This window comes from Rana temporaria, chromosome 3, assembly GCF_905171775.1.
Source record: "Rana temporaria chromosome 3, aRanTem1.1, whole genome shotgun sequence".
Taxonomy (NCBI): Eukaryota; Metazoa; Chordata; class Amphibia; order Anura; family Ranidae; genus Rana; species Rana temporaria.
In genome coordinates this window covers 414,085,304-414,598,226 of record NC_053491.1, presented here as the reverse complement: position 1 = coordinate 414,598,226, position 512,923 = coordinate 414,085,304, and the positions used below count along the sequence as shown (strand labels likewise).

At 44.6% G+C, this 512,923-nt stretch overlaps 3 protein-coding genes across 3 annotated transcripts; all 3 read right to left on the bottom strand.

Annotated features, from left to right (window-relative positions):
- Positions 1 to 41,029: 41,029 nt before the first annotated feature.
- On the bottom strand, positions 41,030 to 226,379 carry LOC120933089 (zinc metalloproteinase-disintegrin-like bothrojarin-1). The gene is given in 11 exon segments (XM_040346088.1): positions 41,030 to 41,458; positions 44,532 to 44,632; positions 77,196 to 77,276; positions 97,374 to 97,518; positions 126,414 to 126,516; positions 171,894 to 172,086; positions 195,853 to 195,900; positions 195,903 to 195,944; positions 200,877 to 201,054; positions 223,437 to 223,567; positions 226,075 to 226,379. Coding segments are annotated over 9 exon segments (948 nt in total). The 5' UTR covers positions 223,520 to 223,567; positions 226,075 to 226,379; the 3' UTR covers positions 41,030 to 41,458; positions 44,532 to 44,557.
- A 17,556-nt stretch (positions 226,380 to 243,935) lies between these two features.
- Positions 243,936 to 299,199, bottom strand: LOC120930522 (snake venom metalloproteinase BITM02A-like). The gene is made up of 11 exons (XM_040341700.1): positions 298,954 to 299,199; positions 285,421 to 285,612; positions 280,035 to 280,111; positions 279,858 to 279,942; positions 271,041 to 271,117; positions 268,641 to 268,812; positions 255,960 to 256,028; positions 255,802 to 255,873; positions 251,395 to 251,564; positions 245,146 to 245,227; positions 243,936 to 243,941 (listed from the first exon to the last, which is right to left on the bottom strand). Exons 1-11 carry the CDS (start codon positions 299,197 to 299,199, stop codon positions 243,936 to 243,938), a joined length of 1,248 nt encoding a protein of 415 aa, XP_040197634.1.
- A 59,986-nt stretch (positions 299,200 to 359,185) lies between these two features.
- Positions 359,186 to 510,176, bottom strand: LOC120933091 (disintegrin and metalloproteinase domain-containing protein 28-like). The gene is made up of 7 exons (XM_040346090.1): positions 509,927 to 510,176; positions 465,918 to 466,110; positions 432,711 to 432,813; positions 407,455 to 407,599; positions 382,974 to 383,054; positions 360,643 to 360,743; positions 359,186 to 359,612 (listed from the first exon to the last, which is right to left on the bottom strand). Exons 2-6 carry the CDS (start codon positions 466,090 to 466,092, stop codon positions 360,669 to 360,671), a joined length of 579 nt encoding a protein of 192 aa, XP_040202024.1. The 5' UTR covers positions 466,093 to 466,110; positions 509,927 to 510,176; the 3' UTR covers positions 359,186 to 359,612; positions 360,643 to 360,668.
- Between the last annotated feature and the right edge of the window lie 2,747 nt (positions 510,177 to 512,923).

Sequence of the window (512,923 nt, the reverse complement as noted above, 5' to 3'; positions counted from 1 at the left end):
TAAGGTTGTTATATTTAGGAAGTTCAATAAAACTGTGGCCTTGCCCTACTTCCAACTTAATGTAGTCTCTGTGTCCTTTTTGGGGGGTAAGGTTTTTTTGGTCTCAATAATGTCTAATAATTGACTGTTGGAAGTTTGGCATCTTTGTGGGTGTCTACCTAAACAGGGAAGTTAGGTGGCTTCTTTGGGATTGGCCACTGAAGCATGAAGTGACTATTTGGGGCCTGAACTCTAGAAAAGGCTACTCAGGGGCATTTCCCACTACTCTCAGGAGATTCTGACGTCACAAGAATTGCTCACCCGATCATTGTGAGTTTGTCACAGCTTTATTGGCGATTTACCTTGCCAGTGATTGATATTACTTTATGAGGTATGCCCATGGGCATCTGCTCCATAGGGCAAGGGGGGGCAATTTCCCCCCCCTTGAATCAAAAAGGTGTTGAAGAGTGAAAACACCCCTCCGCAACTGAAGCAGTGACAGCGCAGCGGTGACAGGCAAGTTAGAACAGGGAGAGAGAGGCAAGCTGCTGGCCGTGGCATTGCAGGGGGGGGGGGGCAGGGGTGGTCTGGTGCGGAGTGACCAACCATCCCCTTCTCTCGTGGCCGCGGGCTTTCTGAAGCAGTTCCGGGTAGGATGTCACTCAGGCACAGAGAGCAGAGTGAAGCTGCCTCCCCCTCCAGTGTTTGTGTACACAGCGGGAGGGAACCTGCTGTGCCTGTGCTGTGCTGATCTGAGGTACTGAATGGGATGGGGGAGGGGGGTCCATCTGTGCTGAAGGGTGGGTTTGTGCTGAATGGGGGTCCACCTGTGCTGAAGGGGGGTCTGTGCTTAAAGGGGGTTCATCTGTGCTGAAGGGGGGTCTGTGCTGAATGGAGGGGTCTGTGCGGAATGGGAGGGTCTGTGCTGAAGGGAGGGTCCATTTGTGTTGAATAGGGGGGGAAGTGGGGAATGGGGAGGTCTGTGCTGAAGGGGGGGTCCATCTGTTCTGAAGGAGGGTCCACATGTGCTGAAGGGAGGGTCTGTACATTCTCTAGGCTATATTTATATGGGCATGGAGTGAAGCTGAATTATCTCAAGAGCTATTTCACACTGCCAGCTGGCCGCATTATCGGTAAAGTGCCGCTAAAAAGGGTCGCTTTACCATAGTTTTAGGTGCGCTATTTGTCCGCTAGCGGTGGCTAACCCCCGCTAGTGTTTGAAGAAAGGGTTAAATGCGACTGCGTATCGCTGCTGCCAAAGCGCCCCCCCCCCCCCTGAAAAAATTTGAGCGGACGCCCATGGGTATGCCGTCAAGTTTAATTCTAGGGTCAGTTTAATGCACCTATGGTGGAGACAGGCCTCTTATATACACAGTCGTTTTTCGGCATGAAAAAACAACAGTTTTTAAAACGTCATTTAAAATGATCGTGTGTGGGCTTCACATCGTTTTTCGGCTTCTGAAAAACGACCAAAAAAAATTTGTTTTTCAAAATGTCGTTGTAAAAAATGATCGTGTGTGGGCTAAAATGTTGTAAAAAACCTGTGCATGCTCAGAAGCAAGTTCTGAGACGGGAGCGCTCGTTCTGGTAAAACTACCATTCAGAGTGGAGTAAGCACATTCGTTAGGTTTGAAATTATTGCATTGTGAAATTCTTTTCTTCTTTTTAATGCTACACTAATCCTCCTTTTTTGCTGCTGATATTGTTACATAGTTATGACAAGCTTTTTACTTTATTATTTATTGTTATCTAATGTTTATTTATTTACTTTCCTTTTTTTTAGCCAGATCTCCATCTAAAAAAATATTTTTAATATTTTAATGTAGCTCTTCTTTTTTGGTAATTAATTTGATAATATTTTAGACTGCTTTACATTTTTTTTTTGGAGTGTTACCACAACAACATAATTATTTATTATAGTTTACCCACAAGGAGGTTAGTGTCCCCTTGTTAATTTGAAAATGTTCTTTTTAGTAATGTCTCTGCCTACTCACTACCGATCTCTCTATTTTAAAGAAAAACACATGGTCAAATTTTGTCAGCAAACCAAAAAAACATTTATTCTGGTATAATCAAAACAAAAGAAATTAAAGACTGATGGCAAACTAAAAACAAACTTAATAAAAACAAAGAAGCCAAGGAAGGCAGCACTGGAGAGCGTGCTTGCATTTTTACCGACAAGGGTCCCCAAAGAAAACAAGCAAGGCTGTGAGCCAAAAAATTAAACCATTAGGGGCACCATCTCAACGCTTGGACTTGGTGGTCTTCTTCCCTGCAGTCTTCCCTGCAGACCGAGTCCTTGGAGGCTGGGTTCCTGGAGGCGAGCTTGTGCCAGGAATAGGACCCAGAGCAGGCTCAGGAAGAGGAGGAGCAGGAGCAGGACTAGGAGCAGGAGGAGCAGCAAGGACAGGAGGAGCGATCCGCACAATGTCGGTGTCTTCATCGAGCTGCCCCAGTGAGGCCATGCTTATGGCCTTAAAGATGATGGCTTCACAGCGCACACGCTGGCCCCGCTCCAGATTATGGAGCTTGGCAGCAATGAGCGCTGCAAACCCTCTTCTTCTCTGGGTTGCTCTCGAAGGGCCGCAGTTGCCTCGCGAATCAGGGTCTGGGTCTCCTCCTCCATTTAGAGAAGCCTCCTGGCCTATTTCGCGGGAGTGCGGAGAGAAGAAATCTGTGAGATGGTATCACGACGGCGTGCCTCCTGTCTCCCACTAGGGCCTGCCTCCTCCTGGCTCCCAGTGGGCTCTGCAACCTCCTGTCTTGCAGTGGGGCCTGCCTCCCCCTGGCTCCCTGTGGGGCCTGCCTCCCCCTGGCTCCCTGTGGGGCCTGCCTCCCCCTGGCTCCCTGTGGGGCCTGCCTCATCCTGGCTTTGCTCTGTCTGTGTATAAAAAAAGTACATAGTTTATTTGTTGTCTTCATAAATCACACACATTTTTAAAATCATGACAGATGCAAATTGAATGCTAATATATATTACACACAGGGCCACCATCCTGAATTATGGGGCCCCTTACACAGCTTCAGACATGGGTCCCCTGGAGCAGGGGGGGTGCTGCCGCCTGAAATTGAGAAGCGTGGGGCCTTTACCCGAAATAGAAAAATAGGAAAAAATATATATATATTTAAAAATGTATTCTTACAAAAAAGGGGGTTGTCATCCGGGGCCCCTTACAGGTGTAATGCCTGTACCCCCCTCATGACGTACCAGAAAATTACACACAGTCATTCTGACCCCTGTATTTTTCATTCTTGTCCTCATCATGTTTTGCCACTACGGTCTATTGATATGTTCAACACTTTTTGTTCAATCCTTTAAAATTTTGAACACTAGTAACATTAATTTTACATCATTATTATACTTTGAATCCCCAAAATTGTTTACAAAATGCAATACCTGGCTCCATGGGTCACAATCTGGGTCCTCCAGGAACTCTGGCTCTTCCTCAGAGGTTGCCTGCTCTTGCCTGCAGGGAAGACTGGAGGATTGACTGCAGGGAAGACCGGAGCGACCTCTTGGGGGAAGGGTAGACAGGGATGGCCTGGACTCAATGTGGTCGTCCAGGAACTTCAGCTGACCATAGTACCACAGGTTTGGCCTATAGATACTGTCAGCTGCAGCTCCGGATCTCATTGAGGCCATAACTTGTGTACTTTGGGTCCTGTAGGTGCCTCTAATGGTATTAATTTTTTTGATCACAGTCGTGATTGTGGCATTGGGGACCCTTGTCTTTACAAATGCAAGCAGGGTCTCCCGTGCTTTCCTCCTGACCTCTTTGTTTTTATTTTGTTTGTTTTTAGTTTGCCACAGTATAGGCAGATCCTTCCATCTTTGGATAAATTCAGTGAAGAAATCAGGGTCTTTGAAGGCCTCCATTATTTCTGCAAGTCAAAATTAAATAAAAAAAACCTAATGTCAGTCAAGTCACTACTACTAATAAGCTTTATCACCATATCTAGCCCACAAACTCATCCACTGATCACTAATAACGTCCAAAATAAAGTTTCGTACTGTCGTATGACACGATTGTTACTTCCGCCTTCTTCCACAGCACATGAACGAAAAAACTCTGGATAGCCGCACTCCAAGATAACTTAAAATAAAGTTGGTCTTTTTATTTTCAAATGCACATGCAGACACCGCATACAACAGGTACAGAAATGGCCATTTCTGTACCTGTTGTTTGCGGTGTCTGCATGTGCATTTGAAAATAAAAAGACCAACTTTATTTTAAGTTATCTTGGAGTGCGGCTATCCAGAGTTTTTTCGTTCATGTGCTACAATCAGCATTGCCAGCACCCTGGTGGTTCAACAACCCTTGATGATCTACGAGGCTCACCTGGAGCGGTGAAAGAATTGTCTGTTTGCCTTCTTCCACAGACTGTGAAGGCCGTTTTCACTCATGTGGTATCCCTTTATACACTGCGCACGCGTGACGCTCCGCACATTACCCCACCCCTGACGTTCGGTCTTGTCCTTTCCCTGCCCCTTATCTCTCGTTTAATGCGGAACAACATAGAGGACATGCAGACTATGGAAAACTCTAGCCAGGCCAGGCGGAAGCACGCACAAGAACCAGGAGAAGGAGGTACAAGGCCTCAAATATGGCCTTTGAGGAGATGGTGGAGATGGTGGCCATATTAAGGAGGGAGGACTACGATGGGAAACATGGTCCTTACAGGTATCCCAACAAAGTCAAGGCCGCAATCATGGAGAAAGTGGTGAGGAGTCTCCACCAGAAATTTGGAGTGCGCAGGTCCAAAGAGCAGCTCAGGAAAAGGTGGTCTGACCTGAAATTAAGGGAGCCGGACCAAATGGAGAAGATAAAAAGACTCATTAGAAGAAGTAAGTAATTTTCCAGTCTAATCATTTTGTTGGCTTGTTTTTTGCATCATGTGCTTTTTCTTTCAGGTTATACTGTATGTATTTCATGTGTGTGGGCCCAATAATTGGTCGTAGGAGTCGTCATTCATTCGATTACTTAAATAATAAAAGACAATCTTTTTGTGAAATGTCATCATGCCTAGTTCGCATGGCCAAATGGGAGTTTATACACTGTATCAGACAAAAAGATCGTCTTTTATTATTACTGATCAAATGAACGACGACTCCTACAACCAATTATTGTGCCCACAAACATGAAAGTTGCGACATCTTGCTTTATTTATGTGAGATCAATTGTGGAATTAATGTAGATGTGTTCTTAACTAGATTTTACTAATCAAAATTAAGACAATATACAGTAAAAGGAGAGTATGCTCAGCAGTTGGTTACACATATGGAGTAGCACAGTTGTTGACCACAAGAACAACCTATTTAGGGTGTCACACAGAGGTGAGGTGATCCAGTGGATACTTGGTTTGCTTCCATGTTGAAAACTTGACAAAAGATAGAGAATTTAATGAGCTTTGGGAATGGCTACAATCCTGTGTTCAGCTTAGAAGGGTTGTTAAAACTAACAATAGTCCCACAATTTCTAAAAATAGTGATTCATATTCCTCTTTCAGGCCTCTAATCTTTTTAAATCATGTTTCCCTTTTCTTCAATCTTGTAGGGCGCAATCAAGCATCAAGCCAGGAGCAGCAAAACACCATACAAGCCCCACCACCGTGGGATGTGGAAGAGGTGGAAACTGCCACCACATCAGGTAAGTCCACATCAGGTAAACATCTATTACTACAGCTTCAGGTAATAGATGTAGGCCAGTATAATTTTAATACATGGTTTGGTCCCAAATTTCAGGAGCTATTCGTGCTGGTGATGGATTGGACACCTACAGTGCCCAGCTGTTGATTGGAGAGGTGTTGTCCTGCAGGGCTGAGATCGAAGATATCCGTATCTCTTCAAGGCAGATTAGAGAGAAAACAAAAAAGGTGGAACGAAAGCTTAAAAATTTGATGGATGTTCTGGGGAGGGTTTAAAATTTGTTTTTAAATTTTATGTATGAAAAAAAATATATGATTTTATGTGTAAATTTACAAAATAATAAAAAAAAAAACTGATTTTATGTGTTAATTTACAAAAAAATAATAAAAAAAAACTGATTTTATGTGTAAATTTTCCAAAAAAATAAAAATGGATTTTATGTGTAAATTAAAAAATAATAAAAAATAAATAAAAAAACAGATTTTATGTGTAAATTAAAAAATAATAAAAAAAATAAAAAACCTGATTTTATGTGTAAATAAAAAAAATAAAAAAAAGTAAACCTGATTTTATATATCTTAAAAAATAAAGATATTTGGATACTCAACAATGTGTGGCTTGTTATTATATCAATGCTGCCTAAAATAACTAATCTTGATTTGTGGTGTTTACATTGACAATGATGGGTATTTAGTGCAGAAAAAAAAACATGGCACTATGATAACCTAGGAGAAAGCTACAATAAACACAAATTATAAATTACTAAAAGAAATAAAAATAACAGACTGTTTCTTGCAGAAAATAAGATTTTATTCAGCCAAGATCTGGCATTGGAATGGCCCTCCTCCCCATAAAATATTCAACATATGTTTGTCGCACAGCACGAGCGCTTTGGGGGGCCAAGCCTGTATGGCTAGCCTCACAGGCCGCCACAGGAGCAACATCAATGGCCTCATCAGGCACTAGTGTTAAGTAGGTGGAAGAATGTCTCTTAAGATAATTATGTAATATACAGCAACATAGGATGATATGGTTCCATTTATATTCAGCCATGTTTATTGCTGTCTGAAATAAACGCAATCGGCTGGCCATGATGCCAAAGGTGTTCTCAACCACCCTTCTGGCTCTGGCCAGCCGATAATTAAACACCCTCCTCGCAGGGGTGAGGGTACGTTGTGGAAAAGGCCTCATGAGGTGGGGACCTAAGGCAAATGCCTCATCTGCGACAAATACGAAGGGCAGCCCATCTTCGTTCTACTCCGCGGGTGGCAATCCTAGGTCCTTCGACTGAAGCCGTTGGGCGAACTCGGTCTGAGCAAAGACCCCACCATCCGACATCCGCCCATTTTTCCCAACATCCAGGTATAGGAACATGTAGTTGGCAGACACCACCGCCATCAGCACGACGCTGTGGAACCCCTTGTAGTTGAAGAAATGGGATGCTGAATGGGGTGGTGGCACGATGCGGACGTGCTTGCCATCAATGGCTCCTCCGCAGTTGGGAACGTCCCAACGCTGCGAGAAGTCCGCTGCCACAGTCTGCCATTCCTGTGGCGCGGTGGGGAACTGTAGAGAAAAACAAAATAAAAAATATTCAAACAAACATTGCTAACAGAATATCACAAAACATTCTTGGATCAAAAAAAATTAAAATATTATTTTAGGAGCCAGAAATAATAAGGGATCACTAAGCAGATTCATAACCACCTCCGATGGCCCAAAAAATTATTTCTTATGGGGGGGGTCGAGATGAGTTGGGGACCTCAAAACCCCCCCCCAAAAAAATGCACTCGATCTGAATTAAACAACACTTTAAAAAAGCACACATTTGGGGGGGGGGGTGGGCAAGGAATACAATGGAGGCCAAAAAAAAAGGGGGATATAGGGACACACCAAATGGAGCACTACAATGGAGGCAAAAAAAAGTGGATATAGGGACACAACAAATGGAGCACTACAATGGAGGCAAACAAAAAGGGGGATATAGGGACACACCAAATGGAGCACTACAATGGAGGCAAAAGAAAAGGGGGATATAGGGACACACCAAATGGAGCACTACAATGGAGGCAAAAGAAAAGGGGGATATAGGGACACACCAAATGGAGCACTACAATGGAGGAAAAAGAAAAGGGGGATATAGGGACACACCAAATGGAGCACTACAATGGTGGCAAAAAAAAGGGGGATATAGGGACACACCAAATGGAGCACTACAATGGAGGCAAAAAAAAAGGGGGATATAGGGACACACCAAATGGAGCACTACAATGGAGGCAAAAGAAAAGGGGCATATAGGGACACACCAAATGGAGCACTACAATGGAGGCAAAAGAAAAGGGGGATATAGGGACACACCAAATGGAGCACTACAATGGAGGCAAAAGAAAATGGGGATATAGGGACACACCAAATGGAGCACTACAATGGAGGCAAAAAAAAGGGGGAAGTGACTAAAGGAGGTGTGTTTGGGCCCAAAATAGAATGCTGGAGAGGGTGGTTATTGGAAAAATGCATGGATTATGGCAGAACAGGTATCCGGGATTATGATGCCCAGAGCCTGGGGGGAGATGCCCGTCGAGAACTTCAAGTCCTGCAGACTTCTCCCTGTTGCAAGGTAGCGCAACGTAGCAACTAGCTGCTGCTCAGCAGTGATGGCTTCCCGCATAACAGTGTCCTGCCTGGTGATATATGGCAACACCGAAGCCAAAAGCTGCTGGAATATGGGGTCAGACATCCTCAGAAAATTCCTGAATTCATGGGTTATTTTCTTGGATCTCCCGCAGCAGAGGCATATGAGAGAACTGGTCCCTGCGGAGAAACCAGTTCTTGGCCCACAAACTCCTCCTCACCCTGTTCATGGACCGGAGCCGGGATAAAGCACAAATCCCTGCACAAAGCACAGCACGATCTCTGCGACGAGAACGTACCCGCAACATGGTTCGAAAACGGTCGTCTAATCAGATTGGACTAAAAAGAACACCCTGAAGATCAGAAAGGCCTCTGAAGAACGACCTGAAAACCAGTAACGGGCAGACAAGAACGCACTGCAAAAACAAATAAAAAACTCACTACAAGCACTGAAAGACAGATACGAACCCAAAAGCACCAACAGAAAACGAACTTTAAAGCACGAAGACTGAAAAGCGCAAATCGTCTCTCACCAAACTTTTACTAACACGTAGCAACACAATATCAGCAAAAGAGGGCGTCTTCAGCATGGAAATGGCCCTTTATAGTGCCGTCGTACGTGCTGTACGTAACCGTGCTTTGCTAGAACATTTTGAAAAAAACAATGATGTGTGGGCAACGTCGTTTTTTAATAGTTGGAAAAACGTCGTTTTTTTTTCATGATGAAAAACTTTGGGTTTTTTTCATGCCGAAAAGTGATCGTGTGTACGCGGCATTAGACTATCCGTGTTTATGTTATGGATTAGTGTTGCCACCTCATCCCTTTAAAACATATGAATTACACAGGTTCTGTGGCTGATTAAGGTGTTAAATAAATTCACTTGGTGGCTAATGTCTGCATTAAATTAGCCTCAGAACCTGTGTAATTCATATGTGTTCAGGTTTAAAGGGATGAGATGGCAACCCTATTATGAATGCTCTTAGTATAACTGTGACTGGCATAGTTATGTGGTATTTTTTAAGGTTGTTATGTTTAATAAGTTCAATAAAGCTGTGGCCTACTTCCAACTTAAAGTAGTCTATATCTTTTTGGGGGGCAAAGTTTTTTGGTCTCAATAATGTTTTAAGGTATGCCTAAGCTTCTTAGAAGTCATGATTTAAAGCCAGTAAGATGAACTAAGTGTAAAAGCAAACAACCACCAGTTGTTCATTCCTAAAGTCTAGCTTTCTGACTTGTTTTTTGTAGTTGGAGGACAAATCTGCCAAAACCCAGTCCACATGGTGTACCCGCAGACGTCAGAGATGCACACAGGTTATTTGTCTAACAAGGATAACAATTAGACTTTATGTAGAACTCTCCAGAGCAGCTTGTAAAAACATACCCTAAAGTTGGAAATATCACCAATGGAAAGTTCCCAGCTACAGAACGTTCTGTTGTGAAACATTTATGATCTTCTCTAAAGAATAACAATAACCTTGGAGGTCACAAAGGCAAAGACAATAAGATGTAATAAAAAATAAAAAAAAGGAGTACTTTCTTGTTTGAGAGTCTAGAGGTAAAAAAAAAAAAAAAAAGAACACACATTGATCACAATAGTTTCAGGGGTTTACAGTACCTTATGGATAGGAGTGTTTCATGTAGAGATCCACTGCACCATATGGCCAGAAGTTTTTCATATAGAGATCTACAGCACCATATGGTCATTGGTCAGTAGTGTTTCATATCAACATCCTCTGTACCATATGGATAGGAGTGCTCCATATAGAGATCAACTGTACCATAAGGGCAGAAGTGTTTCATATAAAGGTCTATAGCACCATTTGGCCAGGAGTGTTTCATATAGACTTCTACTGTACCATTTGGGTAGGAGTGTTTCATATAAAGGTCTATAGATAACTTCCATCTTCTCTCTCTACTTGTATTCCCAGATAGTAGCTAATTTTCCCAAGTTCTTTGATTTTAAAATTTTCTTTCAGCTTGTGAACTGTCTGATTATAATCCCCTTCTTGTTCAAAACAGGTTATAATGTCATCAACATAGATAAGAATGTATATTTATCTGTCTCCCTGATTCTTGGAGTAGAGACAAGGGTCTGCTTTACTTCTTGAGAATCCCTCTTTGGTAAATACTTTGTTCACTTTCTCATTCCACATCCTTGCAGATTGCTTACGACTGTAGATGCTCTTCTAAAGTTTACAAACAAGGTTGTCTCCTTGCTCAAACCCTGGTGGTTGCTCCATGTAGAGATCTTCCTTAATGTCTCCATATAGTAAAGCAGTTTTAACGTCTAGGTGTTTCACTTGCATGCCCTTCCCAGCTGCAACACTAAGAAGCGCTCTGATGGTGGAGTTTTTTTTTTTACGACGGGAGCGAATGTTTCATCGTAATCTTTACCAAATTTCAGAGAGTAACCCTTGGCAACTAGTCTGGCTTTGTATTTGTGGATATTCCCATCTGAGGTTGACTTTACTTTGAAAGTCCTCTTACTTCCTATAGTTTTACGGTTAGAAGGGAGCTCTGATGAAGTAGTGAGTGAGTGAGTGAGTGAGTGAAAACTTATATAGCGCAACACATGCAAACTGAATAGCCTCTGGGCGCTGTATCCAATTCCGTGAGTGAAAATCCTTTGACCTCAGAAGAGATTTAATCTTTCTCCTAAAGGCCAAGTGGTCCAACTCCAATCGAGTGGTGGTTGGTAGAGCGTTCCACAGTCGAGGTCCCTGGACTGCAAACCTTCGATCTCCTTTGGACTTGTATCTGGCTTTAGGTATCTGGACAAGGTTTTGATTGGTGGATCGCAAAATATGATTGGGGTTGTGAGCTTTTATTTTTTGGCATAGATATTGGGGGGGCGTTTCCATGAATGCACTTATGCATTAGACAGAGAGCATTGAAAGTGATTCTGTCTTTTACTGGCAGCCAATGAAGGGATCTCAGTGAAGGTGAGATTGATTCCCATGTTTTTTTGCCAGTCATTAATCGAGCGACCGTATTTTGAACGACTTGCAGACGAGCGATTTGGTATTTGAGGAGTCCGAGATAGAGGGCATTTGCATAGTCAAGTGTGGAATTGATAATTGTTCCTACCACGACTGCAACGTCTTCTTTCGGAATAAAGGGGATGAGTCTGCGTAGTAGGCGCAGCAGATGGTGCGATCTGCTGACTACTGACCCTATTTGTGCATCCATTGTCATGTTGGTGTCAAAGGTGACTCTGAGGCCCCGTACTCACGACCAAACATGTCTGCTGAAACTGGTCCACGGACCAGTTTCAGCAGACATGTTTGGCCGTGTGTAGGCCCGAGCGGACCATTTTCGGGCGGATCGGACAGGTTTCCAGCGGACAACTGTTTCCTGGACTTGCTTTAAAACAGTCCGCTGGAAACCTGTCCGCCCGGACATGTACGGTCGTCTGTACAGACCTACCGTACATGTCCGGCCGCCCGCCATCCCTCGCATGCGTCGAATGACTTCGACGCATGCGTGGAAGCATTTTAAAGGCAGGCCGCCCACGTCGCCGCGTCATTATTTTTTATTTATTTATTAAAATTCTTAAAAGTACAAAAAAAAGTACAAAACGCAGTCAGTTACCCGTAGGCCTCGATGCGCCGAGAACAACAATACAGCAACAACCAAAAAAACACACACAGGCAGCGGAACACCATTGTCGCGGCGACACCTCGGACACGCCCCGCGTATTGTTTACGCGCGGACCTCTGTTCGATGGTGTGTACAGCCATCGAACAGAAGTCCCCGGGCAGTCCCCGGGCAGACATGTCCAATGAAAACGGTCCGCGGACCGGTTTCATCGGACATGCCTGCTCGTGAGTACAAGGCCTGAGTCTTTTGAATTTGGTGCTAGGGGTGATAGTTTTTCCTAGAATGGGCGGGGGCGTCCATGTTGTTGCGGGATGATTTTTCCGGTTGGCGTGAAACAGGAGAAGTTCTGTTTTCGAACCGTTGAGTTTAAGATAACTCCTTGTCATCCAGTTTTCTATTAAAGATAGGCATTTCTCTAGTCCAAGAGAATGATCCTTTTTGTTACATATGCGAAAATACAATTGTGTATCATCTGCATAAGAGTGATAAAGTAACTTCTGGTTACTGATGATTTCAAAAAGAGGGCGAAGATAAATATTGAACAGAACCGGCGACAAAGGGGATCCCTGAGGGACTCCACATGATACCGTCCGTTTTTCAGAAGTTAAAGGCCCCAGTTTCACTATTTGTGATCGGTTTTCCAAGAAGGAGGAGAACCAAGCTAAATCACATTCCGCGACTCTGGCCACTACAGCTAGCCGAGTCAGTAGTAATCCATGGTCTACAGTGTAGAAAGCAGCGCTTAGGTCCAACAGTACCAGGAGACAAGATTCTCCTTCGTCTGCTGCCTCGAGGGCATCATCCCATATTTTGAGCAGCGCTGCTTTTGTTCCGTGACCAGAACAGAAACCCGATTGAAACGGATCGAGTAATTTATGAGTGTCTAAATGATGTTGTAACTGTTGTACAACTTCTTTCTCCATTACTTTGGAGAAGACATTTAGGCCTGTTATGGGTCGACAGTTGTTTGGATCTTTGGGGTCGAGGGTGTTTTTTTTTAGAATTGGTTTTATTATACCTTGTTTCAGCAAGGTGGGCGCTGTGCCCTCCTTGAATGATTGGTTTAAGAGCTGCGAGATAGCTGGTACCAATATATCGGCACATTCTTTCAGCAGTTTGGTGGGGATGATATCATTGGGTGCTGTGCTATTTCGCAGAGTACCAATGATATTTTTGGTGGCCTCAATGGTTTTAGAGAGAAATTAGTTGATTGTGGTGGCTTTATGTGGGTGTTTGGTTTGACCTTTGGGGAGGGGTTGATGAGGGGTCTATTTTGCTGAATGCTTACACAGATTTTTTCAATTTTATTAATGAAATAATCCGATAATTCGTTGTAAAATTGGGGGCCTCTAAACAAGCTGGGTTCATGGTCTGAGTGACCAGCTTGAAGAGTTCGCGGGGGCGGTTTTGGGCATTTGTGATGATGTTGGAGATATGATTTTTTTTTTGGCCATAAAGATTTCTTTGTGGTATTTCTTGGTAATTGTCTTATAAGCGGTGTGGTTTACCTCCAAAGAGCTTCTTTTCCAAGCAGCTTCGGCTCTTCTACGCTCTTGTTTTAGCAAGGACAGCTGGTCATTAAACCAGCTGGAGTTGCTTTTCCGGATGCAAGTTTTGCGTTTTGGTGCTACTAAGTCGGCTGACTGTAGTAGAGCCTTGTTGATGGCGTAGAGAGTTTCTGTGGCTGTTTGCTGTTGTTGGATTGTTTTTATTTTGTTCCCTAGTGTTGTTTTGAAGAGTTTCGAGTGGAGCTTCTTCTGAGATCTAGTCCAGTGAGTTGTCACCGGTTTTATCGTATTTTTTGAGGGGGCGTTTTTGGTAATTGTGAATTTAATCGCATGGTGATCTGTCCATTGTTGCGACTCATTTTCCAAGACGTCTATTTCCACATCTTGTTTGAAAATGAGATCGAGCGTATGACCTGAGGTATGAGTGGGCCCATGTACTAGTTGCTGCAGACTTAATCCTTCCAGATGGTTGATGCAGGCGTCGGCGACAGGGTCCAATGAGGAGTTTGCCCACAGGTTGAAGTCCCCGAGCATAAAGAAGTGTTTGATGTTTAGGGTATAGGTGGAGATGAACTCCGTCAATGAAGTGAGAAAGTGCGTTTTTGGACCTGGTGGTCTATAGCAGAGTAGAATATGGACAGTGTCTTGGAGATTTGTTTGCAGTTGCAGAGTGAGGGTTTCCATGAATGGAAGCGAGTTTTGAAGCACTGGTTTGGTGATCGAGAGGTGAATCTTGTGGATCACCGCCAGGCCTTCCCCTTTTTGCCCCACTCTGTTTTGCGTTTGAATACGGTAATTTGCTGGCACCAATTCTCCTAGAATGGTGTTACAGTTGGCTGTAAGCCAGCTTTCTGTGATAAAGAGGCAGTCTAAGTCGTATTGTAGGATGAAATCATGGATTTCTTGTCGGTGTTTTACTGCCGATCTTGTGTTGACCAAAACGCATTATATGTGCTTAGGCTGGGTGAATGGGTATAATGTTTGACTGTCGATCGTCGATCGATTCTTAACAGTTGCATACTCCTTAGAGCTTTAATGGTGATGTCTGATAATATTGAGGCAAATGGTTTTAGATCCCGGATGGTTTCTGCGGTGTATTTCAAATTAGCCATAGTTGCAGAAACGTGGGGAAAGTAATATTGATCGGGGGGGGGGGTATTTGATGATTAATGGGAGGAAGATTTCCAAGTGGGCCTCCACTCGCTAAACCTTCCCTCCCCGTTGATCCAGAGGAAGGCGAAAAACCCTGGCCGTGCTGTGCCAATCTGCATTGGTAGGGGAAAAAATTCCTTCCTGATCCCTCAAGGGAGATCGAGCAAAGCCTGGATCAAGTAGTGAGTGGTGGGCGTCCCTAGATTTGTAGCTGAAAGAGCTAATGGAGGGGGGGCTTGGGGTTTACGCACCCCAGCAATAGGACTGAGGAGGGTGAGTGGGGGTGATTGGAATAGGTAACACTATTGTTTGGGTGTAGCAAGATGGCCGCCGCCCGGGAACTAGGCCCGAGCCGGTGGCTGAGGTTCTAGGTGGAAGATCCTCCTGGGGCACCGGGGAAGTGGTGGAGGTCTTTGTGGGGGATTAGTGGGTTTACTGTTGTTTAGGGGCGGGTTTGAATGGTATATGCGCGGCACGTCGCTAGGCCACGGCTGAAGCCGGGACTTTCCTAGCTACGGCCGCCGCAAAACTATTGCCGGAATTGTCCAGACCGGGGGGTTGCGGTTGGCGGGAGCAGTGGCAGGGAGAGGTGTGGAGCTGCTACAGGCGTGGCTGGGGGTGTGGGGGAGTACCGGTCAGGCAGGTAACCTCCGTACTTGTTGGGCCGCAGCCGCGGCTTATCCTGAAAAGGACGGCTGCGGATTTTCCCAAAGCCGGAGGATGGAGGTGGGGAGAAGCAGCCTTACCTGTGAGGCTGCCGGGCAGGGAGGCCTGCTGGAGGAGGTGGCGGCGGAGAAAGAGGGGAAGCCAACGGTACTCGTCCAAAGGTGTTGTACCGGGTACTGCAGCAGAGGGCTGGGAGGACCCTGCCTGGCTGATCTGTCCCTGGGGAGAGCCGACTTGTTTGAGAGCGTCCAGATCTCACTAACCCTGGGGTGAGCAGACTAAGGTGAGAGCGTCCTGCTGCACTGCTGAACTGGTAGTGAATCAACTGGTACTTTAAAGAAGTACCAATTGAAAATTACAAACGGATTCTACTTAACAACAAACCTACAGTCCCTGTCTTGTTTGCACCACCTGTATGCTGCTGTTCAAAGTATATAGGGCCAAAGGGGCTTGTAATGACCTGGGGGGAGGGGGGCGGGGAATTTCAGTGATTTTCATCCATATTGCAGGGACCAAACATTACATTAAAGCTGCAAGCAGTCTTAAATGACTGTTTTTCTTATAGTAATCTTAGTTTGTGCAGGGACAGTTCTAAACACGCACCACTACTATAGACACCCAGCAGGTACGATATTTAAAGGAATTTTTGATTATTTTTTTTTTTCACTTTAAGCATCATTAAAATCGCTGCTCCAGAAAAAACAACAGTTTTTAAAACTTTTTTTTCCATTGATACATATTCCCTGGGGCAAGACCCGGGTCCCCAAACACGTTTTCCTAGTCCAGAGAGCATTAAGTGGTAGACACGAAGATTCACATTTTATTTAGAAATTTGCTCTTATGATACACTCTGTGCTTTTAGTCATATACAAAAAATACACATAAAAACATATTTAACCATATTTCCATAGCCACCACACAGATGTCTGTCAACATCTGAAACATCTGAAACTTAGGCCTCGTACACACGAGGGGACATGTCCGATGAAAACGGTCCGTGGACCGTTTTCATCGGACATGTCCGCTCTGAGATTTTGGTCTGATGGTTGTACACACCATCAAACCAAAATCCGCGCGGACAGAATACGTGGTGACGTGACGACGACGTGAAGGCGACGTGACGGCGACGATGACGCGGCGACATGCGCGAACCCGGAAGTTAAATGCTTCCACGCATGCGTCGAATCACTTTGACCTTATGCGCGGGTTCTCGGGCCAGCGGACATGTCCGATCGGTCATACTGACCATCGGACATGTCCGGCGGACATCGTTCCAGCGGACAAGTTTCTTAGCATGCTAAGAAATTTCTGTCCACCGGAAAACGGTCGGCTGGACAAATGTCCGCTGGAAAACGGTCCGGTCGGCCTTACAGACGACCGAACATGTCCGCGGAAACTGTTCCGCAGACCAGTTTCAGCGGACATGTTCAGTCGTGTGTACGAGGCCTAAGGGAGAACAATCCCTGTGGAGGGGGACAGGTACTGTAAGCTACGCCTGACCTTCTCCCTATTTTATGCCAAACGAGAAATTCTGCTGAAATGGAAATTTGAGGACTCCCCCACCTGTGCTTCCTGGCAGCGCTCCGTGAATTCAGTCCTCCCCTTGTACAGGTTGACTTATGAGAATAGACAATGCCCGGGGAAGTTCGACAAAATCTGGTCTGCCTGAATGGAGACCCGCGCTGCCCTTGACCCCCCTCCGGACTGAGTGAGCAGTCATTTGACCCTCCCCTGACGGTTGTTGTTTTGCTCCCCCCCATGACACTGTTGTTGACTGTAATAAGATATATTTGTTATGTTTGTTTGACATTCACCTCATTGCTGCTGTTTTCTTGGGTTTTGCCCCTGGATGTGATGTACACTCCTGACGCTCTGATTTTTACATTGCTATAATTTCTGTGATGTATCTGTACTGTAATGCTGATTTGTGTAATAAAACTTTTTTCTGTAAAAAAAAAAAAAAGGGAGAACAATCCCTATTGTAAACTGGAGAAGTTTGAATTCCATTGTGAAAAGGTCAAATTCCTGGGTTATGTAATTTCCATGGCTGGGTTTTTAATGGACCCAGAGAAACTTTCTGCTGTCCTACAGTGGCCTCGTGAACTTGGTATGCATACACACGGCAGGACTTTTTCAGTCAACTTTCACCAAATCACATGGTTTTTCAGCTCTTTACTGCCACCCTGTGGGCAACTTTTGCTATTGTTGTCTGATCTTTAGCATTGGTTCTGAGCATGCATGTTTGTACTTTAGACCGATGTACACATGATCGGATTAGCCGACGTAGAACGTTTGTTGCCGGAAAGTTTGTCTGTTCTCACAGCGAACATTTGTCTGATGAAAATTGTTGTCAAAAAGTCAGATTGTGTGTATGGGCCTTATTGATATACTCCAGGCTTGTCTGGTACTATCATGGAAATCAGAAAGATTGCTTTAATCCCAACTTTTCAGTTGTGAATTCCAAAGTAAAATTCAGCTGATTCATGACTGGTTGTTGCATGGAACTGCCTAGTCAGTGATGCAGAATGTGCAGTGAAATAAGCAGTGCTGTCAACGCACACAAGCATACCTTTACAGCAAATGCATACACAGTATTTAAAAAAAAAAATTCTGGTTTCCGTTTTCATCCAAGGAAGCATTACTTGAAATCACTCTGCTGTTCTTCACGTTGGGTAATGAATGATTTTATAACATTAAAGTATCCAAAACTACACTAAAACATGATCCATGATGTATAAGAATCATAGTGTTACTTTTTACTAAAGCTCCCATCCCCAGAGCTATACCCAACCTACTAATATTCCCTTTGTTAAATTGACACTTTTATTGTAATAGGAGATAGATGTAAGTAAGAGAAGTCAAGCTACTTGGTGTAGAATTATCCCCACTCCAAATACAAAAGACCATAAAGCTTACACACGCCTTTTCATAAGCTGTAAAGTGCAGAAGTCATGCTACCAATTTTTATCCAGGTGGTAAAAAACCCCTTTTTGCCTAGCGCAAGTATTCTCTGTTATGGACTCAAGGTGTTGAAAGGGATGTGGCCAAAAGGGTACTTTTCTACATATATGGTGGCCCCAAGATTAAAGGCTTCTGGGAGTCTATTTCCACTTTTATTCAGAAGACTTCTAATATATTAAACCCATACCAGTCCACTATCTTTTCCATGCTGCGCGTTCCTCTTTTAGGAGATACAACATGACCCCACATCTTTTTACCACAGCTAAGAGTCTGATTCCACGATCTTGGAAACAGCCAATCTGCCCTATTCCTACTGACTGAAAGAGGGTGGTGGACCAAATTATGGAAGCTAAAAGATGGGTCCACACTACCAATGTGGACAGATTTAGAGATATCAGGGCAGAGTGGATATGTTATTCATGTGACCCAATTGATTTGTGAGTTTCTGGTATTGTGGAGGCACGACTATCCTATTCATTCCTGTAGGCCAGGGGTGGCAAACACAAGGCCCGCGGGCCGAATCCGGCCCGCCAAGCCTTGTCATGTGGCCCACCAGCCACCACCGCTTGTTCCAGGCCCGCGGGCCAGTGCCGCCCGCTCTGTGGCCTGTTGATGATCAGGAGGTAAGCGGCGCCCGCGGCCTGGACAGCGTTAACACAGGTCGTGGCCGCCGCTCACCTACCGCCATGCGGCCGTGCCTGTGTCATCTCCGGGCTCTGGCGCAGCTACGTTAGCAGCTGATTGGCTGAGCTATGTGTCTCTCACACACAGCTCAGCCTCGGACGCTGCTCCTCCTCTTCCCGCCTCTTTGCGCTGTCTGGCCCGCCCACACCCCCTGTGTCTGCCCTGCCCACACATCCCCGGGAAAATGTGAAGAGTAAACACACGTTTAAAAGCTGCAGGCAGCCCGCCCCTGACCCTCCATCCTGGGGTGAGTAAGCTCGCCCTCTCCCACCTTCCAGTGTAAATATAAAACTAATTGAAGGGGTGCTCTGTGGACTCTGATGCAAGAGGGGGGCTTTGGTGGGCAGAGCGCCCCCTTACATCAGAGTTCCCCTTTACATCCGAGTCCACAGCATTACAAGGGGGTCTGTGCGGACTCTGATGTAATGGTGGTCTGTGTGGACTCTGATGTAATGGTGGTCTGTGCGGACTCTGATGTAATGGGGGTCTGTGCGGACTCTGATGTAATGGGGGTTTGTGCGGACTCTGATGTAATGGTGCTCTGTGCGGACTCTGATGTAATAGTGGTCTGTGTGGACTCTGATGTAATGGTGGTCTGTGCGGACTCTGATGTAATGGAGCTCTGTGCGGACTCTGATGTAATGGTGCTCTGTGCGGACTCTGATGTAATGGTGCTCTGTGCGAAATCTGATGTAATGGTGCTCTGTGCGGACTCTGATGTAATGGTGCTCTGTGCGGACTCTGCACTGTGTACGTAGCGCACCCCTGAATCCTTGCACTGTGTAAATAACGCACCCCTGAATCCCTGCACTGTGTACATAGCGCAATCCTGACGTAAACCTGAACTCTGCATTCTGTATGTAGTGTGACCCATATACAACTGGCCCTTTGAGGGCAACCACACTGCTGATGCGGCCCTCGACTAAATTGAGTTTGACACCCCTGTTGTAGGCCATTATATTAGAAACGAACACTAACTCGTTTTTGGACGCACCTGAATAATATACCTCTAAACTTATTTGCAAGACCTTACCACCCTGTCAGCTGTAGCACATATGACCATTTGTTTATGGTTTGTTTTTCCCCCCCTTTAATGTGTCTTTTCTCCTGTTCTTATTTATTGTCTCCCTTTAATAATGCAGACATTTATCCTGATATTAATGTACCCGCCTAGCTCTAATGTACCCTACAGACCTAGCCGGGACAGAGGCTTTTGGAGAGGACTAAATGCTAGCCTCTTGCCTTCCGATTATGGGCCAGGGCCTCAAAACGGGAATGTGGATGGGTTATCCCAGCAGATGGACCTGAAACCTTAAGACTACTTTTCCAACATCCTCGAGTTGACCCGTTCGGGGTCCCACTGTGGCTGTTGGACTGTTAGTATTTCTCCCTTGAGTGTATTCCACAGTGGTGCGTCTTCTGCCCTGTCTTTAGGCTAACCCCCCCTCCAGACGGCTCCATGATTTGGAAGAAAAGCATTGTTCTGTGTTTGACTGTTTGTTTATGTACTTTAATTACCCCCTGGGGCTTCTGTGTCATTACACATATCAGTCCTCCTATTCAAGCTATCGTACCAATCCCTGCTGACCCCGTTTCAAGTCCTCATTTGCATGGACAAGAGGACCTAATTGAGAACTACAATGTACTTTACAATTGACCAATAGGAAAGTGGTTGTTGGGGGCAGGGTGTTCAAACTGCTATGTATAAAAGTGTGTGTGCATCCAATAAAAGAGATTCCTGTTTGAACTTACATACTGTGGTGGAAAGTTTGAATGTCATATTTTATTACAAAGATGTATGTATGTTTTACTGGACTAATTCAAGTTTGTGTTCTCAGCTGTCCTTTAGAAAATGACTTATCCCTGATAATTACAGTAGGAAGTGTCCTTTTGAAGCTGGAACAGGCTCACAGCAGGGACCCTTTGCATACTGGTGTGACTACGCTTCAAAGGATAGCTGCATACCATTTGATAGTTACAATATATTTCCTGATAGGAATTGGCCACCTGTATATTAGAAAAGGTTCCTTTCATCTCTTGTCTGATCTGTGTTAATTGAACATGTACAATTATGTCCTTGTGAGATACTAAGTGTGGGAAATATGTGAGTGGGTGATCACAAGGGAAGTTGGTAGGTGTCAAGAGGAGGTTACCGGTTGGGGGTCATTACTGAAAAGACTCATAGAGGCAACCAATCGAATCCTCGGGAACTTGAGTTTTTTGGAGGGAAAAGGTGTAGTCTGAGGGGTATAAAAGCAGTGTATGATGTCTTGACCAGGCAGACTGAAGCATGATGGATGAGCTGACCCAGGCGTGGTGATGTAACCTCTCTGTTGCCCTCTGTCTCTCTCTCTCTCTATCTCTCTCTCTGTCTGTCTCTCTGTCTCTCTCTCTGTCTGTGTCTCTCTCTCTCTCCCTCTGTCTCTCTGTCTCTCTCTACAACTTAGCATTACTTATTGTTGAATCCTCTATAGCCATATTATCATGTATGTTGTATCAGTATTCAGCAATATCCTCTCTGTTTTAACAAGTGATATCCTTTATGTTATGGTTGGAAATATTGGAGTAATACAAGTTTATTCTCTGTATCAATAAATGTAATATTTTTCTCTTTTTCGCAGCGCTATTCTTTGTTTTAATTTTTATATAGACAAAAAGGTTTTTATAGCTTATTTTAATTAATTACGTGCGATATTAATATTTCTCTGATTATTAATTATGTACGTGCGTTATTAATAATTCTATAACAATACAACCCTCCTGGTGTTTGTTCTGAGCTATCACAAATGGATTCGAACAGCACATAGCTGTAGTTCGAATCCCGGAGCATCGGATGGCCGAACCATCAGGCGTTGCGATCTGCAATATGATCCAATAGTAGCAGAGGAGTGTCGGGAGAGTGGAACTTGTAAGGGGCTTGTTACACCGCCTATACAGCCACAGATCCAACAGTAATGGTGGGAGCTTAAGGGTAACTTGGAGTGGCCATTGTATACTGTTTGGCTTTGTCTAATTCACTGCTTGACAGTTTGCATGGAATTATCTCCATGTGATTATTGTAATGTCAGATGATGGCAGACAACTATTTTTATTTTTAAAAAAATTTAACCACTTAAGCCCCGGACCAATATGCAGCTAAAGGACCAAAGGTGTTTTTACAATTTGGCACTGCACTGCTTTAACTGGTAATTGCGCTGTCATGCAATGTTGTACTGAAACTAAATTTGCGTCCTTTTCTTCCCACCAATAGAGCTTTCTTTTGATGGTATTTGATTGCCTCTGCTATTTTCATTTTTTGCGATATAAACGGAAAAAGACCGTAAATTATGAAAAAAATAGATTTTCTTATAACAAAAAGTAAAAAATATTGAATAAACTAAATTTTAGTCAAAAATTTAGGCCAAAAGGTATTTAGCCACATGTCTTTAGTAAAAAAAATCGCAATAAGCGTATATTTATTGGTTTTCGCAAAAGTTATAGCGTCTACAAACTAGGGTACATAGAGGCATGTTGAGTCCATGGAATATTTTATATTTTGACACAAGTTGCTGGAATATGGCAAACTGATTTTTTTTTGCACAAAGTTGTCACTAAATGATATTTTGCTCACACATGCCATGGTTATATGTGGAATTGCACCCCAAAATACATTCTGCTGCTTCTCCTGAGTACAGGGATACCACATGTGTGGGACTTTTTTGGGAGCCTAGCCGTGTACAGGACCCCGAAAACCAAGCACCGCCTTCAAGATTTCTTTTCAAATGTTTTTTATTGTATTTTTCAAAGATACACAATAAAGCACAAATAAGAGTCATAACAATACAACAGTTTCTTAGTCATACTATGTGTTCAACAGTGTGCCTGGGTAGGCTTCAAATTATCATTTTACTAAACAGTAACCATATAGGGCCTTAGTCCAGTTGGATAGTGGTCAGATGCTTAAACAAGTAACTAGCAATCCCTGTTTACCCCAACGGGATCATGCTGTAAACAAGGGATTATGGCTCATTATCTTATATTATTTAATAAAATCAAAATTAACATAAAGGGGTATCAAGGGAAGGAGGGGAGGGGAAGGTGAGTAGGAAGTTATCTTTTACATCCGGTCTAGTTTAGGAGGGTAGTCATTCAGGAACACACTTAATAATTATTAAAATTCTTCAGAAAATTTGAGGCCCTAGGATGAGTAATCCATTCATTCCAATTTTTAATGAATTTACTTATGGTTCCTTTCCTATGTGCTAACATTAGCTCATAGTGAGCCTGAGTATTGAGTCTCTGGACAACATCAGATAAGTTAGGTGCTAAGGTAGATTTCCATAGTTTTGTTATGGTGAGTCTCGCTGCTGTAAGGAAGTTGGCAACTATAGTTCTAAATTGAGGAGGATAGACATCTAGATTTAAACCTAGTAGGGCTAATTCAGGTGTGAGTATTTTTAGATTACCAGTGAAGGATGCGATAAAGGAGGATACATTATTCCAGAAGCTAGATAAGGTTTTACAATCCCAGAGGGTATGTAACAAATTGCCAGTGTGGGATTCACATCTCCAGCATATGGGGGAGGAGCTAGGGAATATTTTGGATAGTCTGTAAGGGGTCAAATACCAGCGGTTTAGTATTTTCTGGGCGTTCTCCCAATGTTCTACACATGCAGAAGAAGAACTGTTAATATGGATGGCTTTTTGCCATTCTTCCCACGTAAAAGTTTGTGATAGATCCTTCTCCCATTTAATCATATTTAAAGTTTTGGTTTGAATTGGAAAAGATGAAAGTAGTTTATATATATGGGATATGCCTCTCTTCCCACTTATTTTATAGGAAGTGAAGAATTCCCACAGCGCCCTAGGGAGTTCCACACTTTTCTTTGGGTCAAAGTTTTTATTGAACGGTTTGGCTATGAGTTTATTCGTTATTTTATGTATGTCATCGGGTGATAGCTGATCAAAAAAATTGATTCCCTGTTTGGACCAGGGTGTGGTAGTAATTCTTACTTTACAGTAATCGATTACTCCTAGTGGTATTGGCATTAGGACTGGGTTACATGTCGGCTGTAATTTTGTTAGAGCAAACTTCCAGGCTGCCAGAGTAGCTCTAATTGTTAGGAAGTTGGGTGTATTAATTTTTGGTAGAGCATAGCAGGCCATGGAAAGGGAAAATAGATCCTTCCCTTTAGACACTTCTCGTTCAATGTTCAACCATAATTTATCATTTGAATATCTGAACCAGTATCTCATTTGATCAAGGAGTGAGGCGAAGTAATATAGGCGTAAATCTGGGAGGTTTAGGCCTCCTTTAGCTTTAACCAATGACATAGTAGATAAAGCAATTCTAGGTTTCTTTCCCAACCAGACCAAGTTGCTCAATTTCGAGTTAATTTGTGTGAAAAATTTAGTCGGTAATGGGATGGGGAGGGAGCGGAAGTAATATAGAATTTTTGGTAACGTCTTCATTTTAAAGGCTGCTATTCTTCCAATCCAAGATAGTTGTGTCTTTTTAATAGACTGTGTATCTTGAGTGATTTGAGTTAATAAGGAGGGATAATTTGCTTCATACAGTTTATTAGGTGGGTAAGTAAGTTGAATCCCAAGATAGGTAATGGAGGGGTTGTCCCAATTGTAGCTAGATTGTTGTTTTAGTTTAACAACTAGGTCTGGCGGGATGTTCATAGGTAGTACAAAACATTTACTATGATTAATCTTATAATAAGAGACTGATCCAAATTTATCTAGGATAGTGGTTACCTCTTCTAGTAGTGTGTCGGTAGCAGATAAAGTTAAAAGAACGTCGTCCGCGAATAATCCCAATTTATGTTCTGTTTGACCGACCTTGATTCCTACGATATTGGGGTTAGATCTGAGAGAGATCGCCAGTGGTTCAATTGCTAATGAGAATATAATGGGTGATAAGGGGCATCCCTGTCTAGTACCGTTTGAGAGACTAAACTGTTTAGATATACTTCCCGATGTAAATACCCTAGCAGATGGTGTAGTATAGAGAGACATTATGGCCTCAAAAATAAATCCTGTGAGACCAAATTTCTTAAGGGTTTCCGCTACATATCCCCAGTGCACTCTGTCGAATGCCTTCTCCGCATCCAGTCCGAGAAGCAGAGAAGGCATCCGACCGCGCTCTACATGGCTAAGTAGATTAATCATCCGTCTGGTGCTATCCGGGCCTTGACGTCCCTTCACGAATCCAACTTGATCTGGTTCAATCAGATAAGGAGTAATTTCTAATAGTCGATTAGCTAGAACCTTAGCAAAATTTTTTAAATCAGAATTAAGTAGCGAGATAGGTCTATAATTAGTTGGAGAAGTCGGGTCTTTCCCTTGCTTTGGTATTGTGATGACAATTGCTTCAAGCATTTCCTTAGGGAATGAGCGGGTATTGACAGCTTGATTAAACAATCTGGTCAAGTATGGAGAAAGCATATTTTCAAATGCCTTAAAGTATTCACTAGATAGGCCATCTGCACCGGGCGCTTTATTTAGTGGTAACATTGAGATTACTTTTTTGATTTCATTTACTGTTATAGGATCATTTAATTTTTCTAATGTAGCGGAATCTACTGTAGGGATGTTAAGTTTATCAAGAAATTGGGTTATATCTTTTAGGGTTGGTTGGGTGACAGTATGATCTTTTTTTAGATTATATAGGCCCTCATAGTATTCTGCAAACGCATCAGCTATACTCTGTGGGTAATACAATACTTTTCCTGACTTGTGGTGAACAATTTCATGGATTTTCTGTTTGTTCTGTCTAATACGTAGTTGCATGGCAAGTAACTTACCCGCTTTATTTCCTTGGGAGTAGTGGTTTAGTTTTAGTTTTTTTAGGTATTTTTCATGATCAGAGATCAAAGTCGCTCTAAGCTCGTGTCTGGCTTCATTAAGTTGTTGGAGGAGGAGGATGTGTTTGGGGGCTAGCTTGTGTTCCTTCTCTAATTTGTCTATTTTCACTAATAGATTATTTACCTCCTGTGACCGCCTTTTTTTTTCCCTAGACGTCAATTGTATCAGCATTCCTCTGGAGAAAGCTTTGTGGGCACACCATATACTAGAGATAGAGACTTTGTCGTTGTCATTAAATTTAAAATATTCTTCTAGTCTTTCCTTCATCTCTGCCAGAGCTCCTCTATGTGACAAAATATATGTATTGTTCCTCCAAAGAACATGCTTCGAATTTTGTTGGGCTAGATCAATAATTAAAGAGATTTCTAAGGGCATACATTTTTGATTTCACTCCTCACTACCTATCACAGTTTTGAAGGCCATAAAATGCCAAGATGGCACACAACCCCCCCAAATGACCCCATTTTGGAAAGAAGACACCCAAGCTATTTGCTGAGAGGCATGTTGAGTCCATGGAATATAATTTTTTTTGCCCCAAGTGATTAAATAATGACCAAAAAAAAAATATTACAAAACGTTGTCACTAAATGATATATTTCTCACACATGCCATGGGCATATGTGCAACTACACCCCAAAATATATATATATCTCCGTACTCAGGTGAAGTAGCAGAATGTATTTTGGGGTGTAATTTCACATATGCCCATGGCATTTGTGAGAAATATATCATTTAGTGACAACGTTTTGTAAATTGTTTATTTTTTTTGGTCATTATTCAATCACTTGGGGCAAAAAAATTCAATATTCCATATTGAATTTATTATTGATGAAATAAAATTATTGATGAAATAAAAAAGATGATCTTAGGCCGAGTACATGGATACCAAACACGACATACTTTAAAATTGCGCACAAACACGCAGTGGCGACAAACTACATACATTTTTAAAAGCCTTTAAGAGCCTTTACAGGTTACCACATTAGATTTACAGAGGAGGTCTACTGCTAAAATGACTGCCCTCGATACCTCACATGCATGGTGCAATTGCTGTTTACATATGACTCCAGACCGATGGCATCTTGGGAGACCCTGTGTAAGTGTGCCTAGCTTGTGAAATGTTTTACCCTACGCTAATACTTCACTTGTGTGTGGAAGCGTTCAAAACATTCACCAATACAAAGACCAGGATTGGCAGGATGTTGGGGACAAAAATAACGGGTGTCATGCCTAAATCCACGCTTGCACACATGAGGGCATAAATGATATATTGCTCAAACATGCCATGGGCATATGTGGAATTGCACCCCAAAATACATTCTGCTGCTTCTCCTGAGTACGGGGATACCACATATGTGAGACTTTTTGGGAGCCTAGCCGCGTCTTTTCTCTTGTTTCTCAACAGGGATGGAGGCTTGTTAGATAGGTTTGGCAGTGTTCCCCTGCCACCCAGGTGTTAGGTTGCCAAGCCCTGGACAGGCCATGTACCATGTCCGGGTCTTGCACACTCAGGACACAACTACTCTGTGTCTGTGAGACTAATCAGCAAATAGGCAATAGTGTCATGGCTCTGTGTTTTAACTGTTGGTTTTAGGTATGCCCAGGGCTGTCTTTGCGTCTGTCACTTGGGGAGCTGCGATGTGCCCTGCGTGCCCCCCTCCCACTGTGTCTCCACCTGGCCCCCCTTTGGGGTTAGCGGCGGTGTGGTTGGTGAGCTCACCACATCGGCGTCACGTATCCCGTCCAGCGGGATGACGTCATGTTCTGGCGTCAGAGCGTTGGGCATGTGTTTGTCCATTCCTGCCGGTCAGCGAGGAGATGAACTCTGTCCGTGAGCGGGTCTCCGCCCACTTTTGGAGTCCCTCCCTGTCTGTACCGTACTTATGTGACGTTGGTGTCAGCCAGCGTGCATCCGTGCGGACGGCTATATCTGGCTCCCCACAACACAGTTCAGCTGCTACTCCTCGGAGACGCCATAGCACATGACTCCACTCTACCACCTTCCTCTCCTGGCTGAGACTTTAGGATGCCTAATAAGGTCATTATACCCACCTTCTCCATACTTTGGCCTTTTCCCTGATTTGGCGATTTTAGAATTTGACATACTATATATATGTACAATTTTTTCCTTAGACTCCTCCTGGCAACCACCAGTGTCTCACCGCCGGTTCGAATACCAAGTAATACTACGTTATTATTATATATCTTATAGATATCCCTAAGCATCAGCCCCTGATGAGTGTCCCATGCACACGAAACGCGGGATGCAGATATCATAATCCTTCTACCCATCAACTTTATTTTATTTATTTTTTGGTCTCAATGGTTTATTTACTATACTATTTTTTGTTTTTATGCTTGTTGCTGTTTAGATGATATTTGTACATATTCCGCTAACAATGCGTTTTTGGGTACCCTAAACTGCTGGGTAGGCTAGTATAGATCTGATCAGATCAGGTATCGATCCGTTCAGATACTATACCACTAAGGGGGGTGTATGCTTTGCGCGTGGGTGTAAGCAATACTGGCACTAACCTAACGCTGCCTGGGGCGATGCAGACCCTGACTGACGCTAAAATTTAATTGAAATCACCCGCAGAGCGATCAGGGGGGTCAAACCTTTATTGTGTTATATACGGCGGGTGCCCTGATGCTATAAACAGCAAACTAACTAACCAGCGTCAAATGTAACACTTATACGGTAATCACTGGTGAAAGGGTTAACTAGGGGGCAATCAGGGGGTTAAAACCTTTATTAGGTAATATATGGGGGTACCTGGCGCTTTCTAAAAATCTGGCGGCGAACCTAAAATAACTAAATAACTAACTGGCTAACCTGTGTCACCAGTGACACTTATACAGTGATCACTGGTGAAAGGGTTAACTCTAGGGGCAATCAGGGGTTAAAACCTTTATTTATGGGGGTACCTAACGCTAAAGAAACCTGGCGGCGAACCTCAAAAAAAACTAGCTACCTAGCGGCAACAGTGACACTAATACAGTTATCAGAAAACTGATTGCTTAGTGACACTGGCAATAGGGGGTGAAAGGGTTAACTAGGGCGGTGATCAAGGGGTTAAACCATTATTAGGGGGGGTAGGGGGGGTACCCTGGACCTAAAGGGGCCTAAAGCTAACTGCCCTAACACTTTTTTCTGTCATTAAATGCAGTGATCAGAAAATAAATGATCACTGCAATCAGTGACACTGTGACAGGGGGCTGGGGGGGGGGGTGATCGGGGGGTGATCTGGGGGGGGGGGTTATGTGCCTATGTGTAACTGTATTAGTGTGCTGTTGGTGCAACTCACTGTTCTGATGTCTTCTCTCCTCTGGGTCCGGACGAAAAGAGCGCCAGAGGAGAGATGACATCACTTCCTCCTTGCCTGTGTTTACAGTTCAGGCAGAGGAGGAAGCTGATTCGCTGGGAGCGATCGCGAGGGGGTGGCTAGAAACTAATATCCACCCCCTCCCACACGATTAACGACCGCCGTATGTACCGGGGGGGTCCCGATCTGACCCCCGACCCACGTCTAGGCAGGGACGTACGGGCACGTCCATCTGCCTGTACGTGCCATTCTGCCAACGTATATTTACATGCGGCGGTCGTTAAGTGGTTAATAAAACATGATTATGAAAGACCTGAAGACCTGTACAAACGATCGGTTCGTCTGATGAAAACGAACCAATGGACCGTTTTCATCGGACAAACAGATCGTGTGTGGGCCCCCGGTTTTTTATCCATCGGTGAAAAAAACTGTTTTAAATTTTTTTCTTATGGTTAAAAAAACGATAGAAAAAAACGATCGTCTGTAGGGAAATCCATCTGTCAAAAATCCACGCATGCTCAGAATCAAGTCGACGCATGCTCGGAAGCATTGAACTTCATTTTTCTCAGCACGTCGTAGTGTTTTCCGTCACCGCGTTGGACACGGTCGGATTTTTAACCGATGGTGTGTAAGCAAGTCGGCTTCATCGGATATCCAATGAAAAAATACATCGGATTTGATTCCATCAGATATCCAATCGTGTGTACAGGGAATAAGAAGTCAAGCTCTAAGTTAGACCTTCTCAACCAGGGTTCCATCAAACCATAGGGTTCCTCAAGTGGTTGCTAAGGGTTCCATGAGCTTTGGATGGTTGACCTCCCATTTGATCATGCTCAGTTTTGTGTCTAACGCCACTTGGCAAAGTCAGTGGCATGATCTTTTTTAGCTATTTGCAAGGGTGGCATTCTGGCATTCTGTAAATCTGGCCATATGCTTGTAGAATGTAGTTTGTTGGGTTTCCTAAGCATTAGTGGTGTCCAATCAACATTAATTTTCAACTGCAGTAACAACAAAATTAGAAGGAGTAGGATGGAAAAAAATATTTGAATCAAAGAATTTCTAACAGTATATATTTGACGTGATTGTAGGCGTATTAGTGCAATTGTGATAGAGAAAATTGAGTACTGTCAGTGATACATTTTTTATTTGCACTAACATACAATTTTTCAGGACAAGCTTTTGGGGTGTTACCCCTTCTTCAAGGTCCAAGCAGTACTGATTCACAATTTTTTTGGCAGAATGTTAAAACAAAACAAGAAAAAAAATCTCAGAGGGAAAGAAAAAAAAAAGAAAAAAAAAAACACATACAAATCAATGGTAATAAAGATAGAAGCAGAGTTAGTGAGATAAGACAGAGGGAGAGCTAAAGACTTGAGGGGGGATGTTAGTCACAGAGGGGGGTCATAAAACTGTAGCATAATGGGTAAGGAAACCAATATCTAAATTTAAAACGAATGGCCTAAATTTAGATATTGGTTTCCTTACACATTATACTACAGTTTTATGACCCCCCTCTGTGACTAACATCCCCCCCAAAAGTCTGTACAGTAGCTCTCCCTCTGTCTTATCTCACTAACTCTGCTGCTATCTTTATTACCATTGATTTGTATGTGTTTGTTTTTTTTTTCCTTTCCCTCTGAGATTTTTTTTTTTTTTTTCTTGTTTTGTTTTAACATTCTGCCAAAAAAAATGTGAATCAGTACTGCTTGGACCTTGAAGAAGGGATAACACCTCGAAAGCTTGTCCTGAAAAATTGTATGTTAGTGCAAATAAATAAAAAAAGTATCACGGGCAGTACTCAATTTTCTCTAACAGGATATATGGTTTTCTTTGGGGAGGATCATTCACTCCAAAATCAAATGTTAACAGCTATATTTTGTATTTTGCAAATAAAGTACATTTGAATGATGTTTTGTCAAGTCATTAAATGTACTGAGAATTTTTGTAAGAATGTTAGTACACATTGCTGTGCAAATGTTCATTTGACAATCCACTAGTGGATGGCCAATTTTCCCAGTGACCCCCTTATGAATTGGTTTTAGCAGAGGTTCCCTAAGACGTGAGAATTATTACAATTATTCAAGAGTTCCTTCAAGGGAGATACAAGAAGTTGAGAAAGGCTGTTCTAAGTAGTAAAATAAATCAAGGTTTAAAGGGATGCACAGAAGAAGTTTTTAATGCTTACAAAACATCATCCATTCATCAAACATCTTATGGTGCTTGTTTGCTTTTTAAAAGTAAAAGTTTTTTTTTTTTTTTTTAAATAACAAACATGTTAAACATACCTGCTCAGTGCAGCAGTTTTTCACAGAGCAGCCCCAATCCTCCTCCTTTTCTCTGGCCCCACACCCTGCGCTCCTGGCCCCTCTCTTCTGCTGGGTGCCCTCACAGCAAGTAGCTTGGGGCACCCAAGGAGTTGCACTCCCGATTTCCTGCTCTTGGTGTCCGTTAATACACAAAGCCATAGTTTAGACCCTGCCCCCTCCATCTCCTGGTTGGCTCAATGGCTGTGAAATGCCGGAAGCCAATAAGGAGTGCGAGTCCCCAGACAGCCAAGGCTCTCGTGGACATTGCTAGATCGAGATGGGGCTCAGAAAAGTATTAGAGGGGCTAAGGGGGGCTGCTGCACACAGAAGTTTTTTTACCTTTGTGCAAAGAATGCATAGAAACCTTGTGCCTTTACAGTTACTTTAAAGCAGGGTGAGCAAAGGCACAAAGCAGTTCTGAGTGAGTTCTTTAATTACAGATGAATCTCAGGTATAGACTATATTACCAAAAGTATTAGGACGCCTGCCTTTACACGCACAAGAACTTCAATGGCATCCCAGTCTCAGTCCGTAGTGTTCAATATTGAGTTAGCCACCCTTTGCAGCTATAACAGCTTCAGCTCTTTTGGGAAGGCTGTCCACAATGTTTAGGAGTGTGTCTATAGGAATGTTTGACCATTCTTGCACCTTACACTGGTCCAAATCATTTGGTGGTGGTGGTGGGTGGGGGGGGGGGGGGGTATGGTGTTGGGTTATTTTTCAGGGGTTGGGCTTGACCCCTTAGTTCCAGAGAAGGTAACTCTTAAGGCATCAGCATACCAAGACATTTTGGACAATTTGCTGCTCCCGACTTTGTGGGAACGGTTTGGGGGTGTTCCTGTTCCTACATGACAGTGCACAAAGCAAGGTCCATAAAGACATGGATGAGTGAGTTTGTGATGGAGGAACTTGACTGCCTGCACAGAGTCCTGACCTCGACCCGATAGAACACCTTCGGGATGAATTAGAGTGGAGACTGCGAGCCAGGCCATCTCGCCCAACATCAGTGCCTTACCCGACAAATGCGCTTCTGGAAGAATGGGCAAACATTTCCATAGACACACTCTTAAACCTTGTGGGCAGCCTTTCCTAGAGGAGTTGAAGCTACCATAGCTGCAAAGGGTGGGCCAACTCAATATTAAACCCTATGGACTAAGACTGGGATGCCATTACAGTTCATGTGTATGTAACAGCAGATGTCCCAATACTTTTGGTATCATAGTGTATTTTGCTCAATCATATCTGTGCTGAGTAACAATTTAAGTATGGTGGCAAATGTAGAAGATGTGAAAGTGCCACAGTACAGAAATGTTAAATTCTTTTGCAGTCAGGGCAGATCTATAGACAGTTATTCTCGAGGATCAGAAAATTACTGATTTAGGGATCACTTCTATTCATAACATTATATATTGTGCTAAACAGTAACCTGCCTCAAACTATTTACACTGCAATTCTCAATGGCATTTTTTTTCTTATACTGCATAATATGACCAATTCTTTTTTTTTTTTTTTTTTCAGGCAATAAAGCCAAATTACAGATGATAAGAATGATGTGCAGCAGAGGATGAAATTTGTGATAAAAGCACCATAAAAACTGTAAAGACACATCTCTATTCTGCATCAATACACATCTTACCTCTGTATTTTTAAACTTCTGGAAATCACCAAGTATGTAGTGGAATAGTGTGCTTTTTTTCTCTTCTCCACAATTACAGTTATTTTATATTTATATAATTGTTATTCTTAAAACGTTAACATTTTTATTATACGTGAATTATATATTTCTACAGAACAATGTATCAGTCTCTTTTATTACATGTTAATCCAAAACTGTAACCAAATTTAACACCTCAGATAATGGCAGGGTAAACAATAAGTATGAACTGGGGTTGATTTACTAGGCGACTAGAGACTATTCAGTGTGCACACTTCAGTTAATCAATGAAATGCAAGCGGCATTTTTTTATTTTATTTCCCTTGCCCATTTTTGGTATTTAAAGTTCACTTTATTTACCATCTAGTTTGCCTGAATTTGTAGGGAACTGTTCTAAAACACAAATGGAAATCAGAGGCTCTGACTTGACAGCTACAGAATACTTGTATCAAATCAGTGACTTGGAAATTACCAAAGGAACAGAATACAAAAGGTTGTAAACTGTGATCAAGACTCCTCCATGTAAGAATGACATAATATTCGGAGTAATAAACCTCGCTCTGGTTAAGAAGTACATCGGCTTGTGTGTGTAACTTGCTGAGCAGATTCTGGCAGCATTGCCAGCAACACTGGGGACACAGAGTGGCAAGGGGACATAACATAAACTAAGCCTGGACTGGCATTTTGGCAGCTTCTGCATTTTCCAGAAGGGTTGGTATATTTTATTTGGCTCTAGAAGCGTTCTCCTAAATGCAGATGGTAGTCAGTTATGAACATTTGCACTCTTGTGTACAATAAAAATGTCAATGGACTGCTTCTACTGTCAGGCAACATTAACAGTCACAGAATTAGGCTGATTTGCTAAAGGATTTGAGAATGTTCACATTACATATTATACACGTTTATAGATTAATTAGTTAAAGAGGAATTTGCTTTTTACATGATTGGATTTTGGAAATGAACTGTCACAAAATGTGTACTGTATCAAGTAGTGTTGCACTGATACCGATATTGGTGCCAATACTAAGCATTACTTGTACTCAGGCAAATGCTCTGATACTAAAACCGATACCTTCAAGTCCGCAGACTGTAACCATCAACTTTAGAGAGAGAGACACAGGAGAACAGTGCGTGAGAACGCAGCAGTGTGAGACGTGACATCCGTGGCATTAAAAAATAAATACATTCAAGGGCAATGATTGCGTTTGTTTGCTGGCCTACCACTACACCACCAGAACAGAGACACAGCAAAAAAGTGTAGTAAAGTAAATACGTTTAATACTTAAAAAAAAATGTAATATTTAATTTGTAAATAAAGATATAAATGCATACACTAATTTAATATGATTTAAAATATTTAATTTTTAATTATAATATTTAATTTGTTTATTTATAAACATATTCTGTAAAATTTTAGCTCTCTCTACCTTGTGACAAGCAAACGAAAATGTTTTTTGATTTGTTCCATCATTTTTTTTGAGATACAGTTCTAATAAGACCCCAAGCTGATGGAGAGAGGCGGAGGATGGTCAAACAAGGATGCTATGCAAGCAACTGACCTCCTCCTTATCAACTGATGATTTCATTGATCGTTAGGAGGTTGGTGGCAGGAAAGTTGTAATGGTGCACAATAAAAACCTGTGGCTTTGTGTAACTAAAAGGCAGATTTTATCCACCCACTGGCTTGTATACAATTTTAGGGCAATTTTTAGGAATTTAGCTAAAGGCACCCCGAAGAAACCTCAAGGCACCCTGGTTGAAAAAGGCTGATCTAAGGACTAAACTAACTAGTCCCCAACATACTGGGAATCTGGACCACCATTTACAAACATAAAATAACAAGCTGTAGTTACACTGAATTGCCACTAGATGTCAGCACCAAGAGATGATTAACCACTTAACGCCCGCTGTATATATACGTCCTCTTTTTAAAGATGAATATCTCGGTAACGGCAGCAGTTGCTGCCACAACCGAGATATCCATCTCTTCAGTGGGCGGGCGTGTAAACGATAACGGCGGTCTCCGCGGCGCATTCACCGCAAGATCGCCGTTATCGGTGGCGGGAGAGGGGCCCCCCCTCCCGCCGCTCTCTCTCGCCCTCGGTAGCGGCGGAGGCGATCGGGTGCTGCTGCCTGATCGGTGAGGACTTGACTGAGGGCAAGATGGCCCCCACCCATCCTCATAGCTTTGCTGGGCGGAAGTGACGTTAAAACGTCAGTCCCGCCCAGCGTCTTAACCACTTAACCCCCGGACCATATTGCTGCCCAAATACCAGAGCACTTTTTGCGATTCGGGACTGCGCCGCTTTAACTGACAATTGCGCGGTCATGCGACGTGGCTCCCAAACAAAATTGGCGTCCTTTTTTTCCCACAAATAGAGCTTTCTTTTGGTGGTATTTGATCACCCCTGCGGTTTTTATTTTTTGCGCTATAAACAAAAATAGAGCGACAATTTTGAAAAAAATTTATAGTTTTTACTTTTTTCTGTAATAAATATCCCCCAAACATATATAAAAAAAATGATTTTCCTCAGTTTAGGACGATACGTATTCTTCTACATATTTTTCGTAAAAAAAAAATCGCAATAAGCGTTTATTGATTGGTTTGCGCAAAAGTTATAGCGTTTATAAAATAGGGGGTATTTTTATGGCATTTTTATTAATATATTTTTTTTACTAGTAATGGCGGTGATCAGCGATTTTTTTTTCGGTACTGTGACATTATGGCGGACACTTCGGACACTTTTGACACATTTTTGGGACCATTACCATTTTTATAGCGATCAGTGCAATAAAAATGCATTGGATTGCCATAAAAATGCCACTGGCAGTGAATGGGGTTAACACTAGGGGGCGGGGAAGGGGTTAAGTATGTCCCTGGGTGTGTTCTTACTGTGGGGGGTGGCCTCACTAGGGGAAACACTGATCCTCTGTTCATACATTGTATAAACAGAAGATCAGCATTTCCCCCCCTGACAGGACCGGGAGCTGTGTGTTTACACACACAGCTCCCGGTCCCCGCTCTGTAACGAGCAATCGCGGGTGCTCGGCGGCGATCGAGCCGCCGTATAGCTACGGGCTCTCGCCCAGGAGAGCCGACCTGCCGCCGTAGAATGACGGCGGCTGGTTGGCAAGTAGTTAAAGAGACAATTTTTTTGTTGTTATTTTTTCAAATGACAAAATTTCCATTTTTTTTTTGCATTGAAGTCTAAATATGAGATTGGGGGTCTTTTTGCTTTTTTCTATTACAAGGGATGTTTACATTCCTTGTAATAGGAATAAAAGTGATACATTTTTTTTTATTTCAGTGTAAAAAATTATAAAATCAATAAAAATAAATAAGAAAAGCAAAAAAATTTTTTAAAGCGCCCCGTCCCGACGAGCTCGCGCGCAGAAGCGAACGCATACGCGAGTAGCGCCCGCATATGAAAACGGTGTTCAAACCACACAAGTGAGGTATCGCCGCGATCGTTAGAGCGAGAGCAATAATTCTAGCCCTAGACCTACTCTGTAGCTCAAAAAATGCAACGTATAGAATTTTTTAAACGTCGCCTATCGAGATTTTTAAGGGTAAAAGTTTGACGCCATGCCACGAGCGGGTGCAATTTTTAAGCGTGACATGTTGGGTATCATTTTACTCGGCGTAACATTATCTTTCACAATATAGAAAAAAATTGGGCCAAATGTATTGTTGTCTTATTTTTTAATTCAAAAAAGTGAATTTTTTCCAAAAAAAGTGTGCTTGTAAGACCACTGCGCAAATACAGTGTGACAAAAAGTATTGCAATGACCGCCATTTTATTCTCTAGGGTGTTAGAAAAAAAAATATATATATAATGTTTGGGTGTTTTAAGTAATTTTCTAGCAAAAAAAACTGTTTTAGTCTTGTAAACGCCGAATCTGAAAAACACCTTCTGTCCTTAAAGCGGGGGTTCACCCGTACATAAAACTTTTTCCCCTTAGATGGATGCTCGTTTTGTCTAGGGGAATCGGCTAGTTGTTTTAAAATATGAGCATTACTTACCGTTTACGAGATGCATCTTCTCCGCCGCTTCCGGGGTATGGGCTGCGGGACTGGTGCGCAGGCGCAGTATAGAGCCGCACCGACGTTCGGCTTCTTTCGGCTACTAGTGGCGCGATGGATGCGACCGACGGAAGCCTCTCGGAAGACTGTCAATCAATATAGGAACGCCCGCTCCCGAAGACCCATACCCGGAAGCGACGGAGAAGATGCATCTCGAAAACGGTAAGTACAGCTCATATTTTAAAACAACTAGCCGATTCCCCTTCACAAAACGAGCATCCATCTAAGGGGATTTTTTGAAAAAAAATTCTTATGGGTGAACTCCCGCTTTACGTGGTTAAGGACCGCCGCACGACTATATACGTTGACAGAAAGGCACAGCTGGGCACATGGATATACGTTCTCTTTAAGAGCCCAGCCGTGGGTCGCAAGCGACGGTGCGCTCGTGGCCCGGTCCGAAGCTCCGTGACAGCGCCCACAGGACCTGCGGACCCGACCGCCGATGGTGTCCCGCGATCAGGTCACAGGAGCTGAAGAACGGGGAGAGGTGAGTGTAAACAAACCTTCCCGGTTCTCTGTGGCAGTGATCGTCTGTTCCTTGATATAGGGAACGACGATCAGTGAAGTCACACATCCAGCCCCGCCCCCCTACAGTAAGAAACACACATTAGGTCACACTTAAACCCTACAGCGCCCCCTAGTGGTTAACCCCGTCACTGCCATTGTCATTTTCACAGTAACAGTGCATATTTATAGCACAATTACAATGGTCCCAAAAATGTGTCAAATATGTCTGATGTGTCCGCCATAATGTCACAGTCATGAAAGAAATCGCTGATCGCCGCCATTAGTAGTAAAAAAAAAATATTAACAAAAATGACAACTATCCCCTATTTTGTAAATGCTATAAATTTTGCGCAAACCAATCAATATACGCTTATTGCAATTTTTTTTACCAAGAATAAGTAGAAGATTAGATTCCTCAGTCTAAACTGAGGAAAAAAAATGTTTTTTTTTATAACTTTTTTGGGGGATATTTATTATAGCAAAAAGTAAAAAATATTGATTTTTTTTCAAAATTGTCGCTCTATTTTTGTTTATAGCGCAAAAAATAAAAACCACAGAAGTGATCAAATACCACCAAAAGAAAGCTCTATTTGTGGAAAAAAGGACGCAAATTTTGTTTGGGAGCCACGTCGCATGACTGCACAATTGTCAGTTAAAGCGATGCAGTGCCGAATCGCAAAAAGGGGCAAGGTCCTTAACCTGCATAATGGTTTGGGTCCTAACCGGTTAATACATACATCAACTCCAATGCGACTGTAATTGATACAAAATAATTGTTTCAGAACATAATGTACTTCATGAAAATTCCCACCTCCTTTAGTAAATCTGCATCAATGTTTCTGCTTCCTAGTACCGTAGTAGATTATAGCATGCAGCCCTCTACCTGATATGGTAAAATCCAGTTGTTAGTGAGGTAAGATCTGTTCCTTTGCTGTTTGCTACTTAACCTGATTATATACACTGATCAGCCAAAATATTATGACCACCCACCAGGGCCAGCCCTATGATGGGACCGGGTGGTACCATGGGTACCAGGCAGCACTTTTAGGGGGGCAGCATACTGATGCCCGTTCCACCAGCTCTGCTACCCAAATAAAATTGATGTCCATTTTTTCCCACAAATAGAGCTTTCTTTTGGTGATATGTGATCACCTCTGCGTTTTTTATTTTTTGTGCTATAAATATATATATTTTTTAACTTTTTGCTATAATAAATATCCCCAAAATTTAGAAAAATAAACTCTTCAGTTAAGGCCAATATGTATTCTTCTATATATTTTTGGTACCAAAAAAAAAAAAAAACACAATTAGTGTACATTGATTAGTTCGCGCAAAAGACATTGTGGCCGCCGGCAATTCACAGGTCCCTTTATACTCCTGGATACATGTATAGAGCCATGGCAGGTCCTTTTATACTCATATATGCATGTATAGAGCCATGACAGGCCCTCTTTATACATCTATAGACTAATGACAGGTCCTCTTTATACTCCTATATACATTTATAGAGCCATGGCAGGTCCTCTTTATACTCCTATATACATTTATAGAGCCATGGCAGGTCCTCTTTATATTCCTTTACATGTAAAGAGTCTCGACAGGTCCTCTATATACATGTATAGAGCCATGACAGGTCCTCTTTATACTTCTTTATACATGTATATCCACTTGCCCACCAGGTGAATTCTGGCACTTCTCTCCTTCATGTGAAAATCACAATTTTTTTGCTAGAAAATTAATCAGAACCCCCAAACATTATATATTTTTTTTTAGCAGACATCCTAGGGAATACAATGGCAGTCATTGCAATACTTTTTGTCACACCGTATTTGCGCAGCGGTCTTACAAGCGCACTTTTTTTGGATAAAAATCACTTTTTTGAATTAAAAAATAAGACAACAATACATTTTGCCCAATTTTTTTATATATTGTGAAAGATAATGTTACGCCGAGTAAAATGATACCCAACATGTCACGCTTAAAAATTGCGCCCGCTCGTGGCATGGCGTCAAACTTTTACCCTTAAAAATCTCGATAGGCGACGTTTAAAAAATTCTACAGGTTGCATTTTTTGAGTTGCAGAGTAGGTCTAGGGCTAGAATTATTGCTCTCACTCTAACGATCGCGGCGATACCTCACTTGTGTGGTTTGAATACCGTTTTCATATGCGCGCACTACTCGCGTATGCGTTTGCTTCTGCGCGCGAGCTCGTCGGGACGGGGCGCTTTAAAAAATTTTTTTTTGGTTTTCTTATTTATTTTTATTTAGTTTTATAATTTTTTACACTGAAAAAAAAAATAAAAAAAAATTGATCACTTTTATTCCTATTACAAGGAATGTAAACATCCCTTGTAATAGAAAAAAGCATGACAGGTCCTCTTAAATATGAGATCTGGGGTCAAAAAGACCTCAGATCTCATAATTAGACTTAAATGCAAAAAAAAAAAAAAAAAATGTCATTTTTTCAAATGACAAAAAAAAAAATGTTTCTTTAAGAGGCTGGGCGGGACTGACGTTTTGACGTCACTTCCGCCCAGCAGAGCTATGAGGACGGGTGAAGGAGATTTCTCCTTCAGTCCCGTCCCCGCTCAGCTGCCGGACACATCCGATCCCCTCCGCCACTACCGACGGCTCCGGTAAGCGGCGGAGGGCGCGGGAGAGCGTTATCGTGTACACCACCGCCCCCTGAAAAGATGAATATCTCGGTTGTGGCAGCAGCTGCTGCCGTTATCGAGATATTCAACTTTAAAAAGAGGACGTCTTTTTGACATGGGGCGGTGGTCAAGAGGTTAAAGCCATGACAGGTTCTCTTTATACATCTATAGAGCCATGACAGGCCCTCGTTATACTCCTTTATACATGTATAGAGCCATGTCAAGTACTCTTTATAGTCCTATATACCTTTATAGAGCCATGACAGGTCCTCTTTATACTCCTATATACATTTATAGAGCCATGGCAGGTCCTCTTTATATTCCTTTACATGTAAAGAGTCTCGACAGGTCCTCTATATACATGTATAGAGCCATAACAGGTCCTCTTTATACTCCTTTATACATGTATAGAGCCATGACAGGTCCTCTTTATACTCCTATACATGTATAGAGCCATGACAGGTCCTCTTTATACTCCTTTATACATGTATAGAGCCATGACGGGTCCCCTTTAGTTATCATGATACAAAATAATGAATGTGGGGGCCTTTTGGTTGGTGTGATTTTTTTTCTGGGGGGGGGCAGCGTTTCATTCTTGGTCCCAGGCAGCACAATGTCTTGGGCCGGCACTGCCACCCACCATAAACCTTGGAGGCACGGCCACCACTAGACTTCCAAAGATATGTTGTGGTATCTGGTACCAAGTCGTCAGTAACAGATCCTTAAAGTATATATTAAGACTCGTAAACATTGTTCAGAGATGCCAGTTGTTGTTCAAGTATAACCCAATCCAACCGTGGTGAGGAAATAATCAGTGTTTTGTGTTGCAATCATTTTTATTGAAGGTAATAAGCATAGTAATGCACAACATACGGTAGAATACAGCTGATGATTGAAGGAAGAGTACAGGCAAATAGTAACAATCAGATACATATAGAGGAAGTGAGGGGTGCAGTCAGAATTTCTCATATCTCTAATACATTCACAGTCTGTAGATGCCAACTGATTATTTCTATGCAGTACAATTTAACAGTATTTAGTGTTTACCGCCGATGTATAAAGAAAAGACTGCTTATAGTATAATAGTCATCAGGAGATAGAAAAGACATCAAATAAGCTAGTATAGAGAGAAGTGGGGGGATGCAAGGGAAAAGGAAATATTCTGTGTTTGTTTCATGAGATTTTCATTATTTTCTTCTAGTTTCCAGCACATCTGTAAAGCTCCATGGAGTTGTCGCCAGTTCATCTAAAAATGAGAAAGTGTATATTAAAGCTGAACTCCTTCCTTCAATCTTGCACAGTTGTACAGACTCCTCTCCTGTACTGTGATTACTTACTCTGATTTCACTGCACACTGTGAGCTTCTCACAATGTGCATTAGAAGCTGCAACAAGTTAAAAAGAGGCTTCCCTGATTTCTGGGGCCCGACATTTCTGTCCCTGGCCCGCCCCTTTCATATATTATATTTCAATCATGGAGGCATCAGCATCACATATGGGCGCTACATAAGGTGGTCTGGATGCAAAAACAGCCTGCCTAATGCCGCGTACACATGGTCGGATTTTCCGTCGGAAAAACCTTTGATAGAGTCAGCTCTACACAGCGCCTGCGCACTGACTATGACACTGCCGTATGCTCCCGATGCTAGTGCTACTCTGCAAGGGGCGGGGGTGATTTTAGCAATAAAGTACACGTCTTAGCGGGGCGTGTTAAAACAAATGAAGGGCGGCTTTTGCACTGTTGATGGGCGGCTTTTGCAATGTGCCCCGCTAAGACGTGTACTGTGTTGCTAAAATCACCCCTGCCCCTTGCAGAGTAGCACTAGCATCGAGAGTGTGCGGCAGTGTCATAGGCAGTGTGCAGTCGCCGTGTAGAACGGACTCTCAGCTCTACATCTTCGGCTATTTTTGGAGGCTCAGTTGAGGTTCGCACTGCGAAAGCGCCGCACCTGTACAGTACAGGCAGGGCCGGCGCTAGGCATAGGCAAGTCAGGCGGCTGCCTAGAGCGCCAGGGTAGGGGGAGCGGCAAAATCCGAATCCCCCAGCCACTGGGGGATTCGGATCATTAAAATATCTCCTGGACCGAAATTTTGAAAAAAACTTCCCTTTGGCGCCAGGCTGGGGGGGGGGGGGGGGTGCGTGCGCCTGTGAAGACATCACCTTCACAGCGATATTCCCAGCCTGCAGCGCCGTAGATGAGGGGAGAGAGCTGGGACAGCAGCTGAGATGGAATCCCTGCATGTGTTGTCTGTGTACAGTCCAGCAACCACCCAGCCCTCCGCTCTGATGTGTAATTGTGTATCCCCTCCCTCTCTGCCCTGATGTCATGTGTCCAGTAACCCCTCCGCCCCCCCCCCCCCAAAGGCGCGCTCCGATGTGTGTCCACTGTCCAGCAATCCGTTCTGAGATGTGTTCAGGCAGCAGATCAGCATGCCCCCCTCCCCCTCCCCCTCCTCCGTCTGACACTCTGACCTGTGTCCAGCACCGAGGCCGCTCTCCCTCTGCTGTAGTGTCTTGTGTCCTCCATGTCCAGCAGCTCTCCGTCCCCTCCAGGCCATGTCACTAGCACTGAGTAGTGCATGCATCGTGGGATATAGCGTGGCTGGCGGCAGCTCTCTGGGCTTGGGGACAGGTGCACTGATAGATGCAGCAGTTCACGTTGTCAGAAGTTTTCTGAGCTGGTGTGGTGAGTAAAAACGTGCTTTCTCTCTGAGTTAATGATATTGTATTAAGCAATTACATGGAATTTTAAAATGAATGTGTGTATCAGTGTATGTATATTGACTGATCTGCATGTGATCTGTATATTGACTGTTCTCCCCCCCCCCCCTTCCCCAGGGTGCATTAATTAGCAGTGGTGAAGCAGCATTGATGGGCACATGTGAGATGGCATTTAATGGGCACATGTGAGACTGCATTGATGGGCGCTGGGTGAGGCTGTATTTAATGGGCACAGGTAAGATAGCATTTGATGGGCACAGGTGAGGCTACATTGATTGGCATTGGTGAAGCGGCATTGATGAGCACTGGTGAAGCAGCATTGATGTGCACAGGTGAGATGGCATTTGATGGGCACAGGTGAGGCTGCATGGATTGGCACTGGTGAAGCAGCATTAATGGGCGCTGAGTGAGGCTGTATTTCATGGACACATATGAGGCTGCATTGATTGTCATTGGTGAAGCAGCATTGATGGGCACTGGTGAAGCAGCATTGATGGGCACACGTGAGGCTGTATTTGATGGGCACACGTGAGGCTGTATTTGATGGGCACTGGCGAGGCTGTATTTGATGGGCACTGGTGAAGCGACATTGATGGGCGCTGGGTGAGGCTGTATATAATGGGCACAGGTGAGATAGCCTCAATTCAGCCTCATATGTACCCATCAAATGCTATCTCACCTGTGCCCATTATATACAGCCTCACGTGTGCCCATCAAATACAGCCTCACGTGTGCCCATCAAATACAGCCTCATGTGTGCCCATCAAATACAGCCTCACGTGTGCCCATCAATGCTGCTTCACCAGTGCCCATCAATGCTGCTACACCAATGCCAATCAATGCAGCCTCATATGTACCCATCAAATGCTGTATTTGATGGGCACTGGTGAAGCGACATTGATGGGCGCTGGGTGAGGCTGTATATAATGGGCACAGTTGAGAACAGGTCCGATGCTACCACTAGGCAAACTAGGCAGCCTAGGGCACCCGGCCACTGGTGTTCCTACTCTCTTCCCTTTGCAGAAAGCAACTAAGTCTCAGCATCATCAGGCAGCCGCCGCTCCGTTCACAGATAGTGTCAGAGGCGCAGCGCCTGGCAGAGAGCTGTGTCTGTGTCCTGACTCCAGAATTAATGGAAGCAAGAAAACATTCATTGATGGGCTCTGGTGAGGCTGCATTTGATGGGCGCTTCATTAGAAAGGTGGGGTATACATGGGCAGGTCAAAGGGTGTGGGGTCAGGGGTGGAGCCAAGGGGGCGGCAAAATTAGGTTTCGCCTAGGGTGTCAAAAATCCTTGCACCAGCCCTGAGTACAGGGGGGTCCTTATCCGCCGGGGGAACTTTTTCGGCAGGACACCGGTTCAGCAGGAACTAGCTGAATTTTCCAGTTGGAAAATTTCCACACAGAGTATTCTGACGGTGGAGAAGTCTCCTTGCTTCCAGAATACAATACCTCAGCGAGTGATTCCCCATCCACATTGAATGTGTGTATAGGGAATCGAGTCATTTGATGCTTTCAACCAGAAAAAAATGAATCATGTATGGGCTGCCTTAATGTAACATGATTCTAGTATCAGGCACAGTCAGTTTTGTACTTACTGGGCATCACTTTTTTTTTTACTTTTCTAGACACCAGAGATGGCACATTTGGGATTGGGTTGCTCTTCTTTACAATAACACTCTCCCGCCTGGTTACACGTCTAAAAAAAAAAAGATGAAAAATATAGACAAGACAAGAATATTACTATCCAATGACATAACAAGCACAGGGTGTAATGAAATGCATTAATTTCCTTTTAAAGCTGAACTCCTGGTTAAGCAAATTGTCTAAATGCAGGAGTCGTTTTTTATTCTTACTTCAATCTTGGTGAGCTTTGTATATTTTTTCCAATCCTCTGCAGTAATACAATGTTAAACTTTGGAGCTTCTTGTAAGACCGGTTATTGCTGCTCTCTATCCTTGTGCAGGGTGACTGGTATTGTCTCCGCCCCCTCCTGTAATTTTCTGCATGCAGCCTGTAGTGGGTGAAGCTTCTAGGCCCCTCCCACAGCGTTGCGCTCTGCACAAGTCATGTACAGCACAGTGATGATGTCACTGGTAATATCTGGGTTTGCAAAATTATTCAGTGCACACAAAAAGTGGATTTATATCCTTTGTAGCTATACAGGAATATATTACAATTATAGTTTTTTTGTTGCCTGGAGTTTTTGTTGTCCAACTTTATTTTTTTTCAAATTTTCCTTTTTATTTCGTTTCTTTTCCAAGAAAACAGAAAGCAAGAAAGTGATACAGGAAACATAAGAAGAGGACTAAACACAGTCCTATACATCAACATATATATGGATATTATATTCATTCTCTCTCTTCAACTCTATTTACTGTTCATAATATCTGTATCACTACTAGTTTCAATCCATTCCTCTATGATAGACCAAATACTTTCTACTTCTAAACTAAATTTCAGACTACCCGAGTATTCCATCTCCCCCTAAATATCCATTTATTCTTTATCTAAAGTACCAATTCCCTCCTTATCCCCGCAGCACTTCCTTCCTCATTTTATCCCCCCTTTCCCTCCCCCCTTATCCCTACCTCTAGACCCCCTTCTTCCCCCATTCCCCTCCTCCAGCCGTCTATATCCTCAGGCCGGAGAGAAGAATTAGGAGAAGAGAAGAAAAAAAAAAAAAAAAGAAAGAAAAAAAAAGGGTAAAAATTAAAATGAATAAATAAACAAAAAAAAATAAAAAATTAATAAGACAATACAACCCTCCCCTCCTCCGCTGTCCTCCTACCGTGCGCAAAATGTTCTCTCTCCTATTTTCCTTCTTTCTTCCATCTACTACCCTTTATCTTATTCTCCTAATAGCTTTTTACCTTCCTCCGACTGTAAAAATAATTCCCAAGGTGCCCATATCATTTTAATTTGCTCTTTCTTATCTATTGTTTTTGGGAGGAGTTTCTCCATTATCCCTATTTTCCTTACTTTTTTCAGCCACATAGATATTGGAGGTGCCTCGGGGTCTTTCCATTTTGTTGCAATGCAACTTTTCGCCGCATTTATCAAATGACACATCATTGATCCCTTATATCTCACCGGATACATTTCAGCATGATGTAGTAGAAAAAACGAGGGGTCATCTGGAATATGATATTCCGTAAATACTTGTGTAATTCTCCGTACTGTTTCCCAGAATTGTTGTATTATTGGACATCCCCAGAATGTATGTAGCATTGTCCCTTTCTCCCCACAGCCTCTCCAACATCTATCTGACATTTCAGGAAAAAATGTGTTTAAACGCGCTGGCGTATAGTACCATCTTGTTAATATTTTATAATTTAATTCTTGTATTTTCGTGCATCTTGAAGAATTTAATGCTAAATTTATAATATTTTGGCTTTGTATTGGGGAAAAAACTTGGCCTAAATCTCTCTCCCATTTTACTAGGCTCGACATTCTAAAGTCTTCTGGTGGTGCAGTCAATAATATATACATTTTAGAGACCATATGGGCTAGTGGTTCCTTTCCTCCACAATACTCCTCAAACTTTGTAAGTGCCCGTTTATACTTTTCTGCACCATCCAGAGTCTCCAGAAAGTGTCGTACCTGTCGCGCTTGCCATATCGGTATCCCACCGCTCCCTCCCCCTTGTGCTATTTCTCCTATTGTCATCCACCCCCTTTCACCCAGAAAGTGGGAGGCTTGAAATCTACCCTTTTCTTTTAATTTCTTGAGTATATGGGATTCCATACCAGGCTGGAATTCTGGATTTCCTATTATTGGGTAGAGGGGGGAATTATTAGTTGAGAAATTCGGGTTATGACATACTTTATTTCCAGTCCATAAGGTTGGTCCTATCGTTGGGTGAGTTTTAACTGTAAGGGGTAACGCAGAATAGCACCATATTGCCCTATCTAACGGTACAGGGCACATTTGTTGCTCTGTAGTGATCCACAATTTATAATCCCCATGTCTACTCCAATCTGCTATCCTTCCCAACTGGACTGCTTGATAGTACTTTAACATATCCGGTGCTGATATCCCTCCCACCTTCTTGGGTAGGATCAACTTTAACCCCTTCCCACCGCCACCTCCCAATCCTTTCACAGGAGGCGGAGGCAGGCATTCCGATAATGTGACAGCTGTGATTGGCAGTGTGATCTGCGGTTATTTTAGATCTGAACTCCAGACACATATAAAGTAAACACCATTTCGTCCAGTAATATCTTCGTTAGAAAATCATGAAATGTAGTTTAGATATTTAGGCAGCTGGAGTTAGGCAGAGGTTCCCTTACGGGTTGCTCCTACTCTTGGTGGAGTTTCATTTGGGTGGCCCTATATAAAGTGGGTGGAGCTTGGGCTCAGGGTCATTCTTGGTCGGAAACCAGAGAGAGATGGAGGTTTCTGCCAGTGGTGTATGTGCTCTACCCTATGGGGAAGGGGCTGATGGAAGATTCTCTCTACTATGTCCACCAACTCAAATATGTATCAAGAGGGCAAACTGCAAATGGGAGAGGCTGGGACAGTATCCTGCAGAGAAACAGAGGTTGGTGTTTCCCTTTGTCCTCCCCTCTGGTCAGAATGGTGTCAGGAGAACATGTGAGGATTGCATTAAAGTGGTTGTAAGCCCTTACATAACACTTTTTGCTACAGGTAAGCCTATATTAAGACTTACCTGTATTTATCCCCCGTATCTGCATGTGCCGAAGACATCGGCACATGTGCACTGAAGCAATGGCACGCCGTGCCGTTGCTTCAGTTGGACTGTGCCATTTCTGGAAGCTCCTGCACGCGTGCGCGATGTCACGCGGCTCCGGCGAATCACAGAGCTAGAGTCGGCGGCCCGGAAAGGAAGAGGGGCGAGAAGATAGATGCAACCTGCACAAGGGACAGCGCTGGATTTGTTTGCAGGAAAGTGTCACATAATGGGCTAGTATGCATACTAGCGCATTATGCTTTTAATTGAGAGGCTTTGCAGGCCAGCATAAGCCACAAACAATCCGGTCTGGTGCTATGCATCTCTCAAGTATTTAGAATCTCCAGCTACTATGTGGAATATGATTTTTCCAGTATTTGGACTGTTATGATTATTAACTGAGATTTTTGAGTAAAGAAGTTTGACTGCATCTGGAAGCCTCTGTGCGATATTTTATGAATTAAGTATTTATGTCAGCCAGTAACTGGGGAATGCAATATGAGGTCTGCTTACTGGTGCAAGCCTAACCGTCTGGGCCCTGAAAGCTGACATGTGGACAACACATGTAGGTACTCCTAGAAAAGAGGTGGTTAACATTACAAGGGCTAAGATAATTGGGTGTTTAGGCCCTAGGCCTCATGCCACCATCCATGCATGAAACAGTACTGTTTTGGGCTGAATAACCTGTGACACCCTGCAACACACACCTAAGGGCTGACGTCTAGCTGCATGTAGGACCGATATGAGAATGAGTCTTGGTCCCGCCTTAGGGCCCTTTCACACGGGGCAGATCAGTAATGATCCACCCCGTGAACCTCCGCTTGCTCAGCAGGGATCGCTCCGTTGATCCCCGCTGAGCCGGCAGATGACAGGACGGTCCCTGCACATTGTGCAGGGACCGCCCTGTCTTTTCTCCACTTTCCCCTATGGGGCGGATCGGATGAACATGGACCAACTGTACGTGTTCATCCGATCCGATCCAAAGACGGAAGGAAAAATAGGGTTTTCCTCTGTCTGCAGAATCAGGAGGAAGCGGGCGAGATCGGGTGTCAGCGGATGTATGTCCCTTTTTCATCTGTACAGATGGATGAAGGCAGACATACAGTCCACAGGTGTGAAAGGGGCCTTACCCATAGAACAAACATATTTTTTAAAAAGGTGTCTCTATTGTAGCCGCCTGTAACCTCACAGGATCAATCAAACTAAGAAGGGAAGGACAGCACCAGGAGCCATTGAAGGTTACATAAATATGATGATGTGATCAATGCACTTCACCTAAATTGTCCAATCACAGGCTGGAGCAAGTCCAATGCCAGGCTGTTGTACTTAACAAAAAAAATATGTTAAGTAGAATATAAGGGCTGAGGATGTTTAAAGAGAAAACTATAGGATTGACATACTTCTCCTGGCTTTATTACATAGTAAACCACTGACCAAGAGAAAGCATTCAGCCAGTGAAGTCTGAAAGCGGAATTAAATTGTGATGGCGTTGGCCAGTATTTGCCATACTGTGCAAGTATTACAACACATTATAACACATGCCATCTTCCGGTCTAACCTCCCTGCATTCATTCTGTCTCCACTGTATTTTCCTCTGACTAATACAAGTTCCATACGTGTTTCCCCGAAAATAAGACCTACCCCGAAAATAAGCCCTATTGTGATTTTCGGGGAGGGCGGCAATATAAGCTCTACCCCAAAAATAAGACCTAGTATGTGATGTGGGCTGTGTCTGCTAGATGCCTTCTGTATTGTGCCGCTTGGCACTCAGCTGACCTCTCACTGCTCTCCTTCTCTTCTCCCAGCGGGGGATTTTGCCCCCCCCTCCCCAGTGCTCAGAGTGGCAACAAGAGCTCCCATGGGCCATGGAAGCGCAGAGCGGCGCTCAGCTGATGTCCCGCTGCTCTTCTCTTCTGCCAGCTGTTAGCGGGGGATCTCGGGCCCCCCTCCCTCTGCAGTGCTCTGGTGGGTCATGGGAACGGCACTATGGAAAGGTGTTTGTTACACATGGATTGCAGAAAGGTACAGTTTTCATTATCTGATACGGGAATACAGCGCATTCTGGAGTTTTGCAGGCATTTTTACTTGGTTCCATTGGCCAGATACATTATATCAGCATTCGGATCCAATGGGCCAGAACTGTACATTGTATTTTACATGCGCCACAGCCAGTGTACAGATAGAAAGAAATTGCTAGCCGGTGCGTAAAAGAGGATCCTTGCAGAAATTATTTTTAAACTCTCGTCTACCAAAGACCCTACCTGCTGGAAATTTTAGTTTTTTTTTATTTATTTTTCTGGTACAATATTTATATTGAAATATAAAAAAAGGGGAAAACAGACAACAAGTTCCCACGCAGGGCATATGGACATAAAACATAAGTACACATGAAAGCACATAATAAATATATATATTATACATTGTTTTATTATTTTTTACTATTTTTACAATTTGTTTGGCTTTTTGGAGTATATGATGCACATGTATTGTTAGATACTCTTACACAGATTGCGTTTATTGTATTATGTTATATTTATATTGGATAAATGGTTATTAGCACTTTGCACTTCTAGCACTTTGACAATTAGCACTGCTTCAACCATTTTACAATATTTATTTGTGTTGGTTGACATTGCAGGAGTTCAGCTGCTGCTTGTCATTTGATATTTACATTAGCACTACCATTATAGTTTTTTTACTTATACATTGACGACACCAAGTGGTAGGCACATTGGCACCCCCCTGTTTCATAAGATAATACAACTTTCACTTTGCAGGGTTCACATTCCGCTGTGTAGAGTGAACAATGTGAATTTATTTTACATTTTTTCCTTTAGCATGATTGGGTGTTCTTTGCACAGTAAAAAATAATTTTGCTTAACATCATTCGCTAAGTAGAAATTTTGGGCCAGATCCACAAAAGGGATACGATGGCGTATCTACTGATACGCCGTCGTATCCCTGTTTCTATCTTTGAAACTGATCCACAGAATCAGTTTCCAATAGATAGGCAGAAGATCCGACATGTGTAAGGGACTTACACTGCCGGATCTTAGGATGCAGTACCTTGGCCGCCGCTGGGGGCATTTCTCGTCGAAATGCCGATTCGGGTATGCAAATTAGCACTTACGGAGATCCACAAAGCTTTTACGCTTCGTTTTTTCTCCGTAAGTATTAGTTTGCAAACGCAAAATTAGGGCTGCTTTTACAAAGCCTAAACTGTTTAGGCCTTGTAAAAGTAGACCCTTCTATCCTGCGTCGCCGTCTTTTTTTTTTCAATTTTTTTTTTTCCCGCTGCAACTCGTATTTTTTTTTTACGCCCGTCGCGATTCTCAAAACCCGGCGCAAAGTAAAACCGCGCAAAGCACGTCGGGAAAATGACGTCGTGAGCATGCGCAGTACGGCCGGCGCAAGAGCGCGCCTAATTTAAATGGGACTCGCCCCATTTGAATAGGAAAGCCTTGCGCCGGCCGGATTTAAGTTACACAGCCGAAAATTTCTAGGTAAGTGCTTTGTGGATCGGGCACTTAGGTAGAAATTTTGCGGCGGTGTAACTTAAATGGGAATATTTAAGTTACGGCGGCTGGCTGTGGATCTGGCCCTCAGTTTGCAAAGTGAACATGCTCATTAAATCAACCCTAACGTGCAGCAAAGTAAAGGACAAGAACAATCACTGTGCCTGTGCTTTTACAAATCAAGCCAGCACAAGATTCCTTTAACTGCAATACATTTTGCCCTGGCTGTGTTGTCTAGCAGAAGTAGCTAGATTGCAGGAGTAGCTGAACAGAATTACCAGTCCTTCAGCACCTAAAAGGCATTTTGTGCCAACAATTTGGGGAAGGTCCTTTTCTTCTCCAGCATGACTGTACTCCTGTGTACAGAGTAGGTCTATTAAGATATGTTTGATGAGTTTGGTATGGAAGACTGTGATGGGTGTTATTATATTGAATAGTCTTGTTTTGTACATATTTGTAAATCAATATCACATACCTGTATACCAGTGCTCTCCAAACTTTCTAAACAAAGGGTTGGTTTACTGTCCTTCAGACGTTAGGGGGGGCCACAGTGGAAGTAGAAAATGCCCCAGTGACAGTAGGAGTAAAAAAACTTACATAGTGCCTGTAGTCAGTAGAATGAACAATAGTAACCAACTGGTATTAGTGGGAGGAATAGTGCCTAATTGTTTATATCAGTGGGAGAAATTATGCACCATTCCTGGTGTCAGTGGGAGGACTGAGTGTCCCATCATTGGTATCAGTGTAAGGAAAAATGCCCCATTCTTGGTGTCAGTGAGAGGAATGATTCCCTTCTCCTGGTGTCAGTGGAAGGAATGATGTCCCCTTGTTGGTGTCAGTGGAAGGAATGGTGTCCCCTTGTTGGTGTCAGTGGAAGGAATGGTGTCCCCTTGTTGGTGTCAGTGGAAGGAATGGTGTCCCCTTGCAAAGCTCCTCATTTGGCTCACAGGCCGCAGTTTGAGGACCACTGACATATACAAATTCTATAATACAGGACTGGTAATCAGATGAGGTCTCTTCCATAGCATATCATTTCAAAATATATATACTGTATTTGCTGGTGTAAAAGACTACCTTTTACACTTAAAGAAAAGGGCCAAAAAGCAGGGGTCGTCTTATACGCTGGGTCAGCTGCTCGCATGACTGCTAGGTGTGCGGTAATACTGTATGTAGCTTTGGCTACATACAGTATATACCGCTTAGTCAATCCCGGTGAGCGATGTATTCAAATGAATACAGAGCCTGCTCGGATTGGAGTAACAACCTCTGCCAATCCGAGTGCCTACATACAGTAGCCTGCTCGGATTGGCTTTGAGAGTCAGAGAGGTGCGGGCTGATGATATTACAGCCTCTGCCAATCCAAGCAGGCTTTGTATTTATTAATAAAATATATCGCTCACTGTGATTGGCTCCAGCTCCAGCAAGAAGAATATGGCTCTAGCTCCAGCAAGAATAAAGAAGAATATGGCTCCAGAAGGATGAAATATGAAGCGTCGGAAGCCTTGGAAGGGGGGTCGTCTTATACAGTGAGTACAGGCAAAAAATCTTAAACTGTAAAATTAGGAAGCTGGGCTGCCAAAAATAAATAGGAGCGAGGCATTAGTCATGGACAGACCAATATCAGAAAAAGAGATCAATTTTGCACTAGCCAATACAGCAGTGGGCAAAAGTCCGGGACCCGGCGGTTTCACCACCCTGTATTACAAAAAGTGTAGGGAGATCCTTTTACCAAAATTATGCCAATATTTTAATGGATTGGGCAAAGACTTTGGTTTGAGTCGGGAGGCCTCAGAGGCCATTATAACAGTTATCCCCAAGGAAGGTAAGGACAAAGGAGACTGTTCAGGGTATCGACCAATATCTCTGCTAAACACAGATGTAAAACTATTCGCAAAGGTATTGGCCGAGAGAGTAAAACGGGAAATGGCAAAGATGGTACATCCTGACCAGACAGGGTTCATCCAGGGAAGAGAGGGGAGGGACAATGGAGTTAGAGCATTATTGATAATGCAAAAAATGAAAACAAACGGAACCCCCAGTCTACTCCTGTCGATAGATGTGGAGAAGGCATTCGACAGGGTAGACTGGGGATTCATGCTACGCACCCTGGATGAAATGGGGTTTGGACAAAGGATGAGGGAGTGGATAACAACTCTCTACCAGGAACCGAGGGCAAAAATAAAAATAAATGGCAGCCTATCCCAAGACCTGATAATGAAAAACGGAACCAGACAGGGATGCCCCCTTTCCCCACTTCTATTTGTGCTCTCCCTGGAGCCATTATTAGCCAGGATACGCAAGAGCCCCGACATAAGAGGAGTTAAAATAGGAGAGGACGAACACAAACTCTCAGCATTTGCAGATGACGTACTCTTCTATTTGTCAGACCCTAAAATCTCAATTCCAAAATTATTAGACTTATGCATGTCATACGGAGAAATATCAAATTTTAAAATCAACGTAGCTAAAACCGAGATCCTAAGTATCAATATTAATGGACGAGAGGAAAGGGATTTAAAACAGAAATATTGCTTCTCCTGGGTAAAAGCACTCAAGTACCTCGGTATTTTCCTAGTTAAATCAATGAAAAAAATGTACGCGAAAAATTTTATCCCCTTGTTAAACGAAATAAGGGAAGAAATCGGGAGGATAAAAAGCAGACCGATATCCTGGATAGGACGAATAAACTTCTGTAAAATGGTAATTTTACCAAAGATTACTTATAAGTTCCAGATGATACCTATAAGTTTGCCCGGAATACTCTTCTCAGCCCTTAAAAAACAGATCATGAACTTCATTTGGAGAAATAAGAAACACAGAGTATCCTTCCAAACCTTAAGACAACCTAAAAATAAGGGGGGACTAGCAGTACCAGACGTTAAAACATACTACGAGGCTGTGGTTTTGTCAAGGGTGGTGGAGTGGGTTAGGGCCAGTAAGGAAAAGAGATGGGTTAACATTGAAAACGAAATGTCAAAGGCAAGTTTAGATAAGATTATATGGAACCCACCTAAATATAGGACACTTGATAAGAATACACACGAGATAACTAAAAATGCACTAAAAATTTGGGATTCTAGGTACAAAAAAATAGAAAAGGAATTTAACTCACCATTACTGGCACTGAAAAATAATGATTATTTTGCACCGGGTAAAACACAGATTGGAGGAAATTGGATAAAAAAAGACACTACCCAATTAAGGGATGTAATAAAAGATGGGCACATTGTAACACTACAAGAATTAAAAGAAAAAAAAGATTGTTTTTTGGAAATTGATGAATGGAGATACCATCAGCTGGCCCATTTTATACAAAGACTACCGCACCCACTGAGATCAGGGGAGCAGCTATCCGAACTGGAAAAAATATGCACATCGGAAAAGGTCAAGGGAACTATCTCAAAATTATATAAGATTTTGCTAAAGGTGGACGAGCGGATGGTTCCTCCTTTCATCAAAAAATGGGAGAGGGAACTTGGATCAAAGCGAGATAGGGTCACAATCGAAAAAATACTGACACTGGCCCATTCCTCGGCAATAGATAGCCGTACAGCGGAGATGAGCTACAAATGCTTGACCGGATGGTACATGACCCCGGACAAACTATCTAAATTTAACGAAAGACAAACGGGAGAGTGCTGGAGGGGATGTGGGTCCCCGGGTACCATGGCCCATCTGTGGTGGAAATGCCCTAAGGTCGAGGAGTTCTGGAAAAAAATACTGGGATGTATAGAAGAGATTACAAAAGAAAAAATTAAGTTGGATCCTTGGGTGATATTGTTCCATGGGGGTGAGGAAAAAATCAAAAAATATAAGAAAACCTTAGTCCCACACCTATTAAATGCCGCCAAAAGGATAATACCGAGAAGATGGCAGGAGATAGACTGCCCCCATACCTGGGAATGGATAGACTCCGTGGAAGAGACTTATAGAATGGAAGAACTGAGAGAAGAAGTGGCAGGAAATAGTATAGTTCAAGATAAGAAGTGGGACAACTGGAGGGGTTTTAAGAGATCCTGGAGTTATGCAGAAAAACTTAGGGCTGAGACCTAAAGATAAATTAAAAACAGAGTTGAAGGCATCAGGAGATACTTCGGATTGTCTATGGTGAGATAGGGGGAGGGTGGGGAGGGAGGAATTGGGATAAGGCAAAGGAACCGAAAAATGGTCTTTTTTCTGTGAGACCTTAATTAAGTAAATGAAGGAGTAAATACCATAAAATATATACAAAAAAAAAAAAAAAAACATATATATATACATTTACACATCTCGGAAAGATAAAAGCAAATGTAAGAAAAATAACTACACTAATGATGCGAAACCTGATTAGAGACGCAAAGGGCTGGCAAACGGAACATGAGCGTATAAACGCATACTCTATGAGGTTGAAGTCTGAAGTGAAAAAAAAAAAAAAATAAATAAAAAAAAAAAATAAACTGTAAAATTAGGGGGTCGTCTTATACGCCCGGTTGCCTTTAGTGTTGAGCAGAATATGCCATATTCGATTTCGCGATATATCTCGAATATATATTCGAATATTCGAGATATATTCGCTAAATTCGAATATTCGTGATATTTTATCGAAATTAATTGATTGCGATTTTTCGCTATTGCGAATGCGAAAATAATTGCGATTTTTTAATAACTGCGGTAGGAGCGCTCTGATTGGCTTAGAATATTCGTGATATTTTATCGAAATATCGCAACATGCGAATGCGATATTTATTGCGGAATTTCGAGATATGCTGGAGGAGCGCTCTGATTGGCTCAGAATATTCGTGATATTTTATCGAAATATCGCAACATGCGAATGCGATATTTATTGCGCAATTTCGAGATATGCTGGAGGAGCGCTCTGATTGGCTCAGAATATTCCTGATATTTTATCGAAATATCGCAACATGCGAATGCGAAATTGATTGCAGATATTTCGAAAACTGCTGTAGCAGCACTCTGAAATCGAATATGTATGATATTTTAACCAAAATACATATTGCGATTGCGATTTTTCGATCGCGCATGCGCAATTGCGCGAACAACACGCGACCATTTCCTGGAGCCTTGCCAGTTTCCAACTTATGATCGCAGCGCAATCACACAGCAACATGGTTGGAAGCAATTTCACTAAGTCTGAGGAAAAGTTGCTGATTTGTGTAAGTATTTTGACCACTGTTATTTCATCATCTTCAACTGCATTTTAGTCTAGTTTAAAAGTTAGTATATATGATCAGATATTAGTATTTCACAAAAAATGTGTCTCCTGCTTTTACAAAACTACAAGTCCCAGCATGCCTGGACAGCTGCAGACACCCTGGTTGGCAAATGTGTATTTAGGCACTTTTCCTTGTTATTTAGCATAATGAATTTAACATTTTTTTGGACATAGGACGTATGCGAACGTCCTGACTTCAGTGTCCTCAAGGCCCAAGGACGTTCGAATACATATTGCCCTTTAGATGTTGCAGAACTACAACTTCCAGCATGCCTGGGAATGCTGGCACTTCTAGTATTGTAAGTTCTGCAGGCCCCCGTTTTTCAGGCCTTTATGCACGGGTCTCTAAACTGTGGCACCCTAGATGCAGCAAAAGTAAAATTCTTAGCATGCACTGACAGACCGTGGCTGATGGGAGTAGTAGTTTTGCAACAGCTGGAGGTGGACTGGTCTTGAAACCCAGAGTTAGGTAACAAACCCGTAGTGTTTTGCAACCATTCTGCCTCCAGCTGTTTTTTTCCTGTTGAAAAGCCTGTGGCGTGCAAAACACAACCCAAAAACTCCACCCGGTGCAAGGAAAAATTTGCACACACCTAAAGAGTGACATCACAAAAAACTGCGGCGGTTGCATACGTCAGTGGTCCTCCGAAAAGGTCCCGTCTCTGACCCCCCGGGGCGTTAGGCTCCTGACAGGGAAAAGAGTTACTGTGGTCCATACAGCCGAAGCCATATGGACCCATCTCGGTCCAAGCAGCGCAATCAACACGCGAACAACACGCGACCATTTCCTTGACCCTTGCCAGTTTCCAACTTTTTGATCGCAACGCAATCGCAGAGCAAGATGGTTGGAAGTAATTTCACTGTATCTGAGGAAAATTTGCTGATTTGTGTAAGTATTTCGACCACTGTTATTTCATTATCTTCAACTGCATTTTAGTCTAGTTTAAAAGTTAGTATATATGATCAGATATTAGTATTTCACAAAAAATGTGTCTCCTGCTTTTACAAAACTACAAGTCCCAGCATGCCTGGACAGCTGCAGACACCCTGGTTGGCAAATGTGTATTTAGGCACTTTTCCTTGTTATTTAGCATAATGAATTTAAAAATTTTTTGGACATAGGACGTATGCGAACGTCCTGACTTCAGTGTCCTCAAGGCCCAAGGACGTTCGAATACATATTGCCCTTTAGATGTTGCAGAACTACAACTTCCAGCATGCCTGGGAATGCTGGCACTTCTAGTATTGTAAGTTCTGCAGTCCCCCATTTTTCAGGCCTTTATACACGGGTCTCTAAACTGTGGCACCCTAGATGCAGCAAAAGTAAAATTCTTAGCATGCACTGACAGACCGTGGCTGATGGGAGTAGTAGTTTTGCAACAGCTGGAGGTGGACTGGTCTTGAAACCCAGAGTTAGGTAACAAACCCGTAGTGTTTTGCAACCATTCTGCCTCCAGCTGTTTTTTTCCTGTTGAAAAGCCTGTGGCGTGCAAAACACAACCCAAAAACTCCACCCGGATGCAGTGAAAAATGTGCACACACCTAAAGAGTGACATCACAAAAAACTGCGACGGGTACATACGTCAGTGGCCCTCCGAAAAGGTCCCGTCTCTGACCCCCGGGGCGTTAGGCTCCTGACAGGGAAAAGAGTTAGCAACGCATATCTCCCCTATACGTGTATCCTGTGTTGTTAATAATATATTCATAATTATGCAAATGATAATGGCTGCTATATTTATGCAAAAAAGGTGGCGACCGAAATGGCAGGATATAAAATCTTTCATGTTACCCCTGTCATTGATTAATAAGGCGAGAATGCTTCCAATTGTTGAATAGCATACATTTACGTCATATATCCATAAGGCTGTCAACAGAAGTATTACAATATACTTTGTTCTTCATCTTGCAGAAGTTCCTGGAAACAGGATACGATAAGCTGCGGAGGCAGCCAGAGAAAAGGGCTGTGGTCAGCGCCCTAATCGCTGACTTTGGCGGCCAACACGACCACAATGCAATTGTGAAGAAGTGGTCTGACCTGAAGAGGCGCCAAATGGATCAGGTCAGACGTCTTCGGGCTAAATATCATCCAGGTAAGTTATTGTTGACAGTTATGTTTTTTTTTTAAAAAGTCTATTTTGTGCGTGAACTCGAAAGAGAGAGGAGCCGGCCTGCAGGAGTTGGGAGGCCTCCCCCAGAGGCAATCTGCCACCTTTCTCCATGCCCCGGTTGGCAATGGCGGGTGTGAGGGGGTCCTCCCAACCCAACCTCGCATAGCACACCCACCAGGGGCGGGGCTGAGACCACCAAACTCAATTCACAGGTAGCCGAGAGCGGGATCCGAACCCCTAGCTGCAGAGGTGAATCACTTGTCAGTGCAGTGGCAATCGCGTGGAGCCACCGCAGCTCCTTTGGTGACAGTTATGTAAGGTCATATGTAATTCATGTAAGGTCAGATGTTGTTAACCAAGATGCCATGTTGTGCTAACATATATCACCACCAGCCAAGGTATTCATAGTACTGTTGAAAAAAGACATGGGACAGCAGACAGGAACACAGAAGTTATGTGGGAACATAATTTTCCCATTGCTTTGCATGGGACTTTAAAGAAAAACCCCGACCATGGCAAGTGGGGGTGGGTAAGGTTTAAACCACCTATCCTATGTTTGTGGCTGACATATAAGTAACCTGTGTGCCAAGTTTCATATAAATATCTTTAGCCGTTTGTACGTGATGCTGGAACATACATACATACATACATACATACATACATACATTTATGCACACACACACGTTGAGTTTTATATATATAGATTACCACTAAATTCCTGTGTTAGGAGTGGGGTTGTTATAGTAATCCCGTGTGCTCCATCAGGCCCTTTTTTTAACATGAGATGGTCTGAACAAAACAAAGGAGACAAAAACAGCTCATTTTAACATGGTTGCATCCCAGCTCACGCTCAGTCCCCTGTAGTGCCCACAAGACCCTTTAATATAACATTGTCCCATTGGTTAACTGTCTATATAAATCAATTTGTATTCATATACAATACAGCAGAGTACACAGAATTTGCATACGTCATTAGAAAACATTTTTATAATATATGAACATTGTGTTATTATAGGAGCTCCAATGCCAGTTGTCCGCGCCAAGCGCAGAAGGCGCCAGGCCGATGAGGAGGAGGAGGAGGATGCGGCAGAGGAGGATGCGGCAGAGGAGGAGATGGATGAAGAGGAGCAGCCAGGGCCCTCCCACTCCCCAACCCCAGCTCCTGCTGAGGAGCAAGCTGAGGAGCTTCCCCCCCCCACCACCCCAACTTCTCAAGCAGAAGAGCAGGAGGAAGAGAGCGGTCCTGTGAGCCTCGTTCAGGAAGGTAAATATGTGCACAATGATTAATAACATTTCAACAATAAAATGTAGAAATGGACAACATATAAAGCGCACCTGTCAGATTGTAGAACCATAATATGGTATTGATGCTAGAAGTATACAGGTAGTGCATAATTATTAGGCAAGTTGTATTTTTGAGGATTCATTTTATTATTGAACAACAACCATGTTCTCAATGAACCCCAAAAACTCATTAATATCAAAGCTGAATTTTTTTGGAAGTAGTTTTTAGTTTGTTTTTAGTGTTAGTTATTTTCGGGGGATATCTGTGTGTGCAGGTGACTACTATTACTGTGCAGAATTTTTAGGCAACTTAACCAAAAAATAAATATATACCCATTTCAATGATTTATTTTTAAAAGTGAAACCAATATAACATCTCAACATTCACAAATACACATTTCTGACATTTAAAAACAAAACAAAAACAAATCAGTGACCAATATAGCCACCTTTCTTTGCAAGGACACTCAAAAGCCTGACATCCATGGATTCTGTCAGTGTTTTGATCTGTTCACCATCAACATTGCGTGCAGCAGCAACCACAGCCTCCCAGACACTGTTCAGAGAGGTGTACTGTTTTCCCTCCTTGTAAATCCCACATTTGATGATGGACCACAGGTTCTCAATGGGGTTCAGATCAGGTGAACAAGGAGGCCATGTCATTACTTTTTTTTATTTAATACCCTTTCTTGCCAGCCACGCTGTGGAGTACTTTGACACGTGTGATGGAGCATTGTCCTGCATGAAAATCATGTTTTTCTTGAAGGATGGTGACTTTTTCCTGTACCACTGCTTGAAGAAGGTCTCTTCCATAATCTGGCAGTAGGACTGGGAGTTGAGCTTGACTCCATCCTCAATCCGAAAAGGCCCCACAAGCTCATCTTTGATGATACCAGCCCAAACCAGTACTCCACCACCACCTTGCTGGCGTCTGAGTCGGACTGGAGCTCCCTGCCCTTTACCAATCCAGCCACGGGCTCTTCCATCTGGCCCATCAAGACTCACTCTCATTTCAGCAGTCCATAAAACCTTAGAAAAATCTTTCTTGAGATATTTATTGGCACAGTCTTGACGTTGCAGCTTGTGTGTCTTGTTCAGTGGTCATCGTCTTTCAGCCTTTCTTACCTTGGCCATGTCTCTGGGTATTGCACACCTTGTGCTTTTGGGCACCCCAGTGATGTTGCAGCTCTGAAATATGGCCAATCTTGTGGCAAGTGGCATCTTGACAGCTGCACGCTTAATTTTTCTCAGTTCATGGGCAGTTATTTTGCACCTTTGTTTTTCCACACGCTTCTTTTGTTTGATGATCACGCTTCAGAAGCTTTTCAACTTTAAGAGTGCTGCATCCCTCTGCTAGATATCTCTCTATTTTGGACTTTTCAGAGTCTGTCAAATCCTTCTTTTGGCCCATTTTGACAAAGAAAAGGAAATTGACTAATAATTATGCACACCTGATATAGAGTGTTGATGTCATTAGACCACACACCTTCTCATTACAGAGATGTACATTACCTAATATGCCTAATCTGTAGTAGGCTTTCGAGCCTATACAACTTGGAGTAAGACAACATGCATAAAGAGGATGATGTGGTCCAAATACTCATTTGCCTAATAATTCTGCACTCCCGGGATGTGTTAGACACATAACAAGTGTATACACATGATAATGATTGATTAATAAGCAAAAAAAATTTTTTATTTATTTGGTAACGTTATTTTAAATCCAAATTTTTTTTTATTATATCCTAACAGTATCAAGAAAGATGATGAGGCAGAACGCGCTCATAAAGACAACCCACCAGAGGATCCTGGCAAATCAGCGCCAGATCCGCTACCTTATTCAACAAAATGTGCTGCTAGAGCAGCAGCAATCAAAAAATATAGCGAAGATGGAGCGCCTTCAGAAGCTCAATCAGAGTTATATCTGAAATTATTTTTTTATTAATAAATATTATTTTTTGGAAATGTTTCATTTCTTTTTGAGATAGATTTGTAGGTTTTTCAACACATCTAACTTCACATCAAACAAATCAACATCAACACATTTAACTTCATAATAAGCAAAAACATTTTATACTATTATTTTATTTAACAGTAACCTAGGACAAACTAAAGCACACGACACAGACACGACGAACACAAAATAAACTGTTGAAAAATGAACATAACAAAAGCAACAATATATATATATATACAAAGAGAGAGAGAGGGAGAGCAAGAAAGAGAGAGAATGCAGATGAGCTCTTGCAGACAGCCCAATGGTTGCAGTATAAATGCCGCAAAACAGGGTTTAACATAAGGTTCATTGTTATAGTTACACTTGCTGTTTAGATCCGGTCTGGTAGCTTGTAGCGGAGGCTGTTGGTGGATCCGCTGTGCCAGAGAGGTCATGAAGCTTTACTCAGCATGGAGGCAGCAGCAGGAGTATTAAAATATAATATAACTAGACAATGCATTTCCTGAGGAAAATGCGAGTGGGAATGCTGAATAGCTTAATTGGTGAGCCCCTTGCCAAAGACATTCACCATAACCACTACACTATCTTTAGGACACACAGCTTCTTTCTCTATCTGCAAAGTATAGAGTATGCTGACTTCCTGGTCGCCCCTCCCCCCTCAATAGGTTTCCCCTCCCCCCCAGGTCAGTGAGGAGGAATATTGCACTGAGGTCAGGAAAGTGATTTATGGAAAGAAATAACATTACAAACGCTTTTAATTCACAGATCTAATACATGATTTAAGCCTCCAAACAAAGCTTAATAAATCCTCAAACGTACATGCAATTGATACAACGACTACACCGTTTGAAATACACGGCCCTTGTAAACGCATCGATATGAAATTTATGTAGATAAACTTAAAAATGTGGCCATGTCTGCGATTTAGAAAAGAGCGTCTTTGTGAGTTCTGCAGCAACATTTTTTAGATAATTTCACATGAGAGTCTATGAGACATAATTTCTGGCTGTTGCTCCAATAACTAAAACTAAAATACGTATCGCAGAATTGATCACATTGCCATAAACCAGACAAGCATAGCTACTTTTTGATATAAAAATTGTGTATGAAAAGTAGATCTTGTGGGCGTGAGACCAATTTGTTTCCCCTTTTTGTAAAGATATTTTTAATTACAAAGATCTCCAATGTTAAGGTCACATGACAGACTCTAAATCCCCTCCATAGGATTACATTATAACCTATCGCATTTTTGTGAAAAATTCGCAAAACGTAAATTGCGTTTTCACCAAAAAATTGTAAACGATAACGATCTGAAAAGTCATAGCCGGATAGCTAAATATTTTGTGACCGCTTTACAGTTTTTTCAGTGTCTGTAAGTGAAAGTATGAAGTAGCTGAAACTTTTGGCAGGGCATGTGAATTCAAAGGGGAAAAGGATGTTCTCATTGACTTCAATGTTAAAAAAAGGGTCTAAAAGCTTAAAATTTATAAAAGTGTAAAAAGTAGGAAAAAACTTGAAGAAGTCCCATCATTTGCTGAAAGAGACGAACATTTTTACAGTTGAATGGTCTCAATAGCTGAAAGTATGCCGAAGTTACGCAGAACCAAAAAACGCAAGGAATAATAAGATTACTAAATTTACGGATATCAATACTGGAAATGTTTATGAAAGCATTCACACTAATTAAGATTAATACATTTACGGGTATCCATACTAGGAATGCTTATTAAAGCATTCCCACTAAGTATCACACAGGCATGATTTACAAGCAGTAGTGGTAATAGTAATACATAGCATAAAAACACTTGGGGAATACTTTACAGCATCAGTAGTGGTCATAGTAGTCAATAGTGTACCAAAAAATTGGGACACAGGTGTCTTGACTGAGCTGTAATAGTAGTAGTAGACATTGACAATACAGTGTCAAATCACTCGGGCAAGAGGTGCCATGATGAACAGCAGTCTTAATAAGAGTATATAGGGTGTGAAATAACTGCTGACATAGGTGTCTTGACTGGGCAGCAGAAGCAGCAGTAGTAGTATTAACAGTAGTAGTTGATACAGAGTCATATCACATGGGCAGGAGGTGCCATGATGAACAGCAGTAGGAATAGGAGTATATAGAGTGTCAAATAACTGCTGACATAGGTGTCTAGACTGGGCAGCAACAGCAGCAGAAGCAGCAGTAGTAGTATTAACAGTAGTAGTTGATACAGAGTCATATCACATGGGCAGGAGGTGCCATGATGTACAGCAGTCTTAATAAGAGTATATAGGGTGTGAAATAACTGCTGACATAGGTGTATTGACTGGGCGGCAGCAGCAGCAGAAGCAGCAGTAGTAGTATTAACAGTAGTAGTTGATACAGAGTCATATCACATGGGCAGGAGGTGCCATGATGAACAGCAGTAGGAATAGGAGTATATAGAGTGTCAAATAACTGCTGACATAGGTGTATTGACTGGGCGGCAGCAGCAGCAGCAGAAGCAGCAGTAGTAGTATTAACAGTAGTAGTTGATACAGAGTCATATCACATGGGCAGGAGGTGCCATGATGAACAGCAGTAGGAATAGGAGTATATAGAGTGTCAAATAACTGCTGACATAGGTGTATTGACTGGGCGGCAGCAGCAGCAGCAGAAGCAGCAGTAGTAGTATTAACAGTAGTAGTTGATACAGAGTCATATCACATGGGCAGGAGTTGCCATGATGTACAGCAGTCTTAATAAGAGTATATAGAGTGTGAAATAACTGCTGACATAGGTGTATTGACTGGGCGGCAGCAGCAGCAGAAGCAGCAGTAGTAGTATTAACAGTAGTAGTTGATACAGAGTCATATCACATGGGCAGGAGTTGCCATGATGTACAGCAGTCTTAATAAGAGTATATAGAGTGTGAAATAACTGCTGACATAGGTGTATTGACTGGGCGGCAGCAGCAGCAGAAGCAGCAGTAGTAGTATTAACAGTAGTAGTTGATACAGAGTCATATCACATGGGCAGGAGGTGCCATGATGAACAGCAGTAGGAATAAGAGTATATAGAGTGTTAAACAACTGCTGACATAGGTGTATTGACTGGGCGGCAGCAGCAGCAGAAGCAGCAGTAGTAGTATTAACAGTAGTAGTTGATACAGAGTCATATCACATGGGCAGGAGGTGCCATGATGAACAGCAGTAGGAATAGGAGTATATAGAGTGTCAAATAACTGCTGACATAGGTGTATTGACTGGGCGGCAGCAGCAGCAGCAGAAGCAGCAGTAGTAGTATTAACAGTAGTACTTGATACAGAGTCATATCACATGGGCAGGAGGTGCCATGATGAACAGCAGTAGGAATAAGAGTATATAGAGTGTTAAACAACTGCTGACATAGGTGTATTGACTGGGCGGCAGCAGCAGCAGAAGCAGCAGTAGTAGTATTAACAGTAGTAGTTGATACAGAGTCATATCACATGGGCAGGAGGTGCCATGATGAACAGCAGTAGGAATAGGAGTATATAGAGTGTCAAATAACTGCTGACATAGGTGTATTGACTGGGCGGCAGCAGCAGCAGCAGAAGCAGCAGTAGTAGTATTAACAGTAGTAGTTGATACAGAGTCATATCACATGGGCAGGAGTTGCCATGATGTACAGCAGTCTTAATAAGAGTATATAGAGTGTGAAATAACTGCTGACATAGGTGTATTGACTGGGCGGCAGCAGCAGCAGAAGCAGCAGTAGTAGTATTAACAGTAGTAGTTGATACAGAGTCATATCACATGGGCAGGAGTTGCCATGATGTACAGCAGTCTTAATAAGAGTATATAGAGTGTGAAATAACTGCTGACATAGGTGTATTGACTGGGCGGCAGCAGCAGCAGAAGCAGCAGTAGTAGTATTAACAGTAGTAGTTGATACAGAGTCATATCACATGGGCAGGAGGTGCCATGATGAACAGCAGTAGGAATAAGAGTATATAGAGTGTTAAACAACTGCTGACATAGGTGTATTGACTGGGCGGCAGCAGCAGCAGAAGCAGCAGTAGTAGTATTAACAGTAGTAGTTGATACAGAGTCATATCACATGGGCAGGAGGTGCCATGATGAACAGCAGTAGGAATAGGAGTATATAGAGTGTCAAATAACTGCTGACATAGGTGTATTGACTGGGCGGCAGCAGCAGCAGCAGAAGCAGCAGTAGTAGTATTAACAGTAGTACTTGATACAGAGTCATATCACATGGGCAGGAGGTGCCATGATGAACAGCAGTAGGAATAAGAGTATATAGAGTGTTAAACAACTGCTGACATAGGTGTATTGACTGGGCGGCAGCAGCAGCAGAAGCAGCAGTAGTAGTATTAACAGTAGTAGTTGATACAGAGTCATATCACATGGGCAGGAGGTGCCATGATGAACAGCAGTAGGAATAGGAGTATATAGAGTGTCAAATAACTGCTGACATAGGTGTATTGACTGGGCGGCGGCAGCAGCAGCAGCAGAAGCAGCAGTAGTAGTATTAACAGTAGTACTTGATACAGAGTCATATCACATGGGCAGGAGGTGCCATGATGAACAGCAGTAGGAATAGGAGTATATAGAGTGTCAAATAACTGCTGACATAGGTGTATTGACTGGGCGGCAGCAGCAGCAGCAGAAGCAGCAGTAGTAGTATTAACAGTAGTAGTTGATACAGAGTCATATCACATGGGCAGGAGGTGCCATGATGAACAGCAGTAGGAATAGGAGTATATAGAGTGTCAAATAACTGCTGACATAGGTGTATTGACTGGGCGGCAGCAGCAGCAGAAGCAGCAGTAGTAGTATTAACAGTAGTAGTTGATACAGAGTCATATCACATGGGCAGGAGGTGCCATGATGAACAGCAGTAGGAATAAGAGTATATAGAGTGTTAAACAACTGCTGACATAGGTGTATTGACTGGGCGGCAGCAGCAGCAGAAGCAGCAGTAGTAGTATTAACAGTAGTAGTTGATACAGAGTCATATCACATGGGCAGGAGGTGCCATGATGAACAGCAGTAGGAATAAGAGTATATAGAGTGTTAAACAACTGCTGACATAGGTGTATTGACTGGGCGGCAGCAGCAGCAGAAGCAGCAGTAGTAGTATTAACAGTAGTAGTTGATACAGAGTCATATCACATGGGCAGGAGGTGCCATGATGAACAGCAGTAGGAATAGGAGTATATAGAGTGTCAAATAACTGCTGACATAGGTGTATTGACTGGGCGGCAGCAGCAGCAGCAGAAGCAGCAGTAGTAGTATTAACAGTAGTAGTTGATACAGAGTCATATCACATGGGCAGGAGGTGCCATGATGAACAGCAGTAGGAATAGGAGTATATAGAGTGTCAAATAACTGCTGACATAGGTGTATTGACTGGGCGGCAGCAGCAGCAGAAGCAGCAGTAGTAGTATTAACAGTAGTAGTTGATACAGAGTCATATCACATGGGCAGGAGGTGCCATGATGAACAGCAGTAGGAATAAGAGTATATAGAGTGTTAAACAACTGCTGACATAGGTGTATTGACTGGGCGGCAGCAGCAGCAGAAGCAGCAGTAGTAGTATTAACAGTAGTAGTTGATACAGAGTCATATCACATGGGCAGGAGGTGCCATGATGAACAGCAGTAGGAATAGGAGTATATAGAGTGTCAAATAACTGCTGACATAGGTGTATTGACTGGGCGGCAGCAGCAGCAGCAGAAGCAGCAGTAGTAGTATTAACAGTAGTAGTTGATACAGAGTCATATCACATGGGCAGGAGGTGCCATGATGAACAGCAGTAGGAATAGGAGTATATAGAGTGTCAAATAACTGCTGACATAGGTGTATTGACTGGGCGGCAGCAGCAGCAGCAGAAGCAGCAGTAGTAGTATTAACAGTAGTAGTTGATACAGAGTCATATCACATGGGCAGTGGGCAGGAGGTGCCATGATGAACAGCAGTAGGAATAAGAGTATATAGAGTGTTAAACAACTGCTGACATAGGTGTATTGACTGGGCGGCAGCAGCAGCAGTAGTAGTATTAACAGTAGTAGTTGATACAGAGTCATATCACATGGGCAGGAGGTGCCATGATGAACAGCAGTAGGAATAGGAGTATATAGAGTGTCAAATAACTGCTGACATAGGTGTATTGACTGGGCGGCAGCAGCAGCAGCAGAAGCAGCAGTAGTAGTATTAACAGTAGTAGTTGATACAGAGTCATATCACATGGGCAGGAGGTGCCATGATGAACAGCAGTAGGAATAGGAGTATATAGAGTGTCAAATAACTGCTGACATAGGTGTATTGACTGGGCGGCAGCAGCAGAAGCAGCAGTAGTAGTATTAACAGTAGTAGTTGATACAGAGTCATATCACATGGGCAGGAGGTGCCATGATGAACAGCAGTAGGAATAAGAGTATATAGAGTGTTAAACAACTGCTGACATAGGTGTATTGACTGGGCGGCAGCAGCAGCAGAAGCAGCAGTAGTAGTATTAACAGTAGTAGTTGATACAGAGTCATATCACATGGGCAGGAGGTGCCATGATGAACAGCAGTAGGAATAGGAGTATATAGAGTGTCAAATAACTGCTGACATAGGTGTATTGACTGGGCGGCAGCAGCAGCAGCAGAAGCAGCAGTAGTAGTATTAACAGTAGTAGTTGATACAGAGTCATATCACATGGGCAGGAGGTGCCATGATGAACAGCAGTAGGAATAGGAGTATATAGAGTGTCAAATAACTGCTGACATAGGTGTATTGACTGGGCGGCAGCAGCAGCAGCAGAAGCAGCAGTAGTAGTATTAACAGTAGTAGTTGATACAGAGTCATATCACATGGGCAGGAGGTGCCATGATGAACAGCAGTATTAATAAGAGTATATAGGGTGTGAAATAACTGCTGACATAATTGTCTTGACTGATCCAGAGGAGTCATGGGAGAAAATCATGTGGTCAGATGAGACTATAATATAACTTTTTGATCATAATTTCACTAACCGTGTTCGGAGGAAGAATAATGATGAGTACCATGCCAAGAACGCCATCCCTAATGTGAAGCATGGGGGTGGTAGCATCATGCTTTGGTGGTGTTTTTCTGCACATGGGACAGGGTGACTGCACTGTATTAAGGAGAGGATGACCGTGGCCATGTATTGCAAGATTTTGGGCAACAACCTCCTTCCCTGAGTTAGAGCTTTGAAGATGGGTCGAGGCTGGGTCTTCCAACATGACAATGACCCAAAGCACACAGCCAGGATAACCAAGGATTGGCTCTGTAAGGAGCATATCAAGGTTCTGGCGTGGCCTAGCCAGTCTCCAGACCTAAACCCAATAGAGAATCTTTGGAGGGAGCTCAAACTCCGTGTTTCTCAGCGAGAGCCCAGAAACATGACTGATGTAGAGAAGATCTGTGTGGAGGAGTGGGCCAAAATCCCTCCTCCAGTGTGTGCAAAGCTGGTGTAAAACTACAAGAAAGGTTTGACCGCTGTAATTGCAAAGAAAGCCTACTGTACCAAATATTAACATTGATTTTCTCTGATGTTAAAATAGTTATATTCAGCACTGTAAATACATCAGGTCCGGGGCTTCATCAGGGAATGCATGGCAAGGGACCCTTCAGCGCCCTGAACCGACGACGGGTGCCAGAAAGTCACCGCCGATCCAGGACTCATTCATCTTTATGAATGTGAGTCTGTCCACGGAGTCTGTGGACAGACGGGTCCTCTTGTCCGTGACCACCCCACCTGCCGCGCTGAATGTCCGCTCAGATAGTACGCTGGAGGGGGGGCAAGACAATAACTCCAGCGCATACTGAGCGAGCTCGCGGCAGGTGTCCAATCTGGCAACCCAGTACTCCATGGGGTCGTCGGTGCTCATACTGTCAGAAGCACCGACGGACGCCATGTAGTCTGCCACCATGTGGGCCAGCCGCTGGTGGTGACTGCTGCTGCTGCTGGTGCTGGTACTGGGTCGCTCGGTTTGGAAGAACATCCTCATCTCTTCCATTAGGTCCCCTGCTCGGCTGCAGCTGGGTGCAGCCACCTGCTGGGTGAGATGAGGGGGGACAACTGGAGGCCGGGGAGTTGCCTGCTCCAACCGTCTGACAATGGCTGCCTGCAGTTCCTCCATCCGGTGCTGCCTCCGGCTGGCTGGGATGAACTGCTCCAGTTTCCCCTTGCACCTGGGATCCAAAAGGGTGGCCATCCAGAAATCATCCCTCGTCTTGATGGTCTTAACCCGGGGGTCCCTCCTGAGGCATCTCAGCATGTGGGCAGCCATGGGGAAGAGCACAGCCCGCTGTGACTCCTCAATGCTGGCCAGGTGAATGAGGTGCGACTCTTCATCCCTGAGGCGCTGCTGGTCAAACTCAGACATGCCCAACCCCCGGACTATCGGTGCCCCCAACACCGGCTCTCCCTCCTGACCAGGCCCTGACTCCGGGACGACACCAGCAACCACCTCCTCCTCCTCTTCATCATCATCCTCCTCCTCCTCCTCCTCGTCCTGGCCCTGGTCTCGGTGGAACATTGCTGACTCCTCCTGCTCCACCAAGGCACTCTCCCCAGCCTCGAGCAGGCGATCTAGTGTCCTCTCCAGCATGAACACTATTGGCAGCACGCTATTGAGGCCGATTTGCTCACTGCTGACCATCTTGGTCGCCTGCTCGAAGGAGGACAACACTTGGCAGACCTGGTTTATCTGCCCCCACTGCGCACAGGCGATGAAAGGGAGTTGTGGTGAAGCCCTCTCAGTGCCTAGTTCCATCAGGTACTCCCTCACCGCCCTTTGCTGCTCCCACAACCTCTTCAGCATGTGGAGGGTGGAGTTCCACCGCGTCACACTGTCCACAATCAGCCTGTGAAGGGGCAGATTGTACTTCCGCTGCAACTTGGACAGGGACGCGGTAGCAGTTGGGGAGCGCCTGAAGTGGCTGGCAATCCTACGCGCCTTTGCCACAATGTCACTCAACCCTGGATAAGTGCGCAGGAACTTCTGCACCACCAGGTTGAGGACATGTGCCAGACAGGGCACGTGGGTCAGACTGCCAGCACTAAGGGCGGCGAGTAGGTTGCTGCCGTTATCGCAGACAACCATACCTGCCTGGAGCCTTCGGGGTGTCAGCCACTTCTGGACCTGAGCCTGAAGTGCTTTCAGCACTTCTTCTCCAGTGTGTCTCCGGTCCCCTAAACTAACAAGCTGGAGCACGGCCTGACAGCGCACGTGCCCCACACTTGAGTAGCTACGGGGGCGCTTGCTGGGAGGCTCAGCAGCTGCGGAGACAGTGGCTTGAGGGAGAACAGCAGTTCTCCCCTGGACACCCCGGGGCGGCACCACAAGATCGGTTGCCGCCGATCCCTCACCGACGCCTCGGAGGGAAACCCAATGGGCCGTGAAGCTGATGTAGCGCCCCTGCCCATGCCTGCTGGTCCAGCCATCCATTGTCAGATGAACCCTGTCGCTGACAGCGTGATCCAGCGACAGGGTTACATTCTGCACAATGTGCTGGTGTAGGGCAGGGACACCAGTCCTGGCAAAGAAATGGCGGCTGGGGACACGCCATTGGGGTTGGGCCTGCTCCAACATCTGCCTGAAGGGGTTGCTGTCAACTATGTTGAAGGGCAGCAGATGTTGGGCAATAACCCTTGCCAGGAGCCCATTGAGGGAACGCACACGTCGGTCTCCAGGGGGGAAGGGAGTGGTGCGGTCAAAGGCGTCTGAAATCGACGCCTGGCGCCGGACGGCAGTGCGGGACACAGACGTGGAGGGTGCTGTGGAAGTAGAGGTCTGGCTGCCGGTACCAGTACCTCTACTAGAGGGAGCGGGGGGGCATGACCTGCTGGAAAGAGATGAAGATGTGGCAGGGGCTGCTGTACCCTGCTCACTTGTGGTGGGGGCGCTGCTACCACCACCACGCTTCATCTCGTCATACACCGCCCAGTGGTTTATCCTCAGGTGCTGGTTCAGGGCTGTGGTACCCACCCGAGCCAAACACTTCCCTCTCTTCACCCTCACTTTACAAATCCGGCAGATGGCCACGGTAGGGTTGTCTGCCACCAGGGTAAAGTAATTCCAGACAGGTGACTTCAGCACCGCCCTCCTGTCAGATGGGGTGACGCTTACTTGCACCTGCTGGGACTCGGTGCGCACAGGTGGAGCTGCCTGCTGCTGCTGCTGCTGCTGCTGCTGCTCCTCCTCCTGACACCTCCTGCTGCCATCACCAGTGGAGACCCTGACGATGGTCTCCCTGGTGGTGACCTGGCGCACCGTTTCACCAGGGTGCCTACCTTCCCCGTCGTCACTGACGTAGTGAGCCGACGCGTCAGATGGCAACCATGATGGGTCACCCTCTTCGCCCCCAGAGATGTCAGACCAAGGGCTGAAATGTGTTGGTCTGAGGGAACCACCTGACATGGAGCCTCTAGCCTGGCTCCGCTGTCCCCTCACCCACGCCTGGGTCTGACTAGGTGCTGCTGTTTCCTGCACCAAAACAGCAGCACCAGTTTGAAGGGATGTCTCTGGGATACTGCCAGCAGGTATCCCATCCTCCTCATCCATCCCTTCAAAAAGGTCCTGACCATCAGGACAGAGCTGGAGGTCTGCCTGATGCATGGCCTCCCCCAAGAGATCCCTCTCACTGTCGCTGTCGAACAGTAAGATGCTGGACTCTTGGGGGCTGGGGGGGGGTAGTACAGGCACCGGTGTAATGGTGGTACTACTGTGAGTCGGGACCGACGACTCAGTGGCACTGCTGTGCCCCATGTAGTCCACCACTACTTGAGCCTGAGATGGCAATATCGGGCGGCTGCCCGATGGGAAGAACTCCCGGATCAGGCGTACTCCCCTTGCACCCGATCCTCTACCACTAGTAGGGGCACGAGAGGTACCCCGTGCTGGCAGCGATCCAGCACTGGGAGTAACTCCCCTACCCCTGCTGCCACGGCCACGGATGCCGCTCATTATTGCTGATATGTGTGTGGGGGGGTAAACTTTATTGGGGGGGGAAAATGTGAACAAAATGTGTTTTTGTGTATTTTTTACAAGACAGGCACGCAGACAAAGACGTACACAGACAGCTACTAAACTATAAGAAAAGTAGTACACCAGACAAGGACTACAAAATTAAAGAAAAAAAAAAAGCACTAAACAAACACTAACTTTTTTTTTTTTTTTTTTTTAAACACAAAACACAGACACTAAACACACACTAAGCTAAGCTAGATGAAATAAATGTACACTAACAGTGTGTACACTTACTACACAAAATTTAACTAAACTGAACACAAAACTTAGCTTTTAGAAAAGCTCTTTATGAAAAACTAAACAAAATGTGAACTGAGATGCCTATCAAATATCACTGAACAGCGAACCTGCAAGATCTAACAGTAACACAAGATGAACAAAACTTAGCTTTTAGAAAAGCTCTTTTAGAAAGCTCAGCAAAATGTGTTCTGAAATCTCTAGCAAATATCACTGAACAGCGAGGATTGCAGGATCAAACAGTAACACAAATGAAAAAAACAGCACAAAACAGCACAAAACGTAGCTTTGAAAAAAGCTCTTGGGTCTATTGCTTTGAAAAAAGCAGTTGATATACTGGAAAAGATCCACTGGAATCACTAAATAGCAATGCTGGTGATGATCTAAATCAATCAAGAACAAAGACACAGGAAACCAGGAACACAGAAACAGCCTCCACACTCTATAGCCAGCTTCTGAATCTGCAATGAAATGGTGCTGGGAGTGAGCTTATATAATGTCCATGCAGGCAGGTTCCTATTGGTTGCTAACCTCTGACGAGTGTGGAAGGAGAACTCTGATTGGCTCTGATGCAAAAGGGCGGAGCAAATAATCGCGCAATATTCCTATTGCCGAATATTCGCATTGCGAATATTCGGCAATATAAAATGATCGCTTCAGCTACTCGGCCCAATGGCTCTAATCATACCAGCAATGCTTTTAGACGTCTATGGAGATCACTAGGATGTGATCTGTTTTAAAAATGAAACTGTAAAAATCGCTCTGATGCGGAAGATCGGGGCGAGGAAAGTAATCGCGCGATATTGCGTTTGCCGAATAATCGCATTGCGATCTTTCTGGAAAATTCAATGAACGCTTCAGCTACTCGGCCCAGGGTCTCTAATGATACCAGCAATGCTTTTAGACGTCGATGGAGATATCTAGGATGTGATCTGGTTCAAAAAAAAAATTGTAAAAAATCGAATATTCGGAATTGCGAATATTCACCGCGAATTTCGAAATATAGCGCGATTTCTCGAATATGCTATATTCGAGTCGAATATTCGCAATGCGAATATTCGTGAGCAACACTAGTTGCCTTATACACCGGCAAATACGGTAAATATCTACTGAAATTTTAGTAGAGTTTACAGGAGTTAGCAATGGCAGCCTTCTAAAAGGCTGTCACAATTGGCTATCTGGGCAGTGGTAGTTCATAAAGATATGAAAAACAAAACAAAAAACACACAAAATAGCTGAAGCAGTTGTTTTGGATGGATGTGAACCCAGTGATTTCTTATTATCTATTAAAGTAGTACAGTTTTACTGTAATCCCAAACATGTAAGTCATTGTGAAGTCTTAACACTGGTTAAGCATACTGGTTATTCAACAATTACTCAACATTTTAAAGCCACTGGATCGGTATGGATTTACATTCAGTCAAGGATCTAAACACCAACAAGGCACCAATTTATAGTCATGCTCAAAAGTTTGCATACCCTGGCAGGATCTGTGAAATGCTGGCATTAATATTGAAAATATGATTGATCATGCCCAAAAACTCGTCTTTTATTTAAGGATAGCAATCACATGAAGCCATTTATTAACACAAAGTTTTTTGGATCTTTTTTAAATCATAATAACAGAAATCACCCAAATGGCCCTGATAAAAAGTTTACACACCCTGGAATGTTTGGCCTTGGTACAGACACAGAAGGTGGCACACACAGGTTAAACTGGCAATTAAAGGTTTATTTCCCACATCTGTGGCTTTTTAAATCACAATTAGCGTCTGTTTATAAATAGTCAACAAGTTTGTTAGCTCTCACATGGATGCACCAAGCAGGCTAGACACTGAACCATGAGGAGGTAGAAAAGAACAATCAAAAGACCTGCATAACAAGGTAATGAAACTTTACAACAATGGAAAAGGATATAAAAAGATATCCAAAGCCTTGAATATGCCAGTCAGTACTGTTTAATCACTTTTTAAGAAGTGGAAAATTAGGGGCTTTTGATACCAAGCCAAGGTTAAAGTAGACCAAAAAAGATTGCAGCCACAACTGGCGGAAGAATTGCTCAGGATACAAAGAAAAACCCACAGGTAACCACAGGAGAAATACAGGCTGCTCTCCAAAAAATATGGTGTGGTTGTTTTTAAGGAGCACAATTCAACAATATTTTAACAAAAAAGTGCTGCATGGTTGAGGTGCCAGAAGGAAGCCTTTACTATGCCAATGCCACAAAAAAAGCCAACGAGGCATGTCAAGATGGTGTTAGGCATATTGTAACCAGGCCTTTTGTGGAACTTGTACATAAAGGCTTCTTTCTGGCAACTCGACCATGCAGCTCTTTTTTGTTCAAGTATCATCGTATTGTGCTCCTTAAAAACCACCACACTATCTTTTTCCAGAGCAGCCTGTATTTCTCCTGAGGTTACCTGTGGGTTTTTCTTTGTATCCCGAACAGTTCTTGTGGCAGTTGTGGCTGAAATAATTCTTGATCTACCTGACCTTGGCTTGGTTTTAAGAGATCCCCACATTATCAGTACTGACTGGCATATTCAAGGCTTTGGATATCTTTTATATCCTTTTCCATCTTTGTAAAGTTTCATTACCTTGTTACGCATGTCTTTTGACTGTTCTTTTCTACCTCCCCATCCATGCATCCATGTGAGAGCTAACAAACTCATTGACTATTTATACACAGACACCAATTGTGATTTAAAAAGCCACCAATGTGGAAAATTAACCTTTAATTGCCATTTTAACCTGTGTGTGCCACCTTCTGTGTCTGTACCAAGGCCAAACATTCCAGGATATGTAAACTTGTTATCAGGGCCATTTAGGTGATTTCTGTTATCATTATGATTTAAAAAGGATCAAAAAAACATGTGATAATAAATGTCTTTATGTTATTGCTATCTTTAAATAAAAGACAGTTTTTTTTAGCATAGTCACTCATATTTTCAATATTAATGCCAAAATGTCACAATTTCTGCCAGGGTATGCAAATTTAGAGTACAACTGTGTTCTCCCAGTCCACGAGGACGGGTGATCGTACATAGCCGGCCGGCTCCAATTTTAAAGTTTTGATCTTTTGTAAGTGTTATTTTTTATTCTATTAAACCACAAGATTCTACGGTACGTCACTATTGTTGGATTTATTTCATTTTTCGGTGGTAACTGTTGCCGTGGAAACTGGGGGAGTCTCAATCTGATGAGGTTGGAGATAGTTCCGCAAAGGCCCTGGCTGGGGTTCAGCCGCATGCCGTGCAAATTTATTGGTCTGGTAAGCGCATAAGTTTTGCGCTGATCCCTATCGGTGGTGGTTCTCTCCTCTGAGTGTGTTATCATATGGTATTTCTCAGTATATTCGGTACATCACTATGTGAGTTTTTTTTCTTGGAATTTCCATACCCCTTCATCTACTGGGAGGACTCTCATCTCTGATGTTGGCAACAGCTCCATATTAAAGGCCCTGGCTGGGGTGCAGCAGCAAGCTCAATTAGCTTGCCTTCTGGTAAGCACGCATCCTTATTAAATTCATCGGTGGTGGTTTAGCCTAGCTTCACTGCATTGTTTATCTGTTTAACAGCGGTTCTTTTGAATTGTTGTCTGTATTGTAAGCTAGCCAGGAATCCCATCGGGAAAACCAACGTTTTTTTCCTGACGGGGATTCCAGGCCGTGTGTACAGGGCTTAAAGGGGTTGTAAAGGTTATTTTTTTATTTTCTAAATCGGTTCCTTTAAGCTAGTGCATTGTTGGTTCACTTACCTTTTTCCTTAAATTTCCCTTCTTAATGTTTTTTTTCTTTGTTTTCTTTGTCTGAATTTCTCACTTCCTGTTTCTCCTCAGTAAGGTGTTCAGTAAGCTGTTCTAAATGACTTCCCACTGCGCGGATGATGGTGGAAAGCTTACTGAGGAGAAACAGGAAGTGAGAAATTCAAACAAAGAAAAAAAACATTTAGAAGGGAAATCAAAGGAAAAGGTAAGTGAACCAAAATGCACTAGCTTAAAGGAACCTATTTAGAAAATAAAAGACGAACCTTTACAATACAACCCCTTTAAGAACTGTTACTCCGAGATCAACAGATCAAATTTAAATATGCATCTGTAGTCTGGTGTCTCCTTACACACTGACACACAATGGGTCAGTATCACAGCATTTTTATAAGAACTGGTCAGGAATTGCACCCTACAAATTTCTTTCATCACACCTTTTCATTAAACAAGAAACCCCAAAGACTCTTATAATGCAACCTTACCACTTGACCAGGGCACTCAGCATTACAGGCCAGGGACTCATATACAGCTTCTTTGCTTGTGCACGCTCCCATGTAGCAGACCTGCAAAGGCAGAACAATTTCCATGAATCCATGAGATATTCACATTGTACATCATCTGAAGAATAGACAATTGGCTTCATATCCTATAAAGTAGCACACTTATATGAGTGTTCCATAGGGTGTTTCATTTTTCCAAAGATGTGATTTTCATTTGACTTTGCTTACACCCCGAGTCTCCATGATGTAAAGATATATATGCCAAATTTCAAGAAGATTGGATAATATTTAGGGGTTGCACACATTGATCACCTTTATCACAAACTAGTGAAATTTCTAACATTGAACTAAGTGTACAAAAGAAGAAAAAAAGATTCATATAAGAACATTACAAAGCTATTGCTGAAATCAATAAGACAGTTATACTGGAAGCCTCATCTCCTTCATCACAAGCACCTAGTGACGAATAGGCTGAGTTTTCGCCTCCAGCAACGAAAAAAATTATGTTCAAGTTCTAGATAAAAACCTCTTGATCAGACACTCACGTCTACTTGGGATCGAGAACAGCTATCTATTCGACAAGCAAGTACTTCATTTATAGCAACTGTAAACAGCCTTGACCACAATGTTTCAAAAATGTCCATATCTCCAGCTACCGTTTACCGAGCTCAGGCCATCAATAGAAGTAAAATGGCAAAGAAAATCGAAGAGTCACTCTTAGAAAATCCTCCTCATTTGGTCTTGCATTGGGATAGTAAACTGTTGCCCTCAGTTGCCCATGGGAATGTCAAAACCTTGGAAGATAGAGTTGCAGTTCTAGTGACTGGCAAATATTTTGAGCATTTGCTTGGCATACCTGTTGCCCTGAAAGGCACTGGTGAGCAGATGGCTGAAGTAGTCATTCGGGAAGTGGACAGATTAGGGCTACGTGACAATATAATCGGTATATCTTTTGATACTACAGCATCTAATACAGGACTGATCCAAGGAGCATGTACCAGAATTGAAAGGGAAATCGGACAAACATTTCTGTGGTCGGCTTGCCGTCATCACATCCATTAAAATACTATCCAGTCAGGCTGTTAAGGAAAATATGACAAAAAAATTTGAAACCAAACCTGCAAAGAAAAAAGGAAGTGAAACGATTAGAGGGTAAAAACATGGTTTGGGATCCACGACGTGACAGAATACTGCAGTGACTCTCTAAGAAGCCATGTGCACGCTCTTAACCCCTTCAACACAGGGCTTTTATACCCACCTCCATACCGGGCCTATTCTGGCACTTCTTTCCTACATGTACAGTACAAATCATCATTATTTTGCTAGAAAATTACTCAGAACCCCCAAACATTATATATATTTTTTTAGCAGACACCCTAGGGAATAAAATGGCGGTCATTGCAACTTTTTATCTTGCACGGTATTTGCGCAATAATTTTTCAAATGCCTTTTTTGGGGGAAAAAAAGTTTCATTGATTGAAAAATAACAAAACAGTAAAGTTAGCCCAATTTTTTTGTAAAATATGAAAGATGATGTTACGCCGAGTAAATAGATACCTAACATGTCACGCTTTAAAATTGCGCACACTCATGGAATGGCGCCAAACTTCGTTACTTAAAAATCTCCATAGGCGATGCTTTGAAAAAATTTACAGGTTACCAGTTTAGAGTTACAGAGGAGGTCTAGTGCTAGAATTGTTGTACACACTCTAACGCACGCGGCGATACCTCACATATGTGGTTTGAATGACGTTTACATACGTAGGCGGGACTTACGTGTGCGTTCGCTTCTGAGCGTGAGCTACCGGGGACAGAGGCGTTTTACATTTTTTTTTTTAGTTTATTTATTTATTTTTTACACTTTTTTTATCACTTTTATTCCTATTACAAGGAATGTAAACATCCCTTGTAATAGGAACAACGGTGTGTGACAGGTCCTCTTTAACCACTTAAGGACCTTGGCTGTTTTTCAGATTTGGCGCTTACAAGACTAAAACAGTTTTTTTTGCTAGAAAATTACTTAAAACCCCCAAACATTGTATATATTTTTTCGAACACCCTAGAGAATAAAATGGCGGTCATTGCAATACTTTTTGTCACACCGTATTTTCGCAGCGGTCTTACAACTTTTTTTGGAAAAAAATCACTTTTTTGAATTAAAAAATAAGACAACAGTAAAGTTAGCCCAATTTTTTTTATATATTGTGAAAGATAATGTTACGCCGAGTAAAATGATACCCAACATGTCATGCTTCAAAATTGCGCCCGCTCGTGGAATGGCGTCAAACTTTTACCCTTAAAAATCTCCATAGGCGACGTTTAAAAAATTAAATAGGTTGCATCTTTTGAGCTATAGAGGAGGTCTAGGGCTAGAATTATTGCTCTAACGATCATGGTGATACCTCACTTGTGTAGTTTGAACACCGTTTTCATATGCGGGCGCTACTCACGTATGCGTTCGCATCTGCGTGCGAGCTTGTCGGGATGGGGCACTTTAAAAAAAAAAATTGTTTTCTTATTGTTTTTTTTTTTTTTACACTGAAAAAAAAATGGATCACTTTTATTCCTATTACAAGGAATGTAAACATACCTTGTAATAGAAAAAAGCATGACAGGTCCTCTTAAATATGAGATCTGGGGTCAAAAAAACCTCAGATCTCATATTTAGACTTAAATGCAAAACAAAAATTTTTTTTAGTCATTTGAAAAATTACATTTAGAAAATATTGCTTTAAGAAGCATGGGCGGAAGTGACGTCAAAACATCACTTCCGCCCTGCTATGCTATGGGGACAGATGGGGGCCATCTTGCCCTCACTCGTATTCCAGCCGAGGAGAGGAAAGGACCCGATCTTTAAAAAAGGACGTATATAGTCGTGAGCAGGTCCTTAAGTGGTTAAGGAGAGATGCGGGATCAATAAGACCCCACATCTCTCCTTCAGGCTGGAAAGCATGAGATCGTGAAAAAATATTCACGATCTCATGCTTACTAGCCGCAATCTGGTCACCAGTCATCTCTATGCTTCCTATCCGGTGCTGGGCGATTCTTTCTCCGGGCCCCCGATGGCACGGAAGAGCCCGGAGAAGCACCGCATGGTGGTGGGAGGGGGGGATGTCCCCTCCCGCCGCCTATAAGAACAATCAAGCGGCGGAACCGTTGCTATGATAGTTCTTATGGTGCGCACGATCGCCGCCGGAACTCAATGATATCTGAATGATGCCTCTAGCTGCAGGCATCATTCAGATATCACCGCACAAATTACAGGACGTGGGAGATCCCCTTTGTGGACGTCATATGTCTATGTGCGGTATTAAAGTGATTAAAGCGGATGTGCGCTGAAAAAAAATATTAAAAGCCAGCAGCTACAAATACTGCAGCTGCTGACTTTTAATATTAGGACACTTACCTGTCCTGGAGTCCAGCACCGTCTGCAGCAGAGGACGAGTGATCGCTCGTCACTCGGCTGCTCCGCCGGCCATCCACGGTGAGGGAACCAGGAAGTGAAGCGCTCCGGCTTCACTGCCTGGTTCCCTACGGCGCATTCGTGAGTCACGCTGCGCCTGCCGATTGGCTCCCGCTGTGTACTGGGAGCAGAGTGTTCCCAGCACACAACGGGGGGGGGGGGGGGGGGTCGGTCGGTGACGTCATGCTCGCAGTCTATCCGAGACTATTGTGGCCGAAAGTGGGTGCAAATACCTGTCTTTAGGTATCTGCACCCCCCTCCCCCTGAAAGGTGTCAAATGTGACACCGGAGGGGGGAGGGTTCCGATCAACGTGAGTTCCACTTTAGGGTGGAGCTCCGCTTTAAGGTTGTCAATGATACTGCAGAAAGAGAAATTGCTCTGATAAAAAAGTATAACGAATTGGTCAGTGATGAACAACAAAAACAATTCTTGTTGAGGGTATCGAGCATCACAGAAAAGTCATCACCAAGCAAACAAAACAAGGAATTGCATCGTTCAAAGTTGATTAATATAACACATGTTTTGCCTATCATATTACCTATTAATCTTAGTGTATATGTAGCGCTCACCCCCGAAGGAGCCGCTGGTTTGTTTTGGGATCGGCCTGCTGAGTTACCCTGGCGTTGTCTAGGGGTGTAGTAGTGAGAACAAAACAGTGAGCGAAGGTCCAGACAGTGAATAAAGGTTTTCTCAATGCTTTATTTTCTAGGCCAAACACGGCCAACATCAACATCAGTTGGGAAGGTCAAGGTTGATGAAGAGAGAGAGAGAACTTTGCGGTATCAAGTCACAGATCATGGCATTCAAGTCACAGATCATCAGTCAGCACTGACTGCATTGGATTCCTGACTGCAGTTCACCAGAGCACCTGAGAGTGAGAGAGCAGAGTCCTGTAGACTGTCAGTAGGCGCCTGGTCTAGCAGACGGACGGGTGCCTATGAGCTCCTCTCACCTGACCTCCAGTGACTCTTCCTCCTCGGTAGGCAGGCAGGTGTTTTCTCTCCCTCAGGTTCCAGGACAGCCACCCCAGCCTTCTCCTTGGGCCCCCTCCTTCCTCCAGCAACACCTCCAAAGGTAAGGATCTGTCCCTTTGGACTGAATGCGGCCGTCCTTTTTAGGACAAGCCGCAGTTTCAGTCCCGAGAATCGGACGATCGGGATGCCCCCCCCCCCGCATCCCCCAAACACTATATCGCCTCCCCCCGCCAGATCCTATCACCCCTGGGACATCCCCACCTACGGGAATTACCGCCGCCGGAAAGTGGATGCAATCGCGGGGCCGCTTCCCAGGAAAGTCCGCGGCTTCAACCGCGGCCTAGCGGGACATCCCGCACATCAAAGGTGATAGCCCCCTATTTTGTTTCCACACTGCTCAGGCCCCCACTACACTCTCCCTGCGGTGCCCTTATTGGTCCCCTTCCCCCCCCTCGCTGCCCCGTTACTACAGCCCCCGGCTCGGGCCTAGTCCCGGTTGGCGGCCATCTTGGTACTCCTGCTATTCCATAGCATTAACACTACCTTCACTTACCCCTCAGCTCCCCCTCACAGGCCGTTTCTAGCCTGAAACTTGACCCTTGCAGTCAATCCAGGGGTACGCATCCCCCCACGCCCCTATTCACAAAGTACTTGATTCAGGGTTTTTACCGATCGCCAGAAGGGATCAGGAAGGATTTTTTTCCCTAATCGCTGCATATTGGCATTAGCACGCCTGGGGTTTTTCGCCTTCCTCTGGACCAATTCCAGGGAGGGAAGACGTAAAAAGTGACAGTTTTCACTTAGATACTCTTCCCCCCAGCGCCAACAATACCCCCCCTCCCCACAAGCACCGCTACTCCCCTGCGTTTTTTTTTCTGCAACTATGAGTTACTTGAAATACTCTGCAGAAAACATTTGGGAATTAAAGCCATTTGCCGCAATACTTGCAATTGTCACTAAAAAAGTGCTAAAAAGCGAGCAACTGTTAAGAATCAATCGATGATTAACAGTAGAAAAACACATCCAGACACGCCAGCCAAGACGCATATCCTGCGCTTTGGTCAACACAAGATCGGCAGTAAAACACCGGCAAGAAATCTATGATTTCATCCTTCAACACGCTCTAGATTGCCTCTTTATCACAGAAAGCTGGCTGACAGCCGATTGCAACACCATTCTGGAAGAATTGGTGCCAGCAAATTATCGCATTCAAATACAAAACAGAGTGGGGCAAAGAGGGGGGGGGGGTCTGGCAGTGATCCACAAGACTCACCTCTTGATCACCAAACCAGTCCTTCAAAACTCGCTTCCATTCATGGAAACCCTCACTCTGCAGCTGCAAATAAACCCCCAAGATACGGTCCATATGCTACTTTGCTATAGACCACCAGGCCCAAAAACGCACCTTCTGACATCATTAACAGAATTCATCTCCTCTTACACTCTAAGCATCAAACATCTTTTGGTGCTTGGAGATTTCAACCTCTGGGCCAACTCATCGTTGGACCCCATCGCTGACGCCTGCATCAACCATCTGGATGGACTGGGTCTGCAGCAATTAATACAAGGCCCCACTCACGCCTCAGGCCTCATTTTCAAACAGGATTTGGAAATTTTGCTCTGCCAGAATCCCCCTGGCGCCAACTGCTGGCCAGGGATGATATTACATCCCTGGACCACAGACTGACCCAGCGGACATTTCTGGAATGACAGAAGTCCCAAAAATCTAAACAATTAGTGAATGGGAGCAAAGTAACTCTCCCATTCCCCACTAACTTTAGTGTAGTGCCAATACTGAAAGTAGGAGGGCGCTACATATAGTTTTAATAGTATTTCCTGGTGCCTCCATGGCAGCATACCTGTGACAAGCTCCGCCTTGGCTCCTCCCTCAGGACTAGTGAATATTATAAAAGAGTTGGTTAGCAGCGCCCCCACATTCTCCTTTTTTTCCTCATACCTCATGGCAGTGAATACTGGTCGATCGTCCTACCTTCTGCATTCGGCAGCGTCCATCCGGGTTCAAGCCTCTCCCGGATGCGGTCCCTTCTCTTGGGCAGCTAAACGCGCTAATAAGGTTGGGAGTCCCTTCTGTAGGATCTTTTGGGACAGGCAGTTTGTCTCTTAACTAAGAGCTCTATCTGCAGTGTATCTCTCAGGCATCTGGCTTCCCATGGTAACGGAGGCAGCAGCTAATTCTTTTACTTTTCATTTATTTTTCATTTATTTTTTTATTTATTTCTTTCCCCCTTTCCTAAACTCCATTCTGGCATCCTTCCTGTGCCTGCAATCCCATGGCTCACCTGCGGCCCCCCTCGTTTTCCCCCTCGTTTTCCCCCGGTGTTTCCCTCGCCTGCCCCTGTCATCCCTCACTTTCCATGTCGTTTCCTGGCCCTTTAGGGGTCGCGCGCGTCACCCCCAGCCGTTTTGTATGGCTGGGGGCGTCCTCTGCTGCATTCGACGCTGGCGCCGACGGCCGGGACTTCCGGGTCCTAGAGCCGCCGGTTCGCGCATGCGCAGTACGCCCGGAGGCTCCGGCGGCCATCTTGGAATAGGGAAAAACATAGAATTGTTGCCCTTTCTCCAAAAGTTCAGGGCAGAGGCGTTCCTCTGTTCACCTGAACCCTTTATAACTCCCTGGCTGCCTCACTAAGATGCCTGAGGCTGTCCAGGGAGAACCAGAATACTGAGAGCTCCAGGACAAAAGACCTGTTTCTACAGGTAAAAAAAAAAAAAAAAAAAGGGGGCCATTTATTACAAAAACAAAAACAAAAAAAGAAGACATAAAATAATTTGTTTCTAAAAAAAAAAAAAAAAACAAACAATAACACTTAGGAATGTGTCCGTTTAGCCGGGTTAGGTTATGGCGTTTAACCTTTTCCTGTTCTTTCCTTAGCTGCTTCCTCCGCTAATCCACCTAACATGAGCCATTCGCCGTCCATACAAGATCCTACTCTACAATTAAGGTAAGGACCTACGTCCAGGTAAGTTTAAAAAAAAAGAGTGCACTAAGGCGCATACTCTTATGTATTGCAGCCCTGTACGCCAGAAGACGTCTAAGAAGACATCAAGGCGTCATGAAGACTCTGACTCAAGCCACAGCAGGGGAAGGTCTTCCAGGCGAGGAGACCATGAGAGTGGCAAGAAGTCTTTGGCCAAAAAGCGCCATCACTCACGCTCCCCGAGACCCAGATCTCCAAAGTGTCAAGCCTGTGGAGCTACCCCTCTTCCACATAAACGGATCTGTCAAGATTGCATGAGGGACTATGCGGCGGACAGAGAGTCAGAGGGCATGCAAGTGGCGGACCTGCTTAAGAAAGCAATAAAGGATTCCTTTGCAGAATTAGTGGCCTCAATGCCATCGCAACCGGTGGTTCCTCTCCAGGAGCAGCCGGCGGGGGAGGCCATTCCCGGACCGTCCACTAGCGGAATTCCTCGACCGACACCTGCCTCATCCTCTAAACATCAGGAGGAGGATGACGCTTCAGAGGGTTCCTCGGATGACCTGGATGTCTCCGGCTTTGCCTTTTCCATGGTCCAGCCCTATGTGCAGGCAGTAAAACAGGCAATTGGTTGGGAGGAAACTGAGACAGAAGGCAAGAAGTCTAAGGCATACTTCCCCTTTCTCAAGCGCCAGATTTCCTTTTTCCCTCTCATGGACGAGATTAAGGGTGTGATCGAGGAAGAATGGGGAAAGACCGAAAAAAGATTCTCCCTTAACCGCCTAGGAAAACTATATCCTCTATCGGAAGAAGACTCTGTAATGCTCGAGGCCCCTCCAGTGGTCGATGCAGCTGTGGTAAGGTTAGCGAAAAACGTTACGCTGCCTATGGAAGATTCAACGTCATTCAAGGATCCACTGGATAGAAGAATGGATCTCGACCTCAAAAAAGCCTACCAGATGGCGGGCAATGCCTGCAAGCCCGCGGTTGCTTTAACATCGGTTTCCAACGCGCTACGCGTTTGGACAGAGAATATAGAGTCGGCAATCCAGCAGGATGTCCCAAAGGAAGACATTATTAAGGCCTTAGATGAGCTAAAACTCTCTGCAGACTTCATTGGGGAAGCTGCCATCGATTCAGTTCGATGCTCCGCAAGGGCAATGCTCCACACAGTAATGGCCAAACGGGCCTTGTGGCTAAAACCATGGTCAGCAGATATTGCATCGAAACAGAATTGGTGCAAAATACCATTTGATGGAAAAGCCCTATTTGGGGAGAAGTTGGATAAAGCCATATCTCGCGTTACTGGCGGGAAGTCGGGTCTGTTGCCCCAGGACAGGCGATCCAAGCGCTTCAGAACATTCACACCCAGATTCCAATATTCTAAGAACAAGGACTACAGACAGTCCAGGCAAGGAAGAGGCTTTAGGCAAAATTGGAAAAGCACGCAGTCCACCTTCCTCAAGAACCGTAGACAGGGATCCGTGCCTACTCCGCAGGATTCTGCTAAGTCCTTTTGACGCCGAACCATCCCAAGCGATTCCGGTGGGGGCCAGACTCCAACACTTCTCGAAAATCTGGGAGCAAAGGTGCAGGGATCCCTGGGTAATTTCCACTGTAAAATACGGACACTTCTGGACGTTTCTAGACAAACCCCCCAAAGACTTCTTCTCTCCAACAAGGATGTCAAGGTCCCCTCAAAAAGCGGAGGCTCTACAGCACTTTCTTCTCTCCTTACAGGAACAGCAGGCAGTAATCCCAGTACCTCCATCGGAAAGATTTACAGGTTTTTACTCCACCCTGTTTCTCGTCCCCAAAAAAAACGGAGATTGGAGACCTGTCATAGACCTAAAGAGGCTAAATCGTTACATTTTCCTAGAACGATTCAAGATGGAGTCACTACAAACAATCGTCTGTGTAATCCAACCAGGGGACTGGATGTTATCCATAGACTTACGGAATGCGTACCTGCATATACCCATACTCCCCTCTTTCCAGAAGTATCTGAGGTTTGCAGTAGGCCAGGTACATCTTCAATTCCGCAGTCTCCCGTTTGGCCTCTGCACATCACCGAGAGTCTTCACAAAGACACTGATTGCCATGATAGCCCCTCTAAGGGAACAGGGGCTTCGAGTATACCATTATTTGGACGACCTTCTTCTCCTAGCGAGCGATCCAGCCCAATTGATGGAACACAGGGAAGTTCTTCTAACGACGCTAGTAGACTTTGGATGGAAGATAAACCAGGAGAAGAGTCATCTGTCTCCAACCCAGGAAATGATTTATCTGGGTGCACTGTTCAACACAGAGAATGGTACAGTGTCCCTTCCACCTCAGAAAGTGGCGTCTATTATTCAGCAGATGAAGAGTGTGAGTGCGAGACTCCATCTGACCGCCTCGAAGTGTCTGAGCCTGATAGGCCGGATGTCGTCATGTATCCCCATGGTCCCTTGGGCCCATTGGCATTTGAGATATTTCCAACTGGAATTCTTGAGGCAGTGGAACAAACGATATCTATCTCAACCTATACATCTGACGACCCTGATGCTCAGAAGTCTTCATTGGTGGATGAAGAGACACACGCTGATGAAATCACGTCCGCTAGGGCATGTAAACTGGATCACAATTACCACCGATGCCAGTTCAGCAGGTTGGGGAGCACACTGCAACCAGATCTCAGTGCAGGGGAGATGGTCCTTCAGTGCGACGGGCTTGGTGTCGAATATCCTGGAGATCCGGGCAGCCTACCGTGCATTACTAGCCCTAGAATTCGAGATCACAGGGAGACCAGTCCTTCTACGGATGGACAACAAAGCCGCTGTATCTTATATACACCGTCAAGGAGGGACGCACAGCAGGTCCCTGCTGAGGGAGGTGGAGCCCATTATCCTCTGGGCGGAAAGAAACCTAAAGGACCTAAGGGCAATCTACCTACCAGGTCATCTCAACTCAAGAGCCGACCTCCTATCTCGCAGGTTCATAGATGCCAACGAGTGGTCTCTACACCCAAGAATCTTCAACTGGATAGTGAGCCAGTGGGGGCTCCCCGAACTGGACCTATTTGCAACTGCATGCAATTCCAAGCTTCCAAGGTTCATCTCGAGGCTCCCACATCCCCAAGCGGAAGCAATAGATGCTCTCTCAGCCCCATGGGCATGCAAACTGGCCTATGCATTCCCTCCACGGCCCCTCATTCCAAAACTCCTGGCGAGGATCATGATAGAGTCCACAACAGTAATAACGGTTCTACCATACTGGCCGAGACGCCCTTGGTTTCCTATGGCAATGTACCTGAGTACTCAGCCGCCGGTCAAGGTTCCGCTGATACCCTTCCTCCTCGCTCAGGGATGTCACACCCATCCAGATCCAGGCAGGCTGAACCTTCACATCTGGCTGCTGAAAGGCAAAGGTTTGAATCACTAGGATGTTCCAACGAGGTTATCGCAACCCTTCTCAGGGCTAGAAAGCCTTCCACAAACAGTATATACGATAGGGTGTGGAACAAGTTCAAGGCCTTCATGATTAGCAGAAGCTGCGATCCAGATTCTCCATCATCCTCGCAAATGCTTGAATTTTTGCAGGCAGGCCTGGATGTGGGCCTTGCTATGAGTACATTAAAAGTACAGGTAGCAGCAATTTCAACAGCAACCAGCAGAAGGTGGGCAGAGGACCCATTAATAATCCAATTTTTTAAGGCAGTCAGAAAGATCCGACCACCAACTAAACAGGCTTTTCCCACCTGGGACCTCGCTGTCATCCTAGAGGCCTTAGCCAGCCCACCTTTTGCTCCTTCGGACTCGGCATCACTTTGGAACTTAACCTTGAAGCTGACCTTCTTGATAGCCATAACCTCTGGCAGACGGGTTTCAGAGCTCCAAGCTCTGGGGGCGGATGATAACCATATCATATTCTACCATGACAGAGTGGAACTGAGAACAGTACGAGGGTTTATCCCCAAGGTCACGTCATCTTTGGCCATGTCGGAACCCTGGGCTCTCCCAACGTTTCTAGAACAGGAATCAGGTTCTCTTCATGAACTGGACATTGCCTCCACCCTAAAATGCTATCTCAGGGTCACGGCACCTTTCAGAGACTCTACCAAATTGCTCATAATTCCCTGGGGGAAGAACAAAGGCAAGGAGGCGTCAGCAAGAACAATTGCCTCATGGATTGTTAAGCTTATCCACAAGGCGTACAGGGCAAAGGGTCTGGACCCCCCTTTGATGGTCAGGGCACACTCCACTAGGGCGGTCTCTGCCTCTTGGGCGGCAAGAGTGAACGTGGCAATCGAAACTATTTGTAGGGCAGCGACCTGGTCGTCCCAACATACTTTTCTGAAGCATTACCGAGTAGACCCAGGAGCTCTCTCATCGGTAGAATTCGTCAGACAGGCGATCAAATCAGCCGTTGCTTCCTCTAATTATTGATAATAATAATAATAATTCCTTTGAAATAAACCTCCTAAGCATCATCCCACCCGTCTCAGCTAGTTATTTGTCACAGGTATGCTGCCATGGAGGCACCAGGAAAACGGAAAATTGTATCATACTTACCAGTAATTTTCCTTTCCTGGTGCCTATCCATGGCAGCATACGCTCCCACCCTCGGTATTCTATATTACGGAGAATGTGGGGGCGCTGCTAACCAACTCTTTTATAATATTCACTAGTCCTGAGGGAGGAGCCAAGGCGGAGCTTGTCACAGGTATGCTGCCATGGATAGGCACCAGGAAAGGAAAATTACTGGTAAGTATGATACAATTTTGCGTTTTTAAGTTTGTGATTTCTAGTTTTCCCAATAAAATAAAAAAAAGTAATTAACATTGAAAAATCTTATTTTATGCCTACTTTTACAAAACAGATCAAAGTGTGCAACCTCTAGATATTATCCAATCTTCTTGAAATGTAGTATATATATCTTTTACATCACTGAGACTATGGGCATAAGCAAAGTCTGCAAAAATTTTACAATTTATTTTTTTGCCTTAGAAAATAAAAACACCCTAGTGTTCCCACACACACAATTCATCAGTCAGGTATATACAGTATGCATGTCAAGTCTTTTAAATATCTGTAAAGGAAAATGAACAATGGAACTAAATACATTTTGTCACCAGTTTTAATGGTCTAAATATTTCAGGAAATATAAATGACATATCAATAAAACCTTGATTGAGTACTGTGGTTAGAGTGCCCAAGTACCCATAAGATGTCATTAAGCCTAACCTTTTTAAAATGTATTTATTGTTAAGTCTGGGGAAGAATGAGCACCTGGTCACAATATAGGTGTCTGTTTAATAAACTGTGAAGTTTTTTCACAGTTCAGTTCACGGCAGTTCTCAGAGGAAAATTATCTCCTGTGTGTGTATGGCATTTTTCCGCTTTAGATCAACACCAGTCACCATTAGGAAACATGGAAACATGTTGTTTTCTATGTGCCTTGATCAAATCACATCACAATGCTGGTGTGATGTGTGGTGTTTAGTTGTGTGCAAAAAGGGGAACACGCCGCATTTTTCTGCAGTGCACTGGATGGCACCGGAGGTCAGAGACCCAAATGGAGTGTTCACTTTGTACACTTCCAATAAAATGAAAAACATGTCAACAGAGCATTGCACTGCCTCCTCACTTTCTGTTGGGTTTTTATTTCTGTCTGTGACCCCATTGTGGAAAGTCTCCGTCACAGACAGTAATAAAAGCACGACAGAGGCTTTAACCCAAAACTATTAAATCCAAAACAAAAATGTTTTGGTGGGATTTGGACTTTACTAAAATCTGGTGCAGCTCTGCATGGTAGCCAATCAGCTTCTAACTTCAACTTGTTCAATTAAACTTTGACAAATAAAACCTGGAAGCTGATTGGACTCTATGCAGAACTGCACTGGATTTTGCACTCTCCAGCTTTAGTATATCAACCCCACTGAGTCTTGAATCACCTTGCAACCATCTCATGTTCATTTACTGCAGGAGGACGGTTGCTGTGCACTGGATCATGTATCTGATATGTAAACAGCGCTTCCGGGTAAGGGGTGTGCGTGCCCACTGCCCCGACTGTGCTGTGATTTGTTACAGCACAAGCCGATCAGCGGGTCCTGATCAATGATTGATTACCGGGACCCATTGATCGGCTCCCTCATTAATGGAAGAGAGTTTTGTGTTCTAAACAACACAGAGCTTTGTAAACTGATAGATCGCTTAGTAAAAGCAGCACATATTGCACACATTTCACTTTGTTGGGCACACAGTTAACCCCTTCATTGCCCCTAGACGTTAACCCTTTCCCAGCCAGTTCCATTAGTACAGTGACAGTGTATTATCACTGTAGGACTATCCCCGAAGGAGCTGCTGGTTTGTTTTTTGTGGCACATTTACCTCGTGGCTCTCCGAATTCCTAGGGGTGTATGGTGCATATAGCAGTAGAAATGGAATGTCCACAACAGTTTTTTTTTTGCTGTGCTCTTTATTACCCAGCCAGGTAAAAACAATAAAACTTGTGGTGAAGAAGGTAGAGTTAAAAGGAGAAGAAGAATAGCAGATTCAGGCATATCAATAGGGAAAACAATCCTGCTTCCACGTGTAACACTTCTTGCACCACTCCTGTTTGAGTGGGAATAGTGTACCTGCACAGGCCTCTCTCACTGGCCTGGCAGCCAGAGTATTGCTCGAACCTTTAAGGAAAAGTCTCTGCCACAGACCCTCCTACAATGAACTCAGGGAAAGACCTCTGCCACAGGCCTTCCTGATCGTGGTTATGGAAATGAACCTCCTTGATAGAATTACGCCTGGATCTCCTTCAAGTTGCTTTCAGGTACCGACTGACAGGTGACCAGCCTCTCAGTGTCTGGATACCTCGATCCCCGGTGGTTTGTCGAGACCCTATTGGATCGCCAGCCTCTCAATGGCTCTCCTCAGATGGACTCCCCACCGAACAGCTAACTTTCTTGGGATCTTCAAGATTGGGAACCCAGTCGACCACTGGGCTCCCTGCCACAGCTTAAATGTTCCAGGTCAACATAGTCCCGGAACCAGGAACACCGCGTGGCACGTACGCTCCGGCCCGGTAGGCCATAACGCTGGGGCGCCGTGGTGCTGTCACCCTAAAGGTGGGTGCTTCACTCGAAGAAGAAGACTCAGAACCAATAGCATCTGCCCCATAAATACCCTCCCCCAGCATGCACAACGATGCCCAACCCTCCTGATTGGCTGCTGGGGAAAAGTACCCAAATCTTGACTCCACTGATGCCACCTACTGCCCTGGGTGGGAAGAGCACCCCAGCAACAACAGAATGAGCTCACAGCACAGCCAAGCTGAGACAGAGACCTAAGTTTGAACACATTAACTGGATCGGAGTTCAATTAATACTCTGATCTCCCTCTAAATTTAAATAGCACGGGTACTTTGAAGTAACCAGGTGCTACATCACTATTTACTGTATCAGCAAGTGTCAGAGTGCCCGCCACATTATCACAGTCCCACTATAAGTCACTGATCACCGCCATTACTAGTAAAAAAAAAATCCAATATATATATATATATATATATATATATATATATATATATATAGTGGCAGAGCGAGGCTCTGCCCCAATAAAAATAGTGTTAAAATGGACACAGGGTATGTACATTTGCTGGGTGCAACTCTACAGAGTGTAAATGTGGACTGGAGAAGACTGCTGGTGCAGCTTTCTCCAGGTTTTGGTACTTTGTCATGGGGCTCTGTAGTTTGGAGATTCCACAGTGTCTGGGGTGGGATGGAATCTCCAACCCTGTATCCAGACTTTGTGATTACCAGCAGGGTTTGTGCTCAGATGAGCACAGCCCTTATAATGAGAGTGTGCTAAGATCTCATAGCTCCCAGTTGGAGACAGCTCCTGTAAGAGACAGGAGGTCTCCAGAAATCAGAGAGGCTGTAGGAGACAGCCAGAAAATTGGTAACTGCAAGAGGCAGAGCTATAGACGTTCAAGGGAAGCCGCCTATGTTGAGGAGTCCGCTGGTCTGGGTGACCAGGATAACGTGCAGAAGTACTGCTTCAGAGAGCCAGATGGGCTAGCATTTTCTGTTTGCATTTGAAGGAGAAGAACCCCGTGCGTGGGAAACCTTTGATTGAACTTTTTATTTTTGCCTTTTTAATAAAAATGGGCTACCATGCCCTTAAAACATAGTTCCTGACTGGTGTGAATCACTGAAAAAATGCATACCACGAGAGTTAACAACCCCCAATCTTACTATATATATATATATATATATATATATACACACACACACACATACATCGTTTGTAGATGCTATAACTTTTACGCATTACTGTTCTTTTTGTTTTGTTTTTTACCAAAGACATGTAGTAGAATACATTGTGTCTTAAATTCATGAAGTAATTTGATTTTTTACTTTTTTATTGGATATAACCAATAGCAAAAAGTAAAAAATATATATTTTTTTAATTTTCAGTCTTTTTTCGTTTATATAATATGGCAGTCTCTGCACATACAAGAAGGTTGTAGCACTTTCTGTGCAGCAGCTGTAGTCTCTCCCATATTTACACTTTTTTTACTTTAGCACAAATTTTTTGAATTAGAGTCTTTGCACATAGTTCACCCCTCAGGCATAAGCCAAGTCACACTCCCTCGTCACCTTCTCGATTTCAGCATCCTTGTCTGTAAAAGCTCTGGTGCCAGAGCCTAAACAGAGAAAGGACAGTATGACAGTGGCCTGTGACTGGCTGCTTAAGCCCAAGAGTAGGGTTGAGCGAACCTGAACTGTAAAGTTCGGGTTCGGTACGGATGTGACGGTATTAGAATGATATCCCCGTCAAACATTCCCTTCTTCCATCTAGAACATCACCCAATATTCCACAAGGAGGAATATTCCTGGAATCTCCCCAATAAGCCACACATGAGTCAGCGCTTACTGCTGGAACAAGACAGACTTTAATGGTACAACACACAGCTTATATGTAATTTACAAAACTGTTACAATGACAATCTCTGCCCCCCCCCCTTACACAGTGGGGGCTCTCATACAGATTATTAGGCAGACACTTCGGAGCCGACCCTGAAAACACATTTTCTTTAGATAATGACATCAGTGGAGTTAATTACTAGTTGTAACAGAATACGTTATCTAGACAGCCTGGCCCCGCATATAGAAGAGATAATTACCACAATGAAGCAATCAGAATAATTAACATGAGCCACTTCTAATCACAGTAAACAGTAAACACAGGGCTTCTTCACACAACACAATAGATCAATTACCCTTTGAAATAGGACTGGCTGAGGAAGGGTCATTAACATTTCACAGCCTGTTAGCAGAGGAGTGAGTCACACCTGAAATCACCTTCCCTCTAACACACATACACAGCATTAAACAAGCAGGGAGAATTACACTGAAGCATGTGCTTCACAACAGACTATTGTTTTTTTTTCTACCCGGACCCGAACAATTTGCTGTAAGTTTGGGTTCGGGTCCGGTGTTCGGCAATGTAATGGCGGGCTGCAGGGCAGCCAATCACCATTTGTTTTACTCCTGTGACTAAAAAGCCATCACAGCCATGCCTACTAATGGCATGGCTGTGATTGGCCAGTGCAGCATATGACCCAGACTCTATATAAACTAGAGGGACATAGCACATCTCGTCACTCTGCTTTAGATAGGGTAGGGAAAGGTTGCTGCTGATCTGATCTGAGGGAGAGAATTAGATAGGAGTCAGACTGCCTGCTACAGAAATCATATTACACCAGCGCTGCATATGTTCCTGTGAGATACTCTGCATTAGATACTTTTTTTTCATCAAGAAAATATTTTATTGAGACAAAGTAAACATACATTTCCATAAGTGCAGGATATGAATCAGTGATCAAGGATACAAACAAAAAGATTACGTACTTTATCAAGGCAAGTAAACGATAGTAGTAAGAGGGGGGGTTGATCCCAACCCCATTCAGCAATCAACCTATTTATTTTTTATTTTTAGGCTCTCTAATATTACCCCGACCTTACTTCAGGGATCTTGGGTATATATATGTGTCTCTAGAACAAGGTGAGTAAAAGAGACCTCCAGCTTAACTTTAAACACACGGTCTAACCAAATATAACAATTGCATTTCTTATACGCCCATAATCAATGACCTTTAATGCAAGTCCATTCATACTGTTAACACAAAGTACTATAAACCTGGACCCCCATCCATAGTGCCAATTATTATATAACCCCCAGTCGACTTTTGTCCTATCACATTTCTCAGTACTACCTGTTAGCCCTGCAATAGCCTATCCATGACCAACTCCGTTGGTCCCAGCCCAGGAGTGTCCAGCCAAGGCTGCCATAAGGAATAGAATTTCTTTGATGCATTCCTATGCTGATATGTAATTTTTTCCCTTATCAACATGTTATTTACCATCTTCACCCAAAGTCCTTCCGTAGGTACCCTGGAGGTAATCCAGAATCTAGCAATGGCTTTCCGGGCCACATAAAGCAGCCGAAGCACGGCCGTGTGACCATGGGGGGAGAGAGAGGGCACTTCCAGGGCTCCAAGGAGACATACCACTGGATCATGCGGTGCCGGACAGCCATACGCCTGTGATATAGTATTAGTGACGTAGTGCCAATATCTGAAAAGTTTCGGACATTTCCACATAATATGTAGCAAGTCCCCCTCCTGCGCGTTACATTTTGGGCATAGTGGAGAGTCCCTCAGACCCCACTTAAATAGACAAGTTGGTGCTGCATTAGATACTTTAGGGAAAGGTTCCTGATTGATTTTATAGGGAGAGAAATATATAGGAGTCAGTCCTGCTTCACAAATCAAATTGCAGCAGCATTGCATATGTTCCTGTGAGATACTCTGCATAGTACACCAGCACTGCATATGTTCCTGTGAGATACTCTGCATATTGCACCAGCACTGCATATGTTCCTGTGAGATACTCTGCATATTGCAGCAGCTCTGCATATGTTCCTGTGAGATGTACTGCATATGTTCCTGTGAGATACTCTCCATTAGATACTTTAGGGAAAGGTTCCCGATTGTTCTTATAGGGGGAGAAATATATAGGAGTCAGTCCTGCTTCACAAATCAAATTGCAGCACTGCATATGTTCCTGTGAGATACACCCTTTATATACTTTTCTTCTATTGTGCTATTCAAAAACATCAATTTAGGGAAAAAAAATGTTTGCAGTGGGCCAGATTCAGGTAGGGGCGCGCACTGATACGGCGGCGCAGTGTATCGTCTTTACGCTACCCCGCCGTAAATTAGGCCGGTGTAAGCGCGCGTAATTCAAATGATCCCATAGGGGGCGTGGATCATTTAAATTAGGCGCGTTCCCGTGCCGAATGTACTGCGCATGCGCCGTCCCTAAAATTTCCCGATGTGCATTGCGGTAAATGACGTCGCAAGGACGTCATTGGCTTCGACGGGAACGTAAATGGCGTGCAGCGCCATTCATGGACGACTTACGCAAACGACGTAAAATTAAAAAATCGCGACACGGGAACGACGTCCATACTTACCATTGGCTGCGCCTCCTAATAGCAGGAGCAGCCTTACGACGAAACCGACTTACGCAAACGGCGTAAAAAACTACCGCCGGGCGCACGTACGTTTGTGAATCGGCGTAAGTATGCAATTTGCATACTCTACGCTGACAACTACGGGAGCGCCACCTAGCGGCCGGCGTCAGAATGCACCCTAAGATACGACGGCGTAAGAGACTTATGCCAGTCGTATCTTAGGCTAATGTCGGCGTATCTTGCTTTCTGAATGCAGAAAGTAGATACGCCGGCGCAGCTTTGGAATTACGCAGCGTATCTATGGATACGCCGGCGTAATTCTTTCCTGAATCTACCCCAGTGTTTCTTCCAGTGTTTGCAGTGTTTCTTCCATATCTGTACGTGTGAGATAAACACTTTAGCCAGTGTTCTTCTATTGTTCTATTCAAAAAACAACCATTTAGGGCAAAAATATATATTTTGCAGTGTTTCTCAGTGTTTCCTCCATATCTGTACGTGTGAGATAAACACTTTAGCTAGTGTTCTTCTATTGTTCTATTAAAAAAACACCCATTTAGGGCAAAAAAATATATTTACGTGTGAGATAAACCCTGACCTCGTCCTCCTAGGTCAAGATTTTTTTTTTTTTAAGTTATTTCCCTATCCAAATTTATTTGCAGAGTACTTGCCATGCTCTTACCAACATTTTGCTGCCATTTGCAGCCCTCTAGCCCTTTCCATTCATTTTTTTTAGAGACATTTTAGTAGTCAAAAGTCCGGGTCCCCATTGACTTCAATGGGGTTCGGGTTCGGGGTTAAGTTCGAGTCCCGAACCCGGACTTTTTTCCGAAGTTCGGCCGAACCCGTCGAACTCGAACATCCAGGTGTCCGCTCAACTCTACCCAAGAGCCATCACAAAAGAGGAAGTCGCATGCTCCCTCATACTCGGAAGCCTAGCTCTATTAAATTCCAAAAACAGATTAGATCTGCTACTATTCATAGTCATGTACTAATTGTGTACGAGCTTTAGTAATTAGATCTACAGGACACAGAACTACTGTATGCATACTACAGCAAGACATACTTTTGAGCTCTTTTGGGGTCAGAAGTAAAGCTTTCTGGATGGGGAAGCAAGCAAGTGGGAAAATCTTGAACTGGTTTCTTGGACATACACTAAATATTAACACAGACATTCTGAGGACCAAAGAGATGGTGGTATTTTTGGACCCTATAACTCTTGATTTCTGAATTTCAAAAGCAGTAGTGAAAGGTCAACAGTGTAGAAGCTCACCTTCTCCTCTCCACACCTTGTTCCATTCTGTACCATTCCAGATGGGTGCAGGGCAGCCTTGCAAGAATCAATTGTAGCTACGGCGGCATTGACACTAGGATCTTTGTTTCCACCAGAGCAGTATAGAACACCACATTTTATATCCCTAACAGGAGACAAAGATATATACTGTTAAATCACTTGCAAAAATAACCACACATTTTACTGTGTTGATACAACATGTATATTATCAGGCTTATGTGGTAAGACAGTGTAATGAATGAGCCTTGGCGCTTTGACACATGGCTGGCAGAAGCATGGTGGTAATTCTTAACCAATCTCTCAACAAATAATGCAGGGAATGCTATTGGCTGTCTTTAATAAAAGAGGACAAGAGAGGTCTAGCTTTTAACGAGGGACTCAGATTGAGATTATTATTGCACATGATTGGATGATAAAATCAGCAGAGCTTCCCCTCATTTAAGATCTACCTCTCAGATTTACAGCGACTGCACTTCCAAGTGCAATTTCAAGTGCACTTTGCACTTGTAGTGCAACGTTGATTTGCCTTTCGTAAAAAACCCTCATTGTGTATGTTGTTATGCCTATGCTTCCTTACAGTCAGCGGTGATGACAAAGTGCAGTAATCCAAATATCTAACCAAGTTTTTGATTATTGAGGTAATGACATTAATCCTTTGGCATTGACCAACTCCCAACTCTTTAAGACTTCTAAAAACGGGAAGGCGGAGACGAGCATTTGGGTCACGTGACCACTGTGATTGGCTGTCACAGCGTTCACATGATCGGAAAGCATCCGATCGCAAAGTATGCATTGGGAGCTTACCGATCCCAGGTGGCTACCATGCTGGAGGTGTGCAGGGAGCACTCTGTCATCACGGCAAGTAGTTTACACCGGGCTGCATACATGAAGCCGCTCAGTGTTAAGGCCCAGAGGCTGCATATATGCGTACTATCAGTGCTAAGGAGTTAAAAAATAAAATCTCATTGGTCACTGTGGGTTCCTTTCCATTTTAGGTTACTATATGCTTATTAACCACTTCATTACTGGGCACTTAAACCCCCTTCCTGCCCAGACCAATTTTCAGCTTTCAGCTCTGACGCATTTTGAATGACAATTGCGTGGTCATACAACAATGTACCCAAATTATATTTTTATCATTTTTTTTCCCCCACAAATAAAGCTTTCTTTTGGGGGTATTTGATCATCTCTACGATTTTTTTTTGCGCTATAAACAAAAAAAGACAAAGTTTTGAAAAAAAACACAATATTTTTTACTTTTTGTTATAATAATATCCCAATTTTTTTATTAAAAAAATAAAATATTTCTCGGTTTAGGCCGATACGTATTCTTCTACATATTTTTTTAAAAAAAATCTACAAAATAGGGGATAGATTTTTATTTTTTACTAGTAATGGGGGCGATCTGCAATTTTTTTTGTCAGGCCTGCGATATTGCAGCGGACATATCGGACACTTTTGACACAATTTTGGGACCATTCACATTTATACAGCAATCAGTGCTATAAAAATGCACTAATTACTGTATAAATGTGACTGGCAGGGAAGGGGTTAACACTAGGGGGTGAGGAAGGGGTTAAATGTATTCCCTGGGTGTGTTCTAACTGTGTGTGGAGGGGGACTGACTGGGGGAGGTGACCGATGCTGTGTCCCTATGTACAAGGGACATAGCATCGGTCTCCAATTTCCCTGACAGCTCTGTGTTTACACACAGAGCTCCACGTCCCTGCTGTCACCGCCGATCGCGGGTACCTGGCGGACATCGCGGCCGCCTGGCACGCGCATTGGCATCTCAGCGATGCGCCGGGCACAGTGTTTCCCAGCGGCGCGTGCGGGGAATGCACATAAAAGGACGTCCAGGGACGTCCACCTGGCAGTTGAGAGCCGCGCTGTGGATGTCTATAGCGCGGCTCTCAAGTGGTTAAATTAAAATTCATCCACTTTGAGTACAGGAGGGATCATGATTGGCACAGTTCAATTTCCACACTGCAAATCCACAGACTTAAAAGAGAAGTATGGGTTTCCTTTTTTTTTGCTTACATCTATTCTATGTGAGCTGCTGATATCTATAAACCCTCCTAGCCCTCTCAGAAGTGCCCCCATTCTGTTAAAATCAAGATAAATACATGTGGGAGGTTCTACAGTCTTTCATACAGCATCGTCCTGACAATGGCCTGGATATGAAGTCTGGACCCGCCCCTTTCCTGTCATTTTGCTTGATTGATTGATGTTGGCTTCACAATAGCATAACTGCTCCCCCCTCCCTTCCCACTCCTCTCTCCTCCCCCTCCTTCCTCCTCTCCAGCCTGTTTCGTTCTTTAGAGGAATCCAGCAGAGATAACAACCCTTCAGTGACTAAGGTGAGAGAAGTCACTGGTAGTGCAGTGTATAAGAATCTACACTATATATTTCTATTTATCAGCACAGCCACATCTCTTAGGGGCAGGGGAGGGCTGGCAGGGGAGCAGGGTGGAAATCTCCCCCCGGGCTGGTGACACTATGCACAGCCACCAGCCGCCACTACCAAATGCTGTTTTTGCAGAGCAGGAATATGCCTGCTGGAGCTCTGTTAACACAGGTGTAGCACCTGTGTACTTATCAGTACAGGGGCTATGTTAAATTTAGTAGGATGAGAGACTTATTTGCTCTCATCTGTGTTGATTTATCTAAATTTGGCTGTCGCCAGTCCTGAACTGTTTTCTGGGTCATTCTGTTCTCCAGAGATGTCGTTTCATCTCTGGACGGTAGGTGGCGCCAGAGGGGTCCAGGCGGAGCCACTTCTCCCCAGCAGCCAATTAGAGGAGTTTTCCCTCGCGGAGCATGCTGGGGAGGGATATTTCTGTGGCGGAGGCCATTGTTCGGGGGTTCTTCGCGGGTTCCTGGTTCCAGGTACGGCACCCAACTTTAGGGTGTGCGCACATCACAGGCCCCGGCGATATGGCCTACCAGGCTGGGGCGCACGTGCTACGTGGAGTTCCTGACTCTTGGCTCTCATGGCCCGGAGCATCTGATGCTGTAAAGGGGCCCCAGTGACTTACTGGGTCCCCCATCTCTAATAAGAAGATCCCAATCGAGTTGTGCTGTTCGGTGGGGGATCGGAGGACCCGGAGGCAGGTGATCCAACAGGGCTTGAACGAACCATCGGGGATCTGGGTACTGGACACTGACAGGTTGTAAGCGGCAAACTGTCAGTCGGTAACCCCAAGTGATATACTGGGAGGATTCGCTCTATTATCCAAACTTTCAAGCACTAGGCCTGTGGCAGAGGTCTCATCCTAACACCTTAATTCTATCAGAGCTAGGCCTGTGGCAGAGGGTCTCATCTTAAGATCTTAATTCTACTAGAGCCAAGTCTGTGGCAGACTTGTTCCTTCCCAGAAGCATTTAAGTGACGCTCTGGCTGCCAGGCCTGTGAGAGAGGTCTGTCCGGGGGCACTTTACCCACTCCGGCTGGAGTGACGACGAGGAAAGAATTACTATCAAAAGCAGGACTGCTTTTGCTTATCCATCGCCTGTATCTGCAAAGTTTATTCTTTCACCAATCTTTCCTGTCTACCTCAAGTTGACTGTTGGTCATGTTGGACCAGAAATAAAGCATTGAAAAACATCAGCCAACTGTCTGGAAATTCCGTCACTGCTCTCACAACCATCAACACCCCTAGACACATCACAGAGGTAACTTAAATACGCTGATCCCAAATCTAACCAGCGGCTTCTTCGGGGGTAGCGCTACACGTGGGGGCTTGTCCGGGATTCGACTGTTACCTCTGGCAACGAAATCATGAGTAAAGATTTTATTGAGAGCAAGGAGTGTCGTGTATTGAACTGTGTGGCGAAGATGGAGTTAACCTCAAACAGCCAAAGCCTGGGCGTACGTTTAGCGGAGTGAGTGCCTGTAACGTGTCCAGACTAGTTCTTCAAGTGGGAGGAGTCACCCACCCCTGCGGGAGACGTACAGTAAAAGTTTTGTTCCAAACCAACAGACCAACACCCTGCTTGCGAGAGAGAGAGTGCCACGTGTGGGAGATCTCCGCTCCCTCGCTGCCGCCTGCAGCCTCTCAGCGATTGAGGCCCTCTATGACTACACCGGGGGTCTCCAACATGTTTGCTTCATCCGGAATACCCCTGACCGATACGGGCATCTGGATGTCCACAAAAGGACAATTTGTTCTCTTCTCCAGCGGAGTATCGGAGGGCCTTGGACTGTCCTGTCGTTGGATAGGTGTCCGGGGTATGATGTGGGGGGGGGGGGTGGTTCCTGAGGCCATGAGGTTTGCCCGTATGAATAGGCCCCCGGACATCCTGTTGATCCACGCTGGCGGCAATGACCTTGGGGTCAGGGCTTCCAGGGAACTCATCCGGGATGTGCGCTTTGATTTTTTGCGCCTTCGGAGGGAGTTTCCACACACGATATTGATTTGGTCGGATATCGTGGCTCGCGCGGTGTGACGCGAGGCACGGTCGGTTGACCGGATTAATAAAGCCAGGGTTAAAGTGAACAAGGAGGTGGGGAAGTTTTTCGCGAGGAACGGGGGATTGGTAGTGCGTCACCTTGATCTGGAGGAGGAAACTTGGCGTTTCCTGCGGGGCGATGGCGTTCATCTTAACGCTGTGGGCGTTGATTTATGGTTCCTGGGTTTGGAAGATGGTGTGCGGAGGGCTTTTCAGGTGTGGCGGGGCGCCCAGGTGTGAGGTGTCTCACCTGTGGCGCTGTGTCGGTTTTGGGGTCCTTGGCGGTAATATAAATGGTCATGTAGGTAAGCGGTGGGGAACCATCGTAGGTATGGTATCCTCAAGTAGGATTCACTGGATAGTGAATGGTGAGCGGTAAGGCCCCTGGGTGGCTGAGGTCAGCTGGGTTTAGGCCCCAAGTCTATTTAAGTAGCGGCTGGGGTGACAGCTAGTTGGTACCTCGGACACAATAGTAATGGGTTAGGTTTTTAAATGTTACCGTCAGGGACCTCTAAAGCAGTAGATACGCCGATTCACGAACGTACGCTTGCCCGTCGCAGTAAAGATACGCAGTTTCCGTAAGAGATACGCAGCGTAAAGATAAACATGCCCCTAGGTGGCGTAGCCAATGTTAAGTATGCCCGTCGTTCCCGCGTCGAAATTTGATAATTTTACGTCGTTTGCGTAACTCATCTGTGAATGGGGCTGGACGTAATTTACGTTCACGTCGAAACCAATGACGTCCTTGCGGCGTACTTTGGAGCAATGCACACTGGGAAATTCCACGGACGGCGCATGCGCCGTTCGGGAAAAACGTCAATCACGTCGGGTCACCATAAATTAACATAAAACACGCCCCCTCATCCTCATTTGAATTACGCGCGCTTGCGCCGGCCCCATTTACGCCACGCCACCGTAACTTAGGAGGCAAGTGCTTTGTGAATACAGCACTTGCCTCTCTGACTTACGGCGGCGTAGCATAAATACGATACGCTGCGCCGCCGTAATAATGCGCGCCCCTACCTGAATCCGGCCCATTGAGTTTTATTTTCTTGCAGCTCAGAGTAAAGTAATGCTCAGCACTTAGTTAAACTCCCTGGGAGGAAGAGAAATTTCACTCTCTGACGAGAGGGTGCAGTTTCAACTCTGACCTTGGAGATTTGTAAATAGGAAACGTATTAATATATTAGAGTGTGTGTGTGTATATATATATATATATATATATATATATATATATATATTGTATGTTTTTTTTATATTTTCTATGCAGGTTATTGGACCCACCTACTACCAACACTGTGGAGAATGGACAGAATAGATAGGGTTGTGTATGTTGTTGTAGTGTTGCGTAATACCATAGTTCTTACTGTAGTGTTCAAGGACACTAATATTTGTAATTCAAAGTTTGCAATTATGTTTTCTCTCTTTTCCTACTTTCCTTTACTGTTTAAGCAGATCCAGGCCGACATTCAGGGTTGAATGCCTTAGGACACTGGGAAAAGTGTCATTTCAAGTGGGGGGAGTGTGTAGCTCCTGTGTACTTATCAGTACAGGTGCTGTGTTAAATTTAGTAGGATGAGAGACTTATTTGCTCTCATCTGTGTTGATTCATCTAAATTTGGCTGTCGCCAGTCCTGAACTGTTTTCTGGGTCATTCTGTTCTCCAGAGATGTTGTTTCATCTCTGGACGGTAGGTGGCGCCAGAGGGGTCCAGGCGGAGCCGCTTCTCCCCAGCAGCCAATTAGAGGAGTTTTCCCTCGTGGAGCATGCTGGGGAGGGGTATTTCTGTGGCGGAGGCCATTGTTCGGGGTTCTTCGCGGGTTCCTGGCTGGTTCCAGGTGCGGCACCCACCTTTAGGGTGTGCGCACATCACGGGCCCTGGCGATATGGCTTACCAGGCCGGGGCGCACGTGCTATGCAGAGTTCCTGACTCTGGGCTCTCATGGCCCGGAGCATCTGATGCTGTAAAGGGGCCCCAGTGACTTACTGGGTCCCCCATCTCTATTAAGAAGATCCCAAGCGAGTTGTGCTGTTCGGTGGGGGATCGGTCTGAGGAGAACCCGGGGCAGGTTATCCAACAGGGCTTGAACGAACCATCGGGGATCTGGGTACTGGACACTGACAGGTTGTAAGCGGCAAACTGTCAGTCGGTAACCCCAAGTGATATACTGGGAGGATTCGCTCTATTATCCAAACTTTCAAGCACTAGGCCTGTGGCAGAGGTCTCATCCTAACACCTTAATTTTATCAGAGCTAGGCCTGTGGCAGAGGTCTCATCTTAAGATCTTAATTCTACTAGAGCCAAGTCTGTGGCAGAGACTTGTTCCTTCCCAGAAGCATTTAAGTGACGCTCTGGCTGCCAGGCCTGTGAGAGCGGTCTGTCTGGGGGCACTTTACCCACTCCGGCGGGAGTGGCAGCGAGGAAAGAATTACTATCAAAAGCAGGACTGCTTTTGCTTATCCATCGCCTGTATCTGCAAAGTTTATTCTTTCACCAATCTTTCCTGTCTACCTCAAGTTGACTGTTGGTTGTGTTGGACCAGAAATAAAGCATTGAAAAACGTCAGCCAACTGTCTGGACATTCCGTCACTGCTCTCACAACCATCAACACCCCTAGACACATCACAGAGGTAACTTAAATACACCAATCCCAAATCTAACCAGTGGCTCCTCCGGGGGTAGCGCTACACAGGTCGCCTTCCACTGTGCAGCCTTGCCTGTGTCAGTTCCAAGGTAGATAGCTGCAGAGCTGAGCTATGTCTCGTCTCACACCAGCACCGACATCCCCTTCTCTCTCTGCACAGACATGAGGAGAGATAGAGCTCATATGCTCCTCCTCCTTCTGAGTCTGCCCTGCCCACACTCTCCGGGCATGTGTGGGCACTGGACAGGAAGTTTGAGCCCAAAAAAGCATCAGACAGCCTGCCTGCGCCTCAGCCTCCATCCTGGTAAGCTCACCTTCTCTAGTCTATCCTGCCTCCCAGTGTATAAAAAGGGGTTCTCTGTGGACTTTGTTAAAGGGGAGGTGAGCATAGACTCTCTTTACACAATAGTCCACAGCATGCACCCTTAAATCAAGTTTCCCAGAACACCCCTTACATCAGATCTGATGTATATGCGGTCTGTGCGGACTCTGATGTAAGGGGAGGCTCTGTGCAGACTCTGATGTAAGGGGGGCCTCTGTGCAGACTCTGAAGTAAGGGGGCTTCTGTGCTGACTCTGATGTAAGGGGACCTCTGTGCGGACTCTGATGTAAGGGGAGCCTCTGTGCGGACTCTTGTGATCATGAAAAATCTTAGACTGTTTTCCTCGATCCATCACTTTTCCACGCTCTATGGACCACTTTACTTGACTTGCCCCCCAGGCCTAAGGCTGCCAGCCCTCCCCTGCTTAGGGGAGGGGGGGGACAAACTGAAAATGGACCATTTTTGCCAGCAGAAGGAAAGTTCATGTGCACATGCTGTAAAAACTAAGGCCCCATACTCACGAGCAAACATGTCTGCTGAAACTGGCCCGCAGGCCAGTTTCAGCAGACATGTTTGGTCGTGTGTGGGCGCGAGCGGGCCGAATTCCAGCAAACATTTGCCCGCCGGGCCTTTTCCCAGCAGACAAATATTCCTGGACTTGTTTTAAAACAGTCCGCTGGAATTCTGCCCGCTCGGACATGTACGGTCGTCAGTACAGACCTACCGTACATGTCCAGGCACCCGCCGTCCCTCGCATGCGTCGAATGACTTCGACGCATGCGTGGAAGCATTTTAAAGGCGGGCCGCCCACGTCGCCGCGTCATTGTCGCGGCGACACCGCGTCATCGACGCGGCGACACCGCGGACACGCCCCGCGTATTGTTTACGCGCGGACTTCTGTACGATGGTGTGTACAACCATCGTACAGAAGCCCTCTGGCAGACATGTATGGTGAAAACGGTCCGACGGACCGCTTTCACCATACATGTTTGGTCGTGAGTACCCGGCCTCAAAGAGGTAGGAAAAAAAGATTAGCTGATATGTGACTAATGTAATATGTGCTAGTTCAGTGGTGTCCTAACTGCAGCCCAAGGGCCCGGAAGTGGCCCTTTACTTGCCTTCTTCCGGCCCCTGGGGCACTTTTCCTCCCACTGATACAAGACACTGTTCCTCCCACTGACACCAACAATGGGACACTATTCTTCCCACTAACGCCAATGATGGGGTAATATTCCTCCCACTGACACCAACAATGGGACACTATTCTTCCCACTAACGCCAATGATGGGGTAATATTCCTCCCACTGACACCAACAATGGGACACTATTCTTCCCACTAACGCCAATGATGGGGTAATATTCCTCCCACTGACACCAACAATGGAGCTATATTCCTTCCACTGACACCATTTATGGGGAGATCACCAGGTGAAAACGGAGGGAAAAAAAACAACAAAAATAAAACTATTGCACCCATCACATCTAATGATTGGAAGGGTGCAATATATAACATTTTGGGTTTAATGCTCCTTTAAAGCTCAACTACCGTGCTGCCGCACGAAAAGCAGCACAGGGGTTTGTGTGTGTGAACACACAAACAGGGCCGGCGCTAGGCATAGGCAAGTCAGGCGGCTGCCTAGAGCGCCAGTGTAGGGAGAGCGGCAAAATCCGGATCCCCAGCCACTCGCTGGGGATTCGGATCATTAAAATACCTCCTGGACCTGCATTTTTAAAAAACATGCCTTATGGCGCCAGCCGCCAGGCTAGGGGGCGGTTGCGCCTGTGGAGAAATCGCCTCCACAACACTTTTCTTAGCCTGCAGTGCCGACCGTAGCAGCGGCAGTGAGATGAGGGGAGAGAGCCGGCACAGCAGCTGGCCAGAAGTGCTGCTCGATTGATGGTGGTCAGTGGAAGTTAAAGCAGCCAGGGTGAGATGGTGTCTGAAGCCCTGCTTGCAAGTCCGTGCTTGCCGCGATGTCCGATTCCCCCTCCCCCTACTCCTCCTGGTTGCTTGGGAATCTGTAGTGAGAATGTAAGAAGAGGAGTCAGACGGGCAGCAGCGCGGTTCATTAGGTACATTAGTGTAAGCACAGGCAGGATGCTCAGTGCTGCAGCATCCTGCACCCAGTCACAAGAAATTAAAAAATTTACTCTGCTTTTAAGTTTACTGTGCATTGCACTGTGTACAGAGGGGGAACTGGTTTGTGTGTGTGTGGGGCAGATATATATATATATATATATATATATATATATATATATATATGTGGGGGGGGCAGAGATGTGCAGGGGGGTACAGTGGGAACTGGTGTGTGGGGGGACATATACAGGGGGGTACAGAGTGGGAACTGGTGTGGGGGGGATACGGGTGTGTGAGAGGGATACAGGTGTGTGGGGGGGCAGATGTGCGGGGGGGTACAGAGTGGGAACTGGTGTGGGGGGGCAGATGTGCAGGGGGGTACAGTGGGAACTGGTGAGTGGGGGGACAGGTGTGTGTGTGGGGGGGGGGGGGGTACAGAGTGGGAACTGGTGTGGGGGGGGGATGTGCAGGGGGGTACAGTGGGAACTGGTGTGTGGGGGGGACAGGTGTGGGGGTTTGTACAGAGTGGGAACTGGTGGGGGGGGGGACATGTGCAGGGGGTACAGAGTGGGAACTTGTGTGGGGGGATACAGGTGTGTGGGGGGGTACAGAGTGGGAACTGGTGTGGGGGGCAGATGTGCAGGGGGGTACAAAGTGGGAACTGGTGTGGGGGGGCAGATGTGTGGGGGAAACATATGTGCAGGGAGGTACAGAGTAGGAACTGGTATGTATGTGGGGAGGGGGGACAGATGTGTGTGGGGGGGTACAGAGTGGGAACTGGTGTGGGGGGCAGATGTGCAGGGGGGTACAAAGTGGGAACTGGTGTGGGGGGGCAGATGTGTGGGGGAAACATATGTGCAGGGAGGTACAGAGTAGGAACTGGTGTGTATGTGGGGAGGGGGGACAGATGTGCAGGGGGTACAGAGTGGGAACTGGTGTGTATGTGGGGAGGGGGGACAGATGTGCAGGGGGTACAGAGTGGGAACTGGTGTGGAGGGGGAGACAGGTGTGTGTGGGGGGTACAGAGTGGGAGGAGACAGGTGTGTGTGTGGGGGGGTACAGAGTGGGAACTGGTGTGTATGTGGGGAGGGGGGACAGATGTGCAGGGGGTACAGAGTGGGAACTGGTGTGGAGGGGGAGACAGGTGTGTGTGTGGGGGGGGTACAGAGTGGGGGGGAGACAGGTGTGTGTGTGGGGGTACAGAGTGGGAACTGGTTTGGGGCCGACAGGTGTGTGTGGGGGGAGGTACAGAGTGGGAACTGGTGTGGGGGGGTTCAGACTGGGGGGGGACAGGTGTGTGGGGGGGACAGATGTGTGAGGGAAACATATGTGCAGGGAGGTACAGAGTGGGAACTGGTGTATATGTGGGGGGGACAGATGTGCAGGGGGGTACGTATGGGGAGCGAATGGCGTGTGCGCGAGGGGGGGGGCGTCAAAATGAGGCTTCGCCTAGGGTGTCAAAAATCCTTGCACCAGCCCTGCACACAAATCCCTGTGCTATCAGAGAGGAGAGAAGACAGATTGCGTGCTTCTACAAAGTAGAAACAGTGATCTGTCATCTCTCCTAGTTAGTCCCCCCCCAGTTAGAACACACAATAGGGAACACAGTTAACCCCCTAGTGTTAACCCCTTCCCTGCCAGTGACCTTTACACAGTAATAAGTGCATATGTATCGCACTGATCGCTCTGTAAATGTCAATGGTCCCGAAAATGTGTCAAAAGTGTCCGACCTGTCCATCGCAATACCGCAAAAAGTTGTAGATCACCTCCATTACAAGTAAAAAAAAAATAATATTAAAAACGCCATATAAATGTCATAAATCTTTGTAGACGCTATAAATTTTGCACAAACCAATTAATATACGCTTATTGCGATTTTTTTTTACCAAAAATATGTAGAAGAATACGTATCAGCCTAAACTGAGAAAAAAAAAAAAAAATTGGGATATTTACTATAGCAAACACTAAAAGATATTGGGGGTTATTTACGAAAGGCAAATTGCACTTGAAAGTGCACTTGGAAGTGCAGTCGCTGTAATTACGAGGGGGACATGCAAGGAAAAAAAAAACTGCATTTTAGCTTGAACATGATTGGATGATAAAATCAGCAGAACTTCCCCTCATTTCAGATCTACCCCTCAGATTTACAGCGACTGCACTTCCAAGTGCAATTCCAGTGCAATTTCAAGTGCAAAGTGGATTTGCTTTTGCAAATAACCCCCATTGTGTTTTTTTTTTTCAAAATTGTCGCTCTTCTTTTGTTTATAGCACAAAAAATAAAAACGGCAGAGGTGATCAAATACCACCAAAAGAAAGCTCTATTTGTGGGGAAAAAAGGATGTCAGTTTTGTTTGGGTACAGCGTCAAAAGACTGTGCAATTGTCAGTTAAAGCGATGCAGTGCTGTATCGCAAAAAATGGCGATTGAGCAGCCAAATCTTTCCGGGGGGAAGTGGTCTAGTATGCAGCCTTCTTTCTACACTTTGCAAGTTACACTTGTGTAGTAATTGGAGTCTCTGCGGTGTGTGGACCAAAGATACATTCTCTGGGGGAATTTAACTAAAACTGCAACACACAATCTGGTGCAGCTTTACATAGTAGCCAATCAGCTTCTTACATCAGATTGTTCAATTAAGCCTTTAGGGCCCTTTCACACGTACGGACCGTATGTCCGCATTTTCATCCGTCCGTTGCGGATGAAAACGGGACATACATGGGTCCCTATGTGATTACGGGTTTCAGCGGATGACCATCTGCTGACACCCGTAATTGTCCGCCTCCGCAAAGATCCGCGTTTGCGGACGGATAGGATGAACACGGACATACGGTCCGTGTCCATCCGATCCCCCATAGGGGAGAGCGGAGGGAGGAAAGACAGGGCGGTCCCTGCACAGTGTGCGGGGACCGCCCTGTCAGCTGCCAGCTCAGCTGGGATTTTACGGAGGATCCCCGCTGAGCTTTTGCGGACACACGGAGGCGGATCATTACTGATCTGCCCGTGTGAAAGGGCCCTAACAGAAAAAAAACTGGAAGCTGATTGGATACTATGCACAGCTGCACCAAATTCTGTGTGCACCAGTTTTAGTAAATCCCCCCTCCCCCTGTGTTTTTATTGTGGTGCAGCTGTAGTTTAATGCACTTTAGATGCATCTTCTAGGAAGATGTAAAAAGAAATTAAATATTTAACTTAAAACGGGTCTTCGCTGCATCTGAGCACCACAAACTAAAAACACTATTTAATTCAGTTTTTATATTTAAAGCAAACTCTGCCATCCATCCATATCTCTGTGCATTACCTAGCACTTCCCTAGCATTTCTGGCTGTGGCCATCTTGAGTAAGGGCAAATGATTCACATGGCATTTACTTCCTGGGATCTATCTTCCCTCCTCAAGCATGCATGCAGGAGAGCATGCTTAGCTGAGAAGAACCCTCCTCCTCTCCAGAAGACTCCTGGGATGTATGACATCATTTGCCTAGGCAAGAAACCATAGAGTAACTGAAGAAATGTAAAAAAACAAGTAAATATGATATACCGTATTTATCGGCGTATACCGCGCACTTTTTTGCCCTGAAAATCAGGGCAAAATCGTGGGTGCGCTGTATACGCCGATACCCACTTTCCCGCGCCGAGTTTTGAATACTGCGCCAACATATACCGAGCGCAGTACACTCGGGTATATTCGACCAGTCTCGGCTCCTTCCGCGCTCACGTCCTGGACGTACAGGACGTCAGTGCGGGTAGCCGAGCATTGACGACGAAACACGAGTGTACTGCGCTCTGTATATGTCGGCGCAGTATTCAAACTCGGCGCGGGAAACGAGCGGGGAGGACGCCGCAGAAGGACGCCGGACCCGCCGAAGAGGACACCGGACCCGCCGCAGAAGGACACCCGAAGCCGCAGAAGGACACCCGAAGACGCAGAAGGACGCCGGACCCGCCGAAGAGGACACCCGAAGCCGCAGAAGGACGCCGGACCCGACGAGGCCGCCGATGGACGCCGCGCAAGACACCAAAACTGTAAGTACAAAAAACAAAAAAAACTTTTTTTCCACAGGATTGGGGGCCACTTTAGGGGTGCGCGGTATACGCGGGAGCGCGTTATACCGCGATAAATACGGTAATTGCATATCTATTTACTAATGCTCGCAGCATGAGGATTAAAAATAATCAATGTTGATTGTGACAGTGAAATTTCACTTTAAGGTTTCTGTGTGATCTCTGGTAATAGAGCCTCCTGTATACACATTGCTATATATATATATTAGTGCTGTCAAATGATTAAAATTTTTAATCGCGATTAATCGCATTAATGTCATAGTTAACTCACGATTAATCTATCTAATTTATGACGAATTTCCCCACAAATATCGCACAATTCTGCAAGTGATTATAATTTATTATCGCTATTTTCTAGCTGATCTAAAACCATTTTTGACATAAAGGGACACTTTTGGACAATCTACAGTTTTTCAGGCAGAAAGAATAGTTTTTATTTTATAAAAGTACATGTAGGGCAATGGGCAGACCACTAGGGACAAGGGGGGTGTGTATTTTTTACATACAGTACTGTAATCTATAAGATTACAGTATACTGTGTGTATTGTGTTTGTTTACTTTTTTGAATTTGGCGCCGTTCTCCGCTCCCGTGCGTCGTAACGTCGCAGGGAACGGAGATCGGCGGCACACAGGCACTGTGAATCGAGCGAGGACCCGCCGAGCGAGGAGGACCCGCCGAGCGAGGAGGACCCGCCAAGCGAGGAGGACCCGCTCGATCACACAGCGGGGTGGCATCGCTGGATCCAGGGACAAGGTGAGTAACTTGCCTGTGAATCCAGCGAGAAGGTAAGCCGCGCCGCGCCGCTGCACACTCTGCACGTCCACCGCGATAAAAATATTGACGGCGTTAACATGGGTTTGCGTTAACGCCGTTAATATCGCGTTTAACGCACAGCCCTAATATATATATATATATATATATATATATATATATATATATATATATATATACCGTATTTATCGGCGTATAACACGCACAGGCATATAACAACACGCACCCTAACTTTAAAGCGGATGTGCCAGTAAAAAAAAATATTAAAAGCCAGCAGCTACAAATACTGCAGCTGCTGACTTTTAATATTAGGACACTTACCTGTCCTGGAGTCCAGCGCCGTCTGCAGCGATCGCTCGTCTCTCTGCTGCTCCCCCCGCCATCCTCAGTGAGGGAACCAGGAAGTAAAGCACTCCGGCTTCACTACCCGGTTCCCTACGGCGCATGCGCGAGTTGCGCTGCGCCGCTGATTGGCTCCCGCTGTGCTCTGGGAGCCGAGTGTTCCCAGAGCACAACGGGGGGAGGACGGGAGAAGAAAACTGCCCGCAGAAAACCCGAGACTGTGTGGCCGGAAGTGGGTGCAAATACCTGTCTTTAGACAGGTATCTGCACCCCCCTCCCCTTGCAAGGTGTCAAATGTGACACCGGAGGGGGGAGGGTTCCGATCAGCGTGAGTTCCACTTTAGGGTGGAGCTCCGCTTTAAGAGGGACGTTTCGCAGGCACAGTTTACCCTCTATTTTCAGGGTAAAAAAGTGAGTGTTATACGCCAATAAATACAGTGTATATATATATATATATATATATATATATATATATATACATATACATATATATATAAACAGTTGGTGGTAAAGCACATCAGCAGTCTCCCAGTGCAATGCAATCAGACCATCCCAAACGGTCATATATAGAAAGACAGTTCAGAGGATTGTTGCACAAAAATGTATTGAAATGAAAAACATACAAAAACATACAAAAAAAACGATTCAAAAATGCATTATATAGTTAGTTTTGTGCTATAGTGCTAGCGCCCTTCCTCAGACTGGAACATATCACAATTATATATTCTTTTCACATCATTTATAAGGAAGCACAATTGAAATCAATTGCATTAACAAGATCATTATCCATTATCACATTTGTCAAAGATCTCTTTAATCAAAAATAGCAAGATGAAAAGGCTAGAAGCTGTATACAAAATGGAAAATTGTATCAAATACTTATCGTAATTTTCCTTTCCTGACGCCAAGACATGGCAGCATTACATATGATATAGCCCTGCCCCTATATCCACCCACAGGACATGTTTAACTCTCTTATAAAAGTCTGACTGAGAGCAACCTCCCCATTCTCCGTATAAAGTACAAAGATCAGAGGGAAGGTTCATACGCTGCCATGTCTTGGCGTCAGGAAAGGAAAATTACGGTAAGTATTTGATACAATTTTCCTGACGCCAGACATGGCAGCATTACATATGATACATGATGAGCTTTTTAGAGGGAGGGTATAATGCTGTAAACGTAATCTTTATTCAACGAAAAGACATAGAAGCTTGGGTAGACTTCCTCTCAAACTCTACTGTAGTAAGAATTCAAGAATTCAAGCGTCTCACAACCCAATTGAATAAAGATCTGATCAAGAAAGACAGAGAGGTACAAACTAGGAAGAGCAAGAAATACTCCAGAGATATTAACGATTATAAGAATGATTTGGTGTATAAATAGCAAAACAATATGGATCTAAACGACCCTATATCGACCTTTTCTACGCCTGAAAAACCAGCCAATCAACGGCCACAACATCTAGAAATGTCCCCCATTGATGAGGGACAAACGTCTGATATAGCCCAGGGAAACACAGGACCTAAAGAAAACCAATCGAGAGCCGACAAGCAAGAAGGAACACAGAGACAGACTACTAATCAAACTCCGCATAGAAGTAAAGGAAGACATCCACACGGGGAACGTACCCCCCCGAAAAATTGGAAAAAAACAAAGCATTGGAAAAACAAAAAACCACAGAACAATAATTGGACCAAACAAAATCAGGGACAGAGAGACAATAGAGGTTCACACTCTGAACCACAACAACGAGAAAGGAGCCCCGCTTATCCGAGAGGGTACTATGGGCCAAATTCTCAAAAGAGATACGCAGGCGGAACTGCTGTTCAGTCTGTGCCTAACTTTGGAAACGATCCTCAAAAGGCTTTTTCCAAAGTTAGGCAGAAAATCTGACATGTGTAAGACACTTACACGGTCAGATCTTAGGATGCAGTACCGCATCCGCCGCTGGGGGCATTTCTCATTGAAATGCCGCTTTGAGTATGCAAATGAGGACTTAAGCAGATCCACAACGCTTTTCAGCATTGTGATTTCTGCGTAAGTTCCGATTTGCTTGCGCAAAACTAGGGCTGGTTTTACAATGTGTAAAATTAGTCACACCTTGTAAAAGCCCATTCAAGCGACGGCATTTGGTATGCATTCCCGAGGGAGAACTCCACGGCAATTTGTAAAATCAAAACCGGCATGGGTTCCCCCCCCCAGGAGCATACCAGGCCCTTAGGTCTGGTATGGGTTGTAGGGAGACCCCCCCTACGCCGAAAAATCGACGTAGGGGGTCCCCCTACAATCCATACCAGACCCGTATCCAAAGCACGCTACCCGGCCGGTCAGGAAAGGGAGTGGGGACGAGCGAGCCCCCCCCCTCCTGAGCCGTGCCAGGCCGCATGCCCTCAACATGGGGGGGTTGGGTGCTCTGGGGCAAGGGGGCGCACTGCGGGCCCCCCCACCCCAGAGCACCCTGTCCCCATGTTGATGAGGACAGGACCTTTTCCCGACAACCCTTGCCGTTGGTTGTCGGGGTCTGCGGGCGGGGGCTTATCGGAATCTGGGAGTCCCCTTTAATAAGGGGGCCCCCAGATACCCGCCCCCCACCCTAAGTGAATGGATATGGGGTACATTGTACCCCTACCCATTCACCTGGAGGCAAAAAAAAAGGGAACAAAGTCTTTACCAAGTAACTATAGACCTGTTAGTTTAACTTCTATAGTTGGGAAGATACTGGAACGTTTAATAAAAGACCACATGGATGAGTTCTTGCTGGAAAAAACTATTTAAGCAGCAGACAACATGGATTCATGAAAGACAGAAGTTGTCAGACAAACCTGATTTCCTTTTATGAAGAGGTAAGTAAAACCCTGGACAGAGGCGTGGCTGTGGACGTGATATATTTGGATTTTGCAAAAGCGTTCGATACAGTTCCGCACACACGGCTCATGTGTAAGGCAAGGTCTACAGGATTGGATATATCAGTTTGTAAATGGATAGAAAACTGGCTGAAAGACAGAATTCAGAGAGTCGTGGTTAATGATTCTTACTCTGAATGGTCCAATGTTATCAGTGGTGTACCCCAAGGTTCAGTGCTGGGACCCTTACTTTTCAATATATTTATAAATGATATTGGGTCTGAGATCAAAAGTAACATTTCTGTCTTTGCAGATGACACCAAGCTATGCAGTGGAATAACGTCCTTGCAGGATGTCGCCAATTTACAAGCCGACCTCAATGCTCTGTCTGATTGGGCGACTAAGTGGCAGATGAGGTTTAATGTAGATAAATGTAAAGTTATGCACTTGGGGGCTAAGAATATGCATGCATCATACATACTAGGGGGAGTACAACTGGGGGGATCTGTAGTGGAGAAGGATCTGGGGGTTTTAGTTGATCATAAGCTCAATAATGGCATGCAATGCCAAGCTGCCGGTTCCAAAGCGAGCAAAGTCCTTTCTTGTATTAAGAGAGGTATGGACTCCAGAGACAGAGATATAATTTTGCCCCTGTACAAATCATTAGTAAGACCTCATCTGGAATATGCAGTTCAGTTTTGGGCACCAGTTCTCAAAAAGGATATAGGAGAACTGGAGAAAGTGCAGAGAAGAGCAACCAAACTGATAAGAGGCATGGAGGAGCTCAGCTATGAGGAAAGATTAGAGGAACTGAATTTATTCACTCTTGAGAAGAGGAGAATAAGGGGGGATATGATCAACATGTACAAATATATAAGAGGTCCATACAGTGAACTTGGTGTTGAGTTATTCACTTTACGGTCATCACTGAGGACAAGGGGGCACTCTTTACGTCTAGAGGAAAAGAGATTTCACCTCCAAATACGGAAAGGTTTTTTCACAGTAAGAGCTGTGAAAATGTGGAACAGACTCCCTCCAGAGGTGGTTCTGGCCAGCTCAGTAGATTGCTTTAAGAAAGGTCTGGATTCTTTCCTAAATGTACAGAATATAACTGAGTACTAAGATTTGTAGGTATAGTTGATCCAGGGTAAATCCGATTGCCTCTCGGGGGATCAGGAAGGAATTTTTTCCCCTGCTGTAGCAAATTGGATCATGCTCCGCTGGGGTTTTTTGCCTTCCTCTGGATCAACTGTGGGTATGGAGTTGGGTGTATAGGATTTTACTGTGTTTTTTATTTTGTTTTTTTGTTTTTTGTGGTTGAACTGGATGGACTTGTGTCTTTTTTCAACCTGACTAACTATGTAACTATGTAAAAAGTTAAAGTTATTAAACACACAACACAAGGGTTTTTAAAATAATTTATTAGTCTGCTCCGGAGGCCCCCCCTGTCTTCTTTATTAGCTCTAATACCAGGGGGGGCTTCTTCTTCCACTCTCCGGGGGTCTTCTTCCGCTCTCCGGGGGGGGTCTTCTCCGCTCTCCGGGGGTCTTCTCCGCTCTCCGGGGGTCTTCTTCTATCTTTGCCGCTCTCCGCTGTTGACTCGGCGCACCCCGGTTCTTCTGCAGCTGTCCGGTGCCTTCTTCTTCAGCGCTGGCTGCCTGCTATCTTCGTGTGTTAGCTCAATTACTAACAGGCAGCCAGCGCGGTCTTCTGTGACGTCATGTTCTTCTTCTCCCTTCTTCCGATGTTGACACGTCGCCTCTTCTCACTGCAATGATGGAAGCGCGCCTTGCATCCCATTTATATAGGCATCACCGTCCCATCATGCTCCGGTAGGTACCCACGTGGTGGGTGCCTACCCACGTGCACCCACCACGTGGGTACCTACCGGAGCATGATGGGACGGTGATGCCTATATAAATGGGATGCAAGGCGCGCTTCCATCATTGCAGTAAGAAGAGGCGACGTGTCAACATCGGAAGAAGGGAGAAGAAGAACATGACGTCACAGAAGACCGCGCTGGCTGCCTGTTAGTAATTGAGCTAACACACGAAGATAGCAGGCAGCCAGCGCTGAAGAAGAAGGCACCGGACAGCTGCAGAAGAACCGGGGTGCGCAGAGTCAACAGCGGAGAGCGGCGAAGATAGAAGAAGACCCCCGGAGAGCGGAGAAGACCCCCGGAGAGCGGAGAAGACCCCCGGAGAGTGGAAGAAGAAGCCCCCCCTGGTATTAGAGCTAATAAAGAAGACAGGGGGGCCTCCGGAGCAGACTAATAAATTATTTTAAAAACCCTTGTGTTGTGTGTTTAATAACTTTAACTTTTTGCCTCCAGGTGAATGGGTAGGGGTACGATGTACCCCATATCCATTCACTTAGGGTGGGGGGCCGGTATCTGGGGGCCCCCTTATTAAAGGGGACTCCCAGATTCCGATAAGCCCCCGACAACCAACGGCAAGGGCTGTCGGGAAGAGGTCATGGGGACAGGGTGCTCTGGGGTGGGGGGGCCCGCAGTGCGCCCCCCTGCCCCAGAGCACCCAACCCCCCCATGTTGAGGGCATGCGGCCTGGCACGGCTCAGGAGGGGGGGGGGGCGCTCGCTCGTCCCCACTCCCTTTCCTGACCGGCCGGGTAGCGTGCTTTGGATACGGGTCTGGTATGGATTGTAGGGGGACCCCCTACGTCGAATTTTCGGCGTAGGGGGGGTCTCCTTACAACCCATACCAGACCTAAGGGCCTGGTATGCTCCTGGGGGGGAACCCATGCCGGTTTTTTCTTTGAAAATTGGCATGGAGTTCTCCCTCTCAGGAATGCATGCCGAGCGACGCTGACAATTTTTCTTTTTTGTTTTTGTTTTCCCGGCGCTTTTTTTTTTTTCACCCGTCGCAACTTTAGTGTCCCGTCGCAATCCACAAAGCCCGCCGTAAATTACGTTCGCGCGCTGCACGTCGGGAAAATTACGTCACACGCATGCGCAGTACGGCCGGCGCGGGAGCGCGCCTCATTTAAATTTTAAACGCTCCCCGGAGAGGAGGACCGCCTTGCGACGGAGGCACTTAAGTTACACGGCGTGTAATTTCTAGGTAAGTGCTTTGTGGATCAGGCACTTAGGTAGAAATTTTAAGTCAGTGTAACTTAACTGCTGAAAGTTAAGTTAGGCAGCTTTTTTGAGAATTTGGCCCTATGATACTAGAGAATATAGAGGGGAAGAACACTATGGACCTAGGCCCTATGGAAGAAGTCCAGGTCCCAGCCACTATCAGGACCCAAGAGTTGGGTGGTACCCTCCACCGCAGAGGCCAAGAGAGAGAAGCCCCTGTCACACATATAACCATTATGCTCCACTACGAGATTTACATGACACAAACAGAGATGATTGGAGAGATTATGAACACCGATACGAACAAGGACACAACCAGTCTTTTTTAGACAGAGGGAGGGATTATTACCCTCCGAAGAAAACAGAGGAAACAAGGAGAAGAAGTCCCATAAGAAAAGAGGATGCCGAGCAGGAAAAAGAAAACAGACGAAGAGATTAAACGGGGAAGGAATCTTCAACCTGACAAATGCACCCCTGACAGATGATGAGCTGGCAGTACTAGACAAAGGTCTGAAGTATGCTCCAGTAAAAAATTTAAACAAATTCCAGACGTATATTAATATTCAGAGATACGTTAGGAAACTAAACATCAAGAAATATATGTCAGGCAAACCCACCCATATACAAACAAGGGAAGATAACTCAGTGGTGCACAGCAATCTAAGAAATAAATCCACGTTTAATCCAAAAAATAAAAGACAACAAACACACAGAAGTTTTTAGAAACATGGTAACAGAAGAGTTGAGAAACCTAAAAGTGAAGAAAATGGAAGAACCTAAACAAATCAAAGATTTCATTGGATGCAACACCGAGGGCGCCGTCTATGCGTTGGAATGCAGCTGTGGGCTCCAATACGTGGGGCGGACTAAACGGCCTCTCAAGGTCTGGATAAAAGATCATGTAGTCAACATCCAAAAAGGATTCGATCAACATAGCTTATCCAGATACTTTGACGTGGTTCACAACAGAGATCCTTCCCACCTGAAATTCTGGGGGATTGCTCCCTATAATAGACCATGGAGAGGCGGACATAAAGTGAGGCCTCTGAGTCAGCTTGAATCAAAATACATATATAATATGGATACCTTTGCTCCCAGAGGCTTAAATATAGAATTCGATCTGAACTGCTTTCTAAATGACTTTTAGTCCCTCATCCCTACTTTTCTGAGAGCCTTTCTTGCTTTGTCCTCTCCTTCCCTTTATCATCCTCTCACCGGTAGTGTTTCACTAGTGCGAGTTTGACTCATCCAATAGCTAGTTTTTCCATCACTAGATTTCTCGAGCTGCTACCCATATATGTTGGCAATATGTTACCTTGTTCACCTATGTACACCCACCATATGTCGAGTGTGTGGGTTCTAGCACTTCCACATATTAGACTCGGTCTTCTCTTCTTTTACATGCTAGTAGTCTGAAATGGCTCATCGACTGGCCCCCCCCCTCCCATACGTGGAAACGCCCCTTTATCCCTATTTTTTATCCCTTTTTTACACATATTTTTAATTATCTTTTAGAGCCTAATCATATCCCATATATGATCCATTGTATGGCTACTTTGGTGTTAACTAAGTCTCTCCCATCCAGTTTAGCGTTCGGCTTCCAGAATAGTTACAAACTATTATAATGCACCTGGCAGCTGTGTCTCGACTGGTCAGCCATCCAGTGTTTTGACACAACGCCTTCCATGCCTATAGTGTTGTCCCCATCCGTCCTTTAAAACTTCTCCTTTCATGTTTTTAATAGCTTACCAATCCATATCTTATCCTCTTTGCTGATTTATACGCCAATACATACTGTCTGCACACCAACTGTGTTCCAATGTTAATCCATGACGGTGGTGACATTGTTCTCTATGGGCTCCGACAAAATGGCCGATGGACACCCATGTTTGCAGACATTCTGACGGCCTATTTAAGATCCTTCAGTACTCCCATCACTATCCCCTGATGAAGTCATGTGACATGACGCCACTAGTAAGGGACAGGAAGTACCAGACCTCACACACTCTGAAGAGAGAGATATGAGCTCGCTGCTCGTTTTGTTTGGATATTTCTGACATTTTAAATGTGAGTTTTTTTTATATGTTTTTATATTAAATACCTTTTGAAGCGGAGCTGTACTATGTGCCTTCTTCTCTCTTTGCCCATCTATACCTGCTGAGCATTTAGTGCCAGTATCCGTGGATGTTTAGGTGGAGGCCAAAGAGAGAGGATCAGCATACAATCAAGATCTCAGAATGGGTCGCACAAACTCGCCGTTCGTAGGAGATAGGCCCACTGCTCACGGCCTCCATGTGAGTGCAAGTGCATGTGATTGATCGTTTTTTAGACCCTTGCTTCCAGTATTACGCCATATCTTTTTCTTGTTTCTTCCAATATGGTCATTTAATGTGGAGACTACATCTAGCCCTCATCCTGCTGGATCTTTGAGTACACCCTGAGTGGTATCCAGGCTATCCGTGCTATGGCCTTGAGGTGAGCATTCCATACCACTAGAGGTGTGCGCACCGAAGCTTGCTCTTCTCTGAAATATTGGATTTCCTGGTTTCTCATCACTTATTACTCACAGCTATCAAGGACTGCACCTTTAAATATATGCTTTTTGGATGCGAGATTTGTATTTGCACTTGATTTCACTGGATTTTTACCCTTTATTATGTGTTTGGATCACTTACCTTTGGTCTTTAGTACCAATCTTGGACATTTATTTTGATAACTGTAGTTCCATATTTATTTTATTTCCTTATAAGGATTTTGCTGCATAGTGTTAACCTTTTCCAGATCACCCACCTTCACAGTTCAGATTGCACACTGCTTGTAGAGTTCACCCCGCCCATTTGGTCGGACTTATTTGATCACTGTTTAGTTTTTCATTTTTTTTTGCATTTTTAGTAAGAGCTGCTGGATCCCCCCTGTAGTGTTTTAAGAACATATAATGTGATGACCAGCTAGCCTCTTTGCAGACTGCCTCCAGAGACAACCCTGCCTGTGCCATCCAAGAAGATGACATACCCTGGTTGAGTGATGAGCTCTAACCACCTCTGTAGGATCCTTCCCGGTTCTACAAGCCCTGTGAATATTTTCACTATTCAGGCCGAGATGGTTCTGGCCGAAGCCCCTTACTCTTTAAATCTTCATGATTCTGAATGTAGAAGTAGACCGAGATAGGCTTTGAGGACGTTTGGAATGTTCAACTTGTGCAGATCAGCATCTGATTCCGCTGGGAAGGCTGGAAGCACCCATTCACTGGAAAGATGAAATATGGATGCCACTCTTTGGAACAAAATGATCCAATGGTCTCAGCACAACCCTGTCTGGGAAGAACATGGAATAAGGTTCTGCCGCCCTAAACTTTTGGAGTCTACACACTTTCCCCTGAAATTATGGCTAATAGAAAAGCCGATTTTAAGGAGATCTCCCATAAAGAACAGTCTTCTGTCAGAATACCTTTAGCAAACTGAGCCCCAAATCCAATTCAGATTGTTGAAAAGACAGGATTTGAGATACATTTGGGTCACTAGGGTCAAACTGATGTCCAGCTGCAAAGCTTGTGAACCTAATCCATATTCTGGAGTAGATGGCATTGATTGACCCCTTCATAGAACTGTAGTTCTAGTTCTAATCCCCTCTGGAAAACATCCTCACTCTTGTAGTCTCTGCCTTACAATTTACAGGCTGCTAACGTTAGTTGTGATGGTTGCCGATGTAGTGCATCTCCCTCAGATAAGGAGTCACCGGCAGAGTGATCGTTGTGCACACGCCGATACCCATTGCCGGAGAGACCCAAGGTCTGTGAGGCCAGTAAGGAAAACCTGTGATGACTGTCAAATCTCATCAGGAATTTCAGGATTAAAGAAATTGGAGGGAAGGTATAGGCCAGTTGCCCAATCCAAGGATTGGTAAAGGCATCTGTCCCCTCCACTAATGGATGAGGATAGCGTGAGAGGAACCAGTTCCCCTTGTAGTAGGCCGATGAGGCAAAACAGATCCAGTTGTGGGAACCCCCACTCGTGGATGATCCTTTGGAACACTTCGGGGTGAAGGGACCATTCGTTGGGATCCTTGAATTGTCCGGATAGACAATCCGCTTCCAAATTCTGATAGACTGGGAGATATATGGCCCTCAAATCTGGGAGATATTGCTGGGCCAAAGTCATGATTGGTTCCACCTCTCTCAGGAGGGATTGGCTGTGCATGTCACGTTGTCGCTGTATATAGGACTGCTGCCGTGTGGTCCAGATGGAGTAGGACTGGCAGACCCTATATCTGTGGCAGTAAAGTGTTCAATGACAATGCTGGTAGGAGTTCCAGAATATTGGAAACTAGGCCCTGAGTGGGAAATTCCCACCTGCCCTGGATCCTAAGATGCTCGCAGGTGGTGCCCCACCCTGCTGTGCTGGCATCTGTGGCAACAATGATCCATGGCTGCAACCCTAATAGACCAAGCCATTTAGCAGTGTTTTTTTTTTTTTAAATCACCAGAACTCTGGAGCCTCCGCCTGGAGATCCTGATTGGCTGGGCTAGACAAACTCTTCCATTGCATCAGGAAGCCTTGTTGGAAAACTGAGTTTCCAGTGAGCCCAGAGGATCATCGGAATATAAGAAGCCATTGTCCCGAGAGGACTCATGCACTGGGATGCTGACATCACCGGTGCAGCCAACACCTGTTGGAACATCTCCCTGACTTTAGGGAGTTTGAGGTGGCAAAGAAACTTTATAGCACTGATCGCTGTAAAATTGTCAATGGTCCCAAAAATGTGTCAAAAGTGTCCGATCTGTCTGCCGCAATATCGCAGTCCCTTTAAAAAATCGCAGATAGTAAAAAAAAAAATGGCCTAATTCTATCCCCTATTTTGTAGATGCTATAACTTTTGCGCAGACCAATCAATTAACGCTTATTGTGATTTTTTTTTTTTACCAAAAATATGTAGAAGAATACATATCGTCCTAAACTGAGGAAAAATGATTTTTTTTTTGTTTTGTTTTTTTAAATTGGGATATTTATTATAGTAAAAAAGTAAAAGCTATTGTGTTTTCTTCAAAATTTATAGCGCAAAAAATAGAAATCGCAGAGGTGATCAACTACCACTTAAAGAAAGCTCTATTTGTGGGAAAGAAGGACGCAAATTTTGTTTTGGTACAGCATCGCACGGCCGTGCAATTGGAAGTTAGAGCGACGCAGTGCCAAATTGTAAAAAGTGCTCTGGTCAGGAAGGAGGTAAAATCTTCTGGGGCTGAATTGGTTAAAAAGATCTTTGACACGTGTGATGATGGATAATGATCTTGTTAATGCAATTAATTCCAATTATGCTTTCTTATAAATGATGTGAAAAGAATACTCAATTGTGATATGTTCCAGTCTGAGGAAAGGCGCTAGCAATATAGCCCGACACTAACTATATAATGCGTTTTTGATACATTTTGTGTATGTTTTTCATTTTAATACATTTTTGTGCAGCAATCCTCTGAACTTTGTTATAAATATATATATGTATATACAGTACAGACCAAAAGTTTGGACACACCTTCTCAATCAAAGAGTTTTCTTTATTTTCATGACTATGAAAATTGTAGATTCACACTGAAGGCATTACAACTATGAATTAACACATGTGGAATTATACATAACAAAAAAGTGTGAAACAACTGAAAATATATTTCATATTCTATGTTCTTCAAAGTCGCCACCTTTTGCAGCAGACACATCTCTAGAACTGTTAAGAGGAGACTGTGTGAATCAGGCCTTCATGGTAGAATATCTGCTAGGAAACCACTGCTAAAGAAAGGCAACAAGCAGAAGAGACTTGTTTGGGCTAAAGAACACAAGGAATGGACATTAGACCAGTGGAAATCTGTGCTTTGGTCTGATGAGTCCAAACTTGAGATCTTTGGTTCCAACCCCTGTGTCTTTGTGCGACGCAGAAAAGGTGAACGGATGGACTCTACATGCCTGGTTCCCACCGTGAAGCATGGAGGAGGAGGTGTGATGGTGTTGGGGGTGCTTTGCTGGTGACACTGTTGGGGATTTAATCAAAATTGAAGGCATACTGAACCAGCATGGCTACCACAGCACCTTGCAGCGGCATGCTATTCCATCCGGTTTGCGTTTAGTTGGACCATCATTTATTTTTCAACAGGGCAATGACCCCAAACACACCTCCAGGCTGTGTAAGGGCTATTTGACCAAGAAGAAGAGTGATGGGGTGCTGCGCCAGGTGACTACCTCTTGAAGATCATCAAGAGAATGCCAAGAGTGTGCAAAGCAGTAATCAAAGCAAAAGGTGGCTACTTTGAAGAACCTAGAATATGAAATATATCTTATTTATTTGTATATTTAGTTTTGATGCCTTCAGTGTGAATCTACAATTTTCAGTCATGAAAATAAAGAAAACTCTTTGAATGAGAAGGTGTGTCCAAACTTTTGGTCTGTACTGTATATACACACACACACACACAGTAAACCATAAAAGTGAGTGCACCCCTCATATTTTTGTAAATATCTTTTCATGCAACAACACTGGGGAAATTACATTTTGCTACAATGTAAAGTAGTGAGTGTACAGCTTGTATAACTGTGTACATTTGTGGTCTCCTCAAAATAACTCAACACATAGTCATTAATGTCTAAACCGCTGGCAACAAAATTGAGTACACTCCTAATTGAAAATGTCCAAATTGGGCCCATTTAGCCATTTTCCCTCCTTGGTTTCATTTGACTCGTTAGTGTTACAAGATCTCGGGTATGAATGGGAAGAAGGTGTGTTAAATTTGGTGTTATCGCTCTCAGTCTCACATACTGGTCACTGCAAGTTCAACATGACGCCTCATGGCAAAGAACTCTGAGGATCTAAAGAAATTAATTGTTGCTCTACATCAGTGGTTCTCAACCTTCTAGTGCCGTGACCCCTTGATAAAATTTCCCAAGTTGTAGGGACCCCTAACAGTAGTTGGAATGAGTGGCAGTGCTTGGGAGAGTTCTGATCGGCCAACTTAGGTGCTCTTGATCAAGGTCATCTGCTGATTTGAGAACTGTAGTGGGGACTTTTAACGGCAACTCTAATCACAGGCAGTGTTACTCTCTGTGTCCCCAGCTTCGTAGTGTCTCGTAGCAGTAACACCTATGCCAAAATCTGGAGGTGTGGTCTCATCCAGCCCCTCCCACTTCACATTCCTCACCAGTCAGCTGACCTCTAGTCTCTGCCCCCAATCCATGTGAACTAAATGGGTGGCTGTAAAGAGGCTGAGTGGACGGCCGCGGGCTCCAAGAACAGCCCAGCTGGGCGGCCGCGAAAATGCTGGAAGAGTGGTGCGGGCTTCAGGAACATCCCAGGACTCGGTGACCCCTGTAAAATCATCATTCAACCCCCAGGTTGAGAACCACTGCTCTACATGAAGATTAAGGTGAAGGAAAAAAGCTACTATGGAAACGAAAAAGCAGCCGGCATCAACAATATGATATATTACACAGAAAATAGAAGCCCAAAAAATGCAGTGCTGGTAATATTAAAACATTTCAGATATCTGAATATAGGAAATGACTGTGTGCACAAAATGTTCATCAAAGAACCAAATAGTGACAAGATGCAAAGGCACTGATAAGGTGCCCGTTGCAAAGTATTCAAAAAATTGGGTAAATCTAAACGAAGTGAACCAAACAAGTGATCCAAAAATAAAGTCAATGGTAATAACACGTATGATACATGTGAAAATGAGTTCTTAGTGGGATCAGTAGGTAAGTTCCCTTGGGTAGAGCAGCGAGAAGTGGAAACCTAGGCAGCTGTAACAGACTTACTCTATGCACTGTGTATCCCCTGTGGAACGTATACGTATGATATCCACCTTGAGAAGAGAGGGTAATGCTGTGTAGTCTGATGGACTTTTTTCATCAGAAAAAACAATCGTGTGTGGGCCCCATCAGACTTTTTTTCCATCGGTGTAAAAAAATAGAACATGTTTTACGTTTTTTGAGGGGACAGCAAATTTACACTGTTATACAAGCTCTACACTCACTACTTTACATCGTAGTGAAGTGTAATTTCTTCAGTGTTGTCACATAAAAAGAGATAATAAAATATTTATAAATATAAATATATATAAATTTATTTTTTTGTAGAGGTGACTCCTGTGTAATTTAAATATACAGGGAGTAACATTTGACAGCACCAATAGTGAACATAGTATTGTCAATGCTGACAAGAAGGAAAAAAAAGTCATGCTCTGTTTTTTTGCCACAAAAGGGTAACAGTCACAATTCCTACCTGCCACATTCATAGTTCTAGTACTTGGCCAGCACAGCACTGGTATTTGCAATGTGAACTGTTCTAGCGTGTAAAATAACCAAGGCTACCCTTTTTTCACATTAATAGGAGCTGCTTTTATATATATATATATATATATATAATATATACTCACGAAGAAGAACATGGTAGATATATGTTCCCTGACTGAGTACAGTATCCATAGTTTTTGCCTCTTAAGTTGTAGTCAAAGCAGCGATCAGCACCTACAAGAACATCTGAAACAAATAGCAAGAAAGATAACAAAAGAGAATCCATGTAATGTTCCACTGTGCTTCTGTCCACAATCAAATCTCTTGTATTCAAGGACTAAAGTTCTTCACAAATACACTTGTAGCATTACCCCCGGAGGAGCTGCTGGATTTTTGGGCGGCACATTACCTCATGGCTCCTCTGAATTCCTAGGGGTGAGTGATGCGTATTTGCATAGAGAGAAGTAAAGGAATATCCATGACAGGTGCTCTCTGCTGTGCTCTTTATTACCCAGCCGGGTAAAAACAATAAACTTGTGGTTAGGAAAGTAAAGTTGAAGAGAAGGGAGAATAGCAGATTCAGGTGTGATGATAGGGAAACAGTCCTGCTTCCAAGCGTAACACTTCTCTGCGCCACTCCCGCCGCAGTGGGTTTTTATGTACTCGCACAGGCCTCTCTCACTGACCTGGCAGCCGGAGTATCACTCGGACAATTGTAGGATAAAGTCTCTGCCACAGACCCTCCTTGGTGAACTTGAGGAAATAGTCTCTGCCACAGACCTCCCTCAATGAGCCTCAGAAAGACACCTCTGCCACAGGCCCTCTCTGGGTTAGATTCTTGTAGATATCCCCTCTTGGATAGCTACACCTGGATCTCCTTCAACTTGTCGCCCAGGTACCGACTGACAGGTGATCAATCCCTCAGTGTGTGGCTACCTTGATCCCCGGTGGTTTGTCCAGGCCTTTTTGGACCGCCAGCCTCTCAATGGCGCTCCTCAGACTGGCTCCCCACCGAACAGCAGTACAGCTTGGGATCTTCAGAGTGGGAACCCAGTCACAGACTGGGTCCCAGTCGCTGTTCAGATGCTCTGGGCCAGCATGGTCCCGGAACCAGGAACGCCGCGTGGCACGCACGCCCCGGCCAGGTAGGCCATAACGCTGGGGCCGTGATGTGGCCACCCTAAAGGTGGGTGCCACACTGGACGAAGAAGACCCAGAACCAATGGCGTCTGTCCCATAAATACCCCTCCCCAGCATGCAAAGCGAGGACAAACCCTCCTGATTGTCTGCTGGCAAAGAGCACCCAAACCTTGACTCCTCTGCTGCCACCTGCAGCACCGGGGCTGGTAGAACACCCCAGTACAACAGAATAAGCCTGCAGCACAGCCAAGCTGAGACAGAGACCCTGTTTTGCACTCAACAATCTGGATCAGAGTTTAACTACACTCTGATCTACCCTTAAATTTGACTAGCACCGGTACCATAAACTACACAGGCGCTACACACTGAAAGAGAACCATCTCCCAATTTATACTGGGTGGTTCAACAGCCTTTATATCTTTGAAAATTCTGGACACCCCCATAACTGTTCTACAGAGGTGTGGATATGGTCTTTTACTAAAACAGCCAGCAATCACAGGGCATAGACAGCTAGTATTGGGTGATGTCTTTTAGAGACTCTAAGTCGGTTCACACTAGGGCGACACGACTTCCAGCGTGACTTTCAGAGGCGACTCCGACATGACTTGAACATGAACCACAGGGCGATCTGGGGCGATTTACAACACAACTTGAAGTCGTCTCCAGGACAGGAGACTTTCCAGTGGCCAATAAAACAACAATCAGCTCTGGGAGAGGGAGGGGGAGGGAGGGGGAAGGAGAGGTTTGCCTGAGAAATGTATGTTATCTTCCTAGAAAGTCGCTTCAGTTAAGACAGTGATCAGACTTCTGAGGCGACTTCCATTGAAATCAATGGGTACAAATCACCTACAAGTCGGATTGAAGTAGTACAGGAACCTTTTCTGAAGTCGGATTGCCTTGAGTCGTGTGTATTAACACCGCTCCCATTCACTTCCATTGTTTTTCTCTACAGCACGACTTGGGACAACTTGAGGCGACATGAAGTCGGATCGCAAGTCGCCCCAGTGTGAACCGGCTCTAAAGCTGGCCATACATGGTCGAATATCAAAATATTTTGTTTTGTTTTGAAAATCAGAAATATTGTGATCCGATGATGCCACCATTGATTTTGGAATTTGACCAACCAAGCCTTCTATTTCACCTCATGTTGCTACAGAAAATTATTTTCGTGGCTGGGAATCTTCTTTTCTTTCTAGGAATTTTCTTTTTTTGCATATGCGCATTTCTTTTTTGGTTACATTTCTTGCACAATTCTCCCATCATTGATTAGAAAATCATTTGTTTTTCCAAAAATTTCCAACATGCCCAATTGCTGAAATTTGATGGCCACACTAATGGTGTGAAATGCGAAAGAAAATTCATAGATACGTTTTTCGAAAGAATATTCTTTCAAAATTCGATAATGAATTCTAATAAGCAGGAACTTTGTATGTTTTTCAATAAAGTGTTACTAAACCCAGGACCCTGCATTCACTAGATCTGGTCTCCCATAGTACACAGAACATGGAAATGCAAATATTTTAGTAAATATCAACTGCTAAATACCTTTTCTCATCAGCAGTATATAGCAGTTTTGTGACTCCTATAAGTGTCTGGTTAAAGCTTGTAGGAGGAGTTTTCATTCTCCTCTGACGGTCCAATAAGGCTACAGGACCCCTGACCCTCTGTCTGGACAGTGCTGATTGGCCGTCTGCTGATCACAAAAAAACTCTCTAGCAATACACACCAAACTGAGCGTGTGCAGAATGACTCCAAAGGCTCTGTACTATAGGGAGGACAGTGGGGACAAAAGGGGAGGATCAAAGAATCCAGGATCACACCGCTTTTTGGCATAATGCAGAGGATTAAATGGGTTGTAAAGGTTAGTTTTTTATTTTCTAAATAGGTTTCTTTAAGCTAGTGCGTTGTTGGTTCACTTACCTTTTCCTTCAATTTCCCTTCTAAATGTTTTTTTTCTTTGTTTTCTTTGTCTGAATTTCTCACTTCCTGTTTCTCCTCAGTAAGCTGTTCTAAATGACTTTCCACCGCTCAGATGATGGTGGAAAGCTTACAGAGGAGAAACAGGAAGTGAGAAATTCAAACAAAGAAAAAAAACATTTAGAAGGGAAATCGAAGGAAAGGGTAAGTGAACCAACAATGCACTAGCTTAAAGGAACCTATTTAGAAAATAAAAGACAAACCTTTACAAACCCTTTAACCCCTTAGGTTCCACAATGAGTATAACAAGCATGCTTTACTGCATATACAGACTGATTGTGGGTTTAGGAACACTTTAAAATAGTGATCCTGTAGCTTATATCCTAGGCCTTTTTTTTTACATTTTGCCCTGTACAATTCTTCAACAAAATCTAGGAATTTCCCCTCTTTATTTCATATTGATAACCAATTGTGAGCAAAGCCACATCCGTCCAGTCATTGATGTTGTACTGTATATATGGTTTGTCATAGACATGTGCAGGATGAAAAAATTTGTTTAGTTTAGTTTCAATTCGGTATTTAATTAAATTTGTTTAGTTAAGTTCGTTGCATTCATTACATTCGTTTTCGGGATTCATTTCGTATTCGAAAAAATTCTACCGCATTCTAAAAAACTCTACCGCATTCAAAATAATTCTAACGCATTCGAAAACAAATCTACCGAATTCGAAAAAAATTATCAAATTCGAAATAATGCTACCACATTTAAACAAAACTATATATAACCATTTCCTGAAATTCGAAATTCGTAGAGAATGATTTTGAATTAGAATAGAACAGATTAGAATAGAATAGAAAATAGAAAAGAATAGAAAAACAATACCACAGATTAGAATAAAATCGAATATATGTTTTTCTAGTTTATTCTTTTCTATTATTACTAATCTTTTGTATTCAAATTCAAATTCATTCTATATGAAATTCGAATTTTGGAAGATGTTATATATAAACATCTTCCAAAATTCGAATTTGAATAGAAAAGATTAGGATAGAATTTAAAATAATAGAAAAACAACAGAACAGAAAAAGTAAATATATATATATATTTATATATATATATATATATATATATATATATATATATATATATATATATATATATATATATATATATATATATATATATATATATATATATATATATAAATAAAAAACATCTTCCGAAATTCAAATTTCGTATACAATGAATTAGAATTCAAATAGAAAAGACAATAGAACAGAATAGAATAAAATATAATATATATATTATATTTTATTCTGTTCTATTGTTTTTCTAGTCCATTCTTTTCTACTCTATTCTAATCTTTTCTATTCAAATTCATTCTTTACAAAATTAGAATTTCGGAAAATGGTCATATATATATATATATATATATATATATATATATATATATATATATATATATAAAAATAGGGTTAGGTTTAATTCTAACCCTATTATTTACATATATATCCATTAGTGTTTAAATTTGTTTTATTAATTTCCAATAAGCGTACAAAAGGAATCACTTTTTAAAATTCGACATTACATGAACATAAATAACAACAATAACAACAATATGGGTCAATCCTACATCCTCCTGATTTTTCATCTCACTTCTACCTCTGCCCTCTCCTTTCCTTCCCCCCTCCCAAATAGGGAGAGAGAAAAAAAGAACATATAACCATATAAACATATATATCCATTATTCGAAAATTCGAATTTCGTATAGAATGATTTTGAATTGGAAAAGAAAAGATTAGAATAGAAAATAGAAAAAAATTGAATAGAAAAACAATAGAACAGAATAGAATAAAATATTACATATATTACATTTCATTCTATTCTGTTCTATTGTTTTCTAGTCTGTACTTTTCTATTTTTTTCTATCCTAATCTTTTCTATTCAGATTCATTCTATACGAAATTCCAATTTTGTTTATATATATATATATATATATATATATATATATATATATATATATATATATATATATATATATATATATATATATATATATATATATAGAATAGAAAAACAATAGAACAGAAAATAATACAATTTAATTTGTTTTTCTAGTTTTTTATTTTCTATTATTTTCTATACTAATCTTTTGTATTCATATTCGAAATCATTATATGCAAAATTCGAATTTTGGAAGATGTCATATATATATATATTACATTTTTTACTAATATTTTCCAAAATTCTAATTTCATATACTGTAGAACGAATTTGGATAGAAAAGATTAGGATAGAATCTAAAATAATAGAAAAACAATAGAACAGAACTTATAAAAACATCTTCCGCAATTCAAATTTCATATACAATGAATTTGAATAGAGAAGATTAGAATAGAGTACAAAAGAATAGACTAGAAAAATAATAGAACAAAAGCGAATAAAATATTATATTTTATTCTGTTCTATTGTTTTTCTAGTTTATTAACTTTTCTATTATTTTCTATTCTAATCTTTTCTATTCCAATTCTATTTCATTCTATATGAAATTCGAATTTTGGAAAATGGTTATATGTAAAAAAAAAATCGAATGTGGTCGTTTTTTCTAATTTAGTAGATTTTTTTCAAATACGGTAGTTTTTTCTAATTCGGTAGATTTTTTTTCAAATGCGGTAGATTTTTTTTAATCAAATTACATTTTTCAAATTTGATCGACTTTTTAGGAATTTGTTAAAAAAAAATTCAAATTCCAATATGAAACTAATCTTTTATAATCTTTTCCATTCAAATTCGATTTCATTCAATAAGAAATTTGAATTTCGTATAAAATGAATTCAAATTTGAATAGAAAAGATTAGAATGGAATAGAAAAGAAAAACAAGAGAATAGAATACAATATAATATATATTATAATTGATTCTATTCTGTTCTATTGTTTTTCTATTCTTTTATATTTTAGTTTTCATAAATTTTTATTATTTTCCAATCTATTCTAGAATTCAAATTTATACTATTCAAATTTCGGAAGACTGTCATGTTCTATTTTATTACATTCTATTAACTTATATTCTATTCTTTTTGATTCTATTGCTTTATTGTTTTATATTCTATATTATTGTAATTTTTAGAAAATCGATTTCTATTTTTTCAAATTCGATTCAAATTTGTTTTCAAATTCGATTCAAATTTGTTTTCAAATTCGATTCGAATTCTGTTCGCGTTTTTTCAAATTTGTTTAAATTCGTTAATTTTGTAATTCGGAAATTTGGATGCATACGAATTTCCGAATAATGAAAAATTTGTTGAATTCGTAACTAAATGAAATGCACATGTCTAGTTTGTCACAATGCCAGATTAAGCTCTGAGGAGGCCCCTAGGCAGTCAAAACCTTGGGCCCCCTCTCTTAGGTTTGTGGAGGTTTCTCTGCACTACTGTAGTGGGATAACATTGAACGAAGTAATGTGCATGTCAACCACTAGATCAGTGGTTCTCAACCTGGGGGTCGAATGATGATTTGCCAGGCCTCTTCGCAGCCGCCCATTCAGTTCACGACATGGCTGGGGGGCAGAGACTAGAGGTCAGTTGAATGGTGAGGAATATGAAGTGAAGGAGACCCTATCTCCAGATTTTGGCATAGGTGTCACTGCTATGAGACACCATCAAGTCGGAGACACAGTGAGTAACGCTACCTGTGATTATAGTTGCCATTAAAAGTCCCCACTACAGTTCTCAGATCAGCAGATGACCTTGATCAAGAGCACCTAAGTTGGCTGATGAGAATTCCCCCCAGCATTGACACTCATCCCAACTCCCCCCACCAAGGAGAAAGAGAAGGAGTAAAAATAGAGAATACATGGAAGGGAGAGGAAAAGAGGTGAAAGAAAAAAGAAAAAGGTAGAGAAAAAAATAAGAGAACAAGAAAGACGTCTATAAAGAGGGATGGGGGGGGGGGAACAAGAAATTCGGATAGAGAGAGATAAAAGGGAAAGAAAGGAGAACAAAGAGAGAGTGGAACATCCTAAAATGTACCATAAGGGGTTTTAATACAGTACAAGTTGAAGGGACTCAGGGAGCGTTAAATGTCCACAGATTGGATAGGGGCTCAAATTACGTGTCTTGTCTTGGGTGCTGACAACCCATGCTGCGAAAATAATTTTACTGTCGGGGGTCCCCACAACTTGGGAAATTTTATCAAGGGGTCACGGCACTAGCAAGGTTGAGAACCACCGCACTAGTTGGAAATGACCATCACTACTGTAGATTGCATGTATGTAGGTTGCACTAAAAGTTTTTTCCAAAACAGCACCTGAAAGAAGATGAGACAAACTGTAATGTGAACCTGATGTCTGTGGTTTATGTGCTTTAAGTTGTTATTAGATACATTACATTAATATATTATGTTCTCTATAGCGTCTTTAAAAGAGTTCAGGATTAAAAAAAAACATTTATACTTACCCAGGTGGATGCAGCATTGATCCAATTCTGAATCTGTCCCCCTCCAGCTCTGTAGTGAGAGGCTCTCTCTGCTCTCTCCTCCAGCGCTCACTGGAGTGCTGGGCTGTGGCGGGGGTGGGAGAGGCTGGCTCAGACACTTAGCGGATAGTTGAGAGGCTGAGCCAGGTGCCTATTCAGGCTTCTGGGTGGATACCGAGCATGTGGTCAGGATCTTTTTAGAGCCTGGACCGCCTCTGTGATATCACCTGACAGAGAGCTTCAGCCCGCTGTGAATTGAAAATGGATCACAGGAGAGCGGAACGAACTGCACTCCTGTGATCCATAGGAGAAGTATGGCCAAAATAGCTTTGCCCATACTTCTCCTTTAATGTCCAGTTTTTATTTTTTTGGATTGATAATTGTTTTCTATCTTTTGTAAACAATTTAAGTAAGCTTCATTGTTGCACAGCCTGTTTTGTATAGATTGTTTTTTTTTTTTTGGGGGGGGGGGGGTTCAGGAAATATATAGTTGTGCTCATAAGTTTACATACCCTGGCAGAATTTATGATTTCCTGGCTTTTTTTTCAGAGAATGTGAATGATAACACAAAAACATTCCTTTCACTCATGTTTGACTGAAGCCACTTAATATGATTTAAAGAGTAAACACAGTTAATTTATAATGACAACAGAAAGTACCCAAATTACTCTGATCAAAATTTACATACCCTGGTTATCAATCAACTGTGTTTACTCTTTAAATCATAATGACAACAGAAACTAGCCAAATTACCCTCATTAAAAGTTTGCATACCCTAGTTATTTTGGCCTGATAACATGCATACAAGTTAACACAAAGGGGTTTGAGTGGCTATTAAAGGTAACAATCCTCACCTGTGATCTGTTTGCTTGTAATTAGTGTGTGTGTGTGTGTGTGTTTAAAGGGGTTGTAAATAGGGTTGTCCCGATACCACTTTTTTTAGGACTGAGTACAAGTACCGATACTTTTTTTCAAGTACTCGCCGATACCGAATACCAATACTTTTTTTAAATGTGTCCCCAAATGCAGCCATGTCCCCCCACAAATGCAGCCATGTCCCCCCACAGATGCAGCCATGTCCCCCCCCATATGTAGCCATGTCCCCCCCATATGTAGCCATGTCCCCCCCATATGCAGCCATGTCCCCCCCATATGCAGCCATGTCCCCCCCATATGCAGCCATGTCCCCCCCATATGCAGCCATGTCCCCCCATTATCCAGCCATGTCTCCCCCATTATCCAGCCATGTCTCCCCCATATCCAGCCATGTCTCCCCCATATCCAGCTATGTCTCCCCCATATCCAGCTATGTCTCCCCCATATCCAGCTATGTCTCCCCCATATCCAGCTATGTCTCCCCCCATATCCAGCTATGTCCCCCCGGTGCGAATCATTACAGCTATTAAAATGAAAGCTGTAATGTTCCCCGCCCGTATTACCCAGTCAGCGGTAGCGGCGATGAGGCGGTATGCGGCGTAACGGCGGCGGTATGCGGCATTACGGCGGCGGCGGGGGGGTGCAAGTATTCTATTTCGGTATCGGGGGTATTTGCGGGAGTACAAGTACTCCCGCAAATACTCGGAATCGGTCCCGATACCGATACTAGTATTGGTACAACCCTAGTTGTAAAGGTTTGTTTTTTATTTTCTAAATAGATTCCTTTAAGCTAGTGCATTGTTGGTTCACTTACCTTTTTCTTCGATTTCCCTTCTAAATGTTTTTTTTCTTTGTTTGAATTTCTCACTTACTATTTATCCTCAGTAAGCTTTCCACCATCATCCGAGTGGTGGAAAGTCAATTAGAACAGCTTACTGAGGAGGAACAGGAAGTGAGAAATTCAGACAAGGAAAACAAAGGAAAAAAAACATTTAGAAGAGAAATGGAAGGAAAAGGTAAGTGAACCAACAATCCACTAGCTTGAAGTAACCTATTTAGAAAATAAAAAAAACAAACCTTTACAACCCCTTTAAAAGGTTGATGAGTTTCTGGACTCCTGGCAGACCCTTGCATCTTTCATCCAGTGCTGCACTGATGTTTCTGGATTCTGAGTCATGGGTAAAGCAAAAGAATTGTCAAATGATCTGTGGGAAAAGATGGTTGAACTATATAAAACAGGAAAGGGATATAAAAAGATAGCCAAGGAATGAAGAATGCCAATCAACAGTGTTCAAACTCTAATCAAGAAGTGGAAAATGAGGGGTTCTGTTGAAACTAAACCACGGCCAGGTAGACCAACAAAAATTTCAGCCACAACTGCCAGTAAAATTGTCCGAGATACAAAGAAAAAAAACAAAAAAAATTCAGGTGAAATACAGGACAGGGCACTTGAAGAAAGATGGGCTGCATAGTCGAGTCGCCAGAAGAAAGCTATTACTGTGCAAATGCCACAAAGTATCCCCCCTACAATATGCCAAACAGCACAGAGACAAGCCTCAAACCTTCTGGCACAAAGTCATTTGGAGTGATAAGACCAAAATTTTGCTTTTTGGCCACAACCATAAACGCGACATTTGGAGAGGCATCAACAAGGCCTATGATGAAAGGTACAGCATTCCTACTGTGAAACACGAAGGTGAATCGATGATGTTTTGGGGATGTGTGAGCTACAAAGGCACAGAAAATGTTGTCAAAATTGATGGCAAGATTAATGCAGTATGTTATCAAAAAATACTGGAGCAACATTTGCATTCATCAGCCAGGAAGCTGAGCATGGGATGTACTTGGACATTGCAACATGACAATGATCCAAAACACAAGGCCAAGTTGACCTGTCATTGGCTACAGCAGAATAAAGTGATGGTTCTGGAGTGGCCATCTCAGTCTCCTGACCTCAATATCATTGAGCCACTCTGGGGAGATCTCAAATGTGCAGTTCATGTAAGACAGCCCAAGAATTTACAGGAACTGGAGGCTTTTTGCCAAGAGGAATGGGCAGCTTTACCATCTGAGAAGATAAAGAGCATCATCCACAAATACCACAAAAGACTTCAAGCTTTGATGTTAAAGGGTGCAATACACGGTATTAAGAACTGGGGTATGTAAACTTTTGATCAGGGTCATTTGGGTGGTTTCTGTTGTCATTATGATTTAAAAAGAGTAAACACAGTTGATGGATGATAAATGGCTTCAGCCAAACACTAACCATGAGTGAAAGAAAAGTTTTTGGGTTATCATTCATATAGTTGCAAGAAAAAGTATGTGACTTCTGCACAAATTGGTCATAAAATGTGATCTGATCTAAGTCACAACAATAGACAATCACAGTCTGCTTAAACTAATAACACACAAATAATTAAATGTTACCATGTTTTTATTGAGCACACCATGTAAACATTCAAAGTGCAGGTGGAAAAAGTATGTGAACCCTTGGATTTAATAACTGATTGAACCTCCTTTGGCAGCAATAACTTCAACCAAATGTTTTCTGTATTTGCAGATCAGACATGCACAACGGTCAGGAGTAATTCTTGACCATTCCTCTTTTCAGAACTGTTTGAGTTCAGTAATATTCTTGGGATGTCTGGTGTGAATCGCTTTCTTGAGGTCATGCCCCAGCATCTCAATCGGGTTGAGGTCAGGACTCTGACTGGGCCACTCCAGAAGGTATATTTTCTTCTGTTTAAGCCATTCTATTGTTGATTTACTTCTATGCTTTGGGTCGATTTCCTGTTGCAACACCCATCTTCTGTTGAGCTTCAGCTGGTGGATAGATGGCCTTAAGTTCTCCTGCAAAATGTCTTCATAAACTTGGGAATTCATTTTTCCTTCGATGATAGCAATCCATCCAGGCCCTGATGCAGCAAAGCAGCCCCAAACCATGATGCCCCCACCACCATACTTCACAGTTGGGATGAGGTGTTGATGTTGGTGTGCTGTGCCTCTTTTTCTCCACACATAGGGGCTGATTTACCAAGCCTTTACTCCATGACTCATGGAGTAAAAGCAGGAGTAGCAGCCGTTTTGACATTTACTATTGAAATACGCTGCTAGTGCAGTGTATTTCAGTAGTTACTAATGTGCTCAGTGCGCCCAGGAGAGGGCGCATGGTGTGCCTGATAGACATGGCGCACGGCACATTGAAATGTAAATATCGGGGGTTCGGGCAGGAGTTTATTAGGGGAGGGAGGGGGGTGATGCAGGGGAAGTATAGTGACATGTGTTTGGCGGGCCGAATTGAAAGTGAAAGTGTTTTTTGGAAACCGATCCCCGTACGCTTGCACAGTGCGCCTGAACCTCGGGAGGTTCATTTTCACACTGGGCAAATTTCAAGGATTCCCGTGCGCCGTGTCAGTACGCAGAGAAAATCTTGGTAAATACCAAGTGGCGTACCCGTGATTGCGCTGCGTGACGCGGCGCACAGGAATCTCCGAGCGTTTTTCAGCCTGTGCTGACCATGAAGGGGAACTCCGCGCCAAATTTCAAACTTGAAATCAGCGCGGGTCCCCCTCCAGGGGTACATTAGGCTCTTAGGCTTGGTCTGGAACATGAGGGGTTAAACCCGCACCAAAAATCGGCGCGGGGTTCCCCCCAGATCCAAACCAAGCCCTCATCCCAAGCACGCAGTCTGGCCCGGACAGGAATGGGGGTGGGGACGAGCGAGCGCCCCCCCCTCCTGAGCCGTACCAGACCGCATGCCCTCAACATGGGGGAGTGTGTGCTGTGAGGGAGGGGGGCACTGCCCCCCCACCCCACAGCACTCTTGTCCCCATGTTGATAGGGACAAGAGCCTCTTCCCGACAACCCTTGCCATTGGTTGTCGGGGTATGCGGGCGGGGCTAATCGGAATCTGCGAGCTCCCTTTAATAAGGGGGCCCCCAGATGCCGGCCCCCCACCCTATGTGAATGAGTATGGGGTACATCGTACCTCTACCCATTCACCTGGGGGAAAAGTGTAAAGTAAAATAAAAACACCACACAGAATAAAATAATTTATTAATCAGCTCCGGAGCCCCCCCTTTCTTCTTTAGCTCTTTCACAAGGGGGGGTTTCTTCTTTCCCGATCTTCCGCCGGGACCCTGGGCTTCAGTGATTTCTGCCGGGGGAGGGCGCCATCCCTCGGTCCTCTCCGGAGCCTTCCGCCGGGGGCCCCCACCCCATTTAAGCTCTTTTACATTAGGGGGGCATCCGGACCTATCCCCCGGTCTTTCCGGTGCCTTCCGCCAGGGTTCCGGTCTTCCTGGTCTTCTGCCGGGGGTGCGCCAACTCTCCAGTCTTTTCTCTGCTCCCTCTTCTGCCTGGCTCCCCCGCGGAGCCAGGGCTTCCTTCCCTCTTCTTTCTTCTGTGTTCCTTCTTCTGCCTGTCTCCTCCGGGAGCACAGGGCTTGTCTGCGCTGTCTTCTTCCTTCTCTTCCATTGGATGTTGACACGACGAGGTTCCGCGCTGACATGCCGTGTGAGCGGCGGGCATCGACTTATATAGGGCAATGCCACCATGTGACCTCAACCCATGTGACGGTGTTTACATATGTGGACGGGACTCAAGTCCCGCCCACATATATAAACATCGTTCAAAACACACATGTGAGGTATTGACGCATGCATTAGAGCGAGAGCAATACTTTTAGCACTAGACCTTCTTTGTAACTATAAACTGGTAACCTGAAAAAAAAGAAAAAGGTCGCCTATGGGGATTTTCAAGTACTGAATTTTGGCCCCATTCCAGGAGTGTTTGCAATAGTAAAGCGTGACATGTAAGGTATCTATTTACTCGGTGTAACATCATCTTTCACATTATCACCAAAAATTGGGCTAACTTTAGTGTTTTGTTAATTTTTAACCACTTGAGCCCCGGACCATATTGCTGGTCAATGACCGGGCCAGTTTTTGTGATTCGGCACGGCGTCGCTTTAACTGACAATTGCGCAGTCGTGCGACGTGGCTCCCAAACAAAATTGGCAGCCTTTTTTTTTCCCACAAATAGATTATTAAATGTGCGTGTTCACTTCTGTCTGTAAGGACAGGGGGATTTTAATTATTATTCTTTAGTTTTGTTACGTAATAATTCACTAAGACCTCCCCTTCAGGCTGGAAAGCATCAGATCAGGGGGAAAAAAAAAGCTCTCATGCCATTGCAGCTTTGTTCCTACATGTGTGATGAACTGAGTCTGCTCAGACACTTAGAAAAAAATTATCCTTTCTTTTTAAAAGGTGAAAATCACTTGGATGTTCATAGACGCTTGGTTGGGTTAATACCAGGTGTAAGCAATTACAAGCTCACCCAAACTAGAGACTGCAATTTGTTCATGTGATTTAAATTGCTTCATTACTAGCACTGTTATAAAAAGCATGGATCGATCATTCCTCAGCTGCCCTCAGAAGGGGCAGGCTGGCAGAAATGCTGTTGCTAAACACAAATGTGGTTTGTTGCATGTTTTTTTTTATTTTGCCAATGATTTTTGTTTATTTTTAAATGATGTTCACTTTGATGTATTTGTCTCTGCGGCCTTATTTTATGAAAAATTTGTGAAGATGTTGCGACGTTAAACCTATGTTTGATTTTCGAAATGTATTTTTGTGTGTGTGTTTGTTTGTTTGTCTTTTTTTGCTCTCCTTGTTTGTTGACCAATAAAAATTACTTTAAAATTTTGAAGTTTGTTTTTTGTTACTTTTTCATGCTACATATTTTGACTGCTGCAGCTGAAATAGGTTTGGGCCTAACAAATTATGTGTGATTTTTGTCTAAGCTTCTTTCCTGGTGTGTAATCATGAAATGTTTGCCATGTTTATTCTCCATGACTTTAAAGACAAAGTGGTAAGTATTTTCTTTTTACTGCAGTGGTCCTCAGCCCTCAAGTACCCCCGACAGGACATGTTTTGTGGATTTCTCTTATCAAGAATTGCTGTCCAGACTGTCTTTTAAAGCACATGTGCAAGATGAAGGAAAACCTGCAAACATGGCCTGTGGGGGGGGGGGGGTTTGCTATTGGTGGACAGGCTTGACGTGCTGATTTACAGCACTGTGCTTAAATCTAGCGCAAGGCAATCCTATTCTAATTGTGGGTGTTTGAGGGAAGCCAAGTGAGTGTTAGAACCCCTGCTTGTGTTTTTTTTTTGGGTTGAGCTTTGTGTCCCTTTTCTTAAAATTGGCTTCACTTCCTGTCACACAGCTAAACAGGAAGTGAGGTTAAAACCCTACCAGTGTCTTTTCTTGGGGACACAGGTCAATCTAACTAGTGTCCCCATTAAGCAAATTGCACTCCAGCACTGCTGTGTACACCCCAAATCATGGGTCTTCAAACTACGGCCCTCCAGTTGTTCAGGAACTACAATTCCCATCATGCCTAGTCATGTCTGTGAATGTCAGTGCATTACAAGGCCTCATGGGATGTGTAGTTCTACAACAGCTGGAGGGCCGTAGTTTGAGGATCCCTGCCCCAAATGATTATTTAGTTTGGGGTTTAGTAAAGGCAAAGCCACTCTGCAAGTACAAGCATAGTTGCTGAAAATGAGAGAGGAGGCACTGATGGTTTTAACATCCAATCCTGTAGAAGCAAAGTTGTTTTATTTTCTTCCTTGCTTTGCACTTGTAGTGCAAAGTGGATTTGCCTTTAGTAAATGGACCCCAAAGTCCAAGATCCCTAATAATTTGGGTGTACACAGCAAAATGCTAGAGTGCAATTTACATAATGGGAAACTATTTAGATTGATCTCTGTGTCCCCAAGAAAAGATATTAGTAAGGTTTTACCCTCACTTCCTGTTTGGCTATGTGACAGGAAGTGAATGAATTTGTATTAGAAAGGGTGAAGACACCTCACAAATGTTGTCACTATCAGGGGTGCAGACATCCCCAAAAAATGAGCAGATAATACTTATTTGCAAATTAATAATTTTTTTCGTTAACATTGGGTGGTGTTTGGGGGTGCTCTAACACACACATTCATACATATTAGCAACGCTGTATCCTGGCCTATTGGCATGGTTATATTTTCTTAGGCCTCTCAATAAAACTCTATGAAATTTGTGCTTAAACTAGAACCAGGGGCGGACTGACAACTCATGGGGCCCCCGGGCAATAGAAGATTATGGGGCCCCTCTGGCTTACAGATGGCCACCATGCCAGGAGGCAGTGCAGAGGCAGGGCAGCTAAAATCTTGGGATATTCACATTAAAGCATGTCAGTTTCGGACATATCAGGGACAGATCTAAAAAAAAACACCGATTTTTACATACTGTCCCTGGTTTTACTGAGCCTGGCAACCCTAGTGGCATGGGGCCCTCGGGCAGTGCCCGAGTGACTCAATGGTCAGTCCGCCCCTGACTAGAACTATAATCAACACTTTTTATTTTCTTTAATTTTGGATAGAGTGAGGGAGGGTTAGAGGCCCTGTCAGTTTATTTTGTATTATCTGTGTCCAATTGGGGAGATTTGCCTTCACTTCCTGCCCCATAGCCAAACAGGAAGTGAGAGAGAAAAACTATGCAAATTAAGGGAGTCCAGTAACCCCCTCCCCCCCCAGAACTAGTGTGTGTGTGTGTGTGTGTGCCCTGAAAATTCCTGGGCGGGTGATACAAAAACAGGGTGTGGCTTTGACAGGAAGGGGTGGGTCATTTTTCTATTAGGAGGTGCAGAAATGTAGTCAGGCCTAGGGCAGCACAAAACCTAAATATACTACTGCATATTAGGGCTTATTTAGACTGGATCCGATGTACAGCATGTTTTTATAGTGTGGGAGGAAACCCACGCAGGCACAGCGAGAACATGCAAACTCCATGGGTGGGATTCGAACCAGCGACTCTTTTGCTGCTAGGTCAAAGTGCTATACACTGTGCTGAACGAACATGATTGCAGCTGAAAGCATGAGATCTTTTTTTTTTTCCAATACCATGCTTTCCAGCCTTATTGACCCCGCCTCTCTCCATAAAGAGGACCTGTCACACACTAGTCCTATTACAAGGGATGTTTACATTCCTTGTAATAGGAAGAAAAGTGATCCGAAATCAAAAAAAGTGACAAAAAAGTGCAAGAAGAAAAATATGAGCTAAAAAAAACCAAAAAAAAAAACGCCCCTGTCCCTAGAAGCTCGCATTTAGAAGCGAATATGCATGTAAGTCCCCACATATGTAAACACCATTCAAACCACACATGTGAGGTATTGACGCATGCGTTAGAGCGAGAGCAATAATTCTAGCCCTAGACCTCCTCTGTAACTCTGAACTGGTCACCTGTAAAAAAAACAAACAAGCATCGCCTATGGATATTTTTATGTCCCGAAGTTTGGCGCTATTCCATGAGTGTGTGACAAGTTGATATCTATTTACTTGGTGTAACATCATCTTTCACATTATCCATACAAATTGGGCTAACTTTACTGTTTTGTTATTTTTTAATTCATGGACCGTGTTTTTTTTTGGGCCAAAAAAAAAATGGCGTTAGAAAAATTATTGCGCAAATACCGTTGGAAATCAAATAAAAAATGACCGCCACTTTATTCCCTAGGGCAGTGATGGTGAACCTTGGCACCCCAGATGTTTTAGAACTACATTTCCCATGATGCTCAGCTATACTGCAGAGTGCATGAGCATCATGGGAAATGTAGTTCCAAAACATCTGGGGTGCCAAGGTTCACCATCACTGCCCTAGGGTGTCTGCTAAAAAATTATATATAATGTTTGGGGGTCCTGAGTAATTTCCCAGGAACAAAATAGAATTTTTACATGAAGGAGAGAAGTGCCAGAATAGGCGCGGTATGGAAGTGGTTAAAGTGAAATAATAAAAGTGAAATATTCCTTTAAATTTCATACAGGGGGGGAGGGGGTTTACACGCATGTTTCCATGCTTAGAACTGTCCCGGTACAAGATGTCATTTCTGAAGTGAAAAAAAAAGTAATTTTAAAGTACTCATGGCTATAAAGAATACAGTCATTGCTCATTAAAACTAAAAAAAAAAAAAAATGTATGGGGGTCCCCCCAAATTAAATTACCAGGCCCTTCAGGTCTGGAATGGATATTAAGGGGAACCCCGCCGTAAAAACAAAAAAAAATGGCGTGGGGTCCCCCCGAATATCCATACCAGGCCCTTCAGGTCTGGTGTGGATTTTAAGGGGAACTCCACCCCAAATTTAAAAAAAAATGGCGTGGAGTCCCCCTAAAAATCCACACCAGACCCTTATCCGAGCATGTTAACCTGGCCGGCCGCAGAAAAGAGGGGGGGACAGAGTGTGCCCCCCCTCTCCTGAACCGCACCAGGCCACATGCCCTCAACATGGGGAGGATGTCCCCATGTTGATGGGGACAAGGGCCTCATCCCCACAACCCTTGCCCGGTGGTTGTGGGGGTCTGAGGGCGGGGGGCTTATCAGAATCTGGAAGACCCCTTTAACAAAGGGGACCCCCAGATCCCGGCCCCCCCTGTGTGAAATGGTAATGGGGTACATTGTACCCCTACCATTTTACCAAAAAAAAGTGACAAAAGTGTGAAAAATGACAGTAGCCGGTTTTTGACAATTCCTTTAATAAAATCTTCTTTCCGCGGTTCCTTCTTCTTCTTCTTTCATTCAGGTTTCTTCCTCTGCTTCTTTCTTGGGTCTTCTCGTCCACATCTTGCCGTCTTGCCGTCTTCTCCCATCTTCTTCTCTGTCCGTCGACCTTCTCGTCCACATCTTCTTGATCTTCTGGGCGCTGCGCTTGAAATTGAAGATCCCGCCGTGTTCCCGCTCCTGGGACCCGCCCCCCTCTGACGCCACAGGTAAACTCGTATGAAAGTCCGCGTGTGGCATATGTGCGTCAGAGGGGGGCGGGGTCACATGAGTGTGACACGGCGGGAACTTCAATTGTAAGCTGCGGCGGCTTCTTCTTCTCCGGACGTTGCGCTTGAAATGGAATTCCCCCGCCGTGTGACGCTCTGTGAGCCCGCCCCCCTCTGACGCACATGACCTTCTAAGGAGTTTACAAGATGCGGGACGAGAAGGCCTGACGGACGGAGAAGATAGAAGAACACGTCGGACTCGGGCAAGATGTGGACGAGAAGGCTGAAGGACGGACGGAGAAGATAGAAGAACACGTCGGGCAAGATGTGGACGAGAAGACCCAAGAAAGAAGCAGAGGAAGAAACCCGAATGGAAGAAGAAAAGAAGATTTTATTAAAAGATTTGTCAAAAACCAGCTACTGTCATTTTTAACACTTTGACATTTTTTTGGGGGTGAAATGGTAGCGGTACAATGTACCCCATTACCATTTCACATAGGGGGGGCCAGGATCTGGGGGTCCCCTTTGTTAAAGGGGTCTTCCAGATTCTGATAAGCCCCCTGCCCGCAGACCCCCACAACCACCGGGCAAGGGTTGTGGGGATGAGACCCTTGTCCCCATCAACATGGGGACATCCTCCCCATGTTGAGGGCATGTGGCCTGGTGCGGTTCAGGAGAGGGGGGGGCCGCACTCTGTCCCCCCCCTCTTTTCTGCAGCCGGCCAGGTCAACGTGCTCGGATAAGGGTCTGGTGTGGATTTTTAGGGGGACTCCACGCCATTTTTTTTTAAATTTGGGGTGGAGTTCCCCTTAAAATCCACACCAGACCTGAAGGGCCTGGTATGGATATTTGCGTGGAACCGCACGTCTTTTTTTTTTTTTTTTTTTACGGCGGGGTTCCCCTTAATATCCATTCCAGACCTGAAGGGCCTGGTAATTTAATTTGGGGGACCCCCATACATTTTTTTTTTCCTTTATGAATGAATCCCGGGAGCCGACAATTCATTATAGCCGCGTGTGAATTTTAAATGGCTTTTTTCCTTCAGAATGTCATTTTTTGCAGAGACAGTTCTAAGTGCGGGAAAAATGCGCTATTTCACATGCTGACATTAAACCCCCCTAGGTACAAAATTTAAAGGAATATTTCACTTTTATTGTTTCACTTTAAGCATTATTAATTTCACTGCTCCCGAAAAAACGGCCGTTTTAAAAAATAAAAAAACATTTATACATGTCCCCTGGGGCAGGACTGAGGTCCCCAAACACTTTTTAGGACAAAACTTGCAGATTAGCCTTTAAAATGAACACTTTTGATTTCTCCCATAGACTTCTATAGGGAGTTCGGCGCGGCTTTACATATTACTTTCAATGCGCCGGCTGCTGCGCTGGTTCATGCGCCTAATTAAGGCTTCACCCGGCGCACTAATTAAGGCATGAACCAGCGCAGCGCACTGACAATAGTAAATCAGCCCCATAGTGTTGTGTGTTTCTTCCAAACAACTCAACTTTGGTTTCATCTGTCAACATAATATGTTGCCAGTACTGCTGTGGAACATCCAGGTGCTCTTGTGCAAACTGTTAATTTGCAGCAATGTTTTTTTTTTGGACAGCAGTGGCTTCCTCTGTGGTATCCTGAAAGAATAGTTAATAATATCTAATATTCTTGTATCTCAAGGGCGTTTCTGAATGAACAGCATTCATAGTCAGGTTGACTTGAAAATAATGTGTGAGTTTATAAACCACTTAAGACCCGGACCTTTAGGCAGCTAAAGGAGACGGACAGTTTTTGCGATTCGGCACTGCATCGCTTTAACTGACAATTGTGCGGTCGTGCAACGTGGTTCCTAAACAAAATTGGCGTCCTTTTTTTTCCACAAATAGAGCTTTCTTTTGGTGGTATTTGATCACCTCTGCGTTTTTAATTTTTTGCGCTATAAACAAAAATAGAGCGACAATTTTGAAAAAAAATCAATATTTTTTACTTTTTGCTATAATAAATATCCCCCAAAAATATATAAAAAAAAATGTTTTCCTCAGTTTAGGCCGATACGTATTCTTCTACCTATTTTTGGTAAAAAAAATAGTTTATCGGTTAGTTTGCGCAAAATGTATAGCGTTTACAAAATAGGGGATAGTTTTATTGCATTTTTATAAAAAAAAAATTTTTTACTACTGATGGTGGCGAACAGCGATTTTTTTCGTGACTGCGACATTATGGCGGACACTTCGGACAATTTTGACACATTTTTGGGACCATTGTCTTTTTCACAGTAAAAAATGCATTTAAAATGCATTGTTTACTGTGAAAATGACAATTGCAGTTTGGGAGTTAACCACAAGGGGGCGCTGATGGGATTATGTGTGACCTCATGTGTGTTTACAACTGTAGGGGGGTGTGGCTGTAGATGTGACGTTGTCGATTGTGATTCCCAATATAAGGGAACACACGATCGATCACGGGGCCACAGTGAAGAACGGGGAAGCTGTGTTTACTCCAGCGGCGATCGGGTCCGCGAGTCCCGTGGCCGCGGTGCTTCAGACCGTGTCACGTGCATGCGCGACCCCACGGCTGGGCTTAAAGGGCAACGTATATATACGTTGATGTGCCCAGCCGTGCCATTCTGCCGACGTAAATCGGTGTGAAGGGGCCCTTAAGTGGTTAACACACAGGTGGCATCATAAACACAATGAAAAATAGTATTACAGTTCAGTTTAGTGTAGATAAAAAATATATGAAATAGAATAGATGGTGCAAGCTTATGAAAGCATGTGTAACCACAAGCTTTCATAAGCATGCATAATTTCTGCATGCTGGTTTTAGACTGCATTTTGTCTGAGAGTTTCCAAAGTGAAGAAGAAGCAGGAAATGACGTTCTTAGACGTCTGGTCTGTTCTCCGTGTCCATCTGAGTAAATATGTCAGTGTTATCTTTCAAAGTGGGTGTGAGTGAGTGTGTCTGTGTGTGTGTGAGTGTCAGTGTCGTGCAAGTGTGTCCTCCCATCTTAAAGCATAGCTTATATATATATGTTACAAATTAACATCATGACCTCATACTGTCCAAACTTAGACCATTGTATGGCATACATTAATTTCTGCTATGTTCAGCAATATGTTATACCAAAAGAATATCTTAGCACATACGAGAGTCGTATGGAGTTTGATTGACATGTGGCACTCTGTACTTAGAGTGGTGTGCTGATGATGTAACGTCATAAACCACATAACCTATATGAACATATATTACCAGCTATAACTTCATTAAGTATCTATATACTAATACATACTAATATAAATACGATTTTACTAAACTAAAGTAACAAGAGATATAAACAAATATATTATTTATCTCACTACATAAATCTATTCTAAAAATCTATTCTTGTCACCTTACACCAAGATTCCTTATGTGTCATTCTCAAATTGCTAACCAGAAATATCCAGCAATGCTCAGCTTAAGATTGAAGAATCATGTCATATCAATTGATCAAGGTCATTCACTCATACCTAATTATTATGATTAACCCTCCTCTTGTGTTAGGGTCAGAAGCGACCCGTTTTCAGGTTTTGAATGTCTATAAGTATCACATAAATTTGTTTATTGCATCAAGATTTTTTTACTTTGTCAGGAACCTCTATTTAAACAATGTAATAGAAAAGGAATCCTTTTTTCTAAATTATAAAATACTGTGGTGAAAATTAAGACGTTTATGGTGTTAGGGTCAATTCTGACCCAGTTATAATATAGGATTATAGGACACTAATAAGTGCCAAAACTGAAATCATAAACAGTCTCTCTGCTTAGTATCACTGACAGTCAATCACCTCTCAACCCTGTGAGCTTTAGTTAGGGAGGGGCTTATCTCTTTGCCTGCTTGTCTGCTTCTCTAAATAAAGTAAAGAAACATAGGACCAATACATTTCTATTCTATTGAGGTTTATTTTACCATTTTTTAAATTTGAAAATGAGAGGTATGCTATCAAAAGAAAGGTCTAAGGGGTCACACCAAAAATATTAAAACCCATCTTTTAAAGGATAAAGAAGCCTAACAAGATAACCAAGAGGTAAGAAACAAATTGGATGATATATAATTGTTCAGAGGGTATTTTATGGCTGATTTAAGACACGGGTCAAAACCGACCCGTTAACATCATGGATAGTAACAGAAAGCTAACATAAGAGGAGGGTTAATCATAAAACCAAATATGTTTTGCAAGTTTGCCATGAATATACAGTAATAGAACACCTATGTGCCGAATTATGAATTTTAAATAATATTCTAACATATCCTCCCATGAAATCCATTCTTGTTTAGTGTTTTACGTATCGTAGATTCGCTAACAGGGAGGTTAGTGTATGCCAGAGACTTTTGTAAGTCTTTAGCTGACACTCTAGGATTCTTCTTCACTTCATTGAGTAGTCTGCGCTGTGCTCTTGCAGTCATCTTTACAGGGCGGCCACTCCTAGGGAGAGTAGCAGCAGTGCTGAACTTTCTCCATTTATAGACAATTTGTCTTACCGTGGACTGATGAACAGCAGGGGGCAGATCCACATACATATACTGCGCCCGGCGCCGATGTAAGATACACTACGCCGTTGTAACTTACTTGGCTTTGCTTTGAATCCTCAACAAATTTGCGCCATAAGTTACGGCGGTGTAGTGTATCTCTCGCGGCGTAAGGGCGCGGAATTCAAATTGGGCGGGTAGGAGGCGTGTTTCATTTAAATGAAGCGCGTCCCCGCGCCGAACGAACTGCGCATGCTCTGTCCGTAAAAACTCCCAGGGTGCATTGCTCCAAATGACGTCGCAAGGACGTCATTGTTTTCAACGTGAACGTAAATGGCGTCCAGCCCCATTCACGGATGCAAACGACGTAAAATTTTCAAAATTATACACGGAAACTACGGCCATACTTAACATTGAGTACGCCACCATATAGCAGCTTTAACTATACGCCGGAAAAAGCCGAACGGAAACAACGTAAAAAAATGCGACGGCCGGTCGTACGTTCGTGGATCGTCGGAAATAGCTAATTTGCATACTCGACGCGGATTACGACGGGAACGCCACCTAGCGGACACCGAAAAATTGCATCTAAGATCCCACGGCATACGAAGACGTACGCCTGTCGGATCTAACACAGATGCCGTCGTATCTTGTTTTGTGGATACCAAAACAAAGATACGACGCACAAAATTTGAAATTACGCAGCGTATCAAGAGATACGCCGCGTGATTTCTTTGAGGATCTGCCCCCAAGGCTTTTGGAGATACTTTTATAACCCTTTCCAGCTTTATGCAAGTCAACAATTCTTAATCGTAGGTCTTCTGAGGCCTCGTACACACGAGAGGATTTTGATCTGATGGTTGTACTAACCATCAGATCAAAATCTGCGCGGAATTCCCTCCGCGGTGACGTGTCGCGCCGTTGCCGCGATGACGCGGCGACGTGCGCGACGCTGTAATATAAGGACTTCCACGCATGCGTCGAATCATTACGACGCATGCGAGGGATGGAATCGGACGGATTGATCCGGTGAGTCTGTACAGACCACCGGATCAATCCGCTGGACTGGATTCCAGCGGATAGATTTCTTAGCATGCTAAGAAATTTTTATCCGATGGAAATCCATCGGCCCGAAAAATATCCGCGGATAAATATCCGCTGGGTTGTACACACCAGCGGATCTATCCGCTGAAACTGATCCGCGGATAAATTCCAGCGGATAGATCCTCTCGTGTGTACGGGGCCGGAGAGCTCTTTTGTGCGAGGCATCATTCACATCAGGCAATGCTTCTTGTGAAAAGCAAACCCAGAACTGGTGTGTGTTTTTTTTATAGGCAGGGCAGTTGTAACCAACACCTCCAATCTCATCTCATTGATTGGACTACAATTGGCTGACACCTCACTCCAATTAGCTCTTGGAGAAGTCATTAGTTTAGGGGTTCACATACTTTTTCCACCTGCAATGTGAATGTTTACATGGTGTGTTCAATAAAAACATGGTAACATTTAATTATTTGTGTGTTATTAGTTTAAGCAGACTGTAATCGTCTATTGTTGTGACTTGAAGATCAGATCACATTTTATGACCAATTTGTGCAGAAATTAATATCATTCCAAATGGGTTCACATACTTTTTCTTGCAACTGGATTCTCTGAAAAATGGCCAAGAAATCATAAATTCTGCCAGAATGTAAACTTATGAGCACAACTGTAAAAATGTTATAATTTTCTTTACTTTAGCCCAGTAAATATGAAATATTGGATATGAATATCATGTATTGTCTACCTAGTCACCAGGTGGCATTTTATGCTCCTTTTTGTCATGGTCCCTACCTTGCCAAGCAGACGGATAGGCATGGTCGCGCCCCAAGTGGCTCTAGGTCAAGGATGACCAACCAGTGGCCCGGGGGCCACATGTGGCCCGCGGAGCCCTCTGATGTGGCCCACGACCTCCTGCTCTGGGATGGAATAGAATAAAATACTGTTATTAAAGGTCAGTTTATTACTAAAATCACAGTGTATATATGGGCATATCTGTTCTGCAGTGGTTACTGGGCTGCTTTCAAACTGAACCGCAGGTGCAGAGCAGCGCATCTGCGGATACCTGCACTGAGCCATAGACTTCTGTTATTACCTGTGAGTTTGGTGAGCTTTCTGAAAGTACACCAAACCTGCAGAATAGAAGTCTATTGCAAAGTGCAGGAAAGCCAAAGGTAAACCGCAGCGCTTCAGTGTGAAAGCAGCCTTGGGCCCCTTTCACACGGTCAGTCTGACCAATTGAACCCTCCATTCACCTCTAAGTATCCACTAAGGTTCCTCCATTCACCTCCAATACGTTTCGCTAAAAAGTATCATGGGCTGTGTCCATGTCCGCTCTGCATGTGAAGAGCAGACATGGACATGCCATCCACCCGCTCCGCTCATTGTGGCCCGCGAACAGTAACCAAGTCACTTAAGTGGCCCTCGCTCTTCAAAAGGTTGGGCACCCCTGCTCTAGGTGGTATTGAACCCGAGACCTCTCGGTTGTTGCTTTGGTGCTTTACTTCTGAGCCACTCCTCAGTTTGGTATTCTGCCTGCTTTCTAGCTAAGCATAGTTCTGAATGATGTGCTGATCGCCTTTCTCTGGATCTCCTTGCAATCTGCACCTGTCTCTCCTGGTTCAGCTGAGACAGGTTACCTAATCACCTAGGGCAGTGATGGCGAACCTTGGCACCCCAGATGTTTTGGAACTACATTTCCCATGATGCTCAACTACACTGCTGAGCACATGAACATCATGGGAAATGTAGTTCCAAAACATCTGGGGTGCCAAGGTTCGCCATCACTGACCTAGGGTATAAAAAAACTGCCTCACTGAGGGATTTGTCAGTTCATTATTCTGTATTCTGTTTAAGACTGACTCCAGCTTCTGACCCTTTCTATGTTGATAGTTTATTCTGAATTCTGGAATCCCTGACTACGGCTTTACTCCGACTATCCTTTGGCAAATTCCTCTCAAGCCCCCGTTCACAGACTCACAGACCAGGTAGCTTTCTTACCTTGTATTTACAAGGATGAGCATACAAATCTGCATTATGGACTCCAACCAAGGTAAGCCCTTACACTTTGCATGTGATTTCCACTGTGTTTTTAGAAATTGTTGTAAAAAAGCGATATGGCTTATCTCACTGACTCATGCTTCTTCAAAAGCTACTTCCAAGGTTTCAATCAAGCAAAAACTACCAGCAAGCAAGCTGTTTTTACTGCAGTATATATTTAGCTAACCCACAGTGCTCTGTAAATCTTTTTTAATGTATTATATTTTATTTTGTAAAACAAAGATTAAAAAAATTACAAAAAAATTAATTTTAAAAGACAAAAAGGGTTAAAAACAAATTAAAATTAACATAGACACTCATAATTTTTGTTCACCATGCTTGAGTTCCCATGGTGATAGACTTTTCAGAGCATGAATTGCCAGCAAATTGGGGCTTAGTATGGCAACCATAGTTATAAAAGCCATTAGAACAGAAGGGAGAGGGGGGCGCATGTGCGACGGGACGGATGCAGAGCGAGTGAGCTCCGTCTGCCCGATTGAGCCAGGCACTGATCCCGGGGCTATCCAAAATCATTACGCCCTAAACCAACTCCAGATAAGTCTCCCAGAGATGTGATAATGTGCTTGAAAGATTATGTCACTAAGGAAGATATCATGAGGGCCTCCAGGAACACTCCAAATATTAATCTGGATGGTGTTAAACTGCAGATCTACCCTGACATTTCCCCTGCGACCCTTGATCGCAGACGCAGGATGAAAGAGGTCACAAGTATCCTTCAATCAGCCAGAATAAAATACAGATGGGGTTTTCCTTTTAAACTGTCCATAATGCATAATGGTACTACATATACGGTGTACAATGTAATAGAGGGAAAAAATCTGCTGATCAAACTAGGCCTATTGGACCAGGAACCTCAACAACGATTTCCTGCGACCCCAAGATCCTCTCCCATCTGGTCAACCCCTTCTACAAGACGTAACCAAAGAGATCAGAGAAGATGGATGCAACACCCCATCCACGACCAGGCTGCCTAGACGGATCCGACTGTTCTAGTTATGTTCTTCTTTCAAGTTCTGCTGGTTTGTCAACTTCTCGGGCCCACATCTCTGATGAGAGATTGCAGGAAAACCCATCTCCCCCCCCCTTTTTTTTCTTCTTTTTCTCCCCCTCTCTATAGATATTTCTACTTTGTGGAGACCCAACTGGAATGACTTCTCATGGCGACTTACCCCTGCTGTCCGGAACCTTGAGGCTAAAGATACAGAGACTGCCTAGGGAGGAAGGACTCTTTCTGCACTTCAGCTGAGAGATCCCCCAGTGTCGCTCTAGCTCACACTGGACCAGCATGCAGGTTACTCCACACCACAGGTTTGCTCCCTCCACCGTCTGGGGTCACTTCATCCCTATCTTCATGCAACCCCTCCCTCACTATTATACCAGCTACCCCTAGTAGGATTTTTTTTTCCATTTCACCTTGGGTCGCCTTCTCCATGAAGACCCCAACAATGCACTTTCTCTTGCCCCTCCTCCCTTGGCCCCTCCCCCAGTTCCCCTTTTTGTGCTAACTGCCCCCTGGGCTATAAGATTGGTCGGGTTTTCCCTCTTTCTTTTTCCCCTTTTCTCCTCGGTATAGCCCGATCAGACATTACCTCAGAACATGATGTTTCCTTTGTTCCACGCTTATATATTGTGATGCTTGTTATGTTTTTATATAAGTACTGTTGATACATGCACTTACTCGTTGTTGCCAGACTACTTTTTCTCACCCTAAACGCCTGTCTCGTTCGCCGTCATTGGATTGTCCCCCGTTCCGCCTGTGTGGTCTGCGGGCTGGCCTGACTTCTGGGCTTGTCCGCTGGCCCTGCTGGTGGAATTTGGACTTATTTGTCCACTGTCTTTTTTTGATTGTACCAAGGGTCCTCCTGTCCCTTGGCCCCCTTTTCTGGCGCTTTTTAGCCGCCAGCTTTACTGCCCTTATGGCACTTCAAGTTTAACCTTTTTTTTTAGGAAGACTTTTTTTCTTTTTTTTCTTTTTCAGTGCATTGTCTCTTCTATTGAGTAAAAAAATGCATACAATGTTTTATTCTTCTGTGTACTGCCATCTCACCAAAACTCCTTTGTGTATTCTGACTTTTTGCTGCTTGGGAAAAATGTATATGTATATCCTATATTGTGTTCAGGATCCCTCTCCCCAGGTCATTGCTGATATTACCACTCTCTCACAGCCCCCCCCCCCTCCAATCTAATGGGTCTTAAGATTTTTTCACATAACGTCCAGGGTTTTCATTCCCCTAATAAGCGCAAAAAAAAGCCTTTAGACATTACAAAAGATTGGGAGCTGACATTATTCTAATGCAAGAAACCCACTTCGCAACGACTAACCACCCCCAATATTTCGACAAAACTTTCAACCAACTACATTACACCACATTTTCTAATAAATCACGTGGAGTAGCAATTTTTATAAGAAATACTGTAATATTTGAAATACAATCTGTCTATAAAGATGTGGAGAGCAGATTTATTATTTTGAAGGGCAGTATTAACTGCCGTAAAGTGACTATTGCTTCCCTATACACCCCCAATGAAGCCCAAACCTCTTTCTTCACCAAATTTTTTGACACACTAGAACTTTACTACTCCCCGCACATGATTATTGGTGGAGACTTCAACCTAGCAGTCCACCCCACCCTAGATAGGAACAGAACATCCCCTTCTTCAAAAGCCTTCACTAAAACTATCAACCGAATCCTAAACAAATCCCAGTTGATCGACACCTGGAGAGCCCATAACATTGGAATTAGGGCCTACACACACTACTCCTTTCCCCATGACTGCTTCGCCAGGCTAGACTATGTCTTCTGTACCCCCATACTTTTGGCCAACTCTTCTAAAGCAACCATTCACCCCTGCCCTTGGTCCGATCACAACATAGCAGCCTTCGAGACCTCCCACATTGGACTTGCCCCAACCACGTTTAAATGGCGCCTCAATGACTCTCTTCTATCTGACCCATCTACCTACCAACAAATTAGATCCCACATTGAGAACTATTTCCAAGAGAACATCCCTGGTGAAGTTCTCCCCTCGTCTATTTGGGCCGCCCACAAAGCGGTCCTGAGAGGACACATAATCAATATAGCGGCGGCAAAACATAAAGCCAAGCTTGCGGACATAAAATGTCTCACCAGGGAACTAAATGACCTATATAATAAGATTAACTCCTCCCCATCTCAGACATTGACGGACCTTATTCAATCAAAACACCAAGCCCTTAACACTCTTCTTTCCGAGGACACGGAAAAATCACTTAGATTCTCTAAGGCAAATTTTTTACTTCAAGGCAACTCTGCCTCTGCAATGTTTGCCCGCAAACTAAATCATGACGCCAACCCCCCCCCATGTTTACAAGTTAAGAGACCCAAAGGGGAACAGGGTCACACACCCACAAGACGTTCTCCAGGCCTTCACCACATTTTACAAAAACCTCCTCTCTGGCCCCCAAACTCACCCAAAAGCCTCATCCCTAGACTGGCTGAACTCTTTACAGCTTCCTAAATTAAACGAGGCACAGGCCTCCTCACTAAACGAACCCTGCTCAGAAACTGAGGTTTTATGGCAAACAGGAGGCTCATATTATGCTATCATCTTTCTTTTACTGTCATCCAGCAGCAAGAGAGTTAACAAAAAGAAAAAACGTTACACAGATAGGTATGCAAATGAACACAGGTGTACTGTCCAATCAGGTAACAGGAGTAGTTATAAAGGTGAGGTACAGGTGATACTCTTCCTCTTTCTTGCTGCTCCAGCCAAGATAAGTACATTGAAATTTTTCCTCAGGTGCTTCTACATATATTACATATATATACAGTATATAACTCATCACATATATATATATATATATATATATATATATATATATATATATATATATTTTATTCATATTCTGCAGAGTTTCCCTGCAACCCTGCGCTTATAACAGTTTGCAGGGCTGTACTTTTTATCATTAACAGCAGTCCCAGCATTACCCTCCCCCTTCTATTCACTATCTCCCCAGGTGGTCTCCTCACCATTCCATTACCCCCACTTACAGCACACTTTCCTCACAGCTGGTGCTCAGCTGTGGCGCGGTCCCGCGCGAATTCGCAGCCAGACACGCAGTGTGTCCCCTCACTGCGCTGCAGCGCTGCTATACCGCCGTTCCCTGACAGAAAATTTTCTGTCAGAGACACAGGCAAGAAGTCCGTTCTCCTGTGTGGGTGTGTGCCTGCCACATACCAGCCCTGAACCCTGTTTAGGTTCAGGGGTGTATGTTTGGCACACACACACACACACATGGTAACACATAGTAACACATTTACACAAATTTAAATAAACATATGTTTGTTCATATTGATATATGCATATAGATATATGTATATATACTTTTATATATATGTAGATATAGATATATGTATATTTATATATACATATATACTTACACACTTTGAACTGCAGTCAGAATATTAATAATGATTATATATATATGTTTGGGTATACGCTCATAATTTATGTGCCCTCTTGCTGACATATATGTTATCTGCTGATACAAAAAATATATATAGTTCTGCTGCATATATTAATTAGTTGTTCTATTATATTTTCTCTTTCAGGATAATTTGTCTTCAGTCAATCACTATGTCTAATAAAGATTCCACTACTGTTACCCCCTCAGATATCCCTGAGGAAAACCAGAAAATCCAATCCATAGTAGATAAATCCATCCAATCTGCTATGCAGACGGCCATATCTTCCATGCATGATTCCATTGCACAATCGGTAGCCATGGCCCTGTCTCAAAGTAAACCTCAGGTGACCCCTCAACCTTTACCTATTACCCCATCTGACATTTATTGGTCAGCGGAGGACTCTACATCCCACATGATTCAGGGATTGAAAAAAGCGGGTAAAGTGTCTCAAAAACGACATCATATATCTCATACTGGTCCCTACCATTCTAAAAGAATGGTCCTGATGGAGAACTAGGGTGAATCTTCTAAACCTCCTAGTAAAGGAAAGGCTACTGTCAGTGACAAGAGGTCACGCGTTATACCCTCTGCCCGGGAGGAGTTGAACTTACAACGGGTAAAAATGGCCTCAAAGAGGCAAAAACCAGACTCATACCGTACCTCTTCCAGCAATTCTTCTTCTGATGAGGAATCTTTATCAGAAGAAGGAAGAGACTCTGAATACGAGAATGTCTCTGATGCGGAAGAAGGAATACCCCTTGAAAAGGAGGAATCCAAGGATGCTATTATAGACGGCACTGGTGATCCGTATTTCGACCCAGGTCAAATTAAACATCCCCGTTCAGGGGAATGGGTTACCCATTCCCTAGTTACGAAATTTTTTAAGCCTCTGGATCCAGAAACCATTAGATAAGAACAAGGCTAGTAAGTTAAGAGCAGAGTGCCCGAGACCGTCCCGCCCAAAGAAATTAGCCAATACACACGAATTAGACCCCGCACTAGTTAAATTCCTTCTGAAATCAGGAAAACACCCAAAAAATGGAGTGGACAGATCATATCGTTTCTGTCAAGATAAATTATTAGACATGTTAGGCCCCTTAGCTATGATTCTAGATTTAACAGAAGAAGCAGTTTCATCTAACACCCCAATAGATTTAAATGTCCTGAAAGGTTGGGCTCAGCGAGCCATTGTACTATTTGGCAACACCAATGCGGCCATCTCTAGCGAAAGGAGAAGATCGATTCTAATGAAGCTGGATCCACAGCTTATGCATCTCGCTTCATCTCAACCATCTTCCATCACCGAGGGTCTACTTTTTGGTGACTCTTTTAAAGAGCAACTATGTAGCTCTCTTTACTTCTTTAGACAAGGCCCAATCATCACTCAAAAAGGTTTTCCAACCAAAAGTTTTTCCCAAAGCTGGGAGACGCAGGGGCCGATTTCCCAGCAGATCTTCTACCGAAGGTCATTTCCCCAGAGGCCCTCCCAGATCAGATCACTTTGCCCAACCAGTTAACACCTATCAACAATCCCCATTCTTCCCACAAAGAGGTAGACCTTGGAGAGCGAGAGGCCATCGCGGTTAGGTTACCAGATAGATTTCACCTCTTTACCGACTCAAAGTCAGGATCCTATTCCAATAAGGTTCTCAGAAGAGGACAAAAAGCTCATCTCACTGGAGATAAAAGAGCTTTACTCCAAAGGGGCCATAGTTCAAGTTCCCTTACAAACTTCTGGTTTTGTGAGCAACCTCTTCCTGGTCAAAAAGAAGGATGGAGGTTTCAGACCAGTAATAAATCTGAAATACCTAAACAATTTTATTCATTACCGCCATTTCAAAATGGAAGGTATTCACCTGTTAAAAGACCTTTTATTACAAGGGGACTGCTTGGCAAAAATAGATCTGAAAGATGCCTATCTTTCAGTGCACATGCACGAGAATTCCCAACCATTTCTTCAATTCCTGTGGCAAAACAAGAAATGGCAATTCACCAGTCTTCCATTCGGTCTGTCATCTGCCCCCTGGTGCTTTACGAAACTACTGAAACCAGTAGTAGCAGCTCTAAGGAGCAGGGGTGTTCGTCTAATAATATATTTAGACGACATTTTGATCATGGCACAATCACTTCAGACTATTCATTTACACATTCAATGGACGATATCCCTTCTGAACATGCTGGGATTCATAATCAATTACAAGAAATCCATCCTAACCCCTTCAAAGGAGGTAGAATTTCTGGGTTTTCTGGTCAATACCCAACTATCCCTTCTGAGTCTTCCAAACAGGAAATGGAAGATGATCAGAAGAGAGATTCGCTCAGTCCTGAACAAAAGTCAAATATCTCTTCGGACAATTGCAAGGATTGTCGGTCTATTATCAGCTTCCATTCAAGCGATATTTCCGGCACCTCTACACTACAGAGCACTGCAGAGACTAAAAGCCCAACATCTAAGAGACGGCTTGGCATACTCCGACGAGATAACACTAACTCCAGACACCAAAGAAGAATTTCTTTGGTGGCTGACTCACATCCAGATGTGGAATGGGAAGACTATCTTCCATCCACATCCGGATTTAATAATAGAATCAGACGCAAGACTCAGATTGGGGTGCTCGCTGCGGCCCTCTTACAACAGGAGGGAAATGGTCTCCAGACGAAGCTCTGTTACATATCAATTGTCTCGAACTCTTAGCGGGAGCATTTGCTCTCAAGAGTTTTGCGAGAGACAGATCCGATTGTTGTATTCTACTGCGCATGGACAACATATCCGCAGTACAATACATCAATCGCTTAGGAGGTACAAAATCCAAACCTTTGGCGAACATTGCAAAGGATTTTTGGCATTTTTGCCTGGACAAGAACATTATATTGAAGGCGGAATACATCCCAGGCCTATCCAATTCCATTGCAGACTGAAATTCCCGTTATCTAACAGATTGCAGCGATTGGATGTTGAACCAGACAATTTTTCAACATCTAAATTCCCTGTGGGGTCCTTTCCAGATAGATCTGTTTGCATCACGCCTGAACAGACAGATTCCAACATATTTCAGTTGGCGTCCAGACCCAGAAGCATTGGGGACAGATGCCCTTCTACAAATTTGGCCGAAAGGAACATCTTGCGCTTTCCCTCCCTTTGCTCTAATATCAAGGGTTCTCCTTCTGACACGTTACCTGGAATCGAACATAGTTCTGATAACCCCTTACTGGCCATCCCAAACATGGTTTCCCTCAGGCTCTGGAGATGAGCATAGACTACCCACGATTACTCCCAGTATTCCCTTCTATTCTACTAGACCCATTTCAGAATCCTCATCCTCTAATAATCTCAGGAGTTCTTTCCCTAGTAGCCTGGAAGATATCAGGCAATCGGGAATTATCTCAGAACTTTCGCAGACATCTAGAGACATCTTATCAGAGGCCTGGGCTCCAGGAACCAAAACAGCTTACAGATCAGCCTGGAAATTTTGGTCTAATTGGTGCATGCAAAGGGATCTGGATCCCTTACATGCACCTCTCCCTCACATATTAAATTTCCTATCTGACGCTTTTTCTTCCGGCAAGGCCTACAGAACTATTAACGTATACCGTTCAGCCATTTCCTCAAGTCACTCACCCATAGATTCTATACCAATAGGGAAACACCCATTGGTCTGCAAATTAATGAAAGGCATGAAATTCAAAAGACCTCCTAAACCCAAATATCTTTCTACTTGGGATGTATCCATCCTCTTAAATTTTCTTAACTCCTGGGGCGATAATGAGAATCTGTCTTTAAAACATCTATCTTTCAAACTAACAGTACTACTTTGTCTCATCTCCCTTAAAAGAGTAGCGGATGTAAAAGCCCTAGATATATCCCGTAGACAATTCTCTCCCCAGGGTGTTAAATTTTCCATTTTCGACAGTGTTCTGTTAAAAGAACCGTCTGTAGTGTAAACTGAGGCGGGATGACGTGGTGCACGTGAAGCACGCACGTCGGAGGGAGGAGCTGCCAGCGCCACGGATCTGACCCAGGAAAGGCTGCGAGGGATGGAGGGACCTAGACCCGGAGGTGTGCCAGCGACGGTGGATGCGTCGCAGGGAAGGTGGACACCGAGCGGTTAGTCCGTCCACCCCGTAGACCGCACCAGCTCCCTCCGCTCTTCGGGAATCTTTCATCCTCCGGCCCCCCCACGTCCCCCCCCCCGGCAGCAGGTGAAGCGAAACATGAGGGAATAGCTGGGAGGCTTCCCTCCGGGGCACGCTGCTTGTCCGCCCGCCCCTCCCTCCTTGCGTGGATCAATCCTGGGAAGTTTCTGTACCAGGTGAAAAAAAAAGGAAGGGGGAAAATCAAATGCTCTTTGGCAAGAAGATCAACGAATGAGGTAACATTAACCCTTATTTATTGGTAAAAGATCCTATGAATGCAGTATGTGGATTTGGAATCCTAGTCCAAGCAGCTGAGGCAGGGTGAGAAAGTGGAGTTTATCCATTCATCTTTTTTCGTACTTTAAATGTTATAAAGGTGCCTTGCAAAAACGTGGCTTTTCCTTATCTCTCCTTAACATATCTCCTCAAAATATCCACTAAAAGTCTAAACACTGTTGGTCTGATGGTTTACAATCACAGCTCTGTTCGATACGGACTTTAATATGGACACTTAGTGGAAAAATATCAGATTCCCTGGAGTCACGCTACCGACCTCGGAAGTAGAAGAGAGGAAAGGAAAAGGAAAGAAAAGAAAAAAGGGAAAAAAAGGGAATATATAAGTGGATTAAGGAGAGGGGCTCTGTATTGGAAACAGCTGGCAAATATCAGAGGCATACACTAAATACACTAAAGATGCATCACTATATTGACTAAGTTTGGCTGTTTATACAAAACAACAGATTAAGGCAAAGAAAACTTGCCTCACTCAAGAAGTATAAGCATGTATGGTCTATAGGTTTTTACACCACACGCACTGCAGGAATCACCACTAAAGTACAGCTGGCAAGTACCTGTCACCTATGAGTCATTTTACTTACCTCTGCAGAGTTAGTGGAATTGCTGGGGGCCTTGACCGGTATATTAGATACAACGTCAGAGAATTTTTACCCCCCTACCGGGCCTGGCCCGGAGTGTTGGATGGACGTGTTAGAAAGCCTTCGGGGCATTTAGAAACCCAGGAGCAGAGGTAAACAACAGGGCACAACAGCCCAATTGGTTTTGAGGTTGCTGGCTATCACAGAGGTGGAAGGGAAGGGGCGTATAAGAGAGGAAAAAAGAGGAAAGAAAAAGGGAAATAAGCGGCATATAAGGGGTAGATATAAGGGGGGGGTGGGGATATAGGCCCCCTACTCTACCTGCTGTGACTGGAAGATTGTTGGACCCCCATTGTAGACACCCCCCCAATAAGGCTGGGTTAAACGGGGGTGGTTTTACCTTTGTGGTAAAGCGTATGCAACCCTTCTCCCATGAGCTCACCCTAACTTATGGGGTAATTTATAGATATTTACAACTCTTAAAGTGGTTCGGAAATACCCGGCGCAAAACATCCTTTTTTCGTTTCCTTGTTTTTTTTTGTTTTTTTTTTCTTTTCAAACTGGGGAAACGCATCAGACAGACCAAAAAATATAATATGAATAGGTCAACTAGGGGGGCGGCCCCGAAAATCCCTAAAGAGACTTCCTCTACAAGCACGATCAGACATTATATGACCCCGGACGGGAGTACCAAGAGCCCAGGTCAGATAAAAAGAGTGGAAAAAACGGGGACAACGAAAAAGGGGGCGGGGGAGGTGGCCACCCCAATTGCTGACATTTCAATTGAATCCGAAACCGCAGCCAGTCAAATGCACGACATTAGCCGTGAGTCCCACGTTCCCACCATGGGAGAAATGGAGGCCATGTTAAAGAGGTTGGAGAATGTAATAAGAGAGGAAATCGGCACATTAAGAACGGATTTGCATCACGTGTTAGAACGAGTAGAGGAAGTCGAGAAAAAGATTGAAAAGCAGGACTTTGACCTTATTGAAATAAAAAACCAACATCTGTCGCTGAAACAAAACCAGAGGTGGTTGCAATATCGAATAGAAGATCAAGAGAACCGTAACAGAAGGCAGAACTTAAGAATACGCTCTATTAGGGAGGAGAAGGGCGAAGACCTGAGAAAAATTCTCAATGACCTGCTCCTCCCCCTCCTTGATAAAGCCTCGGAGGGTCCCCTCAAAATAGAACGGGTACATAGGGTGGGAAAGATCAGAGAGGGAGGAGGCAATTGGCATAGGGATATTATTGCTAGGTTCAGACATTTTGAACATAAAGAGGAGATTTGGCGAAAATTGAGAAATAAACCGCCGCTATCCTATGCTGGGACTGAGATTCAGATCTTCTCGGACCTGGCCTGGGAAACCCTGGCCAGAAGAAGACACCAAAAACCCTTATTGGAACAGATGCGCTCACTTAATATTAATTACCAGTGGGGATTCCCGGCCTGCTTGATAGGCCATAAGGAAGGGGTGTCAGCAAAATTAATATTTCCAGAGGACCTGGTGGGATTTTGCCGCAAATTCGATATGCCTGTGGTGGATTTGCCCGGTTGGGAGGAATAGCTAGTCGAAAGATGTTTGACCCCCAGGGTGGTCCTGGGGGATAGGTCTCGGGGGATACTATCCGGTATTGGGGGTAAGGGGTGGGGGAGGGGGGGGATGAGCGGAGGGAGGAGGGGGGAGGGCAGATCTGTTACCCCACCCACTAAAGATCAAGTCCCCGGAAATTCGGGAGAAAAGAGGGTGGGAGGGGCGTAGAGGAGCTCCACCTCAGCCATAAGAGCCGATGGGTAGGGGGTACCAAGGTTCCCTACGGTTCAGAGGCGAGGTATTGACCTGGGTAGGGGGGGAGGGAGAGGAGGGTGGGGGATGGGGAAGGGAAAAGGGAACTTGGCTCCCATGGAATCTCTTGGACAGTTCATTAAGAAATGATCCAGCCATAGAAAAATGACTGAAGTAAAATTTCTATCGTACAATGTTAAGGGTTTGAATTCAGCCGTTAAAAGACTCAAGGTCCTCGCAGAGATCGAACAACTTAAAGCGGATGTCGTGTTTATTCAGGAATCTCACTTAACCATAGAGGCGAATATTAAGCTTTTTTCACCTGCATATCCCACTTGGTTTTACGGGGATTCTATTTCGAAACGCGCGAGGGGCGTGGCAATTGGGTTCTCAAGGGGGTTTGGATTTACCCTAGAGGCAAGGAAGACAGACCCAGAAGGGAGATTTATATTCCTTAGGGTAAGGATTGACAACATTGTCTATACCTTAGCAAATATCTACGCCCCAAATGTTCATCAAGCCCAATATTTAGGGAAAATTCTGGGAAAGTTAAAAGACTTCGCCGAGGGCTATACGATCCTGATGGGGGACTTTAATTTCGTCCTGGACCCGAAAGAGGATAGTACGTTCCGAGGGAGGGTGACAAAAAATGGGCTTCTACAAAGAATTAAACAAAAGATTCATGACCACCAATTAGTCGATGCCTGGCGGATTCTCCATCCTAAGGAACATGACTACACGTTTTACTCCCCCCCCCACGGAACGTACTCCAGAATCGACTACATCTTGGCGGACCACAGGCTTCTGGACTCTATAATGGAAACGGACATAGGAATTATGACGGTGTCAGATCACGCTCCAATCTCTATGAAAATTAAACTGTCCATACAAAAGAGACAGAGGCCGGTGTGGCGCCTGGATGATAGCCTGATACGCGATGAAGGAGGGGCAAGCAGGGTGGAGGAGGAATTAAAACAATTCTTCCTCATTAACGATACAGAAGGGATAACCAGTGCAACCCTTTGGGAGACACACAAAGCCTACATCAGAGGTATTCTAATTGCGGAGGGCGTAAAAAAAAAAAAAGAGTTGAAAAGTAAAGCAAACACCCTGACTAAAGAGATAGAGACCTTAGAACGCAAACATAAAGCGCAGGGATCAAAAGAAACATACCTTAACCTAACAATAAAGAGAGATGCCCTCAAGGAGACCATGGAACAGGAAGCAAGAAATAAACTTAACTGTATCTCGAAAGAGAGATACGTATGGGGTAACAAACCAAGCAAGCAACTAGCTAAAATGGCTCAAAAAAAGAAAGCTAGAAACTATATCGATAAAATAAAAAGGAAAGACGGGAACATGGTTTACGCAAATAGAGAAATAGCGGATACTTTTAAAAATTATTACGAGGAACTTTATACACTAAAAAATCCAGGGTGGCAGGCAGGGGAAAGGGAGGGGAAGATCCGAGAATTCCTAGACAGGGCAGGACTTCCTAGTCTAGAGGAGATGGAAAGTTTAAACATGGACCGCCCCATAACTGAAGAAGAAATAAAAGAAGCTCTAAATTCCACCACGGGGGGTAAAAGCCCTGGGCCAGATGGGTTTCCCTCCCAGTACTATAAGAGATTCAGCAACATTTTGATCCCAAAGATGTGCAAATATTTCAACGGGCTAGGGTCTGAATTTGAAATCAGCAGGGATGCTACTGCGGCCACGGTTGCAATAATTTTAAAGGAAGGGAAAGATAGCTCTCTCTGTTCGGCGTACAGACCTATCTCTCTGTTAAATACAGACACTAAGCTCTTTGCCAAGATTTTGGCGGGGCGATTAAAAGGGGCTATGCATGTCTTGATTCACCCCGACCAGGTAGGATTTGTGCCCAACAGAGAGGGCAAAGACAACAGTCTCAGGGCTATCCTCCTGCTTCAGACCATAAGGCAGAACGGGCCCCCAGGTCTATTCCTGTCAGTTGATGCTGAAAAAGCTTTTGACAGGGTAGACTGGGGGCTCATGATGGAGACTCTCAATGCCATGGGAATAGGAAAAAGGATGTCCTGCTGGATTAAAACACTCTACCATCACCCTTCAGCAAAAATAAAAATCAATGGGACATTATCGGACCCCTTCGAGATGAAAAATGGGACAAGGCAGGGATGCCCCCTGTCCCCCCTCCTTTTTATTCTTTCTTTAGAGCCTTTGTTGTCTACCATTCGTAATGACCCCGACATTAATGGAGTCAGAGTAGAAGGGGAGGAACATAAATTATCGGCGTTTGCCGATGATATTTTGTTTTATTTAACCAATCCGGCCAAATCTATCCCAAAGCTCTCCAAAGTGTTGCAACAATATGGTGCCATTTCTAATTTTAAAATTAACGAAACTAAATCTGAAATTCTGAACATTAATTTAAATAAAAAGGAGGTGGGCCGGGTCAAGGAGATCTGTGTGTTCCCCTGGACCAAAGAATTAAAGTATCTAGGAGTCAAACTGGCCAATACAATCCAGAAGATGTATAAAATAAATTATATTCCCTTACTAAACGAGATCAAGAGCGAATTAAAAAGAACGGTTAATAAACCCATTTCATGGATCGGACGCATTAATATGCTAAAGATGGTTGTAGTCCCAAAAATTCTTTATAAATTTTTATTACTCCCCATAGCACTCCCTCAGCAATTTTTGAGAATTCTTAATTCCTTGTTACTAAACTATGTTTGGAAAAATAAGAAGCATAGAATATCCCTCTCTATCCTAAAACAGGGTAAGCCACTCGGCGGTCTGGCAGTTCCGGATATTAAAAGTTACCATAAGGCGGCGGTTTTAGCACGTGCGGTAGAATGGGCACGGGATAGGAAGGACAAAAGGTGGGTGCAAATTGAGAAAGCACTAACTAGTAAACATTTGAATAACATTATTTGGATTCCTGCACAACACAGAGTACTAGACCACAAAACACATGATTTAACACGGGACACTTTAAGAATGTGGGATAAGACCCTGACACAAATAGAGGGTAAATTTAATTCCCCATTAATGAACCTTAAGGAAAATCCTTATTTTGCACCAGGGGAAAATAAAATTGGAGGGAATTGGATTAAGGTAGACACGGTATATTTAGGGGATATTATTAAAGAGGGAGAGATAATGACCTATGAAGATTTGAGATCCAAAACGGATTTTTGGAACTTGGATAGGTGGCATTACTCCCAATTGCATCACTTTGTGAGGCACCTCCCCCGTCCATTACGGACGGAGGCGGAGCTAACTCCACTCGAGAAGATTTGTAAATCTAAGAATACAAAGGGCACTATCACTAAATTATATGGATTATTGGTAAAGATAGGATCACGGAGCGAAGCACCCTTCATAGGTAAATGGGAAAGAGAATTAGGAACCACAAGAGGGACAAACAGTTATAAGAGGATTATGCATCTTACCCATTCATCCGCAATTGACGTACGAACCGCTGAAACAAATTATAAGTGTATCTCAGGGTGGTATATTACACCAGACAAAGCAAATAAATACAAAGCAGATCAGACCGCAGAGTGCTGGCGGGGCTGCTCTGAAAGAGGCACGATGGCCCACCTTTGGTGGTTATGCCCAAAAATACAAACTTACTGGGACATAATTTTGAGTCAAATTAAAGTTATTACGGGCAAAGATTTAAAGAAAGACCCCTGGGTCGTGCTCTTTCATTGTAGCCAAGAGGGAAAAAAAAATATAAGCAGTCTTTAATCCCTCATCTCCTAAACGCCGCTAAGAAACTTATACCTAAAAATTGGCAGGAGACGGAAAGTCCACACGTTTGGAACTGGTTAGACGAAGTGGAGGAAACGTACAGGCTGGAAGAGTTAAAGGATAGGTACCTGGAGACGAGCGGCGGACAGGGGGAAAAATGGGAAAAATGGCGGGAGTATAAAAAAACATGGAGTTATGCAGAAAGAGTTAGGGTATGCTACTAACAAGCCATATGTTGGCAACATGGAAATTATAACATTTCCCAGGCTAGGGTCCTTCCCTAGAGTGAGTCACATACTATCCATGATCAATGAACGTTAAAGATTGTTTTAGTTTGCGAAGGAAAAGTTAGGAGATTCCGGGGAGCCAAGAGGGGGGGCGGGGGGGCGTTAATTAATATAGAGCCCAATGGCAAGCTATTGTTAAAATCCATTTCCACCATTATTATAGTGTTGGCCTATATTCAATAAAAAAAAAAAAAAAAAAAAAAAAAAAAGAGCATAGTAAATATACCACACATGATGCAAACCACAAAACGAGACGTAAGACGCATCAAACCATGAGCCGGTCTCTAGGATTTGGTAAAAAGCTGAGGTGGTAAAGAAAAAAAAAAAAAAATTTCCATTTTCAGACGCACAAAGACCAACTTACATTCGGTCTTCTATCCGGCTTTTCTCTTCAATCCAAACCTTTGTGTAGTCCAATGTCTAAAAACCTATGAAACCAAATCTCAACCTTTTAGAGACCCTGATTCATCTCAATTACTAATTTCCTACTGCAAACCCTTCCATCCAGTTTCCTCACCCACCTTAGCTAGATGGATGAGACAAACCATGGATTTGGCAGGCATTGACATTTCCATATTTGGCGCCCACTCCACCAGAGGTGCAATGGCTACTAAGGTATTTCAATCAGGTGGTTCTCTATCAGATTTAATGCGAACCGCAAACTGGTCTTCAGAATCCACCTTTAAGAATTTCTATTTTAGACCTGAATCTCATGTGTCTATGAATGTATTTTAACTATAGGTTGTACGTTTATTTAATGATCTAGTGTATACAGCTTTGAACAAGCATAATATGAGCCTCCTGTTTGCCATAAAATTTGAGATTTTCCTACCCTCGGGGACGGAAAATATGGATTTTATTAAAAACAGGAGGCGAATATTATCCCACCCTAATACCCTACCCTTCAAGATTTATTTTGCTCTTACATAATGTATTCTTTTTCAGCTTAAACACGCCTATTCTACTGTGGACTTCATGACATATTGAAGAATGAGTTCCAATTCAAGTTGCTCCAATTAGTTCCAGTTCAAGTTATTTCCAATCTAGTTTTATCATCAAGAAAGAGGAAGAGTATCACCTGTACCTCACCTTTATAACTACTCCTGTTACCTGATTGGACAGTACACCTGTGTTCATTTGCATACCTATCTGTGTGACGTTTTTTCTTTTTGTTAACTCTCTTGCTGCTGGATGACAGTAAAAGAAAGATGATAGCATAATATTCGCCTCCTGTTTTTAATAAAATCCATATTTTCCGTCCCCGAGGGTAGGAAAATCTCAAATTGCAGATCTCATTAAATCTATTAAAACTTCAACAGCCCTCGGCCCAGATGGCTTTTCAGCTATATATTATAAAAAATATGCTCATCTGCTTGTACCTAGTCTTACGAAACTCTTTAACTTTGTCCTTCAGGGAGGATACTTTCCAGAGGATATGTTACTGGCGAACCTATCCTTGATACCCAAACCCCAAAAAGACCATTCCCTCCCTCAGAACTATCACCCAATCTCGGTTCTTAATAATTGTCTTAAACTATTTGGCAGATTACTCGCTAACAGACTATCCTCAGTAATCACCTCCCTCATTCATGTGGATCAAACAGGCTTTATCCCAGGTAGACAGATTGTTGACAACATCAGATTAGTCACCAACATAGTACAAGACGCTAACTTACGTTCCCACCCATTATGCTTACTCAGTCTTGATATTCACAAGGCATTCGACTGTGTTAACTGGTCTTACCTTAACCACCTTCTCCCTAAATTCGGCATTTCAGAAAAATTCATCCATGGCTTTAATGCCCTCTATCACCTACCCAAAACCAGAATTAAAATCCCTGGCAGTAACTCAGACTTCTTCCCCCTTAGCAGAGGCACTAGACATGGCTGCCCCCTTTCTCCCCTCCTTTTTGCCCTAGCCATAGAGCCACTCGCTCATGCCATTAGGACTAATCCAACTATTCATGGTTACCACAGAAACCCCCATCAGTTTAAACTTAGTCTATATGCAGACGATGCCCTTGTATTTTTAACAAACCCACACACTTCTATCCCTAATCTCCTTTCTGTACTCCACAAATTCCATGAACTTTCTGGCCTATCTATTAACACCAACAAATGTTCCATTCTTCCCATTAATTGCCCTCCGGACCTTATCACCTTGATGAAACAAAACTTTAACTTTATATGGTCCCCCACGTCATTTAAATATCTCGGAGTCCACATTACAGCCACTCACAATCAACTCTATAAATCCAATTACCTTCCCTTATTTTCCCAGATTAGTGCTTTAATCAAGGTATGGTCCTCATATCATATCTCCTATTTAGGTAGGATTTGCGCTTTCAAGATGACCATTCTACCCAAGCTGCTGTACTTTTTCAGGGCATTACCAATTAATATCCCCAAAACCCGCTTAGAAGCACTGCAAAGAGAAATCAACAAATTTATATGGAACGACAAAAAGCCTAAATGCAGTTACTCTCTCATGCACAGATCTCAAACTGGAGGTGGCCTCGGCCTACCAAACTTATGGCACTATTATTTAGCAGCTAAACTTGTACAATTGGTCCAATGGTTCGCGTCGGATGCTAAAATGCCATGGCTCCGTTTTGCATCAAGTTCCATAAGGCCACTTAATCTCCAAGGGATCCTGTGGTCTAGTGTAATACCCCACCATATTATCTCTAAGAAAAACACAATAGTTGCCCAGATGCTGCAGATCTGAAGAAAGGTCAAGGATAAACATCTCCTCTCTTCCCCCACCCCGCCTCTTGCATCATACCTTGGTGACCCCAGATTTTCAGCTTCCTCTCCTGATATGTCCCCATTTAATAAGTGGATTGCCAGGGGACTCACCACCCTTAAATCACTCACCTCCAACTTGTCTTTTCTCCCCTTCTCTTCCCTACAGGCCAAACATGGTCTTTCCCCCTCTGACCTCCCTCAATACACACAAATCCATGACTTTTACGCAAAACACTTCTCCACACGCATTTCCCCCCAGCACCTTATTTGAACATGTTTGCCTATCTAGCCCCATAGACAAAGGCCTGATATCCACTTTTTATAACTATCTGAACTCCTTACACCAACCAGAGAAATCTGGCCCAATGGAACGCTGGGAACTTGAGCTTAACTGCTCCTTCCAGGCAGATCAGTGGTTGGTTATGATTAACAATCTTAGAAAAAGTAACCGTGCAACCGCCTTCAGGGAGACTCCCCTAAAGATTTTTACCAGGTGGTATATGACCCCCGCTAGAATTCACACCTTCTACCCTAATGTCTCCCCGAACTGCTTTAGAGGTTGTCCAGAGGTAGGTAACTACTTTCACATCTTTTGGGACTGTAGAATGTTACAACCCATTTGGCTTGCAGTTATAGATAGACTTGAGATCACTCTCAAGAAAAAAATCTCCCTCACCCATTATATATGCCTATTATTTGCCACAGTCCCAGATGTCCCGTCCCCCCCCCATGTAACAGAATGATTCATTCCCTTATCAGTGCAGTACAATGGATGATTGCATGCAACTGGAAATCACAAAACCTCCCATGGCCCCAGGTCATTTCTAGAATGGAATCCATCAAACTCTCTGAAAGAATCCACCACACTTTATATGACAGCATGCATATTTTCTCTAATAAATGGCTCTACTGGTCTATGCCTTCCTTGTAGCTTTTACATCTTCCCATCTCCATACAACATGATTACACTTGGTCTACCTGCCTTCCCTCTCCGATATGTTTGAATCAGAGCATAATATCTCAAAATAATCTGTTTTTCACTTTTACCTTTTTGTCTACCTTTATATTATTGTACACAGGTATTTGCCATCCCCCCTTGTATGCAACTTTTGCCATTTCTCCTCGATCATTGTCTCCCTCTTGTTTTATCCCATATTCCTGTTCCCTAACACACTGCACTGTATTGTACTGTTTTATTACCTGTCTTCCAAATAAAACCTTTTTGAAAACAAAAAAGAACAGAAGGGAGATATGGCTACGGGATGGTAGAGCATAGGGATTCTCTGACAAGCAGCTTCTGATTAATTTCCTGTCTTGTTGGTTTCCTGTGGAAAGGTTACTACTGCAGAGTATTTGGTTCTCATTTTTCCTCTTCCTTCCACTATCTTCACCAACAGAACTTTATTATGGCAAAGAGGATGGTACACGGCTGACTGAAGCTTGCAAAACATTGTTGTAAATGATTGTATTGTCTTTTATCTAAACACTTGTACCCGTCAACTGATTATTAATGACCTGTATTTGTCAATTGACAGATCATTAATTAATTTCAACTGATTTTAAAGTCACGCATTATTAAACAGGTTTTCACTTTAAACCTGCTCCCTCATACTACACCTTGTAGTTCCACCTATTCTCTTTGTACATTTGGAATTGAATCATACATATATACCTATAGTACAGCTGTCCTTGTCAATACAAGTTTATGTTTGTGAAATGTCTGTTCAGTATGCATATTTTTAAGACACACATACATTGAAGATGATGGCCACTCTTAGTTACCTGAACCCCACAGGTTAATGCACTGGTTTTTCAATGTAGGACACTTTCCATATAGACAATACCCTTGGCCATCCATACAAGAGGTGCCATCTTTTTTGAACAAATCGAGGCAACGATTGGATTTCCCATCACATGTGTCTGGAAGGTCACACTCATTAAAGCTATGTTGGCACATGCTTCCCGCTTTCTTAAACTGTAATATCACCAAAATTCACACACATTAGCACAAGAACCTTGCAGTGTTATTCAACAGCATTATCACCTACTTTAAAGGTCTGAAAATTAGGTTTAAACTGGAATTTAGGCAACGTGGTCCCAGTGAAATAAAGGGATCATTCACATATAATGACATTTTAACACCTCTCCTGGCACAATTATATTAGCAATGGGTGGTTTCACAAGCTTTCACATCTCCGATCTCCGACAATTGGCATCTGCCTTGACACATTTCATGCATAGTTGCCAACCGTAAGTTTATGTACAGTTTGTAAAAATCTGTGATTTCTTTTTTTACAACTGTCTGTAAATATCAGGGATTGATCATTTGTCATGTTGTGTTGACTTTTTAGGTGTGAATCAGGCAAATTACTCGTTATGCGTATTGTCAGTGTTTCCATATTGTGTTTATATGGTTTGAATATGGGTTGTCTAAGTTTTTAATAAGAGTTGTATCATTTTTTTAAGTTGCCAGTAAAAAATGTGCTCAGTCAGTAAATTGTCCATGTTTTTTTGTCAGTAAAAAATGCTGTGGTAGGTTGGCACTACTGATTTCATGATAATTGGATTAAGGCAAAGGAGTCATACGTGTGGCTTTAAATTATGGGGTATATTCCAGGCACTCAGTAGAGCAGAATAAACAGGTTGCATAAGCAGTGAAGCATTCTTTTTTGATCAATCTGAATTTTATTGAATTTTTAGTAGTAACTAAATAAACATACATTACTACTATAATCGTAGCAATTAAGCATACATGTACATAATACATATTTTCTTATCTGTAACATATAATACACATAGGCACATAGAAAAAGAAGAGAAGAAGGAAAGGAAAAAAAAGAAAGAAAGAAAGAAAGAGAAAAAAAAAAGGGGGGGGAAATAAAATCAAACAGTAATAATAATCCCCCCACCATGGCTACTCGTCTGTAAGGTTCCCTTTAACCCAGGTTGGGAATTCATCTGATTTTCGAAAGTCAGACCATGCAGACCAAGTATGAGAAAACTGCTCTTCCCTTCCCGTTTCCCAGGCCAATAGGCTTTCCAAGTCTCTAGAACATTCCAATTCCTTCACCCACTCCCCCAGGGAAGGCACTACTCCTGTCTTCCAATATCGAGGAATAACTACTCTAGCTGCTGAAATGAAGTATCCAAACACGTCCTCTCTTGCCTTTTTTAAAGGCCCTGGGGTCATGTTTAGGAGAGCCACTCTGGGTGATGCGCAAATTACTGTATCCTCCAATTTTCCATATAAATCGAAAATTTGTTTCCAGAACCTTCTTACCGGCGGGCAATCCCACCAGACATGTAACATGCTGCCTTTTGCCTCGTGACAACGCCAACAAGTGTCAGGTATATTTTGATTGATTTGGTGCATTATAGAAGGGCACCTATACCATCTACTCACCAACTTATATGCCTTTTCTTGTGATCTTGTATCTATTGAGGTTTTGTGAGTCAAAATAAAACTTTTTTGCCAGTCTGCTAAAGTTATATTCTCTTGGAGTTCTTTCTCCCACTTCCGCGTGAACGGGGGGAGATCTGGGTGGATTGAAAGCAAAAGGATAGAGTAAATTATAGAAATTGAGTGTGATAGTGATTCTTCTTGCAGTAGCAAGGATTCAAATGCACTTGGTTCAGCATAGAAATCTAGTTTCGATGGGATTGATCGTATATAGCATAAGGCTTGATGTCTCTGCAACCACTGCGCAGAGTTCTGAGGGGTCTTAGTCGATGGAAAATCTACCACTGATAGTGAATCTGTCTGGAGTACTTGAGCAATTCTTCTATGTTCTTGTTTATACCAGGGCCCAAACGTGATTGAGTGTAGGGCTGGTAAAAAATCTGGCGTTCCAAAAAAGGGGGTCATAGGGCTCAATTGTTTTGATATTTTATATATGGGTATCAGTCGGTCCCATATATACAGTGTTTGCCTAGTAAGGTCTACCGGTATTGAAAGGCCTTTTCGAAGAATAGGCGAGGTCCATGGAAGGGCGCATAAATCTATAGGATTCATATGTCCTTCCAATTGAACCCATTGCTTCGAGGTGGAGTGGTGAAACCAGTCCGTAATACGTGCTAATATATTTGCTTTATGGTAAATCAAAACATCTGGTACCCCCACTCCACCTCTGTTTTTTGGTAGAGATAGTGTCCCGAAACTAATTCTTGACTGGACTGAATTCCAGATAAACTTAGAAAATAGTCGGTGAATTTTACGGAAAAACATTGCCGGAAGGTGGATTGGAATTGTTTGAAACAGGTATAGAAGACGAGGGAGTATATCCATCTTAAGGGTATTAATTCTACCAAACCACGAAAGACGTTTGAGTGTATATGATGTCAGGGTCGTTTGGATTTTATTGAGCATCGGGAGAAAATTTAGAGAGTATAGTTGTGCTGGTGACGCTGAAATACTAATCCCTAAGTATCGAATCGACTCCGTACACGTCTTAAAAGGAAAGTTCTTCGATATTCGCTTCATTTTTCCTTGCGGGACAGATATATTAAGAAGTTCTGATTTGTTGCAATTAACTTTAAAATTACTAACTTCACTAAATCTCTGGAATTCTGAAAGTATAGATGGGATAGAGGTATGGGGGTTTGTTACAAATAGTAATAAATCATCTGCAAATAGGGCCAATTTTTCATGTAGGGGACCTACCTGAATGCCTGTTATGTTTTCATTTTGTCGCAGTGCATTTGCAAGGTGTTCCATTATTATAACATACAATAATGGAGAATGAGGACATCCCTGACGTGTTCCATTAGAGATATGGAAAGCTGGGGACAACGATCCATTCACCCTAACTCTAGCCGAGGGCGATTGATAAAGAGACATAATCCTTGCCATCATACAGGGACCCATGCCAATCTGTAGAAGGGAGGCTCGTAAAAACTTCCAACTGACCCGGTCAAACGCCTTTTCGGCATCAACTGTTAACAGACATAGAGGAATCTCTTGAGCGCGGGCATAGTCCGTCAGCAGGAGAGTTTAAAGCGTATTGTCTCTTGCCTCTCGACCACTGACAAAACCAACCTGATCTAAATGGATTAGTTGAGGCAATAATGGTTGTAGACGGCCTGCTAAAATTTTTGAGAATATTTTAACATCTACCCCAATTAGAGATATAGGTCTGAAATTTGCGCACAGCGACAGATCTTTATCTGGTTTCGGGATGAGTGAAATATGTGCTTCCAGCGTTTGTTTCGGAAAAGTAGATCCGTTCGCTATAGAATTAAATACCCTGGTTAGAAAGGGGGTAATAAGAGAAGAAAAATGTTTATAGAATTTTGGCGTAAAGCCATCGGGGCCTGGACTTTTACCTCCCTGCTAAAATTTTTGAGAATATTTTAACATCTACCCCTATTAGAGATATAGGTCTGAAATTTGCGCACAGCGACAGATCTTTATCTGGTTTCGGGATGAGTGAAATATGTGCTTCCAGCGTTTGTTTCGGAAAAGTAGATCCGTTCGCTATAGAATTAAATACCCTGGTTAGAAAGGGGGTAATAAGAGAAGAAAAATGTTTATAGAATTTTGGCGTAAAGCCATCGGGGCCTGGACTTTTACCTCCCGGGGTATTAACAATAGCTTTGGTAAACTCTTCTTCAGAAATTAAGTTTTCCAGTTCTTCTACTATATTTTCCGCCAAAGTAGCTATCGGAGTATCTACTATATAGGATGTTACTTTATCCTCTTCATTATCAAATGGGCTTGGAAGTTGGTTTGGGGGTATATTGTATAAAGACTGGTAGAAGTCACTAAATGTTTTCCTAATTAAAGAAGGTGAGGAAATTATTTCACCATTTGAACCCTGGAGCTTTGAGATAAAAGTAGGAGTCTGGTGTGGATTTAAAGAACTAGCCAACGACTTTCCACACTTATCGCTAAATTTATATTGGTATAACGCCACCTTACTTGAATATGTGCGGGCAGAAGACTCATATAGTTTATGCAGACAAGTCCGAGCTGAAGCAACCTCTAGTAGAGTTTCTGTCGTATTTAATCTCTTATGTTCTGTTTCTAAGGTTCTAAGCTTTTGAAACGCCTTTGTAATCTCTGCTGTCCGCTTCTTTTTCATTCGGGCGCCTAGTTGAATAAAAGTCCCTCTCAAAACTGCTTTCATAGCTTCCCATTGAGTGGGAAGTTTCGTGGAATCTGTGGCATGGTCTGACAGAAAATTTGAGATAGTTTCCGCTATATGATTAGAGCACTCTGTATTCTCTAGTAATGCATCATTTAAGCGCCATGTCCATTCTCTAGGTGGAACCGAGGGGATAATAAGTTCCAAAAATAGGGGTGCATGATCTAACCAGACCATTGTACCAATATCACATATTGGTGACCAATCCAAGCAGATATGGTCCACAAAAAAATAGTCAATTCGACTATAAGATTGATGGACCATTGAAAAGTATGTATAGTCTCTTGATTTAGGATGTAGTATCCTCCAAACATCTATCAAATGATAATCATAGAGAGTACGCTTCAATGTCTTCAACCTAGATACTAAAACCGCCTTTCTTAATGAGGTGGTATCAATTTGCGGGTCCATTGGGAGATTAAAATCTCCCCCCAGAATAAGTCTCCCCTCCATAAAGCCAGACAATATTTCCAAATATCTCATTGCTATTTGGCTTTGGTTAGTATTCGGCAGGTATATATTTGCCACTGTAAATTTAATTCCCCACAGGAAAAACTTAACAAAAACGTACCTTCCCTGAGGGTCTACCAAATTGTCAATTAATTCAATAGGCAAGGTCTTATGGAACGCGATAGAGACTCCTTTAGTCTTCTGTTCTGGATTAGTGCTATGGAACCACCGGTTAAAATGTCCACTAGGGCAGGTGGGAGAAAATCAGTCTGGAAATGGGTTTCTTGAAGCAAAAGCAGATTAACTTTATGTTTATGCATTTGATATAAAATTTGCCCTCTCTTAGAAGCTATGTTTAGACCTTTAACATTGTAAGAGCATATCTTTAGCACCGGTTGAGACACCATTGTAGTAGCCATGGTGGATAGAGAGGGGAAAACAAATTTTTTAAGGGGGAAAGAGAAAAAGGGGAAAAAAAAAAAAATTTAAGGGGGAAAGAGAAAAAAAAAAAAATTAAAAATAAAAAGAGGGGAAGGGCGTCTCTAAGAGACCATAATGTACCAACTTATGCAGTACACTGTGTGATATTTCACACAGTAGGCACAAACTGTGCCTAGCCTATATAGGAGGTGAACAACAATACTAAACACATAAACAACAACAACAACAAAAAAACACAAAACAAAATCCAACAATAATAATACAAAAAAAATAAAATAAATAAATAAATAAAAAAAAAAATATAATACACCCCAAAAAGGGGGGGGCGAAAAACAAATACACAAATTTGACAGAACCACGAGATGCGCTCCCTGCACTATCGCAGACATTAAATCATTATTGAAATTAAGAAAGTGTATACTCGATCAATTCACTAGTTATTCTGAAAAGCTTTTAAACACATACCACAAAAATCTTATGTTCAAGTGGATTAAGATATCTATCACATCATATAGTTTCCTACTTACCAAAAAAGCATTTGATGTATAAAGGACAAAAAGGAAAAAAAAAAAAAAAGGGGGGGCGGAAGGGGGGAGGAAAAAAGAGGGTGGAGCATTCTTAACACTTAGTAAGGTGCAGAGTTTTATCCTTCCCCCTACTTGCACCTGTGAGCTACTCCAAGCAGGGCTGTCTTAAAGCGGTGGTTCACCCTCATTACCAACATTTTAGCATTAAATTAGGCATAGTAGCGCGAGCTACAGTATGCCTGTATTTATTTTTTTAGCCCGTACTCACTGTGCAATCGTATAGAGAAGATTCCGACTCCCCGCAGGGAATGGGCGTTCCTATCCAGAGGGAGGATGATTGACGGCCGGCTATGGCACGTCACGCTCCCCGAAGATAGCCGGAGTAGGTCTCGGCTCTTCACGGCGCCTGCGCACAGACTATGCGCAGGCGCCGTGAAGCGCCAAGTCCTATTTCAGCTATTTCCGGAGAAGCGTGACGCGCCATAGCCGGCCATCAATCATGCTCCCTCTGGATAGGAACGCCCATTCCCCGCGGGGAGTCGGAATCTTCTCTATACGATTGCACAGTGAGTATGGGGCTAAAAAAATAAATACAGGCATACTGTAGCTCGCGCTACTATGCCTAATTTAATGCTAGAAAAAAAAATTGTTTTATTAGGGTGAACCCCCTCTTTAATGAGAGGGCACACCTGGGCACTGCCCAGGGCCCCAGCTGCATGGAGGGCCCCCTGCACTTTTCCCAAAGCATCTGATCCTAGACCCCACGCTGCCCCGATATTGGGGAACCCATGATGGCACTGAGAGTGATATATACACCGGGGAGGCAGTCTGCCTCCTACCTACTTGATGTCTGTTTACCTTCACTGTCATCATTGTAGGGGCCCCAGAGCATTACTTTGCCCAGGGGCCCATGATGCTATTAAGACGGCCCTGACTCCAAGGCTTTGTAATCAAAGACCACTCATTTGCCAGCATAGAATGTCGAGCAAGATTTCTGAACTTACCAGCAAGTGATGGAAGTGAGAGGCATGTGGAGGTACAGAGGGTATCCCTCAGTTTTGTAAGAGATGTCACAATTCGCAGCTTACAAAGTAAATAATGCAACCATCAATTCCTCCCCTCATGCCAGGGTACTAGGTGTAATCCTGTCATGTCCTTTCAGCCCCAAATCCAAACACTGTCGAAAGCTTCATACCTCCATAACACCTCTAAAATATGCCCCCTTTTAATAAATGAAACCACCAAGCTACTCATTCACTCCCTTGTTATCTCTCGCCTTGACTATTGCAACTCCCTTCTTATTGGCCTACTTTTCCATAGGCTATCCCCTTTTTAGTCTATCATGAATGCTGCTGCCAGACTTATCCACCTTATCAACCGCTCAGTGTCTGCCACCCCTCTCAGCCACTCTCTACACTGACTCTCGATCGCCCAGTGAATTAAATTCAAAATACTAACCATAACATACAAAGCCATGCACAACTCTGAGCTACATTACCAATCTTGTCTCCAAATATCACTCAAACCATCCTCTACGGTCCTCTCAAGACATCCTACTCTCACGCTCCCTTGTTTCCTCCTCTCTTGCTCATCTCCAGGATTTCTCCAGAGCCTCTCCCATCCTCTGGAACACTCTACCACAACCTGTCCGGCTATCTCCTACTCTAGCTGCCTTCAGGCAATCCCTAAAAACGAATCTCTTCAGTGAAGCCCAGCACACCTCCAGCTAATCTTTTACCGCTTCCTTCAGCTCATTCCCCACAGTTACAACCTTTTGCACCACCTGCAGGGCCAGATTAAGAACATCATGGGTCTGGTGCTGAGGATTTTGGTGGGCCTTTTATAAATAATAAATATCCCAAAAAATGTGGTTAGAATAAATTAAATTAAAGAGAGAGAGCTAGGATGAGAGAGAGAGAGAGGATGATAGAGGGGTAAGGGGGAGGGAGGATGAGAGAGAAAGGTGGATAAGAGAGAGGATGCACATATGCATGGGAATGACATCAACGCAGCCCAGCCAAGGCAAGTGACCGAAGGCACAGAGCCCAGAAGGAAGACCGGGGTGAACATGGAAGCATCTGGGACCCGCCGGACTGATCACAGTGCAGAACTGGAGGGCTTAGTCTGACAATTTAAGTGCACCCTAATGTGCTAATATGCTGTGCATTCTTGTACATTGTGGCATAACCTACCTCAGGGCCTCTAAAAAGTAGTAATGTTAGTGAAGTTTACTACTGCTTTTTTTATCACAGGATCCCAGGAGCCATTCATGGGGCACCTTTCTGACCCGGTGCCCTTGGGCAGTGCCTAAGTGCATAGTTGCCAACATTTCAAAAATATTTTTAAGGGACACTTTTTTTACAAGTGCTATATTTAGAGTAGCTGAGATCCCCTATGTTCCTCTATACATCAGTCATAATCACACAATTAAATAAGTACTAATAATGGGCAGAACAAATATGAGGACTGAGAAGATTTCCTTTAGTTGAATCAACAAAAGTGTGCCCATTCTAGAGCTGGTAACAATAAGGATATTCAGTATAATTTTAAAGAACTGTTTTTGTGGGTAAGAGGCATAGGAGAGGAGTATGGATGGTATAAAACTGGGAATTATGTGCAGTGATGGAGAGGAATGTGGAGGGTCTAACAGTGGGCACTATGTACAAGAGAGGAGTGTGGAGGGTATGACAGTGGGCAGTATGTACAGAAGAGGAGTGTGGAGGGTATGATGGGGGGGGCGGTATGTACAGGAGAGGAATGTGGAGAGAAAGATAGTTGGCAGTATGTAGAGTGTGAAGGGTAAGGTTACAGCATGTACAGGAGAGGAGTGTGCAGGGTATGACGGTGGGCAGTTTACACAGGAGAGGAGTGTGGAGGGTATGACAGTGGGCAATATGTATAGGAGAGGAGTGTGGAGGGTATGACAGTGAGCAGTATGCACAGGAGAGGAGTGTGGAGAGTATGATGGTGGGAACTATGTATAGGAGAGAAGTGTGGAGGGTATGACAGTGGGCACTATGTATAGGAGAGAAGTGTATGACAGTGGGCACTATGTACAGGAGGGGAGTGTGTAGGGTATGACAGAAGGCACTATGTATAGGAGAGAAGTGTGGAGGGTATGACAGTGAGCAGTATGTACAGGAGAGAAGTGTGGATAGTATGTACAGGTGAGGAGGATGAAGGAAAAATGTAAAGGTTTGTGGAAGGATGTTTAGGAAATGCGTAGTGGTTAAGTGGTACATACATGGATTGAAATTACGCCAATTAAGCAGAGACCAGCCATAGTCGATCTATGTATGGGCTAGCTGGTTTTACACAAGTCAATCTGACTTGAGAACAACCAGCCTGTCAGGTTTTTCCCAAAACAATCAGTGCTGCCAGCTATAGTTAGAAACACTGATAATTGTATTCACAAGCAGAACACAATAACACTGCAGGAGTGATTCCCCCATACACAGGTCAGGAGGTGATATTGTGTGTGGGGACAGGCTGGGCAGAGGTACTAGTCAGTCCCTGGGAAGGCCCTGGCTAGTATCAGAGCCAGATACACACAGGTTACATACGCCACGAGCGTTAGAGCGAGAGCAATAATTATGTGGGGTCTCTGTGGCCCCTGGTAGCCGAGCTACAATCCTCGAAGTCGATCTTGTTTTTTTTTGGGCAAATGGGCCTATCTTGAGGAAGGGGCCTGCCCCACCCTATTAGATTGTAAGCTCTTCTGAGAATGGCCCTCTTAATCCTCCTGTATTTTATAGTATTTTAACTGTACTGGCCCAGATTCAGGTACGACTTGCGCGGGAGCAAGTGTGATTTGCGCCGGGCAAGTACGGATTTGCTCCCAGGCAAATTTGCGGGTGACCCAGAAAGCAAGCTAAGCCTGAAATGTGCCATTTTTGCACTGAGGCAGTTTCTCTGCCCCGGCGCAATTAAGGGGCAATTTTGCTCAGGGAGCAACTTGCGCTCTCATGGTTTTCCCTCAGCAAATATGCAAATGAGGAACTGCCACTGATTCATAAACTTGCGCGTGTGAGGAGCATTTTGCTCCCAAAGCGCGCAAGCTGTTTGGCCGGGGCAAATTTGCACTTTATAAAAGCAGGGGCAAGTTAGCAACAGATGGCCACAGGTCAGCTGGAGAGCAACTACAGCAGCACCAAGACAGACGAGCTGAACAAGCAGAGCACCCACACTTTCTGGATCTCACATCTGTGTGCCAACATGCCAGGGGCAGCTACAAAATAAAAAAAGCTCATAATCTGAGCATCAATAAAAATAAAAAAAACTCAAAATCTGAGCATAACCAAAAAACAAGCTCATTATCTGAGCCACAAAAAAAAAAAAAAAAAATGGTCATAAATTTTTTTTTTCTTTTGGACATCCTTGGCCCAAGGGTGCCCCGGCTCTGGCTCCTCAGACGCCGTGGTGGAGCATGGGGTGGGGATGGAGGGGGGGGAAGCATCAACCCCTACTTCATCTCTCCTGGCAGGTGGTGCCTGCAAGCCCTCCATGGCGTTGGCCAGGCGGTTGAGGACGGTGTTGGTCTGTCCCAACATTCCCATCTGCCATGTGGTGGTGATCCTCAACTGCCGTCGGGTAAGTCTCCCCTCCTCCCGCACAGCAGCAGTGTTGGCCTCCACCGCACCTGCCAACCTGCTCACCTCCGAAGTTAATAATGCAGTGGCATCCTGCTGTTCAACCAGACAGGTCACAATGGCTGCGCAGTTACCACTAACATCCTCCAGGGTCTTATTCTGTCGGTCCCCCCGGTCAGCATGGTGGGTGAGGGCCTGCTGGACAGAGGAGGAGGAGGATGCCAGGCTGTCCGCCACCCGCCTCAGGTCTCCCACCATCTCCCCTATATGGTGGGTCTGCCGGGCCTGCTCCTAGGGTTGCCACCTCATCCCTTTAAAACAGAACACATATGAATTACACAGGTTCTGTGGCTCATTAAGGTGGTAATTGAACTCAAGTGGAGCCTTATCTAAATTAAATCAGCCACAGAACCTGTGTAATTCATATGTGTTCTGTTTTAAAGGGATGAGGTGGCAACCCTACCTGCTCCTCATGCAGACCCTCACGGAGGCTGGAGGGTACACCCCTAGTTTTAGAAAGAGCCTTCCTTGGAGGAGAGGCTGGGGCACGAACTGAGGGAGCAGAAGGGGAGGGGGTCACACAGGAGGGAGTGACACTGGAGGGGGGGGACACTGGAGGGAGGGACACTGGAGGGGGGACACTGGAGGGGCTTGCCCTGGAGGGGGATGATGTTATGGTCGGGGGGTGGTGGGTCGGTCAGGGATGGTGGGATCCTCCTGGAGGGACACTGCTTCCTCCAGATTGAGGATAACGGCCTCCTCCACCACTTCCTCCTCCCTAGATGGACTCTGGCCGATATCCTCCTCCACCAACATGCCCAGGATCTGCAGAGGGCCTGACTGCACCCCATGATGTTCTGGGGATGGCGTGGGTCGCCCTACAGCCGACGACGGCCCAGCCTCATCATCAACATCTGTGGATGACACAAAACAAAAATGTTGCTGGAGCAACACACTTATCATATGTTCACTTCTACCCCCTCCCATGATACACAGTGAATATGAGAAAACAAAACTTGTTACATGTTCCCTTCTACCCCCTCATATGTTCACTTCTACCCCCTTCCATGATACACAGCAGATATGAGAAAAAAAAAACTTGTTACATGTTCCCTTCTACCCCCTCATATGTTCACTTCTACCCCCTCCCATGATACACAGCAGATATGAGAAACAAAAACTTGTTACATGTTCCCTTCTACCCCCTCATATGTTCACTTCTACCCCCTCCCATGATACACAGCAGATATGAGAAAAAAAAAACTTGTTACATGTTCCCTTCTACCCCCTCATATGTTCACTTCTACCCCCTCCCATGATACACAGCAGATATGAGAAACAAAAACTTGTTACATGTTCCCTTCTACCCCCTCATATGTTCACTTCTACCCCCTCCCATGATACACAGCAGATATGAGAAAAAAAAAACTTGTTATATGTTCCCTTCTACCCCCTCATATGTTCACTTCTACCCCCTCCCATGATACACAGCAGATATGAGAAAAAAAAACTTACCAGTCCCCAAGTCCCCAACAGTGGAGTCATAGCCTGGCAGTCCCTCCACCTGCTCCAGCGCTAGACTCTGAGAGATGACCTCCTCCTCCGGATTGAGTCGCACAGAACAGGCTGGTCCTCCTCCGGTGCCCCTGCTGTGCTTTTTAATGAGGACAATTTTGTCCCGGACGCGACGCCGCATGTCCGTGAACTTTTTCTGGATGTCCATCCAAGTCCGGTCCTCAAAGCCCAGGGCATTGATGTCTAAGGTTATCACCTCAAATATTGCCCTCCTTTGGGCTACGGTAGTATTTTGGCGTTCAGCGCCATACAGAACAGCAGTATGGCGCGTCAGTGCCTCCAGCGTGATCTCCATCTCCGCTGCCACAAAATTAGCCTTTTTTTTTGTCCGGGAGGTGCCATCTCGCAGCAAAGGGCAAAATTACCTTGCTATGGGGGGGGTGGAACAAGCAGGATGTAATTTTGCACAGGACCTGCGCAGGTCTGCCCCTATTTATTTGCTCAGTGCAAGCAGTTGGGCAAAATTTGCCCTGAAAATAGGCGCAAACCACTGCTGAGTGGAAAAAAGATCATTTGCATAGGGCACACCCACTTTCACTTGCGCTGCCTTAGGCCCTGATTTTTGCCTTACAAAGGAGCAAGTTAGCAAACAAAAGGAATCCTGAATCAGGTGGCAATCTTTCCAATTTGCCCCAGCGCAGAGCAAATCAGCTGCTCTTCACATGTGCAACTAAAGGGCAAATCTACCTGAATCTGGGCCACTGTCTCCCTTTTCTATTGTAAAGTGCTGCGTAAACTGTTGGCGCTATATAAATTCTGTATAATAATAATAATAATAAAGTGATTGTAATTATTTTTATTGTTCTTGCTGTATCTGTGCTGGAATAGTTTCATTGGTGGACAGCAGAGATACTGGGGGTCTAAATGACCCCCCAATGTCTCTATAAAGAGTACGGTCACCGCCCTTGCACATAGGGGCCCCCTTAGCCCCCTTGTAATATCAATAAAGTAAAATAAAAATATGAAAAAATGTGTAAAAAGTCAAAAGCTGTATATCTCTTTTAAAAAGGCCTTGTACATCTTCTTTGAGAAATTGTGGCAAACCTGGATTAATTGGCGTAACAATGTTTTGTTATATACTGTATATACCGTAACTCCTACTGCTGTATTACTTTTTTGCTTTCTTGTTTTATTATGTCATATACTGTGAGTTTATTTTCTTAACCACAATGCTGGTTGAATAGTTATTCTCCATCTGAAGTAATATTTGTACTGTATTGGTAAAATATCCAATAACATTTTTATTAAAAAAAAAGTGTGAAAAAAAAAGAGAATTGTATAAAATAACAAAAAAATTGTAAAGCACCCCTGCACACACCCTGTATAAAAAGCATAGCATAGGGCAAACAAGTGTATGCAAACACATGTGAGGTATTGCTTTTAGGCTGAGTTCACACCATTGCGAATTGGATGCGGTATCCCCACATCCAGTTGGTGTCGTAAGTGCCGTATCCACAGCGCATTTGCGCACAAAATTGTGCCAGCGTAACTTAAATTCCGAGGCGTAAAGCGGGGGTTATAGAAAGTGGGAAGGAAGTGGGCGTGCTTCATTGTAATGAGCCGTGACCCCATGCAAATGAAGGGCCGGCCGTACTGCGCATGCGCGCACGAATCTGCTGCTCACTGGGCATGTGCAGAACTTTGCTCGGCGCAATCAGTGAGATAGGTAAAAGGCCAAGTGTACTTAGTTTGAAAATTTGGGCTGAAATTGGACCTGAAACAGTGAACCAGGACGCACCGGATCTCTGCTGTGAGCCGCATGCGGCTCATATATGAATTCAGCCCTAAAGAGTTGCCTATAGAGAATTTTGGTTGCCATCAGTTTTTGCAATTCCATGGTTGTGTGCGCAAATATAGGACTTGACATGCTTGGTATCTATTTACATGATGCAGCCCAATTGTTTATATTTTGTTTGTTTGCACTAATATTCATTTTTTTTCCCTGAAAATATGTGTTTGATAAATAACTGCACACATATGTAACAAATGAAATTGAAACTACCAGCAATTTGTTCTTCAGGGGCTCTACTTTCAGAAAATATATACGTTTTGGAGGGTTTGTAGCAATATCTAGCAAAAAATTAAGATTTTAAAAATGCAAATGTATTCAAAAAATTAAAACAAATTTCCCAGTAGACAGGTGGTTAAAGGAATTTTCTATATTTTTGTCTTACCATATTTTTATCATTATATCAAATTCAAAGATTTTTGGATTAATAGTGGAAGATCTGTATTTGACTTCATCTCCTTCAACCTCTCCTACCAGACTGAATAAACTAAGCCGACTCATTCCAATGACTTGTCGGTGAAGCTCAAGGGACAATGGCTCTCTGAGCCCCATTTTATGGTATTGCATACTAGGGCTGTGCAAAAAATCTATTCGATCTTAAAATCGAGTTGAAGGTCAAATCGATTCAGATTTTGACTAAATCCATTTTTTTAGATCTTTTTCTCCAGGACCGGCGTGCGGCCTTGCCTAAAAACTCCTGCCTGCAGCTCCTCAGGATTGGCGCGGTGTCAATCGCCCAGCTCTATTGCATACCACTATAAACCTGGGAAAAAATCCATTCACTGATTAGGCAAGTCACAGGCCTGAACCTCCTTCCCCAGAAACCTTCTTATTTTATGTTTAAAACAGACGGTCCCAATTACCGACTTAAACATTTCGCCAGACACTTGATAAACGCAGCACAAGTTCTGATCCCCAGACTTTGGAGATATTTAGAGCGTATTCATGATATGGAATCCATTATGCACTACAAACTAGACAGACTATCTAATTTCAATTACACGTGGCAGGCATAGAAAGACTTCTAGTACTGTGAAACCTATAAAACCACGAGAAGACTGAATTAAACTTAGATTAATAAGGTACCCTTGATTAATTTCTAAAGTAAACACAGTGGGCCAAATCCACAGCCAGCGGCGCAAATTAAGTTTCTCAAAACTTATGTCATTTAATTTACGGCGCCCTAAGTTGGTGTCGTAAGTGCCGTATCCACAGCGCATTTGCGCACAAAATTGTGCCAGCGTAACTTAAATTCCGAGGCGTAAGGCGGGGTTATAGAAAGTGGGAAGGAAGTGGGCGTGCTTCATTGTAATGAGCCGTGACCCCATGCAAATGAAGGGCCGGCCGTACTGCGCATGCGCGCACGAATCTGCTGCTCACTGGGCATGTGCACTACTTTGCTCGGCGCAATCAGTGAGATAGGTAAAAGGCCAAGTGTACTTAGTTTGAGGATCGCCCTGTGCTTAAATAGCCCCAGTCAAACACACTTCCCTTGCAAAAGTATTTCCCTGTGTTCCCTTCCATGAGCAATTTGCTTCTGCTCTTAGTTTGTCAGTGTTTGTTGGTAAGTTGTGTGTGATAGAGAAGTGTTGGAGGAGTATTATATTGTAGTTGTTGTTTGTTTCTGATAAGTGTATTTTTTGTTTGATTGTTTCTGCTAAGTGTTTTTTTTTTTTTCTGCTTGGATTTTGTGTTTGTTTTTTGTGTTTTTGTTTTTGACTTTGTAGTAGCTGTCTGCTTGTGTGTTTTGCTTTTTGTGTGTTTGTTGTGTGTGTATTTTTGTGTGTTTGTCCTGTTTGTTTTCTTGTTGCTGGGTGGTGTCTGTGATGGCCCCCAAACGCAGGAAGCTTAATTTTTCTCATGTTGAGAAGCAAATCCTTGCCAGATATATCATCCAATATGGAAGATATTTACATGGGCCTGATAGCCGGAACACCTCCCCGGGCCAAAGGAAGAGGATATATGCTAAAATTACGGATCACATAAATGCGGCGGGGGGGGGGGGGAGACGAGGACCCCCGCTGGCATCAAGAAAGAGATCAATGATCTGAGGAGCGTGGTCCGCAATAAGGTGGCAAAGCTCACTGCCCATAGGAGGGGCACTGGAGGAGGGGGACCATGCCCCATCCGGCTGACTGAGGAGGCCCGGTGTTTCCAGCCAGAGCAGGTGGTGGGCCTGCCTGGTTATCAGTCTGATGCTCCAGTGAAGACAGGTAAGTTTTTGGTTTTTCTATCTGGTGATTAGCATGTGTGGGTGGGGGAAGGGGAGATGTGCCAAGTGTTTGGATCCTCAAACCTGTGATTGTTTTGTGTCCTCCACAGATGACCAGGAGGTTGCTGGCCCATCAGGCCAGGCTGCTGCACCACCCCAAGGACAAGAGGCTGCTGAGGAGTCCCCAGGGGAGTGGCCAAACCTCCCCTCATGAGGAGGCTGAGGGGGAGGAGGATGAGGGGGAGGAGGATGAGGGGGAGGAGGAAGAAGATCTCCAGATTGGCCGGGAAATCTTTATGGCCTCTGATCTCATGACATTTGAGGATACCCTTGAGGCTACCCCAGAGGCTGGCACCAGTCAGGCCACCATCAGGGGTAGCCCCTCCCACTCCTCCCCCAACAGGCTGCAAACCACAAGGGTCACTCTCTCCCCTCCTCCAGAGCCACAAGCCTCAGGGGCAGGCAGGATGGCGACCCAGGAGACCAGGGGGGTGTTTGAGCGTCTGCCGGCCAGTCTCCAGAAGGACAATGCCCAGCAGACCCGCAGTCTGGGTGAGATCAAAAAAACTCTTACCAAGATGGAGCAAAGCCTGGGTGTAATGAGGGAGTCACTCAATGATGTGGCCACCAATTCATTGGGGGTGATCACATGTTTGTGGTCCCTGCATATCGCCACAACAGGCGTTGCCCAGGAGGTGACTGCCCTCACCCAGGCTGTGCAGGACAACACCCGGGCTGTGCAGGACAACACCCGGGCTGGCCAGGCCAATACGGCTGCCATCACTGTCTGTCTGAACAGGATAGCAGTGGCCTTGGAGGGCAGGCCAGCCGGAGGTCAGACACCAGGGGAGGCTCCTCCCTCCCCTGCTCACACCCCCCCCCATGAAGATACTCCCTCCCCTGCTCACACACCCCCCCATGAAGATACTCCCTCCCCTGCTCACACCCCCCCCATGAAGATACTCCCTCCCCTGCTCACACCCCCCCCATGAAGATCCTCTAGTTGGCCGTGCCCGTGCCCGTGCCGTGCCCGTGGGCAGCCCAGACGGAGCACTCGCCGCCGGAATTAATTTGCAGGGGTACTTTTGATTTTTTTTTTTTATATTTTTATGATTTTGTTTATTGTACTGTACTTATGATTTGGTTTATGTGTGTGAATGATGTGTGAATGTGGGGGGGTGGCATTCCTGATAAAATAAGGGTGTCACCCTCAGTTTTGGTGCAGAAGGGATCCCCAGGACCAGGGAGAAGTGATTCCAGGTTCCTGAATGGTGTATGAATGCACAGTGACATAATTGGAGCCGTGGCGTGGCATTACTGCTCCCAAGTACCAAAGGGGGGGGGGGGGTACTTGGATCCAATCCAATTCGATGTGCATGTGATGTGTCTGTGCTAGGGACCACAGTGGTGTGCATTCATGCATTATCATTGTGACATGTTTAATGTGCGTTTACTGAGCAAAAAAAACATTCTCATTGTGACATAATTCATGTGCGTTTACTGTGAAAAGATACATTCTCATTGTGACATTATTCATGTGTGTTTACTGTGAAAAAATGCCTTCTGCGAGGCGTCTCCTGGCTGCTGTGCCCTCAGCAGACCGGGTAGAGTTGGTTAGGGGGGGATTGTCTGGGTCGGGGGTCAGGTCACCACGTATGTCAATCTCCAGGCCCCTTCTCACTGCAAAGTTGTGTAGAATACATCATGCACCGATTATCTGACACACAAAGTCTGGGGAATACAACAGTGTACCCCCAGACTTATCCAGGCATCTGAAGCGGGACTTCAGGAGCCCAAATGTGCGTTCCACCACTCCACGGGTACGAATGTGAGCCTCGTTGTAGCGTTGCTCTCCTGGGGTTTGGGGGTTCCTGAATGGGGTCATCATATGTGGTCCCAGGGCATATCCAGAGTCACCTGGAAGGGAAAAGACAGGAGGATATTAGTCATGCATGTGCCCCTTGTGATGTCTGCATCATGGGGGGGGACATACCTGACACCCCTGTCACTCACCAATCAGCCAGCTTTCTCCATACACGTTCAGCTCCAAATCTCTGGAGATGTTGGTCTGCCGGAATATGTAGCTGTCATGGCACGATCCAGGAAATTTTGCACAGACGTGCCAGATGAGGCCATGGACATCTACGATTACCTGGACATTTATGGAATGCCAGTGCTTCCGATTCCGGAACAGGTGCTCTGTCTCATGGGGGGGCTGTAGTGCCACATGGGTACAATCAATGGCCCCGATGGTGTGTGGGAATCTGGCAATGTGGTAAAAGTCCACCATGGTTTTCAATCGCTGGTCCTCCTGGGTGGGCTTTTGGAATTGATTGCCCATGCGCCGCAGTATTGCAGGGACTACTTGGTGCACACACCTGCTCATGGAGGATTGTACCATCCCAGCCAGACCTCCACATGTTCGTTGGAAAGACCCAGTGGCCAGAAAATGCAGTGTTGCCATTACTTTGATGAGAGGTGGCAGGGCATGGAATCGTTGGGTTGGGGTGGTGAGATCATCCTGCAGGATTCGGGTTAATTCAAGGATGGCTTCCCGGTTAAAACGGAAGTTGCCATAGACCTCAGAAGCAGGCATGCCAAAGAGATCTCGGCGTGGGCGGTATACCCTCTCCTGTGCCCTCCTCCTCCTCCTCTGTGCCCTCCTCCTTCTTTGTGCCTCTAAAGTAGCGAGTGCCGTTAGGATCATGGATGGCCCAGGCATGTTGGCAGTCAGATTGAAGTCCAGCAAATATGTGTTCTCAGCTCTTCCTCAATGCTGTTGCTTCAGCAGACCTTTACACGGCAGGTGTAAAATTAGGGCTGCTTTTATAAAGTGTAACTTTGCTCTAGGAAACTAACAGGTGCACACAGGTCGTAATCTACGGCGCACAGGGCGTAGTCTACGGCGCACACACTTAATTTTGTGGATCGCCCTATCTCCCTCATTTGCATCTTTGCCTATCAAAAAAAGCGGCGTGACTAGCGTAATTTGCGTCAGAGGATGCGCCGGTGTAATTTTTTTAGGTAGGACGGAAAAAACGGATTTCTCGTTTTGAGGATCGGGCGCAAAGATACGCGCGGTGTAAAATTAGAAATCTCGAGTTAAGTCGGCGCATCTGCTTTGTGGATTTGGCCCAGTGATTCAGATACATTGCAGTATCTGCTGGCGCGGCGTAACGTATGTCAGATACGGTACGCCGCCGTAACTTTGGGCGCAAGTTCCGTATGCAGAAAGAACTTGCGCCCTTATTTACGGCGGCGTAACGTATGCCCGCCTTATTCAAATGGGGGTGTTGTGGGCGTGTTTTATTTAAATTTAAGATGACCCTGCGTATTCTACGTTTTTTTGTGAACGGCGCATGCGCCGTTCGTTAAAGAATCCCAGTGCGCATGCTCGAAATTACGCTGCAAAGCCTCATTGGTTTCGACGTGAACGTAACTTACGCAAAGCCGTATTCGCGAACGACTTACGCAAACAACGTAAAATTTTCAAAACTCGGCGCTGGGAACGATGTCCATACTTAACATTAGCTACGCCTCATATAGCAGGGGAAACTTTACGCCGGATAAAGCCTAACGTAAACGAAGTAAAAAATGCGCCGGCCGGACGTACGTTTTTGAATCGGCGTAAATACCTAATTAGCATATTCCTTGCGTAACTATATGGAAGCGCCACCTAGCGGCCAGCGTAAATATGCAGCCTAAGATACGACGGTGTAAGACACTTACGCAGGTCGGATCTTAGGGAAATCTATGCGTAACTGATTCTCTGAATCAGGCGCATAGATACGATGGCCCGCACTCAGATACGACGGCGTATCTGAATCCGGCCCAATGACTATGGGGCTCCTATTTTCTGGTAATTTTGATACCCATTTTCCTCTCCCATTCCCCATCAGTTACCTATCCTCTTCCCTCTCTTAATCTTGAATTAAACTTACCGTATATACTCGAGTATAAGCCAACCCGAATATAAGCCGAGGCACCTAATTTTACCACAACAAACTGGGAAAACTTATTGACTTGAGTATAAGCCTAGGGTGTCCATCTGCATGCCTCACTTTGCCTCACTGTGTCCATGTGCATGCCTCATTGTGTCCATACCTCACTGTGCCCATGCCTCACTGTTTCCATGATTAGACTGACGTTTAACATGGGAGTCTATGGAAGGGGTGCCCGGGTTTGAAAAATCGGTGCTCCGCGGCCATAGGTCCCCCAGACAACAAACTTTGCACACTCATAGAGAAATGGGGCTACATGTGCGCCAAGATCCAGGTCCAGGGGACCTACGACCAGCCGGTACCGGGTCCCCAAAACCACATGAGAAATGACCATTTAACATGGGAGTCTATGGAAGGGGTGCCTGGCTTTGAAAAATCGTTGCAGGTCCTCTGGACAACAAACTTTGCACACTTAGAGAGGAAGAGTGGGGCTACATGTGTGCCAAGATTGGGGTCCAGGGGACCTACTGCTGGCTAGTACCGGGTCCCCAAAATCTGGAAGATCAGGCGCAAAAAGGTGACTCGAGTATAAGCTGGCAAACAAAATGTGCTGAAAAACTCGGCTTATACTCGAGTATATATGGTAGATTAATAAGGCACCCTTGATTAAGTTAGAAAGTAAACACAATGCCTATGTGGCTACTATGTTCTGGTCATTTTGGTACCCATTTTCTATAATATAGAAAATAAGAAATATGTGTTTGCCTTAATATCTCCCTCAAATCACATTGCTTATTGCATATTGTATTTGTTTGTAGCAAGGGCGGATCCAGAGTCTAGTCTCGGGAGGGGCACTGCCAGAAAATAAGGTGTTGCTTACAGAACTCAATTAGGTGTCCGGTGTTTCCACTGCAATGTTGCAGTACCGCTAAAAAATCAATGATCGCCACCATTACTAGTAAAAAATATTTAAATATAAATGCCATAAATCTATCCCATAGTTTGTAGACGATTGTCAGGGACTGCAGACATGGTACAAGAGATGGTCAGAGACTGCAGACGTGGTACAAGAGATGGTCAGAGACTGCAGACATGGTACAACGAGATGGTCAGAGACTGTAGACATGGTACAAGAGATGATCAGAGATTGCAGACATGGTTACAAGGGATGGTCAGAGACTGCAGACATGGTACAAGGGATCGTCAGAGACTGCAGACATGGTACACGGGATGGTCATGATACAAGGGATGGTCAGAGACTGGAGACATGGTACAAGAGATGGTCAGAGACTGAAGACATGGTACAAGAGATCAATGCAGCCTCATCAGTGCCCATCATTGCAGCCTCACTGTACATATGAATGCAGCCCCACTGTATATATGAACGCAGTCCCACTTATGTATATTAATGCAGTCCCACTTTTGTATATAAAAGCAGCCCCCACTTTTGTATATAAATGCAGTCTCACTTTTGTATATAAATTCAGTCCCACTTTTGTATATGAATGCAGTCCCACTTTTGTATATAAATTCAGTCTCACTGTATATATACATTCAGTCCCACTTTTGTATATAAATGCAGTCCCACTTTTGTATATAAATTCAGTCCCACTTTTGTATATAAATGCAGCCCTACTTTTGTATATAAATTCAGTCCCACTGTATATATACATTCAGTCCCACTTTTGTCTATGAATGCAGTCCCACTTTTGTCTATGAATGCAGTCCCACTTTTGTCTATGAATGCAGTCCCACTTTTGTCTATGAATGCAGCCCCACTTTTGTCTATAAATGCAGTCCCACTTTTGTATATAAATGCAGCCCCACTTTTGTATATAAATGCAGCCCCACTTTTGTATATAAATGCAGTCCCACTTTTGTATATAAATGCAGCCCCACTTTTGTATATTAAATGCAGCCCCCACTTTTGTATATAAATTCAGTCCCACTTTTGTATATAAATTCAGTCCCACTTTTGTAAATAAATGCAGTCCCACTTTTGTTATAAATGCAGTCCCACTTTTGTATATAAATGCAGTCCCACTTTTGTATATGAATACAGCCCCACTTTGTATATAAATGCAGTCCCACTTTTGTATATAAATGCAGTCCCACTTTTGTATATAAATGCAGTCACACTTTTGTATATAAATGCAGCCCCACTTTTGTATATAAATTCAGTCCCACTGTATATATACATTCAGTCCAACTTTTGTATATAAATGCAGTCCCACTTTTGTATATAAATTCAGTCCCACTTTTGTATATAAATGCAGCCCCACTTTTGTATATAAATGCAGTCCCACTTTTGTATATAAATTCAGTCCCACTTTTGTATATAAATTCAGTCCCACTTTTGTATATAAATTCAGTCCCACTTTTGTAAATAAATGCAGTCCCACTTTTGTATATAAATGCAGTCCCACTTTTGTATATGAATACAGTCCCACTTTTGTATATAAATGCAGTCCCACTTTTGTATATAAATGCAGTCCCACTTTTGTATATAAATGCAGCCCCACTTTTGTATATAAATGCAGTCACACTTTTGTATATAAATGCAGCCCCACTTTTGTATAAAAATGCAGCCCCACTGTTGTATATAAATGCAGCCCCACTTTTGTATATAAATGCAGTCCCACTTTTGTATATAAATTCAGTCCCACTGTATATATACATTCAGTCTCATTTTTGTCTATGAATGCAGTCCCACTTTTGTCTATGAATGCAGTCCCACTTTTGTCTATGAATGCAGCCCCACTTTTGTATATAAATGCAGTCCCACTTTTGTATATAAATGCAGCCCCCACTTTTGTATATAAATGCAGCCCCACTTTTGTATATAAATGCAGCCCCACTTTTGTATATGAATGCAGCCCCCACTTTTGTATATAAATGCAGCCCCACTTTTGTATACAAATTCAGTCCCACTTTTGTATATAAATGCAGCCCCACTTTTGTCTATGAATGCAGCCCCACTTTTGTCTATGAATGCAGCCCCACTTGTGTCTATGAATGCAGTCCCACTTTTGTATATAAATTCAGTCCCACTTTTGTATATACATTCAGTCCCACTTTTGTATATAAATTCAGTCCCACTTTTGTATATGAATGCAGTCCCACTTTTGTATATGAATGCAGTCCCACTTTTGTATATAAATGCAGTCCCACGTTTGTATATAAATTCAGTCCCACTGTATATATACATTCAGTCCCACTTTTGTCTATGAATGTAGTCCCACTTTTGTCTATGAATGCAGCCCCACTTTGTATATGAATGCAGCCCCACTTTGTATATGAATGCAGCCCCACTTGTATATTAATGCAGCCCCACTTTGTATATGAATGCAGCCCCACTTTTGTATATGAATGAAGCCCCACTGTGCATGGCACTCACCATGGCATTGCCTCGATCACACACAGCAGGTATCTCCTCTCCCGACGTGTGTCATGGAACAAACAGGAGCTGTAGGTCTGTGTTCGGCAGGACATTGTGCTCTAGCAAGGTCCCCCCCTAGACGGGCTTGTGTGATAGACAAAACACTGATTCAGTCAGTGTTCCATCTCCATCTACTATCACATGAGCAGGTCTAGCACAGGCAGCACAGTCGAACACAGACCCAGCTCTCACACACAGCGAGAGATGCCCGGTGTCATACACGCAGGAGAGAGGGAGAGCACTGCAGTCAGCTACAGCTCAAAGCAGCCTCAGGACAGGCAGCCTACCAGGCTGGGCCAGTCCGGCCCTGGTGAAGAGAGAGGAGAGTGAGAGACTCAGCAGCGGTAGCTGCAGGCACCGCAAGCAGTTTTAAAAAAAAATGATAAAAAAAAAAAAATATATTTAAAAGCCAATGTGACATGATTGACTCGGGGGGGGGGGGGCAATTGCCCTGTTGCCCCCCCCCCAGGATCCGCCGGTGGTTTGTAGCCTAAATACTGACATTTGTACTTAAAACTGTCATTTCGTAACTTAAGGATATGCCAGTAAAAACGTGGCTGTCTGTGCCAGTAAATTTCCGGTGTTGTGTCAGTACATTTCAATCTGGTAGGTTGGCAACACTGGTTGCCACTCACCTGACATTTCTCGCAGCATTCCCCATCTGCACATACAGCTCCTGCTCTTTCAATTTACATGTGGAGGCATCACAGCAAGGATTGGTGCATTCCTAACAAGAAAAATCAAGTGTCCCATGGCTCAGTATATAGAGGATAATACAACAGTATAAAGAAGTAGCTCTCAATATCAGTCCTGTCCACACAATGTAGAATTTGCAGCAATCAGAGGGATAAAATAATAACTATATACCGTACTATAAAATTGGGGTGGAGCCTGCGACGGTGCGTCATTATGTTTTTTCTCTCAGGAGGTTGATGGGCAAAACAAACAGGAAGCAGAAAGAAGCCTGTGGAGATGCCGCGATCTCCATCTTGAGACATATTGCTGTACCGCTCATGAATATTCTACATTTTATAAGTGCAACCAACTTTTATTAATGTATTTTTATTAACCACTTAAGCCCCGGACCAAAATGCAGGTAAAGGACCAGGCCCCTTTTTGCGATTCGGGATTGCGTCACTTTAACTGACAATTGCACGGTCGTGCGACATGGCTCCCAAATAGAGCTTTCTTTTGGTGGTATTTGATCACCTCTGCGGTTTTTATTTTTTGTGCTATAAACAAAAATAAAGCGACAATTTTGAAAAAAAATCAATATTTTTTACTTTTTGCTATAATAAATATCCCCCCAAAAATATATATATATATAAAAAAAAAAATTTCCTCAGTTTAGGCCGATATGTATTCTTCTACATATTTTTGGTAAAAAAAAATCGCAAATAAGCGTTTATCGGTTGGTTTGCGCAAAATTTATAGCGTTTACAAAATAGGGGATAGTTTTTTTATTGTCTATTTTTTTTTTTTTTCGTGACTGCGAAATTATGGCGGACACTTCGCACAATTTTGACACATTTATGGAACCATTGTCATTTTCCCCAGCAAAAAATGCATTTAAAAATGCATTCTTTATTGTGGAAATGACAGTTGCAGTTTGGGAGTTAACCACAGGGGTCGCTGAAGGGGTTATGTTTCACCTAGTGTGTGTTTACAACTTTAGGGGGGTGTGGCTGTAGGACTGACGTCATCGATTGTGTCTATCTATAAAGGGGATGACACGATCGATGCAGCCGCCACAGTGAAGCAGGGGGAAGCCGTGTTTACACGCGGCTCTCCCCGCTCTTCAGCTCCGGGGACCGCAGCTTCGGACCAGGTCGCGGGCGCGCGCCCGTGACCCATGGCTGGGTAGATGTAAAGGACGTGCCGGTACGTCCTTCTGCTCAGCCGTGCCATTCTGCCAACGTATATCGTAGTGCGGCGGTCGTTAAGTGGTTAATTACTAGACTATGGGAGCTTTTCTTGCTTATATCTTCTGAGTGTCACCGGTCTAGCAACAGTTCCAGACATCACTAAGGCCTTGTACACATGGTCGGACTAAACCTATGAGACTGGCCCGTCGGTCCGTTTTCAGTGGTTCACCTCTGAAGTTGCCTGACGGCCTGATATGTGTACACACCAGCAGTTCAAATTTCGATCGGGTCAGAACGCGGTGAAGTAAAACACACGGCGTGCTGAAAAAAACGACGTTCAATGCTTCCAAGCATGCGTCGACTTGATTCTGAGCAGGCACGGGTTTTGAACCGATGCTTTTGTGTACTAACCATCGGTTTGGTCCGATCGAACGGCGCATGCGCACGCATGCTCAGAATCACATTGCATATACTCCCTAAGATACAACGGCTCAATGCGTACGACGTGAACGTAACCTACTCCCAGCCCCATTCACGTACGACTTACGTAAACAATGTAAAATCCGACGGCTGTTCCGACATCCATACCCTAACATGACTTACCCCTGCTTTATGAGGGATAACTTTACGCCAGACGTACGCCTTACGTAAACGGCGTAGCTTACTGCGACGGGCGCAAGTACGTTTGTGAATCGGCGTATCTAGGTCTTTTACATATTCGACGCGTAAATAAATGGAAGCGCCCCTAGCGGCCAGGGTAAATATGCACCCAAGATACGACGGCGTAGGAGACTTACGTCGGTCGTATGAAGCCGAAATTCAGGCGTATCTGGTATTGTGAATTAGGCGCATAGATACGACGGCGCATCCTAGAACTTACGCGGCGTATCAGAAGATACGTCGGTGTAAATCGTACGTGAATCTGGGCCTTAGAATTTACTTTAGTTTTCCTTTTTCATCTTAAAATGTGATCATTTTGTAATGTGTTTAGATTATTAGCGCTGCATCCACTTTTTAGATCTAAAATAGTAACTTGCCCCAAACTTGCTCATCCATGTCTTTATGGACCTTGCTTTGTGCACTGGTGTGCAGTCATATTGGAACAGGAAGGGGCCATCTCCAAACTGCTCCCAAAAAATTGTGAGCATGAAATTGTCCAAAATACCTTAGTATGCTGACGCCTTAAGAACCCTTTCACACTGGAGGTGTTTTTCAGGCGCTTTAGCGCTAAAAATAGTGCCTGTAAAGCGACTTAAAATGCCTCATCTGCAATCACAGTGTGAAGGCCCGAGTGCTTTCACACTGGTGCCCTGCGCTGGCAGGATGCAAAAAAAATCCTGTGAGCAGCTTCTTTGAGGCGATTTAGGAGCAGTGTATACACCGCTCCTAAAGCGCCCCTGCTCATTGAAATTAATGGGCATCGCCGCCAAAGAGCCTGCAAAGCGGGGGCTCTTAACCCTTTATTCGGCCGCTAGCAGGGCTTAAAATCACCCCACTAGCGGCTGAAAAGCACCTCCAAAATAACAGTAAAACTAGTGGCGCTTTACCACTGACGCCCCTCGTTGTCAGTGTCAAAGGGCTCTATGAGTTCCCCCTCACTGGAACTAAGGGGCTAAGCCCAACCCGTGAAAAACAACCTTACACTATAATCCCCCCTACATCAAATGATTTGGACCAGTGCACAAAGCAAGGTCCATAAAGCCCTGGATGAGCGAGTTTGGGGTGGAGGAACCTGACTGGTCCTGACCTCAACCCGATAGAACACCTTTGGGATTAATTTGAGCGGAGACTGCAAGCCAGGCCTACTCATCCAACAAGTGCTTGACCTCACAAATGCACTTCTGAAAGAATGGTCAAACATTCCCATAGACACACTCCTAAACCTTGTGGAAAGCCTTCTCAGAAGAGTTGAAGCTGTTATAGCTGACTGGGATGCCATTAAAGTTTATCTGCGTGTAAAGGCAGGCCAATACTTTTGGTAATATAGTGTATATCAGTGGTGGCTGCATGGGTGTTTTCTTTTAGAAACACGTGATTAGAGCCAGTGGCTCCAATAGGCTTCAAAATGAATATTCGCTATTCTCACACTGATCCTCCTCCCTACCAATCAGGAAGAAGGCCGTGAGACCTGTCACCCGATTAACTGAACAGACAGGCGATCCTATTGGACGCCTAGTAGGAGGAGGGAGGAGATGCACAGCTGAAGCCGGCGTAATGCAGAGGAGGAGGAGATGCCCGTCCATCTCCCATCACAGCGCTGCCCGCCTGGAACCTAGATGGGGTAGGTGCTGGATGACCGACCGCGAGACCCCCAGGGGGATGTCACCGGTTGACCGGAGGGGGTGGTTGTTTGCTGCCCCCCCAAGAAAAAACACAAGCCACTATATCTTTATATATATATATATATATATATATATATATATATATATATATATATATATATATATATATGTGTGTATATAAGCTTGATATGCATTTCTGTCTACCCAGTCCTGAAATTTACACAGCTCAGCCACACACACCATGATCCTTCCTGGCAGGAAGGTGACCTAATCTTTATTTGCTGCAGTTAAGTATCATTTGCAGGTCTTCTCTACACCACCCTCACCTCCCAGCCTGTAACTGGACAAAGGGTCCTTTCACGTGGGCGGTCCGCTCGGTGGACTCCACTTTGCTCAGCGGGGGATTTATCCGCTGATCCTTGCTGAGCAGGCGGATGGCAGGTCTGTCTCCGCTCACTGTGCAGAGACAGAACTGTCAGAGTCCTGCTCTCCTCTATGGGGAGATTGGATAAAAACAGGCTTGGGTCGCAGAGAGTGCGCTCGGATCCCACCCAAGTGTGTCTCAACAGCGAATTAATATTCGTTCTTGTAACACTGATCCTCCTCCTGGCCAATCAGGAAGCCAGTCTTGACACCGATCACCCGATTGGCTAAAAGGACAGGCAATACTATTGGATGCCTAAGAGGAGGGGAGGACCCAGAAGCCACCATGGAGGAAACGGAGCCGCTGCTTGCCACCTGCCGCCGATGGGGTAAGTGCCGGACCGACCAGCAAACAGTGGGGGGGGGTGGGACAGCACAGGATCACCTTTGCGGTACAGGCCCCAGTCAGACAACTGGGCCCACCAAACGAAGCTGTAGCCCCGGGCCAACGTGGTCCCAGAGCTAGGATTGAAAATGCGCACCCCTGACCAGGCGGGCCACGAGGTGCAGACGGATGGACCCCACATCAATGGCGCCTGCCCCTTAAGTACGCCTCCACAGCATGCACAGCGGGGTAACCACTCCCACTGATTCGTTGCTGAGGGGGACACTCAATACACCATGTGCCGGCTGCTGCCTCCCTTGGCCTGGGGTGGTAATAACACCCCTAAATTTAAAGCTGCGCCTGTTCTTCAGGAGCAGAGCACTACACCTTAAAGGAGAATTAACCCCAAAAAAAATCCACAAGGGCTTTTTTTTAAACACTACTATTCTTTTATATTGGCTTTTAAAATTTACAAATACAGACATTTAGAATTTTAATGAAAGGTTTAGCACTGGGAAACACTTTTTGAAAGATAAAAAGTGCATTTTATACAGAACTATATGGATCAGACCAAAATGAGGGACAAATGAGAGGGACATTGCTCCAAATCAGAGACAGTCCCTCGAAATCGGGGGGACAGTTGGGAGCTATGCAATAACCACTAGATTGTTTCATACTAAAAAAGGTTCATGGTGTAGAATGGAGAAGTCTTTCATTCTTGGAAATCTTTTTTAAGACCAGCAAATGCTAGAATACAGACTGACCTTTTCAGCTCCACAGTCACACTGCTCTCCATTCTCGATTAAGTTGTTTCCACAGAATGGTGGGGATATAAATCTTCCTATTTTGGGTTTATTCATCAGACACTCAAATGACAGCTTCAGGAGATAAGTCATAAACTGGTTCATGCTGCATTGAGTAAACTTAGTAGGGGGCAGATTGCTATAAAGGGTGAGAGTAAAGAAATGCAATTAACTCAGAAATAAGGTAGCAAACACTCATATTGTAGTATAAAATCAAAGTTCTGATTGGGCATAATAAATATAGATATCTACCTCCATATGATCATACCTTTTCAGCACATAAGATCAGCATTATAATTATTTTTCCTCATTCCCAATTAAAGAAAACCATAACAATTCTGGGTTTGCTTTTGTTTTCTTTTTACTTTTAAAAAAAAAAAAAAGTTATAATGGTTTAGTTTTTCACAGTAGAAGCTGTTTGCTTTCAGACTGGATCTCTATAATTGAGGAGTTGTAAAGAGCAGGCAGGAAAGGTGATGAGTCACTTCATCAACTCAGTGAAGTTGATTTAATGAAAAATTTAAGAGTTCTGATGTACATTTAGCTTAGTAAAAAAGTGAAGTGACGTTTACTTTAAATGAAATGGGAAATTGAAACATCAAGACTTTGCACATGATTGGATGATTGACATGAAAGAAGCTTCAGCATATTTGCCAACAGTGGCGGTGCGTCCATAGAGGGCACAGAAGTGCCGCCCCCTCTCTCCTGCACTGCCACTGATCAACAATACATAGATTCATGTATTGCATGAATCCATGTATTGTTGCTGCCACCCACTATTCAGTCGGCTGGCCCCCTGGTGAGCGCCGGCCATTTAATAACGGCAGCTGGTTGGCTTTGAAAGCGCCTATCAAAGCCAGCGGCATGGCACAGTGGCTGCGTTTGATGGGCACAGTGGCTGCGTTTGATGGGCACAGTGAGGCTGCAATTGTTTTTTTTTTTTTTTTCGTTTGTTTGCACCCCCCCCCTCCCAGAAATTTTGAGCACCAGCCGCCACTGTTTGCCAAGCTAAGTGATCATTGACTTTGGAAAGTCATCCCTGTGAATAAGCACCAAGCATTAGAGCATGCACATACCAGTTGGAATTTTCTCTGCTGTGGAGTGTTTAAATAAACTGGACTGAAGTCTTTTATATTGAGTGTGGCTTCCTTTTCTTATTGGAAAGACTGAGTGTGGAATTATTTAATGAAACAACCACATTCATTTAGGTAATTTGAGCTTTCACTATTGAGCTCTGCTAGCAAAAGGCTTTTTCAGCAAAGCAGCGGAAGCTGAGCTCCAGTTTCTCCTGTTAAAAAAAAAAAAAAAAAAGCTGAGCTCCAGGGTTAGAACTGCAAAATGTGAAGAAGAAGAAGTGCATTCTTACCTGAAATCCTGAGCCCAATTGTCATTACAGTTGGTCTGTATCAAAAAATGCATTATTTAACTACTAGAAACACCCCCCCCCCCCAGCAAATCTGTGTAATGAAGGCCAGTCACTGTCACAGATTGCCAATGCACTTGATGAGTTGTCACCTAACTGCCCCCAGCACTGATGTCATTGAATCACCACCAACTTTTTTAATGTGATCTAATATATGAATTTGACTTGGTGGCAATGTCTTTATCCACCAACTTTTTTAATATGATCTAATAAATGTATAGTTTTATTTATGTGAGTTGTTTTGTAGCATGGTGCCTTAACCACTTAACAACGGCTACAGGGCAGTTTGTTAATTATGGGAGGGTGTACATTGAAGTCCTCCCAGAATCGCACTCCCGTGCGCCTCCTGGGGTGCGCACACGGGAGTGTCCTTGACCCGTGGGTGCAGGGGATCCGGCGCATCATGGATCATGGTAAATTTCCACTGATAGCGGCCGTTTACCACGTGATCGTCCGTCAAATGATGGAGCGATCACTTGTTAACAAACCGGCGTCATGACGTCGGTTTCTCTCTCCCCTCTCTGTACCAATCGGTACAGTGTGAGAGGAGAGGGGAGAGAGCGGATGGCAGCAGCGCTGTGGGCTGGCTGCTCTGTGACATTTGCAGTCACAGATCCAGCCATCCATTCATGTTCAGCCATACTCTGCAATGCCTGGCCATACTCTGCAATGCCCGGCCATACTCTGCAATGCCCGGCCATACTCTGCAATGCCCGGCCATGCTCTTCGATACCTTGCCATGCTCTTCAATACCCTGCCATGCTCTGCAATACCCTGCAATACTCTGCAATACCATGCCATACTCTGAAATACCCTGCAATACCCAGTCATACTCTGCCATACTCTGCAATACCCGGCCATGCTCTGCAATACCCTGCCATGCTCTGCAATACCCTGCCATGCTCTGCAATACCCAGCCATGCTCTGCAATACCCAGCCATGCTCTGCAATACCCAGCCATGCTCTGCGATACCCAGCCATGCCCTGCGATACCCAGCCATACTCTGCGATACCCAGCCATACTCTGTGATACCCAGCCATACTCAGCGATACCCATCCATGCTCGAAAAAAAGAAAATAAAGGTCTGGTGTGACCCCTCTAACACCTCCATCCCTAGTAGTACACAAAAAGACAAAAGGGGGCAGCCCTGGGACTTTGAATGAGGTGAGAGAGGTTTAGCCAATGTTCACAGCGAACAATGCGACAAAATCTATTTATTATTTTCAAAGTGTTATGTAACGGAGCGGCAACAACAATGTTTGTGAGTTACCCTGCATAATAGCCAATGTACACCTCTCTTGCCAATCATTCCGCCTGCCCCCATTTATTAACATACATCTATTGATTTTATCACTTACATTGCAGATACAACATTCATGCATCCGCCCCTGAAGAAGCGAGCAGGGTCTCGCGAAACTAGTAGGGCTTTATTGATGCTTGTTTTATGCCTGTACATGCTGGATATTATTGATGTCTGCATTATGTCTACATATTTCTGTTTATATGTATGTACATTTTATTTGTTTATTGTATATGTGTATCCACTGGCCTTGCAACTTTCAAGTTTTATTGTTGCTCATTGATGTATATCATTTGTAATAAATCTTTATATGTTTACTTTCATCTGCTGTATACATTGGCTATTATGCCGGGTAACTCACAATCATTTTTTTTGTCGCTCCGTTACATAACACTTTGAAAATAATAAATTGATTTTGTCGTATTGTTCGCTGTGAACATTGGCTAAACCTCTCTCACCTCATTCAAAGTCCCAGGGCTGCCCCTTTTTGTCTTTTTGTGTACCCAGCCATGCTCGGCCATACTCGGCTGTACTGGGCCTCTGTATGTGGCCAGGCTGTGGAAGTCTCACACATGTGGTATCGCCATACTCAGGAGGAGTAGGAGAATCTATTTGGGGTGTCATTTTTAGTATGTACATGGTATGTGTTAGAAATATTGTATAAATGGACAACTTTGTGTTAAAAAAAAGTGCATTTTAACCACTTCCCGCCCGCCGGCCGTCATATGACGTCCTTGACTTTGTGCGAGGATAACTGAATAATGGGTGCAGCTACAGGCATCATTCAGATATCAACTCTTTCAGCCGGCGATTCCCTACACCATAAGAATGATCATAGCGGCTGTTTCGCTGCTTGTTCTTTCTCCAGGGATGCGAGAGGGGACGTCCCCCGCCTTCCCGCCGCCCTCCAGTGCTTATACCGACTCACCGATACGATCAAAGCCAGGGTCGTTTTTTTATTTTTTTATTTCAGGCTTCCCAGCCTAGAGATGAGATGTGGGGTCTTATTGACCCCATATCTCACTGTAAAGAGGACCTGTCATGCTATATTCCTATTACAAGAGATGTTTACATTCCTTGTAATAGGAATAAAAGTGATCAAAATGTTTTTTTTGGAGGGGGGAATGCCAAACTAAAATAAATAAAGTAAAATGAACAATAATTGTATTTATTTTTTTAAAGCGCCCCTGTTCCCGTGTGCTCACATGCAGAAGCGAGCACATACGTAAGTCCCGCCCACATTATATATATATATATATATACATATATATATATATATATATATATAAAATGTTTTGATGTTCTATGTAATTTTCTAGCAAATAAAGTATGATTTTTACATGTAGGAGAGAAATGTCAGAATTGATTGAATTGATGATGCTCCCTGCATGTTGGGCCTCTGTATGTGGCCAGGCTGTGTAAAAGTCTCACACATGTGGTATTGCCATACTCCGGAGTAATAGCAGAATGTGTTTTTGGGGGTAATTTGTGGTATGCATATGCTGTGTGTGAGAAATAACCTGCTAATATAAAAATTTTGAAAAAAAAAAAAAATCTTGATTTTGCAAAGAATTGTGGAAAAAAAATGACAACTTCAAAAACTCACCATGCCTCTTTCTAAATACCCTGGAATGTCTTCTTTCCAAAATGGGGTAATTTGGGTGGGATTTGTACTTTTCTGGCATGTTGGGGTCTCAAGAAATTAGATACAGTACCTGTCGCCGAGAATGTGTTTGCAGCACAATGGCATCGCGCTGATTCCCGGCGACATGGTGCCGACATCTCACACTCGCTGGAATAGAAAAAGCACATTCCAGCGAGCGCGCCATAGAAGCGACGGGGATCCGACTTGGATTCCCGCCAATTCTAGCCGTGGCGTTTGGTATGAATCGTGAGGGGGAACTCCACGCCAAATTTTAAATAAAAAAACGGGTCCTTAGGTCTGGTATGGATTGCAAGGAGACCCCCCCTACACTGAAAAAACGGCGTGGGGGTTCCCCCACAATCCATACCAGACCCGTATCCAAGCACGCTGCCTGGCCGGTCAGGAAAGGAGTGGGGACGAGCGAGCCCCCCCTCCTGAGCCGTACCAGGCCGCATGCCCTCAACATGGGGGGGTTGGTTGCTCTGGGGCAGGGGGGCATCCTGCGGCCCCCCCACCCCAAAGCACACAGTCCCCATGTTGATAAGGACAGAGCCTCTTCCCGACAACCCTGGCCGTTGGTTGTCGGGGTCTGCGGGCGGGGGGCTTATCGGAATCTGGGAGCCCCCTTCAATAAGGGGGACCCCAGATACCGCCCCCCACCCTAGGTGAATGAATATGGGGTACATCGTACCCCTACCCATTCACCTGGAAAAAAAATGTCAATAAAATAAACACACAACACAGGGTTTTAAAATAATTTATTAGTCAGCTCCGGGGGGTCTTCTCCGCTCTCCGGGGGGGTCTTCTCCGCTCTACGGGTGGGGTTCTTCTCCACTCTCTGGGTGGGGTTCTTCTCCACTCTCCGGGGAGGGGGTCTTCTCCACTCTCCGGGGAGGGGGTCTTCTCCACTCTCCGGGGAGGGGGTCTTCTCCACTCTCCGGGGGGGTCTTCTCCGCTCTCGGGGCGGGGTCTTCTCTACTCTCCGGGGGGGTCTTCTCCACTCTCCGGGGGGGTCTTCTCCACTCTCCGGGGGAGGGTCTTCTTCCATCTTCTCCGCTCTCCACTGTCGTCTCGGTGCTCCCCGGTTCTTCTCCCGCTCGCTCTCCGATGCCTTCTTCGGGGCTGACCGCTGCTATCTTCTTTTTAGCTCTCTTACTAGCAGCCCGCTCTTGTTTGCTGTCTTCCGCCTTCTTCAGATGTTGACGCGTCGCTTCCTCCCACTGTAATGTGATGCGTGATGATTTATATAGGCCTCTTATGACGTCACAGTCTCATCGTGCTCCGGTTACCGTGACCATGACATTGCAGCGGACATATCGGACACTTTTGACACATTTTTGGAACCATTCACATGTACACATCGATTAGTGCTATAAAACTGCACTGATTACTGTGTAAATGTGACTGGCAGGGAAGGGGTTAACACTAGGGGGTGCTGAAGGGGTTAAATATGTTCCCTAAAGTGTGTTCTAACTGTAGGGGGAGGGGGACTCACAAGGGGAGGAGATCGATGTGTGTTCCTCTGTACTGGAAACACACATCAGTCTCCTCACCGCTGACAGGACATGGATCTGTGTGTTTACACACACAGATCCATGGTTCTGCCGTGATTGCGGGCAATCGCGGGTGCCCGGCGGCTTCTCGGCCACCGGGCACGCGCACAAGAGTCCCGAGCAATGCGCGGGGGCGCGCCCCCTAGCGTCCGGGAATGCAAGGACGTCATATGATGTCCAGTCTGAAAGAGGGGAGGTTCCCGCCGACGTCATTTTACAATGACTCGGTAGGGAAGTGGTTAAGGGAGTTTAAGTGTCCACTTGTCAAGTGGTTAAAGATCCATACTGAAGGTATTTTTCCTTCTTCTTTCTTGGATTTTCGAGTTATTGGGATGTAGCACCATACGCCATATTTTTGTGTCATTGCATCATGATATAAGCACTCCCTGATTTCAAACCCCCCCACTCTCCCTTCCACAACTAATACTGTGGATTGGATTGTTTGGAGGAGCTTTGCTTACCTTAGCACGTCAATACACAGGTAAAACAGTGCTTACACTGTGAATGTGAATAAAGTTCACACAGACCTATGCTAACCACAGTAAAAGTGATATGTTTTTCAACTAGCTTTCCAGTTAGCCAGGTAGGTTGCCAACTTGCAATACCTGAATATAAAAAGTTGAAAAATACATTTAGAATATTTTTCTTTTAGTACTGAACATAATACCGTATATACTCGAGTATAAGCCGAGGCCCTAATTTTACCACAAGAAAATGGGAAAACTTATTGACTCGAGTATAAGCCTAGAGTGAGAATGCAGCAGCTACTGTAAGCGGAAAAGAGGGTCAACAATGCCCATTTGCAGCTTCACTGTGCCCATTTGCACACCTTACTGTGCCCATTGCAACCTTACTGTGCCCATTGCAGCCTTACTGTGCCCATTGCAGCCTTACTGTGCCCATTCTGACTGTGCCCATTGTAGCATTACTGTGCCCATTGCAGCCTTACTCTGCCCGTCGCAGCCTTACTCTGCCCATTCTCACTATGCCCATTGTAGCCTTACTGTTCCCATTCTCACTGTGCACATTGCAGCCTCAGTGTACCTGTATACTAGGCTGCGGGGCATCCATTTTTCACGGCTTCCTCCTGGTCCCGTTCCGTGATAGTCACTGTACCTATCGGGTCGCAGGCGTCCATTTTTGGAAAGTCGCGGCTTCCTCCTGTTCATGATAGGAGTTTGACACTGTGTCCTGCTACCGCCTATAACGCAGGTCCTCACATCCTCTGACTCCGTTTCCCAGCAGACACTGTGTTCAGTGTTCCGACAATCACAAACCTTCTTTCATCCTCGGACAAGAGTATGTCCATGATAGGCGGAACACTGAACACAGTGTCTGCTGGGAAAGTCCGAGAATGAGAGGACCTCTGTGATAGGCGGTAGCTGAACACAGTGTCAAACGCCTATCACGAACCAGGGGGAAGTTGCGACATTTGAAAAATAGATGCCCGCGACCCGACAGGTACACTGACTCAAGTATAAGCCGAGGGGGGCTATTTTCAGCCCCTAAAAAGGGCTGAAAAACTCTGCTTATACTCGAGTATATACAGTAAATATAGAAAATACATACAAAGGCTCATACAGTCTATTCATCTCTACACACAGTTCAATCCCAATCTTTTCTACACTAAGCTAAAAGATTTCATACCCTTTTGGAGGACTCTTCTTTTCTTTTTCCAATTATTTTCACTTTTCTGCCCCCGCATGTTTTATTTACCATTCTTTTTTTAGGCATACAGTTAGGGCCCTTTCAGACGTGCGGATGTCCGCATTTTCATCCATCCGTTGCGGATGAAAACGGGACATACATTGGTCCTTATGTGATTGCGGGTGTCAGCGGATGGTCATCCGCTGACACCCGTAATCGTCCGCCTCCGCAAAGATCCGATTTTTCAGACGGAAGAAAATCCTATTTTTCTTCCGTCTGTCGGATCGGATGAACATGGACATACGGTCCGTGTTCATCCGATCCCCCATAGGGGAGAGCGGAGGAAAGACAGAGCGGTCCCTACACAGTGTGCGGGGATTTTACGGAGGATCCCCGCTGAGCTTTTGCGGACACACGGAGCGGATCATTACTGATCCGCCCGTGTGAAAGGGCCCTTATTATTACTCTTATTATTCACTCAGTCATTTTACTTTTTTACGTGTCCTTTTTCTTTTCTTGCATTGTCTTACCACCAGGGGCATTTTGTGAGGCGTTCCTAGGCAGAGGGGAACATGATTGACGGCCGGCTATGGCGCATCACGCTTCCCGAAAATAGCCGAAATATGACTTGGCTCTTCACGGCGCCTGCGCAGTCAGCTCCTAGTCTGTGCGCAGGCGCCGTATAGCGCCGTGAAGAGCCGGGTCCTACTTCGGCTATTTTTGGGAAGCGTGACGCGCCATAGCCGGCTGTCAATCATGTTCCCCTCTGCATAGGAACGCCTACTCCCCACGGGGAGTCTGAAATTTAACTAAGGGATTAAACTGAGTACGGCTCAAAAAAATAAATAAAGGCATCATTTAGCTGACGCTAGTATGCTGAATGGCATGGTAGAAACTTGTTTTTTAGGGTGAACCTCCGCTTTAAAGTGGATGTAAACCCTCACATATACCCAATGACGTGAACAACCTCAGATGATACATAGAGATGAAACAAATCACCCTACACAAGTTTTACATGCATATCTGCTGTCTTCAGCTGTATATATCCTTTAGAAAGTGCTCTCTGTGTTACAGATTTTCTCTTCCTGGTCAGCACTGGGAGGGGATTATTGGCATGCAGCCAAGACAGCTGATTGGAGGAAAGGAACACCCCCTACACATTGGCAAAAGGAAGAAAGGAATGTGCAGAGCTCTGCTCTGAAATGGCAAACTGTCTGCTAATCTGTTTATAGCAACCTCCCAGGACACACACTTCAGGCTGCCATCTCTGAGAACTTGTCAGGCTGAAAACAGAGCTACTGAGCAGGAGAAAGCCAAGGGACTTAGTGCTTTGAAGAGAGATTAGAAAACACTGCAGATATGTGCACAGCTCAAATTTCATTAATCGGGTTTACATCCACTTTAAGGTGGAACGCCTTCCTCAAGAAAAGCAATATTGAAACGTCATTTACACTGGTCTTTGTGGAGTCCAGATCGGTTAATCCCATGGATCTAAAAGGAACTAAATTCTGGACCACATGGACATACACACTGATTGATTTGCAGCGTACAGTGTGCAGTGTGCATATACCCTGATCTGGCTACCCTGGACTCTATGGTGTTGATTTACTAAAATTAAATCGGTAGTTCACATGTATCCTTACCTGTCAAATGTCTCCCCTCTGTCTGTTATAAGAACTGAAAAACTGCAAATTCTGTGGGTGGATCTGTTGTCTGGAGCTCGGTGGGTGGAGTCTTGATGTCAGTAGACTCCCCGCCCACCTCTACACTCCCCTTGTCAACATGCATTTTGTCCTGTGTATTTCTTACACTAAATTCTGCTATGATCACCAACATCCAGTCAAAATCCAGAAAAGTAACCACATGACTTCAGAAAGGGAGTGGGGGTGGGAATTAAAAAATAATGCCTGTCTCCAGGCTAGTGCATGAGATATGTAAATAACCTGTCACTCAGCAAGGGGGCGGAACGGACAAAAGTTATTTCACTGAAAAAAGAAAAGAGGATTGCTCAGAGCTGGATTAACTCTTTGTGGCAAGACTGGCCACAGATGATAGGAAATCTTATACTGTACATTGTGACAGCAAGAAAAAAAAATTTGGGTTTATATCCACTTTAAAGCGGACCTTCAGTCAATTTTTCAACTTTCCATCTATTAAATCTTCTGCCCTTGTTGTCTTAACTTTGGATAGTAAAACATTTTTTTCTACCAGTAAATACCTTATACAGCCCACTTCAGTGGCGGGCTGTCCATAGGGGGCGCCCGGGCAACGCCCCCCCCCCTCCCCAGTCAGTAAAAAAAAAAAAGTCCTTATTGCACTGTGCCCGGGCGCCAGGCACAGTGCTGTATGGGTAGCGCTACGTCTGTGCAATCACAAGATTGCAGTCGCGGTGCTACATTGGCAGCTAAAATATGCCTTTGTGGCGCAGACCATCGCGTCACTGTTTCCGGAGCGATGGCCTGTATTATGGCCGGGCGGGTGCAGTCAGTGCACACAGTGTAATAGAACTATGTCAGGAAGTGACGTCACCTCAGTCAGATCTGCAGCTCAATACTGAACGCACCGCCTGAGAGGATCTGCTGCAAAGAGGTAGGGAACGAACTGAAGCCTTCCCCATCATTATATTTTTTTTATATATGTATATTACTTGGTAAAAAGCGGCCGTCCCGTCCCCCCTGGTTATTAGCTGAAGTGTGTTTCCTCCAGTTTATTAACATTTCTGTTAATAAAAAAAGGTATGGCTTCTACCTTTTTTTATTAACAGAAATGTTAATAAACTGGGGGAAACAAAGTTTTTAAAATGTGCATTGTGTACGAAACAGGGAGAACCCAACAATGGGAGAGGAGCAATCCAACATCAGAATGGCAACAAGAAAGAGGAGAAAACCCAGAGGGAAGAGAGGGGGGAAGAAAAAAAACGCCAAAGAGAGTTTTAGGTGAAGGCATCTACAATCTTACCAATGTCACCTTCACGGATGAAGAGTGGCAAGCTCTGGATCTTGGCCTAAAATTCGCACCCACAAAAGCTTTAGATAAATTCGACACCTATATCGACTTGCAAAAATGTATGAGGAAATTGAATTTGAAAAAACATTTCGCTTTAAATGAAGATACACCTACACAGGAATTCTCACAATACACGCACACTACTTTGAAAAATAAATCGTTATATAATCCCAAAACACCAGGGAACCAATGTCTAAGTGCCTTTAGAAAGATGGTAGAAAAGGATATTGAGAAAATGGAGAGAAAACAACAAAAAGGAAATACAAATATCTGGAAAACCATCAAAAAAATCGGGGAGAAGAAAGGAGTAGTGATAAGACCTGCGGATAAGGGGGGAGGACTGGTCATACTCACAAAAACTGATTATGAATCAGAAATGGAGAACTTGTTACGGGTACCAGATACCTATGTAAAACTAAAGAAGAACCCTGCATCTGCTTACAAGAAACAACTTTTAAAATTTGTCAATAAAGGTAAAACCATAAGAATTTTAAACAAAAAGGAGGCAACCTATCTCATCTCGGAATCCACAAAAACTCCGGTCATTTATCAAGTGCCCAAAATACACAAAAGATTAGATAAACCACCCGGAAGACCTATTGTTAGTGGTATAAATTCTATATTTTCACGTCTAGGCGAATATTTGGATCAGTTCCTCAAACCACTAGTTGCCAAAGGAAGATCACATTTAAAAGATGGCACACAACTAATAACGGAACTCCAAAATATCACCAATACGGATAGCCTCCTATTGGCAACCATAGACGTTGATTCCCTCTATACGAGTATTAGACAACTGGACGGTCTTAAGGGAGTCGAAGTGGCACTGCACAATCACACCACAATGAAACAAGAACAAATCTCGTTTATTTTGGAAGGCCTAAAAATGGCTATGATGAACAACCATTTCTGGTATAAAAATGACTTCTATGTACAAAAGAAAGGAGTCGCGATGGGGGCTCGCTACGCTCCGAGCGTAGCGAACCTCTTCATGGATATGTGGGAAGCCGAATATATATACAGTCTTGATATACCACAACTCAGACTGTATAGACGTTATATAGACGATCTGATGATTTTATGGGAGGGAACACCAGAGTCTCTGGACAATTTCATAAAACAACTAAATAACAACAGGTTTGGAATCACCTTTACAGGAAAATGGGACACACAAACCATCGACTATTTAGACCTGCAAATCTTCAAACATAATGGCATACTGGCCACCAAAACCTTCTTCAAGAAGACGGATAGGAATGGTTATATACCAGTGTCCAGCTGTCATCATCCGAAGTGGACAGGGAACATTCCGAAAGGACAGCTACTCCGCATTAGAAGAAATTGCCATCGAATAGAAGATTATGATCTGCAGGCTGATTTGTTGGTTAAAAAGTTCCTGGAAAAGGGTTATAAATTAGAAGTGCTAATGAAGCTAAAAATGTCAATACGTGATATGGATAGGGGAGCAATGTTCAAAAAGAAACCACCAAAAACCAATTCCGGGATGGACATGGCCTTCATTACAGGATATAGTCACCAATATCATGACTTGGAAAAAATCTTTAAAAAATATTGGCCAATCCTGAAAGAGGACAGAACTTTAGCTACACTATTACCCAAACGTCCAAAATTCATTTATCGCAAAGCACCTACCCTCAGGACACATCTTGTCCATAATGTCCTAGATCCTCCAAAACAAGTAAATATTTGCCCAGAGCTCAAAGGCTTTTATCGGTGTCAAAGATGCCTACCCTGTAGAACCAACAGACCACAACCCCGAAGGAAAACCATTTTCAAATCACACGTGAATAACAAGGAATTCCAAATTAAAGAATTGATTACTTGTAACAGCACTCATGTGACTTACGTCATAGAGTGCCCGTGCCGGTTACAATATGTCGGCAGAACCACCAGACCCTTACGAGTAAGAATACGGGAACATATTGCTAATATCAGAAATGGCTTCCCTAAGCATAGCCTTTCCAGACATTTTGATGAAAAACATCACAAAGATCCTTCATGTCTTACCTTTTTCGGCATTGACATTATAAAAGATCATTGGCGGGGGGGAAACAAAAGAATTCAGGTTTCTCAGAATGAAACCCGCTGGATACACAGGTTGGGGTCGCTGGCGCCTGGCGGCCTCAACCTGGATATCGATCTAAATTGTTTCATTTCAAACTTCTAAGAAAATGACATAAGACCCTGATAATAAGAAAGAGAGGAGTTAATATTTCAAACAGATTGCTATTTCCAACACTCCTATTTAGCACCTTAATGTTGAGTAAGGGAGATACATGCCTCCCAAAAGTTTATATGACAAAAACTCCTTAACCATACCTATATTTGAGAACACTTGAATTTACATCTCAATATTCTGGACAAAAAGTTTATGACCAATACGGATGACATCTATACACCAGACAGTGAATAATAATCGACTTATGATGTGTGGTTTTGATAATGTGAGTTTTAAAATAGTGAATTATCGCTTTAAATACATCATAATAAATGACTGACCCCTTATAAACTCATGACATAACATATAGTGAGCACCCATGAGGATAGATACCAGACTATGACCTGTCAGCTCACCCTTTGATTATTTCCTGTTTAGAATAATATATTTAGACCATTAAGGACCCTTCGAATGTTTTGAACATAATTTTTGGATCAATATTAGACATTGAGCTCACTGGTACATTTTTTTTTTTTTATTTATTTATTTATTTATTTTCACCCTTGGGGTCATTAAGGGCTCTACACATGTTGCCCATGGATCTGCAGGTTGATATAGAATATACCAATGGAACAAGTATTTCTTCTCAGCAGTTTAAGTTATATTGAGATATCCTTTCCCAGACAGTACAACAGTACAACACATTTATAAACTGTTCTATAAAACATCTCTGGAGCCTCGTTATATATGGGGCCACCGGACTTGTCGATGGGAGTACACATACCACCTCCTAAATATTATATATCATCACAGATATACCCTCTCCCAGACAGCATAGTGAATACACTAAATTTATGCTGATCAACCAAGTAGGTCTTGTATTAATACATTAATACAGTTGTCCACCTAAGGCTCTGACTTTCGGGACCTTAGGAACTTTTACTTTATGGGGTCGTTACTGGGACCCTTCATATTTAAGTTTTATATTAAAAGTAGACACTGAGCCCAATATTATTACGCTTACCCCTGGGGCTATATATATAAAAAATGCTACATAAGGGGCTCATGTATTTGCAAGCTGCTACTGAACATAGAGATAGAAAAAACAACCCTGTCTGGCACTTTCAAGGTGCAATTAGATACCCTCTCCTAGATAGTACAACAGCATATTATATATATGAACCGGGTTTTAAAAAACCTGTGGACCTTAATATATACGGTGCCCTTGGGCTTATAAGTTGGAGTATATACAAATCCGCCCAAACACTATATATCAATTAAGACATACCCTCTCCCAGTTAGTACAAATGAATTAACCAAATCCCTTTTGACTAATTAAACAGGGTCTGTACTAGTACATCCTCACAATTGATTAAATACTAGTCTTGCCAATTGAAATTCTAGGAACATTCACATACCGGGTTGCCTCTGGGATTATTTATTATTATTTTTATTTTTATTTTAGTTATTCCATATATGCAAGCTAGTTCATCAACAATAAACCCAGCCAGTAGATTATCCATGGGGATTATGCCGCAGCAGCATCGGTTTGAGTCTTATATATCTATCTGAATAACACATAACAGTATACACATCCCACTTAAGAACAGGAACTTAGATTCTGGTTTAGGATCGTTCTTATGTTTTTATTTATATATATTTTTTATCTTAATGAAAACTTAGTTATGTTGTGCCTGCTTCTCCTTTATTGTATTTTTGAGATAACACGTGAGGCATAGATATTAGATAGAGATTAATGTGTGAAGATGGGCATACTATCTCTATTTTTGTTTCATATGTATTTCACAGCCGCAGCATATGTATATCCCGTCCCCTATATTAGATGGCCAAGGGGTTAAATATCACCATACCGGCTTGCTCTCTCCCCTTTGATTGATAACACCTATCAAAATTATTCCTCCTGCAGTCCGGGGGCGGGACACATCTGAAGCAGCTATATTAACTTCCAGCGTATGAAGCCTGTCATCGCCTTTGAGAACGTCACATGACGAAACGCGTCAGGTGACCTAGACAGACGCTCATACGCTGTTTCAAACGCTACCTGCCAGCACGCCATTTGTCTCAGCTGATCACTGCAATATTGCACGCGGACGCCAAGGGAGGATTTTAAGTTGGCTATCCCAGCAGTGAAGCAAAAACTAGCAGCAGCAGACATTAGGCTAGTGCAGCTTGGGGCTTTTTTCCTTTTTCTTTTTACTTCTTACTTTTTATTCTGTGATTGTTTTTAAACTTATTGTTCGGTGGAAATTCCCTCTGCGCAGGGATTCACGTGGAGCCTCCACTCCAACTGATCAATTTTTCCCTTTTTAAATAAATTAGTTCGTTGGGTATATCCTAACAATACAAAAACATATTACGCTATGCGCTCCTTCTTTTCATTTTTTGTCTAATGAATAATTCAACGTGGACACCTGAAAAATCACTCTAAACACCCCCTGATCCCTGGACAAAGGAGATACCCGAGGACTGATCGCAGGAGACCATCACCTTGTAGACATCGAGGTACCACCACCACCCGCTTTTTGCCCCCTGGGGGGTGACGACATCTGGTGAGTGGGGACCCATGTGGGGGATCACAGCTGTCACCGATACTTCAATGCACGTTAATGGCACTTCAAGTCACCAGTTAATTGAGGGTTAATCTGCATGAAGGAACGTTACCATAGGACTATTTTGATTGGTTTAACAAATGTGTGGCTTATAAGCCCTTATATCAGTTTTTTTTTTCATCATTTTTTCTTTTCCTGAGTTGCTATGAACTTTCTGTGCACATATGAACTTTTTATTTTTAATCAGCACACTGAGGTTTAACTAATTACTGTATATACTTCACACGGAGTTCACTCAGTGAGGCTCCGCAGGCACATTGCAATACATTGTTGCACTATTTTGATACACATTTTCTCTTTTGATACTATTGTTGATACTAGATGTTGCATCACAATTAACTTTCTAATGGTATTAGACACCTAAGCTAAGGTACAAATTCTTAATATACGCACCAGCCAGGGTGCCAAGTGCCCCTCAGACACCCTGACACTACATAGGGGCCACTAATTATTTTTATATATATTTTTTAATATATTCTTCAGTTAAAGCACTCCTAATCACTCACAAGTGACTATTATCTGCCTTTAGAGATCGTTATCCACATCTCTTTGAAGATTACACACATTTTATTGTTTTTTGTTCTTGCCTTTGGTATCCGAGACATTTTTATTCATAAGACACTGCAACTAGTCTCATCTCTGACATTTATATTTTGAGGCACTATACTCTCAGTTTTTTATCTGACATTTAAATTTTGAGGCACCACGTTACAAGACCTTACAATAGGACACTCCCACATTAACCCTCTTTGAGGCAACTTTATTATCGGCACCAGTAAATAGGGTAACTGAAGGATTGTGTTTCCTACTAGGGAGGTCCATTAAATTGGATTTTTCCTGTAAACAGATTACCCAACACCTGTGAATATACAGGAACTGTGAACACCTAAGGGTGATCCAATTTGCAGCGCCACCATCCCAATCTTTTTACTTCTTTATTGATCTCATCACTGAGGTTTCCTAGGGAGGCAGCAGCATTAGTTTGCATCCTAAGCGCGGACTCTCTTTTATTTTTATTAGCTGAAGTGTGTTTCCTCCAGTTTATTAACATTTCTGTTAATAAAAAAAGGTATGGCTTCTACCTTTTTTTATTAACAGAAATGTTAATAAACTGGGGGAAACAAAGTTTTTAAAATGTGCATTGTGTACGAAATGGCGGTTATTGAATTTTTTTTTTAAATGCATATTTTGTCCGAAATGGCGGCCATCAGCTCCCCAGCGAGGGTGTCAGGCAGGAGAAGGGAGAAAAGGGGGGCCATGGGGGTCTGGTTCCGATTTTATGCTTCTCTTATTCATTACCAAATCTCTCATCTATCTGTGTTTATCTCTCCCTCTCACTCATCTATCTATCTATATATCTATCTATCTATCTGTATGTCTGTTTATCTATCTATCCATCTATCTATATCTATCTACATGTCTTTAGCTATATATTTATATATATGTATGCATGTCTGTTTTATCTATCTACATGTCTGTCTATCTATCCATTTGTCTGTTTATCTGTCTGTCTGTCTGTCTATATGCATGTCTGTCTATCTATCTGCATATCTAATGTCTGTCTATCTATCTGCATGTCTATCTATCTGCATATCTAATGTCTGTCTATCTATCTGCATATCTATCTGTCAGATAGATAGACAGACATTAGCTATGCAGGTAGATAGATAGATAGACAGTCTATCTATCTATCCATCTATCTACATGTCTGTCTATCTATCTATCTATCTATCTATCTATCTATCTATCTATCTATCTATCTATCTATCTATCTATCTATCTATATATCTATCTGTCTGTCTGTAGGCCCTATTGCAGGCGAGTGATGGGGAGGGTTGGTTGGGGTTTTGTTTGCGCCCCCCCAAAAAAAATGGAGCACCAGCCGCCACTGGCCCACTTCCTGTTTCTTGTCTGGTCATTGGCCTAGGCTTATGACATCATGCACAGCTCTTGCTCTCACTCTCGTGAGCGTTTGCCAGGAAGGGAGGAGGGATGAGTCATAAGTGGGCCAATGAGAGCTGCAGGGCTGCAAAGCTAGAGGCGTGCCTCTGTGTGAATCCAGGAAGTGAATAGGCAGTACAGAATCAAAGTATATATAAAATATGCAAAGGGGTTGAAGGGAGGCTTCAGAATGGCAAAGATGTTTTTATTACAAATTATGTGAGCAGACTGCAGTTCCTCTTTAACTTAGTGAATTAGGTGAAGCCCTGCTCACTTCCATCATCCAATCATGTGCAAGCAAAAAAATGTTTTTCTTACACATGCTTGATTATTCTTTGCAAAGTGGGATTTCAATACATTCACTAAGCTAAGAGATTTTATTATTGTAGAGTGAGAATTCCCCTGCAAAGTGAACAGCATATTTACCTACCTTTAGTATTTGGGTTCAGGGTCTGACCAGAAGAGTTGACTGGAGATACAGTGCCTTGAAAAAGTATTCATACCCCTTGAAATGTTCCACATTTTGTCATGTCAACACCAAAAAACGTAAATGTATTTTATTGGTATTTTTATGTAAAACACAAAGTATATAATACATAATTGTGGAGTGGAAGGAAAATTATAAATACGGTAGTTTTCAAATTCTGTACAAATAAATATCTGAAAATGGAGTGCATTTGTATTCTGCCCCCTTTACTCTGATACCCTTAACTAAAACCTAGTGGGACCAATTTCCATCAGAAGTCACCTATTAAGTTAATAGAGTCTACCTGTGTGTAATTTAATCTCAGTATAAATACAGCTGTTCTGTGAAGCCCACATAGGATTGTTAGAGAACCTTAGTGAACAAACCGCATCATGAATGCCAAGGAACACACCAGACAGGTCAGGGATAAAGTTGTGGAGAAGTTTAAAGTAATGTTAGGTTATTAAAAAAAAAAAAAAAAAAAAAAAAGCTTTGAACATCTCACGGAGCACTGTTCAATACACCATCCACAAATGGAAAGAGTATGGCACAACTGCAAACCTACCAAGACATGGCCGTCCACCTAAACATACAGTCCGGGCAAGGAGAGCATTCATCAGAGAAGCAGCCAAGAGGCCCATGGTAACTCTGGAGGAGCTGCAGAGATCCACAGCTCAGGTGGGAGAATCTGTTCACAGGACAACTATTAGTCATGCACACCCTGCAAATCTGGCATTTATGGAAGAGTGGCAAGAAGAAAGCCATTATTGAAAGAAAGCCATAAGAAGTCCCATTTGCAGTTTGCGAGAAGCCATGTGGGGGACACAGCAAACATGTGAAAGAAGATGCTCTGGTCAGATGAGATCAAAATTGAACTTTTTGGCCTACATGTGTGGCGGAAAACTAACACTGCACATCACCCTGAACACACCATCCCCACCGTGAAACATGGTGGTGGCAGCATCATGTTGTGGGGATGTTTTTCTTCAGCAGGGACAGGAAAGCTGGTCAGAGTTGATGGGAAGATGGATGGAGCCAAATACAGGACAATCTTAGAAGAAAACCTGTTAGACCCCATACACACGGGAGGATTTATCCGCGGATACGGTCCAGCGGACCGTTTCCGCGGATAAATCCTCTCGAGGATTTCAGCAGATTTTAATGCGATGGAGTGTACTCACCATCGCATTGAAATCCGCGCCAAAATCCTCTGGCGATGACGTGTCGCGCCGTCGCCGCGATTATGACGCGGCGACGTGCACGACGCTGTCATATAAGGAATTCCACGCATGCGTCGAATCATTACGACGCATGCGGGGGATCCCTTCGGACGGATGGATCCGGTGAGTCTATACAGACCAGCGGATCCATCCGTTGGGATGGATTCCAGCAGATGGATTTGTTTGGCATGTCAGCAAATATTCGATCTGCTGGAATCCATCCCAGGGGAGAAATATCCGCGGAAACAGATCCGCTGGAGTGTACACACCATAGGATCTATCCGCTGAAAACAATTTGCTGGGATTTTTCAGCGGATGGATTCTATCGTGTGTACGAGGCCTTAGAGTCTGCAAAAGACTTGAGACTGGGGCAGAGGTTCAACTTCCAGCAGGACAGCGACCCTAAACATACAGCCAGAGCTACAATGGAATGGTTTAGATCAAAGTAATGTGTTAGAATGGCCCAGTCAAAGTTCAATTGAGAATCTGTGGCAAGACTTGAAAATTGCCCTACACAGACGCTCTCCATCCAATCTGTTAGGCCTTGTACACACGACCGGATCTGTCCGCTGATACTTGTCCGCGGACCAGTTTCAGCAGACAAGTTTGGTCGTGTGTACGGCCGACCGTACAGGTTTCCAGCGGACATTTGTCCAGCCGACCGTTTTCCAGCGGACAAAAATTTCTTGGCATGCTAAGAAACCTGTCCGCTGGAAGCCTGTCCGTCGGACGTGTTCGGTCGTCTGTACAGACTCACCGGACACGATCGGCTGCCATCCCTCGCATGCGTCAAAGTGATTTGACGCATGCGTGGAAGCATTGACCTTCCAGGGTCGCGCACGTCGCCGCGTCATCGTCGCGGCGACGGCGCGGCCACGTCGCGACACGTCACCTCGTTTGTTTTCCGCAGGGATTTTGGTCTGATGGTGTGTACAGCCATCAGACTAAAATCCGGCAGCGGACATGTCCGATGAAAACGGTCCGCGGACCGTTTTCATCGGACAGATCCGCTGGTGTGTACGGGGCCATAGAGTTTGAGCTATTTTGCAAAGAAGAATGGGCAAATATGTCACTCGTGCAGCTGTAATTACAGCAAAAGGTGGTTCTACAAATTATTGACCCAGGACGGCTAAATACAAATGCACGCCACACTTTTTAGATATTTATTTGTAAAATAATTGAAAACCATTTATCGTTTTCCTTCCACTTCACAATTATGTGCCACTTTGTGTTGGTCTATCACATACAATTCCAACAAAATACATTTACGTTTTTGGTTGTAACATGACAAAATGTGGTAAATTTCAAGGGGTATGAATCAGGGCTCAAGTCCTGGGGGAAAAAAGTGTGGGAACTCTCACCCAAGATTCACTCCCCCACCAAAAAAAAAAAAATGATACGCTCATATGCATAATTACTAAACTGCATGTTTTTTTTCCACTGTACCTTAGTAATCCTTTATGTTACTGGCCGCTTCCTGTATATGGATTCATCGGGTAGTGTGCGGGTATTCCGTCACTTCCTCGATGCCGCAATGTCTCCTGGGAGCTTTTGTCATTGTTCCCAGGAGACATTGCTGAGGTCTGCCACGAGTTATCGCGGGATTTAGAAAGAGCAAGTTCTTTTTAAAACATTACTAAGGTTCGCCTGCCCCTGACAGTGACTCGAGCTGGGCATCGCCACTTATTGAAGGATTGGCTCAGGCTTCTCGGCTGCTCAAGGCTGCTCTAGTCCTGCAAAGGGAACTGCGTTCCTGCTGTGAAAAAAGTGCAGGAACTCCGTTCCCACGCGTTCCCGCAGGACTTGAGCCCTGGTATGAATACTTTAAAGCACTGTAACTGTTCATGTGAATGTGTAAATGTGATCAGCGCCTCTCCAGCCAAGTGCAAGCATAGATTGCTACCTATCCGATATCGAGACCCCAGAGTTGCACAGTTAGCGGCTTGCTATGGGGGCACTCAGAGAAGAGGAGGAGCCAGGAACCCCAGCAGGCAACCCGAGAAGGGGAGGATTGGGGCTGCTCTGTGCAAAACCATTACACAGAGTATTCTATCCTTATTATCACTTTAATTACATTGATGTTAAAGCGGGAGTTCACCCATTTAAAAAAAAAAAAAAAACTCCCCTTAGCTTCCTGCTCGTTCGGTCTAGGGGAATCGGCTATTTATATTAAAATATAAGCAGTACTTACCCGTTTTCGAGCTGCATCTTCTTCCGTCGCTTCCGGGTATGGGTCTTCGGGAGCGGGCGTTCCTTCTTGAGTGACAGCCTTCCGAGAGGCTTCCGACGGTCGCATCCGTCGCGTCACTCGTAGCCGAAAGAAGCCGAACGTCGGTGCGGCTCTATACTGCGCCTGCGCACCGACGTTCGGCTTCTTTCGGAAAATCGTGACGCGATGGATGCGACCGTCGGAAGCCTCTCGGAAACCTGTCAATCAAGAAGGAACGCCCATTCCCGAAGCCCATACCCGGAAGCGACGGAGAGGATGCGTCTCGTAAACGGGTAAGTACTGCACATATTTTAAAATAAATAGCCGATTCCCCTAGTAATAACGAGCAGGAATCTAAGGGGGAAAAGTGCCCTCTAAGGGTGAACCCCCGCTTTAATATCCTGCACCCAGCGTGTGACTGGACAGTAAGAGAGCAGTAGCAGACTGATCAGGCCATCTCTCTACTCACTTAGTTCTCTACTCCTGTCAGCTTGCTCCTCTCCAGCACATTTGCACACAGCACACCAGTTTGGCTACCATCCCACCCTTCCCGCTTTAAGTCTGTGTGCTGCTATACAGGGCACTGACACAGTGTACTGTTGGTGTGAAGAACTAGTGAGGGCTACAGAGTCACAAAAGAACAACACTCCTTAAAGAGGAACTGCAGTCTGCTCATATTTGTAATAAAAACATCTTTGCCATTCTGAAGCTTCCCTCCAACCACTTTGCATATTTTATATATACTGTGTTTCTGTACTTGTCAAATATGCTGCAGAAATCTCCTTCCACTGAGTCTGGCTGCATCCATTTTAACTGTGGGCAGCTGAAGCTGCTGCCTGTTCATTTCCTGGATTTACACACACCCACACCTCCAGCTCTGCAGCTCTCATTGGCCCTCGTATGACTCACCCCCTCCCTTCCTGGCAAACACTCATTAGAGTTAGAGAGCTGTGCATGATGTCATAAGCCTAGGCTAATTACCAGATAAGAAACAGGAAGTGGGCTGTATAAGGTATTTACTGGCAGAATATTTAATAGATGAAAATATTACTGAAGGTCCACTTTAAAATGTAGGTTTGCCGGCAGACATCATGGACAATTCCTCTTTACCAGAGTGGCCTTTAGTGGTACGAGCAGCAGGAGAGGTAAGTATTTACATTGTGTTTTACAGGGAACTTAATTTTTAGATTGGTGACAGGGTCACTTTAAAGTAAATCTAACAATTTATTCATAAATACATGAGCTGCATAAAACTGTGTATTTTTAATGGCTTAGTTCAGCTCTAACATTTCTGATCATACCTGAGAACTGGTGACATGAAGCAAGACCCTGCGGAACATGAGCAATTCCTGTTATCATGATTCATTCCCAGGTTATGGCCCATCTCATGGACTAAAGTGGATGCAACAGAAACTTTTGAACTGCTGTGATCCTGAGGAGAGAAGGGAATGTTAGAGAGGACTAGACACAGGAAGCCAGAAGACAAAGATTGGAGATAGTTATAGCAAAAGTCAATAAACACCAAGCGCATGTTCAGAAGAAGATATTTTGGAACAAATCCTAGTAAAAGTATTCATACCTGCACTTTTGCATTAGGATTATGAGAAGATAGAAAAGTGTTTATTAGTCAGCTTTCTATTTTCTATTTGTATTGTTTTTTTTAAGCCTAATGCCGCGTACACACCATCACTTTATGTGATGAAAAAAAATGACGTTTTTAAAAACGTCACTTTAATTGACCGTGTGTGGGGGAAAACGTCGTTTTATGTCTTCTAAAAAAACGACCAAAAAAAAATTGCTTCAGTTTTATGTTTCGTTTTTCAAAACGTAATTTTTTACTTCACAGAAATTGACCGTGTGTAGCAAAAAAACGTAGTTTAAAACGACGTTTTTTCACCCGCGCATGCCCAGAAGCTACTTATGAAGCAAGCTTCAATGGAAAAAGTGGTGAGAACGTAACCTCGCTTTGCTAGAACATTGTGAGAAAAACGACGGTGTGTAGGCAACTTCGTCTTTGAAAATTGAAGTTTCAAAAACGTCATTTTTTACTTCACAGAAAATGTCGTTTTTTTTCATCACATAAAGTGATGGTGTGTACGGGGCATTAGAGCCCATTCACACAGGTCCGACTTTGGACCCGACTTCAAGTCGCCCCTAGTCGCCTCAAGTCACGCTGCATGAAGAAATCAATGTAAGTGAATGGAGCCATCTAAATGCGCACTACTGCAGTCGCTCCGACTTCAAAAAAGCTTCCTGTACTACTTTAATCCGACTTCTAGGCGACTTGTACCCATTGATTTCAATGGAAGTCACCTCCAAGTCAGATCCCCATTCATAGTGAGGCAACTTTACAGGAAGTCGCCCCACTGTGAACCGGCTCTAAGGCAAACCCCTCCCTCCCACAGAGCTGGTATTTGGTATGAATCATGAGGGGGAACTCCACGCCAAACTTTAAATAAAAAAGCAGCATGGGTTCCCCCTTAAAGAGCATACCAGGCCCTTAGGTCTGGTATATTTCAAGGGGAACCCCCCCTACGACGAAAAAACGACATGGGGTCCCCCCAAAATCCATAACAGACCCTTATCCGAACATGCAGCCCGGCTGGTCAGGAAAGGGGGTGGGGACGAGCAAGCCCCCCCCCTCCTGAACCGTACCAGGCCACATGCTCTCAACATGGAAGGTAGGTCCTTTGGGGCAGGGGGCACCCTGCGGCCCCCCACCCCAAAGCACCTCATCCCCATGTTGATGGGGACAAGGGCCTCTTCCCGATAACCCTGGCCGTTGGTTGTCAGGGTCTGTGAGCGGGGAGCTTATCGGAATCCGGGAGCCCCCTTTATTAGTCAGCTCCGGGGGTCTTCTTCCGACTTCGGGGGGCTTCTTCGGACTTCTCCGCTCTCTGGTTCTTTCTGCCGGGCTCCTCGGCTATCTTCTTCCAGCTCTTTTACTAGCGGTGGCCCGATCTTCTCCCTTCTTCAGGGGGTCTTCTTCCGACTTCTCCGCTCTCTTCTCCCGCTCTCCGGTTCTTTCTGCCTTCTGCCGGGTAACGCTATCTTCTTATACATAAGTGGATGAACATACCCCGGTAGAGACGCTACTAAGATAATGTAGGGATACTATGAGTGGTCACTCCTCTAATAAGGGGTCTCTACCGTAGCCAAAATAGCATACAAAAACCAAGGTACTATCATAAAGGGAATCTCAAGAGGGAGAGACCCTAAAGATAAAAGAGGCTACTATGGGTAGTGATGGACAAGACTCAAAGGTGGGTGAAAAAATATAAAAGATAATTTATTCATTTGAATATCCCTACAGCATAAAATAGCAGCTAGATGCTAATATAAGCTAATGATCTAGACACTGGTCTCTAATACAGTGAGAGTAGCACCAGTAACAACCATGTACTGTGTGCATGTTAACAAAAAACACATAAGGACAATGACTAACATATAACAGATACAAAGACAGTCCGGACGCCAAAGTGTCCACATTTGTTGTGGTCCCCAACGGAAATCTTCCGTATGTAGACGTAAATAATCACAATGAAAAATAGGGGGGACAATTCAACAAATGTGTCCCCGCGGGGGGTGAGAGAGATGACGGGCAAAAGGAGGAGCCCACCGCTGCGGGTGAATTATGCTCTAATCAAATGTCCCTATGTGGTGCTTGAAGATTCCAGTTATTGCAGAGCATAACGCATATACTGATAGAAAAGTCACTTGGGTGATGGGGATGAATAAGGTGACTAGGTATGAGTACTATGCATTCAGCTGCTGAGAATGGTTTGCTGCTGGCACTGTCAGGTAACCCTAATGGAGACAGTCTCTAATCAGATAAGGTTGCCTGTGAGTAATTGCTCAGAGCGATGCATAACACTGAGCACACGGTATATATTGTAGCTGGTGACTCATTAACATCATATTATTTCATATCCACCTTACCGCTTCCGTAGTCACAGGAAAGGTTTAGGCTCGCTCATCCTCCAAGTGTTGGGAGGGGGCTGCCTAGAGCACAAGGCTATATTAAACCTGTATATCGGCCTGGAGATGGTGGATAGAAGGACGCTGGGTGGATGGATGCTGAATGCTGTCACTCTGGCTCCAAGTGGCGAGTGAAGACCGCTCGTTGCCGCCGCAGAAAAATCAGCCGCTCTGTGTCTCTACGTATCCCCCACTGATCCGGGGAGTGGAATGTGGCGTCCAGGAGCTGTGACGTCAACGTGTTTCGCAAACGTAATCGCGTAGCTTCGTCTGGACGGTGGAAGGGGGGCCGTGCATCGCTCCTTTATCTTCCATCGGTGCACGCCCACTTCTCGTTGTTGGAATTATTGATAATTGTCAGGAGTTTTGGTTAATGGGTTCGGTTCCTCTGTGAAGATTGTGAAGTTCATCTGTAAGTCACATGATCTCTAGACCCACATATATCTTTGTTGCTGTATCTCCTATTTGATTCTAAGTACATTCATGCCGACAGGTATATACACATTAACTGCCTGTCAGTCTTTACAGCACCGTCATTTAACTTCAAATGACTAGGAAGTGCATGCATAGCATGGAGACCACAGAACAAAAGACAAAACGACAAATGGAACATGTGTAACAAAATAAAGTAAAATAGAATTAAATAAACCTTGATAAGCCTGAAACTAAGCTGGACTAAGGTGAGGCAATCATTACCAGGTTGAGCAGAAAATTGCTGCTGTCATTTATGGTATACATACACTGTACTTTTACATAGTCTCAAATAGAGAAGTTTATTAACTATCCTTAGAGGGGGGTCCCCCTTTGGACAGCCCACGGGTAATTAACCATAAAAGTGACACAAGATGATATCTGATCATATCTCAGGGGGCGTGGTTATATGCAGCCAACCCTGAGGTAAGGTAAAGAAAGACCTATTTTTACACAGATTCTCAGTGGTATGTACCAAAGATAGATGCTGTCGACGGAGCATGGAATCCCCGGGTGTATATCGGAGACATGCAATGTTTATTGGGCCTGGGTGAGGGACTAAGCGGTAAGTATAAGAAGTACATGGATATTCATTCCAAAAAGGATTGCATGTTTAACCACTTCCATACCGGGCACTTACGCACCTTCCTGCCCAAGCCAATTTTCAGCTTTCAGCACTGTCCCACTTTGAATGACAATTGCGCGGTCGAGCTACACTGTACCCAAACAATTTTTTTATCATTTTGTTCCCACAAATAGAGCTTTCTTTTGGTGGTATTTGATCATCTCTGCGGTTTTTATTTTATGCGCTATAAACAAAAGAAGAGCGACAATTTAAAAAAAAAACACAATATTTTTTACTTTCTTATTTAATAAATATCACAATTTAAAAAAAAAATTAAAAAAAAAAAATTTTTCCTCAGTTTAGGCCGATGCGTATTCTTCTACATATTTTTGGTTAAAAAAAATCCCAATAATCATATATTGATTGGTTTGCGCAAAAGTTATAGCGTCTACAAAATAGGTGATAGATTTATGGCATTTTTTATTTTTATTTTTTTTACTAGTATTGGCGGCGATTTGCGATTTTTTTTTTTTTTTTTTTTACTGTCACCGTGACATTGCGGCGAACACATCGGACACTTTTGAAATTTTTTTGGGACCATTCACATTTATACAGCGATTAATGCTATAAATATGCATTGATTACTGTGTAAATGTGACAGGCAGGGAAGGGGTTAACCACTAAGGGGCGTTGAAGGGGTTAATATGTTCCCTAAGGTGTGTTATAACTGTAGGGGGGAGGGGACTCTCGAGGGGAGGAGACCGATGTGTGTTCCTCTATACTGGGAACACACATTGGTCTCCTCACCGCTGACAGGAGGTGGATCTGTGTGTTTACACACACAGATCCACACTCCTGCCGTGTTTACCGACAATCGTGGGCACCCGGCGGCAATCGCGGCCGCCGGGCACCCGCGCCGGATCATGAGCGTCGCCGCGCGCCCTAGATCGCCGGGAACACAGGACGTCATATGACGTCCACCCGGATCGGCGAGGGGTTCCTGCCGCCGTCATTTTACAATGACGCGGTATGGATGTGGTTAATTCCACATTCATACCTAGGGGTGCTAGAGATTTTAGAGTGAAGATCCACCACTTTTCCTTCTGCAGGAGGATTTTATCAAAGTCGCCTCTCCTGGCTTATCTGATTAGAGACTGTCTCCATTAGGGTTACCTGACAGTGCCTGCAGCAAACCATTCTCAGCAGCTGAATGCATAGTACTCATACCTAGTCACCTTATTCATCCCCATTTTGGGAAATCATCACCCAAGTGACTTGTATATGCGTTATGCTCTGCAATAACTGGAATCTTCAAGCACCACATAAGGACATTTGATTAGAGCATAATTCACCCGCAGCGGGGGGCTCCTCCTTTTGCCCTTAGCCATTATTAATGTGTTTACTTTCCTTAATATTTACAACACCGTCATCTCTCACCCCCCGCGGGGACACATTTGTTAAATTGTCCACCCTATTTTTGTGATTATTTACGTCTACATACGGAAGATTTCCGTTGGGAACCACAACAAATGTGGACACTTTGGCATCCGGACTGTCTTTGTATCTGTTATATGTTAGTCATTGTCCTTATGTGTTTTTTGTTCACATGCACACAGTACATGGTTGTTACTGGTGCTACTCTCACTGTATTAGAGACCAGTGTCTAGATCATTAGCTTATATTAGCATCTAGCTGCTATTTTATGCTGTAGGGATATTCAAATTAATAAATTATCTTTTATATTTTTTCACCCACCTTTGAGTCTTGTCCATCACTACCCATAGTGACCGCTATCTTCTTCCAGCTCTTTTACTAGCGGCGGGCCGGTCTTCTGCTTCGTCTTCTTCCCTCTTCTCTTTTTCGATGTTGAATCGATGATCTCCCCTGCTTTAACCACTTGCCGACTGGCCACCGCCGTTATACGTCGACAAGTTGGCTCGGCTGGGCGAGAGCACGTAATATGACGTCCTCTCTCCCAGTCGCCACTAGGGGGCGCGCGCGCGCCGCCGCTCGCCCCGACTCCCGTGCGTGTGCCCGGCGGGCGCGATCGCTGCCGGGCACACGCGATCGCTCGGTACAGAGCGGGGACCGGGAGCTGTGTGTGTAAACACACAGCTCCCTGTCCTGTCAGCAGGGGAAATGCTGATCTTCGGTTCATACAATGTATGAACCGAGGATCAGTGTTTCCCCTAGTGAGGCCACCCCCCCCCCACAGTAAGAACACACCCAGGCATACTTAACCCCTTCCCCGCCCCCTAGTGTTAACCCCTTCACTGCCAGTGGCATTTTTATAGTAATCCAATGCATTTTTATAGCACTGATCGCTATAAAAATGCCAATGGTCCCAAAAATGTGTCAAAAGTGTCCGAAGTGTCCGCCATAATGTCGCAGTACCGAAAAAAAAATCGCTGATCGCCGCCATTACTAGTAAAAAAAATATAATAAAAATGACATAAAAATACCCCCTATTTTGTAAACGCTATAACTTTTGCGCAAACCAATCAATAAACGCTTATTGCGATTTTTTTTTTACGAAACATATGTAGAAGAAAACGTATCGGCCTAAACTGAGGAAAAAAAATGTTTTTTTATATATTTTTGGGGGATATTTATTATAGCAAAATGTAAAAAATATTCATTTTTTTCAAAATTGTCGCTCTATTTTTGTTTATAGCGCAAAAACTAAAAACCGCAGAGGTGATCAAATACCACCAAAAGAAAGCTCTATTTGTGGGAAAAAAAGGATGCCAATTTTGTTTGGGAGCCAAGTCGCACGACCGCGCAATTGTCTGTTAAAGCGACGCAGTCCCGAATCGCAAAAAGTACTCTGGTCTTTGGGCAGCAATATGGTCCGGGGGGTAAGTGGTTAATGCCGGGTGCGTGGTGCACAATGATTTATATAGGCCTCTTATGACGTCACAGTCCCATGCTCCTGGTGGTGATGACATAAGGGGCGGGGTCATCAGGTGATATCACCTGGCGACCACGCCCCATGCCTATATAAATCTTTACGTGCCACGCACCCGGCATTACAGCGGGAGTACCACTTCAACAACCTTCAAGCCGAGCCATAAACAACTACTCTGAGGCCGGGTACTAACGAGCAAACATGTACGGTGAAACCGGTCCGTCGGACCGTTTTCACCGTACATGCCTGCCAGAGGGCTTCTGTACGATGGTTGTACTAACCATCGTACAGAAGTCCGCGCGTAAACATTACGCGGGGCGTGTCCGCGTCGTCGCCGCGATGATGCGGCGATGACGCGGCGACGTGGGCGGGCCTGCCATTTAAAGGCTTCCACGCATGCATCAAAGTCATTCGACGCATGCGAGGGACGGCGGGCGCTCGGACATGTACGGTAGGTCTGTACTGACGACCGTACATGTCCGAGCGGGCAGGATTCCAGCGGACGGTTTTAAAACACGTCCAGGAATATTTGTCTGCTGGGAAAAGGCCCGGCGGGCAAATGTTTGCTGGAATTCGGCCCGCTCGCGCCTACACACGACCGAACATGTATGCTGAAACTGGTCCGCGGACCAGTTTCAGCATACATGTTTGGTCGTGTGTACGGGGCCTGAGACTTCCTCTCAAATGACTCGCAGAAGAATGGACAGCAACCGTGTCCGTGTCACGCTTTGTTACCAAGTTGCTCACATATGGAACAGATATGGAACTAAATATTCACAACTCCAGTCACAACCACTAGAGGGTGCCTGCGCATCACAAAATATGATCCTTATATTATCCAAGCGATTAACAATACCCACAAGATAAGGCACTTAATGTACTATCTATTAACTCCAAAGTGCTCAACAACCCTGTGAAACGTAAATCTTTATGGGCTGAAGCTTTTTTGAACCATAGTGATATACTATGTGCACAAGAGACTCATTTTAGCTCACTAGCCCACCTAAATGCCCGCATAAGAATTACCCTCTAGAATTACCCTCTAAAACCAAGGATGTTCTTATCGCCATCAAGGACTCAGTGGCGTTTACGCTCCATGAAGAAATAAAAGACCCACAAGGCAGATTCCTGATACTGCTTTGCGATTTAAATTCCACTACGTATACTATAGTTAATGCAGGATTCGACAAAATCCACAATTGCGCAAAGAATTAGCGACCTGGCGCCCGGGGAAGCTAAGGCCTGCAGAAGGCCGCAAAGCCGCGGCCTCAATTACCGTCTGGCGCGGCCTGACGCGATCGCGTGTCTGGCGCGGCCTGACGCGATCGCGCGGCGGGGGAGGATGGGTGTCTCCATGCGTCCCCGCCACGTGATCGCGGCGGGCCGCACCGGCCTAAGCTTCCTTCTGTGATCTGGCGCCATCTTGTGGTGGCCGTTGGCATGACAAGTAAACCAGCAATCCAGCAATTCTAATGGAGCTTTCACAGTGTTTTCACTGCCATCTCCTTCCCTCTAATTAGAGCCCCCAAACATTATATATATTTTTTATTCTAACACCCTAGAGAATAAAATGGCGGTCGTTGCAATACTTTCTGTCACACTGTACTTGCGCACAATTTTTGGGAAAAAAATAGGATTTTTGTACTCACCGTAAAATCCATTTCTCTGAGTTAATAGACGGACACAGCCTTCATTGACATTAGGGTTATGCTTCTTCCTACCAGGAGATTTAGGCAGAATTTAACAGCACTTAAAGTGTTAAAACCTTTCCTTCGTGCCGCTCCTCCCAGGGGGCGTGGCTCCCCCAGGCATAACCCACACCCTGCTCTAGGAGCCTCAGTCCGTAACAAGCAGTACAAACCAAGGAGGGGTGGGTGCTGTGTCCGTCTATGAACTCAGAGAAATGGATTTTACGGTGAGTACAAAAATCCTATTTTCTCTTCCGTTCATAGACGGACACAGCCTTCATTGACATTAGGGACGTCCCCAAGCAGTGTCAAAAAATTAGAGGGGTGGGAAAGTAACACAGCAAACCAGGTTACACCCCAAACAAAAACCGGAGTTGCTCAACGGAGAAACTCCAACCATAAACTGCCGCCCGTAACACCTGCGGCTAAGGAAGGCATCAAAAGATGCACCCACATCCATCTCGTAAGACTTTGAAAACAGCGTGGATTGACTGTAACACTGTAACACAGAGGCAAGATGCCGGAAAGCCCAAGAGGCCCCGAATGCGCCATAACCCGAAAGGGGGGCGCACGCCCCTTCAGGGCATAGGCCTGAAGCACAATCCATCGGAACCACCTAGGAACGGTGGCCGACGAGACTGCCAGGCCCTCTTGTAGGGCCAGCCACCGACACGAACAGTGAGCCTGACTTCCGGAATGGAACTGTAACATATAAGTACACTCGTAGGGCCCGAACCACATCCAGAGGATGCAAAGTGGCCTCCTCCTGGCATTTCAGCCGAGGACATAAGGATGGAAGAACAATGTCCCCATCAATGTGAAAAGCCGAAACGACCTTAGGGAGAAAAAACGGCTGCGGCCGCAGCACCACCTCATCCATACGGATGACCAAGTAGGGAGCCTTGCAAGACAAGGCCGCCAGATCAGACAGACACCCGTCTGATCGAGGTAATTGCTACCAGAAATAAAATCACATTTTGTGACAATAAACAAAAAAAACTCCCAAATGTCCTCAAAGGGAGCATCTCAAAGCACTGAAAGGACTAAAATCAAGTCCCATGGGGGTAAAGGAGGGCGCACCGGAGGGGCCACCTGCCAGACCCCCTGACCCAACGTACGCACCCAGGAGTGCAACGCCAAGGGTCGCCGCAAGTAAAAACAGCCAGAGCAGAAATCTGGCTCCTAACCGTATGTAAGGCGAGAGCCTGAACCACTCCCTGCTGCAAAGACAGCAGAATCGTGTACACAACGCATGTACGAGAGTGCCAGTTCATCTCCCCACACACAGACATGTAGGCCTTCCATGTATGAGGAAAAAAAACCTACGTGAGGTAGACCTCCGTGCACGCAGCACGGTAGAGACCACCGAGCCCAATAGGCCTCGGTCCTTAAGCCCCTGGTTCTCAACAGCCGCGCCGCTAAGGCCGGTGGCTGTGAAACAGGGTGGAAGATCGGACCCAGTAACAGAAGATCAATTCCCAGGGGAAGACGCTAGGGGGCGTCTGCCACCAGACGCATTAGGTCCGCGTACCAGAAGCGACGCGGCCAATCTGGGGCAATCAGAACTGATAGAATCGCTATAGCTTCCACTCAGGCGAGGAAGAAGGTGTAAAGTAGGGGATAGTGACCCCAAGGAGCCACCAACGCACCCGCCCACGGGTCCTTAAACCTGGCCACGAACCGTGGCACCAACCGATAGAGATGGGACGCTAGAAGGTCCACGTCCGGAGTGCCCCACTTTCGGCACAGACCCCGAAACACCTGCGGGTGGAGAGACCACTCTCCTTGGCCCAGTGCAGTGCGACTTAGGTAGTCGGCTAGCCAATTCCATATTCCCGGAATGTACCCGGCCGATAGAGCCGGAACGGACCCTTCGGCCCACCGAAGGATTGCGCGTCCCCTGTCGCTGCAACAGAACTCCGTGTGCCTCCCTGATGATCAACCTACACCAAGGCCGTGGCGTCACCGGACAGGATCCTGACCTGTCGGCCCTGTAGATCCAGGGACCACCTGGCAAGGCAAGGCTTGATTGCTCGGAGCTCCAGAATGTTGATCAGTAGGCAGGACTCCACCTGAGTCCAGTGCCCCTGGGCTGATTGGGTGCCCCAAGCGCCCCTCCCCAACCGGAGAGGCTGGCATCTGTCATGACCACTGTCCAGTGGCCTGCAGAAAAAACGACTTTTCGGCCCGAAGCACCGGAAACGCCAGCCACCACACCAGGGGAGACATGATCAGATGACTCAATTGAATCTGGTAATCCAGAGATGACGGAAGCTAGTCCCATCGTGACAGCAATTTCCCTCCGTAGTATTCTGGCGTGGAATTGGACATACGGAACCGCCTCGAACGAGGCCACCAACGGACCCAGAACCCTCCTGCAGAATCGCAGAGATGACCGCTTCTGGGTCGGCAACTGCTGCACAGCAGATAGCAGAGTGTGAAGTTTTTCCGTCAGGAGAAAAACACTCCTGCCCCGGCGGAATCCAGTACTAGTCCCAGGTAACACGTGATAGACACGGCTCTACCAATGCAGAGCTCGAAGAAGCTCGAAGGAGAATGTCGGCCAGACATCCCATGATAACAAAACCCCCGCTGTCACAGCCGGGCCAGTATCGGGACGAGCACCTTGGCGAAAACCCGCCGAATGGGAAGGACACCAATTAAAATGGCCCCCCCCCGACCGCAAAGCACAGAAACTCTGGTGCTTTGAGGATACGCGAACATGTAGGTACGCGTTCATGACATCCAAGGATGCCCAAAAAAAATCCCCCTGATGGAGTGCCGCTATTACCAAGCAAATCGACACCACCTGAAAGTTTGCACCTTGACAAAACAAACGAGGGACTGGAGGCCCAGGATTGACCGGGCCCCATCCTCCGTGGGGACACAAACAGAATGGAGTAAAACCCCTGAGACCGTTCCAACGAGGGAACTGACACAATCACTCCCCTGACCAGAAGAACCTGGACAGCCCCTGACAGAGCCAGCCGGCGAACCAGAGGAGGCCAGAGGCCGGAGGGAAAAAACCTGTTTGGCAGACAAGAGAGAAACTCAAACTTGTACCCCAAGGAAACCACTTCGCAACCCCAACGGTCGGAGAGGAAAGACCTCCACCGAGCCATGAATGTGCGAAGCCAGTCTCTCACCCGAGACACGGGCAGGAGCAGACCTACAGGCGGGAGCAGGTACGTTAGGCATGTGGTACCAGGTGCGCTGCTACCCCGCGGCTGGGGTTTAAGCACCATGTAGACCTACCCCCACCGCACAGGGCGGGTGAAAAAAAACGCTCTGAGGTAGTCAAGGAGGGCCCTTGCACAGGGCAAGGTCCCAAGCCCTTCCCAGACTGTGGGAACAGCATGTGCTTACCACCCGTGGCATCCACAATGATGCCACCCAGGGAAGTCCCAAAAGTACTGTTCACCCTTAAAGGCCATCACCAAGGCCTCCTTAGAGGACTAGTCCGCAGACCAGCTCTTCAGCCACACAAGGCGGCGCAGAACCCTGCATAGACGGAAGCTTCGGAACGTATCCATGGCCGCCTCGCAGAGAAAATTCAGACCCTGAACTATCGTTCAGCCAGGTCCCAAGAGGACTCGGAAGCGTCCCCTTCTTCCAGCTCCTGCAGCAGGAGCTTCGCCCTTTCAGTCGGGGCCTGACCAGGGTCCCGGCCAGAGCCGGCCTCACCGCCCAACCCACCACCGTGAATAGGGAGCGGGCCACGGCCTCCACTCTCCTATGAGCCGGATCCTGAAATGCAGGAGCCCCTTCCACAGGCAACATGGTGGCCCTGCACAGTCTGGACATAGGGGGTCCACTGGCGGAGGAGAGATCTACTTTTTTTTTTTTTTTTAATCCCCCTCAAGGGGGTAACGGGTTGCAAAGTTTTTTGACAAACTTTTTTGCGGTGCATCCCATTCCTTGCATAACATATTGTCCAAATAAGGAACACAAGGAACACTTCAGCACTGCGTGGCGGCCTGCGGATCCAAAAGGTCTGTCACACAGAAAAAACACCTCACAGCACACTGCAAAGGCCCAGAAGTGAACACCACAGCCCCCTGCAGTGACAGACACACAGCCCCTGCTACACCCAGGCCCTGTGACATGAGCCCCAGAAAAAAAAAACCCTCACAGCCGTCACCCACAAAGGGAAGGAGGGAGAGGAATAAGGGAGAGAGGAAAGCAGGGAAAAACCCTCAGTCGACCTCCCAAGGGAAACATTCCAGCCAGACCACTTACCTGAGTAAGAGGCCACTACTTACCCGTCCTGTGACTACCCGGCTGGAGGTATCCCAGACAGAACCAACGTCCGTGAACGGCATAGCTGTTGGCCAGACACACTGTGACAAGGCCATAGAGACCAGTCATATGTGTGCCCTAGAACCGAAGTTCCCCGGCCGCCCCTGGAGCAACGGGGCCTGTTGTGGACGTCCCAAAGCTAAGCTAAGGGCCGGCACACGCTCCAAGGCCGAACCTGTGGGGACTACAAGGGTCGAGGACCCAGCCTGTCACCCAGTCGGCTGTTGATAGAAGAATCACAGGATTAAAAGAAAATGCAGGAACAAAAACAATAAAAGCGAGAAAAATCGCAAGAAAAAAACTCCAGAGTCCAGGACTCCAGAGAGAGCCTGACTCTCCTGTCGTTAGGCAGAAAAAGACTGAGGCTCCTAGAGCAGGGTGTGGGTTATGCCTGGGGGAGCCACGCCCCCTGGGAGGAGCGGCACAAAGGAAAGGTTTTAACACTTTAAGTGCTGTTAAATTCTGCCTAAATCTCCTGGTAGGAAGAAGCATAACCCTAATGTCAATGAAGGCTGTGTCCGTCTATGAACGGAAGAGAAATACAAGGGGGTAACGGGTTGCAAAGTTTTTTGACAAACTTTTTTGCGGTGCATCCCATTCCTTGCATAACATATTGTCCAAATAAGGAACACAAGGAATACTTCAGCAGTGCGTGGCGGCCTGCGGATCCAAAAGGTACTGACACGGTGGTGTCTCTGCCACATCCTCAATTTTTAGAGTCTCACGCACCGCAGAAAAAACAAGAGCTCCAACAATTCTTGCTGACACTGCAGCAGAGACATCCTCACCATTCATGTGGGTCAAGTCCGCAGCCTTTGACATACCAGAACCAGATTCCAATGCAGAGACATCCCCAGAAGCAGGCTCAGGGAGGGGGCGCTTTTTTACCCCCCATCCGGCACTAGCTGCTTCAAACCAGGCAGGAAAACCCAGGATAGCCACATAAACAGATGTGGCAGGGGAAGGGACGCTAAGGGTTAACTCAGGCCTAGTGGAGAGGGAGACCTGGCTCAGGTTCCATAGCGCCAGCGCTGAGACACCCCCCCTGCAAGGCAGGACAAAAAATCCCCACAGGTCACCTCCTTACAGCTAATGGAGAGCATGGGGGCCTCTGGTACTCACCACCCCACCCAGTGCAGCGCGGACCGAGAAGGACAGGGTGTGCTGAGAGCTGTGCAGCGCTGTGTCTGTTTTCCCCTGAGACACATCCGCGGTGTTTGCAGCGCCAACAGCCGCCACACGAGGCAGACGAAAAAAGGAAGATGGTCGCCAAATGCTGAAAAAACAGCATAGGACTACAAGAAAATGGCCGCCGGGCTATATAAGGCTAGGCTCCGGCAAAATGGCCGCCAATGACGCAGATTTAAAAAGACAGTGACATTTTTTTTTTTAGCAACTGTCACACAGAAAAAACACCTCACAGCACACTGCAAAGGCCCAGAAGTGAACACCACAGCCCCCTGCAGTGACAGACACACAGCCCCTGCTACACCCAGGCCCTGTGACATGAGCCCCAGAAAAAAAAAAACTCACAGCCATCACCCACAAAGGGAAGGAGGGAGAGGAATAAGGGAGAGAGGAAAGCAGGGAAAAACCCTCAGTCGACCTCCCAAGGGAAACATTCCAGCCAGACCACTTACCTGAGTAAGAGGCCACTACTTACCCATCCTGTGACTACCCGGCTGGAGGTATCCCAGACAGAACCAACGTCCGTGAACCGCATGGCTGTTGGCCAGACACACTGTGACAAGGCCATAGAGACCGGTCATATGTGTGCCCTAGAACCGAAGTTCCCCGGCCGCCCCTGGAGCAACGGGGCCTGTCGTGGACGTCCCAAAGCTAAGCTAAGGGCCGGCACACGCTCGAAGGCCGAACCTGGGGGGACTACAAGGGTCGAGGACCCAGCCTGTCACCCAGTCGGCTGTTGATAGAAGAATCACAGGATTATAAAAAAATGCAGGAACAAAAACAATAAAAGCGAGAAAAATCACAAGAAAAAAACTCCAGAGTCCAGGACTCCAGAGAGAGCCTGACTCTCCTGTCGTTAGGCAGAAAAAGACTGAGGCTCCTAGAGCAGGGTGTGGGTTATGCCTGGGGGAGCCACGCCCCCTGGGAGGAGCGGCACGAAGGAAAGGTTTTAACACTTTAAGTGCTGTTAAATTCAGCCCAAATCTCCTGGTAGGAAGAAGCATAACCCTAATGTCAATGAAGGCTGTGTCCGTCTATGAACGGAAGAGAAATACACTTTTTTTAATAAAAAAAAATAAGACAACAGTAAAGTTAGCCCAATTCTTTTATATTGTGAAAGATAATGTTACGCCGAGTAAATTGATACCCTACATGTCATGCTTCAAAATTGCGTCCGCTCGTGTAATGGCGACAAACTTTTACCCTTTAAAATCTCCATGGGCGACGTTTAACAAATTCTACAGGTTGCATGTTTTGAGTTACAGTGGAGGTCTAAGGCTAGAATTATTTCTCTCGCTCTACCAATCGCGGTCATACCTCATGTGTGGTTTGAATACCGTTTACATATTCAGGCACTACTCACGGCGGGACAGGGTGCGTTTTCTGGCTCCTAACTTTTTTAACTGGCTCCTAGATTCCAAGCAAATTTGTCAAACCCTGAGTTAATGTATACTCTCCCCCCCCCCCCTAACAAATATCAAGTTAACTTTTTCAACAAACTTATGAAAAAGGTCAAATCACATCAAAAAGGTCTACTGATTGTATGCAGAGGGCCAGATTCACATAGAGATACGACGGTTTATCTCCTGATACACCGTCGTATCTGAGTTGTGCCGATCGTATCTATGCGACTGATTCATAGAATCAGTTACGCATAGATATCCCTAAGATCCGACAGGTGTAACTCTGTTACACCGTCGGGATCTTAGGCTGCAATTCCAGGCCAGCCGCTAGGTGGCGTTTCGGTTTATTTACGCAACGATTATGCAAATGAGGAGATACGCCGATTCCGGAACGACCGCCCGGCGCTTTTTTTTTACGCCGTTTGCGTTCGGCTTTTTTCCGGCGTTAGTTACCCCCTGCTTCTATGTGGCGCAGCCAATGTTAGTATGGCCGTTGTTCCCGCGTCGAATTTTTGAAATTTTACGTCGTTTGCATACGTCGATTTCAAAAGCGCTGGACGCAAGTTACGCTCACGCCGAAACCAATGACATCCGTAGCTACGTCATTGGGAGCAATGCAAGCGGGAAAATTCACGGACGGCGCATGCGCGGTTAAATCGGCACGGGGACGCGCCTGATTAAATACTACACTCCCCCTAGCCGCGGAATTTGAATTCCGCCGGGGGATTTAAGATACGCCGCCGCAAGTTTTGAGGGTAAGTGCTTTGTGAATTAGCATTTGCTTTAAAAAATTGCGGCGGGCGGATCTTAAATCGTAAAGGACACACACACGTACACGTGCAGTGGTGGAACGCACCTTTGGCCTCCTGAAGTCCGTTTCCGATGCCTGGATAAGTCCGGGGGGACCCCTGTTGTATTCCCCAAACTTTGTGTGCCAGATCATCGGAAATAGTTGCATGCTGCACAACTACGCCCATGAGAAAGGGCCTGGAGATTGACATACGTGATGACCTGACCCCCGAACCACACAATCCCCCTCTAACCGAGGCTACCCCGTCTTCTGAGGGTGCAGCAGTCAGGAGACGCCTCACAGAAGACATCTTTGCACGTTAAACACACACATTCATCATGGCACAAGGAGAATGCACGCATGCACACCACTGTGGTCCCTAGCTCACACACACCACATCCACATCACATTGGATTAGACCAAGTCCACCATGCAGGACTTGGGAGCAGCAATGCCACGCCAAGGCTCCAATTATGTCGCTGTCCATTCATACCACATTCACACGGGTCGTGGGGATAACTTCTCCCCAACGACCGAGGGTGACACCCCTTTGCTGGCAGGAGTGTCACCCCCACATTCACACACCAGTCACAATGTAGCCAGCACTCCTCACCGTGTGCCTTAAAAAAATCGAAAAAAAGGCTCATGACCTGAGCATAGAAAAAAAATCCCCCCCAAAAAAAGCCACTTATTTGGGCTGACGGGGGCTGTGCCTGGTGGCAGCTCTCTGGCTCCTCAGCTGCCTGGCGGGAGCCTGGGGTGGGGGAGTGGGACATCTGGAGGTGGCTCATCCCCGGGTGTGCCACTCCTGGCAGGTGATGGCTGCCTACCCTCCAAGGCCACGGCAATCCGGCTCAGAAAGAGATTTGTCTGGGCCTGCATCCTCAGCTGGCGGGTGATGTTATGCCGCTGGTTGCACTGCCTCTGCCTCCCCTTCTCCTGAATGGCAGCTGTGTTGGCGTTAACGGCCTCAGTAAGGCTTTGAACCTCTGCCACCAGGTTCACAGTGGTGGCCTGCAGCTCCCCCACGCAGGTGACCACTGCTGCACTATTGGCATTGCCATCCTGCACTGCATCATACATCTGGGCAGTGTTATGTGCACCTGCTGCAGGTGCCCGGCTATCTCCCCATATGCCGGGTCTGCTGGCCCTGGTCCAGGGCAAGTTGGTCCTGGACAGTTAGAGGTACACCCCTGGTCTTCCTTGTCACCTTCCTGGGGCCAGAAGACTCTTGGAAGCGGGTAGTAGGGTGAGCCCTTGAGGTGGTTCCTCTGCTGGTGCCTGTCGCAGAGGGGCTTCCCCTGATGGGGGGGGGAGTTGTGAGAGGGCCCAGGCAGAACACTGGACTCCTCTATATTCAGGCCTATCTGCCCAAGGTCCACCGACTCCTCCACCACCTCCTCGAGAGGAGAGGTGTGGACACTCCCTCCCCCGCTGGATCTTGGGGGTCTTGCTGAGGCTGCTCCGGGGACGATGTCTTGGGACGGCCACGGCAGCAGATGGGCCCGCTCCCTCCTGCACATCTGTGGATGACATAAAGCAGTCACATGTTGGGGGGACCCACACACTTGTCACATGTTCCCTTCCACCCCCCTCACATGCTACACACCGGATAGGGGATATAAAACACTTACCTGTCCTCTGAGGCATCATCACGGGAATTGAAACCCTCAACTCCCTCCAACTGCTCCCTCTGTATACACGGGCAACCATCTCTCATCCGGGTCAAAATAATATTGCAGGGTGGTCAACCCCCCGTGCCACTTGGTGCCTCCGAATGGCGGCCAGCTTCTCCCGCACACAGGGATGGACTGGCCATTGGGACTACAGGGAGTTTCCCGGTGGGCCGATGGCTCAGTGGGCCGGCTTCAGTGACAGCGGACTGCCACCCCCTCCGCTCTCTGTCCTCCCTTCCACAAACGCTCCCCTGGGGGGAGCAAAGAAGCAGGAGGAGGACCAGAGGAGCAGGGGGGACGATAGGGGAGCATGGGGGAGGGGACAGACAGCGGACTCAACAGCTATGGCCTGGGGTTTTCTCACTTCTGCCTAATCCCTAATGCCTGTCCCATAAGGGGGGGGGCACCAAACTGATTCTTTGCCCCGGGGGAAATAATGTCTAGCTTCCCCACTGGTACTGCCTATAAGAGTACCATTACCAGCCGTTCTACTTTAATAAAGTAGAACAGCTAGTGAAGGGGGAGAGGGGGCTTGGGTGGACGGGGAAGGGGGGGTGCGGGGGTTGTCCGGCCTCCATGGGAGAAACCTGTCAAAGTGGGCCAGTCTGGATGAAGTCCAGGGCCACATTTTTGTCCCAGTCCAGCCCTGCCCGCACACGGAGCTTCAAGTCATTCATCTTCTTGTTAATGTCCTTGGCGCTGCGGGTGGCATTGCCAAGGGCACTAACTTGAGTCACGATCGTCTCCAGGATTTCCTGCTTCCTGGTGCGGCTGGTATCCCGACTCAGGGCACCATGGAGGAAGGTATCATATTTCTCCATTGCAGCAATGACGATTGCCCTCTCCTGTTGAGAAAAATTCCTCTTCCTCTTGCTGACTGTAGCAGCCATAGCACAGCAAAATAGGCCAGCAAAAAAGAACAGCAAAATTACCTTGCTCAGGGGGGGAAAAGCAGGATGTAATTTTGCGTCGGACGGGCGCATGTCTGGGCGTATTTATGCACACGGTGTAAGCTGGTGGGCCGGCGTATACGAGAAAGTTGGGCCGGCGTAGTTGTGAGCATGCGCACAAGGAAGCGCCTATATGTCGAAATCACTGCGCATGCTCCGTGGATGATACGCCGGGCGTAAGTCACTGCTCCACGCTCAGGCCATCATTTGCATAAGTTCACACAAACTTACACTTACGCCGCCTTAGGCCTTCAAATTTACGTTACGCCGGCGCAATGTGGAGAGCAAGTGCTTTGTGAATCGTGTAGTTACCTCTCTGACTTATGCCGGCGTAGCGCATATACGTTGCGTTACGCCGGCACAAAGATGCGCCCATCTACCTGAATCTAGCTATGGTCTATCAACTCAAGTTCTACTTCGAACCAAAGCCGTCACCATAAATTCAATAACATGGTCTGACCATGCTTCTATTGTACTATCTATAGCAGGACTCGACTTCTTTCAAAACTGTGTCCAATATGGAGAATTAACTCATACTTATTGCAACAAGAAGAGTCAAAGGCAACTCTCCAGGAACTAAGCAAAAAGAATACCACCCCCCCAAAAATAGCAGACGCCTTTAGTTTCTAATACTGATCACTAATACCGCCGCCTCTGCCTCTTTCCCACCTGAAATGCTAGAAGCACTGATTGTAACCTTGCCTAAGCCAGGGAAGGAACACAATTCCCCTTTAAACTTAAATATTTGAAACCTATCATGCAAAATTTAAAAGCCTTATGTTTTGTTAACAAATTACCCACACTCATTCACCCCGACCAAACAGGCAAGCTTCGGACGATCTTTAGATCTGTTCAATCGCATATCGTATTATAAGGTCAATGAAAGCAAATCTCACATATTCCATGCAGGCATCGGTTGGCACCCATCTCGCGGTTTCCCTTCCTCATGCCAAAACTTCTAAGTGGGGCCTCTCTTCACACCGGCTCTCTCCTCTCGTGCTGGACTCCAGGCTGGGGATAGAGTGGAGACCCAGCAGGAGAGCACTTTGATTCTACAGGGAGCCCGATCAGCAGCTGCCCCTGGTTTTAATCACATTATCTGTCAGTGGGGAAGCCCACTGACCAATGAATAACTCATCAGTTGTTAAGATGCGGCAGCCCCGCTCCTGTAACAACCGATAATTGCTGCAATTTTTTGTGTACATTTCAGTTGTCTGTGGGAGGAATCCTGCTGACAGCTGAAAGAACCGGGCCAGTAGGTATCGATTTTAGATATCGGTGCATTTGCACGAGTACAGATACTCATGCAGATGCTTAGTATTGGTGCAACCCAATATAGAAGCTTTCTTACACTAGATGATCGTGGAAAGGCTTGTACTCAAAATCTATAGTGGCAATTTGTCTTCTTCCTTACAGACAACTATATTTTTTTTTCTGTCAGGTGACTACATGGACTCGTGATACTAATCACTAAAGGGGAGTCAAGGGCCATGATTTATCATGCTGCAATATCATTTAAGAAAGTGCTCAATAGTCCTTTTGTATGCCTTAAAGCCCAATTCCAACCTTTGGGCAAAACACCCAATCCTTTTTTTTTTCCCCAACACTGGCCATCATGAAAGTGCCTGGGCTTATAGGAGAATGCTGCAAAGAATGGTGGGAAATGGTGGGTGAAGGACAGGAGGGAGGCGGCTGGAGAAGGAGGAGACAATAAACACGGAATTCAGTTTAAAGCATATTTGGCTCTTCTAATTCAATACTAAACAGCCTCTCAAAAGCACTTTAATACATTTAGCACAAAGCACTTATGAATGAGCTTATCAGCGTGAAACAATTCAGATGACTAAAATAGAACTAAAACTTAATAGAAATTTGATGTCAAAATTAACACTGCAGGACAGAACAAAAGAAAAAAAATAGGTGATGTTTCAGATCCCTCAAATGGCAGCAGACTACCTGAACCAACCACTTTCCCATATCTATGTCCTAGTCTCCCCCCTTTCCATAATAAAAACTCCACACATATTATCCTGAATGGACGTAGGGTCGGCCACAGCTTTATTTGTTAAAACATATACAACAATCTGTTTAACCTTAATACCATCTTATGGTAAATTACCAAGAGGGGGGGGAGGAAGCAAACCAGCCAGCCGCCGGCCTAAACCGACGGGCATAAAAGCCTTCCCCTTTTCCTTTATTATTATTACCGCCAGCTGTGACCTTAACAATAATATCTCACTTAAACACGATAACAAGGCCTGTAAAACCAAAGCCTGAAACGTAAACCGTACGGGATAACCACCGTCATAACACCACCGTAACATTTGTTACTCGCACATTTCCATATTTTTTTTTTTTAACAATATATATCCTTTTATTTCCTTTATTTTTTATTTTTTATTTTTATTTTTTATAAACCACCTAAGCTGTTGGATTAAACGGGAAAAAACAGGGGAGGGAGGGCGGCAATCTCACTTGCCTGGGGGCTGCTGCAGGTAAGAGGAAGAAGGTGGGAGGGAAATCCCCCCTTAAAGCCTTGGTCACATGCTCCCCAAAACCCACCCCCTCGTTCTTGTTTAATTGGTCCTGTCTGCCTTGTAAAACCCACCCTCCCAGAGGGAGGGAGGGAGGAAGGGGGGGAACTAAAGGGGAGAGACACATTTAACCCTTTCCTGGACTGTCCCATTACCTCAGGCAGTCCGTGGCACCTAGCCCTACTTGGGCCGGTGCCCACCAGACTGTGTCACTAGACCAGACTGCGTAGTGATAACTTTTACTGTTTGGTCATGCAGAAAGGCCGTGTACTATCAACGGTCAACTTAAAAAAATAGACATGACTGGGTTAATGCAGGAATTTGAATAATTTGTCTTAAATTATTATAACTGTGAAGATTTAAATGTAGAAGGTATTCACCCCCCCCCCCCCCCCATCCTTGTCTGCCAACTGCTTAAAGTCAGGTCATATGCAAACCTTCAAAATCATTATGTTTTTTAAAATAAATCTGAATAAAACTATATTAATGTAGGACTGAATGGTCAAATTATTGAATAATCATAATTGTGACCAGTTCTGGTTCAGGCTACAGAATCTCACCTGGTCGACTCCTAAAGATTTTTCACTGCACATAGCTCCGACATATCCCAGTCCAATTACAGGACCCTTAAAGTCTGTATTCCTGTAAGCCAAACACAAGTATGTAAGAGCTAATGATCTCTATCTGGAAATGTGTACAAATGTTGTCATTGTCCATAGTGAAGACCTGGATAAAGGAAATTTTTACTTTCTTTATTGTGATGAGGCATGGCCAAAGACAGGAGCATTCCTGATGAACTAGATAATCTAGATGTCTTGGAATAAAGTCTACTCTTTTAACCACTAGCTGACGGCCGTACGACTTTGTACGGCCGCAGCGCGGCTCCCAATCTCTAACAGGCCGTCTTTTTACGGCCGCCCCTTTGCTCGTTCCCCGCGCGCGCTCCCGAGGGACACAGTCAGTCACAGATCGCCGTGAACGGCCAATCGGAGCGGCCGTTTCCTAGGCGATCTGTGCGGCCAATGAGAGATGATCTCATATGTTTACATATGAGATCATTTCTCATTCCCGGCTCTCGCAGACAGCGGTGCTGTCAGGGGAGAGAGGAGACGGATCTGTGTCTCTTGTACATAGAGACACAGATCGGTCACCCCCCCAGTCACCCCCCTTCCCCCACAGTTAGAACACTAATATTAGGGTACACATTTAACCCCTTCCTCACCCCCTAGTGTTAACCCCTTCCCTGCCAGTCACATTTATACAGTAATTAGTGCATATTTATAGCACTGATTGCAGTATAAATGTGAATGGCGCCAAAAATGTGTCAAAAGTGTCCGATGTGTCCACCATAATGTCGCAGTCACAATACAAATCGCAGAACGCCGCCATTACTAGTAAAAAAAAAAATAATAAAAAAAAAAAAATTCTGTCCCTTATTTTGTAGGCGCTATAACTTTTGCGCAAACCAGTCGCTTATTGCGATTTTTTTTTTACTAAAAATATGTAGAATACGTATCGGCCTAGACTGAGGATAAAAAAAAACACTTTAAAAAAAATTGAGCTATTTATTATAGCAACAAGTAAAAATTTTTTTTTTTTTTCAAAATTGTCGCTCTATTTTTTGTTTATAGCGCAAAAAATAAAAAACGCAGAGGTGATCAAATACCACCAAAAGAAAGCTCTATTTGTGGGGGAAAAAGGACGTTAATTTTGTTTGGGAGCACGTCGCACGACCGCGCAATTGTCAGTTAAAGCAAAGCAGTGCCGAATTGCAAAAAGTCCTCTGTTCAGGAAGGGGGTTTTAAAGTGCCCAGTAAGGAAGTGGTTAAAATGAAAGTAGTTCAGGTGAAGGGGGTTTGGACAACATGTACACATTTTTAAAGTCATTATCTGTGTGGTTGGAGGAAAGATTTCCACAATACTTTAAAGGACTACATCTACCATCTGGTTTGGAAATTGTATTTAAATGAAGTTAAATACATTCCAGGTGCATCAAAACAAAAGGCATGCAAATTCTCAGTCCCCTTTCACACTTGTACGACTTTGCCGTGATTCTGGATCAGTACTACTTTGCCACAACTTTGGCATTAACCAATGAAAAACATACATGGTGTGAGGTAATTCCTTTTCCTGCCATAGTTGTTTCAAGTTCTTGGCCCAGATTCAGCATAGTTTTGCGTTAAACTTACGGAGGCACAGGGCAACGATTTTGCCCTGCGCCCCCGCAAATTTGCGCCGCTGCCCTCGATTCACGGAGCAGTAGCTCCGTTAACTTGCGAGGGCGCGCCGGCAAAATTGCCCGGCGTAAGCGCGCGCAATTTAAATGATCCCGCCGGGGGGCGGGAATCATTTAAATTAGGCGCGCTCCCGCGCCGAGCGTAGAGGCGCAAGCTCCGTCGGGAAACTTTCCCGACGTGCATTGCGGCAAATGACGTCGCAAGGGACGTCATTTGCTTCAAAGTGAACGTGAATGGCGTCCAGCGCCATTCACGAATCACTTACGCAAACGCCGTGAAATTCAAATTTCACGGCGCAGGGAACGGCGGCTATACTTAGCATTGGCTGCCCCTACTATTAGAAGGGGCAGCCTTGCGCTAAAGTTGCCGTACGGAAACTCTGTACCTGGCTTGCGCAGGGCCCGCGCAAGTTTGTGAATCAGTGGTAGTATGCAATTTGCATAACTACACGCTGATCACAATGGGAGCGCCCCCTAGCGGCCCACGCAAGAATGCAGCCTAAAATCTGCGTGGCATAAGAGCCTTATGCCGCGCAGATTTTAGCCTGCAGTCGGTGTAACGAGGTTCCTGAATCAGGAGCACTCGTTACACCGGAGCAAGTAACCAATTGCGCCGTGTAACTTATGGTTACACAGGCGCAATTGCTTCTTGAATCTGGGCCCCTGTTTGCTTCTTGGTTGGTGTGGTGTGGTGTGTTGTGAAAGAAAATGATTGCTACTCAATATATTGCCACAGCAGTTGTCATTGCTGCTGCAGCAGTAGCAGTGCATGAGGAAGAAGAGGAGGAGAAGCTGGAGGACAAGGACAAGGACATCTCTTTGGGCTGTTTGGAGCACATTGTTCCTGAGGGAATAACCAGGAAGTGAATGTGTGCTAGAAAAGTGTGCTTGGGAGGGGCTACTATGTTAAAAGGATTGGGTGGGACAAGGGTCAAAAAGCTGCTTGTGCTTACAAAGTCGTATTGAAATTGTGTCTATATTATTCAGGTACGATTTGCATGCTACTTGAGGGTTTAACATTGAGGTCTATGGACATCAACTCGCATGGAAGTTGGACCAAAGTAGTGCAGGAACTACTTTGAAGTCGGCACGACTTATGCCGCGTACAATAATTTTTCGGGCTGTAAAAAACGTTTTTCAGGCTCTAGAAAAAACAACGTTTTTTTCAACTTGATCATTAAAACGGCCTTGCCTACACACGATCGTGGAAAAAAAATGCTCTAGCAAAGCGCGGTGACATACAACACGTACGACGGCGTTAAAGCCCACACACGACCATTTTTTACAATGCGAAAAACAACGTTTAAAACGTCATGAAAAAATAGAGCATATTCTAAAAAAAAAATTGGCAGTTTTTCAGAACCCGAAAAATGCTCTGAAGCTCACACACGATCGTTTTTAACCCGAAAAATGATCATGTGTACGCGGCATCAAAGTACGTGCCAATATAAATGGAAGTAATTGAAAATCATGGAGAATGACTTGTCATGCACAGTCCAAATCGTGGGACAAGTTGTATAAGTGTGGAAAGGGGATTACAGTCCATCCAGGCCTATCTAGGGAATACTTAACCCCTTGATCGCCTCCTAGTAATTATTGGCTATTTTTAACGCTATAAATCCCCTATTTTGTAGATGCTATAACTTTGCACAAACCAATCAATATATGCTTATTGCGATTTTTTTTGAAAAAATGTGTAAAAAAAAAGGACATCAATTTTATTTGGGTACAGCGTCGCACAACCATGCAATTGTCAGTTAAAGCGACGCAGTGCCATATCGCAAAAAAAATGGTCTAGGCATTAAGGGGGCAAATCCTTCCAGTCCTCAAGTGATTAATTGACAATTGTGACGCTGTACCCAAATAAAATTCCTTTTTTCACAAATTGAGTTTTCTTTTGGTGGTATTTGATCACCTCTGCGTTTTTTTTTTTTTTTGCTACAAAAAGATGGCCAATTTTGAAAAAAAAAGTTTTACTTTCTGCAAAAAAAACATAACAAATAAAATGTAAAAAATCAAATTTCTTCATCAATTTAGGTCAATATGTATTCTGCTACATATTTTTGTTAAACAAAATCCCAATAAGTGCATTGATTGGTTTACCCAAAAGTTACTGTACTAATTACTGTGCACTGGAAGGGTTTAACATCAGGGGTGATCAAAGGGTTAAGTGTATCCCTAGGGGGGGGGTTTTCAACTGTGGGGATTGTGCTTTGACTTGGAGATCTGTGTTTTCCCCTCTGACAGAACAGCAATCTGCCTTGTTTACATGGGCAGAGCGCCATTCTGACTCTCCTCAGAACGATTGTGAGGTCCCGGAGTACATCTCATATGCTGGACCCACTGATTGGCTCCCGCTGTGTCCAATCACAGCGGGAGTGGGGCTCCCAAAGAGCGTGCACGTCCAGGGGGCCGAAGAAAAAAATCATGTACAGGTACGTGATTTTGCGCTTAAGGGCCACCCTGCCACAATATATGTACATGGATTTGGTCCTTAAGCAGTTAAACTATTTCAAAGCCTGGTCTGAAGTTATGGGTGGAGTTCCACCCATTTGTTTATGTTTGTCTGTGCTGCATGCCCTAATCTCATAGTGTTCAGAATGGACAATTTTTATTTATTTTGTTGCTTGTAAATACCTTTATTTTGTAGTCCTTCATTACTTCCTCCTCCTTATTAGCCTAGGCTATTAAGTCACAAGGCTATTCGCAAGGGTTTCTGGGATAGGCATCATGTATCCCAGTAGTCCTTGCAAATAGCCTATTTGCATAGAGAAGGGGCGGCAACTTCCTCTGATACTCCCGTTGCTATGGAAACATGACTGAAACCTATTACATCGCTTGTACAGCACTGAGCATGTGCAAGATCTGCAAGGCTGAAATCCAGGAAGTCATACAGTCTGGCTTCATGATGCCCACACTTAAGATGGCCACGGTTTATTTCTAGATTATAAACTAACTAAATGCTCTAACAAAACGGACCTTAGTTTACAGACTAACTTTACTAGACTACATTAAGCTTGTGTATTACAGGGGTCTTTATATTTAAAAAGTGAAATTGTGGGTGGAACTCCCCTTTAACCACTTAACTACCGGCCGCCGTCAATTGACGGCTGCACGATAGCTCCATTGTTCTGACAGGACATCATATGACGTCCTCGTCTTTTAGAGCCACTAGGGGGCGCTAAAAGATCTCTGTGTGTAAACACAGAGATCCACGTCCTGTCAGGGAGAGGAGACCGATGCTGTGTCCCTTGTACATAGGGACACAAGGACGGTCAACTCCCCCAGTCAGTTCCCTCCCCCCACAGTAAGAATCACTCCCAGGGTACACATTTAACCCCTTCCTCACCCCCTAGTGTTAACCCCTTCCCTGACAGTCACATTTATACAGTAATCAGTGCATATTTATAGCACTGTTCACTGTATAAATGTGAATGGTCCCAAAAATGTGTTAAAAGTGTCCGATGTGTCCGCCATAATGTCGCAGTCCCAATAAAGATCGCCGCCATTACTAGTAAAAAAAAAATCATAATTATGTCCCCTATTTTGTAGGCGCTATAACTTTTGCGCAAACCAGTCACTATACGCTTATTGCGTTTTTCTTTTTTTTTTTTTTTAAATGCCACATTTATTATAGCAAAAAGTAAAAAATATTGTGCTTTTTTTTAAAAAAAAATTCGCTCCTTTTTTTTGTTTATAGCACAAAAAATAAAAACCGCACAGGCGATCAAATACCACCAAAAGAAAGCTCTATTTGTGGAGAAAAAGGACATCAATTTTGTTTGGGAGCCACGTCGCAGGACCTCGCAATTGTCAGTTAAAACGACGCAGTGCCGGAAGCTGAAATTTCGCCTGGGCAGGAAGGGGGTATATGTGCCAAAGTGGTTAAAAGGGGTACATGGTGGTAATGGAGTATGGAAGAACAGGGCTGTAATGCAAACATGGGGAGAAGTGGTGACATGCTATTGTGGTGACATGCTATTGCTAGGGGAAACAAGGATGAGATGACAGCCAGACAGCGGTAGAGCGGTACAGGCAAGGGTGACCGGTCTCTCTCATAGTGAATAAAGTGGTTGGTGCCCCAGCAATCGGAACCAGACCTGCATAGCCGAGAGCCTAGGGACCTATCCACATGGTACAGCAGAGAAAAGAGTTATTTATGCTTGTGCAGGGTCCGCACTGGTGCCTGTTCTGTCACTGGAAGGGAGGTGGCAGAGTCAAGCTGGACTGGTGGAATTGGGCACTGCTCTGTGGTCTGGGACTGAGTGGCACCTGCATGTCAGCATCAGATTTTGATACAGAGACACCGGGGTGTACGGCGGGGTACCGCCATAATGTTGATGCTACATGAACGTGGCCCTGCCTGGTCCCGGGCATTAGTGAGCATGTGTTTTTGAATAATTAATAATAAGCATAAACGTTACCTATTTGTGTGTGTGTGTGTGTGTATGTATATATATATATATATATATATATATATATATATATATATATATATATATATAGTATTAAATAAAATAAAAAAGGATATTACTATTTGACAACCGGATTATATCTGCAATCAAAGACTTACGTGATAAGATGAGCATTGTCATGTGCTATTCTAGGCAATAACTTTTCCTTTCTCCATGTAGAAAACGTTGACAAAGTATCTCCAATTATAGTGCTTACTTCAATCTGATCCTTGGTATCCCAGATCTCAAGCCCAACAAGAACCACAGAAATGTTTAATATCTTGTAATCCTGTGTAAAATAGAATAGTTAACAGTCTAACTGTTTAAAAAAAATGCAAAAATTGGATTTTCCGCCCTTTATTTGTTTCTGGATAAGGGATTTTTTTTGGTTCATCACTCACAGGTGGTCAAATTGGATAAGTTTGTTTCTTCCAAGCGAGAAATAAGTACTGGAGCACTGCAGGGCTGTGTGTTAAGTCCCTTTCTCTATGCACTGTACACATATGACCACCCCCTTTTATGAGACCAATAGTATAGTTACGTTTGCCGATGACACTACTGTAATCAGTTGTATCACTGGGGACAATGAGGAGCAATACAGGAGAGAGGTTGATAGGATAGTGGTGTACAGCGAATAACCTGATCCTAAGCACAGGGAAAACAAAGGAACTGATTGTAGATTTCAGAAGGAACAGGCCTGAACCAGCACCGCTTTTGATTAAAGGTGTGTGCGTGGAGCGGGTCTCTACCTGTAAGTTTTTGGGAACATGCATTTCTGAAAACTTATCGTGGATAATCAACGTTAAAGCCATTATTAAGAAATCGCAACAGCGTTTATATGTTTTGCGACTCCTTGGGAAGAATGGCTTGGGAAGGAAGGTACTAGAGACCTTCTATCGCTCTGCCATTGAGAGTACATTAACATATTGTATTCTAGTTTGGTATCCTAGTTGTACGCAGGCAGAAAAATTGCTCTAAAGAGAGTGGTTCGAACAGCGCAGAAAATTTTAGGGTGTGAACTTGTTTCACTAGAAGAAATATACGAGACTCGTTGGCTTTGTAGAGCAGGAAAAATAGTGAAGACCAGACTCATCCTGGTTGTAATTTTTTTGAATTATTGCCATCTGGGAGACATTTTAGGGTGATTAAGGCTAGGTTCACACTGCTGCGAATTCAAAATTCTGGTAAAATCGCGATTTTACCGCGATTTTGCGGCTGCGTTTTTGCCGAGAATTTGACGCGATTCGCGGCCGCGATTTCAGGGTATGCCAGTCTATAGAGCTGAATTTGCATCGCACACGGATCAAACTCGCACAGGACCCTTTTTTCCCCGCAGCTTATATTCGCAACGCATTGATGTGAACAGCACTAATGTTAAACTATGTAATTTAAATGACTTGCGGATTTGAGAAATTGCAACGGCTCAAATTCGCAATAGAATTTGCAGCAGTGTGAACCTAGCCTAAAAATCGGACAAATAGATTTAAAGAGAGCTTCTTTATCAGGGCTATTAAGGCTATTTTAATGTCTTGTTTTGTTTTTAATATGAGGACACTTTTTATACTTTTATAATATCAGGATACTTTTATATATATATATATATATTTTTTGGTATAATTAAATCCTGTGTGGTAAACGCATGGTTGATAATTGTGATATATGAAATAATATGTGGAGGAGAAATGTAATGTAATTTCATTGTGAATTTGTTTCTACATTGACAATAAATCTTATCTTATCTTAACTCTAATGCCGCGTACAGACGATCGGACATTCCGACAACAAAACCGTGGATTTGTTTCCGACGTAATGTTGGCTCAAACTTGTCTTGCATACACACGGTCGCACAAATGTTGTTGAAAATTCAGATCGCCAAGAACGCGGTCACATACAACACGTACGACGGCACTATAAAGGGGAAGTTCAATACCAAGTGTGCCACCCTTTGGGCTCCTTCTGCTAATCTCGTGTTAGTAGAAGTTTGATGAGAGACGATTTGTGCTTTTCAGCCTCATGCAATTTTACAGCGTGACGAATGTGCTATCTCCATTACATACGCTACTTTAACCAGAACGAGCGCTTCCATCTCGTACTTGATTCAGAGCATGCGTGGAATTTTGCGCGTCGGAATTGTCTACACACACTTGGAATTTACAAGAACGGATTTTGTTGTCGGAAAATTTGAGAACCAGCTCTCAAATATTTGTTGTCGGAAATTCTGACAGCAAATGTCCGATGGAGCCTACACACGGTTCGAACATTTGTTGCCGGAAATTCTTAACGCGTGTACGCGGCATTAGGCCTCATGCACGCTGGACGTTAAAATAACGTTATAAAAATGCCAGAAACTTTGCAGTGAGTTTTTCAACTTTTTTAATTTTTTTTTGCAATAGCGTTTTTTCACATTATATTGACGACCAGCGCAGGTACATCCCCTTTAACCACTTCACCCCCGGACCATTTCGATGGTCAATGACCGCCTTAGGCCATTTTTTGCGATTCGGCACTGCGTCGCTTTAACTGACATTTACACGGTCATGCGACGTGGCTTTCAAACAAAATTTACGTCCTTTTTTTCTCACAAATAGAGCTTTCTTTTGGGGTCTTTGATCACCTCTGCGGTTTTTATTTTTTGCACTATAAACAAAAATCGAGCGACAATTTTGAACAAAAAAAAAAGAATATTTTTTACTTTTTGCTATAATAAATATCCCCATATATATATATATATATATATATATATATATATATATATATATATATATATAAATTCCTTAGTTTAGGCTGATACGTATTCTTCTTTATATTTTTGGTAAAAAAAAATCGCAATAAGCGTTTATTGATTGGTTTGCGAAAAAGTTATAGCATCTACAAAATAGGGGATAGATTTATAGCATTTTTATTATTTATTTATTTTTTACTAGTAATGGTGGCGATCTGCGATTTTTATCGTGACTGCGATATTGCGGCGGACACATTGGACACTTTTGACACATTTTTGGGACCATTCACATTTATACAGCGATCCGTACTATAAAAATGCATTGATTGCTGTATAAATATGACTGGCATGGAAGGGGTTAACACTAGGGGACGATCAAGGGGTTAATGTGTTCCCTGGGAGTGATTCTTACTGTGGGGGGAGGGGCCTGACTGGGGAAGGTGACCGATCGGTGTCCCTATGTACAAGGGGCACACCATCGGTCTCCTCTCCCTGACAGGACGTGGATCTGTGTGTTTATCTGTGTGGACATCACAGCCGTCATCGCGGTTCCCAGTGACGCGGTGGGCGTGCGCCCCTAGTGGCTCGGGAAGGCGACGTCATGTGACGTCCACCCAGAACGAGAGGCTCATCGTCCCGCCGTCATATGACGGCGGGTGGTGGACTAGTGGTTAAATTATAAATATTGTTTTTAAATCGTTTTAAATGATTTCCATGTGAAAGAAAGCAACACTGATCTGTTTGCTGCTGTCTCCAAAGATAAAACACTGTGGGAGACACTGCAGTTTTAACAGAGGAAGGGAGGAGTAGCTTCAGGGGAATAGCATTGCTCTCGGCAGGAGGAGAGGGGAGCGGTGAGAAGGAGATTGGCTCTCACACACAGACTATGGAGGTGACAGGGGAATGGGGAAGGAGATGCAAAGATGCTGGATGACGGAGGCAAGTAATCTGACCATTCTATCAGAGATGATCAGCAGCCATGATAAACATGGTCAGTTTAAACAGGGGATGGAACAGGCAGGATCAACCAGGTATTGTACAACATAGAAAGGGACAATTGGCATGGCAAAAGCACTGTGCTATATCTCGTGCCTTAAAGGGACAGAAGCATTTTTTTTCATTAATTTTTTTAGGGTTAAAACCACTTTAATTTAACAAGCTGAAGTTAGAAGCTTATTGGCTACTATGCACAGCTGCACCAGATTCTGAGTGCTCCAGTTTTAGTAAGTAAGTAACCCCTAGGTGTGGCTGCATTAGGCCCCTTTCACATTGAGGAGTTTTTCAGGCGGTAAAGCGCTAAAAATAGCGCTGCTATCCCGCCTGAAAAACTCCTGCCCAGCTACCTCAATGTGAAAGCCGAAGGGCTTTCACACTGAGGCGATGCGCTGGCGGGAGACAAAAAAATCTCCTGTCAGCAGCATCTTTGGAGCGGTGAGAGGAGCGGCATGTATACCGCTCCTTCACCGCTCCTTCCCATTGAAAACAATGGGAACCGCGGCAATACCGCCCGCAATGCGCCTCTATAGAGGCGCATTGCGGGCGATATTAACTCTTTATCGGCCGCTAGCGGGGGTTAATACCGCACCGCTAGCGGCTGATACCCGCGGCAATTCCGGCGGTATAGCGCCGCTATTTTTTAGCGGCGTTATACCGCCACCGCAGCTCCCGCCCCAGTCTGAAAGGGGCCTAAGTGATGTTTCCTTCTTCAATTCACAAACGGTCCTCCAGTCCCTGACTTCCACTTAGCTCTTACACCCTGCTCCCTTTAACCAATTCTTTAACTGCCCAGTACAAGTTTACTCACCAAATTCATGACATTAACTATTGCAAATACTCTGTCTTTCACAGATTCGGTATTATTTTCATATTTATGATACTGAAAAACAAAATTGGAAGTGTATTAAAAAAACACCACTAATGTAGTATACTATGGCTATGTTTAAAAGAAAACACAACACTTACCATTGATATATCAGCAACCACAACCAGTTCTACAAACTTCTGTACATTCAGAAGATGGTCAATTTCTTCCTATAAAATGTAAATACATTAAACATTGTCAGTGTGATACTTTCAATATCTAGCAATCATTTATTTACAAGTTTCCCAGAAGAAAACATGGCAAACAATTGTTTTACAAAAGCTTCAGTCTTCTCTGAGAAAGTAATTATTGGTCTCATAGTGAGGAAAGCTTGGGAAAAAATCCTAAATATGTCAATATGCCCTAGTGCAGGGGTGTCCAACTCAATTTCATTGTGGGCCGCATCAGCATTATGATTGCCCTCAAAAGGGCCGCTTGTATCTGTAAGATTAGATGTTCAACACATCCCCTCCTTTTACAATAGATGTCAAGAGCCACCCCACCATCAGAAGTGTACCCCCCTTTCCTTATGCTGCTGCTGGGAAGAAGCTGGATTGGATACATTGCTTGAAAGCAGAAAGTAAGGGTCTGGAGGAGGACCAGAGGAGGGCTGGAGCTCTCCTGCAGCTGCAGGAGAGGTGCAAGGGCCACATGAAATGGCCTGGAGGGCCGGATTCGGCCCGTGGGCCTTGTGTTTGAAACCTGTGCTCTAGTGAGATAAAGCAATCTATTTGAAGCTAAGCTGTATATTTCCATCTTGGAAGATCTTGTCTGTTTGGTTCCTCATTGTGACATGACAGGTGAATATTTGATGAATCTTCGTCCTTGATTTGGGACCCGTTCAACAATTCTCACTGTGGGGATATGGTCCTCCTATGACACACTGATATCCCTATGAAGGTTATTTTGTGGCTCCTGGTAACTCTGGGGTAAGAACAGTCTCTCAGATGATTCATTGTAACTTTGATGCATATGAATTAATCATGTATGAATATAGATATTAGATAATAGGGCTGTATGGCCCCATGTGGTATTGTCTCTAAATGTGTACTCTTTCTGTACACAGTGAATATCTTGTACAGTAATTTAAAGAGTGAAAAATACAAAGTGCGGCGCTAATAGCATAAGATGTCAAAAAATTTACAAACTATTAACAATATATATATTAACAAGCTCATATGCAGAACAAAACTGTAACAATAAAACATATGATATGTGACACTGTCATAATGAAAAACAAGTGAAAAGAAATTCAAAACTTCTGTGACTAAAACAATATATAAAGGAGATGGACTCCACTCCAAATAAGAAAGTGCAAAATGTGAAAAAAATCAATTCTCATGTGCAAAAAAATAAGGTAAACAGTCAATGGTTAATCCACTAGGATCTAGAACTGGATCATGACGTTATGCAGATTTTATCACCACTGTACACTTGTGAGGCCGCCACCAAAGAGGAGAAGATGGGTACTCTTACCATACGGTGTGGACTCTCCCACGTGAGTGGTGAGTCTGAACAGCGTGAGAATTATGCCTGCTTCGTCAGGTGATCCTTCCACAGGACAGCTAGGAAATGACTCCAAGTGGTGATCCAACGGATGCTTAATAGACAGGTAATAGCATGGTGAGAAGGTAGATGTAGTAACTCCTCGCATGAATGGCGACAAAGGTGTTGAAGCTCAGATAAAAGAAAAAAAGAAAAAGAGCCTCCTCATGGCGTAGGTCAAAAATTGTTTTAATATAAAAAGTTGTACAGCAAAAAAACACCTTGCGGTGTGTACAAAAGATAAAAGTGATCACAAAGTAAAAACAAGATTAAGCGCACTGGTAGGCAGAGAAACCCGACATGTTTCGTTCCACTGAACTTCAACTGGGGTTCTAGATCCTAGTGGATTAACCATTGACTGTTTACCTTATATTTTGCACATGAGAATTCATTTTGTTCACATTTTGCACTTTCTTATTTGGAGTGGAGTCCATCTCCCTTACATACTGTTTTAGTCACATAAATGTTGAATTTCTTTTCACTTGTTTTTCATTATGACAGTGTCACATATCATATGTTTTATTGTTACAGTTTTGTTCTGCATATGAGCTTGTTTATATATATTGTTAATAGTTTGTACATTTTTTGGCATCTTATGCAATTAGCGCCGCACTTTGTATTTTTCACTTTTTGTCACAAATCCCTCTGTTTGTTGGTGCAGGCAGCTTTATTCATCCATTTTTCGGGCAGCACAGTAATATACCTTTTTCTCCAGTAATTTAAAAAGTCTCCTAAAAAAGTCACCTCTTGGCGAAACATGTTGAGGAAAAAATCGCTGTACTGTATAACTGGATCTTTTAAAACTTTTTAAAATTTGATATGGATTTTAACCACTTCAGCCCCGGACCATTTTTCTGGTCAAAGTAAATTCGGCACTGCGATTCGACATTGCTCGGTGGTACATTTATTTTGGTGGTATTTTATCACCTCTGCGGTTTTTATTTTTTGTGCAATAAACAAAAATAGAGCGACAATTTAAAAAAAATTCAATATTTTTAACTTTTTGCTTCAATAAATATCTCCAAAAAATATATAAAACATTTTCCCTCAGTTTAGGCTGATACATATTCTTCTACATATTTTTGGTTAAAAAAAAATCGCAATAAGCGTTTATTGACCGGTTTGCGCAAAAGTTATAGCGTCTACAAAATAGGGGATAGATTTTTGGAATTTTTATTAATATTTTTTTTTTTTTACTAGTAATGGCGGCGATCAGCGATTTTTATCGTGACTGCGACATTATAGCGGACACTTTTGACACATTTTTGGGACCATTGTAATTTTTACAGCGATCAGTGCTATAAAAATGCACTGATTACAATGAAAATGACACTGGCAGTGAAGGGGTTAACCACTAGGTGGCGCTGTAGGGGTTAAGTGTGCCCTAGTGAGTGATTCTTACTGTAGGGGGGATGGGCTGTGTGTGACAAGACAGTGATCACCGCTTCTGATTACAGGAAGCGGTGATCACTGTCATTGTCACTAGGCAGAGCGGGGAGATGCTTGTTTACATCAGCATCTCCCTGTTCTTCTTCAACGTAAGACCGCAGGTATCCCCGCAGCGATTGAGTCCGCGGGACCTGCAGTCGGGCTCACGGAGCTCGCGGAGGGCGGCGCGCGCACGTCCACAATGCCGCGATCTTAAAGGGGACGTACAGGTTTGTCCTTCTGCCTGTCTGTGCCATGCTGTTGACGTATATACGTATATAGTCATGCGCTGGTCGGTAAGCAGTTGAAATATGATGTTGTATATTGTTTCTGTCTGGAAACTTAAAAGTCCCCAATCCGTATTCTATATGTATTCTCGAAATATTTCAATATTTATGACAATATATGGAAAAAATAATGAAATGTGTGTCAGCATTGCCACAACCCAGGATAGAGCTGGGCTGAGAGAAAGGTGGGCCCCCTGGGCCAGCACTAATATGATATGTTGGGCTGGTGGCCCTAAGTGCCGATACCATTCAGACATGAACTAGAATGGGCCCAGCAGTCAGTGACAATTGCTGGGCATTACAGTATATAGCTGCCTACTCCCTGTTTAGATTAGGGATTGCAGTATTGGGCAAAGGAAAGCATCTTCTACCTTTGCAGTGCTGAGATGTCACATGGTCAAATGCCAACAACCCCAAAGGAAATTGATGCTGAAAGATTTGGAAATGTGTGTTATAATAATAATAATAATAATAATAATAATAATAATAATAATTTGCTCTATTGCAAACGTCTTACCATTTTACTGTGATTTGTGTGGCACCATCTGCCACAGTCCACATACGAGCACCCATCAATTACTAAGGTCAAACAATGAATGATGTGCGGTCCTCAGACTTTGATTCCTTACAATAAACCATATCCTTTAAAAAAATCCACCCTTCTCCATGCCCACCCATCAATGTGGAACGCTAACATAATGGGTGGTACAGTTTCTTTAGCCCTCAGATATCTGTCCCTAACATGAAAGGTTGTTGTGTATCCCCCCCCCCCCCCCCACCCAGGCCAAAAGTTCCCAGTCCTCTATTGTTGCTACTGACATTTCTGATGTACTGTTGCCACTGCATACTATTACTCTTAGCCAGTGTTTCCCAACATTTTTTCAGTCAAGGCAGTGAAGGCACCCTTTAAAAATTATGGACAATCTCGAGGCACCCTTTAAAAGTATGGAAAGCCTCGAGGCACCCCATTCTGACATGTAAAACCCATCCACAAGTCCAAGTAGGACACCCAACATTAGAGGTGATTATTCTTCCAAAGCAAATACACTTTTGGGGTACTGACTAGTATTCCAATGTTTCTGTTTTCCTTCAGTTTTTCTCCATCACTCAGCTAATGTGACCCCCCCTTTGGTGCGCCCCCCCTGCCCCAAAGCACCTACCCTTCCCCCCATGTTGAGGGCATGCGGACTGGTACAGTTCAGGAGGGGGGGGGTCGCTCACTCGTCCCCGCTCCCTTTCCTGACCGGCCGGGCTGCCTGCTCGGATAAGGGTCTGGTGTGGATTTTGGGGGACCCCCACGCCGTTTTTTTTGGTGTAGGGGTTCCCCTTGAAATCCATACCAGACCCAACGGCCTGATATGCTCTTGGAGGGGGAACCCATGCCGTTTTTTTATTTAAAATTTGGCACGAAGTTCCCCCTCCTGGAGACGACTTCAAGTCGCCTTGTAAGTCGCACTGTGATTCATACCCGAGTCGTGTCCATGCTGCCTCCCAAAGTCGTGCTACCCCTGTGTGAATGGGCTCTAACACGTAAGCAGTTGGTTTTACTGGAGAAAACAAAACATAAAATGTGGACATCTGCACCAATCCCTACTAATGGGTGCAATAGCAATATTGAAACTTGTAAAAAAAAAAAACTGACTTTGTTCCTTGTGCATCATGTAATAATTATTAAAAGAAATTATGGAAAATGTAGTCCAGCAGGGGTGGCTGTTTATCAAGAATATAACATTTGAATTCTAGAACTGTGGAAACGGTGCCAATGCCTCCATACTAATAGAGCTATGGCAGCCAAACTTTGTCATTGGGTATTGCTAGAATTCTTTCAAAGATCATTTTGGAGGTGATTTTTTTTATTAACTAGTGATGATAAATTGATTGTTAAAGGCACTTTAAATTTACCACTTTATTCAAGCTGACATTACTAATGGATACTGGGAGATCTTGGTGACACATTCCCCCACCCTGGCCATGTTTGCCCCCCGTTTGTGCTCTGTTGCGTTGGTTTTTCCTCTGCCTCCTCAGTTCCCGAGCTGAACGCTCATTACTGCCTCCTCTGGTATCCAGCAATGGGTGGTCTGATCCAGGCTTTGATGTACTACACACGCATCTACCCCTGATGAAGCAAGCATGGTCTTGTAAAACGCGTTGGGGTACTTTTAATGCCTGTGTACTTTGCAATTTACATTTTATACCATGATACGTGTAATGAAATGTTTTAATGTATAATTTCAGTGATGTTTGCATGACAATTTTAATACATTTGGAGACTGCATTTACTCTGTCAATTGTTGGCTAATCGCATTCACCTCATTTAAAGTCCTGGGGCGATCTCCTGTTTTTTGCAACTGTACTTATGTGCACCAGCTTAACTACTTAAGAACCCCTTTACGCCGATATACGTTGGCAGAATGGCACGGCTGGGCACATCAACGGCCAGATCTCCCGATGCTGCTCGTAGGGGACTTTAATAGCTGGTTAGATCCGGGTCTGGAGAAACATCCGGTACTGGGGGTGAATTCTCATAGTGCTATTCCTCTGGCTAGATTATTACAGGAGGTGGGCTGGCTAGACATAGGGAGGCACTGAAACCCTACAGTTAAACAATTTTCCTGCTTCTCAAAGTCTCACAATGTCTCATACAAACCTAGATGTGTTTCTGACCACTCTTACATAGTGATAAGCCTTAAGGTGACACAATTATCTACACTCCCCAGAGCACCCTGAAAATTTAACGCCTTTTGGCTTCAGCTATTTACTGCCCCAGAGGAACTAGAGAGGAGCATTCAGAGGTTTTTCTCTAACCAGCCTGATCCGGAATCTGTCCTTGATGAATGGGAAGCTTTTAAAATGTATCTTGGACGAATGCTTAGTAACGAGGTCAACAAGGTCAGGAAGCACTCTGAAGCCCTCAGAGAAGCTCTGGAACTACAAGTCCATTCTCTGGAGGTTAAGTACATGCAGGACCCCACTAAATCAGCTAAGGGGGTGTGGCAGTCGTCTCAATCTGCGTATGGGCACCTGGTCGCCTCCTCGGTGGGAAAAAAAGAGGTTCTTTACCAAAACAGCATTTTTTGAAGAGGGGGAGACAACAGGTCTTCTCTTGGCTAGAATTGCTAATTCAGAATAGAAGTCTAGTGTCGAGGAGCTATCCGGCTACTTGGATGAAATTACGTTCCCACATCTCTCCCCTACTTAAAGTACAGAGTTAGATTCTCCATTGATTTTGGAGGAGTTGCAGGCTGTGGTGGCGGCCTTCCCTAACTGTAAAGCTCCAGGGGGTGATGGAATCCCCATGGAGATCTACAAACAATACTCAGAGATCTTATTGCCCAAGCTTTTAGGGGTGTTTTATGCCACAAGATAGTCTAATGTCCTCTATGGCTATGGCACATATTGTGCTGATCCAAAAACCAGGTAAGGACCTAGTGGACCCAGCCTCATACAGGCTGATCTCGCTACTACAATCAGATATAAAAATTCTGCCAAAAATACTAGCTCTCAGGTTAAATAAGGTAATTACCTCAGTTGTACACCCAGACCAGATGGGATTTATGCCCAACAAATCCACGGCAATAAACCTCAGGAGACTATTTCTTAATATGCAATCCCAAGCTGATAACATGGGTAAGAGAGCTCTGCTGTTGCTTGACGCTATGAAAGCTTTTGATAGCGTGGAGTGGCAAAACCTCTGGGAGGTGTTGAGGCGATTTGGCTTTGAAGAGGTGTTCAAATCCTGGATGCCTTTGCTATACCATTGCCCCCAGGCGGTTATTGGAGAGGCTTGGAGAGTGTCGCTGTTCTTTGCACTGGGCCGGGGTACGCGGCTGGGGTGTCCACTTTCCCCCCTGCTGTTTGCCCTGGCAATAGAACCATTGGCGATTCGGATTACAGGGGTTTCACTGGCTTCTGTTATGGAGATAGACAGGAGAAAGTGATGCTCTATGCCGATGATATAATGATTCTGCTGGGTGATACAGAGCAATCCCTGAGCAAGACGGTGGAGACGGTGGTCTGGTTTGGGCTGTTCTCGGGCCTAAAAATTAATTGGACTAAGCCTTAATGCCATTGGATGATGTTCAGTTACATCACAGAGACCGCGTGGGCGGTTATCCCTGTAGCTACCTCCTTTAAATATCTGGGGATACAAGTGTCGCCGCGTATCAGGGAATATAGTCAACTCAACATCTCCCCGCTGCTGGCTAGATTTCGCTCCTGTGTTAAAACGTGGAACGCTCTGTGTATGTCGGTTGCTGGCAAGGTGAATCTAATTAAAATGATTCTTGCCCCAATTGCTGTACATGCTCCACAACTCCCCGGTAGTGATCCCACTGAAGACCTTTAGGACAGTGAATGCCATATTTTGCGAACTGATCTTGAAAAACTGCACCTGCAACACCCCAAGGATGAGGGTGGCCTTGCTTTGCCAAATCCGTGGCTGTACTATTTTGCATTGCAATTGCAGCACCTGATAGGTACCATGGTTTCTGAAGGGGACCCATCAGACAGAACCTCCAGCGCTTCTGAGCATATTATGCTCCAGACGGTGGGAGGAAGGTCCGTTTCAACAGCGCTTGAGGCACTAGCTTTTGGAAAACCCCAAAAAAGCTTCCTACATATAGTTTAATGCAGAAGATATGGAATACAACTAGATATCTACAGGAAGCATCAGGCATTACCAAATTCAGCCCCATTTGGGCAAATAATTCCTACCCCGAGCTAGCCAAATTGTAACATGGGAACAGGTGGAAGAGGTATGGGGTTTTTTATCTGCCACAAATTCTTGGAAATGGTCATTTACTGCCTTTTGAAACTTTGAGGGAGACATATCAACTACCAGCGAACATGCTTTTTTACTATATGCAGCTCAGACACGCATTTCCAGCACAGTCCAGGGCCTCAGAGTGGCATGGAGATTCTCCTCCACTCCTTTTGCAGCTTAAGAGTGCAGAGACGTCTAAGTGCTTCATCTCCCAGAGCTACAGTACGCTGCTTCGCAAATATCTTACAAAACACCCCTTGGCAGTTAAAAGAAAATGGGAAACAAATGTAGGACCCCTGAATGAGGATCAGTGGGAAGAGGCCCTACAATCAGTTACCATATGTTCCCTTAATGTACATTCCTGAGAGTATACTACACGCCTCACAGATTGCATGGTATGGGACTGCTGCCCACACCGACATGCACAAGATGTTATAGGGACAACGGGGACCTGATACATATGCTCTAGCGCTGCCCCAAGTTGCATGCTTATTGGAAGGGGGTGACAGAAACGCAGAACACAGTATTCCAGGTGTCGGCCCCATTAGATCCTAAACAATGTCTTTTGAATCTACTAGATGAGCTGGAATGGGAACACCATATTAGGCCGCGTACACATGATCGGTCAAAACCCGATGAAAACGGACTGAAGGTCCGTTTCATCGGTCCAAATCGATCGTGTGTGGGCCCCATCGGTCAGTTATCCTTTGGTCAAAAAAAAAAAGAACTTGCTTTAAAATTGAACCGATGGACGCCTGACCAATGGGTCAAAACCGATCGTTAGTATGCAAAGGCATCGGTCAAAAGGCCGCGCATGCTCAGAATCAAGTCGACGCATGCTGGGAAGCATTGAACTTCGTTTTTTTCAGCACGTCGTGTGTTTTACGTTACCGCGTTCTGACACAATAGTTTTTTTAACTGATGGTGTGTAGGCACATCAGACCATCAGTCAGCTTCATCGGTTAACCGATGAAACGGTCCTTCAGTCCGTTTTCATCAGTTTTGACTGATCGTGTGTATGTGGCCTTAGAGAAGCCCTCACTAGGGCCCTTTTCATGGCCCGTAAGCTGATCATGCTACATTGGAAGTCGGAATCACCCCCCACAGTCAGGGAATGGATCACTGCACTTGGTAACGCACTGAGAATAGAAAAGGTTATATACCAACATAGGGGATGCTCTAGAAAGTTTGAAAAATTATGGGACCCATGGTTGGGAACACCGGGGCTTGTCCGGACGACCTAATCAATGTGGGCTAAATATGCTGCTTATGTAGTGCTGACACTGGATTATGGTGGGCAAGTTGACCTGGCAAGGAACTGGACCAGGGGGTAGTGTTGGTTGGCCGACCACGGCTGTATAATCATTCATGACTAGTGTATAAATGCATTGCTTGTATTGTTTATGGTTTTGTACTTGTTTGCTATATTTGCTACGATTATGGTAATTTGGACTGTATGGCCCAGATTCACGTAGATCGGCGCAAAATTGTGCGGGCGTAACGTATCTCATTTACGTTACGCCTCCGCAACTTACACGGGCAAGTGCTGTATTCTCAAAGCACTTGCTCCGTAAGTTGCGGCGGCGTAGCGTAAATCACCCGGGGGAATTCAAATTTGGCGGGTAAGGGGCGTGTATCATTTAAATGAAGCGCGTCCCCGCGCCGAACGAACTGCGCATGCGCCGTCCGTAAAATATCTTAGTGTGCATTGCTCCAAATGACGTCGCAAGTACGTCATTGGTTTTGACGTGAACGTAAATGACGTCCAGCCCCATTCACGGACGACTTACGCAAACAACGTAACTTTTTTAAATTTCGATGCGGGAACGACGGCCATACTTAACATTGGCTGCGCCTCATATAGCAGGGGCAACTATACGCCGAGAAAAGCCTAACGTAAACGTTGTAACTTTACTGCGTCGGCTGCGCGTACGTTCGGGAATTCGCGTATCTAGCTAATTTCCATACTCAACACGGATTTCGACGGAAGCGTCACCTAGCGGGCCAAAAAAAACTGCACTTAAGATCCGACGGCGTAAGAGACTTACACCTGTCGGATCTAATGGATATCTATGCGTAACTGATTCTAAGAATCAGTCGCATAGATACGATGGCTCTGGAGATACGCCGTCGTATCTTGGTTGAGAATCTGGGCCTTAGTATTTAATTCCAAATAAAAACTTCTGTTTTTGGGGGGGAAAAAAAGATGGGCCCCGCAAATTTTCCATACTTTCTTACAGTTAACCATTCTGGTAAATATTTCCGATTCTATAACACAGTTGTATACAGGATCTACAGTATACGTCGGTGTATGCAGAAGTATGTGCAGCCATCCTGTACCCAGCCAGGTGTCAGGAGGGACAAAGCTTCTTGCAAAGTATTGGTACAAGAACAGAAAACCCAATACATCCAGCTGTTTCTTCAGGGTAAGTGCTACAGAATATTAGTAAGATGTGTGGGACAGAGAAGCCTCCAAGCCTTTTGGAGTAATTCATAATTTGTTTGTTAATTATTCATTGTTCAAAAGCCATGGTATCTGACAATGAAGGTTGCTAAAGTCAGTCTGCAGCACAGAACCTGGAGAATTCATAATCTCATGTTAAAGTGTAACTACAGGCAAAAATGTTTGTTTTCAATTTGGATAGAGTAATGCCGCATACACACGATCATTTTTCGGCATGAAAAAAAAACATAGTTTCTCAGCATGTCCAAAAAAACGAAGTTTTTCCAACTTCATCATTAAAAACGATGTTGCCCACACACCATGGTTTTTGAAAAATGATGAAATGAAGAAATGACGTACAACACGTACGACGGCACTCTAAAGGGGAAGTTCTATTCGCCTTTGGGCTGATTTTAGCTGATTCCTTGTTAGTAAAAGACGATTCGCGCTTTTTTGGCTGTTACAGCGTGATGAATGTGCTTACTCCATTATGAATGGTAGTTTTACCAGAACGAGCGCTCCCGTCTCATAACTTGCTTCTGAGCATGCGCGGGTTTAAAACGTTGTTTTAGCCCACACACGATAATTTTTTACAACCCGAAAAACAACATTTTAAAAAACACGGGAAAAAATGCAGCATGTTCGAATTTTTTTTTGTCATTTTTTCAGAACATGAAAAACGATGTGAAGCCCACACACGATCATTTTAAATGAAGTTTTTAAAAACGTCGTTTTTTTTTCATGCCGAAAAATTATCGTGTGTACGCGGCATAAGGGTCCCCTGTCAGTTTTTATTTTTTGACAACTGTGTCCCATTGGAGAGATTTCTCTTCACTTCCTGCTCTATGGCCAAAATAGGAAGTGAGGATAACTAGTATCACCAAAACTAGTGTCCTCATTGGAAGATTTCACCTCTGTTCTGATGCCAATCCCAAATTTGGGATTTTCTTTTACTTTCGCTTTCGGTAGTAACAGTAAATGGTACAAATAGCTGACAGGAATTCTAATCCCTCTCCACTCTTTTCAAAACAAAACAAAAGTTTTGCCTTTAGTTACACTTTAATCGTGCAGTTTATGAGGCATATATATTTACCCCCTTATTTACCTTTTTCCTAATTCTGAATGGTCAGAAACCAGCTGCCTGAAGGTTTAAAAGTTGCTGCTCTTGCTATGGATGGGCAGGCAGATGACAAAGCAGCAATAATCACATTTAAGATTGCCTCTGACACTTAAAGCGGGGGTTCACCCTAAAAAAAAATGTTTTTTTGTTTACCAATGCATCCAGCATACTAGCGTTAGCAACAGTATGCCTTTATTTTTAATTTTTTTCGCTGTACTGTCAGTTTAATCCATTCAGACTCCCGCGGGGAGTAGGCGTTCCTATGCAGAGGGGAACATGATTGACGGCCGCTATGGCGCGTCGCTCTTCCCGAAAATAGCCGAAATAGGACTTGGCTCTTCACGGCGCCTGCGCAGTCAGCTCCTAGTCTGTGCGCAGGCGCCGTGAAGAGCCGAGTCCTACTCCGGCTATTTTCGGGAAGCGTGACGTGCCATAGCGGGCCGTCAATCATGTTCCCCTCTGCATAGGAACGCCTATTGCCCGCGGGAGTCAGAAACAAACTAATGGATTAAACTGTGAGTACAGCACAAAAAAAAATAAAGGCATACTTTAGCTGACGCTAGTATGCTGGATGGCATGGTAGAAAGTTGATTTTTAGGGTGAACCTTCGCTTTAAACTTAGGTTTCAGGCTCTGCCAACATAAGCAGAGCTAAACAAGGGGGTGGGGGGGAATAAATATTTTATAAGGAAGCCTATATAATTGCAGGCAAAATCCCATTCATGACTTATTCTCTTTCAGTTTACTCATAGGCTCAGACACAGCATTGCTCTCGCTGCTGCTTATCACAACCAGTGTTAGAGGGGGGGGGGGGGCTGAGCTGCGCTCTTTGTGTCTATAGACAATCAGAGCCAGCTCAGGAGCAAGCCTGCACAGGCGCCCCCATAGCAAGTTTCTTGGTAAGGTGGACACTCGGCAGGGGGGAGCCAGGAGTGCCAGCTGGGGACCCAAGAAGAGAAGGGTCGGGGCTGTTCTGTGCAAAACCATTGTACAGAGCAGGTAAGTATGATGGTTGATATATATATATATATATATATATATATATATATATATTTTTTTTTTTTTTTAATTAAAGGCTTACAATCGCGTTAAGTCTCCCAGTATTGGCCAGTGTGGAACGACATGAGTACAACATGGAGTTGCTCTTGTTCTATAAACAATCTCTAGTGTCTCCTCTTAGTATTTCTCATTATCTCACCTGAGTAGGAATAGGTAACACCTCCTGAGCCAACACCGATCCCTCCCAATGTCCATCTGTCACTGCACAGGCTTTGGGGTTTTCTTCTTCTTCCTCATATACAACATGCATTCCCTCTGCCAGGTTCTGTGGTTCAATTAAATATCTCCGGCCTTGTGTCAGGATGAGCCCACTGCAAAAGAAGAACAAGAATACTGTTTAAAGATAACAGCGCATGTGTTCTATCACATACATTATTTGTACATTTAAAAACATTAACAGCAGCTATACATTTGTAGCGCCTTCCTCAGAACTCCATCCCTCTAGAATTGTTACCGGATCTTTGGCAGGCTTTCCTCTGCATGAACTTGAACACCCGGATTAGGCCTAGCATAAGGTGACCAGATTTTTTAAATGAAATCCGGGGACATATTTTTTTTTTTACTAGTAATGGCAGTAATCAGCGACTGCCTCACAGCCTGTCAATTCTTAGTCTCCAGGCCCCGGCGACTACTGGGTGGGGAGCGGAGGAAGATCACTTCACCAGGGAAGGCTCCAGATAGGCAGGCGGCTGGCCGGGACTTGAGCCAAGGCAGAAGAACATGCAAGCGGAGCTGAATAGGCATGCACCCGAAACTGAAGAAATATTCCCTCCACTCCAACCAGCACATTATCATCAGAAAGGGGCACAGGTAAAGAAAAAAATACGCACCCTCCCCCAGGGCAGCCATCACAAATTTTGGGGCCCCTTACACAGCTTTAGGCAGTGTAATCTCTTCTCTCCTGACGTAAGATAATAAGTGGGGGGGGGGGGCTGGAGAAACTTACAAGTGTAATGCAAAAAAAAAAAAACGTGAGGGGGGCCGGCCAGGCCTGTAAGTGGCCTTAGGGACCATTGGGCCCCTTACAGGTGTAATGCAAAAAAAAAAAAAAAAAAAATGGAAGGGGGCCAGCCGGGCCTGTAAGAGGCTCTGAGGACCATCGGGCCCCTTACAGGTGTAATGCAAAGAAAAAAATGGGAGGGGGGCCAGCTGGGCCTGCAAGGGGCCATGGGGACCATCGGGCCCCTTACAGGTGTAATGCAAAAAAAAAAAACGGGAGGGGGGCCAGTAGGGCCTCTGGGGACCACCATCGGACCCCTTACAGGTGTGATGGCGACCCTGCCCTCCCCCCTAAACTAGAGCGGGGGGGTGTAATTCAGATTTTTTTTTTATTCTGCACCGACTGTCTTTGAATTTGCCCCAGCCCCTGTTCAAATCCGGGGACAAAATGAATGATAACACATAACAGCAATCTGCATAGTAAAACTACATATAATATCAGATATCTTATTTTCTCTTCAAGCATTGATATTTTTATATTTCAATATTTTTACTGGAAAAGAAGCGTTTGGTATGAACAGACACAATAATGCAGCAAAATCGACTCTCAGGTCTTCAACATAATAGCATGAAAACATAGAAAATACGGCCACAATATATATCCAACTTTTACATCTAACTTTTAATTTAACAACTGTTACATCCAAAACAAAAGGCCAAACAACTAAGTACTAGTGGGACTGAACAGGTACTTCCCATCAACGATCAAGAATGCTATCATGTATAGTAAGTGATGGAGAACCCGAATACGGGTTTAAGTTCGAAAAAAGAGCAAAGGAAATTGATGGTTGAGAAGCCACCGAGTAGCCTTGGTGAATTTCCCTGAGACTATCTTAGGACTCACTATAGTGTGAGACCCCATAGACTATCACAAGTATCGTACCTGTAAATACCAGAAATAGAAAGAAATAAGAAGGAAATGGAGAGAAAGGGAGAAAAAAGAAGCTAAACAGATAAAAGAGAGAGGAAGAGAGGGAAGCAGGGGTCAAGTCCTGGGGAAAAAAGTGTGGGAACTCCCACCCAAGATTTACTCCCCCACCAAAAAAAAAAAAAGTGATACGCTCATATGCATAATTACTAAACCGCATGTTTGTTTTTTGTTTTTTTTCGATCCACTGTACCTTAGTAATCCTTTATGTTATCGCCGGAACTTTAAGCAAGTTCTTTGTAAATCCCGCGATACTGTAACTCACGGCAGACCTCCGCAATGTCTCCTGGGAACAATGACAAAAACTCCCAGGAGACATTGCGGCATCGAGGAAGTGACGAAGTACCCGCACACTACCCGATGAATCCATATACAGGAAGCGGCCAGTAACATGAAGGATTGCCAAGGTTTGCCTGTCCCTGACAGTGATTCGAGCTGGGCATCGCCACTAAGTGAAGGATTGGCTCGGGTGGCTCGGCTGCTCTAGTCCTGCTAAGGGAACTGCGTTCCTGCTGTGAAAAAAGTGCAGGAACTCCGTTCCCACGCGTTCCCGCAGGACTTGAGCCCTGGAGGGAAGCATTGATATCTGTAATACTAAATTCATTGTCTTACCTTAACCCAGAGCAGGTGCTGATGCTGACCATTGATTGGTTGTCATTTTCAACATAGCCTTGATAGTGACAGTGATCCTGCACAATATGAGCACAAACAGTTATAAAGTTCAGCCAAAGATTTAACATCCTCATGCAGGAAATTTAAATCCTCAACAATGCAAAAAAAATAAAAAATTCACATTGCCATAGAAAGGTCTTGGCAAACTTTGAAATATGATTGCACTTGTACAAAGTAATGGTGTAAAGGTGTTTTTAAAGGATTGGAAGTCACCCAATTGGTTCCCCCACTGTCTGACTATTTGAGGAGCTAAGACATTGGTTTCCCCATCTTTTGGGGCCTTAAAGTGGAACTAAAGTTAATAATACCTACCTTCAATGTTCTGTGGTCCTTCATTGGCAACCTCTTCCCAGCTTCTTCTAGGTGCTGGACTAAAAAAATCCACGTAGAAGCCAGACACTGAGATGTACCCAAGACATACTGTATGTTCAAGAGGCACGTTATCTACAGGGGACTGTTCCAGCTGATTGAGCAGGTCTGCCGACATCAAATTATTTGTTCAATGTGAATAGGGGCAGAAGCCTGAGTGCAACCCATAACCTTGAACATGTCAGCTCTACTAGAAGCACTAACTCTGGGTCCATCTGCAAATGGCTGTCCACCGCTATGGCCACCTTCACTTGTCATGGTAGACCACTTTTCCAAGTTTGTAGTAGCCATGCTGACATACAGCCAGACAGTCAACATTACATTCTGATCATGGACTCTGCTTCACAAGGGAGTTTGTCCAGGAGTGGTGCAGTTCACCAGGCATCAGAAAGCCACTTACCACCCCACACCACCCACATGGTAATGGGACATGCAAAAGATTGAACTACACCCTGTTTCAAAAAATATCACTCCAGGTGAGCTCTTCCCATGTACCATTTTACTGTAGTGGTCTGATAGTACAAACATACAGTGCACTCAGTGACAGGTTACTCACCTTACCACATTATACTTGGCCTTGGGGGCTCTTTGGGGACCCACTGTCCTTTGGGGCTTTGTCCAGAAGTCTAAAACCTCTGCCACTACCAGAAAATCTATAGTGGCTGGCCCCTGTCCCTTCATCATTGCCTCCCAGGATTTCTGGAGAAGTTCCAAAACCCCAGAAAGCCGTTAAACCCATAAATCAACCAGCTACTGATGTGCCTGATAAGCAGGAGCCCAAGCAGGAGGACATAAGAGCATGCAGCACTAACATAAGCCCTAGTCACATTGGTGGATATTGTCAAGACATGGGTTTAATATCACTTTGAGTGGAATGGCACTGCTCACAGCTGAACTACTTTACCAAAGACTTCCACAGCCGTACTTGCATTAAGTCCGCTGCAGGATCTTGTTATCAACTGGCCAATGTTGTCTCCTACTGGCTCCCTAACAGGAGAAAGATTGTATTCCTTTCCAGGGCACAGCAAGATTTTGTCTAATGCCGCGTACACACCATCACTTTATGTGTTAAAAAAAAAAACAACGTTTTTAAAAACGTCAATTTAAATGACTGTGTGTGGTGGGAAACGTTGTTTTATGTCTTGTGAAAAACGACAAAAAAAAATTTAAACATGCTTCAATTTTTTGTGTCGTCTTTCAAAACGTTGTTTTTTGTTTCACAAAAATTGACCGTGTGTAGCAAAAAACGACTTTTAAAACGACGTTTTTAAACTCCCTTGTCAGTTTTTTTTCCACCTGTGTAAGGAAGATTTCCCTTCACTTCCTGTCCCACAACCACAACAGCAAGTGAGATAAAATCCTTCCAAATTTACAGATTCCCTGATTGCCATCAGGGTCACCGAAATTGATGTCCCCATTGAAAGATTTCCCCTCTATTTCTGTCCTGGTGACATCCAAAATTTGGGATTTTCTCTTGCTTTCAGTTTTAGTAAAAATAGTAAGTAAGATAGATATAAAATAGAGAGGGTGAATCGCACAAACTGGGACACAGACAGCAATAATAACAGGTGTCCAAAAACAAAAAAGTTTTGCCTTTAGTTACACGTTAACCACTTAAGGACCGCCGCATGATATACGTCGGCAGAATGGCACGGTTGGGCTCAGGGACATATATATACGTCCCCTTTAAGAGACCAGCCGTGGGTCCGAAGCTCCGTGACCGTGCCCACGGGACCCGTGGACCTGATCGCCGCCGGCGTCCCGTGATCAGTCACAAGAGCTGAACACACCTTCCCCGTTTTTCTGCGTGGCAGTGACACTGATCGTCTGTTCCCGGATATAGGGAACGACGATCAGTGACGTCATGCCTACAGCCACGCCCCCCTACAGTAAGAATCACTCCCTTAGGGCACACTTAACCCCTTAGCGCCAGCTAGTGGTTAACCCCTTCACTGCCATTGTCATTTTCACAGTAATCAGTGCATGACACTGGTCCCAAAAAATGTGTCAAAAGTGTCCAATGTGTCCACCATAATGTCGCAGTGACGAAAAAAAAAAATCGCCGCCATTAGTAGTAAAAAAAAAATATTAATAAAAATGGCAAAAACTATCCCCTATTTTGTAAACGCTATAAATTTTGCGCAAACCAATCGATAAACGCTTATTGCGATTTTTTTTTTAACCAAAAATAGGTAGAATACATATCGGCCTAAACTGAGGGGAAAAAAATGTTTTTATATTTTTTGGGGGATATTTATTATAGCAAAAAATAAAAAATATTGTTTTTTTTTTTTATAATTGTCACTCTACTTTTGTTTATAGCTCGAAAAATAAAAACCACAGAGGTGATCAAATACCACCAAAAGAAATCTCTATTTGTGGGGAAAAAAAGGATGCCAATTTTGTTTGGGAGCCACGTCGCACGACCGTGCAATTGTCAGTTAAAGCGACGCAGTGCTAAATTGCAAAAAGGGGCAATATCCTTAACCTGCATAATGGTCCGGGTCTTAAGTGGTTAAGGACTGCCCCACGTACATATTCTGCGGCAGGGCGGCCCTTAAAGTGGAGGTTCACCCGGAAATAACATTTTTTTACCCTTAGATTCCTGCTCATTTTGTCTAGGGGATTCGGCTAGTTGTTTTAAAATCGAAGCTGTACTTACCGTTGTAGAGAGCGATCTTCTCCGCCGCTTCCGGGTATGGGCTGTGGGACTGGGCGTTCCTATTTTGATTGACAGGCTTCCGACGGTCGCATCCATCGCGTCACGATTTTCCGAAAGTTGCCGAACGTCGATGCGCAGGCGCAGTATAGAGCCGCACCGACGTTCGGCTTCTTTCGGCTACTTGTGACGCGATGAATGCGACCGTCGGAAGCCTGTCGGAAGACTGTCAATCAAAATAGGAACGCCCAGTCACGAAGACCATAACGTAAGTACAGCTTCGATTTTAAAACAACTAGCCGATTCCCCTAGACAAAATGAGCATTAATCTAAGGGTAAAAAAATTTTTTATGGGTGAACTCCCGCTTTAAGTGTGAAATCCTCTATCTGTTCATGATTTATTTCAAGGGCTCTGGGGCGCGCACAGTGGGAGCAAATCAGCAGGTCCGGCAGCCGCCATGGCAGCAGGGACATGCCAATCGTTCACAGGAGAAGCAGAGAGCTGTTCTGAGAGGGAGGAAAATTAAGATCTTGTATTTCTACTAAGCAGAAACACGGATCTCTGTTTTCCTCCAGTCACAGCATTCCCCCCACAGTTAGAGAGCACCCCCTAGGAGCACATTTAATCCTTTGATCGCCCTGATGTTAACCCCTTCCCAACCAGCCTCATTTATACAGTGCGTTTTTTTTATCACTGATCACTGTATTGGTGTCACTGGTCCCCAAAAAGTGTCACTTAGTGTCAGGTTTGTTTGCTGCACATTGTGATTGGGATTTTTTGGGACTTTGTTGGATTTTTTTTTTACCAATAACATGTAGTAGAAAACATATTGGCCTAAATTCAGAAAAAAAAAATAGCAGGATGTAAAGAATATTGTTGTTTTTTTTGTTCAAAATTGTCGGTCTTTTTCTAGTTATTGCACAAAAAAATAAAAACTGCAGAGGTGATCAAATGTACCACCAAAAGAAAACTCTATTTGTGGGTAAAAAAGGACATTTGTTTTGGGTACAGTGTCGTACGATCACGCAATTGTCAGTTAAAGCCACACAATGCAAAAAATGTGGTTAATTATCAGTTCATGTTTGCCAGTAACCCTTTCTCTCTGCCATATCATTATGCTGTATCGCCACCTAGTGGGAAAATGTAAGAATTGTTGGCATTCCTTTTACTGTGTTTGGATACCTACAGTATCTCACAAAAGTGAGTACACCCCTTGTAAATATTTTGTTATATCTTTTCATTTGACAACACTGAAGAAATTACACTTTGCTACAATGTAAAGTAGTGAGTGTACAGCTTGTATAACAGTGTACATTTACTGTCCCCACAAATAAATTTGCGCAGGGTTTCCCTTAATATCCATACCAAACCTGGAAGACCTGGTATGGATTTTGGGGGGACCCCTACACAATATTCTTTTTAATTTTGGTTCGGGGTTCCACTTAATATTTAATAAAAAAAATTCCTTTAGAAATTTAATTTTGTTGTGGTATTGTTCTAAACATTGGAAAACTGAAATAAAATATGGACGGTTGGGACTTTAAATGAGATGCTAACCGCATCTCATTTAAAGTCCCAAATGTCCATATTTTATCCTTACAGGGATGGAGGCCTGTGGTGACTTAAACCACATACCTCATATAAAGTCCCAACCCCATTTTTAACGACATTGGAAAACTGTGCCACTTTACAGGTATACTATAGACACACCCCGGGCATGATATTTAAAGAAATATTTTTTTTTTTTATTGTTTAACTTTAAGCATTATTAAAATCACTGCTCCTGCAAAAAAACTGCCATTTAAAAAACAATGTTATCCTATGTGTCCATGTACACACTCTTGTTTATTGCCATTTTTAAGCAGTTGCATTTAACAGCGTTTCTTTGAAAGCAAAAAATGGGTTCAGACGCAGAAGATTTCCAAGTTTCAGGCGCCAAATGCGACTAAACGCAGCTAAACGTGTTTAGCAATGTTTCGTTTATAGGCGTTTTTTGGCCATTTAAAAAAATATATATTTTAAACGCAAACGCGGCAGCAAGTGGCAAAATGCAGCTAAACGTTGTAAAACAGACATTTTAAACGTGGGTTACTATCTGTCAAGTTTAATCATTTAGGAGCCGTTGTAAAAATATCCCGTGTACATGGAGCCTAACGGGGTTCCGCGGCTTCCGAATTTCCCCCTGAATTTCCCCCCGAACACCGCATAATGTTCGTTGTTCGCGGGTACATCCAAACAACCAAAGTTCGGCTCAAACCTATACTCAGGCTGAACCGTTCGCCCATCCCAACTGGTAATATGTCTGTGCATGTCTGTGCCCTGCATACAGCCAGGAATGGTCACGTAAATATGACTGTATGTGTCTGGTCTGATAGCTGATACCGACCGCTACACAACATAAAGATGCTGAATATGGGGGGCAGTGGCCCGGGTTTAGGGGCTCACAAAGGTTGCAGGACAATCTCGACTATTAACCCCAGCTTATGGACAAAAGATATATATAGGTGGCAAGAGACATGTTCATGGAACATAAGTCATTAAAGGATATCAGTGCATTTGTGGCCTTTAACCTCCCTGGCGGTATGATTATTTCAGATTTTAGGTGCTGAAAGCGGTACCATTATTTTGCAAGGAAATTTGGCGTTTTAAATTGTAGGCCTGTAATTCTTAGGAATAACTCACTTAAATCTGTCCAAACAAGATGTATGATAAAGTTTGAAAAACAAAATCATAAATTATAATATAATAAATAACTATAAATAATTATAACAAATGATAATGTAATTATAATAAAAATTATTCAATAGTGTATAGAAAATTATTCAATAGTGTATAGAAAACAGCGATAATAAATTATAATCACTTGCAGAATTCAGCGATAGCGATTTGTGGGGAAATTCGTCATAAAAAATAAAAAATAATGACAGCGACAATTCTGCAACTGAGCAAATTTCAGTGTTTTTGATCTGAAAATTATTCAATAGTGTATAGAAAACAGCGATAATAAATTATAATCACTTGCAGAATTCAGCGATAGCGATTTGTGGGGAAATTCGTCATAAAAAATAAAAAATAATGACAGCGACAATTCTGCAACTGAGCAAATTTCAGTGTTTTTGATCAAAAACACTGAAATTTGCTCAGTTGCAGAATTGTCGCTGTCATTATTTTTTATTTTTTATGACGAATTTCCCCACAAATCGCTATCGCTGAATTCTGCAAGTGATTATAATTTATTATCGCTGTTTTCTAGCTGCTCTAAAACCACTTTTGACATAAAGGGACACTTTTGGTTGCTATGGACAATCTACAGTTTGCAGGCAGAAAGAACAGTTTTTATTTTATAAAAGTACATGTAGGACACTGGGCAGACCACTAGGGACAAAGGGGGTGTGTATTTTTTACATACAGTACTATAATCTAAGATTACAGTATACTGTATGTAATGTGTTTTTTTACTTTTTTGAATTTGGCGCCATTCTCTGCCCCCTTGCGTTGTAACGTCGCAGGGAACGGAGATCGGCGGCACACGGGCACTGTGAATCAAGCGAGGAGGACACCGCTCTCTCACAGCGCGGTGGCATCGCAGGATCCAGAGACAAGGTAAGTAAACACTGCCTGTGAATGCTGCGAGGCGAGCCCGAGTCTAGCTCGGGGTTACCGATCGCAGCACAAAAATTTAACCCCGAGCCAGACTCGGGAATACCGCCAGTCAGGTTAAATAGGGCAAAATAAAAGTAGTAACCTGTTAGGTAACAATACAAACAGCTATTCCAATAATGCAATGCTGCACAATGGCAATCACAACATTACACAACAAGTTTCACTTAAAGTGGAAGTAAATCTTGTGCATTAATTTTACCTATAGGTAAGCTTATAATAAGGCTTACCTATAGGTATTATAAATATTTCCTAAACGTACACCGAGATATTTACTGTAGATTCAGCCGGTGAAGTCACCGTCACATGCGCTCTGAAGGAACAGCACATCCTGTGGCGTAAACAGTGGCTCTGCGAACCCACAAGGAAGATCAGGTGAAGATGGAAACGCCTTCAGCGGTGACAGCATGCCACTGGAGGGCTTCGTTCTAAGGTAGTTGCACATAATGTGCTAGTATGCAATGCATTATTTATTTTTTGCTCAACCAAAACAATACTTAAACCTAATCTCAATCAAAGAAAAGTACTAAGAGGGCTAAACCGCCTTTTTGAGATAATGCAGACAGAAATAACAAGATACAGGACTGTTCTCAATTTCTGAGTGGATCAAAAGTTCTTTTGTTTGCATTTATGAAACAGAGATAATAAAATGCTTCCATTGATACATTTAACCACTTAAGACCCGGACCATTATGCAGGTAAAAGACCTGGCCCCTTTTTGCGATTCGGCACTCCGTCGCTTTAACTGACAATTGCGCGGTCGTGCGATGTGGCTCCCAAACAAAATTGACGTCCTTTTTTTCCCACAAATAGAGCTTTCTTTTGGTGGTATTTGATCACCTCTGCGGTTTTATTTTTTGCTCTATAGACAAAAATAGATCAACAATTTTGAAAAAAAATCAATATTTTTTACTTTTTGCTAAAATAAATATCCCCAAAAAATATATAAAAAAATAACTTTTTTTTCCCTCAGTTTAAGCCGATATGTATTCTTCTACTACATATTTTTGGTAAAAAAAAAAAATCGCAATAAGCGTTTGATTGGTTTGCGCAAATGTTATAGCGTTTACAAAATAGGGTATAGTTTTATAGCACTTTTATTAATAATTTTTTTTTTTACTAGTAATGGCGGCGATCAGCGATTTTTTTTTTTTGTGACTGCAACATTATGGCAGATACATCGGACACTTTTGACACATTTTTGGGACCATTGTCATTTTCACAGCGAAAAGTGCTATGAAAATGCACTGATTACTGTGAAAATGACAATGGCAGTGAAGGGGTTAACCACTAAGGGGCGCTAAGGGGTTAACTGTGCCCTAAGGGAGTGATTCTTACTGTAGGGGGCGTGGCTGGATGTCTGACGTCACTGATCGTCGTTCCCTATGACAGGGAACAGACGATGAGTGACAAGCCACAGAGAAGAACAGGGAAGGTTTGTTTACACTCACCTCTCCCCGGGCGTGGTCACGGAGCTTTGAACCGGGTCACGAGACCCACGGCTGGGCACTTAAAGGACAACATACCTGTACGTGCCTGTGCCCAGCTGTGCCATTCTGCTGACGTATATCGGCGTTAGGCGGTCCACAAGTAGTTAACAGACCAAAAGAGCGCAAGTAAGAGAAGTAGTTCCTTGTTAGGGTTTACATACACTTTAAAACACTATGAGGAAGATTTACTAAAACTAGTGCACTCAGACTCTGGTGCAGTTGTGCATGGTAGCCAATCAGCTTCTAACATCAGCTTGCAAGCTTTGGCAATAAAACCTGGAAGCGGATTGGTTTCTATGCAGAGTGACACCACATTTTGCACTCTCCAGTTTTAGTAAATGACCCCCTATGAAACAAAACAGAGACTGGATAGCCCAGAAAGTTGTCTATGCTGACTCCTAACAACTCCCGAATGCAGTCTGTATGCTCTAAATTGTTGAAATATAAAATAAAAATTTGTGTAACACGGAATAGAGAATTTAGTAAATCGGCTGTAAAATCATCTCTGCGGATGAAGCTTGTCATCTACATAGAAATATTAATTGTCCCCTCATCATCAAGAAAGAATATGACTTTACCTTTATGTTCCCCTGAGGGCTTATCATTATCGGTCTGTCATCCTGATCATAGCTTGTCTCCATATATCTATCAGCTACCAGTTCCCTGAGGGATGAAAAATTGGGGAAATTAAAGGGTTTGCAGCATTTCAACCTCCCCGTTCTTCTTCCCTCCAAGTGCTTCAATATGTCACTTACTCATTCCTCTCCAGGTGTATAACCAGAGGTTTGTCTTCAATCTGTAATTCATACTTAACCACATGTGGGTATTGGTCCTAGGGGGAGCATAGAAAAAGTTCAGTCAGTGCTCTTCTAACAGTGGAGAATTAACCTCCCTGGCGGTATGATTCTTTCAGAAAAAACATGCTGAAAGCGGTACCATTATTTGCAAGGAAATTTGGCGTTTTATATTGTAGGTCTGTAATTTTTAGAAATAACTCACTTAAATCTGACCAAACCAGAGTTTAATAGGCATCCCGGGTATGACATTTTTTTAAAAACAAAATTATAAATTATAATATAATAAATAATTATAAATAATTATAACAAATAATAATATAATTATAATAAAAATTATTCAATAATGTAATCAAATCAAAATCACAGAAATTTGCTCAGTTGCAGAATTGTTGCTGTCATTATTTTTTTTTTTTTATGACGAATTTCCCCACAAATCGCTATCGCACAATTCTGCAAGTGATTATAATTTATTATCTCTGTTTTTTAGCTGATCTAAAACTATTTTTGACATAAAGGGACACTTTTGGTTGCTATGGACAATCTACAGTTTGCAGGGAGAAAGAAACGTTTTTATTATATAAAATGACATGCATGACACAGGACAGACCACTAGGGACAAGGGGGGTGTGTATTTTTTACATACAGTACTGTAATCTATAAGATTACAGTATACTGTATGTAAAGTGTTTGTTTACTTTTTTGAATTTGGCGCCGTTCTCCGTCCCCGTGCGTCCTAACGTCGCAGGGAACGGAGATCGGCGTTACACAGAGGCACTGTGTGAATCGAGTGAGGTCCCGCTCGCTCACACAGCGCGGTGGCATCGCTGGATCCAGGGACAAGGTAAGTAAACACTCCCTGTGGATCTAGCGAGGCAAGCCCGAGTCTGACTCGGGGTTACCGCTCGCAGCAGGAAAATCTAACCCCGAGTCAGACTCGGGAACACCGCCAGGCAGGTTAATTGTACAATGGGCCCCAGGCTGTTATTAATTTATGGGCCCCTCACAAATTTAACATGATTGTAAAGCCTTTTTTTTATTAAAGGATAAGTCCACCCTAACATTAAAATCCCTGCATCCACAGACATCCAAAATCTAACACTAACCTATCTAGCTCTGTAAAGAAGAAATCAGTATAAATACCTTTTTTGAAGCCGATTTGTTTCGGTCTCCAGCGACAGAAACTCTGCAAAGAACATGGCCGACAACGGCTGTGAAATGAATGGGGAGTGACGTCACCCCTAGACTTACTATGGGGCTTCAGTTGTCTAATGTGTTTTCTGCACCCTCCTCCACCGTGAAGCCGCGCCTGACAGCTCATTTCTTCTTTACAGGGCTAGATAGGTTAGTGTTAGATTGCGGATGTCTGTAGATGCAGGAATTTTAGTGTTAGAGTGGACTTTAAAATAAAAAATATGTTAAATTCACCTGCTCTGTGCAAAAGTTTCGCACAGCGCAGTCCCTTACTTCCACTTCTGGGGTCCCCTGCCAGTGCTCTTCACTCCTCCTCTCTTCCAAGTGCCCCTTCAGTAAGTCAGCTGCTCAGAGGGCACCCGTGCAGGTGCAAATCTGAGACGGGCAGTGTGCGTCCATAGGCACACACAGGGTGGGTTGGCCACACCCCCTGCATCCTTCTCACAGGATTTGACTGACAGCCTATGGCTCCTGATGCTACTTATGTCTCCTGTGAGATTAGGAAAAGGGGAGAGTGGTGCTACAGATGGGGCAGCAATAGATCGAGTGAGGACTCGATAAGGTAAGTGTTAAGGCAGGTAAAAAAGTTATAACTTTAGAACCTAAATGTACACTGACATTTGTGGTTTTCTTCTGACATGAGATTTAAAAAAAATTCTGTGGGATTTGGAACAAAGTTATTAATTTGCAAACTTTTACAGTGGCAGATAATATGGAAAGAATGCTTCCAGGTACAGGGAGTGTGCATACGTATTGTACATGAACATTTGCTAATCTTAAATTCTATCTTTTGTGAGAACAATGCAAAGGCTGCCATTGCCAATCACCTTCTAAAAACAAGGCTTGCAAAGCTGAAATTGATTGTATCTCATTTGGTCATGCTAAAGCAGCCTTTCTCAACCAGGGTTCCATGGAATCCTAGGGTTCCTCCAGATCCAGAGGCTGCTAAGAGTTCATTGAGCATTGAGTAACCACTGACACCAATGATCTTTGGGGGGTACTTCTCAATAGTTACATAGTTGAGGATGTTGAAAAAAGACACAAGTTCATCAAGTCCAACCTATGTGTGTGATTTTATGTCAAGATTTCATTGTATAACCCTGTACAAAGTGGTCGTTCAGGTGCTCATCTAATAATTTTTGGAAATGATCAATGCAGTTTGACCTCGCTGGCAGTATGATTATTTCAGAAAAAAGGTGCTGAAAGCGGTACCATTATTTGCAAGGAAATTTGGCGTTTTATACTGTAGGCCTGGAATTCTTAGGAATAACTCACTTAAATCTGTCAAAACAAGAGTCTAATAGGCATCCCGGGTATGACATTTTTTTTAAAACAAAATTATAAATTATAATATAATAAATAATTATAAATAATTATAACAAATAATAATATAATTCTAATAAAAATTATTCAATAATGTAATCAACTTAAAATCACTGAAATTTGCTCAGTTGCAGAATTGTTGCTGTCATTATTATTTTTTTTATGACAAATTTCCACACAAATCGCTATCGCTCAATTCTGCAAGTGATTATAATTTATTATCGCTGTTTTCTAGCTGATCTAAAACCATTTTTGACATAATGGGACACTTTTGGTTGCTAGGGACAATCTACAGTTTGCAGGGAGAAAGAACCATTTTTATTATATAAAAGAACATGTAGGGCACTGGGCAGACCACTAGGGACAAAGGGGGTGTGTATTTTTTACATACAGTACTGTAATCTTTAAGATTACAGTATACTGTATGTATAGGGTTTGTTTACTTTTTTGAATTTGGCGCCGATCTCCGCCCCCGTGCGTCGTAACGTCGCAGGGAACGGAGATCGGCGGCACACGGGGACACTGTGTGAATCGAGCGAGGTCCCGCTCGCTCACACAGAGCGGTGGCATCGCTGGATCCAGGAACAAGGTAAGCCAGCGCGCGCTGCAGGCTCTGCATAGCTACCCCGAGCGTGACTCGGGGATACCGATTTTACCACAGAAAATCCACCCCGAATCACGCTCGGGAATACCGGCAGGGGGGTTAAGGGTAAACCGTTTTTCTTCATTTTAGTAAATGGCCGCATGTCTTATTAAATTCCCTTATGCGGAAAGGGTTTATTACTATTGGGGGGCCACCAGTACGGTATTTGTATATTGAAATCATATCCCCTCTCAAGCGTCTCCTCTCCAGAGAGAACAAGTTCAGTGCTTGTAACTTTTCCTCATAACTAAGGTCCTCCAGACCCTTTATTCGTTGTGTTGCCCTTCTTTGGATTCTCTCCAGTTCTAGCACATCCTTCCTGAGGACTGGTGCCCAGAACTGGACGGAATACTCCAGGTACGGCCGGACCAGAGTTTTATCATGGGAGAATTATCATTTTATTTCTGGAGTTAATCCCCTTTTTAATGCATGCCAATATTCTGTTTGCTTTGCTTGCAGCTGCTTGGCATTGCATGACATTGCTGAGTCTGTCATCTACCCCAGGTCCTTTTCCATCCTAGATTCCCCCAGAGGTTCTCCCCGCAGGGAGTAGATTGCATTCATATTTTTGCCACCCAAATGCATTATTTTACATTTTCCCACATTAAACCTCATTTGCCATGTTCAGATCTTCTTGCAAGGTTTCCACATCCCGCGGAGAAGTTATTGTCCTACTTAGCTTAGAATCGTCTGCAAATACAGAGATTGAACTGTTTATCCCATCCTCCAGGTCATTTATGAATAAATTAAATAGGAATTGGTCCCAGGACAGAACCCCCGAGAGACCCCACCTGCCCATTCTGAGTATTCCCCATGTATCACTACCCTCTGAATTGCCAGTATTCAATCCATGTACTCACCCTATGGTCCATGCCAAAGGACCTTACTTTGTACAGTAAACGTTTATGGGAAACTGTATCAAATGCTTTTGCAAAATTCAGATACACCACGTCTACAGGCCTTCCTTTATCTAGATGGCAGCTCACCTCCTCATAGAAGGTTAATAGATTGTTTTGGCAAGAACAATTCTTCATGAATCCATACTGATTACTGCTAATGGTACCGTTGTCATTGCTCAAATCTACCAATGACAACCAATGTCAGGAACATTCTTCCCAATGACCATCACATTAATGTACAGTAAAAAGTAAATATTGTAATGATTAAAAGGGAAGCATAAGCCTTGAAAGTTATTCTAGGGGTTCTTTCTTGTTGAAAGGGTTGAGAAAGGCTGATCTACAGCTTGGGGCCTCAGGCAGGCACTCATTCTGTCCCTGCTATTATACCCCTTTTTGTCCACCCAGGACAAGGCAGGCAGAAAGGATCGGTGATCATGTGACCACTGTCACAGTGGTCACATGTTTAGAAGCCGGTCCCAATGGCTACTGATCTTTTTTCCTTGCCAAGTGCTATCTTTTACAGCTCGGGCTTTGTGCTGAGAGCGTGCAGTGATCGCACTCTTAGCACATAAACATCAGCTGCCAAGTGACACATATTTGGGGCATGTGAGCGGTAAAGCTAATTTTCTTGCATATACAGTATGTGTTAGGCGGTCATAAAGGGGATATACAGAAAATCACACTCAATCACAATTTGTTTGAGTATGACATTAGAGGAGGAAGCTAGAGTAAAATTACTACTGTTTAAATAGCTGTCAGAAGATTTGCTAAAATGTTTTGTCGCCACTTTCTTTCATAGGATATGGTGACAATGGGGGTTATTTACGAAAGGCAAATCCACTTGGCACTACAAGTGCAAACTAGAAGTGCAAAGTGCACTTGAAATTGCACTGAAAGTGCACTTGGAAGTGCAGTCACTGTAAATCCGAGGGGCAAATCTGAAATGAGGGGAAGCTCTTCTGATTTTATTATGCAATCATGTGCAAGCTAAAATGCTGTTTTTTATTTTCCTTGCATGTCCCCCTCAGGTCTACAGTGACTGAACGACCAAGTGCACTTTCAGTGCAATTTCAAGTGCACTTTGCACTTCTAGTTTGCACTTGTAGTGCCAAGTGGATTTGCCTTTTGTAAATAACCCCCATTGGTGCATCAAGTGGTGCCTTCCAAAGGTGGCATGTGGCTTTCACTTCACTCCTGTCTCTTGTGCCCATGGGTACCCATTGATTGTATACAAACATGTGTACATATAGATATCATAATTTTTATCACGCGTTTATCATAGTTTTACCTGAGCATCACTTTTGTACAGTGCATGGATTTGCTGTGGAATGACAACCTTGTATTTCTGTCCTGTAGGCAGCGCATATAGACCTGGAACTGAGTTCAAATGATAAGTGATCATATTAACCTTTTTATTATTATTAAAACTGTAATAATTACTACTATTGCTATTATTGATATTATTGTTTATTTTATTGTACTATAAAAAAAAACATTCAGTGAGACAAAAAATGATTTTGCATATGGAAACGGAGACGAGAAGGAATACAAAATAAATATTAATGATGTAGCTTAGAAAAAGGCTGAAGACATTTATATTTCTCTCTGATTGAAAATAAAAGATAATAAAATACTATATTATGTGTGGAAGTTGTTTTCTATTTTTTTTTAACCACTACCAGAGTCACTAATATTAGCTACACTGCTAAGAAGGAATAAAGTGACAAGTGCTTTTGCGCTAATACGGATCCTTAATAAGTGTATTAACCTCAACTACAATAAATACAGTGCAGCAAAACCTAATAATGTTTACATAACACCAAACAGAAATCAATAATAAATGGCATCCTGCGCAACGTATCACACAGATGAAATAAAGGTATCACAATGGAGACCAAACTAAAATAGTGAGTGATTAATGAATAAATAAATAATATAAATATTATAATATAAATATTAATTCAAGAGCTGGTAAGCTCAGTGATGAATGAGTCCAATATAAAGTGCAATAAGATCACTCAAAAGTGAATACAAATATAGATAATAATAAAGTGAAAAAAATTGTGCAAAAAAGTGCAAAAATAAGTCCCAAAATAAATGACATTAATGGTGCTGTCAGAATGGGAACGCTGAATAGGCTCAGTAACTGCTAATACTTGACAGATGATAAACGTATCCCTTAATGGGCTCACAGGACTCTTACCTCCAGGCCAATAGTAAAAGGGCATCAAATGTACACCACACTGGCAGCCTTCTATGGATAGTCCCAGCAGCTCCTTCCTGTGGACTGGCAAACCTTTTCCTTAACAAATCCAGCAGTGCTCAGACCAGGGATGGACTGGCCATTGGGACTACAGGGAGTTTCCCGGTGGGCCGATGGCTCAGTGGGCCGGCTTCAGTGACAGCGGACTGCCACCCCCCTCCGCTCCTCTGTCTCTCCCTTCCCACAACGCTCACCTGGGGGGAGCAAAGAAGCAGGAGGAGGACCAGAGGAGCAGGGGGGACGATAGGGGAGCATGGGGGAGGGGACAGACAGCGGACTCAACAGCTATGGCCTGGGGTTTTCTCACTTCTGCCTAATCCCTAATGCCTGTCCCATAAGGGGGGGGGGGGGGGCACCAAACTGATTCTTTGCCCCGGGGGAAATAATGTCTAGCTTCCCCACTGGTACTGCCTATAAGAGTACCATTACCAGCCGTTCTACTTTAATAAAGTAGAACAGCTAGTGAAGGGGGAGAGGGGGCTTGGGTGGACGGGGAAGGGGGGTGCGGGGGTTGTCCGGCCTCCATGGGAGAAACCTGTCAAAGTGGGCCAGTCTGGATGAAGTCCAGGGCCACATTTTTGTCCCAGTCCAGCCCTGGCTCAGACCCAAATGAATAGGAGAAAGAACAAAAGAGGAGGGACTCCAATAATAAAGTACCGTAGGCTTAGGTGGTAATTTTAATGTAGAAAAACCTGCGCTTACATTCAAAAAACTAAAACTGTGCAGCAAAGATAAAAAACGAGCGGCGTCCACAGCGCCGGCTTACGTCACTCCAGGTGTATGTCCGTCCACCTGGAGTGACGTAAGCCGGCGCTGTGGACTCTGCTCGTTTTTTATCTTTGCTGCACAGTTTTAGTTTTTTGAATGTAAGCGCAGGTTTTTCTACATTAAAATTACCACCTGAGCCTACGGTACTTTACTATTGGAGTCCCTCCTCTTTTGTTCTTTCTCCTATTCATTTGGGTCTGAGCACTGCTGGATTTGTTAAGGAAAAGGTTTGCCAGTCCACAGGAAGGAGCTGCTGGGACTATCCATAGAAGGCTGCCAGTGTGGTGTACATTTGATGCCCTTTTACTATTGGCCTGGAGGTAAGAGCCCTGTGAGCCCATTAAGGGATACGTTTATCATCTGTCAAGTATTAGCAGTTACTGAGCGGATATTCAGCGTTCCCATTCTGACAGCACCATTTATGTCATTTATTTTGGGACTTATTTTTGCACTTTTTTGCACAATTTTTTTCACTTTATTATTATCTATATTTGTATTAACTTTTGAGTGATCTTATTGCACTTTATATTGGACTCATTCATCACTGAGCTTGCCAGCTCTTGTATTAATATTTATATTATAATATTTATATTATTTATTTATTTATTAATCACTCACTATTTTAGTTTGGTCTCCATTGTGATACCTTTATTTCATCTGTGTGATACGTTGCGCAGGATCCCATTTATTATTGACTGCTAAGAAGGAATTAACATGGCAAATGTCAAAAGTTGACCGGAAACCAAATAATTCTTGGCATTTTTTTTTTACCTGGCAAATTCATAAAAACGATGCAACTGTATTAAAAACTAATATCTACTTCAGAAAATACAACTGATTTAATAAAAGAGTTGAAAAAAATAAAGATTTGTGTAAACATACTCTTCAATTAAGCAGTCAAATGTATGTAGATGTGTGTGCGTGTAATATATATATATTATTATTTTTTCTAAGTTTCATTCAGCTTCACCTCAAATTTTAACATGATCAAAAAACATTGGAAATTCCTAAAGGATATTTATCCTGGTATTGCAACACCCTCCCTTCCCCCCTTACAATCATTCAGGAAAGAGAAGTCAGTTAGGGATATGATCATCATAGCTGATTTTAGGAACATTAAAGCTGAGTTAGAAGAATTTGTAAATAAATAAATAAAAATGAAGGCACACTATGGGGGTTATTTGAGAAAGGCAAATCAACTTTGCACTACAATTGCAAAGTGCACTTGAAATTACACTGAAAGTGCACTTGTAGTGCATAGTGGATTTGCCTTTTGTAAGTAACCCCCTATCATTTAAGTCCAGCAAGGTGCATGGCACCTCCTGGGCTTAGCTCTGTTATTTATAACAACTTTATAGTTCTCCCAGGAGACAGCTATCGCTGTAGGTCCGGGAAAGTGACATTGATCCTTCTGAGCTCCACATCTTGAACAGGGGAGTCGCTGAAACTGCTGTGCCCACCCCTCTCCTCCTCCCAACCAGTCACAGAAGCTTTGGTATAATGTGAACATATTCACAAAATACAAAGGCTTCTGTCAATGGGCAGCAGAGGGGAGATGCGTGCATAGGTGTTTGTTTCTCTCCTCTCAGATCCCTGAAGTGTCTCCCAGTAGAGCAATGAACCTGTCAAATGTAAATAATAGAGATAAGCACAGGAGATGTCAGGCCTGTGTGCCTGAACTTCTTACAAAGTGATTGAATTCCTGAAATTCAGCTTTAAATCGATTGGTATAACTACACTTTTAGTTCCACGACAGAACAATTCATTCCCGTTTGTCATGCTCAAAACTTTGAGGCTGGGTTCACACTATTGCAAATTGGATGCAGGTTTCTCTGCATCCAATTTGCATGGCAGGAGATTGTGACCGGCTCTCTATGGAGCCGGCTCACACATCTCCGGAACTGGTCCAGAGCAAATTGCACAGGGGTCCTGTATGTCTTTTGGTCCATTTCAGGTCCAAATTCAGCCCAAAATTTGGGCTGAACTCAGACCTGAAGCGGTGAACAGATATGCACCAGACCAGGGCCAGACTGGGAACAAAATCATAACATCATTATTTTATTATTCATAAAAAGGAAAAAACATGCATTTTAAAGCACACTTGAAGAATGTATTATATATAGATAAGACAGATATGAAAGCACATAGGGATTCATATTTATATGTACATATATAAGAGCAAATTCCAGTTAAAAGTAATGAAAAAGTGTAGCAATCATCAAGGGGGACCCCAGGGACTCTGGAAATGTGGGTGGGGGGGGGGGGGGGGCTCTGGTGACCAGAGACCACTTTCCACAGAAAGAATACACCAAGGTAAGGGGGGGGTTACTGATTTAAGGGGGAAACCTTTATATCGGTGCCCCTTTACATTATTGTATTCACTCCCCCCTTACATCAGTGACCCCCCTCAAACTGGCTTGGCGGCACTGATACTGAACTCCCCCCAGGTACAAGAGATCAATGCAGCCTCACCAGTGCCCATTAAAGGCAGCCTACCAGTGCCCATCAAATGCAGCTTATCAGTTGCCATCAAATGCAGCCCACCTGTGCAGTACCCAGCAAATGCAGTCCATCTGTGCAGTGATCACCTAATGCAGCCCACCTGTGCAGTGCCCACCTGATTCAGCCCACCTGTGCAATGCCCACCGAATGTAGCCCACCTGTGCAGTGCCCACCTAATGCAGCCCACCTGTTCAGTACCCACCTGTGCAGTGCCCACCTAATGCAGCCCACCTGTGCAGTGCCCACCTAATGCAGCACACCTGTGCAGTAGTCACCTAATGCAGCCCACCTGTTCTGTACCCACCTAATGCAGCCCACCTGTGCAGTGCCCACCTAATTTAGTCCACATGTGCAATGCCCAGAAAATGCAGCCCACCTGTGCAGTACCCAACTAATTTAGTCCACATGTGCAATGCCCAGAAAATGCAGCCCACCTGTGCAGTGCACACCTATTGCAACCCATCTGTTCAGTACACACCTAATGCAGCCCACCTGCATGGGCGTCCACTGATTTTTTTTCGGCAGCAGCGATACAGAGTTGCATTTTACCCTTTTTTCGACCGCTAGTGGGGGTTAAAAGCGCCCACCCCCCACATTAAAATGTAAAAACACCCCACTTTGTCCCCTGCATCTTTCAATATCTCTTTGTCACTACTGTGTACCCCCTCTCCACAACTGCACCTCTGGACCCCTTTACATTACACAGCACCCCACAGCTCTGGACCCCTTTACATTACACAGCACCTCACAGCTCTGGACCCCTTTACATTACACAGCACCCCACAGCTCTGGACCTCTTTACATTACACAGCACCCTGCATCACTGGACCCCTTTACATTACACAGCACCCCTTTCCCTTGACTGAAACACTACACTATATTGACAGTATATTTATTTCAGGTCTAAAAGAGGAACCTTTTGGAATGAGGGATAAATGGATTTGATTCCAGAAGAGGAACAGGCACTCTAAATAAGGGACAACTAGGAATTATGCCGTGGGCTACAACTCTGTGTTTTGGTTGCTCTGCATTTCCAGACTTGCTAAAAATACATCAGAAAATAGTCTAGTGTTACCTGTGGCAACAGATTTTGGAACAAACAAAGCACAGGCCTAGTAAACTATAAAAAAAAAACGTCGCTCCCCTCCTCTGTCCTCTGGCGCTCGTATCGTATGTCACGGAGCTGGGTCTGTGTGCAAGGTCCCGCCCCCCTAGTTCGGCTCGTGTGATAGGCGGAACACTAGAAGACTATCAGAGGAGCCGAACTAGGGGGCGAGACCTTGCACACAGACCCAGCTCCATGACATATGATACAAGAGCCGAAGGACAGAAGGAGGGGAGGGCTGCAGTCGCCGCTTAAAACGGCCCCAGGGCCAGATTGGCCCTGCTCCTGGCTCTCCCTGGTGATTCCAGGGGGGGCAAACAACCCCCCTTGCCCTATGGAGTGGACGTCCATGCCCACCTGTGCAGTACCCAGGAAATGCAGCCCATGTGTGCAGTACCCACCGAATGCAGCACACATGTGCAGTTCCCACCGAATGCAGCATACCTGTGCAGTGCCTACCAAATGCAGCACACCTGTGCAGTGCCCACCAAATGCAGCACACCTGTGCAGTGCCCACCTAATGCAGCACACCTAATGCAGTGCCCATCTGGATCACAAACTCCTCATGAAGCTTATATTTCAATTTACCGTTGTAAAAAAATCCTGCATCCTGTGACACACAACACACTGATTCAATGCCCCATTGGATCAGTGTTCTGTCAATCACAGAAGCCGATCTAGGAGGCGTGATTTTCTTACAGCACTGCCAAACTGTTCAGACCCTGCTAGTCGGAAGATCGCTGCTGTGTGTGTGTGTACCATACACAAGTAGGAGAAGGGAGGGAAGGGCAGCACGGAAGCCTCCGCGATTAGGCGCAGTGCAGCCACGCAGGATCGGCCCTGCTTGAGCCACAGTTCAAAGCGCCCCCAAGGCAGGTGGCTTACTGGGAAATTTCCCGTTATCCCGGTAGACCAGCCCGGCCCTGCAATGGACACCTACTGTAAGTCGCTCCGTGCTTCAGTGTGAACCCAGCTTCAAGCATGATAAAGACATGATAGAAAATGATCTTAATTCACACACCTACACAAAGGGGAAACAAACTGAAATGAAGGGATACATTTGCCAAAGTATATGTGGTATACATTCTTAAATTTGTAGAGGTCACCTATGAGAGTACATGGACTTTCTTTGTATGTTTTTGAAAGCCTTAGCAATGTTTCTATCATTTAAACATCTCTCATCATTTATGGGTACATTGTGCCCATTTATGAGCATATTTAAAATGCTTTTTTTTATGCTCTGCTGTACTGCAAGGCAGTATTCCTGGGACACCAGTTTGCCAGTAAAATGTTCCTCTAAGTTACGTAGAGTTATGTAGATTTCATGACAATTACAGAAGTAATGGCTGAGAGGGTTGATGTATGAAGCTTAGAGGAAGGGCAAGCAATCCAATGTGTCTGGCAACGATATAGTTAAAACTTGCTCTGGTTTCCTCTCCATAGACCCTTGACACACCAGAATTCATTTTTATTTATAAATATTAAACAAAATGATAAACTCACCTATGACCGGGAGGATGAACATCACCAGTGGAGACATTATGGATATTAGCATAACAGCGGTAGGAGCACACAATAGGTGTATATGTGTGTGGGGAAATGGATGTGAAGAAAGCAGTGGGGATTCTCTGTAATTTATACCCTGATAAGCAAACAGGTTCATTGTCTAAATATTACAGGGCGTTTGTCCCCAAGCAAAGTCACACTGTGTTCCTACACAAAGCCAAGACAGAGACCTCTGGCACCCAAGGCGAGGATGCCAGGTGCACCCCCCAACTAAAAATATACAAAATACCCCCCTCTTTCCAAACTCTCTACCCCCCTCTTTCCAAACTCTTTCATTCATTGCCAGAAAAACTAAAACACCTTTAAATTGTATATATACAAATGGTTAAAATGGGTAGGGAATGAAGGAGTTAATAAACATTAAAACAAAATGTTTAACTACATGTTTTATGATATTTTATGTTGAACAAATTAACTACAAATTACATTTTGTGTCTATGCCCCTTAGAATCATGTTTCCGGTACAAAGCATTTTTTTTCTTTCAAGTTTGGTGCTACAAACACGGATAAATGTGAAAGTGAAAAGTTTATATAAACAATAAGGCTTATGCCGCGTACACATGACCGTTTTTTCCGTCGGAATAGAGATGGGGTTTTTCCTGACAGAATTCCGCTCAAGCTGTCTTGCATACACACGGACACACCAAATTCTGACCATCAAAAAACGCGGTAATGTACAACACTATGACGAGCCTAAAAAAATTAGGTTCAATGTTTCAGAGCATGTGGGTTTTTTCTCCGTCGGAATTCCATACAGACGAATGTAATTTCCGTCGAGAAAAAAGAGAACATGTTCTCTTTCTAAGTCCGTCGGAATTTCCGACGGAAAAAGTCCGATGGGGCATACACACGGTCAGAATATGCGATGAAAAAATTCCATCTGACTTTCTTCATCGGAAACCCCGACCGTGTGTACACGGCATAAATGTACACGGGACATTTTTACAAACTCTCCTGAACGATTTAACATGACAGATAGTAACCGACGGTAAAAGGTCAGTTTTGCCGTGTTTGCGTTTTGAAGCATTTAAAAAAAAAAAAAATATATATATATATATATATATATATATATATATATATATATATATATATATATATAATTTTTTTTTCAAATAGCCAAATATTTAAAACACCTGTAAACAAAAAACGCGGCTAAATGCGAGTTAACGCATTTACACACGTTTACAAGCTGTTACAGGCATTTGGCATTTCAAATGCCTCTGAACATCCGTCCTGAACGCATTTTTTTTTTGCGTTACAAATTTTTTTTCTGAACTCAACTGCCTAGAAACGACAGGGGCAGCTGAAAAAAAAAATGCCCAACTGCTCCTAAACATCCATTTACCAGTAGTGCTGCTGCTGGCAAACGGACATTTAGGAGCAGTTGGATGTTTTTTTCAGCTGCCTCTGAACTCTCTTCTATGTTATCTAATCAGTACATGTACACAGGGTCGTTTCTAGTCATTTCTAGGCAGTTGAGTTTAGAAGCATTTTTTGGAATGCAAAAAAATGCATTCAGGACAGATGTTCACCAGAAATGCCAAATGCCTGTAAACACTGCAATTTTTTTTTAGCATTTAGCAGTGTTTTGTTTACAGGGGTTTTTCATTTTAACAAAAAAAAAAAAAAAGAGAGAGGAGGGTAAAAGACGGGGGAGAGAGAGGGTGCCTTTGGGTAGCTTAAAGAGGAAGTAAACCCTTGATCAAAATGTTTTCTTCTCACTCACCTGCAAAGTAAAGACATAGGCCCGGATTCACAGAGAGCGGGCGCACATTACACCGCCGTAGCGCAAATAAGATGCGCTACGCCGACGCAGCGCAGAGGCAAGCATGGAATTCACAAAGCCATTGCTCCCAAAACTGCGCTGGGTTTCTAAGGCGTAAGCCGGCGTAGGTGGAAGTGGGCGTGAGCCATGCAAATGAGGCGTGACCCCATGCAAATGATGGGCCGAGCGCCAGACAGATACTTATAACGAACGGCGCATTCTCCGTCCCGTGGATGTTTCCCTGTGCGCATGCTCAGAATCACGTCAGAACAACTGCCTAAGATACGTTGGATCACTGCCTACGGCGTGAACGTAACCTACGCCCAGCCAGACACACGTCCAGCGTAAACTACGTAAAATACGCAGGCTTGTGTTCCCTGGTGCAGCCCTTTGCATGGATGCTGCTGAGTTACACCTCCTTTATGGGGCATAAATTTACGCCGGACGTATAGCCTTACGCACACTGCGTCGGATGCATGTACGTTCGTGAATCGGCGTATTATCCTCATTTGCATATTTGAATGGCTGATCAATGGGAGCGTAAATATGCGCCGAGCGTAAATGTGCGACCACCCTACGCCGGCGTAAGCAAGAAGAAGGCGCTGGCTGCGGTGGGGCGCTCGTCAGTGTACCGCTGACTTGCGTGTGGTGGTTTACCTTGCCAGCGATTGATATTACTTTATGGGCTATGCCCTCAAGTATAATTCTGGGGTCAGTTTAATGCCTGTCTCGCACTGATGGTGGAGACAGGCCTCTTTTACTATCTGTGTTTATGTTATGGCTGCTCACTGCATAAGGGCCCTTTCAGACGTACGGATCCCGTGAGGATTCGTACCTTTAACATCTGCTTACTCAGCGGGGAAACACTCCGTTGATCCCCACTGAGCCAGCAGATGACAGGGCGGTCCCTGCACACAGTGCAGGGACTGCCCTGTCAGATCTCTGCTTACCCCTATGGGGGGATCGAATGAACATGGTCCGTGTTTACCCGATCTGATCCGCAGACGCATGGAAAAATTGTATTTTCCTCCATCTGAGGAATCGGAGCAGAGCGGACACCGATGAGATCAGGTGTCAGCAGATATTCATCCGCTGACACCCGCTATCCCATAGGAATACATGTATGTCCATATTTCATCCGAAAACGGATGCATGTATGAAAGGGGCCTAACTGTGACTGGCATAGTTGTGTGGCATTTTTTAAGGTTGTTATGTTTAGCAAGTTCAATAAAACTGTGGCCTTGCCCTACTTCCAACTTAACCACTTGCCGACCGCACCATAGACATTTTACTGCTACAGCGCGGTCGAGTTGTTCTGGGAGGAACAACTGCAGTCACAGATCCAGCCATCCATCCCAGCTATCCATGTGCAGTACTCTGCAATACTCTGCAATACCCCAATACTCTGCAATACCCCAATACTCTGCAATACCCCAATACTCTGCACGATACTCTGCAATACCTCAATACTCTGCAATACCCTGCGTGATACTCTGCAATACCCTGCGCGATACTCTGCAATACCCCAATACTCTGCAATACCCCAATACTCTGCAATACCCTGCGCGATACTCTGCAATACCCCAATACTCTGCAATACCCCAATACTCTGCAATACCCTGCGCGATACTCTGCAATACCCCAATACTCTGCAATACCCCAATACTCTGCAATACCCTGCCCGATACTCTGCAATACCCCAATACTCTGCAATACCCCCCATACTCTTCAATACCCCCCATACTCTGCAATACCCCAATACTCTGCAATACCCTGCGCGATACTCTGCAATACCCCAATACTCTGCAATACCCAAATACTCTGCAATACCCATTTTTTTAAAGCGCCCCTGTCCCCGTGTGCTCGCATGCAGAAGCGAACGCATACGTAAGTCCCGCCCACATATGAAAATGGTGTTCAAGCTACACATGTGATTTGGGGTTCTATGTAATTTTCTAGCAAATAAATTATGATTTTTACATGTAGGAGAGAAATGTCAGAATTGGCCTGGGTGCTCCAGAATGCCTGATGGTGCTCCCTGCATGTTGGGCCTCTGTATGTGGCCACGCTGTGTAAAAGTCTCACACATGTGGCATCGCCATACTCGGGAGGAATAGCAGAATGTGTTTCGGGGTGTAATTTGTGGTATGCATATGCTGTGTGTGAGAAATAACCTGCTAATATGACAGAAACTAGATTTTTTTCTTTTGTTTTTCTTTTATAGCGCAAAAAATAAAAAACTCAGAGGTGATCAAATCCCACCAAAAGAAAGCTTTATTTGTGTGAAAAAAAAGGACACAAATTTCAAATGGGTACAATGTTGTATGACTGAGTAATTGTCATTCAAATTGTGAGAGCACCGAAAGCTGAAAATTGGTCTGGTCAGGAAGGGGGTTTAAGTGCCCAGTGGTCAAGAGGTTAATGTAGTCTCTGTGTCCTTTTTGGGGGGTAAGGTTTTTTTGGTCTCAATAATGTCTAATAATTGACTGTTGGAAGTTTGGCATCTTTGTGGGTGTCTACCTAAACAGGGGATTTAGGTGGCTCCTTTGGGATTGGCCACTGAAGCATGAAGTGACTATTTGGGGCCTGAACTCTAGAAAAGGCTACTCAGGGGCATTTCCCGCTACTCTGAGGAGATTCTGACGTCACAAGAATTGCTCACCCGATCATTGTGAGTTTGTCACAGCTTTATTGGCGATTTACCTTGCCAGTGATTGATATTACTTTATGAGATATGCCGTCAAGTTTAATTCTGGGGTCAGTTTAATGCACCTATGGTGGAAACAGGCCTCTTATGCCGCGTACACACAGTCGTTTTTCGGCATGAAAAAAACAACATTTTTTAAAACGTCACTTAAAATGATCGTGTGTGGGCTTCACATCGTTTTTTGGCTTTTGAAAAACGACAAAAAAAAATTTGAACATGCTGTATTTTTTCATGTCGTTTTTCAAAATGTCGTTGTAAAAAATTATCATGTGTGGGCTAAAACGACGTAAAAAACCTGCACATGCTCAGAAGCAAGTTCTGAGACAGGAGCGCTCGTTCTGGTAAAACTACCGTTCAGAATGGAGTAAGCACATTCGTTAGGTTCGAAATTATTGCATTGTGAAATGCAGCGCATTCTTTTCTTCTTTTTAATGCTACACTAATCCTCCTTTTTTGCTGCTGATATTGTTACATAGTTATGACAAGCTTTTTACTTTATTATTTATTGTTATCTAATGTTTATTTATTTATTTTCCTTTTTTTAGCCAGATCTCCATCTAAAAAAATATTTTTAATATTTTAATGTAGCTCTACTTTTTTGGTAATTAATTTGATAATATTTTAGACTGCTTTACATTTTTTTTTTTTTGGAGTGTTACCACAACAACATAATTATTTATTATAATTTACTTAATTTTCACAAGGAGGTTAGTGTCCCCTTGTTGATTTGAAAATGTTCTTTTTAGTAATGTCTCTGCCTACTCACTACCGATCTTTCTATTTTAAAGAAAAACACATGGTCAAATTTTGTCAGCAAACCAAAAAAACATTTATTCTGGTATAATCAAAACAAAAGAAATTAAAGACTGATGGCAAACTAAAAACAAACTTAATAAAAACAAAGAAGCCAAGGAAGGCAGCACTGGAGAGCGTGCTTGCATTTGTACCGACAAGGGTCCCCAAAGAAAACAAGCAAGGCTGTGAGCCAAAAAATTAAACCAATAGGGGTACCATCTCAACGCTTGGACTTGGTAGTCTTCTTCCCTGCAGTCTTCCCTGCAGACCGAGTCCTTGGAGGCTGGGTTCCTGGAGGCGAGCTTGTGCCAGGAATAGGACCCAGAGCAGGCTCAGGAAGAGGAGGAGCAGGAGCAGGACTAGGAGCAGGAGGAGCAGCAAGGACAGGAGGAGCGATCCGCACAATGTCGGTGTCTTCATCGAGCTGCCCCAGTGAGGCCATGCTTATGGCCTTAAAGATGATGGCTTCACAGCGCACACGCTGGCCCCGCTCCAGATTATGGAGCTTGGCAGCGATGAGCGCTGCAAAACCCTCTTCTTCTCTGGATTGCTCTCGGAGGGCCGCAGTTGCCTCGTGAATCAGGGTCTGGGTCTCCTCCTCCATTTAGAGAAGCCTCCTGGCCCTTTTCGCGGGAGTGCGGAGAGAAGAAATCCGTGAGATGGTATCACGACGGCGTGCCTCCTGTCTCCCACTGGGGCCTGCCTCCTCCTGGCTCCCAGTGGGCTCTGCCACCTCCTGTCTTGCAGTGGGGCCTGCCTCCCCCTGGCTCCCTGTGGGGCCTGCCTCCCCCTGGCTCCCTGTGGGGCCTGCCTCATCCTGGCTTTGCTCTGTCTGTGTATAAAAAAAAGTACATCGTTTATTTGTTGTCTTCATAAATCACACACATTTTTAAAATCATGACAGATGCAAATTGAATGCTAATATATATTACACACAGGGCCGCCATCCTGAATTATGGGGCCCCTTACACAGCTTCAGACATGGCCCCCCTGGAGCAGGGGGGGTGCTGCCGCCTGAAATTGAGAAGCGGGGGGCCTTTACCCAAAATAGAAAAATAGGAAAAAAAAGATATATATTTAAAAATTGATTCTTACAAAAAAGGGGAGTTGTCATCCGGGGCCCCTTACAGGTGTAATGCCTGTATCCCCCTCATGGCGTACCAAAAAAATACACACAATCATTCTGACCCCTGCATTTTTCATTCTTGTCCTCATCATGTTTTGCCACTACTGTCTATTGATATGTTCAACACTTTTTGTTCAATCCTTTTAAATTTTGAACACTAGTAACATCAATTTGACATCATTATTATACTTTGAATCCCCAAAATTGTTTACAAAATACAATACCTGGCTCCATGGGTCACAATCTGGATCCTCCAGGAACTCTGGCTCTTCCTCAGAGGTTGCCTGCTCTTGCCTGCAGGGAAGACTGGAGGATTGACTGCAGGGAAGACCGGAGCGACCTCTTGGGGGAAGGGTAGACAGGGATGGCCTGGACTCAATGTGGTCATCCAGGAACTGCAGCTGACCATAGTACCACAGGTTTGGCCTATAGATACTGTCAGCTGCAGCTCCGGATCTCATTGAGGCCATGACTTGTGTACGTTGGGTCCTGTAGGTGCCCCTAATGGTATTAATTTTTTTGATCACAGACGTGATTGTGGCGTTGGGGACCCTTGTCTTTACAAATTCAAGCAGGGTCTCCCGTGCTTTCCTCCTGACCTCTTTGTTTTTATTTTGTTTGTTTTTAGTTTGCCACAGTATAGGCAGATCCTCCCATCTTTGGATAAATTCAGTGAATAAATCAGGGTCTTTGAAGGCCTCCATTATTTCTGCAAGTCAAAATTAAATTAAAAAAACTAATGTCAGTCAAGCCACTACTACTAATAAGCTTTATCACCATATCTAGACCACAAACTCATCCACTGATCACTAATAACGTCCAAAATGTATGACACGATCGTTACCTCTGCCTTCTTCCACAGACTGTGAACGCCGTTTTCACTCATGTGGTATCCCTTTATACACTGCGCACGCGTGACGCTCCGCACGTTACCCCACCCCTGACGTTCGGTCTAGTCCTTTCCCCTTCTCTCTCGTTTAATGCGGAACAACATAGAGGACATGCAGACTATGGAAAACTCTAGCCAGGAGCCAGGCCAGGCGGAAGCACACACAAGAACCAGGAGAAGGAGGTACAAGGCCTCAAATATGGCCTTTGAGGAGATGGTGGAGATGGTGGCCATATTAAGGAGGGAGGACTACGATGGGAAACATGGCCCTTACAGGTATCCCAACAAAGTCAAGGCCGATATCGTGGAGAAAGTGGTGAGGAGTCTCCACCAGAAATTTGGGGTGCGCAGGTCCAAAGAGCAGCTCAGGAAAAGGTGGTCTGACCTGAAATTAAGGGAGCCGGACCAAATGGAGAAGATAAAAAGACTCATTAGAAGAAGTAAATAATTTTCCAGTCTAATCATTTTGTTGGCTTGTTTTTTGCGTCATGTGCTTTTTCTTTCAGGTTATACTGTATGTATTTCATGTGTGTGGGCCCAATAATTGGTCGTAGGAGTCGTCATTCATTCGATTACTTAAATAATAAAAGACGATCTTTTTGTGAAATGTCATCATGCCTAGTTTGCATGGCCAAATGGGAGTTTATACACTGTATCAGACAAAAAGATCGTCTTTTATTATTACTGATCGAATGAACGACGACTCCTACGACCAATAATTGTGCCCACAAACATGAAAGTTGCGACATCTTGCTTTATTTATGTGAGATCAATTGTGGAATTAATGTAGATGTGTTCTTAACTAGATTTTACTAATCAAAATTAAGACAATATACAGTAAAAGGAGAGTATGCTCAGCAGTTGGTTACACATATGGACTCAGTAGCACAGTTGTTGACCACAAGAACAACCTATTTAGGGTTTCACACAGAGGTGAGGTGATCCAGTGGATACTTGGTTTGCTTCCATGTTGAAAACTTGACAAAAGATAGAGAATTTAATGAGCTTTGGGAATGGCTACAATCCTGTGTTCAGCTTAGAAGGGTTGTTAAAACCAACAATAGTCCCACAATTACTAAAAATAGTGATTCATATTCCTCTTTCAGGCCTCTAATCTTTTTAAATCATGTTTCCCTTTTCTTCAATCTTGTAGGGCGCAATCAAGCATCAAGCCAGGAGCAGCAAAACACCACACAAGCCCCACCACCACGGGATGTGGAGGAGGTGGAAACTGCCACCACATCAGGTAAGTCCACATCAGGTAAACATCTATTACCACAGCTTCAGGTAATAGATGTAGGCCAGTATAATTTTAATACATGGTTTGGTCCCAAGTTTCAGGAGCTATTCGTGCTGGTGACGGATTGGACACCTACAGCGCCCAGCTGTTGATTGGAAAGGTGTTGTCCTGCAGGGCTGAGATCGAAGATATCCGTATCTCTTCAAGGCAGATTAGAGAGAAAACAAAAAGGGTGCAACGAAAGCTTAAAAATTTGATGGATGTTCTGGGGAGGGTTTAAAATTTGTTGAAAAAAAATATATATGATTTTATGTGTAAATTTTCAAAATAAAAAAAATAAAAAAATCTGATTTTATGTGTTAATTTACAAAAAAATAATAAAAAAAAACTGATTTTATGTGTAAATTTTCCAAAAAAAATTGATTTTATGTGTAAATAAAAAAAAAATAAAAAAAAATAAAAAACCTGATTTTATGTGTAAATTAAAAAATAATAAAAAAAAATAAAAAAAACGATTTTATGTGTAAATAAAAAATAAATAAAAAAACTGATTTTATATATCTTAAAAAATAAAGATATTTGGATACTCAACAATGTGTGGCTTGTTATTATATCAATGCTGCCTAAAATAACTAATCTCGATTTGTGGTGTTTACATTGACAATGATGGGTATTTAGTGCAGAAAAAAAAAACATGGCACTATGATAACCTAGGAGAAAGATACAATAAACACAAATTAGAAATTACTAAAATAAATAAAAATAACAGACTGTTTCTTGCAGAAAATAAGATTTTATTCAGCCAAGATCTGGCATTGGAATGGCCCCCCTCCCCATAAAATATTCAACATATGTTTGTCGCACAGCACGAGCGCTTTGGGGGGCCAAGCCTGTATGGCTAGCCTCACGGGCCGCCACAGGAGCAACATCAATGGCCTCATCAGGCACTAGTGTTAAGTAGGTGGAAGAATGTCTCTTAAGATAATTATGTAATATACAGCAACATAGGATGATATGGTTCCATTTATATTCAGCCATGTTTATTGCTGTCTGAAATAAACGGAATCGGCTGGCCATGATGCCAAAGGTATTCTCAACCACCCTTCTGGCTCTGGCCAGCCGATAATTAAACACCCTCCTCGCAGGGGTGAGGGTACGTTGTGGAAAAGGCCTCATGAGGTGGGTACCTAAGGCAAACGCCTCATCTGCGACAAATACGAAGGGCAGCCCATCTTCGTTCTACTCCGCAGGTGGCAATCCTAGGTCCTTCGACTGAAGCCTTTGGGCGAACTCGGTCTGAGCAAAGACCCCGCCATCCGACATCCGCCCATGTTTCCCAACATCCAGGTATAGGAACATGTAGTTGGCAGACACCACCGCCATCAGCACGACGCTGTGGAACCCCTTGTAGTCGAAGAAATGGGATCCCGAATGGGGTGGTGGCACGATGCGGACGTGCTTGCCATTAATGGCTCCTCCGCAGTTGGGAAAGTCCCAACGCTGCGAGAAGTCCGCTGCCACAGTCTGCCATTCCTGTGGCGCGGTGGTAAACTGTAGAGAAAAACAAAATAAAAAATATTCAAACAAACATTGCTAACAGAATATCACAAAACATTCTTGGATCAAAAAAAAAGGAGATCATTAAATTAAAATATTATTTTAGGAGCCAGAAATAATAAGGGATCACTAAGCAGATTAATAACCACCTCCGATGGCCCAAAAAATTATTTCTTATGGGGGGGGTCGAGATGAGTTGGGGACCTCAAACCCCCCCCCCCAAAATGCACTCAATGTGAATTAAACAACATTTTAAAAAAGCACACATTTTGGGGGGGAGGAGGGGGGTGATCAAGGAATACAATGGAGGCCAAAAAAAAAAGGGGGATATAGGGACACACCAAATGGAGCACTACAATGGAGGCAAAAAAAAGTGGATATAGGGACACAACAAATGGAGCACTACAATGGAGGCAAAAAAAGGGGGGGATATAGGGACACACCAAATGGAGCACTACAATGGAGGCAAAAGAAAAGGGGGATATAGGGACACACCAAATGGAGCACTACAATGGAGGCAAAAGAAAAGGGTGATATAGGGACACACCAAATGGAGCACTACAATGGAGGCAAAAGAAAAGGGGGATATAGGGACACACCAAATGGAGCACTACGCAGCAGAGGCATATGAGAGAACTGGTCCCTGCGGAGAAACCAGTTCTTGGCCCACAAATTCCTCCTCACCCTGTTCATGGACCGGAGTCGGGATAAAGCACAAATCCCTGCACCAAGCACAGCACGATCTCAGCGACGAGAACATACCCGCAACATGGCTCGAAAACGGTCGTCTAATCAGATTGGACTAAAAAGAACACACTGAAGATCAGAAAGGGCTCTGAAGAACGACCTGAAAACCAGTAACGGGCACATAAGAACGCACTGCAAAAACAAATAAAAAACTCACTACAAGAACTGAAAGACAGCTACGAACCCAAAAGCACCAACAGAAAACGAACTTTAAAGCACGAAGACTGAAAAGCGCAAATCGTCTCTCACCAAACTTTTACTAACACGTAGCAACACAATATCAGCAAAAGAGGGCGTCTTCAGCATGGAAATGGCCCTTTATAGTGCCGTCGTACGTGCTGTACGTAACCGTGCTTTGCTAGAACATTTTGAAAAAAACAATGATGTGTGGGCAACGTCGTTTTTAATAGTTGGAAAAACGTCATTTTTTTTCATGATGAAAAACTTTGGGTTTTTTTCATGCCGGAAAGTGATCGTGTGTACGCGGCATTAGACTATCCGTGTTTATGTTATGGATTAGTGTTGCCACCTCACCCCTTTAAAACATATGAATTACACAGGTTCTGTGGCTGATTAAGGTGTTAAATAAATTCACTTGATGGCTTATGTCTGCATTAAATTAGCCTCAGAACCTGTGTAATTCATATGTGTTCAGGTTTAAAGGGATGAGATGGCAACCCTATTATGAATGCTCTTAGTATAAGTGTGACTGGCATAGTTATGTGGTATTTTTTAAGGTTGTTATGTTTAATAAGTTCAATAAAGCTGTGGCCTACTTCCAACTTAAAGTAGTGTATATCTTTTTGGGGGGCAAGGTTTTTTGGTCTCAATAATGTTTTAAGGTATGCCTAAGCTTCTTAGCAGTCATGATTTAAAGCCAGTAAGATGAACTAAGTGTAAAAGCAAACAAACACCAGTTGTTCATTCCTAAAGTCTAGCTTTCTGACTTGTTTTTTGTAGTTGGAGGACAAATCTGCCAAAACCCAGTCCACATGGTGTACCCGCAGACGTCAGAGATGCACACAGGTTATTTGTCTAACAAGGATAACAATTAGACTTTATGTAGAACTCTCCAGAGCAGCTTGTAAAAACATACCCTAAAGTTGGAAATATCACCAATGGAAAGTTCCCAGCTACAGAACGTTCTGTTGTGAAACATTTATGATCTTCTCTAAAGAATAACAATAACCTTGGAGGTCACAAAGGCAAAGACAATAAGATGTAATAAAAAAAAAAAAAAAGGAGTACTTTCTTGTTTGAGAGTCTAGAGGTAAAAAAAAAAAAAAAGAACACACATTGATCACAATAGTTTCAGGGGTTTACGTACCTTATGGATAGGAGTGTTTCATGTAGAGATCCACTGCACCATATGGCCAGAAGTTTTTCATATAGAGATCTACAGCACCATTAGGTCATTGGTCGGTAGTGTTTCATATCAACATCCTCTGTACCATATGGATAGGAGTGCTCCATAGAGAGATCAACTGTACCATAAGGGCAGGAGTGTTTCATATAAAGGTCTATAGCACCATATGGCCAGGAGTGTTTCATATAGACTTCTACTGTACCATTTGGGTAGGAGTGTTTCATATAAAGGTCTATAGATAACTTCCATCTTCTCTCTCTACTTGTATTCCCAGATAGTAGCTAATTTTCCCAAGTTCTTTGATTTTAAAATTTTCTTTCAGCTTGTGAACTGTCTGATTATAATCCCCTTCTTGTTCAAAACAGGTTATAATGTCATCAACATAGATAAGAATGTATATTTATCTGTCTCCCTGATTCTTGGAGTAGAGACAAGGGTCTGCTTTACTTCTTGAGAATCCCTCTTTGGTAAATACTTTGTTCACTTTCTCATTCCACATCCTTGCAGATTGCTTACGACTGTAGATCCTCTTCTGAAGTTTACAAACAAGGTTGTCTCCTTGCTCAAACCCTGGTGGTTGCTCCATGTAGAGATCTTCCTTAATGTCTCCATATAGGAAAGCAGTTTTAACGTCTAGGTGTTTCACTTGCATGCCCTTCCCAGCTGCAACACTAAGAAGCGCTCTGATGGTGGAGTTTTTTTTTTTTTTACGACGGGAGCGAATATTTCATCGTAATCTTTACCAAATTTCAGAGAGTAACCCTTGGCAACTAGTCTGGCTTTGTATTTGTGGATATTCCCTTCTGAGGTTGACTTTACTTTGAAAGTCCTCTTACTTGCTATAGTTTTACGGTTAGAAGGGAGCTCTGATGAAGTAGTGAGTGAGTGAGTGAGTGAAAACTTATATAGCGCAACACATGCAAACTGAATCGCCTCTGGGCGCTGTATCCAATTCCGTGAGTGAAAACCCTTTGACCTCAGAAGAGATGGGTTTTAATCTTTTTCCTAAAGGCCAAGTGGTCCAACTCCAATCGAGTGGTGGTTGGTAGAGCGTTCCACAGTCGAGGTCCCTGGACTGCAAACCTTAGATCTTGTTTGGACTTGGATCTGGCTTTGGGTATCTGGACAAGGTTTTGATTGGTGGATCGCAAAATACGATTGGGGTTGTGAGCTTTTATTTTTTCGCATAGATATTGGGGGGCGTTTCCATGAATGCACTTATGCATTAGACAGAGAGCCTTGAAAGTGATTCTGTCTTTTACTGGCAGCCAATGAAGGGATCTCAGTGAAGGTGAGATTGATTCCCATGTTTTTTTGCCAGTCATTAATCGAGCGGCCGTATTTTAAACGACTTGCAGACGAGCGATTTGGTATTTGAGTCCGAGATAGAGGGCATTTGCATAGTCAAGTATGGAATTGATAATTGTTCCTACCACGACTGCAACGTCTTCTTTTGGAATAAAGGGGATGAGTCTGCGTAGTAGGCGCAGCAGATGGTGCGATCCGCTGACTACTGACCCTATTTGTGCATCCATTGTCATGTTGGTGTCAAAAGTGACTCTGAGTCTTTTGAATTTGGTGCTAGGGGTGATAGTTTTTCCTAGAATGGGCGGGGGCGTCCATGTTGTTGCGGGATGATTTTTCTGGTTGGCGTGAAACAGGAGAAGTTCTGTTTTCGAACCGTTGAGTTTAAGATAACTCCTTGTCATCCAGTTTTCTATTAAAGATAGGCATTTCTCTAGTCCAGTGTTTCTCAACTCCAGTCCTCAAGGCGCACCAACGGGTCATGTTTTCAGGATTTCCCTCAGATGAAATGGCTGTGTTAATTACTAAGGCAGTGAAACTGATCAAATCACCTGTGCAAAATGATGGAAAGCCTGAAAACATGACCTGTTGGGGCGCCTCAAGGACTGGAGTTGAGAAACACTGCTCTAGTCCAAGAGAATGATCCTTTTTGTTACATATACGAAAATACAATTGTGTATCATCTGCATAAGAGTGATAAAGTAACTTCTGGTTACTGATGATTTCAAAAAGAGGGCGAAGATAAATATTGAACAGAACCGGCGACAAAGGGGATCCCTGAGGGACTCCACATGATACCGTCCGTTTTTCAGAAGTGAAAGGCCCCAGTTTCACTATTTGTGATCGGTTTTCCAAGAAGGAGGAGAACCAAGCTAAATCACATTCCGCGACTCTGGCTACTACAGCTAGCAGAGTCAGTAGTAATCCATGGTCTACAGTGTTGAAAGCAGCGCTTAGGTCCAACAGTACCAGGAGACAAGATTTTCCTTCGTCTGCTGCCTCGAGGGCATCATCCCATATTTTGAGCAGCGCTGCTTTTGTTCCGTGACCAGAACAGAAACCCGATTGAAACGGATCGAGTAATTTATGAGTGTCTAAATCAGGGGTGGGCAATTATTTTTTCGATGGGGCCACATGAGAAACTAAAAATATTTTGGAGGGCCGGGACAAAAGGCTAAACTCAATACTGCATAAAATCAATTGTATTTCTTTATAAAAAGCAGTAAATATCATTGTTGGAAAACTGGTACGAGTACTTGTTATAGACATGGCACAGGAGGGGGACAGAGGCTGGGGACATGGCACAGGAGGGGGACAGAGGCTGGGGACATGGCACAGGAGGGGGACAGAGGCTGGGGACATGACACAGGAGGGGGACAGAGGCTGGGGACATGACACAGGAGGGGGACAGAGGCTGGGGACATGACACAGGAGGGGGACAGAGGCTGGGGACATGGCACAGGAGGGGGACAGAGGCTGGGGACATGGCACAGGAGGGGGACAGAGGCTGGGGACATGACACAGGGGGGGACAGAGGCTGGGGACATGACACAAGAGGGGGACAGAGGCTGGGGACATGACACAGGAGGGGGACAGAGGCTGGGGACATGGCACAGGAGGGAGACAGAGGCTGGGGACATGACACAGGAGGGGGACAGAGGCTGGGGACATGGCACAGGAGGGGGACAGAGGCTGGGGACATGACACAGGAGGGGGACAGAGGCTGGGGACATGACACAAGAGGGGGACAGAAGCTGGGGACATGACACAAGAGGGGGACAGAGGCTGGGGACATGACACAGGAGGGGGACAGAGGCTGGGGACATGACACAGGAGGGGGACAGACGCTGGGGACATACGCTGGGGACATGGCACAGGAGGGGGACAGAGGCTGGGGACATGACACAGGAGGGGGACAGAGGCTGGGGACATGACACAGGAGGGGGACAGAGGCTGGGGACATGACACAGGAGGGGGACAGAGGCTGGGGACATGACACAGGAGGGGGACAGAGGCTGGGGACATGACACAGGAGGGGGACAGAGGCTGGGGACATGACACAGGAGGGGGACAGAGGCTGGGGACATGACACAGGAGGGGGACAGACGCTGGGGACATGACACAGAAGGGGGACAGACGCTGGGGACATGACACAGGAGGGGGACAGACGCTGGGGACATGACACAGGAGGGGGACAGACGCTGGGGACATGACACAGGAGGGGGACAGACGCTGGGGACATGACACAGGAGGGGGACAGACGCTGGGGACAGGCAGCCACTGTTTAATCAATAACAATTGATTAAACAGTGGCTGCATGTGATGGCACAGTGGCTGCGTGTGATGGCACAGTGGTTGCGTTTGATGGGCACAGTGGCGACAATTGATGGCACAGTGGCTGCGTGTGATGGGCACAGTGGCAACAATTGATGGCACAGTGACTGCGTGTGTTGGCACAGTGGCTGCGTGTGTTGGCACAGTGGCTGCATGTGATGGCACAGTGGCTGCGTTTGATGGGCACAGTGGCTGCGTGTGATTGGCACAGTGGCTGCGTTTGATGGGCAGAGTGGCTGCGTGTTATTGGCACAGTGGCTGCATGTGATGGGCACAGTGGCTGCATGTGATGGGCACAGTGGCTGCGTGTGATTGGCACAGTGGCTGCGTGTGATTGGCACAGTGGCTGCGTGTGATTGGCACAGTGGCTGCGTGTGATTGGCACAGTGGCTGTGTTTGGGAACAGTGGCAACAATTGATTGCACAGTGGCTGCGTGTGATTGGCACAGTGGCTGCGTTTGATGGGAACAGTGGCTGCGTGTGATTGGCACAGTGGCTGCGTGTGATTGGCACAGTGGCTGCGTGTGATTGGCACAGTGGCTGCGTGTGATTGGCACAGTGGCTGCGTGTGATGGGCAGAGTGGCTGCGTTTGATGGGCAGAGTGGCTGCGTGTTATTGGCACAGTGGCTGCGTTTGATGGGCACAGTGGCTGCATGTGATTGGCACAGTGGCTGCATGTGATTGGCACAGTGGCTGCGTGTGATTGGCACAGTGGCTGCGTGTGATTGGCACAGTGGCTGTGTTTGGGAACAGTGGCTGCGTGTGATTGGCACAGTGGCTGCGTGTGATTGGCACAGTGGCTGTGTTTGGGAACAGTGGCTGCGTGTGATTGGCACAGTGGCGACAATTTATGGTGGCACAGTGGCTGCGTGTGTTGGCACAAGTGGCTGCATGTGTTGGCACAAGTGGCTGCAGGCACAAGTGGCTGCGTGTGTTGGCACAAGTGGCTGCGTGTGACCCCTCCCGGCCCTGCCTACTGTCATCACCGCGGCGGGGAACATTAGACAGCGTTCGTTTGAACAGCTGTTTTCCCCGCTGCGCATAGACACTCCCCCTTGGACGGATCTGTCCAATCGCGAGCAAGGGGGAGTGTCTATGTGACTCCCCCTTGCTCGCGATTGGACAGATCCGTCCAAGGGCGAGTGTCTATGCCATAGACACTCCCCCTTGGACGGATCTGTCCAATCGCGAGCAAGGTGGAGTGTCTATGTGACTCCCCCTTGCTCGCGATTGGACAGATCCGTCCAAGAGGGAGTGTCTATGCGCGGCGGGGAAAACAGCTGTTCAAACGAACGCTGTCTAATGTTCCCCGCCGCGGTGATTAACGTGGGCCGGATTAAAAGGTCCGCCGGGCCGTATACGGCCCGCGGGCCGTAGTTTGCCCAGGTCTGGTCTAAATGATGTTGTAACTGTTGTACAACTTCTTTCTCCATTACTTTGGAGAAGACATTTAGGCCTGTTATGGGTCGACAGTTGTTTGGATCTTTGGGGTCGAGGGTGTTTTTTTTTAGAATTGGTTTTATTATACCTTGTTTCAGCAAGGTGGGCGCTGTGCCCTCCTTGAATGATTGGTTTAAGAGCTGCGAGATAGCTGGTGCCAATATATCGGCACATTCTTTCAGCAGTTTGGTGGGGATGATATCATTGGGTGCTGTGCTATTTCGCAGAGTACCAATGATATTTTTGGTGGCCTCAATGGTTTTAGAGAGAAATTAGTTGATTGTGGTGGTTTTATGTGGGTGTTTGGTTTGACCTTTGGGGAGGGGTTGATGAGGGGTCTATTTTGCTGAATGCTTACACGGATTTTTTCAATTTTATTAATGTAATAATCCGATAATTCGTTGCAAAATTCTTGTGAGTTGGAATTGGGAGCCTCTAAACAAGCTGGGTTCATGGTCTGAGTGACCAGCTTGAAGAGTTCGCGGGGGCAGTTTTGGGCATTTGTGATGATGTTGGAGATATGATTTTTTTTTGGCCATAAAGATTTCTTTGTGGTATTTCTTGGTAATTGTCTTATAAGCAGTGTGGTTTACCTCCGAAGAGCTTCTTTTCCAAGCAGCTTCGGCTCTTCTACGCTCTTGTTTTAGCAAGGACAGCTGGTCATTAAACCAGCTGGAGTTGTTTTTCCGGATGCAAGTTTTGCGTTTTGGTGCTACTAAGTCGGTTGACTGTAGTAGAGCCTTGTTGATGGCGTAGAGAGTTTCTGTGGCTGTTTGCTGTTGTTGGATTGTTTTTATTTTGTTCCCTAGTGTTGTTTTGAAGAGTTCCGAGTGGAGCTTCTTCTGAGATCTAGTCCAGTGAGTTGTCACCGGTTTTATCGTATTTTTTGAGGGGGCGTTTTTGGTAATTGTGAATTTAATCGCATGGTGATGTGTCCATTGTTGCGGCTCATTTTCCAAGACGTCTATTTCCACATCTTGTTTGAAAATGAGATCGAGCGTATGACCTGAGGTATGAGTGGGCCCATGTACTAGTTGCTGCAGACCTAATCCTTCCAGATGGTCGATGCAGGCGTCGGCGACGGGGTCCAATGAGGAGTTTGCCCACAGGTTGAAGTCCCCGAGCATCAAGAAGTGTTTGATGTTTAGGGTATAGGTGGAGATGAACTCCGTCAATGACGTGAGAAAGTGCGTTTTTGGACCTGATGGTCTATAGCAGAGTAGAATATGGACAGTGTCTTGGAGATTTGTTTGCAGTTGCAGAGTGAGGGTTTCCATGAATGGAAGCGAGTTTTGAAAGACTGGTTTGGTGATCGAGAGGTGAATCTTGTGGATCACCGCCAGGCCTCCCCCTCTTTGCCCCACTCTGTTTTGCGTTTGAATGTGGTAATTTGCTGGCACCAATTCTCCTAGAATGGTGTTACAGTTGGCTGTAAGCCAGATTTCTGTGAAAAAGAGGCAGTCTAAGTCGTATTGTAGGATGAAATCATGGATTTCTTGTCGGTGTTTTACTGCCGATCTTGTGTTGACCAAAACGCATTATATGTGCTTAGGCTGGGTGAATGGGTATAATGTTTGACTGTCGATCGCCGATCGATTCTTAACAGTTGCATACTCCTTAGAGCTTTTATGGTGACCTCTGATAATATTGAGGCAAATGGTTTTAGATCCCGGATGGTTTCTGCGGTGTATTTCAAATTAGCCATAGTTGCAGAAACGTGGGGAAAGTAATATTGATCGGGGGGGGGGGGGTATTTGATGATTAATGGGAGGAAGATTTCCAAGTGGGCCTCCACTCGCTAAACCTTCCCTCCCCGTTGATCCAGAGGAAGGCGAAAAACCCTGGCCGTGCTGTGCCAATCTGCATCGGTAGGGGAAAAAATTCCTTCCTGATCCCTCAAGGGAGATCGAGCAAAGCCTGGATCAAGTAGTGAGTGGTGGGCGTCCCTAGATTTGTAGCTGAAAGAGCTAATGGAGGGGGGGCTTGGGGTTTACGCACCCCAGCAATAGGGCTGAGGAGGGTGAGTGGGGGTGATTGGAATGGGTAACACTATTGTTTGGGTGTAGCAAGATGGCCGCCGACCGGGAACTAGGCCCGAGCCGGTGGCTGAGGTTCTAGGTGGAAGATCCACCTAGAGGTCTGGTGGTGGAGGTCTTTGTGGGGGATTAGTGGGTTTACTGATGTTTAGGGGCGGGTTTGAATGGTATACGCGTGGCACGTCGCTAGGCCACGGCTGAAGCCGGGGACTTTCCTAGCTGCGGCCGCCGCAAAACTATTGCCGGAATTGTCCAGACCGGGGGGTTGCGGTTGGCGGGAGCGGTGGCGGGGAGAGGTGTGGAGCTGCTACAGGCGTGGCTGGGGGTGTGGGGGAGTACCGGTCAGGCAGGTAACCTCCGTACTTGTTGGGCCACAGCCGCGGCTTATCCTGAAAAGGACGGCTGCGGATTGTCCCAAAGCCGGAGGATGGAGGTGGGGAGAAGCAGCCTTACCTGTGAGGCTGCCGGGCATGGAGGCCTGCTGGAGGAGGTGGCGGCGGAGGAAGTGGGGAAGCCAACGGTACTCGTCCAAAGGTGTTGTACCGGGTACTGCAGCAGAGGGCTGGGAGGACCCTGCCTGGCTGATCTGTCCCTGGGGAGAGCCGACTTGTTTGAGAGCGTCCAGATCTCACTAACCCTGGGGTGAGCAGACTAAGGTGAGAGCGTCCTGCTGCACCGCTGAACTGTGAGTGAATCAACTGGTACTTTAAAGAAGTACCAGTTGAAAATTACAAACGGATTCTACTTAACAACAAACCTACAGTCCCTGTCTTGTTTGCACCACATGTATGCTGCTGTTCAAGGTATATAGGGCCAAAGGGGCTTGTAATGACCTGGGGGGAGGGGGGCGGGGAATTTCAGTGATTTTCATCCATATTGCAGGGACCAAACATTACATTAAAGCTGCAAGCAGTCTTAAATGACTGTTTTTCTTATAGTAATCTTAGTTTGTGCAGGGACAGTTCTAAGCACGTACCACTACTATAGACACCCAGCAGGTACGATATTTAAAGGAATTTTTGATTATTTTTTTTTTTCACTTTAAGCATCATTAAAATCGCTGCTCCAGAAAAAACAACAGTTTTTAAAACTTTTTTTTCCATTGATACATATTCCCTGGGGCAAGACCCGGGTCCCCAAACACGTTTTCCGAGTCCAGAGAGCATTAAGTGGTAGACACGAAGATTCACTTTTTATTTAGAAATTTGCTCTTATGATACACTCTGTGCTTTTAGTCATATACAAAAAAATACACATAAAAACATATTTAACCATATTTCCATAGCCACCACACAGATGTCTGTCAACATCTGAAACATCTGAAACTTAGGCCTCGTACACACGAGGGGACATGTCCGATGAAAAAGGTCCGGGACCATTTTCATCGGACATGTCCGCTCAGAGATTTTGGTCTGATGGTTGTACACACCATCAAACCAAAACCCGCACGGACAGAATACGCGGTGACGTGACGACGACGTGAAGGCGACGTGACGGCGACGATGACGCAGCGACATTCGCGAACCCGGAAGTTAAATGCTTCCACGCATGCGTCGAATCACTTTGATGTCATGCGCGGGTTCTCGGGCCAGCGGACATGTCCGAATGGTCATACTGACCATCGGACATGTCCGGCGGACATCGTTCCAGCGGACAAGTTTCTTAGCATGCTAAGAAATTTCTGTCTGCCGGAAAACGGTCGGCTGGACAAATGTCCGCTGGAAAACGGTCCGGTCGGCCATACAGATGACCGAACATGTCCGCGGAAACTGTTCCGCAGACCAGTTTCAGCGGACATGTTCGGTCGTGTGTACATAGTTACATAGTTACATAGTTACATAGTTAGTCAGGTTGAAAAAAGACACAAGTCCATCCAGTTCAACCACAAAAAATAAAAAAAAAACACAGTAAAATCCTATACACCCAACTCCATACCCACAGTTGATCCAGAGGAAGGCAAAAAGCCCCAGCAGAGCATGATCCAATTTGCTACAGCAGGGGAAAAAATTCCTTCCTGATCCCCCGAGAGGCAATCGGATTTACCCTGGATCAACTTTACCTACAAATCTTAGTACTCAGTTATTTTTTGTACATTTAGGAACGAATCCAGGCCTTTCTTAAAGCAATCTACTGAGCTGGCCAGAACCACCTCTGGAGGGAGTCTGTTCCACATTTTCACAGCTCTTACTGTGAAAAAACCTTTCCGTATTTGGAGGTGAAATCTCTTTTCCTCTAGACGTAAAGAGTGCCCCCTTGTCCTCAGTGTTGACCGTAAAGTGAATAACTCAACACCAAGTTCACTGTATGGACCTCTTATATATTTGTACATGTTGATCATATCCCCCCTTATTCTCCTCTTCTCAAGAGTGAATAAATTTAGTTCTTCTAATCTTTCCTCATAGCTGAGCTCCTCCATGCCTCTTATCAGTTTGGTTGCCCTTCTCTGCACTTTCTCCAGTTCTCCGATGTCCTTTTTGAGAACTGGTGCCCAAAACTGAACTGCATATTCCAGATGAGGTCTTATTAATGATTTGTACAGGGACAAAATTATATCTCTGTCTCGGGAGTCCATACCTCTCTTAATACAAGAAAGGACTTTGCTCGCTTTGGAAACCGCAGCTTGGCATTGCATTCCATTATTGAGCTTATGATCAACTAAAAACCCCAGATCCTTCTCCACTACAGATCCCCCTAGTATGTATGATGCATGCATATTCTTAGCCCCCAAGTGCATAACTTTACATTTATCTACATTAAACCTCATCTGCCACTTAGTCGCCCAATTAGACAGAGCATTGAGGTCGGCTTGTAAATTGGAAACATCCTGCAAGGACGTTATTCCACTGCATAGCTTGGTGTCATCTGCAAAGACAGAAATGTTACTTTTGATCTCAGACCCAATATCATTTATAAATATACAGTATTGAAAAGTAAGGGTCCCAGCACTGAACCTTGGGGTACACCACTGATAACATTGGACCATTCAGAGTAAGAATCATTAACCACGACTCTCTGAATTCTGTCTTTCAGTCAGTTTTCTATCCATTTACAAACTGATATATCCAATCCTGTAGACCTTACCTTACACATGAGCCGTGTGTGCGGAACTGTATCGAACGCTTTTGCAAAATCCAAATATATCACGTCCACAGCCACGCCTCTGTCCAGGGTTTTACTTACCTCTTCATAAAAGGAAATCAGGTTTGTCTGACAACTTCTGTCTTTCATGAATCCATGTTGTCTGCTGCTTAAATAGTTTTTTTTCCAGCAAGAACTCATCCATGTGGTCTTTTATTAAACAGTCCAGTATCTTCCAAACTATAGAAGTTAAACTAACAGGTCTATAGTTACTTGGTAAAGACTTTGTTCCCTTTTTAAATATGGGCACCACATTGGCCCTGCGCCAATCCAGTGGTACTATTCCTGTCTTTAATGAGTCCCTAAATATTAGATACAGTGGCTTTGAAATGACAGAGCTCAACTCACCTAGGATCCGTGGATGGATGCCATCAGGTCCAGGTGCTTTATCCACCTTTATTCTGTCTAAATATTTCTGGACCATATCACTTTTGAGCCATTGTGGATTTGAGGCTGTGTCACTCCCACCCCCATTTTGGACATGAGCTCCCCCATGCTCCATTGTGTACACAGAGCTGAAGAAAACATTTAATAGATTTGCCTTCTCTTTGTCCCCAGTCACCCACTCTAGATTATTTTCTAAGGGGCCTACATGCTCAGACTTCACCTTTTTACTATTAATATATTTAAAGAATTTTTTGGGGTTTGTCCTACTATCTTTTGCAATCTGTCGTTCGTTTTGAATTTTTGCATCCTTGATTTCCTTTTTGCATATCCTGTTATATTCTTTGTAACATTTAAACAACACTAGTGTTCCTTCATTTTTATATTTTTTAAAAGCTACTTTTTTATTGTTTATATCTTTTTTAACTTTGACGGTGAGCCACATAGGTTTTATTTTTAGCCTTTTAAACTTATTGCCCATGGGAACATACTTTGCAGTGAGGTTCCACACAGTCTTTTTGAAGAATTCCCATTTCTGTTCTGTGTTCATCTGTGCCAATAGTCCCTCCCAGTCCAAGTCCTGGAGAGCAGCCCTCATCCTTGGAAAATTTGCTCTCTTAAAATTTAGTGTTTTAATATTTCCTGTATGTATTTCTTGCTTATAGTTAACATTAAATTAAATCATGTTATGATCACTGCTACCCAGGTGTTCCTTTATCTGAACATTAGTAATAAGCTCTGCATGGTTTGAGATTATCAGGTCCAACAGGGCATCATTCCTAGTTGGGGCCTCAATAAACTGCACCATAAAATTGTCCTGCAATAGGTTTTTAAATTTGTGTCCTTTAACTGTCCCAGAAGTGCCATTAATCCAGTCAATTTCTGGGTAGTTAAAATCCCCCATTATTATCACCGTCCCAGACCTTGCAGCCCTTTCCATCTGTGCAAGGAGCTGAGTCTCCACCTCCTCATTAACATTGGGTGGTTTATAACAAACTCCAATGATTAATTTTGAACTACGCACATCTGTATGCAGTTCCACCAATAATGCTTCAGCCTCATCACACTCTCCATCAACCAGGTTCTCTTTCACGCTTGCTTTGAGGTCACTTCTCACATAGAGACAGACCCCTCCACCTTTCCTTTTTACCCTGTCTTTCCGAAAGAGAGCATAGCCAGGAATATTAATAGCCCAGTCATGTGAGGATTGAAGCCAAGTTTCAGCAATACCGATTACATGTAACGCTATTGGCGTTATGTTAAGCAAAACGAGCGCAGCCTCACCTGATACAGAGAGCTGCGCTCATCTCCCTGACTCTGCAGCGTCACTCCCTGTGCGCCGCGGCTTGCGTTCCACGCTGGAACGCGGAAGCGCGCCCCAGCGAGTTTCCTGGTTTCCCGCGTCGCACGGGCTATTTAAACGTGCAGCGATGACGGCAGGGTGTTCCGCTATTTTGTTGGACCCCTGCCGTCACCTGGGACCTTCTGCCTCACGCCTCGATCTGCTGCCAAGTACCCCTGATGCCTCTGAGCTCAGTCTATGAGCCTCATTACCGGATCCTCACCACCTAATAGGAACAGGACTTCCACTTGGCACTTTGCTACAGCGCTCCCAGCAAATCCTGCAGACTTCAGGAATTCCCTGCAAGCAGCATCTCCATTACTCAGAGTCCACACACTTACTCCAGGATTCTATCCAATCTTCTACAACCGCAGATTGCAACAGAACCGCAAGTATTCCTATATGAGCATAATATTACTAAGTTAATTCCTGCAGCACTCATCTATAGACCTTGTGCTTATTAACCCTTATGCTTCATACTTGTGACACTAACTCTAACAAACAGAATACCATTAACATTGCTGCTGCTTCTGTGCTATTGCAAACCATAGACATTGCTGCTGTTTCTCTTACTATTGCAAACCATAGACTGTATAATACTACTAACTTTGATTAACCCTTATATCTAAGTATGCTTGCAAACAAAATCTAAGGAGAACCTTTCTACTGCTTCCACACACATATGATAGCTTATGCAGTAATAAGCTTTGTTATACATTGTGATTCTCATATAGAGGTTGTGATGAGTAAAACCCTAAACTCTTTGACCATATAAAAGAGTGAAGTAGTGGTTATATCTGAGAAACCTCCGCATTTGAGATCCTATTCCAATCAAATTAATATATCACAGGAGTGTTACATAATAGCGGAACCTTAAAAATGGATCCAGCAGAGATTGCAAACCACTTAGTGGGACTGTCACAACGTGTGGACACACTTACTGTTGATCTGAATGACCTGCGCTTAGAAAATGAGGCCCTTAGGAATCAGAATTTTACTCAAGCCAGGGAGCGACCGGAACCTAAAGTCTGCCCCCCAGAATGCTTTTCTGGTGACAGGAAAAATTTTCGCCAATTTATCAGTTCATGTCGGTTAATGTTTGATTTACGTCCACGGACTTATTACTCTGACAGAGTCAGAATTTTGACTTTAATTTCATACCTAAAAGGGGAACCCAGAGTCTGGGCAGATGCCTATGTTGAAGAGCATGGCGATCTACTAGGCGCCCTCAATACTTTCATAGATGAAATGTCCTTACTCTATGAGGATCCTAACAAACAGCTTACTGCTGAGAATACCATCAGGAACTTGAAACAAGGGAAGAGACAAGTGGAGGACTATATCTCAGAGTTCAAATGCTGGTGTCGTGAAACTTTATGGACAGACATAGCTCTCAGGAATCAGTTTCGCATTGGTCTATCCGAGTCCGTCAAGGATGAGCTTTCACGTGTTGAAATTCCAGCATCCCTGGAAGATCTCATGCATCTCTCCCTATCAATTGATAGACGCATCAGAGAAAGAAAGGCTGAACGAGCTAATTACTACCAACCAGCACCAATCAGGAGGTCCAGGTCACCCCCCAAAGAGGTTCCTATGGAAGTTAGTATAGTTAGAGGTCCACTAACCCCAGCTGAGAGACAGAGACGCAGAAGCAACAATCTATGTTTCTACTGCTCCGCCCCTGACCACATGGTCTCTACCTGCCCCATTCTAAGGAATAAAACTGAAGGTAACAACTTCAATATTAGTAGTTTAAACTTGACTAAACCCAGAACTTGTACAAACATTAACCAATACATCTTTCTCACCCTTACTTTACAGTGGGACCAAGATAGTACCACCATTGACGCAATGATCGACACTGGTGCTTGTGGCAATTTTATTGATTTAAGTTTTGTTAATTTAAATAAAATTCCTTCCGAGTCAAAGCAAAACCCCTCGTCTGTCACCTTCATTGACGGATCCGAATCCTCCTTCGGTCCAGTACTGTCTCAAACTGCCCCATTATTAGTTACTTGTGATAATGCACATATGGAGAGTCTTGTGTTTGACATCATCCCATCACCCTTACAGTAGGTGTTTGTGATATTGTGCTTTCAGCACGACAGCGTCGCGCTGATACTCGGCGACAGGGTGCCGAGATCTCACACTCACTGGAATAGTGACAGCACATCCCAGCAAGCGCGTCATAGAAGCGACGGGAGATCCGACTTGGATTCCCGCCAATTCTACACGTGTGCGGCGTTTGTTATGAATCCTGAGGGGGAAGTCCCCGCCGGATTTTAAATAAAAATCCGGCATGGGTCCCCCCCTCAGGAGCATACCGGGCCCTTAGGTCTGTTATGGGTTGTAAGGAGAGCCCCCTCTACGCCGAAAAAAACGGCGTAGGGGTCCCCCTACAATCCATACCAGACCCGTATCCAAAGCACGCTACCCGGCCAGCCAGGAAGGGAGTGGGGACGAGCGAGCGCCCCCCCCCCTCCTGAGCCGTACCAGGCTGCATGCCCTCAACATGGGGGGGTTGGGTGCTCTGGGGCAGGGGGGCGCACTGCGGCCCCCCCACCTCAGAGCACCCTGTCCCCATGTTGATGAGGACAGGGCCCCTTCCCGACAACCCTGGCCGTTGGTTGTCGGGGTATGCGGGCGGGAGGCTTATCGGAATCTGGGAGCCCCCTTTAATAAGGGGGCCCCCAGATACCGGCCCCCCACCCTAAGTGAATGAGTATGGGGTACATCGTACCCCTACCCATTCACCTGCAAGAAAAGTGGTAAAAACACAAATAAACCACACAGTGTATTAAAATATTTTATTTTTCTGCTCCGGAGGCCGCCCCCTGTCTTCTTTATTAGCTCTTTTACCAGGGGGGGCTTCTTCTTTGACGTCTTCGGGTGGGTGGGGGCCGCCGTCTGGTTCTCTTCCACCGCCGGGGGGGGGGGTGGCTTTTAAAAAAGCCCCCACCCCCCCGGCGGGTTTCCTCCGGCGTCTTCGGCGGGGCTCTTCTTCTTCCGCTATCCCGACGGGTCTTCTCAACTCTCCGGGGTTCTCCTTCTGTCTTCGCCGCTCTCCGTTGTTGACTCGGCGCACCCCGGTTCTTCGTCTCGCTGTCCGGTGTCTTCTTCCGTGCTGTACGTCTTCTCCTTCCGCGCTGTGATGAGTTCTTCTTCCGTGCTGTGACGTCATGTTCTTCACTTCTCTCCTTCTCCCGATGTTGACTCGCCGGTCCTCCTCGCTGAAATGACGGATGCGCGCCTTGCATCGGACCTATATAGGCCTCACAGTCCCATCATGCTCTGTACCTACCCATGTGATACCTACCACGTAGAGGATGGGGCAGAGGATAGAACAGGAAATGGGGCAGGGGATGGGGTCCAGGTAGGAATGGACTGTGAACCACCATCCAAAGGATGGAGCACCACCACAGGCACACGCTTTACCATTTTAGGATGCTTGACAGGCTCACCAGAACTCAAGACTTGGGGTGTAGGTACCTTGAAAACCCCCTGAGGTACCTCTATAACAGGCTGCCCCTCCCCCGGCACCCCAGAACTGGACGCCCCTGACCCCAAGGAAGATTTCTTAACTCTTACCCTCCTCACCTTGGGAGCGGGATTTTTGGGGTCCCCGGCCCTCGGGGCTGACCCACAACCTGCGGATGACCCCGGGTCCTCAGAACCAATTGTGAACCCCTGAGGCTGAGCACACTGACCTGCAGCTGGTTGAGGCGAAACTGTCAGCACCGGGCCTACAGGAGAGTCACTCTGACCAGCAGCTGGTTGAGATGGAACCAACAGCATTGGGCCTACAGGAGAGTCAGTCTTTTCCTCAGGTGACCTAAAAGCTGCAGGGCAACGACTGAAGGGGTGCCCCAAGACTCCGCACAAATTGCACCGAATCCGGGTACACCCCTCCGCCCTATGCCCCACCTCATCACACTTAGAGCAACGTGTGGCAGCACACTCCGCACTAAAGTGCAAAGGGCTGCCACACTTGAAGCAAAGCCTCGGTTGCCCCAGGTAGAAAGCCACCAATCTATCACGCCCAATGTACCCAGTAGCTGGAATATGGGTGACAGTTGACCCGATTCTTCGGAGCTTGACAGGGACAAACCATGCCCCTGTCCAAATCCCCTTAGAACCCAACTCCTTTTTTGGGGGGCCCATAACCTGCCCAAACCTCCCCAACCATGTTGTAATGTCTTCCGCAGGCACGGATTCGTTGCGGACCATGATTGTAACTTTTTTTACATCATCCTGGCGGGACAAAGGGGTTGCCTTAAAAGGCTTCCAGGCAGGGCGATTTTTAACTACTTCCAATTTAGTAAGGAAGCTCTCCATCAGAGTTGCTGTACAAAAACTGATATCATACTCCGGGGAGCCCGCGGGGTGAATAATGGCGAAAATATCTGCCACCCTGAAACCTAGGGCCAGCACCATATCCACCACCGCACTCCTCCCCGGAGCACGATCTGAAATACATAAACCGCCCTGCCAGCGCAGCTGCACCACATTGCGGCGCTTCCTCTCTACCGCCGCGGCACGGGCAGCAGCTGGCACAGTGCCCGTGAAAGCCATAGTGCCATGCTGGGCATAAAATCGCCCAAGCTGCACCCTATCCCCAGCAACATCCGCAAATGACATACCAGTTCTTAAAGCTGACACCACTTGGGCCTCTTGAGACCCACTAATCTGGGGGGGGGGGGGTGGGGCAGGGGAAACGCAGGGAACAGGGGGGGCAGGGAGGGCAGCAGGAACGGGAGAGACAGCAGGGGGCACAACAGGGAGAACAACATGGGGGGCACCATTATCCACCAAAACATTATCAGCATCTAACATGACATTGACCATATTGCTCTGGTCGCCCACAGGAGCATCAGGAACACTGGGTGTACCAGTATTACCCCCAGCCACCAGAGGTGACCCAACACCAACCCCCTGAGATTGAACTTGTCCACTTTGCTGGTCACCCCCAGAAGGGACCACTAGAACATCTGATGACAAATTGTCCATGATGACACCATCCGCACCTGAACCACTTTACACGGCTCACCCTCTATCTGCCTGATATAATTAATGGCGAGGCTTGAGCCTGGTGATTCACCCTGCTCACACTCACCCCACTCACCGGGCAGAGGGGTCATTGCCGAAGCCGAACAGGGGCGTCCCTAGGGGGGGGCCAGAGGGGGCCCTGACCCCCCCAACATCATGCTGTGCCCCACCATGTGCCCCCCCCAAAAAAAAAAATTTTTTTTTTTTTTGCAATTTTTGTATTTTGCTCCCCGAGAGGGAGAGCGTCCCCAGTCAGCTCTGCAGGGGATTCCTCCCCCTCCCTCTGCTCGCCATCACTGCATAATGCGAGCGCTCACACAACCAGATATTCTAGCCTGGACCGTGTTTAAGTGTGTGCACTGCAGACTGCAGTACACTGTAATCACTGAACTACATTATCTCCATCCCTTCTCTCTCCCCCCATCTGTCTCCCTCCCCTCTCCTGTTCTTTCAAAACATTCACAATTTACTTTCACTTTCAGTTAGGCAGATAATATACGGTGCAAATTTCTTTCCTGCATCCACAGATTGCAGGAAAGAAACTTGCATGATTCCCCCATCAACAGACAGTGGTGACAGGGGAATATCCCTCATGCCCAGCAATTGTATTCTCCCGACAAACAGTGATTATCACCAGTGGCTATACAGCAACCACTAGTGATAATTATAAGAGAATCTGCTCATTAATGGTTCAAATCTCAGCCAGTTTCTGCTGAACCAGCTGAGATTTAAACTGTCTATGGCTGGTCTTAGCTCTTAGGCAGCCCATACATTGATTAACACTGTGGAGTGTCGGCTTCCTGGCATGATCGGGCACGTGGGATTTCAAACACACCCGAGCCCATCTCTATTGGTTGTAGACAGTTGAGCTCCCTGCAGGTTGCTTAGCAGCAGTGGAGCCTTCTCTGACATGCTGATCGGGATGCAATCCAGGTGATGCTCTTAGTCAAATCCTAGTCATAAATATCAGAGATTTTATTGATCAAAGCCCACACTTTACAGGCATAGAGCCCACATGGCTGCTGATCATACGGTTGATTATATTTATGTGGTTGTACTCTTGATGCTAATAATTACTGTGTTTATTAGATCTGACTGGGAGCATCACCTGGATCACATGCCGATCAGCATGTCAACAGAGAAGGTTATACAGCATTACTGCTGCTAGGTGACCAGCTGGGGGCTCAGCTCTCTATAACCAATAGTGCCAGCCTTCCCCTGCATGCACCCATAATGTCACCAGCACTAGGTCCTAATAGACTGCCGCCGCTGCCAAGGAGACAGATGCCAGACCAGCACTGTAAATAGCAGGGCCAGGACAGCTGGGGATCCCCACTGTGGCAGAACACCAGGGCCCGGTGGCAAGACAACCTTTGCAACAATGATAGTTCTCCTACTGCTTTGGACCCTTATATTTTATTGGTGTGCTGGTGACATATATCTCTTGTTTTCTGCCACCCTGGGGGGCCCCAGTATAGTAGGAAGGGAGCTCACTGCAGAACATATGAAAGGGCCCATAGTGGGATCGTAGTAAAGGCCCCAGGATAAATATATATAATTGCATTTTATAGTTGGCCCCCCTACTTTTGTCCCTGTCCCCCCATGTGCCCCCCCTAAATATGAAAGCTGGAGACGCCACTGCAGCCGAACACATCAAGGCTGGGGAGGGTGGGGACACAAAAGGCAACTCCCCTGGGGGGACAACAGGGGAGAAGGACACAGGGGGCAACTCTACTGGGGGGACAGCACCTGGCTGTGTCAGTTCCGTTTTTGGGGACACAGCTGCCGCTGCACCAGATAGTCCATGCGGGACCTCCGTCACTGTGACCTCCGCCGGATCGAGTCTCTCACCTCCCGCCATGACCTCCATCTCGGCTCCCTCGGCTCTCTCATCCTCCATCGCGGCACCTCCGACCTCCATACACTCAGCAGCAGCAGCAGCACCTCCGTCCATCACAAACACTTCCTGGTTGGACTCACACACGGCACTCGCGGGACTCCCGCGAGCGGGAACAGCGCCACCTAGCGGCCGAGATGCAACAGAGGTGCCGGCCCGGGAACCCCGTCTAAAGGCCTGGCTGCAGTTTCCATGGGCAACCACAATCCGCTGATTGAAGTCAAACATCTCGGGAGTTACAGTACCTGCAGACATGACAAGTCCATTTAGTAGGGCAGTGTATTCAACTGTAACATCCTTCAGGGTTTGGATGTTTAGCCGAAAGCCCTTTCTGCGGTTCTTATTAACAGAGTCTCTAGCACTCCTCAGCCGGGCCAGCTCAGCATATGCAGCCTCAAGATACACCACCACTTTCTCCATTAGGCAATACATGGCTTGAATCCTGAGATCTCTCTCACTGACATCTTCCCCCGGCTGTGCTGCAAGCCAACAGACTTTCTCCTGGGAATGTAGGTAAAGTACTTCAACCTTACTTGGCTTTAATCCATCCAAAGAACCTGAGATCTTATGTGAGCCTCCAGGCCCACTCTCCACCGGCAAAACCTGAGACATTGACTGGGGATTTGAGCCATCCCCTGGGCTTGAAGCCTCCATAGCCTCTGGGATCTCCAGGAGCTCTCAGCACCGGTTGTGTCTGAAGCTCTCCTTCATGCACAGCGATCTGTCATTTACCCATGTCAGTCCCACCCCCCCTACAGTTAGAACACACCCAGGGAACATATTTAACCCCTCCCTCGCACCTAGTGTTAACCCCTTCCCTGCCAGTGGCATTTTTAGAGTAAGCAATGCATTTTTACAGCACTGATCGCTAGAAAAATGCCAATGGTTCCAAAAAAGTGTTCGATGTGTCCGCCATAATGTCGCAGTACCGATAAAAATCGCTGATCGCCCCAATAACTAGTTAAAACAAAAAAAAAATATTTTGTAGACGCTATAACTTTTGCAAAAACCAAACACTAAACGCTATTTGCGATTTTTTGGAACCAAAAAGATGTAGAATACGTATCGGCCTAAACTGAGGGTTTTTTTATTTTTTAGAATATATATTTTTGGGGATATTTATTATAGCAAAAAGTAAAAATAATTTTTACATATGTGGGCGGGACTTACGCAAGTCCCGCCCACATATATAAACATCGTTCAAACCACACATGTGAGGTATTGACGCGTGCGTTAGAGCGAGAGCAATACTTTTACCACTAGACCTTCTTTGTAACTATAAACTGGTAACCTGGAAAAAAAAGAAAAAGGTCGCCTATGGGGATATTCACGGAATTCATTTTGGCCCCATTGCAGGAGTGTTTCCAATAGTAAAGCGTGACATGTAAGGTATCTATTTACTCAGTGTAACATCATCTTTCACATTATCCCCAAAAATTGGGCTCACTTTTGTGTTTTGTTAATTTTTAACCACTTGAGCCCGGACCATATTTCTGGTCAATGACCGGGCAAGTTTTTGTGATTCGGCACGGCGTCGCTTTAACTGACAATTGCGCAGTCGTGCGACGTGGCTCCCAAACAAAATTGGCAACCTTTTTTTTCCCACAAATAGATTATTAAATGTGCGTGTTTACTTCTGTCTTTAACACCTCCCCTTCAGGCTGGAAAGCATCAGATCAGGGGAAACAAAAAAAAAAAAAAGCTCTCATTCCATTGCAGCTTGGTTCCTACATGTGTGATGAACTGAGCATGCTCAAACACTTAGAAAAAAATATCCTTTCTTTTTAAAAGGTGAAAAACACTCCTTGGATGCTCATAGAGCGTGGTTTGGGTTAATTGCAGGTGTGCCCAATTACAAGCTCACCCAAACTAGAGACTGCAATTTGTTCATGTGATTTCAATTGCTTCATTACTAGCACTGTTATAAAAAGCAGGGATCGATCAGTCCTCAGCTGCCCTCAGAAGGGGCAGGCTGGCAGAAATGCTGTTGCTAAACACAAATGTGGTTTGTTGCATGGGTTTTGTTTTATTTTGCCAATGGTTTTGGTTTATTTTTAAATGATGTTCACTTTGATGTATTTGTCTATGTGGCCTTATTTTATGAAAAATGTGTGAAGCTATGGTTATTTAGAATTTTGAAATGTATTTTTGTTTGTGTTTGTTTGTTTGTCTTTTTTTGCTTTCCTTGTTTTGTTGACCAATAAAAATTACTTTAAAATTGTTTAGGTTTGTCTTTTATTACTTTTTCATGCTACATATGTTGACAGCTGCAGCTGAAATCGGTTTGGGCCTAACAAATTATGTGTGATTTTTGTCTAAGCTTCTTTCCTGGTGTGTAATCATGTAAAGTTTGCCATGTTTATTCTCCATGACTTTAAAGACAAAACCGGTAATTATTTTCTTTTTTCTGCAGTGGTCCTCAGCCCTCAAGTACCCCCGACAGGACATGTTTTGTGGATTTCTCTTATCAAGAATTGCTGTCCAGACTGTATTTTAAAGCACATGTGCAAGATGAAGGAAAACCTGCAAACATGGCCTGTGGGGGGGGGGGGGGTTATTGGTGGACAGGCTTGACGTGCTGATTTACAGCACTGTGCTTAAATCTAGCGCAAGGCAATCCTATTCAAATTGTGGGTGTTTGAGGGAAGCCAAGTGAGTGTTAGAACCCCTGCTTTGTGTTTTTTTATTTTTGTGTTGAGCTTTGTGTCCCTTTTCTTAAAATTGGCTTCACTTCCTGTCACACAGCTGAACAGGAAGTGAGGTTAAAACCCTACCAGTGTCATTTCTTGGGGACACAGGTCAATCTAACTAGTGTCCCCATTAAGCAAATTGCACTCCAGCACTGTTGTGTACACCCCAAATCATGGGTCTTCAAACTACGGCCCTCCAGTTGTTCAGGAACTACAATTCCCATCATGCCTAGTCATGTCTGTGAATGTCAGTGCATTACAAGGCCTCATGGGATGTGTAGTTCTACAACAGCTGGAGGGCTGTAGTTTGAGGATCCCTGCCCCAAATGATTATTTAGTTTGGGGTTTAGTAAAGGCAAAGCCACTCTGCAGTACAAGCATAGTTGCTGAAAATCAGAGAGGAAGCACTGATGGTTTTAACATCCAATCCTGTAGAAGCAAAGTTGTTTTGTTTTCTTCCTTGCTTTGCACTTGTAGGAGTGGATTTGCCTTTAGTAAATGGACCCCAAAGTCCAAGATCCCTAATAATTTGGGGTGTACACAGCAAAATGCTAGAGTGCAATTTACATAATGGGAAACTATTTAGATTGATCTCTGTGTCCCCAAGAAAAGATATTAGTAAGGTTTTACCCTCACTTCCTGTTTGGCTATGTGACAGGAAGTGAATGAATTAGAAAGGGTGAAGACACCTCACAAATGTTGTCACTATCAGGGGTGCAGACATCCCCCAAAAAATTAGCAGATAATACTTATTTGCAAATTAATAATTTTTTAGTTAACATTGGGTGGGGTGCTCTAACACACACATTCCTACATATTAGCAACGCTCTATCCTGGCCTATTGGCATGGTTATATTTTCTTAGGGCTCTCAATAAAACTCTATGAAATTTGTGCTTAAACTAGAACCAGGGGCGGACTGACAACTCATGGGGCCCCTGGGCAATAGAAGATTATGGGGCCCCTCTGGCTTACAGATGACCACCACGCCAGGAGGTAGTGCAGAGGCGGGCAGCTAAAATCTTGGGATATTCACATTAAAAGCATGTCATTTTCGGACATATCAGGGACAGATCTAAAAAAAAACACAGATTTTTACATACTGTCCCTGGTTTTACTGAGCCTGGCAACCCGGATGGGGCCCCCTAGTGGCATGGGGCCCTCGGGCAGTGCCCGAGTGACTCAATGGTCAGTCCGCCCCTGACAAGAACTATAATCAAGTTTTATTTTCTTTAATTTTGGATAGAGTGAGGGAGGGTTATAGGCCCTGTCAGTTTATTTTGTATTATCTGTGTCCAATTGGGGAGATTTGCCTTCACTTCCTGCCCCATAGCCAAACAGGAAGTGAGAGAAAAACTATGCAAATTAACCACTTCCTGCCCAGCCTATGGCCGATTTACGTCCGGGAAGTGGTTACACAATCCTGACAGGACGTCCTGCAGGATTTCATGCCGCGCGCGCCTGTGGGGGCACGCAGCGCGGCGATCGGTGATGCGGGGTGTCAGTCTGACACCCTGCATCTCCGATCTCGGTAAAGAGTCTCTCACGGAGACGGAGACTCTTTACCACGTGATCAGCCGTGTCCAATCACGGCTGATCACGATGTAAACAGGAAGAGCCATCGATGGCTCTTCCTCACTCGCGTCTGACAGACGCGAGTATAGGAGAGCCGATCGGCGGCTCTCCTGACAGGGGGCGTTCGCGCTGATTGTTTATCAGCGCAGCCCCCCCTCGGATGACCACACTGGACCACCAGGGATGCCCACCCTGGACCACCAATGTGTGCAAAAAAAAAAAAATATAGAAAAAAAAAAAAAGCATTAAAAAAAAAGAAAAAAGATGCCAATCAGTGCCCACAAATGGGCACTGACTGGCAACCTGGGAAAATCAGTGCCACCCCACAGTGCCCACCTATCAGTGCCCACCTGTGCCACCCATAAGTATCCATCAGTGCCACCCATAAGTGCCGCCCATAAGTATCCATCAGTGCCACCCATAAGTGCCGCCCATGAGTGCCCATCTGTGCCGCCCATGAGTGCCCATCAGTGCCGCCTATGAGTGCCCATCAGTGCCGCATAGCAGCGCCGCCAATCAATGCCACCTCATCTGTGCCCGTCAGTACTACCTCATCGATGTCCATCAGTGCCATCTCATCGGTGCCCATCAGTGCCGCCATATCAGTGCCCGTAATTGAAAGAGAAAAACGTATTTACAAAAAATTAACCTAAAAAAATAAAAACGTTTTTTTGTTTCAAAATTTGCAGTCTTTTTTTAGTTGTTGCGCAAAAAAAAAACGCAGAGGTGATCAAATAACAACAAAAGAAAGCTCTATTTGTGGGGGAAAAAGGACGCCAATTTTGTTTGGGTACAGTGTTGTATGACCGCGCAATTGCCATTCAAAGTGCGACAGTGTTGAAAGCTGAAAATTGGCTTGGGCGGGAAGGTGCGTAAGTGCCTGGTATGGAAGTGGTTAAGGGAATCCAGTGCCCCCCAGAACTAGTGTGTGGGTCCCCTGAAAATTACTGGGCGGGTCATACAAAAACAGGGTGTGGCTTTGACAGGAAGGGGTGGGTCATTTTTCTATTAGGAGGTGCAGATATGTAGTCAGGCCTAGGGCAGAACAAAACCTAAATATACTACTGCATATTAGAGCTTATTTAGAACGGATCCGATTTACAGCGTGTTTTTATATTGTGGGAGGAAACCCACGCAGGCACAGGGAGAACATGCAAACTCTATGCAGATGCTGTCACGGGCGGGATTCGAACCAACGACTCTTTTGCTGCTAGGTCAAAGTGCTATACACTACACCACTGTGCTGAACGAACATGATTGCAGCTGAAAGCATGAGAACTTTTTTTTTTTTTTTCAATACCATGCTTTCCAGCCTTATTGACCCCGCCTCTCTCCATAAAGAGGACCTGTCACACACTAGTCCTATTACAAGGGATGTTTACATTCCTTGTAATAGGAAGAAAAGTGATCCAAAATCAAAAAAAGTGTCAAAAAAGTGCAAGAATAAAAATATGAGGTAAAAAAAATAAAAATAAAATAACGCCCCTGTCCCTAGAAGCTCGCACTCAGAAGCAAATATGCATGTAAGTCCCGCCCACATATGTAAACACCATTCAAACCACACATGTGAGGTATTGACGCGTGCGTTAGAGCGAGAGCAATAATTCTAGCCCTAGACCTCCTCTGTAACTCTGAACTGGTCACCTGTAAAAAAAAAAAAAAGCATCGCCTATGGATATTTTTATGTCCCGAAGTTTGGCGCCATTCCATGAGTGTGTACAATATTAAAGCGTGACAAGTTAGGTATCTATTTACTCGGTGTAACATCATCTTTAACATTATCCATAAAAATTGGGCTAACTTTACTTTTTTTTTTTTTTTAATTCATGAACCGTGTTTTTTTTTTGGGCCAAAAAAAAGGCGTTTGAAAAATTATTGAGCAAATACCGTTGGAAATCAAATAAAAAATGACCACTAACTTTATTCCCTAGGGTGTCTGCTAAAAAATGATATATAATGTTTGGGGGTCCTGATTAATTTCCCAGGAAAAAAATATAATTTTTACATGAAGGAGAGAAGTGCCAGAATAGGCGCGGTATGGAAGTGGTTAAAGTGAAATAATAAAAGTGAAATATTCCTTTAAATTTGATACAGGGGGGGAGGGGGGGTACACGCATGTTTCCCGTGCTTAGAACTGTCCCTGTACAAGATGTCATTTCTGAAGTGAAACAAAAAAAAGGAAGTTTAAAGTACTCATGGCTATAAAGAATACAGTCATTGCTCATTAAAAAAAAAAAAAAAAAAAAAAAAAAGGGGGTCCCTCCAAATTAAATTACCAGGCCCTTCAGGTCTGGAATGGATATTAAGGGGAACCCCGCCGTAAAAACCCCCCCAAAAAATGGCGTGGGGTCCCCCCAAATATCCATACCAGACCCTTCAGGTCTGGTGTGGATTTTAAGGGGAACTCCACCCCAAATTGAGAAAAAAAATGGCGTGGGGTCCCCCCAAATATCCATACCAGACCCTTCAGGTCTGGTGTGGATTTTAAGGGGAACTCCACCCCAAATTGAGAAAAAAAATGGCGTGGAGTCCCCCTAAAAATCCACACCAGACCCTTATCCGAGCACGTTGACCTGGTGCGGCCCCCCCCCCCCTCTCCTGAACCGCACCAGGCCACATGCCCTCAACATGGGGAGGATGTCCCCATGTTGATGGAGACAAGGGCCTCATCCCCACAACCCTTGCCCGGTGGTTGTGGGGGTCTGCGGGCGGGGGGCTTATCAGAATCTGGAAGACCCCTTTAACAAAGGGGACCCCCAGATCCTGGCCCCCCCCTATGTGAAATGGTAATGGGGTACATTGTACCTCTACCATTTCACCCCAAAAAAAATGTCAAAGTGTTAAAAATGACAGTAGCCAGTTTTTGACAAATCTTTTAATAAAATCTTCTTTTCTTCTTTCCTTCGGGTTTCTTTCGCTGCTTCTTTCTTGGGTCTTCTTGTCCACATCTTGCCCGACGTCTTCTTCTATCTTCTCCGTCCGTCCTTCAGCCTTCTGGTCCCGCATCTTGCCCGTTGTCTTGTCCTGTCTTCTTCTCCGTCCGTCCGCCAGCCTCCTCGTCCGCATCTTGTGTCTTCTGCGGTCTTCTTCTCGGTCCGCCAGCCTTCTCGTCCCCGGACCCAGCGTTTGAATTTGATTTGGCCGCCGTGTTCCCGCTCCTGGGACCCGCCCCCCTCTGACGCCACAAGTAAACTCCTTAGAAGGTCATGTGCGTCAGAGGGGGGCGGGGTCACATGAGTGTGACACGGCGGGAACTTCTTCTCCGGGCGGCGCGATTGAAATTGAATTCCCCCGCTGTGTGACGCTCTGTGACCCCGCCCCCCTCTGACGCACATGACCTTCTAAGGAGTTTACTTGTGGCGTCAGAGGGGGGCGGGTCCCAGGAGCGGGAACACGGCGGCCAAATCAAATTCAAACGCTGGGTCCGGAGAAGACACAAGATGCGGACGAGAAGGCTGGCGGACCGAGAAGAAGACCGCAGAAGACACAAGATGCGGACGAGGAGGCTGGCGGACGGACGGAGAAGAAGACAGGACAAGACAACGGGCAAGATGCGGGACCAGAAGGCTGAAGGACGGACGGAGAAGATAGAAGAAGACGTCGGGCAAGATGTGGACGAGAAGACCCAAGAAAGAAGCAGCGGAAGAAACGCGAAGGAAAGAAGAAAAGAAGATTTTATTAAAAGATTTGTCAAAAACCGGCTACTGTCATTTTTAACACTTTGACATTTTTTTGGGGGTGAAATGGTAGAGGTACAATGTACCCCATTACCATTTCACACAGGGGGGGTCAGGATCTGGGGGTCCCCTTTGTTAAAGGGGTCTTCCAGATTCTGATAAACCTCCCGCCCGCATACCCCCACAACCACCGGGCAAGGGTTGTGGGGATGAGACCCTTGTCCCCATCAACATGGGGACATCCTCCCCATGTTGAGGGCATGTGGCCTGGTGCGGTTCAGGAGAGGGGGGGCCGCACTCTGTCCCCCCCTCTTTTCTGCGGCCGGCCAGGTCAACGTGCTCGGATAAGGGTCTGGTGTGGATTTTTAGGGGGACTCCACGCCATTTTTTTTTTCAATTTGGGGTGGAGTTCCCCTTAAAATCCACACCAGACCTGAAGGGTCTGGAATGGATATTTGCCGGGAACCGCACGTCTTTTTTTTTTTTGGTTTTTACGGCGGGGTTCCCCTTAATATCCATTCCAGACCTGAAGGGCCTGGTAATTTAATTTGGGGGAACCCCTACACATTTTTTTGTTTGTTTTATGAATGAATCCCTTTAGAATTGTCAGAGCCGACAATTCATTATAGCCGCGTGTGAATTTTTAAATTACTTTTTTCCTTCTGAATGTCATTTTGTGCAGGGGGAGTTCTAAGTGCGGGAAAAATGCGCTATTTCACATGCTGACATTACACCCCCCCCTAGGTACGAAATTTAAAGGAATATTTCACTTTTATTGTTTCACTTTAAGAATTATTAATTTCACTGCTCCCGAAAAAACGGCCGTTTTAAAAAATAAAAAAAACATTGATACATGTTCCCTGGGACAGGACTGAGGTCCCCAAACACTTTTTAGGACAAAACTTGCAGATTAGCCTTTAAAATGAACACTTTTGATTTCTCCCATAGACTTCTATAGGGAGTTCGGCGCGGCTTTACATATTACTTTCAATGCGCCGGCTGCTACGCTGGTTCATGCGCCCAATTAAGCCTCCACCCGGAGTACTAATTAACGCATGAACCAGCGCAGCGCACAGAGCATAGTAAATCAGGCCCATTGCCTCTACGTTAAACTCGAAAAATGTGTCTTTAGTCAGACCAGTGTTTCTTTCCTTGGGTACCAAATCACCCCGGAAGGAATACAGATGGATGATTCAAAGGTTGATTGTATTCTCTCTTGGCCAGTTCCCCAATCTAGGAAGGCCTTGCAGCGCTTCCTTGGCTTTTCAAATTATTACCGTAAATTCATTAAAAACTTCTCGCAGATTGTGAAGCCTCTGAATGCTTTAACAAGTAAAAATACACCTTTCAAATGGACAAATGAGGCGCAAGTAGCGTTTGAGACACTCAAACAATCCTATACTACAGCTCCAATCCTCCAGCTACCTAACCCCTCATTCTTCTTCATTTTAGAAGTTGATGCATCACATTTCGCATTAGGCGCGGTACTCTCGCAAGTTGCAACAACAAAATGTGTCTGAACCTTTACATCCAGTGGCTTTTTATTCCAGAACTTTAACCAGTGCAGAAAGGAATTACCCAATTGGAGAAAAAGAACTCCTAGCAATTAGAGATGCTCTAGCCAATTGGAGACACCTTGTTGAAGGGTCCACTCACCCAATCACCATTTTGACAGATCATCGAAATTTGCAACACCTGAAGGCCTGCAAAACCTTGTCTGCCCGTCTGGTGAGATGGAGCTTGTTCTTTGATCGATTTGATTTCCAGATCTCCTATAGACCAGGTACGCAAAACTTAAAAGCGGAATGAGGATCGCTCTACCGAGTTACCACCTCATTCTATCATTCCTGATAACCGATTCATAGGAATAACTACTTCTTTTAAACAGTTACTCTCTCAATCCATATCCACAGATGCTTCTGAACTTCCTAATGGTGTTACAAAACAAACAGATGGATTATACACATATAAAGATAAATTGTATGTTTCTCCTAATTTACGGTTATTATTACTTAAACAATTACATGATTCTCCATTGGCTGGTCATCCCGGAATCACCAAGACAATACATCTTGTTAAAAGACACTATTGGTGGCCCCAATTAACTAAAATGGTTCAAGAATATGTCTCTTCCTGCGAGATTTGTGCTAGCAACAAACCTTCTAGGCAACCGCCTTTTGGTCTTCTTACCTCCATTCCAATACCCAACAGACCATGGGAGGTTGTATCAATGGACTTTATAGTTGAGCTTCCCAGATCAAATGGGGCTAATACCATCATGGTCACTGTAGACCTATTCACTAAAATGGCACACTTTATCCCCTTAAAAAATCTTCCAACCTCACTAGAGACAGCAACAGCCTTCATAAACATGTTCTAAAACTGCATGGGTTACCTGCTCAGATTATTTCTGTCCGAGGATCTTAATTCGTTTTCAAGTTTTGGAAGGCTTTATGTAAGACATTAAAAATTGATCATAGGATGTCCTGCGTATCATCCCCAAACGAATGGACAGACAGAACGCATTAATCAGATCTTGGAGCAATATTTGCGCTGTTACTGCACTCACCTCCAGGATGACTGGTTCCAACTGCTTCCCCATGCAGAATTTGCATACAATAATTCAACCAGTTCTTCGTCACTATTCTCACCATTTTTTGCCAACTATGGGTTTCACCCAAACAGTTTACCAACTTCATTTCTTTCTAACGAAGTACCTGCAGTAGACGATGATCTCACCACTCTAAAAAACACAATTCCAATCATATGGTCAAACCTAGAAGCTGCGCAAACACGACAAAAACGTAATTATGATCTTCATAGATCAGTACCTCCTTCTTACAACGTTGGTGATCTGGTTTGGCTTTCTACCAGAAATCTACGTCTAAATTTACCATCGAAAAAGTTGGGTCGTCAGTTCATAGGTCCATATCCTATTTCTCAAGTGATTAACCCTAATGAAGTAAAACTACATTTACCCCTTGATTGGAAGATACATCCAGTTTTTCATGTCTCTCTCATTAAACCGTATGTACCCAATCCATTTCCCAACAGGACTGCACGACCTCCTCCACCAGTTGAAGTTCTGGGTGAGACAGAATATGAAGTAGAAAAGATTCTGGATTCTAGAAAAAGAGGTTCTGACACCCAATATTTAATATGATGGAAAGGGTACTCCCAACTTGAAGATTCTTGGGAAAATTCTTCTCACATTCATGCTCCTCGTTTAATTAGACAATTCCATCAGAGGTACCCCACTCGTCCTTCACCTATTACTGGCACTGGTGGTGCCCCATTGAGGAGGGGAGTATGTAACGCTATTGGCGTTATGTTAAGCAAAACGAGCGCAGCCTCACCTGATACAGAGAGCTGCGCTCATCTCCCTGACTCTGCAGCGTCACTCCCTGTGCGCCGCGGCTTGCGTTCCACGCTGGAACGCAGAAGAGCGCCCCAGCGAGTTTCCTGGTTTCCCGCGTCGCACGGGCTATTTAAACGTGCAGCGATGATGGCAGGGTGTTCCGCTATTTTGTTGGACCCCTGCCGTCACCTGGGACCTTCTGCCTCACGCCTCGATCTGCTGCCAAGTACCCCTGATGCCTCTGAGCTCAGTCTATGAGCCTCATTACCGGATCCTCACCACCTAATAAGAACAGGACTTCCACTTGGCACTTTGCTACAGCGCTCCCAGCAAATCCTGCAGACTTCAGGAATTCCCTGCAAGCAATAAGCTTTGTTATACATTGTGATTCTCATATAGAGGTTGTGATGAGTAAAACCCTAAACTCTTTGACCATATAAAAGAGTGAAGTAGTGGTTATATCTGAGAAACCTCCGCATTTGAGATCCTATTCCAATCAAATTAATATATCACAGGAGTGTTACATTACATCATAGCTCTCCTCATGCACCAGAGCTTCCAGCTCACCTGTTTTGCTTGGCAGACTTCTGGCATTGGTGAACAAACACTTAAATGTATTGTTACATTTTTCTCTGGTGTTTTTCATATAATTTATAGTAGTACAAATGGCACTATTATTTCCAATGGCTGTTTGCAACATGGGAACTTTCTTGTCACCTGCCATTACCCTCCCCCATCTATCCCCATTCCACTCTCCATTAATATCTGACCACTAACTGACCTGTCTGCTCGATGTAATTCTAATTCACCCTCCCCCCTCAATCCTAGTTTAAATACTCCTCCAGCATTCCCATAAACCTCTCCCCCAGCACAGCAGACCCCCTTCCATTCAAGTGCAAACCGTCTTTAGCATATAGGTTGCACCCCAATGAAAAGTCAGCCCAGTGCTCTAGAAACCCAATTCCCTCCTTCCTACACCAGGTCTTTAGCCATGCATTCAGCTCTCTAATCTCCCCCTGCCTTTCCTGTGTTGCGCATGGCACAGGCAATATTTCAGAGAATATCACCTTGGAGGTCCTTCCCTTCATCTTGCAGCCTAGTTCTTTAAATTGATTCTTAAGGAGCCTCCACCTTCCATGTATACTGTCATTGGTTCCAACGTGGACCAAGACAGCTGGGTCATGCCCAGCCCCTCCCAGTAATTTATCCACCCGGTCCACCACATGCCGAACCCTGGCACCAGGGAGACAGCAAACCATTCGGTTGAAGCGATCCTGGCGACAAATTATTCTATCAGTCCTTCTGATTATAGAATCCCCTATTACCACCAACTGTCTAGGCCTACCTGCACTCCCCTCCCCACCTCTACTAGATGGGTTGCTCTCCCGGCTGTTAGGGGTAGCAGTAACATCTAGGGCTGCCACCTCTGTGTTTGCCACCTCCACATCATCACCCAACTTGGCAAATTTGTTTTGATGCACAGATACAGGACTGGCCTTCCCTTTCTTCACGCCCCTTCCACTCCCTCTAACTGCATTAACCCATCTCCCTATCTGATAATCCTGACTTTCCCCTCCACCCTCCACATCAACCTTACTGACCACTTGCTCAGCGAGCATAGGACCCCTTTCAAGGTTGTCATTTCTACCCAGTGTTGCAACTTGCTCCTCCAGATCTCTAATATGAGCTTCCAGAAGGGCAACCTGCTCACATCTGTCACAGCGGTATCCATCTTGGAGCTGTTGCACCAATTTTGCATACATGTGACACACTGTGCACTGAGCAAAACCTTCAACCCTGCTAGCACTCATTTCCCAGTTACAATATAATTACTTGTATGAAGATTAAGATAATACTTACAGTTTTTGAAGACTCCTGCCTTAACTCTTGTTTTAAACTCCTGGTTTTTAACTCTTCCACTTGTATTCAAAAATTCCACTTCTGATCAGAAATTCCACACCAGATCTCAGCAAGGAGCCAGCTCTTATGGAGTTTTTACAGACACTTATATACTCACCTGTTAACAATTAGACACTCCCCTGTTAACAATTAGACACTCCCCTGTTAACAATTAAACACTCCCCTTAATTAGCAGAAAGGAAAAAAAAAAAGCTGTTTAAAAAGTGTCAGAGAAAAAAAGACAAACAATTGAACACTTGCAGCAGAAACAGTTAAAAGCATCTAAAAGCAAATCCTGGTTTTTAACTCTTCCACTTGTATTCAAAAATTCCACTTATGATCAGAAATTCCACACCAGATCTCAGCAAGGAGCCAGTGTATGTACGTGTGTGTGTACGAGGCCTAAGGGAGAACAATCCCTGTGGAGGGGGACAGGTACTGTAAGCTATGCCTGACCTTCTCCCTATTTTATGCCAGATGAGAAATTCTGCTGAAATGGAAATTTGAGGACCCCCCCACCTGTGCTTCCTGGCAGCGCTCCGTGAATTCAGTCCTCCCCTTGTACAGGTTGACTTATGAGAATAGACAATGGCCGGGGAAGTTCGACAAAATCTGGTCTGCCTGAATGGAGACCCGTGCTGCCCTTGACCCCCCTCCGGACTGAGTGAGCAGGACATTTGACCCTCCCCTGACGGTTGTTGTTTTGCTCCCCCCCATGACACTGTTGTTGACTGTAATAAGATATATTTGTTATGTTTGTTTGACATTCACCTCATTGCTGCTGTTTTCTTGGGTTCTGCCCCTGGATGTGATGTACACTCCTGACGCTCTGATTTTTACATTGCTATAATTTCTGTGATGTATCTGTACTGTAATGCTGATTTGTCTAATAAAACTTTTCTGTAAAAAAAAAAAAAGGGAGAACAATCCCTATTGTAAACTGGAGAAGTTTGAATTCCATTGTGAAAAGGTCAAATTCCTGGGTTATGTAATTTCCATGGCTGGGTTTTTAATGGACCCAGAGAAACTTTCTGCTGTCCTACAGTGGCCTCGTGAACTTGGTATGCATACACACGGCAGGACTTTTTCAGTCAACTTTCACCAAATCACATGGTTTTTCAGCTCTTTACTGCCACCCTGTGGGCAACTTTTTCTATTGTTGTCTGATCTTTAGCATTGGTTGTGAGCATGCGTGTTTGTACTTTAGACCGATGTACACACGATCGGATTAGCCGACGTAGGACGTTTGTTGCCGGAAAGTTTGTCTGTTCTCACAGCGAACAATTGTCTGATGAAAATTGTTGTCAAAAAGTCAGATTGTGTGTATGGGCCTTATTGATATACTCCAGGCTTGTCTGGTACTATCATGGAAATCAGAAAGATTGCTTTAATCCCAACTTTTCAGTTGTGAATTCCAAAGTAAAATTCAGCTGATTCATGACTGGTTGTTGCATGGAACCGCCTAGTCAGTGATGCAGAATGTGCAGTGAAATAAGCAGTGCTGTCAATGCACACAAGCATACCTTTACAGCAAAATGCATACACAGTATTTAAAAAAAAAAATTCTGGTTTCCGTTTTCATCCAAGGAAGCATTACTTGAAATCACTCTGCTGTTCTTCACGTTGGGTAATGAATGATTTTATAACATTAAAGTATACAAAACTACACTAAAACATGATCCATGATGTACAGTTGTGTTCAAAATTATTCAACCCCCCAATGCTGTAAATGGTTTTAGGGAATTTAGTGTACATTTTTAATTGTATTCAGAATGAAATCCTACAAGGACTTCTTAAAGAACCATATGCAACTAAAATGACATCAATTGGTTTTGTAATACAGTAGTAAATGTTTATTTTGTGAATTCTTCATTTACACAATTATTCAACCCCTTAAAGACTACCACTCTGAAGAACAGAGGTTCATTGAAGTGTTTTCAATCAGGTATTGAAAACACCTGTGGATGTCAGGGAGCAGCAATAAAGCCTAATAAGCACCAATCAGGCAGCTTTAAAATGACTGTGATACTCAGATCCTTCTAGACATTTACTGGTGTGGTTACAAACATGGTGAAGTCAAGAGAATGGTCCGGGAAGACAAGAGAAGAGGTGATTACTCTTCACAGGAAGGGCAATGGCTACAAGAAGATTGCAAAGATGTTAAACATACCAAGAGACACCATAGGAAGCATCATTCGCAAATTAAAGCCAAAGGGCACTGTTGAAATGCTACCTGGTCGTGGCAGAAAGAAGATGCTGACTTCGACTGCTGAGCGCTACCTGAAGCGTAGAGTGGAGAAAAGTCCCCGTGTGACTGCTGAGTAGTGTTGAGCAGAATACGCCATATTCGATTTCGCAATATATCTCGAATATATAGTCGAATATTCGAGATATATTCGCTAAATTCGAATATTCGTGATATTTTATCGAAATGAAATGATTGTGAATTTTCGCTATTGCGAATGCGAAAATAATTGCGAATTTTCGATAACTGCGGTAGGAGCACTCTGATTGGCTCAGAATATTCTTGATATTTTTTCGAAATTTCGCAAAATGCGAATGCGATATTTACTGCGCAATTTCGACAAATGCTGTAGGAGCACTCTGATTGGCTCAGAATATTCGTGATATTTTACAATACAAAATAATTGCGAATATTCGGCAAATGCGGAAGGAGCACTCTGATTGGCTCAGAATATTCTTGATATTTTACAATACAAAATAATTGCGAATATTCGGCAAATGCGGAAGGAGCACTCTGATTGGCTCAGAATATTCTTGATATTTTACAATACAAAATAATTGCGAATATTCGGCAAATGCGGAAGGAGCACTCTGATTGGCTCAGAATATTCGTGATATTTTACAATAGAAAATAAAAAGTGTTTTGCATTGGTGGTGATTCTTTACTCTATCCATCTGTCACAGCCGTTTGTCAATCAAACACCTTGAAGATTGAACACGTTCATGCTGCATGCTTTGGACTTTTTTTCACTTCACATATCAAAGACATTTTTATGAAAGATTATTTTTCTATTATTGGGACTATATTTCTTTATATATTTGTTTCACTGTGTATTTCACAAGTTATTTGCGCTTGCTTATTTTATAATTTGCCCACATGTCTTGTCACTAGACATATTTTTTATTCTTGTAGAGCGACTCCATTTTCTGTCTTGTATTAATTTATGTTGTATAACATTTTTGAGTTGCTGCTGTATTCTCCCCTTTTTTTAAGGTATGCGCAATTTTTTCCTTCTTACAAAAAAAAATAATATCAAACATACAAATATTCATAACAGAAACATACACAAAGCCCCCCCCTTTTGCATCGGAGACAATCAGAGTTCTCCTACCACAGTTATCGAAAATTCGCAATCATTTTCGCATTCGCATTAGCGAAAATTCGCTATTTTTTTTTTTTTTATATTCGGCAACATAAAAGGATCGCCTCAGCTTAGCTACTCGGCCCAGGGTCTCTAATCATACCAGCAATGGACAAGTGGGTGACTAAAGCGCTAGCCAACAGTGAAAATTAAAAGTGACCAGTGAAAAACAAAATGCTGCTCAAATCTAAAATGTGCTAACAACAAATAAAGGTCTGAATAAAGAATGATGAGCGCAAACTAAAAATCTAAAAGTGAATATAAAGACAGTCCATAGGGGACTGATAACAATCAATAAAGATATGCAGTGAATTCAAAATTAGTGAAATAACCCAAAACTGATAATAAATCCAAAAATAAAAGTCCAAATATATAAATCAAAGTTTGGATAAATCAATCTAGTGTGCCAGTGATAAACAAAACTTCTGCACTTCGGGCATCAATGTGGACAATCTTGATAACTCTTTGCTTAGCCTGGGCTCACAGTGCGCTTACCTCCAGACACTAGGTCATGCGTGTCAACGAAATCCTCCCAAAACTGGAACAGAATCCAAACAGTGGGTAACTCGTGTTGCACGGAATCTTCCCAGTGCTGAGATAGAATCGAGGGGCGTTCTCTGTATCCAATACCAGTATAGGTCCAGGCGCAGCGAAGTCGACTCCACAGGATAGCCACAAGGTGTAATCAGGAGCAAATGTAGAAATAAAAAGCTCTCATGGTGAAGTATGCAAGCACTTTAAAATTTAATAAAGGTAAAAATGTGCTTACATTGAAAAAACGAATAAAACGCCAAACAGCGGCACTTCCGGTGGACGGTCAGGGTGTCACGTCACTTCCGGTCACATCTAACCTTATGCATTACGTCACAACACGTGACTTCATCGGAGGTTACTGAGTGACTAATGGATACTGCCTTATATTGATACAAACAGGAAATGGTCCAGCAGCCATTTTAGATTACAAAATGGCATTTGAACAGAGCTAGCCATTTTAGAGAAGGGCAAAGATGAGGGAAAAAAATATTTATTTATTTGAACTGGTGACGTAACAGAAATACGGACCAGACCATGTCACGCTAAAAACAACGGACATATTGAATATGCACAACTCAAAATGCCAAAAATTTATTATATTCAATTAAATGTAAAACCCACATTAAAACTTGTCAAAATAAAATATGTATATAAATGACAAGATAACAGACTAAGGACACCAATATTGGATAGATAAACGTTTCATAACAATTAACCAATGGGGTCCTAAACATTATCCAATTATTAATTGATGGTAGTCTGTAAATTTTAATAACCTTTCAAGATAAAATTTAAAATATTAAAATGTAAAATACATAAAATCTTGAATTGTGAATGAGGTACTGGACTAGACTGGAGTGAGTGATACCCCTTGCGTTTACAAGTGAATCCCCCTCCAATGAATAGATCACATAATTGCATTCTAAACCAGAAATCTAAAACAACTAAAAATTGCTTAAAAAACAGTTGACGTCGAACTCAACATTTAACCCATTAGGCACTAAAGTATTTAAAGAGTGAATCCACTGAGATTCTTTCTGACTTATTGTCCTAACCAAATGGGCTCCTCTCCATGGCTTGTTGAATTTATCTATCCCCCAAAACATTAGTTGTTTAGGATCTTTATTATGTTTCTCCGCAAAATGCCTACTAACGTTGTGCTTCGGGAAGCCATTTTCTATATTAACAACATGCTCCTTTATTCGAACCATTAATGCTCTCTTCGTTCTTCCTACATATTGCAAGTTGCAGGAGCACTGGAGAACATATACCACCCCTTCAGTATGGCAACTAATGAAGTCATTAATGGTATGACATTCATTTGTATGGGTGGAGATGAACTCAGTCCTTTACTTTTGAGGACCTTTAGAATGTTTACAGGCATAGCAATATTTACAGGGAACAAAGCCCTTCGTATTAAAGAACGTATAACCACTCTTAGGTGGAGGGTCAACCACATTTTTCACCAAAATGTCTTTTATGGTTGGGGCTCTTTTATACACAATATTAGGTTTTTCTGGCAATATGGATTTTAAATGCCTGTCTTCTTTCAAAATATGCCAATGTCTTTTGATCAATTTTTCCACATCTTTATGCTGAATATTGTAATCCAAAATAATGGCAGGGGCCATCATATCCCGCTGTTTCTTAATATTTCCCTGTAGCATCGTATTTCGATCTAGACCTGCAACTGATTGAATTTGTTCATCAATAAAGTTATCTGAGTATCCTTTGTTTTTAAATCTTGCTCAACCCACCAGGCAGACCCATCGTCAATGGTGTTGACTCACTCACAGCCAGGATGGGTCAATACCTTGACCAATTTTTGCAACCAGCTATTCAGCAAACCAAAGCATATCTAAGAGACACTAAACATGTTTTGCAGCTATTAGAAGAGGTACCTGTTGTGGAGGGACAAACCTGGATCGCCACGGCAGATGTATCCTCTTTATATACAATAGTAAAACATCACCAAGCTTGTAGTGCTACGAAGTGGCTTTTGAGAAATTATACTATGCTTATTTGCAAGCAACGGAAATTTCTCATTAAATGCTTGGAATTCTGTCTGAAATCTAATTATTTCTGGTACAATCAATCGTACTATAACCAAAGAACCGGCATCGCCATGGGCGCAAAATTTGCACCCTCGGTGGCTAATGCCTTCATGGCACAGTGGGAGGAGAGTGCCATTTATTCCAATACCCCCACTCAATTAGTATTCTACAAAAGATACATCGATGATGTGCTCATGGTGTGGAAAGGTACCAAGGAAACATTTGAGAATTTCTGTGCAGAATTAAATATTAATGATCAAAACATTAATTTGGTGTTCAATATTAGTGACAAATCAGTACATTTTTTGGATCTAGATATTACTATATCAACCAACAAATTGATTACCAAAACACACTTTAAAAGTGTTGATTCTAATAGTTATTTGTCACTGAATAGCTGTCATCATAAATCATGGTTGCTAAATATTCCTAAGGGACAGCTGGTTCGTATTAAACGGAATTGCACAAACAATACGGATTTTTTGACTCAGGCAGAGTTCATAGGTGCAAGATTTAAAAACAAAGGATACTCAGATAACTTTATTGATGAACAAATTCAATCAGTTGCGGGTCTAGATCGAAATACGATGCTACAGGGAAATATTAAGAAACAGCGGGATATGATGGCCCCTGCCATTATTTTGGATTACAATATTCAGCATAAAGATGTGGAAAAATTGATCAAAAGACATTGGCATATTTTGAAAGAAGACAGGCATTTAAAATCCATATTGCCAGAAAAACCTAATATTGTGTATAAAAGAGCCCCAACCATAAAATACATTTTGGTGAAAAATGTGGTTGACCCTCCACCTAAGAGTGGTTATACGTTCTTTAATACGAAGGGCTTTGTTCCCTGTAAATATTGTTATGCCTGTAAACATTCTAAAGGTCCTCAAAAGAAAAGGACTGAGTTCATCTCCACCCATACAAATGAATGTCATACCATTAATGACTTCATTAGTTGCCATACTGAAGGGGTGGTATATGTTCTCCAGTGCTCCTGCAACTTGCAATATGTAGGAAGAACGAAGAGAGCATTAATGGTTCGAATAAAGGAGCATGTTGTTAATATAGAAAATGGCTTCCCGAAGCACAACATTAGTAGGCATTTTGCGGAGAAACATAATAAAGATCCTAAACAACTAATGTTTTGGGGGATAGATAAATTCAACAAGCCATGGAGAGGAGCCCATTTGGTTAGGACAATAAGTCAGAAAGAATCTCAGTGGATTCACTCTTTAAATACTTTAGTGCCTAATGGGTTAAATGTTGAGTTCGACGTCAACTGTTTTTTAAGCAATTTTTAGTTGTTTTAGATTTCTGGTTTAGAATGCAATTATGTGATCTATTCATTGGAGGGGGATTCACTTGTAAACGCAAGGGGTATCACTCACTCCAGTCTAGTCCAGTACCTCATTCACAATTCAAGATTTTATGTATTTTACATTTTAATATTTTAAATTTTATCTTGAAAGGTTATTAAAATTTACAGACTACCATCAATTAATAATTGGATAATGTTTAGGACCCCATTGGTTAATTGTTATGAAACGTTTATCTATCCAATATTGGTGTCCTTAGTCTGTTATCTTGTCATTTATATACATATTTTATTTTGACAAGTTTTAATGTGGGTTTTACATTTAATTGAATATAATAAATTTTTGGCATTTTGAGTTGTGCATATTCAATATGTCCGTTGTTTTTAGCGTGACATGGTCTGGTCCGTATTTCTGTTACGTCACCAGTTCAAATAAATAAATATTTTTTTCCCTCATCTTTGCCCTTCTCTAAAATGGCCGCAGCCTAGCTCTGTTCAAATGCCATTTTGTAATCTAAAATGGCTGCTGGACCATTTCCTGTTTGTATCAATATAAGGCAGTATCCATTAGTCACTCAGTAACCTCCGATGAAGTCACGTGTCGTGACGTAATGCATAAGGTTAGATGTGACCGGAAGTGACGTGACACCCTGACCGTCCACCGGAAGTGCCGCTGTTTGGCGTTTTATTCGTTTTTTCAATGTAAGCACATTTTTACCTTTATTAAATTTTAAAGTGCTTGCATACTTCACCATGAGAGCTTTTTATTTCTACATTTGCTCCTGATTACACCTTGTGGCTATCCTGTGGAGTCGACTTCGCTGCGCCTGGACCTATACTGGTATTGGATACAGAGAACGCCCCTCAATTCTATCTCAGCAATGGGAAGATTCCGTGCAACACGAGTTACCCACTGTTTGGATTCTGTTCCAGTTTTGGGAGGATTTCGTTGACACGCATGACCTAGTGTCTGGAGGTAAGCGCACTGTGAGCCCAGGCTAAGCAAAGAGTTATCAAGATTGTCCACATTGATGCCCGAAGTGCAGAAGTTTTGTTTATCACTGGCACACTAGATTGATTTATCCAAACTTTGATTTATATATTTGGACTTTTATTTTTGGATTTATTATCAGTTTTGGGTTATTTCACTAATTTTGAATTCACTGCATATCTTTATTGATTGTTATCAGTCCCCTATGGACTGTCTTTATATTCACTTTTAGATTTTTAGTTTGCGCTCATCATTCTTTATTCATACCAGCAATGCTTTTAGACGTCGATAGGATGTGATCTGTTTTAAAAATAAAATTGAAAAAATGCGAATATTCGGAATAGCAAATATTCACCGCGAAATTCGAAATATATCGCGAATACTCGAATATGCCATATTCGAGCCGAATATTCGCAATACGAATATTCGTGAGCAACACTACTGCTGAGGAACTGAGAAAAGATTTGTCAGATGTGGGTACTGAAGTTTCTGCTCAGACAATACGGCGCACACTGTGTAATGAAGGCCTCCATGCCAGAACTCCCAGGCGCACCCCCTTGCTGTCTCCAAAGAATAAGAAGAGTCGACTGCAGTATGCAAAAATCATGTGGACAAACCACAGAAGTTTTGGGATTGTGTTCTGTGGACTGATGAAACAAAATTAGAAGTGTTTGGGCCCATGGATCAACGCTATGTTTGGAGGAGGAAGAACAAGGCCTATGATGAAAAGAACACCTTGCCTACTGTGAAGCATGGCGGGGGGTCAATCATGCTTTGGGGCTGTTTTGCTTCAGCAGGTACAGGGAAGCTTCAGCGTGTGCAAGGTACCATGAATTCTCTTCAGTACCAGGAGATATTGGATAACAATGTGATGCAGTCCGTCACAAACCTGAGGCTTGGGAGACGTTGGACCTTTCAACAGGACAATGATCTCAAGCATACCTCCAAGTCCACTAGAGCATGGTTGCAGATTAAAGGCTGGAACATTTTGGAGTGGCCATCGCAGTCACCAGACTTAAATTCGATTGAGAACCTCTGGTGGGACTTAAAGAAAGCAGTTGCAGTGCGCAAGCCTAAGAATGTGACTCACAAATGTGTCATTAGAGGCTTACTCATTTCCCTGGCTTAAAAGCGTAGAAAGGCTCACCGAGCTCACATAGCTGCTCTGACTGACCGTATTCGTATACTTGAAAACAAACACAAACAGTCGTTAGCGATTGAAGCATATAATGAACTTCTTCATGCCAGAGAGCTTCTACTTGAGGAATTGAATAAAACAACCAAACGTAAATTTATGCTGTCCCATAAGCTTTTCTATGAATTTGGCAACAAATCCGGGAAATTGCTAGCTAGAGCCCTGAAAAATAATAAATCTAACACGACTATTCACTCCATATCTGACCCTTCAGGGAAAAAATTTCACTCTTCCACTGATATTGCTGCACAATTTAAGACTTTTTACTCAAACCTTTATAATATTTCTGCTGACCAGAGTTTCGACCATTCCACACGTAGAAAACAATTGATCACAGAATTTTTAGTAACTCACAGCCCTAATCCCATCACTAAAGAGGAGGCCGAATATTTGGACCGCCCACTGGAATGGGATGAATCTAAATTTGCCCTTAAACAGCTGAAAACTGGCAAATGTCCTGGTCCGGATGGTTTGAGTGTAGGCTACTATAACACCTTCACAGATATTGTACTCCCTTATTTTTTGAAAACTTTCAACTCAATCCCAGATCAACCTCTCAACAACAACAGGGATCTTCTTGAGGCACACATCACGATGATTCCTAAACCTGGTAAAGACACACTTTTAGTCTCTAACTATAGGCCCATTTCCCTCCTTAATGTTGATTTGAAACTTTATGCTAAAATTTTATCAAATAGATTATTGCCATTAATCCCTAATTTAGTTTCTTTGGACCAGGTTGGTTTTGTCCCTGGACGTGAATCTAGAGACAATACCCAAAAGGCCATCAATATCCATCATTGGCTGACGAGACACTCTACACCTGGATTCTTTCTCTCCCTCGACGCGGAGAAAGCATTCGACAGGGTTGCTTGGGACTATATGGCTGAATGCCTGAAAGCCCTTGGGATTGGTGACCGCATGTTACGTTACATTCTTACTCTTTACTCCTCTCCCACTGCTAGAATAAAAATTAATGGATGCCTGTCGGAGGCTTTCTCCGTGTCGAACGGAACCCGCCAGGGATGTCCTCTGTCTCCAATCATATTTGTTTTAACTCTGGAACCTATCCTTAGGAGAATTCGATCTAATCCCAGCATTAAAGGTGTTGATATCAATGACAAACTATACAAATTAGCAGCCTATGCAGATGACATCCTGCTCTTTTTAACGGATCCTGTTAATACTATACCTAATCTACTAAAGGACTTTTCAATTTTCTCTTCAATTTCCAACTTTCAAATCAATTTTAATAAATCCAGAGCTTTAAATATCACTCTGCAGAATGATGTGGTTTCCCTGTGCAAACGTATATTTCCATTCATATGGGAAACGCATTCGCTAACCTATTTAGGCATACGCATACCCATTCTACTAAAGGACTTATATTCCTCTAACTTTCTACCTATGCTTAAATCTATTCAGGATGACCTCCTAAAATGGGACAAAACCCTTTTTTCATGGTTTGGAAGAATAGCCATAATCAGGATGAATATCCTCCCCAGATTACTCTATCTTTTGCAAACCATCCCGATTAAATTGCCAGCTTCCTTCTTTAAATTATATAAAAAATTGTGTTCAAAATTTATTTGGGATTCCAACCAACCCAGGATTAAATGGGATACTCTACTCAACCCTAAACTGTTAGGTGGGGTAGGATTACCAAATATACAAAAATATTATTGGTCTTGCCATTTGTCCCGTGTTATTGATTGGCACATTCATAAGAAGACCAAAGATTGGATTGATCTTGAGGGACTTTCTTCTAAAATTCCTTTATATCACCTTCCTTGGACGAACCCCCGTAATATACCCCGTGGCAATAGCTCGCACCCCCTTACTGGTCCCACGTTACAAGTCTTTAGGTTAATATGTGCTAAATTTGACATATCGTCCTCCCCGGGCCCAATGACACCTTTCCCTATAATCCCTAATCTTTTTTCTGAATCCGCTGTACCCATCTCCATAGATCCTACTTTATTTCCTTCATTAAGAGCGGAACTCTTTTTCAAAGATGGTAAATTTTTGACTTACGACGCATTTTGTCTTACTTTCCCGAACCTCACTATTTCTAAAATGGACTATGAGATTATGCTAAATTCTATTTCAAACTCTGGTTCTCTTTTGACTTGGAACAGGCCTAAAACCCCCTTTGAAATGTTATGTGTTAGTAATAGCCCGCAAAGACATCTCATATCGAAAACGTACTCACTATTATTTTCTGATGTTGATCTTGAAATGGATGAAAAAGTTCAATATTGGGAAAGGGTTCTTGATATACACATATCTACCAATGAATGGCGTCACATTTTCACATTCATTCATAAGGGCTCTCTGAATGTTCTCACTCAAGAAAACGGTTATAAAATATATTCCAAATGGTATAGAACACCTCATGTTATTCACAAATTTAGCCCTTCCACTTCGCCTACCTGTTGGCGATGCAAGTCTGCTTTGGGTACTCTCATACATATTTGGTGGGAATGCCCAATCATACAACCATTTTGGAAAGAGGTTTACCGTATTATTCCCCTAATCACTACTTACTCTCCGAACTTCACCGCTGCCCAATTCTTGTTACATCATACCTCACTACCCTACCACGTTTATAAGAATTCCATAGTATTACATTTGATTAATGCAGCAAAGCTCTGTATCCCAACACATTGGAAGGACACCTCTCCTCCTAGCATTTCAGAATGGCTTCAAAGAATTAAACGAATAGCGGAAATGGAAGATCTGATTCTTCAATCATTGGACTCTCCCTCTAAATTTCAAGATAAATGGAAATGTTGGATACGCTTTACTGACTCTACAGAGTTTCGTAACTTAACCCATCACCCTGCTTCTGACTGAGACTACCCTGACCTTTTATATGACAAATTACCGAGACTCCCTATCCCCCCCTTTTTTTTTTTTTTTTTCTTTTCCTTTTTATGTTTTGCTTGGTGATTCTTATTTGGAAAATAATTATTAAACAATTATTATCTATTCCTGATAGAATTTTCCACTTGTTATCATCAGTTATGAAAAACAAAGAGATATGTATTCTCTTGACTTTTGTTGTTCCGTGGATATTTTTAATTCACTTCATTCATTCGTTCTGTTATTTATCTTGATGTATCAATAGATGTTTATTGCTTTTTTGTACAACCTATTTTAAAATTCCAATAAAATCTTTAAACAAAAAGAATGTGACTGAACTGGAGGCTTTTGCCCATGACGAATGGGCGAAGATACCCGTAGATCGCTGCAAGACACTTGTGTCAAGCTATGCTTCAAGTTTAAAAGCTGTTATAACTGTAAAAGGATGTTGTACTAAGTACTAAGATTGAATGTCACTTGGGGGTTGAATAAAACTGATAATGATGTGAGCACAGAAAAGACATTTGTGGTTATTTCATTATAAATGTTATGTTATATTTGTCTGACCTACACGTGCCTCTTTGATTTAATTGTAAGCAGGATGACAGGATAATCAAAATCAATGTCAAACTTGGCAAAACAATCAATTTCAGTGGGGGTTGAATAATTTTGAATACAACTGTATAAGAATCATAGTGTTACTTTTTACTAAAGCTCCCATCCCCAGAGCTATACCCAACCTACTAATCTTCCCTTTGTTAAATTGACACTTTTATTGTAATAGGAGATAGATGTAAGTAAGAGAAGTCAAGCTACTTGGTGTAGAATTATCCCCACTCCAAATACAAAAGACCATAAAGCTTACACACGCCTCTTCTATAAGCTGTAAAGTGCAGAAGTCATGCTACCAATTTTTATCCAGGTGGTAGAAAACCCCTTTTTGCCTAGCGCAAATATTCTCTGTTATGGACTCAAGGTGTTGAAAGGGATGTGGCCAAAAGGGTACTTTTCTACATATATGGTGGCCCCAAGATTAAAGGCTTCTGGGAGTCTATTTCCACTTTTATTCAGAAGACTTCTAATATATTAAACCCATACCAGTCCACTATCTTTTCCATGCTGCGCCTTCCTCTTTTAGGAGATACAACATAACCCCACATCTTTTTACCACAGCTAAGAGTCTGATTCCACGAACTTGGAAACAGCCAATCTGCCCTATTCCTACTGACTGAAAGAGGGTGGTGGACCAAATTATGGAAGCTAAAAGATGGGTCCACACTGCCAATGTGGACAGATTTAGAGATATCAGGGCAGAGTGGATATGTTATTCATGTGACCCAATTGATTTGTGAGTTTCTGGTATTGTGGAGGCACGACTATCCTATTCATTCCTGTAGGCCAGGGGTGGCAAACACAAGGCCCGCGGGCCGAATTCGGCCCGCCAAGCCTTGTCATGTGGCCCGCCAGCCACCACCGCTTGTTCCAGGCCCGCGGGCCAGTGCCGCCCACTCTGTGGCCTGTTGATGATCAGGCCGCACAGCGGGAGGTAAGCGGCGCCCGCGGCCTGGACAGCGTTAACACAGGTCGCGGCCGCCGCTCACCTACCGCCATGCGGCCGTGCCTGTGTCATCTCCGGGCTCTGGCGCAGCTACGTTAGCGGCTGATTGGCTGAGCTATGTGTCTCTCACACACAGCTCAGCCTCGGACGCTGCTCCTCCTCTTCCCGCCTCTTTGCGCTGTCTGGCCCGCCCACACCCCCTGTGTCTGCCCTGCCCACACATCCCCGGGAAAATGTGAAGAGTAAACACACGTTTAAAAGCTGCAGGCAGCCTGCCCCTGACCCTCCATCCTGGGGTGAGTAAGCTCACCCTCTCCCACCTTCCAGTGTAAATATAAAACGAATTGAAGGGGTGCTCTGTGGACTCTGATGCAAGAGGGGGGCTTTGGTGGGCAGAGCCCCCCCTTACATCAGAGTTCCCCTTAACATCCGAGTCCACAGCATTACAAGGGGGTCTGTGCAGACTCTGATGTAATGGTGGTCTGTGCAGACTCTGATGTAATAGTGGTCTGTGCGGACTCTGATGTAATGGTGGTCTGTGCGGACTCTGATGTAATGGGGGTCTGTGTGGACTCTGATGTAATGGTGCTCTGTGCGGACTCTGATGTAATAGTGGTCTGTGCGGACTCTGATGTAATGGTGGTCTGTGCGGACTCTGATGTAATGGTGCTCTGTGCGGACACTCTGATGTAATGGTGCTCTGTGCGGACTCTGATGTAATGGTGCTCTGTGCGGACTCTGCACTGTGTACGTAGCGCACCCCTGAATCCTTGCACTGTGTAAATAGCGCACCCCTGAATCCCTGCACTGTGTACATAGCGCAATCCTGACGTAAACCTGAACTCTGAACTGAACTCTGAATTCTGTATGTAGTGCGACCCATATACAACTGGCCCTTTGAGGGCAACCACACTGCTGATGCGGCCCTCGACTAAATTGAGTTTGACACCCCTGCTGTAGGCCATTATATTAGAAAAGAACACTAACTCGTTTTTGGACGCACCTGAATAATATACCTCTAAACTTATTTGCAAGACCTTACCACCCTGTCAGCTGTAGCACATATGACCATTTGTTTATGGTTTGTTTCCCCCCCCCCCCCTTTAATGTGTTTTTTCTCTCCTGTTCTTATTTATTGTCTCCCTTTAATAATGCAGACATTTATCCTGATATTAATGTACCCGCCTAGCTCTAATGTACCCTACAGACCTAGCCGGGACAGAGGCTTTTGGAGAGGACTAAATGCTAGCCTCTTGCCTTCCGATTATGGGCCAGGGCCTCAAAACGGGAATGCGGACGGGTTATCCCAGCAGATGGACCTGAAACCTTAAGACTACTTTTCCAACATCCTCGAGTTGACCCGTTCGGGGTCCCACTGTGGCTGTTGGACTGTTAGTATTTCTCCCTTGAATGTATTCCACAGTGGTGGGTCTTTTGCCCTGTCTTTAGGCTAACCCCCCCCCCTCCAGACGGCTCCATGGTTTGGAAGAAAAGCATTGTTCTGTGTTTGACTGTTTGTTTATGTACTTTAAAGCGGGAGTTCACCCATTTATTTAATTTTTCCTCTTTTCCCCTTATATTCCTGCTCGTTTGGTCTAGGGGAATCGGCTATTTGTTTTAAAATATGAGCAGTACTTACCCGTTTTGGAGATGCATCTTCTCCGTCGCTTCCGGGTATGGGTCTTCGGGAGCGAGCGTTCCCTCTTGATTGACAGTCTTCCGAGAGGCTTCCGACGGTTGCATCCATCGCGTCACTCGTAGCCGAAAGAAGCCGAACGTCGGTGCGGCTCTATACTGCGCCTGCGCACCGACGTTCGGCTTCTTTCGGAAAATCGTGACGCGATGGATGAGACCGTCGGAAGCCTCTCGGAAGACTGTCAATCAAGAAGGAACGCCCATTCCCGCAGCCCATACCCGGAAGCGACGGAGAGGATGCATCTCGTAAACGGTAAGTACGGATCATTCTTTAAAACAACTAGCCGATTCCCCTAGACAAAACAAGCATTAATCTAAGGGGAAAATGTGCTCTCTAAGGGTGAACCTCCGCTTTAATTACCCCCTGGGACTTCTGTGTCATTACACATATCACTCCTCCTATTCAAGCTATCGTACCAATCCCTGCTGACCCTGTTTCAAGTCCTCATTTGCATGGACAAGAGGACCTAATTGAGAACTACAATGTACTTTACAATTGACCAATAGGAAAGTGGTTGTTGGGGGCAGGGTGTTCAAACTGCTATGTATAAAAGTGTGTGTGCATCCAATAAAAGAGATTCCTGTTTGAACTTACATACAACCTGCCTGGTGTTTGTTCTGAGCTATCACAAATGGATTCGAACAGCACATAGCTGTATTTCGAATCCCGGAGCATCGGATGGCCGAACCATCAGGCGTTGCAATCTGCAATATGATCCAATAGTAGCAGAGGAGTGTCGGAAGAGTGGAACCGAGCGAGTAAGGGGCTTGTTACACCGCCTATACAGCCACAGCTCCAACAGTAATGGTGGGAGCTTAAGGGTAACTTGGAGTGGCCATTGTATACTGTTTGGCTTTGTCTAATTCACTGCTTGACAGTTTGCATGGAATTATTTCCATGTGATTATTGTAATGTCAGATGATGGCAGACAACTATTTTTATTTTTAAAAAAATTTAACCACTTAAGCCCCGGACCAATATGCAGCTAAAGGACCAAAGGTGTTTTTACAATTTGGCACTGCACTGCTTTAACTGGTAATTGCGCTGTCATGCAATGTTGTACTGAAACTAAATTTGCGTCCTTTTCTTCCCACAAATAGAGCTTTCTTTTGATGGTATTTGATTGCCTCTGCTATTTTCATTTTTTGCAATATAAACGGAAAAAGACCGTAAATTATGAAAAAAATAGATTTTTCTTATAACAAAAAGTAAAAAATATTGAATAAACTAAATTTTAGTCAAACATTTAGGCCAAAAGGTATTTAGCCACATGTCTTTAGTAAAAAAAATCGCAATAAGCGTATATTTATTGGTTTTCGCAAAAGTTATAGCGTCTACAAACTAGGGTACATTTTCTGGAATTTACACAGCTTTTATTTTATGACTGCCTATCTCATCTCTTAAGGTGCTAAAATGGCAGGGCAGTACAAAACCCCCCCAAATGTCCCCATTTTGGAAAGTAGACACCCCAAGGAAACTGCTGAGAGGCATATTGAGTCCATTGAATATTTTTTTGTTTTTTTGTCCCAAGTGATTGAATAATGACAAAAAAAATGTATACAAAAAGTTGTCACTAAATGATATATTGCTCACACATGCCATGGTTATATGCGGAATTTCACCCCAAAATACATTCTGCTGCTTCTCCTGAGTACGGGGATACCACATGTTTGGGACTTTTTGGGAGCCTAGCCGCGTATGGGGCCCCAAAGACCAAGCACCGCCTTCAGCATTTCTAAGGGCGCAAATTTTTGATTTCACTCCTTACTACCTATCACAGTTTCGAAGGCCATTAAATGCCAAAATGGCACAAACCCCCCCCAAATGACCCTATTGTGGAAAGTAAACACCCCAAGCTAATTGCTGAGAGGCATGTCGAGTCCATGGAATATTTTATATTTTGACACAAGTTGCTGGAATATGACAAACTGATTTTTTTTTGCACACAGTTGTCACTAAATTATATTTTTTTTTTTTTTTTTGTTTCAAAGATGTTTATTATTAGCTCTTCACAGTACAATCATTAAGACAAAGGTACATAGAATGACATCTCGGTGGTCGCAGACCCATAAAGCGAAAATAAGCGGGCGCAGCCGCTTCGCCATACATAGAAGGGGTTTAAACAAAACATCCAAGGGTTATAATGCAGTAAATTAGGGTGATAACCACCTCTATAAACAATTTTCAACTTCTGTGAGTGGAAGTCGTGCCAGGAGGCGACTGTCTGCTTCTCGTGCGGCTTCCATAGCTTGCCTAAAGCAACGAGTAGCTTATCTGAGGAGCATAGGTAACGTGCTCCTCTCGTTCAGCCCTGGCGCCTTCCGAGCGCTTTTATGAATCGCTCATATCAAGTGTACTAAATTATATTTTGCTCACACATGCCATAGTTATATGTGGAATTGCACCCCAAAATACATTCTGCTGCTTCTCCTGAGTACGGGGATACCACAACTTTTTTGGGAGCCTAGCCGTGTACGGGACCCTGAAAACCAAGCACCGCCTTCAAGATTTCTAAGGGCATACATTTTTGATTTCACTCCTCACTACCTATCACAGTTTTGAAGGCCATGAAATGCCAAGATGGCACACAACCCCCCCAAATGACCCCATTTTGGAAAGAAGACACCCCAAGCTATTTGCTGAGAGGCATGTTGGGGGGGGGGGGTGATCGGGGGGTGATCTGGGGGGGGGGGGGTTATGTGCCTATGTGTAACTGTATTAGTGTGCTGTTGGTACAACTCACTGTTCTGATGTCTTCTCTCCTCTGGGTCCGGACGAAAAGAGCGCCAGGAGAGATGACATCACTTCCTCCTTGCCTGTGTTTACAGTTCAGGCAGAGGAGGAAGCTGATTCGCTGGGAGCGATCGCAAGGGGGTGGCTAGAAACGAATAGCCGCCCCCTCATCCCGGATCGCTCCCACACGATTAACGACCTCCGTATGTACCAGGGGGGTCCCGATCGGACCCCCGACCCACGTCTAGGCAGGGACGTACGGGCACGTCCATCTGCCTGTACGTGCCATTCTGCCAACGTATATTTACATGCGGCGGTCATTAAGTGGTTAATAAAACATGATTATGAAAAAAAACTGAAGACCTGTACAAACGATCGGTTCGTCTGATGAAAACGAACCGATGGACTGTTTTCATCGGACAAACAGATCGTGTGTAGGCCCCCGGTTTTTTATCCATCGGTGAAAAAAACTTTTTTAAATGTTTCTTATGGTTAAAAAACCGATAGAAAAAAACGATTGTCTGTAGGGAAATCCATCTGTCAAAAATCCACGCATGCTCAGAATCAAGTCGACGCATGCTCGGAAGCATTGAACTTCATTTTTCTCAGCACGTCGTAGTGTTTTCCGTCACCGCGTTGGACACGGTCGGATTTTTAACCGATGGTGTGTAAGCAAGTCGGCTTCATCGGATATCCAATGAAAAAATACATCGGATTTGATTCCATCAGATATCCAATCGTGTGTACAGGGCATAAGAAGTCAAGCTCTAAGTTAGACCTTCTCAACCAGGGTTCCATCAAACCATAGGGTTCCTCAAGTGGTTGCTAAGGGTTCCATGAGCTTTGGATGGTTGACCTCCCATTTGATCATGCTCAGTTTTGTGTCTAACGCCACTTGGCAAAGTCAGTGGCATGATCTTTTTTAGCTATTTGCAAGGGTGGCATTCTGGCATTCTGTAAATCTGGCCATATGCTTGTAGAATGTAGTTTGTTGGGTTTCCTAAGCATTAGTGGTGTCCAATCAACATTAATTTTCAACTGCAGTAACAACAAAATTAGAAGGAGTAGGATGGAAAAAAATATTTGAATCAAAGAATTTCTAACAGTATATATTTGACGTGATTGTAGGCGTATTAGTGCAATTGTGATAGAGAAAATTGAGTACTGTCAGTGATACTTTTTTTATTTGCACTAACATACAATTTTTCAGGACAAGCTTTTGGGGTCAAAAAATGTAATATTTCATTTGTAAATAAAGATATAAATGCATACACTAATTTAATATGATTTAATATATTTAATTTTTAATTATAATATTTAATTTGTTTATTTATAAACATATTCTGTAAAATTTTAGCTCTCTCTACCTTGTGACAAGCAAACGAAAATGTTTTTTGATTTGTTTCATAATTTTTTTTGAGATACAGTTCTAATAAGACCCCAAGCTGATGGAGAGAGGCGGAGGATGGTCAAACAAGGATGCTATGCAAGCAACTGACCTCCTCCTTATCAACTGATGATTTCATTGATCGTTAGGAGGTTGGTGGCTGGAAAGTTGTAATGGTGCACAATAAAAACCTGTGGCTTTGTGTAACTAAAAGGCAGATTTCATCCACCCACTGGCTTGTATACAATTTTGGGGCAATTTTTAGGAATTTAGCTAAAGGCACCCCGAAGAAACCTCAAGGCACCCTGGTTGAAAAAGGCTGATCTAAGGACTAAACTAACTAGTCCCCAACATACTGGGAATCTGGACCACCATTTATAAACATAAAATATATCCATCTCTTCAGTGGGCGGGCGTGTAAACGATAACGGCGGTCTCCGCGGCGGATTCGCCGCGAGATCGCCGTTATCGGTGGCGGGAGAGGGGCCCCCCCTCCCGCCGCTCTCTCGCGCCCTCGGTAGCGGCGGAGGCGATCGGGTGCTGCTGCCTGATCGGTGAGGACTCGACTGAGGGCAAGATGGCCCCCACCCATCCTCATAGCTTTGCTGGGCGGAAGTGACGTTAAAACGTCAGTCCCGCCCAGCGTCTTAACCACTTAACCCCCGGACCATATTGCTGCCCAAAGACCAGAGCACTTTTTGCGATTCGGGACTGCGCCGCTTTAACTGACAATTGCGCGGTCATGCGACGTGGCTCCCAAACAAAATTGGCGTCCTTTTTTTCCCCACAAATAGAGCTTTCTTTTGGTGGTATTTAATCACCTCTGCGGTTTTAATTTTTTGCGCTATAAACAAAAATAGAGCGACAATTTTGAAAAAAAATAATATTTTTTACTTTTTGCTGTAATAAATATCCCCCAAACATATATAAAAAAAACTTTTTTTTTCCTCAGTTTAGGACGATACGTATTCTTCTACATATTTTTCGTAAAAAAAAAATCGCAATAAGAGTTTATTGATTGGTTTGCGCAAAAGTTATAGCGTTTACAAAATAGGGGGTATTTCTATGGCATTTTTATTAATATATTTTTTTTACTAGTAATGGCGGTGATCAGCGATTTTTTTTCGGTACTGTGACATTATGGCGGACACTTCGGACACTTTTGACACATTTTCGGGACCATTGCCATTTTTATAGCGATCAGTGCTATAAAAATGCATTGGATTGCCATAAAAATGCCACTGGCAGTGAATGGGGTTAACACTAGGGGGTGGGGAAGGGGTTAAGTATGTCCCTGGGTGTGTTCTTACTGTGGGGGGTGGCCTCACTAGGGGAAACACTGATCCTCTGTTCATACATTGTATGAACAGAAGATCAGCATTTCCCCCCTGACAGGACCGGGAGCTGTGTGTTTACACACACAGCTCCCGGTCCCCGCTCTGTAACGAGCAATCGCGGGTGCCCGGCAGCGATCGAGCCGCCGTATAGCTACGGGCTCTCGCCCAGGAGAGCCGGCCTGCCGCCGTAGAATGACGGCGGCTGGTCGGCAAGTAGTTAAAGAGACAATTTTTTTGTTGTCATTTTTTTAAATGACAAAATTTCCATTTTTTTTTTGCATTGAAGTCTAAATATGAGATTTGGGGTCTTTTTGACCCCAGATCTCATATTTAAGAGGACCTGTCATGCTTTTTTCTATTACAAGGGATGTTTACATTCCTTGTAATAGGAATAAAAGTGATAAAAACATTTTTTATTTCAGTGTAAAAAATTATAAAATCAATAAAAATAAATAAGAAAACCCAAAAAAAAATGTAAAGCGCCCCGTCCCGACGAGCTCGCGCGCAGAAGCGAACGCATACGCGAGTAGCGCCCGCATATGAAAACGGTGTTCAAACCACACAAGTGAGGTATCGCCGTGATCGTTAGAGCGAGAGCAATAATTCTAGCCCTAGACCTACTCTGTAGCTCAAAAAATGCAACGTTTAGAATTTTTTAAACGTCGCCTATCGAGATTTTTAAGGGTAAAAGTTTGACGCCATGCCACGAGCGGGTGCAATTTTTAAGCGTGACATGTTGGGTATCATTTTACTCGGCGTAACATTATCTTTCACAATATAGAAAAAAATTGGGACAAATTTATTGTTGTCTTATTTTTTAATTAAAAAAAGTGAATTTTTTCCAAAAAAAGTGCGCAAATACGGTGTGACAAAAAGTATTGCAATGACCGCCATTTTATTCTCTAGGGTGTTAGAAAAATATATATATATATAATGTTTGGGTGTTTTAAGTAATTTTCTAGCAAAAAAAACGCGAGCGGGCCGAATTCCAGCAAACATTTGCCCGCCGGGCCTTTTCCCAGCAGACAAATATTCCTGGACGTGTTTTAAAACCGTCCGCTGGAATCCTGCCCGCTCGGACATGTACGGTCGTCAGTACAGACCTACCGTACATGTCCGAGCGCCCGCCGTCCCTCGCATGCGTCGAATGACTTTGACGCATGCGTGGAAGCCTTTAAATGGCAGGCCCGCCCACGTCGCCACGTCATCGCCGCGTCATCATCGCGGCGACGACGCGGACACGCCCCGCGTAATGTTTACGCGCGGACTTCTGTACAATGGTTAGTACAACCATCGTACAGAAGCCCTCTGGCAGGCATGTACGGTGAAAACAGTCCGACGGACCGGTTTCATCGTACATGTTTGCTCGTTAGTACCCGGCCTAAAAGTACATATTAAGACTCGTAAACATTGTTCGGAGATGCCAGTTGTTGTTCAAGTATAACCCAATCCAACCGTGGTGAGGAAATAATCAGTGTTTTGTGTTGCAATCATTTTTATTGAAGGTAATAAGCATAGTAATGCACAACATACGGTAGAATACAGCTGATGATTGAAGGAAGAGTACAGGCAAATAGTAACAATCAGATACATATAGAGGAAGTGAGGGGTGCAGTCAGAATTTCTCATACCTCTAATACATTCAGTCTGTAGATGCCAACTGATTATTTCTATGCAGTACAATTTAACAGTATTCAGTGTTTACCGCCGATGTACAAAGAAAAGACTGCTTATAGTATAATAGTCATCAGGAGATAGAAAATACATCAAATAAGCTAGTATAGAGAGAAGTGGGGGGATGCAAGGGAAAAGGAAATATTCTGTGTTTGTTTCATGAGATTTTCATTCTTTTCTTCTAGTTTCCAGCACATCTGTAAAGCTCAATGGAGTTGTCGCCAGTTCATCTAAAAATGAGAAAGTGTATAGACAGAGATCATTACAATGGATGAAGGATAATGTTAAAGCTGAACTCCTGCCTTCAATCTTGTACAGTTGTACAGACTCCTCTCCTGTACTGTGATTACTTACTCTGATTTCACTGCACACTGTGAGCTTCTCACAATGTGCATTAGAAGCTGCAACAAGTTAGAAAGAGGCTTCCCTGATTTCTTGGGCCCGACATTTCTGTCCCTGGCCCGCCCCTTTCATATATTATATTTCAATCATGGAGGCATCAGCATCACATATGGGCTCTACATTAGGTGGTCTGGATGCAAAAACAGCCTGCCTAATGCCGCATACACATGGTCGGATTTTCCGTTGGAAAAACCTTTGATAGAGTCAGCTCTACACAGCGCCTGCGCACTGACTATGACACTGCTGCACGCTCCCGATGCTAGTGCTACTCTGCAAGGGGCGGAGGTGATTTTAGCAATAAAGTACACGTCTTAGCGGGGCGTGTTAAAACAAATGAAGGGCGGCTTTTGCACTGTTGATGGGCGGCTTTTGCAATGTGCCCCGCTAAGACGTGTACTATGTTGCTAAAATCACCCCGCCCCTTGCAGAGTAGCACTAGCATCGAGAGTGTGCGGCAGTGTCATAGGCAGTGCGCAGTCGCCGTGTAGAACGGACTCTCAGCTCTACATCTTCGGCTATTTTTGGAGGCTCAGTTGAGGTTCGCACTGCGAAAGCGCCGCACCTGTACAGTACAGGGGGCTCCTTATCCGCCGGGGGAACTTTTTCGGCAGGACACCGGTTCAGCAGGAACTAGCTGAATTTTCCAGTTGGAAAATTTCCACACAGAGTATTCTGACGGTGGAGAAGTCTCCTTGCTTCCAGAATACAATACCTCAGCGAGTGATTCCCCATCCACATTGAATGTGTGTATAGGGAATCGAGTCATTTGTTGCTTTCAGACAGAAAAAAATTAATCATGTATGAGCTGCCTTAATGTAACGTGATTCTAGTATCAGGCACAGTCAGTTTTGTACTTACTGGGCATCACTTTTTTTTTTACTTTTCTAGACACCAGAGATGGCACATTTGGGATTGGGTTGCTCTTCTTTACAATAACACTCTCCCGCCTGGTTACATGTCTAAAAAAAAAAGAAGATGAAAAATATAGACAAGACAAGAATATTACTATCCAATGACAGAACAAGCACAGAGTGTAATGAAATGCATTAATTTCCTTTTAAAGCTGAACTCCTGGTTAAGCAAATTGTCTAAATGCAGGAGTCATTTTATATTCTTACTTCAATCTTGGTGAGCTTTGTATATTTTTTCCAATCCTGTGCAGTAATACAATGTTAAACTTTGGAGCTTCTTGTAAGACCGCTTATTGCTGCTCTTGTGCAGGGTGACTGGTCTTGTCTATGCCCCCCCCCTGTAATTTTCTGCATGCAGCCTGTAGTGGGTGAAGCTTCTAGGCCCCTCCCACAGCGTTGCGCTCTGCACAGGTCATGTACAGCACAGTGATGATGTCACTGGTAATATCTGGGTTTGCAAAATTATTCAGTGCACACAAAAAGTGGATTTATATCCTTTGTAGCTATACAGGAATATATTACAATTATAGTTTTTTTGTTGCCTGGAGTTTTTGTTGTCCAACTTTAACCCCTTCCCACCACCACCTCCCAATCCTTTCACAGGAGGCAGAGGCAGGCATTCCGATAATGTGACAGCTGTGATTGGCAGTGTGATCTGCGGTTATTTTAGATCTGAACTCCAGACACATATAAAGTAAACACCATTTCGTCCAGTAATATCTTCGTTAGAAAATCATGAAATGTAGTTTAGATATTTAGGCAGCTGGAGTTAGGCAGAGGTTCCCTTACGGGTTGCTCCTACTCTTGGTGGAGTTTCATTTGGGTGGCCCTATATAAAGTGGGTGGAGCTTGGGCTCAGGGTCATTCTTGGTCGGAAACCAGAGAGAGATGGAGGTTTCTGCCAGTGGTGTATGTGCTCTACCCTATGGGGAAGGGGCTTATGGAAGATTCTCTCTACTATGTCCACCAACTCAAATATGTATCAAGAGGGCAAACTGCAAATGGGAGAGGCTGGGACAGTATCCTGCAGAGAAACAGAGGTTGGTGTTTCCCTTTGTCCTCCCCTCTGGTCAGAATGGTGTCAGGAGAACATGTGAGGATTGCATTAAAGTGGTTGTAAGCCCTTACATACCACTTTTTGCTACAGGTAAGCCTATATTAAGACTTACCTGTATTTATCCCCCGTATCTGCATGTGCCGAAGACATCGGCACATGTGCACTGAAGCAATGGCACGCCGTGCCGTTGCTTCAGTTGGACTGTGCCATTTCTGGAAGCTCCTGCACGCGTGCGCGATGTCACGCGGCTCCGGCGAATCACAGAGCTAGAGTCGGCGGCCCGGAAAGGAAGAGGGGCGAGAAGATAGATGCAACCTGCACAAGGGACAGCGCTGGATTTGTTTGCAGGAAAGTGTCACATAATGGGCTAGTATGCATACTAGCCAATTATGCTTTTATTGAGAGGCTTTGCAGGCCAGCATAAGCCACAAACAATCCGGTCTGGTGCTATGCATCTCTCAAGTATTTAGAATCTCCAGCCACTATGTGGAATATGATTTTTCCAGTATTTGGACTGTTATGATTATTAACTGAGATTTTTGAGTAAAGAAGTTTGACTGCATCTGGAAGCCTCTGTGTGATATTTTATGAAATTAAGTATTTATGTCAGCCAGTAACTGGGGAATGCAATATGAGGTCTGCTTACTGGTGCAAGCCTAACCGTCTGGGCCCTGGAAGCCGACATGTGGACCACACACGTAGGTACTCCTAGAAAAGAGGTGGTTAACATTACAAGGGCTAAGATAATTGGGTGTTTAGGCCCTAGGCCTCATGCCACCATCCATGCATGAAACAGTACTGTTTTGGGCTGAATAACCTGTGACACCCTGCAACACACACCTAAGGGCTGACGTCTAGCTGCATGTAGGACCGATATGAGAAGGAGTCTTGGTCCCGCCTTAGGGCCCTTTCACACGGGGCAGATCAGTAATGATCCACCCCGTGAACCTCCGCTTGCTCAGCAGGGATCGCTCCGTTGATCCCCGCTGAGCCGGCAGATGACAGGACGGTCCCTGCACATTGTGCAGGGACCGCCCTGTCTTTTCTCCACTTTCCCTTATGGGGGGGATCGGATGAACACGGACCAACTATACGTGTTCATCCGATCTGATCCAAAGACGGAAGGAAAAATAGGGTTTTCCTCTGTCTGCAGAATCAGGAGGAAGTGGGCGAGATCGGGTGTCAGCGGATGTATGTCCCTTTTTCATCTGTACACAGATGGATGAAGGCAGACATACGGTCCGCAGGTGTGAAAGGGGCCTTACCCATAGAACAAACATATTTTTAAAAAAAGTGTCTCTATTGTAGCCGCCTGCAACCTCACAGGAGCAATCAAACTAAGAAGGGAAGGACAGCACCAGGAGCCATTGAAGGTTACATAAATATGATGATGTGATCAATGCACTTCACCTAAATTGTCCAATCACAGGCTGGAGCAAGTCCAATGCCAGGCTGTTGTACTTAACAAAAAAAATATGTTAAGTAGAATATGAAGGCTGAGGATGTTTAAAGAGCAAACTATAGGATTGACATACTTCTCCTGGCTTCATTACATAGTAAACCACTGACCAAGAGAAAGCATTCAGCCAGTGAAGTCTGAAAGCGGAATTAAATTGTGATGGCGTTGGCCAGTATTTGCCATACTGTGCAAGTATTACAACACATTATAACACATGCCATCTTCCGGTCTAACCTCCCTGCATTCATTCTGTCTCCACTGTATTTTCCTCTGAATAATACAAGTTCCATACGTGTTTCCCCGAAAATAATGCCGGGTACAGACGAGAGGATTGATCCGCGGATACGGTCCGCCGGACCGTATCCGCGGATAAATCCTCTCGGGGATTTCCGCGGATTTGGATCCGATGGAGTGTACTCACCATCGGATCAAAATCCGCGCCGAAATCCCATCGCGATGACGTGTCGCGCCGTCGCCGCGATGATGACGCGGCGACGTGCGCGACGCTGTCATATAAGGATACCCACGCATGCGTCGAATCATTACGACGCATGCGAGGGAGGGAATCGGACGGATCGATCCGGTGAGTCTGTACAGACCACCGGATCGATCCGCTGAAGCCGATTCCAGCGGATAGATTTCTTAGCATGCTAAGAAATTTTTATCTGCTGGAAATTGGTCGGCCCGAAAAAAATCAGCGGAAAAAGATCCGCTGGGTTGTACACACCAGCGGATCTATCCGCTGGAACTGATCCGCAGATCAATTCCAGCGGATAGATCCTCTCGTGTGTACGGGGCCTTAGACCTACCCCGAAAATAAGCCCTATTGTGATTTTCGGGGAGGGCGGCAATATAAGCTCTACCCCAAAAATAAGACCTAGTATGTGATGTGGGCTGTGTCTGCTAGATGCCTTCTGTATTGTGTCGCTTGGCACTCAGCTGACCTCTCACTGCTCTCCTTCTCTTCTCCCAGCGGGGGATTTTGCCCCCCCCCCAGTGCTCAGAGTGGCAACAAGAGCTCCCATGGGCCATGGAAGCGCAGAGCGGCGCTCAGCTGATGTCCCACTGCTCTTCTCTTCTGCCAGCTGTTAGCGGGGGATCTCGGGCCCCCCTCCCTCTGCAGTGCTCTGGTGGGTCATGGGAACGGCACTATGGAAAGGTGTTTGTTACACATGGATTGCAGAAAGGTACAGTTTTCATTATCTGATACGGGAATACAGCGCATTCTGGAGTTTTGCAGGCATTTTTACTTGGTTCCATTGGCCAGATACATTATATCAGCATTCGGATCCAATGGGCCAGAACTGTACATTGTATTTTACATGCGCCACAGCCAGTGTACAGATAGAAAGAAATTGCTACAGTAGCCGGTGCGTAAAAGAGGATCCTTGCAGAAATAATTTTTAAACTCTCGTCTACCAAAGACCCTACCTGCTGGAAATTTTAGTTTTTTTTTATTTATTTTTCTGGTACAATATTTTTATTGAAATATAAAAAAAGGGGAAAACAGACAACAAGTTCCCACGCAGGGCATATGGACATAAAACATAAGTACACATGAAAGCACATAATAAAATATATACTATAAGGGAACTAATTGTAAATTACCACCATCTCTCCAGCCGGGGCCGGGGGGCAGTGCGTTATGCCTGAGCCTTGAGACCCAGGGGCCAAGGTAGGTAAAGGGGGGCGGAGTTATTCGCAAAACGGGGGAGAAGAAAATAAAAAAATAATAATGAGAGAAGAAACAAAAACAAAACAAAGAAACAAACATAAAAACACACACAACACGCAAAATGCCCAGAAGCAAAGAAGGAGAAAGGAAGGACCCTCAGGCTGGAAGTGAGGTCAAATTGAATTTGGAGCCCTAGACTAGACGGGTGCAAACTAGGGAGTGTATAGGACCACCACGGGACCCATACCTTAAGGAATTTAGCATGGGAGTCATGGAGGACGCTAGACATCTTTTCATGGATCATAAGGGTCATCAGGGTATTCTTGACCTCTGGGAATGAGACAGAAGTTTTTTTCCAGGCCCTCGCTATTGTTCGCTTGGCAGTGATAAATAGGTATGTGACTAATTTCTACTGATGAGAGAAGAGGCCCGGGATTGGGCAATGGAGTAATGCATATTTGGTGTCCTTACGGAAGGGGACATTAAATAGGGAGGATAATAGGCCAAAGACCCTTGACCAAAATCTAACTAGGCGGGGGCAGGACCACCATGTGTGCAGTTCATCTCCTCGTTGACCACAACCTCAAAAGCACCTGTCAGTACACGATGGGGAAAATTTTAGTTTTAAAGATTTATTCCCGTTTCTCTCCTATATGTTTCCTCCAGGTCAATAATTCAATGGGGCTTAAAAGTGTAACCGTTGTTTACTCAACAAAGTGAAAATTCCCTTTGCACAGTTAAAGTTCCCTTAGATTAATAAATACACTAAAGTTGTGTTCACTTTAACTACACAATCCTCTGAAGGGAAACTTAAAAAAACAGGATGACCTACTTCACATGATTGGATGACTGAAATAAACACAACTTCACCATGTTGACCATAAGATATGAGAGAGTGGGTAACCGCTCAAAGAGAACCAGGTAATCTGATTCCTGTGGTCCGAGCCAAGGGTGCAGGCAGTGAGCTATGAAGAAGCACTAAGGCATAGTGCGAAACGTCAGCTTTTCTTTTGTTGTGCTGTTTTTGGCTGTGGCATGTATTTTGTGATTTTTAATTAAAGGAGGAGTTTTTTTGGAGTGCGGCTGTCCCAGCTTTTTTTCCTTCATCCTAACCTGCATTTTGACCATAAGATAATCAATATTGTAAAAGGGTTGAAGCAGCACTAATTGTCAAAGTGCAAGGTGCTAGAAGTGCAAAGTGCTAATAAATGGTCCAATATAACATAATATAATAAACACAATCTGTGTAAGAGTATCTAACAATACATGTGAATTATATAATCCAAAAAGTCAAAAAATAGTAAAAAGAAAAAAATAATATAAAAATGTATATTGTATAAATAAATATGAGTCCAAAAAATGGTGTTTCCCAAAAAAGTCAATATATAATCATATAGTTCACACAAAGGGTCACAATCTCCCAGAAGAGACAACATTTTCCTTGGGAGGAGGAGCTTAGTGACGTCAACTTCCGGGTGTGACCGGAAGTGTGTGTACTCTAATAGCGTTTTTTAATGCTTGGAGTTTTTTGACCATTGTTTTTATGTAATACTTTTACAATAAATGCTTTACCTGCTTTATAAAACTTACTTCACCATGGAGTCCCTCTTGTTTTGTTCCTGAGCTACAGAGTAAAAAAAGAACTTAGGAATAGACGGGGGAAGTGGTGGAAAGGCTGCAGTGATCCCCGCTTGCTGAACACACATAAGCGTTGGAGAATATCATCTTTAATGCTGGAGATTGATCGACGCTTTGTCTGACCCTCCTGGGTCCATCATTAAGGTGAGGGGCTGGTATCATCGGGGGTGGATTGTGAGAATATGCCTGTATGGTTGATTCCCCATTGATGTGAAAACCTGGACTCCCACACCCGTTCTTCCCCCTCTCTTCTCTTCTTGCTTGCTGGAAAATGTTGTCTCTTTGGGAGATTGTGACCCCTTGTGTGATCTATATGAATATATATTTACTTTTTTGGGAAACATATTTTTTGGACTCATATTTATATATATATATATATATATATATATATATATATATATATATATAGCCAGATTCAGGTAGCTGTGCCTAACTTTAGGTGGGCGTAGCGCATCTCATATACGCTACGCCGCCGTAAGTTAGAGATGCAAGTACAGTATTCACAAACAATTTGAGTCCTAAGTTACGGCGGCGTAGTGTAAATGGGCTGGCGTAAGCGCGCGTTATTCAAAGTAGGCTGTAGTGGGCATGTTTTATGGTAATGAATTGTGACCTCACGTAAATGGCGCGCCTAACGAACGGCGCATGTGCCGTTCGTGGACGTATCCCAGTGCGCATGCTCACACTTACGTCGCAAATACTCAATGCTTTCGACGTGAACGTAACTTCCGCCCAGCCCCATTCACGGACGACTTACGCAAACTACGTAAAACGTGTAATATTCTACGCTGATCCGACGTCCATACTTAACATTGACTGCGCCATCTTTTTGGTGGTTTATCTTTATGCCTGGAAATGCCTTACGTAAACGGCGTATCTTACATGCGACGGGCGTGTGTGCGTTCGTGAATAGGCGTATCTTGATCATTTGCATATTCTCTGCGTAAATCGACATACACGCCCCTAGCGGCCAGCGTAAATATGCAGCTAAGATACGACGGCGTAGGAGACTTACGCCGGTCGTATCTTAGCAACAGAGAAGCATATCTCAATTTTAGCATACGCTTTAAGATACAACGGCGCGGATTCAGACTTACGACGGCGTATCTACTGATACGCCGTCGTAAGTCTTTGTGAATCTGCCTAATAATATACATTTTTATATTATTTTTTTCTTTTTACAATTTTTTGGGCTTTTTGGATTATATGATGCACACAGATTGCGTTTATTATATTATGTTATATTTATATTGTATAATTGGTCATTAGCACTTTGCACTTCTAGCACCTTGCACTTTGACAATTACCACTGCTTCAACCATTTTACAATATTTATTTGTGTTGGTGACATTGCAGGAGTTCAGCTGCTGCTTGTCATTTGATATTTACATTAGCACTACAGTACCATTAAAGTTTTTTTACTTATACATTGACACCAAGTGGTAGGCACATTGGTACCCCCCTGTTTCATAAGATAATAAAACTTTCACTTTGCAGGGTTCACATTCCGCTGTGTAGAGTGAACAATGTGATTTTTTTTTTTTAATTTTTTCCTTTAGCATGATTGGGTGTTCTTTGCACAGTAAAAATGTATTTTGTTTAACATCATTCGCTAAGTGAAAATTCAGTTTGCAAAGTGAACATACTGATTAAATCAACCCTAACGTGCAGCAAAGTAAAGGACAAGAACAATCACTGTGCCTGTGCTTTTACAAATCAAGCCAGCACAAGATTCTATTAACTGCAATACATTTTGCCCTGGCTGTGTTGTCTAGCAGAAGTGGCTAGATTGCAGGAGTAGCTGAACAGAATTACCAACCAGTCCTTCAGCACCTAAAAGGCATTTTGTGCCAACAATTTGGTGAAGGTCCTTTTCTTCTCCAGCATGACTGTACTCCTGTGTACAGAGTAGGTCTATTAAGATATGTTTGATGAGTTTGGTATGGAAGACTGAGATGGATGATATTATATTGAATAGTCTTGTTTTGTACATATTTGTAAATCAATAGCACATACCTGTATACCAGTGCTCGCCAAACTTTCTAAACAAAGGGTTGATTTACTGTCCATCAGACGTTAGGGGGGCCAAAGTGGACAGTGGAAGTAGAAAATGCCCCAGTGACAGTAGGAGTAAAAAAACTTACATAGTGCCTGTAGTCAGTAGAATGAACAATAGTACCCAACTGGTATTAGTGGGAGGAATAGTGCCTAATTGTTTATATCAGTGGGAGAAATTATGCACCATTTCTGGAGTCATTGGGAGGATGAGTGTCCCATCATTGGTATCAGTGTAAGGAAAAACGCCCCATTCTTGGTTTCAGTGAGAGGAATGATTCCCCTCTCCTGGTGTCAGTGGAAGGAATGGTGTCCCCTTGTTGGTGTCAGTGGAAATAATAGTACCCTGAGGACCGGATAAAGGCAAGCAAAGCTCCCCATTTGGCCCACAGGCCGCAGTTTGAGGACCACTGACATATCCAAATTCTATAAAACAGGACTGGTAATCATATGAGGTCTCTTCCATAGCATATCATTTCAAAATATATAAATATCTACTTAAATATTAGTAGAGTTTACAGGAGTTAGCAATGGCAGCATTCTAAAAGGCTGTCACAATTGGCTATCTGGGCAGTGGAAGTTCATAAAGATATGAAAAAAAAAAAAACACACACAAAATAGCTGAAGCAGTTGTTTTGGATAGATGTGAACCCAGGACTCAGTGATTTCTTATTATCTAATAAAGTAGTACAGTTTTTCTGTAATCCCAAACATGTAAGTCATTGTGAAGTCTTAACACTCAGCCGGCATACTGGTTATTCAACAATTACTCAACATTTTAAAGCCATGGATTTACATTCAGTCAAGGATCTAAACACCAACAAGGCATCAAGTTATAGTCATGCTTAAAAAAAGTTTGCATACCCTGGCAGAAATTGTGAAATGTTGGCATTAATATTGAAAATATGACTGATCATGCCAAAAAACTGTCTTTTATTTAACTGCTTGCCGACCTGCCGCCGTCATTCTACGGCGGCAGGTTGGCTCTCCTGCGCGAGAGCCCACCATACTACGTCGGCTCTCTCGCAGGCTACCAGGGGCGCGCTCCCCGCTCGCCCCCGACTCCCGTGTGCGTGCCCGGCGGGCGCGATCGCCTCCGGGCACACGCGATCGCTCGTTACAGAGCGGGGACTGGGAGCTGTGTGTGTAAACACACAGCTCCCGGTCCTGTCAGGGGGGGGGGGAAATGCTGATCTTCTGTTCATACAATGTATGAACAGAAGATCAGTGATTTCCCCTAGTGAGGCCACCCCCCCCCCACAGTAAGAACACACCCAGGGACATACTTAACCCCTTCCCCGCCCCCTAGTGTTAACCCCTTCACTGCCAGTGGCATTTTTATAGTAATCCAATGCATTTTTATAGCATTGGGACCATTCGCTATAAAAGTGCCAATGGTCCCAAAAATGTTTCAAAAGTGTCCGAAGTGTCCGTTATAATGTCGCAGTACCGGAAAAAATCGCTGATCGCCGCCATTACTAGTAAAAAAAAAATATTAATAAAAATGCCATAAAAATACCCCCTATTTTGTAAACGATATAACTTTTGCGCAAACCAATCAATAAACGCTTATTGCGATTTTCTTTAACGAAAAATATGTAGAAGAATACGTATCAGCCTAAACTGAGGAAAAAAATTGTTTTTTTATATATTTTTGGGGTATATTTATTACAGCAAAAAGTAAAAAAATATTAATTTTTTTCAAAATTGTCGCTCTATTTTTGTTTATAGCGCAAAAACTAAAAACCGCAGAGGTGATCAAATACCACCAAAAGGACACCAATTTTGTTTGGGAGCCACGTTGAACGACCGTGCAATTGTCAGTTAAAGCGACGCAGTGCCGAATCGCAAAAAGTACTCTGGTCTTTGACCAGCAATATGGTCCGGGGGTTAAGTGGTTAAGGATAGCAATCACATGAAGCCATTTATTAACACATAGTTTTTTGGATCTTTTTTAAATCATAATAACAGAAATCACCCAAATGGCCCTGATAAAAAGGTTACACACCCTGGAATGTTTGGCCTTGGTACAGACACAGAAGGTGGCACACACAGGTTAAACTGGCAATTAAAGGTTTATTTCCCACATCTGTGGCTTTTTAAATCACAATTAGTGTCTGTTTATAAATAGTCAACAAGTTTGTTAGCTCTCACATGGATGCACCAAGCAGGCTAGACACTGAACCATGAGGAGGTAGAAAAGAACAGTCAAAAGACCTGCATAACAAGGTAATGAAACTTTACAACGATGGAAAAGGATATAAAAAGATATCCAAAGCCTTGAATATGCCAGTCAGTACTGTTTAATCACTTATTAAGAAGTGGAAAATTAAGGGCTCTTTTGATACCAAGCCAAGGTTAAGTAGACCAAAAAAGATTGCAGCCACAACTGGCGGAATAATTGCTCAGGATACAAAGAAAAACCCACAGGTAACCGCAGGAGAAATACAGGCTGCTCTCTAAATAATATGGTGTGGTTGTTTTTAAGGAGCACAATTCAACAATACTTTAACAAAAAGTGCTGCATGGTTGAGGTGCCAGAAGGAAGCCTTTACTGCGCCAATGCCACAAAAAAAGCCAACGAGGCATGTCAAGATGGTGTTAGGCATATTGTAACCAGGCCTTTTGTGGAACTTGTACAGTAAAGGCAACTCGACCATGCAGCTCTTTTTTGTTCAAGTATCATCGTATTGTGCTCCTTAAAAACCACCACACTATCTTTTTCCAGAGCAGCCTGTATTTCTCCTGAGGTTACCTGTGGGTTTTTCTTTGTATACCGAACAGTTCTTGTGGCAGTTGTGGCTGAAACCATTCTTGATCTACCTGACCTTGGCTTGGTTTTAGGAGATCCCAACATTTTCAGTACTGACTGGCATATTCAAGGCTTTGGATATATTTTTATATGCTTTTCCATCTTTGTAAAGTTTCATTACATTGTTACGCATGTCTTTTGACTGTTCTTTTCTACCTCCCCATCCATGCATCCATGTGAGAGCTAACAAACTCATTGACTATTTATACACAGACACCAATTGTGATTTAAAAAGCCACCAATGTGGGAAATGAACCTTTAATTGCCATTTTAACCTGTGTGGGCCATTTGGGTGATTTCTGTAAATGTCTTTATGTTATTGCTATCTTTAAATAAAAGACAGTTTTTTTTGCATAGTCACTCATATTTTCAATATTAATGGGAAGGCCGGCCGTAGGCTGGCCTGAATTTGTAGGAGGAGTCGGGGGGTTCTTAAACCCGCCCTCCTTTCTCCTTCCCCACGGCCGGACCTTTTCGATTTCACGACGTGACGTCATCAGCCAGCGACGTATCGGCTCCACGCGGCGGAGAGGCGGCTCGCACGGCTCCTCGGCTCTTCGGTGCTCACGGCACCTACGGTCCCACAGCCCCACCGACTCCAACGGCTCCACCGGCTCCTCGATCGCGGCAGGTTTTCAGGTTGATTCCTTCTCCTCGCTCGGCCGCTACATTCAGGTATCGAGGGGAGGTGTTGTGCAGTACTGGCAGCGCAGCATCACATCGAATCGTAAAGGGGGGGGGTTCTGTGGCTCACTGGCTCTCTGGCTGCATGGTAGGTGAGGAGACCTTGGGTGGGAGGGAGGGGGGGGTCCTGTGGCTCTCTGGCTCTCTGGCTGCATGATAGGTGAGGAAACCTTGGGTGGGAGGGGGGGATTTTCTGTGGCTCTCTGACTGCATGGTAGGGAGGAGACCTTGGGGGGGGGGGCGCTGTGCTCAGGGCAACCAGGGATTTCTGCAGTACTTTTTCTTACTTGAAGGAGACCATTTAATCTGCAGTTCATGCCTTTTATTCCCTGCGTAGGATGTTGTCTGTAAAAGTACTCCATGTGGTTAAAATTTTTCATACATGTGTCCCAGTTAGGAGATATCTCTTGATCCTCCGCATCCCTCCAAGCTGCAGCTGGTTAAAGTGTTTTGCTGGGACAGAGCCCTATAGGTGTCACTCTGAGGTCCTGGTCTCCCTGGGGTGAACCACTCCAGGTGAACGAAGTGCCTTTCCAGGTAAGCCAGCCGAGCGCGTGCATTCGTACGCTGTTGATACGCCAGTCGTGGTACAATCTCCATTTTCGTTGTTATCTCTCTCAGTAAATATTGTCATTTTGATACATGTCTATCGTTTCCCTTCATGGCTATCGTTTCTTCTCTGTTCCAGGACTGTTTTCGTGCAGTCTCATTCACGTAAAGTACAGGGTTTCGTGTCAAAACTGTTGCAGTGAGTGTCAGGCATGTCGTTTCATTTTTCAGTTGTTCTCACGCAGGGTGCGGGTTCCACGTCACTCAGCGGTCACGCAGGTGTCACCGGTAGAAGGTGGGGTGGGTTTCCGCAGGTTTGGGGGGGGGTGGAGTCGCATGGACCTTTGCAAAGGGGGGGGGGGGGGTCGTGGTTCCACTGGGGAGTCATCTTCCACGACGGTGGGCTGGTACGGTTTGAGTTGTTTCGTTCTTAATTGACTTGGTCGGTGGCAAGTTCTCCTCAACCGGCTGGTATGGGTCACCTTTCTCCATTTTTTTCATGCTTCACGTGGCACTTTCGTAGTACACTCGTTGTACCTAGTTCGTCCAGGGGGGTCTGACGCACTTCAGTCCCTCGCATCTATTGTTTCAGGTACCAGACGCAAGGTTTTCCTGTTAGGTGAAGGACTTCCGGTAAAGGTAAGCCGGGATCCCGGGAACCCAACCCGATCTGTCCCAGGTCATCAAGGGTCTGCCTGCCACTGAGGATCGCCTAAATCGTTTAGGTTGTAATGGGTTGAGTTGCTTCGTTTTTAATTGACTTGAGCAGTGGCAAGTCTACTCACCTGTTCGGTCCCCTTTTTCATCACCCATATAGTTACTCAGCAGCTCCTAAAGCTTGGGACCTGTGTCGTTTAAAGGTCCAGGGGGGGGGGGGGGGCTGAGTGTTTCGTTTTTAATTTGTCTGCGTCGGCAGATGGCTCGGCCCTTCCCACCCGGCTTCGGCACGCAAAGCCGAGCTGTTCAGACTTTTGGTCTGAACAGGTCACTCTTCGGGCCATGGCCGCATCCCTGACGCAAATCCATTCCACCCTCAACTCCCTAGCGGGCTCTTTTCAGGACCTGAGGGCCAGGGTGGAAGTGCTGGAGGCCAGCCCATTTCCTGCCCCAGTGGTCCCGGCTCTTCCAGAGGTCTTGGTAGTCCCTGAGGCTCCCACGTTTCCTGGGCCTCAGCTATCAGGTACCAGTCCCGGTGTCCCTTCTGTCACCCCAGCGCATTTCATCCCGGCAGGCATCAGGAAGGACATCCTTGATGGGAAGGACGTCAACCTGGCGTCCTTGTTGATAGCCACTCATGACATGGCTGACAACAAGTCCTACGCCTGTGGGGACGTTTCTGTGATTATCAAAGCCAGGGATCATTTTTGTTGTTTCGAGTTTGTGCTGGCGTTCAGCTTGTTTAGGGATATAGTCTGCTCTGCGAGCCCCCTCAGAAGAGAAGAGTTGGACCACTATCTTTACGCTGTTGTGGAGTTGGGTCACAAATTCGGAGGCTCGGCGTTCTATGACTACCACCGTTCATTTTCCGCCAAAGCGGCCGCTTTGTGGGCCCAGCACCAGGTGGTGGCAGTTTGGAGCCGTGTAGATACGGAACTGTTCTGCCGCCATTTTGCGGGGTTGAGGTCACCGGTTTGCGCCACCTGCCAGTCGTCATCCCACACGGCCTATTGGTGCCCCAACTCGGAAGCTTCGGCCCTCCCGGGCACTTCCAGAGCATTCCCCGGGTCTCTCCCAGCACCTGCGCAGGCACCTACTGTTGACAAATTGGGCCGGCCTATCCAGTATTTGGGGAAATCCCCTATTTGCAATAATTTTAACCATGGGGTCTGCAACTACGGTCAGTGCCGGTTGCTACATATCTGTTCAGGATGCTTCAGGGCCCATCCGAAGTCTACCTGTTCGCTGAGGCTGACAAAAAATAGTTGACTAAGCCACATCAACGTTGGGTTGCTGCAGGACTGGCTGTCCTCTCACCCATCCGCAGAGCTAGGCCCTTTTTTGGTGAAGGGTTTTACTCAGGGCTTCCACACCGGGTTCATTACATTGCCACTGCAGACCTTCGAATGTCCCAATCTCAGGTCATGTTGCGGGGACTTGAGGGCGGTGGACACCTTACTGCAGTCCGAACTGGACAAGGGTTTTGTCATCGGGCCTTTCGCTGTGTCTCCTTTCCAGGCTTGGAGGGTCAACCCGTTGGGTCTGGTCAAGGGAAAGTTCTCAAATAAACAAAGATTAATTTATGACTTGTCCGCCCCTCATTGCTCCGCTGTTCCCAGCCTCAATTCATTAATTCCATCGGAAGAGTTTTCCCTTAAATATGCATCGATAGATCAGGCCATCCAGCGAGTCATCGAGGTAGGGCAGGGCGCCTGGCTGTCCAAGGCAGACATAGCGGACGCCTTCAAACTCCTCCCAATCACGCCGTCACTCTGGCAGTGGCACGGGATCAAGTGGAGAGAGTTGTACTATTTTGCCACCAGACTCACCTTCGGGTCCAAAAGCAGTCCATGGCTTTTCGATGTGTTTGCCCAAGCGCTCTAGTGGATTCTCGTACATAAGGAGCGATGTCATGCGGTCATCCATTACCTGGATGACTTCCTCCTCATCGAGAGTCCCCGGCGCGCCCCCTTGGATTTGCAGAAATTACTGGCAGTTTTTTCTGCACTCAATGTGCCCCTGGCTACCAAAAAACTTGAGGGCCCGGCGTGGACTCTCACCTTTTTGGGGGTCATTTTGGACACCAAAGCCATGCAAGCCAGGCTCCCGGCTGACAAACTCGCCAGGATCAGAGAGTGTATTCACACCTTCTCGGTCTCTCGGCTTTGTACCAGGGTGGAGTTGTTGTCTCTCCTGGGCATGTTAAATTTTGCCATGCGTATTATCCCGCAGGGTAGATCTTTTATTTCCAGATTGTTAGCCTTGCTGCCATCAGCACCAGATTCGGATTCACGGGTCAAACTGGACGCAGCCGCGTTAGCTGACCTCCGCATGTGGGACGAATTCCTCAAACATTGGAATGGGGTCGCTATGTTCATTCCTGGGGAGTCTTGCTCCTCTCCCCAGGTAGGAACTGACGCGGCGGCCACGGTGGGTTACGCTGCTATTTTTGGCACCCATTGGTTGGCAGGTCCCTGGCCGGAGGAGGTTTTGGCCATTCCGGGGTTCACAGAATCATCTGCCTTGTTTGAGATCTATCCCATAGTGGCCGCAGCCTGGGTGTGGCGCAGTTCATGGGCAGGGCAGACAGTGGTGTTCTCCACGGACAACCAGGCGGCCGTGGAGATCATCACCAAGGGAAGGTCCCGGTCCTTGGTCATCATGTCCTTGGTACGCAGGTTAATCTGGTTGTCCCTGCGTCACAAGTTCCATTTCCTATGCAGGTTTATCAGTGGGGTGGAGAATGGTGCGGCTGATGCCCTTTCTCGGCTCAATTTCCTATCTTTTTTTCTACAGGTCCCGCATGCCGATGCACAGGCCACACCATCCCCACGGGCATCTCTGCTGATGCTGGACTAGACACCCTCTTGCGCGAAGCGGCAGAATTAGTTGGGGCATCTCTGGCGAGCAACACCAGGAAGGCTTACGCCACGGCCTGGAAGGCCTTCCTGGTCTTTCAGTCTTTGAACCCCTGTGGCAACAGCATCGATGTCAGTTTTTTGTTGGCGTTTGTCACTCACTGCCACACTCGGCTGAGGTTGTCTCATGGCACCATCAGGACATACCTCGCCGGGGTGCAGCACCACCTGTCCCTGCAGGATCCCAATCGTCCTTCCCCTTTTTCAGCCCACATCATCAAGGCTGCATTAAGGGGTGTCCAGAGGAGGTGTCCTCCAGTTACCACTTGCCGTCTCCCAGTTACAGGGCACATTTTCCGTGGCATGTCCGGGTTGCTGGATGGGCTGCCGTTCGGGAGGTTCCTCAGTGGGGTGCTAAAAGCAGCCATTTACTTGGCTTTTTTTGGGTTCCTCAGGCCAGGCGAATTTTGCCATTCCGGTCCTGGTTCCCGGGTCCTTACGGTCAGTCAGTTGGGCAGACATCCACACTGTTATAATTTACTTTTGACAGCATTGAACCTAGCAAACCGGTCGGGTCATTCATTCAGGATTGGGGCAGCCTCGGCAGCATCCCGTCAGGGGATCCCGGCCCACATCATCAGAAAGTTGGGGAGGTGGAATTCGGGTTGCTATGCCAGATATATTCCAGATCCGCAGGTTGAGATGGCTCGTGCTTTCGTGCACCTTACTGATTAGGTTGTAATTTTTTTGCATTAAACATATTCATCATGTACCCCTGTGTCCTTTGCTTTTTTGGCCCCTTTTAGGCATACTGTCCACGTGACCATTCGGCACACTCCCAGGTCTTGTTTAGGTTATCTTTCCATGTTCACATCCTCAGTCCATGTGGAGACTCCAAGTACAAATGGGAAGGCCAACCGTATGCTGGCCTGAATTTGTAGGAGGAGTCGGGGTGTTCTTAAACCCGCCCTCCTTTCTCCTTCCCCACGGCCGGACCTTTTCGATTCCCCCACCCTCCCATTCCCCTTTTTTATTTATTTTCATTTATTCATTTCATACTTGGGTATGCCCCCTTTTAGGCATACTGTCCACGTGACCATTCGGCACACTCTCAGGTCTTGTTTAGGTTATCTTTCCATGTTCACATCCTCAGTCCATGTGGAGACTCCAAGTACAAATGACAAAATGTCACAATTTCTGCCAGGGTATGTAAACTTTAGAGCACAACTGGGTTCTCCCAGACCCTTTAGTAGCCTTCTCCCAGAGCCTTGTAGCAGCAGGTGTCTCAAAACCTTGAAAAATACTGGTTGCATTCCCATTTGTAGATTCTTTACAGTTCGCACAGCTTTTGATCATTTATTATTGCATCGCTTACCCATCAATACAGGAGTTACAGTTTTAAAATATGTTTTACATTCCGTGCGTGTGTATGCTTTCTCGGCGAGAAAACTGGCGGGAATCCCGACGAGAAAAATAGAGAACCTGCTTTATATTTTCTCGTCGGGATTCGTGAGTGAGTATGCTTACCTGTTACAGGTAATCCAGCGCATGCTCGATAAGAGTTCGATGCATGCGCATACATGTAGCATACAAGTTTAGTGTGGGGTGTAGCAAGATGGCGGCGACGGCATTGAATGTGACGAGCCCTGGCTCGTTGTAGTCGATGATGTCACCGTGTTCTTGCCATTCAAAAGAACAACGGTTCTTTTGAATTTCTTGTCTGTATTGTAAGCTTGCCAGGAATCCCGTCAGCAAAACCAACGGTTTTTTCCTGACAGGATTCCCGGCCGTGTGCACTTGAATGGAAGGGGGTCTGCTGTGCTGGGGGAGCGGTTTATGGGAATGCTGGAGGAGTATTTAAACTAGACTTGAAGGGGAGGGTGAATTAGAATTTCATCGGGCACACAGGTCAGTTAGGGGTCAGACATTAATGGAGAGTGGAATGGGGATAGATGGGAGGAGGGTTATGGCAGGTGACAAGAAAGTTCCCATGTTGCAAACAGCCATTGGAAATTATAGTGCCATTTGTACTTCTATAAATTATATGAAAAACACCAGAGAAAAATGTAACAATACATTTAAGTGTTTGCTCACCAATGCCAGAAGTCTGCCAAGCAAAACAGGTGAGTTGGAAGCTCTGGTGCATGAGGAGAGCTATGATGTAATCGGTATTGCTGAAACTTGGCTTCAATCCTCACATGACTGGGCTATTAATATTCCTGGCTATGCTCTCTTTCGGAAAGACAGGGTAAAAAAGGAAAGGTGGAGGGGTCTGTCTCTATGTGAGAAGTGACCTCAAAGCAAGCGTGAAAGAGAACCTGGTTGATGGAGAGTGTGATGAGGCTGAAGCATTATGGGTGGAACTGCATACACAGGGCCGGCGCTAGCAATAGGCGGATCAGGCGGCTGCCTAGAGCGCCAGATTAGGGGGAGCGCCAAAATCCGGATCCCCAGCCACTCGCTGGGATTCAGATTATTAAAATCCCACCAGGACCGGCGGTTGCGCCTGTGAATACCGACCGCTCTATCCCCAGCCTGCAGTAGCGGCGCGGCGGCGTGGCAGTGAGAAGATGACTGAGGTCTGAGGGAAGAGAGGTGGAATGAGAAGCAGGCAGCCGGCCGGAAGTGCCGCATGATCGGTGGAGGGGGAGGATGATATGGGAGCCCTGCGACTGCATGTAGTGTTAACTACGGCGGGCTTGCCGAAGAAGCCGCTCCCCCCTCCTGGGCGCTCGGGGATCTGATTTGAAAGGACAGGTAGGGGCAGCGCCACTCTCCTGGACCCAGAGTAAAGTAATCACCGCCGCTGGCTCAGGTATAGTGGAAGCACAGTCAGCGCTCCGTGCTGTAGCCTGCGCCCAGTCACAAAAAAAGCAAACACTGACTCTGCATGGACTCTGTTATGCATTGCACTGTGTACACAGGGGGGGTACTGATGTGTGTGGGGGGGCAGACATGCAGGGGGGGTACTGATGTGTGTGGGGGGGAAGACATGCAGGGGGGGTACTGATGTGTGTGTGTGGGGGGGCAGACATGCAGGGGGGTTACTGATGTGTGTGTGGGGGCAGACATGCAGGAGGGGTACTGATGTGTGTGGGGGGGCAGACATGCAGGGGGGGTACTGATGTGTGTGGGGGGGAAGACATGCAGGGGGGGTACTGATGTGTGTGGGGGGAAGACATGCAGGGGGGGTACTGATGTGTGTGGGGGGGCAGACATGCAGGGGGGGTACTGATGTGTGGGGGGGGAAGACATGCAGGGGGGTACTGATGTGTGTGGGGGGGCAGACATGCAGGGGGGGTACTGATGTGTGTGGGGGGGCAGACATGCAGGGGGGGTACTGATGTGTGTGGGGGGGCAGACATGCAGGGGGGGTACTGATGTGTGTGGGGGGGGCAGACATGCAGGGGGGTACTGATGTGTGTGTGGGGGGCAGACATGCAGGGGGGTACTGATGTGTGTGTGTGGGGGGGCAGACATGCAGGGGGGTACTGATATGTGTGTGGGGGGGACACAGATGTGCAGGGAGGTACTGATATATGTGTGTGTGTGTGGGGGGCAGACATGCAGGGGGGGGTACTGATGTGTGTGTGTGGGGGGGCAGACATGCAGGGGGGGTACTGATGTGTGTGTGTGTGGGGGGGCAGACATGCAGGGGGGGTACTGATGTGTGTGTGTGGGGGGGGGCAGACATGCAGGGGGGGGTACTGATGTGTGTGGGGGGGGGGGCAGACATGCAGGGGGGGTACTGATGTGTGTGTGTGGGGGGGCAGACATGCAGGGGGGGTACTGATGTGTGTGTGTGGGGGGGCAGACATGCAGGGGGGGGTACTGATATGTGTGTGGGGGGGGACACAGATGTGCAGGGAGGTACTGATATGTGTGTGTGGGGGGGGGGGGGACGGGCGTGCAGGGGGGTACTGAATGTGTGTGGGGGGGACAGATGGACAGATATTTGTGTGTGGGGGGACAGATGTGTGTGTGTGTGTGGGGGGGGGAGGCGATGTGCAGGGGGGTACAGAGGGGAACAGATGTGTGTGTGTGTGTGTGTAGGAGGGACAGGCGTGCAGGGGGTACAGATATGTGTGTAGGGGGGACAGGTGTGCAGGGGGGAACAGGGGTGTGTGTGTGTGGGGGGGGGGGCAGATGTGCAGGGGGTACAGAGAGGGAACAGATATGTGTGTGTGGGGGGGGCAGATGTGCAAGGGGGTTACAGAGGGGTAGCAGATGTACAGGGGGAGGGGGTGTGTGCAGAGGGGAACAGGCATGCAGAGTGATACAGTGATGGGGTGAGAAGGTCCAGAGGCACAGGTGCAAACCTGTGGACCACTGCTGAAGAAATAGGTGCCGCAAATTTTTTAGTGAGGAGCGGAGTCAATGTGTGTGTGAGGGTGGGGGGGGGGCGGCAAAATTAGGTTTCGCCTAGGGTGTCAAAAATCCTTGCACCAGCCCTGTGCATACAGATGTGCGTAGTTCAAAGTTAATCATTGGAGTTTGTTATAGACCACCCAATGTTAATGAGGAGGTGGAGACTCAGCTCCTTGCACAGATGGAAAGGGCTGCAAGGGCTGGGACGGTGATAATAATGGGGGATTTTAACTACCCAGAAATTGACTGGGATAATGGCATTGCTGGGTCAGTTAAAGGACAAAAATGTAAAAACCTATTGCAGGACAATTTTATGGTGCAGTTTATTGAGGCCCCAACTAGGAATGATGCTCTGTTGGACCTGGTAATCTCAAACAATGCAGAGCTTATTACTAATGATCAGATAAAGGAACATCTGGGTAGCAGTGATCATAACATGATTTCATTTAATGTTAACTATAAGCAAGAAATACATACAGGAAAGATAAAAACACTCAATTTCAAGAGAGCAAATTTTCCAAGGATGAGGGCTGCTCTCCAGGACTTAGATTGGGAGGGAATATTGGCACCGATGAACACAGAACAGAAATGGGAATTCTTCAATAAGACCGTTTATGAACTCACTACAAAGTATATTCCCATGGGCAATAAGTTTAAAAGGCTAAAAACAAAACCTATGTGGCTCACAGTCAAAGTTAAAAAAGCTATAAACAATGAGAAAATAGCTTTTAAAAAATATAAAAATGAAGGAACACTAGTGTCGTTTAAATGTTACAAAGAATATAACAGGATATGTAAAAAGGAAATCAAGGGTGCGAAAAAACGACAGATTGCAAAACATAGTAGGACAAACCCCAAAAAATTATTTAAATATATTAATAGTAAAAAGGTGAAGTCTGAGCATGTAGGCCCCATACAAAATAATCTAGAGTGGGTGACTGGGGACAAAGAGAAGGCAAATGTATTAAATGCTTTCTTCAGCTCTGTGTATACAAAGGAGCATGGGGGAGGAGCTCATGTCCAAAATGGGGGTGGGAGTGACAAAGTGGGAGCCCCAAATCCACAATGGCTCAAAAGTGATATGGTCCAGAAATATTTAGACAGAATAAAGGTGGATAAAGCACCTGGACCAGATGGCATCCACCCACGGATCCTAAAAGAATTGAGCTCTGTAACTTCAAAGCCACTGTATCTAATATTTAGGGACTCATTAATAACAGGTATAGTACCACTGGATTGTCGTAGAGCCAATGTGGTGCCTATATTTAAAAAGGGAACAAAGTCTTAGCCAAGTAACTATAGACCTGTTAGTCTAACTTCTATAGTTGGGAAGATACTGGAGAGATTAATAAAAGACCACATGGATGAGTTCTTGATGGAAAAAAAAACTATTTAAGCAACAGACAGCATGGATTCATGAAAGACAGAAGTTGTCAGACAAACCTGATTTCCTTTTATGAAGAGGTAAGTAAAACCTTGGACAGAGGAGTGGCTAAGGACATGATATACTTGGATTTTGCAAAAGCGTTCGATACAGTTCCGCACACACGGCTCATGTGTAAGGTAAGGTCTACAGGATTGGATATATCAGTTTGTAAATGGATAGAAAACTGGCTAAAAGACAGAATTCAGAGAGTGGTGGTTAATGATTCTCACTCCGAATGGTCCAAGGTTATCAGCGGTGTACCCCAAGGTTCAGTGTTGGGACCCTTACTTTTTAATATATTTATAAATGATATTGGGTCTGAGATCAAAAGTAACATTTCTGTCTTTGCAGATGACACCAAGCTATGCAGTGGAATAACGTCCTTACAGGATGTCTCCAATTTACAAGCCGACCTCAATGCTGTCTAATTGGGCTATGTAACTATGTTACTATGTGTACAGGGCTTAAAGGGGCTGTAAAGGTTCGTTTTTTATTTTCTAAATAGGTTCCTTTAAGCTAGTGTATTGTTGGTTCACTTACCTTTTCCTTCAATTTCCCTTCTAAATGTTTTTTTTCATTGTTTTCTTTGTCTGAATTTCTCACTTCCTGTTTTTCCTCAGTAAGGTGTTCAGTAAGCTGTTCTAAATGACTTTCCACCAATCGGATGATAGTGGAAAGCTTACTGAGGAGAAACAGGAAGTGAGAAATTCAAACAAAGAAAAAAAACATTTAGAAGGGAAATCAAAGGAAAAGGTAAGTGGTAGGTAAGTAACCAACAATGCACTAGCTTAAAGGAACCTATTTAGAAAATAAAAGACGAACCTTTACAACCCCTTTAAGAACTGTTCCTTACTCCGAGATCAACAGATCAAATTTAAATATGCATCTGTAGCTTGGTGTCTCCTTACACACTGACACACAATGGGTCAGTATCACAGCATTTTCATAAGAACTGGTCAGGAATTGCACCCTACATATTTCTTTCATCACATCTTTTCATTAAACAAGAAACCGTAAAGACTCTTATAATGCAACCTTACCACTTGACCAAGGCACTCAGCATTACAGGCCAGGGACTCATATACAGCTTCTTTGCTTGTGCATGCTCCCTTGTAGCAGACCTGCAAAGGCAAAACAATTTCAATGAATCCATGAGATATTCACATCATCTGAAGAATAGACAATTGGCTTCATATCCTATAAAGTAGCACACTTATATGAGTGTTCCCTAGAGTGTTTCATTTTTCCAAAGATGTGATTTTCATTTGACTTTGCTTACACCTCGAGTCTCAGTGATGTAAAAGATATATATGCCAAATTTCAAGAAGAATGGATAATATTTAGGGGTTGCACACATTGATCACTTTTATCACAAACTAGTGACATTTCTAACATTGAACTAAGTGTACAAAAGAAGAAAAAAAGATTCATATAAGAATAAACATTACAAAGCTATTGCTGAAATCAATAAGACATTTATACTGGAAGCCTCATCTCCATCATCACAAGCACATAGTGATGAAGAGGCTGAGATTTCACCTCCAGCAACGAAAAAATTACGTTCAAGTCCTAGATTAAAACCTCTTGGATTGGATTGGATTTTAATTGGAATAAATACTTATAGAGCGCCGAATGCGAGTTGTGAAACTCGCGTCTAAGCGCTTACCAACAAGCTGGGGGTATCCAGTTCCCAGGAGCAAAAAGAAGAAACTAGGACATCTAAGTAAAAGAGGTGAAAGACAAGAAATAAACAGAAATATAAAAAGAAGGGGGGGGGGTGTCAGGGCACAAAAAGCCTATCCCTACTCCCTGACCATGGACCGCAGCCTGGGATTAAGGCAGCGTCCTGCTAAGGGCTTGGAAGGCCAAGTCTCTATCTGTAGGCTTGTGAAAAAATAAGTGTTTTTAAGCCCTTACGGAAGGCCATCAAGGAGGAGGATGCTCGGAGCTGATGAGGGAGCTGGTTCCAAAGAGAATTCCCCAGTGTTTGGAGCCGGCGGCCACCTTTTGAAGCTGATCGACTAGATTGAATATTCGCTAACAGGACGTCAGTTGAACGAAGCTCTCTGGGTGGACAGTAGTGTTGTGTCATATTCGATAAGTACATCGGACCTAGTTGCCAATAGGCCCGAAACACCAGACAGAGTGCCTTGAACTCAACCCATTTTGCTATCGGGAGCCAGTGTAGATTCTTAAGCACCGGGGAGATGTGATTCCGCCTTGGGCAGTTTGTGACTAGTCTTACAGCATGATTCTGTGTAATCTGCAATCGTTTTATCCACTTCTGTGGGAGCCCTAGAAAGAAAACGTTGGAACAATCTAACCTAGAGTGGATAAGTCCACGAACTAAGATCATACGGTTGTGCTGAGTGAAGAGATTCTTAATTTTCCGTAATAATTGCAGATGATAGTTGGCTGATTTTATGCAATATTTTGCGTGAGGTACGAAGCTTAGTTCAGCATCAAAAATTATACCCAAATTTGTAACCTGCTTAGCTGGAGTTGGGGCAGGGCCAAACGAGGGTGGCCAGGCAGGTAAAAAGGTAGAGTTAGCCTGTGGGCCGATCAGCAAAAGCTCAGTTTTGTCGGCGTTAAGGCCTAGCCTGTTTGTGTCCATCCATTGTTGGATGTTATATAGTCCCTTATTCAGCTGCTCTGGCATATTAGGTCCACTTGCAAGGTCTGCCAAGATCTGTGTGTCGAAAATAGTAAAAAAATCAGCGCAATATACAGGTAAAACACAATCAGCAGCTATGCACTAGGATTCAATTTATAAATTCCTTAAGAGTCAATGTAAAGTAGATAGTGCAGCGCTAGAGGAAAAGTCCAAATAAAGATCATCCAGGTGATTCTCTTATAAGTGACTGACAATATGAGGCATGCAGGTGATATAGCGTGGGTTAGCAGGAGACCTCCACCAATAGTAACAATGGCCGCTCACCTCACTGATAATAAAAAAATCGCTTTCCCATAAGGGTCAATCCCAGGCATGTAACAGCATAATCCAAGCAGGATAGGAATACATCTCAGGTAATATCAGCATGGATGGCGGATCTCAAATAATATCAACATGGATAGCAGCCATGGAATCCGATGTAAGAAAAACAAAACATAGTGTTTCTCCGCAATAACCAATATAACATTTAATAGTGAAAATACACTTACATAAAAAGCACTATATCCAGTGCTAGGAATCAAATGCAAAAAACGCACAGCATGGTCCGATAGATGGCAGCGGGTGACGTCACGTACTTCCCTACCGGGAAGGCTGCAATTCTAGGCCGGCCGCTAGGTGGCGATTCCATTGCGGGCGGCGTAGAATATGCAAATGAGTAGTTACGGCGATTCACGAACGTCCGCTTTGCCCGTCGATCTAAATTTACGTCGTTTCCGTAGAGATGCGTCACGTAAAGCTAAGCATGCCCTCTAGGTGGCCTAACCAATGTTAAGTATGGCCGTCGTTCCCGCGTCAAATTTTTAAATTTCACGTCGTTTGCGTAAGTCGTCCGTGAATGGCGCTGGACGCCATTTACGTTAACGTCGAAACCAATGACGTCCTTGCGATGTCATTTAGCGCAATGCACGTCGGGCAATTTTAGGGACGCGCCTAATTTAAATGGTGCCCCATTTGAATTAGGCGGGCTTGCGCCGAGCAGATTTACGCTACGCCGCCGCAAGTTTACAGGTAAGTGCTTTGTGAATCAGGCACTTACGCTGTAAACCTGTGGCGGTGTAATGTAAATGGGATACGTTACGCCGCCGCTGCGCAACGTATTTGTCTGTGAATCTGGCCCATGGTTTTTAAATGAAAAGACCTGAGCCATTTTGTTACTAATGAAACAAAGACGTTCTTTGAATTGTTTGGGATCCACGACGAGACAGAATACTGCAGTGACTCTCTAAGAAGCCATGTGCACGCTCTTAACCCCTTCAACACAGGGCTTTTATACCCACCTCCATACCAGGCCTATTCTGGCACTTCTCTCCTACATGTACAAATCATCATTATTTTGCTAGAAAATTACTCAGAACCCCCAAACATTATATATGTTTTTTTAGCAGACACCCTAGGGAATAAAATGGCGGTCATTACAACTTTTTATCTTGCACGGTATTTGCGCAATCATTTTTCAAACGCCTTTTTATGGAGAAAAAATGGTTTCATTAATTGGAAAATAACAAAACAGTAAAGTTAGCCCAATTTTTTGTAAAATATGAAAGATGATGTTACGCCGAGTAAATGATACCTAACATGTCACGGTTTAAAATTGCGCACACTCATGGAATGGCGCCAAACTTCGTTACTTAAAAATCTCCATAGGTGACTCTTTGAAAAAATGTACAGGTTACCAGTTTAGAGTTACAGAGGAGGTCTAGGGCTAAAATTGTTGTACACGCTCTAACGCACGAGGCGATACCTCACATATGTGGTTTGAACGACGTTTACATACGTAGGCAGGACTTACGTGTGCGTTCGCTTCTGAGCGTGAGCTACCGGGGACAGAGGCGTTTTAATTTATTTTTTATTTTTTTAACTTTATTTATTTATTTTTTACACTTTAAAAAAAAAAAAATGTATCACTTTTATTCCTATTACAAGGAATGTAAACATCCCTTGTAATAGGAAAGGTGTGTGACAGGTCCTCTTTAAAGCGGGAGTTCACCCGAAAAAAAAAAATTAACATTAGATTTAGGCTAATTAAGGGGAGCAGAAACGGATATTTATTTTAAAATCAATGCCGTATTTACCGTTTTAGAGATAGATGTTCTCCCGCCGCTTCCGGGTATGATCTTCGGGACTGGGCGTTCCTATTATATTGACAGCCTTCCGACGGTCGCATACAGCGCGTCACCAGTTGCCGAAAGAAGCCGAACGTCGGTGCAGCTCTATACGGCGCCTGCGCACCGACGTTCGTCTACTTTCGGAAACTCGTGACGCGCTGTATGCGACGGTCGGAAGGCTGTTAATCAAATAGGAACGCCCAGTCCCGCACGCCATACCCGGAAGCGACGGGAGAACATCTATCTCTAAAACGGTAAGTACAGCATTGATTTAAAAATAAATACCTGTTTCTGCTCCCCTTAATTAGCCTTAATCTAATGTTAAAAATTTTACATTTAATTTAAGGGTGAACCTCCACTGTTTTACAGATTTGGCGTTTACAAGACTAAAACAGTTTTTTTGTTGCTAGAAAATTACTTAAAACCCCCAAACATTATATATTTTTTTCTAACACCCTAGAGAATAAAATGGCGGTCATTGCAATACTTTTTGTCACACCGTATTTTCGCAGCGGTCTTACAAGTGCACTTTTTTTTGGAAAAAAAATCACTTTTTTGAATTAAAAAATAAGACAACAGTAAAGTTAGCCCAATTTTTTTATATATTGTGAAAGATAATGTTACGCCGAGTAAAATGATACCCAACATGTCGCGCTTCAAAATTGTGTCTGCTCGGGGCGTGGCCTGCAGCGGAGCCGGATGGCAGCCTAGAGAGAGAGCTCCGCTATCCACGAGTCATCAACGGCACTAAACGGCCTGCAAAAGGACTTTATTCAGCCTCAAAGCTGTGCGACCCGGTCCGGACACCCTCGGGGACCATGGCTAACAAGCGGAAGGGCTCCGTGAAACCCCAGCGCCTCATGGACATGTTTACAGTCCCGAGGGATGGGGGCAGGCAAGATGGCGCCGGCGCGGCCTCGACGCCTGGACCTTACAACCAGGCCAGAAACAGCGGAGGAGCCCGCTCCTGCCACAGACAGCAAATGTCCCCACAGGGAGACCAGCACTCTACTCCCTCTCCCTCCGACAGCCCAGCAAAAGCGCGGATGAGGATGGATGGCGCTGGATGCGGCCCTGCAGTGAGCCCTGTGACAGAATCCAGAGATGACACACGTGAGTTACCAGACTCCATTGCCACCTTCCCTACTAGTAACCAGCCTGTGATGGACACTGTACTTAGGGATATGCTGGTGACATTGCGTAGCTCACTTCAGGCAGATATGATGAACTGTATACATAGAGTGAGTGGGGAGCTGAGGGAGGTGGAGGACAGGGTGGAACACATCGAGACAAAGATGGGGGAGTATGCCTCCACCATTAATAACCTAGTGGATGCTAGTGAAGTCCAGGAAGAGAGCAGTGAGTGGATCAAGAACAAATTAGCAGACCTCGAGGACAGATCCAGGAGGAACAACATGAAGATAAGGGGGGTCCCCGAGTCAGTACAACCCCTGGATCTGCGATCGTATGCGATCGACCTGTTCTCGTCTCTCCTCCCTAACCTTACCGAAGTGGACATTACTATAGATAGGATTCACAGGCTCCCAAAACCTGCCTTCCTGCCTGCTGATGTACCCAGGGATGTGATCCTGCGCATGACCTTTTTCCATGTGAAGGAACAGCTTATGCAAGCTATGCGTAGGAATGATAATATTCCCTCCAGGTTTCAAAACCTGCAATTCTACCCTGACCTCTCCCAGCACACCCTGCAAAAAGGCGGAATCTTGGTACTATCACCAAAGCCTTGAGGAATCATGATATCCCTTACAAATGGGGTTTTCCCACTAAACTTGTCATCACATACAAAGACAGATCGTTTAATGTGGACACTGTGGACAGGGGAATCAAGCTGCTGAAAGAGTGGGAGATCCTGCCAAGTTCCAGCGAAAACGATAAACCGTCCTCTCAGAGAGCAAATGTCACCCCCGATTGGAAGCAGGTTACGCAAAGAAATGCCAGATTGCATAAGTAATCTCCACCTTATCCTTTGTCAGGATCTTTGAGGAATCTCGTGGACGCCGTAAAGGGCCTTAGGCATGAACTTACCCCTCCTCGAACCTGAGCAGCGTGCATCTGCACCCGGGCATGACCCTCTTGTGATACCTTCTGTTGCCATAGAAATGGCTGGATGTCCGTTGATATCCCTACTACTTTTTTGTATTATTTTTCTGTTTCTCTCTTTTTCCTTTTGTTTTTGGATTCGTACAGATTACAACGTACTCTCAAGATGGAAATCTACTGAAAGTTCTACACAATCTCCACACCATGTGCCTACGGTTCGGCTGATCATCTTCAAAACAAGCTGCCAACTCGGAGCCGCAGTGAGTAGTTTTGTTCATGCACCTAGACAGTCACTGTTATCCACCTCGCTAAGGGGGGCTATGACCCTCCAGGAGTCGATCCTGCCGCAGACTGCACCTTTTATTTGGTACACAGATGCCGATTAAAATTGTATCTATCAATGCTAGGGGCCTAAACCACCCCGTCAAGAGACGGTCCATGTGGAAGGAAGCCGCGCTACATAAGAGTGACATCATATGTGTCCAGGAAACGCACTTCCACAAGGAATCCCCACCCCAGTGCTCCCATAGGAACTATCCCCATGTATTCACTGCTAACGCCACTACCAAAACGAAGGGGGTATTGACAGCTATACGAGACACAGTAGCTTTCACTCTGCACGTGGAATTGGCTGATCAGGGGGGAGAAAACTGGCCCTGGTATGCGATATCAACTCAGTGACATACACAATTGTTAACGTTTACGCTCCGAATGTCCACCAGGTATGATTTTTCAACAAATTAATGGGGAAGCTACAATCCATTAAGAGGGGTCTTCTTGTGATATGCGGGGACTTCAATGCTGTACCGGATTTGACCATGGATTCCACAACCAAAGCGCACAGGGCTAGGGTTTCCCTGCAGGAATCTATCCACACGGCGGAAATGTTTGATGTGTGGAGATGTCTCCATGCTGGAGAAAGAGACTTCACTTTTTTTTCAGCTCCTCACCGCACATACACAAGGATAGACTTGTTTTTGACTGACTACAGCACTTTGACTAGGGCTGTCTCTGCATCTATTAACAACATAATGTGGTCGGACCACGCTTCAATTTCCCTAACCCTTAAAGATGCGTCGCCCACCAATCCTCCCCCTGTGTGGAGGGCTAACACGTTTCTACTGCAACAACCTGATGTGCAACTACAAGTGGAGAAACACCTGAAGGAGTTTTTCGCTATAAATGACACGCCTACCCAGGATCAATTCACCTTGTGGTCTGCCCATAAGGCTTATATTCGGGGTATACTTATCCAATTGGGGGCTGGGGCAAGGAGGCAGCGGCATTAAAAAATTAAGGAACTCACAGAGGAAATTGCTAAAGGGGAGGGTGAGAGTAAAAAACAAGCCTCAAAATCATTATCTGCTAGGCTCACACAAATGAGAAGTGACCTCAGACTCCTCCTATTGGAGGATTTTGAGAAACACTCTAAACGACTAAAGATGAATTATTATGCACAGGGCAACAGGGCTGGTAAAATGCTGGCGAACAGAATTAAGGGGCGAAGAATTAAAACCAGAATCCCTTACATTCTACATCCCTTACACAAAACAAAGTTGTTCCACCCTCAAGATGTGGCGGATGCCTTCAGCCATTATTATGGCACTCTCTATAACTTAAAAGAGGACAGAGACACGTTTCAACCCAATACCCTAATGATAAATGACTTTTTGAGCAAAGTGTCTCTGCCCCAGTTATCCCCGACACAAATTGATTTCCTCAATTCCCCCTTTACCATTATGGAGATTCAAAAAACCATTGACTCCCTTCCCTCCAACAAATCCCCAGGCCCTGATGGTTTTGTAGGGGAATATTACCAGATATTTAAGACCACCCTGTCGCCTTATCTTGAAAAAGTATTTAGCAAAGCTGCTGCTTCCTCGTCCTTCCCCTCAGAAATGCTAGAAGCACTTATCGTGACCTTACCCAAGCCAGGGAAGAACCCGGACACTCCAGCCAACTTTAGACCCATTTCGCTATTGAATAGCGACATTAAGCTATATGCCAAACTTATTGCTAGCCGACTGGTGGATATACTACCTGTACTGATTCACCCTGACCAGGTCGGATTCACCAAAGGGCGACAGGCCTCGGACGCCACTAGGCGATTGATCAATGTTGTTCACCTTGCGGAGGTTCAGCAAAGGCCTTCTCTGCTCCTTGCCCTGGACGCAGAGAAGGCCTTTGATAGGGTCCACTGGGGCTATATGAGGATGGTCCTTGGGAGGTTTGGGTTCACGGGACCCATTCTTTCCGCAATACTGGCCCTATACTCAACGCCATCGGCTAGAGTGTTTACCTCTGGGATGCTCTCTAGGCCCTTTACAATCACAAATGGCACTCGCCAGGGGTGCCCTTTATCACCCTTAATTTTCAACTTAATTTTAGAACCCCTTGCCTCATACATTAGAACACATAAAGACATCAGAGGATTTCCCACATCTAAAACGGAACACGTTATCAGCCTTTTCGCTGACGACATTATTTTGATGCTCTCAGACCCCGATACTTCCCTGGCTTCGGGGCATGAAACACTTCAAATGTTTGGGAAATTATCCTATTATAAAGTTAATGAAACTAAATCTTTTATTTTGGGGATGGGGGTTAGCGCTAGATTAAGATGCTCGCTCAGTTCACGGTTTCCGTACGCCTGGAGCAACAACGGAATTAGATATCTGGGCATCACATTGTCAGCTACATCAAAAGAACTTTTGCATCCAACTATACACCATTCTTGGCCTCCTTTCCGGCCAGGCTGCGGGAGCTGGCTAAAAGTGAACTTTTGTGGTCGGGCCACCTGGCGGCCTTTAAAATGATGGTCCTCCCGCAAATAATTTACTTGTTCAGGACTCTCCCTATCCCGGCCCCTAATTCCTTTTTTGTTAAACTCCAAGCCCTGATTAATCGTTTCCTTTGGAAAGGTAAAAAAGCAAGGTGGGCGTTTAGGAATTCCATAGCTTCTAGAGGACCCGGGGGGGTGGGAAATGTAGTGGTCAGGGACTATCATGGGGCTGCGGTTTTGGCACAGCTCAGGACATGGTTCCCTAACTCGCCAGCCAAAAGATGGAGAGAGCTGGAGGAGGTCCAGTATGCCCTTGGGAGCCTGTGTGATCTCCTGATGGCATCTGTTCTTCCATCCAGACCTCCAGACGGAATGTCTCCCACAGTGATGGCTTCATTGAAAGCGTGGAGTGTGCTTATGCAGACGTCCCAGATACATCATCCTGGGAAGACTTTTCCTCTGCCGATAACATGCCTTACAGCCGTTATCCCAGATTTAAATCTCACTCATTGGTCTGAGAGGGGAATAGTTCATATCTCCGATCTAATGATAGGCCTGGGAGGAAAGACATTTAGATCACTCCAGGTGGAGTTTGGCCTGGGGGAGGCTGACTACTTTACTTTTCTACGAATAAGCCATTTCCTTAAGACTGGTCCGCCTCTCTCGATCCAGCTTCACTGGAGGATTACACGTTACTTCACCAATCAATTTACCAACATTAAGGGGATCTCCCTGTTTTACAATGCTATAAATAATAAACTAGTATTTGCAAAATCCACCAACGTAGTAGCGTGGGAGAGAGACTTAGATCTTTCTTATTCCTCAGAGCAATGGCAACGTGCTCTACAAACTACTTATGCCTCCACTAGATGCATCAACCTCTGGGAACAACATCAGAAAGTTCTGTTAAGGTGGTATTTGACCCCTTTCAGGATTTCAAAATTTAGCCCTCAAACATCCCCACTCTGCTGGAGGGGATGTGGCCTTATAGGTACTCTATTCCACATACTGTGGGAGTGCCCTTACATATGCCCGGTCTGGAGGGCAGTTTTTGACCTGGTGACCCAAGTGGTGCAGGGGGAGATACCTGAGACCCCGGGGTTCGCTATGCTCTCGTTGGGGATAAACTATCCCGAAACCCAGCAGAGAGGTTGTTTCCCATATTCTACTAGGCACCAGATTGACTATCACCCGCCATTGGAGGGACCAAATTGTTCCCTCAATACAGGAGATAATAGCAACAGTCAACACACTCATTGGTTATGAACTGATGTTCGCAGCATCCCAGGGCAAATATATGATGGCCTGCAAAAGGTGGAAGCCGTGGACTGAGTGGTACAAAAAGAAACATAGCTGTTAACATACTTTCTACCTCAAGTCTTTGAGAGACAATCGAGCACTTGCAGTGGATATAGTTCTCAAAGGTGCTTATAATTACTTGGAATCTGTTACTATCCTGCTCTTCTTTGCTTTTTTCTTCTTTCCTTTCTCTCTTTCTCCCTCTCTCTCCTTCACTTTCTTCACTGTTGTTTCTTTATCCTCTATCGTGCTACCTTGACAATCTTGAAAGCGACAAGTACTGCTTCACTCATATAGGTCTTGTTATTATTATGTGGAGGGGCGGGGGGGGGGGGTGGACCCTCTCAGGAAGTACACAGTTAGATCCCATGGGGGTGTAAGGGGGGGTCCGATCTTCCTCATCCTCTGCCTCTGTCCTCAGGTTTCCTGTTTTTCTCCCGAGTCCACATCAGTTAGAGAGTTCTGTTGACCTAGAAGGAGAATATGTCTAGAAGTATATTCCTTCGGATCGGTATACGGGTATATTGATAGTTAACTTCAGCCTTGCAACTAAGATGTCAAGATTTTCTGCTGATATGCACGCAACTTACTGTTTGTTGTATTTATGTTTTGAAAAATTAATAAAAAATTATTGAAATAAAATTGTGTCTGCTCGTGGAATGGCGTCAAACTTTTACCCTTAAAAATCTCCATAGGCGACATTTAAAAAATAATTATTGCTCTAATGATCGTGGTGATACTTCACTTGGGTGGTTTGAACACCGTTTTCATATGCGGGCGCTACTCACGTATGCGTTCGCTTCTGCGCGCAAGCTCGTCGGGACGGGGCGCTTTAAAAATTATTTTTTTTGTTTTCTTATTTATTTTTATTTAGTTTATTATTTTTTACACAAAAAAAAAAAAAATGGATCACTTTTATTCCTATTACAAGGGATGTAAACATCCCTTGTAATAGAAAAAAGCATGACAGGTCCTCTTAAATATGAGATCTGGGGTCAAAAAGACCTCAGATCTCATATTTTGACGTAAATGCAAAAAAAAAATTTTTGTCATTTGAAAAAATCACATTTAGAAAATATTGCTTTAAGAAGCATGGGCGGAAGTGAAGTTTTGACGTCACTTCCGCCCTGCTATGCTATGGGGACGGTAAGGGCGGAGGGCGCGGGAGAGCGGCGGGAGGGGGGCCCCTTTCCCGCCGCCGATAACGGTGATCTTGCGGCGAATCCGCTGCGGAGACCACCATTATCGTTTACAGGACCGCTCACAGTAAAGATGGATATCTTGGTTGGGGCAGCAGCTGCTGCCGTTACCGAGATATCCATCTTTAAAAAAAGGACGTATATAGTCGTGAGCAGGTCCTTAAGCGGTTAAGGAGAGATGCGGGGTCAATAGGACCCCACATCTCTCGTTCAGGCTGGAAAGCATGAGATCGTGAAAAAATATTCACCGATCTCATGCTTACTAGCCGCAATTGCGTCTTTTTTTACTTCCTGGTACCCGGGCGTGACATCATCCCATCGCGCCCGGGCCTCTGGCGGTCATAGAGATGACTGGTGACCATCTGGTCACCAGTCATCTCTATGCTTCCTATCTGGATGGTGGCGGGAGGGGGGGAAGTCCCCTCCCGCCGCCGATAAGAACGATCAATCGGCGGAACCGATACTATGATCATTCTTATGGTGTGCAGGATCGCCGCCGGAACACAATGATATCTGAATGATGCCTCTAGCTGCAGGCATCATTCAGATATCACCGCACAAAGTACAGGACGTGGGAGATCCCCTTTGTGAACGTCATATGTCTATGTGCGGTATTGAAGTGGTTAAGGTTGTCAATGATACCGCAGAAAGAGAAATTGCTCTGATAAAAAAGTATAACGAATTGGTCAGTGATGAACAACAAAAACAATTCTTGTTGAGGGTAGTCGAGCATCACAGAAAAGTCATCACCAAGTAGGGGTGCAACGGATCACAGTTGATCCGTGATCCGAACGGGTCACCCCCTTCGGATCGGATCACACTGTGATCCGCGGATTGCCACGGCTCCGGAGCTAGGCCGAAGCCGCGGCCTTTCCTAATGTTACGGCGGCGGCTCCGGAGCTAGGCCGAAGCCGCAGCCTTTCCTAATGTTATGGCCGCGGCTTCGGCCTACCTTCGGAGCCGCGACCATAACGCTAGGAAAGGCCGCGGCTTCGGCCTAGCTCCGGAGCCGCCACCGTAACATTAGGAAAGGCCGCGGCTTCGGCCTAGCTCTGGAGCCGCGGCCATCTTGGTACACCCGGCGGCGGCCCTCCTCTGTTTACACCCACAGAGGAGGAGCCCGCACTCGGACACACCGCTCGGGGAGTGCCTGTCGGTACTAGCTGAGGGGGGGTCACTGTACTGAGGGGGGGTCACTGTACTGAGGAGGGGTCACTGTACTGAGGGGTCACTGTACTGAGGGGTCACTGTACTGAGGAGGGGGGTCACTGTACTGAGGGGGGGTCACTGTACTGAGGAGGGGTCACTGTACTGAGGAGGGGGGTCACTGTACTGAGGGGGGGTCACTGTACTGAGGGGGGGTCACTGTACTGAGGAGGGGTCACTGTACTGAGGAGGGGGGTCACTGTACTGAGGAGGGGGGTCACTGTACTCAGGAGGGGGGGTCACTGTACTGAGGAGGGGGGTCACTGTACTGAGGGGGGTCACTGTACTGAGGGGGGTCACGGTACTGAGGAGGGGGGTCACTGTACTGAGGGGGGGGGTCACTGTACTGAGGGGGGATCACTGCTGAGGAGGGGGGGTCACTGTACTGAGGAGGGTGATCACTGTACAGAGGGGGGGGATCACTGTGAGGAGGGGGGGTCACTGTGAGGAGGGGGGGTCACTGTGAGGAGGGGGGGGTCACTGTACTGAGGAGGGGGTCACTGTACTGAGAGGAGGGGGGGTGTCTGCACTGAGGGGGTACTATAGTTGGTGGGGGGGGGGGGCATGTGGATATTACAGTGGGGGAGATTTTTTTTTTGCCGATCCGAAAAATGATCCGATCCGTGACTCCTGATCCGAGGAACGATCCGAACCGTGAGTTTTTTGATCCGTTGCACCCCTATCACCAAGCAAACAAAACAAGGGATTGCATCGTTCAAAGTTGATTAATATAACACATGTTTTGCCTATCATATTACCTATTAATCTTAGTGTATATGTAGCGCTACCCCCTCAGGAGCCGATGGATGTTGTTGGGATCGGCATATTAAAGTGGTTGTAAACCCACATTTTTGACTTTTGCCTACAGGTAAGCCTATAATAAGGCTTACCTGTAGGTATAAAGAATATCTCCTAAACCTGTACGGTTTAGGAGATATTCCCCTCGCAGGGGGGATCCTCGGCTGAAGGGCCGGCCCCGCAGACCCATGCCGGCTCGGCGTGGACCAGGTAAGTTCCCTACCTCGTTCCGAGGTAAGTATTTCATAATGAGCTAATATGCGGTGCATACTAGCTCATAATGGCTTTTGCCTTGCAGGTGTAAAAAAAAAAAAAAAAAAAAGTATATGCGGGTTTACAACCTCTTTAAGTTACCTCACAATGTTGTCTAGGGGTGTATCTGAAGAGTAGAGTAGTGAGCGAATGTCCAGTCAATGAAGGAAGGTTTTCAAATGCTTTATTTCCGGCCCAACATAGCCAACATCAACATGGAATAGGAAGAAAAGTTGATGAAGCGATAGAGAACTTTGCAGTATCAGGCCTGGATATGAACTGAGCAATCCTGCTCTCAGTAGCACAATAGTAGTAGATACAGTTCGTCGCCACTCTAGCCAGAGTGGGTGAAGTGCCCCCGGACAGACTTCTGCCACAAGCCTGGCAGCCGAAGTGTCACTTTAGGTTGCTGGGAGGAACAGGCCTCTGCCACAGACCTGGCTCTAGGGCCTCTGCCACAAGCCTAGTAATTGAATGAACTGGATAGATTCAGTGAATCCCCCCAGTAGATTAGAGTAGGGTCACCGGGTGACAGTTGAAGTGTACCTGTCAATGTCCTGGTCACCAGATCCCCGATGGTTCATTCAAGCCCTGTTGGACAACCTGCCTCTGGGTTCTCCTCAAGCCGATCCCCCAATCGAGCGGCACCCAGCCTGGGATCTCTTCAATAGAACTGGGGACCCAGTAATTCACTGGGGCCCCTCTCAGCAACATGGGGCTCCGCGTAGCATGCGACCCTGGCCTAGAAGGCCATCGCCGGGGTCCGTTGGATGCGCACACCCTAAAGGTGGGTGCCGCACCTGGAACCCGCGAAGAACCACACAAAATGGCATCTGCCACAGATATACCCTCCCCCAGCATGCCCCGCGAGGGAAAACTCCTCTAATTGGCTGCTGGGGAAAAGTGGCTCTGCCAGAACCCCTCTAGCACCACCTGTCGCCCAGGGGTGGAAACGAGACCCCTGGAGCGCAGACTGACCTACAGGACAGTTCAGGAATGACAGCAGCCCAAATTTGGCAAATTGTGAATGGGAGCAAAATAACTCTCCCATTCTCCACTAACTTTAGTGTAGTGCCCATACTGAAAGTAAGGGGGCGCTACATATAGTTTTAATAGTATTTTAGGTTTGTGATTTCTAGTTTTTCCAATAAAATAAAAAAAGTAATTAACATTGAAAAATCTTATTTTATGCCTACTTTTACAAAACAGATCAAAGTGTGCAACCTCTAGATATTATCCAATCTTCTTGAAATGTAGCATATATATCTTTTACATCACTGAGACTATGGGCATAAGCAAAGTCTGCAAAAATGTTACAGTTTATTTTTTGCCTTAGAAAATAAAAACACCCCAGTGTTCCCACACACACAATTCATCAGTCAGGTATATATGCATGTCAAGTCTTTTAAAGCGGGAGTTCACCCCAATTTTTTTTTTTTAACATTAGAATGAGGCTAATTATGCTAAGCAGAATCGGGTATTTTTTTTTAAATCAATGCAGTACTTACCGTTTTAGAGATCGATGTTCTCCGCCGCTTCCGGGTATGGTCTTCGGGACTGGGCGTTCCTATTTGATTGACAGCCTTCCGACGGTCGCATACAGCGCATCACGAGTTGCCGAACGTCGGTGCGGCTCTATACGGCACCTGCGCACCGACGTTCGGCTACTTTCGGGAACTCGTGACGCGCTGTATGCGACCGTTGGAAGGCTGTCAATCAAATAGGAACGCCCAGTCCCGCAGCCCATACCCGGAAGTGGCGGAGAACATCGATCTCTAAAACGGTAAGTACTGCATTGATTTAAAAAAAAAAAAACACCCGATTCTGCTTAGCATAATTAGCCTCAATCTAATGTTAAAAATAGATTTTTTGGGTGAACCTCCACTTTAAATATCTATAAAGGAAAATAAACAATGGAACTAAATACATTTTTTCACCAGTTTTAATGGTCTAAATATTTCAGGAAATATAAATTACATATCAATAAAACCTTGATTGAGTACTGTGGTTAGAGTGCCCAAGTACCCATAAGATGTCATTAAGCCTAACCTTTTTAAAATGTATTTATTGTTAAGTCTGGGGAAGAATGAGGACCTGGTCACAATATGTGCAGTGCCTGGCATTTTTCCGCTTTAGATCAACACCAGTCACCAAGAGGAAACATGGAAACCTGTTGTTTTCTATGTGCCTTGTTCAAATCACAGCACAATGCTGGTGTGATGTGTGGTGTTTAGTTGTGTGCAAAAAGGGGAACACGTCACATTTTTCTGCAGTGCACTGGATGGCACCGGAGGTCAGAGACCCAAATGGAGTGTTCACTTTGGGCCCGATCCACAAAGCACTTACCTAGAAATTTTCGGCTGTGTAACTTAAATCCGGTCGGCACAAGGCGTTCCTATTCAAATGGGGCGAGTCCCATTTAAATTAGGCGCGCTCCCGCGCCGGACGTACTGCGCATGCTCCCGACGTCATTTTCCCGACGTGCTTAGCGCGGTTTTACGTTACGCCGAGTTTTGTGAATCGCGGCGGGTAAAAAAAGTTGCGTCGGGCAAAAAAAAAATAATAAAAAAAAAAAAAACAGCGTCGCGAGAAAGAAAGGTCTACTTTTACAAGGTGTAAACAGTTTACACTTTGTAAAAGCAGCCCTAATTTTACACATGCAACTTAAAACTTACGGAGAAAAAACGAAGCATAAAAGCTTCGTGGATCTCCGTAAGTGCTAATTTGCATACCCGAAGCGACTCGAAATGCCCCCAGCGGCGGATGCGGTACTGCATCCTAAGATCCGGCAGTGTAAGTCCCTTACACATGTCGGATCTTCTGTCTATCTATGGGAAACTGATTCTGTGGATCAGTTCCATAGATAGAAACAGGGATACACAGGCGGAACAGCAGATCCGCCTGCGTATCTCTTTTGAGGATCTGGCCCTTTGTACACTTCCAATAAAATGAAAAAAATGTCAACAGAGCATTGCACTGCCTCCTCACTTTCTGTCAGGTTTTTATTTCAGTCTGTGACCCCATTGGGGAAAGTCTCCTTCACAGACAGTAATAAAAGCATGACAGAGGCTTTAACCCAAAACTATTAAATTGGTGGGATTTGGACTTTAACCACTTGAGCCCCGGGTCATTGTAAAATTACGGCTTCACGGTGGCTCTGAAAATCCAACAGGACATCATATGACGTCCTGGATTCCTCCGGCCACTGGGGGGGCGCGCGAGCACGCCGGCGGCGGCGCGTCTCCGAGATGCCGATGCGCGTGCCTGACGGTCGCGATGTCTGCCAGGTACCCGCGATCGGTAATGACAGAGCAGGGACGTGGAGCTTTGTGTGTAAACACAGAGCTCCACATCCTGTCAGGGGAGAGAGGAGACTGATCTGTGTCCCTTGTACATAGGGACACCGCATCGGTCACCTCCCCCAGTCACCCCCCTCCCCCCACAGTTATAACACAATACAGGTACACATTTAACCCCTTCCTCACCCCCTAGTGTCAACCCATTCAATGCCAGTCACATTTTTACAGTAATTAGTGCATATTTATAGCACTGTCGCTGTATAAATGTGAATGGCGCCAAAAATGTGTCAAAAGTGTCCGATGTGTCCGCCATAATGTCGCAGTCCCAATAAAAAAATCGCAGATCGCCGCCATTACTAGTAAATAATAATAATAATAATAATAATTCTGTCCCATATTTTGTAAGCGCTTATTGCGATTTTTTTTTTTTTTTACCAAAAATATGTAGAAGAATACGTATCGACCTAAACTGAGAAAATATTTTTTTTTTGAAAAAAAAATTGGGCTATTTATTATAGCAACAAGTAAAAAATATTGAATTTTTTTCAAAATTGTTGCTTTTTTTTTGTTTATAGCGCAAAAAATAACTACCGCAGAGGTGATCAAATACCACCAAAATAAAGCTCTATTTGTGGGGAAAAAAAGGGTGTCAATTTTGTTTGGGAGCCACGTCGCATGTCCGCGAAATTGTCAGTTAAAGCGACACAGTGCCGGAAGCTGAAATTTCACCTGGGCAGGAGGGGGGTATATGTGCCCGGTAAGCAAGTGGTTAAAGGGACACTGGGGTTGATTTACTAAAACTGGAGAGTGCAAAATCTGGTGCAGCTGTGCATGGTAGCCAATCAGCTTCTAACTTAACCTTGTTCAATTAAGCTTTGACAAATAAAACCTGGAAGCCGATTGGACTCTCTGCAGAACTGCACTGGATTTTGCACTCTCCAGCTTTAGTATATCAACCCCACTGGGTCTTTAACCACCTTGCAACCATCCCATGTTCATTTACTGCAGCAGGACACTGGATCATGTATCTGATATGTAATCAGCGCTTCCGGGTAAGGGGTGTGCGTAGGGTTGCCACCTCATCCCTTTAAAACAGAACACATATTAATTACACAGGTTCTCTGGCTGATTAAGGTGGTGCTAATTAAACTCACTTGGTGCCTTATCGACATGAAATTAGCCCCAGAACCTGTGTAATTACTATGTGTTCTGTTTTAAAGGGATGAGGTGGCAACCCTAGGTATGCGTGCCCACTGCCCTGACTGTGCTGTGATTTGTTACAGCACAAGCCGATCAGCGGTCCTGAACAAAGATTGTTATGCAAAAGGGGGGGAACTAATGCCCAAACCAACCTAACAAGGGCACAATAAATAGATAAAATGAATAAAAATGCTGATATAATAACTGAGCAGCAGCCACGACTATTAGTGCTCACGCACTGGTAACAGATATAAAATGGGGGGGTGTAGTCATCAGAATACTAATACTATGGAAATGCATAAAGAACGAGAGCAACACCAGGAAGGATCCAAGAAAATCAATCTGGAGGACACGGAAATCAAAGAGAGGATGCAGGGCGGGAGCAAAGAAGCAGAAGAAGAAGAGACTAATAGGAGAAGGGATCATCAATATTAGTGGAGTAGAACTCACCAAGGAGGAAATCAAAGTATTAGATAAAGACCTGAAATATGCCCCTGATGCCCAGTACACACGAGAGGATTTATCTGCGGATACGGTCCTCCGGACCGTTTCGGCGGATAAATCCTCTGAGGATTTTGATCCGATGGAGTGTACTCACCATCGGATCGAAATCCGCGCCGAATTCCCATCGCGATGACGTGTCGCGCCGTCGCCGCGATGATGACGCGGTGACGTGAGCGACGTTGTCATATAAGGAATTCCATGCATGCGTCGAATCATTACGACGCATGCGATGGATAGGTTTGGACGGATCGATCCGGTGGGTCTGTACAGACCAGCGGATCGATCCGCTGGAGCCGATTCCAGCGGATAGATTTGTTAGCATGCTTACAAATTTTTATCCGCTGGAAATCGGTCTGGCCGAAAAATATCCGCGGATAAATTTCCGCTGGATCGTACACACCAGCAGATCTATCCGCTGAAACCGATCCGCAGATCAATTCAAGCGGATAGATCCTCTCGTGTGTACGGGGCCTAAGAAAAACTTTAATAAGTTTGATGCATATGTGGACATCAATAAATTTGCCAGAAGTCTCCACATAAAAAAGTACATGATGAACAAACCAGGAGAAGGTATAACAAGAAATATTACCGAAGAAATGGAGGTCGTGTTTAGCATGAAAATTAAGAAAATATCTGATCCAGGGGACATCAAGAATGGCATACGAAAATTAGAGGAAAGAAACGATGTATTGTGAGACAAGCTGATAAGGGGGGGGGCTATTGTTGTTCAGTCCAAAGTGGCCTACAAGAAGGAGATTGAGCGCCAATTGAGCGACAATACAACATATTTGAAGCTGCCAGGGAACCCCGTAATCCGTTACAAAGATGACTTAGCAAGTCTCATAAAGAGAGGAACCAAGAAAGGCCTGCTGAACAAGAAAGAAGCAAAATATCTACAACCCTTGGGATGCAAAATTCCAGTTCTGTATACGCTCCCAAAAATACACAAATCAAGAGATGACCCTCCAGGAAGACCCATCGTGAATGGAATTAACTCCGTAGGTGCGAGAATAGGAGAATACATAGATTGGTTCTTGCAACCCTTAGTGAAAAAAACTGAATCAAACCTCAGAGATACTAAACATCTGATCCAGTTATTGGATACTATTTCACTGGATGGGAATACAATATACTTGGCGACTGCAGATGTATCATCGCTTTACACAATTATTAACCATAAGGAAGCAGTACAAGCCACCAATTGGGCACTGAATGGTCTAAGTGACCTAAAAAATGCACAAAAAAAGTTTATCTCCAAATGTCTGGAATACAGCTTAGACCACAATTATTTCTGGTACGGAAATGACTACTTCAAGCAAATTTGTGGTATAGCCATGGGCGCGAAATATGTGCCAAGTGTTGCGAATCTATACATGGCAGAGTGGGAAGCAGAAGTTTTATTTAATAGAAAACCACAACGGCTACTTTTATACAGACGTTTTATTGATGATATTTTAATTATATGGTCTGGAGATAGGGAGAGTCTTATTGATTTCGGTTTTTATCTTAATTCAAATGAAAAAAATATCAAATTAACTTGGGAGATGAGTGATGAAAGAATTAATTTTCTAGATCTGGAGATTACCAAAGAGGGGACTAAATTGGTAACACAAACGCACTTTAAAACTGTGGACAGAAATAGTTATCTGCCTTTGGATAGTTGCCATCACACTCCCTGGCTGGAGAACATACCGAAGGGCCAGTTATTGAGATTAAGGAGGAATTGTACTAAGACCGATGTATTCCTTAAACAGGCTGACTTCATTGGCAAGAGATTTGTGGAAAAAGGATACACACCTGACTTTATTGAGAAAAAAATAAAAGACGTTGTCGCCTTGGATAGACACGCTGATTCAGGATTCTGCGAGAAATTGCTCCTTTGCTGGGAAAGTACCCCTAATAATGGACTATAGTGTGCAACCTAAGCAGATAGAGGCGATCTGTAAAAAATATTGGCACATTGTGAAGGCTGATCGACATCTGGCACCGGTACTCCCAGAAAAACCTTTATTTACATATAGGAGGGCCCCAACGTTGAGGGATATGATTGCCAAAAACTTACTAGACCCTCCAGAGCAGTGGTCTCAAAGTAACGGCCCGCGGGCCATTTGCGGCCCGCGGACCAGTTATAAATGGCCCGCAGGCAGGGGGGGGAGCAAAAAAAAAAAATAATAATATTTTTTTTTTTTTTTGTGAGCTGGCGCTATTTGGTGGTGAGCCGTTGGTATTACAAGTTATTACCACCAGATGTGAGCTGGCGCCATCTGGTGGTGGACGTTGGTATTACAAGTTAAGCATTACAAGTTAAACAGCAATTCTAATGTCATTTTACACTATTTTCACTGCCATCTTCTTCCCTCTAATTAGAACCCCCAAACATTATATATATTTTTTATCCTAACACCTTAGAGAATAAAATGGCGATCGTTGCAATACTTTCTGTTACGCCGTATTTGTGCAGCGGTCTTACAAGCGTACTTTTTTTGGAAAAAATTACACTTTTTTTAATTAAAAAATAAGACAACAGTAAAGTTATCCCCATTTTTTTTAATATTATGAAAGATAATGTTACGCCGAGTAAATTCATACCCAACATGTCACGCTTCAAAATTGCGCCCGCTTGTGGAATGCCGACAAACATTTTTACCCTTTAAAATTTTCATAGGCGACGTTTAAAAAAATCTACAGGTTGCATGTTTTAAGTTACAGAGGAGGTCTAGTGCTAGAATTATTGCTCTCGCTCTACCAATCGCGGCGATACCTCACATGTGTGGTTTAAACACCGTTTACATATGCGGGCGCTGCTCGCGTATGTGTTCGCTTCTGCGCGCAAGCTCGTCGGGACGGGGTGCGTTTTCTGGCTCCTAACTTTTTTAGCTGGCTCCTAGATTCCAAGCAAATTTGTCAAACCCTGACTTACACCAGTGCAGGTGGTAATAATGCGCTCGCTGACACCAGTGCTGGGGGTTAATAATGTGTTCGCTGACACCAGTACTGTTGTTTTTGAAGTTTGAAAGTTTGCATGCGGCCCCCCATGGCATATGAAAACTTGTCTTGTGGCCCTCAGGTAATTTGAGTTTGAGACCCCTGCTCCAGAGAAAAAAAGTTTCAAATTTTTTAATGAGAAAGGGTACTATCCGTGTAAAAAATGTTTTACATGCAGACACACCAAAGAGAGTAAAAAGAAGAAAGAGACCTTCAAATCCAGTTTCACAGGGAAACAATATAAAATCAAAGAATTTATCTCCTGTGAGACTGAAGGGGTAGTTTATCTTTTGGAATGCCCATGCAAAATTCAATATGTTGGTAGGACAAAAAGGAAACTTTGGAAAATACTTCGGGAACACACACAAAACATAAAAAATGGGTTCCCCAAGCATAGCCTATCCCGCCACTATGATCAGTGCCATAATAGAGATCCCTCCTCATTAATGGTATGGGGTATAGAAAAATATAAACCCCACTGGAGAGGAGATAACAAAGTGCAGAAGATCAGCCAGGCCGAATCTCGCTGGATACACAAATTGTGCACCTTAACGCCACATGGGCACAATGTCGAGTTTGATCTTAATTGTTTTATATCTATTTTTAGTATCTACTCTCCCTTTTATTATGATTTTATCATTGGTTTTAATATATCCTTTTATTAATTATTTTAAATATGTACTGTTGTGGTTTCAGGCTCTGTTCCCATATCACCATATTTATTTTTTCCTGGTCACTTATTAACATGAAGAGGCATCCTTTATTTTGAGATTATTGATACACTTTTGGCTTTTCACTGCCAATCTCAGTGAACCAACTCTTTTCTTCATTTAGTTTGAATTCTTATTAAATATTTTCATATACATTGCTCAGTATCCCCATGAGCTGGACTTCCCATCATCTAGAATTGTAGCATTTATAGCTTCCAGCAGGTGGCGACATTACACCCATCACTTGTAAGCTGCTTACATGCTATAGTCCATGATTCTATTTTTAACCACTAGACGGTAACCCTTTCCCAGCCAGTGCCATTAGTATAGTGACAGTGTATTATCACTGTAGGCCTACCCCTGAAGGAGCTGCTGGTTTGTTTTGGGTGGCACATTTATCTCGTGGCTCTCCGAATTCCTAGGGGTGTATGGTGCATATAGCAGTAGAAATGGAATGTCCACGACAGGTGTCTTTTGCTGTGCTCTATATAACCCAGCCAGGTAAAAACAATAAAACTTGTGGTGAAGAAGGTAGCGTTAAAAGGAGAAGAAGAATAGCAGATTCAGGCATATCAATAGGGAAAACAATCCTGCTTCCACGTGTAACACTTCTTGCACCACTCCTGCTTGAGTGGGAATAGTGTACCTGCATAGGCCTCTCACACTGGCCTGGCAGCCAGAGTATCACTCGAACCTTTAAGGAAAAGTCTCTGCCACAGACCCTCCTGCGATGAACTCAGGGAAAGACCTCTGCCACAGGCCCCCCTGATTGTGGTTACGGAGATGAACCTCCTTGATATATTTACGCCTGGATCTCCTTCAAGTTGCTTTCAGGTACGGACTGACAGGTGACCAGCCTCTCAGTGTCCGGATACCTTGATCCCCGGTGGTTTGTCGAGACCCTGTTGGATCGCCAGCCTCTCATTGGCTCTCCTCAGATGGACTCCCCACCGAACAGCTAACTTGCTTGGGATCTTCAAGATTGGGAACCCAGTCGACCACTGGGCTCCCTGCCACAGCTTAAATGTTCCGGACCAACATAGTCCCGGAACCAGGAACACCGCGTGGCACGTACACCCCAGCCCGGTAGGCCATAACGCTGGGGCGCCGTGGTGTAGTCACAATAAAGGTGGGTGCTGCACTCAAAAAGGAGAAGCCCCAGAACCAATAGCATCTGCCTCATAAATACCCTTTCCCAGCATGCATAGCGATGCCCAATCCTCCTGATTGGCTGCTGGGGAAAAGCACCCAAATCTTGAGTCCACTGCTGCCACCTACTGCCCTGGGGTGGGAAGAGCACCCCAGCAACAACAGAATGAGCCCACAGCCCAGCCAAGCTGAGACAGAGAGCTAAGTTTGAACACATTAACTAGATCAGAGTTCAATTAATACTCTGATCTCCCTCTAAATTTAAATAGCACGGGTACTTTGAAGTAACCAGGCGCTAAATCACTATTTACTGTATCAGCAAGTGTCAGAGTGCCCGCCACATTATCACAGTCCCACTATAAGTCACTGATCACCGCCATTACTAGGAAAAAAAATCCAATATATATATATATATATACACACACACATACAACACATACCATCGTTTGTAGATGCTATAACTTTTATGCATTACTGGTTTTTTTTTTTTTTTTTTTTTTTACCAAAGACATGTAGTAGAATACATTGTGGCTTAAATTCAAGAAGTAATTCGATTTTTTACTTTTTTATTGGATATAACCAATAGCAAAAAGTAAAAAATATATATTTTTTAAATTTTCAGTCTTTTTTTCGTTTATATAATATGGCAGTCTCTGCACATACAAGAAGGTTGTAGCACTTTCTGTGCAGCAGCTGTAGTCTCTCCCATATTTATGCTTTTTTTACTTTAGCGCAAGTTTTTTGAATTAGAGTCTTTGCACATAGTTCACCCTTCAGGCATAAGCCTAGTCACACTCCCTCATCACCTTCTCGATTTCAGCATCCTTGTCTGTAAAAGCTCTGGTGTCAGAGCCTAAACAGAGGAAGGACAGTATGACAGAGGCCTGTGACTGGCTGCTTAAGCCCAAGAGCCATCACGAAAGAGGAAGTCACAGCTCCCTCATACTCGGAAGCCTAGCTCTAATAAATTCCAAAAACAGATTAGATCTGCTAATATTCATAGTCATGTACTAATTGTGTACAGACTTTAGTAATTAGATTTACAGGACACAGAACTACTGTATGCATACTACAGCAAGACATGCTTTTGAGCTCTTCTCTTGGGGTCAGAAGTAAAGCTTTCTGGATGGGGAAGTAAGCAAGTGGGAAAATCTTGAGCTGGTTACTTGGACCCACACTAAATATTAACACAGACATTCTGAGGACCAAAGAGATGGTGGTATTTTTGGACCCTATAACTCTTGATTTCTAAATTTCAAAAGCAGTAGTGAAAGGTCAACAGTGTAGAAGCTCACCTTCTCCTCTCCACACATTGTTCCATTCTGTACCATTCCAGATGGGTGCAGGACAACCTTGCAAGAAAAAAATTCAGTTGCGGCGGCATTGACACTAGGACCTTTGTTTCCACCAGAGCAGTATAGAACACCACATTTTATATCCCTAACAGGAGACAAAGATATCTACTGTTAAATCACTTGCAAAAATAACCACACATTTTACTGTGTTGATACAACATGTATATTGAAAAAATATATAAGATGATCACACTCCCTAAGGGGTGTCAACAAATTAAAACAGCGCTAACAAATATCTGTGCATATATGACTAAATGTGAAAAAAATTATTACAACCCATATATAATGATATATATTGATAATTAGCAAAAATATACCCAGTTGAGAAATAAACACTAAACTGTGACTGTAATAATAAACACCCGTGATTGACTAAACGTGAAGTGAACGCACTACAAGTGCAAAAGAACAGTCTTTAAAAATAGTTCAGAACGTGACCAAAAAAAAGGTTCATGTGTTTAAGGATCCAAAGATCTTCAACTTTTCAAAAACTTTCACCACACCCGACAGTGCTCTGTGACTCCTCCCCCATCAAATGGACACTCACCGGATAGGTATGCCTCACACTCTCGTGTTTTGGCACAAAAAGCCTTATCAGATATAGGTGTTCCCGTCAATAAAGATGTAATCCAGATATGACATCCAATACGTTTCACATATATGTCAGAGGGAGAAAAAAGAAGTGCAAATAGTGTGATACCGTCAAGGGTTTAATAGCACACTAAAATAAAACTTCAAACAATACACTCACAAACAAAATCTTGTAAAACAGCAAAATGTCACATCAAGCAAATCCTTCAAACGTCAAAGATGGTGAGAAGCGGTCACGGCGGACCCCCGATCAGCGAAAAAACAGTGAAGTCAATTCTCCTACTCACGGTGCCATAGATTGCTGTCAGATGAAGCTGCACAACTGTAAGAGTGCTATTTTAGACACGTATTATGTCAATAGCCCCTTTTATCAGGACGTTTCGTTCAAAAGTTCAAATAGCCGGGCTTACTCAAAGTATGAGTTTTATTAGCATCTCACTTGGCATCAGTTTGTAAATACATACAAAGTTCAATTCTTCATACAGCTTGATGCAGTAACAACGGAAAATTAGTTAGGTATAAGCTTAAAAGATAGTATAGTAAAAGTTCCTTCGTCTAGCTTCAGTGATGTGAGAAGTGTCAGCTTCGAACAGCTGCTTGTGAGGTAAGCTTGAGTGTAGGCCTTAACCACTTAAGCCCCGGACCATATTGCTGCCCAAAGACCCAAGGTGTTTTTACAGTTTGGGACTGCGTCGATTTAACAGACAATTGCACGGTCGTGCGACGTGGCTCCCAAACAAAATTGGCGTCCTTTTTTCCCCACAAATAGAGCTTTCTTTTGGTGGTATTTGATCACCTCTGCAGTTTTTATTTTTTGCGCTATAAACAAAAATAGAGCGACAATTTTGAAAAAAATTCAATATTTTTTACTTTTTGCTATAATAAATATCCCCCAAAAACATATATAAAAAAAAAAATTTTCCTCAGTTTAGGCCGATACGTATTCTTGTACCTATTTTTGGTAAAAAAAATCGCAATAAGCGTTTATCGATTGGTTTGCGCAAAATTTATAGCGTTTACAAAATAGGGGATAGTTTTATTGCATTTTTATTAATTTTTTTTTTTTTTACTACTAATGGCGGCGATCAGCGATTTTTTTGTGACTGCGACATTATGGCGGACACTTCGGACAATTTTGACACATTTTTGGGATTTTTGTCATTTTCACAGCAAAAAATGCATTTAAATTGCATTCTTTATTGTGAAAATGACAGTTGCAGTTTGGGAGTTAACCACAGGGGGCGCTGTAGGATTTAGTGTACACTGTGTGTGTGTTTACAACTGTAGGGGGGTGTTGCTGTAGGAATGACGTCATCGATCGAGTCTCCCTATATAAGGGAGCACTCGATCGATGCAGCGCCATAGTGAAGCACGGGGAAGCCGTGTTTACATACGGCTCTCCCCGTTCTTCAGCTCCGGGGAGCGATCGCGACGGAGCGGCTAGAAACAAATAGCCGCGCCGTTGTCCCGGATCGCTCCCCGAGGGGACCCGACCGCCGCAAGTCGCGGGGGGGTCCCGATCGGACCCCCGACCCACGTCTAGGCAGGGACGTACAGGTACGCCAATGTGTCTGTACGTGCCATTCTGCCGATGTATATGTACATGCGGCGGTCGGGAAGGGGTTAAGTAAACAAAGTGTCCTCCTTGATGTGATTCCTTTGAGTGTCTGTGTAGATATGTGATGTAAGTGTGAGTGTGTCCAGTGTGTCAGTGTACCCTCTCTTTATACTATACAAAACTATATGTGTCAGCTAATACATGATAACGCCCTTTCTCAAAAGGATGCTTAATATGGTTTAAACCAAAGCGAACTCACAACTCCACCCATAACTCTGTCATGTTCAACTTTAGAAATAGAATGTACAATTTCATCCCCATATCTGAGAGCTGACCTAGCTGATTTGATTGACAGCAACATATAACAGTTTTCTATTAAAAACCATTGGGTTGACCTTCTGTTAAATGCCAAATTCTTACATAAGATATGTCTTTAAGATTCAGAAGTTCTATACCAAACTTACAAATGCATAATCAACTCATAATTGAATACATATATATATATAAGCATAAATATATCACTTCACACAAACTCTAGATAATTAAACAAAGAATATCAAAACGTAGTTTTAACTTTAAAACATATGAAAACAGTATTTCTGGTTTTTACTCTATGACATATGAACTCTGTGAGTAACTCTGTGAGTATTCTTATCCGTGAACCTAGTGACCTCATGAACCCATGTCAATCTTGGACATCTTTGACAGCTGGACCAAAATCCATTCATACGCCTAACCTATTTCAAGATCTGTCTTTTGCTAGGCCGAGTTAAAAGAGGTCTCAAACCTTCAAACTAGAGATCTTGATAAAAAGCCAAATGAATGTAATTATTTAACAATTCCCCCTGAATATAATTTATTATATTACCTAAATCACGCACACTTCATTTATGGCCCTTTCACACACATTTTGAATCAGTTGCTCCAGATGTACCACAATTTACCATCGGATCAGTTAAGCCAGATGTGATTCTCCGAGTAAGAATACTTGTCATAATTTCTTCACCTTTTTTCATTTCTTTCTTAATTAATTTGTAAAATCGTTTCATCTTAATCATAATACAGATTTGAAATAATATGCATAACACCATAATAATAAAAATAATAACTATTGGATGCAATAATATATTTCCTGCTTCAGTAGCTACTGAAGTGTTTCCCCAAACTGATATTGTTTTCTTAAAATTCGCCCAGAAAGAATTTGATGATAACGCTGACCATTCATGTTCTATTACTTTTAACTTTCCTTGCTCATGCTTAAATACTATATCTGCTTTATGAAGTTCTTCAGATAAAGCAATTCATAAGCCCTTATCCTTTTGTATGATGTCTGCCCATTCTTTCCATGGGAATTCATCTACTTGAGATATATTATATTGTACAGGAAGAGCACCCACATCTCTCTTAAGAATATTAGTCAAATTGACTCTAATTCCATTTATACTGATTCCATTTAAGGTCTCCGTCTATACAATACAATCCTCGATTCAGGATTTCTGTTTGTGTACAGGATAGGAAAAAAGCTTTAACTGTTTCAGTGCTAGTCATAACTTGAAAGCAAACCTTCTTTTTTCCTACTGAAGTAACTAAGTCAAAAGCTGTTTTCACTTTTTCTATTCTCGCGGTACATAATGAATGATTATGAAAACAAGAATGAAAAATTCCTTTGTCCTGCTTAGGCAAACAGATTATTTTGGATTGAAAATGTAAACATGAAGATAGGTCAATTTGTTCTGGTTCTGAAAAATTACTATCCAAAGCAAAATCTGTAAACTGCAATTGATAATATAACAATTGAGTATCACTTACTGGTAATCCTAAGACTGTAATTGGAACCAACATTTGTTCTCTCCCAGCTATAGGAATCATTGAGGTACTAAAGCATTCATGCTGATTACATCCTACCCATTTATTTACCCATAAATCTGTATGATTTTTTGCAAATACATACTCATTAGGTAAACTTTGTAAAACACCTAAAGGAGTTATTCCAGTTTGGAATGCTTGAGCTGTTATTTTAAAATTGGTGGAATACTCTGTCTGTATCTCTAGACACATTCTGGCTATGTGAGAATGTTGTTCACTCTTCATTAAATCCAAAGTAATATTTTGTAAATGGATAATAGATGGACCTACAACCGTTGCTGTCTTCATTACCATATTTTCTAATATTTGGTTTAAATTTCTCTGAACTTTGATACTTTTACTTCCCACTAAACCTGATGTTTCTAGATCAGATTTTAATGTAGTAATATCCATACTATTGGTAATACTTCCAACAATTCCAATTCCTCCGAGGATTCCTTCTGCAATACCTCGTTTATTCCTGCTGTTGTTTTTACTATTAGTTCCGATCCATTTATCAATACCCGATTCCATATTAACTAAATACTCTTGACATTGAGGATACTCCATTCAGAAATGTTAAATTTCCAAAGTATAATCACAAAACGTCCTTCTCTTAAAAGATGTCTGGATTGGAAATGATTAATTTGAAAAGGACTGGCGGGAATAAATTTTCCGTCAGTACATTTCATTTTTTCAGGGGATAAAACTGCAACATTTGCAATATCACATTTCATAGGATAATTTTCCAATGATAGGCAACACTCATATATACCTGAGTCATTTAGATTTGGACTAGTGTGATGAAAAATCAAACTATTATTCTTCCAATCTAAATTACCAATATTGCCCTTACTAATTATGCTAGCTGAGCTATAGAAAAGACTGCCCAACAACTCACTATTTCTCTTCCAGGTTAATAGTGAATTTTGAGGTAATTCTATTTGCGTAGTACAAATCAAAGTTAAATTATCCTTTCCTTCCTCTATTTTAAGAGATTGTGGAGATACTTTTATGTCTGGAATAATTAAATCCACAACAGTAATTATCACCTTCACTTTGACTTGAGCTAAACTTCTTGTCATTTGAAAATCCCATACTCGAGTTACATCTCCTTTTTCATTTCCTGTAATTTGTAAATGTTCAGGATCTACAAACTGTAAATAATATTGTGTTTGAAACAAAATATCAGTTTTGGATCCTCCCACAGAAGGAGTATGTACCTTAACATTAGTTACATCCCCAGTCCAAGCTGTAGTCCCATTTCCTTTTATAACTATAACCCAGAATCCCATATCTGTTAAATTACATTCATATGTACCAGTTGTATTACTATGTACATATGATCCTTGCATTTTTGTGAACTTTGTCTTGGATTCTATTCTGGCGTGTATTTCAATGGTGTTGCTATGGAAAAAGTAAAAATTCATGCAACAAGTAACCCCATATCCTATGCAAGCGTATCCATATATGTCATTGCTTGTGTCAAAGTCACTGTATCTTGGAAAGTGTCTCTTATTTCTGGATAGCTGCAAGTCTCTTTTATGCAGGGTCTCAGTCTTGTTATCTTCTGCTGAACTGTAAAATGTCAAGCAAGTTTTTATGAAGAAAAATGTCATTAATGGAAAAAGGAGTCCTGAAATAATGAATTTTCTCCTTTTTGTGTATTTTCTTGATTTCCAATTTTCTTTTATTTCTTCTTGGAGTTTTGTGTTCCTCGATGTTTGGTTATCAGATGCCATATCTGTAAAAGAAAGGCAATATCATTATCTTGGCATGAACAATTTGCGTTGATCAGTGTGAACCCATATTTTTTGTTGTCTCCGTGCATTTTTCACAGAGTTGAGAGGCCTTTGGACTTGTATCATTACACCAAGTGTATCCAAAATCTCAAAAGGACCTTCCCAATTACTTTGCCATGGTCCGCTTTTCCTAAAAGTTTTAATCATGACTTGTCCACCTTTCTCAAATTTTGAGGTATGTGGAGGAATCATTTTCTGCATGTGAGAAGCTGCATGTGGCAAAATAGCGTTCAGAATGTCTTGCAACATCTGTAACCATTTTTTTTTCTCAATTGCTTCTTTTTGCGGAGTGGACAAAAATGGTTCATGTGGGAACACAAGTGGCATTTTTCTACCTGTCATCAATTCATATGGACTGTACTGAGTAGATGAGGACGATGTACTTCTGATACTCATCAGAACAAAAGGTACAGCATCTACCCATGTATTTCCTTTGTCTAATAACATTTTTGCAATCCTGGATTTGATAGTCCTATTCATTCTTTCAACAATACCTGCAGATTGTGGATGGTATGGAACATGAAATCTTTGTTGGACTCCCAGAATTTTACACATTGCTTGCATTATCTTACCTGTGAAATGCGATCCTCGATCAGAACTGAGGTTCACTGGGATCCCCCAAGTCGGAAAAACATGATTCATTAACAATTGTTGTCAATGCATCATCTGTACGAGCAGGTAAGATTTCAACCCACTTAGAAAACACATCTACGATTGTGAGCGCATACCTGAACCCGTTTTTTCCTGTATGCAATGGTCCTATATAGTCAATTTGCAATGTAGACCATGGATCATCAGCTGGAGGAACTCTTTGTAAGGGAGGCTTTTGTCCCTTTGGTCTGGGATTCACTTGAGCACAAATAAGACAAGATTGAATCACATTGTCTACAGTTTCTTCCATTTTTTCCCAGTAAAACTTTTCTTTGAGAACTTCTAGCAATCTCTGCTTTCCTACATGGCCTAAGCTTTCATGATTATATTTTGTGAACTCACCTTGTAAATGTTTTGGTAATACAGGACGCAGATGCCCGTTTAAATCATGGCACAATATCCCATTTTCACAAACAAAGGGAAAGTTAGCATCCCCCTGAGAACTAGATAAGGACTGATCCCTTTTCTGTTCTTCTGCAAAAGAGGGTATCTGTGTATCTGTCTTTTTGACTATATCCACTGAAACTGGCTCAATTGGAATCTCAGACTGTTCAACAACAGCTGCTTCCTTTGCTAACGTGTCAGCTGTCCTGTTACCAATGCTAAGCTCATCACTGTCCTTTCTATGAGCTGGTACCTTCACAATAGCATAGACACAAGGTTTTTCCTCTGCTAGTGCAAAAATTGATTCTAGTGTGTCTCTATGTACCAAAACTTTGTTGGATGCGTCTACAAAACCTCTTCTTTTCCAAATTGGCAACTAGTCAGTAAGAGAACGCACAACATATGAACTGTCACTATAGATTGCTAGTGGACCCTTGTTCTCTTCATTGCCACAGTCAGTGCTGTCTCTACTGCTAACAATTCTGCTTTTTGTGCTGAAACGTGTCCTGGAAGTCTGTGTTGTATGGCATATCCTCTTTTTGGAAACCAGATTGCATAGCCTGCAAAATACTCTCCTGAAAAGCAATAGCGTGAACCATCTACAAACACTGGTTCATCAGTCTGCTCTGCTTCTCTGTGAAACAGAGGAGAATTGGAATCCTGGACTTCACATGAACACTCATGTTCCAATCCATTATATTCCATCAATTGAGGGAGTACATATTTGGCATTATGTTCAATCTGGATCTGTTTAGGTGATAAAGCCAACAACCATTGTGAAAATCTTTGATTGGAAACACCTTGAATATTTTTCTCAAGGAGAAATTTCAAAGTGGAATGTGGAGTAGTGAACTCCTACCAATTGTTTTACACATGTGTCAAAACCTCTCTCAACTGGGGTTAAAAGTCTGGAGAAATATCCCAAAATCCTCCAATTTCCTCCTTGTAATTGAAGTAACACTGAAGAAATTGCATTTTCAGATGTATGCACCTGCAAAGCAAATGGTGCTTGCCTTTCTACTGTTGCTAGGGCTGGTGCAGTTTGCAAGTCTTTTTTCAAAGATTCAAAATCTCTTTGCTGTACTTCTGTCTAAGGACCAAAACCATTTTCCTCATTGGTCTTTAGAAGATTGTACAGACTTTTTGCTTTCTCCGCAAATGACTCAATGTACTCTCTGGAAAAATTCACTAATCCTAGGAATTGTCTCAGAGCTTTAAATGTGGTTGGTACGGGAAGTGCAGCAATAGCATTAACCCTTTCTTGCAAAGGTTGTCGTTTACCCGGACTGATCTGTATACCGAGAAACTTAACCTCGTGTTTCATGAGCTGAACTTTACGAGTATTCAGCTTGAGACCTGCATCATGCAGCAGATCAAACAATTCCGCTAGAAGGGTCAAATGCTCTGCTTCATTTTCCAAAAAAAGCAAGACGTCATCTACATATTGCAAAATACAGTCTGGCCTAGAAAATTTTGATAAGACTTTCGCTAGCGCTTGATGGAATACACTAGGACTTAAGTGTAAGCCTTGAACAAGACGAGTGAAAGTATACTGCTGGTTTTTATAAATAGAATGCAAACTTGTATTGACAACTTTTGGCCAGAGCTATTGAAAAAAAAAACATTTGCAATATCAATCACTGAAAACACTTTAGCTTTTGCGTCAATTCGGGACATGATGTCAGGTGTTTCTGCGACTATCGGGGCACAATTTGGAGTGTATTTATTCAGCATTCTGAGGTCTACCAGAAGTCTGAAAGCACTAGGGTCATCTCGTTTAGGCACTACCCATAACGGATTGTTTGCTACAGAATTTGTTTTTCTGATAATACCCTGTTGCAAAAGTTCCTCTATGACAACAGATACTGGTTCAATAGACTCTGGGGGCAATTTGTATTGCTTCTGGGCTGGTGGGTCCCGCCCTTGCACATCAACTTCTATGCCTTTGAATAAACCTGCCTCGTTTTTCCCTTGGCTCCACAGATTTTTGTATGATTTGACCAATTGTTCCAGATCTTGATTGTCACCAATATCTGGCCATTTATGGTCTTCAGCAACCACTTCTGCCAAACAGATGCTGCCGACTTCACAGTAATCTGCTGGGTCAATTACCACAGGCTTACGATTAATGGAAGCTATCCAGATAACACCATTACCTAGATCAATTATCCAGCCTCTTTGTTGAATGATATCTGTTCCAATTATATTCTCTGCACCTTGAGAATACCAGATATCGATCTCGGTATCCAAATGTCCAGGAATTTCAAACAAAACCTTTTTACACTTTGAAGCTTTAGAACTACCTGATCCATTAAATCCAACAACTGTACAAATTGCTGCATCTGATGAAATAGGTAATTTTACACCTGTAATCGATACCTCGGCTCCCGTATCACATAGGAAACTGAGTTTTTGTCCATTTAATTTTGCTTTGATATAAGGACGTCCACATTTATCTAGACTTATTGGTGCAACATATTCTAGATAATGAGACTTTATTTCCTTTCTATTCTGTAGTCATGGGGTAGGCAATAATGGGTTTGAATCACCAGTGGCTGAGTGGGAGTATTTTTCATTCATGCCACCGCTGATTGACAATTCTCTGATTTGCTTTATCAGAGGAGCATAGGGAGAAGAAGATTGAGTTATATTTGGACGAGGAGGAGCAGAAGGTTCAAGAGCTATAAGTCCATTCTCTTTACCTATATGTCTTGAATCTTTCGTCTGCATATCTCTTAAGAATTGTTTACATTGATTACGTGCATGACCTGGTCTCTGGCAATAATACACGTGATGGCCTCTCTCTGTCTCCCTTGCTTCCACCTGTCATAGCTATTAGGAGCTGTCCAGCTTGTTTTGGCTGGAGTCTGACTATTCTGTTTTAAAGTGTCTTTTTGAATCAAAGCGATCTTAGATTTAAGATTGCCCTGTCTCATTTGTCTTCTAACTTTATCAATGAAACTTGCAGCTTCTGATAAAGATTATTTTTCTTGTGCAATAGCTAATGAAGTTGAATCAAGATATTTACATTTCTTTGTAAATGCTCTAATAATCCCTGAATCGCTTTCATCATCTATTCCCAAAACCATCTTGTATGCTTTTGAGAATTTATGCATGAAATCAAATGGATTTTCTGTAACTGAAGTTTGAAGGGAGTCTAATATTTCAATAGACGGTACCTCTTCACCTGTTGTGCATAATAACAATTGTCGTAGTCTGTCTGAATTGTCACTGTGTATCTCCTGTCCAACGTCATCAATAGTAGGTGACTTTGTTAGTCGGCGTGCATAATGTGCAGGTAACCAAAGATAAAATATATGATTACGCTGTTCGTCTTTAAGGTCGTATCTGTCAGTGTAGGACTCAAATATATCTGCGTTATGAAAAGCGTCCGCTCTTAAATCATAAGCAGGGATGTCTTTTAAAACTTTAATTAACTGGTCATGTATTTGTAATTTTAGTTTTGCTGCACGGTCAAGCAATTTTCTCTTTCTAATTTCTGTTTCATCCTCAGCGGCATTATCGTTTATTTCTGAATTATCAGGAATATAGGAAGGCTGAGGCTTTGATGTAGAGCCCTTTTTCTTTTTGTCATCTGTAGATAACACAGCAATCTGTGTCAATCTACTGTCATTCTTGAGTTTTTCCAAAAGATTTGTTTTGGAGTCAATCTGTTGCTCAAGATTCTCTATGTAATTGCAAAAAAGCTCACAATTTGGACAATCAATAGAATCTTGAGACACATTTACATGTTTCCCTGTGTTCTGTAATGTGTTACATTCTATCTGTTCTAAAGTACACACATTTTTAGCAGGTAAATCAACATTAATAATCATTTTGTTAAATATTCTTACCAACTTTAAAATGTTAGCTATCTTTTTACGCTGTTTATACATAGTAAACCTTGATTTCTCAATCTGAACATTGGCATCTAAGCATGCTCTGTACATATAAGACCAAAGATGACTGTCATTTGGACAAGAAGACACATCTTTAAATTCTAGCTTACTGTCTCTAACTAATTCATCAATAAAATTCATCTTTGTTTGTTTTTTTTCACTCACCGTTAGTAGGAATTTCACGTCTTAGCCGGCTCGGTTCCTTGGACCTTTTGTCCTTGTAGGATGAAGCGCAAACGTCCTTTCTAGATTCTATAATCTGAGTTTTCCTGCGGCTTGAGAAACTGATGAATGGGTCTTTCCCCCCTTGTGGCAAGGTGTCAGGAAAAACGATTAATTATGGGCTGGACTCGCCATTCTGTAAGAGTGCTATTTTAGACACGTATTATAGCCCCTTTTATCAGGACGTTTCGTTCAAAAGTTCAAATAGCCGGGCTTACTCAAAGTATGAGTTTTATTAGCATCTCACTTGGCATCAGTTTGTAAATACAAAGCGAACTCACAACTCCACCCATAACTCTGTCATGTTCAACTTTAGAAATAGAATGTAAAATTTCATCCCCATATCTGAGAGCTGACCTACTGATTTGATTGACAGCAACATATAACAGTTTTCTATTAAAAACCATTGGGTTGACCTTCTGTTAAATGCCAAATTCTTACATAAGATATGTCTTTAAGATTCAGAAGTTCTATACCAAACTTACAAATGCATAATCAACTCATAATTGAATACATATATATATATAAGCATAAATATATCACTTCACGCAAACTCTAGATAATTAAACAAAGAATATCAAAAAGTAGTTTTAACTTTAAAACATATGAAAACAGTATTTCTGGTTTTTACTCTATGACATATGAACTCTGTGAGTAACTCTGTGAGTATTCTTATCCGTGAACCTAGTGACCTCCTGAACCCATGTCAATCTTGGACATCTTTGACAGCTGGACCAAAATCCATGCATACGCCTAACCTATTTCAAGATCTGTCTTTTGCTAGGCCGAGTTAAAAGAGGTCTCAAACCTTCAAACTAGAGATCTTGATAAAAAGCCAAATTAATGTAATTATTTAACAACAACCACTAAAATAAAAACTTCAAGCACACTCTGCATCCAAAAAACGCAGCATTCATTGGTAAAAATAGACTGTGTGGCAATACCCCGACATGTTTCGTTATAAAAACTTATTCATGGGACTAACCACACAGTCTCTGATGGTTACCTTATATCTGATGTAGTCAGATCAATCAGCCTATCCTCACTGGGCGATTCGCCACTTCCTCCATAGCTATGGGCGGAAGTGATCCATGTTCACAAGCCAGTATGGGCAGAAAGCATAACCTGTTGTCACTGGCTGGTCTAGGAATCAATCAGCCAGTGCTACAGGCGTGGCATGCGTTCAAAGTACAACCGGGACTCTGAGGATTTTAAAAATAATAAAATCTACGCATGGCAGAGTAATACTGGCTCTAAAGGAGATCCAGTAAATGACACAACAGAACAACAGCAGTCTAAAACGAGTGTTGCTGCCCTAAAGAAAGATTCAGGAAAACCTAAAGGTCCTTTGAAAAAAGCTGACCATAGGGAAGGAAACCACCCACGTAACAACTTACCGCAAGGTGCTAAGGGTGGACATCCTGAACCATACTATGAGTCACCCGGACCATCGCGCGATAATAGGGAGAATGGACAACATAGTGGCTACTACCAGTCCCCTCGGCCACAACAACACTATGGTGTCATAGATCAATCCCATTATTATCCCCAGCAGGATTACCATCAATGGTACCAATACCCTCCATCTGATCAATATCATCATCAACCCCAGTCTTCTTCTTTTTTAGGACAGAGAGGGAGGGGGGGGAGAGGGGGGACTCCGAAGAGGAATCTACAACCAATGAACAGAGGGGGGGAGAAGATTGGCCCACCTTGCCTGATGAACAGAGCTGGGGAATACCTGCAAAGAGAAGAAGGGGGTGCAGGGCTGGAAGACGCAAGCAATCCGAAAAAAAGAGCGAGGAAAACATAGGAGCTGGTATCTACAATTTAAGTCGGGTGACATTGAGTGCAAAAGAACTCAATGTGCTGAATACAGGCTTAAAATGTGCCCCTAGAAAGGCCATGAATAAGTTTAACATCTACATTGACACCCACAAATTCATCAGAACATTAAATTTGAAAAAATACTTTCTGAGCCACCCAGTCGAATCAACAATGAGGAGTACTATTGCCAATAGAAACATAGACAGCGGGTTGAAAAACAAATCGCTTTTCAACCCCCAAAATTCCAACAACCACTACATTGAAGTCTTCAAACAGCTTGTGCTAAAAGACATAGAAGATCTACCACAGAAAAAAGATATCAACCCTGAGTACATCAGGGAAGGTATTAAGCTATTGGAAGACAAAAAAAACTTAATTATCCGCCCTGCTGACAAGGGGGGCGGAGTAGTAGTGATGGACAAAGACTATTACCATGACCAATTGTCCAAATTGTTGGAAGATCGAACCACCTATAAGAGGTTGAATTCTGACCCCACAGAAGCATACAAAGCACAACTGGATTCCTTAATACAATGAGGTTTCCAGACCAATGCCCTGAATATGAAAGAGAAAGCATATTTGGCTCCTTCTGTGTGTAGAGTTCCGGTAATCTACAGTTTACCGAAGATACACAAACATGCAACTCTGCCACCGGCCCGTCCAATAGTGAACGGCATTGGATCCGTCACGGCAAGGTTGGGTGAATACTTGGACAAATTCCTCCAACCTAGTGTGCGTGAAACCAAAGCATACTTAAAGGATACAGCTGACTTGCTTGTATCCCTGGAGGATATAAGAATCAATCCAGGTACTGAAACATTCCTTGTAACGGCGGATGTCGCCTCACTTTATACTATAATAAAGCAGCTTTGGCACTCAATTGGGCATTGAGTAGGAGGGAGGAGATCCCGTTTACACAAAAAAGATTTTTGGGCCAAGCCCTCGATTTTTGTATGTCCCACAATTATTTTTGGTTCGATGGTTTCTTTTTTTCCCAACAGGTTGGCGTGGCTATGGGAGCTAAATATGCCCCTAGCCTCGCCAACCTGTTTATGGCGGAGTGGGAGGACAAAAGTATCTTCAGAGAACAAAGATCTCAACTCATCTTCTATCGGAGATATATTGACGACATCTTTCTGATCTGGCAGGGATCGGAAACAGATCTCAAAACATTCCTGGAAGTTCTGAACAACAACATGAACAACATTAAACTGGAATATGTGATCAGCGCGTGTTCAGTTAACTTCTTGGATTTAACTATATAAAGATGTAATGACAGGTTGAAAACAAAGGTGTTTTTTAAAAGCACTGATCGAAATAGTTACCTATCGATCAGAAGCGGGCACCACCCCGCTTGGATAAAAAATATCCCCAAAGGGCAATTCCTTCGGGTACGCCGCAACTGCACCAATAACTTAGATTATTTTGAGCAGGCGAACGTTCTGAAGAATAGGTTTGCCCAAAAGGGTTATGATGAGATCAACCTGGAGTCAATGATTCAAGAGATCGCAGAGAAGCCAAGAGAAGATTGTTTTAAGAAGAAAACAGAAGAACCTCCCACAAATGAACATCAGTGGAGCTTCCTAATGGGCTTCCATGTCCAATATAAGGAAATTGAAACCATATACAAGAAACATTGTCACATCCTCAGTAGAGACAGACATCTGGGTGGAGTGATTCCTCAGCAGCCGCGTTTCATATATAGACGTGCGCCAAATTTTGGTGATAAAGTGGTCCGCAAAATATTGGATCCACCTGATCGCCAATTGAAAATTGACCTAAAAGGATTCTTTCCATGCAGAAGGTGCATTTGCTGTCGCACGGTGAAAGTACACAACAAAGGAATCAACAAAGTCACCAGCTCCGACGGCACAACGTTTGACATCAAAGAATTTAGTACATACAATTCGTCATACGTTGTGTATTTGCTATGGTGTCCATGTGGGTTATTGTACGTTGGGAGGACGAAAAGACTTCTAAGAATCCGCATATCAGAACACCTAGCAAATATTAAAAAAGGCTTTGAGGAACATAGCGTTTCAATGCACTTCAAAAAGGTACACAACCAGGACCCCACTCTTGCCCAATTCTGTGGTATAGACGTTGTTTACCCATCTTGGAGGGGGTCACAACGCGAAACTCACTGGATATTCTCGCTAAAATGTCTTTTTCCACGGGGGTTGAATATAGAGGTAGACTTGAACTGCTTTATCAATAATTCTTAGACAGCTACCTTTATTGTTCCCTCCGTGGGTTAACATTACCCTCTCTAGCATCTTTATAGTATTTTTACTACATTTATTGTTCTGATATTTTGATAATAAGTAATTCCTTCTCCATTGGTGTTGTCATTGGTGATCATCTGTAATCAGCTGAGTGATCACTGACTCACCACTTTTTTATAGTCCCATTTTTAGACTGAATTCATTTATTTTTATTTTTATTGCATTTTTTATACATTTTAAATATATTTCGATTATGTATATTTAATTATTCACATGATTTTCGCAATCAGTTTTGGATAATATTGTGTACCAATGCAGTTTGATATTAATATTAATTTTAATTGATTATTGTCTTCATCCAGCAACAAATGTTTTTATATATGCAGATGTTGTCATACTCCAGTGTATGATTAATACATATTAGCTGTTGATTGAATTAGGAACTGTTGTGAGGCTATTAAATGCAGTCACAATGTAATAATTGCGCTGTAGATGTGATTCGTGGTCACGGGGACACCCGGAAATCGGCACATTTTTTTCTATGCCTGCCGCCCACGTCTGCCTATACAACAGCTGATTCGCTCCTGTTGAAATGCTAGCAGCCATCCACTGCGGGGAGCCTATCACGAGCAGCGTCCGCTTGACCTATTAGGTCGGCTTGACGCTGTGGCTGATGGGTAACACAGTCAGCCAATGGAGGAGGCGCTGGCTTCCTCTTAGCTTTGGCTGCACAGGCGTTCTATGCCCGCCCATTGCTGTGGGCGGAGCGGGGCGCGCTGTGTAACATATGATAGGCTTAGATTGCTGCAGTGGAGAGGCGTGATTGACATCCTCTCTCGCCTATCAGCAGCTGTGAACGCATGCCACGCCTGTAGCACTGGCTGATTGATTCCTAGACCAGCCAGTGACAACAGGTTATGCTTTCTGCCCATACTGGCTTGTGAACATGGATCACTACACCTATATCTGATAAGGCTTTTTGTGCCAAAACACGAGGGTGTGAGGCATACCTATCCGGTGAGTGTCCATTTGATGGGGGAGGAGTCACAGAGCACTGTCGGGTGTGGTGAAAGTTTTTGAAAAGTTGAAGATCTTTGGATCCTTAAACACATGAACTTTTTTTTGGTCACGTTCTGAACTATTTTTAAAGACTGTTCTTTTGCACTTGTAGTGCGTTCACTTCACGTTTAGTCAATCACGGGTGTTTATTATTACAGTCACAGTTTAGTGTTTATTTCTCAACTGGGTATATTTTTGCTAATTATCAATATATATCATTATATATGGGTTGTAATAATTTTTTTCACATTTAGTCAAATATGCACAGATATTTGTTAGCGCTGTTTTAATTTGTTGACACCCCTTAGGGAGTGTGATCATCTTATATATTTTTTCTGTTCACATATTTTTTAAACAGCAGCTAGGCATCATTCACTCCTCCACAGGCGCAACGGTGGGCGGCTATTAGGGCGCATTCTATAGATCACCCATTTTCTTTATTAACAACATGTATATTATCAGGCTTATGTGGTAAGACAGTGTAATGAATGAGCCTTGGCGCTTTGACTCATGGCTGGCAGAATCATGGTGGTAATTCTTGACCAATCTCTCAACAAATAATTCAGGGAATGCTATTGGCTGTCTTTAATAAAAAAGAGGACAAGAGAGGTCTAGTTTTTAACGAGGGACTCAGATTGAGATTATTATTGCACATGATTGGATGATAAAATCAGCAGAGCTTCCCTTCATTTAAGATCTATCTCTCAGATTTACAGCGACTGCGCTTCCAAGTGCAATTTCAAGTGCACTTTGCACTTGTAGTGCAAAGTGGATTTGCCTTTCGTAAATAACCCTCATTGTGTATGTTGTTATGCCTATGCTTCCTTACAGTCAGCGGTGATGACAAAGTGCAGTAATCCAAATATCTAACCAAGTTTTAGATTATTGAGGTGATGACATTAATCCCTTGGCATTGACCCCTCCCAGCTCCTTAAAACTTCTAAAAACGGGAAGGCGGAGACGAGCATTTGGGTCACGTGACCGCTGTGATTGGCTGTCACAGCGTTCACATGATCGGAAAGCATCTGATCGCAAAGTATGCATTGGGAGCTTACCTATCCCAGGTGGCTACCATGCTGGGAGTGTGCAGGGAGCGCTCTGTCATCACCGCAAGTAGTTTACACCGGGCTGCATACATGAAGCCGCTCAGTGTTAAGGCCCACCGACCGAGAGACTGCATATATGCGTACTATTGGCGCTAAGGAGTTAAAAAATAAAATCTCATTGGTCACTGTGGGTTCCTTTCCATTTGAGGTTTCTCTATGCTTATTAACCACTTCATTACTGGGCACTTAAACCCCCTTCCTGCCCAGACCAATTTTCAGCTTTCAGTGCTGATGCATTTTGAATGACAATTGCGTGGTCATACAACACAGTACCCAAATTATATTTTTATCATTTTTTTCCCACAAATAGAGCTTTCTTTAGGTGGTATTTGATCATCTCTGCGATTTTTATTTTTTGCGCTATAAACAAAAAAACGTATAAACCAAAAAACGTTTTGTTATAATAATATCCCAATTTTTTCCTCGGTTTAGGCCGATACGTATTCTTCTACATATTTTTGTTAAAAAAAATCGCAATAAGCGTATATTGATTGGTTATAAGTTATAGCGTCTACAAAATAGGGGATAGATTTATGATTTATTTTTAATTTTTTACTAGTAATGGCGGCGATCTGCAATTTTTTTGTCAGGCCTGCGATATTGCGGCGGACATATCGGACACTTTTGACACAATTTTGGGACCATTCACATTTATACAGCGATCAGTGCTATAAAATGCAATAATTACTGTATAAATGTGACTGGCAGGGAAGGGGTTAACACTAGGGGGTGAGGAAGGGGTTAAATGTATTCCCTGGGTGTGTTCTAACTGTGTGTGGAGGGGGACTGACTGAGGGAGGTGACCGATGCTGGATCCCTATGTACAAGGGACACAGCATCGGTCTCCTCTCTCCCTGACAGGACGTGGAGCTCTGTGTTTACACACAGTGCTCCACATCCCTGCTGTCACCGCCGATCGCGGGTATCTGGCGGACATCGCGGCTGCCAGGCACGCGCATCGGCACCTCAGCGATGCGCCGGGCACAGTGTTTCCCCGCTGCGCGACCCTTGCGGCGCACGCGGGGAATGCACATAAAAGGACATCCACCCGGCAGCTGACACCCGTAATCACATAGGGACCCATGTATGTCCCGTTTTCATCCCCAAAGGACAGATGAAAATGCGGACATACGGTCCGTACGTGTGAAAGGGGCCTTTGGTGAGAGAAGTCACTGGTAGTTCTGTGTATAAGAATCTACACTATATATTTCTATTTATCAGCACAGCCACGTCTCTTAGGGGAGGGGGGGACAAACTGAAAATGGACCATTTTTGCCAGCAGAAGGAAAGTTCATGTGCACATGTTGTAAAAACTAAAAGAGGTAGGAAAAAAAGATTAGCGGATATGTGACTAATGTGATATGTACAAGTTCAGTGGTGTCATAACTGCAGATCGAGGGCCAGAAGTGGCCCTTTGCTTGCCTTCTTCCGGCCCCTGGGGCACTTTTCCTCCCACTGATACAAGACACTGGGCCAAATTCTCAAAAAGCTGTGCAAATTTAGTATTACCTAACTTATGTCATTTAAGTTACGGCGCCCTAAGTTGGTGTCGTAAGTGCCGTATCCACAGCGCATTTGCGCACAAAATTGCGCCATCCGTAACCTAAATTCCGAGGCATAAGGCGTGGTTATGGCAAGTGGGAAGGAAGTGGGCGTGCTTCATTGTAATGAGCCGTGACCCCATGCAAATGAAGGGCCGGCCGTACTGCGCATGCGCGCACGAATCTGGACCTCACTGGGCATGTGCAGAACTTTGCTCATCGCAATCAGTGAGATAGGTAAAAGGCCAAGCGTACTTAGTTTGAGGATCGCCCTGTGTCTAAATAGCCCCAGTCAAACACACTTCCCTTGCAAAAGTATTTCCCTGTGTTCCCTTCCTAAAGCAAGTTGCTTCTGCTTTGAACGTTTGTCAGTGTTTGTTGGTAAGATTTGTTTGTGAGAAAAGTTGTTGAGGAGTTGTAGAGTCTAGTTGGTGTTTGTTTTTGATAATTTGTTATTTGTTTTGATTTTTTGCCTGTTTGTTTTTGATAAGTGTTTGTTTTTTGGTGTGTGATTGTTTTTTCTTTCCCTTTTTTGCCTGTTTGTTTTTGAATTTATAGTAGCTGTCTGTTTGTGTTTTTTTTTCTTTGTTGTGTGTGTATTGTTGATTGTTTTTTGGGTGAGTTTCCTGTTGCTGGGTGGTGTCTGTGATGGCCACCAAGCGCAGGAAGCTAAATTTTACAGTGGCAGAGAAGCATATTCTTGCTCAGGGCATCATAAAATATGGGCGTTTTCTCCATGGCCCTGAGAGCCACAACACCACCCCGGCCAGGAGGAAGGAGATCCTTAAAAAGATCACCGATCAGATCAATGCGACTGGGGGGGGGAGACCAGGACCATCGCTGGAATCCAAAAAAAATAAACGATTTGAAGAGCGTGTCCCGGAACAAGCTGGCAACGCTGCATGCCCATACCAGGGGCACTGGAGGAGGGGGACCCTGCCCAGTCAGGATGAGTGAGGAGGAATGGGCAGTGGCCCAGTGTTTCCACCCACAGCAGGTGGTGGGCCTGCCTGGCTTTGACTCTGAGGCTCCTGTAAGGACAGGTACGTTTTTTATTTTTTCTTTCTGGTGATTAGCATGTGTGGGTGGGGGAAGGGAAGATGTGCCAAGTGTGTGGATCCACCAACCTGTGATTGTTTTGTGTCCTCCCCAGATGGCCAGGAGGTGGCAGCCCCATCAGCCCAGGAGGTTGCTGGGTCATCAGCCCAGGAGGTTGCTGGGTCATCAGCCCAGGAGGTGGCAGCCCCATCAGCCCAGGAGGTGGCAGCCCCATCAGCCCAGGAGGTGGCAGCCCCATCAGGGCAGGAGGTGGCAGCCCCATCAGGGCAGGAGGTGGCAGCCCCATCAGGGCAGGCTGCTGCACCACCCCCAAGACAGGCTGATGCTGAGTCACAAGAAGGGCAGGATTCGCCATGGGAGGGGAGTGCCCACAACTCCCCTAATTTGGATGTTGAGTGGGAGGAGGATGAGGGGGAGGAAGATGAAAATATTGTTATTGGCCAGCAAATCCTGATGGGCCAAGATAGGACCTTTGAGTCTTCCCCTGAGGGTACCCCAGAGGCTCCCAGCAGTCAGGCCACCATCAGGGGTGGCCCCTCCCAAACCTCCTCCAACATGCAGCAGCACCCATGGGTCACTCCAACCCCTCCTCCAAGGCCACAAGCCTCAGGGGCAAGTAGGAGGCCGACCCCGGAAACCAGGGGGGGGTTTGAGCGTCTGCCGGTCAGTCTGCTGAGGGACAATGCCCGGCAGACCCGCAGTCTGGGTGAAATTAAAAAACCAATGACCAAGGTGGAGCACAGCCTGGGTTTAATGAGGGATTCACTGGGTGATGTGGCCACCAACTCAGTGGGGGTCATCACCTGTTTGTGGGACCTGAAGAACGCCACAACAGGCGTGGCCCAGGAGGTGACTGCCCTGACCCAGGCTGTGCAGGCCAATACCCGGGCTGTGCAGGCCAATACCCGGGCTGGCCAGGCTAATACGGCTGACATCACTGCCTGTCTGACAAGGATAGCCATGGCCTTGGAGGGCAGGCCAGCAGGAGGACAGACACCAGGGGAGGCTCCTTCTTCCCCTGCACAGCCCCCCCCCCGTGAAGATACTCCCTCCCCTGCACAGACCCCCCCCCGTGAAGATACTCCCTCCCCTGCACAGACCCCCCCCCCATGAAGATACTCCCTCCCCTGCACAGACCCCCCTGTGAAGATCCCCCAGTTGGCCGTGGCTGTGCCCGTGCCCGTGGTCAGCCCAGAAGGAGCACTCGGCAACATCACTAAGTTGCAGGGGTACTTTTGTTTTTTTTTGTTTTCATTTTTTTTATTATACTGTACTTATGATTTGGTTTATGTGTGTGAATGATGTGTGAATGTGGGGGGGTGGCATTCCTGATAACATAAGGGTGTCACCCTCAGTTTTGGTGGAGTAGGGATCCCCAGGACCAGGGAGAAGTGTTCCCAGGTTCCTGAATGGTGTATGAATGCACAGTGACATAATTGGAGCCGTGGCGGGGCGTTACTGCTCCCAAGTACCAAAGGGGAGGGGTACTTGGATCTAATCCAATTTGATGTGCATGTGATGTGTCTGTGTTAGGGACCACAGTGGCGTGCATTCATGCATTCTCATTGTGAGATAATTAATGTGCGTTTTGTGTAAAAAAAGACATTCTCATTGTCATATAAGTAATGTGCATTTTATGTGCAAAGTAAATGTTTAAAGGTCACATAATCTCTGTGAGTTTTTGTTGTCAAACCAAAAAAAAAAAGATAATTAAGGTCCATTTACTGGGAAAAGATGCCTTCAGCCAGTTGTCTCCTTATTGCCTGGCCCTCAGCAGACCGGGTAGAGGTGGTTGGGGGGGGATTGCCTGGGTGGGGGGTCAGGTCAGGACATATCTCAACATGCAGGCCCCTTCTCTGAGCAAAATTATGGATGATGCAACATGCCCCAATAATTTGACAGACAAAGTCTGGGGAATACAAGAGTGTACCCCCAGTCTTGTCAAGGCATCTGAATCTGGACTTGAGAAGGCCAAATGTCCGCTCTACTATTGACCGGGTGTGGATGTGCACCTCGTTGAATTTGCGTTCTCCGGGTGTTTGGGGGTTCCTAAAAGGGGTCATGAGATGGGGTCCCAACGCATATCCAGAGTCACCTGTAAGGGAAAAGACAGGAGGATATTAGTCATGCATGTGCCCCTTGTGATGTCTGCATCATGGGGGGGGCATACCTGACACCAATGTTACTCACCAATCAGCCAGCTGTCTCCATAAACGTTCATCTCCAAGTCTTGGTAGATCTTGGTCTGCCGTAGAATAAAACTGTCGTGGCACGACCCTGGAAACTTGGCACAAACCTGCCAGATGAGGCCATGGGCATCTACAATCATCTGGACGTTGATGGAATGCCACCCTTTTCTGTTTCTGAACAGGTGCTCGGTTTCATGGGGGGGCTGTAGTGCCACATGGGTGCAGTCTATCGCCCCGATGGTCCTTGGGAAGCCAGCAATGCTGTAAAAGTCAGTCATGGCTTGCAGACGCTGCTCCTCCTGGGTGGGCTTGACAAATTGGTTGGTCATGCGCCGCAGTATGGCAGGGACCACCTGATGGACACATCGGCTCATTGTCGACTGCACCATCCCAGCCAGACCTCCAGATGCACGCTGGAATGAGCCTGTAGCTAAAAAATGGAGGGTTGCCATAACTTTATGTAGAGGTGGCAGGGCATGGGAGCGTCTGGTTGGGGTGATAAGATCCTCCTGAAGTAGTTGGGTGAGCTCCAGGATGGCTTCCCTATCAAACCTGAAGTTGCCATACACTTCATAATCTGGCATTTGAAACAGATCACGCCGTGGCCGATAAACTCTCTCCTGTGCCCTCCTCCTCCTCCTCTGTGCCCTCCTCCTCCTTTGTGCCTGTAAGGTGGCAAGTGCCGTCAGAATCATTGATGTTCCAGGCATTTTTCCAGACAGATCCTTCACAAATATAGCTGTAGTCACTACCTTCAGCAAACCCTTCCACGGCATGTGTAAAATTAGGGCTGCTTTTATAATGTGTAAATTTACACAGGGAAACTAACAGGTGCGCACAGGGCGGAAAATACGGCGCACACACTTAATTTTGTGGATCGCCCTAACGCCCTCATTTGCATCTTTGCCTATCAAAAACAGCGGCGAGACTAGCGTAATTTGCGCCCGGGGATGTGCAGGTGTAACTATTTTAGGTAGGACGGAAAATCCGGAAATCTAGGCTTAACTCGTTTTGAAGATCGGGCGCAAAGATACGCGCCGTGTAAATTTAGAAAACTTTAGTTAAGTCCGCGTATCTCTTTTGAGAATTTGGCCCACTGTTCCTCCCACTGACACCAACAATGGGACACTATTCTTCCCACTAACGCCAATGATGGGGTAATATTCCTCCCACTGACACCAACAATGGGACACTATTCTTCCCACTAACGCCAATGATGGGGTAATATTCCTCCCACTGACACCAACAATGGGACACTATTCTTCCCACTAACGTCAATGATGGGGTGATATTCCTCCCACTGACACCAACAATGGAGCAATATTCCTTCCACTGACACCATTTATGGGGAACTATGTTTCCCACTGTCACCAACAATGGTGGCACTATCCCTCAAATTGAAACCAACCATGGGCACTGTTCCTCCCTGCAATGTTTACTCCCACTGACGCCAGGACAATTTCTACCCCCAACAATCACAGTCCGGCCCCACTAAAGTCTGGCCCTTTGTTTAGAAAGTTTGGAGACCCCTGCTCTACACTCACTACTTTACATCTTAGTGAAGTGTAATTTCTTCAGTGTTGTCACATAAAAAGAGATAATAAAATATTTATAAAAATGTGAAGGGTGTACTTACTTTTGTGAGATACTGTATAATATATATATATATATATATATATATATATATATATATATATATATATATATATATATATATATATATACAGGGCTCAAAATGTCAAGCCCTGAGCTTCTATCCAGGCCTTAAGTGTTACTCGCCACCTGTTGCCTCACCTAACCCATACATTGCCCCGCCCCTAATTCTGCCCCTAAACACGCCCTTGTAGATTATCTCTTGGAATGACACCGTTAAATGTTTTATGCCGAATCAAGTTACACAATAAAATATATTACCAACAACAACTTTAACAAAATGGGACAGGGCACTGAGGCAGACCAGAGGGACATGGCATTGGGGGAAGACCAGAGGGACATGGCACTGGGGCAAACCAGAGGAATATGGCACTGGGGCAAACCAGAGGCATATGGCACTGGGGGGGGAAGACCAGAGGGACATGGCACTGGGGCAAACCAGAGGGACATGGCACTGGGGCAAACCAGAGGGATATGGCACTGGGGCAAACCAGAGGGACATGGACTTTTTTACTTCTGCAAATATTGCTCTCCCTCTTCTTATGTACAAGACTCCCTCCTCCTCCTCTGCCTTCTCTCTCTAGAACCAGGTCTTTTCCCCCATTCTCTTGCTGTCTCCTCTGCAACCCCCATCCATCCTCCTCTCTCTCCCTCTCCTATTCTACCCACTCTCATAATCAGGAGCCCCTGTTCCCCCTTTCATTCAGTCAGGCAGTGAGGAGAGGAGCTGCAGCACAGCGGGAGGGAGTACAATCCAGCACCAGGATTCACACACCTGCATGGCCAATGACACCACAACACAGCGCACACTGACACCGCACAGCATACTGCCGCTCTCTTGTCAGGGCAACTCTTGGTGAGCGCTGTGCTGCACTGCCTACCTGGGACACCCAGAGTGGTGATAATCGCAGTCCTCCAGCTCACTTGTTCCTTCCTTCCTGCTCTCTGCTCTCCAGCTACATATTTCAGGTTGGGAAGCCAGGCTCAGAGAGGTCATACTATCAGGTCCCATGGCTTAACGAGAATTGTAAGGAGAGCACCTGTGTACTGCTCTGCATGTGTGCGCCGTGCGGCTCACCAGACTACTTTTCCTGGGCACACACCTTTCCTCTTCTGCCGCCAATCGCAGCGTGGCTCTAAGTGTAGGCACAGATTGAACTGTTGGTCATGCAGAACTGTTATCACTCGCCCACAGCTTAAATCCACTCGCCAAATGCTAGCAGGGGAGTGGAAATTTTGAGGGCTGTAAATATATATATATATATATTTTTTTGTAGAGGTGACTCCTGTGTAATTTAGATATACAGGGAGTAACATTTGACAGCACCAATCGTGAACATAGTATTGTCAATGCTGACAGGAAGGAAAAAAAAATCACGCTCTGGGTTTTTGCCACAAAAGGGTAACAGTCACACTTCCTACCTGCCACATTCGTAGTTCTAGTACTTGGCCAGCACAGCACTGGTATTTGCAATCTGAACTGTTCAAGCGTGTAAAATAACCAAGTCTACCCTCTGGAATATTGTGACTGTATCATTTTTTCATCTTAATAAGAGCTGCTTTTATATATATAATATATACTCACGGAGTAGAACATTTTAGATATATGTCCCCTGACTTAGTACAGTATCCAAAGAACTCGCCATTTAAGTTGTAGCGAAAGCAGTAATCAGCACCTACAAGAACATCTGAAACAAATAGCAAGAAAGATAACAAAAGAGAATCCATGTAATGTTCCACTGTGCTTCTGTCCACAATCAAATCTCTTGTATTCAAGGACTAAAGTTATTCACAAATAACACTTGTAGCATTACCCCCGGAGGAGCTGCTGGATTTTTGGGCGGCACATTACCTCATGGCTCCTCCGAATTCCTAGGGGTGAGTGATGCGTATTTGCATAGAGAGAAGTAAAGGAAGGTGCTCTTTTCTGTGCTCTTTATTACCCAGCCGGGTAAAAACAATAAACTTGTGGTTAGGAAAGTAAAGTTGAAGAGAAGGGAGAACAGCAGATTCAGGCGTGATGATAGGGAAACAGTCCTGCTCCCGAGCGCAACACTTCTCTGCACCACTCCCGCCGCAGTGGGTTTAGCATCAGTGCCGATCCTGACCTCCCTGGGGTCCTAAGCAAAATGACATGGCTCATTAAAAATGAGAAGCGGGGGGCGCTGACGACAGTGACATGTCACATTAAAGAAAGTTGAGAAGTTGGGGGAGGGGGTGTTCTGCTGTCGGAAATGACATCTTACATTAAATTGAGACTTCTTGCCTCTTCTCCCATGCAGCCAGCGAGTTGAGAAGCAGGTTGAGGGGGCAAAAATGACTTCTTACCAGGCGGGGCCTCTAGTAATTTGGGGGACCCTTCCAGGCTTTGCGGGGCCCTAAGCGGCTTGCATAGTGAGCCTATAGGGCGGATCGGCCATGTTTAGCGTACCCGGACAGGCCTCTCTCACTGACCTGGCAGGCGGAGTATCACTCGGACAATTGTAGGATAAAGTCTCTGCCACCAGGCCCGGATTTACTCCCTTTGCCGCCCCAAGGCCGGGTCCTTCAATGCCGCCCCTCCCCCCCCACACACACCGCCATTCTTGTCCTTTATCGATGACTGCTACAATAGATCAATTAAAAACATATTTCCACACACGAGAACACTGAAAATAACTGGCTTTAATTGTACAGACTGAAAATACTCTGTAATACAGAAAATGCCTTTTAAAGATTATAGCAGTAAGAAACTCCCTAAATATTTTTAGTTCTAACTTTTTTCTTTTGGCAAACTCATCGATAATATCTTCGTAGGACATTATTTAAAAATGTAAAAGTTCTGACTCAATGGCTCAATCTGCCCTGAAACATTTGGAACTCTCCTCCTTTTGCCGTGGGCGTGGGCATGATTATGTAAAAATGTATGACCATGTGACTGGTCACACATTCCACCGCTGTTGCAATCTTTGATAGAACACCTTCCCCGCTCCGTTCTCTGCTCATCCTTGCCCCTCTTTTGCCTATGTTCTATCAATCCCTTGTATTGATAGAACACCAGCGTCAAGTCACCCATCAGCGGCTAGAAACAATAGCCAGCCTGATTTAGAATATTTTACATTTCATTAGCCAATAGCAGGCTGGCTATTGCACCCACCCATTGCCCGCTGTCAATCAGCAGAGGAGGACCTGAAGGTGAACATTTGCCTCCAGTTCCCTCCTCTGCTGATTGATAGCAAGCAGTGGTCAGGCACAATAGCCAGCCTACTATTGCAATTAAAAAGAAAACAATAACAGACTGGCTATTGCTCCAAGCCACTGCCAGCTGTGTTGACATTCAGCTGCCTCATCCAGTGACATGGAAAGGTGACACTAGGGGGCTAAAAGAACCTAGGGGGCTTATCAGAGCCCATCAATGCACCCTCACTAGTGCAGACAGTGCTCATCAGTGCTGACTGATCAGTGCCCATCAGCGCAGCCTCACCGGTGCCCATCAGCGCAGCCTCACCAATGCCCATCATAGCAGCCTCACTGGTGCCCATCAATGCAGCTTCATTGGTACCCATCAATGCAACCTCACCAGTGCTCATCAATGCAGCCTCACCAGTGCCCGACAATGCAGCCTCACCATTGCCTATCAATGCAGTCTCACCAGTGCAGCTTATCATTGGCCATCAGTGTGGACTGATCAGTGCCCATCAACGCAGCCTCACCAATGCCCATCATAGCAGCCTCACCAATGCCCATCATAGCAGCCTCACCAATGCCCATCAATGCAGCCTCATTGGTACCCATCAATGCAGCCTCATTGGTACCCATCAATGCAACCTCACCGGTGCCCATCAGCACAGCCTTTACCAGTGCCCGACAATGCAGTCTCATCATTGCCTATCAATGCAGCCTCACCAGTGCAGCTTATCAGTGCAGCTTATCATTGCGGCCTCATCAGTGTAGCATATCAGTGCTGCCTTATTAGTGTAGCATATCAGTGCTGCCTTATCAGGGCAGCTTAAGGCTACTTTCACACTGGGGCGCTTTGCAGGTGCTAGAATGCTAAAAATAGCGCCTGCCAAGTGCCCTGAAAGAGCCTCTCCTTTCACTCCAGTGTGAAAGCTGAAGGCTTTCACACTGGAGCGGTGCGCTGGCAGGACAGTAAAAAAAGTCCTGCAAGCCGCTTCTTTGAGGCGCTGTAGGAGCGGTGTATACACCGCTCCTAAAGGGCCCCATCCATTGAAATCAATGGGCAGCTCCGCCGAACCGCCAGCAAACAGGCGCTGGTGATTTGCGGGCGGTTTTAACCCTTTTTCGGCTGCTAGCGGGGGTTAAAAGCGTCCTGCTAGTGACCGAATAGCGCTGCAAAAACATCAGTAACGTTTTTTCACGCCGCTGATGCCTCCTTGTAAAAGTAGCCATAGGCCCCTTTCAGACGTGCAGACCGTATGTCCGCTTTTTCATCCATCCGTTTGCGGATGAAAAAGGGACATACATTGGTCCCTATGTGATTGCGGGTGTCAGCGGATAAATATCCGCTGACACCTGTAATCATCCGCCTACGCAAACATCTGATTTTGCAGACGGAAGAAAACCCTATTTTTTCTTCCGTCTGCGGATCGGATGAACACGGACACACGGTCCGTGTTCATCTGATCCCCCATAGGGGAGAGCGGAGAAAAGACAGGGCGGTCCCTGCACAGTGTGCGGAGACCGCCTTGTCATCCGACGGCTCAGCAGGGATTTACGGAGCGATCCCCGCTGAGCTTACGGACACACGGAGGCGGATCATTACTGATCCGCCCCGTGTGAAAGGGCCCTTAGAGTGCCGCCTAATCAGCGACAATGAGTGCAGCCTCAACCTCCTTAATGAGTTTAGATTGATTTCAGCATGCATGGAACACTTTGCACATGCTGAAATTAATACTTAGCCCTGGTTCACACTGGGTATGATTTGGAACGATTTGAGATGCGATTTGACATGTCAAATCGCATCTCAAATCGGCGGAATTTGCCGGCAATTGTCGGCAATGGCACTGTCCTAATCAGTGCGACGCCGCATCTGCGATTTCAAAAAGTAGTTCCTGTACTACTTTTTGCGATTTCGGGCCGCGATTTACATTAAATTGCGGCCGAAATCGCGGCAAATCGCGGCAAAATCGCGGCCGCGAAATCGCGGTAAAATCGCGCATTTTACCGCGATTTTGAATTCGCAGCAGTGTGAACCTAGGCAAACTCATTAAACAGACCACATTCCTTGAATGTTCCTTAACCACTTAAGCCCTGGACCAAAATGCAGCTAAAGGACCAGCCCCTTTTTGCAAATCGGGACTGCGTCGCTTTAACTGACAATTGCGCAATCATGCGACGTGGCTCCCAAACAAAATTGGCGTCCTTTTTTTCCCACAAATAGAGATTTCTTTTGGTGGTATTTGATCACCTCTGCGGTTTTTATTTTTTGCGCTATAAACAAAAATAGAGCGACAATTTTGAAAAAAATGCTATATTTTTTACTTTTTGCTATAATAAATATCCCCCAGTTTAGGCCGATACGTATTATTCTACATATTTTTGGTAAAAAAAAATGCAATAAGCGATTATCGGTTGGTTTGCGCAACATTTATAGCGTTTACAAAATAGGGGATAGTTTTATTGCATTTTTATTAATAATTTTTTTTTACTACCAATGGCGGCGATCAGCGTTTTTTTTCGTAAATGCGACATTATGGCGGACACTTCGGACAATTTTGACACATTTTTAGGACCATTGGGCCAAATCCTAAAAAAAACGGCCTAACTTAACTTTTCAGAGTTAAGTTACACTGCCGCAAATCTCCCAAGTTAGGTGCCGATCCTCAAAGCACTTACCTGGAAATTTGCGGCAGTGCAACTTAACTCCGTCCGGCGCAAGGCGTTCCTAATAAAAATGGGCGATTCCCATTTAAATTAGGCGCGCTCCCGCGCCGGACGTACTGCGCATGCCCGTGATGTCATTTTTCCCGACGTGCATCGCGCAAAATTACGTTACGCCGGGCTTTGTGGATTGCGACGGGACAATAAAGTTGCGACGGGTTAAAAAAAAGATACGGCCAAAAAAAAAATCTAATTTAAAAAAAAATTGCGGCGAACGAAAAAAAGGTCTGTTTTTACAAGGTGTAAACAGTTTACACCTTGTAAAAGCAGAACAAATTTTACGTATGCAAACGTAAACTTACGCAGAAAACACAAAGCTGAAAAGCTTTGTGGATCTCCGTAAGTCCTCATTTGCATACGCAAAGCGGCATTTCGATGCGAAATGCCCCCAGCGGCGGATGCGGTACTGCATCCTAAGATCTGACAGTGTAAGTGTCTTACAGATGTTGGATCTTCTGCCTATCTTTGGAAAACTGCTTCTGAGGATCAGTTCCAAAGATAGGCACAGGGATACGCAGGCTGAACAGCAGTTCCGCCCGCGTATCCCTTTTGAGGATTTGGCCCATTGTCATTTTCACAGCAAAAAATGCATTGTTTATTGTGGAAATGACAGTTGCAGTTTGGGAGTTAACCACAGGGGGCGCTGAAGGAGTTGTGTTTCACCTAGTGTGTGTTTACAACTGTAGGGGGGTGTGGCTGTAGGAGTGACGTCATCGATTGTGTATCCCTATAAAGGGGATGACACGATCGATGCAGCCGCCACAGTGAAGCACAGGGAAGCCGTATTTACACGCGGCTCTCCCCGTTCTTCAGCTCCGGGGACCGATCGCGGGACCCCAGCGGCGATCGGATCCGCCGGTCCCGCGGTCCCGGAGCTTCTGACCGGGTCACGGGAGAACGCCGCGGGCGCGCGCCCGCGACTGGGCAGATGTACAGGACGTACCGGTACGTACATCTTGCCCAGCCATGCCATTCTGCTGACGTATATATGAGGAAGGCGGTCGTTAAGTGGTTAATACGCAGATCATTTTTGCAATAAAGTAATCCATGCTGCAAACTCATTAAACAGTCTCCACCTTCAGTGAAATTTCATGTACTACAAACTTTGCAGAACATGAACTTTTACTGAAGGTGGAGACTGTTTAATAAGTTTGCAGCATGGATTACTTTATTGCAAAATCATGACCTGTATATTAATTTCCACACAAAAAAGTAATTTATTAAATTGTACCTGCCAGGAGGTTCCCCTCCTCCTGTCATCAGACAGACCCCTCCCGAGTACGATGCAGTAAACACAAGCCGCAGGGAGGAGGGTGGGCGGGGCTTAAGGCTCCCCCAGTCCAATTACAAGCAGCCAGTCAGTCATCGGCCGCTTATGGAGGCTTGAGCTGCTCCGCACAGTCCACACTAATCCCCCCCGGCCCCCCGCCAAGCACGCCGCCGCCCCCCTGCCCATACACAATGCTACTCTCGCAAGTACCGCTGTAGCAAGCCGGCTGCCGGGTGCTGCATTATGTGGGAGACAACCGTGGTGGGACTAGGTAAAGGCAGGTCGGGGGGGGGGGCGGCACCGCCCCTGCACTCAATGCCGCCCTGAGGCCTGGCCTCGGTGGCCTTGTCACGAATCCGGCCCTGTCTGCCACAGACCCTCCTTGGTGAGCTTGAACTTGAGGAAATAGTCTCTGCCACAGACCTCCCTCAATGAGCCTCAGAAAGACACCTCTGCCACAGGCCCTCTCTGGGTTAGATTCTTGTAGATATCACCTCTTGGATAGTTACGCCTGGATCTCCTTCAACTTGTCGCCCAGGTACCGACTGACAGGTGATCAATCCCTCAGTGTGCGGCTACCTTGATCCCCGGTGTTTTGTCCAGGCCTTTTGGACCGCCAGCCTCTCAATAGCGCTCCTCAAACTGACTCCCCACCGAACAGCAGTACAGCTTGGGATCTTCAGAGTGGGAACCCAGTCACACACTGAATGTGTGACTGGGTCCCAGAGCATGGTCCGGGACCATGCTGGCCTGAACCATACTGCGGACCAGCATGGTCCCCAGAACCAGGAACACCGCATGGCACGCACGCCCCAGCCAGGTAGGCCATAACGCTGGGGCGCCGTGATGTGGCCACCCTAAAGGTGGGTGCCACACTGGACGAAGAAGACCCAGAACCAATGGCATCTGTCCCATAAATACCCATTCCCAGCATGCACAGCGAGGACAAACCCTCCTGATTGTCTGCTGGGAAAGAGCACCTAAACCTTCACTCCACTGCTGCCACCTGCAGCACCGGGGCTGGAGGAACACCCCAGTACAACAGAATAAGCCTGCAGCACAGCCAAGCTGAGACAGAGACCCTGTTTTGCACTCAACAATCTGGATCAGAGTTTAACTACACTCTGATCTACCCTTAAATTTGACTAGCAGCGGTACCATAAAGTACACAGGCGCTACACATTCCCCCTACATGAATAGACACTGTCCTCAGTGTCTCAAGAAAAGGTATTCACTCCTGAATACCGGACCTGAATCTGCATAACAACAGAAAAAGATAGTAGAAAAGGAGAGAATAGAAAAATACAAACATTTTTTTTTTAAAACATTATCATGTATGCATTTATGTACAGTGATACATAGAATTATTTTTTTTTACAATCCTGACTATCTATACTGCCCCATTCTCTGACAGTTGTTGATAGCTGTTCAAACCACCTGCAGAATAAAATAGGAAGAAAGCAAAGAAAAACCATATACATATATACATCAACTATTATACATTTTTGGTCCCTGAGGGATGAACTGGAACTGCACCCCCGCCACTAGATGAAACTCCCTTTCCTCCCAAAGAGACGTATCCAAATAACTATATATACATACAGTCACCAAGATTGGAGTTGAAACTGCACCCTCTCGTCAGAGGGCGAAATTTCCCCTCCTCCCAAGGAGACATCAATAAGTGCTGAAATACACAAACGGCAATAATCATATTTATGTGTTTTTTTTTTCTGCTGCAAGGCTAAAGAAGAAACATGGTTATGTACAATAGTTCTCTGCGCTGGTAGAAGTTGAAGAACACTGCCCCTAGTGGTCAGTGCACTGATACTACCAGGATAAGGCAGTCCATTGTTCACTTAGAACAAACAGTAGAAAAAGAGAGGTATAAAAAACTATGTGCTCTTGGTCATTTTTTTTCTGGTGCTGTGAAGAAGCCGACAAGACCCTATCCTTGCTAACTTATCAAACCCCCCGAAGTTCTGCACAAACAACAAAGTGTGGATCCGGTGGAAGGAAAACAAAAACTGGAAAGGGGCAACAGTTCTTGTCCGTAACTTCTTTAAAGCAAAAAGTAAAGGTGACAACGCAGGCATGGGGCCTACTTGTAGAACCTTGGATCTGGCAGAGTGATGATGTTCCCTCGGTGGTCAGTAGTGGTAATGGAGAAAACTCAATCTACTTTCCCGGGACATTTAAGGACCACTCTATCACTGAAAATGTACCAGCCAGGGCTCCAGTTTCTAAAACAATCCTCGAACCGATGGCCAACACAGACAAATGCATATTCCATATTGCGGTCAGCCTTTGGCACATTTAAACGCTCCCAAACTGCATCCCAATACCAGTCCTCTCGCCTTTGCTCAATCACAGACATGAGGGCTGGTGGCACATAAGGATATTCCCACCCGTACTCGGTGGCCACCTTTCTCATAAAGATGCACTGCAGACGGGCCAGTTTTGGCAAGGTACAGGGGTCTCCACCAGGGGCGGATCCAGAGTCTGGTCTCGGGAGGGGCACGTGCAGAAAATTTTGCGGGCAAATTGTCGGGGCAATGGCTGGTGTTGGCGCTTCAATCATCATGGCGCCATGGTTGTTATGGTGTCAGGATGATTGAAGTGCATTATTTATATTATTACATTGTAATAATGCAGAATCAGTGGGAGCCCCGAGTGTGTCACTTGCCACATTCCCTGCCACCAGATGTGGATTGTCACTTGCCAGTGGCTGTGTCCCGGAGTGAGGGCGGACAGTGAGTAGGGTTGCCACCTTTTCGTCAAGCCAAACCCGAACACATTAGCAGCGCACGCCAATACATATATATATATATATATATATATATATATATATTTTTTTTTTTTTGTAGTACATTAAATTCATTACCTCTGTACAAAGCAATGCACAGCTATTTTTTTTATGCAGTATACACTGTATATATATTTTTGTGATTAAATACAATTTCTAATCATATGGAGTTAATCACAAGAGTCCCCCTTTATATTAGAGTCAACAGTGTTCTCCACAGAGTTGCCCATTACATCTGAATGCACAGGGTTCTGCAGAAGAGGAGTGCAGAGGGTATGAGGGGGGCAGTATGTACAGGAGAGGAGTGCGGAGGGTATAATGGGGACAGTTTGTATTGAAGAGGAGTTGGGAAGGTATGAGGGGGGCAGTATGTACAGGAGAGGAGTGCGGAGGGTATAATGGGGACAGTTTGTATTGAAGAGGAGTTGGGAAGGTATGAGGGGGGCAGTATGTACAGGAGAGGAGTGCGGAGGGTATAATGGGGACAGTTTGTATTGAAGAGGAGTTGGGAAGGTATGAGGGGGGCAGTATGTACAGGAGAGGAGTGCAGAGGGTATGATGGGGACAGTATGTATTGAAGAGCAGTTGGGATGGTATGAGGGGGCAGTATGTACAGGAGAGGAGTGCGGAGGGGAAAATGACGCAGTATGTACAGGAGAGGAGTGTGGAGGGGAAAATGATGCAGTATGTACAGGAGAGGAGTGTGGAGGGTATGATGGGGACAGTATGTACAGGAGAGGAATGTGGAGGGTATGATGGGGGCAGTATGTATAGAAGAGGTGTGTGGAGTGTATGACAGGGGCAGTATGTACAGGAGAGGAGTGTGGAGTGTATGACTGGGACAGTATGTACAGGAGAGGAGTGTGGAGGGTGTGATGGGGGCAGTATGTACAGGAGAGGAGTGTGGATGGTATGATGGGGGCAGTATGTACAGGAGAGGAGTGTGGAGGGTGTGATGGGGGCAGTATGTACAGGAGAGGAGTGTGAATGGTATGATGGGGGCAGTATGTACAGGAGAGGAGTGTGGAGGGTATGATGGGGGCAGTATGTACAGGAGAGGAGTGTGGAGGGTATGATGGGGGCAGTATGTACAGGAGAGGAGTGTGGAGGTTATGATGGGGGCAGTATGTATAGAAGAGGAGTGTGGAGTGTATGACATGGGCAGTATGTACAGGAGAGGAGTGCAGAGGGTATGATGGGTGCAGTTAGTACAGAAGAAGAGGAGTTTGGAAGGTATGATGGGTGCAGTTAGTACAGGAGAGGAGTGCAGAGGGTATGATGGGTGCAGTTAGTACAGGAGAGGAGTTTTGAAGGTATGATGGGTGCAGTTAGTACAGAAGAGGAGTGCGGAGGGTATGATGGGTGCAGTTAGTACAGAAGAGGAGTGCGGAGGGTATGATGGGTGCAGTTAGTACAGAAGAGGAGTGCGGAGGGTATGATTGGTGCAGTTAGTACAGAAGAGGAGTGCAGAGGGTATGATGGGTGCAGTTAGTACAGAAGAAGAGGAGTTTGGAAGGTATGATGGGTGCAGTTAGTACAGAAGAGGAGTGTTAAGGGTATGATGGGTGCAGTTAGTACAGAAGAGGAGTGTGGAGGGTATGATGGGCGCAGTTAGTACAGGAGAGGAGTTTGGAGGGTATGGCGGACTGGCAGTGGCATAATGGGGAGGGATGTCTTGTGGTGTCTATGGGGTAATCAGGGAGTGATGTTGAGAAGAAAAGGGAAGGAAAGTGACCATGGAATGATGTCCCTCAGCTGGAGGTGGGGGGGGGGGACGGGGGTAGGAAGCAGATCGGAGTGGTGTCTGTATGAAGTGGTCTGGGGGGTGATGCAAGATGGGGGCTGAGAAGTGGTCAGATAGCGACGTATATAATAATAATAAAAAAATAAAAATAAAATCATCCATTAAAGACATTTACAACAATAAATCATACAACAGTACTACTAGATGTAAGTACAGATCTATGAAATCCAGCCCCTAGCACTCTGTATGCCCAGATAATGTGAAGGTAAATATATGATCATTCATATAACACTGTGTTATCCAGGCTCTGAGTCTGTACAATCAGAGGTGTGAACTCACCACATATATACAGATTACATGAATGGCTATAAATGACTCCACATATCTAATCTGAACAATTGGATTGGATGATGTTTGCACAGACTGTTCATGTTTAGAAGTGATCTGTCACATGTGATCAGGCTGCAGACCTCACCTCACCCCCCCCTCACTATCTCCTCCAAGATTCTTCTCCTGAAGAAAACATCTCCTTGAAAGTTTGCAACTACTATCCCCCCTAGGAAACTTCAACTCCACTCACCTCCTCCCTTCCTCCGGCCAGCCGACAGGAGCTACAGTGAGCTCCGCCTCCCAGGTCTCTCAACACACCGCACTGGTGATTGGAGGGGGGGGCTGAGTCAGAGATAACAAGGACCCCACACAGCACGAGACTGGAGGGAGGAGGGGGGGACAGAAATTAGCTTTGAATCCCGAACACACACCGCAGGCAGAGTGTATTCTTTGCAATGCTGCTGTTTCACAGTGAAAGGTGTGCTGATGCCTGGTCTCCCCTGTCTGGATGGTCTGCCCCTGTTCTGGGCTGAATCATGTGCCCGGGTTACGACCCACCTCCTCCTCCGCGCCTGCTATGAATGATTGTGCGACGCCGCCGCGTAACTACACAGATGTGACACACAGACGAGTCTCTCTCTCTCTCGGCAGCAGCGCCGCTGATTAGCTGATGTGAGAGTCTGAGAGAGACTCGAGACAGCGGCAGATAGCTGCAGAGCAAGCAGTGAAACAACCCCCCCCCCCCCCCCCCCCAAAAAAAAAAAAAAAATTTTTTTTTAAAAACAGCAAGCGAATGTGTGACTGTGACATGATTGTCTCGGGGGGGGCAATTTCCCTGTTGCCCCCCCCCCCTGGATCCGCCGTTGGTCTCCACGGCCTTGTACTACGACAGCGTCAGGAGCTCTCCTCAGTACAGGCAGAAGAGCAGGCATAGGGTTAGCGACGCTGGTGCTTGGCACTTCAACTTCCCATGTAAGCTAAGGAACACTCGCAATTGGTGCGGCATGGCCCGGAGCGTTTCTTGCGTCTACGGGACCTGTTGGCTTGGGAGTTTTTACCCCACTGCGACTTGGGAAACTCTGGTTCAAACCATCTATCGTCCCCATTGTCAGACAAGGAGTCCAAGTCCGATGTGTCACACTCCTCTGTGGGCATGCATGTACGCCCTCCAGCAAAGTCATTGGCTGCATCACTCTTACTCACAGGCAGGCCTCGACCACAGCCGTGGGAAGCCTGAGCGGGGCCCATCTTCACGGTAGCCTGCCACACAGAGACAACGTTGGTTGGTGTTGTCTCCGGTACGGCATCCGCTTGCACACTAGGCACACATTCCTTATCATCCACATCGATTATCTCCGTTGATACTCCCCGGGAGACTCAGTCGGTGGTTCCACTTGGAATAGGTAACGCCGGCATCTCTTGCATGTGGCAAAAGGCGGACGGCCAGGTCCGAACATCGGGGGCAGGACAGTCCGAGGGCCTCCACGCTACCGCTAGAAAACAAGAAACAAGACGAACTTCCCCTGGGTCCGCATTCGAATTCCGGTATCTGTCAGGGGTACTCCAGCGACAGCAGACATTGCGTTGACTCCCAGCATAGACATCAGGGGTCGCAGCTTTCCAGATGGCGTTGATGGCACAGACATGTTCGAATGACCTTCTCTCATGGGTGGGCAATCACTCTATCCTTTGGTGCCAAACTCAGCCCGCGTCTCACGCAGGGGTGGGTGACTCTTCCCACCTGAGTTCTTTTCTTCAGACGTGGCAGGGGCACATGGCTTCACTGCACGTGCACCTAGCTTCAATGGCGACGTTAACTCCTTCCTGACCAGGCACATTTTAACACTCGATAATTCCTTAAATCAATTGTAGATTAAACTTCTGTATTCGGGTATTTTGAGGTAACAGCCAATCCCGGACGAGCCCCCACGTGTAGCATTACCCCCAGAGGAGCTGCTGGATTTTTGAACCAGCACATTACCTCATGGTTCCTCCGAATTCCTAGGGGTGAGTGATGTGTATTTGCATAGACAGAAGTAAAGGAATGTCCACGACAGGTACTCTTTGCTGTGCTCTTTATTACCCAGCCGGGTAAAAACAATAAACTTGTGGTGAGGAAAGTAAGGTTGAAGAGAAGGGAGAATAGCAGATTCAGGCGTGATAATAGGGAAACAGTCCTGCTTCCAAGCGTAACACTTCTCTGCGCCAATTGTAGGATAAAGTCTCTGCCACAGACCCTCCTTGGTGAACTTGAACTTGAGGAAATAGTCTCTGCCACAGACCTCCCTCAATGAGCCTCAGAAAGACACCTCTTCCACAGGCCCTCTCTGGGTTAGATTCTTGTATATATCCCCTCTTGGATAGTTACGCCTGGATCTCCTTCAACTTGTCGCCCAGGTACCGACTGACAGGTGATCAATACCTCAGTGTGCGGCTACCTTGATCCCCGGTGTTTTGTCCAGGCCCTTTTGGACCGCCAGTCTCTCAATGGCGCTCCTCAGACTGACTCCCCACCGAACAGCAGTACAGCTTGGGATCTTCAGAGTGGTAACCCAGTCACACATTGGGTCCCCGTCGCTGTTCAGATGCTCAGGGCCAGGATGGTCCCGGAACCAGGAACACCACGTGGCACGCACGCCCCGGCCAGGTAGGCCATAACACCGGGGCACCGTGATGTGGCCACCCTAAAGGTGGGTGCCACACTGGACGAAGAAGACCCAGAACCAATGGCGTCTGTCCAATAAATACCCCTCCCCCGCATGCACAGCGTGGACAAACCCTCCTGATTGTCTGCTGGGAAAGAGCACCCAAACCTTCACTCCACTGCTGCCACCTGCAGCACTGGGGCTGGAAGAACACCCCAGTACAACAGAATAAGCCTGCAGCACAGCCAAGCTGAGACAGAGACCCTGTTTTGCACTCAACAATCTGGATCAGAGTTTAACTACACTCTGATCTACCCTTAAATTTGACTAGCACCAGTACCATAAAGTACACAGGCGCTACACACTGAAAGATAACCATCTCCCAATTTATACTGGATTGTTCAACAGCCTTTATATCTTTGAAAATTCTGGACACCCCCATAACTGTTCTACAGAGGTGTGGATATGGTCTTTTACTAAAACAGCCAGCAATGACAGGGCATAGACAGCTAGTATTGGGTGATGTCTTTTAGAGACTCTAAAGCTGGCCATACATGGTCAAATATCAAAAAAAAAAATTGTTGTTTTGAAAATCAGAAATATTGTGCGTTTTGTGATCCGATGATGCCACCATTGATTTTGGAAATTGACTAACCAAGCCTTCAATTTCACCTCATGTTGCTACAGAAAATAATTTTTGTGGCTGGGAATCTTCTTTTCTTTCCAGGAATTTTCTTTTTTTGCACGTGCGCATTTCTTTTTTGGTTACATTTCTTGCACAATTATCCCATCATTGATTAGAAAATAATTTTTTTCCCAAAAATTTCCAACATGCCCAATTGCTAAAATTTGATGGCCAAACTAATGGTGTGAAACTTCGAAAGAAAATTCATAGATAAGATTTTCAAAAGAATATTCTTTCAAAATTCGATAATGAATTCTAATAAGCAGGAACTTTGTATGTTTTTCAATAAAGTGTTACTAAACCCAGGACCCTGCATTCACTAGATCTGGTCTCCCACAGTACACAGAACATGGAAATGCAAATATTTTAGTAAATATAAACTGCTAAATACCTTGTCTCATCAGCAGTATATAGCAGTTTTGTGACTCCTATAAGTGTCTGGTTAAAGCTTGTAGGAGGAGTTTTCATTCTCCTCTGACGGTCCAATAAGGCTGCAGGACCCCTGACCCTCTGTCTGGACAGTGCTGATTGGCCCTCTGCTGATCACAAAAAAACTCTGTAGCAATACACACCAAACTGAGAATGTGCAGAATGACTCCAAAGGCTCTGTACTATAAGGAGGACAGTGGGGACAAAAGGGGAGGATCTAAGAAGCCAGGATCAAACTGCTTTTTGCAGAGGATTAAATGGGTTGTAAAGGTTCATTTTTTATTTTCGAAATAGGTTCCTTTAAGCTAGTGCATTGTTGGTTCACTCACCTTTTTCTTCAATTTCCCTTCCAAATGTTTTTTTCTTTGTTTTCTTTGTCTGAATTTCTGACTTCCTGTTTCTCCTCAGTAAGCTGTTCTAGATGACTTTCCACTGCTCAGATGATGGTGGAAAGCTTACAGAGGAGAAACAGGAAGTGAGAAATTCAAACAAAGAAAAAAAACATTTAGAAGGGAAATCGAAGAAAAGGGGTAAGTGAACCAACAATGCACTAGCTTAAAGGAACCTATTTAGAAAATAAAAGACGAACCTTTACAACCCCTTTAACCCCTTAGGTTCCACAATGAGTATAACAAGCATGCTTTACTGCATATACAGACTGATTGTGGGTTTAGTAACACTTTAAAAATAGTGATCCTGTAGCTTATATCCTAGGCCTTTTTTTTTACATTTTGCCCTGTACAATTCTTCAACAAAATCTAGGAAGTCCCCTCTTTATTTCATATTGATAACCAATTGTGAGCAAAGCCACATCCGTCCAGTCATTGATGTTGTATATATGGTTTGTCACAGTGCCAGATTAAGCTCTGAGGAGGCCTCTAGGCAGTCAAAACCTTGGGCCCCCTCTCTTAGGTTTGTGGAGGTTTCTCTGCACTACTGTAGTGGGATAACATTGAATGAAGTAATGTGCATGTCAACCACTAGATCAGTGGTTCTCAACCTGGTGGTCGGGACCCCCTCGGGGGTCGAATGATGATTTGCCAGGCCTTTTTGCAGCCGCTCAGCAGGGCTGTCCCTGGAGCCTGTGGCGATCCAGCTGGGCTGTTCCTGGAGCCCGCAGCCACATACTCAGCCTCATCACAGCCATCCATTCAGTTCACGACATGGCTGGGGGGCAGAGACTAGAGGTCAGTTGAATGGTGAGGAATATGAAGTGAAGGAGACCCTATCTCCAGATTTTGGCATAGGTGTCACTGCTATGAGACACCATCAAGTCGGAGACACAGTGAGTAACACTACCTGTGATTATAGTTGCCATTAAAAGTCTCTACTACAGTTCTCAGATCAGCAGATTACCTTGATCAAGAGCTGATCAGAACTCCCCCCAGCATTGACACTCATCCCAACTCCCCCCCCCCCCACCAAGGAGAAAGAGAAGGAGTAAAAATAGAGAATACATGGAAGAGAGAGGAAAAGAGGGGAAAGAACAAAGAAAAAAGGTAGAGAAAAAAATAAGAGAACAAGAAAGACGTCTAGAAAAAGGGATGGGGGGGGGACAAGAAATTAGGATAGAGAGAGATAAAAGGGAAAGAAAGGAAAACACAGAGAGAGTGGAACATCCTAAAATGTACCATAAGGGGTTTTAATACTGTAAGGCCGGATTCACACTTGTCATACTTGCCAACTGTCCCGTTTTTAACGGGACAATCCCGTTATTTGGGACCTAGTCCCGGCTAATTTAGACTGCCGGGACTTGTCCCGGTTGTAGGGGACCCCGCGATCGATCCGCGGAGCGCTCCGGAGCCTAGGAAAGTCCCCGGCTTTGGCCTAGCTCCGGAGCGGCGGCCATCTTGCTCCACCCAGTGTGCTTTGCCAGAGCCCAGAGCACAGCGTGACACGCCTCCCCGCCTCAGCGCACTAGTCAGTGCGCTGAGGCGGGGAGACATGTCACGCTGTGCTCTGGGCTCTGGCAAGCACACTGGATGGAGAAGATGTGCCATGCTGCTTCCCGGCTTGACTTGTGTGACACTAAGGTAGGGGAGTGTGGGGAGTGGGACGGGGACATGGACATGGATCGATGGATGGACTGGCCATGGACTAAGTTATGACACTAATGTGAAATCTGTGCTACTCATATCAGTACAATTACTAAGTGAACACGCACACATATATATGAAATAAGGGGTTCAGATTAAACCACCAAAAAGAAAAAGTGAAATAAATAATGAAATAAAAAAAATGAATAAGTGAAATAAATAATGTTTTTTTTTATTTCATTATTTATTTATTTATTTTTTCATTATTTATTTAACTTTTTATTTTTGGTGGTTTAATCTGAACCCCTTATTTCATATATATGTGTGCGTGTTCACTTAGTAATTGTACTGATATGAGTAGCACAGATTTCACATTAGTGTCATAACTTAGTGGTTCACATATACATATATGCTGCTCACCAGTTTTTCTAAACTTATTTAGTTGTCTCATTTCTTCTTTAAAGATATTAGCAATTTCCTTCTAGGATTTTACCTATGGTTTATTATACAATTACACCCTTGGTCTGATCTATATTCTCATCCCCCACCCTTCCTTATACATATAGGGATTGTAGAGACAGCGCCACCACCCCCACACCCCATTTTCTAAATTTTTTGTATCTCCTCTGGGGGATACATAATAGGGGGGGCTGCAGTCTTATATTTATTATATTTTAACATCTTCATCCTAAGTGCGGGTTACCCCATATATACAGTCCACTCCTGGGCCACCCTGGGTGCCGCACATAAGAGGGTGTCAGTCCAGGGTGTGTCGGCAGGGGGCCCAGCGGTGCAGGGGAGGGGGGCTGCCTGTCTCCCCAGTCATCCAATCAGGCAGGGCTGTCCCTCCACGATCTTCAATGCCTCCCGAGTAAGCTGGAGTTGGTGGGCAGAGATGGGGGTGTGGCTGCCTCCTCTACTCCACCCAAAGGCTCGTTTATTGGCTGATCCTGGAGGAGAAGGAAGAGAGTACACAGGAGCCACGAAAGTCTGTATCTGCAGCTACACAGTAAGTGAGCACATTGTCACTCACTTTATACAGCCGAGCCTTAACCTGCCCCTATGGTACATTATACAGCCCTAACCTGCCCCTATAGTACAATATACAGCCCTAACTCAGTGTAGGTAGGTCAGTGTATACAGGTCAGGTCAGTGTAGTCAGGTCAGTGTATGTAGGTCAGTGTAGTCAGTGTATGTAGGTCAGTGTAGTGTGGTCAGGTCAGTGTGGTCAGGTCAGTGTAGTCAGGTCAGTGTAGTCAGGTCAGTGTATTCAGGTCAGTGTAGTCAGGTCAGTGTAGTCAGGTCAGTGTATGTAGGTCAGGTCAGTGTAGTCAGGTCAGTGTAGTCAGGTCAGTGTAGTCAGGTCAGGTCAGCGTAGTCAGGTCAGTGTATGTAGGTCAGGTCAGTAAAGTCAGGTCAGGTCAGTGTAGTCAGGTCAGTGTATGTAGGTCAGGTCAGTGTAGTCAGGTCAGGTCAGTGTAATCAGGTCAGTGTAGTCAGGTCAGTGTATGTAGGTCAGGTCAGTGTAGTCAGGTCAGGTCAGTGTAGTCAGGTCAGTGTAGTCAGGTCAGGTCAGTGTAGTCAGGTCAGGTCAGTGTAATCATGTCAGGTCAGTGTAGTCAGGTCAGTGTAGTCAGGTCAGTGTAGTCAGGTCAGTGTAGTCAGTGTATGTAGGTCAGGTCAGTGTAGTCAGGTCAGTGTAATCAGGTCAGGTCAGTGTAGTCAGGTCAGGTCAGTGTAGTCAGGTCTGGTCAGTGTAGTCAGGTCTGGTCAGTGTAGTCAGGTCAGGTCAGTGTAGTCAGGTCAGGTCAGTGTAGTCAGGTCAGGTCAGTGTATGCAGGACAGGTCAGTGTATGCAAGGCAGGTCAGTGTATGCAGGACAGGTCAGGTCAGTGTAGACAGGTCAGTGTATGCAGGTCAGGTCATTGTATTCAGGTGAGGTCAGTGTAGTCAGGTCATTGTATGCAGGTCAGCTCAGGTCAGTGTAGTCAGGTCAGGTCAGTGTATGCAGGTCAGGTCAGTGTGGTCAGGTCAGTGTAGTCAGATCATGTCAGTGTGGTCAGGTCAGTGTATGCAGGACAGGTCAGGTCAGTCTAGTCAGGTCAGTGTAGTCAAGTCAGTGTATGCAGGTCAGGTCGTGTTAGTGTATGCAGGTTATGTCAGTGTGTGTGTGTTTGTGTACTAACACACACACTCACGTAGGTCACCCTGCGCCCCTGGTCTTGTTGGCACCTAGCAACGCCCCTGGACTCTACTACATTTTAATTATAAAAAGGCAAGTAAGTTGGCAACACTTAGCACAGTGTCATGAATGATCATTTAGGTAAATGCAAGCACATAATTCAAAGCACATCCCTGGCTTTCTTCCACAGGCTTGCACTAGATCAACAAATGGTATGATTTTGGAAGATAATAGTGCACCTATCCTTCAATCTTTTGTAGGCAAACTTTTTTTTTAATATCCTTTTATTTAATTTGCCACCGTTTTTGGCAATAAGTGCAGGGAATGTTGATACCATTTATGGAGATAAAAGCTTATACGGTGTGGTCATTTTAAGGAGATTACTTTTTTATCTGTACATTTGAACATTTTTGTGCGCACTGCTGTTCACATTACATGCGATGTCTGTGTGGTGTGACTTTTTTCTGTTCGGACCACAATCGGATCACATGTGTGTTCACACATATGCAATCTGATTCAAGTCTGAACTGTCAGTTGGAAGTGCGATACGCAAGCTGAACTGGGGGTGTCTTTAACATATAATGACACTCCCTAGCAGATTGCATATGGCAGTGTGAACTGCCATGCATGTCGGGTGCGATGCGGGAACCCGCAGTAGATTCGCAGGGTTCTCACATTGCACCAGTGTGAACCGGGCCTAAGAAATATTTTTTTTAGTTTACAAAATGCATGCATGCAATGACAGTTGATAAAGATTAACCGCTTGCCAACTGCCGCACGACGATGTACGGCGACAGAATGGCACAGCTGCGCACATGGGCGTCCAGGTATGTCCCCTTTAAGATGCGGAGCCATTGGTCGCGAGCGCGGCGGCATGTTCATAGCTGTGCTGCAAAGTGTCTTTTTTTCAAATGTTGGCAACTATGACTTGTGCAGTGCGAATTTCAGCTCTCTTATCTCTGCAGAGAGATAAGAGAACTGTTCAGCAGATCAGCTCCATTTTAGATGTGAATTTGGAGACCTGGGAGAGGGGAAGTGTATTGAGCTGAATGAGAGAAATCCTGAAGAGAAATTAACACATGTGCGAATCAGATGCGTGCCCATAGAAGATAATGGGCCTGAATTCGCACCTGAGCCGCAATGTCTTGAAAACACTTTTTCGGCAATACGCAGTGCAAATGCATCGCACATATGTGAACCAGCCTCATTGAAATCAATGTATTTTATATTGTAATGCGAATTGGATGCGGTTTAAGCCGCAACAAATTTGCATAGGTGTGAACCCGGCCTCAGAGTTGAAGGGACTCAGGGAGCGTTTAACCACTTAAGACCTGGACCAAAATGCAGATAAAGGACCAGGCCAGGTTTTGCGATTCGGCACTGCGTCGGTTTAACAGACAATTGCGCGGTCGTGCGACGTGGCTCCCAAACAAAATTGGTGTCGTTTTTTTCCCACAAATAGAGCTTTATTTTGGTAGTATTTGATCACCTCTGCTGTTTTTATTTTTTGCGCTATAAACAAAAATAGAGCGACAATTTAAAAAAAAATCTATATTTTTTACTTTTTGCTATAATAAATATCCCCCAAAATATATAAAAAACATTTTTTTTCCTCATTTTAGGCCGATACGTATTCTTCTACCTATTTTTTGTAAAAAAAAATCGCAATAAGCGTTTATCGGTTGGTTCGCTCAAAATTTATAGCGTTTACAAAATATGGTATAGTTTTATTGCATTTTTCTAAAAAAAATTTTTTACTACTAATGGCGGCGATCAGCGATTTTTTTTTGTGACTGCGACATTATGGCGGACACTTCGGACAATTTTGACACATTTTTGGGACCATTGTCATTTTCACAGCAAAAAATGCATTTAAAATGCATTGTTTACTGTGGAAATGACAGTTGCAGTTTGGGAGTTAACCACAGGGGGCGTTGAAGGGGTTATGTTTCACCCAATGTGTGTTTACAACTGTAGGGGGGTGTGGCTGTAGGTGTGACATCATCGATTGTGGTTGGCACTGGGCCAATTAGGGCTAGGTGCCACGGACTAATAGAATAGGTCAGGGAAAGCAGGAAGGGGTTAATAGTGAGCCTCACTCCCCCCCCCCTCCCTTGCGGCAGATGGAGGCCCCCTATAGGCTAGCCCAGGACCAGTTAGATGGCAGGGAAAGGGAGCTTTGCTTAGGAGGTTGGGCCAGAGGTGCTTTAAGGAGGGATTCCACCCCTCCCACTTCCTCTTACCTTGCAGCAGCGCCAGCAGAGGAAGCTCCCCGCCCTCCCGCCCCTATTTTCTGGTGCTACTAGGTTGTTTTCTTTCACGTTTGTAACCCCCTGTTTAAAAAAAAAAAAAAAAAAACAATAGAGAACAATATATCGTAAAAAAAAAAAAAAAAAAAGAGAATAAAAAAAAAAAAAAAAAAAAAAAAGAAAAGAAATATTTTACTATGCCTTTTATGTTGTACGGGTGATATGTTGTTGGACTTGCAGGCCCCTGTTTTTTTAATTTGCATTGGTATATGCGAGTATTTCTATTGGTTGATTGCGAAGTCACAGCTGACGGTACAGGAGAATAAAGTTATGCAAAGGAGAGGTGGAAGGCTATTATGCCCGTCGGCTTAGGCCGGCGGCTGGCTGGTTGCTTCCCCCTGGTGAACAACCTATGAGAGGTTAATAAAGTTTAATAAAGTTCAAGTTATGATTTACCAAAATAAAGCTGTGGCCGACCCCCACGTCCACTCAAAGATAAGCTGTTGTCAGTGTTTTATTGAAGGTTACAGGGATGAGACGAACAAACAGTTACTAAAGGTGGTGTTCTATTAGTCTGGATCCCTATAAAAGAGATCACACGATCGATGACACTGCCACAGTGAAGAACGGGGAAGCTGTGTTTACACACGGCTCTCCCCGTTCTTCAGCTCCGGGGACCGATCGCGGGACTCCAGCGGCTGGACTGGGTCGTGGGAGCGTGCCCGTGGGCGCCTGCCTGCGACCCACGGCTGGGCTTAAAGATCAACGTACATACTGTATACGTTGATGTGCCCAGCCGTGCCATTCTGCCGACTTATATCGGCGTTAGGCGGTCCTTAAGTGGTTAAATGTCCACAGATTGATTAGGGGCTCAAATTATGTGTCTTGCCTTTGGTGCTGACAACCCACGCTGCGAAAATAATTTTACTGACAGGGGTCCCCACAACTTGGGAAATTTTATCAAGGGGTCACGGCACTAGCAAGGTTGAGAACCACCGCACTAGATGGAAATGAACATCACTACTGTACATTGCATATGTAGGTTGCACTAAAAGTTTTTCCAAAACAGCACCTGAAAGAGGATGAGACAAACTGTAATGTGAACCTGATGTCTGTGGTTTATGTACTTTAAGTTGTTATTAGATACATTACATTAATATAGTATTTTCTCTATAGAGTCTTTAAAAGAGTTCAGGATTAAAAAAAAAAAAAACAATTATACTTACCCAGGTGGATGCAGCATTGATCAAATTCTGAATCTGTCCCCCTCCGGCTCTGTAGTGAGAGGCTCTCTCTGCTCTCTCCTCCAGCGCTCACTTGAGTGCTGGGCTGTAGGGGGGGGGGGGGGTGGAAGAGTCTGCCTCAGACACTTAGCGGATAGCTGAGAGGCTGAGCTAGGTGCCTATCCAGGCTTCTGGGTGGACACCGACCATGTGATCAGGATCTTTTTAGAGCCTGGACCGCCTCTGTGATGTCACCTGACAGAGAGCTTCAGCCCGCTGTAAGCTGAAAATGGATCACAGAGCAGAACAAACTGCACTCCTGTGATCCATAGGAGAAGTATGGCCAAAATACCTTTACCCATACTTCTCCTTTAACCACTTAACCATTAGCTGACGGCCGTATGACTTTGTACGGCCGCAGCGCGGCTCTCAATCCCTAACAGGCCGTCTTTTTACAGCCGCCCCTTTGCTCGTTCCCCGCGCGCGCTCCCGAGCACGCAGCGGGGAACTGCTGTGCTGGCCGTGTCCCTTGGACACAGCCAAACACAGATCGCGGTAAATAGCCAATCGCAGCGGTTATTTACAGCGCGATCTGTGCGGCCAATGAGAGATAATCTCATATGTAAACATATGAGATCATCTCTCATTGCCAGCTCTCCCCTCCTCACACAGACACCGCGTGTGAGGAGGGGAGAGAAATCAAAGTAACCAGCGATAAAAAAATAAAAATGACTAACCAGTGCCACCACCTGTGCCCCCCACAGTACTACAGTGCCCCACACAGTGCCCCCCACAGTACTACAGTGCCCCACACAGTACCCCCCAGTACTACAGTGCCTGCCACAGTGCCCCCCACAGTACCACAGTGCCCCCCAGTACCCCTGTGTGCTCCCCAATACCACCGAGTGCCCCCCAGTACCACCGCGTGCCCACCAGTACCACCGTGTGCCCACCTGTGCCTACCAGTACCACCGTGCCCACCAGTACCACCATGCCCACCAGTACCACCGTGCCCACCTTTGCCACCATGCCCACCTGTGCCACCGTGCCCACCTGTGCCACCAGTACCCCCTGTGCCCAGTGCCCATCTGCAATCAGTGCCCACCTGTGCCACCTCATCAGTGCCCACCTGTGCCACAGTCAATCAGTGCACATCAGTACCCATCTCATCAGTACCCATCTCAGTGCCATCTGTGCCACCTCATTAGTGCCATCTGTGCCGCCTCATTAGTGCCATCTGTGCCGCCTCATCAGTGCCCACCTGTGTCCACCAGTACACAGGCCTCATCGGTGCACATCAGTACCCATCTCATCAGTACCCATCTCAGTGCCATCTGTGCCGCCTAGGTGCCATCTGTGCCACCTCATCAGTGCCATCTGTGGGCATTCCTGGCTTGTTAGGGTCTCAAGAAATGAGATAGGCCTTCAGTACATCAGGTGTGATCAGATGTGATAATTTTTTATGATTTGTACGATAGCTTGTAGACTCTAAAACTTTCACACAGACCAAATAATTTCCAAAAACTTTGGGTTATTTTTATCAAAGACATGTAGCAGTATAAATTGTGGCCAAAATTTATGAAGAAAAATTAATAATTTGCAAAATTTTATCACAGAAACTAAGAAAAAATCTTTTTTTTTTCAAATTTTCTGTCTTTTTTCATTAATAGCGCAAAAAATAAAAAACGCAGAGGTGATCAAATACCACCAAAAGAAAGCTCTATTTGTGGGGAAAAAAAGGACAACAAAATCATTTGGGTACAGTGTTGCATGACTGAGTAATTGTCATTCAAAGTGTAAGAGCACCGAAAGCTGAAAATTGGTCTGGTCAGGAGGGTGTTTAAGTGCCCAGTATGGAAGTGGTTAAGGACCACCTCCTGCACATTTATGTTGGCAGAATGGCACTGCTGGGCACATGCACGTATAGGTACGTCCTGTGCTTGTACCCAGCCGTGGGTACCCATTCCGAAGCTCCGGGACCGCGGGACCCGCAGACCCAATCGCCGCTGGAGTCCCGCGATCGGTCCCTGGAGCTGAAGAACGGGGAGAGCCATATGTAAACACAGCTTCCCCGTTCTTCACTGTGGCAGCATCATCGATCGTGTGATCCCTTTTATAGGGATACAAAATCGATGATGTCACACCTACAGCCACACCCCCCTACAGTTGTAAACACACATTAGGTGAAACATAACCTCTTCAGCGCCCCCTGTGGTTAACTCCCAAACTGCAACTGTCATTTCCACAGTAAACAATGCATTTTAAATGCATTTTTTGCTGTGAAAATGACAATGGTCCCAAACATGTGTCAAAATTGTCCGAAGTGTCCGCCATAATGTCGCAGTCACAAAAAAAATCACCCCCCCTACAGTTGTAAACAAACATGAGGTTACACATAACCCCATCAGCGCCCCCTTGTGGTTAACTCCTAAACAATGCATTTTAAATGCATGTTTTGCTGTGAGAATGAAAATGGTCCAAAAAATGTGTCAAAATTGTCCGAAGTGTCCGCCATAATGTCGCAGTCACGAAAAAAATCGCTGATCGCCGCCATTAGTATTAAAAAAAAATAATAATAATAAAAATGCAATAAAACTATCCCCTATATTGTAAACGCTATAAATTTTGCGCAAACCAACCGATAAACGCTTATTGCAATATTTTTTAACAAAAATAGTTAGAAGAATACATATCGGCCTAAACTGAGGAAAACATTTTTTTAATATATATTTTTGGGGGATATTTATTATAGCAAAAAGTAACAAATATTGAATTTTTTTCAAAATTGTCGCTCTATTTTTGTTTATAGCGCAAAAAATAAAAAGAGGTGATCAAATACCACCAAAAGAAAGCTCTATTTGTGGGGAAAAAAGACGCCAATTTTGTTTGGGAGCCACGACCGCGCAATTGTCTGTTAAAGTGACGCAGTGCCGAATGGCAAAACCTGGCTAGGTCCTTTAGCTGCCTAAAGGTCCGGGTCTTAAGTGGTTAATGTCCAGTTTTTATTTTTTTGAATTGATAATTGTTTTCTATCTTTTGTAAACAATTTTAGTAAGCTTCATTGTTGCACAGCCTGTTTTGTATAGATTGTTTTTTTGTTTTTTGTTTTTTTTGGGGGGGGGGGGTCAGGAAATATACAGTTGTGCTCATAAGTTTACATACCCTGGCAGAATCTATGATTTCTTGGCCTTTTTTCAGAGAATATGAATGATAACACAAAAACATTTCTTTCACTCATGGTTAGTGTTTGGCTGAAGCCACTTATCATGATTTAAAGAGTAAACACAGTTAATTTATAATGACAACAGAAACTACCCAAATTACTCTGATCAAAATGTACATACCCTGGTTATCAATCAACTGTGTTTACTCTTTAAATCATAATGACAACAGAAACTAGCCAAATTACCCTGATTAAAAGTTTACATACCCTGGTTATATTGGCCTGATAACATGTGTAGCGCTACCCCCTCAGAAGCCGCTGGTTAGATTGGGACGCATGTTACAGTATGTTACCTCTGTGTCTAGGGATGATGATGATGAGAGTAATCACGGAATGTCCAGACAGCAGGGTGACGTTTTCTGTGCTTTTATTACTGGTCCAACATGACCAACAGTTAACTCGAGGTAGATAGAGAAAGATTGATGAAAGAGTTTTGCAGATTCAGGCCTATGGATAACTGAAGCAATCCTGCTTCAAACGATAACTCTTACTTGTCGCCACTCCAGCCGGAGTGGGTATAGTGCACCTGGACAGGTCCCTCTCACAGGTTTGGCAGCCAGGGTGTCACTCGGAACTGTTGAGAAGGAACAAGTCTCTGCCACCTACTTGGCTCAGATAGGAATAGGATTAGGAGTGAGACCTCTTCCACAGGCCCTTCCCTCAGGAACATGAATAGTGGAGCAAATCCTCTCAATGAATAATTTTAAAAAGATATCCAAGGAATTAAGAATGCCAATCAACAGTGTTCAAACTCTAATCAAGAAGTTGAAAATGAGGGGTTCTGTTGAAACTAAACCACGGCCAGGTAGACCAACAAAAATTTCAGCCACAACTGCCAGTAAAATTGTCCGAGATGCAAAGAAAAACACACAAATAACTTCAGGTGAAATACAAGACTCTGAAAACATGTGGTGTGGCGGTTTCTAGATGCACATTAAGGAGGCACTTGAAGAAAGATGGGCTGCATGATCGAGTCGTCAGAAGAAAGCTATTACTGTGCAAATGCCACAAAGTATTCCCCTTACAATATGCCAAACAGCACAGAGACAAGCCTCAAACCTTCTGGCACAAAATCATTTGGAGGGATAAGACCACAATTTAGCTTTTTGGCCACAACCATCAACGTGACATTTGGAGAGGCATCAACAAGGCCTATGATGAAAGGTACATCATTCCTACTGTGAAACACGAAGGTGAATCGATGATGTTTTGGGGATGTGTGAGCTACAAAAGGCACAGAAAATGTTGTCAAAATTGATGGCAAGATTAATGCAGTATGTTATCAAAAAATACTGGAGCAACATTTGCATTCATCAGCCAGGAAGCTGTGCATGGGATGTACTTGGACATTCCAACATGACAATGATCCAAAACACAAGGCCAAGTTGAGCTGTCATTGGCTACAGCAGAATAAAGTGAAGGTTCTGGAGTGGCCATCTCAGTCTCCTGACCTCAATATCATTGAGCCACTCTGGGGAGATCTCAAACGTGCAGTTCATGCAAGACAGCCCAATAATTTACAGGAACTGGAGGCTTTTTGCCACGAGGAATGGGCAGCTTTACCATCTGCGAAGATAAAGAGCCTCATCCACAAATACCACAAAAGACTTCAAGCTTTGATGTTAAAGGGGGCAATACACAGTATTAAGAACTGGGGTATGTAAACTTTTGATCAGGGTCATTTGGGTAGTTTCTGTTGTCATTATGATTTAAAAAGAGTAAACACAGTTGATTGATAATAAATGGCTTCAGCCAAACACTAACCATGAATGAAAGAAAAGTTTTTGGGTTATCATTCATATAGTTGCAAGAAAAAGTATGTGAACCCTTTTGGAATGATATGGATTTCTGCACAAATTGGTCATAAAATGTGATTTGATCTTCATCTAAGTCACAACAATAGACAATCACAGTCTGATTAAACTAATAACACACAAATAATTAAATGTTACCATGTTTTTATTGAACACACCATGTAAACATTCACAGTGCAGGTGGAAAAAGTATGTGAACCCTTGGATTTAATAACTGGTTGAACCTCCTTTGGCAGCAATAACTTCAACCAAATGTTTTCTGTATTTGCAGATCAGACGTGCACAACGGTCAGGAGTAATTCTTGACCATTCCTCTTTACAGAACTGTTTGAGTTCAGCAATATTCTTGGGATGTCTGGTGTGAATCGCTTTCTTGAGGTCATGCCCCAGCATCTCAATCGGGTTGAGGTCAGGACTCTGTCTGGGCCACTCCAGAAGGCATATTTTCTTCTGTTTAAGCCATTCTGTTGTTGATTGACTTCTATGCTTTGAGTCGATGTCCTGTTGCAACACCCATCTTCTGTTGAGCTTCAGCTGGTGGATAGATGGCCTTAAGTTCTCCTGTAAAATGTCTTCATAAACTTGGGAATTCATTTTTCCTTCGATGATAGCAATCCGTCCAGGCCCTGATGCAGCAAAGCAGCCCCAAATCATGATGCCCCCACCACCATACTTCACAGTTGGGATGAGGTTTTGATGTTGGTGTGCTGTGCCTCTTTTTCTCCACACATAGAGTTGTGGGTTTCTTCCAAACAACTCAACTTTGGTTTCATCTGTCCACATATTATTTTGCCAGTACTGCTGTGGAACATCCAGGTGCTCTTGTGCAAATTGTTAATTTGCAGCAAAGTTTTTTTTTTTTGGACAGCAGTGGCTTCCTCTGTGGTATCCTGAAAGAATAGTTAATAATATCTAATATTCTTGTATCTCAAGGGCGTTTCTGAATGAACAGCATTCATAGTCAGGTTGACTTGAAAATAATGTGTGAGTTTATTAACACACAGGTGGCATCATAAACACAATGAAAAATAGTATTACAGTTCAGTTTAGTGTAGATAAAAATATATGAAATAGAATAGATGGTGCTGTAGCAAGCTTATGAAAGCATGTGTGGTTTCTGCGTGCTGGCTTCAGACTCCATTTTGTCTGAGAGTTTCCAAAGTGAAGAAGAAGCAGGAAATTTTGGGCCAAATCCTCAAAAGAGATAGGGCGGCGTATCTACTGATACGCCGCCGGATCTCTGTTTCTATCTTTGGAACTGATCCACAGAATCAGTTTCCAAGAGATAGGCAGAAGATCCGACGTGTAATTGAATTACACTGCCAGATCTTAAGGATGCAATTCTAGGCCGGCCGCTAGGTGGCGAGGCCATTGCGGCCGGCGTAGAATATGCAAATGACCAGTTACGGCGATCCCCGAACGTTCCGACGGGCCCGTCGCTCTAAATCTACGTCGTTTACGTCGAGTTCCGCCGCGTAAAACTAGGGCTTAGCCCTAGTTCTCTTAAGCCATGTTAAGTATGGCCGTCGTTCCCGCGTCAAATTTTAAAATTCTACGTCGTTTGCGTAAGACGTCCGTGAATGGCGCTGGACGCCATTTACGTTAACGTCTAAGCAAATGACGTCGGAGCGACGTCAGTTAGCGCAATGCACGTCGGGTAAGTTACCCGACGGAGCTTGCGCAGTACGTCCGGCGCGGGAGCGCGCCTAATTTAAATGGGACTCGCCCATTTGAATAGGAACGCCTTGCGCCGGACGGATTTAAGTTACAGCGCCGCAAATTTCCAGGTAAGTGCTTTGTGGATCGGCACCTAACTTGGGAATTTTGCGGCGGTGTAACTTAAATCCGAAAAGTTATGTTCCGCGGCGTGGATTTTTGTGGATTTGGCCCTATGTTCTTAGACTTTTGGTCTGTTCTTCTTGTCCATCTAAATATGTCAGTGTTATCTTTCAAAGTGGGTGCGGTTGTCCGGCCGCCATGGGAGAGACCTATCAAAGTGGGCCAGTCTGGATGAAGTCCAGGGCCAAATTTTTGTCCCAGTCCAGCCCTGACAGCTATAACTTCATTAAGTATCTATATACTAATATAAATACGATTTTACTAAACTAACTTAACAAGAGATATAAAAAAATATATTATTTATCTCACTACATAAATCTATTCTGAAAATCTATTCTTGTGACCCTACACCAAGATTCCTTATGTGTCATTCTCAAATTGCTAACCAGAAATATCCAGCAATGCTCAGCTTTAGATTGAAGAATCATGTCATATCAATTGATCAAGGTAATTCACTCATACCTAATTATTATGATTAATCATAAAACCAAATATGTTTTGCAAGCTTGCCATGAATATAATAAAACACCTATAAGTGCCGAATTATGAATTTGAAATAATATTCTAACATATCCTCCCACAAAATCCTTTCTTGTCTAGTGTTTTACGTATCGTAGATTCACTAACAGGGATGTTAGTATATGCCAGAGACTTTTGTAAGTCTTTAGCTGACACTCTAGGATTCTTCTTCACCTCATTGAGCAGTCTGCTCTGTGCTCTTGCAGTCATCTTTACAGGACGGCCACTCCTAGGGAGAGTAGCAGCAGTGCTGAACTTTCTCCATTTATAGACAATTTGTCTTACCGTGGACTGATGAACAGCAAGGCTTTTGGAGATACTTTTATAACCCTTTCCAGCTTTATGTAAGTCAACAATTCTTAATCGTAGGTCTTCTGAGAGCTCTTTTGTGCGAGGCATCATTCACATGAGGCAATGCTTCTTGTGAAAAGCAAACCCAGAACTGGTGTGTGTTTTTTTATAGGCAGGGCAGCTGTAACCAACACCTCCAATCTCATCTCATTGATTGAACTCCAGTTGGCTGACACCTCACTCCAATTAGCTCTTGGAGATGTCATTAGTTTAGGGGTTCACATACTTTTTCCACCTGCACTGTGAATGTTTACATGATGTGTTCAATAAAAACATGGTAACATTTAATTATTTGTGTGTTATTAGTTTAAGCAGACTGTAATTGTCTATTGTTGTGACTTGAAGATCAGATCACATTTTACGACCAAATTGTGCAGAAATCCATATCATTTCAAATGGGTTTACATACTTTTTCTTGCAACTGGATTCTCTGAAAAATGGCCAAGAAATCATACATTCTGCCAGGATGTAAACTTATGAGCACAACTGTAAAAATGTATTAATTTTCTTTACTTTCGCCCAGTAAATATGAAATATTGGATATGAATATCATGTATTGTCTACCTAGTCACCAGTTGGCCTACCGTGCCAAGCAGACGGCTAGGCATGGTCGCTCCCCAAGTGGCTCTAGATGGTATTGAACCCGGGACCTTTCGGTTGCTGCTTTGGTTCTTTACTTCTGAGCCACTCCTCAGTTTGGTATTCTGCCTGCTTTCTAGCTAAGCATAGTTCTGAATGATGTGCTGATCGCCTTTCTCTGGATCTCCTTGCAATCTGCACCTGACACTTCTGGTTCAGCTGAGACAGGTTACCTAATCAACTAGGGTATAAAACACTGCCTCACTCTGAGGGATTTGTCAGTTCATTGTTTTGTTTCTATCATTGCCAAAGGTTCCTGTATTCTAGTTACAGCTACAAGACTGACTCCAGCTTCTGACCCTGTCTATGTTGATAGTTTATTCTGAATTCTGGAATCAATGACTACGGCTTTACTCCGACTATCCTTTGGCAAATTTCTGTCAAGCCCCTGTGCACAGACTCACAGACCAGGTAGCTTCTTACCTTGTATTTACAAGGGTGAGCATACAACTCTGCATTATGGACTCCAACCAAGGTAAGCCCTTACACTTTTCATGCGATTTCCACTGTGTTCTTAGAAATTGTTGTAAAAAGCGATATGGCTTATCTCACTGACTCATGCTTCTTCAAAAGCTACTTCCAAGGTTTCAATCAAGCAAAAACAGGCTGTTTTTACTGCAGTGTTTATTTTGCTAACTCACAGTGCTCTGTAAATCTTTTTTAATATATTACATTTTATTATGTAAAACAAAGAATTTTTTTTTTTTACAATAACATTTATTTTAAAGACAAAAAAGGGTTAAAAACAAATTAAAATTAACATGGACACTCAGTTTTTGTTCACCATGCTTGAGTTCCCATGGTGATAGACTTTTCAGAGCATGAATTGCCAGCAAATTGGGGCTGAGTATGGCAACCAGAGTGGTAAAGGCCATTAGAACAGAAGGGAGGTATGGCTACGGGATGGTAGAGCATAGGCGGGGGTCAAGTCCTGGGGAAAAAAGTGTGGGAACTTCCACCCAAGATCCACTACTAAACCGCAAGTTCTTTCTAAATCCCGTGAAAACTCGCGGCAGACCTCCGCAATGTCTCCTGGGAACAATGACAAAAGCTCCCAGGAGACATTGCGGCATCGAGGAAGTGACGGAATACCCGCACACTACCTGATAAATCCATATACAGGAAGCAGCCAGTAACATAAAGGATTACTAAGGTTCGCCTGCCCCTGACAGTGACTCAAGCTGGGCATCGCCGCTTAGTGAATTATTGGCTCGGGCGGCTCGGCTGCTCAAGTCCTGCAAAGGGAACTGAGTTCCTGCTGAGAAAAAAGTGCAGGAACTCCGTTCCCACGTGTTCCGCAGGACTTGAGCCCTGAGCATAGGGATTCTCTGACAAGCAGCTGCTGATTAATTTCCTGTCTTGTGGGTTTCCCATAGAGTGGTTACTACTGCAGAGTATTTGGTTCTCATTGTTCCTCTTCCTTCCACTATCTTCATCAATAGAACTTTGTTATGGCAAAGAGGATGGTAAACGGCTGACTGAAGCTTGCAAAACATTGTTCTAAATGATTGTATTGTCTTTTATCTAAACACTTGTACCCGTCAACTGATTATTAATGACCTGTATCTGTCAATTGACAGATCATCAATTAATTTCAACTGATTTTGAAGTCATGCATCATTAACCACTTGACATCCAGGCCTATTTTGGCACTTTTCTCCTTCATGTAAAAATCACAATTTTTCCCTGGAAAATTAATCAGAACCCCCAAACATTATATATATTTTTTTAGCAGACACCCTAGGGAATAAAATGGCGGACGTTGCAACTTTTTTTCTCGCACAGTATTTGCGCAATAATTGTTCGAATGCCTTTTTTTGGGGAAAAAAACGGTTTAATGGATTAAAAAATAACAAAACAGTAAAGTTAGCCCATTTTTTTTTTGTATGATGTTACGCCAAGTAAATAGATAAATAACATGTCACACTTTAATATTGCATGCACTCATGGAATGGTGCCAAACTTCGGTACTTAAAAATCTCCATAGGCGACGCTTAAATTTTTTTTTACAGGTTACTATTTTCGAGTTACAGAGGAGGTCTAGTGCTAGAATTGTTGCACACGCTCTAACGCACGCGACAATACCTCACATGTGGGGTTTGAAGGGCGTTTACATATGTGGGCGGGACTTGCATGCAAGTTCACTTCTAAGCGCGAGCTACCGGGGACAGGGGCGTTTTAAAAAAAAAAATGTGTAATTTAATTTTTATTTTACTTCATTTTTTAATTTAACACTTTATTTTACTTTTTTTTTATTTCCTATTACAAGGAATGTTAACATCCCTTGTAATAGGAATCACTGTGACAGGTCTTCTTAATGGAGAGATGTGGGGTCAGGCTTACAAGCATTAGATCGGTGAAAAAATTCACTGATCTAATGCCGACAGCCGCGATTGCGGCTTTGTTTACTTCCGGGTACCGGGCGTGACGTCATAACGTCACGCCCGGACCTCCGACGGTCATAGAGATGACTGGTGACCATCTGGTCACCAGTCATCTCTATGGTTTCTCAAGAAACGCTGGCCGATTTGCTCTCCGGGTCCCTGATGGCACGGGAGAGCCCAGAGAAGCACCGGCGGGAGGGGGGTGATGTCCCCTCCCGCCGCCTATAAGAACGATCAAGCGGTGGAACCGGCGCTATAGCTGCAGGCATCAATTCAGATATCACCGCACAAAGCCAAGGATGTCCATGGACGTCCTCGGATGTCAAGTGGTTAAACAGGTTTTCACTTTAAACCTGCTTCCTCATACTACACCTTGTAGTTCCACATATTCTCGTTGTACATTTGGAATTGAATCATACATATATACCTACAATACATAGCTGTCCTTCTTCTCAGGACAAGTTTATATTTGCAAAATGTGTCTGTTCAGTATGCATATTTTTAGGACACACATACATTGAAGATGATGGCCACTCTTAGTTACCTGAACCCCACAGATCAATGCACTGTTTTTTCATTGTTGGACACTTTCCATGCAGACAATACCCTTGGCCATCCATACAAGAGGTGCCATCTTTTTTGAACAAATCGAGGCAGCGATTGGATTTCCCATCACATGTGTCTGGAAGGTCACACTCATGAAAGCTATGTTGGCACATGCTTCCCGCTTTCTTAAACTGTAATATCACCAAAATTCACACACATTAGCACAAGAACATTGCAGTGTTATTCAACAGCATTATCACCTACTTTTAAAAGTCTGAAAATTAGGTTTAAACTGGAATTTAGGCAATGTGGTCCCAGTGAAATAAAGGGATGATAAAGTTCTCCACCATACCTAAAAGGGGTCATTCATATATAATGCCATTTTAACACCTCTCCTGGCACAATTAGATTGGATTATGCAATTAGAAATGGGTGGTTTCACAAGATTTCACATCTCTGATACTGTTCTTGGACAATCAGCATCTGCCTTGACACATTTAATGCAGGGTTGCCAACCATAAGATTATGTACAGATAATTTTTTAATTTTTTTTTTTTTTTTTTACAACTGTCTCAAAATATCAAGGACTGATAATTTGTTGTGTTGACTTTTTAGGTGTGAATCGGGCAAATTACTTGTTATGCGTATTGTCAGTGTTTCCATATTGTGTTTTGTACGGTTTAAATATGGGTTGTCTTTGTTTTTAATAGAAGTTGTATAATTTTTTGAGTTGCCAGTTAAAAATGTGCTCAGTCAGTAAATTGTCCATGTTTTTTGTCAGTAAAAAATGCTGCGGTAGTTTGGCACCACTGATTTCATGATGATTGGATTAAAGCAAAGGAGTCATACGTGTGGCTATAAATGCTGGGGTATGTTCCAGACACTCATTAGAGCAGAATAAACAGGGTGCATAAGCAGTGAAGTATTCTTAGGCCCGTTTCACACTGGGGCGTTATTCGAGCGTTATTACAGCGTTATTCGAGCGAAGCCTCATCTGCAATCCCAATGTGCTGGTAAAGCACCGCTAAGACCCTAACGTTTAGGGTGTTTTTGCAGTGCCTCAGTGTGAAAGGGTAAGGCGTTTTTACAGTGCTTTCAATTCATTTAAATGGAGAGGGACGTTTTTGGAGCGTTTTTTTCAGAGCCCAAAAGCTGCTCCAAAGATGCTGCTTGCAGGACTCAGTGTGAAAGGGTCCATTGAGATGCATGGAGAGCGTTTTAAGAGCGCTAAAACGCTGTAAAAACGCTTCAGTGTGAAAGGGGTCTAAAAGGGGTTGTAAAGGTACAAATCTATTTTTATTTTATTTTTTCCTAAAACGCTTCCTTTACCCTAGTGCAGTACTCCTTCGATTTTGCTTTTAAGTGTCCTTATTTCTTCTGAGAAATCCTCATTTCCTGTTCTTCTGTCTGTAACTCAACACAGTAATGCAAGGCTTTCTCCCTGGTGTGGAGTTTCGTGCTCGCCCTCTCCCTTGGACTACAGTAGAGTCAGGACGCCCACTAACACACAGCTCCTTTCTGTTAGTAGGCATCCTGACTCTCCTGTAGTCCAAGGGAGGGGGCGAGCACGACACTCCGCACCAGGAAGAAAGCCTTGCATTACGGTGTGTAGTTACAGACAGGAGAACAGGAAGTGAGGATTTCTCAGAAGAAATAAGGACATTTAAAAGCAAAATCGAAGGATGAGGTAAGTGAAGGAGGACTGCACTAAGGTAAAGGAAACTATTTAGGAAAAAATGTTTACCTTTTACAACCCCTTTAACACTTGGTAAGGTGCAGAGTTTTATCTCCCCCCCACTTTCACCTGTGAGCTACTTCAAGGCTTTTTAATCAAAGACCACTCATTTGCCAGCATACAATGTCGAGCAAGATTTCTGTACTTACCAGCAAGTGATGGAAATGAGAGGCATGTGGAGGTACAGCGGGTATCCCTCAGTTTTGCAAGAGATGTCACAATTTGCATCTTACAAAGTAAATAATGCAACCATCAATCCCTCCCCTCATGCCAGGGTACTAGGTGTAATCCTAGACTCTGACCTGTCCTTTCAGCCCCAAATACAAACGTTGTCAAAAGCTTGTAGACTTCACCTCTGTAACATCTCTAAAATATGTCCCTTTTGAATAAATGAAACCACCAAGCTACTCATTCACTCCCTTGTTATCTCCCGCCTTGACTATTGTAACTCCCTTCTCATTGGCCTACCTCTCCATAGGCTATCCCCTCTTCAGTCTATCATGAATGCTGCTGCCAGACTTATCCACCTTACCAACCACCAGGGTTGGACTGGCCATCGGGACTACCGGGAGTTTCCCGGTGGGCCGATGGCTCAGTGGGCCAGTTGTCACTCAGGGGCGTCGGGAAGGGGTGGCTAAAGCCCCGAATGGGTCCCCAAAAAGCCCGGAGTCCGCCCTGAGTGTAAACATCCAGTGATGATTGGTGAGCAAGCGGGGCGTGCGGCCGCAGTGAGAGTGGAGCTGTCAAAACGAAGCACTGATGTCGGGGATGGGCGGGGCCAATATGCGGGGGCACCCCCATCATCAGTGCTTAGATTTGACAGCTCCACTCTTACTGCAGCAGCAAGCCCGATACCAATGTGCGGGGCCCCTTTCGTCCAGTACATTTGCAAACACTGCCTGTATACACTCTGACAGTCAGAATGTATACAGGCAGTGTTTGCTATGTACTGGACGAAGGGGCCCCGCACATCGGTATCGGGTCGTGCGGCTGCAGAGTCTGACTGCTGGCTGGGGAGGAAGGTGGTGGCCGCACCCGTTGCAACTACTGCAAGTGCACGGTTCCAGTGCAGGCTGCAGAGTATTGCTGCTGGAGGGGGTGCATGGCGGGTGGCGTGCATGTGCAGGGTGACAACAGTGAACCTGTTGAACATCCTGCCTGTGTGTCCTCTCAGACCTCTTCTCTCCCTCTCTCCTCCTTCCCCCCCACAGCTGCTTTCATCCATGCAATACAATAGAAGACAGACTGTCCGAGCAGAAGTTGCTGTTAAAAAGTTAAAAAGCCTGTGATTGGTTGCTAGGGGCAGTCCTAGCAACCAATCGTCTGTCTGTAACATGGAAAGTTGAACAGCTCCCGCCTTCTGCTTGGACGCTTCGCATCCTCTGAGTGTCTTCTCCCTGCTGTGTAAGGTAAGGGAGGGGGCACTGACATAAAGGGAGCTGTGTTATGTTGCAAAGAAAGAAGATGGCTGTAAAGGTTACCAAAAAGGAGGGGACTGTGAAAGGAAGTGGGTGTCAGTGTTTGTGTAAGGAGGGGGGGTGTCAGTGTTTGTGTAAAGAGGGGGGGTCAGTGTTTGTGTAAGGAGGGGGGGGGTCAGTGTTTGTGTAAGGAGGGGGGGGCAGTGTTTGTGTAAGGAGGGGGGGGTCAGTGTTTGTGTAAGGAGGGGGGGGTCAGTGTTTGTGTAAGGAGGGGGGGGTCAGTGTTTGTGTAAGGAGGGGGGTCAGTGTTTGTGTAAGGAGGGGGGGGGGTCAGTGTTTGTGTAAGATGGGGGGGGGGTCAGTGTTTGTGTAAGGAGGGGGGTGTCAGTGTTTGTGTAAGGAGGGGGGGTCAGTGTTTGTGTAAGGAGGGGGGGTCAGTGTTTGTGTAAGGAGGGGGGGTCAGTGTTTGTGTAAGGAGGGGGGGGTCAGTGTTTGTGTAGGGGGGGGGTCAGTGTTTGTGTAAGGAGGGGGGGTCAGTGTTTGTGTAAGGATAGGGGGGACAGTGTTTGTGTAAGGAGGGGGTGGACAGTGTTTGTGTAAGGAGGGGGGGACAGTGTTTGTGTAAGGAGGGGGTGGACAGTGTTTGTGTAAGGAGGGGGGGTCAGTGTTTGTGTAAGGAGGGGGGGTCAGTGTTTGTGTAAGGAGGGGGGGGGTCAGTGTTTGTGTAAGGAGGGGGGGTCAGTGTTTGTGTAAGGAGGGGGGGGTCAGTGTTTGTGTAAGATGGGGGGGTCAGTGTTTGTGTAAGATGGGGGGGTCAGTGTTTGTGTAAGGAGGGGGGGGTCAGTGTTTGTGTAAGGAGGGGGGGTCAGTGTTTGTGTAAGGAGGGGGGGGTCAGTGTTTGTGTAAGGAGGGGGGGTCAGTGTTTGTGTAAGGAGGGGGGGGTCAGTGTTTGTGTAAGGAGGGGGGGTCAGTGTTTGTGTAAGGAGGGGGGGGTCAGTGTTTGTGTAAGGAGGGGGGGGTCAGTGTTTGTGTAAGGAGGGGTGGGTCAGTGTTTGTGTAAGGAGGGGGGGGGGTCAGTGTTTGTGTAAGGAGGGGGGGGTCAGTGTTTGTGTAAGGAGGGGGGTGGACAGTGTTTGTGTAAGGAGGGGGGGGTCAGTGTTTGTGTAAGGAGGGGGGGGTCAGTGTTTGTGTAAGGAGGGGGGGTCAGTGTTTGTGTAAGGAGGGGGGGGTCAGTGTTTGTGTAAGATGGGGGGGGTCAGTGTTTGTGTAAGGAGGGGGGGGTCAGTGTTTGTGTAAGGAGGGGGGGTCAGTGTTTGTGTAAGGAGGGGGGGGTCAGTGTTTGTGTAAGATGGGGGGGTCAGTGTTTGTGTAAGGAGGGGGGGTCAGTGCTTGTGTAAGGAGGGGGGGTCAGTGTTTGTGTAAGGAGGGGGGGGGTCAGTGTTTGTGTAAGGAGGGGGGGGTCAGTGTTTGTGTAAGGAGGGGGTGGACAGTGTTTGTGTAAGGAGGGGGGGTCAGTGTTTGTGTAAGGAGGGGGGGGTCAGTGTTTGTGTAAGGAGGGGGGGGGGCAGTGTTTGTGTAAGGAGGGGGGGACAGTGTTTGTGTAAGGAGGGGGGGTCAGTGTTTGTGTAAGGAGGGGGGGTCAGTGTTTGTGTAAGGAGGGGGGGGGTCAGTGTTTGTGTAAGGAGGGGGGGTCAGTGTTTGTGTAAGGAGGGGGGGGTCAGTGTTTGTGTAAGGAGGGGGGGACAGTGTTTGTGTAAGGAGGGGGGGCGTCAGTGTTTGTGTAAGGAGGGGGGGGTCAGTGTTTGTGTAAGGAGGGGGGGGTCAGTGTTTGTGTAAGATGGGGGGGGTCAGTGTTTGTGTAAGGAGGGGGGGTGTCAGTGTTTGTGTAAGGAGGGGGGGTCAGTGTTTGTGTAAGGAGGGGGGGTCAGTGTTTGTGTAAGATGGGGGGGTCAGTGTTTGTGTAAGGAGGGGGGGGTCAGTGTTTGTGTAAGATGGGGGGGGGTCAGTGTTTGTGTAAGGAGGGGGGGACAGTGTTTGTGTAAGGAGGGGGGGTGTCAGTGTTTGTGTAAGGAGGGGGGGTCAGTGTTTGTGTAAGGAGGGGGGGGTCAGTGTTTGTGTAAGGAGGGGGGGTCGTCAGTGTTTGTGTAAGGAGGGGGGTCAGTGTTTGTGTAAGGAGGGGGGGTCAGTGTTTGTGTAAGGGGGGGGGTCAGTGTTTGTGTAAGGGGGGGGGTCAGTGTTTGTGTAAGGAGGGGGGGTCAGTGTTTGTGTAAGGAGGGGGGGTCAGTGTTTGTGTAAGGATAGGGGGGGACAGTGTTTGTGTAAGGAGGGGGGGGTCAGTGTTTGTGTAAGGAGGGGGGGGTCAGTGTTTGTGTAAGGAGGGGGGGGTCGGTGTTTGTGTAAGGAGGGGGGGTAAGTGTTTGTGTAAGATGGGGGGGGGTCAGTGTTTGTGTAAGGAGGGGGGGGTGTCAGTGTTTGTGTAAGGAGGGGGGGTCAGTGTTTGTGTAAGGAGGGGGGGGTCAGTGTTTGTGTAAGGAGGGGGGGGACAGTGTTTGTGTAAGGAGGGGGCGTCAGTGTTTGTGTAAGGAGGGGGGGGTCAGTGTTTGTGTAAGGAGGGGGGGTCAGTGTTTGTGTAAGGAGGGGGGGGTCAGTGTTTGTGTAAGGAGGGGGGGTCAGTGTTTGTGTAAGGAGGGGGGGTCAGTGTTTGTGTAAGATGGGGGGGGTCAGTGTTTGTGTAAGGAGGGGGGGTGTCAGTGTTTGTGTAAGGAGGGGGGGTCAGTGTTTGTGTAAGGAGGGGGGGTCAGTGTTTGTGTAAGATGGGGGGGTCAGTGTTTGTGTAAGGAGGGGGGGGTCAGTGTTTGTGTAAGATGGGGGGGGGTCAGTGTTTGTGTAAGGAGGGGGGACAGTGTTTGTGTAAGGAGGGGGGGTGTCAGTGTTTGTGTAAGGAGGGGGGGTCAGTGTTTGTGTAAGGAGGGGGGTCAGTGTTTGTGTAAGGAGGGGGGGTCGTCAGTGTTTGTGTAAGGAGGGGGGGTCGTCAGTGTTTGTGTAAGGAGGGGGGGTCAGTGTTTGTGTAAGGGGGGGGTCAGTGTTTGTGTAAGGGGGGGTCAGTGTTTGTGTAAGGAGGGGGGGTCAGTGTTTGTGTAAGGAGGGGGGGTCAGTGTTTGTGTAAGGATAGGGGGGGACAGTGTTTGTGTAAGGAGGGGGTGGACAGTGTTTGTGTAAGGAGGGGGGGGTCAGTGTTTGTGTAAGGAGGGGGGGGACAGTGTTTGTGTAAGGAGGGGGTGGACAGTGTTTGTGTAAGGAGGGGGGGTCTGTGTTTGTGTAAGGAGGGGGGGTCTGTGTTTGTGTAAGGAGGGGGGGTCAGTGTTTGTGTAAGGAGGGGGGGGTCAGTGTTTGTGTAAAGAGGGGGGGGTCAGTGTTTGTGTAAGATGGGGGGGTCAGTGTTTGTGTAAGATGGGGGGGTCAGTGTTTGTGTAAGGAGGGGGGGGGTCAGTGTTTGTGTAAGGAGGGGGGGTCAGTGTTTGTGTAAGGAGGGGGGGTCGTCAGTGTTTGTGTAAGGAGGGGGGGGTCAGTGTTTGTGTAAGGAGGGGGGGTCAGTGTTTGTGTAAGGGGGGGTCAGTGTTTGTGTAAGGGGGGGGGGTCAGTGTTTGTGTAAGGAGGGGGGGTCAGTGTTTGTGTAAGGATAGGGGGGGACAGTGTTTGTGTAAGGAGGGGGTGGACAGTGTTTGTGTAAGGAGGGGGGGGTCAGTGTTTGTGTAAGGAGGGGGGGGGTCAGTGTTTGTGTAAGGAGGGGGTGGACAGTGTTTGTGTAAGGATAGGGGGGACAGTGTTTGTGTAAGGAGGGGGTGGACAGTGTTTGTGTAAGGAGGGGGGGGTCAGTGTTTGTGTAAGGAGGGGGGGGGGTCAGTGTTTGTGTAAGGAGGGGGGGGGGACAGTGTTTGTGTAAGGAGGGGGGGGACAGTGTTTGTGTAAGGAGGGGGGGGACAGTGTTTGTGTAAGGAGGGGGGGTCAGTGTTTGTGTAAGGAGGGGGGGGTCAGTGTTTGTGTAAGGAGGGGGGGTCAGTGTATGTGTCTGTGATTTTTTTAATATGCAGCAAGGCTGGGGGGGGGGGAAATGCACTGCCGCTGGTCATAGTAACTGATTTATTAGACCCTTTCACACTGAGCCGCCCATAGCGTCGGCGGTAAAACGCCGATATTTTTACCGACAACTGCGTATAGTTTACTGTTTTTGTGTGTGTGCAAAAATTAAGTGGGCCGGTCTGGATGAAGTCCAGGGCCAAATTTTTGTCCCAGTCCACCCCTGCCAACCACTCAGTGTCTGCCACTCCTCTCTGCCAATCCCTACACTGACTCCCGATCACCCAGTGAAATAAATTCAAAATACTAACCGCAACATACAAAGCCATTCACAACTCTGCCCTGAGGTACATTACCAATCTTGTCTCCAAATATCACCCAAACCATCATCTACGCTCCTCTCAATCTTCCTTGTTTCCTCCTCTCACGCTCATCTCCAGGCAGGGGCGGACTGACCATTTGGGCAGTGACCAAGGGCCCCATGCCACTAGGGGGCCCCATCAGGGTGGCCAGCCTCAGTAAAACTAGGGACAGTGGGCCATATTCTCGTAGATCGGCGCATATTTACTCAGGTGTAGCGCATCATAGTTGCGCTACGCCGGCTTAACTTGGAGAGAGCTCTCCCATATTCCCGTACCACATGCGTCCTACGTTGCGCTCGCGGAGCTGAAATGTGTCGGCGTAAGTAGGCGCAAGTGACGGTAGGAGGGATGTGGGCGTGAAGAATGCTAATGAACCGTGACCCCATGCAAATGATGTCCAGACCGAACGGAGCATGCGCCGGACGTGCCCCGCCCTCTGCGCATGCGCAAAACAACAGTAGTCGTAAATCCCTGCTGAGTTGGGCCGGCCCAGTGCATAAAAGCGTCACCACATGCGCCCAACGAGTGCAAAGTGACTCCATTTATTCTGTTGGTGGTGTCCGTGAGATTTTGCTCTTTAGCTTTGCAATGCCTGGACCCAGGAAGGAAAGGAGAAAAAAAAATTTCAGCCAAGATGAGAGGGCCATCGTAGTCTCTGCCATGGAGAGATACGATTCAAGACTCCATGGTGCTGACAGTGGCAGCACAAGTAAAACCAAAAAGGAGGAGATCCTTAGGAAAGTGACTGCCCAGGTCAATGCCTTAGGCCATGAGGCAAGGACCCCCCAGGAAATTCTGAAAAAAATGAATGACCTGCGTGGTGTGGTCAGGAACAAGATGGCCATCATTGCAAAGCATGCCAGGGGCACAGGAGGGGGGCCACCCTGTTCTACCCGGCTCACTCAAGAGGAGGAAGTGATTGCCCACTGCCTTCGGAGGGAGCAGGTGGAGGGCCTGGAGGGCCATGACTCAAGTGAGCCACCCATGAGGACAGGTAAGTGTGTTTTATCTTCTGGTGTGTTGCATGTGTGGTGGGGGTGGTGGGTTATGTGACAAGTGTGTGGGTCCACCAACATGTGAATGTTTTGTGTCAACCACAGGTGAGCAGGATGAAGCGGGGCCATCCGATGCTGCCAGTGGCCGTCACAGACCATCATCCACTGAGCAGTCTGCTTCTGTGACTGACCTCCTGGGAAGCCAACAGGCCTTGGTGGAGGGGAGTGGTCAGTCCTCCGCGCAGGAGGTTGTTGAGGAGGAGGTCCAGGAAGAGGTGGTCCAGGAAGAGGTGGTCCACGAAGAGGTGGTCCACAGCGAGCAGGAGGTCTTCCTTTTTTTGGAGGAGTCGCATGTGGTGGCAGGACCATCACAAAGCCCCCGTATCTCCAGCCCCTCAGGGTCCTCCAACACCCTCTCCAGTCCCTCCCGTCCCATCCCCCTCATCTCCAGCCCCTCAAGGTCCTCACTCTATGCAAGGGGCCCAGCCACTCCTGTCCCCAGGAGGGCTACCCACAGGACAAGGGGTGCGGCAGAAATGCTGCATGAGAATCTGGCCAGGCAGCAGGACCAGCAAAGCCGTCATATGGGGGATATCTTGGTGGAGTTGAGGCGCCTGTCCGACAGCTTGGCCTCCTCAGGAGCAGTACCAGATGCTCTCCAAGATGTGGCTGGAAACAGCGCAGCCACAATCACCAGCCTGGGTGAGCTGCAGACTACAACTGCCGAACTTGTGGGGGAGGTCAGGTGCCTGCGAAGGGCTGTTCAGGCCCAGACAGCTACCCAGGAGTCATTGCTCACCCGCATAGCACTGGCTTTGGAGGGCAGACAGGCAGGCAGGGAGGCACCTGGGGATGTTCCTCCACCTGGGGATGTTCCTCCACCTGATGCCCCAGCTCCCCCCAGGCAAGTGAGGGCCAGGAACCTGGGCACCAGGCGTAGCCCGCGCCGGGGCAAGTGATTATTTATTCTTCATTTGCTCTGGTTAATAGCTTTTTTAACTATTTGCTCTGGTTAAGAGCATATTTTAATTTTTGCTCTGGTTAAGAGCATATTTTATTATTTGCTCTGGTTAAGAGCATATTTTATTATTTGCTGTGGTTAAGAGCTTTTTTTTTAATTTTGGGTGCTGCACACAGGCAGTGTTGCAGAGTACAGTGTGAATGGTGTGTGAATGTGGGGTGGTGACATTCCTGCCAGTAAGGGGGGTCACCCTCGGGCGCTGGTGATAAGTTCTCCCCAGGTCCGTATGAATGACGTATGAATGGACAGCAACATCATTGGGGCCTTGACGCGGCGTTGCTGCTCCTTAGTACCGTGCGGTGTACTTCGGTCTAATCCAATGTTCTGTGCATGTGGGGTGTGTGTTAGGGACCACAGTGGTGTGCATGCGTGCATTTTCTGTGTGCCATGTTTAATGTGTGTGTTTAACGTTCAAAGATTCGCTCCACGAGACATCTCCTGACTGCTGTACCATCAGCAGACGGGGTAGCCTCGGTTAGGGGGGGACATGGTGGTTGGGGGGTCAGGTCATCACGTAGGTCAATCTGCAGGCCCTTTCTCACTGCAAAGTTGTGCAGCACGCAACATGCAGCGATGATTTGGCACACGAAGTTGGGGGAATACAGCAGGGTACCCCCAGTCTTATCCAGGCATCGAAAGCGTGACTTAAGGATGCCAAATGTTCGCTCAACCACTGCACGGGTGCGTGCGTGTGCTTCGTTATATCTTCTCTCTCCTGGTGTTTGGGGATTGCGGAATGGAGTCATGAGATGAGGTCCCAGGGCATATGCAGAGTCACCTGGAAGGGAAAAGAGAGGAGGATGTTAGTAATGCATGTGCCCCTCGTGATGTCTGCATCATGGGGGGGGACAGTCATACCTGACACCCATGTCACTCACCAACCAGCCAACTGTCCCCATACACATTCTGCTCAAATTGTCTTGGGATGTCACTTTGCCTGAATATAAAGCTGTCATGGCTGGATCCGGGGTGTTTTGCACGGACGTGCCATATGAGGCCATGTGCATCCACGATCACTTGGACATTGATGGAATGCCAATGTTTTCTGTTGCGGTATATGTGCTCGGTCTCGTGGGGGGGCTGTATTGCCACATGGGTACAATCAATTGCACCCACAGTGCGTGGGAAACCATCAATTAGGCAGAAATCTGTCATTGCCTTCAGCCGCATGTCCTCCTGGGTGGGTCTGATTATGTGGTGCGACATGCGTCGGAGTATTGCGGGGACAACTTGGTGCACGCATCTACTCATGCTGGTTTGGGATATCCCAACCACGTCTCCACTGGTTCTTTGAAAAGAGCCTGTGGCAAGAAAATGCAATGTTGCCAGGACCTTCACCAGTGGCTGCACTGCATGGGATCGTTGTGTTGGGCTGCTGATGTCATTCTTCAGGGCTCTGGTAATTTCAAGGATGGCATCAGGGCTGAATCTATAACGGTGATACACATCCACATCAGCCATGCCAAAGAGGCTAATGCGCTGTGGGTAGATCCTCTCACGTGCCCTCCTCCGTGCCCTCCTCCTTCTAAGTGCCTCTTCCTCCTCACACACTAGCAGTGCTAAGACCACGCCTGCCCCTGGCATGTTGGCATACGAATGTGTTTTCCAAAAAATTTGGTTGCTCAGCTCGTCCGGGATGGTGCTGCTGTATTTGCTTTTTTCAAGCTAACTTACTCAGGTCTGGAGCAAAGTTAACCAAGCTTTATAAGGGGTAACTTTCAGCCGGACAATCGTCTTACGCGCACGGCGCTTAGCCTAAGCCGATCGCGCGTAGGTTCGGGAATCAGCGCATCTACATCATTTGCATATTTGAATACTAATTCTATGGCAGCCTAGGATGCCATCAGCTGAAATATACGCCTACGCTGCGTAAACTTAAACTAGTTAAGACGGACAGGAGTAGCCTGATTTCTGGCGGATCTGGTTCTGTGACTACGGCGCATAGATAGGACGGCGCATCTTTACACTTACGCCGCGCATCTCCATATACGCCGGTGTAACTTGTTTGAGAATATGGCCCAGTATGTAAAAATCTGTGTATTTTTACATCTGTTCTTAAAATGTCTGAGACCGACATTATTTTGATGTAAAAATCTGGAGTTTATAGCTGCCCCGCCTCTGCACTGCCCTCTAAGCCAATAGGAACAAGCTGTACACGCCCCCTTCCACAGTGCAGCTTTTTTGACACAGAACCAGGAGAGACTGCTGGAGAAGAGGGAGGCGGGGACACAGCCTGCAGTGTGGGACGAACTGCTGCCTGATTCCTGTCAGTGGATTCCCCTCGTGAGCATCGAGGGAGAGGATGTGTTACCTCCTCCTGTCTCTGAGGCTATTAGATCGATTTTTGTGGGTGACAAGTGCACTGCTGCTGGAGGAAGGACATGTCCTGAATGTCTTCCCCCAATCTCTACTAACTACATCTCCATACTCATTAGCTGCCCACCACTATAAAGGCACAGTCCCCTCCTCTCCTGTATTACCAACTCATGTGTCTGTCAGCTGATGGGGCACTACAAGTCCCAGCATATCAGGAGATGGGGGCAGCAATGTGTTCAATCAGGCTGATTTTTGGGTGAAAATGCTGATGTGTATATACTGTGTGTGTGTGTGTATATATACTGTATTGTGTGTGTGTGTGTGTGTGTGTGTGTGTGTGTATACAGGGGGGCGTGGTCAGCCGCAGAACTGTATGGCTGCATTCTGAGGGAGCTCTATGAGAACGGATCTCCCTGAGCAACTTACACAGCGACCTGTGAGCCCTAAACAACACAGAGCGATACTGGAACTTACCGGGACTGTAGCAGACATGTCGGCTAACAGGAAGAACAGAGAGGGGCCCCGCAAACTCAGCGCATTCTGCAGCCCGGCTGGGCTGCAAAGAGAACAAGATGGCGCTGCTCCCTCACCTCACTGCAATGCAGAACAGCGCCCTGCTCCCTCTCTCCATGAGTGAGGGAGAAAATCTCACAGCTACACAGCCCCAGCCTGACAGCAATCGCCTGGATGACATGCGGCATCCAGTGAGGCAAAAAAGGAGGATCTCCTCTGAACACGGTAATCCTCACACACCTCATACAGACCTTGCCTGTAGCCTGGACAAAAATCCCTATGATGAAAAACTACAGGCTATGCCCACTACTTATTTACCAATACTGGACACTACCTTTAAAGATATGATCATATCTTTAAGGCCGGGTACACACGGACAAACATGTATGGTGAAAGCGGTCCGTCGGACCGTTTCCACCATACATGTCTGCCAGAGGGCTTCTGTACGATGGTTGTACACACCATCGTACAGAAGTCCGCGCGTAAACAATACGCGGGGCGTGTCCGCGGTGTCGCCGCGTCGATGACGCGGTGTCGCCGCGACAATGACGCGGCGACGTGGGCGGCCCGCCTTTAAAATGCTTCCACGCATGCGTCGAAGTCATTCGACGCATGCGAGGGACGGCGGGCGCCTGGACATGTACGGTAGGTCTGTACTGACGACCGTACATGTCCGAGCGGGCTGAATTCCAGCGGGCTGTTTTAAAACAAGTCCAGGAATATTTGTCTGCTGGGAAAAGGCCCGGCGGGCAAATGTTTGCTGGAATTCGGCCCGCTCGCACCTACACACGACCAAACATGTCTGCTGAAACTGGCCTGCGGGCCAGTTTCAGCAGACATGTTTGGTCGTGAGTATGGGGCCTAAGAGGTGCATTACAGCATGATATGATCAGCCTTATGCACAAATCTAAATTGGAGATTGATGCTCTGGGAGAAAGGGTAGATTATATGGAGAATAAAATGTGCGATTTCACTGCTGCGCACAATTAATTAGTGGACTCCCACTTTGATCTAGAAGAAGAAATGAGACAACTCAGGATCAAAGTCGGACAAATTGAAGACAGAAATCGAAGAAATAACATAAAATTCAGAGGTATACCTGAGAATGTGAAGCCAGCAGACCTAAAACGCTTCATTAAAACCATGATTTCTGATCTAATCCCTGCCACTCCTCAACAAGAGCTGGAAATTGACAGGGCACATAGACTACCTAAACTGCATTATATAGCAGAGAATATACCTAGAGATGTCATTGCTAGGATCCACTTTTTCAATGTCAAGGAACAACTGATGCAATTCGCTCGGCGCCACTCGCCACTCCCAGATCCGTATTCTGGAATAATCCTTTACTTGGATTTCTCACAAGCGACAATCTTAGCTCGCAAAAATCTAAACTCGATCACTAAAGTGCTGAGAAACCATGGCATAATTTACAAATGGGGCTTCCCCACAAAAATTCTGGTAGAATTTAAAGGCACCTCATACACTATTAACGGAATGGAACAGGGTCTGAAAATCCTCCGCTCATGGGGGTCCACTCCCAAACCAAGAAAATACCAAAATGGACACTACTACACCTGGTCCCATTTCCCAGGACTGGAAAACGGCTTAAAAATCCTCTCATGACAATAAAAAAAAAAAATCCTCATGACAATTTTTAATGTCGCGGTCTTCAGGTACAAACTGAGGCCTCACAAATCTCTCTTATGCCCATGTTTAAGGGCCTTTTGCAGCTCAGGGAATCCAGATTTTAAATAATTCCCGACTAGACTTCTCCAAGTTTTTACCCCCAACCGATTGGAAGTACATAGTCATGTACACAGGAGTTGGAGCACAACAACTCCTATTCTTTTTTTTTTACTAAGCTTTTGTTGATTTTCCTTCCCTGGTTTGTTCACCATTTTCTGTTTTTTTTTTTTTTATGCTGCCTGTACACTATTTCTAAAGCGACACCACCATCTACTGGCAAAACAATATTACTACGCCACAATGATATACCATCTACCCACAAAAAAAACTATCTCCTACAAGACTGAATCTACAACAGAGCATCTTCAACTGATAAGATATGCCACTTAAACTCATGTCTTTCAATGTCAAAGGCTTGAACAGCCCTCATAAAAGAAAAGCGTTGTAGACAGATGCAATTAAATTCGGAAGCGATGTTGTTTGCATCCAGGAATCCCATTTCGCTAAGGATAAAACACCTACCTTCAAACATCATAATTTCCCCCACATTTTCCTCTCCAGCAACGAAAGAAAGAAAAAAAAAAGGGGTGGAAATAGCTATCAAAGACACTGTCTCGTTCCAACAAATAGATCTCAAAACTGACACCCAAGGAAGATACATAATTCTGGTTGCCACCTTAGACAACGTGACATACACTATTGTCAATATATATGCCCCCAATAAAAATCCCCACCAATTCATCCAAAAAGTGATTGGGAAGACAAGAAAAATTCAGAAAGGCCACCTCTTGATCTGTGGAGACTTCAACGCACCGATGGATCCTGATATGGACACCTCCAAGAAAGCAAAAGCTCCCAGAAAGAGTCTTTCCAACATTTTCTCATCAGAAGACCTGTACGATCCCTGGAGATGCCTTCATACCACAGAAAAAGACTTTACTTTCTTCTCCAATGTTCATAAGACGTACTCCAGAATAGACTATTTCATCACAGATAAGAATCTCCTCACAAAAGTAGCGAATGCTAGTATTCACAACCTAACATGGTCTGATCACGCTCCAATCACTCTTGATATTAATTCGAACCAAAACTGCCCCAACAATTATATTTGGAGAAACAATATATATATCCTCTCCCAGGAGAAACATAGATCTGTGATGAAAAAAGGTCTAAAAGAATTTTTTGATGTAAATGATAATATGTTAACAACACTACTCTATGGTGCGCCCACAAAGCATATGCGAGAGGTCTCTTAATGCAAATCACCGCTAGAGAGAAAAAAAATAGAAACACGATCAACTCAATACTAATAGAAATTTCCAACCTTGAAAAGTTGCACAAAAAAACCCCCAAAACATAATCTTAGATCCTTATTAATTGCTGACCATGACAAATATCTTAAAAAACTAAATTTAAAATACTACTCCCAAGTAGAGTTGAGCGAACCCGAACTGTAAAGTTTGGGTTCGGTACGGACTTTGGGTTTTTCCCGAATAGTTGGAAAAAGTCCGGGTTTGGAGTTTGGGTATGTTTTGGCGCGCTGAACGGCAGCCAATCGCCATTCGTTTTACTACTGTGACTGGGAACTGATCACAGCCATGCCTACTACATGGCTGTGATTGGCCAGTGCAGCATGTGACCAGCCTCTATATTAGATTGAGGCACAGATCGTCACTCTGCTTCAATTAGGATAGGGAGAGGCTGCTGAATCTGCTGCATAGGGACAGTGTTAGGAGTATCCTGCTCCAGAAATCTCAAAAAGCACACTTTATTTCTTTGATATCTGCATCATCTTATGGTATCTGGCTCGTTGTCACTGTGCTTCAATTAGGACAGGGAGAGGCTGCTGAATCTGCTGCATAGGGACAGTGTTAGGTGTATCCTGCTCTAGAAATCTCAAGAAGCACACTTTATTTCTTTGATATCTGCATCATCTTAGGCCCCATACACACGGAAGGATTTATCCGCGGATACGGTCCAGCGGACCGTTTCCGCGGATAAATCCTCTCGAGGATTTCAGCAGATTTTAATGCGATGGAGTGTACTCACCATCGCATTGAAATCCGCGCCGAAATCCTCTGGCGATGACGTGTCGCGCTGTCGCCGCGATTATGACGCGGCGACGTGTGCGACGCTGTCATATAAGGAATTCCACGCATGCGTTGAATCATTGCGACGCATGCGGGGGATCCCTTCGGACGGATGGATTCGGTGAGTCTGTACAGACCAGCGGATCCATCCGTTGGGATGGACTCCAGCAGATGGATATGTTGTGCATGTCAGCAAATATTCGATCTGCTGGAATCCATCCCAGGGGAGATATATCCGCGGAAAAAGATCCGCTGGCGTGTACACACCATAGGATCTATCCGCTGAAACCCATTTGCTGGGATTTATCTGCGGATGGATTCTATGGTGTGTACGGGGCCTTATGGTATCTGGCTCGTTGTCACTGTGCTTCAATTAGGATAGGGAGAGGCTGCTTAGGGACAGTGTTGGGTGTATCCTGCTCCAGAAATCTCAACAAGCACTCTTTATTCCTGTGACATCTGCTGTGCTTCATATAGTTTAGGAATTTTGTTCAGCTATAGGGGCTGTCAGCAATCTATAGGTGACTCTGAATATTTCAACAGCACTGCACCTGCCACCACCTGTTCACCTGTGATATACTATGTTTTTCTGTCAAGTACATAGTTCAGGGACAGGTTCCAGATATTTTCATATAGGGGCAGTCAGCATTCTATAGGTGACTCTGAATATTTCAACAGCACTGTCCCCTGTGATATACTGTCTGTGCAGTACATTGTTTAGGGCTGGGTTCATGCTTCTTGCTATAGGTGGAGAAATACATAGATGAATCTCTGCCCATTTCACCAGCACTCCACCTGTCCCCTGTGATATACTGTCTATGCAGTACATTGTTTAGGGCTGACTTCCTGCTTATTGCTATAGGTAGAGAAATATATAGGTGAATCTCTGCCTATTTCACCAGCTTACACTATTTTTGTATTTAAAATTTCTCAAAATTAGGGCAAGACCCTAAATTTGAGAAATATATAGGTACATCTCTGCCCATTTCACCAGCACTCTGCCAGTACATTGTTTAGGGCTGGGTTCCTGCTTCTTGCTATAGGTAGAGAAATATATAGGTGAATCTCTGCCTATTTCACCATATTACACTATTTTTGTATTTAAAATTTCTCAAAATTAGGGCAAGACCCTAAATTTGAGAAATATGAGGAAAACGTCAAATAAAGGACGTGGCCGCGGTCGTGGTGCTGCTGGTGGAGCTCCTGTTACAGGAAGAGGACGTGGTCGATCTGTGCCAGCTACAAGCACAAGTGAAACCCCTTTCTCAGGTGCGAGTAGCCGACAGAGCCTGCAGCGGTATTTGGTTGGGCCTAATCCAGCTCTACGAATGTTGAGGCCAGGAGCAGAACAGGTGGTAGTAGATAGGTAGCGCACAGCAGTCGAAGTCAGCATCTTCTTTCTGCCACGACCAGGTAGCGTTTCAACAGTGCCCTTTGCCTTCAATTTTGCATTTACTACTGTATTACAAAACCAATTGATGTCATATTAGTTGCATATGGTTCTTTATGAAGTCCTTGTAGGATTGCATTCTGAATACAATTACAAATGTACACTAAATTCCCTAAAACCCTTTACAGCATTGGGGGGTTGAATAATTTTGAACAAAATTGTATGGACCTCGTCCTCCAAGGTCAAAATCATTATTTTTTATTTTTTATGTTATTTTGTTATTTCCCTATCCACATTTATTTCCAGAGTACTTGCCATGCTCTTCCCGACATTTTGCAGCCCACCAGCCCTTTCCCTTTCCCTTCGTTTTTTAGAGACATTTTTGTAGTCAAAGTCCGGGTCCCCATTGACTTCAATGGGGTTCGGTCCCGAACCCGAACTTTTTTTTCCGGGTTTTTTCCGAACCCGAACATCCAGGTGTCCGCTCAACTCTACTCCCAAGGTAACAGAGCAGGTAAGTTAATGGCCTCCCAAATAAAACTTCGCCAACAAAAGAACAAAATTCATAAACTAACCCACCACACCTCAGGCAAAACAATCCTCAATCCTAAAGAGATAGCAGATACTTTCTCACTGTACTATGAGACACTCTATAATCTAAAAAATGACACTTTCACCCCCCCAACCAAACGCTGATAACATCTCATCATTTTTAGACAATATTGTCCTTCCTTCCATTGATCCTACGTCATTAGAATTACTCAACGAACCTATATCAGATGAAGAAATTATTAAGGTCATACACAAACTACCAAAAAATAGATCACCAGGCCCAGATGGCCTATCAGGAGAATATTATACGGCCTTTGAAGAAACCCTAGTCCCCCATCTTTCCAACCTATTTAACCACTTCCCGACCGCCGCATGTATATGTACGTCCACAGAATGTCACGTACAGGCAAATGGGCGTACAGGTACGTCCCTTCCTTTCCGCGGGTCGGGGGTCCAATCGGGACCCCCCCCGCTACATGCGGTGGTCGGATTCCCGCGGGGAGCGATCCGGGACGAAGGCGCGGCTATTCGTTAATAGCCGCTCCGTCGCGATCGCTCCCCCGGAGCTGAAGAACGGAGAGAGCCGTATGTAAACACGGCTTCCCTGTGCTTCCCTGTGGCGGCTGCATCGATCGAGTGATCCCTTTTATAGGGAGACTCGATCGATGACGTCAGTCCTACAGCCACACCCCCCTACAGTTGTAAACACACACTAGGTGAACCCAAACTCCTACAGCGCACCCTGTGGTTAACTGCAACTGTAATTTTCACAATAAACAATGCAATTTAAATGCATTTTTTGCTGTGAAAATGACAATGGTCCCAAAAATGTGTCAAAATTGTCCGAAGTGTCCGCCATAATGCCGCAGTCATGAAAAAAATCGCTGATCGCAGCCATTAGTAAAAAATAAATAAAAAACTAATAAAACTATCCCCTATTTTGTAAACGCTATCGATTTTGCGCAAACCAATCGATAAACGCTTATTGCAATTTTTTTTTTTTATTACAGCAAAAAGTAAAAAATATTGAATTTTTTTCAAAATTGTCACTCTATTTTTGTTTATAGCGCAAAAAATAAAAACCGCAGAGGTGATCAAATACCACCAAAAGAAAGCTCTATTTGTGGGGGGAAAAAAGGACGTCAATTTTGTTTGGGAGCCACGTCGCACGGCCGCGCAATTGTCTGTTAAAGCGACGCAGTGCCGAATTGTAAAAACGCCTTTGGGCATTTAGCAGCATATTGGTCCGGGGCTTAAGTGGTTAATCAAGCAGCTAACTCAAAAGAACTGCTAGAAGCAATAATTATCACTATACCTAAATCAGGCAAAGATCCCACTTCCCCTTTAAACTACAGGCCCATTTCCTTACTAAACTCAGATCTGAAAATCTACGCAAAGATACTGGCGAATAGACTTGTTAATATAATTCCCACCCTAATTAAACCAGATCAAGTTGGCTTTGTTAAAAGTAGACAGGCCCCAGATAGCACAAGAAGAATGCTCAATATTATTAACTCTATACACAATAATCGAACCCCCGCCCTGCTCTTAGCTTTAGATGCTGAAAAAGCATTTGACAGAATGCATTGGGAATATATATCAAAAACCTTAACTAAATTTGGTTTTAAAGTGGATGTAAACCCCAGGTTATTTACATATCTAGAGCTTGGACATGTTTATCATAATATGAGGTGATCCAAAGTTCATTGTATATTAGCAGGATATGTAAATAACCTGTAACACAAAGCAAGAACAGAGAAACGGACTTTATAATTTGGCAAGTTTTTATCTGGAATTCTGTTAATTTTCCGTGAACATTAAAAGAGGATTGCTCAGCGCTGGATTAACTCTGTGTGGCAAGACTGGGCACAGATGATAGGAAATCTTATACTCTACATTGTGACATGAAAAAAAAAATTTTTTTTTGGGTTTACATCCACTGTAACGGTGTTATCCACTCGGCAATCATGGCATTATATTTCCAGTCCATCGCAAAGGTCTACACTTCAGGTATCTTATCTAGAAACTTCCCATTAACTAACAGAACCAGACAGGGCTGCCCCCTATCCCCTATAATTTTTGCCTTAGCTATAGAACCCCTAGCAGAATACATTCGATCATCCCCGAACGTCAGAGGTGTTACGATTGGCCAAGACGTGCACAAACTAGGACTATTCGCGGACGATATCATATTGACACTGACAGAACCTGATATATCTCTGCCTACAATACACGCAATACTAGAAAAATTTAAAGATGTCTCATACTATAAAATCAATCAGGATAAATGCTTTATCCTCCCTATGAACATACCAGATTCGACAATCAACTCTCTATTAGGGATGAGCTGAACATACCCGGGTTCGGTTCGCACCAGAACGTTCGAACAGACCGCGGGTTCGCGCGAACATTTAGAACCCCATTGAAGTCTATGGGACTCGAAAGTTTGAATTCAAAAACGATCATTTTAAAGACCAATATTCAATTTAATGTTGGAAAACATCTTTCAGAACTCGGGTCTTGCCCCAGGGAACATGTATCAATGAAAAAAAATATTTAAAAAATGGCCGTTTTTCTGGAGCAGCGATTTTAATGATGTTTAAAGTGAAAAAAATAAAAAATTCCTTCAAATATCACACCTGCTGTGTGTTTATAGTAGTGGCACGTGTTTAGAAATGTCCCTGCACAACATGAAATTATTATAAGAACAAAGTAATTTAATACTGCTTGCGCACGTGCTGTGTGGGAACAATATCTCGATTATTTTAGGGGTGGTGGTGGGGGGGGCATTATTTTTTTGGGAAAGCAAAATTGTAGAAAAAAGGGCACCCCTCAAACCTACTGTAATTGTAGCGCAACAAAGAGCCACATGCAAAGTATTGCATCAAAAATTGTTATTAGGCGCCCCTGTTACACAGGGGCACAAAAATTTGTCCGTAGGCACAACACTGCAACCCCTCCCAATATCTGTAATTGGAGCGCAACAAAGAGCCACGTGCAAAGTATTGCATCAAAAATTGTTATTAGACGCCCCTGTTACACAGGGGCAGAAAAATTAGGCCTTAGGCCACGTGCAAAGTATTGCATCAAAAATTTTTATTAGGCGCCCCTGTTAAACAGGGGCAGAAAAAATAGGCCTTAGGCACTGGTGGCGGAGCACAGAAAAACAATTTCTTACTAGCTATCAGCAAGAAAAGTGAGGAGGAGAAGGATATTCCATCAGCAGCATAACAGGACAGTCACTCAGCATCAGCAGTCTCAAAGGGATCTGACATTTCAACAAATTATTATTCAGTAACATCAGCATCAGGTGCTTGGTAGCTGGTGTTGATCCAAGCCTGATTCATTTTGATGAAGGTCAGTCGATCAACAGAGTCGGTGGAGAGGCGCACCCTGTGATCGGTCACAAAGCCTCCAGCAGCACTGAATGTGCGTTCTGAAAGAACACTGGATGCAGGGCAAGCCAGTAGCTCAATTGCGTACTGTGCAAGCTCTGGCCAGTGATCCATCCTCAAGACCCAGTAAGCCAGAGGATTTTCCGTGGGGAAGGTGTCCAAGTCGGATCTTGCCACTAGGTATTCCCGGACCATGTAAACCAGACGCTGGCGATGGTTGCTGGAACCGGTCAGACCTTGGGGCTGCGGACTAAAAAATTGTCTGAACGCATCGGTCAGACGGCCACCTTCTCCACCGCTCCTTCTCTGACTCACCGAAGCCTCAGCAAGACGTTGTCCAGGGCCAGGTTTTGGTAATCCCCCCCCCCCCCCGGTTCTGGGAACGCATTGCACAGACCCTTCTGCAAGGCCTCCCGCAGAAGTTTCATCTTCTGCTCCCTCTGCGATGGCAACATAAGGTCTGCTACCTTACTCTTGTAACGTGGATCAAGGAGAGTTGCCAGCCAGTAATGATCCCTCTCCTTGATAGCACGTACACGAGGATCCTTATGCAGGCTTTGCAGGATCAGGGAGGCCATGCAGCGTAGGTTTGCAGAGGCATTCGGGGCACAGTCCTCTGGGTCACTGAGGACGACAGGATCCGCCGCCACCTCATCCCAGCCACGTAAAAGTCCACGTGTTCCTTGGGACTGTAAATGATCCCTTGAAGACTGCTGCTGTTGATGCTGAGTGCTAGCCTCCTCCTCCTTTGTTCCAGGTGGGCAAGCAGGAACAGTGTCTGGATAAAGGGGGCCTTGAGAGGTAAGGAAGTCCTCCTCTTACTCCCTCTGTTCTGCCTCAAGGGCCCTGTCCATTCCACGTAGGGTGTGCTGCAACATGTAAATAAGCGGGACAGTCTCAATGATGCATGCACTGTCACTGCTCACCATCCTCGTGGCCTCCTCAAATGGTGACAGGACAGTGCATGCATCCCTGATCAAGGCCCACTGGCGTGGTGAAAAAAAAACCAAGCTCCCCTGAGCCAGTTCGGCTGCCATATTGGCACAGGTACTCATTGATGGCCCTCTGCTGCGTGTGCAGCCGCTGCAGCATGGCCAACGTAGAGTTCCATCTGGTGGGCATGTCACAGATTAGGCGGTTCTTGGGCAGGTTTTATTCCCTCTGGAGGTCTGTCAGCCGAGCAGTGGCATTATATGACCTCCGGAAATGCACACAGACTTTCCTGGCCTGCCTCAGGACATCCTGTAAGCCAGGGTACCTGCCCAAGAACCGCTGCACCACCAAATTGAGAACATGCGCCAAACAGGGCACAAGGGTGAGTTTTCCCTGTCGCAGGGCAGAGAGGAGGTTGGTGCCATTATCGCTGACCACCATTCCAGGCTTCAGCTGGCGTGGCGTCAACCACCTCTGAGCCTGCCCCTGCAGAGCTGAAAGAACCTCTTCCCCAGTGTGGCTCCTGTCTCCCAAGCACACCAGCTCTAGCACCGCATGGCATCTCTTGGCCTGCATTCCTGCGTAGCCCGTCGTACGCCTACGGAGCACGGCTGGTTCTGAGCAAACATCACCACAGGAAGAGGCCACAGAGGAGGAAGAAGAGGAGGGGGTGGAGGAGAGAGGTGTGTCACAAGCAGTAGTAGTGTTTTGGAGGCGTGGTGGCGGAACAACCTCCAAAACTACTGTACCTTGCCCTGCGTCCTTCACAGCTGCCAGCAGAGTCACCCAATGGGCCGTAAAAGACAGGCAACGTCCTTGTCCATGCCTGCTGGACCATGAGTCAGCGGTAAGATGCACCTTACCACTGACCGCCCTGTCCAGCGAGGCATGGACATTGCCTTCCACATGCCGGTAGAGAGCCGGAATCGCCTTCCGTGAGAAAAAGTGGCGTTTGGGTACTTGCCACTGAGGTACTGCACATTCCACAAACTCACGGAAGGGGGGCAGAATCTACCAACTGAAAAGGTAGCAGTTGAAGTGGTAGCAATTTTCTCAAAAAGAGAAATACATCCTCACATGTAGTGCGCATGTGGATGCATAATGATAACACGCATGCCACGTCCTAAACAAGTTTTGTAAAGAGAAAATGGACTAGGGGCTAGTCATGGACTTTACGGGCATTATATGTTGGTAAAGATACAAGTCAGCACCAAAGTGGATTTTATATAAAAATACTATTTATTACAAAAATATTTTTTAAACAAATTTAAAAATATTCTCCAAAAGATATGCACAAGATCATAAGGTAGCACAGCGTTAACAGGGATTATAGAGGCTAAAGCATAGAGGGTTTACACATGGTTATACTTAAAGGACATTTAAGTCAAGAAATCGTAACAAAGTAGGAAATAGGAACAAAATTGTGGTGCGGACACCCGTTTTAAACCATGAATATGTGATATAGCTCCTGGAGAAAGCCTGCAGATTAATCCGCTGAAGATCTTTAAATGATGACGCTGGACTGGTAATGACCCGACATGTTTCGCGCTTACAGATATGCGCATCTTCAAAGGACCTATTTAAATCAATGTGCTATAATAATGGAGAAAAGGACATTAATATATAATATAATTTAACAGACATATGTATACAAACAAATGTGTATAAATTAGCAGAGTAGTTGTGAACACTGGGAAACATAATGCATGTATAGCAGAAGGGGAAGGGACCAGAACGAGAAAATTCACCAAGGTGTACCAATGTTGGAAAATGGAGCCCAAAACGCCACAGAAAAAACTGGCCGCCAGAGAACCCAAAAATTCCACTACAATGGAGACATGGGGAGCGATAGAGAAGGGTACAGCGCTAAAAAGGAATAATAGCGTCAATGCTTACCTGCGTGTCAGAAAATAAAATTGCTTGGTAGGAGGTAGAAAAATTCATATAAGTCCAATACTGGACAGATAGCACCTTATTATGTAGATAAAGTGGCTATTCAAAGGAGCCAGCAAAGAGTGGCCATATAGATGGGCTCAAATGGATGGCCTGGTGTATCCAATAATAACTGCAAAAAATATATATTAAATGAGTATTAAGTAAGAAAATGCCAAAAGGCAGCTAGTAATATTAGGGACAATTGTTTAGGGTTATTAACAGGCCAATAGCTTACTGCGTATTGTGGAAAAGCTAAGAGACTCGCTGGTAACAATTTTGCTAAGCTAGCATTCAACCGCTGGGCATGTGGATGGCTGGGAGCGTACTTCTTTCGGTGCTGCAGCAGCTGGGGCAGGGAAATTTGTCTGGTACTATCAGTAGATTGCCCGCATGTACTACCACTACTACGTTGTGACACAACTATTTCTACACCTTCGGTGCAGGCTTCAGAGAGGACTGGGGGTCTAGTGGGGTTGGAGGTCACAGAAGGGCAAGGGGAGGTCCGCTTTGGTCTTTGGTGTGGGTCTTTCTGGTATGCCTGCCAACGAGCTGCATGGCAGGTCGACATATGTCTGGACAAGCATGTGGTGCCCAAGCGGGTGATGTTTTGGCCACGCGAGATACGATTGCGACATATGTTGCAAACAGCAAAGGTACGATCTGATGGACAGGTTTAAAAAAAGGCCCACACCAAAGAACTTTTTCTGTACCGTTGAGACACAGCAGCGCCACGTAATGCAGTTGGTGTGCTGCCCTTAAGATGACCCCTGGAGGGCATCCTGCCTCTTTGGAGATGTGCCTCGTCCTCCTCCTCCTCTTCCTCCTCCTCTCTCCTATCAGGCACCCAGGTAGAGTCAATGACCTCATCATCCCCTCCCTCCTCATCACTGGCGAAAACCTGGCAGTATGCACCAGCTGGGGGAACATCACTCCCAGATTGTTGTCCCTCTCGGCCACCCCCGCTCCCTGGGCTCACATCAATGCCTTCCTCTATCTGTGTTCCGTCATCGGAGTCTTCAAAACCCTGAGCATCTTCATGTAGCATGTACCCAACACTGTGTTGAAACAGTTCGGGGGACTCCTCAGGAGGATACGGTGGGACTAGGGAAGGATTGTGTGATGCCATTGTGCAGAGGGTAGAGGACGCCTTGGCAGCTGCTTTGCCAGACAAACTATGATCAGTCTGTGTGAGAGAGGATGAGGAGGATGAGGACGGCTTGGTCATCCACTCAACTAATTTCTCTGCATGTTGAGGCTCAACACGGCCAGCTCCCAAAAAGGACGAGCAGCCACGGCCACGTGCTGAAGAGGATAAACCACATCCACCACCAGCGTTACCTCTAGATGCAGAGCCTGCTTGCCCTCATGACTCTCTGCCTCTCTTTGTCCTTCCAGCCATATTTATGCGTTCAGGTGCTATGTAACAAAACAGACGCAGTCACACCAACTGCGTTCAGGTGTTAGTAAACTCCACACAAGCAGTAAGAGCGACTGCGTTCAGGTGCTATGCAACAAAATAGTCGCAGTCAGAACAACTGCGTTCAGGTGGTATTAAACAGCAACCGCACAGTAAGAGCAACTGCGCTCAAATGCTATGTAACAAAATAGTCGCAGTCACACCAACTGCGTTCAGGTGGTATTAAACAGCAAGCGCACAGTAATAGCGACTGCGCTCAAATGCTATTTAACAGCACACACACAGTGACACCAACTGCGTTTAGGTGGTATTAAACAGCACAGACGCAGTAAGTGACTGCGTTTCTGTGCAATTCAATAGACCAGTTGCATTAACAGCGACTGCGTTTCTGTGCAAATAAATTGCACACGTGCAGTAACAGGTAATGTGTGTATGTGCAATTAACTAGCACACGTTGAATAACACAGACTAATATTTTAAAGCTAATCCCTAATGCAGGCAATACAAAACGTTAGAGCACTGCATGTAGAACAAAATCCTACCTGACAGATACTAATAGCAGATCTAGCTGAGCTATACAGTTTAACAATATATTGACAACTCCTAGGGATGTGAATATATTCTCTACAAACTGTAGATTTAACTATACTGACTAGCCTTCCTGCTCTATCTGGTAGAAAAGACACTGGGGCTGATTTACCAAGCCTTTACTCCATGACTCATGGAGTAAAAGCAGGAGTAGCAGCCGTTTGGTAATTTACTAAAGAAATACGCTGCTAGTGCAGTGTATTTCAGTAGTTACTAATGTGCTCAGTGCGCCCAGGAGAGGGCACATGGTGCGCCTGATAGACCTGGCGCACGGCACATTGAAATGTAAATTGCGGGGGTTTGGGCGGTAGTTTATTAGGGGGGGAGGTGAGGGGATGCAGGGGAAGTGAAGTGACATGTGTTTGAATGTGTTTGGCGGGCCGAATTGAAAGGGAAAGTGTTTTCCCCGTACGCTTGCACAGTGCGCCTGAACCTCGGGAGGTTCATTTGCATGCGTAGAGAGAAATTTCGGAGCTTCCCGTGCGCCTTGTCAGTACACCGTGAAAATCTTGGTAAATACCAAGCGGCGTACTCGGGATTGTGCTGTGTGACGCGGCGCACGGGAATCTCTGACCTGTTTTCAGCCATGAAGGGGATCTCCGCGCCAAATTTCAAACTTGAAATCGGCGCGGGTCCCCCTTCAGGGCTACATTAGGCTCTTAGGCTTGGTCCGGAACGTGAGGGGTTAAACCCGCGCCGATTCGGCGCGGGGGTCCCCCCCAGATCCAAACCAAGCCCTCATCCCAGGCACGCAGTCTGGCCGGACAGGAATGGGGGTGGGGACGAGCGAGCGCCACCCCCCCTCCTGAGCCGTACCAGACTGCATGCCCTCAACATGGGGGAGTGTGTGCTGTGGGGGAGGGGGGCACTGCCCCCCCCACCCCACAGCACTCTTGCCCCATGTCGATAGGGACAAGAGCCTCTTCCCGACAACCCTTGCCATTGGTTGTCGGGGTATGCGGGCGGGGGCTAATCGGAATCTGCGAGCCCCCTTTAATAAGGGGGCCCCCAGATACCGGCCCCCCACCCTATGTGAATGAGTATGGGGTACATCGTACCTCTACCCATTCACCTGGGGGAAAATGTAAAGTAAAATTAGACACCACACAAAAAAATATTTTATTAATCTGCTCCGGAGCCCCCCTTTCTTCTTTAGCTCTTTCACAAGGGGGGGTTTCTTCTCTCCCGATCTTCTGCCAGGACCCTGGGCTTCGGTGATTTCGGCCGGGGGAGGGCGCCATCCCTCGGTCCTCTCCGGAGCCTTCCGCCGAATGCCCCCACCCCATTTAAGCTCTTTTCCTTTAGGGGGGGGGGGCATCCGGACTTCGGCGACTTCTGCCGGGGGATGGCGCCTATCCCCCGGTCTTTCCGGTGCCTTCCGCCAGGGTTCCGGTCTTCCTGATCTTCTGCCGGGGGTGCGCCAACTCCCCGGACTTTTCTCTTCTGTCTTCTCTGCTTCCTCTTCTGCCTGGCTCCCCCGCGGAGCCAGGGCTTTCTTCCGTCTTCTTTCTTCTCTCTTCCTTCTTCTGCCTGTCTCCTCTGGGAGCACAGGGCTTGTCTGCGCTGTCTTCTTCCTTCTCTTCCATTGGATGTTGACAAGACGAGGTTCCGCACTGACATGCCGTGTGAGCGGCGAGCATCGACTTAAATAGGGCAATGCCACCATGTGACCTCAACCCATGTGACATCACATTCCCTGGGCATGATGGGAATGTAATGTCACATGGGTTGAGGTCACATGGTGGCATTGCCCTACATAAGTCAATGCCCGCCGCTGACACGGCATTCCAGCGCCGGACCTCGTCGTGTCAACATCGAATGGAAGACAAGCCCTGGGCTCCCGGAGGAGCCAGGCAGAAGCGGAAGGCATCGCAGAAGCCCAGAGGGTGGCGCCCTCCGGCGGAAGAAAGCCCTGTGCTCCGCGGAGGAGACGGGCAGAAGCGGAAGGCATCGCAGAAGCCCACGGGTGTCACCCCCCGGCGGAAAACACCGTAGAAGCCCGGGACCCTTCCCCAAAGGCAAGGAGCCTCACTGGTGAAGGGGGTCCCGGCGAAATACGGCGCTGAAGACGGGGGGGTGCAGGTGCACCTCCCCGCAGAAACCGACGAAGCCTGGGACCCTCCCCCAAAGGCAAGGACCCTTACTGGTGAAGGGGGTCCCGGCGAAATACGGCGCTGAAGACGGGGGAGTGCAGGTGCACCTCCACCGCAGAAACCGACGAAGCCTGGGACCCTCCCCCAAAGGCAGGAGCCTCACTGGTGAAGGGGGTCCCGGCGAAATACGGCGCTGAAGACGGGGGGGTGCAGGTGCACCTCCCCGCAGAAACCGACGAAGCCCGGGACCCTCCCGCATAGGCAGGAAGCCTCATGATGAAGGGGGTCCCGGCGAAATTCGGCGCTGAAGACGGGGGGGTGCAGGTGCACCCCCCCGCAGAACACGACGAAGCCCGGGACCCTCCCGCATAGGCAGGAGCCTCATGGTGAAGGGGGTTCCGGCAGAAGATGGCGAAGCCCGGGGCCTAATGGGGTGGTGGTGGGGGGCCCCGGCAGAAGACCCCCGGCTGACTAATAAATTTATTTATAAATGTGTGTGGTGTATTATTTTTTTACATTTTGTTCCCCAGGTGAATGGGTAGGGGTACAATGTACCCCATACTCATTCACATAGGGTGGTGGGCCGGAATCTGGGGGCCCCTTTAATAAAGGGGCCTCTCAGATTCTGATAAGCCCCCCGCCCGCATACCCCGACAACCAACGGCCAGGGTTGTCGGGAAGAGGCTCTTGTCCCTATCGACATGGGGGCAAGAGTGCTTTGGGGTGGGGGGGCAGTGCCCCCCTCCCCCACAGCACACACTCCCCCATGTTGAGGGCATGCGGTCTGGTAAGGCTCAGGAGGGGGGGGGGGCGCTCGCTCGTCCCCACCCCCATTCCTGTCTGGCCAGACTGCGTGCCTGGGATAAGGGCTTGGTTTGGATCTTGGGGGGGACCCCACGCTGTTTTTTTGCGCGGGTTTAACCCCTTATGTTCCAGACCAAGCCTAAGAGCCTGGTATGCACCTGGAGGGGAACCCACATTGTTTTTTTTTTTGGTCTGGAGTTCCCCTTCATGAACAGCGATCTGTCATTTACCCATGTCAGTCCCACCCCCCCTTCAGTTAGAACATACCCAGGGAACATATTTAACCCCTCCCTCACACCTAGTGTTAACCCCTTCCCTGCCAGTGGCATTTTTATAGTAAGCAATGCATTTTTAGAGCACTGATCGCTAGAAAAATGCCAATGGCTCCAAAAAAGTGTCCGATGTGTCCGCCATAATGTCGCAGTAACGATAAAAAACGCTGATCGCCGCAATAACTAGTTAAAAAAATGCCATATTTTGTAGACGCTATAACTTTTGCCAAAACCAAACACTAAATGCTATTTGCGATTTTTTGGAACCAAAAAGATGTAGAATACGTCTCGGCCTAAACTGAGGGATATTTTATTTTTTATAATATATATTTTTGGGGATATTTATTATAGCAAAATGTAAAAATTATTCTTTATTTTTTTAAATTGATGCTCTATTTTTGGTTATAGCTCTAAAATAAAAAAAAACGCAGAGGTGATCAAATACCACCAAAATAAAGCTCTCTTTGTGGGAAAAAAAAAAGGTTGCCAATTTTGTTTGGAAGCCACGTCGCACGACTGCGCAATTGTCAGTTAAAGCGACACCGTGCCGAATCACAAAAACGGGCCCGGTCATTGACCAGCAATATGGTCTGGGGCTCAAGTGGTTAAAAAATAACAAAACACTAAAGTTAGCCCAATTGTTGGTGATAATGTGAAAGATGATGTTACACCGAGTAAATAGATACCTAACATGTCACGCTTTAATATTGCAAACACTCTTGGAATGTGGCCAAACTTCAGTAATTTCAAATCCCCATAGGCGACCTTATTTTTTTTTCAGGTTACCAGTTTATAGTTACAAAGGTCTAGTGCTAAAAGTATTGCTCTAACGCACGCGTCAATACCTCACATGTGTGGTTTGAACGGTGTTTACATATGTGGGCGGGACTTACGCAAGTCCCGCCCACATATGTAAACATCGTTCAAACCACACATGTGAGGTATTGACGTGTGCGTTAGAGCAATTGCTTCAATTGCTTCATTACTAGCACATGTTATAAAAAGCCTGGACAGAGCAGTTCAGCTGCCCTCAGTGGGGGCATGCAGGTGATCTGCCGTGCTGGTTCCAGGTATCACGGAAGTTCCAGCGCATGCGCGAACTGATGCGCTGAGATGGTTCCAGCCATCGGGAAAGTTCCTTCAAGCACTGCGCAGGTGCAAACTTGCTGACGGAAATCCCCGAACGGCGGCCGGCATCCAGGGCGACGTGGACTTAGAGGAAAGTGGCCAGTCGGCCTCACGTCCTCGCTGCGCTCAGATGGCTCGCTTCGCTCGCTCGGCCTCCTGGCTCTTTTTTTAACATCCTCCAATCCACGGTGATGTTAAAGAATGAGCCTGGATGCCGGGCGAGGTTCGGGGATTTGCGTCGGGAAGTTTGCGCCTGCGCAGTCAGTGGAGGAACTTCCCCCATAGGGGAACATTGAGGACAAGTCACAGGCAGGAATGAATGCTGTTGCTACATAAATGTGGTTTGTTGTATGTTTATTTTTATTTTGCCAATGGTTTTTGTTTATTTTTAAATGATGTTCACTTTGATGTATTTGTCTATGCGGCCTTATTTTGATCAAAATTTATGAAGATGTTGGGAAGTTAAAACTATGTTTATTTAGATTTTTGAAATGTATTTTTGATTGTGTGTGTGTGTGTGTGTTTGTTTGTTTGTCTTTTTTGGCTTTCCTTGTTTTGTTGACCAATAAAAATTACTTTAAAATTTTGAAGTTTGTTTTTTTGTTACTTTTTCATGCTACATGTTTTGACAGCTACAGCTGAAATAGGTTTGGGCCTAACAAATTATGTGTGATTTTTGTCTAAGCTTCTTTCCTGGTGTGTAATCATGAAATGTTTTCCATGTTTATTCTCCATGAATTTAAAGACAAACTGGTAAGTATATTCTTCTTACTGCAGTGGTCCTCCGCCCCCAAGTACCCCCGACAGGTCATGTTTTGTGGATTTCTCTTATCAAGAATTGCTGTCCAGACTGTTATTTAAAGCACATGTGCAAGATGAAGGAAAACCTGCAAACATGGCCTGTTGGGGGGGGGGGGGGCTATTGGTGGACAGGCTTGAAGTGCTGAGTTACAGCACTGTGCTTAAATCTAGCGCAAGGCAATCCGATTCAAATTGTGGGTGTTTGAGGGATGCCAAGTGAGTGTTAGAACCCCTGCTTGTTTTTTTTGGATTTAGCTTTGTGTCCCTTTTCTTAAAATTAGCTTCACTTCCTGTCACACAGCTGAACAGGAAGTGAGGTTAAAACCCTACCAGTGTCTTTTCTTGGGGACACAGGTCAATCTAACTAGTGTTCCCATTTAGCAAATTGCACTCCAGCACTGCTGTGTACACCCCAAATCATGGGTCTTCAAACTACGGCCCTCCAGTTGGTCACGAACTACAATTCCCATCGTGCCTAGTCATGTCTGTGAATGTCAGTGCATTACAAGGCCTCATGGGATGTGTAGTTGTACAAAAGCTGGAGGGCCGTAGTTTGAGGATCCCTGCCCCAAATGATTATTTAGTTTGGGGTTTAGTAAAGGCAAAGCCACTCTGCAGTACAAGCGTAGATGCTGAAAATCAGAGAGGAAGCACTGATGGTTTTAACATCCAATCCTGTAGAAGCAAAGTTGTTTTGTTTTCTTTCTTCCTTGCTTCCACTTGTAGTGCAAAGTGGATTTGCCTTTAGTAAATGGACCCCAACGTCCAAGATCCCTAAAAATTTGGGGTGTACACAGCAAAATGCTAGAGTGCAATTTATATAATGGGAAACTATTTAGATTGATCTCTGTGTCCCCAAGAAAAGATATTAGTAAGGTTTTACCCTCACTTCCTGTTTGGCTATGTGACAGGAAGTGAATGAATTTGAATTAGAAAGGGTGAAGACACCTCACAAATGTTGTCACTCACTATCAGGGGTGCAGACATCCCCAAAAAATTAGCAGATAATACTTATTTGCAAATGCCATATTTTATTAGGCCTCTCAATAAAACTCTCTGAAATTTGTGCTTAAACTAGAACTATAATCAACACTTTTTATTTTCGTTACATTTGGATAGAGTGAGGGAGGGTTATAGGTCCTGTCAGTTTATTTTGTATTATCTATGTCAAATTGGGGAGATTTGCCTTCACTTCCTGCCCCATAGCCAAACAGGAAGTGAGAGAAAAACTATGCAAATTAACCACTTCCCGCCCAGCCTATGGCCGATTTACGTCCGGGAAGTGGTTACACAATCCTGACAGGACGTCCTGCAGGATTTCATGCCGCGCGCGCCTGTGGGGGCGCGCAGCGCGGCGATCGGTGATGCGGGGTGTCAGTCTGACACCCTGCATCTCCGATCTCGGTAAAGAGTCTCTCACGGAGACGGAGACTCTTTACCACGTGATCAGCCGTGTCCAATCACGGCTGATCACGATGTAAACAGGAAGAGCCATCGATGGCTCTTCCTCACTCGCGTCTGACAGACGCGAGTATAGGAGAGCCGATCGGCGGCTCTCCTGACAGGGGGCGTTCGCGCTGATTGTTTATCAGCGCAGCCCCCCCTCGGATCACCACACTGGACCACCAGGGATGCCCACCCTGGACCACCAGGGTGGGCAAAAAAAAAAATATATGCAAAAAAAAAAAGCATTAAGAAAAAAGATGCCAATCAGTGCCCACAAATGGGCACTGACTGGCAACCTGGGAAAATCAGTGCTGCCCCACAGTGTCCATCAGTACCACCCCACAGTGTCCATCAGTGCCACCCCACAGTGCCCATCCATGCCCAGTGCCCACCTATCAGTGCCCATCAGTGCCACCCATAAGTATCCATCAGTGCCACCCATAAGTGCCGCCCATGAGTGCCCATCTGTGCCGCCCATGAGTGCCCATCAGTGCCGCCTATGAGTGCCCATCAGTGCCGCATACCAGCGCCGCCAATCAATGCCACCTCATCTGTGCCCGTCAGTACTACCTCATCGATGTCCATCAGTGCCATCTCATCGGTGCCCATCAGTGCCCGTAATTGAAAGAGAAAACCTTATTTACAAAAAAATGCAGTCTTTTTTTAGTTGTTGCGCAAAAAAAAAAATCGCAGAGGTGATCAAATACCAACAAAAGAAAGCTCTATTTGTGGGGGGAAAAGGACGCCAATTTTGTTTGGGTACAGTGTTGTATGACCGCGCAATTGCCATTCAAAGTGCGACAGTGCTGAAAGCTGAAAATTGGCTTGGGCGGGAAGGTGCGTAAGTGCCTGGTATGGAAGTGGTTAAGGGAATCCAGTGCCCCCCTCCCCCCCAGAACTAGTGTGTGGGTCCCCTGAAAATTCCTGGGCGGGTCATACAAAAACAGGGTGTGACCTTGACAGGAAGGGGTGGGTCATTTTTCTATTAGGAGGTGCAGATATGTAGTCAGGCCTAGGGCAGAACAAAACCTAAATATACTACTGCATATTAGGGCTTATTTAGACCGGATCCGATTTACAGCATGTTTTTATATTGTAGAGGAAACCCACGCAGGCACAGGGAGAACATGCAAACTCCATGCAGATGGTGTCACGGGCGGGATTCGAACCAGCGACCCTTTTGCTGCTAGGTCAAAGTGCTATACACTACACCACTGTGCTGAATGAACATGATTGCAGCTGAAAGCATGAGATCTTTTTTTTTTTTTTCAATACCATGCTTTCCAGCCTTATTGACCCGCCTCTCTCCATAAAGAGGACCTGTCACCCACTAGTCCTATTACAAGGGATGTTTGCATTCCTTGTAATAGGAAGAAAAGTGATCCAAAATAAAAAAAGTGACAAAAAAGTGCAAGAAGAAAAATATGAGGTAAAAAAAACAAACAAAAAAATAAAATAACGCCCCTGTCCCTAGAAGCTCGCACTCAGAAGCGAATATGCATGTAAGTCCCGCCCACATATGTAAACACCATTCAAACCACACATGTGAGGTATTGACGCGTGCGTTAGAGCAAGAGCAATAATTCTAGCCCTAGACCTCCTCTGTAACTCTGAACTGATCACCTGTAAAAAAAAAAAACAAGCATCGCCTATGGATATTTTTATGTCCCGAAGTTTGGCGCCATTCCATGAGTGTGTGCAATATTAAAGCGTGACAAGTTGGTATCTATTTACTCGGTGTAACATCATCTTTAACATTATCCATAAAAATTGGGCTAACTTTACTTTTTTTTTTTTAATTCATGAACCGTGTTATTGCGCAAATACCGTTGGAAATCAAATAAAAAATTACCGCCACTTTATTCCCTAGGGTGTCTGCTAAAAAATTATATATAATGTTTGGGGGTCCTGATTAATTTCCCAGGAACAAAATATAATTTTTACATGAAGGAGAGAAGTGCCAGAATAGGCGCGGTATGGAAGTGGTTAAAGTGAAATAATAAAAGTGAAATATTCCTTTAAATTTCATACAGGGGGGAGGGGGTTTACACGCATGTTTCCCGTGCTTAGAACTGTCCCTGTACAAGATGTCATTTCTGAAGTGAAAAAAAAAAGGAAGTTTAAAGTACTCATGGCTATAAAGAATACAGTCATTGCTCATTAAAAATAATAATAAAAAAAAATGGGGGTCCCCCCAAATTAAATTACCAGGCCCTTCAGGGACCCGCCCCCCTCTGAAGCCACAAGTAAACTCCTTAGAAGGTCATGTGCGTCAGAGGGGGGCGGGGTCACAGAGCGTCACACGGCGGGGGAATTAAATTTCAAGCGCGCCGTCTGAGAAGAAGAAGCCACAGCTTCCAATTGAAGTTCCCGCCGTGTGACACTCATGTGACCCCGCCCCCCTCTGACGCACATATGCCACACGCGGACTTTCAGATGAGTTAACCTGTGGCGTCAGAGGGGGGCGGGTCCCAGGAGCGGGAACACGGCGGGATCTTCAATTCAAGCTCAGCGCCCAGAAGATGCGGGACGAGAAGGTCGACGGACAGAGAAGAAGATGGCAGAAGACGGCAAGACGGCAAGATGTGGACGAGAAGACCCAAGAAAGAAGCAGAGGAAGAAACCCGAATGAAAGAAGATGGAACCGCCGCCGAAAGAAGATTTTATTAAAGGAATTGTCAAAAACCGGCTACTGTCATTTTTCACACTTTTGTCCCTTTTTTTTTTGTAAAATGGTAGAGGTACAGTGTACCCCATTACCATTTCACATAGGGGGGGGCAGGATCTGGGGGTCCCCTTTGTTAAAGGGGTCTTCCAGATTCTGATAAGCCCCCCGCCCGCAGACCCCCACAACCACCGGCCAGGGTTGTGGGGATGAGGCCCTTGTCCCCATCAACATGGGGGACATCCTCCCCATGTTGAGGGCATGTGGCCTGGTACGGTTCAGGAGAGGGGGGGCCCGCACTCTGTCCCCCCCCTCTTTTCTGCGGCCGGCCAGGTCAACGTGCTCGGATAAGGGTCTGGTGTGGATTTTTAGGGGGACTCCACGCCCATTTTTTTTTTAATTTGGGGTGGAGTTCCCCTTTAAAATCCACACCAGACCTGAAGGGCCTGGAATGGATATTTGCCGGGAACCGCACGTCTTTTTTTTTTTTGGTTTTTACGGCGGGGTTCCCCTTAATATCCATTCCAGATCTGAAGGGCCTGGTAATTTAATTTGGGGGAACCCCTACACATTTTTTTCCCCCTTTATGAATGAATCCCTTTAGAATTGTCAGAGCCGACAATTCATTATAGCCGCGTGTGAATTTTTAAATGACTTTTTTTCCTTCAGAATGTCATTTTTTACAGAGACAGTTCTAAGTGCGGGGAAAAATGGCAATTTCACATGCTGACATTACACCCCCCCCCCTAGGTACGAAATTTAAAGGAATATTTCACTTTTATTGTTTCACTTTAAGCATTATTAATTTCACTGCTCCCGAAAAAACGGCCGTTTTAAAAAATAAAAAAAACATTGATTGAGGTCCCCAAACACTTTTTAAGACAAAACTTGCAGATTAGCCTTTAAAATGAACACTTTTGATTTCTCCCATAGACTTCTATAGGGAGTTCGGCGCGGCTTTACATATTACTTTCAATGCGCCGGCTGCTACGCTGGTTCATGCGCCTAATTAAGGCTTCACCCGGAGTACTAATTAACGCATGAACCAGCGCAGCGCACAGAGCATAGTAAATCAGCCCCTATATGTTGTTTTGTTTGTTACTTACTCATCTGTAAACCCAGGGGGCCCCATAATCTTCTATTGCCCGGGGGCCCCATGAGTTGTCAGTCCGCCCCTGTCTCCAGGATTTCTCCAGAGCCTCTCCCATCCTCTGGAACGCTCTACCTCAACCTGTCCGGCTATCTCCTACTCTAGCTGCCTTCGGGCAATCCCATAAAACCTCATCTCTTCAGGGAAGCCCATCACACCTCCAGCTAAATCTTTTACCACTTCCTTCAGCTCATTGCCCACAGTTACAACCTTTTGCAACCACCTTGCCCCACGATATTGGATTGTAAGCTCTTCTGAGCAGGGCCCTCTTAATCCTCTTATGTTTTATTTGTAACAGTACTGTTTCCTTTTATATTGTAAAGTGCTGTGTAAACTGTTGGTGCTATATACATTCTGTATTATAATAATAATAATAATAATAATAATAATAATAATAATAATAATAATAAAAGTGATTGTAATTATTTTATTCATTTTTTTTGCTTTTTTTGCTGTATCTGTGCTGGAATAGATGCATTGGTGGACAGTAGAGACACTGGGGGTCTAAATGACCCTCAATATCTCTCTTAACCACTTCCATACCAGGCACTTACGCACCTTCCCGCCCAAGCCAATTTTCAGCTTTTAGCACTGTCGCACTTTGAATGGCAATTGCGCGGTCGTGCGACGTAGGTCCCAAACAAAATTGGCGTCCTTTTTTCCCACAAATAGAGCTTTATTTTGGTGGTATTTGATCACCTATGCGATTTTTTTTTTTTTTTGCGCAACAACTAAAAAAGACTGAAAATTTAAAAAAAAAATTAAGTTTTTATTTTTTTCTGTTAATTTTTTTGTAAATAAGTACAGTAAGTTTTCTCTTTTAATTACGGGCACTGATATGGCGGCACTGATGGGCACCGATGAGATGGCACTGATGGACATCAATGAGGTAGTACTGACGGGCACAGATGATGTGGCACTGATTGGCGGCGCTGGTATGCGGCACTGATGGGCACACATAGGCGGCACTGATGGGCACACATAGGCGGCACTGATGGGCACTCATGGGTGGCACTGATGGGCACTCATGGGCGGCACTGATGGACACTCATGGGTGGCACTGGGCACTCATGGGCGGCACAGATGGGCACTCATGGGCGGCACTTATGGGTGGCACTGATGGATACTTATGGGTGGCACGGATGGGCACTGATAGGTGGGCACTGGGCATGGATGGGCACTGTGGGGTGGCACTGATGGACACTTTGGGGTGGCACTGATGGACACTTGGGGTGGCACTGATGGACATTGTGGGGCAGCACTGATCTATCCATGTTGCCAGCACTGATTGGCATAATTTTTTTTTTTTTAAAAGCTTTTTTTTTTTTTAAGATTTTTTTTTTTTTTTTCAATGTTTATTTTTTTTATTTGCCCTTCCCTGGTGGTCCAGTGTGGCGATCCGAGGGGGGGCTGCGCTGACAAACAATCAGCGCGAACCCCCCCTGTCAGGAGAGCCGCCGATCGGCTCTCCTATACTCGCGTGTGTCAGACGCGAGTGAGGAAGAGCCATCAACGGCTCTTCCTGTTTACATTGTGATCAGCCGTGATTGGACACGGCTGATCACGTGGTAAAGAGTCTCCGCCGGAGGCTCTTTACCGAGATCGGAGATGCAGGGTGTCAGACTGACACCCCGCATCACCGATCGCCTCGCTGCGCGCCCCCGCGGCATGAAATCCTGCAGGACGTCCTGTCAGGATTGTGTAACCATTTCCCGGACGTAAATCGGCTATAGGCCGGGCAGGAAGTGGTACCGTCACCCGACCCTTGCCATCACATAGGGGCCCCCTTAGTCCCCTTGTGATATCAATAAAGTAAAAAATAAATAATGTAAAAATGTGTAAAGTCAAAAGCTGTATCCCTTTTGAAAATGCCTTGTACATCTTCTTTGAGAAATTGTGGCAAACCTGGATTAATTGGTGCAACAATGTTTTGTTATATACTGTATATAACTCCTACTGCTGTATTGCATTTTTGCTTTCTTGTTTGTGTAGCGCCGGGTTACTTCCAAGTACCGGTGCTATTGAAATTTAGAATATAATCAAAGTGTAAATGCCTTTAATTTTCAATGTTTAAGTAGGGTCTCTGTTCCAGCTTGGCTGTGCTGTGGGCTCATTCTGTTGCGCTGGGGTGTTTTTCCCACCCCGGTGCGGTAGGTGGCAGAGTTGAGGTTTGGGTGTTCTCTTCCAGCGGCCAATCAGGAGGCTTGGACCTCGCTGGGCATGCTGGGAGAGGGTACTTAGTGAACAGACGCCATTTTGAGGGGTGGCGCCCACCTTCAGGGTGGCCACATCACGGCGCTCCGGAGTTATGGCCTTCCTGGCCAGAGTGTGCGTGCTACATGGTGTTCCTGGTTTCAGGCATTAGTTAGTCCGGAGCATTCGAGCAGGACAGGGACCCAGTGGTCGACTGGGTTCTCACTTTTGAAGATCCCAAGCAAGTGTAGCTGTTCGGTGGGGAGTCCATCTGAGGAGCGCCAATGAGAGGCTGGCGGTCCAATAGGATTCTGACGAACCACCGGGGTTAGAGGTGACCGGCCACTGAAGGATTGACTCCTCTTTCAGTTGGTACCTGGGCAATGGTAAAAAGAGGATCCAGGCAGTGGCGGCCCGTCCATAGGGGGTGCCCGGGCGCCGCCCTCCCCCTCCTGTAGTCAGAAAAAAAAAACGTGCCCTTTAAGACTTTAAAAATGTCGTTCTGCAGCGCCGCCCCCTCTGGCTCTCAAATAACATACATTCATGGATTGCATGAATGTATTTTGTTGCCAGCTGCCACTGGTCTATTCAGATGGCTGGACATAGGGTGTCAGCTATCTGAATAACGGCAGCTGGTTGGCTGTGGGGAAGTGCCTGAGTACAGCCCTTGGCTCCCGGATGTCTTATCCTCGGAACGTACGGGGGCTGCGTCCCTTGGATAAGACTGACGGCCGTCTCAGCCAATCAGGTTCACCGATTCTGGTTATCGGTAACCTGATTGGCTGAAGCGTCATCGAGGGCGAGAGAGGACATCGAGGGATGTGGAAGCAGAAAGGTAAGTGCATTTTAATGGGCACAGTGGCGACAATGGGCACAGTGGCGACAATTAAAGGGCACAGTGACATGCACAGTGGCGACAATTAAAGGGCACAGTGGCTGCGTTTGATGGCATGGCACAGTGGTGACAATTGATGGCACAGTGGCTGCGATAGATGGCATGGCACAGTGGCTGCGATAGATGGCATGGCACAGAGGCTGCGTTTGATGGCATGGCATAGTGGCTGCGTTTGATGGCATGGCACAGTGGTGCGAATTGATGGCATGGACACAGTGGCTGCGTTTGATGGACAGTGGCTGCGTTTGATGGCATGGCACAGTGGTGACAATTGATGGCACAGTGGCTGCGTTTGATGGCATGGCACAGTGGTGACAATTGATGCCACAGTGGCTGCGTTTGATGGCATGGCACAGTGGTGACAATTGATGGGCACAGTGAGGCTGCAATTTTTTTTTTGCGCCCCCCCCAAAAAAAATGTTGAGCACCAGCCACCACTGGATCCAGGCGTAACTTTACCTAGGAGGGTTACTTCCGTATCTGCAATCAGAGAGGGCCTGTGGCAGAGGTTCCTCTCTGACATTCATTCAAGAGGGTCTGTGGCATAGACTTTGTCCTAAAGAGATTCGAGGGTGTTCCGGCTGCTAGCTCAGTGAGAGAGGCCTATCCTGGCACGCTAAGCCCACTCAAACAGGAGTGGTGTGTAAGAGTATTACGTATAGGAACAGGACTGTTCCAGATACGCCTGAATCTGCTGTTCTCCTTTCCATCTCTATCCCTTTTTTCACCTGTTCGCTGTTTGTACCCGGCTGGGTAATAAAGAGCACATAAAAACATTTCTTCGTGGACATTCCTTTACTGCTGCTGTGGGCATCATTCATCCCTAGACATTCGGAAAGAGCCATGAGGTAAATGCCATCCCATCAATTATCAGCGGCTCCTTCGGGGGGTGAGCACTACATTTTATTATGACATATACTGTGATGTTATATACATAACCACAATGCTGGTTGAATAGTTATTCCCCATCTGAAGTAAGATTTGTACTGTATTGGTAAAATATCCAATAAAATTATAAAAAAAGAGAATTGTATAAAATAACTAAAAAAATTAAAGCACCCCTGCACACACCCCATATAAAAAGCATGGCATAGGGCAAACAAGTGTGTGTGTGTGTGTGTGTGTGTAAACATCAATTTCCCCACACATGTGAGGTATCGCTTTTAGGTTGAGTTCACACCATTGCGAATTGGATGTGGAATCTCCACATCCAGTTCACAAAACAATATTTTAAATAAATAATGTTTAAAAAAAAATATATCATTCAACTTCTGTACTTGAGGGAAGATATCAGCCTTATGTGGCACTCATTGTTTTCAATCAATCAGTTGTACAATTTTTATTGTAAAGCACTACCAATGTATAACATTGCAAAGCAGGAAACAGAACCTGCACATGGGCGTCCGCTGAAATTTTTTCAGGGAGGGGCGCTTCGGCAGTGGTGATACACAGTCGCATTTAACCCTTTCTCCAAACGCTTTAAAAGTGCCCTGCTAGTGGCCGAATAGCGCAGCTAAAACGATGGTAAAGCGCTGCTTTTTGGCGGCGCTTTACCGAGAACGCGGCCAGCTGGCAGTGTGAAATGTCTCTTGAGATAATTTATCTTCACTCCATGATCATATAAATATAGCCTAGAGAATGTACAGACCCCCCTTCAGCACAGATGGACCCCCTCTTCAGCACAGACCCCTCCATTCAGCACAGATGGACCCCCCCCTTTTAGCACAGACCCCTCCATTCAGCACAGATGAACCCCCCCCCCTTCAGCACAGACCCCTCTATTCAGCACAGATGGACCTCCCCTTCAGCACATACCCCCCTTCAGTACAGACCCCGCTTCCGCACAGATGGACCCCCCATTGAGCACAACCCCTCCCCATTTTGCATGGACGGACTTCCCCTCCCCCATCCCATTCAGTACCTCAGATCAGCGTGGCAAAGCAGGTTCCCTCTCCATGTGTACACAAACACTGGAGGGGGAGGCGGCTTCACTCTGCTCACTGTGCCTGTGTGACATGCGGCACGGGACCGCTCAGAGAAGGGGATGGTTGGTCAGGTGCAGTGATATCACCCAACACCAGACCACCCGTCCCCCCCCGTCCCACCTTGCAACGCCACGGCCAGCAGCTCGCCTCTCTCTCCCTGTTCTAACCTGCCTGTCACCGCGGCGATGTCACTGCTTCAGTCGAGGAGGGGTGTTCACTCTTCAACACCCTCTCGGTTTTCCAGGGGAGGTCAATTGCCCCCCCTTGCCCTATGGAGCGGACGCCCATGCCTGCACATGTAATGAGCAAATATGGCTGCCTCCTGGCACATACAGTAATTATCAATTATACAAAGAAACATTAACGTAAATGAATAATTTAACCACTTAAGGACCGCTCACTGTATATATACGTCATTTTGTGCTGCCACAACCGAGATATCCATCTCTTCAGTGAGCGGTCCTGTCAACGATAACAGTGGTCTCCGCGGCGGATTCGCCGCGAGATCACCGTTATCGGAGGCGATCGGGTCCTCTCCCCTGCTCGGCTGGGATATGAGTGAGGGCAAGATGGCCCCCACCCGTCCCTATAGCATAGCGGAAGTGACGTCAAAACGTCACTTCCACCCATGCTTCTTAAAGCAATATTTTCTGGTTGTCATTTTTTCAAATGACAAATTTATTTATTTATTTATTTATTTATTTGCATTTTAGTCTAAATATGAGTTTTTTTGTTTTTTTTTTTTGTAACAATTTATAAAATAAAAATAAATAAAAAAACAAAACATTTTTTTTTAAAGCGCCCCGTCCCGACGACCTCTGCGCGCAGAAGCGAACGCATATGAAAACGGTGTTCAAACCACACAAGTGATGTATCCCTGCGATCGTTAGAGCAAGAGCAATAATTCTAGCCTAATGCCGCATACACACCATCACTTTATGTGATGAAAAAAAACGACACTTTCTGTGAAGTAAAAAATGACGTTTTTGAAACTTCAATTTTCAAAGACGAAGTTGCCTACACACCATCGTTTTCTCACAATGATCTTGCAAAGTGAGGTTACGTTCCACCACGTTTTACCATTGAAGCTTGCTTCATAAGTAGCTTCTGGGCATGCGTGGATGAAAAAACGTCTTAGAAAACGACGTTTTTTGCTACACACAGTCAATTTCTGTGAAGTAAAAAGTGCACTTTTGAAAAACGACACATAAAATTGAAGCATGCTTCAATTTTTTTTGGTCGTTTTTTACAAGACATAAAACGACATTTTCCCCCACACACAGTCAATTAAAGTGACGTTTTTAAAAACGTCATTTTTTTTCATCACATAAAGTGATGGTGTGTACGCGGCATTATGCCGCGTACACACCATCACTTTATGTGATGAAAAAAAATGACGATTTTAAAAACGTCACTTTAATTGACTGTGTGTGGGGGAAAACGTCGTTTTATGTCTTGTAAAAAACGACCAAAAAAAATTGAAGCATGCTTCAATTTTATGTGTCGTTTTTCAAAAGTGCACTTTTTACTTCACAGAAATTGACCGTGTGTAGCAAAAAACATCGTTTTCTAAGACGTTTTTTCATCCACGCATGCCCAGAAGCTACTTATGAAGCAAGCTTCAATGGTAAAACGTGGTGGAACGTAACCTCACTTTGCAAGATCATTGTGAGAAAACGATGGTGTGTAGGCAACTTCGTCTTTGAAAATTGAAGTTTCAAAAACGTCATTTTTTACTTCACAGAAAGTGTCGTTTTTTTTCATCACATAAAGTGATGGTGTGTACGCGGCATTAGACCTCCTCTGTAGCTCAAAAGATGCAAAGTAATTTTTTTCCAAAAAAAGTGTGCTTGTAAGACCGCTGAGCAAATACGGGGTGACAAAAAGTATTGCAATGAACGCCATTTTATTCCCTAGGGTATTAAAAAAATATATATATAATGTTTGGGGGTTTTAAGTAATTTTCTAGCAAAAAAAAAAATGTTTTAATCTTGTAAACGCCAAATCTGAAAAACAGGCTTGGTCCTTAAGTGGTTAAGCACGAAGCTGATTGTGCATATATCGTAAAAGGAAAGAAAAACACAAAATGAATTCCCTTAAAAAAAATTGTACTCTAGATTGACAGATGCTTTAACATGTTGTCACTCACCTGACATTTCTCGCAGCATTCCCCATCTGCACATACAGCTCCTGTTGTGAATTGACATGTGGAGGCATCACAGCAAGGATTGGTGCATTCCTAACAAGAATAATAAAGTGTCCAATGTGCTTAGTATACATGGGATAAAACAACAATATGAGAAGTAGCTCTCAATATCAGTCCCATCCACACAATGTAGAATTTGCAGCAATCAGAGGTATAAAATAATAACTCGCCCCAAACTCACTCATCCATGTCTTTATGGACCTTGCTTCGTACACTGGTGTGCAGTTATATTGGAACAGGAAGGGGATATCTTCAAACTGTTACCACAAAGTTGCGAGCATGAAATTGTCCAAAATGCCTTGGTATGCTGACACCTTAAGACCCCTTTCACACTGGAGGTGTATTTCATGCGCTTTAGCGCTAAAAATCGTGCCTGTAAAGCGCCTAAAAATTTCCTCATCCGCAATCCCAGTGTGAAAGCCCAAGTGCTTTTACACTGGTGCGCTGTGCTGGCAAAAAAAAAATCTACAAGCAGCTTCTTTAAGGTGCTTAAAACGCCCCTGCCCATTGAAATCAATGGGCAGCGCCGCCGAAGCGCCTGCAAAGTAGGCGCTTTTAACCTTTATTCGGCCGCTAGTGGGGCTTAAAAGCACCCCGCTAGCAGACGAAATGCACCTCCAAAACTACGGTAAAACTAGTGCCGCTTTACTGCTGATGCTCCGCGCTGTCAGTGTGAAAGGGCTCTACGAGTCCCCCCCCCCCCCTCACTGGAACTAAGGGGCTAAGCCCAACCCATGAAAAACAACCCCACACTATAATCCCCCCTCCATCAAATGATTTGGACCAGTGCACAAAGCAAGGTCCATTAAGACATGGATGAGCGAGTTTGGGGTGGAGGAACCTGACTGACCTGCACAGAGTCCTGAACTAAACCCGATAGGACCCTTTTGGGATGAATTGGAGCGAAGACTGCAAGCCAGGCCTTCTCGTCCAACATGCCTGACCTCACAAATGCGCTTCTAAAAGAATGATCAAACATTCCCATAGACACACGCCTAAACCTTGTGTGTGGAAAGCCTTCCCAGCAGAGTTAAAGCTGTTATAGCTGCAAAGGGTGGGCCAACTCAATATTGAATCCTACGGACTAAGACTGGGATGCCATTAAAGTTCATGTGCATGTAAAGGCAGGCCAAATGTTTTTGGTAATATAGTGTATATCAGTGGTGGCTCTATCCATGCGTCCGGCCCCCTAATCTACATTCAGGGCACCGGATGCATGGATTCTAATGGGGGGGGGGGGGGGGGTTAGAAGCACGTGATTAGAGCCAGAGGCTTCAATATATATATGTATATGTGTGTGTGTGTGTGTGTGTGTGTATATGTGTATACGTGTGTGTATGTGTATATATATATATATATATATATATATATATATATATATATATATATATATATATATATATATATTGCTTGATATGCATTTCTGTCTACCTACTGAAATTTACACAGCTCAGCCACACAAACCATAATCCTTACTGGCAGGGAAGGTGACTTAATCTTTGTTTTATGCCGTTAAAGGGATTGTAAAGGTAAAAATAATTTCCCTAAATAGCTTCCTTTACCTTAGTGCAGTCCTCCTTCACTTGCCTCATCCTTCCATTTTGCTTTTAAAGTCCTTATTTCTTCTGAGAAATCCTCACTTCCTGTTCTTCTGTCTGTAACTACACACAGTAATGCAATGACTTTATCCCTGGTGTGGAGAAAGCCTCCTGAGGGGGGAGGGGGCGAGCAGGAGTGTCAAGATGCCCACTAACACACAGCTCCTTTCTCTATCTGCAAAGTAGAGAGTGTCCTGACTTGCCTGCTCGCCCCCTCCCCCCTCAAGAGGCTTTCTCCACACCAGGGAGAAAGTCTTGCATTACCGTGTGTAGTTACAGACAGAAGAACAGAAAGTGAGGATTTCTCAGAAGAAAAAGGACATTTAAAAGCAAAATCGAAGAATGAGGTAAGTGAAGGATGACTGCACTAAGGTAAAGGAAGCTATTTAGGGAATTTTTTTTTAACCTTTACAACCCCTTTAAGTATGCATTGCCGGTCTTCTCTACACCACCCTCACCTCCCCAGCCTGTAACTGGACAAAAGGTCCTTTCACACGTGCGGTCCGCTCGGTGGACTCCACTTTGTTCAGCTGGGGATCAATCTGCTGATCCTCGCTGAACAGGCGGATGACAGGTCTGTCTCCGCTCACTGTGCAGAGACAGACCTGTCAGAGCTCCCCTCTATGGGGAGATTGGATGAAAACGGGCTTGGGTCGCAGAGAATGTGCTTTGATCACACCTAAGTGTGTTACAACAGCGAATGAATATTATTATTATAATACTGATCCTTCTGCCGGCAAATCAGGAAGCCAATTTTAACACCGGTCACTCAATTGGCTGAAAGGACAGGCAATCCCCTATTGGATGCCTAGGAGGAGGGGAGGAGCCAGAAGTTGACATGGAGGACACGGAGCCACATCCTGCTGCCTGCCACAGATGGGGTAAGTGCTGGACCGACCGAAAAACAGTCGTCCCCCCCCCCCAAAAAAAAAAAAAAACACCAGCCACCACTGGTTAGCACATGAACTTTTTTTTTATTGTTTTTTTTTTTTTTTTTCCTGTTCCACTCTGAGCTCTGCTGTTGAGTACAAGAGGCTCATAGCAGGTCATATTTAGGTATGTTTTGTGCATGCATTCAAATAAAAGTTGATTTTAATATGTATACACATACATCTCCCAGGCACCACTCCAATTCCTGTGTCGCTCTCTACAGCCCCAGGTTTCCCCTGCTGGGGCTTATTCACAGAGCCCAATGACTAAGCCCCAGTAGGGAGAAAACATAGCAGAGGAGAGGGGCTGAGTATCTCCATAAGCTGCTCCTGTAATAAAGTTTGCCGGATACATTGGAAAGCAGTATGCAGTTTTGGCATTGTTACAAAGCTGCATTAATTAATGACTTTTG

Coding starts and splice junctions, on each gene's coding strand:
- LOC120930522 (XM_040341700.1), bottom strand. CDS start 299,199: ATGGCCTCAATGAGATCCGGAGCTGCAGCTGACAGTATCTATAGGCCA. Junction 279,943..280,034: donor ATACACCTGGAGAGGAATGA/GTAAGTGACATA, acceptor TTCATCCCTCAG/GGAACTGGTAGCTGATAGAT. Junction 255,874..255,959: donor TGGTTGCTGATATATCAATG/GTAAGTGTTGTG, acceptor TTTGTTTTTCAG/TATCATAAATATGAAAATAA.
- LOC120933091 (XM_040346090.1), bottom strand. CDS start 466,092: ATGTGCCAACATAGCTTTCATGAGTGTGACCTTCCAGACACATGTGAT. Junction 432,814..465,917: donor CATTGATCTGTGGGGTTCAG/GTAACTAAGAGT, acceptor TATTTGTTTCAG/ATGTTCTTGTAGGTGCTGAT. Junction 383,055..407,454: donor CAATGTGTGGAGAGGAGAAG/GTGAGCTTCTAC, acceptor TTGCCTTTGCAG/GTCTGCTACAAGGGAGCATG.